General features: G+C 37.2%; 2 protein-coding genes and 2 non-coding genes across 4 annotated transcripts; 2 read left to right on the top strand and 2 right to left on the bottom strand.

Annotated features, from left to right (window-relative positions):
- Positions 1-88,482: 88,482 nt before the first annotated feature.
- Positions 88,483-88,623, top strand: LOC115834626. The gene has a single exon (XR_004029547.1). It is a non-coding gene; the product is annotated as a U4 spliceosomal RNA (small nuclear RNA).
- A 4,235-nt stretch (positions 88,624-92,858) lies between these two features.
- GJA1 (gap junction protein alpha 1) lies at positions 92,859-106,957 on the bottom strand. Its single transcript, XM_003255637.3, has 2 exons — positions 106,702-106,957; positions 92,859-95,747 (listed from the first exon to the last, which is right to left on the bottom strand). Exon 2 carries the CDS (start codon positions 95,729-95,731, stop codon positions 94,583-94,585), a length of 1,149 nt encoding a protein of 382 aa, XP_003255685.1. The 5' UTR covers positions 95,732-95,747; positions 106,702-106,957; the 3' UTR covers positions 92,859-94,582.
- Positions 106,958-179,773: 72,816 nt separating this feature from the next.
- LOC115834523 lies at positions 179,774-179,880 on the bottom strand. The gene has a single exon (XR_004029470.1). It is a non-coding gene; the product is annotated as a U6 spliceosomal RNA (small nuclear RNA).
- A 19,928-nt stretch (positions 179,881-199,808) lies between these two features.
- TBC1D32 (TBC1 domain family member 32) lies at positions 199,809-462,436 on the top strand. The gene is made up of 34 exons (XM_030809627.1): positions 199,809-199,925; positions 200,106-200,261; positions 214,367-214,528; positions 218,401-218,578; positions 225,201-225,269; positions 228,144-228,269; positions 231,419-231,497; positions 231,628-231,731; positions 231,827-231,888; positions 232,494-232,638; positions 237,915-237,974; positions 242,774-242,864; positions 245,236-245,376; positions 247,870-247,962; positions 250,144-250,286; positions 252,579-252,703; positions 276,290-276,491; positions 277,179-277,261; positions 292,002-292,140; positions 292,795-292,882; positions 295,132-295,250; positions 321,517-321,633; positions 341,863-341,951; positions 376,885-377,007; positions 380,328-380,436; positions 381,286-381,379; positions 410,019-410,144; positions 416,558-416,641; positions 427,779-427,848; positions 429,851-429,966; positions 430,371-430,525; positions 436,862-437,002; positions 452,208-452,396; positions 461,950-462,436. Exons 2-34 carry the CDS (start codon positions 200,107-200,109, stop codon positions 462,067-462,069), a joined length of 3,897 nt encoding a protein of 1,298 aa, XP_030665487.1. The 5' UTR covers positions 199,809-199,925; position 200,106; the 3' UTR covers positions 462,070-462,436.
- The last annotated feature ends 114,280 nt before the right edge of the window (positions 462,437-576,716 follow it).

Genomic DNA, 576,716 nt, shown 5'->3' with positions numbered 1-576,716 from the left:
ATGAACAAATAAATACAGAATGCCTATGTTGTCATGGGTAACAAGAATTTATTGCAAGCTTTTTTCTTTCCCTCACTTGCACTACCAGAAAAAATGCAGGGAGGGAATCAGTGACAAGCTCAGCCTTGGATTAGTCTGCACCAACTCTCCCAGATAGCCTTGAAAGAAGAATAAATATGAGTGATTCTGACAGGAATCCCATGAACACATCAGTTAGGTAATTTTTTCACAGATTCCACCTATCTGTGGCAGTGACTATATTAATATAGAAACAAGGGCAAAGAAAGTTACCATTTTTTTATGAAACTGTTCACAATAAGTGTTATTAAACAAATATTATAAACAAGGTCATGATAAGCTCTGCTGAATCAGAAATGTACACGCATATCTGGTTCAGGGTCAATAAGCATGAACATTTTTCAAAAAACAGTCGATTTCATGAATTTGTTAACTGCTAGAACTACACTTTTGAACACCAATAATTTACCTACTAAGAAATTATTTTTCTTTTTAAAATTTTTTGTTTTGTAAAAACACTACACACTTTTAGAGCCTACTTAGAAATTACAAGAAAATGATTTAAGGGACTACTGTAGAAAAAAGATTTTTAAAACACATTTTAAAATTTAGAGTAACTAACTACTGGCTTTTGAAAATGGCATACATTTTTAATAGAATACACCTAAATTAGTTTTGTATGATATTTAATAATTTTCAGAATAATTTATATGAGCACAGCGACCTATGATAAAGATTAATATTAAAGATAGCAATAATAAAATTAGTCAATGATATAAAAAATAAATAAAATTATTTATATCTAGATTCCATCCCATCCTCACCTCTTTTTACTCTCCTTTAAACCTCCCTCTAGTTCCAAAGAATGTTTGAGTACAAATTTAGGGGGAACACTCAGTAATTTCCACTGATATTAAATATCTCAGTTACTTTAAATAATTAGGACCTTAATTTTTTTTTTTTTTTTTTTTTTTTTTGAGATAGAGTCTCACTCTGTCGCCCAGGCTGGAGTGCAATGGCGTGATCTCAGTTCACTGTGCAACCTCTTTGTCCTTGGTTCAAGTGATTCTTGTGCCTCAACCTCCCAAGTAGCTGTGACTACAGGCATGCGCCACCACACCCAGCTAATTTTTGTATTTTTTTAGTAGAAACAGGGTTTTGCCATGTCAACCATGTTGACCAGGTCTCGAACTCCTCAAGTTTTCTGCCTGCCTCAGCCTCCCAAAGTGCTGGGATGACAAGCGTGAGCGACTGCACCCGGCCAAGATTCTTATCATTAGCTGTTAATAATAGCATCTAAAATTTATTGCATTTCTGTAAGTCAACATATATACTTAATTTAATCTTCATAACAACTTATGAGCTAACTATTGGATTCTTTATGTAATAGATAAAGAAAATAGAGTTAAAAGAAGTTAAGAAGCTTGCCAAAAGTTCCACAACTCATGGGTGACTAAGATCAGAACTTTGGTCTAACTGACCCATTTTTCTCCAATCATCTCATGAGCATTGACCAAATACAAAAGCTAAAAAAAAAAAAAAAAAAAGATAATTTTCTATAAAGGGGTTTACAATGTTACTGGTGGTTTTTGCAGGATTTTTCTTTGAATTAAAAGATTCAGACTTCATAATCATCTTTAAAGTAACCTATATCTAACAGTTAGTAAAAATTATTACCTGTATATCACATAAATCATTAAAATGTTTTGTGAGTTCTTTGGACTTTTTGAAAGAGATACACTAAGTTTGCTGTGTGATGTACAAATTCCCCACTTAAGTTTCTGAGCGTTTGTCTTAAAATAGGACCAAAAGATTCAGTAAAAGCCATTCTATCCAGCACTTTAAATAGCATTTATAGTGTTACATATATAGTTACATCCAAGTTTTTGACAATAATGGGTTAAATTAATGATAGCTATTATTAAAATATAAAAATAAATATTAAAATTAGACCAAATTTAATTAAAATATTTTTAACTGGAATTATTAAGGAAGGAATAGTTTTCAAGTACTTTTATTTTTTAATTTTTTTCTGAGACAAGGTCTCACTCTGCTACCCAGGCTGGAGTGCAGTGGTAAGATCACAGCTCACTGTACCCTTGTTCTGGGCTCAAGAGATCTTCCTGCCTCAGTCTCCCAAGTAGCTAGGACTGAAGGTGTGAGCCACCACACCCAGCTAATTTTTTAATTTTTTGTAAAGATGAAGTCTTACTATGTTGCCCAGACTGGTCTCAAACTCCTGGGCTCAAGTGATCCTCTTGCCTCAGCCTGGCAAGTGCAGAAATTACAGGTGTGAGCCACCGCACCTTGCCTTTTACAAGTATGTTTTATAAAAAGTTTAGATTAGCTATTTTATTTAGTGCCTCTTATGTTGGACAAGGATCCTGAATACTGTTCCTTGGGAGCCATTTGTTGCCTGACTTCTGCCCGTTTTCTTATTTATTGATTGATTTTTATGAGACAGGGTCTTGCCCTGTTGCCCAGGCTGGAGTGCAGAGATCATGCTCACTGCAGCCTCGAATTTCTGACCTCAAGTGGTCCTCCTACCTCAGCCTCTGAATAGGTGGGACTACAGGCATGTGCTATCACGCCTGGCTTTTTTTTTTTTTTTTCATAGAGACATTTTCAGAGTTTCCTTTGCAGAGTCTTGCTGTTTTGCTGAGGCTGACCTTGAACTCCTGAGCTCAAGCCATCCTCCTGCCTCAACCTCTCGAAGTGAGGATTACAGGTATGCACCACCTCACCCCACCCTCTCCGTTTTTGCTTTTTTTTATTTTTTTGTTTTGTTTTACGTTTTTGGGGGGTTTTTGTTTGTTTGTTTGTTTTGTAGAGACGAGGTTTCACCATGTTGTCCAGACTGCTCTTGAACTCCTGGACTCAAACGATCCATGTGTCTTGGCCTCCCAAGGTGCTAAGAGTGCAGGCAAGAGACAATGCATATCTGGTCTCTGCCTGTTTTAATGTGTAAGAATGGGGATTCCATATGCCAGTTTTTTTAGAAGCATTCAGTTGAGGGCTGATAGACATATTCCTAGCCAGAGAGAAGCTGCTTTTTTTTTTCCCTTTTTGGTCATTGCCACACTTCTCTGTTGACAGGTGTTGCATATTCATCACCATTGCTTTATTCATCACCATTGTTTGCTTCTGCTGGAAACTAACCTCTGCTTGTTACCTCCATCACATAGCTTCTCGGCTTTGCTTTTTCTTTTTTCTTTTCTTCTTTTCTTTCCTTTTCTTTCCTTTCCTTTTCTTTTCTTTCTTTTTCTTTTCTCTTCTGTCTTCAACTGTTTCTCCTGCTCTTCTTGGCATTCAACCCACAAATGTAGTATTTCGCAGACTTCACCAGCCCATCATAGTAATTCTTTCTTTTTTTTAATTGATGAAGCAGATGGGAAGAAATCCTTGTTTGAGCTTTCTGCTGTTCATAGGCATGTTCATTGTTTCAGGAATTCAGGGGAGGTTTTTTTTCTCTGAAAGGCTTTTGTCCTGTCTACATCTGGGATCAAAGCTATCCTGGTGTGATAAGTCCGATTTATATCAACGTAACTAAACTGGAACTACATTTCCCAGAATCTTCTTCCCTGCATATCTTATTTAGCATGATCCACAGGAAGCATCTTGCAAAGGAAGCCTGAAGTGAAAGATTGACCATATTACTTTACACTCAGGCCAGCACAGGGCCTGATGCATCTTATGCACATCTGTACTTTTCTGCTGGCTTACCGATTGGCAGGGGCAAGAGCGAGGCCAACAGCATCTACAGCTCCTGCTGGGCCTCCTGCTTCAGCTTCTTTAAATCCTGAGCTAGGTGCATATTGAAGGGATCCTGCTTCTCCTGCAGGTTGCCTCGTTAATGGAAGCTGGAAGCTCAGAGGTAGCGATGGGATTAGCTATACACCATCACTTTCCTAACTCAGGGCTACATCACCTTTTCAGCTTTTGTAAGGAATCTTGATCACTTCCCATTTCACTCTAGTTTATTACATTTGATGCTATCATGCCAATTGGATCTAGTGAGCAGGAAGTGACAATGATACCAGACATAATGGTGGGACAATTGTGTGCCAGCAGGTGAGAAATGCATCCTACAAAATTCAGTGAGATTTCCAGGGGTGAGTTGTCTGGGACATATCTCTTCCAAAATGAATTACAAGTTGCTGTGTCTGGATCCTTCTACCATTAAAAAAGAGTCACAATGCCAGTGGACCACTTTAGATTTTGAAGGCAACATACACCTCATTTGGGAGTACAACTACAACCCATTTACAGAGCAACCTGCAAAGCTGCCAGTGTTTAGGGAGGCCCAGAACAGAAGAAGGCTTTGCAACAGGCCCAGGCTGCCATGCAAGCTGCAATGCACTTAGATTCTATGACCTTACAGATCTAAAAGGTACTTAAAGCATCATTGATGGACAAGGATTTTGTATGGATGGAGCCTTTGACAGTCTCTCATAAATAGATTACTGCACAAACTGCTAGGATTTGGTAGCAAAGCTATGCCACCTTTAGTAGACGACTACTACTACTCCTCTTTTACAAAATTAAATTCTCACTTGCTACTAAACCTTAGTAGAGACTGAACCCTTAAAAATGGGCCACTAACTTACTATGTGACCTGCATGCACATCATGTCCTTTATGGCCTGCTAAGCCATAAGACTGGATATACATAACAATATTACATAATCAAATAAAAGTGGTATGCACAAGATCTGCCTTGATGAGGTCCTGAAGACACAAGGAAGTTGCATGAGCAAGTAAAACAAATACTCACAACCCACATTTCTGAAGCACAGCCTTCTTTCTCTCAAACTGCACCTATGTCCTTAAGGGGAGTTTTCTATGACCAGCTAATTGGGAAAGAAAAGATGGGGACCTGAGTTACAGATGGTTCTGCATGACCAGCTGGCTTTACCTGAAAGTGAACAACTGCAGCTCCAATCAGAGGATCCCCCTTGGTAACTAAGACCTGTAGACCAACAGAGCTCAAAATGCAAGTACTTAACCAATGGGATCATCCAAAAGTACTTATTGCAATAGGGATGGAGATTATGCATGGGCTCAGCAATATGGAATGCCACTCACTAAGGCTGATCCAGCTAAAATCACTGATGAATGCTCAATTTGACAGCAGCAAAGACCAACACTGAATCCCCAATATGGCACCATTTCCTGGAGGGGATCGGCCAGCAACCTGGTGGCAGATTGATTACATAGAACTCCTTTTATCATAGAAAGGGCACTGGCATGAAAACACACTGCTAATGAATTTGCTTTTCTTCCCCACAATGCTTCTTCAAAAACCACTATCTTTGGACATATGAAAATGCAGTATTAGAATGAAAGGTGAACTATACACGGCCAAAATAAGTCAGCTAGAAAAACAAAGTAATTGGGCCTGGCGTGGTGGCTCACGCTGTAATCCCAGCACTTTGGGAGGCCAAGGTGGATGGATCATGAGGTCAGGAGATCGAGACCATCCTGGCCAACATGGTGAAACCCCGTCTACTAAAATACAAAAAATTACCCAGGTGTGGTGGTGCGCACCCGTAGTCCCAGCTACTTGGAAGGCTGAGCAGGGGAATCACTTGAACCCAGGGAGTGGAGATCGTGCCACTGCTCTCCAGCCTGGCGACAGAGCAAGACTCCATCTCAAAAAAAGAAAAACAAAGTAATTTATGCCACTGAATTAGTTCTATTTACATGGTATCATTTGATTTTGTAGTATCTTGTTTTATTCAAATATAAAATGCAAGTAATACTTGAGTGTTCTCAAAATGCAAGGATTAACTCAGTGACAGTAATAAATGTGTTAATATATGCAACTAAAAGGTAATAAAAGAAAGAATTAGAGGAGAAAACTCATGAATATTATTTCCCATCCCTGAGAATTTGTTACCTGAATTTCAATTAAAAGCAGTTATTCAAACAGAGGAATAATAACACTGACTCTCAAAACTGGCAGCAATTATAATAAGTCAGCATATTTAATGATAAATAGGTCACATTGTCTATAAAACTCTTATTTTGAGTGAGAACCCTACAACAGGAGCTGTCTTGACCTGCCTGGCTCTAGCAAGTCTTTGTCCTGATGGTTAGATAATTAGTGAGAACATTGCAACTGTGTGAGAACTGTGTAAGAACTGCAGTTTCACCAGCTGATCTTAGCAGACGAAAACATGTATTATTACCTTTCTTTTAATAGTGGCTGTGATTAACCATAATAAAACATATGACTAGTAATTTCAACATCACATGAATCCCTGAAATTATTTCTAGCTGGGACTAAAAGAATTTTAGATTAAGAGCTCTTCATTTAAACTTGTAATTTGGGTTTAAAGTATTCATTATAAAAGTCAAGCCAAAGCTGACAGAAATTATCCAGGGTCTAGAGAAAACAGATCCCTCTTTCATGATGAAATGTTTTTTTCTCAAGTGAAAAACCACTCGAATTCCTACCCTTCCCTTTTTATATTCTACTCTTAGATCTATTAAAACAAACACCTCTTTCTAGCCCCTAACAATACTTCTGAAAAGCAGCTGTGTTTTGTGAGATATGTATCGAATGGCCAGAAAGAACTTTTTGAAGGTGAAAAGTTTTTTTTTTTTTTTTGAAAAAAGCAAAGTTATTTTCCTGGTGTTTTGTTGTTGTTGTTGTTTTTTCTTTTCTTTTCTTTTCTTTTTTTCCCCAGTATGCCACTACATTAAATTGTGAGGGGTCAAATTACCCTTTAAACTATTTGTGTTATCTGAAATTTACCTAGGTTTTTTTGTTTGTTTGTTTGTTTGTTTTTTAAGATGGAGTCTCACTCTGTCGCCCAGACTGGAGTGCAGTGGCACGATCTTAGCTCACTTCAACCTCTACCTCCCGGGTTCAAGCAATTCTCCCTGCCTCAGTCTCCTGAGTAGCTGGGATTACAGGTGCCCACCACCACTCCTGGCTAATTTTTGTATTTTTAGTACAGACGTGGTTTTGCCATGTTGGCCTGGCTGGTCTTGAACTCCTGACCTCAGGTGATCTGCCCCCCCTTGGCCTCCCAAAGTGCTAGGATTACACCTAGGTTTCTTTTTACCCAGCTCTAAGGATCTAAGCTAGTAAATCCATTCTTTATAGAACAAGTCCTCTGGTTTGCAGTCACCTCCAGAAGTCCAGTTGCTGCTATGGAAAACACTGGAGTCAAGCTTTTGTTCTTGACTTCTGCTAGTCTGCTGCATTAGCTTACTGCCCAAAAAACAGACATTCATTATTTCAGCAGTTTATGTGAGGAGAAACTGGCATATGCTATTAGAATCTTCAGTTGCAAAAGTGTTGGGAAGAGCAGCTCCTCAGAAGCAAGTCACTCCAGGTATTTATCCTCTAATGAGTGACAGTAACAGGATACCAACAGATAATCTTTGGAAAAGGTAAGATCTTAGATACCATAACCCGTTTCCTTTTCAATCTTGCTTTATGGAATATACAGTAGTCAACATGCTTAGTTGAAAACTAGACTTAGCTTTTTATTCAATTTTATGGTAACATCATAAACATTTCTAGAAAAAAAAAAAAAAAAAAAAAGGTTGCAGTGAATATAAATGGACCTGGCAGAGACTCAGGTTTTCACAAAAGCACATGAACCACCTTGACGACCTGATAAATCAAGAAAACCCTGTTTGTTGGGTATTTCAAACAAAGGCTTTGACAAAATAAGCTCCAATATGCTGCTGCTTTTTGACAGCAGCCGTGAATCACTGAGAGAAAAGCATGAGAACACAGTCGGCAGACTTAATTATATATCATTACCCAAAATAATGGCAGCATTTTAGGTTTGAATTAAAACTTTAGTGGTAGAGACTTACATCATTTGAGAATGTTAGTCAATCCAGTGATTTTAAAAATCCATAGACAAAACACTCAAGGTTTACTGTTCACTTAGAAAAAGTTGCAAAGTTTCTTTGTATTCATTTTTCAAGGCTCTGGGAAGAAAAAAGAGTAACTCTTTTTCTGAAGGCAGAAGAGAAGCTTTTATAAATAGCTATTATTCTCCCCCAGTATGAATATTATACCCCACCTTCAATAGAGAAGCTTTTCAAAGCTCTATTGAGGGTAGGGGATAATATTCATACTGATGGAGAATAAAATACATCACCAAAAACATCTGAGAACCATGCAATCAGCCTAGAATGAGATTCCAGGAAGCATTTAATCCAGCCTCCTGACTGCAATCAAAACTTTTTGGGCTGTTTTTTTGTTTGTTTGTTTGTTTGTTTTGTTTTTCTTTTCTCTTCTTTTTTTTCTGAGATAGAGTCTCATTTTGTCATCCAGACTAGAGTGCAGTGGCACAATCTCTGCTCACTGCAACCTCCACCTCCCCAGTTTGAGCAATTCTCATGCCTCAGCCTCCCAGGTAGCTGAGATTACAGACGTGTGCAACTACCCCCAGCTAATTTTTGTATTTTTTGTAGAGACAGCGTTTTGCTATGTTGCCCAGGCTGGTCTCAAACTCCTGGGCTCAAACAATCCACCCACCTCGACCTCCCAAAGCGCTGGGATTACAGGCATGAACCACTGTGCCCAGGCTTATCTGGGCATTTTTCTAAGGTAGGATCCAACTTACTCCCTGGAATTATGACTCCAGTTGCTCACCCTCCTCACAAGATTTCTGCTCTGATGCCAGATCATGGTGCAAGTGTGAAGGAAAACCAGCTCTGGCCCATGAAAACTGGCACCAAACTTCTCTTTTCTTTCTTGCCCAGCAGTTACATGTGTGAGGAAAAAAAAAAAAAAAGAAGAAAAGACTGGTGCTGATGATGTGTCAAGATGTAGAAAACTTTAGAAGAGTCATTGATCCTGGAAATATATCTGGCTGCAAGGTCCTATGAGGGGCCATGTACTCAAGCCTCCTCCTTTGAAATAGAAATGAGTCTAAACTAGAAATCACAAACGGGTAACCTTACAAGCCTTACTTGACCCCAGTAAACATCTTTAATTTGACCCATACTGTGCTTTTATTTTAATCTGAATTTTTTAAGTCATATTTTAAATAAAAATTCTGATTTCCAAGTTTTAGGTTCCAGTTTTCAAAGATCAGGCAACCCTGAACCAGCGTTCCTTCAGGGCCCTGAGCCCAGGTGCTGAGTGATGTCCGCCCATCCCTGTAAGACGGGGCAGGATCTCTGTAGCAGACTGATGTCTTAGATCCAGCCCTATTTAGAGCATTAGATTTACTCAGCGAGCTCCAGTAATTTATAAAGGATTGAATGTATCAGGACACATTTAAAACATTTAAGTAGATTTTTCTTTTATTCTAATTATTGTTTCTTGAAAAACAGATTTTATAAAATCTTTTATAAATTTATTCCCATTTTTCTCAAAATCCTTAGTTATAGAAAGTTCTCACTTGAGGTTAATACACTTTCTTCTATAGACTTGGTATAGTCTGTCTCTCAGTGTGTGAAAAATGACTACTCATTCCCAAAATATCTCATTTTTTGTTAATCAATTTTTATTAACATTTATTGAGTCAATTTTAAGTAAGAACCTTCCTCTTTCAAAACCTCCTGTTTTCCCAGCATAAGTCAGGCTTATCTCTTGTTGTTGGGAAAAAGACCAGTGAGGAATAGAAAGCACTAAGTAATAAGGCCAACCTACTCTCCTGATCAGCCATGACAAGACCTCCTGGTTCCTGTCCCATCCCTCCCAGGTCCAGTGTAAACAGAGAAGCAATATGAACAGACTGTAGCTTCATCATCACTGAGACATGCTGAATCTCTCACTAAAGCGCAAATGAAACTGCTCACTTCACCCCTAACTCCCACATTTCTACCATTAAGGATAATATGGAACTTGGAACCCTTAATTCATGTTTGTCTAAATGGGATATATCTGGATTTAGTGTAAAATTGCTTCATTATCATATACATCACTGTAATGTTGTAATTAGCAGGGAGGAGAAGACAGGGCAACAGATGAGTTGTCCTCTGGTCTTTCTAGTCGTATGAACCAAACATAGCTTTCTCTCCGCCAGTTGAAACAGCATTGTCATTTTAGCCTTTTCTCCCAGGATTATTTCTCAACTCTAATTATTCTTAGTGTGCTTCTCCAGTCACTCCCAACTCTTATTCTCAGAATACTTTTTCTAATGACTAGCATAAATTTCTGCATCCATCTAAACTCTCCAAGTTTTCTTTTCTGTGTTCCAGTTACATTAAGGAAAACTAATTGGTATTTTCTACAATACGTGCTTTCATACATTTATATTTTTTTTTCTTTTTTTTTTGAGATGGAGTCTTGCTCTGTCGCCCAGGTTGGAGTGCAGTGTGAGATCTCGGCTCACTGCAACCTCCACCTTCTGGGTTCAAGCAATTCTCTGCCTCTGCCTCCCGAATAGCTGCGATTACAGGCACCCACCACCATGCCCGGCTAATTTTTTTGTATTTTTAGTAGAGACGGGGTTTCACCATCTTGGGCAGGCTGGTCTTGAACTCCTGACCTTGTGATCAACCCACCTCGGCCTCTCAAAGTGCTAGGATTACAGGCGTGAGCCACCGCATCTGGCCGCTTTCATGTATTTTTAATGGTAGACTTTTCCCATATTTAAAAATATCTATATTTGTTTTCTGTTTGTATCCCATTCATGTTCTCTAAATCTCACTTAAGTTGTGAGAACCAAAAGGGGACAAAGCATTATAATGAATAATAATAAAAGCCTTACCAAGTTCATCTCATGGAAAGATTACCTCATGGTTTCTAATTGTTCCATTTATATTCCTGAATCATAAATTTTTTTTTTTACCATGATACTGTATTGGTAGCTGATGTTTGATTTGTGACTATGGATTTTGAATTCTCATTATATACACATCCTCTTCCTCTACCTTGACAATGTAATACTGATTATTATGTTTCAACTAGTTGTGCATCTATGATTGTAAATTTGCCTTATGTCTCCAACAACTTTTATCAATGTATGTGTGTATATATCTTCAACGTTGCAGTTTAGTTATTTATTTATATTTTTAGTTTTTGTCATCACCCCTACTTCCACCTCCCATTAGATCAATCTCTACAATTGTAAAGTTTATATCATATTGATTTGGTATCTCCAATCGCCAGTATAAAACTTGACAAGAGAAAATGTAACATAGATGCCTATCAATTGAGTAAATGGCAAACTGCATCTTCTTGGGCTAAGACTTTAGAATTTAACAAAAATTACATCAGATTTAAAAATATTTTTGCTAAAAAGTACTCACCAATAAACTGACTTTTTTGAAGTAACAGTTATGTATATATATACACTTATATACACATACACATAGTATAAATAATGTAAATTTTGTAAGCACAAAAAATAATCAACTGACAACTAGATTTTATTCAATCTACCACTATTAGTCTAGTTCATTAGTTTGAGAATTGTTTTTATCCTTACATAAAAGAAAAACACAAATGTATTATGAAGAAAAATTGAGATAGAGGCAATGAGAAAAGACGGAAATCATGGTAATAATGAAGTTTACAATTCCACAAAGGTTGGAAAGTGTTTCATGAGATGCTACAAAAAGACAAATATGTTTCTAATTTTATATGGAGAGAAGGCTATGCACACAAAAACTTTTAGTAGGCTAAAGCAGTGTTGAACCAAGATTTTGCTTTTCCTGTACCACTTTACATATTCCTCTAGCTTTCCTGGCTTATTGATAACTATGCCTTGAAAAAGTTAATTGCAAATCCTCACGAATGTGTTTCTTTTTCTATACCTTTCATCAAGAAAAACAATTTGTTCTGATAAGTTGTGTTATTGCAAATGTATAGAATTTACTGCTTATTGTTTTGTTTTATGTGATTGCAAATTAGTGAAACCTTATACTAAAACTTTATTCTGCTTTGCTAAAATAGTCTTATGTAACAGGTATCTTGAAAGGTGATTCTTTACAAGAGGGTTGACCACATTATTCCTTCAAATAGAAAACTCTTTGGAAATACTTAAATTGTGATTTTTATTTACAAAAGGGAAGATTTATTGCAGAGTTTTCAGGAACATATATATGTATAGAAGGTTGACATTTTTCTCTCTTTATTTCATCACAAATGAAAGGGCTTTGTGCTTTCTAATAAATTCTGAAAGACTGACCTTTATTGTATGGCAGGTTTGCAGAAAGCATCAAAATTGATTGTACTTCTAAAACTTATTTATTTTCACATGCTATAATTCTTTTAAGTGAAAATATTTACTTTCCAGATCATAACTGAGAAGCAATTCTAAACTACTTGTTTTTTAAAAGATGTTAGTCAGGTAGAGACAACTTAAATCAGATGTACATTAAAGTGCAAAATACACTGGGTGGCCTTGGAAATAGACCATTCACATTGTCTGCTCATAAAATAGTTCTTATATACCCAGAGACATTCAATCATTTTTAGAAGAAAGACATGTAAAGTGATTGCTCTTTTGTGTTGGGGTTTTGTTTTATTAATTTCCCGATTCATGTAACAACTGTTAGGTATAAATGTCCAATGAAACTAACAATAAAATAATGTTTGAATAAATAACTAATTCTTAGTAGACACTTGGCACTTCACTGCGTCTTCCAAACATACCTTTATGAAATCTCCCATTCATAACCATCGGGGTGTTAACTATAAGCCATTAAAAACAATATTATAGGTTTCAGGTTGGCCAGTGAAGAGAGGACTTTCCAAAGATTAGGTTCTGCTCTGACTCTAAGGTTTTAGAAATACTTGCCAAAGATGGGATAAACTTAAATATTCTTTAGGTTGGTTAGGTTTCCAAGGTCAATTAAATGTTTTTTTTTCTTTTTAACTTAGGAATTACAATGTAGTAATAGTACCCTGGCCCAGAGAGCTTACTTCTCATCTAAACCTGATGAATATGACCAATCAGGGGGAAAAAAAAAAGCATTAAATCACCTTAAAATGAATAATTTAAAGGTAATTTAGATATACTACAGAAATTTCATTTGAGGTCTTGCCCACTACAAGCCTTGCTTTATAAAATGTTCCTTCATATCTGCCAAAGCTTAGAATATCCCTTGTAAAAATCATAAATATGGTGCAGATAAACAGTGGCAGTCTTACATAATGAGGTGTCCTTGCCAAATGGGAGTAAAAGAAGACAAGAAGCCTGCCTCCCACTAAGCAACATGTTCCAGGCCTAGGAAGACTGAAGCACCATCATTCACGGCGTGGTCTGGCTCCTGGCAAAAGTTAAGGCTCACTCTGGGCTACCAAGGAGGAAGGAGCCTTGAAAAGCTTTTCACTGTAAGGGGATATTGACCTATCTTGTTTTCTCATGGTAATATCATCTATTAACATGTGCTAGCAGTATGGGTAAAGATTCTCTTATCACTCCCATGTGTAGCACAGTGCATCACATCTGATAGGTGCTTGATAAATGTTTGTTGAATTGAATTACTTTTTAATCTCCAAATGAATTTTTTTAAGAAGTTACTTGTTCTATGAGCAGAATGGACACTGCATAGTGAAAATTATACAAAATCAGCCCTTTCGCCTCGGAGGTGTCAATCAGATGCAGTTGAAATATCATCGACAAAGGACAAAGAAGAAAGCAATTGGAATAAAAGTTAATTTTTTTTTAATTTTTTGACTTTTGTTTGTTTGAAGACAGAGCCTGGCTTTTTCACCCAGGCTGGCGTGCAGTGACACCATCTCAGTTCACTGCAACCTCCGCCTCCCAGCTTCAAGTGATCCTTTCACCTCAGCCTCCCGAGTAGGTGGGACTACAGGTGCACACCATCATGCCCAGCTAATTTTTGTATTTTTTGTAGAGACTGGGTTTTGCCTTGCTGTCCAGGCTGGTTTGGAATCTCTGGGCTCAAGCGATCCACCCACCTCAGCCTCCCAAAGTGCTGGGATTACAGGCATGAGCCACCGCATCCGGGCTAAAAGTTAAGTATTAATGACAAATGTACTTTTGTGAGCTAGAGAAAAGGCCATGTGTTTAAATGAAAAGAATTCATGCTGACCAGGAATGTGAGTTAGAGAAAACACTGGCTTCTGTTAAGCATATTTATTTGGAGATGAGGCTTCATAGGATAACACACAGTTACTCTGATAGCTGATGAGACCTCATTTTTCAGCTCCATCTCTTACTATTAATACATAGGTAACCTTGGGTAAATTATGTAATTTCTCTATGCCTTAATTTTTTTCTAAAACTGAGATCATAATACTATTTTGTATGGTTATAGATAGTAAATAAGTGAATTTTGTGATGTGCTTAGAAGAATGTGTGGCAGTCACATGAAGCACTGTATAAATGTTTGTTAAATAACTGAATGAAGGCAATGGAGCCCTAACCCCTGGAACAAAACAGTAATATATAATAGCAGGAAAAAAATGGGGAATGGAGCTGGAACCAAAGACAAGAGATATCCACTCCAATCTTTTACAGCTATTTATTGTTTTCCTTTAAAAAAAAACCTGTTTTGCATTTACATCAACAATATTTAATTACTATTGTAATAGTCTTGCTCAGTGTGTTGCATTTTATATTATCTTTTTCCATCCACTTTGCAAAGTAAAAATTACTAAGGAAGCCAATAGAAGCTTTTCAGAAAACAAAATTTAAAAAAAGGGAAAATAAAAACTATTAATTAATGTTCTATTGGACCATCTTTTCTTTCCACTTAATTTGGCCAAAACAGGAAAAGATCAAGTGCCTGATGTAGAATTAAACGTGTATATTTGTACTTAGTTTTAGAGCAGATCAGCACATTTCCTCCTACCAGCAGGTATTAAGCTTGGTTCTCTCAGGTTGGTATTTAGATCTCTCATGTAGATCATTTTGACAGAAATGTGCATTGAAATTTTTAGCACTCTTCTATTTCTGGACTATAAAATATGGCTTAACATATTAGCCTCCATGTTTCCAAGTTAATGAAAATATGAAAAATTATACTTTCTTTCAATGCAATGTTGTTGTTGTTGTTTTAACTTTTATTTTTTGAAGCAAAGTTTTGCTCTTGTCACTCAGGCTGAAGTGCAATGGCCCAATTTCGGCTTACTATAACCTCCACCTCCCGGGTTCAAGCAATTATCCTTCCTCAGCCTCCCAAGTAGCTGAGATTACAGGCACCCGCCACCACTCCTGGCTAATTTTTGCATTTTTAGTAGAGATGGGGTTTCACTATGATGGCCAGGCTGGTCTCGAACTCCTGACCTCAGGTGATCTGCCTGCCCCGACCTTTCAAAATGCTGGGATTACAGGTGTGGGCCACCATGCCAGGTGGTGCAATATTTCTTATACAAATTGTGTAGGCTTTCATTGAAGTGAGTAAAAACCTGGTCTAGAAAATGGGTAGCTCAATCCCTTGTGAACTGTTGAAAGCGTGCCACCTCTACTACATCTGGACATAACTAATCCTGAGAAGAGTCGAGAAAAGGTTTGCCTTAGATATTCTTCTACCACCTCTTTGTCATTCTGGCTGCGTTTTTGTTTCCTTCTTGCAAGGCCCCATTTTTTATTGTCATACAAATTCCCCCAAGAGGCGCTTTCTCTTGAAGCCCACAGCTATTTGTATTTCAGTTTCTGACCATGACAGGCCAAAATGCTGTCAAGAAACACTGAAATCTCTGATTTGGAATTCGTATGGAAAATATTGGTTGGTGCGTGTTTTCTGGCATCCTTCAATTAGCACCGGCTGACATTTCATGAGACTGATCATCAGTGGAAGCACGAATTCCCATTCCTACGGGTTTCTATTTCCCTCTCTTTCTTTCTTACAACTTCACTATTCACCAACACATAGGATATAAATGCAGTGTGGTTTGCATCCTACAGAGGGGCATGGCCTGCAACAGAGGCAATAGCAGCTTGTTCTAGGATCTCCAGTGCATTCACTGTTTGTACCCTTGCACAAACTAGGCTTCTTCAGCAAGGCCTTCCTCTAGGGGAGACCCTCCTCTGACTCTAGTCAGTGTCTCTAAACAGAAAGACAGGAACACAGCCTCACAGCAAAATGTTGGCTAGCAAAGAAAAAGAGAAACAACTCTTTTTATGAGCAGGAATATTTCTCAGTTGTTTCGTATGTATTTTCCCTCTTTCCTTTATCTACTTCACTGAGTAATAACTGAAAGGGGAGCTTAACCACTCTTTGGGAGAAGGTGCTCTGACCCTGGGTATGAACCTTAGGAGGGAAAATCACGATGCCGTGAGTCCATTATATTCCGTAAGACTGTGGCAGAACCATATTGGCTTGGACCTGCTTGCTTCTGACATCTTTCTGGTTGTTAATTTAGAAAAATATTACAGATTATAAGGGAACACTCCTTTCTCCTTCTACAGTAACCTCAGCCATCTTTCTTCCTGCAACCAGCAATTTATAAAAAATCATTGTTAGATATTGTAGCACGGGAAATGTTAACAGTGTCAGTGATTTACTTAATGGATAATTTTACTCTCTGCAGTCGGGGTAAATGACATTTATGTGAGATCTGGTCTATGTTGCTTTGGAAATACCTTATTCAAAAGGAAGCCAAGCTAAATGATCAACTTTTTCAGACTCTGGAGAAAATCTTCCCTCTGTCTCTGAATGAAATGTAATTCACTTCGCATCCACATATGGACTGAGGGGCTGAGGGAGGATGTGAGGCAGAGTGGTTACACTTGGCTCAGACCACGTGGCCCCATGCCTTTATGTGTCCACAGTGGCAGAAATTTTCACAGCCACAAAAAATGTCGCTGGGGCTAAGCAGGTACAAACTGTCTAGTCTGTTTGAGAAAAATCCATGGCTTTTTAAAACAAAGTTTTTCTTAAACTTAATATGTGTATGGAGCTCCCAAGGCCATCGTATTATCATGTAGCAAATTAGCAGCAAAACAAAGGAAAAACCAAATGCTGAAATACATCAAGTCAGAAAGTTGCCTCAGAAAGTAGTCTTCTTAAAAGTGGGTATATTTTTCAGAAGTGAAAGCTTTCCTCAGGAAGGAGAGTTCAGCACAGAAAGCTTGTAATTCCTGAGCAGTGCTCCAAAGAGATAAACTTTCCTTTTATTACTTTGTTTTGAATTGTTCTGGGTGGCACTGCAAATGTTTTTAGCATCTTTTGGTTCCCATCAGGGTTTTACTCATTTCCTTCTGCCTTATCCAGACAAAAGGCAGCTGAATTTCAGCTGGATTGTGCATTACTCAGACTGTACCAACAACCTCGGACTCTGAGAACATCTCAGGCTCACTTGTTTTCACGTGGCAGCCAGATTACCAGCCCTCTTGGTGATTCATCTGTACCCGTTTGAAGGATCCAGGGAGAGAAGTATCCTGGTAAAGACAGGGCAGGGAGCTCTTTTTTAAATCCTAACTTTGTCAAAGCTCAACTGCTGCCTTACAAAGGCCATTAAACTTTCTCATCAGTTTCTTCAGGAGCAAAATGAGAATCACCCTAGTATTATAACAGTTAATTTTGTTTTCTTTTATGAAGTGTTTTGAAGATGAGCAGTTGTATTTATTTTGCTTAGCAGTTTAAATTAATGGGGTCAGATATATGAATATGACACATCCTGTGTTTGGTGGCTACTAGTTTTTCTTGCTTTGCTTATCTTACTGTTTATGCGTTCAAATTCATCCCTTCTCATTGATAGCTATCTTCAGTTGACTTTACTTTTGGTATTTAAACTCAAAAATTTTATTATTGAAAAAACAAGATAGACTTCGATAAGTTTGTTGTAGTCATCTGCCACTAGGCAGATTGTTATTTCAATCATCCAGCAAAACAACTGATTGCATGTCTTATAATTCCATCCAGTTATCAGAAATCAATTAAGCTGGGCATGGTGGCCCATGCTTGTAGCCCTAGCTACTGAGGAGGCTGAGGCGGGAGGATCACTTGAGCCCAGGAGACACAGGCTGCAGTGAGCCATGATTGTGCAATGGCACTCCCGCCTGGGTAACAGAAAAACACCCTGTCTCAAAAAAAAAAAAAAAAAAAAAAAAAGCTCATTAAATTTGAAAATCTGAGAATCAAATAGAAAGCAAGCTATTTGATTGCTTGGTAGTTTTATAATTTTATCTGTCAATTTGACTAGGCTATTATACCCAGATATTTAGTCAAACACTAGACTAGATGTTGCTGTGAAGGTATTTTTTAGATATAATTAACATTTAAATCAGTAGACTTTAAGAAAACCTGATTACCCTCTGTAATGTGTGTGGGCTTCATCTAATCAGTCAAAGACCTTAAGAGAAAAAACTCTTGAGGTCCCCTGGAAAAGAAGGAATTCTGCCTCCAGGCAGTCTTTAGACTCACAACTGCCACATCAACTCTTCTGTGGGTTTTCGGCTGGCTAGTCTGCCCTGCAGATTTCAGAATGTGCCAGCACACACAGTGGCATAAGCCAATTTTTAAAAAGAAAGCCCTCTCTTTCTCTGTCTATATACAGCTTTTTAATTTTGTTTTTCTGGAGAACATTAATTCACCTGCCTTTTTCTCTTTTAATTTTAACTTGAGTTTTTTCCTTGGCCTTTGCTTCATGGATCCCTGTACACACCTTCCTGGGTGACGCTGACTGAATCCATCAGTAGTCAAGGAATGCAGACACAAGAGAATGAGCGTGAATAGCAAAACAAAGAGTTGAGGAAATGAAATAGAATTGTGCTCATGCCCTGGCTATGTTTATACAAGGGCATTCCATGCATTGCCATCCAAAAAGGAAAGGAAAAAGTGAATTTGACATACTCAGGCGGTGAGGTCTGTGCAATTAACAACAAAGTTGAGTTGAATGCTGAGAAGAAACCATTGAAACTCATGAAATCACTTGGGTTTTGTTGTTGTTGTTAGTCATAGGCTTTCTCAAAGTTACAATGTGATCTTGAATCACAAACATCATTTATTTACTGATTAGCCAATGCCAAATCAACTTTAGCCCTCCCTGAAAGGAGGCTGATATACCAGTAGTCTCCCTCATTGGCAGTGTAGTTCTATCAGCTTAACATAGGCCAGTTCCTCTTGCACAACAACTCTTCTCTCTGGCTAATTGATTTAAAAAGTGTCACACTAAGAAGCCCGTAAGTATCAAGAGGCCAGAAGCTCACTAATGTTCAGGGAAACAGTACCTACTGCATAAACATTCTTTCATGGTTGCTCTGGACAACGATGCTGAGACTTAATTTCACAGGAAGCCACACAAGACCATAACTGAAATGGAGGCTGAGGATCAAAGACCTAAAAATGTACAGTTCTTAAAATCTCCAGAGTGGCCCAGAGAGTATCGAATGAGCACTGTGTCTGGACATTGCAAAAATTCCCTCCATTACCCAGTTGATTTGAACCTTGTACAACAGGTCAAATAAGGGGCAGCCAATGCCGTTATATTGAGTAGTGAAGTTTCCCTAAGTTAACACCTTTATGTTCATATACATATTTGTGTAAACTAATGATAAAGCCAACTCTGCTTTGGCGTAAAAGGAGTCTAGTATTTAACCTAGGCTTGAAGTTGATTGCTAGAGAAAGGGTCAATTATACTTATCCCAACTATTCTCAAAGTTCATTTTGAAAACATTTTTGAACACACAGACAAGAGTATTTAACTCACGCTTCCTATTTCTCATCCAAGAGGACAGGAAAAGATAGTAATTACATTTTTGAGCATATATTATGTACCAGGTATGTTTATAATCTCTCTTTATTCTCACAACTTTTTGTTAAATTGGTGCTATCTACATTTTACGGGTGACCAACTTGAAGGCCCAGGAGTTTTAATAATTTGCCTACCCCACATAATATGCAGGCTGGCATAGTCAAAATGCTGCTCCTTTTTTTTCTTTAATCTAAAAAGAAAAAGAAGATGAAGTAATGATTTCTTTAATCCTTGGCTTATTGATAAATGATTTATATGTCATTTATATGTCACATTCTGTCTCACAATAGTCAAAATACGTTGACTTCAATTGAATATTTTTTTGCAGCAAAAATAGAATATATTCTCAAATGTCACGAATAAAATTGAAATAAACATGACAGTTTTTGGTTTGGATAAAATATAACATATTTTTTAAAGAGTACACATTTGTTCCAAATGTTTTCTGAGAACTGTTGTACTGTTCGCTGATGCACATGATGACAGGAGCACCATTTGGAGGAAATGATTTATTAGCACACTCTAGTCATAGGTATGTATGAACATTCTGTCTATCAGATTCTAATCCACTGTCAGCAACATGAGAGCTCTGAGCTGTTTCTCCAGAAACAAAGATGTGATCACCTTGAATCAATTAAACTTTCACTTCGTTCTTATTGTGATCAATAGAAAATATTTCAAATATACCTGATAGGATTAATTTCCTCTAACCGAGACTAATGAGTCACTATAGGGATTGCCTATTTCTCATATCATATACAATATTAATAATAATGATGATGATCCTACTTAGCAAGGATCATGCAGCTGGTTAAATGGTAGAAAATAATTTCTGGCTGGGCACAGTGGCTCACGCCTATAATCCCAGCATTTTTTGAGGCTGAAGTGGGAGGATTGCCTGAGGCCAGGAGTTTGAGAGCAGCCTGGGCAACATAGCAAGACCCTGTCTCTACAAACAACAGAAAGATTATCCAGGCATGGTGGCACACACCTGTAGTCTCAGCTACTCAGGAAGCTGAGATGGGAGGATTGCTTGAGCCTGGGAAGTTGGAATGCAGTGAACCGTGATAACGCCACTGCACGCCAGCCTGGGTGACACAGCAAGACCCTGTCTAAAAAAAAGAAAAAAAGTAAATTCTAACTCAGGTCTGCCATACCAGAACTTGGGCTATTGACTGCCAGTAATCTACTCTTAAATACATCCTTTTAAAATTTAATACGCAGTCAAATTGCATACTTAAGAACTATGCTATTTTTCTAACAGTAAAGTCTGAATATGATACATACACATGTCGAATGAGGTTGACGATATACCTTACCATATTCCATTGATTATAATAAAGCACTTTTTTTCAGATGTTAACATCTCTGAAGTCGGGGTGCATCTCAGCTTTGTGTTCTAATCAAACTGACAATGTTTTGTTTTCCTTTACAGAGGTGACTAAAATGATGGTATGACTTACAATGTATGGCATCTTAGATTTCATTAAATATAGTAAACTAAAATTCAATTTTTTTTTCTCACAGACTTTAAGACTTTTTTTCCTCTGTCACCCAGGTTGGAGTGCAGTGACACTATCACTGCTCACTGAAAGCTTGAACTTCTGGGCTCCCTCCCACTTCAGCCTGCAAGAGCTGGGACTACAGGCACATGCCACCACTTCCAGCTCTTTTTTTAAATTTTTTGTAGAGGCAGGGTCTTGCCATGTTTGCCCCAGCTGGTCTCAAACTCCTGGGCTTAAGTAAAACCTTCCAAAGTGCTGGGATTATAGGTGTGAGCCACTGCTCCTAGCCTAAGACTAATATATTTAATATATTTTATCACTCAAAAATGTTTATGATATATATGATAATGTATATTTTCAGGTACATGAACATATATTATCAGGTACATTATCATATATATCCTCATAAAAATATCCTGTGATCTATATAATGCTGGCATTATTATTACCCCATTTCACAAATTAGGAGACTAAAACTCAGAAAGACTATGTGATTCGTCCAAAGTTTTATAATTAACAGTTATAGGCTGGCCACGATGGCTCACGCCTGTAATCCTAGCACTCTGGGAGGCTGAGGTGAGCAGATCACCTGAGGTCAGAAGTTCAAGACCAGCCTGGCAAACATGGTGAAACCCCATCTCTACTAAAAATACAAAAATTAGCCACGCGTGGTGGTTCATGCCTGTAGTCCCAGCTACTCGGAAGGCCGAGGCAGTAGAATCACTTGAACCCAGGAGGCAGAGGTTGCAGTGAGCCAAGATCATGCCATTGCATTCCAGCCTAGGCAAAAAGAGTGAAACCTCGTCTCAAAAAAATAAAAATAAAGTAATTATGGGACTATGTAAGAACCAAAACCAATCTTTGAGCTCAATGGTGCCTTTCTCAAGTGACCCATTGTGCATTTATAATCTAGTAAACTATTTCTAGCTCCCACATTTATGTTTTTTAAAGGACTTGATAGAGCTTACATATTAAACTCAAAACTCCACCAGTGCCATTGTTATGCTCTTAAAGAGAAGCACGGTGGCCTTGGCCTAGTTAGGAGCTGTTCTGATAGATATTACCGGGAAGCAGGTAGCGTCATTATATTTTTAAAATACAAACCAAACGGAAAGAACCTTGTGTAAAGAAATTTTCCTAAATTTGGTGATTAATTCTGGCTGCTATGATTTTAAAATTAGGAAAAGAAATTGTGAAAGCTGATTGAGAGAGGGAGCTGATTCAGAGAGTCCTGGATTCTTACATTGAGTTTGTGGCCACTCAGTTTTCAACTTAAGATTCAAAAGCATTTTCTTCATTTGTATTTGTAAGCATGAAAGAAATTATATGAATACATATCTGCTTTCTCCCATCCAAATAGATTTTGAAGGGAAATGAGATTACATATACAAGTGCTTTTAGCTACTCAGGATATCGCAAGAATAAATCAATTATCCAATTCTCTTCACCTTTTTTTTTTGAGACAGTCTCAATCCGTCACCCAGGCTGGAGAGCAGTGACACGATCTTGGCCCACGGCAACTTCCACCTCCTGGGTTCAAGTGATTCTCCTGCCTCAGCCTCTTGAGTAGCTGGTACCACAGGCACGTGCTGCGGTGCCCAGATAATTTTATTATTTTGTGTAGAGAGGGGGTTTCACCATATTGCCCAGGCTGGTCTCAAAATCCTGAGTTCAAGTGATCCTCCCGCCTTGGCCTCTCAAACTGCTGAGATTAAGGTGTGAGCCACAGTGCCCAGCCAAGAGTCATTATTATAGCAAAGTACTTAAACCTCAAAAAACATCTAAGTGCCCATCACTGTTTGGAAAACAAGTGTTTGAATTAATCAGCTTTTGTTTGTGTTTGAGTTCTTAGGGATTTCAGTTATTGCTTGACTTCTGTTACCTAAAGGAGTCAGAACACAGCCAACCCTGCATACATGCTCATGAATCAAGATGTGGTGAGATAGGCCGAGCGGTGGCTCACTCCTGCAATCCTAGCACTTTGGGAGGCTGAGAGGGGTGAATCACCTGAGGTCAGGAGTTCCAGACCAGCCTGGCCAACATAGCAAAAACCCGTCTCTACTGAAAAAAAATAATAATAATAATACAAAAATTAGCCAGGCATGGTAGTGGAGACCTGTAATCCCAGCTACTCAGAAGGCTGAGGCAGGAGAATTGCCTGAACCCAGGAGATGGAGATTGCAGTGAGCCAAGGTCATGCCACTGCACTCCAGCCTGGACATCACAGTGAGACTCTGCCTCAAAAAAAAAAAAAAAAATATATATATATATATATATAGTGAGACGTTCAGAGACTCCATTCTACAGACTTGCCCATTTCCCACAGTCACCCTATATTTATGCGTATGTAGCAGAAGATGCCTAAAACCACACTTGCTGCCTACAATCCTTTCCCTAGAGATCCTGCTACAGTTCTACTCAGTGTGTCACTGAAGTAGTCATTTCATTTGTTGCCTAAGCCACAAATTATCTTTTTTTATCAAAGTAAGTATGCGAAGTTAAGAACAGTAGATGCTTTTATCTATGATACCACCAAAGATAAATATAATTCCTCTATATTGTAAGCTTTCAGGCTATACTGTTTAATTTTTTTCCCAAGGAAAGTGATAAAACCTCTTAAGTCATTAAAATCTTGACTAGACAAAACAAATTGAATCACATGGTGAGAAATGAACAGGAAGTTTTAGTAGCTCATGTCTTTATTTTCTCCAAACTGCACAGCTAAGGAAATCACCAGGAAAAGAACAATGGAACAGCCTTCATCCTTACCAAGTCTAGAGTATGGGTGTGGTATATTCTTAGATACATGAGCCCACAAAGTACTTTCCTACATTACTTGTTAATTTACATATATATTTCCTCTATACAATGATAGCTTTAAAAAAAACTTGTAAAAATATTAAAACTAGGTGCCTATCACAGAGTTGTACTGTACGGTAGCAATAAAATAATTCATTAATAGACTTTTGCGGAAAACCTTTCCCAGTTTTTCCACAACTTCTCCCACAATCATGCACACCTCCTGTTTCCCAGCCTCCTCCCAAATAACTGAGACGTGTTTTGTTCCTTAATACCTCCCTTCTCAGAAAGGTCAGACCTTTTAAAGCAAACCTTTAAAACATTTCACCACTTTTCTTCCTTATGTTTTACAGCTGTCGATTGTTATTGAGCAATTTTAAGTAATTGTTAACTGAATAAATGGTTTATTGATCACGTAGTAGGTGCCAGGTACCAAGCAGATCCTTTCTCTTTACCCCAACATAGGACAATAAAACAAACAAACAAACAGAAACCTTACATTAAGAAAAGGAAACTGATGATTAGAAAAGCAAAATACCTTATCCAATGAATGATATGAGCAGATTTTAACTCAGATCTCATTACATCCCTCCTCCATACTCTATCTGCTCTCCCTCAGGTGCTTCAATTAATTTAGTATTAACTGACCAGGCATGGTGGCTCACACCTGTAATATCAGCACTGTTGGAGGCCGAGATGGGTAGATCATTTGAGGTCAGGAGCTCGAGACGAGCCTGGCCAACATGGTGAAACCCCCTTCTCTATTAAAAATACAAAAATTAGCCAGGCATGGTGGAGCATGCCTGTAGTCTAAGCTACTCAGGAGGCTGAGGCACAAGAATCACTTGAACCCAGGAAGTGGAGGCTGCAGTGAACCGAGATAGCGCCACTGCACTCCAGCCTGGGTGACAGAGGGAGACTCCGTCTCAAAAAAAAAAAAAAGATTACTATTAACTGATCTAGAACAGAACAGGGAGAGGATCAAAATCAAAGAAGACAAATAAAAAAGAATTTCTGTGGAAATCAGGGAATTTCACAGAGAAACTCCTGGGTCCTACTATCACTCCCCAAAGTTCAAGCAGCAGCTTGAAGTGTCCCTCACTCCCTTACTGTGCTCTCCTCGCCCCCTGCACTGCCCTCCAGGGCTCCTCTGTCTCTGATCATGGCTGTGGAGAGGAGCCATACTATTGATCGACACCTCAGGTCTGTGTAAGGATGGCTGCCCTTTTATCAATCATTATGGGAAAACTGAAGCAAGATTTGAATGTTGGTGAGCGACTCACATGAGATGGAAATTGGTTTTATTTTTTAAAATGGATATCCTGTATCACTTCCTGCAATTAAGAATGCCCTGCCAATGTTTTTCGTGTGGAACAAAAGAACAAATTATAATTGAAAATGTCATTAGGGCAAGTCAGTTGGCAACTGATTCAAGTTCCAGGTAGACCATTTATATCTTTAAGAAACTTCAACTGAATTATATTTGGAAAGCCTGTGCCCTGCCCAGCAATTGGCCTCTATGGGCATTTCTTCACAATTCCATTAAGCAGAGAAAAGTTCAACAACTGTAGAAAATAAGTTCGCTTCTACTCAACAGGCAGCAAACACTTCTTGCCTGCAGAAAAACAAATAATCTTTTTCATCCACTTAAAATGATCTCCAGTTCTCTCTTGGAAAACCACTTTTGTGTGTGTGTGTGTGACGGAGTCTTGCTCTGTCACCCAGGCTGGAGGGCAGTGGCACGATCTCGGCTCACTGCAACCTCTACCTCCCCAGTTCAAGTGATTCTCCTGCCTCAGCCTTCTGAGTAGCTGGGGACTACAGGCGCATGCCACCACTCCCAGGTAATTTTTGTATTGTTAGTAGAGACAGGGTTTCACCATATTGGTCAGGCTGGTCTCGAACTCCTAACCTCAAGTGATCCACCCACCTCGGCCTCCCAAAGTGCTGGGATTACAGTCATGAGCCACCATGCCCAGCTGGAAAACCACTCTTTAACACGAATTGGGAAAACATACAAAGAACGCTCCAAAATACAATATATAAACCTGTTTTTGCCTACAACAATAAAGTCAAAGTTTACTTGGTTTATGTTTACAAATTACAACAATTAACTAGCAAAAAATTCAAGACTACACTGTTTTATCTATCATTATCTTTATAAAAGGTTAACCACAGATTATATCCTGACTTTTCCTGGTAGTGATTTTCGGCTACTTCATGATAAGACACTCAGTGAATCTATGAGAACAAACTCTATGGAGCGATAAATCACTATGGTTCCTTTCCATGGTTTAGACCTTAGAGGTTTCCCACATTGCTCATTTAATTACACTGTTGCCCATCATCTTTATCAAGTTTCAAAGTCCTCTAGAATATAATAAAAGAGAATGCCAAAGAGAGTGTAGAAAAGTATAGTAGAGTATATAGCAATGTAAAACTGTAAAATAAGTTCTTTTAAAGTTAAAGTTAAATAATATGTGACACAATAGTGTAAGGAGGTTGTATTTGTCCGTTCTCACGCTTCTAATGAAGAAATACCCGAGAATGGGTAATGTATAAAGAAAACAGGTTTAATTGACTCACAGTTTCGCATGGCTGGGGAGGCCTCAGGAAACTTAACCATGGTGAAGTCCCCTCTTCACAGGGTAGCAGGAGAGAGAATGAGAGCCAAGCAAAGGGAGAAAAGCCCCTTATAAAACCCATCACCCCTGTGATTCAATTACCTCCCACTGGGTCTCTCCCACAGCATGTGTGGATTATGGGAACTACAATTCAAGATGAGATTTGGGTGGAGACACAGCCAAATCATATCAGAGGTAATTTTCAAAGTATAAGATAGTTCTTGGCCAGGCACAGTGGCCCACGCCTGTAATCCCAACACTTTGGGAAGCCAAGGCTGGTGGATCATGAGGTCAGGAGTTCGAGACCAGCCTGGCTAGCACGGTGAAGCCCCGTCTCTACTAAAATACAAAAAAATTAGTCTGGCGTGGTAGCACGTGACTGTAGTCCCAGCTACTCCGGAGGCTGAAGCAGGAGAATTGCTTGAACCCGGGAGGCAGAGCTTGCAATGAGCCGAGATCAGCCGCTGCACTCCAGCCTGGGCAACAGAGTGAGACTGTCTCAAAAAAAGTAATAAAAATTAAAAAAAAAATAGTTCTCAATTTTGTCAACTATAAAAGTAGAGGGTTGGGTTAGATGATCAACAGTGTCCTATGTTTTATAGTTCTTTGGTTTAATGGTGATTTGATTCCATTCTTTGATTTAAGGCTGGATGTGAATAAAAGCTACTGCTTTGCCAGATCAGATTTTGTTTCCATTGAAACACAGGGTTATAGCAGTCACAATATTTTTGACCCAAATTTTGGCTTTGGAAAAACAAATATTCAGTAACTTGAATTATCTAAGTTGGTTCTCTTTATTGATCACAATATTTTTCTTTTGGTCACATAGTCATAGTTCCTAGGCCAGAGCTTTACTACCAGTTACATCAATAAGTTATCTATTAGATTATCACTAAATTATCTATTAATTCCTTTCCAACCCAGATATAGTTTTCATATTTTAAATCCTGCCTCAAGTTAAAGTTAGTAATAGATCACTAAGAACTTTTATTTTGTTGATGTCATTGAAGTCACTCTCCATAAAAATCTACATAGCAGGTCACCAATGTATCAATCAATGCTTGCATCAGTACTGAGGCTCTGATTAATTTATGTGATTCAAAGCTTTCCAAATCTCTTCAGGAAAATTTTACCTGCTCTCTAGAGTTAGCTGCTGAGGTACACTATCCTCCCTGGAAAACATGAAGCTACAATGAAATTAGAACCACTACCTGCTGGGCGCAGTGGCTCAGGCCTATAATCCCAGAACTTTGGGAGTCCAAGGCAGGTCGACTGCTTGAGTCCAGGAGTTCAAGACCAGCCGGGGCAACAGGTTGAAATCCTGTCTCTACAAAAAAATACGAAAAATTAGCCGGGCATGGTGGTGTGCACCTGTAGTCCCAGCTACTCAGGAGGCTGAGGTAGTAGGATTGCTTGAGGCTGAGAGGCAGAGGTTGCAGTAGCTGTGATCGTGCCAGTGTACTCCAGCCTGAGCTACAGAGCAAAACCCTGCCTCAAACAAAACAAAGCAAAGTCACTATTGAGATACATTCAAATAGAATCACTTTTACATATAAAATCATTTGCTGTTATTTGTCTTTTCAGACTTGTTAGTAAGATCAGCTTTCTGATTTAGCAATTGATGCCTCAATTTCCCATTGCTTTTGTCACCCGCCTGTAAAAAGTCCCACATCACAAAGGAGAAAGCAAGACTATTTAACATTGTTTGTAAATAATTAACTTAAAAATAAGATTATAAATCTGACAATTATTCTTTCTTATGGTATCTGTTATTTTGCTACCAATACAAGTTTATCTTAAAGGGCAGTTAGCACGGGCAGTGGACGCAGCAAGCAAACTTCTCATTCTTGTTATTCACTGACACATATTAAACTATGTGGGCTTAACTTCTAGTATCAAACAACATGTATGATTGTAACACTTTTCATTGTATTCAGGTCTCAATTTTCAAACTATTGAAGGGTTAGTAATTTTATACTTCTGGTCTAATCCAGTGTCTTGTCTATGTTTCTGTCACCAAAAGCTGCCTGTATGGACTTGAACAAATAGAAGCTGCTCTTTCTCCACCTATCATCCTAGAGCAGCCACAAAGCTCCTCCAGACACATTCTTTTCTCTCTCTCGTTTGTTCTTCTGAATTCTAAAAGTCTTGTGCCCCAAACAGTCAAACGGCTGAATGTTTGAGATTGTATCTTTATAAGCCTCCTTCACCTTTATTTCTGTCAACTTGCCAATGACTATATGCCATTTCAGAAACACTCATGGCCTTGTTTAAATGGCTATAGTTTTTTTCTAGTGTGGGAGTGTGCATAGTCGGTAGAGTCAACTTTATTGTTCACTGGTTCTAAGTGGCTGCTTCAAGGTGAGGTCACTGAAGAAAAGGTGCCCTGGAATTAGGAAGCCGTATCTGATAGCGTAAGGTCAAAAGCTCCCTATTCTTTCAAACTACCACAACATTTAAAAGATAATTATGTAGGCCGGGCACGGTGGCTCATGCCTGTAATCCTAACACTTTGGGAGGCTGAGGCTGGTGAATCATGAGGTCAGGAGTTCAACACCAGCCTGACCAACATGGTGAAACCCCATCTCTACTAAAAATATAAAAATTGGCCGGGCGTGGTGGCACATGCTTATAATCCCAGCTACTCAGGAGGCTGAGGTAGGAGAATCGCTTGAACCCGTGAGGCGGAGGTTGCAGTGAGCCGAGATTGTGCTACTACACTCTGGCCTGGGTGACAGAGAAAAAGAAAAAAAGAAAGAAAAAAGATTATATCCTCCTTGTCTAAAGATATAATATATAAAGCCAGGCGACAGAGTGAGACTCGGTCTCACAACAACAACAACAAAAAAGATAATTATTTAGGTCTTTCCTGTGTGTTTGTCACTGAAATGAAACATTCATTCAATGGACTATTCAGCAGCAGTTGAACTAGTATTTATTCAGAATTTTTAATGATATGGGAACATGTTTATAATATAATGTTAAGCAAAAAATAAAAGATATAGCCAGGCACAGTGCCATGAGCCTGTAGTCCCAACTAGTTGGAAGGTTGAAGCAGAAAGATTGCTTGAGCCCAGGAGTTCGAAGCTATAGTGCACTATGATCACACCTGTGAATAGCCACTGCATTTCAGCCTGGGAACATAGCAAGACCCTGTCTCTAAATTTAAAAAATACATATATATGTTAAGTATGATCTTAACTGGGTAAAGAAAAAAAGATTCATGCAAAACAATAAAAAATACAAATCTGTCAAATTGTTAATATGGTGAATAATCTTTTTTTACTTAAGATTTATATATAGATACATATATACATATATATGCACATATATACACATATATATGCACATACATATATATATGCACATACATACACATATATATGCACATACATACACATATATATGCACACACATACACATATATATGCATATATATACACATATATATGCACATATATACATATATATGCACATACATATATATACATATATACACATATATATATATAAAACTAGCTTTCTATGATGAGCATGTCTTCCTTTGAAAATAAAGGAAAAAACATTGTGAAAGGAAAATGGTCTACAAAGAGAATTTATCATCATAATCATCATCATATCTACCAAGTATTAAATGCTTATCATGTGTTATTCAATTTACCTGTATCATCACGAATCTTTACCACAAACATTGCAAGGGAAGCATCTTCAGTTTTCAGAAGGTAAAACTGAGATTCAGGGAGATTATATAACTTTTCCAAAGCAACACAGGAAGAAACTGACAAAACAAAGATTCAAATACAAGTTTGCCTGTCTTCAAAGATTGTTCTCTTTCCATTATGTTATTGAAGGCAAGCAGAGATTTGGAATGATTCATGTAGTTTCTGCTCCTGCAATACATTTTGAAGAAATACTGAGGAAGAAAAATAAAACTCAGTAACTTTAAGGATAAAAAAAGGTCACATGGATACAACATTTGCAATAGATCCAAAGTCTCACGAGACCAACATGCAATAAGAAACTGGACTCTGGAGAAAAAGAAGTCTTCTACAACTTACTTTAGGCAAACCATCATGATTTATTGTTAGATTAATTTGTTAAAAACTATAAAGGAATAGAATTGAAGCTTATTTTTAAAATCTCATCATCTTGCATGAATTGATTTAGCATATTACTACAAGTGGGTATATAGATTTTATAAGAAGCTTCCTCTGACAGCTCCAGAATAAGATCCTTTCTGGAAAAAGTCAAGTGTGTACCTTCAATTGAAGGAAAATACTTCGTAGGGGAGTTAGTGGAGAAACTTATTTGTCACTGTTTTGTGAAGTACTGAGTAAATTTTAGCTTCAAGCTATTATTCTTTCTAAAGTAGTCTGGTCTTTATCAGTGATATGAGACTTCCCAGATACAAAGTACACTAGTTTTGCAAGTAACTGCACTTTCTTCTATCCTGTCATTTGAATATTATTGATACTAAGGCAGTATATGCATAATAATAATTTTTAAAATACATCAACTTACATTTCTTTGTGTGTTAATTTGGGTCTTTCTGAGTTTAAACTTCATGCATCCAAAGTAATTGGAAGATAGTGCTACCAAAATTATTGAGATTGTGCATGAACAAGAATGAAATGAAAGATAGTAGTTAAGTTAATCAATTTCCTTAAGACTGACCAGATTTCAATATTCTAGACCATTGGGAAAAAAGCAGAACTAAAAGTAGGAAAGTTTGAGATTGATTATTGAAAAAGTATCTGGTATTATAGACCTAATCTTGCCTATAGGTGTTTCACTTCTAGTCTTCAGAACAAAAGGTGTATTCATTCAGAATATTTAGTCACTTACTCATTCAGTCAACATATAAATAATGAATGCCGATTATGTGCCAGCAACACCAACTTCATAGGCATGAAACCTGTACAGTTGCACAGGGCTTGTCTTCAGAAGGGATCTGCAATTGTTTTTGAAGCTCTGCTGTTGTTGTCTTAAAATTCTAATAATTTTTGAGTTGGGGACATATTTTAATTTTGCACTGGACCCCACAAATTAAGTGCCAGCTATTGAGGATATAGCAGGGAACGACAAAGACATAGTTCCCTCCCTCAGATCATTAATAGAGAATAAAAGCATTATGTGCAATTAATAAAATTTTATTAGTTGTATGATAAGGAATATACAGACTGAATATTGTGAAGACTGATAGCATTCAGGAGATCTTTTATGCTTTTCAGAAAATAAATAAAATAAAATCTACTATCAAAATGATAGCAGAGGCTGGACACAGTGGCTCACGTCTGTAATCCCAACATTTTGGGAGGCCAAGGTGGGTGGCTCACCTGAGGTCAGGAGTTTGAGACCAGCCTGGCCAACATGGTGAAACCCCATCTCTACTTAAAATATACATATATTATATATATATATATATATATATATGTGTGTGTGTGTGTGTGTGTATATATATATATATATTTGTGTGTGTGTGTATATATACACACACAAAATTTAGCCAGGCATGGTGGTGTGTGCCTGTAATCCCAGCTACTCAGGAAGTGAGGAAGGAGAATTGCTTAAACCCAGGAGGTGGAGGTTGCAGTGAGCCGATATTGCGCCATTGCACTCCAGCCTGGGCGACAGCATGAGACTCTGACTCAAAGGAAAAAAAAAGGGTAATAGATATCTACTTCTTATTTGTTCCCATGGCTTAAATCTTGCCATGATAAGAGTTGAAATCCAATAATTTTGTGGTTTCTCTCTCCAATTCTGCTGATCTTTATCTTGCAATAGTTAATATACTTAAGGGAAATCTAGGACATCACAAACCAGAACCATATCTGTGGCTTTTTCTGTCCTTGCCTCTGCAATTCTTATTCAAAGTGCTTGAACTTGTGGTAAAATAAGGTTGTAATCTTGGGTTACAGCTCTGGCAATGTTCAAAAGATGAGTCAAGAAAGAGCACTATCATTAGCCCTTGTCATGTGAAGTTAAAAAATACCTTGTCCTGCCATAGCTCAGGGGAAAGTCTGAGCATATCTGCATTCAGCACTTTAAGCAGTTAGACATTTAATAGTGTGTTGGGTCTTTTCATGTTGTTAAGGAAGAAGAGACACTCTCAAGTTGACATAGGCCATGAATGTTTGCTGTAAGAATACACAAGAAACGGAGCACAGGAAATCTCAAACTTCTCGGCCTCCTGGAGTCCTGGGATAGCACGGTACCCTATGTAGAGAAAGCTGATCTTGTGATTCAATTCCTTTCTGCATCACTTTCTAGAGCAACTCAACTGCACTTATGGTTCCACTGATTGCCGGCTACAGATGACATTCTTTGTTTCAGTGCCACTCAGCTCTGTGAGGATTTTTGTATATCTGCTATTCAGACGTACCAGAATAGAACAAATCTGATTGGAAAAGATTCACCAGGAGAGAAAATATCCTTTGCTCATTTCCTCACTATCTGATGTAAGCACAGCTTCTGTAAGAAATTCCACACAAGGCTGGGCAAGGTGGCTCACGACTGTAATACCAGCACTTTGGGAGGCCAAGGTAGGTGGATCACCTGAGGTAGGAGTTCGAGACCAGCCTGACCAACATGGTGAAACCCCGTCTCTACTAAAAATACAAAATTAGCTGGAGTGGTGGCACCCTCCTGTAGTCCCAGCTACTCAGGAGGCTGAGGCAGGAGAATCGTTTGAACCTTGGAGGCGGAGGTTGCAGTGAGCCGAGAATGCACCACTAAGCCTGGGCAACAGAGCAAGACTCCATCTCAAAAAAAAGAAAAAAGAAAGAAAGAAAGAAAGAAAAAACAATTAAAGAAATTCCACACCAGATCATTTCTTACTGGCCAGCACACAGCTGCTCTTGACTCAGATCCCAATCTTGGGTCCGAACTAGAGTTTCAGGATCAATTGGTCAAAATGTGACAACTTCTATATATTTAGTTCAAAAAAAGTTGGGGTGAGACAGTCCTCCGAATATCACTGGTGTCAAGAAAAAAGAAAGGATTAACTTGATTATTCTGAGTTCTGTTATATAGGAGTGCAAATGGGATGTGGGGAGTTGGCAGAGGGGGCTTGAGAACATGAACAGCATGGAAGGGAAAATCCAAACATCTCAAATCTGCAGACTGCCGTAACATTTTTTATTTTTCCTATATATATTTAAATATTCTTATCTCCTGATTTGAGTAAAAAGCTGTTTACACTGAAACATGCATTTCCAAGTTTAAAAATAAAAGGATCAGTAACAGAGGAGGAATTACATGAACAAATCCCAGAGATCAGTGATGAGCTGTTGCACTTATGAGGAGCAGGGTTGCAGGCCACCTGATGGAATGTTACGGCCCTACTGCATCTATGCTATTTATGCCTGTGTTACTCAATTAAGAGGTGTTGAATAAAGGAAACTTCTTAAGTGCTTCTCATTATTGAAGGTTTGAAGGGCAGGAGGTAATTGAACTCTCCAGTCAGGTATAGGTTTTTAAGGTCAAAGGAAGTCAGATGTAAGATATTTAACTACTTATGGCCATTCCTTCATAGATGTCCCACAGCCTTTCACTGCTCAATGTGCCCACCACAGCTCCTTCCCAATATGCTCTATTAAAGTAACACTGCCTTAGGTGCAGAGCCTTCAGCCTTGCCATGACTCAGATACCAGGTTGTAACCTGATGAAAGTAGGAGGGATAAATGGTTACCTGGCGTGATGACACATTTGATTCCCTTTCTAAACCCGCTTTCGAAGCATGTGTCCGCAGCCCAGGAGCATCTGCAGTGACACATTTGATTCCCTTTCTAAACCCGCTTTCGAAGCATGTGTCCGCAGCCCAGGAGCATCTGCAGTGTCAGCTTAGCCAGCATGATAGGAAAGGAGAGGGAGAAGAAGGTGGGATCTTGATTTTTAAGGCCAGAGAAGGCGTAAAATAAAGGCAGCTTTCTGGATCTACACTTCGCTAGAAAACAGCAAATCCACTGAGAATCAAGAAATGTTAAAAGGATTGGGAATTTAGAGATTACCTATGAGATTATTAGAAACTTGCCCTCGGTCTTGAAAGATAGCTCTAAATCCACATCATTAAACCTTGCAAAAAAATTGCAAGCCATTGAGTATATAGGCACAAAACACAGGACTTAAGCTAAAACTTGAAACTTCTACAATGACATAATTATTTCACCTCTTTAAATTTTTATTTCTTCATCCATAAAATTTTTAAACTATTATTATTATTATTTTGAGACAGGGTCTCATTCAGTCACCCATGCTGGAGTACAGTGGTACAATAATGGCTCACTGTAACCTCCGCCTCCCAGACTCAAGAGATCTTCCAGCCTCAACTTCCCAAATAGCTGGGACTACAGGCATGTGCCACTGTGCCTAGCTAATTTGGTATTTTTTTGTAGAAACTGATTTTCGCCATGTTGCCCAGGCTGGTCTCAAACTCCTGAGCTCAAGTGATCCGCCCGCTTCAGCCTCCCAAAGTGCTGGCATGTGTGAGCCAGGACACCTGGCCCATCTATAAAATTTTTAAACGAGATTTTAAAAGCTTCTGCCAGCTCTATGATTCTATATCTCACTATATACACAACCTAGAAATGTCTTAATTCTAGCGCAGAGTTTACTTGCAAACAGGATTCATTGATAACTTTTCTAGGAGCCAACTGCTCTTTCCTAATTATCTTTGTAGGCTTTTGTAGTTTCCTGTGGGGGAACTCCAATTTTCTTCCCAGAAGTAGAATCAATAAATATCTCAGATTCTTTAGACAAGACGAAGTAGGAAGGGTAAGGAAAACAAATACTGGAAATTGGTACCTGAACTCCACAAGGCTGTCTGCTGAGACGTGACCTAAATCATTATATTTACATGTCCTCTTAAGCAACACTGACATCACTTCCTCATCCTTCTCTAGCACACTCTGTGAATCATTTTCAAGAATCATTTCTGTATTTGGTAAGTAAATACTCTTAGTTGTTTCTGGAGGTAGATTGTTTTCACAGAGAAAAGACAAAGAGAGGTGGAATGATTTGTCCCAACAGCCTTCAAAAAATCTAAAGTATGTAAATTTAAAAAGCACATGTTAATTCAATAGAAGTAAGATGAAATATCACTTACATACTTCTTAGTAAAAACTAAGGATATGTTAGAAAAGTGGACCTATACGGAATAAGGTAGAAAGTTGAAGCAATAAACTGAGTCACGCAGTTCACCAAATATCATTTTTCTCTCAAAGCACATTGTTTTTAAACAGTAAATTTCATTGTTTTCGAACTATCCTGAGCCTTAGTTCTCTCCCTCCCTCACTTGGTGTGTGTAACCTTCACTCTTAGTTCTCTCAGAGCCTGTCTTATTTCTTCCAAACAACATCATCATCAAAGTTTAAAAGGCAAATGTCCTGGCAAACTGCCTGAAGTTTTCAACCACACAGAAAGCATTTCCACCCTAGCCATAAATTTATCAACTAAATTAAAATACAGTGACAATTCTATTTAAATAAATGTTCCAGAGTTTTGTCTCAAATGTCAACAAATCCAGCATCAAGTTAGAGCGATATCCTGTCGTCAGATTTTGTCTCTATTAGATAAACTATGACTCTTCAGCTTATTCATGGGATGGGATTTAAACAGGCAGTTGACACAGAAGAAATGCAGCAGAAGTGGAAGAACATATTTTTCATTCAGCCCGATCCTCTAGGCTTTGGGGAAAGCCATGTGCCACCCATGATTTTCTACTGTCTACTTGTTCCCCCACTGCCAGACTCACTCCCCTATAACTCCTCTGTGTCCTTCCCAAGTATGTATGCAACCCTAGGGTGGGATACAGCATTGGGCAGACATAGAAAGTTGGTCTCCTGTGAGTGTGGGTTCATGATTAGAAGCAGGCAAAAGGCCTCATCTCCTGCTACACATACCCAGATATGGCTACAGATTTTGGATGTTCTTAATTGACAGTTTCCTGGGTGAAACTGAATACACTTAGGAGCCATTGTTAGCTTATAAAGATGGAGGCTGCTAATTGTGAATCAGAAATTTTCCACTTGAGCTAGGTATAATTTTGGTCTGAATCAAATTCTAGAAATGATGTGGAATACGAAGGAGTGTTTTCTACCTTTAAAATTACACAAATTTCAGTTTTGCATTATCAGCTCCTAAAGGAGAATCAGGTGAAGCACTCTAAAATCAAACACACAGGGTAAATACTTTTCGAGAGTTTGAGGAAATGTTAAAGTCAAGATTCATGTATTAATGGTTCTATATCCTATTCTAAAATTTTTCCCCACTGCTAAATATGACTGGCTTTTTTAAAAATTTAAGTTTTAAGGTCTGTATGGGTTTTTTGTTGTTGTTGTTCTTATTTTATTTTATGGGACAGGGTCTCATTCTGTCACCCAGGCTGGAGTGCAGTATCACTATCATAGCTCACTGAAGCCTCAAACTCCTGGGCTCAAAGGATCCTTCTGCCTCAGCATCCTGAGTAGCTGAGAATACAGGTACATGCCAATGTGCCCAACAAATTTTTTAATTTTTTTTTGTGGAGACGGACTCTCACTATGTTGCCCAGTCTGGTCTTGAACTCCTAGGCTCAAGTGATCCTCTGGCCTTGGCCTCCTAAAGTGTTGGGATTACAAGTGTGAGCCACTACACCAGGCCATCAGGTCTGTGTTTTAAATGATAATTTGTGTGTTAAATTATAATTATACACCAATGATGTACTTTATGGCTTGTAAAGTTTATTTTAATGATCTATATGCTTACATCTTCAAAGCTAAAGCATTCCCATGATTCAAAAATCAGCAAAGCCAAGAAGATAAAAGTGAGGCCTTCTTCCTACGCTTTTTTTGTAAGTGTGTGTGATGGAGTTTTGCTCTGGTTGCCCAGGTCTCAGCTCACTGCAACCTCCTCCTCCCGGGTTCAAGCAATTCTCCTGCCTCAGCCTCCCAAGTAGCTGGGACTACAGGCGCCTGCCACCACACCCAGCTAATTTTGTATTTTTAGTAAAGATGGGGTTTCACCATTTTGGCCAGGCTGATCTCAAACTCCTGACCTCGGGTGATCCACCCATCTCGGCCTCCCAAAGTGCTGGGATTACAGGCATGAGCCACCACACCCAGCCCCACACTTATATTCTGTCCACCCAGTTCTCTACCCTGCCACAATCCCTCTCCTCCAACCAACAATAATCAGAGCTGTCACATTCTTGTCTATCCTTCCCTAGGTCTTTTATGCAAATCCATTCATACGTTATTTTCTTCTTCCTCTTTGAACAAATGGTAGCATCTCATAAAAACTATTCTGTCCTTCCCACGCCCCCCCCCCCCACCACACACACACTTAATATAGTGGAAAGAACTTTTTCTATCAGTTTATAGTGATCTTCCTCATTCTTTTTTATGGCTGCATTGCATTTCATTGTAGGGAAATATCATAATGTATTTAATCAATTCTCTGTTTTGAACATTTAGACTTCTGTTTCCAATCTTCTACCACTATGTTGAATCATAGGAAATGTTTCCATGTAAATGTTACTATTTTCCAGACAAATGTCCAAGTATATCTGTAGGATAAACTAGAAGTTGAGTTGTTAGGATGAGGGATATGTATATTTGCAGTTTTTATAGATTTTGGCAACTGATATATCAAACAGCCTAGCCAACTATGTCCTCGATTTAGTTGATCTTTGTAAGTCTGATAGGTAAAAAGTTGTATCTCTGTATAATTTTATCTACTTCTATCTTATAATTTTATCTACTTCTTATCTTATGAATTTGGGCATCTTACCTTTTTATTTCTTCTTTTGTCTGTTCATAGTATGACTGTTTTTAGAGTACTCACAATTTGGAATAGCTTTAGATTCTCTAAACAAATGAGATTATAAAACGTTCATCAACACATAGAATGTTTAATTTAATTATGTACTCATGGCCAGGTATGATGACTCACGCCTGTAATCCCAACACTTTGGGAGGCCGAGGCAGGCGGATCACCTGAGGTCAGGAGTTCAAGACCAGCCTGGCCAATATGGTGAAACCCCATCTCTACTAAAAACACAAAAATTAGCCAGGCATGGTGGTATGCTCCTGTAGTCCAGCTACTCGGGAGACTGAGACAGGGAAATTGCTTGAACCCAGGAAGCAGAGGTTCCAGTAAGCCAAGATTATGCAACTGCACTCCAGCCTGGGCAGCAGAACGAGACTCAATCTCTATAAAAAGAAAAAGAAAAAAAAAGTACCCAATAATCAACTACCTCAAGAAAACTTGGCATTAAAATTTTTTTCTAAGTAGTTAAAGTAAACCTCAAGTAATGGTCATTTTCTGTGTCATATGATTTTTTTTATCACACGATAAAAATTAATAAATTTACAGACATCTACATGATTTTCTCTAATCAATCCTAAATTCTATGACATTGAAAATATTTTTAAATTTTTCTTTTTAATTTTTTCTACTAAATAATAATGCTAAATGTCAGTTGCCACAGCATGTTTTATTTGTTTGTTAGAAATATTGCAATCAGTAACCCAATTTCTCTTAAAACTATCAGGAATTACATTTGTCTCCATTTTTTTTTCCTGAGTGCCTTTTAGCCCCGAATTATAATCAATCCAGGGGATGCCGGATTGAACTATTTGGACCTGAAACAAAATCATTATTCCATGAAGTAGATGAAAAAGAGAGCTGGACGTGGTGGCTCACGTGTTTAATCCCAACATTTTGGGAAGCTGAGGTGGAAGAATTGCTTGAGGCCAGGAGTTTGAGACCAATCTGGACAACATAGTGAAACCTCATATCTACAAAAAATTTAAAAATTAGCCAGGTGTGGTGGTGCACTCCTGCAGCCCATCTGCTGTAGTGGGGCTGAGGTGGGAGGATCCCTTCAGCCCAGGAGCTCCAGCCTGCAGTGAGCCATGATCATGCCACTGCACTCCATCCTGGGCAACAAAGTGAGACCCTGTCTCAAAAAAACAAAAAGAAAGAAAGAAAGAAAAACAAAAAAGAAAAGAAAAGAAAGTAAAAGAAAAAGAAAGTTGCAAGGTTCTAAGGGGATTGTTCAGATACTGTGGCTCACCTAACGATGATTTTAACTTTTGTGACTGACAGTGAAGTTGCAGTTCTTCTAAAAAATATGCAGGGTCTGGGGATTTGTGGGTAAAAGATACCTGGAAGAATGGATCCAAAGAAGAGGAATGAGGAAAAAAAATGGGGTGGTTTTCTTCACAAGTTCATGACATGTTCACGTACTATCTATGATAGAATAAATACTCATAAATTTAAACATATTAGCTGGATGTGATGGCTTGCGTCTGTAGTCCCAGCAACTTGGCAGGCTGATGCAGGAGGATCACTTGAGCTCAGGAGTTTAAGCCTACAGTGAGCTATGATCACAGCACTGCACTCCACCCTGGGTGACAGAGCAAGACCCTATCTCTATAACATAAAACAGTAATGATAATAATTAATTAATAAATTTAAACTTAATGATGAAAATTACTGAGTGTATTTAACTTTGCCATTCTTTTAGTTCCAAAAGTGTGCTTTATTAATAAACTGATTGGTAAAGTTAGTCAAATTATAAACAAATATTTGTTGAGTGATTACTATGATAGACTAGGCTCTGCAGAGACAGCGTTGAATTAAAAAGAGAAATTTCCAGGCGGATCACTTGAGGTCAGGAGTTCGAGACCAACGTGTTCAACATGGAAAAACCCCATCTCTACTAAAAATACAAAAATTAGCCAGGTGTGGTGGCACACACCTAAAATCCCAGCTACACAGGTGCATGAGGTGGGAGGATCACTTGAACCCGGGAGGTGGAGGTTGCAGTGAGCCATGATTGCGCCATTGCACTTCATCCTGGGCGACAGAGAAAAACACTGTCTCAAAAAAAAAAAAAAAAAAGGGAGAAAGAGAGAGAGAAATGTCCCACTTTCAAGAAAGTTAAATTCTTTGGGGACCAGACAGAAAATAATAATGAAAATAAACAAGAAAACCCTCAGAAATGTAAAAGAAATGGATACCAAAAAAAGGTGGGTTTTATAGTTAATAATTGACAAAATAAAGCACTCTACATTTACTCCTGTGTTCCTAAGGCTTACTGATTTTCAAAACAACCTTTCGTGTGTCCAAATGAGTCATTAATTACGATGTTAAAAGTAAAGCACTCAAGTGGAAACAGCCTACAAAGTACAACCACTAAATTTCTGATCCTGATCCTTTGTGGTATATTTGGTCCTTTGTTGTATGCCAACTACAACTCTATCCATACATGTATCTGTAAGAAGATAATGAACAATGTGTTGTCAAGAAATGGGTTAGGTGGGCCAGGCACGGTGGCTCACGCCTGTAATCCCGGCACTTTGGGAGGCAGAGGCAGAAGGATCACCTGAGGTCAGGAGTTCAAGATTAGCCTGCCCAACATGGTGAAACACCGTCTCTACAAAAATACAAAAATTAGCCAGGCGTGGTGGCAGGTGCCTGTAATCCCAGCTACTTGGTTGGCTGAGGCAGGAGAATCGCTTGAACCCAGGAGGTGGAGGTTGCAGTGAGCCAAGACCATTCCATTGCACTCTAGCCTGGGCGACAGAGTGAAACTCCGTCTAAAAAAAAAAAAAAAAAAAGAAAAAGAGATAGGTTAGGTGATCTGGTGAAACATGGCTTTACTAAGTTGAACGGTGGGCCAAATTGGATTCATAGGGGAATAGAATTATAAAATAGAAGCTTCAGAATGTACAAAAATAAAATTTAAATAATTATGAGGGGAGGAGGGAAAAAGGGGGAAAGGCTTAGAAAAACTTCCAAGGGCATAAATTTGGCAATGTTTTAATTGTAAAATATGATTAATGAATATGACAGAATTTAGAGAACTTAAAAGTACAAATTGTTTACAGTCCCAGTCGAGGCATAACTGCTGGCTAAATCTGTAACTGTTGAAAATTTCTCCACTGTTTTCTTACTTAATCTTCAGCCAAGTATCCATTTCCTTTTGCTCTTAAAGCCAGATTAATGACATTTTAATTTTTACGTTATTTTTTTTCTCTTACCTACAGTTTTAGGAGCAAGTTCATGTAGCCAATAAATTAAAATTGAAAGCAGTCCAGGGAAAAAGAGCAATAAACCAAGACAAAAGGTTCTTAATGTTACTTCAGATGCACATAGTGTGTTATGAATCTGAAATAAGGCTGGGCGTGGTAGCTAATGCCTGTAATCCCAGTGCTTTGGGAGGCCAAGGTGGGCGGATCACCTGAGGTCAGGAGTTCGAGACCAGCCTGGCCAACATGGTGAAACCCAGTCTCTATAAAAACACAAAAATTAGCTGGCTGTGGCAGAGTGCAACTGTAATCCCAGCTACTTGGGAGGCTGAGGCACAAGAATCTCTTGATCCCGGGAGGCCAAGGTTGCAGTGAGCTGAGATTGTGTCACTACACTCCAGCCTGGGCGACAGAGCAAGACTCTTTCTCAAAAAGAAAAAGAAAAAAAATTTTGTTCAACGAACAAATCAAAAGATGAGCTATCATTTAAATGGTAAGCCTAAATTCTAACTTACAATCCTTCTCTTGTACAGCTTAAAATTATTTTTTCTTTTCCAGCCTCCATTTGAGAAAGAAACGTTAGTTTAACATAATTAAACAAATTAAACATTAGATATATCAATGTCAAATAGTTGATATGATATCATATCATATCTACTGTTTATCAAATTAAACATTTAATCGTTTAATATCAATATCAAAATACTTTATTAATATTTTGATGATAAACTTAAAATCCACTTTAAAGAAATAGATGGGTGAATGTTGGTTTTAGTTAACTGTTATTAACTCAACTTAGAGATCCTTGAAGACCAATCTTTTTTTTTTTTTTTTTTTTGAGATGGAGTCTTGCTCTGCCACCCAGGCTGGAGTGCAGTGGTGTGATCTCAGCTCAGTGCAACCTCCACCTCCTGAGTTGAAGTTATTCTCCTGCCTCAGCCTCCCAAGTAGCTGCCTACCCCATCTCTACCAAAAATACAAAATACAAGTAGCTACCCCATCTCTACCAAAAATACAAAAATTAGCCAAGAAACTGAGGTGGGAGGATCACTGGAACACAGGAAGTCAAGGCTGCATTAAGCCATGATCGTGCCATTGCTGTCTCCAGCCTGAGTGACAGAGTGAGATTCTGTCTCTAAATAAATAAATAAATACAAAAGGAAATTATTTATTTGTGCTAAGACACCATAAGTTATATAATGCTCTAAAAGTAAAATGAGATCTTCAAAGTATCAAGCCCCAGTGCCCCATGCCGCTACCTCTGCTCTAGAATGCAAATAGGAGAATGTCTTCGATGAACGTATCATCTCCTTACTGAATGCTGTCAACAAAAGAGTAGTTGAAGTTATTCTCCTGCCTCAGCCTCCCAAGTAGGTGCCGGTCACCACGCCCAGCTAATTTTTGTAGTTTTAGTAGAGACAGGTTTTCACCATGTTGGCCAGGCTGGTCTCGAACCTCGTGATTCACCCGCCTTGGCCTCCCAAACTGCTGGGATTACAGGCATGAGCCACCGCACCTGGCCCAAATCTGTTGAAGAACATTATAGGTCACAGTGGATAAGGATCCTTATTTGTTTTATTTTCTATTTATTTCCACCCCCTCATGTTTTGAAATAATTTAAGGCAGCTTTATTGACTCATTGCATGCTTGTTATTATAGTTATTAAATTCTCAAATTACCTAACCTGTTTCTAGGCACATAAAAGATTCTTAATACATCAGTGAGATAACACTCACATTACATTCACTCAGAAAAATAGCCAATCTAATTAATGAGACACAGAAAATAATAACAAACAATTCCTAGGGTTTAGCTTTTCTCTTATAATATTTATGATAGCTTTATACTTTCCAAAATCTCACATACATACATATGTCATTCATCGATCATCATTTACTTTTTATGGCTCTAGCCTACATATTGCTCAGTCCAGACTAATATCAGGCACTAAAGAAGGTAAAATCATCCTTCTAAAATGTTGCATTATTTCTAAAATTCTGAAAGAGAGATTACATTTTGTGAAGCACAGAATGTCCAACTAGGGAGTGACTTGGTCATTTTGAGCTAACCAAATATCTCATATCTATGATTTGAGGTTACATTGTTTGCAAAAACAGAACTTCAATTTTCAATGCTACAATTTTTCCTGGCCTCTGTTATGCTCAGAACTTACAAATATTATGTTTATAATGATGCTATCTAAAAAGCAATATGACCTTTAGATCCACAGATCAACCTTCAGGTGAACATCTGAGAAAATGATGATGATATGGAACATTACAGTGAGGAGTAACTCTAAAACAGAATGCCCATGTGGCAGTCATAAAAAGGAACTACATACTTTTTCTACTCAGAACCTGTATTTTAAAGATGTCAACAGCCAGGGTCAACAACCCATTTGTGTTACATCTCCTGTGTCTATTCAAAATGAGAAGTTCAAGGAAATTCACTAGGTATTTTAAATAAACACTGCTGGTTAATGTCCTTACCCCAGAACAAGGAAAAGCTCAAGAGACTCTGTTCCTAGCAGGTAAAAAAAATGCTTCTTGCATCCAAAAAATGTAAACTGTCTTACATAAATTGTAAATTTTCTCATTAAATAGCTTAGTTAACAAAAGAAAAGCCCTCAAAATGTACAAAGATGAATGGTCATTTAAAAGACAAAAAAAGGACAGCATGGTGGCTTATGCCTGTAATTTCAACACTTTGGGAGACCTAGGTGGGTGGATTCCTTGAGCTCAGGAGTTCGAGACCAGCCTGGGCAAAATGGCAAAACCCCATCTCTACCAAAAATACAAAAATTAGCCAAGAAACTGAGGTGGGAGGATCACTGGAACACAGGAAGTCAAGGCTGCATTAAGCCATGATCGTGCCATTGCTGTCTCCAGCCTGAGTGACAGAGTGAGATTCTGTCTCTAAATAAATAAATAAATACAAAAGGAAATTATTTATTTGTGCTAAGACACCATAAGTTATATAATGCTCTAAAAGTAAAATGAGATCTTCAAAGTATCAAGCCCCAGTGCCCCATGCCGCTACCTCTGCTCTAGAATGCAAATAGGAGAATGTCTTCGATGAAGGTATCATCTCCTTACTGAATGCTGTCAACAAAAGAGTCAAACTCTGTAAAATATTTGAAGAGATTTATTCTGAGCCAAATATGAGTGACCATGGCCTGTGACACAGTCCTCAGGAGGTCCTGAGAACATGTGCCCAAGGTGGTTGGGGCACAGCTTGGTTTTATACATTTTAGAGAGGCATGAGACATCAATCAAATACATTTAAGAAAATACATTGGTTTGGTCCAGAAAGGCGGCAGGGACAACTCGGGGGATAGGAATGCTTCTAGGCTTACAGGAAAATTTAAACATTTTCTGATTTTCTGGCTGACAATTGATTGAGTTTGTCTAAAGAGCTGGGATTGATAGAAAGGAAATGTTGGAAATGTTCAGGTTAACGTAAAAGGTTGTGGAAACCAAGGTTCTTTTGTAGTTTTATAGTGGCTGCCTTTAGAGATATTAGATGTTTCCTATTCAGATCTTTAAAAGGTGCTAGATTTTAGTCAATCTCTTTAGGATTGAGATGGCCTGGAAGAAAAAGATCTAGCTATGTTAACAGAGATATTTACAGGTGCAAATTTTCCCCCACAAAGGACAGCTTTGCAGAGCCATTTCAATATATGACAAAGTAGCATGTTTCAGGATAAAATATTTTGACTTTCTTCTTTGTCACATAATGTTATGCCAGAGTCAGATTGGAAAGTAAGTCACAATATATAGGGTTAAATAAAATCCATCTGATTAAAATGTATGGTGTGTAGGGCATGACTCTCCAGACCCCTTAGATAGGAATTTGGGCAAAATAAAAAAAAAAAATCAGAGCTTAGTCCTCAATGCCAAGCACCAACATGCTATGTGCTGTTTAAGTGTTATTTCATTACACCTTATAATAGCTGCATGAGGTTTATTCCCACTTTACAGAATAAGAAACTGAAGCTTAAAGAGGTCAACTGTACACCCAGTAAGAGGTAGTTTTAAAGATTTGAGCTTGGCCAGGCACGGTGGCTCACGCTTGTAATCCCAGCACTTTGGGAAACTGAGACAGGCGGATCACAAGGTCAGGAGTTGGACACCAGCCTGGCCAACGTGGTGAAACCCCATCTCTACTAAAAGTACAAAAATTATCCGGGCTTGGTGGAGCATGCCTGTAATGCCGGCTACTGGGGAGCCTGAGGCAGGACTGAGGCAGGAGAATTGCTTGAACCCAGGAAGTGGAAGTTGCAGTGAGCCAAGATTGCACCACTGCACTCCAGCCTGGTTGACAGAGCAAGACTCTGTCTCAAAAAAAAAAAAAAAAAAAAAAAAGATTTGAGCCTACTGCTGTCTAAATCAGAGGGCATGCTCTTATCCTCTCTATACCACTTATGCCACTTCCCAAGGTGAAAAGAGGTTGATTCGTGAGCCACCTATACCTCTTATACACACTTTTCTTGTTGCACTTTTTGGCACTACATATTGTTCATTGTTATTTACCTCTTGATTTCCTCTTCTAGAATTTGAGTTTTCTAAAGACACGTTCTGCATCTTATTTATCCCCATAGTCCCAGCGCAACTCACAGCCTTGAAACTTTTGAGGCAGGTACTCAGTGACAGCTGAGATGAACTGAAAGAATCTATTGATTTGATGTCCTACAGGAGTTTGCTAAATTCAAAAATAGACCCAAGCAATGTGTTGCTAAATAGCCTTATGTAGCTTACACATTATAGTCCCTTTAAGCAAAATAGTTAGCTGTTCAAAAACAGCAAAATAATGAAAAAGAGACATGTGAAGAATGTAGAAACGCACAAACACACATACCCTGAAAGGAATCTTTTCCTTTTGATAACAATGGAATGTTTCCTAGTTGGTCATTAATTTAACAACATAATTTTCCCTAAAAGGTACAACTTAAGGTTATTTGGGGAATAATATAATATTTTGAGGCCAGGCATGGTGACTCATGCCTGTAATCTCAGCACTTTGGGATGCCAAGGCAGGTGGATTACTTGAGGTCAGGAGCTTGAAACCAGCTGGCCAACTTGGTGAAACTCCATCTCTACTAAAAATACAAAAATTAGCCAGGTATGGGGTGGTGTATGCCTGTAATCCCAGCTACTCGGGAGGCTGAGGCCAGATAATTGCTTGAACCCTGGAGGCAGAGGTAGTAGTGAGCTGAGATTGCACCATTGCACTCTGGCCTGGGCGACAGAGCAAGACTCTGTCTCAAATAATAATAATAATAATATTTTGATAGATATGTAACTATGTAGCCAAGTATACAAAGTTGTACTTCGTTTCTAGCAAGCTACTGCTTTCAAGTACAAATACCATGAGAAAACTGGCTATTAAACGGAGATGAACGTTGCCATTCCTGATAGTTTAAACCAGAAGCCCCTTCAGAAGCAGTAATTCTTCATCAAGAGGAGAGCATCTTCTGAAATTTAAAACATTGTTTTCTAAGTGTGGCCCTTGTAATTAGCTGACTTGCCTGTTAGGCAGTTTTTTGGGCTTTGCAGTCCTGGCGAATCAGAATCTTCTGAGATTGTGCTCAGGAATCTGTACATTTGACAAACTCCCTCAGTGATTCTGATGCACAAAAAAATTGGATAATCACTGTAGTAACCTGACCAACTGGCTCCTTTGTTTCTGGGGTCTGCCTCTCCAATTGCTGCAGACTGTCTCAACTTTAACCACCTAAATGTGGTTTCAGATTACGACCTAAGTGTAGATCTTCACATTACTGCAGGCTGTTGTTATTTCCCTTGGAATGCTTGAATCCATGGATCAAGTTAATCCCAACCCCAAACACTTTAGGGAAGTCCCTACAGAATAATCTTCTGCTAGCATTGTCTGTGAAACCTGGAACAAACCCTATCAACTTCTACCTTATCAAGTTTCTGCCACTACCTAGAATGTCAGCCTATACCAGCCCGAGCAAAAGCTGATCGACCCCACCATTCTGCTTTTCCGTGTTATTATGAGTCACAAAATCCTGACTGAATGAAACTATTTCTTGCCTACTAACCTCACAGCTAAGGCCTATCCCACGAATCTCTCATTCATATGTCCCTCTGGTCACCATCCTGTCTTCACTGAAATGTTTTTCCTCTGATGGCCTCTCTTCCACCACAGGCTACCTGGAGCAGAGGCAGCTCATACTACCACATCACTTTTTCTATAGTCTAAAGATCATATCGACCTTCCCCTAACTTCGCTATCCTTTGAGGTTCACGTTATCTGACTCATGAATGTTTTCCTCCTCAAATGCCTCTTGACCAATAAGTGTCTTTATTCATATGAATCACTCATTTATTTATTCATTCAATAAAATTTATTGAATTTTTATTATATCAGGTGCAGGAAATAAAAGATTAATGATAAGCCAGTAAATGAAATAGTAAGTAAATGATTATATTGCAAACAATTGTTGTAATAATACAATGTAATATATTGAAGAAATGATTACATCCACGCATTCAACTAGCACCTTAGAATTCCAAATCTTACCTCCAGTTTAGAGCTCTCTCTGACTTAATGACAAGAATTCTCAATGCTTATCAAACATCTAAAACCAAAAATTTTAGTATTTTCTACTAAGCTCCTTCTCCTGTCTTCCATATACCTCATCATCATCAGCTATGCAAATTCCTTAATTAGAAACCATAATACAAGGATAGTGAGCTCAAATGGTTACAGAGGAGAAAAAGAATTCATAAGTGAGTGAAGCAGGGCAGTGGTAAACAATGGGGAATGATGACAACCACGGTCAACTGAAAATCTTAGCCTCATTTTTAGGAGACAATCACTAGTCATTTCCTACCAGTTACTGCAACCCAGGAACACAGACTCAGTGTTGGCCATATCTTTCAATTTTTTTTTTTTTTTTTTTTTTTTTGAGACCGAGTTTTGCTCTTGTTGCCCAGGCTGGAGTGCAATGGGGCAATCTCGGCTCACCGCAACCTACACCTCCCGAGTTCAAGCGATTCTCCTGCCTCAGCCTTCCTGAGTAGCTGGGATTACAGGCATGCGCCACCACACCCGGTTAATTTTGTATTTTTAGTAGAGACAGGGTTTCTCCATGTTGGTCAGGCTAGTCTCGAACTCCTGACCTCAGATGATCTGCCCGCCTCGGCCTCCCAAAGTGCTGGGGTTGCAGTCGTGAACCACCGTATCTGGCATATCTTTCAATTTTTACAAGAATTTAAAAGTCCAGATGTTTGTGAGTGATTTCTTTTTTTTTTTTTTTTTTTTTTTTGAGATGGAGTCTCACTCTGTCACCCAGGCTGGAGCATAGTGGCACAATCTCAGCTCATTGCAACCTCTGCCTCCTGGTTTCAAGTGATTCTCCTGCCTTAGCCTCCTGAGTAGATGGAATTACAGGTGCGCAAAACCATGCCTGGCTAATTTTTATTTATTTATTCTTTTTTTATTTTTTTTTTTTTGAGACAGAGTCTTGCTCTGTCACCCAGGCTGGAGTGCAGTGGCACGATCTCAGCTCACTGCAAGCTCGAGGTGGGGTTTCAACATGTTGGCCAGGCTGGTCTCAAACTCCTGACTTCAGCTGACCCAGCCGCCTCTGCCTTCACATCCCAAAGTGTTGGGATTATAGGCGTGAGCTGCCATGCCCAAATTTCCTAATTTTTAAAACATTGTACAGCCAGTCAAGAATCACCAGTGGAGGCCAGGCGTGGTAGCTCACACCATCCCATCCCAGCACTTTGGGAGCCTAAGGCAGATGGATCACCTGAGGTTGGGGTTCGAGACCAGCCTGGCAAAACCCCATCTCTACTAAAAATACAAAACTTAGCCAGGAGTGGTGGTGCGTGCCTGTAATCCCAGCTACTCAGGAGGCTGAGGCACAAGAATCGCTTGAACCTGAGAAGAGGAGGTTGCAGTGAGCTGAGACTGTGCCACTGGACTCCAGCCTGGGCAACAGAGTGAGACTCCATCTCAAAAAAGCAAAAAAAAGAATCACTAATGGATGCAAAGCATTGGCTGAAAAGTTGTGAGGCACTATGGACATCACATTTTAATGTATCGCCCCACGAATTACTTATTAATTACAAAAGGGAAAAGGCACGTTTACAATGGAAAAGCCTAGTATAGACCACCTTGAGCAAGTGGTCAAACTTAGCATCACCAGTAATAATAACTGAACAAACTTACATTATATGACTCTGCTACAAATCAATGGTGCGTGCACTAGAGTTTCCAAAAGGTTTAACCCGAATAGAATCATGAGGAAACCAACCAGACAAATCAAAATTAAGGGTCAGTCTACAAAACAACAGACCTGAGCTCATTATGAATGCCACAAAATGGCACATGTACGTATGTACCGGGAAAAAAAAACATAACACATATTGAGTTCAGTACAATCTTTGGTTTCAGGCATCCACTGGGGGTCTTGGAATGTATCCTCCATTGATAATGGGGTCCTGTACTATGGTCCCTATTGTGTCCCTGTCTGTCTCTTCAAATAAGTGTTCCTTGAGAGCAGGAACTCTAGCCCAGTATGGTGCCTAGTGCTTGGGAAACTTAAATATACATTTGATAAATTGACTAATTTTTAAAAATGGCTTTATTTTGCCTGTTTCTATTTCACTACTTTCTCTGAAAAAGCTTAACTATAAAGAAAAAGCCAAAGAGATGGGTAGCCTATGCGAGGTAAGTAAGCATTAGAAGGAAGGTAATTGAAAACAAATTGACAAAGTGCTGTAAAGAATTACAAGCTTCAAAAGCGAAATTCAGTTTCTAGACCTGTCCTAGATAAGGCGAAAATAAATCCCAAAACGAAGGCCTTCAAAGCATGATAGAAGAGTTTTGCTGCTGTGAGGTGTTAAGGGCTTAATTTCTCTACTTCCAAATGTCTGTGCTCTAAAGAGCTTCTGTTCCTTGGGAAATTCTAAACATATTACCATAGCATTTTCAAAGCAGGGGTCTGTTTCCTGTAACTCTGTGCCTCCTTTCAATTAAGATCAAACGGAATTTGACATGAAGCGGAGGTAGGACTCTTTCTCGAGTTAATGTTAATTATAACTTTGGTGGATGTGTTGCAGCTTGTTCTCACCCTATCTGATTTTATGAACAGACAGGAGCAAAGCTTCAAGGAGACTGAGCATTCTAACTCTATTATTATGTTTGCCTGTAATAATACATAGGAATTTTTTTCTTCCCAGGAAACTTTCACATAAATATTTATTTCACTGAAAACATTACCCTTTTCTAGAAGCTAACAATAAAATTGTCTCTATTCAATTTTGATATATATTCTTTAGGTAACTAAAAGGAACTCATATACTTTCTTCCTATAAATTAATGTAAAATTTGTCAATTCAAAAATATAATGAAATAATTTACTGTTGTGTAAAAGGAGGGCAGCCACTTCTAAAACTAAGTCAAGGTCATTGGCAAGCCTCAGAGATAGAGACAGAGACAGACCACATGTGTCAACATACCTTTTGTTTTCTTTTCTTTTTTTTTTTTTTTGAGACGGAGTCTCGCTCTGTCACCAGGCTGGAATGCAGTGGCACGATCTCAGCTCACTGCAACCTCCGCCTCCTGGGTTCAAGCGATTCTCCTGCCTCAGCCTCCTGAGTAGCTGGAACTACAGGCGCACGCCACCATGTCCAGGTAATATTTGTATTTTTTAGTAGAGATGGGGTTTCACCCTGTTGGTCAGGATGGTCTTGATCTCTTGACCTTGTGATCCACCTGCCTCGGCCTCCCAAAGTGCTGGGATTACAGGCATGAGCCACCACGCCTGGCCACCTTCTGTTTTCTTAAACTAGAGTCTGCAAACTGATGGGTAGCTGTAGTTAGCTTTGTTAGGTAAAATACAGATAAACAAATTAAGATTTAACTGGGAATTGTGTATTTTTATTTGCTGGGCCTAGCAACCCACTTGTAGGCTGATTTTATCTAGTACACATACTGCTTTTAAAAAGCACCGAGATATCAATTTTTTTTTTTTGAAAAAGACAAAGATCTGGCAAGATTGGTCTCACATTCTTGCATTATGTCAGCTGGAGCTGAGTATGTACTGTCCTTTTGCTAGATGATGATTTGCTCTCCAATTCAATGCAGTTACTACCTGGCCCTTTCCTGATTCCTGGATCCTGTAGGCCAGAGTTTTTCCATTCTGGTCTTATCCACTCTTTTTGTTTACAAACTATTTAGTTGTGGACACCCAGCAGCTGTGGCATCTGTATGTTGACCATGTCTAATTCTAGTTGAGAAGCAGGTAATTTTATTAGAATAGCACATCCGTACTGAATATACATTGTTAGATTCCATTTTATTTATTTATTTATTTTTAATTTTAATGTTTTTGAGATGGACTCTTGCTCTGTCACTCAGGCTGGAGTGCAGTGGCACAATCTCAGCTTACTGCAACCTCCATCTCCCAGGTTCAAGTGATTCTCCTGCCTCAGCCTCCTGAGTAGCTGGGATTACAGGCACACGCCACAATTGCTACCTAATATTTTTTGTTTTTTGTTTTTTTATTTTTAGTAGAGATGGGGTTTCACCATGTTGGCCAGGCTGGTCTCGAACTCCTGACCTCAAGTGATCCACCTGCCTCGGCCTCCCAAAGTGCTGAGATTACAGGCATGAGCCACCACGTCCTGCCAGATGCCATTTTATATGCCTTAAAAATACTGGCTTCGGCCAGGCACTGTGGTTTACGCCTGTAATCCCAGCACTTTGGGAGGCTGAGGCGGGCGGATCAAGAGGTCAAGAGATGGAGACCATCTTGGCCAACATGGTGAAACCCCGTCTCCGCTAAAAATACAAAAGATAACTGGGCATGGTGGCATGCGACTGTAGTCCCAACTGCTTGGGAGGCTGAGGCAGGAGAATCACTTGAACCCGGGAGGTGGAGGCTGCAGTGAGCTGAGATCTTGCCACTGCACTCCAGCCTGGGCGACAGAGCGAGACTCTGTCTCAAAAAAAAAAAAAAAAAAAATACTGGCTGCACATGGTGGCTCATGCCTATAATCCCAGCACTTCGGGAGGCTGAGGTGGGCAGATTGCTTGAGGTCAGGAGTTCAAGACCAGCCTGGCCAACTTGGCAAAACCCCATCTCTACTAAAAATACAAAAGTTAGCTGGGTGTGGTGGCACATGCCTGTGATCCCAGCTACTTGGGAGGTTGAGGTAGGAGAATTGCTTGAACCTAGAAGGCAGAGGTTGCAGTGAGCTGAGATTGTGCCACTGCACTCCAGCCTGGGTGACACAGTGAGACTCCATCTCAAACAAACAAACACAAAAACAAAACAAATTATTTCTCAGATACTCTATAGTTCTTATTTTCTTCACCCTATCATCCAAGTCAGCCTCAGCCCTACACATTTCAGTTGAGATAATATGCCATGGCGAAAAAAGCAGTGGAGTTTAAACGAGAATGGTGAAGCTGGGCACAGTGACACAAGCCTACAGTCCCAGCTACGTGAAAGGCTGAGGCAGGAGGATCACTTGAGACCAGGAGTTCCAGGCCAGCTTGGCAACATAGCGAAACTGTGTCTCTGAAAAATAAATAAATACATATATACACACCTATAAATACATAAATAAGAATGGTGAAAAATAAATAAGAATCTGTTTTCTTGTATGAAAAATATAAGTTTGGACAAAACAACTATGGCTTTAAATGTCTGTTGCTGTTAATAATTGATAATTCTATGAAGTTAGTTTGTAGTCAAGAGTTTCTGAAACTCCAGAATCACAGCATCAACTTCTGAGGCAAACAGTTAAGTAATCTTCCTGTATTACTGTAAAGTTTTATGACATTGGAAAACATTTATCTATTGTCAGACTTGCATAGCATCACTGCAGATTGCTAGGAGACAGTAAATGTTTTTAGCAAGCAAAAAGTCTTCAGTTTTTCCTACTGCTATCTACTGCAAAAAAAGTTCACACAGCTACTGGGTTCAAAACATACTCCTTTTATTGACCCGGAGCAATGGACAGACTTTTAAAGACTTAAATTGAAGAAAATAAAAGGCTGTTTATTATCATTTAATCCCCTCAGAGGCTCTAGGAGGAGTTGTGTAAACAAATCTGACAATGCAAGAATGTCATTGAAGAGCTATCACAAGTAATCCTCTGATTGACTCACATCTACCAAACACAGTGTGCTGTCTTCCAGATTTTGAGACAAGACCCAACCTGACTACACCCACTCTCTCTGACAAGATTAAGCACCTACCTCATTATAAAAATCTTCCTTTATGAAAACTAACCAGGTTGCCTCAGTGTTAATTAACATAATTAACACTTTCTCAATAGATGCACTTTTCTCCCCCACCACCACCGCTTTTCCCTAGGTTCTTCTAATCATAGACCATTGCTTCTCAAAAAGGCCAACATCAATCCTCCCCTTATTCCCACAATTAACTTCCAAACAGAAATTACTTCATTGTAAAAACTAGAGAATGAGCCAGGATTTTATTCTGGAGAGAGAACTGGTTAGCCAGGGAACTACGAAAATTCTTCTGAAATGTATTGAATTGCCGTCTTAAAAGCTATATATGTATGTATAATAATCAATTATTGTAATCAGTAATCATGTAGAATTAAAATGAACCCAAGCAACTGAAGTGAAACGGATGGGACAGCAGAAAAGAAGATGTGATAAAAATTTACCAAAATATTCTAGATTTTGCAATGACTCTTATTCTGCCTATTATTCAGTTTTTTAAAAGTGGTAAAAAAACATAAAATATTCCAGTTTTAGGTTATTAAAATAGATTATATATGCCACATCATATATTATCCATATCTCTAGAAAACTGGGTAGATAAATAAAAATTAGCTATGATACTACTTTAGAACAGAAGATATGCACTAATAAAGGTATGCTGCTGTGAACAGTATAAAATTACTCAGAAACAAAAAATAATTAAACTTAATCTCAACCTACATCATCTCTATCCTAATAAGTGTTTGACCACTCAATGAGGAATTGTAGTGAGCAAATAAAACATCTATCTTCTCAATAGAATAAAGATGCCATGTCAGTGCACTGTCATTTCTTGGCTAGTGTATAAACATGTCAGTAGATGTTATAAGTATTTTACATTGTATTTTTGTATCTGGTAGTAGCCCCAGAAATGACTTACAAAGATAGTAAAAATCCTAATTAATAAGGTTTAGAAGGTTAGGCATGGTGGCTCACACCTGTAATCCCAGCACTTTGAGAGGCTGATAGGGGCGGATCACCTGAGGTCAGGAGTTTGAGACCAGGCTGACCAACATGGTGAAACCCTGTTTCTACTAAAAATAAAAAATAAATAAATAAATAAAAAATTAGCTGGGCATGGTGGCAGGTGGCTGTAATCCCAGCTACTTGGGAGGCCAAGGCAGGAGAATTGCTTGAACCCAGGAGACGGAGGTTGCAGTGAGCCAAGATTTCACCATTGCACTCCAGCCTGGGCAACAGAATGAGACTCTGCAAAAACAAAAAAACAAAAACAAAAACAAACAAAAAAGAGAAAGAAAAAAAGAATGTTAGAGCAGGTAAGAGCAACCAAATTAGGAGGATAATTTAACAAGGATGCTAGAAGTTCTATACACTATATGTGCTATAGAAGTATGGAGCCTCTAGCATACAAAAGGCAGTAGTGAAAAAATGGCTTTGTCACCGCATGTTCTCACTCATTAAGTGGGAACTGAACAATAAGAACAATAAGAACACATGGACACAGCGAGGGGAACATCACACACTGGGGCCTGTCAGGGGGTGGTGGGGTTTGGGAGGGATAGCATTAGGAGAAATACTTAACGTAGATGAGGGGTTGATGGGTGCAGCAAACCACCATGGCACGTGTATACCTATGTAACAAACCTGCACGTTCTGCACATGTATCCAAGAACTTAAAGTATAATAAAAATAATAATTATAATGTACTATGTCACATAAAAAGAAATGGCTTTGTATGATGCTCAACAAAGAAAATTTCGGACCCTTTTTTCCCTGAAAAATATGAGAATAAGGATTGCGGTTGTTTTGAGATTAAATATGTAAAATTATGTATACATACACACACAATCTTAGAACAGTGTATGGCACAGAACAAAAAGTCAAAATATATTATCAATAGCTACTGCGATTTTGGTTCATGGGAAGACATGGCAGGAAGTAAAAGGCAGACGAAACAATTTTTTTTTGAAGTATCTTTCTTACAAAATCACACACACAAAATTCTACATTATATGGTAATAATATTGTCCTTTGGATTACTTAAATAGTGATCCAAATTCTGGCCCTTTTAAAAGCATGATGGAAAAAATAGGAGATGAGCTATTGCTAGAGAACACGAGAATGAATGTACAAATAACAAGAAACACAGACAGGGCAATACTTTCAGCCTTTCAAGGGGTTTCACAGGTCTTATCTTCATGAGACTACCCTGCATACACCCATACTGTTTTAAAATTATTAAATGTAAAGAAAAATAAAGATATATTTTGCTGTGGGGCTCATTATTATATGATTGATATTTACCATTGGGTCCCACTTTGTTTTAAAGTACTGGGCACTGAAAACTTAAAACACAGACTGCTTGTCCTCAACTTACAGAGAACAAAACTGTCTTTATGTGTCAAAGAACAAATTGGAAATTGCATCTTCAGCAACCAGGATAATATTCTTCTTGTTGAATATTGGAAGTGACTTAGAAGAAAAGGCAACTAAAAAAAAATTTAGGAAAAAATTAATTAATACTGCATACATCACTAGGAGAGGGAACATAGTTTGAAAAAAGGAATTCAAACTGACAGGTGTGTTGACAGTTGGGAATATGAAAAGCAAGAATGAGTCCGGGCACAGTGGCTCATGCCTGTAATCCCAGTACTTTGGGAGGCTGAGGCAGGCAGATCACTTGAGGTCAGGAGTTCAAGACCAGGCTGGCCAACGTGGTGAACCCCTGTGTCTACTAAAAACACAAAAATTACCTGAGCATGGTGGCAGGCGCCTGTAATCCCAGCTACTCAGGAGGCTGAGGCAAGAGAATTGCTTGAGCCTGGGAGGCGGAGGTTGCCGTGAGCCCAGATCATGCCATTGTACTCCAGACTGACTCATAGAGTAAGATTGTCTCAAAAAAATAGAAAAATAAGTGAAAAAATAAAAAGAATGATTTTTGATTATGGCTTTGATAGTTGTGATTATTAAAGGTTAATATATTTAAGAAGAAAAATTTAAATATGTTTTACAATTTTGAAAAATCAATAATAAAAAATATAAGATGAAATGTCAAAAAGAGTCAAGAGACTAGAATCAGACAGAAGGGTGTGTTTGAAATCATGTGTGGGCTTCATTCTCATCCTAAAGTTCATGCTGAATGTTGGAATGGAATGAGATCATCCCGGTAAAGCACAATGGTAGGGCAAGATGAATTGGCATGGTTACCAGATGAGTAATAATGCTAAGAGCATAAATACAGTTACTATCCTGATATAGTAAGAGTAGTTTAAGCTTTAATACTAATAGAAGTTAAACATGAAAGATGCTGTTTTTATAGAAACAGCAAAGAAAAAATCAATTCAGTAATATGTAATTGCAAATATTTATTTCCAGAGTTGCCAGCAAAACACTGGTTGAAAGTTTATCAATGACACAAAAATATAAGGATTTCTAAGTAAAAGAAAAATCTCTACAAAGGAGTAGCAGTACATTAATTAGACCTTCATATTCTAGAGTCAAATCTTAGAAGTTATAGATGAATTGGAAATTCAGAAGTCATGGATGACCATATTCAGGTTAAGGTAACTCAAAGAGACTGAGCTATAACTTCAAGGCCAGTGTATTGGTGTATTTATTTATATTTTGGAAACTAAATTCATGTGGCATAGCTATACTCTTCATGTAGGCTGGTCTCCATCGAAATTTGGTTTATGATTAGACTGTGGAACATAAATGGGAAGTCAAATATATGATTGAAATATTTAATGACACTAGGTTCCAAGAGTCTGAAGCCTACATTTGCACCAAAGGGATGAGACACCTGCCTCAAGACTTTCACAGATACACATGTCAATACCTGACTCATTGCAATTTAGTTTTTTGTTTTCTAGCTAAATATGTCTTTTCAGTTTGATCCTTTCTCTACATTTTACAATCTGTTAGGTATGAATTTAATAAACATTCCAGTGAGACACTCAGAATGCTTTGGTAGAGTTTTGGGCGTTTCCAACTTCCTTAATTAGGAATTTAAGCTGTGTTTGTGTTACTCCCACAGACAACTAATCTCATTCAATATTGTGGATTTTACTAGTTTTTCTCTCAGGGTCCATCTTATTTCTCTAATTTCCACGTGTTTGGAGTAGCACACATTTTTTCCAGGTACCACTTACAAACTTTATTTTTGGTCATAAGTTAATCTTTCAAGTAGAATTTGATTAGAAAAAAAGGTATAAATTTTGTCTTATTTAATTAATAAAAATATGCTATTTTTTACATTCTACTCCACAAAATATATTTTTATCCTCAAAACTGTACATCTACATGTTACGAAGTAGTGACAAGGCAAATATTAATGACTAAAATTGTACTCACTCATTAAGTAGATAGTGGTGCCATTCCTACAGGACCTCTGCTAAGAAGCAGATTTGGGGGGAATACGGTTAGTTTTATCCTGAACATGTTATGTTCCGCATTCCTGTCAGATATTCATGTATTTTCCAGGAGACAGTTCTGGGCCCAAAGGAGGGAACTGTTTATACCGACACATGCTTCCCAAGGATCAGGCAAGGACAGAAACTGCCCCTCAGTTTTGTTTTGTTTTTCCTTTTGTTTTTTTGAGACAAGGTCTCACTCGGTCACCCAGGCTGGAGTATAGTGGTACAGTCTCGGCATACTGCTACCTTTGCCTCCTGGGTTTGAGTAACCCTCCCACCTCAGCTTCTGGAGTACCTGGATTACAGGTGTGTGCCAGCACACCCAGCTAATTTTTGTATTTTTAGTAGAGACGGGGTTTTGCCATGCTGCCCAGGCTGGTCTTGAACTCCTGACCTCAAGTGATCCGCCCACTGTGGTCTCCCAAAGTGCTGGTGTGTCCGGCGTTAGTGGGTTCTTGGTCTCACTGACTTCAAGAATGAAGCCGCGGACCCTCGCGGTGAGTGTTACAGCTCTTAAGGTGGCGCGTCTGGAGTTGTTTATTCCTTCTGATGTTCGGAGTTTCTTCCTCCCGGTGGGCTCGTTGTCTCCCTGGCTTCAGGAGTGAAGCTGCAGACCTTTACGGTGAGTGTTACAGCTCATAAAAGCAGCATGGACCCAAAGAGTGAGCAGTAGCAAGATTTATTGCAAACAGTGACAAAACAAAGCTTCCACAGTGTGGAAAGGGACCCGAGCGGGTTGCCACTGCTGGCTTGCAGCCTGCTTTTATTCTCTTATCTGGCCCCACCCACGTCCTGCTGATTGGTAAAGCGGAGTGGTCTGTTTTGACAGGGCGCTGATTGGTGCATTTACCATCCCTGAGCTAGACATAAAGGTTCTCCACATCCCCATCACATCAGTTAGATACAGAGTATGGACACAAAGGTTCTCCAAGGCCCCACCAGAGCAGCCAGAGACAGAGTGTCGATTGGTGCATCCACAGACCACCGAGCTAGACACAGGGTGCTGATTGGTGTATTTACAATCCCTGAGCTAGACATAAAGGTTCTCCACATCTCCACCAGACTCAGGAGCCCAGCTGGCTTCACCCAGTGGATCCTGCACCTGGGCTGCAGGTGGAGCTGCCCGCCAGTCCCGGGCCGTGCGCTCGCACTCCTCAGCCCTTGGGTGGTCGATGGGACTGGGCGCCATGGAGCAGGGCGTGGTGCTCGTCGGGGAGGCTCGGGCAGCACAGGAGCCCACGGAGGGGGTGGGAGGCTCAGGCATGGCGGGCTGCAGGTCCCGAGCCCTACCCGTGGGAAGGCAGCTAAGGCCCGGTGAGAAATCGAGCGCAGCGCCGGTGGGCTGGCAGTGCTGGGGGACCCAGTACACTCTCCGCAGCCGCTGGCCCGGATGCTAAGCCCCTCATTGCCCGGGGCCGGCAGGGCTGGCCGGCTGCTCTGAGTGAGGGGCCCGCCAAGCCTACGCCCACCCGGAACTCCAGCTGGCCTGCAAGCGCCGGGCGTCCCGGTTCCCGCTCGCGCCTCTCCCTCCACACCTCCCTGCAAGCTGAGGGAGCCGGCTCCCGCCTTGGCCAGCCCAGAAAGGAGCTCCCATAGTGCAGTGGTGGGCTGAAGGGCTCCTCAAGTGCCACCAAAGTGGGAGCCCAGGCAGAGGAGGCACGGAGAGCGAGCGAGGGCTGTGAGGACTGCCAGCATGCTGTCACCTCTCACTGGGATTACAGATGTGAGCCACCATGCCCGGCCTGTCCCTCAGTTTTGACAATTCATGAGTCGCTGGTGACCACGGTGAAAACAGTTCCTCTTGAACACGCAGCAGAAGCACGATTTCAGTATGTGAAAAGGTAAGTTGGCCTTGTTTAAACAAAGTATAGATGAGAATCTTTCAAGAAGTTTGGCGGTGAACCGGAGGGAAAGGATAGCCCGGTTGTTGCTGGACAGAGGCTGAGGTGGGAGAAGTTCCTTTTTGTTTGGTGTTTTCGCAGGAGGAACTCGGCATATTTAAACGCTGAATGCAAAGTGCCTAAGAAAAGAAGAGGTTGAAGACACTGCAGACATTCCATTAAAATATTAACATTACAAATATTTGCATAGAAATTTAAAAACTTGATGTCTTTTTATGCATTACTCAACTGTAAAACAAAATCGTGTGATATTTTCTAAAAGGGATCTTTAAAAACAAAATGAAAACAGAGAGGCGGAGTGAGTGTTAGGAGGGTCACACACTCAAGTGGGAAGTATCGTCATTAGGATTGTTTTACTGCTGGGGGGACTCTAAGAGACTGGAGGGGGCCACTGCGTCATCTGCAGGTGCGGTGGTGGCTTCTCAGGATGTGCAAGTGTCAGTGAGTGCCCAGGAAAAGTCAGGAGTGGAGCTCAGCGCCCGCTGTGGAAAGCGATTGCGGTTTCCCCTGTTTGATGTATATGCCCACATAGTTTTCATCCATCTTGGCTAATTATCCAAAGAAGGCTTTGACTTCTTATCTTTGATTTTCAAAACAAAAACAAGGCCGAGCGCGGTGTCTCATGCCTGTAATTCCAGCACTTTGGGAGGCCGAGGCGGGCAGATCACTTGAGGTCAGAAGTTCCAGATCAGCCTGGCTAACAAGGTGAAACTCCGTCTCTAATAAAATACAAAAACCGGGCGTGGTGGCGGCCGCCTGTAATCCCAACTACTCCAGAGGCTGAGGCAGGAGAATCGTTTGAACCAGGAGGCTGAGGTTGCAATGAGCCAAGATCATGCCACTGCACTACAGCCTGGGCAACAGAGCCAGACTCCTTCTCAAAATAAATAAGACAAATAAAAATAAAAATAAAAATAACCCACAGCTACCCATATTTAAAGCTCAATATCTATATCACTCTGTGGTTGTACTTTAAAAATAAATAAATAAAGCTCAAAAATCCAGATTCATGAAGGTGCTTAAAGGGAGCAGAATTCATGAACAGCTATCTCCATGCCATATCATAACTTTAGAAAAAGAAATAATACAAAAACTTGTAAAAAACTGTTAATTTTGGCCCGACGAGGTGGCTCATGCCTGTAATCTCAGCACTTTGGGAGGCCGAGGCAGGCGGATCACGAGGTCAGGAGATCAAGACCATCCTGGTTAACATGGTGAAACCCTGTCTCTACTAAAAAAATACAATAATTAGCCGGGCATGGTGGTGGGTGCCTGTAGTCCCATCTACTCGGGAGGCTGAGGCGGGAGAATGGCGTGAACCTGGGAGGCAGAGCTTGCAGTGAGCCAAGATCGCGCCACTGCACTCCAGCCTGGGCAACAGAGCGAGACTCTGTCTCAAAATAAAAAAAAAGAAAAAACTGTTAATTTTTAAAAAGAAGGCATTAATAATGCCTGAAAAACTGAAAAGACTTTGCTCAGCTTATAACATTTTTATATCTGAAAGCTTCTAAGATGCTAAGGATGGTTCATCACAGGCAATGTTAATGACTGTAAATGAAAATTTAAAAAATTCTGTCTAGTCTCAAAAGCAAGTATATATTTAACTTGCTAAAGATAATAAAGTTTTTTTTTTTTTTTTGAGACAGAGTCCTGTTCCGTCACCCAGGCTGGAGTGCAATGGCACGATCTCGGCTCACTGCAACCTCTGCCTCCCAGGTTCAAGTGATTCCGCTGCCTCAGCCTCCTGAATAGCTAGAATTACAGGCGCACGCCACCACACCCAGCTAATTTTTGTATTTTTAGTACAGACAGGTTTCGCCATGTTGGCCAGGCTGGTCTCAAACTCCTAACCTCAGGTGATCCACCCAGCTCAGCCTCCCAAAGTGCTGGGATTACAGGCGTGAGCCACCGCACTCGGCCGATGATAAGATTTTTATGATAATGAAATCTGGAGAAGAATTGAAGTTGGGCAAAATGACCATATGCATTGCAAAATGAAACATCAAACAAGCAGTGACACTGCAGGGTGTTAAAATATCAGATTCAGTTGTGTTCATAATGGATAGACTCAAGAAACAATTAGATCTCAATATACAAGGCAGTTGTAAAATTAGGAAGAATAAAGTTGGTAAACATTTTATATTTAATTATTCAATTCATTTTACTTTAGCCCATGTACTTCAGCCAGTTTACTACATTTTATATCAGTCTCTTGCTGGGAAAACCCAAACAGATAATAACACATGCTAAATTTATTTCACAATTGGGGACTAGTAAGGATCAAAATAATCCATGCAAATATAATAGTGAATCATTTCACCTTTTAAAAAAGATAAATCAGACTGTGAACTTTTTTTATGCTGGGTGACTTATGGAAAAATTATTCTTTCCTTACATTATGAAGAAGTCTGCTTTTCAAAATTGCCCCAAATTATAGAAGCCAGACTGTTCTGTGATATAATTGTGTGTTCTTCACAAGCAGGCAGAGGCATCTAGATAAATTCTAATTTCTAGGTATAATTCATATTGTATTTAGAACTGACGACTGCACAAATAATTGTTGGTTTCATTTATAACTTTTTATAGCAGAGACTGAGAGATTTGTAAACTTTTTCCCTACATATTTTTTCCAAAAGTAAAAAATGTAGAACCTATATATCAAATCTATGTATATGGGTTTATTTATCTATTTATTCATTTACTTATTTATTTTGAGAGGGAATCTCGCTCCGTCGCCCAGGCTGGAGTGCAATGGGGCGATCTCAGCTCACTGCAACCTCCGCCTCCTGGGTTCAAGCAATTCTCATGCCTGAGCCTCCTGAGTAGCTGAGATTATAGGTGCCCGTCACCATGCCCGGCTAATTTTTCTATTTTTAGTAGAGATGGGGTTTCACCATGTTGGTCAAACTGATCTTGAACTCCTTACCTCAGGTGATCTGCCCACCTGGGCCTCCCAAAGTGCTGGGATTACAGGTGCAAGCCACCGTGACTGACCTGTAATATGGTTTTATATTGTACAGAATAAAAATTGCAATCTTTGCTTAAAAGAAAATCAAATAAGCCTGAGGAAATTCATAGTATGCCATTGATTTATTCTTATTATAGTTTAATGGAACAATTTGATAAGAAGAAGACATATCTAATATATCTTAGATGAACAGCTTATACAGGTTCAGTATCCCTTATCTGAAATACTTTGGACCAGAAGTGTTTGGGCAGATTTTGGAATATTTGTATTATGCTTATCGGTTCAGCATCCCTAATCTGAAAATTAAAATTCAAAATGCTCCAGTGAGCATTTCCTTTGAACAACATGCTGGGCCTCAAAAAATTTCATATTTCCAGTGTGTGTAGATGCTGTCACCTGGAGCTTGAGTGGCTACACATGAGTATCAAAGACAATGGCCAAGAACAAATTAAGTGGGCAGAAGTATAGGAATGTATTCACATTGCCAGCCAAAAATCTAAAGCTAAAAAGAAAGTAAAACCAGTTACCACTAAATTTTTTTTTTTTTTGAGACGGAGTCTCACTCTGTTGCCCAGACTGGAGTGCAGTAGCATGATCTCGGCTCACTGCAACCTCCACTTCCCAGGCTCAAGCGATTCTCCTGCCTCAGCCTCCTGAGTAGCTGGGACTACAGGCACACACCACTGTGCCCAGCTAATTTTTGTATTTTTTTAGTAGAGAGGGGGTTTCACCATGTTGATCAGGCTGGTCTCAAACTCCTGACCTCGTGATCCACCCACCTGGGCCTCCCAAAGTGCTGGGATTACAGGCTTGAATCACAGTGCCCAGCCCAGTTACCACTATTCTTAAAAAGATAAACATTGCGAATGATGAAAAAGTTAACAGAGTGAATAAAGTTTTCATACATATATTAAAAAAAAGCTTGCATACTTCTCAAAAGGTCTTTCTCTTGAACCTCTACAGAAAGGACTGAGGGAGGGTCATGAAAGCAAACCAGTTAGTGTTGATTAAGCTACAAGATTAATGACTCAGTTGTAACACAGAGGTCATGCATCTAAAAGACTAGTACCTTAAATGTGTTATATTTTAAAGTTTCCAATTTTGAGGCTGTGCATGGTGGCTCACACTTGTAATCCCAGCATTTTGGGAAGCCGAGGTGGGCGGATCATGAGGTCAGGAGTTCGAGACCAGCCTAGCCAACATGGTGAAACCCCGTCTCTACTAAAAATACAAAAATTAGCCGGGCGTGGTGGCACGTGTCTGTAATCCCAGCTACTTGGGAGGCTGAGGCAGGAGAATTGCTTGAACCTGGGAGGTGGAGGTTGCAGTGAGCTGAGATCACACCATTGCACTCCAGCCTGGGCGACAAGAGCAAGACTCCGTCTCAAAAACAAAACAAAACAACAAAAAAAGTTTCTGATTTTGGAACATTTTACATTTTGAATTTTCAGATTTGGGATGCTCAACTTGTAATTATAAATGGTCTTAAGTCTTGTAAGGCAATTGTTATTTATTTACTGTGATTGATTTGACAACTCAGTGATGAATGTTTCTTACATAAAATTAGCAATCAAGGAAAATAAATGTTTAAAGAGCAATTGCAAATTTCCAAACAATTTAATGAATCTTCTCCTTCAAATCAGATTCATTATAGTTACAATGAAAATTTAAAAAAAAATTTTTTTGAACACTAATTATATAATAAGGTTGTGTATGTTTATCTAGTTGTAACACTGTTTAATTATTAAATCTATAATCATCACAAATCAATTTTAATATCCCAAATTTTTACTTTGTTCAAAATAACTGAGAAATTACAGTCACCAGATACTTGTACAAGTGTTTACATTATGTTTAGTGTCCAACCTAAATTCTTTTGACATATAAAATACCTCCAGATTTTTAATTATTGTTTTAATTTCATTTTACAGGTATATTTAAAATTTAATAATGGCCTAATGATCAATGTTATTAAACAGAGTAAAGTTTAAATGTTTATTAAGCTGTGAGATGATGAGGTTATGATATTAAAATTTATCTTTAGTTTTCAAAGTGGCAGTGAAAAAATTTACCCCAGACAACTCTCCAAGAATTGTACTGAGTTTTCAAAATATAACCAATTGCCTAATTCAAATGACTATAAGATAAAAAGTGTCCAGGTGAGGTGGCTCATGCTTGTAATCCCAACACTTTGGGAGGCCGAGCTGGGAAGGATTGCTTGAGCCCAGGGGTTTGAGACCAGCCTGGGCAACATGGTGAAACCACATCCTACCAAAAGCACAAAAATTAGCCAGGCATGGTGGTGTGTAGCTGTAGTCCCAGCTACTTGGGAAGCTGAGGCCGGAGGATTATTTGAGCCTGGGAGGTCAAGGCTGCAGTGAGCCATGATCTTGCCACTGCACTCCAGCTTGGGTGACAGAGTGAGACCTTGTATCAAAAATCAAAAACAAAAATCCCAAAAACAAAAAGATAAGAAATGAGCATGAAAACATTTTTCTCCCTTCTCCTAAATCTTCTATTTATCATGTGCAAATCAGGTATCTACTTTGGAGAAAGGTCACTGATGAGACCATTTGAACGTGATATAGAGGACTAAAATTGTCTGAAAACCTCCAATTACAAAATTAGAATATCTATTTGAGGTAATATTTAACATTTTCTGTAAACATTAATTTTAAAATTTCTTTAATTAAAATTTAATTCTTTTTTTTTGAGACAGAGTCTCACTCTGTCACCCAGGCTGGAGTGCAGTGTCGCGATCTCCGCTCACTGCAAGCTCTGCCTCCTGGGTTCGTGCCATTCTCCTGCCTCAGCCTCCCAAGTAGCTGGGATTGCAGGCGTACGCCACCACACTTGGCTAATTTTTAGTACAGATGGGGTTTCACCATATTGGCCAGGCTGGTCTTCAACTCCCGACCTCAGATGATCCGCTTGCCTTGGCCTCCTAAAGTGTTGGGATTACAGGTGTAAGCCACTGCACCCAGCCTAAAATTTAATTCTTTAATTAAAATTTTCACCAGACACGGTGGCTCACACCTGTAATCCTAGCACTTTGGGAGGCCAAGGCAGGAAGATCACTTGAGCCCAGGAGTTTGAGATCAGCCTGGGCAACACGGCCAGACCCCATCTCTGCAAATAATAATAATAATGAAATAGCTGGGTATGGTGGTGTGCACCTGTGGTCCCAACTATTTGGGAGGCTGAGATGGGAGGATCACCTAAGCCCAGAAGATTGGGGCTGCAGTGAGCTGTGATCTCACCATTGCACGCCAGCCTGGGTGACAGAATGAAACCCTGTCTTAAAAAAGTAAAATAATAAAAATAAAATAAAAATTTTCAAGAGACCTGAAGTCTTACATTTTGTGATGCAGTGTATAAAAGTCTCTAAATTATACATATTCCGAAATCTCATTTTTAAGCATTTTTTAAGTGAATACAGTTTTCCATACAATGCTGTAAGAACTTATATATATTTATGTATTTACTTATTTATTTTGAGATGGAGTCTTACTCTGTCACTCAAGCTGGTGTGCAGTGGTTGGATCATGGCTCATGGAGCCTCAACCTCCCGGGCTCAAGCAAGCCTCCCACCTCAGCCTCTACAGTAGCTGGGACAACAGTACATACCACCACACCTGGCTAAATTTTTTTTTTTTAGACGGAGTCTTGCTCTGTCACCCAGGCTGGAGTGCAGTGGCACGACCTTGGCTCACTGCAAGCTCTGCCTCCCGAGTTCACACCATTCTCCTGCCTCAGCCTCCACAGCATCTGGAACTACAGGTGCATGCCACCACCACACCCAGCTAAATTTTTGTACTTTTAGTACAGACGGGGTTTCGCCATGTTAACCAGGATGGTCTCGATCTCCTGACCTCCTGATCCGTCTGCCTCAGCCTCCCAAAGTGCCGAGATTACAGGCATGAGCCACTGCGCCCGGCCCACACCTGGCTAATTTTTGTATTTTTTTGTAGAGAGGAGGTTTTGCCATGTTGCCCAGGGTGGTCTTGAACTCCTGGGCTCAAGTGATCTGCCTGCCTCAGTCTCCCAAAGTGCTGGGCTTACTGGCATGAGCCACCACGCGCAGCCAACAACTTATTTTTAAGGAAGAATAAAAGGCAGATAATAATACTGTGTCAGAATTGGCAATGAAAAGCAAATAATTTAACATGGTAAGAGTGGAAAAGAAAAAATTAATAATTTATATTGAAAAGTAGTTCATGATTCATGAAGGAAAACATATTTATTTAGAAAACAATAAAAAAGGCAATGTTTGTGAAGGAGATGGTGATACATTTCCAAGCACACTGGCAGCTAATTCTTGTGGTTCTCCTTTTATGCTTTTAAATTCAAATAACTGTTAGACACACACACACACACACAACACACAAACAGCCCATGTACACAATCCATGGCATCTTTTCTGCATCTGTTCAATAAAAGGGCCTAAAAGCAGTGTCACCTTCAGGGCTCCTTGAAGAAATGACATATTCTAGGGCTGGGATAGAGGGTTAAATACGAGCTTGAATGTCTTGTGGTGCCATAAAGTAAGGAAGTGCTCAGAAAGTGATGGAGGTATATCAAAGAACACAAGAGCAAGACTGAAACGGTTCCCACAGGCCAAATCTGGGACAATTTGATTATCAAAATTCAGGATGTGACAAATGAATCTAACTATTACAAATGTAGGACATAATGTCTCTGAAGTAAGGTGGAAAAAAAAAGAAGCTGACCTAAAGATCTTTAAAAAACAGTATTTTGGCTGGGTGTGGTGGCTCACGCCTGTAATCCCAGCACTTTGGGAGGCTGAGGCAGAAGGATCACCTGAGGTTGGGAGTTCGAGGGCAGCCTCTGGTCAACATGGTGAAACCCCGTTTCTACTAAAAAATACAAAAATTAGCGAGGTGTGGTTGCATGCACCTGTAATCCTAGCTACTAGGGAGACTGAGGCAGGAGAATCAATTAAGCCTGGGAGGCAGAGGTTGCAGTGAGCCTAATTGCACCACTGCACTCCAGCCTGGGCAACAGAGTGAGACTCTGTCTCAAATAAATAAATAAATAAATAAAACAGTATTTTGATGGAAGCTGTAAGACTGAAGACTAAAAAAAGTGCATTCACATTACACTCTAGTTTGTAAATTTGTGTCTTACTGGAGTATAGTTTGACAATTCTGAAGTACTTTACATCTATAGTAGAGATGAACACATAAGCAAATTAATGGTAGATAATGGAAGCTAGGTTTCTCACTGTCAGAGAAATTACAATCAAGACGGGAATCTAGAATGAACCATGTGGTACTGGGCTTGAGTTGGAGACCTCAGTATGAACCCATGTAAACTTACTTTATAGATGATAGGTAGATAGATAGATATAGATATATGTATATTCATTGGTTAATATACACATACATATTCCCTAGTACTGTTTACTTAGGATCAATGATATTCCAGTAATGACAAGTACACCTTCTTCCAGATCTTGCTTTCCAATGCTATTTTCAATAGAAAGAAAAAAATGCTTTTCTAGGACCAAGGCAAAGAAAGTACATGATGAACCTGGAGCATTTTTTAGTACAATTACACAAAAAACAAAAACATAGGGACATGTCAAAGGTATACAGTAGCCAACCTGAAAGATCTCTTATTAGCCAAAGCTGAAACGATTTGAGTAAATGTAGAATACACCTGAGCGCACACTTTCTTTTTCTTTTTTTTTTTGGACAGAGTCTCACTCTGTCGCCCAGGCTGGAGTGTGATGGCATGATCTTGGCTCACTGCAACCTCTGCCTCCCAGGTTCAAGTGATTCTCATGCCTCAGCCTCCCGAGTAATTGAGATTACTGGCACGGGCCACCTTGCCCGCATAATTTTTGTATTTTGAGTAGAGATGGGGTTTCACCATGTTGGCCACCCTGGTCTCAAACTCCTGGCTTCAAGGGATCCATCCACCTCAGTCTCCCAAAGTGTGATCCACCATGCCCGGCCCTGAAATCCTGAAATCATGCTTATATAAATAAATAACTGAATTAACAAATGAAGGAGATGAGATGATAGGCAATTCTCCTCTTATAGATGAATTCCAAATAATGTATGCAGCTATTCTCCCACCAGGAGATGGAAATTAATCCCTTCTCTCCTTGAGTGTGGGCTGGACTTAGTGATTCAGTGTCAAAGAACAGAGTACGGAAAAGGAAAAAAATAGTAGCTTTACAATAGAGAGAGACCTGGCAGACACTATATTTAGCAAGCGATCAAGGTTAACAGCACCCAGTGATAAGTTATGCTGATACTGTATACTCCTCAAGAAAGTGTGAGAGGACACCTAACTTCTGTGGTATTCTTTCAATAAATAAACAAATAAGCAAACAAATCCACTTTAAATATGAAGTGGTAAAAGGACATATTAACTTACCCTCACATGTTTCAGAAAAAAATACACACACAATATGCTTGTGTTTTTGTGTATATAAATTGTTCCTGGTGTTCCAGAGAAAATGATAAAAGAAACATGGCAAATGTTAACAGTTGGTGAACTGGGATATGAAGTATATTGAAATTCTTTGTACTTGCAACTTTTCCAAGGTTTCAAGTTATTTGAAAATAAAATTTAACAAAATTTAAACTAACATTTTTTCTCTTTTCCTTGTGTTTTTTTTGCTTTTTGAGACAGGGTCTCACTCTGTTGCCCTGGCTGGAGTGCAGTGGCACAATCTCAGCTCACTGAAGCCTTGACCTCCTGGGCTCCAGTGAAACTCCCACCTCAGCCTCCCAAGTAGCTGGGACTACAGGTGTACCCCACTGTATACAACTAAATTTTTTTGCTTATTTTTTATAAAAATGAGGTCTCACTATGTTGTCCAGAACGGTCTCAAACTCCTAACCTCAAACAATCGGCCTGCCTCAACCTCCCAAAGTGCTCGGATTACAGGCATAAGCCACCATGCCTGGCTCAATTTTTCTTGTTATAGAGTTAACATATTATCATTGCAAAATAATTTTTGAGAAAGAAAGTCTAATTTTTTTTTTTTTTAGCAACAAACGTCTTACTCTGTTGCCCAGGCTAGGAGTATAGTGGCATGATCATGACTCACTGCAGCCTTGAACTCCTGGGTTCAAGCAATCCTCCCACATCTACCTCCGAAGTAGCTAGGATAACAGGTGCACACCACCACACTTGGCTAATTTTTATTCATTTATTTTTTACTTTTGGTAGACATGGGACCTGGCTGTTTTGCCCAGGGAGGTCTTGAACTCCTGGCCTTAAGCAATATTCCTGCTTTGGCCTCCCAAAGTGCTGGGATTTTAGGCGCGAGCCACCATGCCCAACTGTTACAGTATTATTTGAAGATGGATTTAGGTTAGTCGTAAATGTATATTGCAAACTCTAAAGCAACCACTAAAAATTGTTTAAGGAGAAGTATAATTGATATGCTAAGAGAAGAGAGAAAATTGAATTACATAAAATGCTCAATTAAAGCCAGAGGTGGCAGAAAAAGAGTGCAAGAAAGAAAGAACGGGGCAATGATAGAAAATAGGTACAATATGCTTGATATTTGTTTCCCATGTGCTCAGAAACATGGGGCTATTACTATGGTGGTGGCTACAATTTTTATTTCTTCTGTTTGGATCATTCTGGTCACCTGTTGCCAAGGATTCTAATACTTAGAAATTGTTCCTGCTGTTCCTGGTTATCAGAAGAGTGGAAAGAATGTACACATTTGGTTATAGATACACATTCAGTGATGTATATCTTAAAGCAGAGCTGCCTTGAGCTTCTAACCTCTTATAGGAGTTTCAGTGAGATACCCCTTTCCTATTCCCCAAACCTTCTCTCTAGGATAAAGGTATAAATCCATAGAAACTGGGCCAAGGATCATCTGTATGACAGACACATCACTGTAGTCTGAATCACTGCCCCTTCCTTCTCTCACTGAGATAATGTCATTAAATCAAACTCTATTCATTTACTCTGAGAAGATATTATGTGTTCTCCACATCATGGGAAGTACTGCTGACCAATAGTGAATATAACTCAGTTCCTGCCCTCAAGAAGTTTACATTCTAATAGTGAAGGTAGAGAACAAAAATAACAAATTAGGCCAAGCGTGGTGGTTCACGATTGTAATCCCAGCACTTTGGGAGGCTGAGATGGGTGGATTACGTGAGGTTGGGAGTTCAAGACCTGCCTGACCAATATGGTGAAACCCCATCTCTACTAAAAACACACACAAAAAAATTAGCCTGCCTGTGGTGGCGGGCGCCTGTAATCCCAGTTACTCAGAAGGCTGAGGTGGGTGAATCAGTTGAACCCAGGAGGTGGAGGTTGCAGTGAGCCGAGATCGCACCACTGCACTCCAGTCTGGGTCACAGAGAGAGACCCTGTCTCAAAAAAAAAAAAAAAGAATTGAAATATAGTAGTATAATAAATGCTATGGCAGAGAGAATTACAGATGATTATAGAAACATAGGGTAGATGACAGGAATGATCTAGAAAAGGTGTGTGACCAAGGTGAGTCTTGAAAGATGAGAAAGGGTTACCTACATGAAGAAATGTGTTGTAGACAGTGTGCACAACATATGCAGAAACATGCAGTTGACAGAGCCTGACATTTCCAGGGCTATGCTAGCACCCTTAGAATAATTGCTTTTCCACAAGGCTCCTTTGTTCTTTTTACATTGTGACCCCTGTCTGGACCTGCACCTCAATCTGTCAAATGTACTCGGGCAATTCTTAAGCAGAGGGTTAATAGTCAAATTGCAAAGTGGAATTATGTCTGAACAAAAATCAACAGCATTGTTAAAAAGAGAATACAAGAGGTAAAATTAGGAGGAAAAAAAGAGTTGATAGAAAAGAGTCAGCGCCTAACCACCACCACCACCACTTTCCACCAAGATGTCAGGAGGTACCATCCTCCAGATGTTTGGTTCTAGGACAATGGGTGGCCTGAGGAGATGGTGTGCAATCAGACCATGCAGAAGATATTTGTATTAGCACATTTGTGAATTGAGAGCTGCCAATACTTTTGTAAAGTGTGAGAAAACACAAGCCTTTATCAGCAACTGAGCAAAATGATGGTGCTACCTTTTCTAATATGACCCTATCCAGCAAGTTCTCACTCTTTGCTGCATAGACAACTCCAACCAGGCATGGTGGTGCACACCTGCAATCTCAGCACTTTGGGAGGCCAAGGAGGATGGCCCAGACCAGCCTGGACAACACAATGACAGCCCCTCTCTACAAAAAATTATTTTTAAATAATAATAAAAATTAAAAAAAAAAACAAATTAAAAAATAACTCCTGAATGTATCTAATGATCTGATGTCCTGTGTTAGTCTTCGTTATTCAGTTGACCTAACATGCAAGATGTTTGCCAGTAGAATATTGTTAGTTGTGTTTTTTGAGGCCTATACCTTGGACTCCCACATTTCAGTATCCCCAGAAAATCCAGCTAATTTGTCTTTAATTTCCTTTTCATCTTGATACACAGTGTTCTACCCTGAGTTGAGAAATCAGCCAGCTACCCCTAAACAACCTGAGATGTCAAAACCTCTTATACCTCTTACTATAAACAAGTTAAGCAAATTGCAAAACCTAGAAATTTCATCCACACAGTATGTACAAATTTCAATAAATCATGAACTCAACCTGTCAAGGTAGAACATGAAGCTAAAATAATTGGTCTTCTCAAGTTCTTTCTGCAATGGGGCTTAATCTCAAAGGAAATAATTTTTTATGGCATGAATGAATGTGCATAAGCTTAACTCCTCACCTTTCCTTCCTATTCTGTTCCTTCTTGATCAAGATTTCTAAATCAATAATATGTTTTTGAACTCTTACCTTGATTTCATAAGCATTTTTATCTCTAGCTTCACATCTTCTCACTTTTCCCCTGGATTCAATTCAAAAGCCAGCAGAGGAAAGTGTTCTCATCTGTTGCCTAAATCACAGAAGTGCAATTCTCCTCCACAGTATTTATTTTATTTTGCATTATGTCCCAGTGGTTTACTATAAAGTAATTTCTTTCCTTGAGTTAACTTTTGACATAAGTGAAAGTATTGAGTAGATTTGGTTTCTAGATTTGTTTTTAGAAATTTTGATGTGGAGAAGGCAGGGAAATAATACATTACTCCAGAAATAACTGGTTTGCCTAAATCTTTTATGTTTGATGTGAGCCTGTGACCCCAAAATTTGGATTTAGAAACATTATTTTTTTCTTGGAAAGTTAAAAGAAACTGAGGCTGGGCGTGGTGGCTCATTCCTGTAATCCCAGCACTTTGGGAGGCCGAGGCGGGTGGATCATGAGGTCAGGAGTTCAAGACCAGCCTGGCCAAGATGGTGAAACCCCATCTCTACTAAAAACACAAAAAATTAGCTGGGCGCAGTGGCTGACACCTGTAGTCCCAGCTACTCGGGAAGCTGAGGCACGAGAATCGCTTGAACTCGGAGGGCAGAGGTTGCAGTGAGCTGAGATCACGCCACTGCACTCCAGCCTGGGTGACAGAGTGAGACTCCATCTCAAAAAAAAAAAAAAAAAAAAAAAAAGAAAGAAAAGAAAAGAACCTAAGGTAGCATCTAGAAGAACAAATAAGAACATCTTTAAAAACTGATGTTAAAATGGTAGATTGATGCCCTTCTAGATAATAAACCTATCTAGATAATAAATAAATATTGAAACCTCCTCTTCCCTTCTAGATAATGAAACTTATTCTGAAATTAAAATAACTTTTTTTTTTTGAGATGGAGTCTCGCTCAGTCGCTCCTGTCTCCACTAAAAATAAAATAACTTTTGTGAGGCCATTATAACATAATACTAGACACAGTTCAATGAAACAGATTTGATGGACCAGAACTGACTCTATTATATGTAAATTATACTATAGGAAGCATCACAAATCAATGAGAAACAGATGGACAATTCAAAAAACCACGTTGGCTAAAAAAATCAATGTCATAGAAAGGGTTGGAAGGGACTAAAAGACAACAAAATGTAACATATGGACTTTGGTCTCAGAGACAAACAAACCCATTATAAAAAGATACACGAGCTATCAGAAAAATCTGTATATGGACTTAGGTGATAGTAAAGAATTATTGTTTATTTTTGTTTTTATTTAAAAACAAAACAAAACATTTTAAAAAACAAAAACAAACAAACTTCATTGCCTAGGCTGGAGTGCAGCGGCACAATCACAGCTCACTGCAGCCTCAACGTCCCAGGCTCAAGCAATCCCCCACCTCAGCCTCCTGAGTAGCTGGGACCATAGGTACTCGTCACCATACTCAGCTAATTTTTTAACTTTTCGGAGAGACAGAGTCTTGCTATGTTGCCCAGGCTGATCTTGAATTCCTGGGTTTAAGCTACTCTGTCATCTTGGCCTCCCAAAGTGCTGGGATTACAGGCATGAGTCAATGTGCCTGGGCTAGGAATTATTGTTAATAATAATTATTGTAAATTTTGTTAGGTGAGATAAAGAAATGAAAATTATATTTTTAAAAACAACATGTCTTTCTCAAGCAAAGAAACATACTAGATTATTTACAAGTGAAATGACTAGATGTCTGAGATTTGTGTTAAAATATTCCAGGTTAAAAAGAAAAAACAGGCAGACAGCCCCTTCTCTGCTGTACTGCCCATCTATCGTAATAAAATAAAATAAAATAAAAAAGAAAAATAGAGGGAAAGAGATTAAATAAGAAAGGCAAATTATCATTGGTGAAGAATGAGAATTTATTATATTATTCTTGCTACTTTCATGTACTTAAAAATGTCTGCAATAAATAAGTTATTACAAAAACACTGAAATCATTTTTTCAAATAAAATCTCATGTTGAAACAGAAAGAAAAAGCATTTATATTTCTGGTGGAAAGAGAAGAGAGGGCTATAAACCTCTTCCAGCTCTTCATGCTTTCCCAGGAAAGCCCCTAAAATGCCTCCATGGAACTTGGTTTGAAAACTGCTGCATCTGGTTTCACTCTTTCATCCAACAGCTGAGGCCCTCTCCAAGCCCTGTAGCTTCAGAGTTGACCATTCGAATCCCACAGCTGACCGCTTTGTGAGCGCCTGCTGTACTCACCTCCCTGCACAATCCCCTCTTCACCTTCCCAGGTAAGGATCTGCCTCATGTACACCACACTGACTTCATCCTTCCCTTGCCCTTGGGGCCTGACAACTTGGTAAATATGTTAATCATCATTCCATTAGTATCCTTTGTATGCAGAATATTTCACCATAGGACTAACCAGGGTAGTTTTCATCTTAATAAAGAACTGTTGTTGGAAAGAAAAGAGTATTGAGGCAATTGGTCAACTACTGAGAAGAAAATCGATATATGTCTTAATGTACACTGTACTCTGAAGACACAAAGGTAACAAAAAGTCAAATGTGAAATAAAAACAAAAGCATATAATGAACAGCTAAAATATTGTGGTTAAATATCAAATCCCTGGGTGAAAGAAAGATGAAACCTTGGTATTTTGAAAGTAAAGATCAAGAATTTTGGCTACAGAAATTTCAGAAATTTCATATCAAAAACGCAAATGTTTTAAAACTTAAAATCACATAATAAGCTAGAAAAAGTCATAGCAAAAAAAAAAACATAGTTAACGCTTTTATTATAAAAAAGAGCTCGTAAAATCATCAACACCACAAAAGAATAAGAGACAATGGTCATAGGCATTTTAAGTGAGAAAAATAGCACATACGTGTTTACATACATATTATTAATATAACTATTAATTAAATAAATGTAAATTTAAATATGAGAGTTTTCACATACAAAACAGGAATTTTTTTAAAAGTACTAATATAATTCTTGTTAGGTTCAAAGAGTCTTTAAACTGTTCAAAACTTTGATTCCAATTCTTAGAATTTAACCTAAAAAATTAAATTAAAAAAATGAACAAAGTTGTTCATCAAGTGTCACCTATAATAGCAAAAAATTCAAAACAAACTAAATATTTAACAATAGAATGTTTGGATAAATAATGGCACAAATGCTCAATGACATTTTCATTTATTTATTTATTTTCTTGAGATGGGGTCTTGCTCTGTCACCCTGGCTGGAGTGCAACGGCATGTTCAAAGGTCATTGCAACCTCGAACACCTGGGCTCAAGGGATCCTCCTGTCTCAGCCTCCTGAGTAGCTGGTACTAGAGGCATGCCACTGCACCTAAATTTGTTTTTTTTTTTTTATTTTCTGTAGAGTTAGGGTGTTGCTTTGTTTTTCCAAATGACATTTAAAAAATGCTTATGTTGGCCGGGTGCAGTGGCTCACACCTGTAATCCCAGCACTTTGGGAGGCGAAGGCAAGCAGATTGCCTGAGGTCAGGAGTTCGAGACCAGCCTGACCAACATGGGGAAACCTCGTCTCTAATAAAAATATAAAATTAGCCAGGCTTGGTGGTACATGCCTGTAATCCCAGTGACTCGGGAGGCTGAGACAGGAGAATTGCTTGAACCCAGAAGGCGGAGGTTGCAGTGAGCCGAGATCGCACCATTGCACTACACCCTGGGCAACAAGAGCGAAACTCCATCTAAAAACAACAACAACAACAAAAAAAAAGGCTGGGCGTGGTGGCTCACCCCTGTAATCCCAGCACTTTGGGAGGCCGAGGAGGGCAGATCACTTGAGACCAGAAGTTCAAAACCAGCCTGGACAACATGGTGAAACCCCGTCCCTACTAAAAATACAAAAATTAGCCAGGTGTGGGTGGCACATGCCTGTAATCCCAGTTACTCAGGAGGCTGAGGCAGGAGAATCCCTTGAACCCAGGACATGGAGGTTGCAGTAAGCCAAAATCGCACCACTGCACTCCAGCCTGGGTGACAGAGTGAGACTCTGCCTCAGAAAAAAAAAAAAAAATGCTATGTTGGCTGGGGCATGGTGGCTCATGCCTGTAATCCCAGCACTTTGGGAGGCGGAGGTGGGCAGATCACTTGAGGTTAGGAGTTCGAGAGCAGCTTGGCCAACATGGAAAACCCCATCTCTACTAAAATACAAAAATTTGCTGGGCGTGGTGGCGCACACCTATAATCCCAGCTCTTCGGGAGGCTGAGGCAGGAGAATTGCTTGAACCTGGGAGGCAAAGGTTGCAGTGAGTCGAGACTGTGCCACTCCAGCCTGGGAAATAGAGCAAAACTCTGTCTCAAAAATAAATAAATAAATAAATAAGTAAATAAAGCTCATGTTAATGCAAAAATGCTTATGTTAAAGGTTAAGTCTAAAAAAAAGAAGGATGTCGATTTTCATATTAAAACTATCACTAATATTTTCAATTTAAAGGCAAAAACAATTCATAGATTCAAGAATATTGAAACAAAAACTGTACAGTCATTCTCTCCTTTGGATGTTCAGATTAAAGGAGATTTTTTCTTCTTGTCTTTTGTTAACATTTAAGTTTCTTTGAAGTTTTCTATAATAGATATTTATTACTTTTATCATTTAGTTAAATTTATTTAGAAAAGTTATATGCTCATGCAATTCCTCCTTCCTGCCCTTCCCTGCTCCCACCCATCACCAGAAAAGAAAATTTTTAAAAAGAAAAGGTGTATGCTGACTGAGCATTTATATTATAGCTCACACCTGTAATCCCAGCACTATGGGAGGCTGAGGTGGGAGGATCACTTGAGCAAAGGAGTTGGAAACCAACCTGGGTAATAAAGTGACACTCTGTTTCTAAAAGGACTTTAAAAATTGGCTGGGTGAAGTGGTGCACACCTGTAGTCTCAGCTACTCAGGGGGCTAAAGTGGGAGGATCGCTTGAGCCCAGGAGGTTGAGGCTGCAGTGAACTGAGATCACACCACTGCACTTCTGCTTGGGCAATAGAATGAAACCCTTGTCTTAAAAAAAAAAAAAAAATATATATATATATATATATACACACATATATATGCTATATTTGATATCTATATGCTATATTTGACATATATATGCTACATTCACAAATTGAATGATTCATGTTTTTTACAAAAGAATAAAATAGAATAAAATAGAAGTTAGGCTATCTGAGCTACTTCTTGATATTCATGCTAATACAATTTGTCATATTAAAATGTATCTTGTCCTTAAGTTACAGCCCTTTGGGCTGGGCACGGTGGCTCACGCCTGTAATCCCAGCACTTTGGGAGGCCGAAGTGGGTGGATCTCCTGAGGTCTGGAGTTCGAGACCAGCCTGACCAACATGGAGAAATCCCGTCTCTACTAAAAATAGAAAATTAGCCAGGCATGGTGGCCTATGCCTGTAATCCCAGCTACTCAGGAGGCTGAGGCAGGAGAATTGCTTGAACCTGGGAGGCAGAGGTTGCGGTGAGCCAAGATCAAGCCACTCCAGCCTAGGCAACAAGAGTGAAACTCCAAGTAAAAAAAAAAAAAGAAAAAAATTATAGCTCTTTGTATCAAACAGGTAGCTAGGCAGAAAGTGAATAGGAATTGCTGAGGGCAGATGAATTAGAGGTCTCTGACTGAGCTCTTAATTTTCCCATAACAGAATTCTTAGAAATCATGAAAGACAAAACTTCATGGCCGGGCGCGGTGGCTCACGCTTGTAATCCCAGCACTTTGGGAGGCCGAGGCGGGCGGATCACGAGGTCAGGAGATCGAGACCATGGTGAAACCCCGTCTCTACTAAAAATACAAAAAAATTAGCTGGGCGTGGTGGCGGGCGCCTGTAGTCCCAGCTGCTCAGAGAGGCTGAGGCGGGAGAATGGCGTGAACCCGGGAGGCGGAGCTTGCAGTGAGCCGAGATTGCGCCACTGCGCTCCAGCTTGGGCGACAGAGCGAGACTCTGTCTCAAAAAAAAAAAAAAAAAAAAAAAAAAAGACAAAACTTCATATTATTCTGAACAAATAACTGCCATCATATTCAGGACTTTTTCTATCATGAGCCAAACATAATATCAATATATTATAGCCACATGCTGTTTATGGAGTGCAGTGACATATCTGAGATATGTGCAAGTATTGTCAGTACTATTTGTAATAATGTCAAACAGAGGAAAAACTTGAAAAGCCCAATAACAAATAAATGAGTTTACTACAGAATAATCACCTTGTGGCATATTTTGCAGCCATTAAAAATGAGGTAGGTCCATATATTTTTTGTTTTTAAATATTAATTTATTTTTAAATTTATAGAAACACTATCTAACTATGTTGCCCCGGCTGGTCTTGAACTCCTGAGCTCAAGCAATCCTCTCACCTCAGCTTCACAAAGTGCTGGGATTACAAATGGAATCCCATTTGTAAGGTCCATATATATATATATATATTTTTTTTTTTTTTTTGAGACAAAGTTTTTGCTTTTGTTGCCCAGGTTGGAGCGCAATGGTGTGATCTCAGCTCACTGCAACCTCCGCCCCCCGGGTTCAAGAGTTTCTCCTGCCTCAGCCTCCCAAGTAGCTAGGATTACAGGCATGCATCACCACACCCAGCTAATTTTGTATTTTTAGTAGAGACAGGGTTTCACCATGTTGGCCAGGCTGGTCTCGAACTCTGACCTTAGGTGATCTGCCTGCCTCAGCCTCCCAAAGTGCTGGGATTATAGGTGGAGCCACTGCACCCAGCCAGTAAGGTCCATATTTTAACATGAAAGATTATTTTAAATATAAATAAAATGACTTACAGCTATAGGTATATCTATGTATAATCTGGCTACCTTTAGGGAGAGGATTGAAAGGGGCCTTTGTTTTTTACATACCTCTACTTTTGTTTGCATTTTTGTGATAAGAGGATTTGCTTTTACAACTAAGGAAGGAAAAGGAAAAGAAAAAGAAAAGAAAGGAAGAGTGGGAGGGAGGGAAAGAAGGAAAGGAAGAATAAAAAAGAAGGGAGGGCCAGGCGCTGTGGCCCATGCCTGTAATTCCAGCACTTTGGGAGGCTAAGGCAGGTGGATCATGAGGTCAGGCGATCAAGACCATCCTGGCCAACAGGGTGAAACTAAAAATACTAAAAATTAGCTGGGTGTTGTGGTGTGCACCCAGCTGCTCGGGAGGCTGAGGCAGTAGAATCTCTTGAACCCGGGAGGCAGAGGTTGCAGGGAGCCGAGAGCGCCATTGCACTCCAGCCTGGCAACAGCAAGCCTCTGTCTCAAAGAAAAAAAAAAAAAAAAAAGGAAGGGAGGAAGAAAAAAAGGAAAGAGAATTTGCAGCCACTGTCACCATTTAAATGTAGGGTAATTCCTTAGAGCTCACCTTGACTATCCAAACAGGTTGTTACACCCCGGCACTATCCTAGTAAAATCATTGTAGGCCAGGGTATGGTTCCAAATTTTGCAGGGGAAATGTCAGTTTACCAAGAAAAGGCCTATTTCTGGAAGGCATGTCTTATGTTGTCTCCAAATATGAGTAAGATATGAAAACTAGGAAACCACTGCATACATTTATAATTAGAAATAGATGTCAGTACTGAACCAGAGCCTCACATTCTTTAATTGTCCTAGTCCCTACTACAATAAGGTCATTATTAGCTGAGAGTGGAGTAGTTAAGAGTATGCAGACCTTGACTGGACCACTTTGGGTAAGTTACTTACCCTCAGTTTACTCATCAAGACATAAGTACATCAGTACTTATGTCTCAGGGTTGTTGTGTAGAAAAAGCAAATACTAACATACTAGTGAGGTAGTTTGAAAAGCACAGAAAAAGAGAAAAGAATTTCGATGATGTGAATGACTAATTTCAACCCATTTATCTATTTCCTTAACAGAGATATATCTGACAAAAAACCAAAGAGTTGTACCTGCTTCAACTGCATTTATTAATTAGCAGGCAACAATTGGTAGATACTGTTGTTAGTACTACACTGCACAAACTGTTAGACTCTGGAGACACAGCAGAGAGTAAGACAGAAATGGCTTCTGTTTTCATTGTGAGTACGATATACTAGGTAAATAAAATACACTGAACAATTCAGTACACATAATGATAAGAAGAGAGCAAGATGCCATGGGAGCATAAAATGGGCAGTCCAGGGAATCAGAGAAAGGATCTAGGAGGAAGCAAGGTTTAGCTGGGAATTGAAGAACAGGAGCTACCTAGGTGAATGGGGAGGAATGTGATTTCGGCAGAGGGCAAAGACCACAGGTAGTAAGAAACTCAGAGCTTTGGAGGTACTGGAAAACCTCTACAACAGCTACAGCTCAGAGAACTGTGAATGATGATGAATGAGACTGCGAAAGAGCCAGGATCCAGAGAATGTAATATCTTTGAGGCCTACTGAAGGATTGCAGTCATTATTTCAATAAAGACTAACGGGCCGGGTGCGGTGGCTCACGCCTGTAATCCCAGCACTTTGGGAGGCCAAGGTGGGCGGATCACGAGGTCAGGAGATCGAGACCATCCTGGCTAACATGGTGAAACCCTGTCTCTACTAAAAATACAAAAAATCAGCCGGGCGTGGTGGCGGGTGCCTGTAGTCCCAGCTACTCAGGAGGCTGAGGCAGAAGAATGGCGTGAACCTGGGAGGCAGAGCTTGCAGTGAGCCAAGATCACGCCACTGCACTCCAGCCCGGGCAACAGAGTGAGACTCCATCTCAAAAAAAAAAAAAAAAATATATATATATATATATATATATATATATACGAAAAATAAAGACAAAGGAAGCCATTATAAATTTCTAGTGAAAATTAATCTTATTTCCCTTCTCTATTCTTTTCCTTGATCTGTTAATAATATTTCTTCTAGCCAGATGCAGTGGCACACACCTGTAGACCCAGCTACTCAGGAGGCTAAGGCAGGAGGATAGCTTGAGCCCCAAGAGTTCAAGGCTGTAATGCACTATGAATACATCTGTGAATAGCCACTGCTACACTCCAGCATAGCAAGACCCTGTCTCTAATAACAGTAATAATAATACTTCCAGCTACTTTATGGTGGGGACACATTCTAACCTTTTTTGTAGGTTGATTTTTTACTCATCAAATTCTCAGAATTCTGAAGGTGACTTACTATACATGCCTATCTGTTGTAGGAACTAAACTTATTTAAAGTTCTTGGCTGGGCATGGTAGCCGACGCCTGCAATCCCAGAACTTTGGGAGGCCTAGGCAAGAGAATCTCTTGAGGCCAGGAGTTTGAGACCAACCTGGGCAACATAGTGAGATTCTGTCTCTAAAAAAATAAAAATAAAAATAAAAATAAAATTAGCCAGGGGTGTGCACCTGTAGTCTTAGCTACTCAAGAGGCAGGAGGATGGCTTAAGCCCAGGAGTTTGAACTGTGATTGTGCCTTGAACCACTGCATGCCAGCCTGGGTGACAGAATGAGATTCTGTCTCTGAAAAAAAAAGTGAAGCTTTTCTGAACTTGTTTACTTTTTATATTTACACTGTTATTTTCTAGTCCTCACATACTACATTTAACATAGTGTAAGACACTAAGACTTGTTTTCCAGTGGTCTTGTGATTACACAAATTCACATATCCTTATTTTACTTATTAACACTCTGTAGAAGTAGAAAACACCGACGTCCTTCCTTCCTTCCTTCCTTCCTTCCTTCCTTCCTTCCTTCCTTCCTTCCTTCCTTCCTTTCTTTCTCTCTTTCTTTCTATCTTTCTTTCCCTCTTTCTTTCTTTCTTTCTTTCCCTCTGTGGCCCAGGCGGCAATCTACTCAGCTCGCTGCTGCCCGCGCCGCGGACTGCCTGGGACTGCCGCCGCGCGCCACCGCTGCCTGCTTTTTCTCGTTTGGCTGCAGGCGCGCGGTCGCCATGTTGGCCACGCTGCTCACCAGCTCCTGAGGCCGAGTGCTCTGCCCGCCTCAGCCTCCCGAGCCCCTGCCCGGCCACCGCCCCGTCTGGGAGGTGGGGAGCGCCTCTGCCCGGCCGCCCCGTCCGGGAAGAAGTGAGGAGCGCCTCTGCCCGGCCGCCCCATCCGGGAAGAAGTGAGGAGCGCCTCTGCCCGGCCGCCCCATCTGGGAAGAAGTGAGGAGCGCCTCTGCCCGGCCGCCCCGTCTGGGAAGTGAGGAGCACCTCTGCCCGGCCACCCCGTCTGGGAAGTGAGGAGCGCCTCTGCCCGGCCGCCCCGTCTGGGAAGTGAGGAGCACCTCTGCCCGGCCACCCCGTCTGGGAAGTGAGGAGCGCCTCTGCCCGGCCGCCCCGTCTGGGAAGTGAGGAGCGCCTCTGCCCGGCCACCCACCGTCTGGGAAGTGAGGAGCGCCTCTGCCCGGCCGCCCCGTCTGGGAAGTGAGGAGCGCCTCTGCCCGGCCGCCCCCGTCCAGGAAGAAGTGAGGAGCACCTCTGCCCGGCTGCCCTGTCCGGGAAGAAGGGAGGAGCCCCTCTGCCCGGCCGCCCCGTCCGGGAAGAAGTGAGGGGCCCCTCTGCCCGGCCGCCCCGTCTGGAAAGTGAGGAGCGCCTCTGCCCAGGCACCCATCGTCTGGGAAGTGAGGAGCGCCTCTGCCCGGCCACCCACCGTCTGGGAAGTGAGGAGCACCTCTGCCCGGCCACCCCGTCTGGGAAGTGAGGAGCGCCTCTGCCCGGCCACCCACCGTCTGGGAAGTGAGGAGCGCCTCTGCCCGGCCGCCCCGTCTGGGAAGTGAGGAGCACCTCTGCCCGGCCACCCCGTCTGGGAAGTGAGGAGCGCCTCTGCCCGGCCACCCACCGTCTGGGAAGTGAGGAGCGCCTCTGCCCGGCCGTCCCGTCTGGGAAGTGAGGAGCGCCTCTGCCCGGCCACCCACCGTCTGGGAAGTGAGGAGCGCCTCTGCCCGGCCGTCCCGTCTGGGAAGTGAGGAGCGCCTCTGCCCGGCCACCCACCGTCTGGGAAGTGAGGAGCGCCTCTGCCCGGCCACCCACCGTCTGGGAAGTGAGGAGCGCCTCTGCCCGGCCACCCACCGTCTGGGAAGTGAGGAGCGCCTCTGCCCGGCCACCCATTGTCTGGGAAGTGAGGGGTGCCTCTGCCCGGCCACCTATCGTCTGGGAAGAAGTGAGGAGCGTCTCTGCCTGGCCGCCCCGTCTGGGAAGTGAGGAGCGCCTCTGCCCGGCCGCCCCGTGTCTGGGAAGAAGTGAGGAGCGCCTCTGCCCGGCCGCTCCGTCTGGGAGGTCTACCATGGAGGCCAGAAGCAATGTAGGGGCTGGACGTGGTGGCTCACCCTGTGGTCCCGGCACTCTGGGGGGCGAGGCGGGTTGATCACTTCGGGCTAGGAGTTCGAGACCAGTCTGGCCAACTTGGCGAAACATGAAAAATACAACAGACAAACCAACCAACCAACTCAGTGACAACAAAACAGGTCTACCCTGGAGTCATACTCTAATTTTTTCTATTTTCCTCCCTTTCTGATCCTTTATCCCACTTTCTTTTTCTTCCTCTTCCTTCTCCCTCGTCTTTGTCAAATAGAGGATTGAGTTATTATCACTGATCCACATAAAGTCCCTCTCTACCTTATTTTAACTCCCACCCCCCATTTCTATTCCCCGACTTCCCATGTGTAACCTTCCTAATATGTTTGATACGCATCTTTTTGTTTGTATGTATTTTTAGAAAATGTTTATTGTTTTTGTGTGCAAAAAAAATTAAAAAAAAAAAGAATTAAAATACTTGTATATAACAAATGAAAAAAAAAAAAAAAGAAAACACCGACGTAACGTTTTGACTTTCAGAATTTGACTGTGTACTGGATTTTTTTTTTTTCCTGGCAGCACTACTTTTCCCTTTGTTCATTTCCCTTGAAATAAATTGTAACCATTAGCTAATGCCTCTCATTTATCAAGGACTTACCGCATGTCCTATGCGCTTTACACATACCTCATTAAATCATCACAACAACTTTGCAGGAATGAATTTTTATTTTTTGTTTATAGTTTGGAGACTGAGCATCAAAGGTTATGCATCTTGTTCAAGATCATATAGTTAATAAATGAGAAACATTTCCTCGAGTAATCAGTTTCTGCTTACCTGTGCTTCTGCCAGCCTCAAAAATTCCTAGAACCATAAATTTCAAATTAAAACTATATATATCACTGGATAGACTTTCATTAAATTCATGTTTGACATTGTGGTCACTGAAAAACACGAAAGAAAAAGTATTCTATTCCTTAAGCCTCTAGCCTACAAGCAACTAAAAATATACAAAATTTGATCATTGATGAAAAATACATATTACTTGCTATACATAGAAATGAATGGTAAAAATAAAAGTAAGAGCACTATGTCCAAACCCTCAATACAGCTTTGCCCTGACATATGGTAGTATTTATGGTTTTGGGGGGGATACGAAAATAAACAAGAAAGGACACAAGACTTGTTTAAAGTACCATCTTTTAAAATGTTTAGTGTATAAGGATGAACATAAAGCCAAATCTTACTGAACATGGCAAGAATTTTTTCAGATACACATTTCTTGCCAATTTCTCATCTAATCCTATTTACATCATTTTTGTTTGAAATGTCTTTTCACTATAGGGCATATTTTTATTGATTATCCAAATTTTGTGAGGCAACAGAGTTTATGTCCTACAAATGTTGGAAATTCCCCAGAAATCCTGAGATTTTTGGAAAATCCTAAGACATGTATGTTTCTAATTCTTGAAAATATTCATAGCGTTAATGTACTGTGGCTTTTAAAAATAGAGCCTGTCTTTTAAAGATCATCTTGTATTTAGTCACAAATTGGGAGGGTTGTTGTTTTATATATATAGATATATAGATACATATATATATATTTTTTTGAGATGGAGTCTTGCTCTGTCGCCCAGGCTGGAGTGCAGAGGTGCAAGATCTCGGCTCACAACAAGCTCCACCTCCCGGGTTCACACCATTATCCTGCCTCAGCCACCCAAGTAGCTGGGACTACAGGCGCCCGCCACCACGCCCGGCGAATTTTTCTATTTTTAGTAGAGACGGGGTTTCACCATGTTAGCCGGATGGTCTCGGTCTCCTGACCTTGTGATCTGTCTGCCTTGGCCTCCCAAAGTGCTGGGATTACAGGCATGAGCTACCGCACCCGGCCAAAATATATTTTAAATGAAAAACAAAATGCAGACTAAAACCTGAAGTGATCGTCAGGTTATCTTTGTCACCACAAACGATGTGCTTAGCACTGTGTTCGGCTGATTCATAACAAATTGAAGGAGTGATTTTTTTCTTTTAATGATTCATTTCCAAAGCAAACATGCAGTTGGCAAACAAAGAAAAAACTGTAAATTTCTCTGATTTGTTAATTTTTCTTTTTTATTAGAACTGCTTTTTCCTTCTTACAAGTTGACAATACTTTTATATAAAGATTGCTACAGTAAAATTTTTCTTTAATTAGGTATAACTTGTAATACATTCTTTAGCTCCTTTTGTCTCACTCATAATAGCTATTTATCATGTAGAATCATCAGTTTAAAGTCAGAGCTTTGTTATATTGCTGACTAAAAATCACTGGTCAGATGCCAAGTGGCACCCTTATGCCCACATTTGCCATGTTTGGAGTTTTAGATAACCATCACCTACAGTTCTTTTACCCTTTAATTATAAAATACTGCAAGTCCTTCAGACAAGTGAGGACCAGAATAAAGATGAAAATTAAACACAAATTTTAATGGTTTTCGATGACAATTTTTTTTTTTTTTTTTTTGAGACAGAGTCTCACTGTGTCACCTAGGTTGGAGTGCAGTGGCACAAGCTCGACTCAATGCAACCTCCGCCTCCCAGGTTCAAGTAATTCTCCTGCCTCAGCCTCCCAAGTAGCTGGGACTACAGGCCTGTGCCACTATGCCCGGCTAATTTGTGTGTGTGTGTGTGTGTGTGTGTGTGTGTGTGTGTGTGTGTGTGTTTAGTAGAGACGGGGTTTCACCATGTTAGCCAGGATGGTCTCGATCTCCTGACCTAGTGACCCACCCGCCTCAGCCTCTGGAAGTGCTGGGATCACAGGCATGAGCCACCGTGCTCGGCCAATGACACTCTTTAATTACAAAGATCTGCTACATTATTCCAAAGTTACTACTGAAGTATTTAACTTGGCACTTGTTTGTTAAAAGGAGAGCAAGGTATAAGATGTCAAGGTATAGATGACAAAGAAAAGTGTTTGATACCACACATGAGCAAACAAAATCTGACAAGCTATTCTAAATGTTAGAGCAAGGGTGGAAGGAATTTGATAGAAGCTTTATACCATTTAATCTGTTCTGACTTCAACTGTAGATTAAAGGTGAAAAAAAAAATGACAGTCAAAACTTTAGTTTTGAACAAAACGTGAGAGGAAAGTATATTTTTTTAAGACGTCATGAATCAAAAAATTCTAGTGAGAGGCTAGACTGAAGAGATTAAGGGTATGGGCCAGGCGCGGGGGCTCAAGCCTGTAATCCCAGCACTTTGGGAGGCTGAGGAGGGAGGATCACGAGATCAGGAGATCGAGACCATCCTGGCTAACATGGTGAAACCCCGTCTCTACTAAAAATACAAAAAATTAGCCGGGCGTGGTGGCGGGTTCCTGTAGTCCCAGCTACTCGGGGGGCTGAGGCAGGAGAATGGTTTGAACCCGGGAGGCGGAGCTTGTTGTGAGCCAAGATCTTGCACCTCTGCATGCGCTCTAGCCTGGGCGACAGAGACTCCATCTCAAAAAAAAAAGAAAGAAACTAAGGGTATGAAAATGGAGAAGAAATAAAGAAATATACAATTAAAAGCTCTAAACTGAAATAAATAACCTCAATCATTGTATAATTTCTTATATCTGCAGTCATTTTTAAAATTATGAATTATAAAATTATAAATTATAAGGTATTTCAAATATACAGAACATAATGTAACAGGCAAACATCTGTTGTAGTTTTAACTTACATTTAACTATAGATGACAGGATGCTGGATGTAGTTACGTTTAATTTCCAGATTGCTTCAGTCTCACTGAAATTTGAAACTCATGAATGCAAGGTGGTTCCCCTCAAAGATTTTTAAATTACCTGCCCCCCAAAAGGGAGTCATTGACAAGCTTTTGAAAAATATAGAAAATTGTCCCAGAAGAACGACTGTCTTTAATCAGGTGTCTGGTGGTGTCTATCTTTGAATAGGTCCTATAGTGAGTAGCTTGGATGATAGCATTTAATATGCTAGAGAATTATGAAGTCCATTTAATTCTAGTTGCTCTAAATTGAGGGAAACTTGAAATTGAGCCACAACTACATCACAGTCTTCCAAGGCAATGGCCAATTTAGATTCTGAGACTCTGGTGAGAGTTAAAGCTTTACGTTCTATGTTAACAAATCTCAGTATTTTACGCTTACCCACTAGAGTTCTTTGAGTTAGCATCAGTTGCAGCCATTTTCTGACAGTTTCACCTGAAGTTTAAATTCTTGCAGGGAAGGGTTTCTAAATTAGTTAACTGTGTTTATTTAGGATTAATAAATATTCCTGAAAATCTGAAATGTATAACTCTGAGTTTTTCAAAGCAGAAAGCAATCTTACACTTCTCTTTATTTGCTTTTAAAATAAAATACCCAAGCTTTGCACAGTGGCATGATCGTAGTCAATGAGGTTTATCCAGGGTGCGATTATTGCTAATTGAAAATTTTTCCCAATACTCCACCATGACGACCAGAAATATAGTTGGCATTGACAATTTTTGACAGTCTCTGCAGAGGCTGAACAAAAAAATAAATAAAAAATAAAAATAAAATTGGCCCGATAGGGTCACTCACACCTGTAATCCCAGCACATTGGAATGTCAAGGTGGGAGATCGCTGGAGACCAGAGTTGGAGACCAGCCTGGACAACCAAGGAAGACTCAGCCTCTACAAAAAAGAAAATTAAAAATTACCACCGGAGTGCATTGGTGCCACCTACTCAGTAATCTCACCTACTCAGGAGGCTGACGCGGGACGATCCCTTGAGTCTAGGAGTTCAAGGCTACAGTGAGCTGTGATTGCACTCCAGCCTGAGTGACAATGTGAGACCCAGTCTCTAAATAAAAAATAAAATAAAATAACACTTAGAGTTTCTGCTAATGTAGCCACTAGAAACTATTTTACTGTCTTTACTAATTCTGATGAACGGTTTTGTAAAGAGTAACTGACTGACAAAAGACTCCAGCATGAAAGCCAGATCAGGCTCCATTTTGTTCCATGTGCACAGGGACAGATGACACATCGCATTCAATAAGACTTGGGCATAGGGTTTACCTTCTAAAGTGGGTGCCTCGTGAGACTGTTTTTATATTCAACAGGGAAGTGCGTGGGCATCAAAATTACACTACACGTCATAGCCCAAATAAGCATTTAGTCATTGCAAGGAAACATCCGGAGACCAGAAGAAATAATCCGAATTAAAATTTCAACACTTTTGAAGACCAGGAAACTAATGCATAATTTCTCTCCTTAATGTTAAAAGAAATTAGTTTCTTCCCTACACAATAGGCTTCTTTTTCCTGGTCTTCTTGAAGCAGTGTTTCTGTGGTGTTTCTTCCACGTCTCCTCTTCAGTTCTGAAAATTGCCCGCTGCCAATTCTGACATGCCAAGGGCTAAGCTATGTTTGCCCAACCAAGAAAAGGTAAAAACAGAATCTTGGAGCCAGGAAAGATTATAAACATTTTTCTACACTGTTCGCGTGCTGTTTATAAAAAGAACTCCCTTTAAGACTTCAATAAGTCCCCAAACTTCATTATTTTGCTCTCCCTCCAAGTACAAAGCACAGATGTTTTGGCATGTTGGAATCTGAAGGTTGGAATTTTTAGAAGAGGCCATGTGTGGGCAGGGAACTGGCACCCTTGGCAAATTGAGAGATTCAGCCATTTTCATAAAATAAGGTAAAAAACCAGCTCTTGGCCTGGAAGTTTCTTTTTTCTTTCTTTCTTTTTTTTTTTTTTTTTTTGAGACTGAGTCTCACTCTGTCACCCAGGCCGGAGTGCAGTGGTGCGTTCTCAGCTCACTGCAACATCTGCCTCCAGGGTTTAAGTGATTCTCGTGTCTCGGCCTCCCGAGTAGCTGGGATCACAGGTGCATGCCACCACGCCAGGCTAATTTTTGTATTTTTAGTAGAGATGGGGTTTTACTGTGTTGGCCAGGATGGTCTCGAACTCCAGACCCCAAGTTATCCATCTGTCTCAGCCTCCCAAAGTTGCTGGGATTACAGGCATGAGTCAACACACCCGGCTCAAATTTTTTAAACTTAAAATTTTATGCAAAAACTGAGTGTCAAATCAATATTTGCAGAATAAAACTGCATACGTTTCTAATACTTTTTAAACAGAGTTCAATTTACTTTTTAGTAGGTAAAACCAGGCAGGCAGCCAATTAAGATAAGATGAAAAATGGACAATTTTTTTTAAACTGGAAGAATTTGTTGGGCGTGGTGGCTCACACCTGTAATCCTAGCATTTTGGGAGGCCGAGGTGGGCGGGTCACCTGTGGTGGGGAGTTCAAGACCAGCCTGACCAACATGGAGAAACTCTGTCTCTACTAAAAATACAAAATTAGCCAGGTGTGATGGCGGGCACCTATAATCCCAGCTACTCAGGAGGCTGAGGCAGGAGAATCACTTGAACCTGGGAGGTGGAGGTTGCGGTGAGACAAGATCACGCCATTGCACTCCAGCCTTAGCAACAAGAGTGAAACTCCGTCTCAAAAAAATAAAAAATAAAACTGGAAGAATTCACATTATAAGCTTCATGGGAGCAAAAGCTGTGGTCATTCTATGAATCCCCACTGCTTAACAAAGTGACTGATACCTAGTTGATATCTAAAATTTTTAACAGTGATTTCCGCTGAGAATTAGGACTTTTCTGGTGTGTATGTTGAGGTATAGAAAGAGGTGAGAGACCTAAGTCTCCATTTTAGATTGTAGTTCCTTAAGCTGTGTACATATATGATATGTATAATATAGATATATATGATGTACATAAAATATTTTTAAATGGTAAAGTCTTAAAGTTAGGAAATGTTTAGGATGACCTATATGACTATTTCTGAAAGATAAACTTGCTTTCCCTCCTCCATACACATGCATCAGAAATTTATTTTATACTTCTGCTCTACCACTTAATTGTCTGATCATTTGTCCATCCACATCTTACCCTATATAAATACACACATATACTCAAATCATGTCTATTCCCCATATTAAATGCAAACATGCACAGACACATAGCGGGAGGCGAGTGCAGAGCATTTGCCTCTTCCATATAATTCTCAACCACTCAAATAATAGTACTTGAAGAAGTATTCATACTACCAATTATATCAAATTGACTGGGAAACTGGCTTTTAGATAATCCTCTGACTTTAAACAAATGACACAACCTTTTTTCATCCAAAAACAAATACATAATAAAGGAGCAATTGAACTGAACTAAACAACTTTTTTTTTTTGAGACAGAGTCTTGCTCTGTCGCCCAGGCTGGAGTGCAGTGGCGCGATCTCGGCTCACTGCAAGCTCCGCCTCCTGGTTTCACGCTATTCTCCTGCCTCAGCCTCCCCAGTAGCTGGGACAACAGGCATGCGCCACCACGCCTGGCTAATTTTTTTTGTATTTTTAGTCGAGACGGGGCTTCACGGTGTTAGCCAGGATGGTCTCGATCTCCTGACCTTGTGATGCGCCCGCCTCAGCCTCCCAAAGTGCTGGGATTACAGGCTTGAGCCACTGCGCCCGGCATAGATTACTTCTAAATTACTGATATTTTCTGCTCCAGTAACTCACCAGTTTGCTTTGTGGTGGATAATAGATGTTAATGTAAATAATTTTAATAAGTTATAATAGAAAACATCCTTGAAGTGTGACTTCAAGTGTCAGTATTTTATATTTAAAACTACAATATTATCAATTGCCCAGAATTGTTCTACTCCCTTTGAATGGTTGTTTTTCTTGGGTATCTTGAATTTTTTAAATCTTGTTTTCTGTATTTTTACAATATTGTGTACTGAAATTAAGATGAATTTTATTCTTTTGCTGCTTCATGTAACTATACTCAAACTGACCCCATTCTTATTGTTTCTCCAGGAGGATTTCCAGCTTTAAAATTTCATCATCATTAAGATTTTGTGCTTACTCGTGTCATGTCTGATCTACTAAATTACTCAATATTTCCTTTCTTTTTCTTTTAGATGGAGTTTCGCTCTTGTTGCCAGTGCTGGAGTGCAATGGGGCGATCTCAGCTCACTGCAACCTCCGCCTCCTGAGTAGCTGGGATTACAGGCATATGCCACTATGCCCAGCTAATTTTGTATTTTTAGTAGAGACAGGGTTTATCCATGTTGGTCAGGCTGGTCTGGAACTCCCAACATCAGGTGATCCCCCCACCTGGGCCTCCCAAAGTGCTGGGATTACAGGCCCAATATTTCCTTATTTTAAACTCTACCACACATCCCATTAAAGATATATTTCAAATTCAACACTTTATCTTCCTTTTGGTTCAATAAATATCCAAAAATGTTTACAATTAATGTTGCACTGAACAGAGCTAATGATAAATATTGTCCCTGAAAATGTGACTGTTATTTGCTCAAGTTCTGATAACCAATAGAAATGTTTAAATAATCTCAAATAGATGCCGTCAATGAGTTTTAAATATAGGCCAGGCGTGGTGGCTCACCCCTGTAATCCCAACACTTTGGGAGCCTGAGGTGGGCGGATCACGAGGTCAGGAGTTCCAGACCAGCCTGGCCAACATGGTGAAACCCCATCTCTACTAAAAATACAAAAATTAGCCAGGTGCGGTGGTGGTGTCTGTAATCCCAGCTATTCGGGAGGGTGAGGCAGGAGAATTGCTTGAACCCGGGAGGCAGGGGTTGCAGTGAGACGAGATCGCGCCACTGCACTCCAGCCTGGGTGACAGAGCAAGATTCCATCTCGGCAGGGGAAACAAATCACACGGAATATAGAGGCTATGTTTATACTAAATTAAAACTTTATTGAATAAAGAACACTCTCCAGAACACATGATCTGATGGACTAGGTCTACATTACATGCAATGAAGCTGAACATGACCGTAGTTTAACATGGAATGTCAAACAAATTAGTAATTTTCATTGTACAAAACTGTTTATGTAGCTGACATGCAAGAAGAAAAGTGTCATACTCAGCATTTTCACCAATCTTCTGTGATGAGTTTTAAAAAAGGCATTTGGAGAAACTGGTAGATGTCTTCAGCATATAGTTCAAATAAATTAGTTATATGTGTACTACTGAATCCTCTTTCAACCTCTCTTGCATTCCAAATAAAATCTTAGTGCAAACATCAAAGTTGCTGGTCACTCCAAAAGACTGTTAAACTCATAATACAAGTTCTTGAATTACTGTGTATTAAGTAGGCAAACCCAAGAATACCAGTTACTGCAAAATTCATTTAGGCACATTTAATAGTCCACTCTAAGCATTTTTTCTAAGTCTCTCACATTAATGACTAAAGCCTGTTTACAGTACTAAAATTCTATCATTCAAGCATCAATGATTACATTTCAGAAAAAGGAAATTCATTTCAGTAATAGCATTACTGCTATATCCTAAAAAAAGGAGAGAAAATAAAGAATCATAATTAACAAAACCAGTATCCATAATAGGATACACGGGGAAAAACATTTTAGGAGAAAAAAAAAGTGTGCTTTACTTGCCACAGCAGGAATTATATAATGTAAACACCATATTGGCCCACACCACAAAAATCCATGAGAAAGGTTCAAATTTGAACACCGTATGTGCATTATTTTCAAATCCGTGTTTGTGAGTTTATACTGTATCTGCTTGTACCAATACATGACAAACAAAACAAACTCTTCCACACACATACAAGTGATTGTTAAATATTAAGCATGGCTTGATTCCCTGACTCTAGCTCAAAAAAAGAAAAAGTTAAGTGACATCCCAACTGTCTTAAAAATGTTACAGAAACCATTAAATGAATGTGAGTGGTAGCTGAGGAATGATGAAAAAGTGATGGTAATGATATGGTGCAAGTGGATGGAAAAAGAATATACGTATTTGCAAACGCATGGAAAATCTTATTCTGTGGGCCTTGTCTGAATTTTAAACTGATACCAAGAATAAAAAAATATAGTAGCACAAGTCCATTGACACCTGGAGGGTCAGGCCTAGAAAGCTTACCTTCAAAGTGCAAATTTTAACAATGGAATGTTTTAGCAGGGACTTAAGGACAATCCTCTGTCTTTTTCTTGTTGAGAAGACCTAAGATGTTCAGGAAGTATTTATTCCTGGCCAGAATTATTTCAGTTTCTTGGTAAAACAAAAATATTTAGCCACAATTACCACCCACTCATTCACATACACAGAACCATTCTTACGGGTGTTTGCGGGGAGAAAAAGCCCTTATCTATGTATCACCTAATGGAACTCTTATTTATAATCTAAGTTCTTTGAATCCACTACTTTAAATACCAACATGCACCTCTCTTATCCCCTCCCTCTCCACCCATCTACCCCATACACCCCCAGTGAACCTAGGTATTCTAATGTCTTTGTGTTTTCTAAGCCTCATGAATAAGGCTGTTGAGTACCACCTCCACCGGATCAAAATTAACACCTGGTGCACTTTCTACAGCACCTTTTTTCTTCTCCACAATTGAGTGGAATCTTGATGCTTTCAAGCCTGTATCTAGATCTCCAGGTCATCAGGCCGAGGTCTGCTGCTGGCACGACTGCTGGCTCTACTTGAAGGTCGCTGGTCCACAATGGCTAGTGGCTGTAGTTCATGTCCAGCAGCTAGTTTTTTAGAATTCTGGTTATCATCGGGGAAATCAAAAGGCTGTGCATGGGAGTTAGAGATGGTGCTTCCCGCCTGCCCCATTCGATTTTGTTCTGCGCTGTAATTAGCCCAGTTTTGCTCACTTGCTTGCTTGTTGTAATTGCGGCAAGAAGAATTGTTTCTGTCGCCAGTAACCAGCTTGTACCCAGGAGGAGACATAGGCGAGAGGGGAGCGGTTGGTGAGGAGCAGCCATTGAAATAAGCATATTTTTGAGACCCACAGTCTTTGGCGGGGCTCAGCGGGCCACTGGGCGCATGGTAAGGGTCGCTCTTTCCCTTAACCCGATCCTTAACGCCCTTAAAGAAAACATAGAAGAGTTCAATGATATTCAAGGCCAGGGACACCAAGGACACCACCAGCATGAAGATGATGAAGATGGTTTTCTCCGTGGGGCGAGAGAGGAAACAGTCCACCTGATGTGGGCAGGGATCTCTTTTGCAAGTGTAAACAGCACTCAAGCTGAATCCATAGATGTACCACTGGATCAGCAAGAAGGCCACTTCAAAGATAGACTTGAAGAGGATACTGATGATGTAGGTTCGCAGCAACCCCCCTCGCATTTTCACCTTACCATGCTCTTCAATACCATACTTGAACTTCTTTATCTCAATCTGCTTCAAGTGCATGTCCACATTGGCACCATCAGTTTGGGCAACCTTGAGTTCCTCCTCTTTCTTGTTCAGTTTCTCTTCCTTTCGCATCACATAGAACACATGAGCCAGGTACAAGAGTGTGGGTACAGACACAAATATGATCTGCAGGACCCAGAAGCGCACATGAGAGATTGGGAAAGACTTGTCGTAGCAGACGTTTTCACAACCAGGTTGCTGAGTGTTACAACGAAAGGCAGACTGCTCATCTCCCCAGGCTGACTCAACCGCTGTCCCCAGCAGCAGGATTCGGAAAATGAAAAGTACTGACAGCCACACCTTCCCTCCAGCAGTTGAGTAGGCTTGAACCTTGTCAAGGAGTTTGCCTAAGGCGCTCCAGTCACCCATGTTGCCTGGGCACCACCTGAAAGAAACAAAGAGACAATTCAAGGATCAGAGATTGCAAATTAGTAGTTTAACATTTAGTAACCTTTCAGCTCATAGTCAAAATACTACCAACGGTTTCATATATTTCTAACATTCTTTCACAAAAAACCAAGTGCAAACTCTTCCTGTCCCATTTTCGCCAAAGAAGAAAAGATCTAACAAGTGTTTTGTTTTGTTTGTTGAGATAAAGTAAGTCTTAGAAGCAACAGATGATGAGTTGCAATCTTTAACCTGGGAAGGTGTATTGCTTGCTCAACCACTGCCTTGCCATGTGACTTGAGAGGCCACCTGTGCTAAGCCTCTGCTCCTTTTATTTGTCTGATAAATGAGGACAGTTTTTGCCTGGTAGGTCTGTGTTTGCTAAGCAAAATCCTGATGTGTGTTATTCAAAGCACAGGTATCAAGAATCCAGGTAAGAACACCTATGAACACACATCCATAACGTTCTTTCCAAAACTTTAATGCTATTATATATCATTTTATTACTAATTTCACTCTGAAAGATTTTTTTTTTTTAAGATGGAGTTTCGCTCTTGTTGCCCAGGCTGGAGTGCAATGGCACGATCCCAGCTCACCGCAACTTCCGCCTCTTAGGTTCCAGCGATTCTCCTGCCTCAGCCTCCCGAGTAGCTGGGATTACAGGCATGTGCCATCATGCCTGGCTAATTTTGTATTTTTAGTAGAGATGGGGTTTCTCCATGTTGGTCAGGCTGGTCTCGAACTCCTGACCTCAGGTGATCCACCTACCTCAGCCTCCCAAAGTGCTGGGATTACAGGTGTGAGCCACCACGCCCGGCCTCTGGAAGATTTTTCAATGGTATATCAAGTGTAATTTGTGCATATCCTATATTATTGTCATTAACACTTTTCTGTTTCTTTTTTTAGAGACAGGATTTCACTATGTTGGTGGGCTCAAGCAATCCTCCTGCCTTAGCCTCCCAAGCAATGGTGACTATTTTTTTCTTAAGCAGTGACTTATGTAGCTCAGAAGTCAGCCTTCTGTCCAGAGAAAACGTAGGCTATATGGAAATATACTCTTGCTACAATGTGTCATTATATGTAGTAACCTACTTTCAAAAACAAAGACTAAATACACATCACACTTCAAGTAAAAAGTTCATTTTGTCTCAATACTACTTACAGCCTTATTAAAAAACAAACAAACAAAACCTACTTCAGGGTGTTTTCTCCAGCCAGAAAAGATTGGTTTTCATCTTTTCATTGTTGTATACTTTAAAGTTCCCTTACTGGGCTTTGGACCCTCAGGCTGTACATCCCATTTAATTTCTTATCAATATCTAGCTATCTAAAGTCTATGCCTTCTCCATTACTGAGTAAAAAGATCTGGCCAGGCGTGGTGGCTCACGCCTATAATCCACTCACGCCTATAAGCACTTTGGGAGGCGGGCGGATCATGAGGTCAGGAGATTCAGACCATCCTGGCTAACATGATGAAACCCCGGTCTCTACAAAAAATACAAGAAATTAGCCAGGCGTGGTGGCGGGAGCCTGTAGTCCCAGCTACTGGGGAGGCTAAGGCAGGAGAATCGCTTAAACCCGGGAGGTGGAGCTTGCAGAGATCACGCCACTGCACTCCAGCCTGGGTGACAAAAGAGACTCTGTCTCAATAAAAAGATGTAAGTCAGTAGAAACCAACAAGAATCCCCAAAGTTGTCTAGTTCAGTTTATGTTTCTAATTGCCGATTATCCATTTAGCTGATAAAAATTGATGTTCTCAGAGGTTCTCAGGGTATAGGAAATATTTAGCTATAGATAGAGCCAGAAGAAGACTCACAATCCCCAGGCAAGTCTTTTCAATGCCTCACACTGGTTTTAGAAGTATAGTAAGGCTGCGCTAAAGCTAGAAATGCTTCCACGCTTTGATATATACAACCTTAGCCAGGGTGAAAGCTGGGAAGAAGTGAGTAACATGATGTGGCAGGCATAGGGAATATAGGCTAATTTTCAGCAGATAGTAGTAATTGGAGGGTTTAGAAAAGGACAAATTAGTCAAAGATTGTTTAATAATTAAAAACAAACAAAGCTAAGACTTTGCAGGAGCTTAGTAATGAATTCTGAATAGATTATCTAAAGGTAGGATTATTTAGGCTTCTTAGAAATACGTTCACTATCTGAATATAAAGGAGTTTCTCATCTGGTGTTGAACTATGAGCTGTATCTCCTTGTAGAAAGTAAATGAAATCCAGGGGAGTCTTCTTCCCCAGCAAGCAACATTACATTTCTGTCTAATGACTGCGTCTCCTGGTCATAGAGAACAAGAAAAAATGAAATGGGCACCTGACCTGGGATTTCCTGGACCGAACAAAGAAGAGATGGCTGAGGCATAAAGCTAAACTATGCACCAGCTAGATGGTACCATGGCATCATGGGTACCTTTGATGACAGCCCAGGGACTGGTGCCAAAGAATGCTGAGTAAGAGTGGGAGGTGGGTGTGAAGTCCACAGAAATAACGCTCCCCAGTGGTCATAAAAAAGGGAGCTTCCCTTTTACTTAGGAAGGGTCATTTTAGATTCTGAAGTGACAAGTTAGAAAGTGAAATTGATGTATGAAAACAGCATCAATTTAAAACAGCAGTCAAGTAAGAACAAAGGCTTGAAAGGCTGACAAAGACAGTTGAATAGCCAAGGAAAAGCTTGAAGTGAGGGAGTAATTTAGCCGTGATGGACAGTTTGATGGTGAGAGAATATGAAAGAAAAAAAAAACCTATAATTTAGCAGAAAATACTAGACTGGAAATGAAGTACAGTCCATGAGGGTCAGACAAACAATTTTTGGAGCTATATCAATAGACAGTTTCTATGTGATGATGTGTAAAATTGGCCCTAATTCTGTTTGTAAAAAATTACAATATTTTGCCAGTGTCATCTGCTTTTGCTCAGATATTTCAATTGCTAGGGGAAAAATAACAAAAACAATCAAGTATAAAAAGATAAACTGTTTGCATAAACTCATCACATTCATGCAATGATAGAGCTGAAGACAAACCTATCATATCTAGAAATATGACCAGGCACAACAGAAGTTATTTTAGCTAGGATTTCATCATTACTCAAAGTAAAATATGATTGTGTAGATGCTTATAGTAATTCATCACTAAGTTTATTTACATTCTATAAAAAACATTTCATATGATACATGACTTTCATATAATTTTGAGATTCTACAAAAATAGTCCACAGTTCCATAGTATGTGAACTAAGTCATCAGGCAGCCCTTTAGTAGTTCTTTTTTAATACTCTAGCAACTTAATTGCAAAGTTGTGTCTTCCTTAAGCACCCATGCAGTTGTTATTTGCATTAATGAGTTATACTCCTTCATCTTAATAAGATATGAATTATCGAATTGGACACCTAGTATCCTGTAACACGTAGCTACCTGTCAATCACCACTATCATAGATACCATCAAATAATGTTTAATGTGACAGCCGCCCAAAAAGAGGTAACAAAAATTGTTCCCTTTTTTTTGGTAGTTGCTCACATTGCCATGAATCAAATTTTGGCAACTGGTTGTTCCTCCCTGCTGTACCTTCCCAAACTGGTTTAATATCTTCATTTTTCCAAGTCTTGTATGGTAAGTTAATATCCTCTTATAATAAAAGGGCATAATTATATGTTTACAGAATCCCTGGCATTGATCTACAGACTATAAACTGCACTTTTATTCACCATGGGGAGAGAGGTATATTTCTTATTTAATACATGAGAAGACCAACGCAGCTGGACATATCACATATATTCATGCCTTCACCTCTAGGATACTGAGCTGGTGCTTTATATATGTAGACCAAGGTCTGTCTAAGAGGAGTTGTGCAAAGTTCTTGTTAAGAGCAGAGTCTTAGCAGCTGGACCACACTTTTTGCCGTCTATGCATCATGTTAGATTACATTTCCATTGCTCTTCATGGCCCCCTAGACTGGATGGATGCCCAAAGCTACAGGCACTAAGTGTGACCAGCCTAAGGCCCCTCTGGCCCCTTTCCTGAACTGCATCACAGTCACTTGGCAGCATTTGTTAAAAACATACATTCCTGGTCTTCACCAGTCTGAATGAATCTGAATTTCTGGAGGTGGGGCCTAGGAAGTAAGGTTTTTTTGGTTTTTGTTACTATTCTTGACATTTCTGGCCCTTTCTTGTTCAAAATATTTAGGAGTGGGAGAAATGTCAGGAAAGCAGAAGGAACAGTCTAAAAAATCCAAGGGGCTGAGTACGAGGCGCAGCAGATCTCTGGGCACCCAGCATTGAGAACAGCCTTGGCTCCACAGCCGCTTGTGACTCCTTACATCTCCATCTGCAGCTCCCTGAGAGCAGAAGAACTTAAACGCTTTAATTCAAATGAAATCTCTTAAAAATAAAGCTTTGATTTTAAATTACATTTGACTATGTCTTTTGCTAGAAACAAATCACGGTGCCGAAGTTGCAGTTAAGTCTTTCCATGCCATTAATATACTAATAGTTATTAGAATTAAGTATTTTAGTATCAACTTTAAATATTTTTCTCAAGAAGAGATAAATGTAATGAGAATGGAGAGACTTAAATAAATAAAGGTAAATAGGATTATTGAAAACTAAAGTAAAATTTGATATCCAGCATCTTTTTATGATTGAAAGAAAAGAGAAGGTGAAGGTCTTTAATATCTGAAAGAATAAAATCAGAGTCTAAACCTACATAAGGAAATGTCTATGGAAGTTCCCGATAAAATCATTTAATGGATTTTTTGGGAGGAAAGGGAAATCATGTGTGTGTCTAATGTACTAACACCCAAAAATATTCATGCCCAAAAACTCAAATGCAAACCCTTCTAATGTTTTCTTTCACTTTTATAATAACCTCTGCCCCTCCAGTAAATGTCATTGAGTGAACTCAGTTGTCTATTCCTCCACACTTACAACAGCCACCCTTAGCTTCATCTCAGCCATCACCAGTTTGCTAGGTTTCATGTCATTAGCCTGGTCACCCTGCTCACCAACCTATACTCCAAGTAATCAGTCAATCTTGAGAAAACAAACCAACAATCAGCTTGGTTTGATGAGCTCTGCTCCATCCACGCAGCTCACATCCTCACTTGTTGCAGGTCTGACCTCATCGGCCAACTTTCCTGACCACCAAGTATGAAATAGCAACATCCTTTCCCCAGTCCTGTCATTTCCTATTCCCTTTGCCCTGGTTTTTAAAAAATTATTATTTTAATAGACTTTCTCTCTACTTGATATAGTAAATATTTGCCTGATTATTATGTACCTCCTTCCATGAGAAGGATTTATTATTTGCCTTCCTCAACTGGAATGTGAACAATACGAGGGAGTTTGCTTTGTTCACTGCTGTATCCCCATTGCTTAAAAGAGTAAGAGATGTGGCTCAAACCTGTAATCTCAGCACTTTGGGAGGCCAAGGTGGGAGGATCATCTGAGGTCAAGAGTTTGAGATCAGCCTGGCCAACACAGTGAAATCCCATCTCTACTAAAAGTACAAAAAAGTAGGCCGGGAGCGGTGGCTCAAGCCTGCAGTCCCAGCACTTCGGAAGGCCGAGGCGGGCGGATCACGAGGTCAGGAGATCGAGACCATTCTGGCTAACACGGTCAAACCCCGTCTCTACTAAAAATAAAAAAAAATACAAAAAAATTAACCGGGCGTGGTGGCGGGCGCCTGCAGTCCCAGCTACTCGGGAGGCTGAGGCAGGAGAATGGCGTGAACCTGGGAGGTGGAGCTTGCAGTGAGCCCAGATCGCGCCACTGCACTCCAGCCTGGGCGACAGAGCGAGACTCCGTCTCAAAGAAAACAACAACAACAACAACAAAGTAGCCAGGCATGGTGGCGGGTGCCTGTAATCCCAGCTACTCTGGAGGCTGAGGCAGGAGAATTGCTTGAACCCGGGAGGCAGAGGCTGCAGTAAGCAGAGATGGCACCACTGCACTCCAGCCTGGGTGACAGAGTGAAACTCCGTCTCAAAAAGAAAAGAAAAGAAAAGAATTAATTAATTCGGGTATATCTACATGTTAAATGAATTAAATGGGGCTTCCACAAAAAAAATAGATATGTGCAAAAAAAAAAACCTCACCAGTTTTTGTTTTTTCTGTCTCTTTGGGATTCTCTTAATTGTAGTTATATCTCAAATTTCTAAAGTTTCAAATTAATTAATTAAAAAGGAAACTTCACAGTAAAAAAGTATTGTCATCATCTCATTCTCATACTGTTAAATTTTCAAGTGACAATTGCTGAAACAGAGAACTGTTTGTTGAAACAACATGCCTTAAATGATTCCTGAGCAGGCAATAGAGCTAAATTAAGAAAAACGGCTCTTTACAACCCCCACTGCTAAATTTGACAGGCTTAAAAAAAAAAAAAAAAAGAAAAAAGGCTTTTTAACAAAGAGCTTCCTGAATTTGTTAAATTAGATTCTAATGAGGGTTAGGATTCTTGTAGAACTGCATCAGGTATCATGGTTGTACATTCAGTTCACTGTTAGGCTGTTGCAGGTTAGGATTTAAAACACAAAACAAAACAAGAAAAAGAAAAAACACAACTGTGTGGTTGTCCCCTAGTTCTACGATGTTCTAACTCCGATTGCACCACACAATTTTATTGTAGCCAAGGACACTATTACAAGAAGAAATAGCCTGTTTAAAATCGTGTTTATTTCCAGAATGATAAATATCGGGGAAGGCTAGGGTTCTGAAGGGGAAGAGCAGCAGTTGATATTAACCCTGGTTAACATAACATCTTTACATTCTGAGTCTATGCAGGCAGTAAAGTGATTAGAATCAAGTACCATGGAAAAGATTCCCAGTTCATCAGATAATATCCAACCTTTACTTCCTTACCTTATTTATACCTAGATGGCCTAACTGTAGTGTATCAAACTTACTGTATGTAATAATCTATTTATAAAGAATTGCACATTTGTGTAGGTATTTGAGGTTGTGAACTGCTTATTTTGGGGGCAGAGGGGAGGACAACAAAAAAAACGCCAACAAGCCTTCCTTCCCCAGCTCTTACCCCTCCTCATCACTGAACTTAATTAGCATCCACTTAACGAGATGAGATGGGGATTGAGGTGTGAGGAACTCCATCCAAAGAGAGGATGGTGCATCCCATAAAAGACAATCCTCTCCCTAGTTCAACAGCTACTACTCAATTCTCCCACAAAACGAGTTTCTCAAGATCAGTTTAGGGCTACCAGAGAGAAAACCCTAAGTCAGAAGCTGAGGCTAAAAGCCATGTTCTTCAATTGTGATGTAACTTAATATATTTCTATCAGTTCTTGGCGTTTCCTCTGCCCCTACTCTTAATTCCACCTCCAAATTGACTATTTTTAATGAATAGCCTTGTTGTTTTATAATCATATAAAGACACCCTTAGGGCCCTCACAAGTGTATTGATTAAGACAGTCTATTTATTTCAATGAGAATTTAATAAATAACTCATGCATGTGAAGCTCTTAGTAACAGCTCAGTAAAGTTTGGTTCTTACTCTTTAGACGACCTTTAGATATAGCCCATTTGTTTTTAAATTTTTCATCTTTTCTTTAGCAAAACAGTAACTAAGAAATGATTCTCAAACATACATTTTCTTTTTAAAAAAATTTTTTATAGAGGTGGGGTCTTGCTATGTTGCTCAGGCTGGTTTTAAACTGGCCTCAAGCGATCCTCCCACCTCAGCCTCTCAAGAGCTAGGATTACAGGCATGAGCCATCATGCCCAGCTGACGATAAACATATATTTTTCTTAAAATATTATTTTAAAAGCATAGGGAAATTGGAATGTGAAATTTATGAAATTGTATAAGCCACTGCTATATTTAAAAAAAAGAGCTAACCACAATTTGAAAACAGGTAAAAGACAATCTGTACATACATAGTTAAAAGGTTACTTTAGATGGAGAATTTAGGCAATTATGCTAAGAATTTAAAAAAATATATATTAATCTCCCATGGAAGAGATGCTCTGGGGATTTTTTAAAACTTGCATTATCCATACAGATTACACTAATAATAAACACTAGATAATTACTTTTTCTCTCCAGAGCTGAACTGGTGTGTGCGGATAAGCTCCCACACATCTCTTCAAATAACTGAGAATCCTGAAGATAAGTCAGAACAACAGGAAAGGCGGAGTGGAAGGTATTAATCACTGGTGACTGTCCTATCATTTCCTTCCCTGCGGGTATCATATATAAAGGCTCAAACCAAGCTACACCCCTGGATGTAGAGAAAAGAAAAGAAAGAATGCACCGTGTTTTCCCTCCTTCTCTATGCAGGAATCGGAAACATCTAAGTAACAAAGCAACCTTCAGTATCTGAAAGCACAGCCTTTTATCTGCCTCCTGCGGAGCATCTTTGCAACCATGTTTCCCAAGGAGGGTGAGAGCATTGTTGGTACCACAGCCGCCAAGGGTGAGGAACTCAGTGGCTGGGTTGAGAACCCTCAGAAGGCATTAGAAAAATGTGGAACATGTTTAAACAGTCAAGAAAGTAGGAGCAAAGCACTACCACTGCATTTTCCCAGCAGAGGACAGGTAACCAGTCTACCCTGACTTGGGAAGTACAAAGCACCCCCACACTGGGGGAACATGTTCTAATAATATAGAATCAACATCGCCAGGACGGAATGGAATGTACTGCCTCTGCTTGGTATAATTTCCAGTCAATTCGGCCTACCCAGAAGTAATTAGTCTTCTCCCAAAAGTGTTTTCTGTCTAACTGGCTTATTTCATTCCTGGCGCGGGGAGGGGAAGGGGCGGGGGGAGGCGGAGGGGCGGGGGGAGGCGGGCTCGCTTAATGAAATCTCTGCATTACTAGACGCTTTAATTTCCAGTTATCCTTGCACAAAAGTAAACATTAGGCTTCCTCACAGGGACACTTTTCACCGAGTTCAAATGCGCCCGACTTTCGGAGGGCGATATTCAGTATCTTTCTTGTCGTTACTAACTGGGTCGGGGAAGCAAAAGAAATTCAACCGACTTCCAAATAAAGCCACGCTTCTTTTTACAACATTGTGTAGCTCTCCCCTTCCCACCCCTACTTTGTACCTGGAGAGAAAGAGAAGCACGCCTTTTGGGAGCAAGGAGAGCTTATCGATGAGCGTTATCAGAAACCCCCAGCAAAGGCTGGCTGGGTCACTAAAGGGGCAGGGTGGGCGCAGCGCTGCTCCGACCGCGAGGCGCGCTTCTCCGAAACAGGCTGACTTGCCCCGGACGCGTCATCAGCTTCCCGAGGGTCTCTCCTCCCTGCCCTTTCCCCTTGAGCCGCCCCGCCTCATTCTCGGGAAGTTTCAGGAACTTCCAGGGGAGTTGCAAGTGCAATTTAAGCACAATTCCCAAGGCATTCAGGTTTTCCCAGCAACGCGGAGATAGTGGGATTCAGCAAATTTAAGAGAAAAAAAAAGGCTGGTATGAGAGGGATGGGAAATTAGATTGACAACTTTAATTAAATCAACCATTTGTTCTTCTACCATTTGGCACCCAGCCCATCTCTTCTCCTATCCCTCCCACCCCGCACCCCAGGTTCCTTTGCAGTGACTAACTCGGACCTGAGCTCGATTTGACCTGTAAGGATTTGGGGCAAATGTCCCAAAACCGCGCTGGTTCGGGCAGCGAAGGCGCGGGAAGGAGCCCGGCAGACGCTAAGATGGCAGGAGGCGCCCCGCGCCCGTCCGGCCCACGGCCTCCGCAAAGCTTTCATTTTTATTTGCTTTTCAGCATTCACTGGTGCAAATACTTCCACTGCAGGGTCACGTCAAGAATCTAAACTAATTATTTTAGTCTGTAGATTTACACAGAACAGAAAATCTTTACCGGGCACAAAAATGCATGGCTGCATTTCTGATGAACAAAATGGGTGTTACCAGTACAAGTATTTTAAAAATTGAACCCTTTTAAGCAACGCATTAGCGTTATCTTTGCCCTAGGAGCTCCAACTCCAAAGAACTGCCCCAGAGTTCTGAATTCTGTTACAGGTTCGAGCAGAGGGAAGGTGCGGGGCGGCGGGTGTTGGCGGGGAGAGCTCGCAAAGCGCTGTTTAAGAAAGTTTTTTTTCCTGCTCTTTCTAGGAGCTCCCGTTTTAGGAGACGGTTTTGGGAAAAGCACCCTAGCATACACTGTTTTTTAAACGTCTGATCTCTAATGCTCTGTAACTAACCACCACCCATTCAAGAGATTTCATCTTCTAAACTGCCAACGTGGTCGAGTAAAAGCTGTCTTTCCTGAGGGTCTCAAATCTTTCCATAGCAGTTGCTAACACAAAGTAACAATTTACTGTTGATTTTTAAAGCATAATATTAATACTCTTGAATTTTATACCTTTTTGTTTAATGGGGAAAATTCTAGGAGGGAACCACGTGGAAGTCAAGTAACCACGATGTTTTAACAAAGCACTTTGTCACAAAAGAAGTTGGCTTTGCAAAGCTATAGAACATCAATCAAGATTTCCATATGAAAAAAGCACTTTATTCTATGAAGTGTAGAATACTATAGGAAGCACGCTAAGCAAATTTGCACTTTGATTTTTGCGATGTAGCCAGTCAAATCCCCCAACCCAGGCGCCTAACCGCCCCCACCTCCACCCAACAAATGATAGCACCTAGACTCTTACTGATTACAAAAATAAATAAATAAATAAAATGATACTCTAAAATGAAAAACCAAACATCCAGTAAACTAATCCTTTACTCTAATCGGAATGGTTTGAACCTTGTTACCTGTTGCAATGTTAATAGAAACTTTTTTAACAGTCAAAATATATATTTGGTACAATAAATTTTAACTTTAAAACTATAGAAACACTTTCAAATCCATCAATCCATTTACAGTATCATAATTCAAAATTACATTTAACACATTTTAAAACTTTAGAAAAGTTTTACTTGTAGAAAAAGAAACTAATAGGTAACGTGTTCTCATTTTTGAAAAACTTACTCTTTTGCTTAAAAGAAGTGAAGTCACGCCAAGTGATTGAACTCCTTGGAGGATGAAGTAAAATGAAAAGGCAAGTTCAGGCACTCAGACCTGTCTATTTAAAGTTTAAAACTCCGCTGCTGTTTGGTACTTTCCTCACGCCTTCCCCCTAATGAAAGAAAAGTGCTGATACCTCGTAAAAGCTTTTTTGTAACTTGGAGCACAGAGCTTTTAAAAGTTTCAAGCCACTGACTCAACTGGGAGGAGGGGCTAGAAGAAAGGGGAGGGCAAAGGGAAAGGCTGGGAGGAGGTGGGGAGGAGGCTGGTGAATGTGGAAGGGCTGGGGGGAGAAGAGGCAAAGAGCAGGAGCGGGATCAGGATAAAGTTGTAGTTTAAATTGGCTGATGAGGAAAAATAAAATAGCATTAGGGACATGAATGCCTCTACTTGGAGATGCTCCTCACCCATAAGAATCATTGATTATAGTGCTTGCTTCACCAGAAGACCAGGGATAATGGGGAAAAAAGTGTATATTTTTATTATAACATTGTCTAAAATTTTTAAAGTAGCTTACAATAAATAAAAATGGTGGGGAAGCATATAACCAGTTCAAGTTTGTTTCACATTGACCAAGGTGTGTAAAGTTAGAGGTAGGTCGAGTGACCTGTTTGATGATCTAATTCCCTTCCTTTAAATGTAAGTAAGGACAATTAACAAAGGGAATGGTGGAGATGGGAGAGAGACATTTCGAAAATTGATATATATGAAGAAAAGTCCATACCCAACCCATCTTTCAACCCCTTGACTGCTTTGAACTTTTACTTTCTTTCAGTTTAGCAAAAGGCTGTGTGTGTATATATATATTTTTACATATATAGCATGTTTTGTTTGCCTATGAAATCTTGATATCTGACCTCTACCGTATCTCCAGAAAACTAAGAATTTATATTTCAGCCCTATTTATGCCAGGACACTAAAACCCAAATCTGTAGTGAAAAGTGAGGATTTTAAAAATACAGACTGTGGTTGCATTAAGTAGGTTCCCAAACTATTCAGCCCTCCTTAAAATCAGTTCCCCCTCTCAAGCCCACTAGAGAGTTTTCTGCCCAATGACAGTAGAGCTGAGCATGTCATCTTTATGTGCTTCCCTATCCCCTTCCAATGCTCTCCCTCTTCAGAGCTCTGCATTAGGGTTTATAATGGCCTGAATCATGTGGCCTCATTCTTAGAGCAGGCAGCTCCTTTGAGGGCTTCCCAAATGCCATAGCACAGTGTTGTGGTAGGACAATTCCTGATAAACAGGCTTCAGTGATGCTCCTGAGGTTGGACAGGAAATTTCTTGGCCAGTATTCTCTGGAGGCAAAGCAAACTCATCTGGCCTTCCTATTCCTAACACTTTTCTCACTCATGCAAATACCAGAAAAAAGAAGGATGCCAAATATATTCTGGTAGACGCCATTCCCTAATTAAACTTTCACTGAAATGACTAATACAACATCTTTTGAAATGTTGCAGGTTGTTTTTATTTTTTTATTTATTAATGTTTTTCTGAGACAGAGTTTCGCTCTTGTTGCCCAAGCTAGAGTACAATGGCGCAATCTCTTCTCACCGCAACCTCCGCCCTCCAGCTTCAAGCGATTCGATTCTCCTGCCTCAGCCTCCGGGGTAGCTGGGATTACAGACCTCGGCCTCCCAAAGTGCTGGGATTACAGGCGTGAGCCACCGCGCCCTGCCCAAATGTTGCAATTTTAAGGAACAATTTTGCTTTTACTTGTTGGCTATCCTATTTCCAACAGTATATTTTTCTTTAAATTAAGAAAGGGTAAAAACAATCTTCTAAAAGTAGAAATCGTAACCTGACTTTCGAGTCTTCAGGTTCAGCAACCTATAAATGTTGTTTTGATCTTGTATTTATATTGTTCTTTAAATAAATCTATTGTTTTGTCTTAACTAAAAATTATTTCATTGGACTTAGAACACATTCACGAAAATGATTTATTCTTTTTATCGTAAGAAAATACATTTCTTCTTTATAAAAAAGCATGCTTCATTTAATTTACATAGCAATTTATTTTTGTAAAATTATTTATCAGGTACGATTATAAAAAACATTACCATGATGCTAATTCAGAATAAGTTACATGAAAGAAAAGTTGTCACTGTTTTATAATAGGGTTTTTAAAGCAAAAAAAAAATGTGTTTATTTCTGTTATGTTTTGTTAGGTCTATAGATGAATATTGATGTTTAAGTATTTTTTAAATTATTCTTTTCTTTTTAATCTATTACCTATGTGACCAATTGGAAATAGAGCTAAAGAACTTCCTTATAACAAGTTAAATTATTCATGGATATCACTTGAACTATTTTCTGAGCCAAAGGGATTACTCAGCATGAGCCAGAAATTAATTACTTCTCTTAATACATGAACGTACTATGTCTTTTCTTTCTAAAATCATTTTTCCATGATCATTGATACAAGATCTCAACATGATTTCATGAAAATATCATTGATAAGACATTCTGAGGAACCTTCTCTTCTTTTGGGATAATGGCACTGAAATGCAGTGCTTTGAGTAATAATGTGCAGGGGAAACTAGGTTTTGCAAAAGGCCCCACAGTTTTCTCTCATGGACAACTAGCGGGGTCTCTAAATGACAGGTAGCAACTTCTATTATAACTCATACTCTAGCAGTGTTGGTGAGTTATATTTTTATTAATAATAAAATTGTTCAAAAGTATCTCACTTATCTGACCTTAGAAGCTTGTCTCCATTGGAATGTTTTGCAAAAATTGTGGAATAGTTTTTTTTAAAATGTGTTTTTCTCATATTCTCAGAAATGTCAATGCCATTTCTTTAATATAAACACTGACTTCCTAGAACTGTGTCTTCTCTGATTGCCAGACTTTGTCTATGTAGAAGAAATGGATGCAGCCTGATTAGCTGGTCAGGCAACACTGCTCTTTGGAGAACTACAAACAGTTATTTACAGTTTCTGTCTTCTACAGGGCTTCTTTAGGCCAATTCACCTGCCAGGCCTTTGATTCTGTTTTATCCATGTAGCTATATATTTTGAAAAATGCACATTGTTGGCATAATGGAGGGTAAGTTATTTTTCATAATTGTGAGATGTATTTCTTAATTTGAGAACCAACTCCTTTTCTGGATTTTTACCTTTGTTTCAAAATAGGAATTTCTGAAATTTTAAGAAATGAATGGAGTGATTTTTAAGGCCTTTAAATGCCTATCCCACATAAACTCTGATGGATTACTTTCACCTCACTGAGTAGCATAAACATTCAAAAATAATTGGTGGCCCCAGATTAGACTTGTAAGAAGAGTATTGTAATGGGAGAGCAGTAAGCTATAGGAACTTGAAAGGCAATACTAGCAGAAAGAAAGGAAAGGAAGGTAGAATTACCAGAACTTGATGACGGATGAATGGGAAGACAAGGGAGAGGAGGCTTTGGAAACCGAGTTTTGGAGTTTTGATTGGGAAAATATTACTAACACAAAAAAAGGAAGCTCGGGGAGGGACGGACCTACTGAAAGAGATACAAAGATTTGTTTGAAATATTTTTGGTATGAAGAACTGAAATATCTCGATAAAGACAGATGACTGACAATTTAAAACAGGAGCTGTGGAGTTCACTTTAAAATTGTTATGGCAGGGCACAGTGGCTCATGCTTGTAATCCCAGCACTTTGGGTGGCCAAGGTGGGCAGATCACCTGAGGTCAGGCATTCGAGACCAGCCTGGGCAACATGGTGAAACCCTGTCTCTACTAAAAATACAAAAATTAGCTGGGCGTGGTGGCACACACCTGTAGTCCCAGCCTCCTGGGAGGCTGAGGCACGAGAATTGCTTGAACCTGAAAGGTGGAGGTTGCAGTGAGCCAAGATCACACCAATGCACTACAACTGGGCAACAGAGTGAGACTCAGTATCAAAAAAAAAAAAATTGTTATAAGATTTGTGATTGGGCAGGCACAGTGGTTCAACTCTGTAATCCCAGCACTTGGGAGGCTGAGGTGGGATGACAACTTGAACCCAAGAGTTCAAGACCACCCTGGGCAACATAGGGAGACCCTGTATCTACAACAAATAAGGTTATTTAGGCGTGGTGGCATGCCTCTGTAGTCCCAACTACTCAGGAGGCTGAGATGGGAGGATCTGAAAAAAAAAAGATTTGTAATTAGAAGCTACAGGTACAGATGAAATTACTAAGAGATGGGATATAGGCAGTGTACCAAAAAGTGCACAAACAGCCTTGGTGGATTTCCTCATTGAATGCAGACGAAAAGAATGAAAAAAGAGTCAAGGTAACATCCGGGAAAGGGAAGCGTATTTAAAATAGCTACAAGTGGGCTTATTTGTGGGAAAATATTACTTGTGCACTGGAGGAGTAGTTAACTTTGAAAGGACAGCTACTCCTTTAAAAAGAGAATGAATGCAACATAAAGAAAATGTTTTCAGAGAGTATGGGCCACATTAAACTAGGGTTTGAAGGTATTTTCTCAAAGTAGGTAAGGTTATCAGCTGGCTGAGATGAAAGTAAGTGAAGAAGAATCAGAAAATTTGCAATCCCTCTGGGGCAATTCAAGGCATTTGTAGAAGAATAGAAAGACTACCTGAGACTAGGCGGGTCTAGGTTGATTTTGTAATGAGATAAGCTGGCATTATCTTACAGATTTCCTTTCCTTAGCATCAGAATAATCCTTTCTATGCAGCAAATTTCCATTTTAACTACTGTTTACCAGACAGCAAGAAAGAAGTAAAAGTTAATTTGGAAGTCAGAAGTTTGCAAGTTTAGAAATGCTCTACCCAAATTGGTAAAACTAGCCAGAAAATGTGTTCTTTATGTGACTATTGGTCAATTACATTTCTTTCAGAGCAGTGAAGATTTCTCATCGTATTACCACTCGTGCTGGTATCCCTTTTTCAAAAGACAAGTTTCTGGGGTCCGTCAATTCGCTTCATAACCCTGAAGTATTCCACTTAACTGAAAACATCTTTCCCATTTACTTAGCATTCTATTATCCTTGAAAAATGTTTAAGGATCAAAGATTGATTTGACCTGTATAAAATTTCAACTCATTTTTGTAGCCCACATTGACCTCCAAGCGAATGTTACTGTAAACCAAACTACACAAAAAGGTATTTGTAAAGGGAAGAATTTGTTTGGTTTGTTTGTTGAATGGGAAAGAAGTCCAGCCAGTGGATAAATATGTCTTTGGCTCCACCTTCTGTGCAGAGTGAAAATGAACATTACAAGGAGAAACTGGTAAATCATTTGCTATTTCATGTTTATTTGTTTAATTTTACCTTTTCAATGAAGCTTGGTTAATTTTTTATGATCACTTGTGAATTCATTCATTCAGTAAATATTTATTATGTCTCAGGGACTATGGTAGACATTAGTATTTTTTAGTTATGCAGTTAATAACAAAGCCAATATCAGAGTTGAACTTCAACTTTAGCCTTTGAGTTTTCTTTAAGGGAATTTTGAAAAAGCAAGCAAACAATGGTAGGAAAACAGAGAACTACTAGTTCGATTCTTTAAAAAAGAAACATGCAGGCCGGGCGCGGTGGCTCATGCCTGTAATACTAGCATTTTGGAAGGCAGAGGAGGGCGCATCACATGGTTGAGAGATGGAGACCATCCTGGCCAACATGGTGAAACCCTATCTCTACTAAAAATACAAAAATTAGCTGGGCGTGGTGGCATGCGCCTGTAGTCCCAGCTACTAGGGAGGCTGAGGCAGGAGAATCGCTTGAACCCGGGAGACAGAGGTTGCAGTGAGCCAAGATCGCGCTGCTGCACTCCAGCCTGGGCGACAGAGCGAGACTCCCTCTCAAAAAAAAAAAAAAAAAAAAAAAATCATCAGAAGCAAGGCTAGAGGTTTGGAATCTGCAACTCTTGATTTTGCTTGTATATTAGTTTTTGTTTATAGGAAGAGAAATAACAGGTCATTTGTACTGATTGACAGTCTACAAATAAATTTTGGCTCTTTATGCTAATAATTTTTTTTTTTTTTTTTTAGACGGAGTTTCGCTCTTGTTGCCCAGGCTGGAGTGCAATGGCATGATCTCGGCTCACTGCAAGCTCTGCCTCCCAGGTTTAAGTGATTCTCCTGCCTCAGCCTCCCCAGTAGCTAGGATTACAGGTGTGTCCCACCACACCCAGCTAATTTTTGTATTTTTAGTGGAGACCAGGGTTTCACTATGTTGACCATGCTAGTCTCCAACTTCTGACCTCATGTGATCCGCCCACCTCGCCCTCCCAAAGTGCTAGGGATTACAGGCGTGAACCACCGTGCCCGGCCTTATGCTAAGAATTTAAATCTTTTGAAGATCATGTAACAAATAAGGAAATATTTCAATATGTTTATTTTAGGGCAAATAAAATGAATATTATTTATTATTTAAAAATCACTTAGCCAAGTACTAACCTCCTCAAGATGACCGCTTGCCATCATTTTATGTTTAGCATTATACTACACAAGGTGGAAACTTGAAAAATATAGAGAACATTTTGCAAGTGGAGGTGATTCCTTATATGCACATTTTTTATGCAGGCTTTATCCAGAATATGAACAAATGTGTAGTTAAAAATAACAAATGCACGAACAAATTATTTACATACTTGTTGAACTGATGCCAAAGAAAAAGAAAAAACTTAGCATTGCTTCAAAAGTCAGCTGAGATAAAAATTCCCAAATGAAATATTTACAATGCTTGGTTATAGCACCACTTACCAAAGTCGTTAAAATGCCTTTCTGTTGTATGTCTAAGTCTGCTTTGGTGCACAGGATGAGGTACCTATGGACAGCTTTATATAGTACATGTCCTTTATAAACACTAACAAATTTAATACCGTTTTCATTTAGGATAGTGTAAACAGCACAATTATCTCTAAGAAATAATGCATCACGACAATTATAAGTTCTATGTGTATTAGAAATATTTCAGCCCTCATAGCTCTAACAATGGCAACATTTAAGAACCCTGTTAGATCTCTAAGAGAGCCTTTTGTTTGTTTGTTATTAATAACTGGAAATGAGTAGTACTGTAGTGTCAGATGGTTACTAATTTAAAAGCGAAGTCCAAATGTAGTAGGCTTGACATGTTTGGAAGATTCTAGTGCTAATCTCATCCAGAAACACCTTCTCAGGTACACCCAGAAATAATGTTTAATTTGGGCACCCTGTGGTCAGTCAAGTTGACACATGAAATAGATCAACACAGTTGCTTATTTATTTATTTATTTATTTATTGAGACGGAGTTCTACTCTGTGTCCCAGGCTGGAGTCCAGTGGCTTGATCTCAGCTCACTGCAACCTCCGTCTCCCGGGTTCAAGAGATTCTCCTGCCTCAGCCTCCCAAGTAGCTGGGACTACAGGCGCCTGCCACTACTCCCGGCTAATTTTTGTATTTTTAGTAGAGATGGCGTTTCACCATATTGGCCAGGCTGGTCTCAAACTCCTGACCTTGTGATCCACCTGCTTTGGCCTCCCAAAGTGCTGGGATTATAGGCATGAGCCACTGCGCCCGGCCCAGTTGCTTATTTAATAAGCAATTATTAGCAAGCAGGCATTTAACCATTTTATACAACTTATTTTGAATTCTCCATGAAATCCTGACTGTGTTCATTTTAGATGAGGAGACTACCATCTTACACAAAAAGTTCTTTTTTTTTTTCCCAAAGGAGTTATTTAAAAAAAAATTCATATACCTTAGTTGTACATATTTTGGAGGTACATTTGAGATTTTGTTACATGTATACCATGTGTAACGATCAAATCAGGGTAACTGGGATATTCATCACCTCAAATATTTATCTTTTTTGTGTGTGTTGGGAACATTACAACTCTTCTCACTGTTTTGAAATATACCATAAATTTCTATTAACTGTGATTTCCCTACTGTACTACCAAATAACTTATTCGTTCTAACTGTATTTTTATTTTTATTTATTTATTTTTCTCCACAGAACTTCCAAGTCTAATCTAACTGTATTTTTGTTTGTTGTTTTTTGAGATGGAGTCTCGCTCTGTCGCCCAGGCTAGAGTGCAGTGGCGTGATCTCGGCTCACTGCAAGCTCCACCTCCCGGGTCCACGCCATTCTCCTGCCTCAGCCTCCCAAGTAGTTGGGATTACAGGCACCTGCCACCACGCCAGGCTAATTTTTTTGTATTTTTAGTAGAGACGGGGTTTCACCGTGTAGCCAGGATGGTCTCGAACTCCTGACCTTGTGATCCACCCACCTCGGCCTCCCAAAGTGCTGGGATTACAGGCCGTGAGCCACCGCGCCCGGCCTAATCTAACTGTATTTTATACCCATTAACCAACTTCTCTTTATCTCCCCATCTCCCTCTTTCCCTACCAAGCCTCTGGTAACACTAAAGAGACAACCTGCATAAGGGGAGAATGAGATATTCTGCATGGATATCTCATGAAATCCATTTTTTTTTTTTTTTTTTTGGCTGCAACATGTGAGTGAGAATATGTAACATTTGTCTTCCTGTGCCTGGCTTATTTCACTTAACTTAATGACCTCAGGTTCCATCCTGTTGCCACGCTTTCTTTTTAAAAACATTATGGTTATTAACACAACACTAAGTTCACCAGTGAAAATCTATATTTTACATTCAGTTAATAAGATGTCTGAGGTGTTTCAGAAACATGGATACAGAAGCTCTTGTAACCTTCTCTGAGGCCACCTTTCTGATAAATATTTGCTATTCACCCCTAGCCATGAATTATTGATTATTCAGCTACCCTACATGTAGCTTAAAGTAACCAACACACACATTTATAGTACTATATCTTTGCGGAAGTATTTTAAAGTAAATTACAGAGATAACACAGAGAAACTGGACACTGTTTATACAAGTGCAATTCAGTACACTAGAAAGTGGATTATTAGCTCTTTGGTTCTTGATGGTGAGTGGTTAAAGTAAAAGCTGTGAGCTGAAATGAGATACCAGAATTGGAAACATTGAATAACATGTAGGAATAACTTAACAATTTTACACTTGGATGACCCTAATCTCAAGAAGTTGTGTATGTATTCCTAAAAAATAATGAATGCTTTTTGAACTGGGTGTGGTGGCTCATGCCTGTAATCCCAGCACTTTGGGAGGCTGTGGTGGGAGGATCATTTGAGGCCAGAAGTTAGAGACCAGCTTGGGCAACATAGTGAGGCCCCACTTCTACTATTAAATATTAAAAAAAAAAAAGGATTTTTAAATGCTTTTAAAGTTAATATGTATTCAATCTTAATACTTCAGAAATAACTTGGCTCCAACATAGTATAGTGTTCAGATTTATTCATATTCGAAATGTTTTCCTTTATGTTTCACACTTGACACCCCTCCCCTCCCCAAACCCTGCCATTTTCCTGGCCCTGAATAGTGAGATACTCGTAGGCAGGTTGTTCTCACTAAACTTTTTTTTTTTTTTTTAATGAGACAGAGTCTCACTCTGTCACCCAAGCTGGAGTGCAGTGGCGCAATCTCGGTTCACTGCAACCTCCGCCTCCCAGGTTCAAGCAATTCTCCTGCCTCAGTCTCCTGAGCAGCTGAGACTACAGGTGCATACCATCATGCCCAGCTAATTTTTTGTATTTTTAGTAGAGTTGGGGTTTCACTGTGTTAGCCAGGATGGTCTCGCACTCCTGACCTCGTGATCCACCCGCTTGGCCTCCCAAAGTGCTGAGATTACAGGAGTGGGCCACCGTGCCCGTCCTGTTCTCACTAAACTTCTAACACACTTTGCAAACAGCAGAGACAGTTGGTATTCAATATTTCCCATTTTATAAAATTCCCAATCAAAATACTAGGCTTGGTATGTTTGGAAAGTTCAGGTGACTTTTTAATCTCTTATGGATTTGTGTGATATTGAGTGGGATTCATTCCAGTAACTGATTTCCCTGCAGTAAATTTAGTAGTTCTTTTATGTTCATTCTTGAAGTACTAGTGGATTTTAAATATTGAAATTTAAAATATTAAAGAAAGTGAAAGAAAGCAAGTTATGATCACCATAGATGATAGAATATTTTAGAAATTTCTAATAGAGGTCATGAGAGCAGCTCTGAGATGTGATTCTTGGTTTTCAGTAACTTAGCCTTTTATGAAACAGCTTACCCAGTGGGGAAAAGACTGTAGAGTTGCGAAGCAGACCTTTTGATTACACCTATCCGTAGAAAGGCAGCATATTGTGTTTTAGACTAATTCTAAAATGTAGCCAGTCTTAACAGACGTTTCAATTAGTTAACCGCTAAACCAGATAAGACATAAAAGCAATCTTCATTTTAGACCTTAATTAGGCAATGAAAACTGCAATTTTGGATTCAGATGTAAGAAATGGTTATGGAAAGCCTATTATTTATTTTAGTATTTCGGTGATTTTGTGCACAGGCAATCCTGATAAACTTGGCCTCTCAGAGGTTAAGTCAGAGTCAGTTTCATTGAGCCAGGGGAGTGGGGCCTGTGGGCAGGAGGTATTCCAATATACTTAAAAATGAAGATATGCCAAAACCAGATTTAAAAATTTATGGAGTACTTTAATACTTATATTAACTAGTAAACAATTTTAATTTTAAAAACCCACTGATATGGTTAGGCTTTGTGTCCCCACCCATCTTGAATTGTGATCCCCATAATCCCCGTAATCCCCACATATCAAGGAGAGACCAGGTGGAGGTAATTGAATGATGGGGGTGGTTTCCCCCAGGCTATTCTTATAATAGTGAGTGAGTTCTCACAAGATCTGATGGTTTTGTATGGGGCTTTGCCTCCTTCGCTTGGTGCTTCTCCTTCATGCTGCCTTACGATGAAGGTGCCTTGCTTCTCCTTCGCCTTCTGCCATGATTGTAAGTTTCCTGAGACTTCCCAAGCCGTGTTGAACTGTGAATCAATTAAACCTGTTTCCTTTGTAAATTACCCAGTCTTGGGCAGTTCGTTATAGCAGTATGAAAACAGACTAATACACCCATGCAGCTGTATTATTTTACTACTTATATGAAAATAGGATGTATTGTAAAAATTAAAAATTACCTAATAGTTCATTGTCAGGTGACTTATTTTAAAGTTTTTTGAGGAACATATTCTTCTTTTCAAATTGTCAGTTTATCTCCTAACTATATGTATAATTTTATTTGGAAATGATATCAAAATTTAACATTTGAGACATTTCCTGAACAGGTGGCACAGTCCAAATGGCCTTTCTGATAATGGCCTTTCCCTCCTGCCTCACTCTGTCCCCTGGTCTCTGGGAGGGAAAAAGCCAGACTCCAAGCAAGAAGCTGGAGTTCTTCTTTGGCCACTCACTTGCTACTCAGTTTTGCTTTGAAAAATTCCTTCTCCCTCTTTTCTTTTATTCTAATTTTCTGAAGTGTAACGTACCTACAGAAGAAGGAATATCTTCTAAGTGTGTGGTTTGAAGGGTTTTTGCAAATTGAATACACCTATTTAACCAGCTCACATATCAAGAAATAGAACATGACATAAACATCCCTGTAGTCCTCTATGAGCCCTCTCCTTTCCATTACTTCCCCCATAAGGATAACTGTATTACTATTCTAGCTTTCCTGGAGTTTTCCCCTCTTTAATTAAATTAAGTCTTAAAAAGATATACTTTTTGTGTGTGTCTGACTTCTTTTTCTTTTTTTTAGATTTGTTTTGTTTTGACACAAAGTCTCGCACTGTCGCCTGGGCTGGAGTGCAGTGGTGCAATCTTGGCTCACTGCAACCTCCGCCTCCCAGGTTCAAGCGATTCTCCTGCCTCAGCCTCCCGAGTAGCTGGGGTTACAGGCGCCCACTACCACGCCTGGCTAATTTTTTGCATTTTTAGTAGAGATGGGGTTTCACCATGTTGCCCAGGCTGGTCTTGAACTCCTGACTTCGTGATTCACCTGCCTTGGCCTCCCAAAGTGCTGGGATTACAGGCGTGAGCCACCTCGCCTGGCCCGACTTCTTTCATTTTCATCTGTATTGTTGCAGACAGTCCTAGATGATTTATTATGTGAATAGACTATGACTTATTTATCTTTTCTTCTGGTAATAGGCTTTTAGGTAATTTCTAGTTTGGGGGTATTATGAATAATAATCCTCTCAACATTCTAGAACAGGTCTTTTGAGTTGTCTTTTTTTAAAAAATTAATTTGTAAGAGTTCTTTTTTTTTTTTTGAGATGGAGTCTCGCTCTGTTGCCCAGGCTGGAGTGTAATAGCACGATCTAAGCTCACTGCAACCTCCGCCTCCCGGGTTCAAGCGATTCTCCTGCCTCAGCCTCCTGAGTAGCTGGGATAACAGGCACCTGCTACCACACCCAGCTAATTTTTGTATTTTTAGTAGAGATGGGGTTTCATCAGGCTGGGCGCGGTGGCTCATGCCTGTAATCCCAGCACTTTGGGAGGCCGAGGTGGGCGGATCACGAGGTCAGGAGATCGAGACCATCCTGGCTAACACAGTGAAACCCCGTCTCTACTAAAAATACAAAAAATTAGCCGGGCGCAGTGTGGGGCGCCTGTAGTCCCAGCTCCTCGGGAGGCTGAGGCAGGAGAATGGGTGAACCCGGGAGGCGAGCTTGCAGTTGAGCCGAGATCGCGCCACTGCACTCCAGCCTGGGCGACAGAGCGAGACTCTGTCTCAAAAAAAAAAAAAAGAGATGGGGTTTCATCATGTTAGCCAGGCTGGTCTCGAGCTTTTGACCTTAGGCGTTCCACCTGTCTCAGCCTCCCAAAGTGCTGGGATTACAGTTGTGAGTCACCGTGCCCAGCCAGGAGTTCTTTTTAATTCTGGCTATGAGTCCTTTGTCAGTTATGTGTGTAGGAAATAACTTTTCTTCCTCTGGCTTGCTTTTCTACTCTCTTGTTTCTTGTGATGTATGGAAGTATGTACATTTAATATAATCTAGATTATCAGCGTTTTTTTCTTTATAGCTCTTTTTTTATGATCTTTTAAATAAATTGTTGCCTAATCAAAAATCAAGACTTTTTCCCTATGTTTTCCTCTAAAAGTTTTTGTTTTCTCTTTTAGATTTAGATATGCGATTTTACTTATAAAATTGATTTTGTGTATGGTATAAAGTAGAGGTCAAGTTACCTACTTCTCAATATGAAAATTCAGTTCATCCAGCATAATTTATTAAAAAGACCTTTCTGTTCCCATTGTACCGCCATGTCATCTTTGTCAAAAATTAGGTGACAGTGTATGTGAGTCTATTTCTGAACCATCTACTCTGTTCCATTGGTCAGTTCATCTACTATTGCCAGTAACATGCTTTTCTAATTACTATACCTTCATAATAAGTTTTTTTCCCCTCATATCCATTTTGACCATATAAGAAGTCTTGAAATATAGTAGCATAAGTCTTCCAGTTTTGTTGTTGTTGTTCTTCTAGATTGTACTAATTTTGTGTGACCACATATTTCATATGTTTTAAAAATCAACTTCTCAGTTTTCACACACACACGATTATTAAATATCTGTTGGGGTTTTGATTAGGATGACATAGATTTAGGGAGAATCTACATCTTTATTGGTCTTTCAATTCATGAATATGATGTATTTGTTAATTTATTTAGGTTTTCTTTAATATTTTGTAGTTTTCCATCTACAGATCTTTTGTTAAATCTAAATGTTATTGCTTTTCTTTTGATATCTTTAAAAAATAGTTTTTAAAGTTTTATGTTATTCATTACTAGTATTTAAATATAGAGTTAATTATTTTATCTTGGTCTTCTATGATCTCATAAAATTCATTAGTAGTAACTATTATGTAGATTCTTTAGGATTTTTCTAGATACATGATCATATTTTTGGCAAATAGTTTTTCAAAGTTTATGGTATTGAAAGTGAAAAATGTTAAAAAAAAAAAAAAAAAAGAAGTTTTACTTATTTTTTTCCAATTCTTTGCCTTTTTTTTCTTTTACTTGCCTTGTTGTACTGATTAGAATGACCAATACAGGCCGGGTGTGATGGCTCACGCCTGTAATCCCAGCACTTTAGGAGGCCGAGGTGGGCGGATCACAAGGTTAGGAGTTCGAGACAAGCCTGGCCAATATGGTGAAACCCCGTCTATACTAAAAATACAAAAATTAGCCAGGCGTGTTGGGGGGACGCCTGTAGTCCCAGCTACTTGGGAGGCTGAGGCAGGAGAATCACTTGAACCTAGGAGATGGAGCTTGCAGTAAGCCGAGATCACACCACTGTACTCCAGCCTAGGTGACAGAGTGAGACTCCATCTCAAAAAAAAAAAAAAAAAAAAAAAAATGCCCAGTGCAATGTTTAATGTAAGTGATGAAAGCAGACATTCTTCTCTTCTTCCTGATTTTAGGTAAAAGGCATTCTTTCATCACTGAGTATGATGTTAGCTATAGATTTTTTGTTGATGTTCTTTATCAGATTGAAGAAATTTTTTTTTACTTCTAATTTGCTGGCTTTTATCAGAATAGATTATGCATTTCATAAAATGTTTTTTTTTTTTTTTTTTTTTTTTTTTTTTTTGAGACGGAGTCTTGCTCTGTCACCCAGGCTGGAGTGCAATGGTGCAATCTTGGCTCACTGTAACCTCTGCTTCCCGGGTTCATGCCATTCTCCTGCCTCAGCCTCCCAAGTAGCTGGGACTACAGGTGCCTGCCACCATGCCCGGCTAATTTTTTTGTATTTTTGGTAGAGACGGGGTTTCACCGTGTTAGCCAGGATGATCTCGATCTCCTGACCTCATGATCCACCTGCCTCGGCCTCCCAAAGTGCTGGGATTACAGGTGTGAGCCACCGCGCCCGGCAAAATGATTTTTTTTGTATCTATTTATTATTTATTTATTTATTTTGAGACAAGGTCTCACTCTGTCACCCAGGCTGGAATACAGTGGCACCATCATGGCTTACTGCAGCCTTGAACTCCTGGGCTCAAGCAATCCTCCCACCTCTCAGTCTTCCAAGTAGCTGGGACGATAGGCACCCACCACCATGCCCAGCTAATTTTTGTATTTTTTTGTAGAGGGTTTTGCCGTGTTGTCCAGGCTAGTCTTGAACTCCTGGGCTTAAGCTATCTGCCCACCTCGGCCTCCTGAAGTGCTGGGATTACAAGCGTGAGTTGCCAGACTCGGCTTACATCTATTTAAATGACTTGTAGTTTTTTCATCAGTTTGTTGATATGCTGAAATTGAATACTTTTAATGGGTTGAATCAGCCTTGCATTTCCAGAATGAATGCTGTTTAGTTGTGATGCATTAACCTTTTTCTTCTCTATAATTAGTTTGATTTACTAAAATTTTGTTAAGAATTTTGGCATCTATGGCTGGGTGTGGTGGCTCAAGCCTGTAATCCCAGCACTTTGGGAGGCCGAGGCAGGCAGATCAGAGATCGAGACCTTCCTGGCTAACATAGTGAAACCCGTCTCTACTAAAAATACAAAAAAATTAGCCGGGCGTGGTGGCAGGCGCCTGTAGTCCCAGCTACTCGGGAGGCTGAGGCAGGAGAATGGCGTGAACCCAGGAGGCAGAGCTTGCAGTGAGCAGAGATCACACCGCCGCACTCCAGCCTGGGCGACAGAGCGAGACTTCATCTAAAAGAAAAAAAAAAAGAAAGAATTTTGGCATCTATGTTCAAAAGGGATATTGGCCTATAGTTGTCTTTGCTTGTAGTTGTCTGCTTGTGTTATCTTTGCCTTTTCTTAGTACCAGAAAATAATCCTCTGAATCCGTTTCAATAGGATTATTGGGCTTTTTTTTTTTTTCCTTGAGACAGGGTCTCTGTTGCTGAAGCTGGAATGCAATTTCACAATCATAGCCTACTACAGCCTAAAACTCCTTAGCTCAAGTGATCCTCCCACCTCAGCCTCCAGGGTAGCTAGGACCAAAGGCAGGTAACACCATACCTGGCGAATTCTGTTTCTTTTTGGTAGAGATGAGGTCTCACTATGTTGCCCAGGCTGGTCTCAAACTCCTGACCTCAAGCTATTCCTCCACCTTGACCTCTCAAAGCCACTATGTCCAAATTCTTCCTTAAATTCTTTTTTTTTTTTTTTTTTTTTTTTTTTTGAGACAGAGTCTCACCCTGCCTTCCAGGCTGGAGTACAGTGGTGCGATCTTGGCTCACTGCAACCTCCACCTCCTGGGTACAAGTGATCCTCCTGCCTCAGCCTCCTGAATAGCTGAGACTACAGGTGTGCGCCACCATGCCTGGCTAATTTTTGTATTTTTAGTAGAAATGGGGTTTCACCATGTTGGCCAGGCTGGTCTCGAACTCCTGACCTCATGATCCACCCACCTTGGCCTCCCAAAGTGCTAGGCTTACAGGCATGAGCCACCGTGCTTGGCCCCTTAAATTCTTAATAGAATTCACCAGTGAAGCCATTAGAGCCTGAAGATTTTTTTGTGGGAAGGATTTTAATTACGGATTCAATTTCTATAATGGATGGATATATGGCTATGCAAGTTTTCTTCTTTTTCTTGATCAGTTATGCTAATTTGCATCTTTCTTTTTTTTTATTTATTTTTTATTTTTTATTTTTGAGATGGAGTCTCGCTCTGTCACCCAGGCTGGAGTGCAGTGGCGCCATTTCAGCTCACTGCAAGCTCTGCCTCCCGGGTTCACGCCATTCTCCTGCCTCAGCCTCTCCGAGTAGCTGGGACTACAGGCGCCCGCCACCACGCCCGGCTAATTTTTTTGTATTTTTAGTAGAGATGGGGTTTCACCGTGGTCTCAATCTCCTGACCTCGTGATCCGCCCGCCTCGGCCTCCCAAAGTGCTGGGATTACAAGCGTGAGCCACCGCGCCTGGCCTTAATTTGCATCTTTCAAGTAATTTGTCCAACTATCTAGTTTTTCAGATTTTGGTCAAAAATTGTTTATGATCTTTGTCATTTAATATCTGCATGATTTGTACTGATGCTTCCTCTATCATTACTGATATTGATCATGTGCATTTGCATTGTCTCTTTTATCTTAAAAAATCTAAGGTTCATTTTCATCAATTTAATTGATCCTTTCAAAGAAACAACTTTCGGTTTCATTGATATTTTCCCATTTGTTTATTTCCTGTTTCACTTATTTCTTATCTTTATATTATTTCCATTCTTTTTTCCTAGTTTGAGTTTATGTTTTTTTTTTTTTTTTTTTTTGAGATGGAGTCTTGTTCCGTCACCCAGGCTGGAGTGCAGTGGCACGTTCTCAGCTCACTGAAACCTCTGCCTCCCTGGTTCAAGTGATTCTTCCCCCTCAGCCTCCCTAGTAGCTGGGATTACAGGTGCCTGCCACCACGCCCAGCTAATTTTTGTACTTTTTAGTAGAGATGGGGTTTCAACATATTGGCCAGGTTGGTCTCAAACTCCTGACCTAGTGATCCACCCACCTCGGCCTCCCAAAGTGCTGGGATTACAGGCGTGAGCCATCGTGCCCAACCTTTTTTTTTTTTTTTGAAACAGAGTCTTGCCCTGACACCTGGGCTGGAGTACAGTGGTGTGATCTTGACTCTGCAGCCTCCACCTCTTGGGCTCAAGCAATCCTCCCACCTCAGTCTCCTAAGTAGCTGGGACCAAAGGTGTGTGCCACGACACCTGGCTATAATTTTTGTATTTTTACTAGAGATGGGGTTTTGCCATGCTGCCTAGGCTGGTCTTGAATTCTTGAACTCAAGCAATCGCCTGCCTAGCCCTCCCAAAGTGTTGGGATTACAGGCATGAGCCACCATACCCAGTCTAATTTACTCTTTTTCTAATTTCTTCAAGTAGAAACTGTGATAGTTGATTTCATTCCTTTCTTCATTTCTTTCTTTTTTTCTTTTTCTTTTTCTAAGTTTTTTTTTTTGTTGTTTTTGTTTTTTTGTTTTTTTTGTAGAGATGGAGTCTGCCTTTGTTACCCAGGAGTCTGGAACTCCTGGAGTTGAAACTCCTGGCCTCAAGCGGTCCTTCCACCTCAGCCTCCTGAAGTATTGGTATTACAAGCATGAGTCCCAACTCCTGGCCTCTTCGTTTCTAATATAAGCGTTCAATGCTATATTTTTTCTAAGCACTGTTTTAGTTGCATCCCACAATTTTTTTTTTTTTTTTTTTTGTGAGATAGAGTCTCGCTGTCTCACTGAGGCTGGAGTGCAGAGGTGTGGTCTTGGCTCACTGCAACCTCCGCCTTCTGGGTTCAAGCAACTCTCCTGTCTCCACCTCCCGAGTAGCTGGAATTACAGGCACATGCCACCACGCCCAGCTAATTTTTGTATTTTCAGTAGAGATGAGGTTTCACGATGTTGGCTAAGCTGGTCTTGAACTCCTGACATCAGGTGACCCACCTGCCTCTGTCTCCCAAAGTGCTGGGATTACAGGTGTGAACCACCACGCCCGGCCCACAATTTTTAATATGCTATATTTTTAGCATAATTTAGTGGAAAATTTTTAATTACTTTGTTATTTTTAAACCCACTGATTATTTAGAAGTTTAATTTTAAATATTCAAATATTTTGGGTTTCCCTAGGTATCTATTGCTATTGATTTCTAATTCAGTTCTATTTTGGTTAGGTGTAATCTGTATTATTGCAATCTTTTTAAATTTACTGAGGTTTTTTTTATGGCCCAGAATATAGTTTATCTAGTAAGCATACCATGTGAACTTAAAAGAAATGTTATACTACTCTTGGATATAGAGTTCTATAAATAGTATTATCCAGGTGATTAATAGTGTTTTTCAAATCACCTATGTCTTTGATGAATTTTATGTAGTGGTTTGATGGAATCAATTGTTGAGATAAATGTTAAACCCTCATGTATGATTGTGGAATTGTCTGTTTCTCACTTTAATTTTTTCAATTTTTGCTTCATATATTTGAAGCTCTATTATTAGAGGTAAGCACATTTTTGGTTAGTAAGTGTTCCTAATAAATTAATCTTTTTATTTATCTAGAAATGAGATCTCTCTAAGTGCCTCAGGCTGGACACAAACTCCTGGGCTCAAGTGATCCTTCTGCCTCAGCCTCCCTAGTAGTTGGGACTACAGGTGCGTGCCAATGTGCTCAGCTTACATTGACCTTTTGGTCATTATGAAATATCCTTCTTAATGTCTGATAATATTTCTTGTCTTGAGATCTATTTTATTTGATATTAATATAGCTGTTCCAATCTTCTTTTGTGTACTATTTACATCGTATGCCATTTTCCATCTATTTACTTATTCTTAACCTATCTGTCTATACCTTTGTGTTTAAAGTATATCTCTTGTAGACAGATTACAATTAAGTTTTGCTGTATACATTATTCTGAGAAACATTTTAATTGTCATCTTTTTTTTTTTTTTTTTTGCGACAGAGTTTTACTCTGTCTTCCAGGCTGGAGTGCAATGGCATGATCTAGGCTCACTGCAGCCTCTGCCTCCTGGGTTCAAGCGATTCTCCTGCCTCAGCCTCCTGAGTAGCTGAGATTACAGGTGCCCACTACCACACCTGGCTAATTTTCGTATTTTTAGTAGAGATGGGGTTTCACCATGTTGGTCAGGCTGGTCTTGAACTCCTGGCGTCATGATCCGCCCACCTTGGCCTCCCAAAGTGCTGAGATTACTGGCATGAGCCGCTGAGCCCAGCCTTAATTGTCATCTTTAGTTCATTAGCATTTATTATAATTATTTATTTGAGTAGACTTAGGTATACCACTCTTTTTTATTGTTACTTGTCTCTCTGTTTTCTCATGCTCTGCTCTTCCTTTTATTTTTTCTTGTTTGAATATTTTTAAAAGTTATGTTTTAATTTCCCCATTGACATTTTAGATATACTTCCTTATTATATATTTTTAGTGATTGTTGTAGGAATTATGTCTCAAATGTTTCATGGTCCACTTATGCTTAATATTATACCACTTCATGTAGAATAAGAAATCTTTCCAAGCATACAGTTTCATATTCCCCTCTGTCTTTTTTGCTATAAAAAAGCAAGACTCAAAATGCATCATATATGTCATAAGACAATATCTTAATTGTGGTTTAAAACCATTATTTAAATTGTAGTATAATTAAAAGGGAAAAAGCAAAATAAATCAATGAAATACTTTTTTATATTTACACAGATATTTACTATTTTTAATGTTCCTAATTCTGAGGATCTCATTTTTCATCTGACAACATTTTTCTTTGGCCTGAAGATCTTCCTTCAGCATTTCTTGTAGTGCAGTTTTGCTGTGGATGTATAGTAGGCCATTCTTGCATTGCTTTAAAGAAATACCTGTAGACCGGGCATGGTGGCTCACACCTGTAATCCCAGCACTCTGGGAGACTAAGGTGGGAGGATCGCTTGAGCCCAAGAGTTTGAGACCAGCCTGGGCAACATGGTAAAACCCCATCTCTACAAAAAATACAAAAATTAGCTGAGTGTGCCGACGCATGCCTATAGTCCCAGCTACTTGGGAGGCTGAGGTGGGAGGATTGCTTGAGCCTGGGATGTTGAGGCTGCAGTGAGCTGTGATTCTGCAGTGAGCTGTAATCATGCTACTGTACACAACCCTGGGCAACAGAGCAAGACCCTGTATCAAAAAACAAAAACAAACGAACAAAAAAAGCTTGAGACTGGGTAAAATTTATCAAGAAAAGACATTTTCTTGGCACATTATTCTGCAGGCTTTCAAGAAGCACGGTGCTGGCATCTGCTCAGCTTCTGGGAGGCCTCAGGGAGCTCACAATTATGGCAGAAGGTGAAGTGGGGAACTTGCAGGTCACATGGCAGTAGCAGGAACAAGACAGGAGGTGGTACCACATACTTTTAAACCACCAGATCTCATGAGAGTTCACTTATCACCAAGGGATGGCTCAAGCCATTCATGAGGGATCCACCCCCAGGATCCAACACCTTCTACCAGGCCCCACCTCTAGCACTGGGGATTACAATTTAACAAGAGATTTGGGCAGGGACCAATAAACAAACTATATCAGGATGCAATCTCTTGTTTTCTTGTATCTGAAAAATACCTTTATTTTGCCTTCATTCTTGAGGAATGCTTTCACTGGATATATAATTTTGGGTTGACAGATTTTTCTTAATTTCACACATAATGTTTCACTCTTTTCTGGCCTCAAAATTTCTGAGTGGTGAGCTGTTAATCAAATTATTATTACCTTCTATGTCATTTTTCTGTGTTATTTTTCTCTTGCTACTCTCAAGACTTGCCCTTTATCTTTGGTTTTCAACAGTATAACTATTGAACTGTAAATTTCTATTTTTCATAAAGTTTGGGACATTTTCACCATTATATCTTCAATTAAATTTTTTTTTCCTGCTACATTCTCTTTTTCATGTTTATCTGGAACCATTTTATAGATAGAATCACTTGCTATCATCTAGCAGAACCCTGAGGTTCTGGCCGGGAGCAGTGGCTCACGCCTGTAATCCCAGCACTTTGGGAGGCCGAGGAGGGTGTATCACGAGGTCAGGAGATCGAGACCATCCTGGCTAACATGGTGAAACCCCGTCTCTACTAAAAATACAAAAAATTAGCTGGGCGTGGTGGCGGGCGCCTGTAGTCCCAGCTACTTGGGAGGCTGAGGCAGGAGAATGGCGTGAACCTGGGAGGTGGAGCTTGCAGTGAGCTGAGACTGCGCCACTGCACTCCAGCCTGGGTGACAGAGCGAGACTCCGTCTCAAAAAAAAAAGAACCCTGAGGTTCTATTTATTTTTTTTTCCTTTTTGTCATGTTGGATATTTTCTTTTAATCTATCTTCAAATTCATTTCCTTTATTCTTCTGTTATCTTCATTCTGCTGTTAAATCCATCTATTGATTTTTTTCACATATTTTATTTTTCAGCTCCAGAACTTCCATTTGTTTTCTTTAATTATTTTTATTTCTCTGATGAGATTTCCTATTTCTCTACTTCAGTTGTGGACATATTTTGTTTTAATTTATTGAGATTAGTTAAAATAAGCACTTCAAAGCCCTTGTTTTAACACTCGGCTCACCTCAATATTCCTCTTAGTTGATTTTCTTTTCTAGTGGTTGTATGCTCCATTTATATGGCTTTTCATGTCAGGCAATTTTTAATAGTGTTCTAGATATGTTAAGTTGTTAAGATTGTAGGTTTTGTTATTTTTCTCTGTTATTTTATTAGCAGACAATTGTTTTATTAGAATTTATGTAGGACAAAATTATTTTACAGCTGGACTGAGACAATTCTATGTTTACCTCTAGGATGTCTGAAAGTCTGGCACTATATCTTGGCCGAGAAAAGAACAGTGGACTAACTAATGATTTGTAAATGTACTGTTTTTAGTTCAAAACTCCCCTGAAGTCACCTAAAGCTGGTTTGTTTATGAATGAATGACACCTGGCATGACCAGTTACACTTTTCGTCTTGGCTTTTATATTCAAGAGGGCACTAGAAAAAACTGGCTGGAAACTTTTAGGCAGCTTTCCTGAAACCAAGATTTATTATACAGCTCTTGCAACTCAATCCTGAGATAAAGCACATATTCATTGAGAGTATGTCAGACCCAAGGAGCTGTGCCTGGAAGTCTCCCAGACTCTCAATGATTGCTGGTACTTTCTCCTGCTACACCCAATTTTTTACCTTTAATAAAACTCTTGGCCGGGCGCGGTGGCTCAAGCCTGTAATCCCAGCACTTTGGGAGGCCGAGGCGGGTGGATCTCGAGGTCAGGAGATCGAGACCATCCTGGCTAACACGGTGAAACCCCGTCTCTACTAAAAAATACAAAAAAATTAGCCGGGCGTGTTGGTGGGCGCCTGTGGTCCCAGCTACTCGGGAGGCTGAGGCAGGAGAATGGCGTGAACCCAGGAGGTGGAGGTTGCGGTGAGCCGAGATCGCGCCACCGCACTCCAGCCTGGGGGACAGAGAAAGACTCCGTCTCAAAAAAAAAAAAATAAAAAATAAAAAAAAAATAAAACTCTTACATGAATGTACTCTTTGGAGCTTTTCAAGTTCTTTCAGTGATCTAATCAGTTGTAATCCTTGCAAAATTGAACTGTGAAATCTGGTTGTTGGGTGGCAGCTTCAGCCCCCTTTCAAATCAATTTTTTTTTTTTTTTTTTAGACAAGATCTCGCTCTGTCACCCAGGCTAAAGTGCAGTGGCATGATCTCAGCTCACTGCAGCCTCAACCTCCATGGTTCAAGCAATTCTCCCACCTCCCAAGTAGTGGGGACCACAGGCACACGTCATCATGCCCAACTAATTTTTGTACTTTTTATAAAGATGGGGTTTCACTAAGTTGCCCAGGCTTGTCTTGAACTCCTGGGCTAAGTGATCCACCCACCTCGGCCTCCCAAAGTGCTGGGATTACAGATGTGAGCCACCATGCCCAGCTTCACTTTCAGATCTATTACTACTGACAGAGATGCTTTGTATCTGCTCCACGCATGTGTGGTTAAGGGGCCAGTGAAAGATACAGGCAGGCAGAATTTAGATACTCCCTTTCTAACTCTTTCCTTCCAACATTTACTTACTCACTTCAATCGCAACCATTTCCTGAACTTCAGTTTTCTGGTTCCCCAGTCCATTTTCCACCACACTTTTCTATGCCCCGCTGCTTCTGGCGTCATCTGCACTTGGTCTCAGGCTGAAAGTTTCAAAAAATGAGAACTCACTTTGTACAACTCCCCTCTTCCAAACAAGTACATTCCCATAGAGTCTCTTTTCTGCTTAGTCTCCAGTGATTTGGTTAGCTGTTGTTTGTTTTAGGTTCAGAGTTTATGGTTATTTTCTATGGAGAATTCAATCTGGTTTGATCTTACTTCATCACTAATGAAGTGGGACTTCTGATGAGATTTTTGAAATATTGCCCTTTTCCATGAAAGTTGTTTTAAAATGAAAAAAAAAAAGCTAAATTTTAGTTTAGTTTTCAGCAGAGAAAATCTATTGCCAACCATGAGCTAACAGAGTGTCTTAGAAACACAGCATTTAAAGGAGAACCCTGTTTCATCCTAAAAATGATCATGTTATTTTTTCAAGACAAAAATTGGTCAGAAAAATTATTTTTACCAAAAAAAAGCGTCAATCAGTTGTCTGCTCATTGTACCTAAGTGGTATAATGAAGTACTTGACACACTACAGTCCTGACATTATTAGATGATGACAAGCAGTTGCCAATGACAACTAGAAAGAAAGATTGCTATACATGCTACATGAATATTTTATCTTTGTTTCTTTTTCACAATGGTAATGTACTGTCTTCTTTAATTCTCATAATAATCCAATGAGATAAGTATTACCTATCCATTTAGTAGATGAGCAAACAGACATTATAGGGAGGGAGGACACATACTAAAAGATAACCCCTGGCCTGTTTGATTCCTAAGCCAGGCTCTTAATTACATGTGCTACATGATTAATTACTATGAGTTAGTTGACATTTATAAGTATATATGTGGATATGGGCCTGTGTATGTGTGTGTAAATATGCTTTTAGGATATTTTTAGTAAGTGATACTCCCAACACAGGAAAAAAAGCATTATTAAAGAAAAAGGTACTGCCTGATCTTAACTCTATAAAAGTTGTATACACTGGTATTAAATTTATCAAGAAATGAATGTGTTTTGTATGAGAAATATAAACATTTATTTTATACCAAAGTTATTTAATTTTCTTTACAATATTTAAAATAATTATGTCCTATAGTTAGTACCTCTGGAAGCCCGAATAGTGTATTTCAAAGTGTCATAGTTTTAGGCCTGAAAAGCAACAGTTGGCAAAATACAATTTGCAGGCCAAATTCCACCCGATACTTATTGCTGTAAATTCTATTCCATTCTATGGTTGGAATGCAGCCATGGTCATTTTTGTGTATTTTCTTTCTTTTTTTTTTTTTTTTTTGAGACGGAGTCTCACACTGCTGCCCAGGCTGGAGTGCAGTGGCACCATCTCGGCTCACTGCAAGCTCGGCCTCCTGGGTTCACACCATTCTCCTGCCTCAGCCTCCAGAGTAGCTGGGACTACAGACGCCCGCCACCACACCCAGCTAATTTTTTTGTATTTTTAGTAGAGACGGGGTTTCACCATGTTAGCCAGGATGGTCTCGATCTCCTGACATCGAGATCCGCCTGCCTCGGCCTCCCAAAGTGCTGGGATTACAGACCTGAGCCACCGCGCCCAGCCTTTTTAGGTATTTTCTATGGCTACTGTTGTGCAACAGCGGCAGAGTTGAGTAGTCACAGCCAATACTGTATGGTCTCCATGCCTACAGCATTCACTCTCTGACCCTTTCAGAGAAGGTTTGCTGACTCCTACCCTTATAGGAAACTTAAGGTTCTCTAATTTTTTTCTCTTGCTCACCTTCCGTTTTCCTATTTTATTAATAGGATACTTTAGATTCAGAGAGGCCTCCTGAATCACATAAATTAATTACATATCCAGGACTAGAACCTAGGTCTCTTATTTCTCACCTTAGTACTTTGAATTAAGTCATCATTGTCTTTTTTTGTTTTTGTTTTTTGGCTCATGTTGACAGAAAGAGAGGGCCTCTTAGTAGATTGCTTTTCCTATTTTAAAATCATTTCCCACATGGTAAATTAGGTTCATGATCTAGAAAAGTTTTTCTTTCAGGTTCACAAACACAAAATCATATCACAATGCAACCTGTTTTAAAAGGTTACATTTTTACCCAGATAACACACAATTTGATAGGCTATCATTTTGAAAACCAAAGCCAGTGGAGAGAAAACAGTTTTTTCACTCTATGCCTGCTTTTCTCAAGTTATCTAACCTTCCTATTTACTGAAATTTTCAAGAGTGTGATTGACCTTTTTAAAGGTGGTTGCTGGTTTTACTGTGCTAATTTCCAAAGCTTTAAGATTGATAATAAACATTTCAGAAAGTTAGCAGTCATATATTTAAGAAGAAAAATATGTCCACAGTGTCATTCTAATGTAACACGTACATAAATTTACTCTTTTTTTTTTTAGACGGAGTCTTGCTCTGTCGCCCAGGCTGGAGTACAGTGGCACAATCTCGGCTCACTGCAACTTCTGCCCCCTGGGTTCAAGTGATTCTTCTGCCTCAGACTCCCGAGTAGCTGGGACTACAGGTTTGCGCCACCATGCCTGGCTAATTTTTGTATTTTTAGTAGAGACAGGATTTCACCATGTTGGCCAGGCTGATGTCGGACTCTTGACCTTGTCATCTGCCCCGCCTCGGCCTACCAAAGTGCTAGGATTACAGGCATGAGCCACTGTGCCCGGCCATAAATTTACTCTCTATGTTTCCAAGGTGTGAGGTCTTATTCTCAACCTTCATTTCCTCTAAAAACCAAATGGGATAAAAACTAAAGACTTCAGGCCTACAATTTTACTTGTGTATACATGCCAAGCCTTCCATGGGTTGGCACAAACCATGATGATGGGATAGCAGCCCCTGCTGCACAGTGAAAAACATTGTTACTATTAAAATCTTGGTCTAAACATTTTTTTTACAAAGCCTTTTACTTGCACTCGGTCATTGGAATCCCTCTCACTTTTTTTTTCTTTTTTTTTTTTGAGACGGAGTCTCGCTCTATCGCCCGGGCTGGAGTGCAGTGGTGCAACCTCGGCTCACTGCAAGCTCCGCCTCCTGGGTTCACACCATTCTCCTGCCTCAGCCTCCCGAGTAGCTGGGACTACAGGCACCTGCCAGCACGCCTGGCTAATTTTTTGTATTTTTAGTTGAGACGGGGTTTCACCATGTTAGCCAAGATTGTCTCGATCTCCTGACCTCGTGATCCACCCACCTAGGTCTCCCAAAGTGCTGAGATTACAGGTGTGAGCCAACGCGCCCAGCCCCTCTCACTTTTTAATAGGGCATTTACTCTGGAATAGTGGTCCAAAAGTTGGCAGAATATGATATTTAATTGGTGAATTTATTTTAAATGCAGATGACTGGAATCCACCAGAGATACACTGAATGTGAGTTGTGGGATGGGAGTAGTCAGGGATCTGTATTTTTTAAAAGCTCTGCAGGTGATTTTGAAGCACACAAAGTTTCTCTGCTATTGAGGAAACTTTTTTATTTTTATTTTTTATTTTATTTTATTTTTTTCCAAGTCAAACTGTATCCAGCTTTATTAAAGATACTTTCCATAAACAATCATGGTATTTCAGGCAGGACATGGGCAGACGATTGTTAACAGTATACAACAACTTTCAAATTCCCATCTTCAATGGACTACCAAAAATCAGAAAGCCACTAAAAAACCCAATGAAGTCTTCATCTGATGCTCTGAACAGGGTGAGGGTTGACATTTCACATTTAGCATGTTGTTTAACAACTTTTCACAAGCCGACCCTGACTTTTAGGAAGTGAAATGAAAATAGAATTTTTCTGAAGACTCACAATCTAGAAAGAGAACCACTGTTCTTTTGACAGCTGCAATCTCAGCGGCATCACTGGGAAGTCCAGATTGGCCGGGCACAGTGGCTCACGCCTGTAATCCCAGCACTTTGGGAGGCAGAGGCAGGCGGATCATGAGGTCAGGAGATCGAGACCACGGTGAAACCCCGTCTCTACAAGAAATACAAACAAAATTAGCCGGGCATGGTGGCAGGCGCCTGTAGTCCCAGCTACTGGGGAGGCTGAGGCAGGAGAAAGGCGTGAACCCGGGAGGCAGAGCTTGCAGTGAACTGAAATGGCGCCACTGCACTCCAGCCTGGGTGACAGAGTGAGACTCGGTCTCAAAAAAAAAAGAAAGTCCAGATTGCCTGACACGCTGGTAACCAATGACTAAGGGTCAGGTCCCAGTGGATATCTGGGCTTAAGGGATTGAAGTCTATGCTGAGAGATGGAAAGGGGGAAGATGACATAAAAATGAGTTTGTTTTTCCATGCCACAAGGCTTTTGTGCCAAGGTGGCCATGTGTGTCAAAGTCAGGGACTCCCTCCTCCTGGGTGCCAAGAGGAAGTCTCTCAAAACTAGAAGGGAAAGGTGTTTTCCCCCATCAAGCCAGCTCTGGAGACATTCTATTAGTGACATGTGCCCCTTCCCCCAAAAACAGTGAAGTGTTCTGTGTGCTAACAACATAGCCTACAAAAAAAAAGTAAAATAAAATTCTGCATTTTTATAAAACTTGATAAAAAATCGTATTTCAAACCGCACAATCACCAGAAGTACACAGTTATAAAAAATGCACACACTTCGCTTGGCCTCTCCAGCACCTTACGCTTTCTGTGCCTGGTCTGTTTTGGCATCTCCATTTTCTGCAAGTTTATTCCCCTCCTTGCCAGAATCAGCTTTTCCCCTTTTTCTCTGTCGGTACCTCTTCTTCCTTCTTTGCAGGGGCCTTTTTAGGCTTTGGCTTTGGAGGAGCGGGCTTAGCAGACAACCTTGCGGATCTTCTCTGTGGTTCGTCCTTCACCTTGGCTTTATCTCCTTTAGCATCCCCTTCAGCCTTTCTCTTGGGCATGGTGGCAGCGTCGACGGCGGCGGGACGTAGGCGCTGGGCACGGGACACAGCGGCGCGCAGGCTTTGGTTGGTCAGGGAGTCGCTCTTATCTCTTCTTCTTTACACTGCTCGGGCTCCGGGGGTTTATAAAGTGAAACTTTTTACATGACAATCTGGAAAACTGGGTTCTAATCCTGGCTGTCTTGTTAAATTGCAATGTGGCCTTGAACAAGTCGCTTGGATAAGTAGCCAAAAAGGAGGAAGGGGTCTCCTATGGAAGGTCCTTGTTTTTTTCCATAGTTGTTCAATTGCTTTAGTTTTCTCAACTGTAAAAAGGAGGACATAACATTATTTACCTTGGGTTTGCTGTAAGGAAATTGCTTGTCACATAATAACAACTCAAAAGTTAACTTGTTAGATTTTATTGTTTTTATAATCATTATTAATGTTGATGCCAAAATGATACAGAACTATAATTCAGTATAATAGACATACTATATTTCCCTACACAACCAATAAAGAGCTGGCCTCATTCATTCACTTAGATAAGTAATTGTTGCTACCCATCAGGGTCCAGGTACTGCACTAAACTTGGGACACAGGATTGGATACTATGGGGTCTCTGACCTTAAAAGACTGATAACCCAGTGTCTGGTGTGGTGGCTTACGCCTGTAATCCCAGCACATTGGGAGTCTGAGGCGGGCAGATACCTGAGGTCAGGAGTTCAAGACCAGCCTGGCTAACATGGTGAAACCCAGTCTCTACCAAAAATACAAAAATTAGCTGGGCATGGCGGCAGGCGCCTGTAATCCCAGCACATTGGGAGGCTGAGGCCAGAGAATCACTTCAACCAGGGAGGCGGAGGTTGCAGTGAGCCAAGATTGCACTACTGCACTCCAGCCTGGGTGACAGAGTGAGACTCTGTCTCGAAAAAAAGAAAGAAAAAAAAAGATTATATCCTCCTTGTCAAAAGATATAATATATATAGCCAAATATTGAAGCTGCTACTTTTTCTAAAGAAAGCCACAAGTGTTTGCTGAAAAGCCATTTCACCCACTTCCACAAAGATGATAATAGCTTCTATTAAATAGTTCATCTCTCTTCTTGAGTAGTATGGCGTACATATATTAGACAATATTGTATTTTTGGAGAACTTATTGCTGTATGAGTAGCTTAGATAAAATGAGCTAAGAGGTTCAATTAAGTTCTCATTCTGATGGCACTCACTGTCTTTGACTTTTATAAAGGTTTATGATCCTTGTTGCTATAATTTTAAAGACTTAATAAAAATAGTGTTAATAGACTTTTCATCATTTAAACAGTCTTCCTTTGAGAATTTCGTTATTGCTTCTGATAAATTCCTTCTAGAAAGCATATGAGGAATGGGAAATGGTTAGCTTATCATGAACATGTTCAATATCAATGTTTCTTTTGTTAAAAATAGCACTAAGAATTTTCAAAGATGTCATGCTTATTGTTCTATAAACTAAAACTTATGTTTTCTACTAAGTTGAATAAGAATATAGACTGGTCTTGAACTCCTAGGCTCCAACAATCTTCCTGCTTCGGTCTTCTAAAGTGCTGGGATTACTGTGCCTAGCCAAGCATTAGTCTTAAACCTGCATACACTCTTTTTATCAATCTAGTCTCTGAAGGATGCACATGATAGAAACCTCCACTCCATACTAGCTTAGGCTAAACAGGGAATTATTTCTTGTGGATTATATCAGGATAGATTCTGTTACTGAAATTACATTGTTAGGAATCTGCCCCTTTTCATCTCTAGCTTCCATCTCTCCTCTGTGTTAGCTTCATACCAAGGCAAGCTCTCTCAGTGATTGCTGGAAAGCTGGGCTGGTGAACCCAAAATATCTGAGACAGGTCTCAATCCTGTAGAAAGTTTATTTTGCCAAGGTTAAGGAGGTTATGTTCCCAAGGTGGTGGTGGGGGAGACTTCCAGGTCATAGGTAGATAAGAGACAAAAGGTTGCATTCTTCTGAGTCCTTGATGAACCTTTTACTGACTATAATTTATTCTGGCTCAGTCTGTATTTTTACCTAAACAATAGAGCAGAAGAGGCAATCAGATATGCACTTGTCTCAGGTGAGCAGAGGGAGGACTTTCTGTCTGCATCTGTGAAGATATGTGGTGGGGGATGGGGGGGTTAGGGTGGGGAGTGAAATTCAACGCACGTGATTCAGGGTAAAGATTTTTGAGGCCACAGGAAATTTCCTTGTGGGCAAATTGTGAGGGAGGTATGTAGCTCTTTTACCTTTGTAGTTATCTTATTTAGGAATTAAAATGGGAAGCAGGTTTGCCTGATGGTAGTTTCCAGCTTGACTTTTCCCTTGGCTGAGTGATTTCGGGGTCCCAAGATTTATTTTCCTTTCACAAGCTGATAGCAGATAGCCAACCCTAACGAAAGGGAATGGCTTTTCCTGGAAGAGCCCAAGAGTGAGCCTCGTTGCCTGAGTTAGGTCTCATATTCAGTCCCGAACCAGCCACTGCAGCCGGGGGGTAGAATGCCCTGATTGCCCATGCTGGGGTCCTGCACAAGCCTTGAGGCCAGGGACGAAGTCAGCTTTATCCAAGCTCCTTGGGATACAGTGTGATTCTCCAAAGTAAGATGTTACCACCAAAAGAAGGGGAAATGGAAGCGAGTCAGGAAAAATCAACAGATATTCACTGCACAATTTCATCCTTTAATAACACTCCTGTAAATCAATGTTAAGAAATAATAAATGCAAAGATTAACATCCAAATATTTAATATAGCTTTGGTTATAAGGGAGGAGACCATGCCTCATATTGTCTTATGTCCAATTTCTGCCTCCAAAGAAAGAACTAAAAACTAAAAGGCAGAAATGAAATCCACAAGCAGACAGCCTGGCGCCACACCCTGGGCCTGGTAGTTAAAGATCGACCCCTGACCTAATCAGTTATGTTATCTATAGATTACAGACATTGTATAGAAAAGCACTGTGAAAATCCCTGTCCTGTTCTGTTTCGTTCTAATTACCGGTGCATGCAGCCCTCAGTCACGTACCTCCTGCTTGCTCAATCGATCACAACCCTCTCACGCGGATCCCCTTAGAGTTGTGAGCCCTTAAAAGGGACAGGAATTGCTCACTCGGGAAGCTTGGTTGTTGGAGACGTGGGTCTTGCTAAAGCTCCTGGCCAAATAAAGCTCTTCCTTCTTTAACTCGGTGTCTGAGGGGTTTTGTCTGCAGCTTGTCCTGGTACAGTTACAATACTTAAAAAAACAAAACAAAACGCCAAAACCTTGAATAATACTATTATTTGACAATAGGCAAATTGTAAATTAAGAAGTACAAAATGTATTAGGGAGCCATAAAATTGTATTTTAAATACCTTTTAGTGCTTATGAGGAAAGTATACTTTATGATATAAAGTCATAAAGGCAGAATGTTATATATACAGTAAGAGCTCACCTATATAAAAAAATGTGCAGAAAACAAACCTAGGAAAATCTGTTAAAATAATAATTAGCTCTAAGAACTGTTGGACTTTACTTATTCATAAAACAGGTTTTTTTGGGAGTGTTATTTAATGGCAAGAATTTTTATTCTGAATATTATTTCTTTATAATTTCCATACTTTTACATATGTTACAATAAGAAACTGAGAGATGCCCTGCATTTAAATAGAAATTCTAATAACTTTACTTAAATTATTATGACATTGCAAACATCATTTTAAGGTGCTTTCAGGTACGCTGTCTCATTTAACGTCTCTTACGTAGTCAGTTGTCAGTTTGATTTGCTCCATGAGGGTATTGTTCTTCTATAGGAGCCATAAATAAAATCTGTTGATTGACAGAGTGATTCATTTGTTTATTCATCCCACTACCTATGAATTGTTGGAGGGATTAAAAAATAACCCCTAAAGGAATTTGCTAAAATTAGGAAGGTAAGAAAGCTTTTAAATTATCTTGGGTCAGTGAACAGGTTTTTGCAGTGATTAGAATATATTAATTATTCTTTAAGTAAATGAAGAGCTAAATGAATGTCAGCAATTCTGTCAACGTCACTGTGTGTGAAGAGGTTATGCTCATGATAGCAATCTATTGCAATCTTAAAAATCATTGACGAGAGTGGTTTTTCTGCAAGATTTCAGAAATGTATCCTATAATTCATTTTTAAATATATTATGAATGTCGAATATAATACTTATATACTAAATACATTCAGAGTTAATTAATTTTCTACATATTCACTTATGAATAATTTTTATTCCATCTGCTGGTTGAGGTGGAATTTCTGGTCAAAGGGTATTTGTAGCTGCTACTTCCTGAAACTTCAGCTTCATGAGAGGAAGTGCCTCCAAGCCTCAGAGACTACTGTGGCCAACTCCCACAAAAAAAGAAGGATAGCAGAGGTTTTCTAGTCAAGATTCTATTAGGAGAGGATGTAGAATGACCCTTAAGGCCAACTGGAGGCAGTGATCTTGGCTATATAAGGCTAACTGGATCAGTATTAGGGTGATGGTTAAGGGAGCCAACACCAACACACATAAGAAACTTTCCTTTTTATTATGACCTAGAATTTTTAATATATATTTACTGAAATTTGGCCAAACACAGTAGCTCATGCCTCTCTGTAACCACACCACTTGGGAGGCCGAGGGCAAAATAGCATGATCAAAAAAAAAAAAAATTAACTGGACATGGTGGCACACTCCTGTAATCTCAGCTACTCGGAATGCTGAGGCTGGAGGATCACTTGAGCCTAGGAATTTGAGGCTGCAGTGACCTATGGTCATGCCAATGCACTCCAATCTGAGCAATGGAACAGGTCTCTGTCACTAAAAAGAAAAAAATAAGTAAATAAATGAAATAATTTTTATGGATTTAAATACTAATTTTTATTATATATCAGTCCTGGGCATGTACAAAAAGAAAAATATAAGCAGAATACATAGGTTAAAATATTACTTAAAACTTTCTCATATTTGAAGTCTAATTCTTTTGAGAGACTGAGTTATTGATACACCAGCTTTTTCTTAGAATAATACAATCCTTTGTGTAATGAAGAGTATTAGTGATGTGGTATATTTTCCACTCAATTGTGAAATATAATATACATACAAAAAAGAATACGTAACATATCAGTACAGTTGAACAAATAGTTAAATATAAACCCCTATATCAAGAGAATATTATGAGTGCCCCAGAGCCCATGATGTACTTTCTTTCTTTTTTTTTTTTTTTGAGATGGAGTCTCGCTCTGTTGCCCAGGCTGGAGTGCAGTGGTGCCATCTTGGCTTACTGCAACCTCCTCCTCCCAGGTTCAAGCAATTCTCCTGCCTCAGCCTCCTGAGTAGCTGGGATTACAGGCATGCACCACCATGCCTAGCTCATTTTTAATTTTTAGTACAGACGGGGTTTCACTATGTTGTCCAGGCTGGTCTTGAACTCCTGACCTCAAGTGATCCGCCCACCTCGGCCTCCCAAAGTGCTGGGATTAGAGGCATGAGCCACCACTCCTGGCCCCATAATGTACTCTCTTTTCCCCTTATAATAACTACAATCTGTTTTTATGATAATTATTTCTTTGCTTTTTTCTATAGTTTTATCAAGCACATTTGCATCTAAAAACAAAGATTTGTCTCTGTTCCCCACCTTTCTCTTTCTGTGTCACAGTGGGTTCTGAATTAGACAAGTACCTGGGCCTCATCCCATGACAGGTAGATTGTGTTGAATACACAAGTCAAGCCCATCCAGAGTTGGTGGGGGATTCCTACCAGGAATGACTCCTACCAGGAATGACTCCTACCATCAGTGATTCCTACCAGGTCATTGATGTATGTAATGGGTTCTTCCCAGACTTGAAACCAGGAGCTAGTCAATCCATTCAATCTCCTGGTTAGCAGTCAGAACTATAAAGTGGTGTAGGCCACTAATCTGACCTCTGATGGGGTTGTCAATAGTAACCACTAAAGACTTTGTTTGTTTGTTTTAGTAAAGAGACACAGCCAGTTTTGTGCTACAGTGGCTTAGGGTAGTTTTTGAGCAGATCAGAGGAGAGGCAATGCGGCTGCTTCTTTTCCCCACCTAATGCAAAGCAAGAGGATGATAGATGCTACCTATCTATAGGACTAGAGCTTAGTGTGTCCAGATAACTTAATACTCATTATATCTGCCATTTATTGAATTCCAAACACTGTTCTTAATGATTCATGCACAATAGTTTACTTAGCGCCTCACTAAACCATATAGGGTAGTTACTGTTATACAGATGTGTATATATATATATATATATATATATGTGTATATATATATATAGATGTGTATATATATATATAGATGTGTATATATATATATATATATATATACACACACATATATATATATCAAGTGAAGGAACTAATGCTTCCAGAATTACTTGCCCAAGATTCCACAGCTAATAAATGTACTTGAATTTATGCTTTGAGCTCCCAATATGGCTTGTAAAATTCTGAAGGTATGCATGCAGGTTATACTTGATAGTAGTAGGTTTTCATTCTGTCTTTATGAAAAATGCATGATTTTATACTGTACCTGAAGAAATAAAATTTCCTTCAAGCTGACCTCATGTTTTTTCTTAAAAGTTTTATTGTGTAGGCTGGGCGCGGCGGCTCATGCCTGTAATCCTAGCACTTTGGGAGGCCAAGGTGGGTGGATCTCCTGAGGTCAGGAGTTCAAGACAAGCCTGGCCAACAAGGCGAATCCCTGTCTCTACTAAAAATACAAAAATTAGCTGGGCGTGGTGGCACACGCCTGTAATCCCAGCTACTCGGAAGGCTGAGGCAGGAGAATCGCTTGAACCTGGGAGGCACAGTGAGCCAAGATCGAGCCACTGCATTCCAGCCTGGGCAAGGATATTGAGATTCTGTCTCAAAATACAACAAAAAAAGTTCTATTGTGTCTCCAACAGATTTTTGTTCTTGGAAGCTGAGGAGATAGAAGATAGCCTGTTGAATACAGTACTCCAATTCCCATGCCACCCTCCACATATTTATAGCAGGGAATGCGGGAATTCTGTCCTTTGAGCTGCATTTGCAATGCTTACCAATGGAGGGAGGGATCAGACTGTGGAGAGGAGCAGCAAGACCAGGCTAAGGAACTCCTTGGTTACTTCATGATCTTCTTTGGCAGCTGGAAGTAGATTGAGCATGAACCTCGTGAACCCTTTGTTAATGAAAGCAGATGTCTTCTTGTTATCTGGAAGAGAGGAGTTTGCAATCCCAGTGAGGGGAAGTGCCAGTTTGTAGGGACTTGAAGTGAAAAAACCTAACTGGCTTAGTATTCTACAGCCAAGTTTCTCTTTTTCTGTTTTTGTTTTTTGAGACAGGATCTCACTCTGTTGCCCAAGCTGAAGTGTAGTGTTGAGGCTTACTGCAGCCTCAACATCCTGGGATCAGATGATCCTCCCACCTCAGCCTCCTGAGTAGCTAGGACCACAGGCCTGTGCCACCTTACCCAGCTACTTTAAAATTTTTTTTAGACAGGGTTTCCCTATGTTGCCCATGCTGATCTTGAACTCCTAGGCTTAAGCAATACTTCCATCTTGGCCTCCCAAAGTTCTGAGATTACAGGTGTGAACCGTGGTGCCTGGCTGAGCCGGGTTTCTCAAATTCAGCACTATTGGCTTTTTAGACCAAATAATCCCTTGTTCTTGGGGGCTGTCCTGTGCATTGTAAGGTGTTTAGTAATATCCCTGGCCTTTCCCAACTAGACATCAGTAGCACCCTCCTTACTGCCCCAGCTGTGACAATCAAAAACATCTCCAGGCTTTGCTAAATGTCCCCAGGGGAGCAAAATTAACACTGATTGAAAACCACTATCCTAGATATCTGAGATCTCTTGAAGACCTGAGGCCTTAGAAGATAAGTAAAGATATTCTTTTCCTGGTGACTAGGGAATCTAGGGCTCTTCTTGCTCTGGGATTCCACAGTTCAAAGGTATGCATGCAATGAATGGAGTTAGGCACAGTCCATAAACGAAGTATGGACAAAGGGCAACCAGTATCTTAACACCAGGCAGAGTGATGAAAGAAGTAAGAAGCAGCTTGAAACTTTACCAGTGGGGAGAAAATAATGGAAAATGGATCAAAAGGGAGGAAGTAGAGATAATCTCTGACAAGATGGGGTAATCAGGCTCAAGAAGCAAAGCCCCCCACAAGGGAAGAACTCTTATATCTGTATGGACGGGAAGAAGCTGTGAAATTATTTTAGCCGATTCAAACACTTCTCTCTCAACTTTCATCTTTCAGTATTTTCTGTCTCACTTACTAGTTTTGTTGTCCCTTAGCCACTCATTTTAGAAACCTTGGAGTCATTTTTTTTGCAGTGACTCTCTTCAGGAAGGAAGGCTTTTTTGTTTTTTTGACGGAATTTCACTCTTGTGGCCCAGGCTCTGGAGTGCAATGGCACAATCTCGGCTCACCACAACCTCCGCCTCCTGGGTTCAAGCAATTCTCCTGCCTCAGCCTCCCGAGTAGCTGAGATTACAGGCAAGCGCCACCACGCTGGGCTAATTTTTGTATTTTTAGTAGAGACCGGGTTTCATCATGTTGGCCAGGCTAGTCTCAAACTCCTGACCTCAGGTGATCTGCTCGCCTCAGCCTCCCAAAGCGCTGGGATTATAGGCATGAGCCACCACGCCCAGCCTAAAGGAAGGGATTTAAATGTGAATTTTCTTGTCTAATAGAAACATCCATGCCCATGATGGAACCTAGTTTACTTTGAAGGTTGTAAGGAACACTTTTCATTGCATGTTCTAGCAGGCTGGCAACAACTTCTTTCCTTGCAAGCATGCTGACTACCACAACCTAAAATAAGTTTAATCAAGAGGGAAGACTCAAACTAATACTAGATAACAGGAAAAAAACCAAACTAATAATATACAACTTGTAAAGCACATGAATTCAAAGACCCACATATTCTGTAACGCTATGCAGAGTCTCTTATACTGGCAGGACCTCTGTATTTACCAAAGGTAATAGTCATGGGTCTAGGGTCTTAACACCAACAGGTAGGTCACTGGTTAGTGCTCCTGATAGGCTCAGATCCACCCTTTAGTACAGCTGGGACTCATTCTAAGTTATCCATTCACATCTCCAGAGACAGTTTGCAGAAAGGATAGTATATGGATCCATCTCACCTGAGTTTCAACTTGTTTGGATTAAAGGATGCAAAGTATTGTTCCTAGGCATGTCTGTGAGGGTGTTTCTCAGTGGAATGAGAAAGGCAGACCCACCCTCAATCTGGGTGGGCACAGTCTAATTAGCTGCCAGCACAGCCAGAATAAAAGCAGGCAGAAGAACATGGAAGGACTAGACTGGTTTAGTCTTCTGGCCTACATCTTTCTCCGGTGTTGGATGCTTCCTGCCCTCCAACATCAGACTCCAAGTTCTTCAGCTTTGGGGCGTGGCCTAGCTTCCTTGCTCCTCGGCTTGCAGATAGCCTATTGTGGGACCTCACCTTGTGATCGTGTGAATCAATACTCCTTAATCAACTCCCCTTTATATATACATCTATTCTATTAGTTCTGTCCCTCTAGAGAATTCTAATACACCAGCCAATGATCAGCTCTTTTGTTAAAGTATGGCTTCTAATACTAAATCACTAAAAGCCGTTAGACTGTCACATTCAAGGGCATCTAGCTTAAACGTCGTTGCATTGTTTACTGGAGTGGGTCATAGTAAGCAGGACTCAATAAATGTTAATTAACTGAGTGCATGGATAATTAAATGAGTAAATGCATGGCTACACTCAGAGCTTAGAATAGTCTAATATTAACATTTGTCCTCAGACATGGAAACAGTTCTACTTTTTCTGAGCATTTGCTCTAGGATTCAAGGAAATTTTAATTAGAGGATGGCATGGTCTTTCACTGAAATTCTTTTTATTAACTGAAGCACCCATTCTGCAAAGACTCTTGAGTGTTAGCTAGTAGCAACTCAAAGTTTTCCCTTTCTCTTTACAAAGAATTTCCCTAGGTCAAATGACACCCAGAAACTGCCTCCTCTACCTTGAAAGCTACACTATCTTAATTTTGACCAATGGCTGACTGATGTGGGAATCCAAAAGTCCTCCTCCTTGTCTCAAGGTAATGCATATCTGTGTTGTAATTCATGTCCCAGATCTTCTCCAGTGAAACAAACTAAAGCTGCAGTTCAGCTGACACCACATTCTTTCTAAGCTTTATTTTCTCCTCCTTTATTCCTTTCCTTTCACTCCTCTTCTCCTGAAAACACCCCTCCAATGAAACATTTGAACAAGGCTGTGGTTACATGAGGGAATCTTACAAATTGAGTGCTATTTAGGCAAGTTAAAAAAAAAATGCCTTAAGCTCTCAACATCCATGAAATATCATTTTACATACATTTTAAGAACAGTGTGATTGTTAAAGAGAATTATTATCGAGATCTCTATATTTTACAAAATCAACTCTATATAAATGTACTAAACTAACTACCGAGTACTATGCTCAGTACCTGGGTGACAGGATCATTCATACCCCAAACCTCAGCATCACACAATATACCCAGGTAACAAATCTGAACGTGTACCGTCTAAGTCTAAAATAAAAGTTGAAAAAATTGTACTGGGTTTTCTCGCTGGGGTTAAGTTAATAAGACAAGATTTCTTCTTGGCTGGGCGTGATGACTCATGCCTGTAATTCCAGCACTTTGGGAGGCCAAGGTGAGCAGATCACCTAAGGTCAGTTTCGAGACCAGCCTGGTCAACATGGTGAAAACCCGTCTTTACTAAAAATACAAAAATTAGCCGGGCATGGCGGCATGTGCCTGTAATCTCAGCTACTCAGGAGGCTGAGGCAGGAGAATCACTTGAACCCGGGAGGCGGAGGTTGCAGTGAGCCGAGATCGCGCCACTGCACTCCAGGCTGGGTGACACAGTGAGACTCTGTCTCAAAAAAAGAAAAAAAGATGATCCCTCCTTCAAAGAGGTTAGCAGGGGAGATGAGCAAGTAAACAATGGGGCTGCGCTAGTGTGGTAACCAAGCTGTGGAGCCAGAGAGAAGCAGTTATTAATCTCATCTGCCGGAATGGGGTAAGGTTCCCAGGGGTGGTAACATTTCAGATGGTTCTTGAAGGGTGAATAGAATTCTGACAGGTAAAAAAAGGGGAAAGGAAAAGTTGGGGCATAGAAAGCCTTCTCATGTGGCTAAAGCAAGTGCTTCTCAGGAATAGAGGCCAGAAGTGTGAGCATTTGGATAGGATTACTGTGAAGGGCCTGGGATGCCATACACAACTTTGTTTTTGCTTTGTTTTGTGTTTTTGAGATGCAGTCTCACTCTGTTGCCCAGGCTGGAGTACAGTGGCATGATCACAGCTCACTGCAGCTCGATCTCCCGGGCTCAAGAAATCTTCGAACCATAGCCTCCCGAGTAGCTGGGACTACAGACATGTGTCACCAAGCCTGGCTAATTTTTTTGATTTTTATAAAGAGTGAAATCTCGCTATGTTGCCCAGGCTAGTCTTGAACTCCTGGGCTCAAGCGAACTCCTTCCTCAGCCTCCCAAAGTGCTAGGATTACGTGTGTGAACCACCATTCCTGGCCCATACACAATTTTTATGTCTCGTAATTATAATGCCTCTCTGCCTCCCACCCCCGATTTTCGCTTCCCTATAAATTGCTTTATTCTTCTTTCATTCTCGTAAACTAATTTCTGTTCATGTTACAGAGCGTTCAGCATGATGCTATACCCTACCATGCTGAAATGCTTTGTAACATGAATAAAATTAGAGAGGGGAAAGAGAAGAAACCTGCAATTTTCATCTTCATCTCCTTTCTTGGGCATTAATGGAGAGACGAAGAAACAAAATTGGTAGAAAAACTGTAGTTTCTATAAAAAGATGAAACTCATTCCCTCAACTAAGGAGAAAATAAACTAACATACTGAGCATCTACTATCACTACTAAATATATAAAGCACTTTAGAATCAACTCATTTAATTCTCACTAATTACTCAATGGGGAGTGTAACTGTGATTATCTCAAGTATAAAGATAAGAAACCTTAAGCACAGGAATCCATTCTATGGCCAAGGCCACACAGCTGCTGTGAGGTGGCATGCTCTGTCTCCAGACTTTGCCTCTGTGCAGCAGCTTCCTAGGAAGCACTCAACTGTGCACGCCAGGGGCCAGAAACACAGCATCTAAGAATTGGGCACTGAAATCCTGGGTGCTCCTTTCGTAAATCATTGAGGAAACAAAAGAGGGAGGAAAGCCAAATATAAAGAGGATTATTTAACCTGAGAAAGATGACTGAGAAAAAGGGAAAGAGTATTAGAGATAAGAAAGAGAGAAATGTTAAAAAGAAAAAAGAAAGATATGCTTTAAAAACATTAGATTGATTATAAATTATTATTCTCTCTAATAAGATACATAAGATACAAGTGTTACTTTTCTCAGTATTTAATGGGAAAAAAACAGGAAAACTTTGGTATTTTTATGTGGTATTTTTATGTATGTATATGCATATATATATATATTCAAGTAGATATATACACACAAGTGTATATATACACACACATATATATATACCTATATGTCTTCTTTTTGTTTCCATCTATAGATATACATACCTATATTAGATATATTAGGTATATAAGTATGTGTGTATGTGTGAGTATATATATATATATATATATACTTAAAACTACCAAATGTTTTCCTGTTTCTTCCATTAAAAAACACACACTTACGGCCGGGCGCAGTGGCTCACGCCTATAATCCCAGCACTTTGGGAGGCCGAGGTGGGCGAATCATGAGGTCAGGAGATCGAGACCATCCTGGCTAACACGGCGAAACCCCATCTCTACTAAAAAAATACAGAAAATTAGCCGGGGTGGTGGCGGGCGTCTGTAGTCCCTGCTACTCTGAAGGCTGAGGCAGGAGAATGGCGTGAACCCGGGAGGCGGAGCTTGCAGTGAGCCGAGATCGCGCCACTGCACTCCAGCCTGGACGACAGAGCGAGACTCCGTCTCAAAACAAAAAACAATACACACGTGTGTGTGTGTGTGTGTGTGTGTGTGTGTGTGTGTGTGTGTGTTTTTCTTAAGCTGGCAAGGCAGACTTTATTCAAGGACGCCATGGTGCTAGGTATGGGAACCACTGCAACTCGGTCTTGCAGTGGGAGGTAGAGAATGGACTCAACTCCCAGTATATTTTGATCTTTGTTTTACTTAGGCTTAAATTATGAAGTGGAACTCAAGGAAAAGAAGACTTTGAAAGGAATGGTTATAATCTTTTGTATCAATATAAATGCCTTTAAATATTCACCATCTAAAATGCTTCAAAAATATTCCCAATAAAGTATTATTTACATTTCAAGTCTATTAAAATTCCTTATTTTTCTTAAAGTAGTATATTGAATTATTTTGAAATGTTTCCATCCATATGTAAAATAATGATAATTTATTTCCTAAAATACAGTGTTATTTTCCCTGTGGATTAGCATTGCTAGTTTAGACTTGGCTCTAGAATGCCATAGGAAATATTAGATTTCAGACAGGTGGGGAATTTTCTGCTCATGCACAGTAGATAAACACATATTATACTATTAACATATATTGTATTTCTTCTCTCTTCCACTTGGGAAAACAAAGCCTATAAATCCTATTTATACTGTTAGCAATGGGGTCTTTGTTTAGTGAACCTTATAGAGCATCAGGTGTTTTTTCTCCTTGGGTCCTTAAACTGAAACTTAATTGTCCCATGTCACATCTGTTCACATCAATCAAGTTATATTATTTTCTCTACAATGTGTTCTTTGAGTTGATATGATTGATGTGACTAAATGTGATGGATCAAAAAGGTCTGTTAGGCACTACAGAAAATTTCAGAATCTCAGGTCTACAGGCCAAAGAATCTGTTTCTATGCATAATTTGGTGTAGAATTAAATTTAGAAGAGCAATACAGTTCACCAGATTAAGAATTTTTAACACTGATTCTTGGCAGACTCCCTTCTGATGATAAAGAGAAAGTATGAGTGATTTCCTAGGGCAGAGTTAAGGTTTGGGAGTCATTGCCCTGCTGTAAATCAGAGAAATTCAGGAAGGAATTAGAGTGGAAAGGGATTTGCAGTTGGAAGACTGGGTTTGGAATCCCAGCTCCTCATGTTCCAGTAATGGGGCCTTGCAGAAATTGCTTGAATTCTTGGAACCACAGTTTCTCATCTTTATCATCTAGCACATGAAGTATTGTGAGAATACCAGGAAACAATATAACTAAAGGAAAGTTATAAATTACAAAGTATTATGACAAGACTCCACAGTTTTCTTGAGAGCTTAGACTGAATAGGAAACAAATTAATTATTTTAAAACCTACAGAAAGAATAATGATTAAAATAATTAGATCTTTGATACCCAGGAGCACCACAAATTGTGAAAGGAGGTCAAGTGATGGGTGCTGTAGAATGCCTCCTGTTCAGCATCCTTGCACATCTTGAATTATCTACCTTTCTATTTTAACCATCATAGATTCTAACGTCAAAAGTCTGAGTGGTCATTCTTGTTGAAAATATTCTCTTGTCAGCTGATATATTCTTGACTTGTATTTTCACCAGAGGTTCACTGTAATTATAACTTTAAAAATGGGGAAGTTGTATCAGTTTTCTCAGAACTGTCCAAGTGGCATCGTGGTTTGGAATTTTCTCCTTTCTACATTCTATTCTTGCCAAAGACATCTGTTCAGAGTCTACAAGTGACTGTGAGTTCCTCTTTCATTTGTTTTTATAGATGGCCTGATGTAAAGTAATTTGTTAGGTTTTTTTTATCTGTAACTTTAAGCAAACTTTAAGCTAATTGTATCTGTAGTAAACATCAGACACATGGTCATGACCAGAATGAAGAGCTGTTATCATTAACTAGAAGTTGGGGTAGGAAAAGAAAGGTAGTGGCTGGAGAGTGAAAGTGCAGGAAAAAGAGCCTTTGCTGAGGGATCAAGATACTCATATTTGGTAAAAAGGATCCGCTTTTTACTAAGGTCAACTGTAGTTGAAATCATCATTCTATTTTCAGCTTTAACCTTGGCAAAGACATTTAAGCCCTCTGTGCTTCAGTATTCTCATGAATAAAATTGTCACATTGTAGCTAAACTTCTGTATTGTGAGGTTGCCAATGGACTACAACAACTCAAATGTGCTTCTTTATATCTCTAGGTAGTCAGAAAATATATATAAACCAATTATAGCCCAAGTTAGCATGAAGCAGTAGTATCCAAACATAATTTTTCTCTTTAGGTAACTTCGTTTATCTTCTATTACTCAGGTTCTTCTAGGATTCTGCTTCCCTTCTGGGTTCCTCCCCAAGTAGCATCTTTTGGAAGAATAATGGAGTTACTGGACCACTAGTAGCATCTTTTGCAGTGTGCTGAAGTTATTAGTTGGGGTTATTGACAGAATTAAGAGAAACGAGTCTCCTTGACCCTAGGCTGGTCCTTGTAGGTGGGGGGTGCACTGGCTGGTTTAATTCATTTATGAGCTGACTCCGTTGATGGTATTTATTGCTGACAATTATGGCAGTGAGCATGTGTTCTCTTTGTCCTCAACTCAGTGAGGACTTTGTGTTCTCTTTCCATTGATTTGGTTCCACCTTGGCATCCCTTTAGTACTGTCTGAACTCCTTAACTCCAGTTAGAGTGTTCTGCCCTTCAAACCCCAGCTCCAAGAACTCTCATCCTAATTACAGCAGCTACTTCTGACAAGCTCTCAGATAGAACTCGGAGTTGCTATCAAATTTACTTGGTATGCTTCTTTCTCCAGTTTTGAGAGGTTGTCTCTTCCCAAAGTCCCAAAGATAGAGAAGGGGCCAGATCTCCTCATTTGGAGTTTACCCAATATACCTGTGTTCTTTGGAAAGAAGACTGGAGAAAAGTATATCAGGATCCACGTGTTATACGTCCCATACTTTCTTTCTCCCTTTTCTTTCTTCTGTCTACCTTCCTTCCTCTACCCCTCCCAATAGAAAGGAAGAGCTTTTCTTTGATTTCCTGTACATCATATTCTCCTTTTCTCAACAGAGCTGCAAGACTTATTTTACCTATTATAAATAGGAGTATCTTTTTGCTCTATAGGAGAAATTCTATGATCTGGTCTATCATGTTGTAGGGTTTGGGTTATGAAACGTAAGTCTAATCTTTGTTAGAGCAAACATTAATTATTTATATTACTTTGATCATTTAAATAAAAGTAAGAGCTAAACCATATAGTAAAATATGAGAGCCTTCTCTTTCTTATTCTTTTTTTTCAAGATGGAATCTTGCTCTGTCATTCAGGCTGGAGCGCAATGGCGCGATCTCAGCTCACTGCAACCCCCGCCTCCTGGGTTCAAGTGATTCTCCTGCCTCAGCCTCCCAAGTAGCTGGAATTCAGGCATTCACCACCACGCCTGGCTAATTTTTTGTATTTTTAGTAGAGACAGGGTTTCACCATGTTGGCCAGGCTGGTTGCGAACTCTTGACCTCGTGATCCACCCGCCTCAGCCTCCCAAAGTCCTAGGATTACAGGTGTGAGCCACTGCACCTGGCCAAGAACCTTCTCTTTCTTACACAAATTTTGTTCCTTGCTATTCATTATTTGGCTTTATTGTTTTTCTTAGATTTCTAGGTATTTCTTTGTAATTCAACCATACATCTCACCAGGAAAAATGAAACCATTTTAAGAATTTACAACAAAGCTTTTCCTCCTTCTTTAGCCATGTGAAGTGCTGGCTCCCCCTTCACCTTTTGCCATGATTTTAAGTTTCCCGAGGCCTTCCCAGAAGCCGAGCAAAAGCAGAAGCCACTATGCTTCTTGTATAGTCTGCAGACCCAACAATAAAACCATTGCTTCAAAAAGCATCCAGAAGGAACCATCCTTGATTTTATAGTCCAGTGAGTCCTATTTCATCCTTCTGACCTGCAGAACTGTAAGGAAGTAAGTGGTGGTGTTTCAAACCACTAATGTTGGGGTAATTTGTTACAGAAGCAATGGGAAAATAGTACAGCTCTCTTAATTAGTGTGAAGTAGCATCTCCTTTAAGTTTTGATCTGCATTTGTCAAATGACTAATGATGTTGAGCATCTTCTCATGTGCTCTTTGGCCATTCGTGTACCATTTGGGAGCAGAGTCTAGCAGGCAACAGACTGTGCTATAGTGTTTGCACCTCATTCTACAGCAATGGAAACATGGCCATTCAGACTGTGGAGGAACTGGACACAGAGGCATCTGGAAGCTCTGCGTGGAGGCCTGTGTTGGGGAGAGATAGAGGCAGGAAGTCAGGAGAGTTCAGTGACCAGAGAAGAGGTGAGGCTCTAGGAATGACCAGGATTAAGATGGAGAAAAGGGCTCCAAGGTGAGCCCTGCTTAGGAGAAGGAGGGACAAGAATTAGTGATCTACGGGATGTGGAGAAGGGAGGGAGGAAGCTCGAGGTGGAGAACCACACCCTTGTTATGACTTTAAAAAGGGGGTCACTGTGTCATCAGTGAGATGCAGATCCCAGCAGAGAAAGGTTGGGAGTGGGTAGATGGTTGGTTCAACTTTGGCCATGTTGAGCGGAGCAATCCTAGGAGCCATCTAGGGAGAGGTGTCTAGTGGGATGTTGGAGGGTGAGACCTCCATGACACTCATCTGAGAGATTAGCCCGTGACTGTGTTTGCAGCTTCCACACCTGCTGCTGCCCTTGCTGCATTCCTACTGCAGGACCTGACAAAAAGCGAAGGGCCCAGGGCCTGTCAGTGTGGCCAGATCGGGGTGTAGAGAGCAGCAAATTCACCTCCCTGTGCCCTGCTAAGGGGCTGGGTGGACAGAGCAGGCCTAACCTCCAAGACCTCCATGATGAGAGCTGGACTCTCACCCAGAGTTGGGGACAGACAACAACTGGCTCATGTGGAATTCTCATCACAACTCAGCTTCTGCTGGCCTTGGGCCCTCTTGACTGGTTCAGGTCCATCCAGCACTAGGACTCAAATTCAGCATCATGTCCCTGCCTGCCCCACACCTCCTGCTTTGGTCCTGGGGCAGCACTCACCTGAGAAAGATGAGGCAGAGAAACGAGATCTTCACAGCTGCCTCCCCGATGGCCAAAATAAATACCTCCACCATGGGCCCTGGTTTTACTGGGAAAAATGGGACAAGGCAGATTCACCTGCTAAACCACAATTACTTGTTTTTCCTGTTCCTAAAAGACTTCGACATTTGTTCTTCAGATCCTTCCTGAATCCCTGGATGTAAGAACATGTCAGTCCAGGCCTCACCTCAACCCCTCTCAAGACTGACCAGCAGTAAACAGAGGGCTCTGTCCTCAGTGTCAGTCCAGGCCTCAAAGCTGACTTTGAATCTGGGCTGAGCACACTGCTAGTTCCCTGGGTGATCCCAGGGGGCCACTTGCTTAGCCACCTGGGAGCTGCAGGTTGTGGGAGGCTGCAGTCTGGCATGTAGCCCCTTGACACTCACTCTGCAGGGAGATCGTCAAGGAGCTCTGCTGTTCCCAGAGGGTTCTGAGCTTGGCAGGTAAATTCTCCTTCATCTCTGAGGTGTGCTTGCAGCTCTAGCACCCCAGTGTTGGACTGGGAGGGACTCAGGGTCAGGCTTTCCTGGGCCCAGCTCAGCCTGGCTGGAGGGTTGCTATTGACAACACAGACCAGGTGCAAAGACTGTCCTTCCAGGACCCGAAGTGAAGTGATAAACCATTTTTCAGGGTTATGGATTCTGGAGAGACAGAGACAGAGGGTCAGAGTGACAAAGACATTGAGAAGGAAGGAGAATGCCGAAGAAGAGCAAATAGAGGGACAGATTCAGACACACAGACATAGACTGAGAGAAACAGAGACTATGAGATGGATCCAAAGAGAGGAGTGAGCAGCAGCCCAGAGCCTGGCTCTGGCCCCAGTTTCTCTGTGAAGGGTGATATACTTTGGTCTCTGCACTGATGGGCTCTGTTCAGCTTGCTTGAGGCCCCAGAAAGTACAGAAGTCTCAGACTTCACAGGACACCCAGATAAGATGTCAGATTAGACCCATATTCCACACCCTCTTCAATGCTGTTACTGACACTTTAGCATCCAGGTTGACCCTGAACGTTCTTATTCTCTGTCCATATCCTCACCTGACACTAGTTTACCGACTTATCACCATGCCTCTGACAGGGGCTTACTCCAGGAAATTCAGAGTCTGGTGAGGAGTGGGGATTTAGGAACAGGTGCTCACAAGGCCACATGACACATGATGGAGGTAACTTAGGCTGCACAAGCCCTGGGGATGATGATGTAAATCAGTAAATGTAAATGAGGCAGTACATGTTGTGGTCCAGGAGGGCTTTCTGGAGGCACAGCTACTTCGCATCTGAAGTAAGATGTGAAGGATGATCCTGGGAGGCTAGAAGATAAGGGGTAGAAGAGTTTTCCAGGAAGGAGTAACAGAGTACAAAGATGACCAATGCCTGTGCACATCCAGGGAAAAGGAAGAGTAGACCTGCAGGGCTGGAAGGAGAGGGGATATTCAGCATGGAGGTTAAGTCCAGAGAAGGGACCCAGAAGGAAAAGCAGGGGGATTTGTTTTAATAAACTCAGTGGGGGAAATCAGAATCCACAGAAGAGATTGATAAATGCAACTGCTGAAATAAATACATCCCTGCACATTGTAAATCAAGGACATCTAAGAAAAAGCCACAAGAAATGTTGGAAATGTATTTGAAACTTGTATCACTGATACACATTAATTTCTCAAACTGGAAAAAAAAAGAATTTACAACAAAGGAATTGAATTTAAGGAACTGGAATGCAGGGAGAAGGCGAGAAGGTAAAGGGGGCAGTGAAGTAACTAAACACTTTGGTAACAGCGGAATGCTATTACCTTTTTCTCCTTTTTCTCTCTAGGTTTGAGAGAAAAAGGAGAAAAATGGTGTCTGAAGCCATAGCATTAATATCAAGTGATAGATGGTATCAAAATAGTAACTTAGGCTGGGTCTGGTGGCTCATACCTATAATCTCAGCACTTACGATGAGGCAGGAGGACTGCTTGAGCCCAGAAGTTTGAGACCAGCCTGGGCAACATAGGGAAACCCTATCTCTACAAATAATAAAAAATTAGCCGGGTGTGGTGGTGTGCACCTGTAGTCCCAGCTACTCGGGAGGCTGAGGTGGAAGGATTACCTGAGCCTGGGAGGTTGAGGCTGCAGTGAGCCATGATCAAGCCACTGCACTCCAGCCTGGGCAGCAGAGTGACAGTTTGCCTCAGGAAAAAAAAAAAAGGAAACTTATAATACTAAGGGAGTTGCCCAAGAAACGTAGAAAATAACCTGGTTTTCCTTCCTTTACTCTTCTCCAAACTGTTACCAGTGGTCTCAGTCAGAAATGTACTAACGTAGAAGCCCGAGAAAGCCAACCTGCAGGGACCATCCCTCCCTAAAACACTGAGCAGAGCAGAGGATAGGCAGGAAATGGATCTGAGAGCAAGCAGGACCAGGAATGACACATCCTAAGATGTCTCTAGATTTCAGGTCCACCAGGTGCCCTACTAATTTCAACTTTTGGAAGCAACCTCTCTGAGATTTCTGAGCTGTTGTAATCTAGGTTGAATACCTGCTAGACTTGGCTTACAGTGTTTATTTGGGGATTGCCCTTCATCTGAGGATTCCCTTTGTCCTCATGGGTTATATTTTCCATTTTCCATTTTCCATGTACTATATCTTTGTTTTTCTAGGTTTATTTGTTCAATCGTTAAAACATATTTTCTAGTAATTTTCTGAGAAATTGTACCAGGAAGTATATTTTGAGGCTATTTTGCCTAAAAATATCTAATTATCTTTATTCTATCTAATGCCTAATTGTATAACTATATATGGAATTCTAGATTGTAATAATTTTTCTTTAGAATTTTAAAGTCATTATTCCATGGCCTTCTATCTTCCACTGGCCATTGAGAAGTCTAAAGTTATTCTGCTGGGTGCGGTGGCTCACGCCTGTAATCCCAGAACTTTGGGAGGCCGAGGCGGGTGGATCACCTGAGGTCAGGAGTTCAAGACCAGTCTGCCCAACATGGTAAAACCCTGTCTCTATTAAAAACATAAAAAGTTAGCTGAGTGTGGTAGCAGGCACCTGTAATCCCAGCTACTTGGTAGGCTGAGGCAGGAGAATCGCTTGAACCCAGGAGGTAGAGATTGCAGTGAGCCAAGACCTTGCCATTGCATTCCAGCCTGGGCAACAAGAGCGAAACTCTGCCTCAAAAATAAATAAATAAATAAAAATAAATTAAAAATAAATAAATAAAAAAGTTATTCTTTGTTTGTGGAGGGAGGAGAATGTTTTATTAATTATATATAGGTAATATACACACAGCACAAAATTTAGAAGCAAAAAAATGGTAACTGAGAAGAGAAAAGTCGGTCTTCCTCACATTCCTTTCCCACTAGTCAACTCGTTTCCTATTCTCAGGATTGCAAGAACTATTACCAGCTTTTTGTAATATCTAACTTTTGAGGATATTCTATGTATATCCATATCTATGTATCAATTATCATATCAACCTAAATCCTGTCATTTGCACAAATTTTTGTGTGGTGTGGTGTGTGTGTGTGTGTATTTTATGCATTATACTCGCAGGAATCAGAAGACTTTGGCTAAGATACTGGTTAAAAGAGAGGCACTAGGCCTGATATAACAATTCATGTCAATGATGTGTTCATGGACGCATCATTCAATCTCTGCTGTACATCATCAATATTGTGGATCTCTTCAACAAAAGCAATGGTTTTATTATTTTCAAAATATTATCTGTGCATTGCGGAAAGAAGAGTATCTATGCCCTTCATATATATAGACACACACACACACACACACATATATAGACACACATACAAATATATATGTATGTGTATGTACATATACGTATATATGTGTGAGTGTATATATATGCATGTGTGTGTCTATATATATGAATGTGTGTGCGTGTATATATATATATATATATATATATGTATGTGTGTGTGTGTTGTTTTTATACTTTTCAATCTGCTGGGTACTCTCCTTGCCTAGTACGTGTTCTCCCTTCAGCATCACCTAGATTCTTATCACCTCTCCTTTTTGCTCTGTGCCATGAATTCTCCCTCTTGGTTTAATTTCTCTCTTAGGTTGACCGTTTTCTCTAGTAGCTCCCTAAAAGGATGAATGGGAGTAAAATTCTTACTTGATCAGGTGTGAAAATCTACCTTCCTTTGTAAAAAGGTATAGAATTTGTATATGGGAAAGATTTTTCCTTCAAAATTTAAAGACATTGCTCTGGTATTAAAATGTAGAAGCCTAAACCCATTTTTACTTCTAATTCTTTGCATGTAACCAGTGTTTATTCTCCAGAAGGTGCCAGGATCGTCTTTCTCCTGTGTTGTGGAATTTCAAATGATGTATCTTGATATTTTTATCAATTTTTTTGACAGTATATGAGTCATTTTAATCTAGAAACTCTTCAGTTCTGACAACTTGGATTGAGTTATTTCATTGTTGATGTCTTCCTTTCTCTTTCCTCTTCTCTTTGTCAAACTCTGTGTTTTCAAATATTCGTTCTCTGGACTAGTCTTCTATTTTGTAAAATATTTTTTGTCTTCTTCATCTCTTTATTTATTTGTTTTTCTATTTTCTGGAGATAGATTCAATATTATATTCCAGTTCTTCTGATGAGTATTTCATTTTTACTGTTAGATTTTTAATTCCTAAGAGCTTTCTCTGTTGGCTGAATATTTATTTATAAAAAAATCCAGTCTTTTTGTGTGTGTCTCTAATACTGTCTCTTTTCTCTCAAAGGAGATTTATGATAGTATCTTTGTCAAGACAATTAAAAAGCATGGGGGCATTTTAAAAGGTGACTGAAAACTAAGCACCTGAATATGGCTTGTGGATACTATTAGTCAGTGTCCAATAGGGAAGCAGAACCTCTATAAATATTAAGGATTTGTCATAGGAATTAGACCTAAATATTTGTAGGGGGAGCTAGGGAAGCAAAGGACTAGCAGATCAGATAAAACGTCACTAGAAAGTCCTCTTCAGGCACTGAAGTGGGTGGAAAAATCAGGGTCTCTAGGGTAATCTAAGAAGCCTAGCATGTCCAGTCACCAGAGCGGGACTGCAGACAAGAGGACAAGGAGGAGACTTGCGAAACTCTTACCTCTGTACTATCACTGTAGGTTTGCCACCAGGTATCTGGTGATGAGCCTGGGAATGCTGTTTGTTACCAGGGCCTATAGATGGAAAGAAGAATATGACATGGAGTTGAGGATATGGAAAGATAAGCTGGAATCTGTGAGGCAACTCTGCACTTTTCCAGCATTACATTTAACTGTGGAATTCTTAAGAGAGTAATGACCATTGCTTAATCTCCACCCCTAAATTTCATGTAAGTTTTTTTTTTTTCTCATGACTAGTTCTCACTCAGAACCAAAAAGAGAAAAATGTAACTCCCAACCTACCCAAGTCAGCAGTAGAACAATACAGCATATGGACTGTGAATGTTACTGTAGGGTGATCTGTTTGGGATGCTTAATTTTTCTTTTTGGACCAGTCAAGTTCTCAGAGAAGACTCTATCTGTTTGCTACACAGAGAGTAAAGACCTGGGGAACAGTGGCTGGCTACCAAGGAGAGAGGAAGATAGGGGGTGGCCTCAGGTGTGATTACATATATACTTGTATAATATCTTTGTTTTGAGTGCACTTTTCCTGCCCCAACTCCAGTTTTCAAGTCTAAAGTTCTCTGGTTATTTCTTCAAAGACTATATCTTCAGTGTTTTTTTTTTTTCAAGATATAGCTGGGATTATCCCTATTTCTACAAGTATCTGGGATAGCCAGTTTCTGAGCATTTGGGCAATTCTGTGACTTAAACCACGTTAGCTATTGGCTTCTTCCTGTGCTATTTTAAAATTAGTTTTTCTCAGTTTTGCTGAGGCATTTCTTCTTATGTATTTGATTGCTAGATTATGAAGTGTTATAACTATAATCTCTGTATCTATTCTGCTTCCTTTTGTGAATTTATACGCTCAAAAACTTCTATTGTCACTTTAGAATGGTTTAAAGAGCAAGTAAAAACAGGTACATGTGTTCAATATGCCGTCTTTTGCTGGGAGTGCACACGAACTTATTTTATCCCCTTTGAAATAAAAATGATTGGATTTTTAAAAAATGTTCACATGGCCCATGATGGAAACATTCAGACATAAAGTAGCTTGAGCACATATCCTGGCTTTTCTCTTATTCTTTATTCTGTCTACATATGGAATAATAAAACAGCCAGATTTCCAAATCAAGACAATGCATGAGTCCACAATTTGCACAAGAATTTCATTTATTTCTTCACTCGACAGTTATATTTTGAGCATCAGTAACATTTCTGGCACTGTTTTAGGTGATGGAGATACATCAGTAGCAAACATGAAATCCCCTGTTCTTTATATTCTAATAAAAGTACACAGACAATGAGAAAAATAAGGTGTTGGCTGCAAAGAAAAATAAAGCCGGTTAAGAGGACAGAAGGATGTGGTTCTGCTATTTTATATAGAATGAATAGGGAAGGTCTCTCTGGAAGGTCACTTTTAATCAGAGACCTGAAGAAAGTGAGAAAAGTAAGAGGGGGGAAAAGACTTCCAGGCAGATGAATCAGGGCTGTAGGGCATGAGATTAGATTAGTCCAAATAATCTCTGAGGTGAATTACATTAGTGAGGCTGTGACTGTTGGTGGATTTGATACAGTTCTTAACAGGACCACTGGCTGCCCTTTTGTCCTTTCTTCAGCCACACCAATACTGGTGGAGGAGCAAATTTGTCCAGTCCATTAGAGTTCAGGTAAAAGAATTCATTCTCCCTAGTGCCAGGCAGAATCTGAGGGAGCAGCAAGAGACGAGGCAGCCTGTGTCTTCACAAGCTTTGGCACGAAGCCCAGTTTTCCATGAGGCAGCTCAACCATATCTTTGAATTCCCATAAGGAGGGCTGTATTTTTCAATGACTTATGGACTTAGGAGACACACCTAACCCAGCACTGTTGGAAATAAACCACTGGGCTGATTTGTGTGTGGTCCCTATGGTTGGAAAATGGCTATTGTTTGCATCTGGTGTGAACAGAGAGAAAAGATGTCCTTTTCTTTTGCATCAGCGGAGACATAATATAAGAAAAGACTGGCACATTGTAAAAATGAACAAACAAATCAACTTTTATATTTTCTTTTTTTTTGAGACGGAGTCTTGCACTGTTGCCCAGGCTGGAGTTCAATGGCATGATCTCGGTTCACGGCAACCTCCGCCTCCCTGCGGGTTCAAGCGATTCTCCTGCCTCAGCCTCCCAAGTAGCTGGGATTACAGGTGCCCACAACCACACCCGGTTAATTTTTGTATTTTTAGAAGAGACAGGGTTTCACCATCTTGGCCAGGATGGTCTTGAACTCCTGACCTCGTGATCCACCTGCCTTGGCCTCCCAAAGTGCTGGGATTACAGGTGTGAGTCATCAAGCCTGACCGTTTCCTGACTTTTTAATGATCACCATTCTAACTGGTGTGAGATGGTATCTTGTTGTGATTTTCATTTGCATTTCTCTAATGATCAGTGATGATGAGCTTTTTTTCAAATGTTTGTTGGATGCATAAATGTCTTCTTTTGAGAAGTGTCTGTTCATATCCTTTGCCGAATTTTCGGTGGGGTTGTCTGTTTTTTTCTTGTAAATTTGTTTAAGTTCTTTGTAGATTCTGGATAGTAGCCCTTTGTCAGATGGGTAGATTGCAAAAATTTTCTCCCATTCTGTAGGTTGCCTGTTCACTCTGATGTTAGTTTATTTTGCTGTGCAGAAGCTCTTTAGTTTTATTAGATCCAATTTGTCAATTTTGCCTTTTGTTGCCATTGCTTTTGGTGTTTTAGTCATGAAGTCTTTGCCCATGCCTATGTCCTAAATGGTATTGCTTAGGTTTTCTTCTAGGGTTTTTATGGTTTTAGGTCTTATGGTTAAGTCTTTAATCCATCTTGAGTTAACTTTTGCATAAGGTGTAAGGAAGGGGTCCAGTTTCAGTTTTCTGCATATGGCTAGCCAGATTTCCCAACACCATTTACTAAATAGGGAATCCTTTCCCCATTTCTTGTTTTTGTCAGGTTTGTCAAAGATCAGATGGTTATAGATGTGTGGTGTTATTCCTGAGGCCTCCATTCTGTTCCATTGGTCTATATATCCATTTTGGTACCAGTACCATGCTGTTTTTGGTTAGCCTTGTAGTATAGTTTGAAGTCAGGTAGTGTGATGCCTCCAGCTTTGTTCTTTTTGCTTAGGATTGTCTTGACTATATGGGCTCTTTTTTTGGTTTCATATGAAATTTAAAGTAGTTTTTTCTAATTCTGTGAAGAAAGTGAACGGTAGCTTGATGGAGATAGCATTGAATCTATCAATTACTTTGGGTAGTATGGCCATTTTCATGATACTGATTCTTCCTATCTATGAGCATGGAATGTTTTTCCATTTGTTTGTGTCCTCTCTTATTTCCTTGAGTAGTGCTTTGTAGTTCTCCTCGAAGAAGTCCTTCACATACCTTGTAAGTTGTGTTCCTAGGTATTTTATTCTCTTTGTAGCAACCGTGAGTGGGAGTTCATGTATGATTTGGCTCTCTGTTTGTCTGTTATTGGTGTATAGGAATGCTAGTGATTTTTGCACATTGATTTTGTATCCTGAGACTTTGCTGAAGTTGCTTATCAGCTTAAGAAGATTTTGGGCTGAGACCATGGGGTTTTCTAAATATACAATCATGTTATCTGCAAACAGAGACAATTTGACTTCCTCTTTTCCTAATTGAATCCTCTTTATTTCTTTTTCTTGCCTGATTGTCCTGGCCAGAAATTCCAATACTATGTTGAATAGGGGTGGTGGGAGAGGGCATCCTTGTCTTGTGCCGGTTTTCAAAGGAAATGCTTCCAGCTTTTTCCCATTCAGTATGATATTTGCTGTGGGTTTGTCATAAATAGCTCTTATTATTTTGAGTTATATTCCATCAATACCCAGTTTATTGAGAGTTTTTAGCATGAAGGGATGTTGAATTTTATCGAAGGCCTTTTCCGCATCTATCGAGATAATCATGTGGTTATTGTCACTGGGTCTGTTTATGTGATGGATTATATTTATTGATTTGTGTATGTTGAACCAGCCTTGCATCCCAGGGATGAAGCCGACCTGATCATGGTGGATAAGCTTTTTGATTTACTGCTGGATTCAATTTGCCAGTATTTTATTGAGGATTTTCGCATCGATGTTCATCAGGGATATCAGCCTGAAATTTTCTTTTTTTATTGTGTCTCTGCCAGGTTTTGCTATCAGGATGATGCTGGCCTCATAAAATGAGTTATGCAGGAATCCATCTTTTTCTATTGTTTGCAATAGTTTCAGAAGGAATGTTACCAGCTCCCCTTTGTACCTCTGGTAGTACTTGGCTGTGAATCTGTCTGGTCCTGGGCTTTTTTTTTGGTTGGTAGGCTATTAATTACTGCCTCAATTTTAGAACTTGTTATGGGTCTATTCAGAGATTCGACTTCTTCCTTGTTTAGTCTTGGGAGGATGTGTGTGTCCAGGAATTTATCCGTTTCTTCTAGATTTCCTAGTTTATTTGTGTAGAGGTGTTTATAGTATTCTCTGATAGTAGTTTGTATTTCTGTGGGATCAGTGGTGATCTCCCTTTATTATTTTTTTGTGTGTGTCTATTTGATTCTTCTCTCTTTTCTTCTTTAGTAGTCTGGCTAGTGGTCTATCTATTTTGTTAATCTTTTCAAAAAACCAGCTCCTTGATTCATTGATTTTTTTCAAAGGTTTTTCATGTCTCTTTCTTTTTCAGTTCTATTCTGATCTTAGTTATTTTTTGTCTTCTGCTAGCTTTTGAATTTATTTGCTCTTGCTTCTCTAGTTCTTTCAATTGTGATGTTAGGGTGTTGGTTTTAGATCTTTCCTGTTTCTCCTGTGGGCATTTAGTGCTATAAATTTCCCTCTAAACAGTGCTGTAAATATGTCCCAGAGATTCTGGTATGTTGTGTCTTTGTTCTCCTTGGTTTCAAAAAACTTCTTTAATCTACCTTAATTTCATTATTTACCCAGTAGTCCTGCAGGAGCAGGTTGTTCAGTTTCTACGTAGTTGTGCGGTTTTGAGTGAGTTTCTTAATCCTGAGTTCTAATTTGATTGCACTGTTATCTGAGAGACTCTTGGTTATGATTTCTGTTCTTTTGCATTTGCTGAGGAGTGTTTTACCTCCAATTACATGGTCAATTTTAGAATAAGTGCGATGTGGTGCTGAGAAGAATGTATATTCTGTTTATTTGAGATGAAGAATTCTGTAGATGTCTATTAGGTCGGCTTGGTCCAGAGCTGAGTTCAAGTCCTGAATATCCTTGTTAATTTTCTGTCTTGTTGATCTGTCTAATAATGACGGTGTGGTATTAAAGTCTCCCACTATTATTGTGTGGGAGTGTAAGTCTCTTCCTAGGTCTCTAAGAACTTGCTTTATGAATCTGGGTGCTCCTGTATTGGGTATATATATATTTAGGATAGTTAGCTCTTCTTGTTGCATTGATCCCTTTACCATTATGTAATGGCCTTCTTTGTCTCTTTTGATCTTTGTTGGTTTAAAGTCTGTTTTATCAGAGACTAGGATTGCAACCCCTGTTTTTTTTGGTTTTTTTTTTGCTTTCCATTTTTTTTTCTCCATCCTTTTATTTTGAGCCTATGTGTGTGTCTTTGCATGTGAGATGGGTCTCCTGAATACAGCACACCAATGGGTCTTGACTCTATCCAATTTGACATTTGACTCTATCAAGTGTCTTATAATTGGAGCATTTAGCCCATTTACATTTAAGGTTAATATTATTATGTGTGAATTTGATCCTGTCATTATAATGCTAGCTGGTTATTTTGCCTGTTAGTTGATAAAGTTTCTTCATAGAGTGGTCTTTACAATTTGGTATTTTTTTGCAGTGGCTGGTACCGGTTGTCTCTTTCCATATTTAGTGCTTCCTTTAGGAGCTCTTGTAAGGCAGGCCTGGTGGTGACAAAGTCTCTCAGCATTAGCTTGTCTGTAAAGGATTTTATTTCTTCTTCACTTATGAAGTTTAGTTTGGCTGGGTATGAAATTCTTCGTTGAAAATTCTTTTCTTCAAGAATGTTGAATATTGGCCTCCACTCTCTTCTGGCTTGTAGGGTTTCCGAAGAGAGATCTGCTATTAGCCTGGTGGTCTTCCTTTTGTGTGTAACCTGACTTTTCTCTCTGGCTGCCCTTAACATTTTTTCCTTCATTTCAATCTTGGTGAATCTGACGATTATGTGGCTTGGGGTTGCTCTTCTTGAGGAATATCTTTTGGTGTTCTCTGTATTTCCTGAATTTGAATGTTGGCTTGTCTTGCTAGGTTGGGGAAGTTCTCCTGGATAATATTTTGAAGAGTGTTTTCCAACTTGGTTCCATTCTCCTCGTCACTTTCAGGCACACCAATCAAATGTAGGTTTGGTCTTTTCATATAGTCCTATATTTCTTGGAGACTTTGTTTGTTTCTTTTCGTTATTTTTTCTCTAATCTTGTCTTCACACTTTATTTCACTAAGTTGATTTTCAATCTCTGATATCCCTTCTTTTGCTTGATTGATTCAGCGATTGATTTGGCTATTGATACTTGTGTATGTTACACGAAGTTCTCGTGCTATGATTTTCAGCTCCATTAGGTCATTTATGTTCTTCCCTAAACTGGTTATTTTAGTTTGCAGCTCCTGTAACCTAGTATCATGATTCTAAGCATCTTTGCATTGGGTTTGAGCACGCTCCTTTACCTCAACAGAGTTTGTTATTACCTAGCTTCTGAAGCCTACTTTTGTTAATTTGTCAAACTCATTCTCCATCCAGTTTTGTTCCCTTGCTGGAGAGGAGTTGTGATCCTTGGGAGGAGAAGAGGCATTCTGGTTATTGGAATTTTCAGCCTTGTTGTGCTGGTTTTTCCTCATCTTCATGGATTTATCTACCTTTGGTCTTTGATGTTGGTGATCATCAGATGGGGTTTCTTTGTGGACATCCTTTTTGTTGATGTTGATGCTATTCCTTTCTGTTTGTTAGTTTTCCTTCTAACAGTCAGGCCCCTCTGCTGCAAGTCTGCTGGAGTTTGCTGGAGATCCACTCTAGACCCTGTTTGCCTGGGTATCACCAGCGGAGGCTGTGGAACAGCAAATAATGCTGCCTGATTCTTCTTTTGGAAGCTTCATCCCAGTGGGGCACCCCCGCCAGATGTCAGCCAGAGCTCTCCTGTATGAGGTGTCTGTAGACCCCTGCTGAGAGGTGTCTCCCAGTCAGGAGGCACGGGGGTCAGGGACCCACTTGAGGAGGCAATCTATCCCTTAGCAGAGCTCAGGCACTGTGCTGGAAGATGCACTGTTCTCTCCAGAGCCAGCAGGCAGGAACATTTAAGTCTCATCTTATTCAATTGACTTATATCAATGTTTTATAGGTTTCATTCTAGAGATCTTTCACTTCCCTGGTTAATTTCCCGATATTTAATTTTATTTTTAATTATTGTAAATGGGATTACTTTTTAAATTTCTTTTTCATATTGTTCTCTGTTGTCATATGGAAATGTTACTAATTTTTGTATATTGATTTTGTATCCTGCAACTTTAACAAATTTGTTCAACAGTTCTAACAGTTTTTTAATGAAATCTTTAGGTTTTTCCAAATATATGATCGTATCATCGGCAAACAAGGATAATTTGACTTCTTTCTTTCTAATATTCATGCCCTGTATTTCTTTCTCTTGTCTTATTGCCCTAAGTAGGACCTCCAATACTGTGCTGAATAACAGTGGAGAAAGTGAACATCTTTGTTGTGTTCCAGATAGAGGAAAGGCTTCCAGTTTTCCCCATTTGGTATGATACTAGCTGTAGGTCTGTCATATATGGCTTTTATTGTGTTGAGATATGTTCCTTTTATACCCAGTATTTGGAGCGTTTTTATTATGAACGGATGTTGAATTTTATCAAATGCTTTTTCAGCATCAATTGAAATGATCATATGATTTTTGTCCTTTATTCTGTTGTATAAAATCAATGATGTATCACATTTATTGTGTATGTTGAACCATGCTTGCATCTCAGGAATAGATCCCACTTTGTTGTGATGAATGATCTTTTTAATGTATTGTTGAATTAGGTTTGCTGGTATTTTGTTGAGGATTTTTTGCATCAATTTTCGTCAGAGATGTTGGCCTGTAATGTGTGTGTGTGTGTGTGTGTGTGTCTTTGTCTGGTTTTGGTATTAGCGTAATACTGGCATCATAGAATGAGTTTGGAAAATATTCCTTCGTCTTCTATTTTTTGGAATACTTTCAGTAGGATTGGTGTTACTTCTTTTGATGTTTGGTGAAATTCAGCAGTCAAGCCATCTGGTCCCAGGCTTTTCTTTGCCGGGAGACTTTTTATTACAGCTTCAATCTTATTACTTGTTATTGATCTGTTTAGGTTTTGGATTTTTTTCATGATTCAATCATAGGTTATATGTCTCTGGGAATTTATCCATTTTCCATTTATTCTCTGTTTCTAATGATCCTTTGAATTTCTGCAGTATCAGTTGTAATGTGTCCTTTTTCATCTCTAATTTTATTTGAGTCATCTCTCTTTTTTTCTTACTTAGTCTGGTTAAGGTTTGTGAGTTTGCTTACTTTTTTAAAAAAACTATTCATTTTGTTTATTTTATTATATATTTTTTATTTTATTTTATTTTTTTCTGACACAGGGTCTCATTTTTGTCTCCCAGGCTGGAGTGCAGGGGTGACATCTTGACTCAATGCAGCTTTGACCGCTTAGGCTCAAGCGATCCTCTCACCTCGGCCTCCTGAGTAGCTGTGACTACAGGCACATATCACCACATCTGGCTAATTTTTTTATTTTCATATTTTTTTATAGAGGCAGGCTTTTACCGTGGTGCCCAGGCTCCTCTCAAACTCCTGGGCTCAAGGGATTCACCCTCCTTGGCCTCCAAATGTGATGGGACTACAGGCATGAGCCACTTTACCTGCCTCGTTGATTTTTTATATTGTTTTCATTTCAATTTCATTTATTTCTTCTCTGATTTTTTTTTTTTTTTTCCTTTAGAGACATGGTCTCACTGTCACCCAGACTGGGGTGTGGTGACATGATCATGGCTCACTGCAGCCTTGACCACCTGGGGTCAAGTGATCCTCCCACCTCAGCCTGCCAAGTAGCTGGGACCATAGTAATACGTCACCATATCCAGCAAAAATTTTTTTGCAGAGACGACATTTCGCCATGTTGCTCAGGCTGGTCTCAAACTCCTGAGCTCAAGCAATCTGCCCACCTCAGCCTCCCAAAGTTCTGGGATTACAATGTGAGCCACCATGCCTGGCCCTTCTCTGATCTTTATTATTTCTCTTTTTCTCCTAATTTTGGGTTTGGTTTACTCTTGCTTTTCTCACTCTTTAAGATGCACTGTTAGGTTGTTTATTTGATGTTTTTCTTCTTTAGTGATGTATGCACTTATAGCTATAAATTTCCCTTTTAATACTGCTTTCACTGTATTGCATAGGTTTTGGTATGTTGTGTTTCCATTATCATTTGTTTCAAGAAATGTTTCAATTTCCTTCTTAATTTCTTCATTGACCCACTCATCATTCTGGAGTGTATTGTTTAATTTCCATGTGTCAGTACAGCTTCCAAAATTCCTCGTTATTGATTTTCAGTTTGATTCTATTGTGGTCAGAGAAGATACTTGATATTATTTCAATTTTTTTAATGCTTTAAGACTTGTTTTGTGGCCTAACATATGGTTTATCCTTGAGAATGATCCATGTGCTGAGGAGAATATGTATTCTGTGGTTGTTGGATAAAATGTTCTGTAAATATTAGTTCGATTTGGTCTTAGTGTAGATTAAGTCCAAGGTTCCTTTGTTGATTTTCTGTCTTGAATGATCTGTGCAATGCTTCAAGTGCGGTGTTGAAGTTTCTAGCTATTATTGTGGTCTATCTCCCTCTTTAGTTCTAATAATATTTGCTTTGTATATCCATGTGCTCTTCCCTGTTCTTTTCTCAAGAAGAAGGGGTGTCTCCCGATAGCCACCATGGCTGGAAATGTGCTGGGTCACACCTGAAGCCAGCACATCTCTGAGTCTTCACGCAAGGCCTACAGAAAGTACTACCTGGCTAAGGCTGCTGATTGCTCAGGGGCCTAAGGGGTATTTCATCAGCTGATAGTGAATCCTGCCAGAACTGGTTCCTTGCCTTCAAGACAGAGGGCTTCTTTTTTTGAAACAGAGTGTGTCTAGAAACATCATTCAGGGGCAAGGGCCTGGAATGGGGTCCTCAGGACTCTGCCTGGTTCCCTATCCTACAGCAGATGAGCTGGTATCTAAGTTGCAAGACAAAGTCCTCTTTACTCTTCTCTCTTCTCTCCTCAGGTGGAGAAAAGTTGTCTCTCCTGGAGCTGTGAGCAGAGCTGCCTGGGTTTCAGAGAGGGGTGGTGCAAGCACTCCCATGGCCACGCTGGCTGGTGTCTCAATAGGTCGCATGCTCCCCAAGTCCACTGGCTCTGAGCCCAGCGTAACATCAGTGTTTGCCTCTGAATTGCAGTCCTTGTGGCTTAGTGGGCCTTGTGAGTTTATTTAGAACCCCAGAGCCCTTTAGTCTGAAATGACAAGACTTACTGGAACTCAGATTCCGACTGCTAAAATGAACAATTCCTCTGTGGCTAAAGCTGGTCTAAATGCACCCTCCATGGGCACAGGCTGAGTTCTGCCCAGTGTTGCTTTCTGCTGTGACACAGCAGCACTGAGTTCCAGTGCAGAGACCCCCAGTTGCTGTGCTCTCTCCACTGCAAGTGCAGTTTCTCCCTCCATGCCATGCAGTCACTGCTTGGGGATGGGGGAGGGATGGTGGCAGCAATCCAAGACTATCTTTCCTACCCACTTAGTGCCTCTTTCAGTGATAGGAAGTTAAAACCAGGTACTGCTATGACTCACCTGATTTTTTGTTTTTATGAAGGGGTGTGTGTGTGTGTGTGTGTGTGTGTTTGTGTGTGTGTGTAGCTGTTAAATTTGGTTTTCCTACAAAAGAACAATCATTGGAGGCTTCTATTGTTGCTCTGCCTCCTCCACATTACATTTAGTTGTCACATCTCCTTATGTTCTTCTTGGCTATAACAGTTTCTCAGACTTACTTTTGATGACTGACAGTTTTGAAGAATATTAGGTAGGTATTTTGTAGAATTGCTTAATCAGTTATGATTTTTCTGATATTTTTCTCATGATTAGACTGGCATTTTGGGTTTGGGGAGAAGGATCACAGAGGTAAAAATGATATTTTTATCATGTTGTATCAAGGGTACTATCAACATAATGTAAACAGTTCATGTTGACCTTGATCAGCTGGCTAGGTAGCAATCTGCCCACCTAGGGGGGCAGAATTTTTTTTACTATAGGTTTTTTTTACTATAAGTTTTTTACTACAAGTTTACCACCAAGTTTTTTTTTTACTATAAGGTTACTTTTTTCTTTCTCTGTTTTCATATTATAATTTTGAATAAAGTCACTATGCAAAGCCCACATATAAGGTATAGGAGTTATGTTCCACTTCCCTGGGAACAGAGTATATACACACATTATTTGAAATTATTCTGTATGAGAAATTTGTATATTCTCCCCTATTTATTTATTCAACCATTTATTTATTTTAATATGGACTCTTGGATATTTATTTTATACTGGGTAATAACCTAATACTACTTTATATTATTGCTAAAATTGTGAAAATTTGAGCCAATGGGAGGGCTTTCACTTGGCTTCTCTGTCCCTTTGACATATCTCCATCATTGTGGGGTTTTGTTTTATTTTGAGCACTTACTTTTCTAACACTACAAGATGATCCAATTCGTATTCTATATTACCTTCACTAGTACTAGAATCAGCCATTTATCCAAGGACCCATTGTTCCTTTTATTAGAGAATGATCTTGGAAATCAGATCTGAGTGCTGGGCATGTTCTTTGCTTTTTTTTTTTTTTTTTTTTTTGCTTTTTTTTGAGATGGAGTCTCTCACTCTGTCGCCAGGCTGGAGTGCAGTGGCGCGATCTCGGCTCACTGCAACCTCTGCCTTCTGGGTTCAAGTGATTCTCCTGCCTCAGCCTCCCAAGTAGCTGGGCCTACAGGCATGTGCCACCACGCCTGGCTAATTTTTGTATTTTTAGTAGATGGGTTTTCACCATGTTGGCCAGGATGGTCTTGATCTCTTGACTTCATGATCTGCCCACCTCAGTCTCCCAAAGTGCTGGGATTACAGGCGTGAGCCACTGTGCCCGACTGTTCTTTGCTTTCAGGGTGTTGTTGCTTCTAAGCCATCTCAACCGGTAGAACAAGGATATCCTTGTGTATACTAACCCATGTATATATACCTATCTATAAATATTTCTAATTAGTCATCTTTATCCATATTAAACTAAACATGAGTTCATACAGATGTCTCCAACTCTATTCCATTACCACATGGATCATTCTAGCCTCTCCTACTGGCTTATTTGTAATCTCCCACTCTAACAGTGAGACATCTGGCTTCTACCATCTGCCATCCTTTTACTTAATTTTTCAATTCCAGCATACATGGATATTAATATTAGAACTGATAAGCTATACTACTGTGGGGAAAATGTTTTATCAACCAAAGCACCATGCTTATTTACACTTTCTTTTGCTTTTAGTCCTATAGATACCACATACTTCCAAAGTTACTTAAGTCAGCATACTTTTCCCCTACTCTAAACTAATGTATTTTATAATTTGTTAATTTTTTGGAAAAATCATTATATTAATTTAGATGTGCATTTACATGGGGTAAATATTTGGAAAATTTTAGTCAAATGTTGGGTGGGTTCTGTATTGTTGTAGGTCTTGTAAAAATTACAGATATTGTTCCATTTTAAGTTAGTTTGCTCATTTAAACTGTCACATCACAAAGAGAAAAATAAGTCCTCAAGATGTAGAAACCAGCCAAAATGTTTTATTGTCTCTTTATTCTACTTCAAACACAGTGACGAGCAATATCCAGGTATTACCTGCACTTTCCTGCCCTCTGCTTGAACGTGAGATTCTTTAATTTTCCAGATGGTTTGGCGTTCCAGAGGTTCAGGTGAATGACAAAGGGTTTGCTCAACACCTACAGCACAGCCTCTACCAGCAGGACTGGGTTAATGTCAGAAGGGGTAAAAATGTTCCATTTCTTTTTATTACTTTTTTCAGGCAAGAAATTGTGGGCTCATGGTGAGACTCACTCATAATCCTATGATCTCATTTGGATCACTGAGGACAAATTTCTTCTTATCCTTCATAGACACACAAAAAACAAGGCTGATGTCTAGAAAAACAACAGGGGCACTTTGAGCTGAGGATTTACACACTGCTGGCTTACACGTGGTGGCAGATATTTCAAGTTCCCCAAATGAGATTTTTTTCTCAAGGTCTACTATAAGACATTCATCTCTCTACACTGAAAAAACTGCATGAAAACCAAACAAATATGTTTGGAGTCAAATAAATGGCTTTGTGGATGAACGCATCCACATATTGAAAAGTTCTTGGGTATTAAAGTTCACACCTAGGGAGTCTCATTGAACTACACAATAGAATGATTTAAAAATCAGCCTCATTTAGGTGATTCTGAGAACACCCTTTTGGGATGTTACCAATGCTCTTATCATTCTTAAAACAATCCTTAAGGACTGTATTTTGAAGTAAGCTCTTAGGTTATTGTTCCATGATAAAGTCATTTTCTAGGCAATTCCCTGTGGAAGTGGCAATTTAATTTCAACAACTACAGAGATGATCCTGGTAAAACCTCAATACAGATCACCCGCAGTGTAATTCTCTTTTGAGATAAAGGAAAGGTTACTCCACAGCTATTTCATCAGGATTTCTTGCCATGATTATCATTGGCTATATTTGTTTACAGGCTGGTCCTTTTAGTGTCCTACTGGGATCATTTCCACATTTCTGTTAACTGCATTACTCCCCATGAATTTTAACTGATATTGTGTCCCTAGAATTCATACTCATTGACCCTATTATGCCTCAGGAGCAATAGTAAAGAAATCCAATACAACTTTCTCATGAAACAACCCAGGCTCAACAGTATGATTTGTATCTATTAGTTTTTCCAAATATATACAATATATATTAAATTACAACACGTAATACATAATTTTTTTTTCTCTCTCTCTCTTTCTCTTTCTCCACTCTCTGCAGACAGCTTATGTCCATCTGTACTGTACATGGCCAGAAGCCAGGTGTTCCTAGAAGCTCTTGGTCAAATTTTACTTTATAAGTCTGAAACACCCTGACATACTACTTATTTTCTTTCTTATTTAGGAAAACATGCAAAAAAAGTGACTTTTTTTTTTTTTCTCAGAGAAGTTGTTACACCATTGATAACAACGGCAACTCTAGCCAGAAAGCAAGGTGAGCACATGAGTTGGGGTAGCACATAAACAAAATTCCATTCATAACACATTATTTGTATCATTGAGAATAGGATTGTTTTAAAATTTATACTGTGAAAATTGATTTCTTTTGTTAATAATAATGAAATATCTTTAGATTCTAATTCTTTTTCTATATGGTTTAAACATACTGTTTTAAAGAAACAGGATAATATAAGAGGTTAAGAAGGTAGGCTCTGGAACTAGACTGCCTGGTTTTCAACCCACCTGCACTACTTACCAATTGGTATTATGTGACCTTAAGCATGTTATTTATCTTTTTGGTACTTCAGTTTCCACTTTTAAAAAATGGGCAAAAACTAGTTCTACATTACAGTTATGGTGGGCATAGCAAAAGAATTAACATATGTCATCTATTTAGAAAAAAATATTGATACAGAGTAAACATTTAATAAATCTCAGTTACTCATTATTGTGCACCTATCATACCGCAGTCTATTTTAATTTGTGTGGTAATATGCTTTGGTTTTAAATAGTTATTCGTAAACTATTTGGTGTTTGTAACCAAATAGAAGTTGCAGAATATATCAAATTCCTAATACTCTGGTTTATTATGTTATAGCCCACAGCAAAACTTGGAAGAAATTGAAAAATTGGACTACTTTTCTTTGAAATTACAGTTTAAATATCTACCACTTATTGTAGTAATAATCCATAATCTATATTGTAATCCATATAAAGCTGGACCTCCTGCTCTCACTCTGAAGTCAACCTGAGCATAGTATGTAACTAGAGAACAAACATACAAACAGAAACATAATATGCCTAAAAATTCAGAAACCAATTTCATTTACTAATATCTCTGAAAAAACACCAAAAAGGATTTTCGGTCATAATACACAGCAAAATATATTTAAATCCTTTTTCACCTATCTTCTTAAAGTCCTGTACCACATGGTAGAGCGGCTCACTGTGTATTCATCCTAAGATTTTTTTTTTTTTTTTTTTTTTGAGACGGAGTTTTGCTCTTGTTACTCAGGCTGGAGTGCAAGTGCAATGGCATGATCTTGGCTCATGCACCCACCTCCCGGGTTCAAGCAATTCTCCTGCCTCAGCCTCCTGAGTAGCTGGGATTACAGGCATGCGCCACCACGCCCGGCTAATTTTGTATTTTTAGTAGAGATGAGAGCTCTCCATGTTGGTCAGGCTGGTCTCAAACCCCCGACCTCAGGTGATCCACCCGCCTTGGCTTCCCAAAGTGTTGGGATTACAGGCATGAGCCACTGTACCCAGCTCAAAATTTCTTAAAATGTGCCCTAAAGACCGCCTGGATTAGTCCTTACCTTTCTTGCCCTCCTTTCCTTTAGTATCCATATTTTCTTCAGCAAGCAACTCTTTGTCATTTCCAATATAAAGCAATCTAGCTCAAACCATTTTCAGTTATATCTTTATTTGGTACTCTGATCTGCACAACAAAACCGAGGCATTTAAGACTCAAGAAAATTATTCATAGTGGTCAGGCCAACAAAGAGGATATGAAGGTTTATATGTTGGCTTACCCTTGTAAACCCAGCACTTTGGGATGCTGAGGCAGGAGGATCACTTGAGTCTAGGAGTTCGAGATCAACCTTGACAACATAGTGAGACCCTATCTCTACAAAAAATAAAAAATATAGCTGGGCATGGTGTCACATACCTGTAGTTGCAGCTACTTGGGAGGCTGAGGTGAGAGAAATGCTTGAGCCCAGGAGATCGAGGCTGCAGTGAACTGTGATTGTACCACTGCACTCCAGCGTGGGCAACAGAGCAAGACCCTGACTCAATAAATAAATAAATATTTTCTAATAAATAAAATTTAATATTTTTCTACAACAATTGGAGTTATAACATAGAAAAATTAACTATATGATTAATAAAGACACATACTTGTATACATACCTAGTATTTATTTTTCAGTCCACACTTTTGCTTACTAGTTAACTGACAAAACGTATATGGAAAAACAGCTATAATGACAAATTGTGGTGTCTTTCTTTAGACATATGAGAAGTCTAATTTTAGAAAGAACTTGATGATCAACTGATTCTGGTCAAAAAGTACTAATTTGTTACATCTTGAAGTGTTTACATACCAATAGTAGCACAATTAAGCATGTGTTTTGGATAGTGTCCTTGTTTCTAAACATTGTAAAGTGTAGTATTAAAATCCTGCTTTATCAGAATATTTGGTTGAACTGTCCTTTTAGAATCTGAATCCTTGTTTGGAATCACTGCTCATTTTATTACTTTTTTTTTTTTTTTTTTGAAAAATGAGGGAATGGGGGAATTTACAGTCAAGTGATTTTCAAAATTTAGTAAGTAATTCCTGTGAAATTAAAGCATTCTGTTGGAACATAGAAGAGGAGAGTGAGACCAAAAATACTGCATAGTATCTAGTTTATTGTTAATGCATCCTTTCATAATGAGATAGTAGAATCAGATGTAGATAATTTGATATGACATTTAGCTGTTACCAAGTGATAAAATGTTGATTGCTTTATACTATTGCCTAGCCACACCCTCAAATGAGTTTTCAGGTTAGGAATAATTTTTGAAATAGGTTACAGATGGTATAGTGAGATAAATGTTTGGAGTTAAAGTGAAGATAAATCAATAGCTGAAAATATTCTTGGTGTAAAAAATAGAAAGTATTCTAGAGATGAAACTGACACTTTTTTGGCTCATGAGCATTTATTTAGATCTTTAGAAGAAAATTATGAGCTATATTTTTATTCTTTACCACAGAGAAGCATTTTTTTTCTGAAATACAGGGATCCTTTGAATAAAAATATACACAATCAATAGCCACAGTTTTTGTACCTCAGGATATTTATCTGACTTTGTGAAGCAGACATATTTTTCTGGTATGCAGAGCCTTAACAGCTAGGCATCAAAAGAATTATTTGTCTTGATTTTTTGCCTTAGAAAATGTTTTGAAGTAGACCTAATGATTAAACCTTTAAGAAAAAATGAATCATTCATACCTTTCCTGTGTGACTTATTGCTTTAATCACAACTGTATATTAACAATATTTCATAGCCACTATAGGTAGTGCCTTATGTTTAACTATGAGAGAAGTTTGCCTAGAAAAAAAGTACTGTTGTTTTATTGGTTCATCAGGAGGATAAGCTCTCTTTTAAGCACCATTACATAATGTCAGTGATTTAGAGAAAGTCCTTTTACCCTTTTACCCATAGACTAGTTGTCAGATAATGTTAAGACATATTCCATAGAATCATCCTTACTTCCTGTTAGTAACATTTAGTAAGTTCTGAAGATATATGCAAAATGTAAAGTTGTGTCATAAATTATAGTCATTACAAGAGTACACAGAATACAAGTTAATGCAATTATGTTTAGCTTCTCCTCTACTGGGTTCTTTTTTTTACTCATATGAAATTACTGTCTTATGATATTTAAAACAAAAGAAAGCAGAAAGTTCAACACAAAGTAGAGAGAGGACAACAGTAAGCTCTCAACTGCCAAGATTAATAATGTGTTTTAGGTATGCAGAAAATCAAACAGCAAGATACTGACTTAATAGGGGGCAGAATCCTGTTTGTCATTCACTGTTTACCCATAGGTCTCTGAAATTGTCTGCTCTGTTATGAAATGCATAGTGAAGTAGCTGATAGCAGCGTATTTTCTCCAATAGGATTCTGATCCTTACTTTAGGTCTATCTAGTGCTGTTGAAAAATAAATTACTAGTCTTGAAAATTTGCCCTAGGAAAGCTCCATCTTGATATAAAGAAGTAGGAGCAGACATCTGGTAGACATAAGCTACCTAGCAAGTGACAGAAGAATGTATATAATATGCTTATTTCATTGGTTTACTAAATTGGAAAGTAATATATTTCTGTATCACTGGCTATTGGACAAGGTAGAGAGTTTTAAAGACATTATCAAAGATATTATGAATTATTAATGTCCTTCCCCAACCTATCAAGCTAAAAAAATGAAGTATTGGTAGAAGAAATTATTTGACGTTAGGTAGAATAGTGTAAGATTAAATTTGAGGGAACAAATTTCCTTGTGTTTTATGCTTTTTCTTGTCTCAAAATTTTGAATCCAGCAAGCCCAGCTATTTCTCTTTTTGAAATTTTAAAGTATTTTTAATTGACAAATTAAAATTGTATATACCCAAGATAAACAATATGATGATTTGATAGGCATATACATTGTATACTAATTATCATGTGAAATTATGAACTATTTTTTAAAAATTGCTTTTCTAGGGGTCTTCATTAGTGAGGAAGTGAGTAATCTTGTATTTTTTGTCTTAAAAGCACTTTTTTCTATCTACATGTTGTGTAGCTACTTTAATGCAAGTGCTTACACTGCCATACTATCATTCTTTGCTTATGTCTACTGTAGGCAATCAAAGTTGTAATGAGTATCAATGATCATTGTTGTTGTATTGTATGTCTTCACATTCAAAGTAAAGCCCAGACATGCTTCGGAGAAAACTACACAGGAAGCCAGTGTGACATCTATGACACATATTAGAGATAGAAGATTTTGAATTCTATCACTATCTTTGTAACCTGTAAAATCCAAAATTGCTAGGTTTTTGATAATTGGTGAGTACTTTTACTCATACCACTCCCATGTCCTTCCCTCCTCACTATTACTTCTTGAACTTTTTGGACTTCTCCTTTTGTGTCTCCTCACAAACCACTGGAAAAAAAAATTGGTTGAGAAAGCAAAAGTTGGTGACAACATTTCATATTTTACTGTTAATTAAAATCTTCAATATTTATATAGTTTTTCTGTACAAGAATAGTACTGTAGACTTTTTACTAGTGATATTTTATTTGAATATGCAAATCCATAATTATTAGATCAAGGAAGGTCAGCTAAAATTAAGAGATCTCGTAGACTAAACGCTACTTTGAGGAATTTACCACAGTCTAACACTAGGGTGTGGCATTTAGTGTTTCAGCTTTACACATTTTTAATTATATATAGTAAAGTAATACATGTACGTAGTTTAAAAGTCAGGATTGATAATGAAAAGTAGCAGGTCATACACTGCTTCACCTATGGCTTACTCCCAGATAACTTCTCTCCTGAACCAATCATTTTCAACTCTTAAGTTGTTTTATTTTTTTAAATTTATAATTTACCTGTTATTTGAAAACTTCTGCTTAAATTCCTATTTCTTATTATATCAGTTTGATCATTATAACTTATTTCCTACTGTGAAAGCCACCTTTTACTAATTGTCCTCCATCCATTCTTCCAGTAGAATTACATCATAAGTTTTGGTGAAGTCAACATTTAGTTTTGCATTATTATGATTATAGCTGTGTGCCTTTACTTTATATTGTTCATTGCTGTGACATAAATTGTACAATTGTTATATTTCCCTTTGGAATTAATGACTACCTCATTTTGGGAAGGTTTAGGTTTTTTTTTATAACTGTGATTAATTTATCCTCAAACTCTGCAACAAAAATCTTTTAAAAAAGCTGAAATAAACTCTTAATCATGTTTTAAAAATCAGGAAATTCAGTAGTTTCCTTTGGATCTTTGAGAAATCACACTAGGCATCCTTCATCTTCCTGCTTCAGTCTAGAGTGGTAAATTTCAGTGCCTGCCTCAGAGCTGTCATTCTGGGCCATCCACTCATGATCATTTAAGAAATCCCTTACCTGTTTGCTATGTTGAAATTTATATTTTCTGGGTTTTGTGTCTTTCACTTTGTGGTTGACTACCTCATTTTAGCAAAACTCATCTTCCAGTTGTTTTCTAAGACAAGGTTTATGGACTTGCGTATATAAAAATGTCATTTTTTTCCTTTTTTGGGGGGTGAGTCAGGGTCTTGCTTCCAGCACACTTTGTATGATTTTTTTTTTCAGTCATTGTTCTGGGCATTTGGTGGCCTTTTTCATATGGAAATGTATATTTTCTTATTCTGATATTTCTACTTAAATTGTATCTTTAATAATTGTATCTCATGTATTTTCTTTTTTTTTGTTTCTGAAAATTCTGTTGGTTAAACAGAGATCTCTTGGTTTTGGTCATTTAACTTTATTTGTTTTCTTCAGTGGTGAATTTTTTCATAATTTTGTTATAATTAATAAGAAATAGTGTCAACATTAACATTTAGAAGTTCTACTTAGCTTATTTTTTAAATTTGACAACTGTGTTTCTAATTTCTAAGAATACTTTCTTGTTCTCTGAATGTCCTTTATTTTTCAGCCCCAGCCAACACATTGTTTGTAGCTTTATGAATGACCTTCAGGGAGAGATACCTAGCTTAGTCATGTCTGGATCTTGACCCACAAAAACTATGAGATGATAAGTGTTGTTTTAAATGCTAGGTTTTGGAATAATGTTTTATGCAGCAATAGATAACAAGCAAATACAACAAGGCTTTTTGGTTTTCTTAAAAATATATCCATATTTTCATGAGAAAAGACAAGCAACACAGCTGAATATAGCAGTATTCTCTTAACACAGGGCAAAAAGAATATTTTATATCCATGTATTATTAGTGCTTTTGGCATTTTATACAGATCAAATTATAAAGAATGAATATGAATACATTTTTTCCTTTCTTCCATTCATGAATTGCTATCTTATGATGTTATTAATGACTATTAATGAATGTCCTACATTTTTAATTTGTTAAATTTCAAATTACTTTCCATGTTATTAGTCTGTATATTTTTATATTGTTCTGAATTAGCGAAGATAAACCTTTAAATCACACAATTTCAAATGAAATTTCAGTGTATTAAATGCCCCCCCACTGGCCAGGTGCGGTGGCTCATGCCTGTAATCCTAGCACTTCGGGAAGCCAGGCAGGAGGATCACTTGAGCTCAGGAGCTCAAGGCCAGCCTGGGTAGCATAGTGAGATCCCATTTCTACAAAAAATAAAAAATTAGCTGGGTCGGTGGTGAATGCCCATGGTCCTAGCTATTTGGGAGACTAAGGTGGGAGGATCGCTTAAGCCTGGGAGTCAAGGCTGTAGGGAGCTGTAATCATACCATTGCACTGTAGCCTGGGCAACAGAGTGAGACACTTTCTCAAAAAAAAAGCCCCACACCCCAATACTATCATTACCAATGACCATTAAGGTGATAAAGAATGTAATTATGACCAGGATCAGTATGAATTCCATTTATGTTCAAATGCATGTTCTCTGAAGATGCCATGATCAGTCACGAAATTAGTGAATAAAATGGGGAGTCCTGTACACCTTTCTCCTTCTTGTTATTTATTTTTACTACTTTTTTATTTATTTAAAATGGAATACTTCACAAACTTGTATGACTTCCTTGTGCAAGAGCCATGCTACTCTTCTCCATATCATTCCAGTTTTAGTATATATGCTGCTGAAGTGAGCACTTTTAATAAAAATATTTTACCACTTGGCTAGAAACTAAAGAAGTTTCGACGGACTATGAAAGAAGTGCTGTCATAAAGAAGAAAAGACACCATAATGGAAATCAGATATAGGCAACATATTCAATGCCAGTAGTAAAAGAGGTAATTTTAAAATCATGTTTGAAAAAGTGGGTGGGAAGTGGAGCAAAATAGCTGTTACTGAATAACCATTCTTTGCCAGACACTATGCTAACTACTTATGTGCCATCTCATTTAATACCCACAACAACCCTGTGAGTTAGGCATTTGACTCCTTTTGCAGATTAGGAATCTGATGCTCACTTGTTAGTGCCAAGGAGTTAATAAGCAATATTGCTGAAATGCAACCTCAGATATGTGGGACCCCAAAGCTTCTCTTCTCTCTGTAATTCCCTTCCTGATACAAATGAAGAATTCTATTTCGTATCTGATATGGTTTGACTGTGTCTCCACCCAAATCTCATCTTGAATTGTAATCCCCGTAATCCTCACATGTCAAGGGAGGGACCCAGTGGGAGGTGATTCTATGGGGTGGGTGGGAGGGGTGATGGTTTCCCCCATGCTGTTCTTGTGATAGTGAGTGAATTCTCATGAGATCTGATGGTTTTATAGGCATCTGGCATTTCCCCTGCTTGCTCTTCCCTCCCTGTTGCCGTGTGAAAAGGTCCAAGCTTGCTTCCCCTTCACCTTCCACCATGATTTAAGTTTCCTGAGGCCTTCCTAGCCATGTGGAACTGTGAGTCAATTCAACCTCTTTCCTTTTTAAATTACCCAGTCTCAGACAGTTCTTTAGCAGTGTGAAAACCTACTAATTTAATATCCCTTAATACTATTACTCATTGCATGAGTATTTAGCTTCTCCCATATGCCACAGTTAGTTCTAGGTACTATGGATAAAAAAAGGAGTCTTGCTTCTGAAAGCTGAGAGACATTGTTGAATTTCAAACAATAAATTATTTTTTAGCAATTTATTTTACAGTTAAAAATCTCATTGATACTACTTATTTTAGTGACTGATTTTCTCCTTTGAATATGAGTCAAGTCTGATAATTTTAGTTGCAATCCATGCAATAAAATGGGACTCAAAATTCCGTCATTTCGTTCAGCAAATGTTGAATTGAATAGCAATACAAATAAATAAGGAAGGGCCACACCCACAGAGTAAACAAATTAAATCAGACATAAAATTTTATGAATGCCCTTTTTTGTTCTTAAAAAAATAGCAAAAATTTTTAAGATTAACATTATTTGAGTAATCTTAACTCTGTTTATTTGGCACTAATTCTGAAGACATTATTGGTTTTTGATGCGGTATGCAGCAGAAGTAACTCAAATGGACTATAAAAGAACAATGTGATCTCTGAGGAATGCTGAAACATTACTGTTATTTTTAAGAAATGTCAACCAATTGTGAAGAACTTTGTGTAGGGTTTTTTTTCAAAACTTGATGTGCAAGTCACTGGTTTAACATGTGTTGGCATGGAGATATTTTTTCTGGAATAATGTGTTTTCATTAGAAAAAAAAAATGACCTCAGGGTGCAATCAATGCACTGTTTCTTTTCCTCCCTTCTGTTGTAGAATACATTGTATATGGCTTTTGTTGGAAGAGGCAAACAACAAAACAAAGCAACAACAACCAAAACAAAAACAAACAATCAAAAGAACCTTAGCATTGTCATTGAAAAAGGATTTCAAAATGGCTTAGAAAACTGGCCTTACTTCAAAGAGCACATGTAAACTAGTTATTGCACCTTGTCTGAAGAATCAGAAACGTAGTCTGTTTTTTTTTTTCTTTTTTAGTTCTAAAATTCACTTGCCCGTTTCTGACCACATGGCAGGCTAGATGCCTATATTAATTCTCTGATAAAAACAAGAGAACATTTCTGGTAAAATATATTTAATAATATTTTCTTAAATGTATCAATAACTGATAGTAAACTAAGAAAATCTTAGGTCTGTTATCTAAGTGAAGTCAGGAACTCAGAAATGTAAGTGGAGAAATGGAACGGGCTTCCTTCCTAACCACATTTCTTGATGGCCTCACAGGGTACTTGAACAAGAGACAAATTCAAGGTGTATATCTAAGATAAGGAGTCTACTAGGAGGACATTCCTCCCCCATAAAAGTGGGATGTCAAATGGCTATGTAAGGGTGAGCCAAAATCAAACCTTCCCTCCTCACTTTACTCCCCAAGGAAACAAGGATAATCAACATTCTTGGACATAATTGCTGTCCTGGGAAGGCTGAAAACACATAGCTAACATAGCTGAGAATATGAATTACAATCCAACCCTCAGGCTCAATGTGTAGTAGAGGTCCAGCACAGTAAGACAGGAAAATAAAGGACTGGGGAAAAAAAAATTGTCATTATTTGCAGAAGATATGAATAGACACATAATAGTAAAAAGTTTATAAATAGAATTAAGAAAAAATAATGTTACTGGATTTAAAATGAATATACAAGAAGCAATTCCAATCCTATGTGATCTAGTAGTTTTGTCTGTAATGGCAAAAATATGTAAACAACTCATGTCAACCAAAAGTGAATTGAACAAAAATTTTGGTGTAGGCAAATATTTGAATAGTATACAGTGGCAAAACAGAAGTAATGGCAGCTACATATTATCTTGGATGAATCGCACAAATATATCAATATATATGAGCAAACGGAGCAAGTCATGGAAGACCCTCATTTGTATAAATAGGGATTCATTTATACAAAGTCAAAAACAGGCAACACTAAACAACTTGTTGGTTAGGAATATAATTTTTGAAGGTACAAAGATGAAGAAAAGTAAAAGAAGGATTACTATAAAAGACACTAAATACAGCTTTGACAAAAGAAATTCTGAACTCTACTTGGCATTGAATTTCACTGAAAGTGCTTTGAGGGTTTCCTCTTTGATAAACATGGTGTATATTCTGGTCCTACAGAGGATCTGAATTTTACATATCTTTTTACATCATTACTTGTTGTCATTTTATAATACAAAAAAGTATTTAAGTATAATTTTTATTTTTAAAAGTAATATATGCATATAGTTTAAAAGAGCAAATAGTGCAAGGTTTCTAATAATAAGCCCTAATCCTCCGCCTTACCTCTCCCCACCCATGGAATGTAATTTTAATTAGAGGTAAGCAATTACAATACTTAATTTTTTTCTTCTTTCATTTGCCTCTGTATTTTTATTTTATTTTAAAGATACATATATGTATATATAAAATTTAAAAATATATATTGGTAGAGACTTGGGTCTCATTATGTTGCCCAGGCTGACTCCTGGACTCAAGCTATCCTCCCAAAGTGTTGGGATTACAGGCATGAGCCACCATGCCTGGCCACCTCTGTATTTTTAAATACTACATATACACCGGTATTTCTTGATTTTTACAATTTCAAGCATATATTGACTTTCTAATATAGAAGATAAAGATGTAGTACTATAACACATATGTTCCCCCTTCATTCTGCTTAGTTATATCATGATTTTTAATAAGTCATATTCATTGCTTTTATTTCTGTGATATGGAAATACTGTTCAATGGTGAGCCACACAGTATGCTACAATTATAGTTACTTTTCTGTACAATGTTTTGTTTTTCTAGGAGCAACATTTGCCTTATTGTATTGTTGTTGTTGGCTTTATTTTTCTATAATCCTATCACTACTTCTCTCCAAATTCTCCAAGGTAATTGCAAGCAAGTCATCACAATATGGCCAAATGTTTCAGTTGATCAATCATTTCCATTTTTATTTTGTAGAAAAAATTCCAGAACTATTTTGCCCTCTATTCCATTATGACAGCTTTCTGGTTCTGCTATTCAGATTTTTCCTTTTACTGTCATCCAGGTAATTCCTTCACCTCTCTTCTGTTTTCTTTCATTCAACAAATACCCTAGAAAGGTATATACCAGGCAATATTATGGATGCTGGCAATAAACTGATGAAAACTGATTAGCTACTTTGATGGAGCTAATATCCAATGAGAAAAGCATAACGTTAAAAAATGTGGTAAGATGTTAAACTTTAAGTTTCCAATAAGGCATGTAAGTACCAAAGTGAAGTAAAAAATCAGTGTTAAAATTTTCACAAGAGAGAGTTGAAAAGTTCTTGCTTGATTCTTTAACTGCTCAGAAAATAATCAGATAACAGAAAACTTTGTGATGAAGGATCAGGAAAGGATGTTTTGCTATTAATTTTTTAATGTTAGGTGATCAGTAAAAATCTCTCTTTATGTTACTGATATTTGGGCAGAAATCTAAAGGGAGTGAGTGAATAAGCCATATGAATACCTAAAGGGAAGAGCATTCCAGTCAGAGGAAATCAAAACATCAAAGGCTTTGAGGTAACAAAATGCTTAATGTGTTTAGGAATAGCAAGGAAGTCTCTAGAGATCAGAAGGGCTTGGAGGAGGGAGGAGGAAGATTAGACGGAGATGAAATCAGAAAGTGAGATGTTGGCTTGACTGGAATGTGGATCACTGGATGTGATAAGAAATGGACAGATTCTGGATATGCTTAACAGTGGAACCGGCAGGATTTCCTGATAGATTGGACATGATACATGACTGAAAGAGAGGAGTCAGGAATGATTTCAGTGTTTCAGCCTGAGTAACTGGAAATGGAGGTAGGGCATTTACTGAGATGGGGAAAACTCCAGAAGGAAAAAGACATAGCACATATTCCAAAGCTCAATTTGGAAATGTCAAATGGTAAAAGTCCTATTATCTATGCAGATGGAAATATCCAGTTGGCAGTTGCATATAGGAGTGTACAGTGCAGGTGCAACGTTAGGGGCTGGAGATAAAAGTATGGGAGTCATCATGGTAGACCTGGTATTTTAAAGTTGTGGATCACTAAGTTCCTGTAGGGTATAAGCTGCCTACATTTGGTGAGCTGTGCCTTCCAATTTATTTCTCTCTTCCCAAACAAATAACGTTTCTCTTTTAGGTTAGTTTTCCTTGACATTTCATTAAACCTATGCCTATATTCCTTACCAAATGCTTTTCCTCTGAGTATATCCACCTATGCCTGATAAGGCCTGACTTTAGGGTATATTTTTACCCATACTCAGAGGATGCATAATCTCCTTTGGTTGTTTCTTGGTGTAAAAAAGAAGCCTGCCTACACTCAGGATACACCTAAGGCCTCCACCCAACTCTGTCTTCTTGGATGTTATGGCCTGACTTAAGGCAAATCCTACGTACATGAACTATAAGTATTCTTTCTAAAACATGCTTCCTTGAACAGGATGAGGTGAGATCTCAAGCTAAACCCTTGTCACAGCTTTCAAAAATTCTTCAGATTCATCAGCTTATGTCTGAGTAGGTAAACCCTAACTTGCAGTCTCCACACTTGAACAAACCAAATTCTCTGTGATTTCTAACATTCTCTTTGTCCTTGTGAGTTTATGTCTTTTGTATTTATCATTTTAGTGGTGTTTTTGGATGGAACAGAAATAAATGCATTTGTTCAAGCTGTCACATTTAACAGGCCAAATCATTTTTATATCATAATAATCCAGTAAAATGTTTCTTATAGGGTGTTTCTAGTTATAACAAATGTATATTATATGGGTGACCTTGCTTAATAGCAAATCACCTTCTTGAAATGATAAAAGAAGGTTTTAAAAATTACTCAGTGCTTATTGATGGTAGTCTAACAATACTTTTGACATTTTACTATAATTTTGTAATCTACCAGAATGTTGTGAACATTATTGGGTTACAGTAGTATTGTTTTTATACCTGTATTGGAAAAAATATTACTTAGCTTTTACAGATAGAAAAACTCAAGTCGCTAAATTCTATTACATAGATTACTCCTTCCAATTCAAATTTTTTTTAGTGCTCTGCTGTTTTTAAAATGGGTTATTCTAATATTCATGGTTAGTATCTACAGGAAAAGTACCTAGGAAATGAAAGAATATAATCAATTTTATTGTTTAGAAAAATATATGAATAAATTTGAAAACTGCCACTAAAATATTAAATATTACAAAACACAAAGGCTATTTTAAATCCATGTATGGAAAAATTGGCCTGGAAAACATTTTGAAATCAGTAAAGGGCTAAATATAGCGCAGCTGAATAATTTAAATTAGACTATTACAACTTCACTCAGATGATGTTACATATTATATACCAAGGTTAATGGAAATCAACAAAACTCCTATCTTTATATGAAAAAATAATTGATGAACCGAAAGATCTCTCAAAACAAAGATTCTTAGAACTCAAAATTATATGCAGAATGTTGTTGAATTATTTGTATACATGTCTCCCTTATATGGTAACATGTCTCCCTTACCAGACTGTGAGTTCGTAGGGACAGCAGTCTTACCTATTTTGTTGTTCATTGGGCTTACCATAGCACATAGCAAAGTACCTAACACATAGCAGATGTCTTTTACTGCATGTGTTTAAGTAATAGATGGTTAATGATTTTATAGAGATGATCAGTGACCCTGGAAGAAGAAACAATATGTTTGTTTCAACTTTGTTTTCCTTTTGATTTTTAAATCTAGTCTACGTACAGAAAGCATGGATTCTGCTCTGCTCTCTGCCTCCCTCTATAGGGGTGGCCTGCTATTTTACAGCTATACAAGTGGCTAGGTGAGTAAAGGCTAAGTAGTGGTGAAATATTAGCAAGATTGTCATGCCACATACCTAAGTCACTTCCTTCAATTAAACTTTTAATAAAGTTGATACTTTATCTCCAGTTATCTGATTCCTATATCTATCTCTCAGTTTTCGACCTTGAGTGGGAAAGAGGAATTTTTTTATGGGCTTCTTTTACCAACTTCTAAAAGTGCATTCTCTTTATAAAATGAAAGTACAAATATACATTAATAAAATAAAATAGTGTGTTGGTCTTATAGCAAAAGCAAGTGCCTCTGCTTCATTGTCTCTCTTGCTGTGGTTGCCCGGGAGTTTCAACTTCTCATAGGCAACCATATTCAAACGTTTCATTTTTAATTGTCTTGGTAGTTTTCTTATTAATTCATTATAATGCAACTATGCCATTATTTACCAACCTGTCTACTTTAGATATAATCTGTTGCCTTTCTTCATAATGCATGAGGATTTAATGCACTTACATGATCCCCGTACTAAGATTTTGTTGGATCCAGCATTATCTATACTAATACCACAATTGTGGGCAAATAAATTTCCACTTATAATTATGATATGCACACACATCACATATATATACACACATGTGTGTATTGTTTGGTATGCAATGCATTACACATAATTGTATAATGTATAAAATTGCACAGTATGACATTCAGTAAATATATATTGAATGAAGGTATGTAATTTTAGGTTCGAGCATTTTCACTCACAATGTTGTGAATATTTTCCCTGTTGTTAAATATTCACAGGAAACTTCTTTTTAAGTGGCTGACATGAACAGCATATGGCTGAACCAAATTTATTTAACCTTCAACCTATTACGAAATATGCAGGTTTCCAATTTTTTAGTGTTACCAATAACCTGTCTGTAAACATCTTTATAATTAATCATCAACTGCATATCTGATCCTTGAAGTAGATTCTTAGAAATAGAATTACTGAATCAAAAATTCTTGATACATATTGCCGGTTTCCTTTCCAGGAAGATTTTGCTTATTTGCATTTCTAACAGCACTGTAAAAGAGTAATCATTTTATTCCATATTATTTAACCCTAAATACATATATGCTCTAAAACTGCTAATTTTATAGATCTAGCTTGAGATTTTTGATTACCAGTATCACTGAAGATTTCTTCATATGTCCATTATTTATTATTATACAACATTTAAATTTTTTTCAGTTTAATATTTGGTACTATGACTAATTTGAATTTTTAATATTTCAGAGAAGTTTAATGAGTTAATTTATTTCTCAATTTTATCATTATTGGCAATTCTTTACATTTAAAAATATCCTAAAGAAAAGTAATTTTAAGGGTTAGCAATCTTATTAGAAATTCACAGTGAACTAAAAATTAGTTGCATGGCTACTTGTATTTATTTTGCCTTTTAATATACTATGTGGGCAATCAAATTTTAATAAAAAATTTCATATATCAATAAGAATTCTCCCCAGAAATAGTGCTATAAAACTAGCTTAGGAAAATAAAAAATTGTGGGTACTGAAATTTGTATAATCTTCTTCTTTTTTTTTTTTCCGAGATGGAGTCTTGCTCTGTTGCCCAGGCTGGAGTGCAGTGGTACAATCTCAGCTCACTGCAACCTCCACCTCCTGGGTTCAAGCAATTCTCCTGCCTCAGCCTCCCAAGTAGCTGGTACTACAGGTGCGTGCCACTACACCGGGATAATTTTTGTATTTTTAGTAGAGACAGGGTTTCCCCATGTTGGCCAGGCTGGTCTTGAACTCCTGACCTCGTGATCTACCACCTTGGCCTCTCAAAGTGCTGGGATTACAGGTGTGAGCCACCAAGCCTGGCCAAAATTTGTATAATCTTAAGGTGAGATGGCTTTTATAAATTAGAAGGGCAGTGGCAATGTTTATCATACTTATGTGTTAAATGATTGATAAGCATTGTGTTAATCTTATACTTTCTTTCCCATTGTCTATTCCATTTACTTTTTGCCATTTGACTGGAGTGATATGTGTACTTTGTGTGGTTAAAAAAAAAATGTCTGTAGTAACATATGATCAGAAGCAGTAAGAAGGGAAGATAGCAAGCTTTTCCTATTACTGTAGTGAGATAATAAGCCCTTGGATTATTAACAAATTTCCATGTGGTAGGAGCTGATTGATTTAGGCTATATTACTTGCCTGTATCTGCTGGCCTGGGATTGGCAGAAGGGGAATCTTCCTAATGTGGCTTCAGAAATGAAAGGCATAATTGGATATTCTCCCAAAACTTGTGATGGGGTAGAATCCTGAACAGTAGAAAAGATTATCAACTACATTGTCCTTGCTAAAAAATTTTCAATGGTGCTATTATCTGCAGGATAAAGTCTTATTCTTCTGATATAATGTATAATCTTGGTCTCCAGTAATCTAGATAACCATTTGTTTTTGAGCATTAACTACACAAAGCTTCCTTAAACCTATTTCTCATCAGAACACTAATACTTGTGCTAGTCAGGTAAGGTATGAATCTTGAAATTCATTACTAGTGTCAAGTTGGGCATGAATTGATACTGCTTTATAATTATTCTGGTTTGAACTTTCAGTTATACTCTATAAACACTAATTAAATGTTTAAATTAATTCAGTAGTATTTAGTACATGAAAAATTGTCTCAGAAAAATGTAATAGTTTTAATAGCCAAATGTGTAAACAACCCAAATGTCCACTAAAAGTCAATAGATGAACAGTTTGTGGCATATCAATACAATGGAATACTACTAAACCATACATAAGAAAGAACTATTGATATACACACAACATGGACGAATCTCAAAATAATTATGCTGAATGAAAGAAGAAAGACAAATAGTACATATTATATGTTCCACTTACATATAATACTAGAAAATGCAAACTAATCTGTAGTGACACAAAGCAGATGAGTGGCTGACAAGGGAAAGTGAAGGAAGAGTGGGGAGGAATGGGAAGTACAGATTACAATATGGTTCCAGGAAACTTTTGGGGTGATGGGTATATTCATTATCTTCATTGAGCGTTAGTTTCACATGTATATACATATGTCAAAACTTATCAAATGAAACACTTTAAAGATGCAAAAAAAGCAATGAAGTATGTAATAGCTCTTCATTATTACTGGCAATATAAAACTATAAATAGTGCTGTATACTAATTTATGTATGCACTTTTTGGTTTTGAATTTTATTATTTTTTCTCATAGGATTATATGTTTCTTGAAATAAATGTTTGTATTGAAAGAATTGTATCTTTACAGAAGAACTGGCTGGCCTTATTTTTATTTCATGAGTTTAACATTTCTTGATTATATATAAGTCTATCAATATGACTTCACCACAATACAATTCATCTATGTAACCAAAAACCCCTTGTACCACAAAAGCTATTAAAAAATTAACATGCCTATCAATGTGAAATTATACACTGGCCACCAGAATGAAATAAAAACAAAGAAATATTATCAAGAATCCACAAATGATAGAACTTACCATTTGTTTAGTATATCCTAATATATATGTAATATAATATAATATATATATAATATAAACAGTGGCAGTAGGATTAGAAGACATATACAGATTGGAGAGAGATTCAGGAAGCAGAATCAATAGCACTTGGTGATAGATTGGATCTGGGAGTTGAAGTAGAAGAAACAGTGAAGAATGACTTCAGAGCTGCTTTTACTTTGGGAACTGGTAGATAAAGTGTGGATAGTGGGAAGAGGTTTAGGAATAGTGGAGATAACATTGATCTTAGAAATGATCACCAGTAGCTGGCAATGGTGAGTTTGGCATGTGGATATAAAATGTATATATTTTAAACGGATAGTTACAGGTATGTGAGATGATAAGAGATCAATGTCAAAGATGAAAACTTATGACTCATAAGCAGAATCTGGCGAGTTGAATGAGTAAAATAAAATTCAGCCAGTCATCCATCTGTGAGAGTTTTAATTGAGTTTTGACTTAGCTGTGTCCATAGACAATTTATTTTCTAGAATATATGTTGCTATCTACCATAGGAATGGTAGATTGGCCATCTCATCTTCAAATCCACCCTCCAGCTACTGTGCTTTCTTGTCCTGTAAAGGCTGTGGCACTATCAATGGCATTTTCAGACTTCTGTGCAGCTAGTGTTCCGTGTGAATTTGGTTCTGCAAATTAAGCACACTTACACAATTGAGAAGGCAGAAGTTCTATGCCTTTTCTTGGTTCTGTATATGCTGGCAAACACGGTCATGGGAATGTGACATTTTCTTAGCATCCTTCCATACACTTATCTCCAGCTTCCTATGTGTTGGGAAGCAATTTCAGTAGAGATGGTGGCCATATTTCAGTACCCAATAAGCAGCTCTATGGGATTTGATGGGGATTTGTGCTGATCACAGAGGCTTCCAGACCCAAATCTCCTATCCCTGAATTTGGCTATTGCTGTTTATTCATAAATTTCATAGTTCTAGAGTAGCACAGAAGTAGTATTGCTACTAGAGGCTCAGTTCTGTAGTGCTCTGGGAATAATTTCTTGAGGCTCAGTTTAGAGCCTTCTTCTTTGGTCTTTCGGGCAATTTTATAAACTCCTAAATCCCTGTACTTCTTCCTTTTTTTTTTTTTTTTTTTCTGAGATGGAGTCTCACTCTGTCGCCCAGGCTGGAGTACAGTGGCGGGATCTCGGCTCACTGCAAGCTCCACCACCCAGGTTCATGCCATTCTCCTGCCTCAGCCTCCCAAGTAGCTGGGACTGCAGGTGCCCACCACCACACCTGGCTAATTTTTTTTTTTTTTTGTATTTTTAGTAGAGACAGGGTTTCACCATGTTACCGTGTTAGCCAGGATGGTCTCGATCTCCTGACCTTGTGATCTGCTTGCCTCGGCCTCTCAAAGTGCTGGGATTACAGACGTGAGCCACTGTGCCCGGCCCCTGTACTTCTTAAATTTCTAGACTGGTTTCTGTTTCCTGAAGTGAATAATATCTGATCTAGCTAGTAAATAATAATGTGTACAATTTGGGGAAAGCCAGAATATTACCATAGGTATATATGGCAGAGACTGCCGGCCATCTACCAATATCCATTCTGCCTTTCTTCTCTGAGTCACTGAAGATCCTAGTTTTATTATTCAAGCAAAGACTCCACGTTTTAGCCTCTGCAGCTACATGTGTTCATGTAAGTATGTCCTGGCCAATGAGATTAAACAGAAGTAGCGTATGTCACTTTGTGGTTGTGCCTTTGCCTGCTTATCTTTTCCACTGGCTGAGAAGCAGATGTAGTGGTGAGAATTGGAGAAGCCATCCTGGATCCAAAGATGAAAAATCCTTGTTGATGATGGCAAAGCCACTCTACCAGAATGGGACTGACTAGATCTGGATCCACACATAAGAGGTAAATAAACGGCTGTCTTTCTGAAGCTATCATATTTTTGGTTGCCCCCCACTCTCTGCCTGTTTTTTCTAGCAGCTTAGACTGCTAAGCTAACCCAAGCTAAGATCTAAGTGAGCTATGAAATTTGAGCCCAAGTCTGAAAATGTATGTTAGACTCTATTAACAACTATTAATTAGTTTAATGACGTAGCACATATAATATATTTATAGGAATAAGACTTGGAATAGCCAAGCTGGGCGCGGTGGCTCACGCCTGTAATCCCAGCACTTTGGGAGGCTGAGGCGGGCAGATCACTTGAGGTCAGGAGTTCGAGACCAGCCTGTCCAACATGGTGAAACCCCATCTCTACGAAAAATGCAAAAATTAGCCAGGTGTGGTGGCACATGCCTATAATCCCAGCTACTCAGGAGGCTGAGGAAGAAGAATTGCTTGAACCTGGGAGGTGGAGGTTGCAGTAAGCCAAGATGGCTCCACTTCACTCCAGCCTGGGCGACAGAGCAAGACTCTGTCTCAAAACAAAACATAAAACAAAATAAAGCACAAAAAGACTTGAAATAGCTCATCGATAATTCTTATACAAAAAGACTTCTTGCTGTAGGCTGATAGCATGCCCTCAAGTAATAGTCAGGTAAACAAAATTTACAAATTTTGTAAGACAAACTCTCCTCTCACAAACCTGACCCCTTTTTCGGGCAATATCTCAGGTAAAGATACTCCATCTACCCAGTTGCCCAAACCAGAAAGCCAGAACCCAGTTTCCCTGCCTCTCCTTCACATACACATCCATCCTAGCCTTATGCAGGCCTTCAGTGCCTTGTAGATAAGAACTTTGTCTTAGGCTGGGCCTGGTGGCTCAGGCCTGTAATCCCAGCACTTTGGGAGGCTGAGGTGAGTGGATCATGAGGTCAGGAGTTTGAGACCAGCCTGGCCAAGATGGTGAAGCCCTGTCTCTACTAAAACTACAAAAATTAGCTGGGCGCGGTGGCAGGTGCCTGTAGTCCTAGCTACTCGGGAGGCTGAGGCTGGAGAATTGCTTGAACCCAGGTGTCAGAGGTTGCAGTGAGCCGAGATCGTGCCATTGCACTCCAGCCTGGGCGACAGAGTGAGACTCCATCACAAAAAAAAAAAAAGGAAAAGAAAATCTTGCCTTCATCCTCCCTTCTTTATCACCACCATCCATTACTAACCTAGTTCACATCTCATCCTCCCTCTCCGGGATGCCTGTGAGGCCCCTGTCTCCATTCTGTCACTTATTCCCAGGCACTTAGAAGTCTTCTCCATGCACAGATTGTACTGAGCACAGGAAGCACAGTGGAGAACTGAGCAGGCTGACTGGTCTGTGTTCCTGGTCTGCTGGGACCCAGAGACAAAGAAACGGACAATGACCACAAGTGTGTGAGTGAGGATGGGAGCCTGGGATCTGTGCAGGTGCATGCAGGGATTTACCCCACACTCACAGATTTTGGAGCTAGGGCCAGCAACTTCATTTGTGAAGGGTCGTGGGGAGGTATTGAAAAATGAAAACATGTGGAGTCCCTTGTTCACAAAACAGGAAAAACTACTCTAAATGGTACTCAAACACAAAACCTTTTCTTTCCCTTTGTTCTAATAATTTACCATTGTTATTTGCTATTTAAGGTCATTCTGAGTAAAGAAAATTTTAATTCTAAATTTTTAGCTGAATTTTACTGTTCATCTTCATATTGTGCAATGTTAATTTTAAATACAAATATGAGTATTATATTCCTATGCAGAAACACTGAAATTACACAATTCATATTTTGCAGCTCATACATGCATATACATTTTGTTCTTATCAGAACAGTAGAAATGCTGTACAAAACTAAATCAAGGATTTTTATTTCACTTCCTGATAGTGGCAATGATACTGCCTTCTTGACGCTGCCTTCAGCTTATTGGTGAATAAGGAAGAACTGAAAGAAAGGAACTATGGCTTATCCTGTCTTTCCCTATCTTTCCATGCCATTATTTTTGGCATAAGCGCCTGATTAATATAGGAAATAAAATAAGTAGGAAAAGGTATGACTGGGGTCATTAGTCTGTGGTGTTATTCACAAGGTCATTGCCTTCTTTCTGCGTTTGAAGCAAGACCTCACATGGTAAGTGTGGCCTCCCTGCAGACTCAGTTATAGACATACAGGACGACCTGTTACTGGCTTGGAGTTCCGCTAGCCTGCGCATCTTAGGGGAACTGGAATATTGCGCTCACAGCGTCATCATCTCCTCTCCTGTGCTTTGTGCTCCTGCTGTGCGGTCCTTCCAAAACACAAGTTCAAAGGTAAATAGTATTAAGATTCAAGGCAGACCTGGCCAAGCATTAAGCCTAGCACAGAGCCTATCTGAGTGCACGGCCCCCCATGACTGCGCAAATTGTACCTCCGTGAAGCCAGCAGTTCTCTAGCCTTAACTGCAATCCATAGGGAATTCAAGGTTAGAGGAGCACGTTAAATGACACCACAAGGACACAGTCTGCAAATCCAGGGCATGGGGCGATGCAGAGTCAATGACCTGACTGCTCCAACAAGCCAGTGGGGGGAACAGGAGGGAGAAAAGGCTGAAACAGACTCAATGAAATGAAACGCGAACTTGTTTGGCTCCTGATTGAAATAAACCAACTGTGAAAACACATTTCTGGACAATTAGGGAAATTTGGATGTTAACTTGTATTTGATGCTATAAAGGAAGTCTTATGAATTTAGTTAGTAGTGAAGGAAAATCATATATATAGCGGTTATGTGGGGAATAGACCTGATCTATGAAAGATGCAGGCCAAGGTGTTTATAGACCAAATGATGAGATGTTTGAGGTTTAATGTATTTAGAACAAATGGGGCGGGGGGCAATAGTTGACATAAGATTGGCAAGATATTGAACATTTTTGAATCTGAGAGGTTCATCGTTTTATTCTCTATACTTTTGTAAAGTTTTTAAAATGTTTTGTAATGGAAAGAAGGAAAATGTATGTGTGTGTATTTATATATATATATGTTAATATGTATTCTTTAAACAGTTATTTTCTTTGTAGTAAATTCTGTTTTCAACACCGAATTATTACTTTTTTTTGCACCAAATTACTAAACAGTTAATGAAAACATTTGAATTCTATGATTTATACATAAGAATGTTGGCATGAAAGTCATTTTCTCCAACTTTGTGTTCTTTTCTTTTCTTAGAGCAATATGGAAAATTTCCCAGCACATAAGACATTTTAATGTTCTTTCCTAAAGATGTAACTATATACGTGTAAGTGGCTAATTATTCAAGTTTTTATTTAGTAATGAATTCAAGACAAATCCTATTTTTATTGAAAATTCTATTACTAAAATTTTTGTGATAAATTAATTCATCTTATAACTTTTAAGGAACAAATATGCTTTTTATATTATATTTTTTCTTAAAGTGAAAGAAGAAATTCACATGCACACACAGTGCACATGTAGTTTAGAGACTTGTTTAGACACGAGAGTAGATTGAATTTGACTGAATATGGTCTTAAATTAATAAAACCAAAGGAGGGGGAAAGTGTATTAAAATCAAGTCTTAAGAAGCAAGGTTCAGTTGCACCTGATGTACAGAACTTTGTAGACCACACAATAAATATCTTCAAAGTTGGATTCAATGCTGGAAACATGAGAGTGAATATATTTTAGCCTTGCTTTCAGAGCAGTGAGATTCTTGTCTTGCTGGCATCATACTAAAAGCAGGATTAGGCTAGGACGTTAGCTCGAGAGGCTTATTTGGAAAATTGCTTAGGCCAATAATTTAGGAGGGATCAGTAAGTGATCTCTGTAAATAAGGAATGTTATGTTTCCTGTAAATAAGGAAACATAGTTATTTATACCAATTCAAATTATTTCTCCAGACATGCAAGCAAACTTTCAAAGCCAAGAACTATATTTTGGGTAATGGCCAAACTCTATGTCAGACTTTTGAAGAAATTTTTCAACTGTGTTTGGTTTTCTAATCAAACCAAGTGGGAAAAAACAAAAGTCATTTTAAAATGGGAGATCCCAAAAATAAAAAGTCTTTAAGTAGAGATGTTAGAGGTTTATAGCTCCCTAATTTCATTCTGATTTGTTACCTAGAGAAGAAAAAGCCAATTTCAAAACTTGGAAGATTTGAAATACTTTACTCTCTTATTAGTTTATAAAAGTTGCATCTGGCTGGCTAAGTTCTATGAAAATATCCAATTCAAAGTTGTAGAAATGGGCAACGATGATAATAATATTCAATAGTTATTGAACACTTTTCCCAAATTCAAGGCCTTTGCTAGTATTTTACATGTGTTATCTCACTGCAAATCCATGAGTATGAAATACTATGCTCACAGCCTTTTCAAAAAAGTAAAGAAAATACATAAAAAATTTTAGATCATTGACACTGCTACTGTGGCCATATTTCTTTGGGACAAAAATTAGTTCTTTGACAAGAGTCCACTGTGTACAGAACAGACATAAGGAAGACCTGGCAGTCTATGACATGATCAGAAACTCATGTTATTATTGTAAGAACACCATGTGTTGGATAATGGGATAATATCTGATTGACTGAATCAGATTCCATAGCCAATAGCATTCCCTCGGAAATAAACTCAGAGATTCATATGCAGTAGACTTACTGGGGTGTACTCTTGGGAACAATGTCTGGGAAGAGTCTGGGAGGAAGAATTAGGTATAAGGAGAAGTTCAGCTGTAATGCTCTGGCAAAAAAGTCTCCAGCCAATCATATGAGGAGCTCTGAAGCTGAGATAGTGCTTCAGAGTAGTCCCACGGCTATCTTGGGAATTCAGCTTCCTAGGTTGAGTGTATCTTATTTAAGGATATATAAGAACATGTGCAGAAACATTCTCTGGAAAATATTAAAAACTTTTGGAGAGATTAAGAACTTTGTTTACTTATTAAAAATTCTCAAAATATTAAAAGTTCAACATTTTGGTATCTTCCTGTTGAATTACTTTTAAAAATTATAGTGCAACACTCTGTATGCCTAACATCTTTAAGTTTATTTTTGCTGATATGAGTATAGCTTCAACAGCTTTATTTTGGATAATATTCACCTATTTTATCTTTTCCCGTCTTTTAAATTCTTACTTTTCTAGGTTTTTAGGATTCTAACAAATAGCATACAGTTGGTCTTTTTTTTTTTTTTTTTTTTTTTTTTTTTTTTGAGACGGAGTCTTGCTCTGTCACCCAGGTTGGAGTGCAGTGGCGCGATCTCGGCTCACTGCAAGCTCCGCCTCCCGGGTTCACGCCATTCTCCTGCCTCAGCCTCTCCGGAGTAGCTGGGACTACAGGTGCCCGCCACCACGCCCGGCTAATTTTTTTGTATTTTTAGTAGAGACGGAGTTTCACCGTGGTCTCGATCTCCTGACCTCGTGATCCGCCCGCCTCGGCCTCCCAAAGTGCTGGGATTACAAGCGTGAGCCACCGCGCCCGGCCGGTCATTTTTAAAATCCAATCTGGCAGCTGGCTTTTAAGTGGAGTGTTGAGTTCATTTAAATTTATCAGTGTTTGGGGCTTTTTCTATAATGTTTCTTGGTATGTTTTTATTTTTCCTACTTTTGTAATGCTTTTTTAAAATGTATTAATTGTTTTCTTTCATTTAATTTTTCTCTCTATTTTCAAATTAAAATTCTCTATTTCTAATTTTCAAGTGGTTACATTTGAAATTTTACCATGCTGACTCAGTCAAGTTTAACATCTTAAACTCCTTTTAGAAAAACACAAGATGCTGGGTGCAGTGGTACATATCTGCAGTCCTAGCTACTTGGGAGTCTGAAGTTGGGGGATCATTTGAGCCCAGGAATTTGAGTCCAGACTGACCAACATAGTGAAACCCCATCTCTAAAAAAAGAAAAAAAACACAAAAATACAAAGATTGCAGAACATTTCAACTTATTCTATTTCCTACTTTCTAATTATTGTTTCTAGTATTTAAGTACTATGTATTTTTAATCTTCACAAATTAGAATATTTTATAATCATTATTTTATGAAGACAATATTTATTGAATTTTACCTTAAAGCATCCCTCCTCTGTTTTTTGCCCTCTTTCCTTCGTGTATCTCAGGTATTCTAAGTTTATTTTCCTTCTTCCTAAGGTATAATATTTAGAACAGTAGTTCTTAATCTGTCCAGTTCTATTCTCCTGTAGAAGGCTTTTTGAAATATGTGGGGACATTTTGTCATCACAGTGGCTTCAGGGCACTTACTGGCATCTGCAGTGTGAGACAGGGACACTTAAACACCTTAAAATACACCCAGGACAGTCACGTACACAAAAGGATTGTTCTGTTTCTTACATGACTCTCAGTGGTTTCAATGGTCTTTCTGGGTATTTCATGCAGAAAAAACACTCTTGGTAAGTATTTGAGTCTAGGACCTAATTCCATGTATATAAATAGATATAATATTTATAAATAGGATCTAATTCCATGTATATAAATAGATATAATACTTATAAACATGGAATTAGAAATATAAATATTATAAATATGAATATTATATAAACATAAATGGAATATTTGGCACAGTTTTAACACACTGAATTTTTCAGGAATGCAAAAGCCATGTAAACCAAGGAGTTTTGTTCTGAATTTTACCAATAATAGCAATATTTCAGAAAATCACATCACTAATGGTTATCTCAGTCTTCGTGTCTGAGTTGTCAATACAACCATCTGTTAATTTGAATATGCAGCTGTCACATTGCTGGTAACTATGTATGTGCACACACATACTTGTACATATACATATTGGGTTTTAAGCCTCACCCACAAATAAAGTTGCAAATATGCCTACTCTGCTAATATTTTTTTCCCCTAATGCAGTAGTTAGACAATCAAGACAATTAGCAGACATTTCAGAGTTACATGCCGCTAGAGCTGGCAAAGATGTATCATACTTTTGCTTCAGAAAATAATAGCGTAAACATCAAAGAGGACGTTAATCCTGGCTAATATGTGATGTGTACCTGATACTAGGGGAGTAAAATATAAGGCTGGATAAAGGAGAATTCATTGACATTGAACCACTCATCAGTGGGACGGTTCCTTATAGCCTGGACATAACCATGGTCTGGGGAATTGATCTAGACTGGAAACTGGATGAGGGACCATGAATATCCACTGCAGCTTCCTGCAGAACGATCTTTATATGTGATACCATCACATGGTGTCTCTCTGGAATCCCATTGCATCCTACTACTTGCAGAAAAATCTCGAATCCCTTAATGTGCCAAAAGATTAGACCCTTCCAGATGTGACCAATTTACTTCTTTAGCTTCCTCACCTCCTCTTTCTAACCCGATTACCTCAAGTGCCAGTATATCCTACACTCTGAGGCCCCTATTCTTTGCATGTCCAGTTTGCTCTCTTTGCTTCTTTCCTCAACTCCTCTATTGGGTTGAAACTAATTCTGGGTCTCCACAGCACCGACTTGGCACATTCTTTTTTCTAGCATGACATTTAATTGCACTGTATTGTAATCGTTAATTTATTTTTCTCTTTGTTACTCAATGAGGGAGTCTACTTCATAGCTCCTAGCAAGGCGCTTGGTAAGGAAAGTGTTTGGTAAGGCGTACGAGCTCAGTAGGTGTTAGCCGTTAGAGGAAAACAACACTGCAACTTTTCAAAACCATTCACTCTTCAATTGAGGCTTGTCAGGCTACTTTCAGTTTCACTTCTACCATCTTTCTTTTATTGATCACTTTCTCTTCGTACTCTCTTCCCTCTCACCTACAACGCGGCGGCGATGAAGAGTGGCTCACTCGAACATTTTCTGGGCGCCCCCAGGTCACCTGGTTGCACTCCCTCCCACCGCGGAAGCCACATCAGCGAGCTGACGTCACGCGCATCGTGACGTTCCGTCGTCGGGTCCTCCCATCAGATCATTCCTGATGTCTCTTTTGTTGTTAGTCGGGAGAGCCTGAGGTCTGCTGGTACTGAAGGCTAGCAACTACGAGTACCAGAGGCGAGACCTCGCGGACCCCTGCTGCCCCAAAGTAAGGTGACTCGTTTTCCAAAATGACGCGCTGGCAGCTGAGGGCCCAAGCACAGGCGCTCGCCGCGGTCTCCCTGGGAACGACGCCGCACGTAGCCGGGGCTGGGTGGGGGTGCGCGTGCGCAGTGCGCGGCTTTTTCTCGGACCTGGAGTAATGAGAGTGGGCGTTTGATTCCAACAGGATGGCCCATTTCTCCAGTGACGACCAGGCGATGCTGCAGGCGATGCTGAGGCAGTTGTTCCAGAGCGTGAAGGAGAAAATCACGGGTGCCCCTTCCCTGGAGTGTGCCGAGGAGATTCTTTTACATCTGGAGGAAACTGATGAAAATTTTCACAAGTAAAATTGCTTTTGATGTCTTAAGCCTGCAAACCATTGATCCAGAGAAGGTCCAGAGAAGGGTCAACAGTGTTAATTTATTTATTGTTTTTAAAATAGTGCCCAACTTGGAGGTTTACTTTTTCTCTTATTTGCCACAAACGTCGAATTTATTTAACATTTATTCTTATTTCCTAAAGCTTCTGCCGCCTTTCTCTATATATTTTTTGAGGGGGAGTCTCGCTGTGTCGCCCAGGCCAGAGTGCAATGGCTCGATCTCAGCTCACTACAACCTCCGCCTCCCGGGTTCAAGCGATTCTCCAGCCTCAGCCTCCCAAGTAGCTGGGATTGCAGGTGCCTGCCACCGCGGCCGGCTAACTTTTGTATTTTTAGTAAAGACGGTGTTTCACCATGTGGGCCAGGCTGGTCTCGAACTCCCGACCTCAAGTGATCCGCCCATCTAGGCCTCCCAAAGTGTTGGGATTACAGGCGTGAGCCACCACGCCCGGCCGCCGCCTGTATATTTTTACTGCCACAGCCAGCATATCCTAATAATCCATTCCCCCGCGCCTCACCCGGGCAGCACAGTAATATTAATTATAAATTATTCATGCTCTTTGAAAGAATACTTCCACAATTTCAAGGGATTCCTGTCACTATACAGTACTTAAAAGCAATGAGTTCCAACGATCTTTGTTCCTTTGCTGATATTTTAAGTGGCCGCACGAATTACTCACTCTGAGCACTGCAAAGGGAATACCGAAGTGAGATCATTAGTTTCCTCTGGAATAGTTTCTTAAGTTTGTCTAGAGGAGTAAGCCACATTAACTAAATGTCTGTGATACATGTCAGAAATATAAGAGACAGAGAAGGGGGGTCAGAGTGCTCTGTGTGTGGGAGCAGTAGGGAAAAGAGGTTTAATGAGAGAGGTGCCATTTGAGGTAGATCTTGAAGATCTTTAGAGACTTACGTTTTTCTTTTGGTTCATATAATTTCAGTTAAGCCTCTGAATTTACAAGTCTACCTCCAGGTGCCTCCATTCATTATTATTACTAGTGTTTTTAACCCAGTGTTTGCATTTCATTTTGATCTGACAGAGATGACGTTGGAAGTTTTTCTAGTTATACTACCTTTACTGACTCTTGGATACCCTTGGGTACCCTGAAGTTCTACTTAACTGGAACTCCTATCAATATCATATATGTGCATCAGGGCATTTTTGAGTTCTTTAAAATTCTATGTACAAGTTTGTGTTTACTTGCAGTTTTATAGGGGGAGTATTTACAGTTTTCACTACCTTCTCAATTGAGTTTTAAAAAGTGTGAAAGGTATCTTCATTAATATGGAGTTTCTAATTTGTTTAGTATTTATGATTATACATACGGTTTCTTTTTCTTTTGTATTTCCATGATTTTCTTGTTTATTTTTAAATTCACTACTAATACCTGTTATTAGATGATAACGTTATTTATTTTGGAGCTACCAGACACTAGCTTTTACTGGTTAGCTACAGATTTATTAAACAGTGGAGTATAGAAAAATTAGAACTTTTTCAAATATAGGTTGGGTGATTAATGTTTTGTAAGCTCATGTAATAATTTCCCTTACACACATCCACATAAAGCATTATGTTTGGGATTTCATTTCTGGTTTTTATTTTACATAGAGTTGTTTAAATCATCTGTAAATTACTGAGTAAGTTTTTGCTAGGATCATATTCTGGGAATTTGGCCATTTCATCTAGATTTTCAAACTTATTTATAAAAAGATTTTCATGAATATCTTGTTATCTTTTTAGTATTTCCAGTATCTGTAGTCATGTTCCCTTTTATTTTTATTTGTATCTTCCCATTTTTGCTCTTCATCTGTTATGCTAGAAGTTTATTAGCCTTTTCGAAGAACCAACTTTTGGCTTTTTCTCCTCGTTATATAGACACATATATTATTTTTTGTTTTATCAATTTCTGCTCTTTATTTTTTTCTATGTGGGAAACCTTTAACTTTATTGTACTGAATACTAGCTCATTAATTTGCAGTTCTTTTTTCTTTTTTAATAGAAGCATTTAAAGCTACACGTTTGCCTACAATTATTGCTTTATCTGTATCAATTTAAAACTTTTTTTCAAGTTAAAATTGGGTCATTGTAGTTCCTCTCTGAAGTCTAATGACTCTTGTAATACTGTATTACCCTTCAACAGCTCATTAGGTAGATTAAATAAATGCTTGTTGAATGACATGCACAGTTAATCGTTACTATTTACTAAAGAGATTTACTTGTGGCCTCCTAAAAAACAATCCAGAGAGACTCAAATTATAGCTAGTTTATAGTCTTAAAGGTAAGACAATGTTGAATCCTAAAAGTCATTTTTAGTCTTAATAATAGGGTAAAATTTATAATGTCTTAGTTGCAGTAGCCTGAGATCTGTGTCTTAGGAGGAGGGAACTCTTTTATGTGAGAAAGGAAAAGAGGAGCTGCTTAACTTTGGTCTCTCCATAGAATTTTACAATCTCAGAGTTGGAAGGGATCTTAAAGGTCAGTTATTTCAGGTGCTCGTATTTCCATTTCTCTTTCTTTCAGTGACCTGCTCTCCTTCAACACTTATTCTAGAGTCACTTAGGTGTGTCTTCCTTTCCAAAGTGTTTATTTTAGAATTACTCATTTTTCCACCTCCACTATTAGAACATTGATTCCTTAAATCCAAGTGATGTTGGCCTGTAATTAGCAAGAAAAATAATGTAATTAAAAGACTTATAGGGGAGGCTGGGCATGGTGGCTCATGCCTGTAATCCCAGCACTTTGAGAGGCCAAGGCAGGTGAATCACTTGAGTTCAGGAGTTCAAGACCAGCCTAGCCAACATGGTGAAACCCTGTCTCTACTGAAAATACAAAAAAAAAAAAAAAAAAAGTTAGCGGGTCATGGTAGTGGGTGCTGGTAATCCCAGCTAACTCAGGAGGCTGAGGCAGGAGAATTGCTTGACCCCGGGAGGTGGAGGTTGCAGTGAGCCGAGATCGTGCCACTGCACTCCAGCCTGGGTGACAGAGGGAGAGAGACTCCGTCTCAAAAAAAAAACAAAAAAACAAAAAGACTTATGGGGAAATTGTTGCTGGACTGTTAACATTTTTGTAAGAAGATGGTTTTTAAGACAGTTAATGTAATTTCAGGTGGTATAATAAAGTGAGGGAAAGTGTCATTTGGGGAGAAACTGCAGCGTAGGCAGTACAGCCATATGTAGGCATTTGTTTTATGAGACAGCTAACATACTATCTCTGCTTTTCATAGGCACTTCTCTTTTTCTACAGTAAACCGTATACACTCTCTAAAAGATCCAAGCTCTCCCGCTTTTCTCTAAGAATGGCAGAAAGGATTTGAGGCCTGGTGGGAGGGGAGAGAGAGAAGAGTGCGTTGCTTTCATTATGTGTGTATGTGTTGTGTAAATTTTTACACGCAGACTGGCTCCCTATAAAGCAGCATTGCTTTTCAACCTTTGCTGCACTGGTACCATCTGGGGGCTATTTAGAAAAATACTGATGTTTAGTCCCTACCACAGATAAATCAAAATTGCCTGGAGGTTTTGGCAGAGGGAAGTGGTAGAGGCTGGGCCCTGGAGGTTTTAAAACAAAGCTTTCTATGTAAGTCTAATGTGCAGTTAGAGTTGAGACCTCAGAATTAGAGCATAGTTACTGGCATTTCAGTGAGAAATGGTGTTTTGTTGTTTTTTAAAAGTACCTACCAATTCTAATGATTTTAACAGTGTCTAATGCAGAGGGTCACCTTTATAACCTTCTCACTTGATATGTTTTTGATACAGAGGGACCACAGTAATATTTATTGAATTGGGTATTATTCTTTGTTTTACAGAAGAATTCACCAGTGGCTTTTTAATTAGAGAACTCTAGTATGTTTAAGTGGTAACTTCAAGAAAATATTCCCTCTGGGCTGGGCTCACTGGCTTACGCCTGTAAACCCAGCACTTTGAGAAGTCGAGGTGGGCAGATCACTTAACACCAGGAGTTCAAAACCAGCTTGGACAACATGGCAGAACCCTGTCTCTACAAAAAATATAAAAATTAGTTGGGTGCAGTGGTGTGTGCCTGTAGTCCCAGCTACTCAGAAGGCTGAGGTGGGAGGATCTCTTGTGCCCAGAATGTCAAGGCTGCAGTGAGCCTAGGTAACAGGGCGAGACCCTGTCACAAAATAAAACAAAATAAAATAAAATAAAATAAAATAAGAAAGTGTTCATTCTGTAAGGTGATTTACCTGCATGGAGAAAATTACAAAGAATTATGTGTGCTTCTGTAATTAATGAATGCATTCCTAGTAACTGTTTATTATGAGCCAAAAGCTTATTTTTTGACCTAAAAAGTTGTAGGAGATGTAAAATACTCATTCTTTCTATTATATGGCCTTATATATACTAATGTGATATATAAGATTAAGTTCATCATATAATAAATTCTATGATTCTAAAATAATAGCCTATTTTAAGAATTCCTCATGTCAACATTACAATTCATAACCACTAATAAAATGTTTTTTAAAAAATTAGTGATAATTTTTTCCATGTATGATTGAATATTTCTTGCCTTTTTATTTTTTTATTTGTTTATTTTTTTGAGACAACGTCTCGCTCTTGTCCCCCAGGCTGGAGTGCAATGGCATGATCTCAGCTCACTGCAACCTCTGCCTCCAGGGTTCAAGTGATTCTCTTGCCTCAGCCTCCCAAGTACCTGGGATTACAGGTGTTTGCTACCATGCCTGGCTAATTTTTGTATTTTTAGTAGAGACCGGGTTTCACCATGTTGGCCAGGCTGGTCTTGAACTCCTGATCTCAGGTGATCTGCCCACCTTGGCCTCCCAAAGTGTTGGGATTACAGGCGTGAGCCACTGCTTCCAACCTCTTGCCTTTTTAAATAGCTAAAAGGATGACTTTTTTGAAACGAAGTTTACCAATGAGATTTTTTAATGTACTTATGTTGTAAGAGTAACCTCTCCGTATTTTTATATAAACATTATGAACATGTCAGAAGTTTATCCTACAAAAAAAATTATTGCATTTTCTTCGGAAATATAGGTAAGAAATCTGGCAAAAGGAGAATGGAAAAAGTGAATGTTGTTTTACTCAATTTGGTAAAGTTTTTCAATGTAAATGTGAAGAATTTCAAATTATCAGTTACTACTGATCATCAGACACATTGCTTATATTTTAATTGAGCTGCTTCTGAAATGTGGTGAGCTCCACTCCACATGTCTTTCTTTATTAACAAACAGCTGTCTTTTTAGGTTTTATTATTTTTATTTTTATTTTTTATTATACTTTAGGTTTTAGGGTACATGTGCACAATGTACAGGTTTGTTACATATGTATCCATGTGCCATGTTGATTTCCTGCACCCATTAACTCGTCATTTAGCATTAGGTGTATCTCCTAATGCTGTTCCTCCCCCCTCCCCCCACCCCACAACAGTCCCTGGAATGTGATATTCCCCTTCCTGTGTCCATGAGTTCTCATTGTTCAATTCCCACCTATGAGTGAGAACATGCGGTGTTTGGTTTTTTGTCCTTGCGATAGTTTACTGAGAATGATGTTTTCCAGTTTCATCCATGTCCCTACAAAGGACACAAACTCATCATTTTTTATGGCTGCATAGTATTCCATGGTGTATATGTGCCACATTTTCTTAATCCAGTCTATCGTTGTTGGACATTTTGGTTGGTTCCAACTCTTTGCTATTGTGAATAGTGCCGCAATAAACATACATGTGCATGTGTCTTTATAGCAGCATGATTTATAGTCCTTTGGGTATATACCCAGTAATGGGATGGCTGGGTCAAATGGTATTTCTAGTTCTAGATCCCTGAGGAATCGCCACACTGACTTCCACAATGGTTGAACTAGTTTACAGTCCCACCAACAGTGTAAAAGTGTTCCTATTTCTCCACATCCTCTCCAGCACCTGTTGTATCCTGCTTTTTTAATGATGGCCATTCTAACTGGTGTGAGATGGTATCTCACTGTGGTTTTGATTTGCATTTCTCTGATGGCCAGTGATGATGAGCATTTCTTCATGTGTTTTTTGGCTGCATACATGTCTTCTTTTGAGAAGTGTCTGTTCATGTCCTTTGCCCACTTTTTGATGGGGTTGTTTGTTTTTTTCTTGTAAATTTGTTTGAGTTCATTGTAGATTCTGGATATTAGCCCTTTGTCAGATGAGTAGGTTGCAAAAATTTTCTCCCATTCTATAGGTTGCCTGTTCACTCTGATGGTAGTTTCTTTTGCTGAGCAGAAGCTCTTTAGTTTAATTAGATCCCATTTGTCAATTTTGGCTTTTGTTGCCATTGCTTTTGGTGTTTTAGACATGAAGTCCTTGCCCACGCCTATGTCCTGAATGGTATTGCCTAGGTTTTCTTGTAGGATTTTAATGGTTTTAGGTCTAACATTTAAGTCTTTAATCCATCTTGAATTAATTTTTGTATAAGGTGTAAGGAAGGGATCCAGTTTCAGCTTTCTACATATGGCTAGCCAGTTTTCCCAGCACCATTTATTAAATAGGGAATCCTTTCCCCATTGCTTGTTTTTGTCAGGTTTGTCAAAGATCAGATAGTTGTAGATATGCAGCATTATTTCTGAGGGCTCTGTTCTGTTCCATTGAACTATGTCTCTGTTGTGGTACCAGGACCATGCTGTTTTGGTTACTGTAGCCTTGTAGTATAGTTTGAAGTCAGGTAGCGTGATGCCTCCAGCTTTGTTCTTTTGGCTTAGGATTGACTTGGCGATGCGGGCTCTTTTTTGGTTCCATATGAACTTTAAAGTAGTTTTTTCCAATTCTGTGAAGAAAGTCATTGGTAGCTTGATGGGGATGGCATTGAATCTATAAATTACCTTGGGCAGTATGGCCATTTTCACGATACTGATTCTTCCAACCCATGAGCATGGAATGTTCTTCCATTTGTTTGTATCGTCTTTTATTTCATTGAGCAGTGGTTTGTAGTTCTCCTTGAAGAGGTCCTTCACATCCCTTGTAAGTTGGATTCCTAGGTATTTTATTCTCTTTGAAGCAATTGTGAATGGGAGTTCACTCATGATTTGGCTCTCTGTTTGTCTGTGATTGGTGTACAAGAATGCTTGTGATTTTTGTACATTGATTTTGTATCCTGAGACTTTGCTGAAGTTGCTAATCAGCTTAAGGAGATTTTGGGCTGAGACAATGGGGTTTTCTAGATATACAATCATGTCATCTGCAAACAGGGATGATTTGACTTCCTATTTTCCTAATTGAATACCCTTTATTTCCTTCTCCTGCCTGATTGCCCTGGCCAGAACTTCCAGCACTATGTTGAATAGGAGTGGTGAGAGAGGGCATCCCTGTCTTGTGCCAGTTTTCAAAGGGAATGCTTCCAGTTTTTGCCCATTCAGTATGATATTGGCTGTGGGTTTGTCATAGATAGCTCTTATTATTTTGAGATACGTCCCATCAATACCTAATTTATTGAGAGTTTTTAGCATGAAGGGTTGTTGAATTTTGTCAAAGGCCTTTTCTGCATCTATTGAGATAATCATGTGGTTTTTGTCATTGGTTCTGTTTATATGCTGGATTACATTTATTGATTTGCATATGTTGAAGCAGCCTTGCATCCCAGGGATGAAGTCCACTTGATCATGGTGTATAAGCTTTTTGATGTGCTGCTGGATTCAGTTTGCCAGTATTTTATTGAGGATTTTTGCATCAATGTTCATCAAGGATATTGGTCTGAAATTCGCTTTTTTGGTTATGTCTCTGCCAGGCTTTGGTATCAGGATGATGCTGGCCTCATAAAATGTGTTAGGGAGGATTCCCTCTTTTTCTATCAATTGGTATAGTTTCAGAAGGAATGGTACCAGTTCCTCCTTGTACCTCTGGTAGAATTCGGCTGTGAATCCATCAGGTCCTGGACTCTTTTTGGTTGGTAAGCTGTTGATTATTGCCACAATTTCAGAGCCTGTTATTGGTCTATTCAGAGATTCAACTTCTTCCTGGTTTAGTCTTGGGAGAGTGTATTTGTTGAGGAATTTATCCATTTCTTCTAGATTTTCTAGTTTATTTGCGTAGAGGTGTTTGTAGTATTCTCTGATGGTAGATTGTATTTCTGTGGGATCGGTGGTGATAACCCCTTTTTCATTTTTTATTGCATCTATTTGATTCTTCTCTCATTTCTTCTTTATTAGTCTTGCTAGCAGTCTATCAATTTTGTTGATCTTTTCAAAAAACCAGCTTCTGGATTCATTAATTTTTTGAAGGGTTTTTTGTGTCTCTATTTCCTTCAGTTCTGCAATGGCAACAAAAGCCAAAATTGACAAATGGGATCTAATTAAACTAAAGAGCTTATGCACAGCAAAAGAAACTACCATCAGAGTGAACAGGCAACCTATAGAATGGGAGAAAATTTTTGCAACCTACTCATCTGACAAAGGGCTAATATCCAGAATCTACAATGAACTCAAACAAATTTACAAGAAAAAAACAAACAACCCCATCAAAAAGTGGGCAAGGGACATGAACAGAAACTTCTCAAAAGAAGATATTTATGCAGCCAAAAAACACATGAAAAAATGCTCATCATCACTGGCCATCAGAGAAATGCAAATCAAAACCACAGTGAGATACCATCTCACACCAGTTAGAATGACGATCATTAAAAAGTCAGGAAACAACAGGTGCTGGAGAGGATGTGGAGAAATAGGAACACTTTTACACTGTTGGTGGGACTGTAAACTAGTTCAACCATTGTGGAAGTCAGTGTGGCAATTCCTCAGGGATCTAGAACTAGAAATACCATTTGACCCAGCCATCCCATTACTGGGTATATACCCAAAGGACCATAAATCATGCTGCTATAAAGACACATGCACACGTATGTTTGTTGCAGCACTATTCACAATAGCAAGGACTTGGAACCAACCCAAATGTCTAATAACGATAGACTGGATTAAGAAAATGTGGCACATGTACACCATGGAATACTATGCAGCCATAAAAAATGATGAGTTCATGTCCTTTGTAGGGACATGGATGAAACTGGAAACCATCATTCTCAGTAAACTATCACAAGGACAAAAAACCAAACACCGCATGTTCTCACTCATAGGTGGGAATTGAACAATGAGAACTCATGGACACAGGAAGGGGAACATCACACTCCGGGGACTGTTGTGGGTTGGGGGGAGGGGAGAGGGACAGCATTAGGAGATATACCTAATGCTAAATGACGAGTTAATGGGTGCAGCAAGCCAACATGGCACATGGATACATAGGTAACAAACCTGCACATTGTGCACATGTACCCTAAAATCTAAAGTATAATAATAAAAAAAAAAAGTTTTCCAGGATATTTGCTGTTTACAGCTGTTGCTAAATGGTGGAGATTTTTTAAAAAATGAATTTTATTTTTAAAATGACAAATAATAATTGAACGTATTTATGGAGTACATAGTGATGTTTCCATACATGTATAGTGGTCAGATCAAGGTAATTAGTGTATTCATCATCTCAGACATTTGTCATTTCTTTCAATTCAGTATCTTCCTTCTAGGTATTTGAAACTGTATAATGTGTTATTGTTACTATGCTCATCCTACCCTAGAATAGAACACTAGAACTTACTCCTCCTGTCTAGCTGTACCCATTCCTTCTCTATAGGGATTTTTTTGATGTGTCTTTTATTTTAGAATTGTGTTTTTTTTTAGCTTTATTGACTACATTTTGTTAATGTGCTTGTGTTAAATTTCCTCACGGCCTCGATTACAGATACATCCTTTGTGTTGCTTACAGATTGGGCTTCATAACAAAGCATACCCAAGAGTTATACTTCTCATTGTGGTTTTGATTTGCATTTCTCTAATGACCAGTGATAATGAGCATTTTTTCCTGTTTGTTGGCTGCGTAAATGTCTTCTTTTCAGAAGTGTCTGTTCATATGCTTCACCCACTTTTTGATGGAGTTGTTTTTTTCTTGTAAATTTGTTTAAATTCTTTGTAGATTCTGGATATTAGCCCTTAGTCAGATGAATAGATTGCAAAAATTTTCTCCCATTCTGTAGGTTGCCTGTTCACTCGGGTGATAGTTTCTTTTGCTATGCAGAAGCTCTTTAGTTTAATTAGATCCCATTTGTCAATTTTGTCTTTTGTTGCCATTGCTTTTGGTGTTTTAGTCATGAAGTCTTTGCCCCTGCCTATGTCCTGAATGGTATTGCCCAAGTTTTCTTCTAGGATTTTTATGGTTTTAGGTGTTAGGTTTAAGTCTTTAAACCATCTTGAATTAATTTTTGTATAAGGCATAAGGAAGGGATCCAGTTTCAGCTTTCTGCATATGGCTAGCCAGTTTTCCCAACACCACTTATTAAATAGGGAATCCTTTCCCCATTGCTTTTGTCAGGTTTGTCAAGGATCAGATGGTTTTACATGTGTGGCATTATTTCTGAGGCCTCTGTTTTGTTCCATTGGTCTATATATCTGTCTTGGTACCAGTACCGTGCTGTTTTGGTTAGCCTTGTGGTATAGTTTGAAGTCAGGTAGCTTGATGCCTCCAGCTTTGTTCTTTTTGGAAAGCAGTGATACTTTTATGGAATTGAAATATCAGATGTTCTGATTCTTGATTCATTGGGTTCCTGGTTGTGACGCATGGTTGTGGTGGAGAACAAAGAGCTTTTTATTTATTTATTTTTTTTGAGACGGAGTCTTGCTCTATCACCCAGGCTGGAGTGTAATGGCAGAATCTCGGCTCACTGTGACTTCCACCTTTTGGGCTCAAGCGATTCTCCTGCCTCAGCCTCCCAAGTAGCTGGGATTATAAGCATGTGCCACCATGCCCAGCTAATTTTTTTGTATTTTTAGTAGAGATGGGGTTTCACCGTGTTGCCCAGGCTGGTCTTGAACTCCTGTCCTCAGGTGATCCACCTGACTCGGCCTCCCAAAGTACTGGGATTACAGGCGTGAGCCACTGTGCCCAGCCCAAAGAGCTTTTTTGACTTACCTCATCATGCACATCTGCCACATCTGTCTCAGAGCCAACTGTGTGTAGAAGCAGTATGGGCGTTGTCAGATATTACAAAATTGAGGACATATTTAAAGGGTTCTCTTGAAACCTTAATTTTTGATTTTTTTTCTTACCAATGTGATTTCACTGTTTTGTATGGAATGTGCAAAGATTTGGTTTATAATTAGACATACACAAATGAAATAATGAATAAATATTTAGTATAGATACGAAGTTTCCATGTATATGGGAAAATCTTCAAATAATATAAGGCGATGATGAATTACCAAAAGAAGCGCAGACTATTTACATGATGATTAGAGGCTGTTTTCTATGATATATGACTCAGTAAACTTTGGGTTTTGTTTTTCTTGGACTGTATTTCTGAAAATTAATGTTTGCTATTTCAATCTAATGTTATAAGGCGTTAGATTTACAAAATAGCTTCGTCTTCCTCTTCTGCTATTCTTAATACTTATTCCCTTAAAGCATAGAATTTACTATCTAAACATCGAATATAAATATTGAACATTTTAAAGGAAATTCAATCAATAATTAAAATATTTAAGTAAATTATACTTTTAAATTTAATATGCTAGTTATAATTTTGGGGGAATAAAATGTAATTTTTGTTGCAAAATGAAAGAAATTGAAATAATATACAAATTGGTAAAGATATGAGTATTACATTTATTTATTTCCCTTTTCACTCAATTTACAACTACAAAATATCTTATAACACTTCTGATATTTTTACATCTTTAGGACTCCAGGATTATGGGATTAACATGGGCTTTGGAGTAAAGTGAATGAATTAGTAGCCTATGAATTTAAGAAGGTTTTTTCATGTTTTGAATCTGTGTCCTCATCTATTTTACCTATCATATGGTAAATAAAATAATATCAATAAAGTGCTTAGCACAGAGTTTAGCATGGTAGTTACTTACAAGTTAGTTTATCACCTTTTTTTTTTTTTTTGAGATGGAGTCTTGCTCTGTCACCAAGCTGGAGTGCAGTGGCGCAATCTTGGCTCACTGCAACCTCCGCCTCCTGGGTTCAAGTGATTCTCCTGCCTCAGCCTCCCAAGTAACTGGGACTATAGGCACATGCCACCATGCCCAGCTAATTTTTGTATTTTTAGTAGAAATGGGATTTCGCCATCCTGGCCAGGATGGTATCGATCTCCTGACCTCGTGATCTGCCCACCTTGGCCTCTCAAAGTGCTGGGATCACAGGCGTGAGTCACTGCACCCGGCCAGTTTATCACTTTCTCATGTGAAGATCAACATGGTTGGAGATTTGTTGAGAATTTTGAATGTAGCCTCGTTTAAGTAGAGGTACTCTTATAAAAAGATTTGATTGATTAGGTAGCAGTATTTGACCATGAAAGATAATAGGCAGCCAGTTGTTTTAAATTCAGCAAATATTTATTGAGGCATTATGTGCATGCATGACATGGTATGAGGTATTGGTATGAGTAAAATGGCTCTAGCTCTGACTGAAATAATAAAATAAGTTCTTTCGGAAGGCTAATATGACTACAGTGTTTGGGATGAATATGAGAGGGAAGAAAATATGACAGGAGAGAGGGAAGTGAGAAGTTAAACAAGAAGGCTGCTGTAGTAATCTCTGTTTGAAGTGATATGGCTTTGTACTGATTGATAGAGAAAAAAGGGAGGCAGTGATGAAAGCCAGGGATGTACAGGAACATTAACACATGTTGGTGACTGCATGGATATGATTGAGTGGATGGGCAAGGGGTGCAGAAGATGCAGACATTAAAGAGCATTCTATGTTGTCAAGTTTGGGAGTATTGACAAATAATGCTGTTAGTGCCAAAAATGTGGTGGGTAGTTGGAAAGAGGAGAGTGCTTTTTGCTGTACACTTTCTTTTTTTTTTTTTCTTCTTTTCATTCCTCTTCTCTTTTTCTTATAGGCAAATTATAGGAAGGATAAGAGGCCATATATGGGGGGTGTAATTATAGGATAATGTCATCAGAAATTTGTTAATAGACATTACGTGAACAAGGAATTAACAACTAAAACAAACATTTAGAAAAGATAAGCAAATTCAAATTCACAGCCACTGATGTAGAAAATGAAGAGATAAACCTTTCCCCAAATGCTATATTTCAACCTAACAGGTATTTATAAAGTGTCTACTATGTACAAGATATTGCAGGCGATAGATAAGTGGATTTGTTCTGTTGTCAAGTCTGTCAACAATGTAGAAATCTGGGTGTAGAGGTGGTCAGGAATGAAGCAGGGGATAACGCAGGTCATATAACTGCATCCAAGAAAATGTTTTGCATGCTAATAGAGAAGGACAGAGTACTTTTGGGTCTTAGGTGAGAAAGGGTATCAGTTGTTGAGAAACAAGGAAAGCTTTTATCGGAAGGTAGCATTTTAGGCTGTAGAAGACAATCTATAGGAGGGTTGGTAAAACACTCTAAGTGGGCGAAATAATGTTTTCAAAGGTATTGGGAATAAACGTCACATGGAGAGTTGGGCATGTGTAAGGTAGTAATTGGACATAGATCTGGTAGGATAAATTGGAATCTATGAGGACTTTAAATACCAATGGCAAAGTGTGTCTTGAATTTAATAATAGTGATAATCTTAGTAACATAAGAACTGTTTAGGTGGAAATTACATCAGTTACTACTTTCAAAATGTACACAAAACTCTTCTGATGATGGAAGTTAACTTTTTCCAATTTCTTATTTCATGATTACTATATTCTAGATGATTTTCCTCATCAGCTTGAATAACTGAAAATCCTTAACAACTGCTTTTCATACTCTTCACTGTCACATGTTAAAGATAGGGGCATAAAAAAGAAATGTGAAGAGACTTCTAACCTGCTGAAAGTTTGGGCTGCTTCTGAAATTTGTTTTTCCCTACTGTGGTAATCTTTAAATGATGATTTTTGCCAAGTGTCTCAGAAAAAAAAAAAGCCAAAAATTTGTAGATTAGCTTGATGATTTGTGATGAATGACTAATTTAATCCTAGTTTAAGGTAAGAAATCTTAATATGTTACCTTTCTGTGTTGATTTTTTTTTCTGAATATGCTTATGATATTTACCACATTTATTTTCTAAATATTTGTTTCAGCTATGAATTCGTGAAATACCTCAGACAGCATATAGGCAACACTTTGGGTTCTATGATTGAAGAAGAAATGGAAAAATGCACATCTGATCGGAATCAGGGTGAAGAATGCGGCTATGATACAGTTGTACAGCAGGTCACTAAAAGAACTCAGGAATCTAAAGAGTGAGTATGGCCATAATAATATCTTCAAATAACCTCCTTCAATAAGACTTCTTGACAGCACCCTGATCTCTGTCCCTCACAGTCTATTTCCCTCATAGCAGCCAGAATGATTCTTTAAAACAACGAGTCAGCTCATGACACCCTTTCACCCAGACTCTCCAAAGGCTTCCCATCTCCTTTTGAGTAAAACCCAGAATTCTTTTTGTAGCCAACGAGGCCTACCATGGGCCTTCTGCTCCCTCTCCTACCCCATTTCTTACCATTTTTTTCTCTCGTACTGCTCTAGCCACTGTGGTCTTGCCTGCTGTTTTTCCTAAATATTTGCATAACTTGCTCCTTCAGTTTTTTTGGGGTCTAGGTTAATTAATATAAACAGTTAAGTTCCTACAGTATATTTCTGGTCAAAGAAACATCACCAAACTTCTAAATAAAGATAAAAACACTTCTAATATTAAACATTGAAATAAGTATGAGCTATATATACGTTTAAGAAAGATTAATAAGAGCAAGATAATTATTTAACTGGAATAATTATTCCACTTCAGAGTTGCTGGTAGCCTATCCTGCCTGGCTTCTCAGGGCACAAAGTGGGAACCAGCCCTAGGCAGGATGCCATCATCAATTTTTTTTTCTCGTCAATGTTATAATGAAAAGATGTTGAATTACATGATGTCATTTGAAAACTTGCTGTGGTTCATATTTCCAGTATCAGAGACGTTTGAATATATACCTGAGCTTATATTACTGACTGTATTTTAAAGTATTAAATCTAATTTACTTTTAATTAGTTACACTTTAAAAAATTATTTTGGACAAGAGCTCTTCCTCTGGGACAACTGATTGTATTATTTAAATTAATATGTTAGTAATTGACAAAGTGACATCATACAGCTATTTTAGTAAATTTAGCAAGTTCGATGCACTAGTCTATATCAAGCATAAGTTATAGAGGCTGAGATTTCTTATTTCTTGATTTGGAGAAAACCAAAAATAGAATCACCTTTATCTTTGGATAATATAATTCCTAGTAAGTCTGTTTCTAGCAGTATCGTTAAACTTAATTCTAGAAGGAATACTAAAATACTTTATTAGACAGTTAATGAAAGTATTTTCATGGTAAGAGCAGAATTTTATATGGTACTGCTAGGAAATTAGTTTTTATCTTTACTTAAGCTATTTGATTTTCCTGTGTTTCAGTTCATCCATGTGTTAAAATTAATACGGTAATAATTACCTCACAAAGATTTTAAATGACTCAGTAAATGTTTATTTTCCACTTTATGAACCATGGATGAAAGATTTTACATTGTACAGCTTTTTTTTTTCCAGTTTTTTTTCTTTTTTTTGGTGATTCTTTAGAAATCACTTAGGGCTAATGTAGCAACACTACATCTGTAAACAGCATTTCAATTGTTATAATTATAAAGTATTTTTGTAATTAAATGTTTTTATATTTATTTTTTAAACAGATGTTTGCACACAGAAGAATTCATTTGTAGGATCTATATAATATACACTATTCCTCATATAATGAGTGGAAGTACTTACTCTGTAGAATTTCGTAGTTAATTGATGTGGTTTTTATTCACTATTTCTTAGAGCTTTTTCTTTCTGTAGTCTTTAAAACTTGCAAAGCATGAAGGAATCTACTCAGTGGTGTTTATATTCTATTTTATATCTTTTTTTCTTAGTCTTTTCAAAACTGCAATGGCTGCTAATGAGTTTTAGTTCATTTAACTCTTGATATTGATAATATGACATTATTTTTTAATTTCCTTTTTAGAATTATTAGCTACTGCCTGTGGCCATTTTGTTAGTATTTCTTACAGCACAATTTATGCTGATCTTTTCTAAAAGGTCTGTTGGAAACATTCATGTTCAAAGCGAAACTTATAGATTTTCTATGGATTTTAAGTACCATTATCCCTACCCTGTGTATCATTAAGATTTACTTTTATACTTCTTTATTAAATCACCAGATTATAAGTTTTAAGGGGATAGGGACTTTATGTTGTTCACACAGCTTTACCTAGCTGCAAAGGAGGCTGGGGAGTGTAGTTTAGTCCTGTGACCAGCTAGAATTCAATCACCGTGGAAGGAGAGAACAGCTTTTGGTGGATGTGTATTGATTGCTGCCAGGGCACTGTTTTGTTTCCCTGTTTTTTGCTGTGCAGAATCTATAGAGACAGAAGCTGGGCCTCCAGGCTCAGTTATCCTTACCTATACTTTGCAAATTAGTGTGTGTATCTCAGGACTTCTTTTTGTTCTTTATGTCCCTTTACATCAAACTGGGATATTCCTCGGACTCTGTTACCTTTATTGAGTTATCTTCTGTATGTTTCTCCCCCTAGCGGTTCCTAATTTATTTCCATCTGCTTTCAGTATTTTTGTGTTTTCTCGTAATTTCTGGTACTTAAAGAAATATGTTAAATACATATATTTTAGAACTTATAGTTCTATATGATATACATATTAAATATTACATTTAAATATATTAATATATTTTAAATTATGTAGAAATTATATCTAACAAAATTTTAAAATATATTTTATACTTTTTATATAAAATCTCAGTCTATGATTTCTATTCAGATTTCCCAGCAGGTTTGATTTCTCTTATGAGAGATAAACTGCCTTTTCTTCTTTTGATTTATAGAGTTGCAGTGACCCATTATCCAGAATTATACAGAAAAGGACATTTCTGTACATATTTTCCTAGTGTATTTTCATTATTTTGATGATAATAAATACATGTATATATACACACACACACTATACAGGTATTTATTATCATTTTGGATATATATGTGTATATATATACACATACACATATGTTTATTTCTTGCTATAGTCATATGAAATAGGTTAGCTAGATTGTATTTTTAATCTCATTTTATAGTTGAGGAAATTGAAACTTATTTATGATGACAGAGCTGGCTGGTAAAATAGTCAGAATCCCCATTCAAGTTTTCTAATTTCAAATTTTGTAATTTATTCACTATTTTTACTTACATCTTTATGCCTTTTTTGTTTTAAATATAGAAATTTCAGTGGTTCAGGTCACATATGCCTCATTTGTAAAATAAAGAGCTAGACTATATTTATGGTTCTTTCTAGCTCTAAAATTCTATTCTTAGTTCCTGTGAGGATTTCGGTCTCATATTCATATGGATGCTTGAGAGTCTGAACTTACAAAGTAGAGAAATTTGATACCAGTTCTTTTTGAGATTTTTAGACCTACCAAAAGAGATTTTAAATATTATCCAATTCACACTCTTAATGATTTCAGGAATCTTTTTCCTAACATCCTGAGGGTGGGTTTCCCAGCCTCTTTTTGAAAGGACACATTGATAGCTTAACTCTTATATAGGTCTTGGGAGTATACAAGAGCTCTCAGTTGTGGCTATGGGTGTCTATAAAGTATCGGCAAGGGAGAAGAGAAGGGAAGAAAATAAAGGATGAGAGGGGTGGAGAAAGAGATAGGTATAAGATAAGAGGATGAAGGTGATGTGTAAAATAGCCTGGGTTTTGGTAGTATAATATTAATAGTTGACTTTGTTGCTAGCAATTGGAATCCATGCCATTGAAACCTGTTGCCTTAGGTTCTTTTAATTTTACTACCTTGATCCATGTAGCCATGAAAAACCCCAGGAAATAACATACTTTTTGAATTCCTTTTAATTTTTATTGCTGTTTTGTGAATTCTGTTCTACCACTTCTTCTTTAACAAAAATTGAGTTCGATTTTTCTCTTTAGCATTGTGTTCTTAAAGGGACTTCCCTTTTTATAGAAAAAAAATTAGATAATTTAACTAGTTGACTGTTTTAATTTCTGATCGTCTTTCTCTTATTAAGACTACCTTGAATTTAAAGGTACAAAGAAATGATGCATTACCTGAAGAACATTATGATAGCTGTGGTCGAGTCTATGATTAACAAGTTTGAAGAAGATGAGACACGAAATCAAGAAAGGCAGAAAAATATCCAAAAGGAGAAAAGCCGTAGTTACTGCACAGACAATTGCTCTGATAGTGATTCATCATTCAATCAGGTGTGTTGTTTAGTTTTGCATTTATGTCTTGAAATGCTGTTTAATAATAATTAGCTTCAATAAATTATTTCTTAGCCATATTTTTCCTGCCTTCTTAAGATTCAGAAGAAAAATAAACAATAAAATTAAATAACCTAATATTAAATATTTAGTCCATGAAATAACATCTTATAGAATTATGTTCGGTGAGTAGCTACATTATATCTGAGACAATTCTTGGTGATATGAGGAAACGAATGTATGTTGGAATTAAAAAAAATAACGCGTTGAACCAAATCTGCTTAAGCTCTAAAACATCTTATTCCCAGTTAATCTACATTAAAATTTAACTAAAATAGAGATTAGGTGTGATGATAAAACATTTCCTTTATACATTCTCTGGAGGTGAAAGTTGTTGTGAATTGTTAGTTTTAAAACATTAAGCTTTTTTTAATGTCAAGAGATTTGAGATACTACATTTTCTACTACCAGTTTATAGGAACCCTTGTCATTTGGCTACAGCAAAATTAAGAGAAAGATGGGCCAGTGGCTGGATTGGCCCTAATAGAAGACAAGGAAAACTAGCTAGACTAGAGCCTATGCATGTGCCATGAACTTGTATACAGAGGCTATCAGGCCAAAAGAAGCCTGTCTGTCCCTAGTGTCGATCTCACCTGGCATTTTTAGTCAAACATTTTTCACCTAATTAGTTATACCACAGGGACATAACTATAAAATAGATCCTAACCATATACCAAGAAGGGATTTGAGGAGTTTGGGTGAAAACATGAACAAATACGTACATTGGTCAAGTTGGGACTGCATGATTGAAGGAAAAATGGTTTTGGAAATATTGGAAGCATAACTTAAATGTTGCTGTGCATTGCCACCATTGCATCATTTAGCAGGAGAGAGTATGCTGAGTAGTGAACTTTACAAGTCAAATTGATTACCTGATGTGATGGAGGACATGACAAAGATTGTGAATTTTCTTCATGCTGTAACCCTTAATCATTTCTTGTTGAGGAACTGTGTGGAAAAAGGTGGGGTATAGGGATTTTAGTGTAATACAGTCAGATGGCTTGTTTAGTAAGTTTATTGAGTTGCTTCTTCAAATCAAGGACTTTCTGGACTTAAAAGGCACAGAAAACCCAATTTTATGACTCTGGGGGCTCACAAGATTATATGCTCGTACTTATTTGCTGAACCACCTGAATACATTGAAATTGAAACATAAGAAAAATAATGGCGCATTTGTTCTAAGAAGTACAGGTATTCAGATCTAAATAGAACTGATTTCATAGCTGGCAGTTAAGACCTTGCCGAATTCCAAATGCTGAATTATTTCCAGTCATTAAAATGATAGATTTTTGAAAAATGCAAAGCTTTGGTAGAAATGGGGTCATAATTTTTGAAGATGTTCTTGTTTTTTATCTTGTTTTGTTTCAGTTCTTGAGGAGGAATCATGCTTTAAGTTTCCCTGGATTTCTTGGGGATGTCCACAGGGTATATATAAATTTTCAAGTGTCTACCCTATAAATATGACTTTGCTTTACAAGGTACTAATTGGGTTGAAAGTGAGCTCTGCCCATCAAGAAGGCATGGTATCCCTGGACTTTTGGGAAGAAACATATGAGTGCCAGACTGTCCTGAAAGCTCTTTCAGTATGTCCAAGTTCTAGGAGATACTGTATATAACTTTGCTTATAGTGAAAAGAGACTCTCTTTCATATAGCTGACCAAAGAGAGGCTGAATATGTTCAGAATTGAAAAGATATTTAAAAATATATTAGTCATTCATTCCAATAAATATTGACAATCTTATTCATGCCTTCAAAATTGTTGTTTCTTGCTGTGGGGTGAAGAAAAAGGTCTGAATTTTCCTATGAATAACACTGTAAACAATGCTGATGTTACTGTTTTGATATTAGTGAAATACTTGCGTTTTGTGAATAGAATGGGCTTTAATTCATTGTTATTACTTAAAAAATTGCAGCCTGATTATATTTGGAGTTTTGACCCATTATTGAAAAACAAGAGACTGTTAGTGTAAGTGTGAGGATATTGAAGAACAAAGGGGAGATAGTAGTTATTACCATAGTTGCGAGCATTGCTATGAAAATATTTGGTATTGTGATTAAACCTGGAACAAGTCTCTGCAAAATAATGCCAGAAAGATAGAAATAATAATACCAGCTATAATAATAATACCTGCCGTATAGTGGTCCCTGTACTTAGCTTTATATTCACTGTAGGTATTATTAGTCCATTCTACAGAAAAAAGTGAGGCTTATAATAATAGTTAAGTAACTTACCCAAACTTGAATAGCTAGTGAGGCGGGGACTTTGAGTTTAAAACTAGACTCTCTCCCTGCAAAGAGAGTTATTTTTATTCTTTTCCCAGCTACCTGGAGACTGCTTGGGTGTAAGTTATGGTTCCATCGCTTACTAGCCATGTGGCCTTGGACAAATTTCTTAACTTCTTTGTGCTGTAGTGTTTCCCATCTGTAAATGGGGATGAAAATACTACTTACCGTATAGGGACGTTGAGAAGATTAACTGAGTTAATGTATGTCTTGTGCTTAGAACAGTGCCTGGCACACAGACACTGCTTTATACAGGTTAGCTTTTATTGTTGATATCTCTTAAAGGGAATGTTGAAATGGACACCATTCAGAGACACAGTCAAATAGAAAATTTCTCAGCTGTGGTCCTATATGATTTCAAACTGAACATCTCTGGGCCATTTTTAACTGCTTGGGAAATTAGAGGATTACCTCTGACGTACATTAAGCTTTCAGAATTTGTATCCTTTCCTCTTGCAGTTTTTCTGTCTTTCTCTTCCTCCGCAGTAATTAGTATAGTACAGTGCGGGCATTGTGCTGTTTTATAGCGTGCAAGCTATTTTATAACCTTCCAAGGGAACTTCACCCCAGGGTGTATACCTTACGCAGAAGGTGAGTTTAGGATAATAGTCACCTATTACTCTTGCCTGACACAAACATGTTTAAAGCAGTCACTGTTCCTTTGTTTTCCAAGCAACTTCTCCTTGAAACCCATCCTTTGGTACCTGTGGTACACAGAATAATGGTCCTCTCAAAGATGTCCATGTCCTAATCCCTAGAACTTGTGAACGTCACATGACATGACAAAAGGGACTTTGCTGATGTGACTAAGTTAAGGACCTTCAGATTGCAGGATGATCTCGAGTTATCCAGGCAGGACCCATATCATCACAAGGGTCTATGTAAGAGAAACCCAGGAGGTTCAGAGTCAGAGAAGGTGCTGTGAAGGCTGACATAGAGGTTGTAGTGATGTGATTGCTGTTTTTGAAGATGGAAGTAGGCCGTGAGCCAAGGAATGAGGGCGGCCTCTAGAAGCTGGAAAAGGCAAAGAAACAGATTCTCTCTTTCCTGGGAACAACCTGAGCTGTATTTTGTTGCTAGGCTTTGTATTCTTCCAGTAAGAATTTTCTTGAGTAGGTTTTTTTCCTTATTGGGTACATGGCCTTTCTCCTCTCATTCAGAGTATGTCCTTTCAATTATCCTAATTTATTTTATGCTATTAGTCTTCAAATCTTAATCAGAATATCTTGAGTTCAACAACTGTTTTCTGGCCTCTACTAAAATCTTCAAAACTCTACAATGCTCTTTTTGGTGAAGAATTCTGCTTTTAAGGATTTTATACTACTGCTGAGAAATGGCAAGACACTTATCTCTTTTTTTGGCAACATCACTCAGAGCAATAGGTTTAGCTACATTCCAACCTGTACTTCAGAAGTTCCTCCATGTCTGGCTACCCTCACTTGATAAGATTTTAATTATTATTTGTTTTGTAAGCACAAAAAGATGGAGTCATAAAATCTTAAAAATCTCTGCAGAATTTCACTTCTGTAGAAGTGAAAGGGAACGATACCTAGGATTTTTAAAAGATGAACATAGCATTGATTCTGCAGCTGCCTAGAGTTAGGCCTGGGACAGGTGGATTGTTTGAAAGAGGAATGTGTAGGGGCAGATGTGAACTTATTTTTGCTTGCTGGCTTGTTTGTTTGGTAAAAATAAAAAAATCAGCCAAGTGTAGTGGTGCGCGCCTGTAGTTTCAGCTAATTGGGAGGCTGAGGCAAAAGAATCACTTGAACTAAGGTGGTGGAGGTTGCAGTGAGCCAAGATTGCGCCACTGCACTCCAACCTGTGCGAGTGAGACAAAGTGAGGTGCCATCTCAAAAAAAAAAAAAAATTAAGGCCAGGCATGGTAGTTCATCCCTGTAATCCCAGCACTTTGGGAGAGCAAGGCAGGAGGATTGCTTGAGACCAGTCTGGGCAACATAGAGACAAGGTCTCTACACACACACACACACACACACACACACACACACACACACACACCCCACCATAGCTTGGCATGGCATTGTGTGCCTGTATTCCCAGTGATGGAGAGCTAAGGCAGGAGGATTGCTTTGTTACGGGAAAAGTGGTCTTGACCCAGAACCCAAGAGGGAGTTCTTGGATTTTGTGCAGGAAGGAATTCAAGGCAGGTTGCAGAGTGCAGTGAGAGGAGATAGTTTATTGAAAGCTACTCAGTTACAGAGTAGGGAGTCCTCAGAAAGCAAGTGGAGGAACGCACTATCTTTTTTATAAGCTTTTCTTATATTGTCTATGTGAAGACTAAACTAAGCTGTGTCTACATGCAAGTGGGCTGACATCATGGCACAATTTATTATTCTCTTGATTTAAAGAAAACTATCCTTGACATTTTAGCATGTAAGTACATCAAAGCATAACTATAATTATCTTGATAGAATAAACTGCTATGTGTACTGAGACATCTGGACTTTCTGTTGTAGGAATTTGCCTTTCAGGAATTACTAAGCTGGTTCCTTAGCTATAAGCATCTTAGGACCATGGATTGTGACTGGCAAGGAATGTGCCTTGTTAGTCTCAAGTTGGAATTGACTTTAAAATGAGGTCACTGTGGCTCTCCTAGGCTCCTGCTTCCCTAATTGCATGAGCCCAGGAGTTCGAGGCCACATTGAACTATGATTATACTACTGCTGTCCAGCCTGGGCTGCAGCAAGACACCATCTTAAAAAAAGAATTAATAGACTTTTTTATTTTTAATGTAGCACTTAAAAAAATTACTTTAAGTTCTGGGATACATGTGTAGAACGTGCAGGTTAGTTACATAGGTATACATGTGCCATGGTGATTTGTTGTACCTATCAACCCATCATCTAGGTTTTAAGCCCTGCATGCATTCGGTATTTGTCCTAATGCTGTCCCTCCCCTTGCCCCTCACTCCCTGACAGGCCCCAGTGTGTGATGTTCCCCTCTCTGTGTCCATGTGTTCTCATTGTTCAACTCTCACTTATGAGTGAGAACATGCGGTGTTTGGTTTTCTGTTCCAAGACAGATGATGGTTTCCACCTTCATCCATGTCCCTGCAAAGGGCATTAACTCATCCTTTTTTATGGCTGTGTAGTATTCCATGGTGTATGCGTGCCGCATTTTCTTTATCCAGTCTGTCATTGATGGGCATTTGGGTTGGTTCCAAGTCTTTGCTGTTGTGAACAGTGCCACAATAAACATACATGTGCATGGGATTGCTGGGTCAAATGGTATTTCTGGTTCTAGATCCTTGAGGAATAGCCACACTGTCTTCTACGATGGTTGAACTAATTTACACTCCCACCAACACTGTAAAAGCATTCCTATTTCTCCACAGCCTTGCCAGAATCTGTTGTTTCCTTACTTTTTTTTTTTTGAGGTGGAGTCTCACTCAGTTGCCAGGCTGGAGTGCAGTGGTGCGATTTTGGCTCACTGAAACCTCTGTCTCCTGGTTCAAGTGATTCTCCTGCCTCAGCCTCCCGAGTAGCTGGAACTACAGGCATGTGCCACTATGCCCAGGTAATTTTTGTATTTTTAGTAGAGACAGGGTTTCACCATGTTGGCCAGGATGGTCTTGGTCTCTTGACCTTGTGATCCACCCACCTTGGACTCCCAAAGTGCTGGGTTTATGGGTGTGAGCCACTGTGCCCAGCCTACTATTATAATTTTTATTTTCAGATGATGTTTTAGATATTATGCATGTTTAAATTGCCTTTGGTAGGAAAAAGACCCTTTCTTTCTCCAAAATATCTTATTAATCTACTATAAACTTTTTTATAGATGGAAGTTTTTACTTCAGGATTCTTTTCACCGCAGAACTATGGAGAAAGGCTAAGGAAAATTATAGGAAAGAAAGAGAACAAAACAGTCCAAACAGCACTATAGCTGTGCCTAGGGTACTATTGGTAGCTTTTTTTACTTATTTGTTTTGTTTATCTGTCTGTTTCATTCATCTCACATTTCTGAGTATGCAGCATTTTGGCTTTGTGTCTTTTGAGTCTTATAATATTATATATATTTTAATTGCTTGGCAAATAATAGTTTTCATATACATGAAGGTACACTGTTCTACTGGGAAATTCAGTTTCCGTTTAAAAGCCTTGGGAAGAAAGATTCTGAGTTGCTGCCAAATCAAAGTAGATCATCTCCTTCTCTTGTCTGGATTGTGTTTTGTGCTTGAAATTATATTGAAAAAATAACTTATAGCAACATTTCTAAAAGCCTTCTAAATAAATGAATGTCCTGTCAATTGTGTTACAGAGTTACAGATTTTGTCAAGGAAAATTACAATTGATTTTAGACCAGTTGGATCCTGGGCAACCTAAAGAGGTAAGTTTCAAGTATAGCTGTCAAGTTCATGCAGATAACATATGTTTACCATATATGAGATTACAATCAGTAGCAACCAGGTTGTTTCCCTTGAGGCTAAGCCTTTATCATTATGGGCAATCCTGTAATGATATCCCTGGTAAACTTTCAAGTCCAGATGAAAAGTCACAGAGTAAGGGAGGCTTTCCTTAGAGAATTGTCATGGTTTGAAAGAGGAAATTTTTATCTTCAGCATCAATTTCAAAGGGATAAAGTTATAGGCAGTTGTCCCCCAAACTGTTTTTTCACTGTTGTTTTATATGTAACATTGTAGTTAGTCATTTCTTAAGAAAAAAGATTTTTAATTCTTTTTTTACTTTCAGAAAATGTGAACAGCTTTTAAAAATAATTATTTTTAATGGTCAAATAAAAATTGTGTATATTCATCTTGTACAACATGTTTTGAAATATGTATACACTGAGGAATGGCTAAGTTGAGCTGCTCTAACATGCATTGGCTCACATACTTATCATTTTTGTGGTGAGAACATTTAAAATCTACTCTCTCAGCAGTTTTCAAGAACAAAACATTGTTTTAACATAGTCATCATGTCATCATGTTATACAGTAGATCTCTTGAATTTACTTCTCCTAACTGAAATTTTGTATCCTTTGACCAGCAGTTACCCATGACTTCCCTATCTGAGCAATTTTGACCCATTTATTTATTTTTTAGAAAAATTATATATATTATATATATAATATGTATATTTTATGTATATATATTATATATAATATATATATTTTATGTATATATTATATATAATATATATTTTATGTATATATATTATATATAATATATATATTTTATGTATATATTATATATAATATATATTTTATGTATATATTATATATAATATATATATTTTATGTATATATTATATATAATATATATATTTTATGTATATATTATATATATAATATATATTTTATGTATATATTATATATATAATATATATATTTTATGTATATATATTTTATATATATATTTAAGATAGGGTCTTACTCTGTCACCCAGGCCAAAGCACAGTGGCACAATCATGAATCACTGCAGCTTCTACCTCCCCAGGCTCAGGTAATTTTCCCACCTCAGCCTTCTAAGTAGCTGTGACTACAGTTGCACGCCACTGCACCTGGTGAAATTTTGTATTTTTTGTACAGATGGGGTTTTGTCACATCGCTTATGAAGATCTCAAAATACTGTGCTCAAGTGATCCACCTCCCTTGGCCTCCCAAAGTGCTGGGATTATGGGTGTGAGCCACTGTGCCTGGCCAGAAAAAGGATTTTTAAGAAAGGCAATTATATTGAATTGTATCTGTTTATATTTTAAGAGATTGTACAAATCACTGTTTATGAAGAACTATTTCATTTGAAAGTCAGCATGAAATAGAAAATATGATAGGATTTCTGAAGTTTTTTTTTTTTTTTTTTTTTTTACCTAAGCCTTTTTATGTATTAGTATGCCTATCTTGCCATTTGGTCTCAATTTGTAAAATTACTTTTCTGAAACTATTAAATTTAAACTAAATGGATAGTTGTGATTTACTCCTACTGAAATTTTTTAAAACCTCATAGAGAAGAATAATTTTTTTCTTCTCAGCATTTTGCATTATGATTTATTTTCTGGGTTCATAGTAAATAATAACATCTTTCAAAAAATATCAGAAATGAGTTTTAAATTTTATATGATAAAAATCCTGTTGCCTTCAATTTAAATGGATGATTTGGAAACTATACTTGTTTAGAAACCTACATTTTGCTTCTGCAAATAGTGAATTCTTAATGGGATTTTTTCCTAAAAATCTCCTGAAATGGAAAAATTACTTAACATTGTAAATGAATTCCTAATCTTAAATCTCTCAGTATTTCCCTTACTGCCTATCACAAATAAAGTTATATTGAGGAGTTCTTTCATATGAATATATAGACAGTTCAAATATATGTATATTCTTTATCTTTTTTTGTCGAAAAGTTGGGCCCTGATTCAGAGTGTCTGATTTGCTGAGGTTTTGGCTCCTGTCTCTTAGGCCTCATCTTTTTAATGACTAGGCTTTAGTTGTTTCAGTTGGGAAATGACCAGATTTTTGAGGATGAGGCTGGAATTAGTGTGTTATTATTCATGACTTGTATATTGAGTGGGAGAAAAGCTTTGTTCCATCCTTCATTGGAGTGGAACTATTCTCTACTACTTTCCCATGGGTCATACTATTTTGAGTGAATTCTGATTGCATGTTGAGAAGACTGATTAAGAAGTAAGCTTTCTATGAAAATACAGAAATATAATTTTGCATCCCACTGCTGACTTACTTTTTTTTTCTACCTAAGTAGTCAGAAGGCCAGAAAATATGGTATAGCAGAAAAAACAAGTTCAAACTGATTGTTTTGTGAGAATTGTTCATATATCCTAGAATGGGAATGCTTTGCCGGGGCATATCTGGGCAATGTTTTGAAATTAAAGCCCTCAAACTGTAGGAACGGCCTAGAATAGGGAAAGCCTGTAGGACAAGGCCACTGGAAAATGTTGCATTGGTGATTCTGATTCAACTACCCTTCTTCCTCCCATTCCTCTTAGACGTGATACCTAAAATCTGCTACCACATTTAGTATTTTAATTTTTGCTTTACACAAACAGCAACTGTTTTTTTTTTTTCTCTGCTTAGCACTTAGTTTAAAAAATGATTTCTCAAGAGCTTTTTAATATAAAGGCATCTGATAAATCACTCTTTATAAATTATCCAGACTTTGCCTTTTAGTAGTTTGTTAAATATTGTTTTGGAAAAGTGGCATTATTTGAGTGACTGAGTGTTAATAAAAGTCTTTTAAAAAAATTGTAGGTGAGATATGAAGCCTTGCAAACATTATGTTCAGCTCCTCCATCTGATGTCCTGAACTGTGAAAATTGGACTACTCTCTGCGAAAAACTGACAGTGTCTCTTTCAGATCCTGATCCTGTGTTTAGTGTAAGAAAATGGTTATAGAAATATTAAAAATGATTTGTTTTCCCACCATTCTGGAAATAAATAGAATATGATAGTTATGATAGTTTTCTTTTCTTTTCTTTTCTTTTTTTTTTTTTGAGACTGAGTTTCACTCTTTTTGCCCAGGCTGGAGTGCACTGGTGCTGCCTCGGCTTACTTTAACCTCTGCCTCCCGAGTTCAAGTGATTCTCCTGCCTCAGCCTTCTGAGTAGCTGGGATTATAGGCATGCCACCACCAAGCCTGGCTAATTTTTGTATTTTTAGCAGAGATGCGTTTTGACCATGTTGGCCAGGCTGGTCTCGAGCTCCTGACCTCAGGTGATCCACCCACCTTGGCCTCCCAAAGTGCTGGGATTACAGGCATGAGCCACTGTGTCTGGCTAATAGTTTTCTTTAATAGTAGCTCACACATTTATGGAACTTCAGTTTCAGCTTTCTAATTGTCAAAATTTTTCTTAACAAAATTTTGTGATTAGTTTCAAAATATGGTCGTATTTCATTGCCAAATAATACACTGCTACCTTCTGCATTTTATCTTGTAAAGGAATATCCTAATATTTTATTTTTGTTTCGTTTTGTTTTTTGAGACAGGGTCTTGCTCTGTCACTCAGGCTAGAGTGTAGTGGCATGATCACAGCTCACTTCAGCCTCAACCTCCCAAACTCAAGTGACTTTCCCACCTCAGTCTCCCAAGTAGCTGGGTATTATAGCATGCACTACGATGCCTGGCTGATTTTTGTATTTTTTGTAGAGATGGGGCCTCACCACATTGCCCAGGCTGGTCTTGAACTCCTGGGCTCAAGCGATCCTCCAGCCTCAGCCTCCCAAAGTGCTTGGATTACAGGCTTGAGCCACCACGCCTGGCTGTGTCATTGCTTTTGAATGATGCTGTTTTATGATACTCTCAAATTAAAAAAAAAAGAAAAATATTTTAAAAAGATTCATGGTATATGAAAATTTGAACGACAAATGATGAATTATGGTTTATTCAAAAGGGCTTATAAACATTTTCCTCATGTATTTAAGTGTTTACTTAGAGATTGCTTAACTGCTTAAAGAAAGAAGCTAGAAAACTAATGCTGAGATTTTAGAAAATAATTTGAGGTGAATCATAAAGCAAATATAGAACGTTTCTAAAATTGTAAAATTATGAAGTCAGTAGATATGATTTTATTTAAAAATTGGTTTGCACATGACTTTTTAGGAACAGTTATTATGTGATGAAAAGTAAGCTTTACATTAACAAGTGCAGTAATTCTACAGGTAGTATCTATGATGGGAATGAAAAGAAAACCCCTGATTATCCAAGAATTGCATTTTAAACACAAATTGGATTTCCTTATAGAGGATCTTTTCTTCCTAATTGATATATCAGTGAAGATAGTTTTGGCTTTAAAATAGATATGATGTTTGGCATAGAATTTAAGGCATTAGCAGAAGAGTTACATTTTGCTCTTTGTTCAGCAAGTATATATTGAGTATCTACAGTGTGTATCATTGTCTTTTAGACACTGGGAACACACCATGGACAGGACACAAAATCTTCACCCTCAGAGAACTTAGATTTCAGTAGATAACAGAGACAATAAATAAATAGTTATAGAAAAATATAAGGTATCGCAATATGTTTGTCTATTTAAAATCAGTCTACCGTCTACCATTAATGAAGATATAATTATACAAGGTAAACAGAAGTGGTTTGGGAATCACTGTTTGTAATTCTCATAAAGGGAAGAAGGTGTTTATCTAATACTTGGATGCAGTTCAACCTTGTTAACACCAGAGGGTATTGTAGACTTCTGGAACAGCTCAATGATCCAAGAACTTCAAGGTGAAAAAATGTATCTCAGAGTTGTCTTTAACATTTCATGCTCTCTAACGACAGATGCAATTGTCAATTTCCCTGTATTTTTTCTTTTACTTAATAAATACAGAATAGTAGCTGAATAGATTTCCTTTATTTTATAAATTATGAAATAACTTTATAAAATAGCAAATTGTAGCCATTTTAAATTATTATGCAGCAAGGTTCAGTTTTATTACTTATGCCAATAAATTTGGAAGCAATTATTATAGAAGAGAGATGATAATAAAATTAGTCATTTTGAAGTAGAAAACAAAGCATGGAGTTTTTTTCATTTTAAATTTGTGCTTGATCCAAATTCTTTTTGAGTTCAATTCTATTTCTTCATCTCCTCTAAAGGACTCTTACATGCAACTGAGTGAAGCCTATAGGGTTGAAAAGTATGACAGATACCTATTAGTTGCTGCAACTATAAAAATAGACTTCCCAAAGTATGTAATATCCTTTGTTCAGTAGGAATTTCTTGGGGCTATTAGAACATACCTTTAGTAACTTGGGGAACTATTTCTTGTAAGTGGATTATCTAACTGGTATCAACAGTGTTATTAATTTCCCCCCCCCCAGATTAGACTATTTAAGGCAATTTTATGTTTTTATTTAATGGAAAGTTGAATTTCACTATTAGGATTAATCTCATCATGATATTAATAAAGTAGGTATAATTAAAGGGATAATAATAGCTACCATTTTAAAGTAACTCTTAGTGCCAGGCATTATGCTAACTATGTCTGTTGCCACTTTTAACTTATTTACCTTCTAATGGTTTCTATTTTAGAGTTTTAATAATGTAAAAATTTAAACATAGAGTAATTTTCTTGGGAATAGGCAAAATTATTAGAAATAATTCTAAATTTCTAATTACTGAAGCTACCCATGTAAGCAATTAAAAATGATGAATTTTGGATTCGGAAATACGGAGTGTTAAAAAAATTTAGTACTGCCTACTCTGTTCCTTTGCTTGACATCTTTACATTGTCTCCTCTATGAAACCTCACCTTACCCCCACCTCACCATGTCAGTATATACTATGACCGGATTGTGCAGTAATCTCTTTCTGTTATTAGATTCACATATTAGTTTTGGTCAGTTTTAATTTTTGCTGACACAGAGTGTGCCCTTTTTAAATAAGTACATTCTGACTCTGGTTTCTGAATGGTTTATTTGTATTTATTTTGTTTTCTGAGTTTTTACTGTGTGAAAAAAATGTTTCATCTCTATTCTGTTCTTGTAAGATCTTAGATGCAAATTTTCTGTCTCATTTCCATAGGACCAGATTTTAAAATTCTGTGCACAGATATTTTCTCTTTCTCCATTACATATGACCAAGGAAATTTATATAAGCTTAGGTATGTTTATGAAAACATTTAAAAATGTTTTTTGTCATTTGCATGTACTTAAGAATGTATAGGAAATAACTTTTTTCAGAAGGCACTGTAAATGAATGATGTTAATTTTATATTTTCCCTTTTTTTTCAGCTAAGTATTTGGAGTCATACTTTCTTTCTAGGGAAAATCATATTCCTACTCTTTCAGCTGGTGTAGATATAACTAATCCTAATATGACTCGCTTACTTAAAAAGGTATCCATATACTAGAATATGCTTTCATTTTTATTTATTTAGTTTTATATTTGAGGATGCTAATTTTTTGAGAACTATTGTGCACTGCTTTGTAGATTCGTCTTCTAAATGAATATCAGAAAGAAGTTCCATCTTTCTGGATTCGTCATCGAGAGAAGTAAGTCCCCTCCCAACATATGCCAGCATAAAACCTAGCAGTGTTACCGCCCCATATACGTTTCAGACAGAAAGAGTAAAGACAGTCTTAATGGACTTACGTGATTGGGAAGGGATTAATAAAATTTTTATTTTTATTTTTCTTAAGCTTGTCATGTTTTATACTTAGCTATGTGAATTACTGTATACAGGTACCACTTTACATCATTTATCACAAGGTAAAAAGGAAATGTAGCATTAGTTTTTTTTTTTTTTAAATGTATCAGTGGTTTGAAGGTCTGCGTTAGGTTCTTATTGGTCTTTACTATTGCATTTTGGACAAGTTCCTTAAATATTCTTTAAACTTTTTCCTTTCAGCTATAAAATTTATTCTAAGTTGTAAGATAATCTGTGAGTCTAAAAAGGAAAGTTAAATTCAGAGATCCAGTGTTGAAGTAGAAAGAACCTGTTGTTAAAGCAGAAACATTGAGTATGAATCCTACTTGTCATTTAATGAAATAGAAAAAATGTTTCTGAAGATTATGTGCTACTTTATCATTCCATGAATATAAAATATACCACCAGAACTATATATGTAATTGTATTTCTTTTTTCCCAAATTTTAAGGTATATGGAAGAAATTGTGGAGAGTACTTTGTCCTTGTTAACAGTTAAACATGATCAAAGCCATGTTGTCTCACAAAAGATTTTGGATCCGATCTACTTTTTTGCATTAGTTGATACCAAGGCTGTGTGGTTCAAAAAGTGGATGGTAAGGAAAAATAGAATATTTTAATACCTTTTAGTGCATTGCTATATCATTTTAATAAATAGTTAATGTTTGAATATTTACTGTGTGCTAAGAGTTCTAATCACTTTTACGTGTGTTAACTCATTTATTTCTTATAAAACTTTACGAGGTTGGTGGTATTAATACCCCCATTTTTCAGATGCAGTAACTGAGATATGGAGAAGTTAACTTGCCCAAGATTTTTTACCTATTAAGTGGCAGAGCCAGAATAGGATTTTAAGTGGTATTTCATTTGAACCTAAGCTGAATAACCTATTCAAAAATCTATTTTTTCTTTAGTGTGAAAGCTTCAAAAATTTTAAGCAAATGTGGTAGAACATAAGGATTCAATATATATTTTTTTCGAGCTTAGGAGATATTTCTGAAAGTATTCTTTCATTTGCCTTCCTCCTGAACCTGAAGTTTGGGGAATGTGTTTAATACCTGAACCTGGCAATTTCTTATGAAGCTGGAACTGAAACTAATATTAAGAGTAGAGAGATCTTTATACTGTTACCTCCCTCAACCTCTGTTGACTAAGAGAGGTCTGTGTTTGTCAATAGCAGCAACAGGACTGGCTTTTATGCTCACATTGTTTTCTCTCTCAATCTGTACTGGGCACCTAGGTACTATATTTCTTGCACTTGAGAAGAGAGGGGCTGGGGCATTCATTTACTCTTCAGCACAGTTTGGATGTTTTCTAGCGATGGTGCTTTGTGCCTTTTGCTAAGTTGTATGATAAATGCCCAATTAACCAGAACACAATTCTGTCTCTAGTGGTTAGCCCTTACCTGGCCTGTCTAGTATGTGATTAATGTTTACTCAATTAAATTAAATTAATTTAAAATGAACCCTTTGTTCCTCACATCTAACAGTTAAAATTTTTTCTTGATTAGCAAATTATATCATTATTTGAGAAAATATGCAAAATATGTAAAAGCTTAAATAAAATTAAATTTTTCTAATTATACAATACAGGGATAACAACTGTTAAGATTTTCTTTCATGTAGATATGTTATATATACTTTTATATTTATCTGTTTAGGTCATCTTTTTTTAACAAAATCAGTCATATTTTACTAACTTTGTAATTAACTTTTTCGTTTGACATACATTCTTATTGCTGGGAGTTGATTCTTAAGAGAACGGGCTACAAATTTATTTAAAAATCACATTCTGAAGTGTGTTCTAATATACATGAAAATTCATTACATCCTCCTGTAATTTTTGCATCTAAGGCAGGACTTGACAGACTTTTTATGTAAAGAGCCAGACCATAAATATTTTTGGCGTTGTGGGCCTACAGTCCCTATTGTAGCTATTCAACCCAATTGTTGTAGCTCCAGAGCATCTATACATAATAGGTAAATGAATGGACTTGACTGTTCCAGTGAATTTTTTTGCAGAATTGGGTCTAGGCAGAATTTGATCTGAGGGCTGTAGTTTGCTGACCCTGGTCTAAAAGATATACTATAAGGATTTCTTTTCAGAACATGGTCAATATTAAAAATAGTTTAATACTATATCGACTTATTTCTCTTAAGTTGGAAAAAGGATTAATAGTTTCTGAAAACATTTTAAGCTACAAGGTTTAAAACACAAGGTTTTGATTAACCTTCGGTTAACCAAAACACAATTTAATCAATGTTTAATTAAAAATTCTATTCCCAGCCAGGTGCAGTGGGTCACGCCTGTAATGCCAGCAATTTGAGAGGCCAAGGTGGGCAGATCACTTGAGGTTGGGAGTTTGAGACCAGCTTGGCCAACATAGCAAAACCTCATCTCTATTTAAAAAGCAAAAAAAGGAAAAAAAAGAAAAACAAAAATCCTCTATTCCCTAGAATTCTGAAAAAGTTTTGACTTGTATTCTTCTGTTTAATATTTTTATTCTTTAAAAAAATTTTTTTTTATTATACTTTAAGTTCTAGGGTACATGTGCAGAATGTGCAGGTTTGTTGCATAGGTATACATGTGCCATGGTGGTTTGCTGCACCCATCAACCCGTCATCTACATTAGGTATTTCTCCTAATGCTATCCCTCCCCTAGCACCCCACCCCCAAACAAGCCCTGGTGTGTGATGTTCCCCTCCCTGTGTCCATGTGTTCTCATTGCTCAACTCCCTCTTATGAGTGAGAACATGCCGTGTTTGGTTTTCTGTTCCTCTGAAAGTTTGCTGAGAATGATGGTTTCCAGCATCATCCATGTCCCTTCAAAGGACACGAACTCATCCTTTTTTATGGCTGCGCAGTATTCCATGGTGTTTATGTGCCACATTTTCTTTATCCAGTCTATCATTGGGCATTTGGGTTGGTTCCAAGTCTATGTTATTGTGAACAGTGCTGCAATAAACATGTGTGCATGTGTCTTTATAGTAGAATGATTTATAATCCTTTGGGTATATACCCAGTAATGGGATTGCTGGGTCAAATGGTATTTCTAGTTCTAGATCCTTGAGGACATCGCCACACTGTCTTCCACAATGGTTGAACTAATTTACACTCCCACCAACAGTGTAAAAGTGTTCCCATTTCTCTACATCCTCTCCAGCATCTGTTGTTTCCTGACCTTTTAATGATCGCCATTCTAACTGATGTGAGATGGTATCTCATTGTGGTTTTGATTTGCATTTCTCCAGTGACCAGTGATGATGAGCATTTTTTCACGTGTCTGTTGGCTGCATAAATGTCTTCTTTTGAGAAGTGTCTGTTTATATCCTTTGCCCACTTTTTGATGGGGTTGTTTGTTTTTTTCTTCTAAATCTGTTTAAGTTCTTTGTGGATTCTGGATATTAGCCCTTTGTCAGATGAATAGATTGCAAAAATTTTCTCCCATTCCATAGGCTGCATGTTCACTCTGATGATAGTTTGTTTTGCTGTGCAGAAGCTCTTTAGTTTAATCAGGTCCCATTTGTCAATTTTGGCTTTTGTTCCATTGCTTTTGGTGTTTTAGTCATGAAGTCTTTGCCTATGCCTATGTCCTGAATGGTATTGCCCAGGTTTTCTTCTAGGGTTTTTATGGTTTTAGAGCTTATGTTTAAGTCTTTAATCCATCTTGAGTTAAGTTTTCCCAACACCATTTATTAAATAGGAAATCCTTTCCCCGTTGCTTGTTTTTGTTAGGTTTGTCAAAGATATATTCTGTTTTTTTTGAGACAGAGTCTCACTCTGTCACCCAGGCTGGAGTGCAGTGGTGCAATCTCAGTTCACTGCAACATCTGCCTCCTGGGTTCAAGCGATTCTTCTGCCTCAGCCTCCTGAGTAGCTGGGACTACAGGTGCACGCCACCACTCCTGGCTAATTTTTATATTTTTAGTAGAGTGGGGTTTCACCATATTGGCCAGTTTGAGACCACACTCGAACTCCTGACCTCGTGATTTGCCCAACTCATCCTCTCAAAGTGCTGGGATTACAGGTGTGAGCCACTGTGCACGGCCAATATTTTTATTCCTAAGTGAAATGAAGAAACTATATTTTGAACACTAATGATATCTTATATAATCCAGCTAAACAATATTTATAGTTTTCCCTGGCTTTGTACAATGCTATGCATTTATGTGTTTTAATTACATCTACATTTTGCTCCAAGGAGAGATTTAAAGCTCTTTTGACACTTTGAATCATTTTTAAATATGGTTGGCAGAAAATGATTAGGGTGCTGTCACTTTGGAGCATTTCAGTGTTGGCAGATTTCTGCACATGTAGACCATACAGTATCCTCTTCAGTATAAGAGTTGTGCTTTTTCAGCAAAAGAAACTACCATCAGAGTGAATAGGCAACCTACAAAATTGGAGAAAATTTTCACAACCTACTCATCTGACAAAGGGCTAATATCCAGAATCTACAATGAACTCAAACAAATTTACAAGAAAAAAACAAACAACCCCATCAAAAAGTGGGCAAAGGACATGAACAGACACTTCTCAAAAGAAGACATTTATGCAGTCAAAAAACACATGAAACGATGCTCATCATCACTGGCCATCAGAGAAATGCAAATCAAAACCACAATGAGATACCATCTCACACCAGTTAGAATGGCCATCATTAAAAAATCAGGAAACAACAGGTGCTGGAGAGGATGTGGAGAAATAGGAACACTTTTACACTGTTGGTGGGACTGTAAACTAGTTCAACCATTGTGGAAGTCAGTGTGGCGATTCCTCAGGGATCTAGAACTAGAAATACCATTTGACCCAGCCATCCCATTACTGGGTATATACCCAAAGGACTATAAATCATGCTGCTATAAAGACACATGCACACATATGTTTATTGCAGCACTATTCACAATAGCAAAGACTTGGAACCAACCCAAATGTCCAACAATGATAGATTGGATTAAGAAAATGTGGCACATATACACCATGGAATACTATGCAGCCATAAAAAATGATGAGTTCATGTCCTTTGCAGGGACATGGATGAAACTGGAAAACATCATTCTCAGTAAACTATCACAAGGACAAAAAACCAAACACCGCATGTTCTCACTTATAGGTGGGAATTGAACAATGGGAACACATGGACACAGGAAGGGGAACATCACACTCCGGGGACTGTTGTGGGGTGGGGGGAGGGGGAGGAATAGCATTAGGAGATATACCTAATGCTGAATGACGAGTTAATGGGTGCAGCACACCAACATGGCTCATGTATACATATGTAACAAACCTGCACATTGTGCACACGTACCCTAAAACTTAAAGTATAATAATAATTAAAAAAAGAACAAAAAAAAAAAAGCCTACATTAAGAGTTTTTAGTAGTAGGTGGCAGTGTGATTGACAAATAGGCCAAAAAATTCTCTAAAATATAATTATTCATGTTTTCTTATAATAAATATTATACAATTATGTATATACATGTAATAAATGTAATTATTCATTAAAAAAAGAGTTGTGCTTTTTAATTTTTTTTTTCCCCACTATGTATCTTTTTTTGGATTGTGTCATAGGTATACTTTTTTGGTGGTGGTTTAAAATAGTTTAGCTTGGAAATTGGACACAATTAATGGATAGAATGTTCTTGTACTGATCAGTCACTAAATGATCTGCAAGTTTTTTGATATGATTTGCATTCTTGTGATTGCTATGCTTCTAATCCAATGCACACATAAACACCTGTCTGTCATTGACTATAATGGTTTAAACCTAAGCTATTGTGTGATTTATGATGTTGTCATTAGAAATGATGCAGGAAAAATAGATTTTGAGTGGCACAGCTTGAGTATTAAATATCATTTCCTTTTAATTTTAGCATGCACATTATAGCAGAACTACAGTATTAAGACTTCTTGAAAAGAAATATAAGTCTCTGGTAAGTCTGTATTTCCATTTTTATGTTGAGAAATAATATCACCAAAATATATATGATGTACTAACTTGACTATGCAAAGTTGTGTGGTGATAATTAATATTGGATAATGAAGCAATTCGCCTTTTATATGATCTTAAACTACCATCCTGTGAAACATAAAGGGATAAAAATAGAGACTTAAAATGAATGCAGTCAGGATAACAATTAGAAAATATGTTTTTTATATATAGTAAATTGGCTTCTATAAATAACAAGCTGGTTTTAGAGAAGCCATATTTTTAAGCAGTAGCATGTAGTTCGATTCAGATCAAGTATTCATAAAGCCATTACTTCTATAATATAGACCCATGTTTTTCAGTGAAAATTACATGGCAAAACTCATAGTGATAAATACTTTTGCATTTTCAGTAATTGGTTTGAGTTATACCAAATGTAGACTTAATATTCTAAAATATGTTACCAAAATCATCTACATTTGTTACTATTAGTAGAACAATGTGTAAGGGTACTGAAAATAATTAAAAAGAAATCAGCAAGTCTAATAAATAATTGACAAAATGAAAAACACAAAATTTATTAAGACATTCAAATGTTATACTGATATAGCTTTGGGTCAATAAACATCTTTTACGTAGTTAGGCAAAACCTTGAGTTTGGAAGTCAGGTGAAGAAAAGATTCCAGAATTGTGATTTTTGGTTGAGTGCAGTATAGCATAAAATGAAGAAAGGAGAACAATAATTATTTTGTGTTTGAGAATCAAGAGAATTGAGCAGCAGAAGAAGAGAGGGATATTGAATAATAGGATGAGAATTTATTTGTAAAGGTAAAATATACTTCAATATTTTTATAGAAATTGAATTTAAATAGGTTTTTCCACATTTGATTTTTCTCTCATTCCCATTTTAAATAAAAATTTGTTGTTGCTTTATGAGCATAGACTGATCTTGCTAGAATAGAGAAAGAAAAAATAAAGAACAGGATGATTTTTCCCCATGGTTTATGTACAGATAATGACTCACTGTTGCTATCACAGAGGCCCCAGTGAAAGTATTTCAAATAAGGTTTTTTATAGATTAATTCTTAAAATTGGTTTCTTATTTGAAAAGTTAACTATACCTTAACTTTTAACCTGCAAACGGAATTATGTCATTATAAATCATCTTAATATTTTATCAACTTAGTCAAATATTTTATTTCATGTATATAGTATGTCAAACTTGTTTGACATTTCAACTTAAACCTCATTTGCACTAAAAAGCTTTCCTACATTTACAAAATATCAAAATATTATTCATATTATATTTATTTTTTTAAAGTAAACTTGGCTCCACTTTTGAAAATAAACATTGGGGAAAATGATGCAAGACCTGCTTATTCCCATTGTATTTTCAGAATCAAGGGTCAAATTTTGTGCATCTGTGATGGAAATTGCAGACCACTCCATCAATTTGTGTTTCTGTTCTATAAGAGATTCTTGTTTAAGAACTTTACTCATAGCAGCCTGTTTAGCATGACCTGCTGATGTATTTCCTTTAGCTTCTCATCAGTGCTCTCTGATGTCTTTTTCTGCAATGATGAAATATCTGTGTTGTACAGTACGGTAGCCACAAGCCACATATGACTGCTGAAAACTTGAAATGAGACTAGAGTAAATGAGAAACTGTATTTTTAATTTTATTTAGTTTTTATTAATTTACATTTAAATAGGCGTGTGGTTGGTGGCTACTGTATTTGTGTGGTTCTATTCTATCTTATGTTTATGACATTTTTAGTAGGTAGCATTAAGCTATCAATTTTTGTATATGCTGTTGGTTTTTTATAGATTTCCCTGAAAAAGTTAAGATAGTCTTTATTCCCATATAATCTGAAAGACATGAACTGGTTAAAAGTTTTGGCTGTCAGCGTAAATATTTAACCTTTAATTTTTAACAATTTGAATCTTGATTCAGTCAACCCCTAAAGGAATGGTTTCTCAAATGGTTTTATGTAGTGCCATTTTTACTGCTCTCTGAAAGTCATTTTAAAAAATGACTTGACGGCATGGTTATTTAAATTCTCCCTTGGTTTTTCCTGTCTTATTGTATTTAACCTTTTTTAAAATTTCTGTCTTAGGGGTTAACAATTAAATGAACTGGCTAGCATATATTTGATAGTATAGGGCAATAAGTATCAAATACAATCCTGAATTTTATAGCAAATTTCTGTCGATTTTCACAGGGGTTAGAAAAATCATTCATTATACTCTCACCTTGACTCTTTAAATTCACCTACTATAGATCTGCTTTCTGCTACTGTGGTTTAAAGGGATGTCATGTAATGTGATTGTTCATGTCCTGAAATTATTCCTTTTCTTTCCTGTGATTGCTACCTTTTCTCAAATAAAGATAGCATGTTTAAGAAAATATAAGGGAAAGATTAGAAGGAAAAGAAGGGAGTGTAAGTAAGTGGATGGTGAAGATAAAGCTGGGTAGTAATGGATGCAAGGAGGGTGGATTTCTAAAGGTTTGAATGAATGAGTCTTTGAGAGAGATTATTTTGGAGACAGTGTTTTGAGTTTTCAATTAAAGAAGCGGACTATTGTTTGTTCTTTTGTCTTCTAATTCTTTAGAGCTTCTCTTAAGTGTATTATTTTATAAATTTTTCCTGTCAAAAGTTTCCTAAAGTGTCAGTTGTTATTTTAATCCACTTCTGTTTTGTTTTTTTGTTAGAAAATGGGTCAAAGTTTCTAGGTAGAGATAGGGGAGAAGTATTGAAGCAAAAAGATGTTTAAGACATTGTATAATAATCCAAGCAAAAGATGATGGAACCATGGAAGAAGAATAAGACAGAATTGGGATAAATGGATGGACTCAAAATACTTTATTTAGAATGTAGGATTTAGAGGACTTTTGAATGAGAAGGTTGTGATTGAGGCCTCAGACAATTGATTAATGTCATTCATTGAGATAAGTAACACAGTGGGAGGCAAATATTTGCTTGAAAAGATAATGATTTTTAGAGTTGGTAGATTTAGTCATATTTGAAATGCAGATTTCTAGGAGGCATGGGTCTGGATCCCTGATGTTTGATTTAGAAAAGACACGTAGATATGGGAGGGGGAGGGGGGTCCCCAAGACAACCCCCAGGTTTGATGATTTGCTAGGAGGATTCATAGGATTCAGCATATAGTTATGCTCTCAGCTATCATTTATAATAATGAAAGGATACAAAGAAAAATCAGCAAAGAGGAAAAAGTTCATTGAGTGAAGTATGGAAGATATGAAAGTATAAGCTTCCAAGAGTCTTTTTCCCACTGGAATCACATAAGACATGCTTAACTCTTTCAGCATTGAATTGCGGCAACTTATGTGAAATGTTATATACCAGGGAAGCTCATTAGAAACTCAGTTGCCTAGTTTTTGTTTTTGAGGAGGGGGTGCTGATCACATAGAAACCCTCTGCCTGGTACATACCAGGGCCCAAGACTCCTAGAAGGAAAGCAGGTATTCCTCATAAATCACATTATTTGTGCAAACATTGTCAGCCATTCTCAGTTCTCAGAATGATGAGAGCCCTCCTGAAATCCAAGTTCCTAGATGCTATCAAAATCTCACCTTGTAAGGAGGCCTTTCTAAAGATAGAAGTCCTGCCATGTTACCTCTTTTCTGCATACAACTGAGGCCATAAGAAAGAATGAGATGGGAAAATCCATTAACTCCTTGATGCTACAATTCTGAACTTGCTTCTTTTCAAACCTTTATTTTTTTCCTATCTAAAGCTTAATTAATCATTCCTTCCACTTGGATTCCATCTGCTTCTTCCTCTGGTTTATTTTTTTTTCTATCAACTATCCCCTTTCTTTCCTACATAGTCAAACTCTTCCTCTCTGTTGGCTTCCCCCAGTAACATTTAAGCATATCCATATCCTTCTAAGCTGAAAAAGAGTTTAATCTTGACTCTAAGATACAGTTGTTGGTCTATTTTTAAAATTTTCCTCAGCTGTCTTTCCTGATAATAAAAATTATGCTAACCACCTTTACTTTTTCACTTCCTTATTCTTTTATTTGGTATAGTCTGGCTTTATTCAGCAAACTCCTCTGAAAGTGATCTTTTCAAGGTCACCAACAACTGCCTTGTTACCAGATTTAACAATTATCACACCATATATCACTGGTGGCTTTTATTTTTTTTTGGGAATTAGGATAAGAGGCCATCGATGGGTAGGCAGGTGCTGAGGAAAGGGGAGAAGGTTTGAAGTCTCTGCTTGTGGAGAATGAGAGGAGGAGTTAGAATGGAGACTAATGGGAGAATCACTGGGTACAGTAGGGGTTGGAGATCATTTTTTATTGTGACTCTTTTCTTTGAATTATGAGATTTTTCTTTATCAGTTTTTAGCATTTCTGGTATTTGAGATGGAAATAAAGACTTGATCCACTTGATATTTTGCTAGCTGGGTAGGAGGAAAAGATTCTAAGGCAAAGGAACTGAACAAGATAGTTTCTAAAGTTATGGCCATGGCCACAGAGTTTTTGCATTTTTCACCATAAAATATAAAGTACATATTTATTTCTGTCTAATGACACCAACATTATAACATTATCATGTTTGTTGGTCTGCAAATATTTTCAGTGTTCACCAGAGTGATGCCATAGTTAAAATGTAATTGAGGAGGCTGAGCTTTAAGGGCTAGAAAGGTACTGTGCTAAATATTTTTCTCAAATATTTCTCCAAAGTATTTTTACAGCTTTGACTAATTTCTTTTAATTCTTGGACTTGAGGGCTGCAAAGTTCTGGAATTAATAACTTATTATTTCATCAGGTAACTACAGCCATTCAACAGTGTGTTCAGTACTTTGAACTGTGTAAGACTAGGAAAGCTGATGAAACTATGGGACATTCAAAGCATTGCAGTAAGTATTATTTCCTCTATTACATACTTTTAAAAATGGTAAATTTTATTAGTAAATAGAGTTTAGTAGGAACTTTTATTTTTTTAATGATTGTTAGTATGGTAAATTAGGTCACTTTTACTAATGATGCTGTAAAATATATTTTACACACTTATAAGATACACTATAATCATTATTTTTTAGAACAGATCTACATTTGAAATTAATGTACAACCATACTGATTCTTATTAGATGCAGTTCTTCAATTCATACTAGGGCATATATCCTAATCTGTTATATTGCAACAATATACAGTCCATTGTTTCCCCTTCAGTAATGTATCAGTCATCTAATCAGGCATATATGCACTTTAATGGGAAAAAAACTTCCATAAAATGTTGTTTTTATTTTTGAACACCCTGTGTCACTCCGTGATCCTTCTTTGCTTATTCTCTGTCTGAGCTAAAATGTCCTGGATGCTTCGTAATCTGGCCCCAATTTCTCGATACGATCTCTTCTCTAGTTATTGATGAATCTTCTCTTAGTCTTTTTTTGCATACCAATGCCTATACAACATTATTTTTACTCCTACTGCCCCATCTGTAATTCCCTACACTAATAGATATTTATCGTGAATGAAGAAACTGTATTTTTTTTTTATTTATTTTTTTAGACAGAGTCTCACTGTATCACCCAGGCTGGAGTGCAGTGGCATGATCTGGGCTCACTGCAACCTCTGCCTCCTGGGTTCAGGCGACTCTGCTGCCTCAGCCTCCCAAGTAGCTGGGAGTACAGGTGCCTGCCACCACATCTGGCTAAGTTTTTGTATTTTTAGTAGAGATGGGGTTTCACTGTGCTGGCCAGGCTGCTCTTGAACTCCTGACCTTGTGATCCACCCACCTTGGCCTCCCAAAGCACTGGGATTACAGGCGTGAGCCACCGTGCCCGGCAGAAACTGTATTTTAAATTTCAAGGCCTCCCTGCCTATTCTGAATTTTTCTTGCTCTCGCTTATATCACACAATTTGCCATGTGAACCTGATAGCTTTTATTGTTCTGTTGTTTTTATGTTGTTTCCTTAAGCATATAGTAAGCTCCTTTGAGAGTATGACGATATCTTATACTTTTCTTCATTCTCAGGTGAATTTCTTTATCTAACTCAAAGCAAGGGAGATGGTGATGGACCAATAATTAATGGGTTTCAAAAGCTAGTGTTTTGTAGGGGAGGAGAAAGTGTAGAAGTTATAATTTGTTCTTCAAGAGAAGGAAAAGGACATATAAGTTCATATGTTATCTCATTTACAAACTTACAGATTTTTCTGATTTCTTGATATTAAAATGTAATATTTAGCTCGTTTCCCCCCATTACTTTCTTAGCCCTTCATGGTTTTGCTCTGTATCTACTAAAGACCTCAGGGTGCTTCGCTGCATTTTTTTTTTTTTTTTTTTTGCCGTGTGTTTAAAAAAATTCTTGCTCATTTCTCTTTCAGAGTTTTCTGCCTGCAGTTGCCCAACTTTAGGTCAATTCAATTCTCTATCTTTTCTGGTACTGAAGAAATTGAGCAGAGAGTATATGACATGGCTTGAGAGTAAATATATATTTTCTAACTTCAGCTGCTCTCTCTCTGTTGCTTTGGAATCCTCCTAGATGTTCTTTCTTTAGCGTTCCATAACAGCTATTACAAGCCCTTGTCAGTCTTATCGAACCTTCTGCTTTGCTCCTGCCCAATTCTCTCTCAGGAGGAGGAGCCCTTACTTACTCTTTCATTAAGAAAGATGGAACTTTCCAGATACGAATTCTCTAAATGTCTTGCTTCTTTGTATGCAAATACATATTTATGTGCCCTAATCAATATTTCCTTTTCTTAGCCTGCAAAGAAGAGATGTTTTGTTTTAGATTGGTGTCTTAATTCTGTTATCTTCTGTGTGTATATGTGTGAATGACAAATACATATTGGGAGATGTCTATATTGTAGAGATTTTAATTTCACTTAGACATGTGCTTGTTAATATGATCTTTTGTAATATTGACTTTTAATTGGTGGAATTAAACAGTAACTAACATTTTCTAATGACTTTCTTCTGCCCTTAATTTTGAAGTTCCTCTTCAGTGGCAGATAAGTCTGGCAGTCTTATGGTATTTATTTTAGAATTGACACTATATGTATACTATTGTTTTCTGAGGCCGCTTTTTAAGATGATTGCTTTTCTTCGGGGATTTATTGTAAAGGATCTTAGGAAACAATAAGGAAAACAAATAATTAAAAAATTTTAGACCAATAGTGTCTCCATTCTAGCCTGTAGCCTTGTTTAATGTCTAGAAGGGAATGAAGACAGGTACTGTAAAATATAATGACACTAAATAAATGTTCTTGTTTGCTTCCCTTTTAAGGAAACAAGCAGAAAACTTTCTACTACTTAGGACAAGAATTACAATATATTTATTTCATTCACTCACTGTGCCTTTTAGGAAGATTATTGATCTATAAACAAGGCAGAAAACTATTTCCTATTAAGCTGAAGAATAAAAAAGGTAAGTACAATTAAGAGAAATAAATTTGTTGAGATATGCTAAGATTTATATATGATGGAGTATTCAAACTTGGAAATTTGGCATGTTCCTTTCTATGGTACGTAGCTACATACCTTTTAGTGTATTGATAGCTTATACACTTCGAAGTATTTGTTTTCTTTTAGTTTTCAGTACGTACTTCTTCCTACATGTATCTTTTTTTTGTTGTTGTTATTATTCCTTCAGCCTTTAGGGATCCAGATGTAGATTTAGAGCTAGAAGACCTTGTTTAAGTTCTCATTCCGTTATAAACTAGCAGTGATCTTTTAGGAAAATCACTTAACCTTTGTTGTTTCAGTTTCTTTATCTGTAAAAATTGAATAGTGAAATCAGTAATATTTGACTTACAGAAATTTTGTGGCCACAGAGAAATGAGGTTTGCAAATACTGTTTTATAAACTGCAAAGCCCTGTGTCATTTTCTATATTACCATATTATTTTCACCCTAAGTCTCATTTACTTTTTCCCTATCAAACTTCAGCACATGCTGTTATTATATACTTAAACTCTTAAGGGAAGTAAAAATGATAACTAAGAATATAGTATATGGCAGGGACCAGCAAACTGCTTTTTGTTTGTTTGTTTGTTTTTGTAAAGCACCACATAGTAAATATTTTGGGCTGTTTTGGCCACATACTGCTTTTGTATATTCTCTCTGTGTGTGTACAAAAAAGAGTTAATGTAGCAGGGCTGAAACGGCTATCCTTAGAAAAGCCTGCTTGCAACGTTGAACCTTAGCTGGGACCTAGGAACTTAGATTTCCTATTATTCCTAGAACTGATGAGTGCCTCAACTGTGCACAGATCACCGCCTAAACTGTATAATGTGATTTATGTGGAGTACCTGGTTTTCTTTTGGGAGTTTAAAATTTTGGCGTGTGCTAGGTAGAGTGTGCTTACATGCTTAGATCCCCCCAAAACCTAAGGGACTGGGTCTCTAATGAGTTTTCTTGGTAGATGACGTTTCACATGTGTTCTCATAACTTGCTGCTGAAATAATTAAGTGTATTCTGTATGACTCAACCAGGAGAGGACACTTAGAAGTTTATGCTGGTTAGCTCTGGACTTCACCCCATGCACTTTTGCCCTTTGATTTTGCTTTGTATCCTTTTATTATAATAAATCATAGCTGTGAATACAATTATATGTTGAATCCTCTGAATCTTCTTAGTGAATCACTGAATCTGGGCATGGTTTTGAGGACCTCTGACACATTTAAAAAATGTAAAATCCATTCTTATCTTGTGAACCTTATAAAATCAGTCCACAATGGCTATAGTTTGCTGACCCCGTTACATAGTATATTTATTTTGAATACTCTTTTATACTGTTTTGTAGCTTTTTTATTTCTCTAAATCTTTTCTTCTCATCGATTGTGAGCTCCTTGAGGAAAGACATTGCCTTATATACATCTCTTGTAGTTCCCATGGTAGTGCCACATAATTCTATGCATAATGAGCACTCAGTAGATAATTGACTTTTAATAAAAGAGCTGTCATTTTATAGGATACTGTTGAACTTTACAGAAATATACTAATGTATACTTGTGATGTTGGTGCAGTATTCAGCTTACATTTATATGTCTATCATCTATAATTTATCATTTTATATTGACTTTTAACATCTACATTTTGGCCTACCAGATATTATAGACCACCTGAAAATTGAGTTTCTAGAATATTCTACTATATTAGCATAGGTCAACATTCACCTTTAAGTTTCACATGTGATTTCACCAGACTGTTTTAATGTAAGCCTCTATAGCAAGAGTTGGTAAATTTTGTCTTTGGGCCACATTTGATCCACTATCTTGTTTGTACACTTGTGAGCTAATAATGGTTTTTATATTTTTAAATTGTTCAAAAAAGGGTATTTTGTGATATGTGAGAAATATACATTAAATTTTAGTGCACACAAAGTTTTATTGGAGAATAGCCATACTCATTCATTTGCATATCATCTACATATACTTAGTGCTACCATGGCAGACTTGAGTATTTGTGACAGAGACCATTTGGCCACAAAATCTAAAATATTTACTCTCTAGTCCTTTAAAGAGAAAGTTTGCTAAGCCCTGTTCTACAGTTTTGTGTAGATAAGTCAGCTGGACCAACTTGGTAAGATGAATTTTACTGCTTCTAATTGAATAAACTCAAATAGCCTTGATCAGATTCATACATCTTCCTAGCATAGGTTTATCTTAAGTGATTGGTTCAAAATAAATGGTAAAACTGTACCTTTACATAGCACCTACAGCATTGCTTGCTTTGCCATGTTTTAATTTGTATGTAACTTGTTCTAGAGGCTTCTATCTCAGATTATAGCTCCCTTCTTCCTGATTGCCTCATAGTCTGTACAAAAACTCAATTGTATAGATGGATGGAAGTTCAGTTAAATTTCTCTAAGTTGAAAGAATATGCTAGAAATTAATTTTCTCTTTATTTTCTTTTTAAAGGTTTGGTATCCCTCATAGATCTACTTGTTCTATTTACCCAACTTATCTATTACTCACCAAGTTGTCCAAAGATGACATCAACTGCCCATTCAGGTAATTCTGTTTCTATTTTAAATAGAGAAATATAAAACATCTAAAAATATTTAAGTATTCTATTGTCTAGATGTTTTGAGTGCCTGACCTACTTTGGTAAGTAGGTTTCATTAAGATACAGTATTAAGAGAAATTACATTTGTCCTGAAGTAAGCCATGAAATTTAATTTTGTTCATTGATATTTTAAGATGTTTCTACTCTACTACTTTTTTATTTAGAATCAGTATCACTGAGAATTTTAATGATGTTCTTTATTAAGATCAAAATGTTCTCAAGACATGATACTGAGGGATATTTGATTGATAGGTCATAATGTGATTTTTTTTCCTGCTATTTTCCATTCTTTATACTTTCTAAAATGTTTTGATCAACTCATTTGTTTTGGCTTACATCCAAAACTTCAGTCTTTTCAAGGTCTTCTTTTATTGAAGAATAAAGAAAAAACCCTTTACGTTTTTCAGAAAAATGCCTTTTAGTTTTATGGCTGTTGACTAGCTTTTAAAAATGTTCTAAAATATTAACATTTAAAAAGTAACTTATATTTTTCCTTTGAGTATCAAGAATAGTTTCCAAAGTAAAACACTTAATCATAAAACACACCAATAATGCATAGACATACAGTGTTCTAAAACTAGGAAATAACCCTAGAATTGCTGACACAAATTCTAAGGCGAACTCAAGTGAATCAAAGAAAAAAATGGTTTTGGCTATATATTAGTGCTATAACATATCTATCAACTGGTAGGTTATTATTCAGTACAGTGTTCACTGTTCAGGTGATGGGTACACCAGAAGCCCAAATCTCACCATTATTCAGTATATCCGTGTAACAAGTATATCCGTGTAACAAGCCGACACATGTACCTTCTGAATCTATTTAAAAAAATATGAAACTAATAGATTTTATCCAAGCAATTATATTAGCCTATTGATCTTCACAGTGGTTCTCAGACTTTTTTCTGTCTTTATAGCATTTACATGTATAAAGAACTAGCTTAGGTCTTCTAACTATATACTCCTACAGCATAGACATCCTTTATGATTAAAATCATCTTTGTTTGTTCTAATTACTTGTTTATATATTGGTTTACCATGATGTGGACTGTTTTTGTCTTATTTACTTTTCTGTTCATAGTTCCTAGTACAGTGTCTGGTATGTATTAGGCACTTAATAAATAGAAGATGATTGGATGAGTGAAAGAATGGCCATATGCTCATCAATAATATCTGTCCTTGTAAACAGGGTTTCTCACTTGGAGCTGGTTGAAAAACCACTGAACTTTCCTTTTCCATTTTCTTTTTGTCAGATATTGACCTGAAGTCAGCATGTTTATTGAGTATGGAATATTGTAACATAAATTAAGAACTTTCATCTTATAATAGTTTCCAAAGTAAAACACTTAATAATAAAACACACCAATAATGCATAGACATACAGTGTCTAAATACTAAAGTATTGTATCTTACTAGGACAGTCTTACATTAAAAACTATTGTTTTGAGGATATTAGATTATATATCTGAAAATTTGTCAATTTATGAAACTGAAAATCATTTAATTCAGTGATGATTCCAACCATGTTACACTTATGTGTATTGTGTTTTCCTGTGTATACTGTATTTTGAAAGAAAATCTAAAAAGTGATCTTTGTTTTCACTGGCTTTATGGTAATACAAGAAGTATACTAGTGTCTATAAAATTTCTGAAAGTTTCCATTCTCTTCTGCTTCCTTTTTCCCATTTTCTTGTTTGAATGTAATTTTCTTGTAGGCTCAATACTTGAATATGTTATTTAAGAAAAATAATAAATATGAGTATGGTAAAAGTGTATTCTAGGGAGAAAAACATGTTTTCTAGGAGGAAAAAAGCTGTACATTTGCTTCAGACCACATCTTTAATATTAAGCAGTAATTTAATGTCGGACAGTAAATAATTTTGTATTCTTGTCTATTGCCATTCATGTTTGTTGTCATTTGCTTACTTTTTATGTTAAGCCAGTTGAGATTCCCCTAAGTCAGGTTATAATTTGGTAATACATCTTCCTTTGGACATTGAGTTGTATGACTCTTGAAGTACTGAATTAACTTTGATGTTGAACTTTTTGGAACAACAACAGCTAACACATAAAATAGTTCTAAGTATTTAATGTTTTGGTATTAAAAAATATTTATTGTTCATTAGAGAATTACTCTCCTGCAAGTATGGTGACTGAAGTTCTATGGATACTCTGTGATCAAAAAGAATGTGCAGTGGAATGCTTATATAACAACATTGTAATAGAGACACTTCTTCAGCCTATTCACAATTTAATGAAAGGAATTGAGGTTGGTATTATTTACTAAGGAGAAAAAGAGTCTCTTACCTGGGTATTAGTGGATATTCAGTGGGAGTTTATTTCTAAGTTTGAAATATTTTATTATGCTGTCCTTCCATATACGAATGTATTTTATGTTGATATATATTTTTATTATTAAATTATAGCTTGTGCAGTTGATTGATTTATTATGATATGCAGAGGGAAAGAACATAGAATATCTAAGTTGTTTTTTAATCAGACTAGATCTGCTGATGCAAATACCTTAGAAAAGTTATTCTGTTAAGAAGTTATTTGTTTTGCAAATCTAATAAATCTCGTAAATGTTTTGTTATTTATTTTATGGCATTGTTATAACTTTTGGAAATGTGATTATTTTCCTTAGTAACCAACTCTGTTTTATATTAAGAAGAACTACTTTAGAGAGAACACTTATATAGAATTCCAATTTGAACAGATGTATATCTCTTTACAGTTTGCACAATATATTCCCTTACATTATATAATTTAATAATCGCAACTGAGGCTGAAATAAGTGACTTGCTCTAGGTCAGACATTTAACAGGTGGCAGAGTTGCTACTGTTACTAGTTTGGGTGTCTGTTCAGTACCTCCCTCTACTTGTATGACTTAAGCTTCTGGGCAGTGATTTTTAAGGCTTATCAATAGGTTAAAAGCTTTTGCTTTTTCATATCTGTTTTGAGGTGTTTTTACTGTTTTCATCTTCCTCTTATGTTCACCCATCAATGGGCTGTCACATACTTTTCTGCTTGTTGCTTGCTAGGTAAACTTGGCAAATGCCAAGTTTTCTGTCCCCTAATTACTTTCTTATATATTCCAGTTATAATAGACAATTTGCACTTTCTAAATAAGGTTATTATATCTCCTTGTGTTTGTATGGTTTTTCTTCACCCTAGAAAATTTTACACTTGGTCCATATGAAACATTCCTCTTTAGACTAGAGTTTATCTTTGAAATTTCCTCCCAGTTCTCCTTTGCAAAGTTAGGTGGGTTTTTTCTCTGTGTTCCCATGTTATGTACTTCTGCAGCTGTACTTACATTATGCTTGAATTATTTATTCTTGACAGTAGCCCTCTGGCACTGACACTCAGTATCTAATTTAAGACAACCAGCATCACCCATTGAACCTCTACTATATCATTAGCTCTCTGCTGGGTACTGCAAATATATAAGTGAATAATACATGTTTATTGCCTTTAAGAAGCCTACTCTAATAGGCAAGGCAGACCTTTAAACAAAAAATATTTAAAATGAGGAATAGAAAGTTTTAAAATACTGTATATATGTATATAGACATGAGAGAATATATATAGTCTCATGTGAGAGAAGGAATGTGTTCTAAGGAGACAAGCTGTTTTAAAAAAGATACTTAATATGAAAAGTGATATACTTTTTGTGCTAAGTAGTATGAATAGTGCTATTCATGCTAAACAGTATGATTAGTAATAATTAGGACTTCTTTAGGTGAATACCTGACTAATCATTAGTTAGGCTGGCCCACTAAATTTATTAGAATGTACTCATTGCAACATTTATGTTTTCAAATGTGTTATAGGTAATATGTATGTTGGCATCCATGCAGGTACAGGTAAATAAGCAGACCCCACAAAGAGCATGAATTATAATACTGTAGATACACCCTAGCATTAACATGGCTGTCTGGTTTTCAGTATGTGCTGCTTTGTGCTGCTTTGGAATATATTGGCAAAGGTATTTTAGGACTTCCATTTGAAAGCAAAAGTGAGCAAAATTGGTTGGTTCAGTCTTTGTTTTCTTATTAGGTGATATTATTGCCTGTTGACCAGCCCATGAATTGGCTATCTCTAGTCGGATGTACATTCATGACGCAAACATGTGTATAGGAGGATGACACCCTTAGAAGGGATGGCAGTGTGTTAGATACCATATATAATGTAATTATATTGGATGCTCATGAGCCCAGTGGGTGGGAAATAAAGGGCAAAGTGGAAATACAAGAGCTACTACATTTGCCAACCAGAATTATATATCAAACTGTAACAAGAGCAGCAATTCTCAATAATTAGTTTGGGTGAAAAAAATTTGTATTTATTTGCTTCATCAGTTGGGCTGGTAAAAGAATATAATCTAATAACACATTTTATTCAGACATATTATTTCACAGCCAAACAAATCATTAAGCTTGTTTTTTCTTGTGGTAATATAACTTTATGGGACTACATACAATCTTCGAATTTTAGTCTGTGATACGTTAGCATGTCATAAAATTATGTGGTTTGTCTTGTTTTGTTTTTAATTTACAGGCATCTCCAAATTGCTCTGAGACAGCTTTAATTCATCTAGCTGGTATTTTGGCAAGAATTGCATCTGTAGAAGAAGGGCTTATTTTACTCCTTTATGGAGCAAATATGAACTCTTCTGAAGAAAGGTATGTGCTATTTTAAATCTGGATAATTATTCCAGGTATAGTTTGGTTTTCTAACAAGCTGCTAATAATATATTAAATGATCTAAAAAAAGTTGGAGTAACCAGGATCATGGACTATGCAGGCAGAGTAGAACTTGACGTCTGTAATTTCAAAATAAGGAGAGTTCACTCTCAATGGGTTTCCTTACCCCCCCATTATGTGCTCCCTTGTATTTTCACTTACAGACTTTTGTCACACATGATTAAGTCAAAACAAAGGCGTGCAAAGAAGCTAGCTATTTTTTTCTTCCTCCTTTAGTTCCTATTTTCTCACTTAACCAATGGTAATATTTCAGTGTTTACACTTCTAGACTTTCTCTGTGCTTATAATTATCCAATGCATCAGACAAACCTACATACAAACAGTCATATTTTTATCTTCTCCTTACAAAAATGGTATTATATTTTATACATTACCCTGCAGCTTGATTTATTTTATAACTATGGGAATTTTCTTAGGTGAATATAGAATGAAACATGATTTTTCATGGCTACATTATACTTTTGTGTATAACTTTACCACAATTTATTCAAACATTTCCCTCTTAGTGAACATCAGATTGTGTCTAGGATTTTTCCCTCCATAAATAACACTGCAATAAATTTTCTTTTTCTTATTTAGCTTGTGATATTACATTAATTGATGTTTGAATGTTGAGCCAGTTTTACATATCTGAAATAAATCCCACTTGTTCATCATGTATAAATCATTCTTAAACTTTGTTAGCTTTCATTTGCTAATATTTATTGAGAATTTTTGCCTCTATGTTCATGAGATATATCAGTCTGTAGAATTTGTAATGTCTTTGTCTGGTTTTGGTATTATTGGAATGGTGACCTCATAATAAATGAGAAGTTATTCTTTCTGTCTTCTGGAGGGTATGACACAGAATTCGTTTAATTTCTTCATAAAATATTTTATAAAATTCACCAGCGAACCAATTTTAGCCTGGTGTTTTCTATTTTGGGAGGTTATTAGTTATTGATTTAATTTCTTTAATAAACAGAGGCCTATTCAGATTGTCTGCTTGCTCTTATGTGAATGTTGGCAAAATATGTCTTTCAAGGAAATGGTCAATTTATCTAAATTATCAAATTTGTGGGCACGGAATTATTCATAATATTTCCTTATCCTCTTAATATCATTGTAATGAGTAGTGATGGCCCCTCTTTCGCTTCTGATGTTGGTAATTTGTGTCTTCTCTTTTTTTTTCTTAGTTAACCTGACTAGAGGCTTATAAATTTTACTGTTCTTTTCAAAAAACTAACTTCTGGTTTTGTTGATTTTTCTCTATTGATTTCATGTTTTTAATTTTATTGATTTCTCTTCTAATTTTTATTTCTTTTCTTCTTACTTTGGATTTAATTTTCTCTTCCTAGTTTTCTATGGTGGAAGCTTAGATGATTAGTTTTAGCTCTTTTCTTCTTTATAATATTTGTACTTTTATATTTGTACTTAATGCTATAAATTTCCCTCTAAACCACATCTTTTCTACATCTCATATTTTTGATAAGTTGTATCTTCATTTTTCATTTAGTTCAAAATATTTTCATTTTCTCTTCAGATTTCTTTTACACTTGTGTGTGTGTGTGTGTTTTTTTTTTTTTTTTGAGATGGAGTCTTGCTCTGTCACCTAGGCTGGAATACAATAGCACGATCTTGGCTCACTGCAAACTCCGCCTTCTGGGTTCAAGTGATTCTAGTGCCTTAACCTCCCAAGTAGCTGGGACTACAGGTGCGTGCCACCATGCCTGGCTAATTTTTTACTTTTATTAGAGATGGGCTTTCACCATGCTGGCCAGGCTGGCCTGGAACTCCTGATCTCAAGTGATTCACCTGCCTCGGCCCCCAAAGTGCTGGGATTACAGGACTGAGCCACTGCTCCCAGCCCTTGTGTTTTTACAGATATGACAGCACACTTTATATCATTTCTAGTTTTTAAAGTTTATTTTATGTTTTATGGCCCAGAAAGTGGCATCTTAGTGAATTATCTGTGTGAATTTATATAATATATATTCTACTATTGTTGGATGTCAATTATATTCAGTTGATTGATGGTACTGTTTGTTTCAACTTTGTCCTTACGGACATCCTGCTGAATCTGTCAATTACTGATAGAGATATGTTGAAATCTCCAGCTATATTAGTGAATTCATCTATTTCTCCCTGCAGTTCTATCAGTTTTTGATTTAAGTATTTTGATGCTTTGTTGTTAGGTGCATACACATTAAGGATTGTTATGTCTTCTTGGAAAATTGACTCCTCTATTATTATTTAATGTTCCTTTTTACCCTTGATAATTTTCCTTGCTTTGAAGTCTGCTTTGTCTGAAAATAATACAGCTACTCCAGCTTTCTTTTGATTATTGTTAGCATGGTATGTCTTTCCTCCATCCTTTGACTTTTAATTTATCTTCATCTTTATGTTTAAAGTGTAAAGTGGGATTTTTATAGAAAATATATAGTTGGGTCTTGACTTTTAATCTACTTTGATAGTCTTTTATTGATTATGACATTAACAATTAATTATTGATATAATTAGATTAATAGTTACCATATTTTTTGCCTTTGTTTTTTTTTTTTTTTTTGTCTTCTACTCTTTTTGCCTTATCTGGCTTTGATTGAGCATTCTGTATGATTTCATTTTATCTCCTCTCTTAGTATATCAATTATACTTTTTTGTCACTCTTTTTAATGGTTGCTATTAAGTTTGTAATATACATTTACAACAGAATTAATGGTAATTGCTAATTATATTGTTTTAGTTGTATTTAGTCCTCTTTCAAATAACACTATATCACTTAACGTCTAGTGCAATGACCCTATAAGAAGTCATTTCCTTCCTTCTGTCCCTTATATCATTTCTGTCAATCATTTACTTTTTCATAAACTATAATCACCAAATACTTTTTTGCAATAATTACTTCGAATAAATTTATCCGTTAGATTTGTTTTTTTGTTGTTGTTATTGTCATTTGTATTTTTTGAGCAAGGTCTCACTCTATTGCCCAGGCTGGAGTGCCGTGGTGCGATCTCGGCTCACTGCAATGTTTGCCTCCCAGGCTCAAGTGATTCTCGTGCTTCAGTCTCCCAAGTAGCTGGGACTATAGGTGTGCACCACCATGCCCGGTTAATTTTTTGTATTTTTAGCAGTGACAGGGTTTCACTATGTTTCCCAGACTGGTCTTGAACTCCTGAGATCAAGCGATCTGCTCACCTTGGCTTCCCCAAGTGCTGGGATTACAGGTGTCAGCCACCTCACCTGGCCTCATTAGATTAATTAACAAGAAAAATAAAGATTTTATGGGTTATCAAATGCTTTATATTGCTAGCCTTTTAAATTTTAGTAAGATAGTCCTGAAAGTGATATTGCTGGGTTAGAGAGTCTGTACATTTTATATCTTATAGATCCTGCCAGATTACTTTTCAAAATAGTTGAATTTTGCCTTCTTGCCAGCAGTCTACGGGAAGTATGAGGTATACCCTCCTTTTTATATTCTTGTCAGGACTGCATAATCAGTTTGTAAATGTTTTGGCAACGTAATGAGTGAAAGATCTTGTTTTGATTTATATTTACTTATTCGATTTATGTTTACTTATTTGATTCATATTTCCTGTGTCATCTCATTGAGTTTGAGCATCTCATTGCTCCTGTGGCAATAGGGTTATTGGCTATTTCCATTTCCTTGACAGTAATGTTCCTTTCCATATCATTTGTCCATTTAAAATTTGATTTATTGTTCGTTGAGTTGTATATGCATACAGTAAACATAAAGATTTATTATAAAAAGTAGCAGTTCCTTTCTTGCTCTCTAGAGACAAGTACTTTCAGCTGTTTTTGATGTTTTCTTTATTGTTTATATTATCAAATAATGTGCATATAATTTCTTTTAGCTTAAGGCTAAATTGTCAATTGTTCACTGACTTACATTGCAACAATTTATCTCTCTTCCCTGCTTTCCCCACCAAACACACAAATAGATATAGGTACCTAGTCCCTTCATTCTCCATCAGTGCAATAGTGTTGTGCAATTGACTTATTTAATGTTTTATTGTATTCACATTATTGTGAATGCTTTTCATAGCTGAGCCATGTGGTATTCTTTTGTTACTTTTCTGTTCTTTCACAATTTTTGCCTTCTTTGGAGATAATAGTTTTTTTTTTGTTGGTTGCTACAATTTTCAATGTACTTAACTTTCACTGCGGTACTAAGCCATCTACATGTTTTTTTCTAATTGACTAAATCCTCTCTCAGCATGTTAAAATACCAAAGTCTGTGAGTTTAATGAAAGGCATCTGTTTTTGAGTCTTCTCACCTACTTTGTTGAGAATGGGTTTCTGCCTCAGTTTTGTGCATAACTTTTACCCTGAAATATATTTTGTCATCATTATGGAGTAGCCTTATTTTTCATTTTTCTTTTTCTGGAAGTTTTTTTTTTTGTCTTTTTTTGGTGTTTAATGATCCGAAATGTTATGACGTTTCTTGATGAAGTTCTACTTTATGTACTTGATGAATGTCTTTTTAAATTGATACATAATAATTGTACATATATTGATGAACATTGTAAATTTGAAGATTCATGCCTTTTAGGGAAAATAGTTGGATTTCTTATCTTCTTTTTTTTTCTTTCTGAAATTCTATTATTTGAACTTGGACATTCTTATCTGTTCTATTTTCTATTCCTTTTAAAATCTTTTTTTCTGGGAATTTTTTTCTGCTTTCGTTTTCTAGCCTTTCTGTTGAAATTGAATTTTTGATTTAAGTTGTGCTTTTTGTTGTTGTTGTTGTTGTTTGTTTGTTTTTGAGACAGTCTCACTCTGTCGCTCAGGCTGGAGTGCAGTGGCATGATCTTGGCTCACTGCAACCTCTGCCTCCTGGGTTCAAGCGATTCTTTTGCCTCAGCCTCCCGAGTAGCGGGGACTACAGGCATGTGCCACCACGCCTGGCTCATTTTTGTATTTTCAGTAGAGATGGGGTTTCACCATATTGGCCAGGCTGATCTCGACCTCCCGACCTCATGATCTGCCCGCCTCAGCCTACTAAACTGCTGAGATTACAGGCATGAGCCACCGTGCCTGGCTTTTTTTTTTTTTTTTTTTTTTTTAATTTAACAGAGTTTAATTGAGCAAAGAACAATTTGTGAATCATGCAGCCTCTTCAGCCAGAGTAGGCTCAGAGAAACACCAGCACAGCCGCATGGTGGAAGATTTATGAACAGAAACAGGAAAGTGATGCAAAGAAAGGGGAAGTGAGGTATAGAAACAGTTGTTTTGGTTACAGCTTGCTGTTTGCATTATTTGAACACAGTTTGAACAGTTGGCCCCCTTTAATTGGCCAGTGGTGATTGGCACAAGAGTAGGTTACAGTCTGTTTATACTTCCATCTAGGTTATAGTTCACTATGTACAGAGAAATGTTTAGGCTGAACTTAAAATATGTAAGCAGGCAGTTTTAGGCCAAACTTGATTCAACAGCTTTTTTTTTCTTGTTTTTTTTTTTTTTTTTTTTTTTTTTTTTTTATTATACTTTAAGTTCTAGGGAACATGTGCACAACATGCAGGTTTGGTACATATGTAAACATGTGCCATGTTGGTGTGCTGCACCCATTAACTCGTCATTTACATTAGGTATATCTCCTAATGCTATACCTCCTCCCTTCTCTCACCCCACGACAAGCCCCAGTGTGTGATGTTCCCCACATGTGTTCATGTGTTCTCATCGTTCAGTTCCCACCTGTGAGTGAGAATATGCAGCATTTGGTTTTCTGTCCTTGTGATAGTTTGCTGAGAATGATGGTTTCCAGCTTCATCCATGTTCCTACAAAGGACATTAACTCATCCTTTATTATGGCTGCATAGTATTCCATGGTGTATATGTGCCACATTTTCTTAATCCATTCTATCATTGATGGATATTTGGGTTGGTTCCAAGTCTTTGCTATTGTGAGTAGTGCCGCAGTAAATATACGTGTGCATATGTCTTTATAGTAGCATGATTTATAATCCTTTGGGTATATACCCAGTAATGGGATGGCTGGGTCAAATGGTATTTCTAGTTCTAGATCCCTGAGGAATCGCCACACTGTCTTCCACAATGGTTGAACCAGTTTATAGTCCCACCAACAGTGTAAAAGTGTTCCTATTTCTCCACATCCTCTCCAGCACTTGTTGTTTCCAGACTTTTTAATGATGGCCATTCTAACTGGTGTGAGATGGTATCTCATTGTGGTTTTGATTTGCGTTTCTCTGATGGCCACTGATGATGAACAGTTTTTCATGTGTCTCTTTGCTGCATAAATGTCTTCTTTTGAGAAGTGTCTGTTCATATCCTTCGTCCACTTTTTGATGGGGTTGTTTGATTTTTTCTTGTAAATTTGTTTAAGTTCTTTGTAGATTCTGGATATTAGCCCTTTGTCAGATGGGTAGATTGTAAAATTTTCTCCCATTCTGTAGGTTGCCTGTTCACTCTGATGGTAGTTTCTTTTGCTGTGCAGAAGCCCTTTAGTTTAATTAGATCCCATTTGTCAATTTTGGCTTTTGTTGCCATTGCTTTTGGTGTTTGAGTCATGAGGTTCTTGCCCATGCTTATGTCCTGAATGGTATTGCCTAGGTTTTCTTCTAGGGTTTTATGGTGTTAGGTCTAACATTTAAGTCTTTAATCCATCTTGAATTAATTTTTGTATAAGGTATAAGGAAGGAATCCAGTTTCAGCTTTCTATATATGGCTAGCCAGTTTTCCCAGCACCATTTATTAAATAGGGAATCCTTTCCCTATTTCTTGTTTTTGTCAGGTTTGTCGAATATCAGATGGTTGTAGATGGGTGGTATTATTTCTGAGGGCTCTGTTCTGTTCCATTGGTCTATAACTCTGTTTTGGTACCAGTACCATGCTGTTTTGGTTACTGTAGCTTTGTAGTAGAGTTTGAAGTTAGGTAGCATGATGACTCCAGCTTTGTTCTTTTGGCTTAGGATTGACGTGGAAATGTGAGCTCTTTTTTGGTTCCATATGAACTTTAAAGTAGTTTTTTCCAATTCTGTGAAGAAAGTCATTGGTAGCTTGATGGGGATGGCATTGAATCTATAAATTACCTTGAGCAGTTTGGCATTTTCACAGTATTGATTCTTCCTACCCATGAGCATGGAATGTTCTTCCATTTGTTTGTGTCCTCTTTTATTTTGTTGAGCAGTGGTTTGTAATTTTCCTTGAAGAGGTCCTTCACATCCTTTGTAAGTTGGATTCCTAGGTATTTTATTCTCTTTGAAGCAATTGTGAATGGGAGTTCACTCATGATTTCTCTCTCTATTTGTCTGTTATTGGTGTGTAGGACTGCTTGTGATTTTTACAGATTGATTTTGTATCTTGAGACTTTGCTGAAGTTGCTTATCAGCTTAAGGAGATTTTGGGCTAAGACGATGGGGTTTTCTGAATATACAATCATGTCATCTGCAAAGAGTGATAATTTGACTTCCTCTTTTCCTAATTGATTACCCTTTGTTTCTTTCTCCTGTCTGATTGCCCTGGCCAGAACTTCTAACACTATGTTGAATAGGAGTGGTGAGAGAGGGCATCCCTGTCTTGTGCCAGTTTTCAAAGGGAATGCTTCCAGTTTTTGCCCATTCAGTATGATATTGGCTGTGGGTTTGTCATAAGTAGCTCTTATTATTTTGAGATACGTCCCTTCAGTACCTATTTTATTGAGAGTTTGTAGCATGAAGGGCTGTTGAATTTTTATTGAAGGCCTTTTCTGCATCTATTGAGATAATCATGTGGTTTTTGTCTTTCATTGTGTTTATGTGATGGATTACGTTCATTAATTTGCATATGTCGAACCAGCCTTGCATCCCAGGGATGAAGCCAACTTGATCGTGGTGGATAAGCTTTTTGATGTGCTGCTGGATTCGGTTTGCCAGTATTTTATTTAGGATTTTTGCATCAATGTTCATTAAGGATATTGGTCTAAAATTCTCTTTTTTTGTTGTGTCTTTGCCAGGCTTTGGTATCAGGATGATGCTGGCCTCATAAAATGATTAGGGAATATTCCCTCTTTTTCTATTGATTGGAATAGTTTCAGAAGGAATGGTACCAGCTCCTCTTTGTACCTCTGGTAGAATTTGGCTGTGAATCAGTCTGGTCCTGGACTTTTTTTGGTTGGTAGGCTATTAATTATTGTCTCAATTTCAGGGCTTGATATTGGTCTATTCAGGGATTTAACTTCTTCCTTGTTTAGTCTTGGGAGGGTGTGTGTGTCCAGGAATTTATCCATTTCTTCTAGATTTTCTAGTTTATTTGGGTAGAGGTGTTGATAGTATTCTCTGATGGTAATTTGTGTTTCTGCGGGATCAGTGGTGATATCCCCTTTATCTTTTTTTAATTGCATCTATTTGATTCTTCTCTGTTTTCTTCTTTATTAGTCTTACTAGCGGTCTATCAATTTTGTTGATCTTTTCAGAAAACCAGCTCTTGGATTCATTGATTTTTTTGAAGGGTTTTTTGTGTCTCTATCTCCTTCAGTTCTGCTCTGATCTTAGTTATTTCTTGCCTTCTGTTAGCTTTTGAATGTGTTTGCTCTTTTTTCTCTAGTTGTTTTAATTGTGATGTTAGGGTGTCCATTTTAGATCTTTCCTGCTTTCTCTTGTGGGCATTTAGTGCTATAAATTTCCCTCTAAACACTGCGTTAAATGTGTCCCAGAGATTCTGGTATGTTGTGTCGTTGTTCTCATTGGTTTCAAAGAACATCTTTATTTCTGCCTTCATTTCGTTATGTAGCCAGTAGTCATTCAGGAGCAGGTTGTGCAGTTTCCAAGTAGTTGCGTGGTTTTGAGTGAGTTTCTTAATCCTGAGTTCCAGTTTGATTGCACTGTGGTCTGAGAGACAGTTTGTTATAATTTCTGTTTTTTTACATTTGCTGAGGAGTGCTTTACTTCCAACTATGTGGTCAGTTTTGGAATAAGTGTGATATGGTGCTGAGAAGAATGTATATTCTGTTGATTTGGGGTGGAGAGTTCTGTAGGTGTCTATTAGGTCTGCTTGGTGCAGAGCTGAGTTCAATTCCTGGATATCCTTGTTAACTTTCTGTCTCATTGATGTGTCTAATGTTGATAGTGGGGTGTTAAAGTCTCCCATTATTATTGTGTGGAAGTCTAAGTCTCTTTATATGTCTCTAAGGACTTGCTTTATGAATCTGGGTGCTCCTGTATTGGGGGCATATGTATTTAGGATAGTTAGCTTTTCTTGTTGAATTGATCCCTTTACCATTATGTAATGGCCTTCTTTGTCTCTTTTGATCTTTGTTGGTTTAAAGTCTGTTTTATCAGAGACTAGGATTGCAACCCATGCTTTTTTTTGTTTTCCATTTGCTTGGTAGACCTTCCTCTATCCCTTTATTTTAAGCCTATGTGTGTCTCTGCACGTGAGATGGGTCTCCTGAATACAGCACACTGATGGGCCTTGACTCTTTTTCCAATTTGCTAGTCTGTGTCTTTTAATTGGAGCATTTAGTCCATTTACATTTAAGGTAAATATTGTTATTTGTGAATTTGATCCTGTCATTATGATGTTAGCTGGTTATTTTGCTCGTTAGTTGATGCAGTTTCTACCTAGCCTTGATGGTCTTTACGATTTGGAATTTTTTTGCAGTGGCTGGTACCGGTTGTTCCTTTCCATGTTTGTGCTTCCTTCAGGAGCTCTTGTATGGCAGGCCTGGTGGTGACAGAATCTCTCAGCATTTGCTTGCCTGTAAAGAATTTTATTTCTCCTTCACTTATGAAGCTCAGTTTGGCTGGATATGAAATTCCGGGTTGAAAATTCTTTTCTTTAAGAATGTTGAATATTGGCCTCCACTCTCTTCTGGCTTGTAGAGTTTCTGCCGAGAGATCAGCTATTAGTCTCATGGGCTTCCCTTTGTGGGTAACCCGACCTTTCTGTCTGGCTGCCCTTAACATTTTTTCCTTCATTTCAACTTTGGTGAATCTTACAATTATGTGTCTTGGAGTTGCTCTTCTCGAGGAGTATCTTTGTGGCATTCTCTGTATTTCCTGAATTCGAATGTTGGCCTGCCTTGCTAGGTTGGGGAATATCCTGCAGGATGTTTTCCAACTTGGTTCCATTCTCCCCGTCACTTTCAGGTACACCAATCAGATGTAGATTTGCTCTTTTCACATAGTCCCATGTTTCTTGGAGGCTTTGTTTGTTCCTTTTTATTCTTTTTTCTCGAAACTTCTCTTCTCACTTCATTTCATTCATTTGATCTTCAATCACTGATACCCTTTCTTCCACTTGATCGAATCGGCTACAGAAGTTTGTGCATGTGTCACGTAGTTCTCCTGCCATGGTTTTCAGTTCCATCAGGTCATTTAAGGTCATCTCTATGCTGTTTATTCTAGTTAGCCATTGGTCTAATCTTTTTTCAAGGTTTTTAGCTTCTTTGTGTTGGGTTCTCACATCCTCCTTTGCTCGGAGAAATTTGTTATTACTGATCATCTGAAGCCTTCTTCTCTCAGGTTTTCAAAGTCATTTTTCGTCCAACTTTGTTCTGTTGCTGGCGAGGAGTTGCGTTCCTTTGAAGGAGAAGAGTCGCTCTGATGTTTAGAATTTTCAGCTTTTCTGCTCTGGTTTCTCCCATCTTTGTGGTTTTATCTACCTTTGGTCTTTGATGATGGTGAGGTACTGATGGGGTTTTGGTGTGGATGTCCTTTCCGTTTGTTAGTTTTCCTTCTAACAGTCAGGACCCTCAGCTACAGGTCTGTTGGAGTTTGCTGGAGGTCCACTCCAGACCCTCTTTGCCTGGGTATCACCAGTGGAGGCTGCAGAACAGCAAATATTGCAGAATGGCAAATGTTGCTGCCTGATCCTTCCACTGGAAGCTTCGTCTCAGAGGGGCACCTGGTTGTATGAGGTGTCAGTTGGCCCATACTGGGAGGTGTCTCCCAGTTAGGCTACTCTGGGTTCAGGGACCCATTTTCGGAGGCAGTCTGTCCATTCTCAGATCTCAAACTCCGTGCTGGGAGAACCACTACTTTCTTCTAAGCTGTCAGACAGGGACGTTTAAGTCTGTAAAAGTTTCTGCTGCCTTTTGTTCAGTTATGCCCTGCCCCCAGAGGTGGAGTCTACAGAGGCTGGCAGGCCTCCTTAAGCTGCAATGGGGTCCAGTTCGAGCTTCCTGGCTTCTTTGTTTACCTACTCAAGCCTCAGCAATGGCAGACGCCCCTCTTCCAGCCTCGCTTTCACCTTGCAGTTCAATCTCAAACTGCTGTGCTAGCCGTGAGCTAGGCTCCGTGGGCGTGGGACCCTCTGAGCCAGGTGCAGGATATAATCTACTGGTGTGCCGTTTGCTAAGACTGTTGGAAAAGCACAGTATTAGGTTGGGAGTGTCCCAATTTTCCGGGTACTGTCTCTCATGACTTCCCTTGGCTAGGAAAGCGAATTCCCCAACCTCTTGTGCTTCCCTTTTGAGGTGATGCCCTGCCCTGCTTCAGCTCACACTCCGTGGGCTGCGCCCAGTGTCTGACAATTCCCGGTGAGGTGAACTCCGTACCTCAGTTTGAAATGCAGAAATCATTCATCTTCTGTGTTGTTCACACTGGGAGCTGTAGACTGGAGCTGTTCCTATTCGGCCATCTTTGAAACTTCTGCCTCCACTGCCCCCCACCCCCCGCCCTTTTTTTTTTTAGAAGAGCACATTGTTATTTTAGCATCCTATTTTTTTTTTAATTTTATTTTGTGTTCTGGGACACATGTGCAGAACGTGCATGTTTGTTACATAGGTACATGTGTGCCCATGGTGGTTTGCTGCACATATCAACCTGTCACTTAGGCATTAAGCCCTGCATGCATTAGCCGTTTGTCCTGATACTCTTCCTCCCCTTGCTCCTTTCCCACCGACAGGCCCCGGCATGTGTTCTTCCCTCTCTGTGTCCATGTGTTCTCATTTTTCAGCTCCCACTTATGAGTGAGAACATGTGGTATTTGGTTTTCTGTTTCTGTGTTAGTTTGCTGAGGATGATGGTTTCCAGCTTCATCCATCTCCCTGCAAAGGACATGAACTCATTCATTTTTATGGCTGCATAGTATTCCATGGTGTGTATGTGCCACATTTTCTTATCCAGTTTATAATTAATAAGCATTTGGGTTGGTTCCACATCTTTGCTATTGTGAATAGTGCTGCAGTAAACATACGTGTGAATGTATCTTTATAATAGAATGATTTATATTCCTTTGGGTATGTACCCAGTAGTGGGATTGCTGGCTCAAATGATATTCCTGCTTCTAGATCCTTGAGGAATCGCCACACTGTCAAAAATGGTTGAACTAATTTACATTCCCGCCAACAGTGTAAAAGTGTTCCTATTTTGCCACATGCTGTCCAGCATCTATTTTTTCTTAACTTTTTAATAATTGCCATTCTGACTGGCATGAGATGTTATCTCACTGTGGTTTTGATTTGCATTTCTCTAATGATCAGTAATGTTGAGCTTTTTTTCATAAGTTTGTTGGCTGCATAAATGTCTTCTTTTGAGAAGTGTCCATTCATGTCCTTTAGCCACTTTTTGATGGGTTTATTTTTTCTTGTAAATTTGTTTAAGTTCCTTGTAAATTCTGGGTATTAGACGTTTGTCAGATGGGTACATTGCAAAAATTTTCTCCTATTTTGCAGGTTGCCTGTTCATGCTGATAATAGTTTCTTTTGCTATGGAGAAGCTCTTTAGTTTAATTAGATCTTACTTATCAGTTTTAGCTTTTGTTGAAATTGCTTTTTGCGATTTCATCATAAAATCTTTGCCCATGCCTATGTCCTGAATGGTATTGTCTAGATTTTCTTCTATGATTTTTATGGTTTTGAGTTTTGCATTTAAGTCTTTAATCCATTTTGAGTTAATTTTTGTATAAGGTGCAAGGGAAGGCATCCATTTTCAGTTTTCTGCATGTGGTTAGCCAGTTTTCCCAGCACCATTTATTAAATAGTGATTCCTTTCCCCATTGCTTGTTTTTGTCAGGTTTGTCGAAGATCAGATGGTTGTAGATGTAGTCTTATTTCTGAGGCCTCTATTCTTTTCCATTGGTCTATATCTCTGTTTTTGTACCAGTACCATGCAGTTTTGGTTACTGTAGTCTTTTAGTATAGTTTGAAGTCAGGTAGCATGACACCTCCAGATTTGTTCTTTTTGTTTAGGATTGACTTGGCTATATGGACTCTTTTTTTTTTGATTCCATATACATTTTTTTTAAGCAGTTTTTTTCTAATTCTGTGAAGAATGTCAATGGTAGTTTGATGGGAATATCATTGAATCTATGATTTATTTTGGGCAGTATGGCCATTTTCACGATATTGATTCTTCATATCCATGAGGATAGAATGTTTTTCCATTTGTTGATGTCCTCTCTTATTTCCTTGAGCAGTGGTTTATAGTTTGCTTTGAAGACTTCCTTCACGTCCCCTGTTAGCTGTATTCCCAGGTATTTTATTCTTTTTGTAGCAATTGTGAATGGGAGTTCATTCATGATTTGGCTCTCTGTTTGTCTGTTGTTGATGTATAGTAATGGTTCTGATTTTTGCACATTGATTTTGTATACTGAGACTTTGCTGAAGTTGCTTGTCAGCTTAAGGAGCTTTTGGGCTGACATGATAGGGTTTTCTTTTTTTTTTTTTTTTGAGATGGAGTCTTGCTCTGTTGCCCAGGCTAGAGTGCAGTGGCGTGATCTCTGCTCACTTCAAGCTCTGCCTCCCAGGTTCATGCCAGTCTCCTGCCTCAGCCTCCCCAGTAGCTGAGACTACAGGCACACGCCGCCACACCTGGCTAATTTTTTTTGTATTTTTAGTAGAGGCGGGGTTTCACCATGTTAGCCAGGATGTTCTGGATCTCCTGACCTCGTGATCTGCCCACCTCAGCCTCTCAAAGTGCTGGGATTACAGGCGTGAGCCACCTTGCCCGGCCGAGGTTTTCTAAATATAGGACCATGTCATCTGCAAACAGAGACAATTTGACTTCCTCTCTTCCTATTTGAATATCCTTTATTTGTTTCTATTGCCTGATTGCCCTGGCCAGAACTTCCAATACTATGTTGAATAGGAGTGGTGAATCTTTTGCTGGTTTTCAAAGGGAGTGCTTCTAGCTTTTGCCCATTCGTTATAATATTGTCTGTAAGTTTGTCATAAATAGCTCTTATTATTTTGAGATATGTTCCATCAATACCTAGTTTATTGAGAGTTTTTAGCATGAAGGAGTGTTGAATTTTATCAAGGCATTTTCTGCATCTATTGAGGTAATCATGGTTTTTGTCATTGGTTCTGTTTATGTGATTTGCGTATGTTGAACCAGCCTTGCATCCCAGGGATGAAGCCAACTTGATCATGGTGGATAAGCTTTTTGATGTGCTGCTGGATTTGGTTTGTCAGTATTTTATTGAGGATTTTCACATTGATGTTCATTAGGGATATTGGCCTGAAGTTTTCTTTTTTTGTTGTGTCTCTGCTAGATTTTGGTATCAGGATGATGCTGGCCTCATAAAATGAGTTAGGGAGGAGTCCCTTCCTTTTAATTGTTTGGAATAGTTTTAGCAGGAATGGTACCAGCTCCTCTTTGTACCTGTGGTAGAATCTGGCTGTGAATCCATTTGGTCCTAGGCTTTTTTTAGTTGCTAGGCTATGTATTACTGCCTCAATTTCAGAGCTTGTTATTGTTCTATTCAAGGATTTGACTTCTTCTTGGGAGGGTGTATGTGTCCAGGAATTTATCCATTTCTTCTAGATTTTCTAGTTTATTTATGCAGAGGTGTTTGTAGTATTATCTGATGGTAGTTTTTATTTCTATGGGGTCGGTGGTGATATCCCTTTTATCATTTTTTATTGTTTCTATTTTATTCTCTCTTTTCTTCTTTATTAATCTAACTAGTGGTCTATTTTATTTTTTCAAGAAAACAGCTCCTGGATTCATTGATTTTTTTTGAAGGATTTTCATGTTTGTCTCTCCATTTCCGCTGTGTTCTTAGTTATTTCTTGTCTTCTGCTAGCTTTTGTATTTGTTTGTTCTTGCTTCTCTAGTTCCTTTAGTTTTGGTGTTATGGTGTCGATTTGAGATCTTTCTAGCTTTCTGATGTGGGCATTTAGTGCTATAAATTTTCCTCTTAACACTGCTTTAGCTGTGTCCCAGTGATTTTGGTATGTTGTCTCTTTGTTTTCATTGGCTTCAAAGAAATTCTTGATTTCTGCCTTATTTTCATTATTTACCTAGGAGTCATTCAGGAGCAGGTTGTTCAATTTTGATGTAGTTGTGTGATTTTGGGTGAGTTTCTTAATCTTGAGTTTTGCACTGTGGTTTTAGAGACTGTTTATAATGATTTCATTTCTTTTGCATTTGCTGAGGAGTGTTTTAATTCCAATTATGTGGTTGATTTTAGAGTAAGTGCCATGTGGCACTGAGAAGATTGTATATTCTGTTGTTTTGGGGTGGAGAGTTCTGTAGATATCTGTTAGGTCCTCTTGACCCAGAGCTGAGTTCAAATCCTGAGTATCATTGTTAATTTGCTGTCTCGTTAATATCCCACTGTCTAATATTGTCAGTGGGGTATTGAAGTCTCCTACTATTGTTGTGTGGTAGTCTAAGTCACTTTTAGGTCTTTAAAAACTTGTTTTATAAAGCTGGGTGCTCCTATAATGGGTGCATATATATTTAGGATAGTTAGCTCTTGTTGTTGAATTGATCCCTTGTTGTTGAATTGATCCCTTTACTATTATGTAATGTCCTTCTTTGTCTTTTTTGATCTTTGTTGGTTTAAAGTCTGTTTTGTCAGAAACTAGTGTTGAAACCCCTGCTTTTTTTCTGCTTTCCATTTGCTAGGTAGACTTACCTCTATCTTTTTTTGTGTGTGTGTGTGCCTATGTGTATCTTTGCACATGAGATGAGGCTCTTGAATATAGCACACTGATTGGTCTTGACTCTTTATCCAATTTTCCAGTCTGTGTCTTTTAATTGGAGCAGTTAGCCCATTTACATTGTAGGTTAATATTGTTATGTGTGAATTTGATCCTGTCATCATGATGCCAGCTGGTTATTTTGCACACTAGTTAATCCAGTTTCTTCACAATGTCATTGGTCTTTGTAGTTTGGTGTGTTTTTTTCAGTGGCTGATACTGGTTTTTCCTCTCCCTATTTAGTGCTTCCTTCAGGAGCTCTTGCAAGGCAGGCCTGGTGGTGATGAACTCCCTTAGCATTTGATTGTCTATAAATGATTTTATTTATCCTTCACTTATGAAGCTTAGTTTGGCCAGATATGAAATTCTGGGTTGAAAATTTTTTTCTTTAAGAAGTTGAATGGCTAGGTGCCATAGCTCATGCCTGTAATCCTAGCACTGCACTTTGGGAGGCTGAGGCAGGCAGATCACCTGAGGTCAGGCGTTCGACACCAGCCTGGCCAACATGGTGAAACTCCGTCTCTACTAAAAATAGAAAAATTCGCCTGTTATGGTGGCACATGCCTATAGTTCCAGCTACTCAGGAGGCTGAGGCAAGAGAATCGCTTGATCCTGGGAGGAGGAGGTTGCAGTGGGTTGAGATCACGCCACTGCACTCCAGCCTGGGTGACAGAGTGAGACTCTGTCTCAAAAAAAAAAAAGAAAAAGTATTTAATATTGGCCTCCATTCTCTTCTGTCTTGCAGATTTTTTGCTGAGATATATGCTGTTAGTCTGATGGGCTTCCCTTTGTAGGTGACCTGGCGTTTCTCTCTGGCTGCCCTTAACATTTTTTCTTTCATTTCAACCTTGGAGAATCTGATGATTATATGTCTTGTGGTTGATCTTCTTGTGGAGTATCTTAGTGGGGTTCTCTGTATTTCCTGAATTTGAATGTTGGCCTGTCCTGCTAGGTTGGGGAAGTTCTCCTGGATGATATCCTGAAGTGTGTTTTCCAACTTGGTTCCATTCTTCCCGTTTCTTTTAGATACTCCAGTCAGTCATAGGTTCGGTCTTTTTACGTAGTCCCGTAATTCTTGTAGGTTTTGTACATTACTTCTTACTCTTTTTTCTCTAAGCCTGCCTTATTTCAGCAAGATAGTCTTCAAACTCTGATATTCTTTCTTCCACTTGATTGATTTGGTTATTGATTCTTGTGTATGATTCACAGAGTTCTCGTGTTGTGTTTTTCAACTCCATCAGGTCATTTATGTTCCTCTCTAAACTGGTTATTCCAGTTAGCAGCTCCTGTAACCTAGTATCATGGTTCTAGGCATCTTTGCAATGGGTTAGAACATGCTCCTTTACCTCATTGAAGTTTGTTATTACCTACCTTCTGAAGCTCACTTCTGTCAATTCATCCATCTCATCCTCTGTCCAGTTCTGTGCCCTTGCTGGAGAGGTGTTCCGATCATTTGGAGGAAAAGAGACAATCTGGCCTTTTTGGTTTTCAGCGTTTTTTTCATTAATTCTTTCACATCTTCATGAGTTTGTTTACTTTGGATTTTTGAGGCTGCTGACCTTTGGATGAGGTTTTTTTGAGGATTTTTTTCATTGATGCTGTTGTTGTTGCTTTCTGTTTGTTTTTCTTTCAATAGTCAGGTCCCTCTTCTGTAGGGCTGCTGTGGTTTGCTGGCGGTTCACTTCAGGCCCTATTCGTCTGGTTTGCTTCCATGCCTGGAGATGTCACCTGAGGAGACTGGAGAACAGCAAAGATGGGTGTCGGGCTCTTTCCTCTGGGATCTCTGACCTTGAGGGGCACCAACCTGATGCCAGTAGGAATGCCCCTGTATAGGGTGTCTGGTGACCCCTTTTGGGGTGTGTCACCCAGTTGGGGGGCATGGGAATCAGGACCCATTTAATGAAGCACTTTGACTGCTCCTTGGCAGAGGGTGTGCTGCACTGGGGGGAAACCAACTCTTCTGGGCTGCCCAGATTCCTCAGAGCTAGCAGGAGGAAAGACTAAGTCTGCTGTTCCATGGAGACTACAGTCACCACTTCTTCTAGGGGCTCAGGCCAGGGAGATCAGACTTCTGTCCCTGAGCCGCTGGCTGGAGTTGTTGGAGTTCCTGTAGGGAGGCCCCACCCAGTGAGGAGGGTTGGGTCAGCGTCTGGTCTGAAGAGGCAGTCTGGCCAAGATCTGCCACAGCTGGTGTGCTGTGCTGTGGGGAATACCTCTTGGGACCAAGCCATTCAGCCTCCCTAGCGCTAGCAGGGAAAAGCACGGCCTGGAGCTATAGTGATAGCTGCAGCCCTTCACCGCTGGGAGCTTAGTGTCTTAGGTAGCTAGCCGCAGCAGTGTTGTCTCTGCCTCTCCCCCAGGGTTCTCAGATGGCTTAGACAGCAGGTAGCAGCAGTGGTGGCTGCCGCTCTTCCCCCTAGGAGCTCAGACAGCTTAGACAGCAATCAGCAGCAGCAGTGGTCATGGCCACCCCTCCCTCCAGGAACTCAGCAGGCTGACGACGATTCCAGCCGAGTGGCTGTTGAGAATCTGCATGGCTCCGTGGTTAGGACCGAAGGCCTCAGTGGAGTGGGCTCACCAGTGGGATCTTCTGAACCATGGGTAGCACAGTTCCATGGCAAAGCACAGCTTCCCAGGCTGGGTAACATGCTCACTCACCGCCCCATTTGGCTGAGGGGAGGGGGCTCCCCTGCCCTGTGTAGATCTAAGGTGGGCCGCCACACCACCTTGCTCTTCCTTCGTCTCCATAGGTCATGCCAGCCTCCTAGTCAGTCCTAATGATAAAACCTGGATACCTTGGTTGCCAGTGCAGGATTCACATGCTGTTTTGGTTCTTTTCAGTGGGAGCCTCTGATGGTTGCTGCTTCTAGTTGGCCATATGCCTCCTGCCCCCGTTTTTTTTTGAGTATAGTAAGTTCTTTTTACCTACATAAAGATAATAAAGTTTTAATCTGGCATATTTTCTTTTTTCCTTCTAAATTGCTTTCTGTATCTGTTATCATGGTCTCTATCTTTTAAATTGGAGGTTTATTCAAATATTTGAAAGCCAGTAAAAAGATGCTTGGAAATGATACAAGAAAGTGGGACTTGTAATTTGTGGTCTTTACTTTAGTGGGCCCTTTCTGTGGCATTTTGTTTGGGAACCCCTAATGTTATTATATTTGGTTTTTCCTTTGTTCTTATGGGATTCCATAGAGAAACTTCTTACTGTTAGCTGCCTGAGGAATATAAGCCTAGTGGGAGAAGAAGGCTGGGTGGAAATGGTGATGCATCTCAAGTGTTAGTATATAAACTTTGATTGAATCCTGTGATACCCTCTGTTGTCTTCTCTTTCATGAGCTCTGCCTACCTTCCAAGAAGCACACTGGGTTAGCTGCATGAAATGCGGAAGGGAATCTGGAGGTCAGACTCCTCTGAAAGACTGGCTTTCAGGCAGCTCTTCTGTTTTCAATTTCACTTTTACCCCCCAATTTAGAGATATTTGTTACCACCAATTCCTGTGTTTTTTTGAGAGGTTCTGTAAGATGAATCAGGTTTATTCTGTTTTTCACATTGTGGCTGATAATTGAGGTTTTTCTGTGTCCTGAATTACTGCTTGTTATTTTGATTTCCAGGTTCTAAAATTTTACTACGACATCTTTTCCATTCTTCTTGTCTTTGGGGGTTTTATTGCCTACTGGAAAATCCTTTTACTTTTGAATTTTAGTATTTATGGAGGGAGCAGTGAATGTATATGTTCAGTCTGCCATATTTAACTAGGATCTTTATTAATAACAACTTTATTTTAAATTAGGAAGACTAATTCTTTGTCATGAGTTCCAAGACTTCTTTTTATTGTCTACCACTTAACGCTATTTAAGTTTTTTTTTCTATATAGATATTATTAATTTACATGTAGTCAAATTTTTCCCAATCATTATCTTTGTGAGATCTGGGTTCTTTTTTTTTTTTTTGAGATGGAGTCTTGCTTTGTCACCCAGCCTGGAGTGCAGTGGTGCAATCTCGGCTCACTGCAAACTCCGCCTCCCAGGTTCACGACATTCTCCTGCCTCAGCCTCCTCAGTAGCTGGGACTACAGGTGCCCGCCACCACACATATTTTTAGTAGAGATGGGGTTTTGCCATGTTAGCCAGGATGGTCTTGATCTCCTGACCTCGTGATCCGCCCACCTTGGCCTCCCAAAGTGCTGGGATTACAGGCGTGAGTCACCGTGCCTGGCCTCTTTTTTTTTGTTTTGTTTTGAGATGGAGTCTCACTCTGCCGCCCAAGTTGAAGTGCAGTTGCGTGATCTCTGTTCACTGCAACCTCCACCTCCCAGGTTCAAGCAATTCTCTTGCCTCAGCCTACAGAGTAGCTGAGGCTATAGGTGTGCGCCACCGTTCTGGGCTAATTTTTGTATTTTTAGTAGAGATGGAGTTTTGCCATGTTGTCCAGGCTGGTCTCGAACTCCTGACCTCAAGTGATCCACCTGACTTGGCCTCCCAAAGTGCTAGGATTATAGTCATGAACCACTGCATCTGGCTCGCTCACTTGCTTGCTTGCTTGCTTGCTTGCTTGCTTGCTTGCTTGCTTTCTTTCTTTCTTTCTTTCTTTCTTTCTTTCTTTCTCTCTCTCTCTTCCTTCCTTCCTTCTTCCTTCCTTTCTCCCTTCCTTTTTTTAATATTAAAGAAAGTCTCCCTCACATTGAAGTTAAAGAGATAAGGCATAAAATATTAGATTTTCTTCTGAATCTTCATTGTCCAGTTAAAAGTATAGATTCTGATTATTTATATTAATGGAAGACTGGATTCATCTCAAAAGTTCACTAACGAGAGGCTAGTTGATTGAATTATATTTACACAGTGGAGCACTGAGCTGTCTATAAAAGGGAATCTTTTTGTGTATTTCTGTGGAGTTATTTTCAGGATATGTTGTTAAGTGAATAAAGGAAAACAGAAGAATGTTAATAGAATGCTACCTTTTGTATGGTACAAAGAAATATGAATGATCATATGTGTTTATATTTTTAGAAGAGAATGATGAATGGACAAAGTGAAAACTAATGAAAATGGTTACTTTTAGGAGGGGGAGAGAAAAATGTGGAGAAACAGATATGGAAACAAGATATTTAGGATTATACCTTGATTATACCTAGATTTGACTTTGGACTTTGCTGTTTACATATTAAATGTAAAAAAAAAAAAAAAAAAGCCGGGCACGGTGGCTCACGCCTGTAATCCCAGCACTTTGAGGAGGCCGAGGCAGGTGGATCACGAGGTCAGGAGATCGAGACCATTCTGGCTAACACGGTGAAACCTCGTCTCTACTAAAAATACAAAAAATTAGCCGAGCGTGGTGGCAGGCGCCTGTAGTCCCAGCTACTGGGGAGGCTGAGGCAGGAGAATGCTGCGAACCAGGGAGGCGGAACTTGCAGTGAGCCAAGATGGTGCCACTGCACTCCAGCCTGGGTGACAGAGCGAGACTCTGTCTCAAAAGAAAAAGAATGAAGCCACAATAATTGAAAGCTGCAAACAAAGGGATTAGTAAATTTAAATATCAATCAAGTTAGTGACATATTCGTGCAGAGAAAAGAATTACTTCGAATAATCTAATTTTGTTTGAAAATTTCCAGTGGGATATATTCTAAGGTTAAAAAAAATCCTCAAAGTAATCTTAAACTGCATTTAGTATTTGTTTAGAAGTAATATTGCTGTTGCTGTTTTGAAATTGTTATACATAATTATAACATAGAGCAAATAAGTAATTATAGTAATGTCATAAGGAACTAAGATTTTCAATATAAGAGAAAAAGATAAAAGTATAAAGTAGTTAAATAAGAAACCTGAATCTTCAATTCATAATAGAAATAAAATTATGAACTTATTTTTTCTCTTAAGTTATATTTTTCCCAGCACTATCACTGGAATAGTAGCAACTACTTCACTGTGAGCTATTATCTGTATTGTCTAAGTATCTTTTTGTTCTAAAAAGAGACAGGAGTGGCTGATTCTGGGTCTGTGCCAGGAAGTGTGGAGGATGATCCTGGGATATCTTACCATTTCAGAACCTATCTAAGACCAATGGGATAGTGTCAAAAGTACCCCAGAGCCAACCAGAAGGGGCCTCCTACTGGCTTAAGATGGATAATTTGAGAATAAGACAAATAATGACTGCAATGGATTGACATATATAAAGTATATAAAAAATACATGGGTTTGAAAAGGCACTGAAATAGAAAACAAACAAAAAATAAACTTTATCAATTACCTGCTGAGTCACTAGGACACCAACTTATTAGTATGCAAATTGATAAAAAGAAAATTTAAGCATTTTTTCCAGCCTTTTCTGTACAAACTGTATTTTAGTGTGACTAAAACATTACTGAGGAAAAGTTCTTCGCGGAAGAATTCTATCTAATAAATGCAAAATAAATGATATAATCAGAAAAATCATAGTTTGGTAATCCTTAATGAAATAGTAGATGTAGGAAATGATCATTAATGGATGCTAAAATCATTAGGTGAAAGGTTGATGGGGAGGGTTATATACTGCAGAGGTCAGGGTGATACCATCTGACCAATGATCTTTAGCACCACTAAAATTGGGACATCCAGATAGTGCTTCATGCAATAGGAGATAGACAGCGACAACCAACTATGAAGTTATTTTACCAAGGAAAAAAAAGGAAAGGAAACAAAAGAAACTAAACTTTAAATAATTCTCTAGATCTAATGATCACTTTATAGGATACATGGAGAACTAGAGAAAAAAGTTAAATGACACCATGGTAAAGTAGTTATCCAAATAAACATGACTGTTTTTCCAACAAATCAGTGGCGTAGGGAAAAATATTAGGACCTGTAACTACAACAGTCTAATGCGCACCATTGAACTTGTGTAAATTCTGAGCATTTATTAAGTACTTATCTATTATTACTTTTAAAAGTGTCTCAGCTGGCTGGGCATGGTGGCTTACACCTGTAATCCCAGCACTTTGGGAGGCTGAGGTGGGTGGATCACCTGAGGTCAGGAGTTCGAGACCAGTCTGGCCAATATGGTGAAACCCCGTCTCTACTAAAAAAGTACAAAAATTAGCCAGGCATGGTAGCACGCGCCTGTAATCCCAGCTACTCAGGAGGCTGAGGCAGGAGAATTGCTTGAACCCGGCAGGCGGAGTGAGCCAGGACCGCGCCATTGCACTCCAGTCCGGTTGACAGAGGACACTCCATCTCAAAAAAAAAAGAAAAAAAAAGTTTCTCAGCCTTTGATGTAGGGGAACTAAGTCCTGTTAATGGGATGGGGAATGTGTCAATAAGTGCTAGGAATGGAGCATTTAGGATTATGTTTTCACTGTAGAATTGACAATACTTATCTACATGGCCGTGGTCTCAATGAGTCTGTAATCTTTTAATTGTAAAGTTTTTCTGCTTTTTCCCTCTCTCTATATTTTTTCCTTCCATCCCACTGAAACTGTTCTTATTACTAGACATCTGCGCATGGGTGGGAACATGAATATTGACATGTCTGAGAAAAGTTAGAGGAGGACTAAAAGGGAGTCAAGCAAATGAAGAGTTTTTGTGACAAGACTAGCCTTTTTGGTAGAGCTTTTTGAAGTCAAGATTAATATAACTTTGGAATCACTTTCAGGTATCATCTTTTAGTCCTACAGGTGCTCATATAATTGCCCAGTTTTTGAAAAAACTTCTCGATGAAGATATTTCTGCATTTTCTGGATCAGAAATGTTGACTGTGGTTAAAGGAGCTTTTATTTCTGTGTGTCGTCACATATATAGTACATGTGAAGGCTTGCAGGTGTTAATCACTTACAATTTGCATGAATCTATAGCAAAGGCGTGGAAAAAGGTAAGTATTTTCAAGCTGTGGTTTTCCTCCCTGCAAATCTTTATTTCAAATGTAAGCACCATTGTAGTGTTGTACTTTGGATGAAATATTTAACTGGGGCAAATATGACTTCTTTAGCATCACAGTACTCTAGGGGACATAATGTATCTTAATTTGGCACAGGATGACTGCAGTATCTCCTTTCCCAGTGGGACAAGGTTCTAAGACTTAAATGGGTGCTACAGATTTTTATCTTCTCGTAGATGAGGCTTTAGGTTAATTTTCCTTACATAGACTAACACTCTTTGGGAGTTATTTTAAAGTAATTTTTAGAGACAGCTGGGTTTTTATTGTGGATACTAGAGATCGTAATGTAGCAATAGCCATATATATGTATATCAGTGGACAACTAAGTCTTTTCCCCCCATTTAATATGGTTTATTTGTAAAATATGTTATATGATATTTCATTAACAACCAAATAATTTAAAATTTCAAGATAATTTTGATTTTAATAACATTAAGGATAAAACAAAAATGCAACATAAGAAATCTTATGGGCAGTGCTATCAGTAAGAAATATAATTATAAAATATAATTATAAATATAATTATAAAAATATGAATATAATTATAAATATAATTATAAAAATATAAATATATGGGTAGTGCTATCAGTAAGAAATATAAATTATTCTACTATTTTTTAGACAAGTTTGCTGTCAGAAAGAATTCCTACTCCAGTAGAGGGTTCTGATTCTGTTTCTTCAGTAAGCCAGGAATCCCAAAATATGTAAGTACAATTGATGAAAGTCATCCATTTATTATATTTGCTGAAATAAATTTAAAATTATTAAAATGTAATAGAATACTATGGCAAAAATGTTTTATAGGATGGTAAATGTTTATATACAGGATCAAGGAAAATTAGTTTGGAAAAACTTTAGAGATCATGTAATACTCATAACCTTTTTAAAATCAAACAATATTTATTATACTTGTTTCATTCTGTTTTTACATCTTAGATTAGGAAATGTGACATATTATCGTGTTTCCAGAAAATTTGGAGAATTACTGAATACTAAAGTTGGAAAGTTAACTGGAGAGTTTAGTAGAAATAATATGTTCTCAAATGCCAATGAAGTCTATTTATATTTAAAATATGATTTTTCTAAATGTGGTGGGAGTACATTTCAATTAGGTTTTGGCTTTGGAAAATTATTTAAATCAATATTTACATCAAATTTTAATTTAGATGTCTCCATGTTTCTTTACAGATATCAGTAGGATATAGAGTCAGATTAATGGGGAAAATAGATTTTTTGAACTAAACTCGGGCAACATGTTTTTCTAGGTTCTGTTCTTATTTTATAATCGAGTATTGGCATAGTCTAAAATGATAATAATTAGGGAGAACTTGAAGGGCTATTCTTTGTTAAAGAGATGTTGAAGTGGAATTTGAATTTTTTTAAGGAAGGTGTAGTTTAACTTACAAAACAATCAAACAAAAAGCCTTCTGCATTTCCTTAACAGTGTAATGGTTCAACAAATAGTTAATTCCCTAAACATTTGCTATAATTTATTTTCTAATATAGTTGTCACACAATTAGCTGCTTTGTTTTTTACATTAAAGGGTGAGAAAAATACATTTCTTTTTTTTATTTTTTATTTATTTATTTTTTTATTATTATACTTTAGGTTTTAGGGTACATGTGCACAATGTGCAGGTTTGTTACATATGTATCCATGTGCCATGTTGTTTTGCTGCACCCATTAACTCGTCATTTAGCATTAGGTATATCTCCTAATGCTGTCCCTCCCCGCTCCCCCCACCCCACAACAGTCCCCGGAGTGTGATGTTCCCCTTCCTGTGTCCATGAGTTCTCATTGTTCAATTCCCACCTATGAGTGAGAACATGTGTTGTTTGGTTTTTTGTCCTTGTGATAGTTTACTGAGAATGATGTTTTCCAGTTTCATCCACGTCCCTACAAAGGACATGAACTCATCATTTTTTATGGCTGCATAGTATTCCATGGTGTATATGTGCCACATTTTCTTAATCCAGTCTATCGTTGTTGGACATTTGGGTTGGTTCCAAGTCTTTGCTATTGTGAATAGTGCCGCAATAAACATACGTGTGCATGTGTCTTTATAGCAGCATGATTTATAGTCCTTTGGGTATGTACCCAGTAATGGGATGGCTGGGTCAAATGGTATTTCTAGTTCTAGATCCCTGAGGAATCGCCACACTGACTTCCACAATGGTTGAACTAGTTTACAGTCCCACCAACCGTGTAAAAGTGTTCCTATTTCTCCACATCCTCTCCAGCACCTGACTTCAAACTATACTACAAGGCTACAGTAACCAAAACAGCATGGTACTGGTACCACAACAGAGACATAAATCAATGGAACAGAACGGAGCCCTCAGAAATGATGCCGCATATCTACAACTATCTGATCTTTGACAAACCTGACAAAAACAAGAAATGGGGAAAGGATTCCCTATTTAATAAATGGTGCTGGGAAAACTGGCTAGCCATATGGAGAAAGCTGAAACTGGATCCCCTCCTTACACCTTATACAAAAATTAATTCAAGATGGATTAAAGACTTAAATGTTAGACCTAAAACCATTAAAATCCTACAAGAAAACCTAGGCAATACCATTCAGGACATAGGCATGGGCAAGGACTTCATGTCTAAAACACCAAAAGCAATGGCAACAAAAGCCAAAATTGACAAATGGGATCTAATTACACTAAAGAGCTTCTGCACAGCAAAAGAAACTACCATCAGAGTGAACAGGCAACCTACAGAATGGGAGAAAATTTTTGCAACATACTCATCTGACAAAGGGCTAATATCCAGAATCTACAATGAACTCAAACAAATTTACAAGAAAAAAACAAACAACCCCATCAAAAAGTGGGGAAAGAACATGAACAGACACTTCTCAAAAGAAGACATTTATGCAGCCGAAAAACATATGAAAAAATGCTCATCATCACTGGCCATCAGAGAAATGCAAATCAAAACCACAATGAGATACCATCTCACACCAGTTAGAATGGCCGTCATTAAAAAGCCAGGAAACAACAGGTGCTGGAGAGGATGTGGAGAAAAATACATTTCTATAGTTTATTTTTCAGGTAATTTTTAGATCTCATTTTTTAATAATTAATTTTTATTTTTAATTTCAGTAGTTATTTCAATTTTTATTTCAATAGTTTTCGGGGTACAGGTGCTTTTGGTTACATGGATGCATTCTTCAGTGGTGATTTCTGAGCTTTTTGTGCATCCATCACTCAAGCTGTGTACACTGTACCCAATATGTAATTTTTTATCCCTTACCCCCCTTCCAAATTTTCCTCCTGTACCCGCAGAGTCCATTATATCATGCTTATGCCTTTGCATCCTCAGAGCTTAGCTCCCACTTATAAGTGAGAACATATGACATTTGGATTTTTATTTCTGAGTTACTTAACTTAGAAAAATCGGCCTCCAGCTTCATCCAACTTGGTGCAAAAGACATTATTTCCTTTTTTTTTGTGAATGAGTAGTATTCCATGGCGTATATGTACCACATTTTCTTTATTCACTTATTGGTTGATGGGCACTTAGATTGGTTTCATATCTTTGCAATTGTGAATTGTGCTCCTATAAACATGCTTGTGCCTATGTCTTTTTCATATAATTTCTTCTTTTCCTTTGGGTGAGATACCCAGTAGTGGGATTGCTGGATCAAATTGTAGTTCTACTTTTAGTTCTTTAAGGAATCTCCATACTGTTTTCAATAGTGGTTGTACTGGTTTACATTCCCACCAGCAGTGTAAAAGTGTCCCACCACATCCATACCAACATCTCTTGTTTTTTTGAGTTTTTTTTTTTTTTTTGAGACGGAATCTCGCTCTGTCTCCTAGGCTGGAGTGCAGTGGCATGATCTCGGCTCATTGAAAGCTCCACCTCCCAGATTCATGCCATTCTCCTGCTTCAGCCTCCTGAGCAGCTGGGACTACAGGCGTGCACCACCACGCCTGGCTAATTTTTTTGTATTTTTAGTAGAGACGGGGTTTCACCATGTTAGCCAGGATGGTCTTGATCTCCTGACCTCGTGATCCGCCTGCCTCGGCCTCCCAAAGTGCGGGGATTATAGGCGTGAGACACTGTGCCGACCTTGACTTTTTAATTATGGCCTTTTTTTCTTGCAGGAATAAGTGGTTTTAATTTGCATTTCCCTGATGATTAGTGATATTGAACATTTTTTTTCAAATGCTCGTTGGCTGTTTGTATGTTTTGAGAATTGTTTCTGCATGTCCTTTGCCCACTTTTTAATGAGATTATTTGTTTTTTGTTTTCTTGCTGATTTCTTTGACTTCTTTGTAGATTCTGGAAATTAGTCCTTTGTTAGACATTGCATAGTTTGTGAATATTTTCTCCCACTTTGGGTTGTGGTTACTCTGCTTATTTCTTTTGCTGTGCAGAAGCTTTTTAGTTTAATTATGTCCCATTTATTTATTTTTGTTTTTGTTGCAATTGCTTTTGGGGTCTTAGTCATGAATTCTTTGCCTAAGCTAATGCCCAGAAGAGTTTTTCCAATGTTATCTTCTAGAATTTTTATGATTTCATGTCTTAAATTAAGGCTTTGATTCACCATGAGTTGATTTTTATATAAGGTGAGAGATGAGGATCTGGTTCTTTCTTCTACATGTGGCTTGCCAGTTTTCCCAGCACCATTTATTAAATAATGTCCTTTCCCCAATTAATTTTTTTTTATGCTTTGTTGAAGATCAGTTGGCTGTAAGTATTTGGCTTTATTTCTGGGTTCTCTATTCTGTCCCATTGGTCTGCATGTCTATTTTTATTTTTTTATTTATTATACATTAAGTTCTGGGATACATGTGCAGAATATGCAGATTTGTTACATAGGTATACATGTGCCATGGTGATTTGCTGCACCCATCAACCCATCATCTAGGTTGTGATTCCTGCATACATTGAGTATTTGTCCTAATACTCTCCCTCCCCTGGCTCTCCACCCACTGAGAGGCCCTGGTGTGTGATATTCTCCTCCCTGTGTCCATGTGTTCTCATCGTTTGACTCCTACTTATGAATGAGAACATGCAGTGTTTGGTTTTCTGTTCCTGTGTTAGTTTGCTGAGAATGATGGTTTCCAGCTTCATCCATCTCCCTGCAAAAGGACATGAACTCATTTGTTTTATGGCTGTGCTCCATGGTGTGTATGTGCCACATTTTCTTTATCCAGTCTATTATTGATGGGCATTTGCATTGGTTCCAAGTCTTAGCTATTGTGAACAGTGCTGCAATAAACATATGTGTGCATGTATCTTTATAGTAGAATGATTCATAATCGTTTGGGTATATACCCAGTAATGCGACTGAGGGGTCAAATGGTATTTCTGGTTCTAGATTCTTGAGGAATCGTCACACTGTCTTCTACTATGGTTGAACTAATTTACACTCCCGCCAACAGTGTAAAATCATCCCTATTTCTCCACATCCTCTCTAGCACCTGTTTTTTCCTGACTTTTTAATGATTGTCATTCTAACTGGCATGAGATGGTATCTCACTGTGGTTTTGATTTGCATTTCTCTAATGACCAGTGATGATGAACTTTTTTTCATACGTTTCTTGGCTGCATAAATATGTTTCATATGTTTGTTGGCTGTCTTCTTTTGAGAAGTGTCTGTTCATATCCTTTGCCCACTTTTTGATGGGGTTGTTTTTTCTTGTAAATTTCCTTAAGTTGCTTATAGATTCTGGATATTAGACCTTTGTCAGATGGATAGATTGCAAAAATTTTCTCCTATTCTGTAGGCTGCCTGTTCACTCTGATGATAGTTTCTTTTGCTTTGCAGAAACTCTGTAGTTTAATTAGATCCCATTTGTCAATTTTGGCTTTTGTTGCAATTGCTTTTGGTGTTTTAGTCATGAAGTTTTTGCCCATGCCTATGTCCTGAAGGTATTGCCTAGGTTTTCTTCTATGGTTTTTATGGTTTTAGGTTTTATGTTGAAGTCTTTAATCCATCTTGAGTTAATTTTTGTTTAAGGTGTAAGGGAGGGGTCCAGTTTCAGTTTTCTGCATATTGCTACCAGTTTTCCCAGCACCATTTATTAAGTAGGGAATCCTTTCCCCATTGCTTGTTTTTGTCAGGTTTGTTGAATATCACATGGTTATGGATATGTGGTGTTATTTCTGAGGCCTCTGTTCTGTTCCATTGATCTATATATCTCTTTTGGTTACTGTAGCCTTGTAGTATAGCTTGAAGTCAGGTAGCATGATGCCTCCAGCTTTGTTCTTTTTGCTTGGGATTGTCTTGGCTAAGTGGGCTCTTTTTTGGTTCCATATGAAATTTAAAGTAATTTTTTCTAATTCTGTGAGGAAAGTCAATGGTAGCTTGATGGGAATAGCATTGAATCAAATAACTTTGGGCAGTATGGCCATTTTCACGATATTGATTCTTCCTGTTCATGAGCATGAAATGTTTTTCCGTTTGTTTGTCTTCTCTCTTATTTCCTTGAGTAGTAGTTTGTAGTTCTCCCTGAAGAGGTCCTTCATGTCCCTTGTAAGTTGTATTCCTAGGTATTTTATTTTCCTCGTAGCAGTTGTGAATGGGAGTTCACTCATGATTTGACTCTCTATTATTGGTGTATAGGAATGCCTGTGTTTTTTGTACATTGATTTTGTATCCTGAGACTTTATTGAAGTTGCTTATCAGCTTAAAGAGTTTTTGGGCTGAGGTGATGGGGTTTTCTAAATATATAATCATGTCATCTGCAGAGACAATTTGACTTCCTCTCTTTCTATTTGAATACCTTTTATTTCTTTCTGTTGCCTGATTGCTTTGGCCAGAACTTCCAATACTATGTTCAGTACGAGTGGTGAGAGAGACCACCCTTGTCTTGTGCCAGTTTTCAAAGGGAATGCTTCCAGTTTTTGCCCATTCAGTATGATATTGGCTGTAAGTTTGTCATAAATAGCTCTTATTATTTTGAGATATGTTCCATCAATACCTAGTTTATTAAGAGTTTTTAGCATAAAGGGGTGTTGAATTTTATCGAAGGCCTTTTCTGCATCTATTGAGATAATCGTGATTTTTGTCATTGGTTCTGTTTATTTGATGGATTACTTTTATTTATTTGCATATGTTGAACCACCCTTGCATCCCAGGGATGAAGCTGACTGGATCATGGTGGATAAGCTTTTTGATATGCTGCTGGATTTGGTTTGTCAGTATTTTATTGAGGATTTTCACATCCATGTTCATCAGAGATATTGGCCTGAAATTTTCATTTTTTATTGTGTCTCTGCCAGGTTTTGGTATCAGATGATGCTGGCCTCATAAAATGAGTTAGGGAGGAGTCCCTCTATTTCTCTATTGTTTGGAATATTGCAGAAGGAATGGTACCAGCTTCTCTTTGTATCGCTGGTAGAATTCGTACTTGCCTATTTTTATACCAGTACCATGCAGTTTTGGTAACTATAGCCTTGTATAATAATTTGAAGGTGGGTAATGAGATGTCTTCAGATTTGTTCTTTTTGCTTAGTTTTGCTTTGGCTATGTGGGCTCTTTATTGGCTCCATATTAATTTTGAGATTGTTTTTTCTAGTTTTGTGAAGAATGATGGTGGTATTTTGATGGGAATTGCATTGAATCTGTAGATTGCTTTTGGCAGTTTGGTCATTTTCATAATATTGATTCTACCCATCTATGAGCATGGGATGTGTTTTCATTTGTTTGTGTCATCTGTGATATCTTTCAGCAGTGTTTTGTAGTTTTTTTTTGTAGAGATCTTTACTTCCTTGGTTAAGTATATTCCTAAAGTTTGTTTTGTTTTGTTTTTGTTTTTTAGCTGTTGTAAAAGGGATTGAGTTTTTAATTTGATTCCCAGCTTGGTTGTTGCTGATGTATAGCAGTGCTACTGATTTGTGTACATTGATTTTGTATCCTGAATCTTGAGTGAATTTATTTATCAGATCTAGGAGCTTTTTGGATGAGTCTTTAGAGTTTTTGAGGTATATGATCATATAATCAGCAGAAAGTGACAGTTTGACTTCCTCTTTTCTAGTTTGGATGCCCTTTATTTCTTTTTCTTGTGTGGTTGCTCTGGCTAGAACTTCTAGTGCTATGTCAAATAGAAGTGGTGAAAGTGGGTATCCTTGTCTTTTTTCAGCTCTCAGGGGGAATGCTTTCAACATCTTCCGATTCTCCATGATGTTGGCTATGGGTTTGTTCTGTATGGCTTTTGTTATTTTGAGGTAAGTCCCGTCTATGCCTATTTTGTTAAGGGTTTTAATCTAAAGGGGTGCTAGATTTTATCACATGCTTTTTTTTGTTTTTATTGAGATAATAATAGGGGTTTTGTTTTTGATTCCATTTATGTGATATATCATATTTACTGACTTGTGTGTATGTTAAACCATCCCTACATCATGATCATGATGTATTACCTATTTGATATGTTGTTAGATTTGATTAGCAAGTATTATTTTGAGGATTTTTTTGCATCTGTGTTTATCAGAGATACTGGTCTGTAGTTTTCTTTTTATGTTATGTCCTTTTGTGTTTTGGTATTAGGGTGATACTGGCTTCATAGATAGATTTAGGAAGGATTCTCTCTTTATCTTTTGGAATAGTTTCATTAGGATTGGTACTGTTTCTCTTTGAATGTCTGATAGAATTCAGCTATGAATTTATCTAGTCCTGGACTTTTTTCTGTTGGCAATTTTTTTTTATTGCTGATTAAATCTTGTTGCTTGTTATTGGTCTGTTCAAGGTTTCTGTTTCTTCTTAATTTAATCTAGGATGGTTGTATATTTCCACAAATTTATTTATCTCCTCTAGATTTTCTAGTTTGTGCACATAAAGGTGTTCATAGTAGCCTTGAATGATCTTTTATATTTCTGTGATATTGGCTGTAATAACTCCAGTTTTATTTCTAATTGAGCTTATTTGGATCTGCTCTTTTCTTGGTTAATCTTGCTAATGGTTATCAATTTTATTTTTTCAGAAAACTAGCTTTTTCCTTCATTTATCTTTTGTATTTTTTTCTTTCAATTTCATTTAATTCTGTTCTGATCTTGGTTATATCTTTTCTTCTGCTGGGTTTGGGTTCAGTTTGTTCTTGTCTCTCTAATTCCTTGAGATGTGACATTAGATTGTCTATTTGTGCTCTTTCAGACTTTTTGATGTAGGCATTTAATGCTATGAACTTTCCTTTTAACACCGCTTTTGTTGTATCCCAGGTGTTTTGACAAGTTGTGTCACTATTATCATTCATTTCAAATGATTTTTTAATAACTATGTTGATTTTGTTAAACCATAAATCATTCGAGAAAAGATTGTTTGATTTCCATGTATTTGTATAGTTTTGAGGGTTCCTCTTCAAGGAGAACTACAAACCACTGCTCAATGAAATAAAAGAGGATACAAACAAATGGAAGAACATTCCATGCTCATGGGTTGGAAGAATCAATATCGTGAAAATGGCCATACTGCCCAAGGTAATTTATAGATTCAATGCCATCCCCATCAAGCTACCAATGACTTTCTTCACAGAATTGGAAAAAACTACTTTAAAGTTCATATGGAACCAAAAAAGAGCCCGCATCGCCAAGTCAATCCTAAGCCAAAAGAACAAAGCTGGAGGCATCACGCTACCAGACTTTAAACTATACTACAAGCCTACAGTAACCAAAACAGCATGAGGGTTCCTTTTGGAGTTGATTTCCAATTTTATTCCACTGCAGTCTGAGAGAGTACTTGGTATAATTTTGATTTTCCTAAGTTTGCTGAGACTTGTTTTGTGGCTTACTATATGGTCTATCTTGGAGAATGTACCATGTGCTGATGAATAGAATGTATATTCTGCAGTTGTTGGGTAGAATGTTTTGTAAATATCTGTTAAGTCCATTTGTTGTAGGGTATAGTTTAAGTCCATTTTTTCTTTGTTGACTTTCTGTCTTGATGACCTGTCTAGTGCTGTCAGTGGAGTATTAAAGTCTCCCAATATTACTGTGTTGTTGTCAATCTCATTTCTTAGGTCTAGTAGTAATGGTTTTATAAATGTGGGAGCTCCAGTGTTAGGTGCATATAAATTTAGGATTTTAATATCTTCCTGTTGTACTAATCCATTATTGTATAATGTCCTTCTTTGTCTTTTTTTTTTTTTTTTTGCTTTAAAGCCTGTTTTATCTGATATAAGAACAGCTACTCCTGCTTGATTTTGGTTTCTATTTGTGTGGAATATCTTTTTCCACCCCTTTACCTCAAGTTTATGTGAGTCATGTGTTAAGTGAGTCTCTTGAAGACAGCAGATATTTTACTGGTGGTTGTTTACCCATTCTCCTACTCTGTTTCTTTGAAGTGGAGCGTTTAGTCCATTTACTTTCAACATTAATATTGAGATGTGAGGTACTTTTTTATTCATCGTGTTAGTTTTTGCCTTGATACTTTCTTTTTCATTGTGTTATGTTTTATAAGCCCTGTGAGATTTTATTCCTTTGGAGGTTCTATTTTGGTGTATATCAAGATTTATTTCAAGATTTAGAACTCCTTTTAGCATGTCTTGTAGTGCTTGTTTGGTGGTAGCAAATTTGATTAGCATTTGTTTGTCTGAAAAATATTTTATCTGTCTTTCATTTGTGAAGCTTAGTTTTGCTGGATACAAAATTATTGGCTGACAATTATTTTGCTTAAGGGAGCTACAAATAAGACCCCAATTCCTTCTGGCTTGTAAGGTTTCTACTGATAAATCTACTGTTAGTCTGATAGGTTTTCTTTTATAGGTTACCTGATGCTTTTGTCTCAGAGCTCTTAAGATTCTGTCCTTCATCTTGACTTTAGATAACCTTATGACTATGTACCTTGGTGATGATCTTTTCCCAGTGAATTTTCCAGGTGTTCTTTGAGCTTCTTTTCCTCAATTATTCCCTAAAATGAGTTTTCCAAACTTTTAGACTTGTCTTCTGCCCCAGGAACACCAGTTATTCATAGGTTTGGCCATTTTACATAATCCCATATTTCTTGGAGAGTTTTTCTTTGTCTTTGTCTGATTGTGTTAATTTGAAAACCTTTTCTTTGAGCTCTCATATTCTTTCTTCCACTTGTTCTAGTCTGTTGTTGAAACTTTCCACTGTATTTTGTATGTCCCAGTGTGTCTTTCATTTCCAGAAATTGTGATTTTTTCTGTATTATATCTATTTCTCTGGAAAAGTTTTCTTTCATATACTGGATTGTTTTTTAAATTTCTTTAACTTGTTTTTTGCCTTTCTCTGTTATCTCCTTGAGTAGCTTAATAGTCAACCTCCAAATTATTTACCTGGCATTTCAGAGATTTCTTCTTGGTTTGGATCCATTGCTGGGGCCTGGTGTGACCTTTTGGGGGTGTTACAGAACCCTTTTATGTCAAATTACCAGAATTACTTTTTTCATTTGGGTAGACTATTTCTTCAACTTGTTTCTGAATTTATTTTTGATTGGATTAAAAAATTTTTTTTTTCTCTTAAGGATCTGACTTTAATGTTTATTATTTGTTTTAGTCTAATTTAATTCTTCATGCTTTTAGGTTGAAGAGTCGGTGTGATTTCCTTAGTTATAGAGAATCTTTGTGCACTGTCTTTCCCAGATGCTAGTTGTAGTAGTTATATACTTGGTATGTGGGCAAGTTCACTGTCTCCGGTAGGATTGGAATGGCAGGGATCTCCTGAGGCTTATCTCCTTCTCCAGTGTTGTACACTTTATTTATTTAATTTTTCTCCAGTATTTTATTTACTGAGGATTTGGGCTTCAGGTCAATAGGAGAGGCACCCCTGGGTATGCACCAGTTGTAGCTAAGGCAGATGAGTAGATGTAATACTCAATAGTGGTCAGAGGTCCTAGCCATGATGGCGGTGGCTGGGGGAGCTCTCAATTAGATGTACTGAGGTTTTATTAGGGCAAAGGGTAGGAGCTACCTCAGCTTCCCTCCCAGGCCAGCAGGAAAGCTATCCATCTTACAGCCTCACCACTGTTCCAGTGTTCAGCTATTCAGACTAGACAGACACCTCTTTTCATCTGTGGGAATGTTGATGTTTCAAGTAGGGAGAAATTGTCACTCTCCCTCTTGTGCAGGCCTGAATCTGGGGATGGGGGAGGGGAGTTTGCTCCTCCCATGGGGCTGAAGTCACCCTGAATTGTTCTAGGAAGGCTGTCTGTAGGTGCATCCATGCTCCATTCCCATGAAAGAAGGCTCAGCTGTGTCTGCAGTAATGTACTGGGGGGGACCAAGGACCCCTTCTCCAAGACCATTATCACAGAGGCTGTCTGCCTACTGGATAGAGAGGCAGACTTTCCTTACTGTGCCCAGCACTGCAATTATGTTTGTGATGTAAGAAATTTCCCACCAGCAGAAAGATCTGGGACTCAAGGCCTGCCATTCAGATTCTTTTAATCCATAGGGTGTTCCCTTGATGTGGTGCTCTCCTCCTTACTCTAAGAATGGGACTTCCTGAGAGCTGGACTGCAGTGATTGTTATTGCTCTTCTGGGTCTAGCCACCCAGTAGGGCTGCCAGGCTCCAGGCTGGTGCTGGGAATATCTGCAAAGGATTCAGTGATGTGACCTGTCTTCAAGTCTCCCAGCAGTGGATACCAGCACCTGCTCTGGTAGACATAGACTCTCTGATTCCTTGGTTGTAGATAGGCTTAATGTGCTGGCTTTCTTGAAGGTGGGTTATAATTGTAGTGATTTGTCATGTGGACAGACTCAGGACTTCAGGCTAGCCAGGGTGTTGCAGGCAGTGGTGTTAGCTGAGGTCCCACAGCCATTTTTTCCTTCCTAGGCACAGTGTTACTCTGCAGTGAGGTGCTGTAATGGCCTGAGTTGGTTGGCCTCCAGCCAGGAAGTGGCACTTGCAAGAAGAGTACCAGCTGTGATAGTAGCTGTGAGTTTTAAGCTTGCTCTAAGTTGGCCAGGACAAGTGTTCTGATTTCTTAGGTGATGGACAAGGCCATACAAAAGTTTATGTCCTTTGTGTTAAGCTATATATTCTTTATAATGTATTGGACCATAACTTCTAGAAAGACCTCTCCCACAAGTTGGCTCCCAATGGACCCTGCATAACCCATATCATCTAAATTTAGCATACTGTATTGCCATACCATATTTACTTATTTGTATTCTACACTACGTAATATGCTCATGTGTATCTTCAGAACTCAGCAGAGCACTTGGCCCAATAAGTAATTTAATAAGTGAGTAGAAAATAAGTGCATGAATAAAAATGAAAAAGTGACAAATCATAGTAGAGGATTTCAAACTAAAAACACAGCACAGCAGAGGCAGTTATACTCCCCTCTGGAACTTTACCTCAGTGGCCTGAAAATCGCCCCCACAGCAGGTCCCGCCTAAGGAGTCTGAGACCCTGCCCCCACTTGGTGGTGTTTCTCCACCTGCCCTGGTAGCTTAACACAAAGGACATATGTGTACTCTTTCACATCATATAATGATACAACTTGAAAGTTTTTTGCTTCTGTTTTCTTTGGGAGGAGTCACATAGACTTCTTTTATTGATTCATTTTCTTTAATGGGTAATGTCTCATTCCGATTTTCTATTTCTGCTTGAATGACTTTTGATTACATTTTCTAAAAAATAACAATACTTTTTTACTTGTATATTTATTTATTATATGTTTTTAAAAAATATTTGTGTGTGATTTAAAAGTAATTGTTCTCCTGTTGTAACTATTTCCCCTTTTTGGATTCTTAGTATTTTTTGGCCTTTTCTCCTCTTCTTGACCAATTTATTGCATTAGTTTATGCAGACTAGGTTTTGGTCTTGTTAATGCTCTCTTTTTTCCCTCTCTCACTCCCTCGTTTGCTTTTATATTAGAGGAAAGTAAGTGGAAGGGGATTGAGAATGGATGTTGAGAGAAGCAATTTATATTAACCGCAGCAATAAATACATTTTGATATGTGATACTTCCATTATTAAGCTGTTCTAAATATTTTTGTAATTTTTGTTTTCATTTTACTCCTTAATTCATTGAATATTGGAAGTGTGTGTGTGGTTTTTTTTGGTTTTCAAACATAGTTGTTTTTACTATTTTATTTTGTTGACTTTTATATATATTCTTTTTAGAGAACATGGATTTCATGATATGTATGTTTTTAGGTTGGTTGAATTTACTTTGTGACCCATTACAGGGTCAGTTGAAAAAAAAATCTGTCTGCTTGAAAAGACAATATACTCTTCATTGGATGCTGATATTGTTTGTGTGTGTTTGTGTGTGTGTTTTGTTACTAAAACTTTTAATATCTCTACTAATATTTTGATATATAATCTCTCACTGTAGGGTAGATTTGTCATGATCCAAAAGTCATGATGTCTTGTCTTTTATTTAGGAAAGGAATCTCTTCTCATCAGATATTTTGCGAACATCCTATTGGACTTTTCATATGGCCACCTCTGGCCAGATGGTGGTTGGTGAAAAAGTGGTTGTAGATGGGGATTGGGTCAGCCAGTCAATATTATCAGTTACACATAGTTTCCCTTCCCCCAACCCCTTTTACTTTCTACTGTTCTGAGTAGCAAATTTTGTATTTTTACCCAGCCTCCAAATTTCTCTATATTTTTTATTAGGTGAGTTTAGTTTTTTTACATTTTTGAGATATTCATATGTTTGGGGTTATTTTCTTATTTTGTGTTTTGTAATTATATTTTCTTTGCTTCTTTCCTCTATTTCTTTGTGTTAGATAAAATTTTCCATTATTCCTATTTTTTCCTTCTCTGCTGGTTTTGAATTTATAAGTTGTATTTCTGTTTTTTAAAAAGTGGTTATTTCTAAGATGTTAATGTATATATTTATATATATTTTCAAAGAAAGTAAAAAGTTATTAGGTATTTGTGTCATGTTTTCAAATGCAACATGGGTTTTAGCACACTTGGACTAAGCATTGATTCTCTAAACATCCATAATTCCCAGTCTTATAGTTATCTAGAATTTTGGTTTTATAAATATATGTGATCTTTCTCATAGAAGTGTTCTGAGAAAAAATATCTTTCCCCAAAAGTAAAATAAATTAACACCTATGAAAATCAAAAAGAGATAATATCTATCATGTGCTTTTGAAAGCAGAAGACAGATACTTTATAATGAAAAGAAAATACAGAAATAATGGGGTGTTCAGGTTTGGAGAATTCATGCACAGCAGAATTTTAATAGGAAAATAGAATGAAATTAGTGTGTGGATGAGAGAACCTAGGTGTAATAAAAATGCTGACATATGCAGTTAACATTTTTTTCATTCAGTGAAGAGAAATTATAGGTATAGAAAATGTAAGAATAAAAGAATTCACTACCAAAGAAACCATGTTTTTATTTAATTTTAAACCTTTATTGATTAATTTTCAAGCAATATGTACTGTGTAGCTTTAATTGTAAACAGGGTTAAGCTCAGCTAAGACATACTCTTTGTTTTCAGTTTTTAGTATCTTAAAGAAAGCTCTCCCTTTCTTTTGCCTATTTCAGTATGGCTTGGGAAGATAATTTGTTAGATGATTTACTACATTTTGCTGCCACCCCCAAAGGATTACTACTTCTTCAAAGAACAGGTGCTATCAATGAATGTGTGATGTTTATATTCAACCGATATGCAAAAAAATTACAGGTATGAATTACCATCTGCCACAGGCAAAGGGAGTTTTTGTGGTTTTAAAAGCCATTAAGAACATCATTCTGTTTTCTGTGTATGAAGAAGTTATTAAGCCTCTATTAAAAGACCATATAGCATTGTAATAGTCAACTTGATTTTTTTTTTAGGAAAACATTAGAGAGTTGATATTAGTGTCTGTGGCTGTATTTACAAAATTGCAAACAACCAGATGGAATTGAAGAATGCAGTTAATTATCGTATGTTTTATAATTATGATATCAAAAATCTGGATGTAGTGAAACTGGGTGAATTTCCTAAGGAAATAAACCTATTGAGTCTAAATGTATATGTCAGTGAAGGTTTAGGCCTCACATTTTAAAGGAAACAAAAATATTTGTGGAGGCATTCTATTATTCTACTATTAAATAAATTTACAATGTAATTTAGTCTTTACCCAAACAGTCAAAGGTCAAAGGTCACTGAGTTGTAATCAGCTTTTTTTCTGTCATACTAAATATCCCTAGACTTTTGGGCTTTTTAAGATCTTAGGTATGATTTAAAAATATTTTTCAGAGTTTGTTTTTGCAGTTCTTACCATCTTGAAGGAATGTCTAGTTAGCATGCCATGTTTTCTTGCTTTTCATTGCTGTTCCTTATTTATGTTGTTAGGTCAGCAGGCATAAAAAATTTGGCTATGGAGTTTTGGTTACGCGAGTGGCATCAACAGCAGCAGGTGGCATTGCACTAAAAAAGTCAGGTAAATGTTTTCATTAGAATTATAATTATTTTAAACATAAAATGAGCAAGCCAACTGAAAATTTAAGTGGCACAATCAAGTATCAGGATATTTACTCTAAAATTCTTTTTACTAAGTTAGACCTTATGTAAAAGAAAGTCACAGAATTTTCTTTTTGTCCTTCTTCCATGAAATTCCAATAGGGTTTTGTGTTTCTGTGATATATATACAACCTTGTTCTCTTGCCTCGGACCAATGGCAAATAATGAACTCAGGAGAAACGTACTTAATGCTTTAAGAATCTTCCTTCATCTTATAAATCAGAAGAATATCATCTTCTCTCAGTACAGTCCCATCTGATAGGATTATCTAATGCTCATTGTCAGTGGCTTACATATGCTTCAAAATTTACACTGCTTTACATAACATTTCATAATTCCCTTTCTCCCTCTTTTCTTCTTGAAAGCATTTGTCTTACCACTTAGCTTTCACATTATCTTTGAAGTTGGCAGTAAGTATATATTCTTCCCTGTCCATTCGATTTGTAAGAAGTTAAAACATTGGAAATTTAGTATGTCTTTTGTGTGTGTGTGTGTGTGTGAGACAGAGTTTCACTTTTGTCGCCCAGGCTGGAGTGCAATGGCATAGTCTCGGCTCACTGCAACCTCCACCTCCTGGGTTCAAGCAATTCTCCTGCCTCAGCCTCCCGAGTAGCTGAGATTACAGGTGCCCACCACCATGCCTGCCTAATTTTTGTATTTTTGGTAGAGATGGGGTTTTACCATGTTGGCCAGGCTGGTCTTGAACTCTGACCTCAGGTGATTCGCCCACCTTGGCCTCCCAAAGTGCTGGGATTACAAGTGTTAACCACCGCACCCAGCCAGTATGTCTTATATTAAGGTTATCTGAGCTCTGAACAATATATAATCCCTGATAGAGATGCTATGACAATATTTTTTCAAGGCTTAGAGTTGAATTAAAGAGAGAATCACTACTGATTCTCTCTTTAAATACAAATATTTTTCCTATAGTATATTTTAAATTTATTTTTTGACTGAACTAATTTGGACTACTTGTATTATGAAACATGTTTCTTGGTAAAAAAAAAAAAAATTGTCCTAAACTGAACCACTAATTTTTTTTCTTCTACTTAGAATAAAATTCATGTAGTGCAGTATTCAGAGCACATTAACTGAAGTATTTGGAGACTAGATTTAATCTCAGATCTCACTCCTGGTAAAATCATTAAGCTTCTGAGCATCAGAGTTTCAAACTTTTCATGAGAGGGGTAAGTGTAGTTTTCAAAGGACAGAAGGAGGAAGACTACAGTTTCTTGAGCTTCTCTGATATCTTAGGTACTATATTAGGAACTTCACATGTATTGTCCTGTTGATACTTCATGGCAACCTTGGATTATGGCATCATTATTTCAATTTTCAAATGGGGGAACTAAGGCTCCAAGAAGTCACAGGATTTTTGCAATGATGAACAGCTAATAAACTGGCATATTTGGAATTTAAACTCTAATATTCTCGATTTTAGAGCCCATATTTTTTTCTCTCATACCAGAAGACCCTTTCTGATCGAATATTGTTGTTATGAACTTACTTATTTTATGATTCAATGTTGTGTTTGACACTTTTCCACATGATTTTTCTACTTGATTTTTTAATAGACTAATTTGAGAATGCGGTTTTATATTCATTTTCATTTAGTTGTATACTATGACTCATAAGAATTTAAAGACTGGGTTGAAGCAAAAGTTGTATGAAATGCAGAATTGTTCTTAGTGTATGGAATTACAAAAAAAATTAGTTATATTGGAATAAGGGAGCATACACTCTTTGGATGCCTACCCGGCCTCTTATTACCACTTTCTCTCCTCCCCTCACCTCTGAAAAACACAGACTGCCTTACTTTGCTGGCTGATTTGCAAAGCGAAGTATAAACCTTATTATGTTTCAGAAAACATGCTCAGAGAAGTTATTGGCCAAAGTGAAGAAGCTGGGACTCAAAATTCAGCAGTCTTCCAGGGAAATTGTCTCTCAGAATTTAGTTATTACAGAGTTTTATGATAATGAAGCATCATAAAAGTATATTAACAATAGCAGATATAATTTCTACCAAGAAGAGATTATTTCTTATATAAGGTTGCAAGTATGTGTCTTCTGTCAGAGTAGACCAGATTCATCAGAGGGATCATTATCTCTTTCCTTCATAATCCAAAAAAAATTATGCTATAAATGACTTGAAATAATAATTCTTTTTAGGGTTTATTAACGAACTTATAACTGAATTATGGTCCAATCTGGAATATGGAAGAGATGATGTTAGGGTAACCCATCCCAGAACTACTCCAGTGGATCCTATTGACCGAAGCTGTCAAAAGGTAAGAAGTTATTTGACTAAAAATACACAGATTTGAAAAGTATTTCACAGAAATGAATTCATTCATACTTTATCCATATTCAGTTACAACCAGCACACTTTTTAATATATTTATTTGTCCTCTTTTTAATTTTCAAACTATTATTTTTTTATTTTCAAAATAAGTTTAGCAAATAATAGAAATCCCAGTGTTTCGTGGGAATAATATTTTGCAAGAATTATTTTCTTTTACTTTATGTTTATTAAAGTTTTTCTCCCTTAACGAAGAGTAATAATGTACCAGACATGTTACAAAAAAAAAAAAAAAAAAACAAATCACTGGAACAAAGAAAAACCAACCAACCAGCCAATGAATATAAAAATCCAAGAAATGTTTTGCCCTATAGCTTGAATCTAATAGAAAATTGTCAGGAATATTTGAAGGAAGTACAGACAGAGAGAAGATGCTATCATTTAGAGTAAGGTCACAAAATTTTTAAAATCAGCCACCCAATGTTCTACCATAATTCAATGGCTTTTTACATTTAACATATTCTCCAACGTTTACTAAAATGAAGTGACAGTTCCTAACTTTGATTGTATGGTAGCTTAGAAAATTTTTATTCAAAAGATGTCATAAGATTGCTTAAAAAGCAAAACACTCCAATGTTTCAGAAGTTTCTCTTTCTGAACTAGTTCACTCTCATAGAAAACACAAATTCTGGAAAAAATAAGTTAAAAATCAAGTAGCTAAAAGCATTGGAATGACCAAAAACAGGCAGAAAATAGAGGGAAGTTAATGTATGGATGAATAGAGTGATATTTCTTGAGATTCTGGATTCAACAGATTTTTGCTTAAGGTCAAAACTTTGTGCTCCACTGATAGAAATCCACAATCTAAAATGCCTGAAGAACCAGAATAGAAAGCTTAGGACTACACAGCAGGTGGAAAATTAAAGGGGGTCCCTGGAAAATAGACCCACAGAGGGGACACTCCAAACTCTGTGTATATACTTTGCCCAGAAATGTGACTAATCACTCAACTATGCCTGTGAGATATAAAGAAATATCAGATGCTACCTATCATAGGTGTTAGAGAGTTCAGTTTGAATCTGGCCAATTTAACTGCTAAATTTTTTTTTAATGTACTCTTTGTCAGGGAGTATAATAGAATCCAGGATCTCTGTGGCATATTTCACAATGTATGGGATACAATCCAAAATCACTAGACATATGAAGGAAAATGGAAATGTGTTTCATTCTTGAGAAGAAGGCAACTAATACAGATTGATTGTGAAATGAAGAATTTAGAATTTTAAAGCAGTTATTATAAATAGAATATAAAGGAAAATATCCTTATAATGAATAAACAAATTAGAAATCACAGTAGAGAAATAAAACTATGTAAAAGAACCAGATAGCCATTCTAGAATTAAAAAAAAAAACTTACATGAAATAAAAATTTCTACATGGCCTTCACAGATTTAAACATGATAGAAGAAGTAGTGAACTTGAATCAGATCAATAGAAATTATACAGTCTGAAGAGCAGAGAATGAAATAAAAGAAAAACTTCAGTGATTTGTGAGACCAAGTCAAAATGTTTAACATGTATGTAATTGGAATATCAGAAATACATTTGACTAAATAGTGGAAAATCTTCAAATTTATTGACAAGTAGAAATCTATAGATAAAGAACTTAGTAAATTTCAAAGAGAATTTATGTAGAGGATGAAAGTAAAAAGGAAACTACACTAAGGCTCATCATAGACAAACTGCTAAAAACCAAAGATAAAGAGAAAATTTTGAAAGAAGCTTAAGAAAATCACACATTACATATAAGAGATTAGCAGAAAAATTTTTCGTGTCTCATTACAACAGTGGAAACCAGGAGGCAGCAGAGCATCTTAAATGTGCTAAATGGAAAAGTAAACAGAAGCAGTCAATTTAGAATTCTACATATAGTTAAAATATACTCCAATAATGAAAGTGAAAGAAATTTTAAAATAAACAAAGGCTAAGAAAATATTTGTCAGCAGACCTGCCTTTCAAATAATGATGAAGAAAATTCTTCATGTTGAAAGACAGTGCTACCAGATGGATAGCTGGATTTTCAGGATGGAAACAGGGAATTGCAAATAGGTAAGTGAGTATAGAAGCCTATTATTTTTCCTTTTAACTTGTTTTAAATACACATGATTGTTTTTTTAAAACAAAATTATGATATATAGTGGGGTTTATTTTGTACTTAGAAATAAAATCGTACATAGGATAGCTGTAGCATAAAGGACAGGCGAATTGTATAATGGTAAATCAATCTATATGGTTCAACTTCCTCACATTTTATATAAAATGGCACAATATTCCTAATCCCTTGGAAATATTTATAACAAGTGGAAGGTTACAGGGATTTTATTCAATTTGTTTGACTTTGCAATAGAAATGTCAGTATAAACTAAGGATTATTTTTTAAAAATATTTTGTATTCTGCTAATCTATATACAGAAAGACCTAGAAATGACAACTCATTGTAGTAAACAGCCCTAGAGTCCAGCTTCTAGTCTGTAAGACTTATTCCCTAAGGGATTCTTTTTTCATTTGTAATCTAATTTGGTCTTTTAAATTGTGGAAAACAGTTACGTAGTTTCAACGTATAACTAGATACCTTCGGAAACTTATGTCCATTCTAGTTCCCATCCTTCATCTTCTATCTCTAGCTTCCTCTGTGGCTGTGCTGTTAAACGTGGTAGACAATTGCCTTATGCAGCTATATAAACTTGTATTAATTAAAATTAAAAATTGAGTTCCTTAATTATATTAGTCATATCTTAAGTGTTGAATAGCACATGTAGCTAGTGGTTACCATATTGTAAAATTCAGGTTATATAATATTTCTATCATTATGGAAAGTTCTATTGCACAGTACTTCCTTAGGAAAGCACTAAAAATTAGTGCAAAGAGGTATAGCTCATACATAAATTTTACAATTAAAAAAAAATAAAAATAAAAATAAAAACACAAACCACACCCAGAATAAGGTGGGAAGGAAAGAATAAAAGAACAGGAAATGGATGGAAAAAAAAGAAAACAAATAGGAAAATAGTAACTCTAAATGCATCCATATCAATAATTGCACTAAATGCAAATGAACTAAATACTCTAATTAAAATACAGATTTTCAGCCTGTATAAAAAAGGAAGATACAACTATGTGCCATCTTTAAGAAATTAACTTTAGGATTAAGATGGTGGATAGGAGGTAGGACTAGCTTGCAGCTCCTGCTCAGACAGACAGAACATTGTGTGGAGACTTACGTCGTGAACTGTTGCTTCAAGAACTACCACAGGAACATACTAGGAAAGATGACAGAATCCACAGACCCTTTGAAGGAACTGGATCACTGCTGCAGGCTCACTGAGATGTGGAAAAACTGAGTTTGCTTGCTTTCTCAACAGAGAGGCTTGTGGTCTGGGTCAAGTTCTCAGCCCTGATCACCAGCTGCCTGGAAATAGACTTGGTGCTGTTGAGGGGCAAGATAGGAGTGAGACCAGCCTTTAGGACTGTCAGCTGCATGAGAACATGGTGAGACTGGTGACTGCCAGCTTTCCCCACTTGCCTGGCGATTTGTATGACTCAGGAGAGGCAGCCATAATCCCCCTGGAAGTATAACTCCATTGGACTGGGAACCACTCACCCATCCCCCACAGCAGCCACAGCAAACCTTGCCCAAGGAGAGGCTGAGCTCAGACACGCCTCTCTCTGCCCCCTCCTGGTGGTCTTTTTTTACCCTTCCTGGTAGCTGAAGACAAAGGTCATAATCTCTTGGGAACTCTATGGCCCTGCCCACTGCCTGAGAATCCTGAATACTTAACCAGGTGTCCCTAGGGCGAGTTTGCATCCTCCCTACGGGATCACAGCTAATGCCCTCTTGAAAGTGCCACCTGCTGGCTGGAGGCCAAGCAACACAAAACCAGCACACTGAACAAAACACAACCAAGGAGCCTCACAGAGTTCACTCCCCTGCCACCTCCACCAGAGCAGGTACTGATATCCATAGCTGCAAGACCTGAAGACAGATCACATCACAAGACCCTCTGCAGACACTCCTCACTACCAGCCCAGAGCCCAGTAGCTCTGCTGGATGGCTAGACCCAGAAGAGCAAAAACAATTACAATAGTTCAGCTCTCAGGAAGCCTCATTCCTAGGGGAAGGGGAGAACACTACCTCAGGTAGTGTTGGGATAAAAGTATCTGAACAGCAGCCCTTGAATCCCACATCTTCCCTCTGACATAGCCTACTCAAATGAGAAGGAACCAAAAAATGATTCTGGTAATATGACAAAACAAGTTTCTTTAACACCCCCAAACGATCATACCAGCTCATCAGCAATAGATCCAAACCAGGACAAAATCTCTGAATTGCCAGAAAAAGAATTCAGAAGGTTGATTACTAAGCTAATCAAGGAGTCATCAGAGAAAGATGAAGTCCAACTTAAAGAAATAAAAAACATGATACGGGATATGAAAGGAAAATTCTTCAGTGAAATAGAGAGAACAAATTAAGAACAATCGCAACTTCTGGAAATCAAGGATACACTTAGAAAAATACAAAATGCACTGGAAAGTCTCAGTAATAGAATTGAACAAGCAGAAGAAAGAACTTCAGAGCTCAAAGACAAGGCTTTCACATTAACTGAACCCATCAAAGATAAAGAAAAAAATTTTAAAAAATGGACAAAGCCTCCAAGAGGTTTGGGACTATGCTAAATGTCTGAGCCTAAGAATAATTGGTGTTTCCTAAGAAGAAGAGAAATTTGAAAGTTTGGAAAACATATTTGAGGGAATAATCAAGGAAAACTAACCCCAGCCTTGGTAAAGATCTAGACATCCAAATACCAGAAACTGAAAAAACACCTGGGAAATTCATCACAGAAAGATCATTGCCTAGGCACATGGTCATCAGGTTATCTAAAATCAAGATGAAGGAAAGAATCTTAAGAGCTGTGAAGCAAAAGCATTAGGTAACTTATAAATGAAAACCTATCAGATGAACAACAGATTTCTCACCAGAAACCCTACAAGCTAGAAGGGATTGGGGTCCTATTTTTAGCCTCCTTAAACAAAACAGTATCAGCCAGAATTTTTTATCCAGTGAAACTAGGCTTCATAAATGAAGGAAAGATACAGTCTTTTTCAGACAAAAAACTGCTGAGAGAATTCACCACTACCAAGCCAGCACTAAAAGAACTGCTAAAAGGAGCTCTAAATCTTGAAACAAATTCTTGAAATACACCAAAATAGAATAAATCTCCCAGGACCTATATAACAAAAACACAATGACAAAAATACAAGGTATTCAGGCAACAAATAGCTTGATGAGTAGAACAGTACCTCATGTCTCAATACTATCATTGAATGTAAATGGCTTAAATGCTCCACTTGAAAGATACAGAATGGCAGAATGGATAAGAATTTACCAACCAAGGTACTGCTGTCTTCAGGAGACTCACCTAACACATAAGGACTCACATAAACTTAAGATAAAGGGGTGGAAAAGATATTCCATGGAGTGGACACTAAAAGTGAGCAGGAGTAGCTATTCTTATATCAGACAAAACAAACTTTAAAGCAACAGCAGTAAAAAAGATAAAGAGGGATATTATATAATGATAGAAAGACTAGTCCCACAGGAAAATATCACAATCCTAAATATATACGCACCTAACACTGGAGCTCCCCAATTTATAAAACAATTACTAGTAGACCTAAGAAATGAGATAGATGGCAACACAATAATAGTGTGGAACTTTAATACTCCACTGACAACACTAGACAGGTCATCAAGATAGAAAGTCCACAAAGAAGCAATGGAGTTAAACTATACCCTAGAACAAAGAGACTTAACAGATATTTACAGAACACTTTACCCAACAACTACAGAATATACATTCTTTCATCAACACATAGAACATCCTCCAAGATAGACCATATGAGAGGCCACAAAAACAAGTCTCAGTAAATTTAAGAAAATCAGGGGGTGGAGCCAAGATGGCCTAATAGGAACAGCTCTAGTCTACAGCTCCCAGTGTGAGCTACGCAGAAGACCGGTGATTTCTGCATTTCCAACTGAGGTACTGGGTTCTCACTGGGGAGTGCCAGACAGTGGGTGCAGGACAGTGGGCGCGGCGCACTGCGCATGAACCGAAGCAGGGCGAGGAATCGCCTCACCCGGGAAGCACAAGGGGTCAGGGAATTCCCTTTCCTAGTCAAAGAAAGGGGTGACAGATGGCACCTGGAAGATTGGGTCACTCCCACCCTAATACTGCACTTTTCCAATGGGCTTAACAAACGGCACACCAGGAGATTATATCCCGCACCTGGCTCAGAGACTCCTATGCCCACGGAGCCTCGCTCATTGCTAGCACAGCAGTCTGAGATCAAACTGCAAGGCGGCAGCGAGGCTGGGGGAGGGGCACCTGCCATTGCCAGCGCTTCAGTAGGTACACAAAGCAGCCAGGAAGCGCGAACTGGGTGGAGCCCACCACAGCTCAAGGAGTCCTGCCTGCCTCTGTAGGCTCCACCTCTGTGGGCAGGGCACAGACAAACAAAAGGCAGCAGTAACCTCTGCAGACTTAAATGTCCCTGTCTGACAGCTTTGAAGAGAGTAGTGGTTCTCCCAACACACAGCTTGAGATCTGAGAATGGGCAGACTGCCTCCTCAAGTGGGTCCCTGACCCCTGAGTAGCCTAACTGGGAGGGACCCCCCAGTAGGGACAGACTGACACCTCACATGGCCGGGTACTCCTCTGAGACAAAACTTCCAGAGGAATGATAAGGCAGCAGCATTTGTGGTTCACCAATATCCGCTGTTCTGCAGCCACTGCTGCTGATACCCAGGCAGACAGGGTCTGGAGTGGACCTCCAGCAAACTCCAACAGACCTGCAGCTGAGGGTCCTCACTGTTACAAGGAAAACTAACAAGCAGAAAGGACATCCACACCAAAAACCCATCTGTACATCACCATCATCAAAGACCAAAGGCAGATAAAACCACAAAGATGGGGAAAAAACAGAGCAGAAAAACTGGAAACTCTAAAAATCAGAGCACCTCTCCTCCTCCAAAGGAACGCAGCTCCACACCGGCAATGGAACAAAGCTGGACGGAGAATGACTTTGACGAGTTGAGAGAGGAAGGCTTCAGAAGATCAAACTACTCCAAGCTACAAGGGGAAGTTCGAACCAATGGCAAAGAAGTTAAAAATGTTGAAAAAAAATTAGACGAATAGCTAACTAGAATAACCAATGCAGAGAAGTCCTTAAAGGACCTGATGGAGCTGAAAACCACGGCACAAGAACTACGTGATGACTGCACAAGCCTCAGTAGCCGATGCGATCAGCTGGAAAAAAGGGTATCAGCAATGGAAGACGAAATGAATGAAATGAAGCGAGAAGAGAAGTTTAGAGAAAAAAGAAACAAACAAAGCCTCCAAGAAATATGGGACTATGTGAAAAGACGAAATCTACGTCTGATTGGTGTACCTGAAAGTGACGGGGAGAATGGAACCAAGTTGGAAAACACTCTGCAGGATATTATCCTGGAGAACTTCCCCAATCTAGCAAGGCAGGCCAACATTCATATTCAGGAAATACAGAAAATTCAACAAAGATACTCCTCAAGAAGAGCATCTCCAAGACACATAATTGTCAGATTCACCAAAGTTGAAATGAAGGAAAAAATGTTAAGGGCAGCCAGAGAGAAAGGTCGGGTTACCCACAAAGGGAAGCCTATTAGACTAACAGCTGATCTCTCGGCAGAAACTCTACAAGCCAGAAGAGAGTGGGGGCCGATATTCAACATTCTTAAAGAAAAGAATTTTCAACCCAGAATTTCATATCCAGCCAAGCTAAGCTTCTTAAGTGAAGGAGAAATAAAACCTTTTACAGACAAGCAAATGCTGAGAGATTTTTTCACCACCAGGCCTGCCCTAAAAGACCTCCTGAAGGAAGCACTAAACATGGAAAGGAACAACCAGTACCAGCCACCGCAAAAACATGCCAAATTGTAAAGACCATCAAGGCTAGGTAAAAACTGCATCAACTAACGAGCAAAATAACCAGCTAACATCATAATGAGAGGATCAAATTCACACATAACAATATTAACCTTAAATGTAAATGCGCTAAATGCTCCAATTAAAAGACACAGACTGGCAAATTGGATAAAGAGTCAAGACCTATCAGTGTGCTGTATTCAGGAAACCCATCTCACGTGCAGAGACACACATATGCTCAAAATAAAGGGATGGAGGAAGATCTACCAAGCAAATGGAAAACAAAAAAAACAGGGGTTGCAATCTTAGTCTCTGATAAAACAGACTTTAAACCAACAAAGATCAAAAGAGACAAACAAGGCCATTACATAATGGTAAAGAGATCAATTCAACAAGAAGAGCTAACTATCCTAAATATATGTGCACCCAATACAGGAGCACCCAGATTCATAAAACAAGTCCTTAGAGACCTACGAAGAGACTTAGACTCCCACACAATAATAATGGGAGACATTAACACCCCACTGTCAACATTAGACAGATCAACGAGACAGAAAGTTAACAAGGATACCCAGGAATTGAACTCAGCTCTGCACCAAACAGACCTAATAGACACCTACAGAACTCTCCACCCCAAATCAACAGAATATACATTCTTTTCAGCACCACACCACACCTGTTCCAAAATTGACCACATAGTTGGAAGTAAAGCACTCCTCAGCAAATGTAAAAGAACAGAAATTATAACAAACTGTCTCTCAGACCGCAGTGCAATCAAACTAGAACTCAGGATTACGAAACTCACTCAAAACCTCTCAACTACATGGAAACTGAACAACCTGCTCCTGAGTGACTACTGGGTACATAACGAAATGAAGGCAGAAATAAAGATGTTCTTTGAAACCAACGAGAACAAAGATACAGCATACCAGAATCTCTGGGACACGTTCAAAGCAGTGTGTAGAGATTTATAGCACTAAAAGCCCACAAGAGAAAGCAGGAAAGATCTAAAATTGACACCCTAACATCACAATTAAAAGAACTAGAGAAGCAAGAGCAAACACACTCAAAAGCTAGCAGACGGCAAGAAATAACTAAGATCAGAGCAGAACTGAAGGAAATACAGAGAAAAAACCCTTCAAAAAAATTAATGAATCCAGGAGCTGGTTTTTTGAAAAGATCAACAAAATTGATAAATCACTAGCAAGACAAAGAAAGAAGAAAAGAGAGAAGAATCAAATAGACACAATAAAAAATGACAAAGGTGGTATCATCACCAATCCCACAGAAATACAAACAACTATCAGAGAATACTATAAACACCTCTACGCAAATAAACTAGAAAATCTAGGAGAAATGGATTAATTCCTTGACACATACACCCTCCCAAGACTAAACCAGGAAGAAGTTGAATCTCTGAGTAGAGCAATAACAGGCTCTGAAATTGAGGCAATAATTAATAGCTTGCCAACCAAAATAAGTCCAGGACCAGATGGATTCACAGCTGAATTCTACCAGAGGTACAAGGAGGAGCTGGTACCATTCCTTCTGAAACTATTCCAATCGATAGAAAAAGAGGGAATCCTCCCTAACTCATTTTACAAGGCCAGCATCCTCCTGATACCAAAGCCTGGCAGAGACACAGCCAAAAAAGAGAATTTTAGACCAATATCCTTGATGAACATTGATGCAAAAATCCTCAGTAAAATACTGGCAAACCGAATCCAGCAGCACATCAAAAAGCTCATCCACCAAGATCAGGTGGGCTTCATCCCTGGGATGCAAGGCTGGTTCAACATATGAAAATCAATAAACATAATCCAGCATATAAACAGAACCAAAGACAAAAACCACATGATTATCTCAATAGATGCAGAAAAGGCCTTTGACAAAATTCAACAACCCTTCATGCTAAAAACTCTCAATAAACTAGGTATTGATGGGACGTATCTCAAAATAATAAGAGCTCCCTATGACAGACCCACAGCCAATATCATACTGAATGGACAAAAACTGGAAGCATTCTCTTTGAAAACTGGTACAAGACAGGGATGCCCTCTCTCACCACTCCTATTCAACATAGTGCTGGAAGTTCTGGCCAGGGCAATCAGGCAGGAGAAGGAAATAAAGGGCATTCAATTAGGAAAAGAGGAAGTCAAATTGTCCCTGTTTGCAGATGACATGATTGTATATCTAGAAAACACCATTGTTTTAGCCCAAAATCTCCTTAAGCTGATAAGCAACTTCAGCAAAGTCTCAGGATACAAAATCAATGTGCAAAATTCACAAGCATTCTTATACACCAATCACAGACAAACAGAGAGCCAAATCATGAGTGAACTCCCATTCACAATTGCTTCAAAGAGAATAAAATACCTGGGAATCCAACTTACAAGGGATGTGAAGGACCTCTTCAAGGAGAACTACAAACCACTGCTCAATGAAATAAAAGAGGATACAAACAAATGGAAGAACATTCCATGCTCATGGGTAGGAAGAATCAATATGGTGAAAATGGCCAAACTGCCCAGGGTAATTTATAGATTCAATGCCATCCCCATCAAGCTACCAATGACTTTCTTCACAGAATTGGAAAAAACTACTTTAAAATTCATATGGAACCAAAAAAGAGCCTGCATTGCCACGTCAATCCTAAACCAAAAGAACAAAGCTGGAGGCATCACGCTACCTGACTTCAAACTATACTACAAGTCTATAGTATCCAAAACAGCATGGTACTGGTACCAAAACAGAAATATAGACCAATGGAACAGAACAGAGCCCTCAGAAATAATGCCACATATCTACAACTATCTGATCTTTGACAAACCTGACAAAAAGAAGCAATAGGGAAAGGATTCCCATTTAATAAATGGTGCTGGGAAAACTCGCTAGCCATATGTAGAAAGCTGAAACTGGATCCCTTCCTTACACCTTATACAAAAATTAATTCAAGATGGATTAAAGACCTACATGTTAGACCTAAAACCACAAAAACCCTAGAAGAAAACCTAGGCAATACCATTCAGGACATAGGCATGGGCAAGGACTTCATGTCTAAGACACCAAAAGCAATGGCAACAAAAACCAAAATTGACAAATGGGATCTAATTAAACTAAAGAGCTTCTGCACAACAAAAGAAACTACCATCAGAGTGAACAGGCAATCTACAGAATGGGAGAAAATTTTTGCAACCTACTCATCTGACAAAGGGCTAATATCCAGAATCTACAATGAACTCAGACAAATTTACAAGAAAAAAACAACCCCCTCAACAAGTGGGCGAAGGATATGAACAGACACGTCTCAAAAGAAGACATTTATGCAGCCAAAACACACATGAAAAAATGCTCATCATCAGTGGCCATCAGAGAAATGCAAATCAAAACCGCAATGAGATGCCATCTCACACCAGTTAGAATGGCGATCATTAAAATGTCAGGAAACAACAGGTGGTGGAGAGGATGTGGAGAAATAGGAACACTTTTACACTGTTGGTCGGACTGTAAATTAGTTCAACCATTGTGGAAGTCAGTGTGGTGATTCCTCAGGGATCTAGAACTAGAAATACTATTTGACCCAGCTATCCCATTACTGGGTATATACCCAAAGGATTATAAATCATGCTGCTATAAAGACACATGCACACTATGTTTACTGCGGCACTACTCACAATAGCAAAGACTTGGAACCAACCCACGTACCCATCAATGATAGAATGTGGCACATATACACCATGGAATACTATGCAGCCATAAAAAATGATGAGTTCATGTCCTTTGTAGGGACATGGATGAAGCTGGAAACCATCATTGTCAACAAACTATCGCAAGGACAAAAAACCAAACACCACATGTTCTCACTCATAGGTGGGAATCGAACATTCAGAACACATGGACACAGGAAGGGGAACATCACACACCGGAGACTGTTGTGGGGTGGGGGGAGGGGGGAGGGATAGCATTCGGAGATACACCTAATGCTAAATGATGAGTTAATGGGTGCAGCACACCAACATGGCACATAGATACATATGTAACAAACCTGCACATTGTGCACAGGTACCCTAAAACTTAAAGTATAATAATAATAAAATTAAAAAAAAAAGAATCATGTGAAATGGAGCACAAGGTTTTCAGTGTTACTTTTCTGCCTTAAAATTGTCCACCCTATGTGTTACCTTTCTACCTTGACTGTACCTTACATATGACTTAATAAATCATCATAAAGAAAAAGATCCTTTTGGTTGTGAGTAAAAACATACACAGATACAAAACCAGAGACTTTAAGTTAGCTTAAGGAAAAAATATGTTGGGAGGAGTTTACTGGAAGGGTTCCAGGATACATTAATTCATAACAAATGACCCCGAATCTTAATGGCATAAAACTGCACTCTTTATTTAAGTCAATTTTGGAGATTGGGTAGTTTTTCTCGTGTGATCCAGCTCCGGTTGTCTCTGCTGAGATTGTTCATGCCTCTTTATGAGCTGGCAGGTTAGTTACAAGCCAGATGATCTAGTGTGTTCTCACATTTCTAAGGGTCGGCAGGCTGTCAGCTAATGCAAAGGAATCAGTGGTTGGAAGGGACTAGGCCATGTGGCTCTCAACATCCAGGATGCCATACTGGGCGTCTTCACAGGGTTCCTAAAAGTACAATGAAGAAAGCAGCAAAGTCCTTGAGACTCAGACTCAAAACTCACATGATTCCATTTCTGTCACATTCTATTAGTCAAAATAGTTCATAAGGTCAGCGCGGACTCAAGGAACAGAAAACAGATTGTATTACTCCGTTCTCACATTGCTATAAAGAACTACCTGAGACTGGGTAATTTATAAAGAAAAGATGCTTGATTGACTCACAGTTCCATAGTCTGTACAGAATGCTTGGCTGGGGAGTCCTCAGGGAACTTACAATTATGGCAGAGGCAAAGGGGAAACAGGCACATCTTACATGGCTGGAGAAAAAGCAAGAGTGAAGGAGGAGGTGCTGCACACTTAAACAACTGGATCTCGTGAGAACTCACTCACTACCATGAGAACAGCAGAAGGAAATCCACGCCCGTGATTCAATTACCTCCAACCAAGCCCCTCCTCCAACATTGGGAATTACAATTCAATATGAGATTTGGTTGAGGACACAAATACAAACCATGTCATAGATTCACCTCTTGATGGCAGGAGCTGTAGTAGGGACATTTTGGCCCTCTACAACAAGGGATATTTCAAAGAAGTCAAAGATAATTTATATAGCCAGACGCCACAAGGGGCTAGAAGTGAGAACTGTAAAGCTGGCAGAGCCTGAGATATTTCCATTTTTATTCAGGCTGTCTGTCTGCCTCTCATCATATGGCCTCTTACTCTGCTTCTCTCACTAAGACAAATTACTTTATTCAATTACTTTATTCAAGGTATGTATATAAGACCCTAGAAGCCTGCCCCACGAATCCCCAGTGTGCATGTCTTCAGTTCAAGTGATCTGCTCAGACAGCTGAATAGTATCTCTTAGCACGAATTCCAATTCCCAAAACAGAGGATTTGATTGTCCCAGATTTGGGGCAGTGATTCATCCCAATTCATCCACTATTTCTGGAAGGGGAGCCACAGAATAGATACATGGTTACTGTGAGGCCCCTCTGCAGAAGAGAGTGGTGTGGGACCCTTCTCAGAGGATGAGAGACTCAGGAGATGCTTTCTATCACAGTATGTAATGGCAAAGCCTGTATGCCCTGAAAAATTCAACTCTCCAAATGAAGTCAGTATTCTGTTACTAAGTCAGTGCCAGGAAAATGCAAGAAAAATTGAAAACAAGCTTGTCATTTTCTTCTATTTTTTTCTGAGTCTGAAGTGCCCATAGATACTCTTAGTTATTTTAGAAAGCTTGAAAGCAATATTTAATGGAAGTCAAATTTGGTCCGCAGCAGATTTCTTTTTCATTTGATTTTCTCCCTCTTATCTTGGGAACAACCTCTAATGAGAGAAATATTCCAGAGCACCATCTCAAGATGTATCTGGGAAAGGAACCCATTGTACACCAGAGCAGATCAACTCTCTGCTCCCTGACAATATGCTTGGTTTTCAACAGCTTCCCTGATCCCACATCTTATGACTTTACCACACTTTTCTACACTTCCCGCAGGTTCAGCAAGGCTTCCATCTCCCTGCCGGTCTTGTCAGGGCTATCTCTTCACTGGCACCATGGCCTATTTTCTACAGAACCATTGAAAGCAGACATGGTTCCCATGCAGATTATCTTCCCATTTGCACTTACCAATCATGTGAACTCAGGCAGGTCCACCTCCCTGTCAGCTTGTCTCCTGCAAAATTTAGACTTCAAGTATTTTCTCTCACTGCTACCCTGTATGTTTGTTATCAGATCAAATGAGACGTCTGCATGCAGTAGCACCTTAAAAACGTTAGAATGCTCTGTACGTGCAGAGAAATGGAACTTCTCTCACAGATACTTGGTAGTGAGATAAAGTGGCATGGGTCATTTCATGTCCAGTGTCATCATACAGATGTAAAATCCCACCTTGGAAATGTAGGTGACCACATGTAGAATTTTACCTCTGCCTGCTCATGAGACCCTGTGCAGAGGACTCAGCTAAGTCATGCTCAGGCTTCTGAACCACAGAAGCTGTGAGATAATAAATGTATGTTGTTTAAGGCTGCTAAAAAAAAAAAAGGAAAAAAAATATCATTTGACCTAGCCATCCCATTACTGGGTATATACCCAAAGGATTATAAATCATGCTTCTATAAAGACACATGCACACATATGTTTATTGCGGCACTATTCACAATAGCAAAGACTTGGAACCAACCCAAATCTCCAACAATGATAGACTGGATTAAGAAAATGTGGCACATATACACCATGGAATACTATGCAGCCATAAAAAATGATGAGTTCATGTCCTTTGTAGGGACATGGATGAAGCTGGAAACCATCATTCTCAGCAAACTATTGCAAGGAAAAAAAACCAAACACCGCATGTTCTCACTCGTAGGTGGGAATTGAACAATGAGAACACATAGACACAGGAAGGGGAACATCACACACCGGGGACTGTTGTGGGGTGGGGAGGGCGGAGAGGGATAGCATTAGGAGATATACCTGATGTTAAATGATGAGTTAATGGGTGCAGCACACCAACATGGCGCATATATACATATGTAACAAACCTGAACATTGTGCACAGGTACCCTAAAACTTAAAGTATTATAATAACAAAATTAAAAAAAGAAAATCAAAATTATATCAGGTACTCTGTCAGACCACAGTGGAATAAAATTGGATTTTAACTTCAAAAGGAACCTCAAAACCATGCAAATACATGGAAATTAAATAACCTGCTCCTGAGTGATCATTGGACCAACAATGATATCAAGATGGAAATTAAAACATTTTTTGAACCAAATGATAATAGTGACACAACCTATCAAAACCTCTGGATACAGCAAAAGTGGGGCTAAGAGGAAAGTTTATAGCATTAAATGCCTACATCAAAATGCCAGAAAGAGCACAAATATACAATCGAATGTCACACCTCATGGAACTAGAGAAACAAGAATAATCCAAAACCAAACCCAGCAGGAAAAAGAAATAATGAACACCAAGCTGAGAATCAAATAAAAAACTCAAACTGTTTACAATAGCTGCAAAAATAAATAAATAAATAAAATACTTAGGAATATACCTAACCAAAGACATGAAAGACCTCTACAGGGAAAACGACAAAACACTGCTGAAAGAAATCAGACAACACAAACAAATGGAAAGACATTTCATGTTCATGGATGGCTAGAATCAATATTGTGAAAATGGCTATACTTCCCAAAGCAATTTACAGATTCAATGCAATTCCCATCAAAATACCACCATAATTCTTCACAGAACTAGAACAAACAAGCCTAAAATGTATATGGAGCCAACAAAGAGCCCGCATAGGCAAAGCACGGCTAAGCAAAAAGAACAAATCTGGAGGCATCACATTAAACAACTTCAAATTATTCTACAAGGCTACAGCTAACAGAACGACATGGTACTGGTATAAAAATAGGCACACAGACCAAATGTAACAGAATTAGAGAACTCAGAAATAAAGTCAAATACAGCCAACTAATCTTCGACAAAGCAAACAAAAAAATAAAGTGGGGAAAGTATACTGTATTCAAAAAATAGTGCCGGGGTAATTAGCAAGCCACATGTAGAAGAATGAAACTGGATCCTCATCTCTCACCTTATAGAAAAATCAACTCTAGATCAAGCAAAGACTTAAATCTAGGATTTGAATCCATAAAGATTCTAGAAGATAACATCAGAAAAACCAAACCCTTCTAGACATTAGCTTAGGTAAAGACTTTAGGAATTCAAAAGCAAATGCCACAAAAACAAAGATAAATAGATGGGACTTAATTAAATTAAAAAGCTTCTGCCCAGCCAAAGAAATAATCAGCAGAGTAAACAGACAACCCACAGTGTGGGAGAAAATTTTCACAATCTGTATGTACATCTGACAAAAGACTAATATCCAGAATCTGCAAAGAACTCAAACAAATCAGCAAGAAAAATACAAACAACCCTATCAAAAAGTGGGCTGAGGACGTGAATAGACAATTATCTAAAGAAGATATACAAATGGCCAACAAGCATATGGAAAAATGTGCAATATCACTAATAGGGAAATGTAAATCAAAACCACAATGTGATACCACCTTATTCCTGCAAGAATGGCCATAATCAAAAAATTTAAAAAAAATAGACCTTGGCATGTATGCAGTGAAAAGGGAACACTTTTACACTGTCAGTGGGAATGTAAACTAGTATAACTACTATGGAAAACAGCATGGAGATTCCTTAAAGAACTAAAAGTAGATCTACCATTTGATCCTGCGATCCCACTACTAGGTATCTACCCAGAGGAAAAGAAGTCATTATACAAAGAAGATACTTGCAAATGCATGTTCATAGCAGCACAATTTACAATTGCAAAAATATGGAACTGCCCACGTGCACATCAATCAATGAGTAGATAAAGAAAATATGGTATATATATACCATGGAATACTACTCAGCCATAAAAAGATCAGCCAACTGATCTTTGACAAAGCAAACAAAAACAAGGTGGGGGAAGCACACCCTATTCAAAAAATGGTGCTGGGATAATTAGCAAGCCACATGTGGAAGAATGAAACTGGTTCCTCCTCTTTCACCTTATGCAAAAAATCAACTCCAGCAACATCCAGCAACCTGGATGGAATTGGAGACTATTATTCTAAGTGAAATATTTAGGAATGGAAAACCAAACATTGTATGTTCTCACTCATATGTGTGAGCTAAGCTATGAGGACACCAAGGCATAAGAATGATACATCAGTCTTCGGGGACTCAGGGGAAAGGGTTGGGAATGGTGAGGGATAAGAGACTACACACTGGGTACAGGGTACACTACTCAGGTGGTGGGTGCACCGAAGTCTCAGCAATCACCACTAAGAGAACTTGTTCATGTAACCAGACATTATCTATTCCCCAAAAACCTATTGAAATAAAAATAAATAAATAGAAACACCATACAATCTGTTCCCCAAAAACCTATTGAAATAAAAATAACTAAAAACACCACACAAGTGGCAAATATATATACACACGTGTGTGTATATATATGTGTGTTTGTGTATATATATATTATCAGATATATACATATCAGATTTCAATAACATTTACCAGTAAAAAAGAAATTAACTTTATTTTTTCTGTGGACACTTAGTAAAATAAACATGTTCTGATTCACTTTAATTACAGGTGGCTTAACATCACCTAAGTTGCATGTTGATAACCATCTCTACTGAACTATAATTAGAAACAAAATGAAATTACATTTTAGGTGGTAGGCAAATGTAGTTAACCAGTGTTAAATATTTTAATATATTTACCAATAACTTTTAGCATGTCGAACTGTGATAATTTATAAAAGTATATGGTAGAATGCTTGGCATATAGTAGGCACTCAATAAATGGTAGAAAGTATTATCAGCATTAGTATGTTTAATTAGTCATGATGCATAATGTGGATATGAAAGAAAAACTATTAAATAATATTTTTAAACATTGGTTATGCTCAGAGAATGACCAAGAATCAATTCATTATCTTGAAACTTGTTTACTAAAATAATAGCATTTATTGTGCCTTTCCTGTATGAACTTGTTTTAGTCCATTTTCACACTACTATGTGGAACTACCCGAGACTAGGTAATTTATAAAGAAAAGAGGTTTAATTGACTCATAGTTCCACATGTCTAGGGAGGCCTCAGGAAACTTACATTCAGGAAGGAAGGCGAAGGGGAAGCAAGGCGCACATCTTATGTGGCTGCTGGAGACAGAGAGAGTGAAGGGGAACTGCCAAACACATTTAAACCATGAGATCTCAGGAGAACTCACTATCATGGGAACAGCATGGGGGAACTGCACCCATGATCCAATCAGCTCCCACCAGGTCCTTCCTTTGGCATGTAGGGATTACATTTTGAGATGAGATTTGGGTAGGGACAAAGAGCCAAACCATATCAGAACTCTGCCACTGGGTAACCAAATAGTAGGTGAAGGTAGTGCCTCTTTTTCATGAATTATCCCAACTAATAATTTTTTTTAAATGATGAAATTAGAATGTCATCATTTGCAGTCTGCAAGAATTAATTGAGTCACCTTAACATCACCGAAACAGAAACAGCTAAACATTATTAATGTGCCCTCTAATGAAAGAATAAATCACCACCTCTAGTCTTACCAAGGTATCTAATTTGACCAAGCCTTTAGATTCAGCTGCCAGTTTGCAGAATATGGAAACTGCATATATCCAAAGGATGGAAGAACAGGCTGAACTGCTCCCTGACTGTGCACTTGCTAAAATCCAGACTGGTGGAAACTTTACAGGTCAAATGGCCTGAGCTTGTCAACAGATGAAATGAGAAGAAAGGAGAGGGAGAAGATGAATGCCTGTAGATTAAAAGAAACTTTAAATGACATATCAAGTCTTGAAAATGGGAAAGACAAAATTATAGTGTCTAGATATGTACACCTGAGAAATAAAACCACAAGAAAATCTTTGAAAGTGATTATTGTAAAGGTCAGGATACTGGGTGTTATGGAGGGAGGGCAGGCGAGGTAATTGTAGGTACAGAGAAGGCTCTCTGGGGCAGGTGGCAGAGTTCTAGAAGAAGTTCACTTTAAAGACAAAGATAAGTTGGATGGCAAAAATATATACAAAGAAGCAATATACATTAGAAAACTGACATGGCCACATTTAGTGTCAGAAATAAAAGGAAAAACTATCAGATTAAGAGACACATTTTATAATGATAATATCAATATGGTCAATACACCAGAAAGACATAATCATGAATCAGTATGATCCTAATAAAATATTTAAAATATATGTAGTATTAAAATAGAATTTAAGGAAGAAGTAGGCAAATCTGCAATCAGAGTTGAAGATTTTAACATTTATCTTAGCAATTGCTAGAACAGATCAAGAGCTCTCTGTTAAGAATTAACATGATTGGAATACCACTATTAACCATTTGATATTTATAGAATATTATACTCGGTGACTGCAGAATACACATTCTTTTCAAGAACACATGGCATATCCTCAAAGATAGACCATGTTGGGCTAAATGCAAGTCTAAATAAATTTAAGATAATTGGAATAATATGAAGTATATTCTGTAACTACAATGAAATGAATTAAAAATCAAGAACTAGAAACTAGAAAAAAAGATACTTGGAAATTAAACCACATACTTACAAATAACTTGTAGCTCAAAGAAGTCACATGGGAAATTAGGAAATATTTCAAACTGGATGCAAATAAAAATACATCAGAATTTGTGGTTATAGTTGCAGCAGTCCTAAGAGGGATATTTTTAACTTTAATATTTATATTAGAAAATAAGAAAGATCTAAAATTACTGACACTAGCTTCCACTCAAAGGGAGTAGAAAAAGAAGAGCAAATTACACCCAAAACCAATGCAACAAGGGAAATAATAAACATTAGAGCAGAAATCAATGAAACAGAACAAACTGAAGAGTAATAACAAATCCAAATGTGATTTTCGGAAATGATTATTAAAAGTGATAAACCCCTCACTAGATTGATGACAAAAATAAGAGAGATCCAAAATTACCAATATCAAAAATGAAAGAAGGGTAAGACTAATGATTCCACAGATATTAAAGGATAATAAGTGAATATTATGATTTGTTTTAGGTCATTAACTCAACAACTAAGATCTAATTGGCAAATTTTCTTTAAAAGTAGGGTTACCAAAACTGACTCAATAAAAAAAAAAATAGGTATGCATTTGTTAAAGAAATTGAATTTGTCATTAAGAACCTTACACAGAGAAAAAGAGATGGTTTCACCAGTGGATTCTATGAAACATTTGTAGGAGAAAGAACACCGATCTCACACAAGCTTTTTCAGAAAACAGGTAGAGGAAACTGTTTCTAATTTATGAGGCCAGCATAACACTGATATAAAAACATCACCAAAAAAGAAGAAAATTATAGATCTATAGCCTGATGAATATAGACAGAACGTTTTTTTTAAAATACTATATTATCAATTGGAATTCAGCAGTATATAAAAGGACCGTTTATTATGATCAAGTGGGATTTATTCCAGGAACATAAAGTTGGTTAAACATTTCAGTACAAAAATACAACTTACCGTATTAAAGAATAAAAAAACTCTTAATATTATTTCAACATATGTGGAAACATTTTACTAAATTTCATATACATTTATGATAAAAATTCAAATGATTTAATCCATAATCTGATAAATGCTGTTTTTGGAAAACATACAGTTTGCATCATATTTAATGGTAAAATATTGACTCTAAATTTGGTTGACTCTTACTACTTTTATTTACATTATATTATGTAAGTATAATAAGGCAAGAAAAAATAGAAGGCATACAGATTGGAAAAAAAATGTAAAACTATTTGAAGATGGCTTGATTCTCTCATCCAAAAACAAGTAACACCCTTCTCACTCCACCAGCCCAAACAACATATCCTCTCCCTGAATCTAAATGCATTCTTAGTGTCTTCTAGTGGTTTACATCATAGCAGAGACTTTAGAGCAAGCTTGTTGAACCTGCGGCCCATGGGCTGCATTTGGCCCAGGACAGCTTTGAATGTGGCACAGCACAAATTCATAGCCTTTCTTAAAACATTATGAGATTTTTTTTGCAGTTTTTATTTTTATTTTCTTAGTTCATCAGCTATTGTTACTGTATTTTATGTGTGGCCCAAGACAATTCTTCTTCTTCCAGTGTGGCCCAGGGAAGCCAAAATATTGGACACCCCTGCTTTAGAGTCAGTGAGACTTGGCATCAGAAGCCAGGTGTTCCTTACAATGGTCTTACAGTTGTACATATTAAGGATTAAAATAGATAATGTATGTAAATATTGTACTATAGCATTTCGCCAAAAGTAAATGCTCATATAATAATAGCAGTTAAATTATTATCACTATTCAGTCTTCCTTCTCCCCTTCTTGTCCATACTACTTTAAAGAATAGAATACTTTATACACATAGTCTTCACAGACCTTTCCTTTACTCCTAAAACATGTATTCCCTGAGCACTAACCTTATGAGTAACTATTTGATTATTCTGTCTATTGGACATGTTTTTAATACATCTGTGCTCTAATAGGTGTAATGTATCTCTGACAGTCTTACAGCTTCCAAATTCTAATTTGTTTGTTACTCCCTTATATTGTCTACCCTCAAAACCATTTTTCTTTAGAGCATTCTATTTAAAATGTAAAATTTAATTCCCACTACTTTTCTGAAAACACTTTGCCCTTTTCTTTCCCTAGAGGATAAAGATAGAGCTTATTAACGTAGCACATCTCTGCCTGACTGCCTGCCTGCCACTTACACAGACTTACCTCTCACCTCTCCCTACATTGCTGAAGAGTGTCATCCTTATATCCCCCCGTTTCTGTCCATATTGCAGTAACGTGAGAACGTTTAGGCGCTATTTTAAGTGATTTAACAGTGTATTTTGTCCTGCACTACACTATGAGTCCTTGAGGGCAGGGACCATGCCTTTATTCATATTTTTATTGTTAGCATTTGGCACAATTGCTGATAAGCAGCTGGCACTAAAATATTTTTAGTGAATAAATAAGTGAATAGAAGATCATTATCAACCTGAAATATTTTAATTTATAAGAAAACTTCTTGACTTGGGGAATTAATTTTATGCTTTAGTTTTAAAAATATATCAAAGGTTGACTTTTCATTAGTTTCCTTATCATTATTGCATAAAATCTCATTCTTCTATTCAAAACATTGATGACATAGATTTATGTTTTGTGCTACTATAAATTTTAAGATAATTAATATCTGATATTAGCAACATCTTATAATGTGTGTTTGTGGGAACCAGTAATTACATTGTATATGTTTTTATTCCAGAAATGCTTAATACATCACAATTTTGCACAAAGCTAACATCTTTTAAAATGCCCAGTGTGTGAGAAATGGATGTATTTCTTCTAGAAACAAGCTGCTGAAATCTTCTCAACCTTCTTTAAAATTCCGTTCAGGTTGTTTTAGTTTGAATACAGTTGTTGAATTATTTTTACCTAAAGTTTTACTTGATTTGCTTAGAGTAGCATATCACACCTTACCTTGATTGTATGTGGTCCACATCATTTTATTTCTTACGTGAAGAGAGATTCCATAATCATCAGTTGAATTCTTCATGTATAAATAATACAAAAATGCTCAATATACTATTGATAATATGTGATTTATAAAGATTATATTTCTTTTTCTACCAAAATAGACATTTTTAAAGGCTTTTTTGTAATCTTTTAAGATTATGGTAGAAAAGATTCTTTAAACATAAAATAAAGGATTTATTCATGATAGTATCCAAATATTGCTGGATTAATATTAAGGACATTACATTAAAACATCTTTGCAGATTTAAATTATAAAGCATTATTAGCTTGTATTTTTTGATTCATCTGTGTTCTCAGGATAAACTAAATTGGATTAAAAATAAAGCTATAATGAAATCTGTTTTATTAATAATCTTTCTAGTTAATAGCCGGTGATTAGAGAAGTTTATTTTATTTTATTTTTTTTTTTTGAGACGGAGTCTTTCTCTGTCCCCCAGGCTGGAGTGCAGTGGCGCAATCTTGGCTCGCTGCAAGCTCCGCCTCCCGGGTTCACGCCATTCTCCTGCCTCAGCCTCCCGAGTAGCTGGGACTACAGGTGCCCGCCACCACGCCCGGCTAATTTTTTGTATTTTTAGTAGAGACGGGGTTTCACCATGTTAGCCAGAAAAAAAAAAAAAAAAAAAAAAAAAAGTTTATACAGTAGTTTCCTAGGTGACTATGAACCCTCCAGTTTTTCTGCAGTTCATTTTATGTATAATTAATAGACATATTTCTTAAACATTCTTTCCTTGGCAATCTTTTTCTCCTTTTTCTATAGTGCGTACTTCTCATGTAGTGTTCTCTTTACAGAGGCATTCATTAAATGGCAACTAATTTATTGTATTAGTTATTTTTTTTTTAAATGCTACATTTATTTCAAATATTTGACAAGTTATGAAAGTCCTGGAACAGGTTTCTAAGAACTACAACTCCCAGTGGACACATGTTCCACCATCCTTTTCTTCCTTTTCTCTAAAAGATTATTTTTTTTGCCTTCTTTTTTTTTTTTTTTTATTATACTTTAGGTTTTAGGGTACATGTGCACAATGTGCAGGTTTGTTACATATGTATCCATGTGCCATGTTGATTTCCTGCACCCATTAACTCGTCATTTAGCATTAGGTATATCTCCTAATGCTGTCCCTCCCCCCTCCCCCAACCCCACAACAGTCCCCAGAGTGTGATGTTCCCCTTCCTGTGTCCATGAGTTCTCATTGTTCAATTCCCACCTATGAGTGAGAACATGCAGTGTTTGGTTTTTTGTCCTTGCGATAGTTTACTGAGAATGATGTTTTCCAGTTTCATCCATGTCCCTACAAAGGACATGAACTCATCATTTTTTATGGCTGCATAGTATTCCATGGTATATATGTGCCACATTTTCTTAATCCAGTCAATCGTTGTTGGACATTTGGGTTGGTTCCAAGTCTTTGCTATTGTGAATAGTGCCGCAATAAACATACGTGTGCATGTGTCTTTATAGCAGCATGATTTATAGTCCTTTGGGTATATACCCAGTAATGGGATGGCTGGGTCAAATGGTATTTCTAGTTCTAGATCCCTGAGGAATCGCCACACTGACTTCCACAATGGTTGAACTAGTTTACAGTCCCACCAACAGTGTAAAAGTGTTCCTATTTCTCCACATCCTCTCCAGCACCTGTTGTTTCCTGATTTTTTAATGATGGCCATTCTAACTGGTGTGAGATGGTATCTCACTGTGGTTTTGATTTGCATTTCTCTGATGGCCAGTGATGATGAGCATTTCTTCATGTGTTTTTTGGCTGCATAAATGTCTTCTTTTGAGAAGTGTCTGTTCATGTCCCTTGCCCACTTTTTGATGGGGTTGTTTGTTTATAACTTCATTACTATCCAAATAGTTATTAGCTTTTAATCATGGATTATTTTCTTCTTGAATTGGTTAGAAATTCCTTCTTCATTTTAGGGAATATTGTATTATAGGGAAAAATAAGGATGATTTCAGTAAGTTTAATGTGAATTCATTTTTTAGACAGAAATAGCCTTTATTAAAAACCACTGTGTGTTAAATATATTCATTATGTAGCCACTGTTATTTGCTAAATAACATTGCATTTTGGCATACTAAGGGAGGAGATATAACATGGACTTGACTTTCTAGGTCCTCAAAGAAGGATGTAGAACAAGGGTGTCGGTGTCAAATAGTGTCTGAAGATTATATTATAATTTCTAATGACTAACTTGAGTCTGGAAATAAGAAAATACAGATTATTTTTGCTACCAAATTCCTGAGTGTGTGTCTTTGGCCAAGCCACTTCACTTGAGCTCAATTTTTTTCATCTATTAAATGAGATTGAATTAAATGTTCTTTTTAATTTTCTGAATTTTCAAATTTCTGGTTCTAGTGAAATATCTCAGTATGTCTGGTTCTCAAAGTTTCTGACTCTAGTGAAAATTTTTAGAAAATGTAAAGCAGAAAACTTTACAGTTACAAGTAAGTACAATTAATATAATGCAAGCAAAAGATACAAGTATTGACAGAACATAGGACTTCTAGATGTGCATAGAGTTAATTGGAAAGTCTTCAGAAAAGATGTGACATATTTTGAAAGCATATCAAGTGAGATAATGAGTAAGTGGAGGGCAGGAGAAGTGTGTTACTAGGATAAAAAAGTATGTATAGGTGGCAGTCAGTTGAAGGAGACCACAGGCAGATTTGATTGACTGAAGTGGCGACTTCATGCTGAGGAATACTAGGAAATGAGGCTTTTAAGACTGTGAAGAGTAGAATCGTGTCAATTAGAGAAGTGCCTTGAAAGCCATGCTAAGGAGTTTAGATTTGATGCTTAGTGATGGGCAACCACAGCATGGTTTTGAGCTGGGGAGCCCAAGAAAAAATGTGGCTGAGAAAAATATTCTAGTTGTGTTTAATAAGATGCAATGAGAGTGAAGAGCTTAAATATTTCATGGAGAGAGTGGTAAAATTGCACCAGAAAATAAGTTAGCTTTGATAGGAAAAGCCATGGCTTTTAAAAATTAGCTATCATATTTAGGTTAGTTGGATTTTCAGTGAATGTAGTTAAAAGATAGCCTCATGGTTTGAGGGCAAAAATATATAGAATTTATTATCTTGCCCCAGAGTCCCTAACTATTATTCCCTTGCATTTTCTTACATATTGGATATGACAGTGCAAAGAATGAGAAAGATGGATTATTGAATTTTTGTCAGAACCAAACTTTTAAGAGATATATGATATTTTAAAGCATATTCCAAATTTCATATATGTACGTAATGGCTGTTACATCATGCATTGTCAGCTTATAGATGATTGCTATGCATGTTAACTGTTTTGTACTTATCATGTATGTACATACTTCAAACTTCTGGGAATTAGGTATATTTAAAAATGAGCCCTCAAAGTCATGCAGATAGGAAACTACATTAGTGACTCTCCATGGATGTGGTTGACAAAAATGAATCATTTAAATGATTGTTTTCTTTCCCTCTAGTCGTTTTTAGCACTGGTGAACTTGTTATCCTGTCCTGCTATTTATGAGCTTGTAAGGAATCAAGATCTTCCTAATAAAACAGAATATTCTCTTCGTGAAGTCCCAACGTGTGTTATTGTAAGTCATTTTCTTTAAATCTTTCTCTGTTATAAATGCTACTATTTGAGATTGGTAGTAAAAATGCAATTTGACCAAGAAGAGAAAAAAGAAGCATTATGTAATGGCATTTAAGGGCTGATTTGATTAATCCTGCATGAATTATATCAACTTTTGAATTTTCTATGCATGGAATCTTTGATCCAGGTCACCTAACATTCCCAACACCTATCAGAATACGAGGTTAACTCCAACAAGGAAAGATACTTGGCATAAATAGAAGTTTACGTATGAGTGATTTTTAGATGACTCACTACATTATTAGTCAAACCAGTGATGCTCCTTCATTGGCTAGGATAATTAGGAATAAATTGTATCCATGGAGTCCACTACATTTTCTGCTTATATTTTAATGAACTACATATTATTGCCCCATGAGGGCAGTATATACAAGTTTATTTAATTTGAGACCTATGTTGTACTAATATTCACAGATAAATAACTTGTTTTAATCACTAGGGGATATTTTCTTCCTTATCTTTGGGTACATTTATGAATTAAACACGTAGAAACATATGCGTATATGCATATAAGGATTAGTAAAGACTTGATATTGAAATTTTATTATTGATCATTCCTTTTCATTTTCTGGTCGCTTCATCCTATGTGATATTGTTTTCATAAACATAGTTTTGCCCTTTTGAATACTTTTAAACCTGTTAACCCTAAATACTTGGATTTTTAAAAATTTTATCTACTTTGGGAAACTTTTAATAGCTTGTATGATGTGAAATAAAAAGATAGGTACTTCTATCATTTAACATTAACTTAGATTCTCTTATCTTCTTTTCCTTGAAGCTTTTCAGTTGTATTTTGTGCTTACTTGTATGTTGGCACTTCTTAAGTACAGGTATACCTCAGAATTATTGCAGGTTCAGTTCCATACCACCGCAATAACATGAACATTGCAATGAAGGAAGTCACACAAATTTTTTGTTTTCCCATGTAAAAGTTATGTTAACACTATACTTTAGTCTAAAGTGTGCAATAGAATTATGTCTAAAAAAAGTTTATTGCTTAATTGAAAATACTTCATTGTCAAAATATGCTAATAAACATCTGAGCCTTCAGTGAGTTGTATTCTGTTTTGCTGGTGGAGAGTCTTACCTCATTGTCAATGGCAGCTGACTGATGAGTGTGTTGGTTGTTGTGGGCTGGGGTGGCTCTGGCAATTTCTGAAAATAAGAGAACAGTGAAGTTCACTGCATCAATTGACACCTTTTGTGAAATATTTCTCTGAAGTATTTGATATTTTTTGATAGCATTTTACCCACAGTAGAACTTCTTTCAGAATTGAGGTCAATCCTCTCAACCCACTCACTACTTTATCAACTAAGTTTATGTAATATTTTAAGTCCTTTGTTGTTATTTCAACAGTGTTCACAGCATCTTCACCAGGAGTGGATTCCATCTGTGCTCATCCATAAGAAACAACTCAACTCCTCATCTGTTTGATTTTGATTTTAAGATTGCAGCAATTCAGTCACATCTTCAGGCTCCACTTTTAATTCTAGTTTTCTTGCTATTTCCACCACATCTGTAGTTACTTGTTCTACTGAAGTACTGAACTTCTTTAAGTCATCCATTAGGGTTGGAATCGGCTTCTTCCAACCTCCTGTTAATGTTGATATTTTGGCCTCTTCTCATGAATCACAGATGTGGCATCTTAATGGTGAATCCTTTCCAGAAGGTTTTCAATTTACTTTGCCCAGATCTGTCAGAGGAATCACCATTTATGGCAGCTATAGCCTTACAAAATATATTTCTTAAATATTTGAAAGTCAAAATTACTCCTTGATTTATGGGCTACAGAATGGATGTTATGTTAGCAGGCACAAAAACAATATTAATCTCCTTAAACATCTCCATCGGAGCTCTTAGGTGACCTGTTGTGTTGTCAGTGAGCAGTAGTATTTTGAAAGGAATCTTTTTACCGAGCAGTAGTTTTCAATGGTAGGCTTAAAATATGCAGTAAACCCATGTAGTCACATATGTACTGTCATTTACTTTATTTTTCCATTTATATAGCACAGGCAGAGTAGATTTAGCATAATTTTCCCGTGCTCCAGGATTTTTGGAATGGTAAACGAGCATTGGCTTCTACTTAAAGTTACCATCTGCGTTAGCTCTTAAGAAGAGAGTTAGCCTATCTTTTGATGCTTTGGATCCAGGCATTGACTTCTCCCTTCTAGCTATGAAAGTCCTAGACGGTATCTTCTTCCAATATAAGGCTGTTTTGTTTGCATTGAAAATCTCTTGGCCAGGCGTCGTGGTTCATGCCTATAATCCCAGCACTTTGGGAGGCCGAGGTGGGGAGATCACCTGAGGTCCAGAGTTCGAGAGCAGCCTGGCCAACATGGTGAAACCCTGTGTCTACTAAAAATACAAAAATTAGCTGGACATGGTGGCGTGTGTCTGTAATCCCAGCTACATGGGAGGATGAGGCGGGAGAATCACTTGAACCTGGGAGGTGGAGGTTGCAATGAGCCAGGATCAGGCCACTGCACTTCAGCCTAGGCGATAGAGTGAGACTCAGTCTCAAAAAAAAAAAAAAAAATCTCTTTAATGTAGCTAACTTCATCAATTATCTTAGCTAGATCTGGATAACTTGCAACTTCTACATCAGCACTTGCTACTTCACTTTGTACTTTCATGTTATTCAGACAACTTCTTTCCTTGAATCCCATGAACCAACCTGTTAATTTCAAACTTTTCTTCTGTAGCTTCCTCATTTCTCTCAGCCTTCATAAAATTAAAGAGAGTTAGAGCCTTCTCTGGATTAGGGTTTGGCTTAAGGGAATGCTGTGGTTGGTTTGATTTTCTCTTCAAATCACTCAAACTTCTTCATATCAGCAATAAGGTTGTTTCATTTTGTTATTATTCATGTGTTTCCTGGAGTAACACTTTTAATTTCCTTAAAGAACTTTTTCTTTGCATGCACAACTTGGCTAATTGGCACAAGAGGCCCAGCTTTTGGCCTGTCTCAGTTTTTGACGTGCTTTCCTCACCAAGCTTAGTCACTTTTAGGTTTTGACGTACAGTGGGAGACACTCAACTTTTCCTGTTATTTGAATGCTTAGAGGTTTTATAAGGTTACTAATTGCCTTAATCTTAATATTGTTGTGTCTCAGGTAATAAGGAGGCCCCAGGAGAAAGAGAAAGATAGGTGGTTGACCAGTTGGTGGAACAATCAGAGCAACATTTATCCATTAAGTTTGTTGTCTTATCTGGATACAGTTCATGGTGCCCCAAAATAATTACAATAGTAACATCAAAGATTACCAATCACAGGTCCTCATAACAGAATAATTATGAAAAGTTTGTGATATTGTGAGAATTACCAAAATGTGATGCAGAGACACAAAGTGAACACATGCTGTTAGAAAAATGACCCCAGTAGACTTGTTTGACATAGCGTTGCTACACATCTTAAATATTCAAAAAAGCATATTATCTGCAAAGTACAGTAAGTGACATGCAATAAAACAAGGTATGCCTGTAGTTTTATTGTTGGTCATTTATGTGCCTATATTTCCCACTACAATGGGAGTATCTTAGAGAAAGTAGGCTGTCTTCGATGTATATAAATCTAGCACATTATATGCATCCAGTGAAAATAATTGTTCTAATATGATTGGTTTTATCGAGATTGACTATGAGAAACAAGTACAAATTAGTTTTATGATATAGTCCAAAATGATGGCTTCAATGTTTGTTCTCTTAAGTTTTCATGTATCTCTGTGGGGCATATTCAAATATATCTTTCCACTTATGGAAAAATTTGTTTTCTGTTTGGTCTTAAGACAGTTAACTGCAGTTATATTACTCTGTTTCTCCCAAAGGCATTATATTTTAACCCTATAGAAAGATCACTGCCTTCTGTCATGATTTAAACATGTGTATGAGTTCCTTTTAAAACAAACAACTCTTTTGATCTATGCCTTCTTTTATTTACCACACTGTAGCTTGCTTTCTTCCCCTCCACCCTAAGCTTCCTGAAAAATTTGCCTGTGCTTTAAGTCTCTGTTTCTTTCTCTTCTATCAACCATGGAAGCCACCATAATCTGGCATCTTTGCCCAACTACCTAACTTAAATTGTTCTGCCAAAACCCAATAAATATGTAATTCCCTAATCTAATGGAACCTCCCTGTATTAGTCTGTCATGCTGCTAATAAAGACATACTTGAGACTGGGTAGTTTATAAAGGAAAGAGGTTTAGTTGACTCACAGTTCAGCACAGCTGGGGAGATCTCAGGAAACTTACAATCATGGTGGAAGGGGAAGAAAACACATTCTTCATCACATGGCAGCAGGCAAGAGAAGTGTTGAGCAAAGGGGGAAAAGTCCCTTATAAAACCATCATATCTCATGATAACTCACTATCATGAAAACAGCATGGGGGTAACTGCCCCCATGATTCAGTTACCACCACGTCTCTTCCACGACATGTGGTGTATTAGTCAGGGTTCTTTAGAGGGACAGAACTAATAGGATAGATCTCTCTATATATCTATATATGTGTATCTGTATATCAAGGGGAGAAAGATGTAGGCTGAGAGCCTAGGCCAGTATAGTCTTTTCACATTTTTCTTCGTGCTTTATATTCTAGGCACACAGACAGCTGATTAGAGAGTGCCTACCCAGATTAAGTGTGGGTCTGCTTTTCCCAGCCCACTGACTCAAATGTTAATCTCCTTTGGCAACCCCCTCACAGACACACCCAGGATCAAAACTTTGCATCTTTCAATCCAATCAAGTTGACACTCAGTGTTAACCGTCACATGTGGAGATTATGGGAACTACAATTCAAGATGAGACTTGGGTGGGGACACAACCAAATCATGTCACATCCCCACCCTCTTTAACTTAATTTACCACTTTGGAATATTTGACATGGTTTGTCCACTCCTTAGTGTAATTCTGTTTCTATGGCTGTGGCATTACTTACTTCTTGTTCTCTTCCTTCTTTTCTGGTCTCTCCTGCATAGTTGTCTTTATAGACTTCTTTTGCTTTGTTTGTCCTATGGCCTCCAGAGTGATCTCATCCAATTCCATGCCTTCAGTTACACACTGACAACTCTTTGACCTATATGACTTGACTGCCAGTTTTATATTTAGAACCCTACCAGACAATGGGCATCTGGAACAGTCCAGGCATCTTAGTCTTACTGTGTCTACAACTGAATGTAATGTTTTCTCTTTCCCAAATCAGTTCTGTTTCCTGTTTTTGTCAGTACTATTAGCCACACAATTTAATGAACCAGAAACCTGGAAATCATTATTGATTCATCCCTCTCGATAGGCAACAAATTACCTGATAGAATGTGCCTCCCTAACACCTTGATCTTGTTTTCTTTTTGTATTCTTTTTTTAAAAACTCTCATTTTGGCTTCAGTGGTACATGTGTAGGATTGTTATATAGGTAAACTCATGTTACAGAGATTTTTTGTACAGATTATTTCATCACCCAGGTACTAAGCTTAGTACCTAATAGTTATCTTTTCTGTTCCTCTCCCTTCTCCACCCCCTACCCTCTAATAGGCCCCAGTGTCTGACGTTCCCCTCTTTGTGTCCATGAGTTCTTATCATTTAGCTCCCACTTATACCTGAGAACATGTGGTATTTGATTTTTTGTTCGTGTATTAGATTGTCTGCAGCTCCATCCATGTTCCCATGCAAGACATGATCTTGTTCTTTTTAAATGCTGCATAGTATTCTATGGTATATATGTCCACATTTTCTTTATTCGATTTGTCATTGATGGGCGTTTAGGTTGATTCCATGTCTCACCTTATCCAAGTTCTCTCTGGATAAGATTATGACACAAAGCCGGAGAGTTGATATACTTCTGAGGTAGGACAGTAAAGGTATATTGCTGGTCTTGCCAGCTGAAGGCAAATTGCTTCTGGTGGGCCTTACGGACAGGAACAGAGATAAAGGCATTTGCCAAGTCAGTGGCTGCATACCAGGAGATGTGTTAATTTACTCAAGCAATGAAACCACATCTGGTACAGCAGCTGCAGTTGGTGTCACCACTTGGTTAAACTTAGGATAATCCAGTAGCATTCTTCAAGATCCATCTGTCTTCTGCACAGGCCAAATGGGAGAGTTGAATGGGGCTGTGTTAGGAATCCCCATCCCTGCGTCTTTCAAGTCCTTGATGGTGGCACTAATCTTTGCAGTTTCTCCAGGGATGCAATATTATTTTTGATTTAGTATTTTTCTAGGTAGAGGCAGTTGTAATGGCTTCTATTTGGCCTTTCCCAACATAATAGCCCTCACCTTACCAGTCAGAGAGCCTATGTGGGGGTTCTGCCAGCTGCTAAGTATGTCTATGACAATTATGTATTCTGGCATTGGGGAAAAGACTACAGGGTGAGTCCAGAGATCCACTGTACACGCTGTAAGTTGGACCTGAGGTAAAACTCTGTTAATTACCTGATGGCCATAAGCCACTGCTTTAACTGGAGGACCATAATGACATTTTGGGTCCCCTGGAATCAACATCAGCTCAGAGCCAATGTCCAGTAGTCCCCAAAATGTCTGATCATTTTCCTTTCCCCAATGCACTGTTGCCCTGGGTAAAAGGCCGGAGGTCTCCTTGGGGAAGGATGGGAGAAAAATTCACAGCATAAATTGCCAGTAATATAGCGGGGTCCTTCCTCAAGGGAACCCGGCCTCCCCTTCATTCAAGGGGTTCTGAGTCTGTAAACTGGCTCGTCTGGAAATTGATTGAGGGGCCACGATTCTCTGTTTTTGTAATTCAAATTAGTCTTTTGTCCATTCGACCTAGAAGTTTTCTGCTTATATTAATGAAGTAGGAACGCAGTAGGCTTCCTATCAATTTTACTTCTAGGAACACCGTGATTAGCCAGTGCCAGAGCTCAACAGGAGTTGGAGTATTCTGATTGCTGCTTTGTCTCTGGTGTCCATTACAGTAGCTACACCCATCTGGCCTTTGACGGTTGAGTGCCACCCCTTGGCCCCCACCACCTCGGGATTCAATTATTCTTATTTTATTTAAATTTTGTAGTGAATGAATTTGGTTCCCACATTTAGATCTGAGATACAGAGAAGAGTGATTACAGGGCTCTTCAAAGATGTAGGTGAGGCCCTCACAAATCTATTTTGCAAGGCATTGGTTAAGGGTATATCTTCTGGAACCTCCCAGCTGGGATGAGTAGCTCTAAAGTGACTAATCCACTTCACCATCTCAATCTCCCTAAGACTTGAGATCCTTTCCTCTATATTAAACCAAGGGACATCAGGCATTTCCAACTTGCTCACATTGGGCCATCTTTTAATCCATATTTCAGCTAACTGAGCAACTAAACAATTAGAACCTTTTTCAACTCCTCAAGCTGCAACATTAAATGCAGAGTCCCTACTTATTTGGGCCAAAGCAATAAATTCAGCCTGATTCAACTCTGTGTTCCTCCCACCATTATCCCATACCCTTAATATCCATTTCCATGCCTGTTCTCCAGATTTCTGTTTATGTAAATTGGAGAACTCAAGCAGTTCTGTTGAGTGTAGTGCGTTTCCTCATAGATCATGCTCTCAACCTCACCTTTAGGGGCCTGCAGGACTTTAGTGCAGTTATAGGTCTAGAAGGAAACAGGGTGTTGGGGTAGCTCCTGAGGAGAATCAACATTCTTTTGCCTGACAACTGCCTCAGGGGAGGCCATAACTTTTGCCTCAGGCAGTGCAGGGTTTATCTCCTCAGACAAAAGTGAAAAGGCTGATGGCACCATGGGTTGGGGAGGGGATGTTGCCACTACTGGGGATGGGGAAGCTGTTTCTTCTGGCAAAAAAAGGTTCATCATAGTGTACAAACTTAGTGTCCCCAGTTCTATGGGGTCCTCCCACATGTCCCCATTCAAAGTAGTAGGGTCCCATTCTTTTCCAATCAATGCCCTCACTTTAACAGTAGACACCTGGCGAGGCTGTGCATGCAGCTTTTGTTGCAGGTCAGCCACTCATGTGATAAGAACTTATGTCTGTTTTTCCACAATTTCAGCTCTTTCTCTGCAGGAAATGAAACTCTCAACCAGGGCAATTTTAGCAGATTTGAGGCTCAGTATCTTCTTCTGAAGCCAGGAGACAGAATCTCTGAGTTTATTATTTTCTTTCATCACTTTGTTCACTGAACTTAGAAGCAACCAACCAGCTTCATTATGTTCCTTGGTTTTCCACATATGGTCAAACATATTACATATAGAGTCACTAAATTCCTTGCCTCTCATGAGCGGTGAATCAGGAGTGTCAAATGCATTTATTTTGCATAACTCTTCACACCAACAGTTCACACCAATGACTATCAGTATTCTCCATACTTTTAGAAGTAGAGTCCTCCAGAAACCCCAAAACCAATAAAAGAATTCCAACCTTAATATTCTCTTCCTATAGAACTACTCCTGGTATCAAAATCTGTATTAGTCAGGGTTCCCTAGAGAGCAGAACTAATAGGATAGATAAAAGTATACATATAAAGGGGAGTGTATTAAGTATTAACTTACACAGTCAGAAGGTCCCACAATAGGCTGCCTGCAAGCTTGAGGAGCAAGGAGAGCCAGTCTGAAACTCAAAACTAAAGAACTTGGAGTCTGATGTCTGAGGGAAGGAAGCATCCATCACGGGAGAAAGATGTAGGCTGGGAGGCTATGCCAGTCTTGTCTTTTCATGTTTTTCTGCCTGCTTTATATTTGCTGGCAGCTGATTTGATGGTTCCCATCAGATTAGGGGTGGGTCTGCCTTCCCCAGCCCACTGACTCAAATGTTAATTTCCTTTGGCAGCACCCTCACAGACACACCCAGGATCAATACTTTGCATCCTTCAATTCAACACGTAGACACTCAGTGTTAACCATCACACCCAGTAATGGGATTGCTGGGTTGAATGGTAGTTCTATTTATCGCTTTTTGGGGACAATTGCCAGAATGCTTTCCCCAGTGTTGAACTAATTTATACTGTCAGTAACAGTGTGTAAGTGTTCTCTTTTCTCGACAATTTCACCATCATCTGTTACTCTTTTACTCTTTTGATAATAGCCCCTCTGACTGGTGTGAGATGGCATCTTATTTTAGTTTTGATTTGCATGTCTAATGATCAGTAATATTGTGCTTTTTTCATATGCTTCTTGGCCGCATATATGTCTTCTTTTGAAAAGTGCCTGTTCATGTCCTTTGCCCACCTTTTAATGGGATTTTTTTTTTTGCAAATTTCTTTAAGTTTCTTATAGATGCTGGATAGTAGATACTTGTCAGATGCATAGTTTGTAAATATTTTCTCTCATACTGTAGATTGTCTGTTTAGTGTGTTGATACTTATGCTGTGAGGAAGCACTTTAATTAGATCCCATTTGTGAATTTTTGCTCTTGTCACAATTGGTTTTGGTGTCTTTGTCATGAAATTGATGGCAGTGGTGGCCCATCTGGAGCAGTGGCTGCCATGATGTCAGCTTCATTTTGGAAGGCAAGGCTGGGCCTGCATGCCCCATGGAGCTGGTGGGAGTCCCACCCTCCCAGGCACAGCTGCAGGCACTCAGCTGCCTGTGGGTAGATAGTGGTGGGTCCCTGATGAAGCCCCACCTTCAAGCCAGGGTTGGCCTGAAGTGTGACGGCCAGGCTGCCAATTCTGCAGACTGGAGTGAGGACTTATGGTGCTTTTTCCAAGCCTGACTGTGGTTGCCCATGGACAAATCAGCATGCACTTTGATCCCTCTGAAGCCCATAAAAGCCCCAGTCTCAGCCAGACTTGGGCAGATGTTGGGACGCCCTGCCTGTGGAGAGGAGCTATGCACTGTGCATCTCCTCTCAGCTGAGAGCTGAGCAGACATCAGGACAACCTGCCTGCAGAGAGGAGATATACATTGTGGGTCTCCTCTTAGCTGAGTGCTGAGCAGACATCAGGACGACCACCCTGCAGAAAGTCTTTACCCACTTCTGGTCTCCTGAGAGCTGTATTGTTGCTCAATAAAGCACCTCTTTGCTTTGCTCACCCTCCAGTTGTCTACATACCTCATTCTTCCTGGATGTGGGACAAGAACTTGGGACCCACCAAATGGGAAGACTGAAAGAGCAGTAACACAAACAGGGCTGAAACATGCCTCCTGCTCATGCTCACCCTGTTGTGGGCAATGAGAAGGAGAGAAGAGAGAAAGGGAGAAGAGCTTTAGCCCTTCAGGTAGCCCAGATCTAGGAGATCCTTGATCCATGGCTGTGATACCCTCTTTGGGGCTCTGTGGTTTCTGGCATCTCCAGGATTTTGGGCACTGCTGTGTTCCCTGGTGCCTGTACTAGAAGCTGCTTGCTTTATGCCTGGTCCAGCTGCAGCCTCACAGGAAGCTGGCACCCATGCTGGTGCCTGGAGCTGCCCACCCTGCTGCAGCTGGCATGCCTGGTTTTGAGCAGTGGCTGGACCCCATGCTCATTCGCTCATACACGTAACCCTCACCGCTTCATGTCTGGCTCACCCTGGGCAGGCATGGGATCTGAGTTGGTAGCCTGAGATGAGCACAGCTTGCCAGGCCGAGTGGGTGGAATGAGCCCAGTGGGACTGAGCAAAATTCAGGCAAAGGTGCCACAGACCACACAGGTTTCCAGCTGGTGAATCAACACTCCAAGCATCCAAAGGCAAAATCTTTGCCTGTTTGTATGTCGGAATGGTATTGCCCATATTGTCTTCCAGGGTTTTTATAGTTTTGGGTTTTACATTTAAGTCTTTAATCCATCTTGACCTAATTTTTGTATATGATATAAGGAAAGGGGGTTCAGTTTCAGTTTTCTGCTTATGGCTAGCCAGTTATCTCAGCACATTTATCAAACAGGGAGTTCTTTCCTCATTGCTTGTTTTTGTCAACTTTGTTGATGATCAGATAGTTGTAAGTGTGCAGTTTTATTGCTGGGCTTTCTATTCTGTTCCATTGGTTTATGTGTCTATTTTTGTACCAATATTATACTATTTTGATTACTATAGTCCTTCCAAGTCAGGTAACATGATGCCTCCAGCTTTGTTCTTTTTGCTTAGGATTGCCTTGGCTATTCAGGCTCTTTTTTGGTTTCATATGAATTTTCAAATAGTTTTTTATAGTTCTGTGAAGGATGTCATTGTTAGTTTGATAGGAATATCATTGAATCTATAAATTGCTTTGGGCAGTATGCCCATTGTAATGATATTGATTCTATCCATAAGCAGCGAATATTTTTCCATTTGTTTATATCATCTCTGAGTTCTTTAAGCCGTGTTTTGTAATTCTCATTGTAGAGTTCTCTCATCTTCCTGGTTTGCTGTATTCCTAGGTATTTTATTTTATTTTATTTTATTTTATTTTATTTTATTTTATTATTTTTGTGGCAGCTGTGAATAGGATTGAATTCCTGATTTGGCTCTTGACTTGGCTATTATTGGAGTATAGGAATGCTAGTGATTTTTGTGCATTGACTTTGTATCCTGAATCTTTTCTGAAGTTGTTTATCAGCTGAAGGAGCTTTTGGACCAAGACTCTGGGGTTCTCTAGATACAGAATCATGCTCTCTGCAAACAGGGATAGTTTTGCTTCCTGTCTTCCTATTTGGATGACCTTTATTTGTTTCTCTTACCTGATTGCTCTGGCCAAGACTTCCAATACTATGTTGAATAGGGATGGTGAAAGAGGACATCCTTGTCTTGTGCCAGTTTTCAAGGAGAATGTTTCCTGCTTTTGCCTGAATGGTATGATGTTGGCTGTGGGTTTGTCATAGAAGGTTCTTATTATTTTGAGATATCTTCCTTCAATATCTAGTTTATTGAGAGTTTTTAACACGAAGGATGTTGAAGTTTATTGAAAGCCTTTTCTGCATCTATTGAGATAATAATTTGGTTTTTGTCTTTAGTCCTGTTTATGTGATGGATTATGTTTATTGATTTGCATATGTTGAACCAACCTTGCATCCAAGGGGTAAAGCCTACTTGATGGTGGTGGATTAGTTTTTTTGATGTGCTGCTGTATTTCATTTGCAAGTATTTTGTTGAGGATTTTTGCATCAGGTTCGTCAAAGATATTGGCCTGGGCTGGGCACAGTGGCTCGCGCCTGTAATCCGAGTATTTTCGGGGCCTGAGGCAGGTGGATCACCTGAGGTCTGAGGTCAGGAGTTTGAGACCAGCCTGACCAACGTGGTGAAACCCCGTCTCTACTAAAAATATAAAACTAGCCAGGTGTGGTGGCACATGCCTGTAATCCCAGCTACCCAGGAGGCTGAGGCAGGAGAATTGCTTGAAACCGGGAGGCAGAGATTGCAGTGAGCCAAGATCATGCCACTACACTCCAGCCTGGGCAACAAGAGTGAAACTCCATCTCAAAAAAAAAAAAAAAAAAAAAGGATATTGACCTGAAGTTTTATTTGTTGTGTCTCTGCCGGGTTTTGTTATCAGAATGATGCTGGCCTCATAGAATGAGTTAGGTAGGAGTACTTCTCTGCAATTTTTTTGGAATAATTTTATTAGGAATGGTACCAGCTCTTACTTGTATATCTGGTAGAATTCAGCTGTGAATCCACCTGGTCCTGGGCTTTTTCTGGTTGGTAGGCTATTTATTGCTTATTCAATTTTGGAGCTTGTTATTGGCCTTTTCTGGGAATCACTTTGTTCCTGGTTCAGTCTTGTGGGGGCATATGTGTCCAGGAATTTATCCTTTCTTCTAGGTTTTCTAGATTGTTTGCATAGAGGTGTTCATAGTAGTCTTTGATTGTTATTTGTATTTCTGTTAGGTCAGTAATTACATCCCTTTTGTCGTGTGTGTATGTGTGTGGTTGTGTGTGTGTGTGTGTGTGTGTATGTGTGCTGGGTTTGTTCATTCATTTATTTATTCAGCAGATACACAGGGAGTGCCTGCCATTTGCTCAGCACTGTGATCGAGGAACTGTGTGTACATTGTTGAGTGGAGCACATACTATCCTTGCTCTGTGACACTCACAGTTTGGCTCAGGTTCAGAGAGGAAGAGTAGGGCTCCAGGGTGTGGTCAAGGTTCCACTGGGACAGTGATGTTCCCCAAACCAGTGAGGGGTGTAGTCTCTCCAGTGAGTCTTCCACAGCATTTTACTTGTATGGGGCTGGGTAATCACCAAGTGGATAAAGAAAATGTGGCATATATGTACCATGTAATACTACTAAGCCATAATAAAGGAATGAAATAATGGCATTCACAGCAACCTAGATGGAATTGGAGACTATTATTCTAAGCTAAGTAACACTGGAATGGAAAACCAAACATCATATGTTCTCACCCAGATATGGGATCTTAGCTATGAGGATGCAAAGGCATAAGAATGATACAGTGGCCTTTGGGGGCTCGAGGGGAAAGAGTAGGAGATGGGTGAGGGATAAAAGACTACACACATTGTGTACAGTGTACACTGCTTGGATGATGGGTTCACTAGAATCTCAGAAATCACCACTAAATAATTTATTCATATAACCAAACACCATCTGTTTTCCCCCAAAGCCTATTGAAATAAAAAATGAATTAATGAAAGATTGTACAAACCAGTTTATCCATCACTAGTACCGTGAAAGCAAAATATAACATAATACTGTAGTGATAATAAAAGTGTTCTTAGAATTAAATAAAAATCATTTAAGAAAAATTGTTCTAACTCTATTAGTTAAGTTATCCCTGGCAACTGAAAGTGACGTTTATTTTTGTTAGAATAAACACAACTCTTTAGAAATTTGAAAAAATACATATTTTCTTTCCCTCTAGATGTAAGTGAAATATAGCCCGCTATACTCACCTGCCCTTTGCATTTTTCTATTAGTTGTCTTGTAGATGACTTTATAGCAGTATACAGAGCTGTTTCTTATCCTTTCCTCCCCGCCACGGTTGCCTAATAGTCCATTATGTGGATGTGCTAGAGTTTATCCAGCCTTTATTGGTGGACACTTGGGTTCTTTCAAGTCTTTTATTATTATAAATGATTCCAAAATTAATAGCCTTGGCTTATGTTGTACTTGCCAGTGTGTCTGTATTTTTTTTTATTGTCGTATAACAAATTCTTACAAACCCAGTGGATTACAACAACACCTCTTTATTAACTCACAGTTTTGTAGGTCAGAAGTCCAGCATGGTGTGCCTGAATTTTCTGTGGCTGTTAGCTAGGCACTTCTTTGTGGTTTCTGGAGGCTACACAGGAGTCTTTGTCCTGTGTCCTTTTGCATTTCAAAAATGGAGAACTTCACTTATACCGTATTCCTCTCATTCTTTGAATCTCTCTGACCCTTTGTGACCAGTTAGAGAAAATTCCACTTTTAAATTGCTTGTTTGATTAGGTCAAGCCCACCCCCGTAATCTCCTATCTTAAAGTCAACTGATTAAGGATTTTAGTTACATCTGCAAAAATTCCTTCACAGCAGTGCTTGCATTTGTGTTTGAGGCCTGGGAATCTTGAGGGCCATTTTCGAATTCTGCCTGCCACAGTATCTTCAGGCTAGATTTCTAGAAGCATGATTACTGGGTTGAAAGGTAAATTCACATGTAATGTATTCCAATGTATGGTTCTTATTGCTAGATTTCCATTCACAAAGAATAATCCTTTCGCATTCCCCTCATTAAGATATTATAGTGCCTGTTTCCTGGTAGGCTGATTAAGAAGATTATGTGGTCAAAAGTTTAGATATTTGTCTGACAAGTGAAAAATGTTGATTTATATATTTTTTTTCATTCCGAACAGAACATCCTTTTCTATGCTTAAAGGCCATTGATGTTTACTTATCCCTTAATGGTCTTTTCATTCATTTTTACCTATTTTTCTATTTGTGTAGTTCTTTTTCTTCTAAATTTTAAGAGATTCTTTAGCTTTTAGGGATATTAGGTCTTAACTTTTCATGGCTTCATATCAGGTATCTACCAGAATTCTAACACCTGTGAACAACTCTCAGGTTGTACTTTATTAAACTAAAGGTGAATGATACAAAATACCCTTTTCCTTTAATATACACAATTTTTTAATTGCTTTCAGTTTCTATGACTTACCATCCAGCTCTATGATAATGATGTGTAAACATGGTATTGTATTAGGTAGAAAAATGCAAATTGAATTAGTTTAGGGAAAGTAGGACATTTTTTGATTTATATAACTAACTTTCAGAAAAAGCAGGGACAACTGGAAACAGGACTGCAAGTGCTGTCAGGTCTATGTCCGTCTCTCTGTGTCTGTCCTCCTATGCCCTCCACCTTTGCTTATTGCATTTCATGTTGGCTTTGTTGAAAGGCAAACACAGTGTAATAATGGTTAAGAGTTTGAATTCTGAAGCCAGACTGCCTGCATTAGTTTCCTGGTTCTGCCTCTTACTAGTTGTGTGACCCTGAACAAGTTAGACCTCAGTTTTTTCTTGTTACAAGAGTGCCTTATGCTAAATGAAATAAGCCAGACACAAGAAGGACAAATACTACATAATACCACTTGTATGATGAATCTAAAATAGTTAAACTCATGGAAGTAGAGAGTGGAATGGAGGTGGCTAGGGATGGGAAAGGGGGAAAGCAGGCAAGTATTAGTCAAAGTGTATGAAGTTTTGTTTATACAAGATGATTAAATCCTAAAGATCTACTGTACAACATAGTGCCTACAGTTAGCAATACTGTATTATATACTTAAAAGTTTGCTAAGGGGGCAGATCTCATGCTGAATGTTTGTATCTCTCACACACACTGATCAATAAGGCAGGAGGAAACTTTGGGAGGTGATAGATGGGCTTATGGCATAGATTGTGGTTATGGTTTCACAGGTGTATACATATCTCCAAGCTCATCAAATTTATACACTATTAGTATAGCTTATTTATGTCAATTATACCTCAATGAAGTGAGTTTTTTTTTTTTTTAAGAAGAGCTGTAATATTTTCACCTCAGGGTTGTTGTGAAGACTAAATGCATTTAGATCACTACCTGGCAGAGAATAAGTGATATATAAATGTTTGCTATAATTATTTTCTTCTTCTGTAGATGGTATTCTCCATAGGAGAGGATTCCATAGTCCTCCATTCCCCATAGGAGGGGCTACCTGTTAATTCTATAGGGATATCTTCACTCTCTCCCCTTTTATTAATTTCCTAGGGCTGTCGTAAACACATTACCACAAACCGGGTGGCTTTAAATCACAAAAATTTATTCTTTCCCAATTCTGAAGGCCAGAAGTTTGAAAACAAGGTGCCAGCAGGGCCATACTTCCTCCCAAGGCTCCAGGGAAGAATCTTTTGGTTTAATTTTTTTTTTCCAGGTGTTTCATGTCTTGTTGCTACATAAATCCAGTTTCTGCCGCTATCTTTACACGTCTAGTTCCTCTTCTCTATCTTAAATCTCCCTCTGTTTTTCTCTTATAAGGACACTTGTCTTAGAATAAAGGTATACTTTGGTAATCCAGGATGATATGGTTTGGCTGTGTCCCTACCCAGATCTCATCTTGAATTATAGTTTCCATAATCCACATGTGTCATGGGAGGGGCTTGACAGGAGGTAACTGAATTATGGGATGATTTCCCTCATGCTGTTCTCGTGATAGCAACTGACTTCTCATGAGATTTTATAAGGAGCTTTTCTCCACTTTGCTCCACACTTCTCCTTCCTGCTGCCATGTGAAGAAGGATGTGTTTGCTTTCCCCTCCACCATGATTGTAAGTTTCCTGATGCCTCTCCAGCCATGTTGAACTGTGAGTTAATTAAAGGTCCTTTTTTAAAAAAAAAAAATAATAAATTACCCAGCTCTCTTTATTAACAGCGTGAGAATGGACTAATACATACCGCAAGACTCTTAACCTCTGCAATGACTCTTTTTCTGAATAGGGTGACGTTTACAGGTTCTGGGGATTAGGCCCTGGACATATCTTTTTTTTTTTTTTGATGTGTGGGTGTGAGGGGTCACCATTTAACTCTCTATAACCCCAAACAGGAGAGCAACCTTTTCCTCTACTTTTCCATGTTGAAAAATCCCAAGGAAGGGGTTTGATTAGCTTAGTTTTATTCATAGGCTAACCAATCATAAGCCACTTCTAGAAGTGGAAGTGCAGAACTACTGGGACATTACATTTGACCTGTCCTCACCCTTCACTTGCCTATTTCTTCAATAAAACGAGTCAGTCACATAGCCCAAACCTGGCTGTTGAGGCAATTGTAAACAGTAGGCACTCAAACATATCTTTATATAGAATTGATACTCCTTTTTGTTTTTCCAGTATGGCCTCAGTCTGACCTAGTAGGTTATTGAAAATATTCTCAAGCTGGACAGTATCTTTTAAAAAGATACAGAATTTCTGTCTACTTTTTGTAAGTCCCAGGTCTTCTTGCACTAGTTTGTTGCTGTGAAGCTGCTTCTTGATTTAGGAAGCTGATTCCCTTATTGACACGTTATGGTGCTTAGAAACTGAAGCTCTCCATGAGGCTTCCCAGGAGTTTTGTTTTCTTCCCTAAGTGGTGATATATCAATGTAATCTTATTCTTTGAAAAAATTATTTGCCATAACATTTGCTCTTTGAAAATGCATTCTCATTGATAGATTACTGTAATCTACTCTTCCATTAGCTTGTTGGTTATTACCAGTCTATCATTTTTATTCTAACAGTACCTAGTACTTAGATTCAGAACTAGAATCTCAGTTACAAGATGTCACTGGCTGTCAAATAGTTTGAGCTCTGCATTATATTCAAATAGCTGTGCAAATTTCAGTCACCTATATGAATTCTCTACCATTGAAGAAATATTTATTATAATACTTTTAGAAACTACTATGCATGGAACTAATTGGCAACCTTTCTCACCTCAGGTACAAGAAGGTTAATGATTCCTAATCAATTCTACATTGTTCTGTGAAGATTAACAGTGGTTAAAAATAGTGATAAGGTCGTTTCTCTAAAATTACAATAACTATTAAGTAATAAAACATTTGCCTATTTGTAGAATAGGTAGATAGTAAACAAGTTTCATCACTATGTCCAGGGCAAAGACTATTTATTTAATAGTATTCGGATGCTTGAGCAAGTCATAGCAATCTCTGTGGCTCTGTCATGTAGCTAATTCAGGAAAAAGTAGAGAGGTTAAAGGAGACAGAAAGAGTCATGATGCAATTAATGAGAATGACTGTGCAGCTGGGAATATGAATATGAGTTGTTTAGCTCACATTCTATTGTAATGTTTGAAGCAAGTACTGCCCAGCAAAGTAGTAGATAACAGCAACAGATCATTTAAAAATAATAGTCTTTTTATTCATCATTACTAGGTAGTTTATTAATATTTACCAATTTAAACTCTCATGCTAGTATTATTTACATGCTTCTACAAAATAATCAATAGAATGGAAATACATTCTTATATGTTGGGTACAAATTTTTACTAGGTAGCTTTACCCACAATCCAGTTGTTGTATTAGTATTGATCAGTATTTGGTATTTTTCAAATGTGATTTTGAAATATATATTATTTTCATTTTGCAAACTCATTCCTTTGCCTCTTTTTTTAATTTGATGAAACAGTCTTTGTATCATGAGCCACAAATTCCTCAATAAATATTATGTGACTTTTCTCCCTAGTAAAACCTTTCTTCTTTTGCCCTATTGGTAACAGAAATATCCTGAATTTAAACTCACTGGAGACTAGCAAGTTTCTTGGTCAGGAAAATGAGCAATGAGAGAGATAGGTATTTGTCTATGAATAAGTTTCTTAGGCCTGAACCCAAAGATATATGTAAAAGCAGGGCATTGTAGAAAGAAAGCCTTCCTTTTTTTTTTCTTTTCTGAGACAGAGTCTTGCTTTGTCACCCAGGCTGGAGTGCAGTGGCGCGATCTTGGCTCACTGAAACCTCCGCCTCCTGGGTTCAAGTGATTCTCCTGCCTCAGCCTCCCAAGTAGCTGGGATTACAGGCACCCATCACCATCACACTTGGCTAATTTTTGTATTTTTACTAGAGACAGTGTTTCACCATGTTGGCCAGGCTGGTCTGGAACTCCTGACCTCGTGGTCCGCCCACCTCGGCCTCCCAAAGTGCTGGGTTTACAGGCATGAGCCACCACACCTGGCCAAGAAAGCCTTTTAAAACATGTTCAAAATTGTGTGGTTGGCTAAAATTTTCAGTGCTAGAACAACTGCTGGCACCTAGATCGTCATATTCTGTGTATATTTGCATCAGTGGTTTTGAAGCCTTGGCTACACACTGGAACAATTACAGGGAGCTTTTAAAAGAGTATTAATGCCAGATTTCCACCCCTAGACATAGTGATTTAATCGGCCCGGGATTGAGCCTGGGCACCTGTGTATCTTTTTTAAGTTCCCTACATGATTCTAATGTTCAACCAGGGTTGGAAACCACTGATTTACATGAGCCAGATAATCTCTATTAAGAAAATCTAGTTACTAGATACAACATTTTGATCCGTTGTTCATTCTTCTAATTTGTGGATTTTATATTTGTTTTTCAAAGTAGTTTACATTTTTGGCAATTTTATCAGTATTTAACTGATGGCATAAGGTTCTCATTAGTGCCAGAGTAGGGTCAAAATCAATGTTTTGCACTTTGGCTGAATACTGGATTCACTTCGGAAACTTTTACAGTCCTAATGTAAATCTAGGCCACACTCAGACCAGTTAATTCAGAAACTTTGAGGGTTAGGACCTAGGCCGCCGCCTTGTTGTTGTTGTTGTTGTTGTTGCTGTTGTTGTTCTTCTTCTTCTTCTTCTTCTTCCTCTTCCTCTTCCTCTGCTTCTGCTTCTTCTGCTTCTGCTGCGTCTTCTGCTGCTGCTTCTGCTTCTCCTTCTCCTTCTTCTCCTCCTCCTCCTTCTTCTTTCTTCTTTCTTCTTCTTCCTTTTCTCTTTTTTCTTCTCTCCTTCTTCTCTCTTTCTTCTCGTTCTTCTTCTCTCTTCTCTTACTTCTTCTCCTTCTTCTCTTTCTTCTTTCTTCTTCTTTCTTCTTCTTCTTCTCCTCCTCCTCCTTCTCCTCCTCCTTCTCCTTCTTCTCCTTCTTCTCTTCTTCTTCTCCTCCTACTCCTTCCTTCTCCTCCTCCTTCCTTCTCCTCCTTCTTTCTTCTTCATTATTATTTACAGCTCCCCAGGTGATTTCCTTGTAAAGCCAAATTTGAGAGCCACAAATCTAAATAAATTGTTGTTGATTTAATTTTCTTTAAATGATTTCAGTTAAGTACAGTCTCACTTTGTCTCTCTTTTTCAGGATATTATTGATAGACTTATAATTTTGAATTCTGAAGCTAAGATTCGTTCTTTATTCAACTATGAACAATCACATATCTTTGGTCTAAGGTAAAGTGCTACATTTTACTTTTGATATTATATTTTATGTTCCACAAAAAATAAGCATTTGTCCTGTATTCTTTAAAAAAGTATTTAAAATTAGCTAATATTTAAAAGCATGCTTAAAGGTAATTTGTCTTCCTGTAACATTATAGACAAAGTAAATTATAGCAATTAGATATTTGTACCGTGGACTTTGTCTGAATTTGGATTCTGTATTATTACAGTATCTCCCATTCCTTAATTTAATAGAGGCATTTTAGGGACTATTTCATTTAGTTTGCTCAGGAGTCAATTTGACCTTCCCCGAGTTGGTATTTGGTTAGATTCTTGTCACAATATACCCTTAAAAGAGGCCTAGAAATGGGTGATTTATCCTGAGGCCCAAGTTCTGCTCTTTGGTGTTAATTACTTTCCAACTTTACTTTGCCTGAAGTTTAATTCTTTCTAGTTGAGTTCAGATTCCTTGACATTTTATTTCCCATGTTCAAATGGGAAATAAGGCATAGTTGGTAGGGCTACAGGGACTTGTGAAATTCACAGTCTTTTGGTCATATGTAAACATATAATTTGCTTCCCTTCCTGTAAATTACTACCTTTAAAATCAGCTGAATTAAGGAAATTTTCCATTTTCATAGTTTCATGATTTTTCTTTCTTTTCTATTAGCAAAGTAACTTTTTTAGACTTGAGGGAGATCAATGATAATTCACCACCTAAGAAAGGAAGCAATTATTTTTCTAAAGGAGAATTATCTGATGATAGTATATTTTTATCTTTTAACTGTATATTAATAGATGAGCTTCATGTTTGGACTTTATAGTACAAAGAAGGTATAACAAAGGTGCTGCTATTATAGTTCTTTGGGTGGTGTGCCCTTTATCTCAAAATGTGTTTTCACATTAAATTTTAATTTTCAGTCTATAGTCTCAGATACATCAGATAACAAGTTTTGATGGAGGAAACTAGGAAAAACTCCATTCAGTAGAATTTCCTTTTGCATAGCAAGTATGTTTCTGAGTTTTGCAGTTACAGAACATCGATTTTGGCCTCTTGTTGTTGATATACTGAGTAAATGTCTTTTTTTTTTCCTGTATATTTTCTTGCTTGTATGGAATAATATTTTCTGTAGTGTTCTTTGGAAGAAGATTTAACAGTAAGACTTTATTAAGTTATATAAAAAGCAATCCAAGAAGTGAAATGCTCCTGGGAATAACATACATTAATTTTCATAGTATGTGCTTTCTCATAATATCCAAATGTTATCATTCTATCCTACTGTAAAGAATTTACTATCCCATTGTTGATAGATAAAGAATAGTGCAGTATGGTGGTTAGCAACATGGACTTTGTGGTCAAACTGCCTGCTCTTTACTGGTTGTGTGAGATAGGGTCTCAGTTACTCATGTGTGAAGTGGAGGATAATTACAGTATTTTCCTTATAGAGTTATTGTCATAATTGATATGAAAAATTAAAAAGGCTTAAAATAGTACCTGGCACACAGAAAACACTGTCAAAACAGTAGTAGTAATAGTTCTAATAGCAGTTCTTCATGTCTTTCTTTATATCTACTTGACCTCTGCTGTTTTTGTGTTTTACTAATAATTTTTGTCTTCGTTTTTTTGGTATCTCAGTAGTCATAAACATGCTACCTAGTAATTTGCTTGTTTTGTATCAGCATTCAAAAAGAGAAAAAATGACAAAATTACTTTTTGAGGAAAAGTTTGTATTTTAACTTTATTTGCTTTTTAACAAGTTTTTCTTTCACAAATGTAGGTTTTGAGATTCCTATTCATAATAATCTTTAATTCAGGTATATTTGTAAGTCATACATTTTAAGCTAATAATTTACTTTCATTTTTCTATTAATTTCTGTCTATTATTGGTCATTGATATCTAATGGTGATAAATCTAGATCATAGCTTTGCATTATTCATAAATCTTGTGTTTCTGTGTGTTTGGGATTTTTACCCATATGTTTCTTTCTTATTCCCATAGTATTTTTTTTTGTTTCTAGTTAAGCCTTCCTTGTACCTTTCTCTTCAGTGGATTATCCATTAATATGTCTAAATCTATGTTTATCATTGCTTGTTCCATTTACTTTATATTTTCTTCTGCCTCAAAACTGTAGCAGTAGCATTAAGTGTAATGCTTGGTACAACTTATTTATCACAACACTCAGATGAAGCTAATATGAGGCTTAGTGAAATGTGGCATGAACAGCATCACATTCTGTTTAAAATTCTGAATTTTAATTTGCCAAGATCTTACAAATCTTACACTGTAAATGACTAATACTCAAGAAGGGTGCTCCTTTGATTAGCCTCCCTCCTTCACCCCTACCCGTTTTCTGCCTCTTCCAACCTATCCTTTTATGCTAGATCATTCATATTAGTGTGAAGACATGCCTTCATATGTCCCATCTTACAATGAAATATAACAAACCATACAAAGAAATATCCTTGACCTTGTGTCTCCTTGCAGCCTCTGATCTATATAGAAAAATATGTCTATACAAACTGTCCTCAGTTGCTCACCCGTATTTACTCAACTCACTTTGATTTGACATTGACTTTATAATTTTGTCAGAACTATTCATCCTGCTCATCGCTAGATCACTTGTAACTTCCATGCTAATGAATCTAGTGCATTCTTCTCTTTTCTCATCTTACTATATCTGTCAGTAGCATTTGATATAGGGGACCATTTTTTTTTTTCCTGTGTGAAAAAATTCTCTTCATTTCTGTGCTGTCACACACTCTTATTGCTGTAGTTTCTTTTTCTTTTTTTTTTTTTTTTCATTCTCTAGGCAACCTCTGAACGTTGGAATACTCAGGATTTAGTCCTGGGCCCAGGACCAAGGATCCTAGCTTTCTGTGCACTCTATTCCTAATTTATTACTCTTAAACATTTGCCTTTAAATATCATTTATATGCTAGTAGATGCCCCCATTTATATCTCTAGCCCAAACCTCTCTTTTCAGCTACCAAACCTATATATACACCTGCCTTCTGACATCTCAATTTATACATTTCTCCTTTAAACATGTTGAAAATTGAACTCTTGGGTCTCCCAAACCTCCTTCTACAAGAACAAACAAAGTAAGTCTTTCATTTATATCTCGTTAAATGACCAACCATTTCTTTAATTGCTTAATCTTGAAAGTCATCATAACTTTTTTCTGTTTTTTTAAACAATAGTTTATCTTTATTATAAATAAATTAACCAATGCAGAAACTTAAATATAATGAAATGAAATTCCTTGTAATTCTAAAACAGTCATTATTAACACTGTGGAAAATCATTGTAGACATCCTTCTGTACATATACAGACAGAAAGATATACAGATATATAAAAATAAATTCTTTTATAAAAATAGAATTATAGTACAGTTGCCACTTTAAATTTGAACTGAATTTTATAGAAAAACAAAAAGAAGACCCAGCCTGAGACTGAAGGAATTGCTGAATTTCAAATAACTGTTTTTTCGCTCCAGGGGTCATTATTTTCGAAGAGATTCCTCTAAGGTAAAGAAAAAACATTATGTAAAACATTTCAAGAGGTTCGAGCGTGACTTTTTACTTTTGGACAGTATTGATCAACTCTGCTATGTTAGACGAAGACATTCATGCTCTTATCAGCTGCCCACTTCCCCTGTCCCCACCTGTGTGAAAAAGTAGTTCCTTTGCCCATTTCCTAACCTACCATCATGAGTCAGAGACCCTATCTTCCTCCCTCCCCAGGAGGGTGATTAAGCAATAAGCTAATCTGCATTTTTCAGTGTAGTGACCTAATATATGAAGTGCCTGTTATGTATGACTATACAGTAAGATTTACAATTTTAAAATTTACTCTTCTTTATTTACTCAACCAGTATTTATTGAACACGTATTCTGAGCTACGGACTGTGCTAGTATGGGGGATGCAATGATGAGTGAATCAGATGTGGTGCTCATTCTCTTTAACCTTGTTATCTAGTGAGGAGTAAGATAATAAGTTAATCAAAGACTGTGAGGTAATTAAGGCAGAAAAGAAACACGTTCTTATAAAGCCCTCACCCATCTTTTATCATTTTAAGTTACTGGCAATTCTGGACACCATTGTGTGGCTTACCCTAATATATCTCTACCTTTCCTGTGTACAATAGGTCCTACCCTTCCTTAGCCTGAACTAATGCTCCGAGGAGGTTAGACTGCTTATCTCCCTCAAGGACAAAACAGCATTTATTCTTGCTTCTATAGTTGTTTTTAATGTCTTGACTACTGTCTTTGCTTTTGTCTACTTATACAAATTCAACCCATCCTTCAACACAAAGCTTGCTCTATGAATTACTTATAGCCCATTCTGATCTTGTCTTCTCTTTGCATGTCTCTTGCCTTTATGGTCCTTCCCACAGATTTAATATTTAGTTTATTTCTTCTTTCTGAATAAAACTTCAGTTTCCTAAGGGAGTATCATTTTCTTCTACTTTTGTGTCTACCACATTGCCAGATCGTTTTGAGTTATTTGGTTAGCATTTATTTGTTAAATCCGCTGACTGATTAAAACAGTTGCCTGGAAACTTTTGATACTGCCCAAGGCTTAGCAGCTTAAATTTTTCTTAACCATTTTTAGTAGGTTTAGAGGAATGTTATATTCCTTCTTGGACATTTTATTTCAAAACAAAAGCTGTAAATATGGTGGGGAAACATTATATCATCATTTAATATTAATAGTTTTCTTTATATCAAACTGACCACATTAAGTTTTATTATAGGCTGTAGAATTGCAGCTTTTTTTTTTTTTTTTTTTTTTTTTTTTACTTTGAATGGTCCTCAATGCTAAAGATGTACTTGGTTTTAACAATTTAAATCTTATATAGTAACTCTTAGTTAAATATATATTAAAATTTAACATGGTTTAAAAATGTTAATATTGTTCTTCTAAAACCTATTTCTTCTTTGCTCATTTGAAACTATAATGTGGCCCATTTATTGTTAATTTTCTTAAAAACAAAACTCGGGAGTCTCTACTTACAGAACAGCCTTTAAAATTAATCATTTGCTGTTGTTATTTTATATTTACCCACCAACACTAAGTTTTATATATAGTACAATGAACAGTTTTATGCATCCTTAGCTTCTTTGTTAAAAAAGTCTGACCTCTGAGATGACTTTAATATGAAAAGTTAAAAATTCATATTTGTTTTAAAAATTAGTGTAATTAAAAGCAGTTTGGTTATTTTAACAAGTAACAAACATAGCCAATTGTTAGTATTTCATCACAGCAAATCACCAAGTTATTTATTTCAAGTGACCCAGTTGCTAACTAGACTTAAATGTGATTAACCTTAGTAACAAGAAATAATCTCACAATTACCTCTTGTAATCTTTTTTTAATATCAGAAATTAGAATATAACATGTTGACAAAACCATCCACATTTTGGATTTTATATATACATATATACATATATACATACACACACACATCTAGAATTTATTTTTTCAAGTTAATAATAAAATAATAAAATGATCGATTACTGATTGAAGACAGTAACTAATTGAAAATTCTAATTTAATTAAACAATTCTTGTTTACATAGAAAAATTCAAGAATGCTGAAAACAAAAGGAGAAAGCAACACTCATTACCCTACCTCTTCATGGTAACCACTGTTAACCCTATTATGCTCATACTTTGACCTTTAGCTACAGAATTTTTTTTGAAAAATAGGAGTGTTATTGTTTCGAGACTTCCTTTTTTACTTATTTAAAATTATCCATTCACACCTATAAATATTAATCTGTATCATAATTTTAAAGGATTAAGTAATGTTCCAGTACATGATTGAATCCCAATTTTCTGTTTTTACACACGTAGGTTTTTTTTTATTTTTAAATATCTATGGATAAATATCTTGATGTTTGTAATTGTTGCTCCACAACAAATCCATAGAAATACACTTGCTAAGTCAAAGGATAGGCACATTTTCCAACCTTATGTATTTTTATCTACACCCTTATTATGATTTAATTTTCTTGACCTCTCTAGCATTTTATATTCTGCCTACTTAATGAAATCTATTCCTTTCATTTTTGTTCATTCATTCAGAAAATATTTATTCAGTCTTTGCTAAGTGCCATACTTTCTTAGATACAGTCTTTTTGGCAGCATCAGTGACTTTATTCTCTTTTATTTTTGGATTCCTTTTGTGTCATTCATTTTTGCTAATTCTTTATTTTCCTCCTTTATTTAACTTTCAGCTAGAATTGTCTTCTAGAGTTATGTCTTTAGTTCACCCTCCATTCTATTTACAGTGGCTTCAATGAACACTTCTTTTTTTTTTTTGAGACAAGAGTCTCGCTCTGTCGCCCAGGCTGGAGTGCAGTGGCACAATCTGAGCTCACTGCAAGCTCCACCTCCCAGGTTCATGCCATTCTCCTGCCTCAGCCTCCTGAGTAGCTGGGACTACAGGCGCCGGCCACCATGCCTGGGTAATTTTTTGTAATTTTGGTAGAGATGGGGTTTCACCGTGTTAGCCAGGATTGTCTTGATCTCCTGAGCTCATGATCCGCCCACCTCAGCCTCCCAAAGTGCTGGGATTACTGGCATGAGCCACCATGCCAGGCCGATCACTTTACTGACTACCCCTATATCTGTATGTCCAGCTCTAAGCCTGTCCTGAGCATATTTGCAAGTTTTATGTGGCATTTGGATCTGTGTATCATACAAGCTCCACAAACTCAATATACCTTGTATTAGAGTTCCTTAGAGGGGCAGAACTTATAGGATACATATATGTGTGTGTGTGTGTGTGTGTGTATATATATATTATATATTATATTTATATATAATATATATTATATATTATATTTATATATAATATATATTATATATTATATTTATATATAATATATATTATATATTATATTTATATATATAATATATATTATATATTATATTTATATATATAATATATTATATATTATATTTATATATATAATATTATATATTATATATATATATAATATATATTATATATTATATTTTATATATATTATATATTATATATATTATATTTTATATAATATATATAAATATAATATATATTATATATTATATTTATATATATTATATATTATATATAATATATATTATTTATAATATATAATATATAATATATATTATATATATTATATTTTATATATATATACACACATATATATAATACACAAAGGGATATATATATACTATATATATACAAAGGGGAGTTTATTAAGTATTAACTTACATGATCACAAGGTCTCACAATAGGCTGTCTGCAAACTTGAGGAGCAAGGAGAGCCAATCCAACTCTCAAAACTGAAGGACCTAGAGTCCAATGTTCGAGGGCAGGAAGCATCCAGCACAGGAGAAAGATGTAGGCTGGGAGGCTAGGCCAGCCTTGCCTTTTCATGTTTTTCTGCCTGCTTTATATTGGCTAGCAGCTGATTAGATGGTGCCCACCAGATTAAGGGTGGGTCTGCCTTCCTCAGCTTACTGACTCAAATGTTAATCTTCATTGGCAACACCCTCGGAGGCATACCCAGGATAAGTACTTTATATCCTACAGTCCAATCAAGTTGACATGCAATATTAACTATCACAAGTCCACCCGTTGTCAGCTTGAACCCATACACATCTCCTGAGATTATACATAATCTTCAAATAAAGACAATAATAAGGTCATAATTACGCCTAACAATAATACAGCTATCCTTCTTACACTCGGAAACGCCTCAATCCCGAACCCAAATACTATTACATAAAGTTAACAATACTTAAATGCTGATATGAAGTCAATAAATCTTATGTCACATGATAAAGGAAAAGGAAATAAAATGAAGATAATTTCTTAGTACAAGTGTATACAATCACAAACATGTTTTTAACAAAAGAAGGAGGAAATACTCATGACAGTTACAGTCCTCTTTTCTGCAGCTGGTCACGTGGTCGTAACTGTATTGATGACTACCTTCTCCTACTACCTATTCTGTGTTGCCTTTGCCTTCAGTACCTCAGGAGGTCATGGTTTTTTCCTTGGTGAAGTGACCCAAACCTTCATTTCTGAGGGGTCTGGACCATTTGTAGTCCTGCCTGGATTGGGCTGTTGTAGTTTCCCATTGACCTTAATCACAGGGCATGGTAATACTAAGAGATGCCCTAATGGATCTCCTGTATTCCATACATACTCTTCCTTACCTCCATTATGGAGTAGTAGACTGATTTCATCTTGATAGTCTGGGTCAGTCACCCCAGCAAACACTGTAACTCCCTTCATAGTCTGTTGACTTAAATGTAGGAGAAACCCAAAGTGTCCAGGTGGCAACCTTAACTTCCAGTTTAATGGAATTGTTGTTTTGTCTCCTGGTGGCAGTGTTCCTCCCTCTAGAACTAAGACCTCTAGGCCAAGAGAATGTAATCTTGTGGGAACAGGTGGTAAATATTTTGCTAATGGATCACTAGGGGTGATGGTGAGTGGTGCTACCTCCACTTCCACTCCTTAACTCCTGGAATCATGAATCCTGGCTATGGCAGAAACAGTATCATATATTGAATGCTGATTCAGAGCATACATGGCCTTCTGTAGAATTTGCCGCAGCCCTGCAAAGTATTGTTACCTAGTTGCCTTTGTAATTGTGACTTCAAAAGGCCATTCCACCCTTCTGTCTATCCACCTGCTTCAAGATGATGGAGAACATTGTAAGACCAGTGAATTTTGTGAGCATAAGCCGCTGCCTTGCTTCTTTAGCCATAAAGTGAGTGCCTTGGTCAGAGGCAATGCTGTGTGTAATACCATGATAGTGGATAAGGCATTCCATGAGTCCACGGATAATAGTCTTAGCAGAAACATTGTGTGCAGGATAGGCAAACCCATATCTGGAGTAAGTGTCTATTCCAGTGGGGACAAACCTCTGCCCTTTCCATAATGGAAGAGGTCCAGTGTAATCAGCCTGCCACGAGGTAGCTGGCTGATCACTCCAAGGAACAGTGCCATATCAAGGGCTCGTTGTTGATCTCTGCTGCTGGCAAATTGGGCACTCAGCAGTGGCCGTAGCCAGGTCAGCCTTGGTGAGTGGAAGTCCATGTTTGTAATCCCATGAGTAACCTCCATCCCTGCTACCATGGCATCCCTGTCACCATGGCCACTTTGTTCATGGGCCCGTTGGGTGATGACAGGGGTGGCTGGGGAAAGAAGCTGAATGGTGTCCACAGAACGGGTCATCCTATCCACTTGATTATTAAAATCCTCCTCTGCTGAGGTCACCCGTTGGTGACACTCATATGGGATACAAATATCTCAAGGTTTTTGACCACTCAAAGAGGTCCATCCACATACCTCTTCCTCAAATTTATTTCTCACCAGTTTTCCAATCATGCGTCTTCCAAGTCCCTGACCATCCAGCCAAATCATTGGCTACAGCCCATAAATCAGTATATAATCACACATCTGGCCATTTCGCCTTCCATGCAAAGTGCACAACCTGGTGCACTGCTCGAAGTTCTGCCTACTGGGAAGATTTCCCTTCACCACTGTCCTTCAGGGATGTGCTAGAAAGGGGCTGTAGTGCTGCAGCTGTCTACTTTCAGGTGGTGCCAGCCTATCATGCAGAACCATCCATGAAACAGGCCCTAGTCTTCTCTTCCTCTGTCAACTGATCATAGGGAACTCACCATGAGGCCATCGGTGCAAGCTGGGGGAGAGAAGGCAGGGTGGCAGGAGTGGAGACTAAGGGCATTTGAGTCACTTCCTCATGTAACTTTCTTGTGCCTTCAGGACCTGCTTGAACCTGATCACATATATACAACTTCCACTTGATGATGGAATGCTGCTGTGCACAACCCACTTTATGGCTAATGGGTCAAAAAGCACACAGTTCATGACAGGCAGTTCAGGTCACATGGTGACTTGACCCATAGTCAAACATTCAGTTTCCACCAAAGCCCAGTAACATGCCAACGGCTGTCTCTCAAAGGTAGAGTAGTTATCTACAGAAGATGGTAGGGCCTTTCCAAAATCCTAGAGGCCTCTGCTGTGATTCACTTATGGGGGCCAGCCAAAGGCTCCAAACAGCATCCCTATCTGTAACAGATATCTTAAGCCTCCTTGGATCTGCTGGATCATATGGCCCAAGTGACAGAGGAGCTTGCACAGCAGCCTGGACCTGTTGCAGAGCCTTCTCCTGTTCTAGACCCCACTCAAAACTGGCAGCCTTTCAGGTCACTTAATAAATGGGCTGGAGTAACACACCTAAGTGAGGAATGTGTTGCCTCCAAAATCCAAATAGGCCCTCTAGGCATTGTGCCTCTTTCTTGTTTGTAGTAGGGGCCAAATGCAGCAACTTATTCTTCACTTTAGAAGTAATATCTCAACAGGCCCCACACCACTGGACCCCTAGACATTTTACTGAGGTGGAAGGTCCCTGAATTTAAGTCAGATTTATTTCCCATCCTCTTGCAGGCATATGTCTCAGCAATAAGTCCAGTGTGTTTGCTACTTCTTGCTCACTGGATCCAATAAGCATAATGTCATCAGTGTAATGGACCAGTGTGATATCTTGCGGAAACAAAAAGCAATCAAGTTCTCTCTGGATGAGATTATGATACAAAGCTGGAGAGATATACCTCTGAGGTAGGACAGTAAAGGTATATTGCTGGCCTTGCCAACTGAAGAAAAATTGCTTCTGGTGGGCCTTAATGGACAGGAATGGAGAAAAAGGCATTTGCCAAGTCAATGGCTGCATACCAGGTACAAGGAGATGTGTTAATTTGCTCAAGTAATGAAACCACATCTAGTACAGCAGCTGCAGTTGGAGTCACCACTTGGTTAAGCTTACAATAATCCAGTGTCATTCTCCAAGATCTGTCTGTCTTCTGCACAGGCCAAATGGGAGAGTTGAATGGGGATGTGGTGGGAATCACCACCTATGCATCCTTCAAGTCCTTCATGGTGGCACTAATCTCCGCAGTCCCTGCAGGGATGTGATATTGTTTTTGATTTAGTATTTTTCTAGGTAGAGGCAGCTCTAATGGCTTCCATTTGGCCTTTCCTACCATAGTAGCCCTCATCCTACCAGTCAGTCAATGTGGGGGTTCTGCCAGCTTCTAAGTATGTCTATGCCGATTATATATTCTGGCACTGAGGAAATGACCACCGATGATTCTGGGGACCAGCTGGACATACTGTAAATCAACGTGAGCTAAAACTCCGTTAATTACCTGACCTCCATAAGCCACTACTTTAACTGGAGTACCACAGTGATGTTTTTTTCCCTGGAAACAACGTCAGCTCAGAGCCAGTGTCCAGTAGTCCCCAAAATGTCTGATCATTTTCCTTTCCCCAGTGCACAGTTATCCTGGTACAAAGTCAAAGGTCTCTTTAGGGAAGGATGGGAGAAATACTCACAGCATAGATTGTTGGTACTGAAGTGGGGTGCTTCCTCAGGGGGACCCAGTCTCTCCTTCACTCAAGGAGTTCTGGGTCTGTAAACTGGCTCCAGTCTGGAAATTGATTGAGGCGCCATGATTCTCTTTTTATAATTCAAATTAATCTTTTGTCCATTTGACCTAAAAGTTTTCTGCTAATATAAATTAAGCAAGAATGTATTAGGCTTCCTGTCAATTTCACTTCTAAAAACACTGTGATTAATTAGTTAATGTCAGAGCTCTACATGAGTCAGACTATTCTGTTTACTGCTTTGTCTCTGTTGTCCATTACGGTAGCTAGGTCCACCTTGCCTTTGATGGTTGAGTGCCACCACTTGGCCCTTGCCACATCGGGATCCAATTATTCTTATTGTATTTAAATTTTGTAGTTGAATGACTTCAGTTCCCACTGTTAGATCTGACATACAGAGAAGAGCAATTACAGGGCTCTTCAAAGATTCAGGTGCAGCTCTCACAAATCTATTTCACAAGGCAGTGGTCAAGGGTATATCTTCTGGACCCTCTCAACTGGGATGAGTAGGTCTAGTTACTAATCCACTCCACCATCTCAGTCTCCCTACCGTTGGATTCCCTCCTCTACGTTAAACCAAAGGAGATCAGTCATATCCAGCTTTCTCACAGTGGGCCATCATTTAATCCATATTTCAGCTAATCAAGCAAATAGACTGTTAGACCTTTTTTAACTCCCTGAGCTGCAACATTAAATGCAGAGTCCCTACTTAGTGGACCTAAATCAATAAATTCAGCCTGATCCAATTCTATGTTCCTCCCACCATTTTCCCATACCCTTAATATCCATTCCCATGCCTGCTCTCCAGATTTCTGTGTATATAGATTAGAGAACTCAAGCAGTTCTTTTCTAGTGTAGCACACTGCCTCTTGGGTCACAATCTCAATCTCACCTCTAGAGGCCTGCCAGGATTTTAGTTATATGTCTAGAAGTAAACAGGGGTGTTGGAGGTGGCTCCTGAGGAGAATCAACATTATTTTCTGGGCAACTGCCTCAGGGGAGGCCATCACTGTTGTCTCAGGCAGCACAAGGTTTGTCTCCTCAGACAAAGGTGGAAAGACTGATGGCAGCATGGGTCGGGGAAGAGATGTTGCCACTACTGGGGATGGGGAAGCTGTTTCTTTTGGCAAAAAAGTTTCATCTGAGTTTACAAATTCAGTGTCCTCAGCTTCATCATGGTCCTACCACACATCTCCATTCCAAATTGCAGGGTCCCATTCTTTTCCAATCGGTGCCCTCACTTTAACAGTATACATCTGGTGAGGCTGTGCATGCACCTTTTGTTGTAGGTCAGCCACTTGCATAAGAGCTTGCATGTGTTTTTCTACAATTTCAGCTCTTTCTCTACAGGAAATAAGCTACTCACTATGGGCAATCTTAGCAGATTTGAGCCTCAGCTTCTGAAGCCAGGAGACAGAATCCCTGAGTTCATCACTTTCTTTCATTACTTTGTCCACTGAACTTAGGAGCAACCAACCAACTTCATTATGTTCCTTGGTTCTCCACATATGGTCAAAGGTATTAGGTAGAGTCACTAAACTCCTTTCCTCTCATGAGAGGTGAATCAGGAGTGTCAAATCTATTTATTTTATGTAACTCTCTAAACAGTTCATGCCAAGGAATATCAGTGTTTTCCATACTATTACAAGTAGAGTCCTTAGCACTTTTGGATCTAAACAGATTAAGCAGCCAACTCCAGAAACCCCAAAACCAATGAAAGAACATCCTTAATATTCTATTCCTCTAGAACCATTCCTGGTACCAAAATATGTATTAGTCAGGGTTCCCCAGAGGGATAGAACTAATAGGATAGATATATATATATATAAAGGGTAGTTTATTGAGTATTAACTTACATGATCACAAGTCCCACAATAGGCTGTCTGCAAGCTTGAAGAGTAAGGAGAGCCAGTCCAAGTCTCAAAACTGAAGAACTTGGAGTCCAATGTTTGAGGGCAGGAAGCATCCAGCACAGGAGAAAGATGTAGGCTGGGAGCCTAGGCCAGTCTCGACTTTTCATGTTTTTCTGCCTGCTTTATGTTTGCTGGCAGCTGATTAGATGGTGCCCACCAGATTAAGGGTGGGTCTGCCTTTCCCAGCCCACTGACTCAAATGTTCATCTCCATCGGCAACACCCTCACAGACACACCAGGATCAGTACTTTGCATCCTTCAATCCAATCAAGCTGACACTAAGTATTAATCACCACATGCCCAAAAACCATACTCTGTGTGTTTACAAAAGCTCCAAGCAATATCCAACTGCAGGCAATCCAGAACGTTTTCTAAAACACAGATCTGAATTTGGTACATAGAGTAAGTGAGCAGGCCTCCTATAGTCTCCGCTCATTCTTTGCAGCTCTTTTACAATTTTATTGGCAAGCTGACCCTGCTCCCTATTTCTCTTCTCCAGATATGGTTGTATGTGTATTGAATATTGAAAGCTTCCTGAAACTTAAAGTATAATAAAAAGTAAAAAATAAAAAAATAAAAATGAAAGCTTCATATTTGAGAGTGTGGTTACTGTATGTAATTTATATTCTTCTCTTGGTTTGGATAGCCGACAGAAAAGGATTGGGATTTACATTTCTGCTACTTTTGTGTGTGCCAATCAGAAGGAAAACTTTTATGTTGGGGGAATGAAATGTGTTTGGTTAAGTAAGATACATATGTGTGCACATGGGTGTGCATGCATGTATATAACAAAAATTTCCATATATGTAGATATGTGTATATATCCAAATATATGTATATATGTACATGTAAATGTATATTACACATCCACACGTGCATATGTATCTTAACCAAACACATATACATATATGTGCATATATATATGCATACACACATTGTATTTGCTTAGAGTTTATAAAAGTATAATTTATGGTGATGTATACATGGAATTATTTAGACTGTTAATAGAAAAGAAATGTTTTTCTTCCATGTATATATTAAATTAGTACTAGGAGAAAGTGGCAGGATAAAGAGAAGGGGCTTATGACTGTAGTTGTGAGATAAACCAAGAACATGTTTGGAATTCTTTCAAGTGGAAATGATAGAAAGCTAAGACTAAACTTCATAGAATCATTCATTACCCCAGACAAATGCCCGCCTCCACACATTAATGATGTGATAATATTTTAACAGCAACACAGAAAGTTTATAGTAATTAAGAACAGAGAGTTATCATGTTTCTGGCGAGATTTGGTTTGGGTTTTAAGTAAACTCCTAGAGGATTCACCATATCCAAAATATGTCCCAAAACAGATGAAAAGGCTAGTCCCTCATCTTACAGTTTATTTTATTCCTCCAGATAGTTCAAATAAACATTTAACATAAAGGAGACACTGATTTTCATTTCCAGAAATAAAATTAGAGCCTGGAGGACGATAGTGAGGAGGGAAGGGAGAGTAGGTAGATGTGGGGTGGAGGTAGAGAGAGTGGGTGTGTAGGGGGGTAGAGAGAGTGGATGTGTGTGGGGGGAAGGGGTGTGTGTGCAGAGGAGAGTTGGGAAGGAAGACAGAGGGAAGAACGGTGGGGGGCAGGGAGAGGAGGAGGAGGGAGCATGGGAGACTAGGAAGAAAGGATGAGGTGGAGGGGGAATGAGGAAAGGATGAGGTGGAGGGGGAAGGAGGGAGGTTGGAACTGGTGGGGAGGCAAGGAGGGAGGTCAGGTGAGAAAAAGAGCAGGATGCTTGCGGGGAAGTTGGGAAGGAGAGGGAAGGAGGGTGGTGGGGGACGGCGGAGAGGGTCGTGTGTGTGCGTGCGTGTGTGTGTGTGTGTGTATGTGTGTATCGGGCTAGGAGAAAGAAAGAAATTATATAGTGTATGGTATTGTAAAATCTACCTCTTTGCAGTGATGCTAAATGCCCGTTTTCACACTAAAATGAACATTTAGTTGGGAATGCCCCTTAGTATCTGAAGCAAAACAATGTATCTCATCCATAATTCCATAATTGGACATGAGGATCAAGTGCAAAATTCTTAGTGTCCTGGCTTACTTAGGGCATATGTTCTGGGCCTAGCAGTCTCTTCAGGACTGAAGGGAAAACCCCAGGGAGGGCTCACAGTATGGTTAGTGGGAGCTGGTATATGTATATCTTGTCCTTAGACTGCTCTTTTGATTATAACTAGGTTATGCTAGTTGTGCTTTTTGGTGCATATTCAAATATATATTGATGTCTCCTGGGTAATGCTGACATGCTATGCAGCTGCGTATAGTGTTATGATGATAAATTAGATGTCTGTAAACTACTTGGGGCTCTAGAATCAAACATGTTACAAGCATTTTTTTTCTAGTGCATAAGAAGCCTTTAGTTAGTATATTTGCATTTTATAATATATAGATATAACATATAAACATATAAACATTTATAGGGTCAATATAATGAACATTAATATTAACTATAATATTTAATATTTAAATATAAAATTATATCAAATACAATAGTAATATTATGTAACAATATGTTATCTGTTGGAAATGCTCAGTTAGACTCACTGTGTCAGTCTTAATGTTCAGCATGGAAATCCTGTGAGTCTCAGGGCTCTGGACTGACCCTGGTTATAATTCTTTGCCCTGAAGTTCTGATTGTGTATGCTGTGATTTGTTCCTGAGTCTTCCATTTTGGGGTGTCAAAAATGCCAGTTTCCTATGGTTAAACTGAAATCTTTTACCGAGAAGGAATTTTATTTCAGGTTTTTAATGTAAACAAGATAAACTTCTTTAGGATGTCAGATTGGCATTTGTTTCTTTAAAAAAAAATAACTTATTTACCTCAAGTATTTTTCTTTATGACAGTTAAATCATATTAATTTAGTTTTGCTACATTAGAGATAAAATTTAATAAGGTGAAAATAATTAAAATCAAAAGACGATTTAGAGCTTAGAAAACAAATATGTTTGTTTTTGTTTTTATCTATTGGAGCAAAGGCCAAATAAAGGTCCAGATTCCGTGTGGCTTCGGTTCCTTTCCACTTCCAGCCCAGAGCCCATGTTTATCTTTTTGGCAGAGCAGCTAGAGAAGATAATAGTTCATGGTCTGTGTGATATCTACTAACCACTACTTTTTATTTTTATTGAAGTAATAATTGTACATAGTTTAAAAAGTCAAAAAGTATGGGAAGGTTTTTAAGAATGAAGAGTAATCCCCTACTCATTCTACTGTACTCCCAAGTTCCACTCCTCAGAGACTGCCACTTTTAATTCCTTATTTTGTTTTGTTTTTGTTGGGGGGACGTTTCATCTCCAGGTTTTAAAAATAACACGCTTACACATCTCTTATCTTTAGGGATTTAGAAGCTTAGGACTTAGATTTCGTTGACTCTCCTTCTCTCTCTGTTCTATAGTTTTGTCATATTTTTTATTAAATTTCTATTAAAAGCTTCCATTATAATGTCTGTATAAATATTATTTATTGGTAGTTTAAGTAGTATGTTGTGACTATGTATCCTTTTTCCTAAAACTTTACTTTCCTTGGAGTTAATAATTACATAATATTTTACATTTACTTTATTTTCAATGTACGTATTAGTAATATATCCCTAGACTATCCTAAAAATATACTGCTAACCTCTGCTACTGCATAATACTAATATAGTGCTCATTATGTCTCATGTATTTGTATTGGTTTTATATTTAAGTCACTCAATTTCAGAACAAACTTATGAAGTAGGTACTCTTTTTTTTTTTTTTTTTTTTTTTTTTTGAGACGGAGTCTCGCCCTGCCTCCCAGGCTGGAGTGCAGTGGCGCAATCTCGGCTCACTGCAAGCTCCGCCTCCCGGGTTCCCGCCATTCTCCTGCCTCAGCCTCTCCGAGTAGCTGGGACTACAGGCGCCCGCCACCACGCCCGGCTAATTTTTTGTATTTTTAGTAGAGACGGGGTTTCACCGTGAAGCAGGTACTCTTAATATCTCCTTTGTTTTGTTTTGTGTTTTAAAACAAATGATTCAACTGGGACACAGAGAAGTTAAGCCATTCAATTAATGTGACAAAACTGGTAGTTGGTATAGTTGGTATTTGAATCCAGGTAGACCGGTTCCAAAGAATGTAATACCTAACCCATATATTGTACTGCTTCACAAAATATATGTCAAGGTGCCCCACAATCATTCTTTACAATTATGTTTTATAACTACAAGGCTTTCACATTCTTGAGGGCAGAGACAATATCCTATTCATATTTGTGAAAACATAAATTTTCAACCAGCTAAAGGGCATCAGATAATCTTATTTTTTTTTCTTTTATCACATTCTTTTGTTCCACTTTGTACTGGAGGATTCTTTTTTTTTTTTTTTTGGCCCTGAGCATCAGCCTTCATGGGATTTCCCTTCATCATCATCCTGGGAATTTCTTTTCTCTCTTGTGGGTTAGATCCCCTGTTACCTGGGATCCAATTACCTATCTTGGTTTTCTCCCTTGTTTTCATGGAGCCACCTTCTCAGTAGGAAAAGATGTGTGGGAGGAAGTTTTTCAAGGTTGGAATGGGATGGAGGCTTCCACAATATAATTTCAGGAGCTGAAAAACCAATGGACAAGTTGTAACTGATTTATTAGGCCAGGAAAGCTAAAACCCAAGCTGGCAGTAGGGAAAACTCCGAAGCTACTTATTTGCATGTTACAACATTCCAGAAGTACTAGAATTAAGGGCACTACTGAGAATGCAGATGATAGTAGAGGATTAGGTGAAAGTCTAACCCTTTCAATAATAAGACTAGTTCCAATTATAAGACTCAGTTATGCTTTCAGATTTCCTGCATTCCTACACCATTTAGCTGAGTGACTGTTTTTCTCCTGCTTAAGCAGAACATTGGAGGGTTTTGCCTTCTGAAAAATAATGAATCAGAGATACCAAGTGCCCCTGAGAGAAGGGATACTGTGCTGAAAATGGTTAAATGTTACTCACTGCCAATTCAAAGATATATTGTGATTATATTTTATTTCCTTCCCCAATTTGTTTTTTCTAGAATTAGTAAGGAATCATTTATTCCTATTTCTCATTTGCTTAGTTTTTCTTTATATCTAGAGGTAATTTATCCCAAGATTGTTATTATCAAATATAATAATTCAGTACTAATATCTAATAGTTACAAGAGTGCTTACTGTTGGCAGGACCATTCTAAGCTCTTTGAATATTTTGAGTCATTTAAACCTCAGAGCATTAAAGTTTTAATCAACAGTAATAGCAGTAACATTCTTTCAGCTAATACAGTATAATTTTCCTTCCACAACAAAAATGGCCTTACCCTCTTCCCTAACATGGAAGTCTAGAGTCCCATCAGTATTTATTTGGTGATTTTTCTTCTTTGTTACTTTAGTTCTAGTCATATCTTCATATTCTTTAACCTATAAACTAAATTACAAAATCAACACCCTACATAAAGCAGGGGAGAGATGCAGAAAAAGGAAATTATAAATTTCCTTTTTAATATATATATGCTTACTTAACAGAGCAAAGTTTAAAATATGGTTAGTTAGTACAGTCTTTGTCTCTATAAGTGGACACATGGCTTTAGTGGGTATTTATAACTTTTCCCCTTCTACCCATTCTGTCTTCTCTTGTAATTGAAACAACCCCGGTTGGTTAGGATGCTATATATTATCTATATCTAAGTTTTTTTTATATCTAAAGCTTTGTTATTGAGGTTCTTGAGCCCTTTGTCATCTTGTCTGTATTGGTTTGCATTAGTCTTCCATCAATTTTTTACCACTAGATATGGCAGTACTAGTAGCTGCTACAGAGGATCCCTGGGACACCAGGCTTTATTTACCTCTGCCTCCATTGCAGAGGAGCAGTCTTCCTTTCATTGATAATCATGATAAATTCCTCTAGCCAATGCAGTTAACTTATTCTGCTATTGATTCAGGAATATGAGAAGCTTCAAAGGTTAGAGCAAAGTTTAACTTTTCAGTTCTAGTAGAAGTACTCTAGTTTGGAATAAGATCTCAAAACCATCAACTTTCTCGCCACCCTTCACAGAGTTAAAGGGTTAGAAAACCAAATAAAATCATTTTCCCTTCTACTCTTTAGTTCATAGACTCATATATTATAGGTATAAGAGAAATAACATCATATATTGGTTTCTAGTTCAGAGCATTTCGTGGGACAGCACCTCAGTTTTCCAAGGTGTTGTGTCCTACATGATATCCTACTGAGTATTCAACATGCCATTCCACCAATATCTATGATCATCTGCTTCTGGGAGCTAGGGTACATCATAAGACCAGTGAATATTTGCTCAGTGCCTTACTTTTTTTTATTATTAAACTAGTTTCTTGGTCAGAAACAGTGTTTTAGGGATGCCATCACCCCTAGAAAGTCCATAGTAAGATAATGTTTGATAGAAAAGCATAGTAGCCAAGGATGTGAAGTTTTGTGTATGGTGTAAGAAGGCATTTTTAATGTAATCACCCTGCCACTAGGTAGCTTGTTGGTATCCCCAGGGTTATTTACTGTCTTCTGAGTCCAGGGTTGGTCTCTGCCTATGGCAGTCTGGATGTTCAGTAACAGCTGTAGTCAGATCATCTGTGATGAGGGAATCCATATTGTTCAACTCACAGATATTTCCTATACAAATTTGGCAACCAATCTGGCATTGTGCACCATATGACTTTCTAAAATATAGTTTATATGTGCACGATAGCACTCCACCGTCAAGTGAAAGTGGCATTTGTAAGATAAGCTTAAATTAGCCCTGATAACACAAGTGAATTGTGTGAGCATATGACTGACATTCACAACGTACACCTCTGGCTCATGGGAAATTTTCTCTAACTAGGTGACCAGGGAAGAAAAACGGTTACTAAATCTGATTTATGGGTTGTATCATATATTAGTACATGCTAGAATTGGACTACTTTTCAAAGAGGGAAAATTTTGAAGTAGCATATCTACTCATTTACTTTGGAGACAGATGAGACTTCAGGTACTGATTTGTATAGATTTATGGACCATTGCTAATGGTTGGGCTAGATGGTCAGGGGCTCAGAATAAAAAAACGTTACAGAATAGTATGAGAAGATTGGTGGAAGAAGGTATATGGATGGTCCTCTGAGAATACATACAGGTTGAGGGAATAATTTTGACTTGTGAATGTTATTTAAGGGCTTCCTCTTCTTGCAAAGGAGGCAAAATAATCCCTTTCATGGATAGGTCAGCCTCTTTCCTCAGCTGCCCTAGTGCTTGCTGGAATGGGATTATGTGCAAAGTGGCCACGATGGTGGGAGCTCAAAATTATGTTTATCAAATTGAGGATCACAAAATAAGAATAGTTATTTAACAAAGGGAACATAGATTTACTCCAAAATCCTAGAAATCTGTGTGTGATCTTGTATTGCACCTTGTCGGAAGTTCCTGTGCTATCCAATCTGTCATTGAAACCATGACCAGCATTGAACCTGCTGGAGTAAAGGCCCAAGTGATAAACTCTCTGAACTTGGAGGCTGCATGAGTTTTTTTTTTATTTGTTTTTGCTGTAGGTCATAAAGTTGACAGAATTATAGGCGATGTCATAAGTAGTTCTGAGCAGTACACCCAAATATTAGAGAAGTTGCTTCCAAAATTGGAAGAGGCTAAAATCATGCATTATGCCATTTTCTTGGTAGTAATTAATGTGAGATGTAGCAATTTGTCATGCATTTTACAGGTGATTCTAAGCTACTAGAACTCAGAAACTTTACTGAGACAGCAAGCCTCTCAATTTTTATGGATTACTTACCCTCTGGAATTCTTGTTTTACTAAAGCATATGGAGTACCAGCTACTTCCTGCCCACCTAAGTCCAGTTAATATTATATCATCAATGAAGTAGTTTTTCATCATGACCTCTGGCTTGGTAGGACAATCAAGGCTACCCTAGACCAAATTTTGATAAAATGATAAAGATATGTTGTCCATGCCAGCTGAAAGTACCCTGTTTCTGACATTCACATTTGGCCAAGTCAAAAGTGTCTTCTCAGTCATAGAGACTGTGTTGATTCATTCTTGTGAAGAAATTTTTATCTTGATGATGTCTTTTGTTACATGTAATGAGCAGATACACTATTGTAAAGCTTAAGGAAACCTAAGAACATTGGGCAGATTGAGCAATACTTCCAGCTTCTCTGATGTATATGGGAAGTTTGTTCCCTGAAGCACATAGTGTGTATTGTCTGTGTTTAGTATTTCAGAGGGTTTTGATAGTAGCCATAAAATCATATGGGTAGTTTTTTATTGCTGTGAGAAGACTGTTGGAGAAATTCTGCAACTCTCCATTGACATCTTGTACTATGTTTTTTTCTTTCCAATGGGTATACATACAGTTCATAAATTTTGACCATTTTATTTATGTAATATATTTTAGGGATTGCTGTATTTCTTCACAGAAGGTTTAATTCACTTATTACAAAAAGGGAAGAGAAGATGTAATGATGATAGGTTTCTGTGAAAATTATTTGTGTAAGATCATACTTATGTGTAGCACAAGATGCCTAATAGAAATAAGGACTTGGCCTTCGGTACCTGAGGTGAAGTGAGAAAGTTGATAAACCTGACTCAAGGGAGGCAAGACACTTGACTGAATATCACCTCAAGTGTACAAATGCTTTCCTAGACTTACTAAAAGAGTCTAGATACCTCCCACCTCTAGCCACCTGCCGTGCCTCTAAAGCTTTGCTGCAAGCAAACAAACTTATGTCTTTATCATCTTCAAAGAGCATCCCATATCCTCAAGGGTACTAGACTTTTGGAGCCTCTGAGAGCCTTAAAATTATAATAGTGGAATAATAGTTGCACACTACTTAGCATTGTATGAAATAAGGAATAAAGGAACAGCTAAGAATTTTACTGTCTTTCCTTTGGTGTACAGAAACTTCTCTAAATCTTGATGAAAGTAACTTAATAATGCCTGCTCTAAGAGGGTTTTTGTGTGGCATAGACAGAATTAGTCTATTTTTCTAACTGTGTCCTAAGAGACACATACACAGAGATGCTCTGGTGTATTTACACACACACACACACACACACACACAGTCTCTTTCTGTTTTCTGAAATTTCCCTGTTAATATACTGTCGATATCTTTACATAAATTTACTTTAAATGATTTTTAATACTTTATCTTTTTCATTAAAAAAACTAAAAATATACCATTAAAACTTGTATCCATTCACCTGTTAATTTGGATTTAACACGGATAATTGTTGACTTTTTTTTTCAGCCTGCTTTATATGTGAAATACATACCTGATTTTTTTTCATAATTGGGAAACTCGGATTGGGGCCAACAAAAATAAAGCCTGACAATTTCTTGCTTATAATTCTAATAATAGGAATGTTTTCAGACATATTTTTCTGGTCATTTTGCTAGATTGATGGATATAGCATAACCCGTATACTTCTATTCACTTTGTAAACCTAGCCTTAATATTATGGTTAGGCAAAATGATAAATTCTGTTACTCAAGTGCTGTTTCCTTCTATGTTTAGTCTGACTGCTAGCTTATACCAATATGCTGGTATAATTAATGAGCCATTAAGTCTGTTTATTAGATGATTACATAATTGAGTACCAAATGGCATTTAGCTGATATCAAGTCTTGCAGGAATCTTTATACATAATCATGGAAGTATGCATTCTTTTATTAGTATTCTGAATTTGTTCATTTGTTGCCTACCCATTTTGACTTCTTGTCAATATAATATATACTTTTCTCATTACCTACCCTAGCATAATACTTCAGTTTTTAATGAAATAGTACAAATATAAATATTGGATAAAATATAAACATACAACTTAACAAATTGTTATAAAATAAATACTCATGAAATCTCAATCAAGTAAACAGAGAATTTGCAAGTACTATTTGCATTTGTTAGTCATGACTTTGTCCCTTCCCTCTAATGGTAACAATTATTTTGACTTTTATGATGTTTACTTCTTTGGTTTACTCATATGTATTTTGCTACCTAGTCGTATATTCCTAGACAGTGTATATATTTTTGGGTTTTTACATTTGTATGTCATAGTTGTACATATTTTGGGGATATGTGTGATATTTTGATCCATGTATACAATGTTTAGTAATCAAATCAGGGTAATTGTGAACCACCATTTTACTCCCTACTTCCATGAAATCTACTTTTTAAACTCCCACATGTAAGAACCTGTGATATTTGCCTTTTTGTGCCTGGTTTATTTCACTTAACATAATGATGTCCAGTTCCATCCATGTTGTTGCAAATGAGAGGACTGCATTCTTTTTGATGGCTGAATAATATTCCATTTTGTAAATGTATTACATTTTCTTTATTTATTTGTTGATGGACACTTAGGCTGATTCCATATCTTGGTCATTGTGAATAGTGCTGCAGTAAACATGGAAGTGCAGATACTTCTTTGATATACTGATTTCCTCTTCTTTGGATATATACCAGCAGTGGGATTGCTGAATATGTTTATTAGTCTGTTCTCACACTGCTATAAAGAAATACCTGAGACTGGATAATTCATAAAGAAAAGAGGTTTCATTGGCTTATGGTTCTGCAGACTGTACAGGAAGGATGGTTGAAGAGGCCTCAGGAAATCTGCAATCATGGCAGAAGGCAAAGGGGAAGCAGGCACATCTTACGTGGCTGGAGCAGGAGGAAGAGAGAGAAGTGGGAGGTGCCACACACTTTTAAACAACTAGATCTCATGAGAACTCACTATTATGGGAAGAAGAAGGGGAGGAATCTGCCCCCATGATCCAATCACCTCCCACCAAGCTCTCCTCCAAAAATGGGGATTACAATTTGACATGAGATTTGGGTGGGGACACAGATTCAAACCATATCAATGTGGTAGTTATATTTTTAGTTTTTGAGGAACCTCCATACTCTTTTCCCTAATGGCTGTTCTACTTTGCATTCCCACCAATAGTGTATGAATATTCCCCTTTCTCTGCATCCTCACCAGCACTTGTTATTTTTTGTCTTTTTGATAATAGCCATTCTAACTGAAGTGAAATGTTATCTTGTTTGGGTTTTGATGTGCATTTCCCTGGTGATTAGTGATGTTAAGCATTTTTTCATATACCTCTTGGCCATTTGTATGTCTTCTTTTGAGAAATATCTGTTTATATCTTTTGCCTATTTTTAAATTGGGTTATTATTATTATTATCATTATTTGTTACTGAATTGTTGGAATTCCTTATATATTCTGCTTATGAAATTTTTGTTTTATGGATAGTTTACAAATATCTTCTCACGTTCAGCAGGTTGTCTCTTCAGTTTGTCCATTGTTTTCTTTACTGTACAGAAGCTTTTTAGCTTGATGTAATCTCATTTGTCTATGTTTGCATTGTCGCCTTTGCTTTTGAGGGCTTACCCAAAAATTCTTTCCCTGGACCAATGTCCTGTAGTGTTTCCCCAGTGTTTTCTCCTAGTAGTTTCATAGTTTCAGGTCTTACATTTAGGTCTTTAATCCTTTACTTTTGCATGTGGTGAAAGATCTAGTTTCATTCTTCTACATATGAATATTCAGTTTTCCCAGCACCATTTATTAGAGAGTGTTTCTTCCCCACTGTATGTTCTTGGAAACTTTGTCACAAAGGAGTTGGCTGTAAGTGTGTAGATTTATTTCTGGGTTCTTCCTTCTGTTCCGTTGGTCTGTGTGTCTGACTAAACAATATATTTTAATTTTGTTGCTTTTTGAACTTCATTTTAATTACTATAGCTTTGTAATAAGTTAAAATAACTGATAGAGCAATTCTTCTTGCTTTGGTCTTTTCAAACATATCTCAGCTATTTTTAGTCCTTTTCTTTCCATATAAATTCCAGAATCAGCTTATCACATAAACCAACTCACTGAGCTTTTAATTATCATTGTATTGAGTCTAGAGATCAATGGTGGATGAATTGACATCTGCATAATACCGTTTTCCAATCTGTAAACATGGCATATATCTCTGTTTAATTAGGTGTTGTTTAATTACTCTCATTAAAATTTTATAGTTTTCTATGTAGAAGTCTCATATATCTTTCGTGGATTTAATTTTTTTAGCTTGATAGTACGTTCCCCAGTGTATATTATAGTGTGTGACAATATCAGTGAGCAGTTAAGAGCATGGACACTGGAACCACATTGCAAGACTGATGTTAGGGAAGGTCCTTAACGTCTCTGTGCCTCTTTTTCTTTTATATATGGAGGCAAAAGCTGTATGTTTCTTACCAAGTTTTCATGAAACTAAATACACTACAACTCTCCCAAATTTAGAACATGGTAAGCACTTGATAAGTAGTGATAAGTGTCTGTTAGATTCTTTTAGATTATTAGTGCAGGTATTTTGTTACATTCTGCACAAATATTTTGTACAGTTTTGATTAAATTATTACATAATGTTTATTTAAATTTATAAATAAAGTTAGTCGAGAATGCACATCTTTAAAATATTTAACATTCTCATCCTGGTAGGTGCTTTGTCTTTATTTATTGAACTCTTCACATTTTTTAGTCGTATATTGCAGCTTTCTTCATATAGATCCTGTCCTTTTTATATTGTGTATTATCTGTAATATTATATTGTCTATTATTATCATTTGTTTTATTATCATCTGTTGTATTTTTTGCTATTGCTAATGGGGTCTCTTCTTCCATGGTAATGCTTCATTGGTTATTGCTGGTATGTTATAAGTAAATTTATTGGAGTTTTATTTTTTGTACTTTTTTTTTTTTTTACAGGCCACCTATGTGATTTTCACACACATGCACACACTCACACACACTGTATATATCACACACACTCTCTCTCTCTCTCTATATATATATATATGTTTTTGTCTCCATATAGAAAAGAAATATATATATTTATATGTAAAGTAAATATATATATATATATAGTGTGTGTATATATATGTATGTATGTTTGTATATATACCCCCTGCCATTTCCAGTTGTTTTCTCCTTATCAACCAAATAGTATTATCATACTTTTAATTGCTTAGGTGTTAGAGTTGGAGTTTATATTATTTTTTATTGCTCTATTAAAAAATTTCTATAAACTTTGTTATTTAAAGCAACACCTATTTACTATCTCAGTTTTTGTCTAGACACACCTTAGCTGGTTCCTCTGTTCACAGTCTCACAAGGCTGAAATCAAGATGTTGGCTGTGGCCATGGTCTCATGTGAAACTCAAGAAAGATCTGCTTCCTAACTCACACAGGTTGTTGGCTGAGTTTAGTTCTTTACAGATTTAGGACTGAAGGCTTTGTTTTCTTGCTAGCTAAAGGCTGGAGGTCCTTTCTTACAGCTATCTATTGAAAGTTGCCCTCAACTCCTAGCATAGGAGACACCCAACAAGAAGAGCGCTACAGTCTTATGGAATGTAATCTTGTAATCACATCCTTTGTATCACCTATACCATACTCCACTGGTTAGAGACATATCATAGGACCTGCCTACACTCAGGAAAAGGGGATCACACAAGAACATGAGCACCAGGATGTGGGGATCTTGGGGGCTACACTAAGAATCTGGACAATGCAGAGCCATTCTTTCAGTCCAGAAATCCTAAGAATACCCTTAGGATATTTTAAGCCACTATCTTATCTAAATTATTGCTATAGCTTTTTAACTGGTTTCTTTTTGTCTGCTCCTGGCTAATTTTAGCCTATTACGTGCATAGCAGCTGGAGTGATCCCATTAAAACATAAATCAGGTAATCTCAGTCCTGTACTCACAAAGTTTTTCATATCATCAGTATGAAACCATCCCCAGTGATTTCTCATGTCACCATAAAAAAATCCAGAGTCATCACAATGGATGACTATGTGATCAGGACCCCTACTGATGTGGTTAGACTCTCTGTCCCCACCCAAATCTCATGTTGAATTGTAATAATCCCCACATGTCAAGGGCAGGGCCAGGCAGAGATAATTGAATCATGGGCATGGTTTCCCCCATACTGTTCTCAAGATAGTGAGTTCTCATGAGATGTGATGGTTTTATAAAGCATCTGGCATTTCCCCTGCTGGCACTTCTTCCCTTGCCTGCTGCCGTGTAAGATGTGCCTTCCACCTTCTGCCATGATTGTGAGGCTTCCCCAGGCATGTAGAACTGTGAGTCCATTAAACCTCTTTCCTTTATAAATTACCCAGTCTTGGGTATGTCTTTATCAGGAGTGTGAAAAAGGACTAATACACCTACCTAGTATTATTTTGACCTCATCTCCTAATACAAGTAGAGTATCCCTTATCTGAAATGCTTGGGATCAGAAGTATTTCAGATTGCAGATTTTGAAATACTTGCATATACATAGTTTGATATCTTGGGGGTAGGGCCCAAATCTAAACATGAAATACATTTATGTTTCATATAAACCTTATACACAAAGCTTGAATGTAATTTTATACAATATTTTAAAATAATTTTGTACATGAAACGAAGTTCATGTACATTGAACCATTAGAAAGCAAAGGTGTCAGTATCTCAGCCACCAACATGGGCAATCTGTGGTTGCCTGCTGTCACCATCTTTCCTGACTCTAAATTTGTATGCTGCTGTATTAGTCCATTCTTACATTGCTATAAAGTAATACCTGAGATTGGGTAATTTATAAACAAAAGAGGTTTAATTGGCTCATGGTTCTGCAGACTATACAAGAAGCATAGCAGCTTCTGCTTCTGGGGAGGCCTCAGGAAGCATCCAATTATGGTGGAAGGCAAAGGAGAAGCAAGCGTCCTACACGGCAGGAGCAGGAGCAAGAGGGAAGGTGCTACAGACTTTTAATCAACCAGATCTCATGAGAACTCATTCACTATCACGAGAACTCACTCACTATCATGAGAACAGCACCAAGGGGATGGTGCTAAACCATTGAGAAATTCACCTGTATGACCCAGTCACCTCCCACCAAGCCCCACCTCTAACATTGTGGATCACAATTTGACATGAGATATGGGCAGGGACACATATCCAAACTATATCAGCTACTGATAAGCAATCATTTCCTTACACTTATTCACACATAATATTTAACACTAAAAAATGTGACATACCATTTATACAGTAAAAAAAAATGACATATTCAGGATAACTGGCAGCACAGTAGCATCACCAGAACACCTTTCTTAGCTGTTGAACATAAAACTGTAGGCTTTCAGTCTCCACCTATGATGCTGTGTTTTGATTAAAAGGTTACTGTACCTTGGGCCAGGTGTGGTGGCTCACACCTGTAATCCCAGCACTTTGGGAGGCCGAGGTGGGTGAGCGGATCACGAGGTCAGGAGTTTGAGATCAGCCTGGCCAACATGGTGAAACCCCATCTCTACTAAAAATACAAAAGTTAGCTGGGCATAGTGGCACATGCCTGTATTCCCAGCTACTCCAGAGGCTGAGGCAGGAGAATTGCTTAAACCTGGGAGGTGGAGGTTGCAGTGAGCCAAGATCGCGCCACTGCACTCCAGCCTGGGTGACGAGAGCGAAACTCCATCTCAGAGGAGAAAAAAACAGGTAATGTACATTGAGCAGTAGGGATGCCAACTAAACTGTGTGTTGTGCATTTTGATTGTGTTGTGACCGTGATCCATAACATGGTGTGGAATTGTCCACTTGTGGCATCATGTTGGTGCTCAAAACATTTGGGATTTTGAAGCATTTTAGATTTTGGCTTTTGGGATGCTCAATGTGTACTTCTCCCTCTCTTATTCCACTTCGGCTATATTGGCCCCCTTCCTGTTCAAACAGGTTATAAATTCTCTCACCTTAGGTATTTGGCTGAAGCTATTTGCTGTACCTGGAACACCTTTTCCCCCAATAGCTATATGGCTTGCTTCCTTATTACTTTTAGGTGTTTCCTAAGAAGGTTATCACCTTCTTAGTGAGCTCTTTCCTGACCACCTTATTTAAAATTACACACAGTGATATATTTTTCACTCCTTGTTAAAACTCATTTTTCACTTTCTTGTTTTAGTTGTATCCATTACTTTGTTGTTTAATTTTTAATTTTGTTCATTGTTCCCTTCCTCTACTATTTAGAGTTCCATAAGGACTGGGATATTTGTATGTATGTGTGTGTGTGTTTATTGGCAAATTCCCAACATTTAAAACAGTAGTAGCCACTTACTAGGTATTCAACCAATGTTTTTCTAAGTAAATTGAAATTTATGTCATTAGGAGATGGATTCACGAATAGTTTTATTGTCTTCTAATAATGAACATTCTATCTCCTTTTACATAGCATGCCTCTTTATTTTATTCTTGTCTTTTTGCATTAACTTGAATTTCTAGAACAATGTTAAAAATAATGGGCAGTTTTGCCTTCCTGATGACTTTAATGGGAATGCTTTTCCTGTTTATGCTTTTAGATCTTCTATTGAGATAGATTTGTCTTTTAAAAAATCAAATTAAAGAGGTAACCTTTCTTTAATTTACTCAGAATTTTTTGGAGGACAAGGAATAGAGAGTAGATGTTGAATCTTAAAGAGCTTTTAAGCATCTGGTCTGATGATTGTATGGCTGTCTTCTGTTACATATTGATGTCATAAATTACATCAGGAGATACTTTAATATTAAACTCTCTTTTTATCCCTGGAATGAACTGTGCTTGGTCACAGTATGGTACTATTTTAATTTACTGCTGGATTAAATTTGCTAAGCTTTACATTATTTCTAGTACTTGTAAGATTTTAAGTCTTACATCATTTGTTATTTTAGATTTACTCATTCCCTAATTAGCAGAATTCAGTCCAAGTATGTATTTACTCATAAAGTCGCCCCAATTCACCTTGGATCACCTCATTGTACATCCAGATACTGTAGACCTCTCTTTTCAAATCTTAACTCAAGATCCACTGACAGTCATTTTCATTATCTATTCAGTGGTTTAGTAGCCTAAAGAAAGAAAAGGGTCTCCCCAAACCTTCTTAACTTACAGCCTTATATATCTGGGTTGATGATAACATGATCCTCTCTATTGTTCAAACTAAACACCCAAGAGTCATTCTTGATTTTTTTCTTCTTTTACTCTACATCATAATTTGTTCACCAGGAAATCTTATCGCTTTTTTTTTTTTTTTTTTTGACAGGGTCTGTCACTCAGGCTAGAGTACAGTGGTGTAATCACAGCTCACTGCAGCCTCGACCCCCTGGGCTCAGGTGATTCTCCCACCTCAGCCTCTCTGATAGCTGGGACCTACGGTTGTGTGCCACCATGAGCAGCTAATTTTTTGTATTTTTAACAGAGACAGGTTTTGCCATGTTGCCCAGGCTGGCCTCGAATTCCTGGACTCAAGTGATCTGTCTGCTTCAGCCTCCCAAAATGCTGGGATTACAGGCATGATTCACTATGCCTGGTCTCTTTACTCTTAATATAATTTAAAATTCCTGTATATATTAGAGTCTATGTCTTGACTTTCTTTTGCTTTGTCATTAAAGCTGTTTAAATTCCTATGGTTTGTAATATGTTTTAATATCTAATCATGTTAGACCTCCTTCCAGTTTTGTCCTACTGTTCTGGTATTGAATGTTGCTGCAGCTATGTCTGGAACAATTTGATTTCCCCTCCTTCTGTGTCCCTCACCCCACTCTTGTAGTAACTTGGTCATTTTGCCTGGATACCCCAATGGTTCTTTGTTACTTGTTAAGCTTAACTTTACCAGGTTCTGTCTCCGTGCTGACTCTTTTGATTCAGTTTACTCTGGGACATATTGTACAGTTTATGTACTTAGATTGATGACTTTTTTTCTCCTGGGGAGAATTTCTTGACTAATATCTTTAAAGATATATCATGTTAGATTATTTTAGTTCTCTCTTCAAGAAATCAATAATTTAAACTCCTTATTTCCATTATATTTTTCACATTTTTGTCATTCTGTTCCTTATATTTGTTATTATCTTCTTAACAGTATCTGTTTTCTTTTTTACTGTTTGCAATTATACTTTCATTTCTATGACAGTTTTATTCTTCTATTTCATTCCTTAGCTCTGCCAGCTCATGTTTTACTTTTTCTGGTTGCCGTTTCTTTCCTGTGTTCATAGATTTTTATTTTGTGCAAGGAGCTTAATGGAGACCACTGCTTTATCAAACTTGTTTAATTCATAGAAAATTGTGTGTTCACAGTTTAAGTATTTAAAGGCAACTTTTTTTTAAGTATGTATCTTCTACCTGTTTATCTTTCTTTTTTTATTTTTTCTTATAGCACCTTTGTATGGTACTTCTTTTTGGAGAGATGTGAGCTTTTTCACAGCAGCTGTTTGTAGGAGGCTTATGCCTAAGAGAAGCTAGAGAAGCTAGGGTCATGCTCCTGGTTAGATGGAATTTTTCTAAAGGCCCAAATTTTGTATGTGTGTGTTTGCTCCTTTTTCAGGCCATCCTCTCCCCTCCCCTGGTACCCCCCATATATCTTGATATGGAGGTAGACAGTTTTCTGTTTGTTAGTAATTGTCTCTATAATCTAACTAGTAATTAATTATTAATAGAGTTTTTTGTGACTTCTGGTTCCACTGTGCTGCTTCTGCTTCTTGGTGTCATATTGGGGGTCTTGTGTATTCCATTTCCACTGTTGAAAACAGAGGATTAGGCATTGCCTCTTGGGTTATACTCCTATTTTTGAGAATTTTATATTGTTTTTCTTCTTAGAAATTTATTTTGCTTTTATTTTTATATTAGGGTTCTCTAGAGAGACAGAACCAGTAGGATACAAGTATATATAAAAGGGAGTTCATTAAGGAGTATTGACTGACACAGTCACAAGGTGACATCCCACAGTAGGCCATCTGCAAGGAAGCCTTGCTCCTGCAAAGAGCAAGGAAGCCAGTCTGAGTCCCAAAGCTGAAGAACTTGGAGTTCGATGTTGGAGGCCAAAAAGTATCCAGGATGGGAGAAAGATGTAGCTTGGGAGAGTAAACCAGTCTAGTCTTTCCACGCTCTTCTACCTGCTTTTGTTCTGGCTGCACTGGTAGCTGATTAGATTGTGCTCACCCAGATTGAGGGTGGATCTGCCTTTCCTAGCCCACTGACTCAAATGTTAATCTAATTTGGCAACACCCTCACAGACACACCCAGAAACAATATTTTGCATCCTTCAATACAATCAAGTTGACACTCAATATTAACTATCACAAGTCCACCCTTTGTCAATGTGAGCTCATAAACATCTGAAATCATATGTAATCTTCAAATAAAGACAACAAAAAGATTATAATTACACCTAACATAACTATCCTTTGTACAACAGGAAACACATCAATCCCCAACCCAAATGCTATTACATAAAGTTAAGAACACTTAAATGCTGATATGAAGTCAATAACTCTACGTCACATGATAAAGGAGAAAGGAAATAAAATGAAGATATTTTCTTAGTACAAGTGTATACATGCACAAGCATGTTCTTAACAAAATAAGGAGGAAATACTCATGACAATTACAGTTCTCATTTCTGCAGCTGGTCACATGGTCGTAGCTGGTATTGATGACTACCTTCTTCTACTACCCATTCTGTATTCTCTTTGCCTTCAGCAAGCACCTCAGCAGGTCATGGTTTTTTACCTGGTGGAGTGACCCAAACCTTCATTCCTGAAGGATCTGAGCCATTTGTAGTCCTGCCTAGATTTGGCTGTTGTAGTTTCCCATTGACCTTAATCACAGGGCGTGGTAATGCTAAGAGACGCCCTAATGGATCTCCTGTATTCCACGCATACTCTTCCTTACCTCCATTGTGGAGTAGTTCACTGATTTCATCTTGATAGTTCAGGTCAGTCACCCCAGCCAACATTGTAACTCCTTAGCCTGTTGACTTAAAGGTAGGAGGAGCCCAAAATTTACTGTATTAGTCTATTTTCATGCTGCTGATAAAGACATACCTGAGACTCGGTAGTTTATAAAGGAAGAAGAGGTTTAATGGACTCACAGTTCCACGTGGCTGGGGAGGCCTCATAATCATGGTGGAAGGTGAAAGGCACATCTTATGTGGTGGCATTCAAGAGAGAATACATATATATATCATGGGCAGCCACAATATCCTGTCTCATTCTTTCGCTTCCCCAGCACCATTTGTCCTATTTTTACTGCCTTTGGCTGCCCTTCAATTTATTTTGTGGTTAAACATTTCTGTGATATGCTGTTTTTCTCCCTTCTCCATGCTTTTGGGTAATTTCTAAGTGTATATACCAGTGTTACTGGAAGGTTGGTTTCTTCTTGGATTGCCTATTTCCTCAAATACCACCTTTCAGAGAGGCCTTACCTAACCACCCACTGTACCATAGCCCCCCAGCATTCTCATGATATTATGTTTGTTTGAACACTTTTTATAAACATAGAATTTTTAAACATATAAAAAATGTAGTGAATAGTATAATCTTTCATGTGCCCACCACTCATCTTTATTAATTATCAGTATTTCACCAGTCTTGTTTCATCTCCCTCCCTCCACATACATTTTTTTCTTAAGTACCTTAAGGCAAATAGCTGATACGCTGTCTTACATATAAAACATTCAGTGCATATCTCTAATAAGTAAGGACATGTTTTAAAAAACAAAACAAAAAAACCTTCATCATTGTGCCATTGTTACATCTAACAAAATTAACAATATTTTCCTGATCTCATCTCGTATTACTGCCACATTTTCCTGTGTGATTTAAAAATGCACTTTTAAAGTTTGCTTGAATCAAGATCAAAATAAAATCTTGACATTTGGTCCTCTTTTTTTTTTTTAACTTGTAAGAGTTTCTTTTTCACCTCTATTTTTTTTAAGACTTTTTGTTTTCTGAACAAATAATATATATATAATAATATATAGGATTCTCAAAACTCTGAATTTGGTTGACTGTTTTCTCCTTGCAGTGTTTTTAAATATGTTTCTCTAATGCCTGTGTTTCCTGTAAACTGATAATAAGATGTATAGGATTGATTAGATTGAGGTTCAGTTTCCTGGGCAAGAGTACTTCATAGACAGTACAGTGTGTGTCCTCTTGCATTATAATAGGAGACACATGATTTCTGCTTGTATCTTTTAATAATATTAAGATAGATAAGTGGGCTTAGGTGTTCTTACCTTGATCTGACAATTATAAAATTAGCCACTGACATTTTATCTAATGAAAATTTTCTAGATTGGCAGCAAAATGATGATTCTGTCATAACTTTGGTAATTAACTGCTGAATAAAAAATTGTGGCAATTTGGAGTTTTTCTGGATTTGCTAAAATTCTCTGATGAATTTTTAAATTAAGTGGCAGTTGAGAGGACAATTTACTATTTATGTAGATTTAGATAATTTCAAAAAATCTAGATTGGAAATTACCCATGATCTTTTAAAAATACTCAGTAAGAACAACTTTTGAAGAGGAGATTACTATTCTAATTGATTAAAAATGTATCTGAAATAACTAAATGATACTTTCTGTTAGATTTATATTTTGATGTACAGGTATTACTTTGAGACATCAAGGATGTAATTATGCTTTTGGGACATACTTTACACAATCTACGTTTATTTTTCTTTTTTATATAGGTTATTAAGTGTGATATGCTGTGATCTGGACACTCTTCTCCTGTTAGAGGCTCAGTATCAGGTATCTGAAATGTTACTAAATGCTCAAGAAGAAAATATCTTGGAGACTTCTGAGAGCCACAGGTAAAAATGGGTGATTAAAACACAGTAACAGCAGTTTTCTTTAGAGATGTTTTGTTAAGATAGTAATTTTTGATATAGTTTGTTTAATGTTTTTCTGCTTTCTAAATTCAATCAATTTAAATAACAGAATACAAAGCAACTAAAGTGTAAATATCACAGAAAGATTATGATAGAAGTGTTTGGAGAGGGCTTGCAGAGTACTACTTTCAAGTCTGTTGCTTTTGTCGTGTGTGTGTGTGTGTGTGTGTGTGTGTGTATGTATGTGGTACGTGTGTATATATATATATACATATGTAATACATAAAATATTAGGTAAGACCTAACTTTATTAATGGTTCCATAAAACCGTATCGCCTTTTAATTCAGCTGCTATTGTAAGATGACCCATTGAACAAAATTTTTGATTTTGTGTCCTTTGCAGAGGCACTCTTTATTCCATCCTCTTAATTATGTTAGTTCATAGTCATAAATTCTGATTATTTCCAAAATGAGGTTATGGTAATATCCTGATAAGTTTTTTCATTAATAAATCACACTTGCCATTACCTCAATTTGGCTGACTGTTGTCAAATACACATTCAATAGCTGGCATTGCCTTTATGTCTGTAATTAATTTTAAAAAAGAGTATGTCTGCATCTTAGCCAGGTCTTGGAAAATTACTATGGAGTATATTACTTGATGCTCTAGGTTTTTTGTAGAAGGAAAAGATTAACAGCTGCTGAGTATGGAAGCTGCTCATAAGCAACATTTAGATTTTGAGTTTAAGGCACCAGGTTTAAAACTTAAGAAAACCTTGACTGAAAATATGATTGTTGAAGTCACTGTAGAAATAATGCATGTCCTAATTCCATTTCTTTAAATGCAGTAATATTTATCAGGGAAAGTATTCTTTAATTAATGTCATTGTATCTCCATCAATTTTTTTGCTGTCTAGCAAAGAGAACTTAAAATGAAAAGTGAATTTAGCTTTTATATTTTAAGAAATACATTGACTTTTGTATATGGTATAAGGAGAGGGTCTAGTTTCAATTTTCTGCAAATAGATAGCCAGTTCTCCCAGCACTATTAAGTAGAGAATCCTTTCCTCATGGCTTGTTTTTGTCAGGTTTGCCAAAGATCAGATTGTTGTAGAAGTTTGGCCTTATTTCTGGCTTCTCTATTCTGTTCCATTGGTCTATGTGTCTGTTCTTATACCAGTACCATGCTATTTTGGTTACTGTAGCCTTGTAGTATAGTTTGAAGTCAGGTAGTGTGATGCTTCCAGCTTTGTTCTTTTTGCTTAAGATTGTGTTGGCTATTCGAGCTCTTTTTTGGTTCCATGTGAATTTTAAAATACTTTTTTTTTTCTAATTCTGTAAAGAATGTCAATATAGTTTAATATGAATAGCATTGAATCTATAAATTGCTTTGGGCAGCATGGTCATTTTCTCAGTACTGATTCTTCCTATTATGAGCATGGAATGTTTTTCCATTTGTTTGTGTCATCTCTGATTTCTTTGAGCAGTGGCTTGTAGTTCACCTTAAAGAGATCCTTCACTTCTCTTGTTAGCTGTAGTTCTAGGTATTTTATTCTTTTTGTAGCAGTTGTGAACAGGAGTTCATTTATAATTTGGCTCTTGGCTTGCCTGTTGGTGGTGTGTAGGAATGCAAGCGATTTTTGCATGTTGATTTTGTATCCTGAGACTTTGCTTATCAGCTTATGAAGCTTTTGGGCTGAGATGATGAGGCTTTCTAGATATAGGATCATGCCATCTACAAATATAGTTTGACTTCCTTTCTTTCTGTTTGAATGCACTTTATTTCTTTCTCTTGCATGATTGCCCTGGCTAGAATTTCCAATACTATGTTTAATAGGAGTGGTGAGAGAAGGCATCCTTGTCTTGTGCCAGTTTTCAAGGCTAATGCTCACAGCTTTTGCTCATTTAGGTATGATACTGTCTGTGGGTTTGTCATGTATGGTGCTTATTATTTTGTGATATGTTCCTTCAGTTACACTATATACAAAAATCAACTCAAGATGGATTAAATACTTCAATGTAAACCCAAGACCCAAAACTATAGAAACCCTAGGAGAAAATCTAGGCAATACCATTCAGGGCATAGTCATGGGCAAAGATTTCATGAGGAAGATGCCAAAAGCAATGGTAACAAACACAAGAACTGACAAATGGGATCTAATTAAACTAAAAAGCTTCTGCACAGCAAAAGAAACTAGCATCAGAGTGAACAGACAACCTATAGAATAGGGAAAACTTTTTGCAATCTGGCCATCTGACAAAGATCTAACAACACCTAATATCCAGTATGTACAAGGAACGTAAACAAATTTACAAGAGAAAAGCAAACAGTCCCATTAAAAAGTGGGCAAAGGACATGAACAGATGCTTCTCAAGAGAAGACATACATGTGGCCAACAAACCTGTGAAAAAAAGTTCAACATCACTGATCATTAGAGAAATGCAAATCAAAACCACAATGAGATATCATCTCACACCAGTCAGAATGGCTATTACGAAAAAGTCAAAAAACAACAGATGCTGACATGGTTGTGGAGAAAAAGGAATGCTTTTACACTGTTGGGAGTGTAAATTAGTTCAACTCTTGTGGAAGACAGTGTGGCAATTCCTCAAAGACCTGAAGACAGAAATAGCATTTGACCCAGCAATCCCATTACTGGGTATATACCCAAAAGAATATAAATCCTTCTATTAGACAGATACAGGCACACTTATGTTCATTGCAGCACTATTCACAATAGCAAAGACACGGAATCAACACAAATGCCCATCAATGATAGAAAATGTGATACATATACAGCATGTAATACTATGCAGCTATAGAAAGGATCATGTCCTTTGCAGGGACATGAATGGAGCTGGAGGCCATTATCCTCAGCAAATTAATATAGGAATGGAAAACCAAATACTCCATGTTCTCACTTGTAAGTGGGAGCTGAATGGTGAGAACATATGGACACATGGTAGGGAACAACACACACTGGGGCCTGTTAGAGGGTGAAGCTGGGGAGGAGGGAGAGCATCAGGAAGAATAGCTCATGGATGCTGGACTTAATACCTGGGTGATGGAATGATCTGTGCATCAAACCACCATGGCCCTCGTTTGCCTATGTAACAAACCTGCACATCCTGCACAGGTACCCCAAACTTAATAAAACTATATAAATGTTAAATGCAGTAAAGAAAAAGAAATACATTGATAAATATTTCTGCCTTTTTTCTTTACAATCCAGAGACTTGATTTAAAAATTAACACATATTCAATCAAAAGGATGACAAAGGTGATATATTTATTTTTTCAGGGACTTTATAATTGATGGCTTATCAGTGGAGAGAAATCATGTTCTTGTTAGAATAAATCTTGTTGGTGGGCCATTGGAACGGATTTTGCCTCCGAGGATACTCGAAAAGGTGAGTGTGAGGCAAAAGAAGTGGGATGTGTTTTTCTGACATATTTTGAAGCAAGATAGCCAACTCAAAGTCACCCTAAACTTTACCTCTTAACTGTCTACATCACAGAGTTGAACTTATTACTTGAGAATGTTTAGGACGCAAATAAATACTTTCAAACTAAAATAATGTTTTTGATGTCTAAGGGTCATGAATGCTAAAGTAGGTAGGTATTGTTTGCATGTGTAGTAGAGTAGGTATTGTTTTATTAAAAAGTTGTCATTTTTCTTGTGCACCTTTGAATATTTTACTTTCAATGTCTTTCTCATTCATGATCCTTAACTTTTATTATTAAATGACAAATTATTTTTTATTTTATTGGAAACATTGAGTACCTCTTCTTCCCTCAATATTCAAATATGGGTTTCTCATGAAGGTTTTTCATTTGTTTTCATTGTTGTTAAGAACCTTCTTGCTTTGACTGTCACTCTTGGAAAGATAAGATAGAAATGACTGACAGCACAAGAAAAAGTTTTGTGGAAAAAATCACAGGTTTCTTTTGAAGATTACAATTTTCCTTTTATGAAAAAAAAACCACAGTAAATGTATCATTATCGATTCTGCTTGCTACAAGTTACCATATGTTTGTCCTCAGTACTAATTTAATATTGTTTCTGTTACAGCTTGTTTTAAATATTACCCACTGGAATATTGAAGTATAGTATCAAATAACTTTTGGTTAATTGGGCAACAACTGCAGAATTTATGAGCAAGAAAAGCCAGTTTAAGTTAATGATATTTCAGATAGCTTTAAAATTCAATATTATTTTAGACCACTTCCTAAAGTCATCTGTCTTGCTTCTTTTTTAGAGTGATAATCCATATCCTTGGCCAATGTTTTCATCATATCCATTGCCAAACTGCTATCTGTCAGACATTACGAGAAATGCCAGTATAAAACAAGGTAAAATATTTATCATCAAATGCCATATTATTTTTAAAGCTTTTATTATAATTTGAAAAAAAGAAAATATTAAGGAAGATGAATATTAACTGCATTTAGCATGTATACATGTGTGCATTTATGCCTATTTCTCTGTATTTTTTTCCTCATGTTTCTTACTAACTTGGTACAGTCATGTGCTGCATAATGACATTTTGGTTAATGATGGACCAAGTATACAAAGGTGGTCTTATAAGATTATTATACCACATTTTTACTGTACCTCTTAAAATCTTTAAATATGTTTAGATGCACAAATACCATTCTGCTACAATTGCCTACAATATTCAGTACAGTAATATGCTGTATAGGCTTGTAGTCTAGGAGCAATAGGCTACACCATGTAGCCTAGGTGTAGAGTAGACTATACCCTCTAGGTTTGTGTAAGGTCACTCTACAGTGTTCACAAAGTGACAAAATTGCTTGAGGATGCAATTCTCAGAACATATTCTCATTTTTAAGCAATGCATGACTATTTGTATGAGGCTAATAATTCTTATTTCGTGTTACTAAGGTGTAGCTGATCTGTCCAGTAGCAACAGCTGTTTGATTAAAAAAAAAAGTAATGGTCTTTGTTTTGCTCAATTAATTCTAGGTATGTATCAACAGAGTAGTAATTTTTAGTAACTGCTGTGTGCTATACACAGGTCTTGTATACTCAACAACTGAAATTAGTGAAGATAATGGTTCCCACCTTTGTGGAGTCATGAACTCTTACAGAATGCATTCAAATAATTAGATAATTGTATAGCAGTACAATGTGATGGGAACTAAATAGAAAAATGTATAGCCTGCTAGGATAGTACATAGCAGGATACTCTTCCAAAGAAGAATATGTATATAATGAGGCATGTAGTTTAAATATTTATTTTCTGAATAAGAGAAGAGCATTTTTTCTTTTTGGCAGAGGAAAAAGCAGAGGGGCTGGAAGAAGCAAGTTATAGTCAGAGAACTGTGGTAGTTGAACAATGTCTGAGATTTGGAATGTGACAGCAAGAGTGACAGGAAGTAAGACTGAACATGTAAGCCCAGCCATAAGACCAGCGGAGATCAAACTCAGGTGTTTAGACATTATCTTATGAGCCACTAAAATTCAAACAGAATTTTTAGGCTGGAGAATTCTAAGATGAAAGATGAAGCTACATAGCCTATCTGCAGGCCACCACTCTTAAACTCTACCTGCTGGATAGAAGCCCAAATTACAACACCAAAAACATTTTGCCAGTATACAGTGCCTGTGACACTTAAGGTAAAAAATCAGCCACAAATAAAGATTCTGTATAGAGTTATAGCTCTCTGAAAGCACCCAGAAACAAAGCCAATTGAGTATATTCAACTTACCTCACAGTTAAAGGAACACCAGCCCTCCACATGGCAATTCAAAAAGCCAGAGTGTCCTCTTACCTCCAACCAAATGCACTAGTTTCCCAGCAATGGTTCTTAACCAGATTGAAAGGAATGAAATAACAGACCTAGGATTCAGAATCTGGCTGGTAAAGAAGATCATTGAGATCCAGGAGAAAGTTGAAACCCAGTCCTAGAAATCCAAGGAATCCAGTGCAATGATCCAGGAGTTAAAAGAAAAAATAATCATTTCAAGAAAGAACTAAACTGAACCTCTGGAATTGAATAATTCACTTTAAGAATTTCATAATTAGTCATAAAGCATAGTCAGAAGTATTAATAGCAGAATGGACCAAGCTAAGGAAAGAATCTCAAAGCTTGAAGACTGGTTCTTGAATCAGCTAAGTCAGACAAAAAGAAAAAATAGTTTTTAAAAATGACAGAACTTCCAAGAAATATGGGATTATGTAAAGAGACCAAATCTATGACTCATTGGCATTCTTGAGAGGGAAGGAGAGAGTGTAAGTAACTTGGAAAACATTTGAAGTCCATCAAAATTTTCCCAAGTTTGCTAGAGATGTAGACATAAGAATTTAAGAAATACAGAGATCACTTGCAAGATACTATACAAGATGACCATCCCCAAGGCACATCATCATTAGATTTACCAAAGTCATTGCAAAAGATAAAACTTAAAGGCAGCCAGAGAGAAAGGTCAGGTCACCTACAAAGGGAACCTCATCATGCTAGCAATAGACTTTTCAGCAGAAACCTTAAAGCCAGAAGAGATTGGAGGCCTATTTTCAGCATTTTTAAGGTAGAGAAATTTCAACCAAGAATTTAATATCCCACCAAACTCAGCTTCAGGGTAAAGGAACTATAAAATCCTTCTCAGATAAGCAACTACTAAGGGAATTCATTACTACCAGACCAGCCTTACAAGAGGTCATTAAAAGAGTGCTAAACATGGAAATGGAAAATCAAAACCTGCTACCACAAAGACACACTAAAGCACATAACCCACAGACAGTATAAAGGAATTACACCATCAAGTCTATGAAACAACCAACTGCCAACCCAGTGACAGGATCAGAATCTCCCATATCAGTACTAATACCCTGAATGCAACTGGCCTAAACACCCCACTTAAAAGGCATAGAGTGGCAAGCTGGATAAAAAGGTAAGACCCAACTGTCTGCTGTCTTCAAGAGACACATCTCACATGTAATGGCACTCACAGGCTCAAAGGGATGGAGAAAGACAACCACACAAATGGAAAACAAAAAAGAGCAGGTGTTGCAGTTCTTGTATCAGATAAAATAGACTTTTAACCAACAACAGTCAGGAAGAACAAAGAAGGCCATAACATAATGATAAAGTGTTCAAGTAAACAAGGAGACTTAGCTATCCTACATGTATATGCACTCAACATTAGAGCACTCAGATTCACAAAACAAGTTTTTCTTGACACAGGAAAAGACTTATATAGCCCCTAAATAATAGTGATGGGCTTCAACACCCCACTGACAACATTAGGCAGATCACTGAGGCAGAAAATTCCACAAAGATAATGTGGAATTAAACTTGACACTTGATGAAGTAGACCTAATAGGTATCCAAAGAATACTCCACCTAACAATGATAGAATATACATTCTTGACTTCTACACATGCGACATATTCTATGATTGACCATATGCTTGGCCATGAAACAAATCTCAGTGAATTTTTAAAAATGATGCCAAGCACACTCTCAGGCCACAGTGCCATAAAAATGGAAATTAATATCAAGAAGATCTCTCAAAACTCCACAAAAACATGGAAATTAAACAACTAGCTCTTTATAACCCTTGAGTGAACAATGAAATTAAGTCAGAAATAAAAACTTTCGTTGAAACTAATCAAAATAGAGACGCAACTTACTAACATCTTTGGGATGCAGCTAAATTTGTGCTAAGAGATAAGTTTATAGTCCTATGGCTTTCATCAAGAGGTTAGAAAGACCTTAAATTAATGATCAAACATCATACCTATAGGAAATAGAAAAAAAAAAACATCTGACTCCAGAGTTAGCAGAAGGAAATAAATAATTAAAATCAAAGAAAAACTGAATGAAATTGTGACACAAACATCCATAAAAAAGATAAATGAGACCAATAATTGATTTTTCAAAAGGAAAAACAAGGTAGATAGACTGCTAGCTAGATTAACAAAGAAAAAAAAAAAGAAGATCCAAATAAGCACAGTCAAAAATGACAAAAATGACATTACAACTGATCCCACAGAATTACAAAAGATCAAAATACAAAGAGACTATTATGAACACCTCAATGCACACAAATTAGAAAGTCTATAGGATATTGATAAGTTCCTGGAAACACGATATCCTAAGATTGAACCAGGAAGAAAGTAAAATCCTGAACATAGCAATAACAAGTTTCAAAACTGAATCAGTAATACAAAGTCTAACAACCAAAAAAAAAGCCTGGGACCAGATGGATTCATACAGAATTCTACTAGATGTATAAAGAACTGATAGCAATCCTTCTGAAACTATTCCAAAAAGTCGAAGAGGAGGAGCTTCTTTATAACTTATTTTACAAAGCCAATATTATCCTGATACCAAACTCTGACAGAGACAACAAAAAAAGAAATTTTAGGCCAAATATTCTTGATGAACATAGGCAAAAAAAATTTCAACAAAATACTAGCAAATGAAATCCAGCAGGATATTTTTATCCAGCAGCAAAAGTTAATTCACCACAAGTTAGACTTTATTCCTGAGATGCAAGGTTGGTTCATCATATGCAAATCAATGAATGTGATTCACCACATAAACAGAATAAAAAACAAAAACTACATTACCATTTCAATAGACACAGAAAAAGCCCTCAGTAAAATCCAACATCTCTTCATGATAAAAACCCTCAATAGGCTAGGCATAAAAGAACATATCTCAAAATAATAGGAGCCATCTGTGACAGATCCACAGCTAACATCACAACATTATACTGAATGGGTAAAAAGTGGAATCATTCCCTTTGAGAACTGAAAAAAGACAACTATGCCTACTCTCACTACACTTGTTCAACTTAGTACTGAAAGTGCTTGCTAGAACAATTAGTCAAGAGAAAGAAAGAAAAAGCATCCAAATAGGAAAAGAAGAAGTTAAACTATCTCCCCTTGCTGATGATACAATTCTATACATAGAAAACCCTAAGGATTCCAACAAAGGGACCCTAGGAATGATACATGATTTCAGTAAAATTTCAAGATACAAAATCAATGAAGAAAAGTCAGCTTTTCTATACAACAGTATAGATTGAAAGCCAAATCAAGAACATAATCCCATTTGCTATAGACACACACACACACACACACACACACACACACAATAAAGCCTAGGAATGCATCTAACTAATGATGGGAAGTAGTTCTACAAGGAGAACTACAAACATTGCTGAAAGAAATCAGAGACGACATGAATAAATGGAAAAATATTTCTGCTCATGGATTGTAGGAATCAATATTGTTAAAATGGCCCTACTTCCCAAAGCAATTTACAGATTCAGTGCTATCCCTATTAAAATACCAATATCATTTTTCACAGAATTAGAAATATGTATTCTAAAATTCATATGGAACCAAAAAACAGCTGGAATACCAAAGCAATACTAAGTAAAAACAACAAAGTTGGAGGCATCACATTACTATAAGGCAGAAGTAACCAACATGGCATGGTGCTGGTGCAGAAACAGACACATAGACCAATAAAACGGAATAGAGAACCCAGAAACAAGCCTACACACTTACTATTAGACCTTTTTCAGATTAATAGTTTGTAAACATTTTCTCCTATTCTGCAGGTTGTCTGTTTACTCTGTTGGTAATTTTGCTGTGCAGAAACTCTTTAATTAGGTGGCACTTACCAATTTTTGTTTTTGTTACAATGGTTTTGGGAACTTAGCCATAATTTTTTTGCCAAAGCCTGTGTCGAGAAGGGTGTTTTCCAGATTTTCTTCTAGGAATTTTATAGTTTGAGATCTTAAATGTAAATCATTAATCCATCTTGAGTTAATTTTTGTATATGGTAAGGTAGGGAGCTAATATCAAGAATCTAACAGGGCCTTGAACAAATCAACAGGTAAAAAACAAATAATCCGATTCCCTGACAAGATAGCCGAATAGGAACAGCTCCAGTCCTCAGGTCCCAGTGAGACCAATGCAGAAGGTGGGTGATTTCTGCATTTCCAACTGAGGTAGCCGGTTCATCTCACTGGGACTGGTTAGACACTGGGTGAAGCCCACAGAGGGTGTACAGAAGCAGGGTAGCTCTGTTCTCACCCAGGAAGCTCAAGAGTCTGGGGAACTCCCTCCCCTAGCCAAGGGAAGCCATTAGAGACTGTGCCATGAGGGATGGTGCTGTCCGGCCCAGGTACTACACTTTTCCCACTGTCTTTGCAACCCAGAGACTAGGAGATTCCCTTGAGTGCCTACACCACAAGGTTTCAAGCACAAAACTGGGCAGCCATTTGGGCAGACACCAAGCTAGCTGCAGGAGGTTTTTTTTTTTTTTTTTTTTTTTTTTTTTTTTTTTTTTAACCCTGGTGTCTCCTGGAACACCATCGAGACAGCACCATTCACTTCCCTGGAAAGGGGGCTGAAGCCAGGGATTCAAGTGGTCTTGCCCAGCGGATCCTACCCCCATGGAGCCCAGCAAGCTAAGATCTACTGGCTTGAAATTCTCGCTGACAGTACAGCAGTCTGAAGTCGACCTGGTATACTCGAGCTTGGTGCAGGGAGGGGCATCCACCTTATTAAGGCTTGAGTGGTGGTTTTCCCCTCACATTGTAAACCAAGCCACCTGGATATTCAGACTGGGTGGAGCCCACCTCAGTGCCTCAAAGCCCCTGTAGCCACACTGCCTCTCTAGATTCCTCCTCTCCAGGCAGGGCATCTCTGAAAGAAAGGCAGCAGCCCCAGTCAGGGGCTTATAGATAAAACTCCCATCTCTGTGGGACAGAGCCCCAGGAGGAAGGGGCGGTTGTGGGCGCAGCTACAGCAGACTTAAATGTTCCTGCTTGCTGGCTCTGACGAGAGGAGTGGATCTCCAAGCACAGTGCTTGACCTCTGTTAAGGGACAGACTGCCTCCTCAAGTGGGTCCCTGACCCCATACCTCCAGATGGGGAGAAATCTCACAGCAGGGTTCAGCAGACACCTCATACAGGAGAGCTTCAGCTGGTATCTGGTGGGTGCCCCTCTGGGATGAAGATTCCATAAGAAGGAACAGGCAGCAATCTTTGCTGTTCTGCAACCTCCAATGGTGATACCCAGGCAAACATGGCCTGGAGTGGACCCCCAGCAAACTCCAGCAGATGTACAGAAGAGGGGTCTGTTAGAAGGAAAACTAACAAACAGAAAGCAATAGCATCAACATCAACAAGAAGGACCATGCAAAAACTCCATCCCAAGGTCACCAACAGCAAAGACCAAAGGTAGATAAATCCACAAAGGTGAGGAAAAACCAGTAAAAAAAGCCGACTCTACATATCTAAAATAAAACCACTGTCACTCATCTACTACCACTGTCATCTCTTACCTGCTGCAATGTCCTGCCAAGTGCTTAGTCTGTTCTCAACACAGCAGCCAGAGGGACGCTGCTGAAACATGGGTTAGATCATATTACTCTTCCAATCGAAATCCTTCAATGACTTCCCTGTAGCTTACAAGGCCTAACACATTTGTGACATCTTTACTGGCATATGCTCTGTTTTAGGGAGTGTAGTACTATCTTAAGCCTTATTTAATTGCTTATTTTCCCACCATACTGGACAGGAACTCTTACTTTCTTTCTGTTTGTTTCTAAAGCACAAGTGTTTGAGTAAGACATTATTCCCAATTTAAAACTAGTACCTGATACTTCCTCGTAATAAGAGTGATCCTGATATTATTGTGGTTCTTGTTAAGGAAGAGAGAATGATCTAGGCATCAATAGATAGCCTAGGAAGAGATTTTTACAGCGATTTAGTCAGTTCATAATATCTCATTCTGATATTGCTGATATCTGTGTCACTGACCATATACTCTTAGCAGAAAATGGGAAAGTCAGAAGCATGTCCAGCTTCATTTTGTACCTAGGAGAGTATAGTGATGCTTTCTCTGTGAACTCAATGAAAAAAAAAAAACAGAGCTAAATGTGTTTCTAACAGGTATGTGTCTGGTTAAATACCGTTAAATAAAGCTAAACATTAATAGTGGACTTTAAAAAATACTATGCTTAAGGTAGCAATATTTAAGACATCAAAGTTACTTCAACAGCAACAGTCATCTACTTTCCATTCTTGTTTTGTGATTCACATGTAATGATTCACAGATTTTGTAAGGTGTTAGTTTAGTCATCATTTGCACTGCACGATTTTGGGATATAATTTCCTTGTTGTGGGAAAAAAAATCACTTCAGTTGTGTGCACATGGTGACATCCTCTTCATTTGTCTCCCAGCTTCTAGATTTATTCTGTTTGCTACAGTTAGCATCTCATCGTTAAATTGCCTCTTGTTAGCTCATTGGCATCAGTGTTAACTGTTAGATAATTCTTCTTCATCTATAAATAAGAATTTTGAAACATCATCTGGTTCAATTATTTTTCTTTATGAACATTTTTAGGGTCACCATATTAAAATGTAAGTGGCCATTTAAAAGCTATTGATCTATACATTCTCTGTGTATATATATGTATACATATGTGTATATATGTACACTTGAATACATGTATGTGAGTATATGTATAGATCATTACACACAAAAACATTCACTTCCTTGTGGTAGAAATAATTTCTACTTAGAATATCATTTGTCTGTTACCTGAGGGTGTAGATAGGTAGTATAATATATACTAGCATTATAACTTATATTATGGTACTAATGTTATTGCTAGTACTATAATATAAGCACTGGTTACATGTACTAGTGTTATAACTTACTGCCTCTGCAAAAGACAAAGAAGAGGCAAGCAGATTGGGTGGAAAAGAATAGTCTTACTATGGTCAAAAGCAAGTACCAGTTAGCATGTTAGGAGCTGTTAAGGTGAACTACTGGAGATTGCCTCATAGTGCCCTTCTGTATGGAACAGGAAGGCTAGTAAAATAGTAATTTAATTTCTTTTGTTTTTGTTTTTCTGAGCTAAAATTAGATTTCCCAGGACTTATTACCCCATTGGCCAGTCCACTCTACTATGTTGCATTTCAACATGCTCAGAATGAGGACTTCTTTCTCAGAGGAGTATGGGAAATTGAGAACTTCCATATAGAAAACTAAAAATAGCTTGAGGAATTGGATTGCATACTCCAGTCATTGAAAGCATCACAGAGACACATCTCAAGAAGATGAGATGTTTGTTGTTCTTATTTCCCCATCTAGCTTCCTATATCCATTTTATTACTTAAAAATACTTTTATAATGTTTATTCAGGATGACCTATAAAATAATCAGCATTCTAAATTACATCTGGATCCTATATATGTTACTACTGTGGAATTTCTGTCTTTATCAAGAAACCTTTTGGATGTATATTTACTCAGTTGAGGCTGCTATCTTTAAAGAGGAGAGTAATTTTTCTGGTCATTTTTTATATGTTTCTAGTGCTACTAATGAGACCAATAGAACATCCAAAGTGTGGGGCTGACTCACAAGGTTACTGGCAGTCATGCCACTTGGCATTAGATTGCCTTTCTCTGATCTTATGTATAAACATTCATGCTGAATCTGCCCTGCAGACACTGGCTGAGTGACAGATGAAAGGAGTACTTAGACAAAGGTATCCAGTGAAAGAGCGGGCTAGGGGACTGCCAGCACTGCAAAGAGTTTGCAGCCCCCCTAAGCTGGCAATGTTTGCACTTATTTAGTACAGATATAATGACGAAGACTTGGAGCAAACACAATTTGTGGGTAATAAACATTGTTGACCCCTCCAGTAGAGAGCAGTCTTGAGCACGATGATCAAAGGTCGGTTTTAGGACAACATAAATAAACAAGCTATCTAGATAAACTCCTCTACATTCCCTTGTTATTTGCTTTTTGCTATTAGCTAAAGGTAAGAGGATTAGGCTGCATTTAGCCATAAAATTTTCCTAAACCTTTTGCAAAACCTTCCGGCTTTTTAAAAAGGTTTGCGTCTTTCCTATAACTTTTTTTTTTTTTTACAATTTTCCCACCACCCTGACCAAACTCCTACACATTCATGCATAAGTTTCTGTGTGAACATACATTTCATTTCTCTTCAGTATACCTAGGATGAGAGTCACTGGATTATATGATAATCTATGTTTAATCATTTGAGCAGCTGACATAAATTATTTTCTGTATCTCTTCATCTGACATTTTGATCTAACTATTCCAGTGGCTATGAAGTGGTATCTCATTGTGATTTTGATTTGTATTTTGCTGATGACTTTTCATGTGCTTTTTGGCCATTTGGTATCTTCCTTTAAGAAGTGGCTGTTCCAACACTTTGCCCATTTTTAATTTATTTGTTTTTTAATAATTGAGTTGTAAGAGCACTTTATGTATTCTAGACATAAATTTCTTATGAGATAAGTGCTTTGCAAACTTCACTCCTTAAAAGACATTAGGCTTATGCCTCTGATCCTTTGCTCTTGGTACTCCCTTTTCCTGGAATACTAATTCCTACTCTTCCCATGGGTAGTCCTGTTTAAATCTTTTTTTTTTTTTTTTCATACTTTAGGTTTTAGGGTACATGTGCACAATGTTACATATGTATCCATGTGCCATGTTGTTTTGCTGCACCCATTAACTCGTCATTTAGCATTAGGTATATCTCCTAATGCTGTCGCTCCCCCCTGCCCCCACCCCACAACAGTCCCCGGAGTGGGATGTTCCCCTTCCTGTGTCCATGAGTTCTCATAGTTCAATTCCCACCTATGAGTGAGAACATGTGGTGTTTGGTTTTTTGTCCTTGCGATAGTTTACTGAGAATGATGTTTTCCAGTTTCATCCATGTCCCTACAAAGGACATGAACTCATCATTTTTTATGGCTGCATAGTATTCCACGGTGTATATGTGCCACATTTTCTTAATCCAGTCTATCGTTGTTGGACATTTGGGTTGGTTCCAACTCTTTGCTATTGTGAATAGTGCCTCAATAAACATATGTGTGCATATGTCTTTATAGCAGCATGATTTATAGTCCTTTAGGTATATACCCAGTAATGGGATGGCTGGGTCAAATGGCATTTCTAGTGCTAGATCCCTGAGGAATCGCCACACTGACTTCCACAATGGTTGAACTAGTTTACAGTTCCACCAACAGTGTAAAAGTGTTCCTATTTCTCCACATCCTCTCCAGCACCTGTTGTTTCCTGACTTTTTAATGATGGCCATTCTAACTGGTGTGAGATGGTATCTCATTGTGGTTTTGATTTGCATTTGTCTGATGGCCAGTGATGATGAGCATTTTTTCATGTGTTTTTGGGCTGCATAAATGTCTTCTTTTCAGAAGTGTCTGCTCATGTCCTTCGCCCACTTTTTGATGGGGTTGTTTGTTTTTTTCTTGTAAATCTGTTTGAGTTCATTGTAGATTCTGGATATTAGCCCCTTGTCAGATGAGTAGGTTGCAAACATTTTCTCCCATTCTGTAGGTTGCCTGTTCACTCTGATGGTAGTTTCTTTTGCTGTGCAGAAGCTCTTTAGTTTAATTAGATCCCATTTGTCAATTTTGGCTTTTGTTGCCATTGCTTTTGGTGTTTTAGACATGAAGTCCTTGCCCATGCCTATGTCCTGAATGGTATTGCCTAGGTTTTCTTGTAGGATTTTAATGGTTGTAGGTCTAACATTTAAGTCTTTAATCCATCTTGAATTAATTTTTGTATAAGGTGTAAGGAAGGGATCCAGTTTCAGCTTTCTACATATGGCTAGCCAGTTTTCCCAGCACCATTTATTAAATAGGGAATCCTTTCCCCATTTCTTGTTTTTGTCAGGTTTGTCAAAGATCAAATAGTTGTATATATGCGGCATCATTTCTGAGGGCTCTGTTCTGTTCCATTGATCTATGTCTCTGTTGTGGTACCAGTACCATGCTGTTTTGGTTACTGTAGGCTTATAGTATAGTTTGAAGTCAGGTAGCATGATGCCTCCAGCTTTGTTCTCTTAGATTAGGATTGACTTGGCGATGCAGGCTCTTTTTTGGTTCCATATGAACTTTGAAGTAGTTTTTTCCAATTCTGTGAAGAGTCATTTGTAGCTTGATGGGGATGGCATTGAATCTATAAATTACCTTGGGCAGTATGGCCATTTTCACGATATTGATTCTTCCAACCCATGAGCATGGAATGTTCTTCCATTTGTTTGTATCCTCTTTTATTTCATTGAGCAGTGGTTTGTAGTTCTCCTTGAAGAGGTCCTTCACATCCCTTGTAAGGTGGATTCCTAGGTATTTTGTTCGCTTTGAAGCAATTGTGAATGGGAGTTCAGTCATGATTTGGCTCTCTGTCTGTGATTGGTGTACAAGAATGCTTGTGATTTTTGTACATCGATTTTGTATCCTGAGACTTTGCTGAAGTTGCTTAACAGCTTAAGGAGATTTTGGGCTGAGACAATGGGGTTTTCTAGATATACAGTCATGTCATCTGCAAACAGGGACAATTTGACTTCCTCTTTTCCTAATTGAATACCCTTTATTTCCTTCTCCTGCCTGATTGCCCTGGCCAGAACTTCCAACACTATGTTGAATAGGAGTGGTGAGAGAGGGCATCCCTGTCTTGTGCCAGTTTTCAGAGGGAATGCTTCCAGTTTTTGCCCATTCAGTATGATACTGGCTGTGGGTTTGTCATAGATAGCTCTTATTATTTTGAGATACGTCCCGTCAATACCTAATTTAGTGAGAGTTTTTAACATGAAGCGCTGTTGAATTTTGTCAAAAGCCTTTTCTGCATCTATTGAGATAATCATGTGGTTTTTGTCTTTGGTTCTGTTTATATGCTGGATTACATTTATTGATTTTCATATGTTGAACCAGCCTTGCATCCCAGGGATGAAGCCCACTTGATCATGGTGGATAAGCTTTTTGATGTGCTGCTGGATTCAGTTTGCCAGTATTTTATTGAGGATTTTTGCATCAATGTTCATCAAGGATATTGGTCCGAAATTCTCTTTTTTGGTTATGTCTCTGCCAGGCTTTGGTATCAGGATGATGCTGGCCTCATAAAATGTGTTAGGGAGGATTCCCTCTCTTTCTATCGATTGGAATAGTTTCAGAAGGAATGGTACCAGTTCCTCCTTGTACCTCTGGTAGAATTTGGCTGTGAATCCATCAGGTCCTGGACTGTTTTTGGTGGTAAGCTATTGATTATTGCCACAATTTCACAGCCTGTTATTGGTCTATTCAGAGATTCAACTTCTTCCTGGTTTAGTCTTTGGAGGGTGTATGTGTCAAGGAATTTATCCATTTCTTCTAGATTTTCTAGTTTATTTGCGTACAGGTGTTTGTAGTATTCTCTGATGGTAGATTGTATTTCTGTCGGATCGGTGGTGATATCCCCCTTTTCATTTTTTATTGCATCTATTTGATTCTTCTCTCTTTTCTTCTTTATTAGTCTTGCTAGCAGTCTATCAATTTTGTTGATCTTTTCAAAAAACCAGCTCCTGGATTCATTAATTTTTTGAAGGACTTTTTGTGTCTCTATTTCCTTCAGTTCTGCTCTGATTTTAGTTATTTCTTGCCATCTGCTAGCTTTTGAATGTGTTTGCTCTTGCTTTTCTAGTTCTTTTAATTGTGATGTTAGGGTGCCAATTTTGGATCTTTCCTGCTTTCTCTTGTGGGCATTTAGTGCTATAAATTTCCCTCTACACACTGCTTTGAATGTGTCCCAGAGTTTCTGGTATGTTGTGTCTTTGTTCTCGTTCGTTTCAAAGAACATCTTTATTTCTGCCTTCATTTCATTGTGTACCCAATAGTCATTCAGGAGCAGGTTGTTCAGTTTCCATGTAGTTGAGCGGTTTTGAGTGAGTTTCTTGATCCTGAGTTCTAGTTTGATTGCACTGTGGTCTGAGAGAAAGTTTGTTATAATTTCTGTTCTTTTACATTTGCTGAGGAGAGCTTTACTTCCAACTATGTGGTCAATTTTGGAATAGGTGTGGTGTGGTGCTGAAAAAGTGTATATTCTGTTGATGTTTGGTGGAGAGTTCTGTAGATGTCTATTAGGTCCACTTTGTGCAGAGCTTTGTGCAGAGTAAGTTCAATTCCTGGATATCCTTGTTAACTTTCTGTCTCGTTGATCTGTCTAATGTTGACAGTGGGGTGTTAAAATCTCCCATTATTATTGTGTGGGAGTTTAAGTCCCTTTGTAGGTCACTCAGGACTTGCTTTATGAATCTGGGTGCTCCTGTTTGAGTGCATATATATTTAGGATAGTTAGCTCTTCTTGTTGAATTGATCCCTTTACCATTATGTAATGGCCTTCTTTGTCTCTTTTGATCTTTGATGGTTTAAAGTCTATTTTACCAGAGACTAGGATTGCAACCCCTGCCTTTTTTTGTTTTCCATTTGCTTGATAGATCTTCCTCCATCCCTTTATTTTGAGTCTGTGTGTGTCTCTGCACGTGAGATTGTTTTCCTGAATACAGCACAGTGATGGGTCTTCACTCCTTATCCAGTTTGCCAGTCTGTGTCTTTTAATTGGCGCATTTAGCCTATTTACATTTAAAGTTAATATTGTTATGTGTGAATTTGATCCTGTTATTAATGATGTTAGTTGGTTATTTTGCTTGTTAGTTGATGCAGTTTCTTCCTAGCCTCGATGGTCTTTACAATTTGGATGTTTTTGCAGTGGCTGGTACCGGTTGTTCCTTTCCATGTTTAGTGCTTCCTTCAGGAGCTCTTTTAGGGCAGGCCTGGTGGTGACAAAATCACTGAGCATTTGCTTGTCTCTAAAGTGTTTTATTTCTCCTTCACTTATGAAGCTTAGTTTGTCTGGATATGAAATTCTGGGTTGAAAATTCTTTTCTTTAAGAATGTTGAATATCGGCCCCCACTCTCTTCTGGCTTGTAGAGTTTCTGCCCAGAGATCAGCTGTCAGTCTGATGGGCTTCCCTTTGTGGGTAACCCGACCTTTGTCTCTGGCTGCCCTTAACATTTTTTCCTTCATTTCAACTTTGGTGAATCTGACAATTATGTGTCTTGGAGTTCCTCTTCTCGTGGAGTATCTTTGTGGCGTTCTCTGTATTTCCTGAATCTGAATTTTGGCCTGCCTTGCTAGATTGGGGAAGTTCTCCTTGATAATATCTTGCAGAGTGTTTTCCAACTTGGTTCCATTCTCCCCGTCATTTTCAGGTACACCAATCAGACGTAGGTTTGGTCTTTTCACATAGTCCCAAATTTCTTGGAGGCTTTGTTCATTTCTTTTTATTCTTTTTTCTCTAAACTTCCCTTCTCGCTTCATTTCATTCATTTCATCTTCCATCACTGATTCTCTTTCTTCCAGTTGATTGCATCGGCTACCGAGGCTTCTGCAGTCGTCGCGTAGTTCTCGATACTTGGCTTTCAGCTCCATCAGCTCCTTTAAGCCCTTCTCTCCTTTGGTTATTCTAGTTATCCATTCTTCTAATTTTTTTTCAAAGTTTTTAACTTCTTTGCTATTGTTTTGAATTTCCTCCCGTAGCTCGGAGTAGTTTGATCGTCTGAAGCCTTCTTCTCTCAACTCATCAAAGTCATTCTCTGTCCAACTTTGTTCCATTGCTGGTGAGGAACTGCCTTCCTTTGGAGGAGGAGAGGTGCTCCACTTTTTAGAGTTTCCAGTTTTTCTGCTCTGTTTTTTCCCCATCTTTGTGGTTTTATCTACTTTTGGTCTTTGATGATGGTGATGTACAGATGGGTTTTTGGTGTGGATGTCCTTTCCTTTTGTTAGTTTTCCTTCTACCAGACAGGACCCTCAGCTGCAGGTGTGTTGGAGTTTGCTAGAGGTCCACTCCAGACCCTGTTTGGCTGGGTGTCAGCAGCAGTGGCTGCAGAACAGCGGATTTTCGTGAGACCACAAATTCAGCTGTCTGATAGTTCCTCTGGAAGTTTTGTCTCAGAGGAGTACCTGGCTGAGTGAGGTGTCAGTCTGTCCCTACTGGGGGGTGCCTCCCAGTTAGGCTTCTCGGGGGTCAGGGACCCACTTTAGGAGGCAGTCTGCCCGTTCTCAGATCTCCAGCTGCGTGCTGGGAGAACCACTACTCTCTTCAAAGCTGTCAGTCAGACAGGGACATTTAAGTCTGCAGAGGTTCCTGCTGACTTTTTGTTTGTCTGTGCCCTGCGCCCAGAGGTGGAGCCTACAGAGGTAGGCAGGCCTCCTTGAGCTGTGGTGGGCTCCACCCAGTTCGAGCTTCCTGGCTGCTTTGTTTACCTAAGCAAGCCTGGGCAATGGCGGGCGCCCCTCCCCCAGCCTCGCTGCCGCCTTGCAGTTTGATCTCAGACTGCTGTGCTAGCAATGAGTGAGACTCCGTGGGCATAGGACCCTCCGAGCCAGGTGCGGGACACAATCTCCTGGTGTGCCGTTTTCCAGGCCGGTTGGAAAAGTGCAGTATTAGGGTGGGACTGACCCGATTTTCCAGGTGCCGTCTGTTACCCCTTTCTTTGACTAGGAATGGGAACTCCCTGACCCCTTGTGCTTCTCGAGTGAGGCAATGCCTCGCCCTGCTTCGGCTCGCACACAGTGCGCCGCACCAACTGTCCTGCACCCACTGTTTGGCACTCCCTAGTGAGATGAACCGGGTACCTCAAACGGAAATGCAGAAATCACCTGTCTTCTGTGTCTCTCAGGCTGGGAGCTGTAGATGGGAACTGTTCCAATTTGGCCATCTTGGCTCCACCCCTAAATCTTTTGATCTTAGTCTAAATGTCACTTCTTCAGATAAGTTATCTCCGCCTTATCTAAAATATATTTCTTCTCTAGCTTATTTCTCTCTCTGGACCTTTGTTTATTTCTCTACGAGTATTTATACCTTACAGTGAGCTTGTGTATTTATGTATTGTCTACTACCCTAAAATGTAATTTCCATGAAGCAAAGATGCTGTTTGACTTAAGTAGTAGGTTGTACATAAATATTTATTGAATGAAAGAGTAAATAGTAAATCAATGCTGGATTTCTTCCTCTTGTATTTTTTCCATTGTCTAGCTCTCTCTTCGACTCTGTCACTGGACATTAAAACTGTTGTTCAGACTAATCTAAAGTAAATTTAGGAATTTTTACTCATATTTGGAATAACCTCTGATTTGACTCATGTTCTAGAGTATGCAAAAGTTTGCAGTTAGAAAGCTTCTTGAGTTAGAATTCCATATATATTATTCATGAAGTAGACACCTTTATTATAGTTATTTCATCATTTAGGAAGTGGTACTTTACATTTTTATGGCACATAAAAGGTGTGCATTGTTAGCATTACATCCTATTTTTTCACAATTGAAAAAAATAACTAAAAAATGTACAGCCTTTTAGTCTGCTATTACTTCATATTTAGTCTTTTATAGCTTCAGTATCTTAGTTGACTGCCTTCTCCATCACATTTCTGCTTATCTGATAGGAAATTGATTTTCTGCCTGGTAAAATATTCTTTTTCAAATACTATATAACAGAGTAAGTTATATGGTTATAATCATTCCTTTCAATGTAATATACCAAATAATATTAAAATCTTTACAGTCAGATCATTCCAATACTTTAGCCAGATAGTTTCAGATGATATTATTCTTCTATGAGAAAACAGATCATTTTAAAGTTAATAATATGTAAGATATAAATATCCCTCTATAGTATCTTTTTCTTTGCCCCAACCTGTTGTAATTTTTTTTACTACAAATTAAATGAAATCAGGGTGGGGGGAGGTGTATATTGTATAAAACAGAAGCGAATTCTAGTTAGAACTTATTTTTCATCATTTGTAAATTTTCAGCTCTGAATGAATTCAGTATAAAATATGTCTCGAATCATTGGGCTCTATGTATGAGTCAAATGTCCTTGAAAACCGTATTATGCTCTTAGGTAAAGACCATGCTGCTAAGCCACTATATTGCATCTATATTATCTGCATAGTTTTGACACTTTATAAAAGTAGACAAGTGAAAATAAAAACCCCTGGCAATGTTAATGCATTAATATTTTGGGGAATGGAAAAGGTTTTCCTTTTGTAGGTATTACTATATAGAAAGTTTATTTTGAATATTTTATAGTTGCAAAGTACTATTTATCGAACAGCTAGAAAATTATTGCAATGTATTTTGGTTAATAATAAAACTAATGATAGATAACATTTCTAAATCAGAGATGGGGCCAGAGAAGAAGAATACCATATTCTATGTCTCTGGAGCTATGCAGCGTTCAGTGAGTGAGTAAAAAAGTTCTTGGGTTTTGTAATTATAATCTTAGGATGCCTATGTATTTTATCATCTTATGCTGATATTAAGTTTTTTTTGACATTAAAAGATGTTGAAATTTAGCCTTCTTAACTACAAATATCTATTTTTTTACTAGAACAATATCCTTAATTTAACAAGATAGTTTTCATTAATCTATACTGATTTTGTTTAACAATTTTTCTTGTTCTTATTGGATATATATCCTTATTCACTGGTGTTGATTCTTGCTGATACTTTCTGCCTTTTCAGAAATTAAGTCTCTATTCATGTCTCCGATGAATTATTGCCATTTCATTTACAAATTGATGACAATCCATTCTCCAATTCTAATAGTAAAGATTTAAAATTGGAATGTTACCTGCATAGTATGTGGAAATAAACTTTTTAAGAGAGAAAAGGGGAGAGTGAGATGGACTGTAATTGCAATTGCATTTTGATAAAATAATGAAAATTGCCTATTTAACGAATGACTGGACTGGATTGCCTTTGCAAGTGTGATGAATTATGTAAAATTTAGGATTACTAATTCTCCCCCAATCAACTAAAAATAGAATCCCCCGGGCATGAGTAAAAATTCTTTGAAAAATAATATGGTATGGCTGGGCGCGGTGGCTCACGCCTATAATCCCAGCACTTTGGGAGGCCGAGGCTGGCGGATCACAAGGTCAGGAGATCGAGACCATCCTGGCTAACACAGTGAAACCCTATCTCTACTAAAAATACAAAAAAATTAGCCTAGCATGGTGGCGGGTGCCTGTAGTCCCAGCTACTCCAGAGGCTGAGGCAGGAGAATGGCGTGAACCCGGGAGGCGGAGCTTGCAGTGAGCTGAGATTGCTCCACTGCCCTCTAGCCTGGGCGACAGAGCGAGACTCCATCTGAAAAAAAAAAAAAAAAAAAAATAATATGGTACTATATAAAGTGTAATATAACATGATGACAGATATTGTGTGTGCTTATTTTAAAAGCCTTTTGTATTCTGTCTTACACATATAGTCTATAAATACTTTTTGTTGATACAGTCTTTTATCAAGGCCTTTTATCTAGGCCTTTGTGTCAAGTCAGGCATTTTCTCATGCTTTTTTCTTTTCTTATTGTTTCTAACCTTGGAATTAAGATTTATTTTCTGCAGATAAAGGTAATTGACTTTTATTTGACATCAACCTATGAACTGAGGAAACTGGTAGTATGACTGAGATTATGGCTTTTCCCCTCTGTAGTAAATCTTGAGCTGCAGCTATTGAGATGACTAGAAAATCAGAGTAAGTATTTTCTTTTGATAAGGAAAACTTAGTTTTCATGTATTTTTACTATCATATCTATGTATAGCAGAGAAAATAGATCTTCTACTAGTGCAGGTGCAGTAACATGACAAGGGAAGACTAATTCTTCATTTGTTTATTTCCTCTGATTTCTCCTATAGTAAATGCTCAGTTATCAAATATTAATGAAAAGCAAAAGTGGGATGATAAATCCAAAATAAGGAATAATCTGTGTAAGATATAGATGACATAACTTAATCCACAGTTGTTCACACAAAATAGAGACTTGTCAGAATTTGGATACTCCCAAATTTATAGATGGAATGATATATAAATTCCTTGTATTAGTTTTCTGTAGAATTGCTTCTCAGGGACCACTCCAAGGTTTTTCCTTGCTTATTATGGTAAGAGTAAAGTGAAATGCTGACTGCATTAATCTAAATGGAGGAAGAGAAAGTAAGTAGAAACACAAAAATAAACTTCAGGATAATACAAGGTTGGCTATCTAAATTAAGCCTAGTAATCTCTTGCTAGTTTATAAAGTCTTTATTTTACTTTTTCTCCCTTTTGAAATGTCAGTTATAATATTATTTCAAAAATGGGCACTCAAAATTACTGATTGACATCCTAGAAAGTAATTATTAAACTTTTTCTGTGTAGATTGCATGTTTTCCTTTATATTTATATCGACCTTACTGTTTCCCTCCCCTTGAAATGAAAGAACTATACAGAAGTTCTTTCTGTATAGTCTCTCTTTCTACATCATCGATAATAATCTTACATTTTTAATACACTCTTTGTTCCTATATGACCTGAGAAAATAATTATATAATATCCCCAAATATAAAAAGATTATAATGCTTACCATAGCAAAGAATTTTAGAGTTTTTGAAATATTTTCTGCTCTCACCAATCGATTTTTTAAACATGAAACTAGATGTTTTCTTTTTTGTTTTACTTTTCCTCGGTGGTAAGGACAGAGATTAAAGTGGTTTTTTTTTTTTTTTTACCTTCTTCCAATTTTTCGTAGTTGTCTATAAATCATAGTGGTCTTAAAGAATATAGAGAAGAAGACTATTTCTTTCTCTACCTTACTCGTTAGATACATCAAGCCTTTCTTGGGAAAACAAACTGGTAGTTTTCCGTGGTGACTTCATCATAACTGGATATAGAATGGATATACTGAGACATCATTTATTATACTCTGTCTCTAGAAATAATACTGCACTTTTAGAGGAATGTAGACATGGTTGCTATAAAAATAAAGCATTGTGAGTTTAAAGGGATTATTATATTTAATCACCTAGAAAATATAAATTAATTTTTTATTTAGTCCTAAGAAGTGAATGTTCATTTCATTACAGGAGCCTGTATTTCATTCAGAAAGCAGTCAGAACCTCTTATCAGGACATATTAATGAGGATTTTTAAAATGTATACTTCAAAACACTTTACCATAATATAGTCATTAGAGTTCTTGGAAGTGAATCATTTTACACATGCATATACTTTTAATTAAATCTTAGTGAGTTCTGATATAGACTTTATAACAAATTATGAACTATAACTACTCATATTTTAGTAACGTACTAGTATGCTTAATTTCGATCACTTAAGTAACCTTTAATTATACACATACTTGTTTACATACACATGTGTATATAATAAAATTTCTATATACAACAGAATGCATCTGTTTTAAGAAAGGAGTTTGAATTTTTAGAAATATTTATACACAGATAACCACCATAATCAAATATAGAACATTTTCTCATGATCTCACATTAATTCCGTTTGTCTTTTGCAGTCAGCTTCTCTCCACCCACTTGCATGCTACCATTAATTTTTTTCGTTACTATAAGTCAGGGCTTCTCAGTCTTAGCACTATTAATATTTTGGGTAATTTGCTTTCCTTTGCCAGGGGGGGATTTTCCTGTGCATTGTAGGATTTTTAGCAGCATCCCTGGCTCCAATCCACTTGATGCCAATAAAACTCTCCCTCTCTCTTCTCAGTTGTGACAATCAGAAATGTCTATAGACATTGCCAAATGTTCCCTGGGGAGCAAAACCATGTCCACTTGAGAACCACTGCTATAAGATTAGTTTTTCCTGTTCCAGCATTTCATACAAATAGAATTACATAGGACACATTCTTTGTACCTGTTTCCTTTCTCTTAGCATCATGGTTTTGAGATTGACCCAGATTGTTGCATGTCCCATTCACTTGTCTCTTTTTACTGAGATGGCAGTATTGAAAAATCACAGTTAGTTTAAACATCTACTTTTGGTTTGTGTTTTCTTTAAATCCCTGAAAATAATTGCCTTTATGTCCTTGATAATTTCGATCTTTTGTGAATCTATGTCTATTAATCTGTTAATTGATGTATCTGCAGGTTATGAGTCACATTCTTTTTATTCATGTTAGGGGAGTTTCGGGGGGCATTAGACGTTATTTACTTTGAGTGCTAAATTTTGTTGTCTTTCTTTAAGGAGTGGTGGATTTTTTTTGGTGGGCAGCTAAGTTGCTTGTGGATCAGCTTTACTGTCAGGGCTTCCATTTTTTGTTAGGGTGGATGTATAATTGCCTTACTTTAAGACTAATTTTACCTGTTACCAAGGTGTGACCTTTCTGGGTCGTCTGTGGAAAACTGAGGTAATTAACTAGTACTCTCCACTCTGTTTGGAACTTGGACATCTTGTAACTCTAGGTGTGCTCTGGGAATTATTCAGTTTATAGCCCCCAGCTGTTGCTTGCTCAGCCTTGTGAAATTTCAGCCTTAGTTTCCACAGCTGATTAATCAGCAGCCAACTTGACAAATAGTTAACCAGTTTGCTAGAGCTCTTTCTCTCCAGTATTCTAATGCACAAATTTTAGCCTCTTTAATCTCTTTGAAATCTGACATCTGTCTCCTAAATTCAGCAAAACCTCCAAGAAGAAAGTGGACAATCATAAAGCTCACTGGTTTCCCTTTTCTCAGACATTACAGTCCTGCACTGCCCATTGGCTAATGTCTGAAAACAGTTGTTTGATATATTTTATCCAGTCTGGTTGTTTACAGCAGAAGGCAAATCTATTCCTAGTTCCTTCATAGTGGCCAGAAGGAAAACTTTTTTTAATACTCTTTTTTTCCTGATTATAAATATAGAAATGTTCCATGTATAAATTTTGGGAAATATGGAATTCTATGTATTTTTCGTATTACACTCACAGTCACTAATTTAGAATTGTCATATAAAATATCTATTATGGAGGAGCTTTCATTTTCCCTTACCTCGTGTCTCCATATCAAAGGGACTTTGCTGGAGTAATACCATTGGCCTCTCCCTGGACTTCCTTACTTATTCTGCATAAGTTAAGAGGAATGGTTGATGAGTGAATCTGGAAGAAGGAATAGAAGGTCGTGGGCTAGCCTACTTGTAGGCTGCACTTTTAATTTAGCCAGTCTTTAGGTTATTTTTGCACTTTTTCTAGCGGGAACAGTCACGGGGGCCTTTGTCTCTGTCTGTCTATCGCTGAATAGATTTATGGTATTCAGTTCAGGGAAGACATCTAGAAGGCCATGTGGCAGTAGATGCAAGCAATGATGCTTAATTTAGCTGTTTATATACTAACACTGATAACTTTGAACTCTGTTTATCTATACCCATTGGCTTCTCAGTTGGTCCCAAATTTGGAGAAGATAAAGGAATTATTTATTGTTCCCCTCAAACTCAGTAATATCACAGATATACATGTTTTTCAGTTAATATCATATCACATCATTTCATATTTTTAACTTTGAGGAATGCAAATTGTAAAACATATACTCTCAATGATGGCTGGGGGAAGGGTAACCAGAAGTATAATGCAGGGTACAAAGCTGTCTCACTAACAGTGTTTTAGTCAGCCTGTTTTCAGCTCAGCATTTCTTTATTGCCTCAAATCCAATTTCCAGCTATCTAAACTGGGTCCTTCAGGCTGTCTGCCAACTGGTAGATTCAGGCGCATACCACATCTGCTGCCTAGGTGCTGTTTACAATTATAATTCCTTGTATTCTTTTCCTTAGAATGAGATGATGAGAAAGCAAAACAGAATAGCAAGTGTGGAAGGAGAGAGAATGGAGAGCAAGAGGAGGGAGGAGTAAAAAGAAAACAGATTTGTAAATAACAGATAGCCTATGAAAGGGCTATATGGATGTCCTCTGAAGGAGGTAGTAACATCCCTTGTTTGAAGGAGATAAAAAAGGGAGTTACACATGAGTAGAAGAAGAAAACAGAGGAGGAAACAAAGATGAAAAAACTGCATTATCTTGCAACCATGTGTCACTAGTGTTTCTTATTAGACTCTAGATATTTTATTCTTAGCATTATGTAATATGGATATTTTAAATGAAAACAGTAAAAATTCAATTTCAATAATGTCGAATTAAGTCTTTACCTAATTCTTGTCAAGATACATTTAACATTAAAACTTTTTTGTTAGCAATAACATAATTTTCAGTAAAATTATTAGCTGTGTTGAAATTTTGTGAGTTTATAGTTTTAAGTGTTTTTATTAAAAAGAATCATTTTCCCTTTTGATTTAGTGCTTGATAATTTTTCTCTAGTTATTGCTTCTGACAGAGGCTATTTGTGAAATGTATCATTGTAGTCTTGGTATTCAAAGAAAATAGATTAGTACTGAATAGCAGAATTACATATGCTTTCAACAAAACAACTTTTTGCTTTATGTGTGTATTTATGTGAGTCCACATATGTTTGGTGTATGTATCTGTGCATTCATGTGTTTGTATGAGAGAGTATGTATATAGCTTTGGTATAAAAAGGCTTTTGTTGACCTAAATGTCAAATAGGGAAATATTTACATAAATCATGATTTTATATATGGTAATCATGAGGATCATGCAACAATATGTAGCAGTTTTCTTAGGGCTAAATAACACTGAAATTTTAGATGACAGGAATGACATACCTTGATTACAGTATTATTTTCTGTTTGTTTGTATGTATATACACACATATACATGCATATGCTTTATATGACATGTGCATTTCATGAGGGCAGTGATATTGTCTTAATTATTATATCCACATAGGAGGACTTCTGTATATAGTAAATGGAATTTTGTAAAAATTGGGCTGAAAAGTTTAAATAGTCGTATTATGCTGGAAAGCTTCTTTGATTTTTAAAACTTGGAAAAATAAAGACTTGCTTTCATCATTATAATTTTCTTTAAGAAAAAAGTAAGACATTGTTAGCTGAAACCCTCTCAAGTATCACGTTGACCACTAGTATCTTCCTGGTGGGGTTAATTAACCTAAAATAGAGCTTAGGTAGATGATTTTGTAGTGTTAATGTTCCCATACCATAATTTAGAGCAGAAACAATTAAGCCTTTAACCCTATAATTTCAAAAGGTTCTTGTTCTCTTTTTATCCTCAAAATCTCTTTCAAGTTGATAGACCGCTAGCGAGACTAATAAAGAAGAAAACAGAGAAGAATCAAATAGACGCAATCAAAAATGATAAAGGGGATATCACCACTGATCCCACAGAAATACAAACTACCATCAGAGAATACTACAAACACCTCTATGCAAATAAACTAGAAAATCTAGAAGAAATGGATAAATTCCTCGACACATACACCCTCCCAAGACTAAACCAGGAAGAAGTTGAATCTCTGAATAGACCAATAACAGGCTCTGAAATTGTGGCAATAATCAATAGCTTGCTAACCAAAAAAAGTCCAGGACCAGATGGATTCACAGCCGAATTCTACCAGAGGTACAAGGAGGAACTGGTACCATTCCTTCTGAAACTATTCCAATCGATAGAAAAAGAGGGAATCCTCCCTAACTCATTTTATGAGGCCAGCATCATCCTGATACCAAAGCCTGGCAGAGACACAACCAAAAAAGAGAATTTTAGACCAATATCCTTGATGAACATTGATGCAAAAATCCTCAATAAAATACTGGCAAACCGAGTCCAGCAGCACATCAAAAAGCTCATCCACCAAGATCAAGTGGGCTTCATCCCTGGGATGCAAGGCTGGTTCAACATATGAAAATCAATAAACATAATCCAGCATATAAACAGAACCAAAGACAAAAACCACATGATTATCTCACTAGGTGCAGAAAAGGCCTTTGACAAAATTCAACAACGCTTCATGCTAAAAACTCTCAAATCAGGTATTGATGGGACATATTTCAAAATACTAAGAGCTATCTATGACAAACCCACAGCCAATATCATACTGAATGGGCAAAAACTGGAAGCATTCCCTTTCAAAACTGGCACAAGACAGGGATGCCCTCTCTCACCACTCCTATTCGACGTAGTATTGGAAGTTCTGGCCAGGGCAATCAGGCAGGAGAAGGAAATAAAGGGTATTCAATTAGGAAAAGAGGAAGTCAAATTGTCCCTGTTTGCAGATGACATGATTGTATATCTAGAAAACCCCATTGTCTCAGCCCAAAATCTCCTTAAGCTGATAAGCAACTTCAGCAAATTCTCAGGATACAAAATCAATATACAAAAATCACAAGCATTCTTATACACCAATCACAGACAAACAGAGAGCCAAATCATGAGTGGACTCCCATTCACAATTGCTTCAAAGAGAATAAAATACCTAGGAATCCAACTTACAAGGAATGTGAAGGACCTCTTCAAGGAGAACTACAAACCACTGCTCAATGAAAAAGAGGATACAAACAAATGGAAGAACATTCCATGCTCATGGGTTGGAAGAATCAATATCATGGAAATGGCCATACTGCCCAAGGTAATTTATAGATTCAATGCCATCCCCATCAAGCTACCAATGACTTTCTTCATAGAATTGGAAAAAACTACTTTAAAGTTCATGTGGAACCAAAAAAGAGCCTGCATTGCCAAGTCAATCCTAAGCCAAAAGAACAAAGCTGGAGGCATCATGCTACCTGACTTCAAACTATACTACAAGGCTACAGTAACCAAAACAGCATGGTACTGGTACCAAAACAGAGATACAGATCAATGGAACAGAACAGAGCCCTCAGAAATAATGCCACATATCTACAACTATCTGATCTTTGACAAACCTGACAAAAACAAGCAATGGGGAAAGGATTCCCTATTTAATAAATGGTGCTGGGAAAACTGGCTAGCCATATGTAGAAAGCCGAAACTGTATCCCTTCCTTACACCTTATACAAAAATTAATTCAAGATGGATTAAAGACTTACGTGTTAGACCTAAAACCATAAAAACTCTAGAAGAAAATCTAGGCAATACCATTCAGGACATAGGCATGGGCAAGGACTTCATGTCTAAGACACCAAAAGCAATGGCAACAAAAGCCAAAATTGACAAATGGGATCTAATTAAACTAAAGAGCTTCTGCACAGCAAAAGAAACTACCATCAGAGGGAACAGGCAACCTACAAAATGGGAGAAAATTTTCTCAACCTACTCATCTGACAAAGGGCTAATATCCAGACTCTACAATGAACTCAAACAAATTTACAAGAAACAAACAAACAACCCCATCAACAAGTGGGCGAAGGACATGAACAGACACTTCTCAAAAGAAGACATTTATGCAGCCCAAAAACACATGAAAAAATGCTCATCATCACTGGCCATCAGACAAATGCAAATCAAAACCACAATGAGATACCATCTCACACCAGTTAGAATGGCCATCATTAAAAAATCAGGAAACAACAGGTGCTGGAGAGGATGTGGAGAAATAGGAACACTTTTACGCTGTTGGTGAGACTGTAAACTAGTTCAGCCATTGTGGAAGTCAGTGTGGTGATTCCTCAGGGATCTAGAACTAGAAATACCATTTGACCCAGCCATCCCATTACTGGACTATAAATTATGCTGCTATAAAATTACGTCTGCTATAAAGACACATGCACACATATGTTTATTGTGGCACTATTCACAATAGCAAAGAACATTTGGAACCAACCCAAATGTCCAACAACGATAGACTGGATTAAGAAAATCTGACACATATACACCATGGAATACTATGCAGCCATAAAAAATGATGAGGTCGTGTCCTTTGTAGGGACATGGATGAAACTGGAAATCATCATTCTCAGTAAACTATCGCAAGGACAAAAAACCAAACACCGCATGTTCTCACTCATAGGTGGGAATTGAACAATGAGAACTCATGGACACAGGAAGGGGAACATCACACTCTGGGGACTGTTGTGGGGTGGGGGGAGGGGGGAGGGATAGCATTAGGAGATATACCTAATGCTAAATGACGAGTTAATGGGTGCAGCACACCAACATGGCACATGTATACATATGTAACAAACCTGCACATTGTGCACATGTACCCTAAAAGTATAATAATAATAAAATAAAATAAAATAAAAAGGTATGAATTAATTTGGCTACTGATTCTCCCATTTTATTCTAGAAAATAAGAGAACATCTTTGCCTGTTTGGTCTCCTTTGAATTTTTACATATGTATATGTCTATATGAATACCTATGCGTATATCTTTTTTAGCAACACTTAACTGTTCATTTACTATATTATTCATTGATTTTTTAAAAATAAAATCTCATGGGTATAAGTACCTTTAAAGCTATGTAATTAAATGGAATCTGCTATGTATTCATGAGTTCACTTAGAAGAAAAGTTATATTTTAGCCATAAATACTTTCTTTAGCCCTATTCATTATCTTCAGTTTATGTGCAGAAAATCTCTACCTGCATCCTCTTTGGGTCCCAGCAGGATCTGAGAATTTAATTGAGATAATAGATTAACAGGAGAAAAGCATAATACAAGTTTTACATGGCATAAGAGTTCTCATAGGGAAATGTATATACTGAGTTGTACAAAGAATAATAAACTGTGAAAATGTGACTAAATTATGTGGGAGGCTTAAAAGATAAGTCATTTTAATAAGGTTTGCAAAGTGTTCTCTGGTCTCAACTTCTCATCCTTGAAGGCAAATATGTTGGCTTTTCTTCTAGTATAGAGAGTGTCTTTTAGATGAGAATTTCATTTTCTTTATAGAGAAGCAACACGAAGGTCAACGTGATCTTGCACTTGCTGTTTTTCAAGTGTCTTTAATTTAAATAATCAATATGCCAGAATAGCATATTTTAACCCCTTCAGCAGCATATTTTTTCCAAGATGAATAAATGATTCACTAAAGATTGTTTACACTTATGCTTTCTTTTTGCTTTTAAATAAGTGAATAAAAAGTTGTATCTGAAAGTACATGAGGAATGAGTGTAGTGTTCCTGTCAGTCTACATTATGAAATTTTAAGGTTCACGCTGTCTATTAAAACAGATACTCAGTAATGAGCCATATTCGTATAAGAAAAAGACTATTCAAGAATTATGGTTGCAAATCACAATACATTTTATGAGCTTTTAATAATATAGTAATTCATTGTTGTCAACTTTTAATACATGTAACAAGCAATGGTATAAGATGTAATTGCAGAAGAATATCTGTTTTCCTTTGAAAGCCATATGTATTCCATATGGAATTTTCAACTGTTTACATAGTTAACATTAATAATTTTTCAGTATATCTAGCATGTCTTATTATAATAATATGTTATCTTTCTGATTAGACAATGATCTTGACAAGCTTTTATTATGCCTCAAAATATCTGATAAACAAACTGAATGGATAGAAAACTGCCGAAGACAATTTTGCAAAATGATGAAAGCCAAACCTGATATAATCAGTGGAGAGGGTAAGTACATTGTTTCCATTGTGGGTTTTCTTATGTATGAAAATTACATTAATAGAATGTGTGGTTCTTAAAGATTAGTATTGGCATATGTAGAAAACATAATGCTAATTCCAGAAGTTCGCTGATATCTGAGAAAACTGGGATCCTGAGAGAACACAAATTAAAATATAAGACACTACTAAGCATTTTTTTTTTTTTTGGAACTGTCTAAACAGTCTTGGTGAGCAAAACTAGAACACTACCTCTACCTAGGTAACAATTTGCTTGGTTTTAGCAGTTTTTACCTGAATATGACATATTGTTATATTTTTTAGAAATTTTATTGATTTTTAAATCAACATTGTTATTCTGAATCACTTTTATATTGATGCAAGTAAATTTAGTGACTCCTAAGAAAATTTTGTTTTAAGGGAACAGCTATGTTTTCTAAATTAGCAAACAAGTTTATTTGTATTAGTTATCTACTTGTGCATTTGTTTTCTGAAATCATTTTTTAAATTAACATTATTTATTTTGAATAAAGTAAAAAAAAGTGCTTAGAAAAAAGTTCTAATGTCAATATAAGCTAGATTTCCTGAAAACTGTAATTTAAAAGGTATTGTGTGCTTTATCAGCAATGCTTTATAGTTTTCATATTTGTGTCATTTGTTCTAAAATTCAAAATGGGAAATGGAGAAGTTTTTATATTGTTAGTTGTTGGAGAAATATTTCCAGAGAATAATGTTATATATTTATGGCTAAGAAATCAAATGTTCTCCAAAGTTTGAGTATAAAGTGAGCAGTTAAGTTATGTTTTATCCCCCCAGATATTTATAAAATATCTATTCTAAGTATATATTTACCATTGATTGAACAATAGGGAATATTTAATATAAACTGTGGGCTACACAGTTTAATATAAACTCTTAATTTGCACAACAAATTAAGAAAGCAGCAGACTGGAATGATGTTCAGTTTAAATACAAGAACTAAATTTGTATCTCGTTCTGAGTTTATCTCTCACAGGATAGTAAGACAAAAGAGAAGTATCAGCTGTTTAACTCTTACTCATTCCTCTGAAACAGGACAAACATGTAGAACATTACCATTAAAACTGTGTTCTCTTTGGAATCTTGGTATCTTAGGGCACTTTCCACAAGTCTTGACCTTAGTTATTTATTAGTTTGTTTTGTTTTTGAGACAGAGTCTTGCTCTGTCGCCCAGGCTGGAGTGCCATGGTGCGATCTTGGCTCACTGCAACCTCCGCCTCCTGGGTTCAGGCGGTTCTCCTGCCTCAGCCTCCTGAGTAGCTGGGATTACAGGCGCATGTCACGACACCTAGTTAATTTTTGTATTTTTAGTAGAGACGGGGTTTCACCATGTTGGCCAGACTGGTCTCAAACTCCTGATCTCAGGTGATCCACCCGCCTCAGCCTCCCAAAATGCTGAGATTACAGGCATGAGCCACCGCGCCCTGCTTATTCATTACTTTGATACTCTTAAAAATAGAGTCTAAAGGTTTCTGGTTCCTTTTTATGGACTATAGTGTTGGGGCAAAATCTCATCTCTAGCAATGAGCATTAGGTGATTCCACATAATTACTCATAATTATAAAAAGTTTTCTTATATAAGAGTCTTCTTTTTAAAAAAGGAATGTGTTTTTGTGATTTCTAATTTACCTTTGGTTATATTTCAGTTTCTTTTTATTTTGCTCTGGTAATTTAATCCTATTGTCCCCTTTGTTTAAATTTTAGTGCTCCCAATTTTTAGGTTTTTCCTGTGTGAGATACCATCGAGAGTATAAAATGAAGTATGTTCTTCCTGTTGCTTTCTCTTTTCTGATTATTACCAATAGTATCTACTCAATCATTGAAAGGAGAAACTTAATTTTCCTTGACTTCTTCCTTTGTCCCCTGAATGATACCTGTCCTCTTAGTCACCAAGTCTTACAGATGCTACTCCTAAGTCTGTCTCTAATTTGTTCTTTCTCATTCATATCTTCTGCCATTACTTTAAGTATTCATCATTTAGCAACTGGACAATTATCTAACATGTTTATTTTAGGAAAATCAGAAATTATAAATAAGCAAAATAAAGAGCTAAAATTTACCTGTAATTTCATCCTTCATATATTATCACTTTTTATTTTTAATCAAAATCAGTCAATATAAACCATTCTATTTTATTGGACATTTCACTCAATACAATATTTACAGATGCTCTTCAACTTACAGTGAAGCTACATCCTAATAAATGCATCATAAGTTGAAAATGCATTTAACACACCTAACCTACTGAATATCATAGCTTAACCTAGCCTAGCTTAAATATGCTCAGAATACTTAAGTTATCCTATGGCTGGGCAAAATCTAACACAAAACTATTTTATAATAAAGTGTAATTTATTGAATACTATACTGAAAGTCAAAAACAGAATGATTGTATGGGTACTCAAAGCATAGAGCTGTCCTAGTTTTGGAATCAGTTATTGTTGTGATGATGTCTTAGTTTCTTCAGGCTGCCAAAGCAAAATACTTGAGGTTGGGTAATTTATAATCATTGGAAAATTATTTTTTACAGTTCTGGAGGCAAGGAACACCAAGATCAAGGCACCAGCAGATTCAGTGTCTTGTAAGGAATTGCTCTCTACTTCAAAGATGGTGCCTTCTTACTACATCCTTGCATGGTGAAATACAGGGAAGGACAGCTCCCTTCAGCCTCTTTTATAAGGGCACTAATTCCTATCATGAGGACAGAGCCCTCATGACTTACTCACTTCCCAAAGGCAAAACTTCTGAATACTATCTCTTTGGATATGTATTGGATTTTAACATAAGAAATTTTCAGGGATACCAACCTTAAGACCATAGCAGATGGCAAAGCCCAAGGAGAAAACAGAATCAATACCCAAGTATCCTTGAACAGTCTGCCTTAGTTTTCTCTTAGCAGAAAACCCACATGTTCTTCTTAGTATATAAATATAAATTTTGGTTTTATAGACTATTCATGTCATATTCCTACTCCAGGAAATAGATACGATTAAAGGGAGAAGGCCTATAATGTAAAACCCTCTATAGAAATTCCAGATCTGTCATTTAAAATGTAAAAATTCGCTTTAGAGGAACAACATTCTATAGTTTACTTTCTGGGCAGTAACATCCTAGAGTTAATTTGTTTTAAAGTTAAGGATTGTTTTGTGACATGAATTAATTTCCTTGTGTTAATGGAATTTTCAGTGGGTTGACAGTGAGGCTGTTGGTCATACTGAGATAAATAGCCACTCTAGTAATTATGTAGTTCAGCTACACTTACAATTGGTTAGAAAGATGTACTAAGAGTCATAGGTTCAATTACCACATATAGATCAATTTTTAGCATCGTTTCATGAGTACAGCCTATCCCTCAAAATACCTGAAAATATATGTTGCTGTTCATAAGGGTTGCTGGGCAAAATGAATAAATAGGCATTGGTAGAAATCTAGAACCTTCTTGGAGTACTTTAGTAATGTCATTTTTACGTATGCAATATAGAATTAGTTCCTCTGTAAGCCTCTAATATACTGATCCAATAACATTATATTTGAATATCAGTACTTGCCAGAAAATAGTGTGGCTCGCTATGTATGAAGTTAGTCATGTGACTCTTACGTATCAGATTATTTTGTGTGTAGTTCCCTCACAGATGTAATGAATTTTCTGTATTTCTGACCTAATCTCAGGCATAGGATTCAAAGAATTGCTTAGCAATATGCTGTGTCTTTTCCCATTAACTCAAGCACTTTACTTAAATACATAGCGTGTAGCAAACATGGTTGTGCTAAAGTAAAAATAATTACATTATGTTTGGAGTTATAAAAGTGTCTTTCTGTATAATCTTTGTTACTAATGTATATCTTTCATCTTAAATTATTATCATTAAACTAAGAATGATTATATCTGAACTTCATCAAGACATTGTTCTTTCTGCAAAATTTATAATCTCAAGAGACAGTACTAAGTGATTTATAAAGAAAGAAGTTTATACACATAAAATTTAAATGCTCTCCCAAAATTGACAAATGGAATCTAATTAAACTGAAGAGCTTCTGCACAGCAAAAGAAACTACCATCAGAGTGAACAGGCAATCTACAGAATGGGAGAAAATTTTTGCAACCTACTCATCTGACAAAGGGCTAATATCCAGAATCTACAGAATGGGAGAAAATTTTTGCAACCTACTCATCTGACAAAGGGCTAATATCCAGAATCTACAATGAACTCAAACAAATTTACAAGAAAAAACAAAAAACCCCATCAAAAAGTGGGCAAAGGACATGAACAGACACTTCTCAAAAGAAGACATTTATGCAGCCAAAAAACACATGAAAAAATGCTCATCATCACTGGCCATCAGAGAAATGCAAATCAAAACCACAATGAGATACCATCTCACACCAGTTAGAATGGCCATCATTAAAAAGTCAGGAAACAACAGGTGCTGGAGAGGACGTGGAGAAATAGGAACACTTTTACACTGTTGGTGGGACTGTAAACTAGTTCAACCATTGTGGAAGTCAGTGTGGCAATTCCTCAGGGATCTAGAACTAGAAATACCATTTGACCCAGCCATCCCATTACTGGGTATATACCCAAAGGGCTATAAATCATGCTGCTATAAAGACACATGCACACGTATGTTTGCTGCAGCACTATTCACAATAGCAGAGACTTGGAACCAACCCAAATGTCCAACAACGATAAACTGGATTGAGAAAATGTGGCACATATACACCATGGAATACTATGCAGCCATAAAAAATGATGAGTTCATGTCCTTTGTAGGGACATGGATGAAACTGGAAAACATCATTCTCAGTAAACTATCCAAGGACAAAAAAACAAACGTCACATGTTCTCACTCATAGATGGGAATTGAACAATGAGAACTCATGGACACAGGAAGGGGAACATCACACACCGGGGCCTGTTGTGGGTTGAGGGGAGGGGGGAGGGACAGCATTAGGAGATATACCTAATGCTAAATGACGAGTTAATGGGTGCAGCAAACCAACACGGCACATGTATACATATGTAACAAACCTACACATTGTGCAAATGTACCCTGAAACCTAAAGTATAATAAAAAAATAAATAGCTAACTTAAACCCATAGTTGTAATACTATAAGAGAAACCTTGTATATCCGCAATAAATATGAGATGATAATAAAGCAGTTAAAAAAATAATAATAATAAATAAAAAAAAAAATTGTGCACCCCCCAAAAAAAATTTAAATGCTCTCACCTGAGGGCTATTTAATTTGTTAACTCATAGAAGAAAGAGTTTTGAAAGATTTTTATAAGTATGGCAAAATTTGTGTCTACAAATGAAGATAGAACCAGTCTAAGCATAAATAGCTTACAATACTGATGTCCTTTCTGACCCTTGACGACTGGATTCTTATACTTTTAATACTTATTCAACTTTGAAATCATCATATGAATAGAGTTCAATGAATAAAATAATTTCATTTTTGTCCTAAGCCATTAAAATATTATGAGATAGAGCTTGTCAGCTACAGTTGCTGAAAAGCATATGTTATTCCTCTTTGATTTTGGACTTTTCACCCGTTGAACACTAATTGTTCTCTAAGAATTATATTCTTAAAATGTACTTGTTTGTGGAATAGAGTTCATTTAGTTAATATAGGTTAGAGTTAATATCCTGGATATAATTAAGGGACAATTTTACATAGTGAGTAAAGTGTACTTCTTATTTGAAGCATGACATTGACTCTACAAATTTATTTTCAACAACAACAACCAAAAACTCCAACCCACAACAAACTCTGGGTTGCATATTAATTATATTGTACCTGTTTATATCCATTTCAGGGGGATTAGATCCAAGCCTAGTGGCATTATCAAACCAGCCTAGAAAATAACCATTTTATCACTTCCAAGCCAGATAGGTCAAGCCTTCTTTTGATGTTGGTTGCCTTGAATAGATACCATCAGTTGCAAAGCATATAAAACATATAATATGTCCTGTTTTTGAATGAGCTATGCATTGATCCTAGCCTTAGAACCCACTAATACTTTTTTTCTGTTATGCATAAAGAACAAAGGTAATGTATTACAGCATAATTAGTGATATTTTTCTTTCAGTTTTGAAATCATTTAGCAAATTCTGAAATAATTCTTAGAGGATCTAAAGATAACAGATGATCCTTTTTCAGTTTTATATTGAATAGGTTCTTAGCTAAGGTATTAAAGTTTAATTTGCATCAGAAACTGTGTGATGAATACTAAAACAGTACGCATTTGAATTGAACTCCCTTAGAGTGTATCTGTGAAGTTCAGATGACTTTTATCTACTAGTTCTGTGATTTAAGGATGCATTGTCACATATTATTCTGACCTTTAATATCCTAATTATTCTCTTGTTTATTACAGCCTTAGTAGAATTACTTGAAAAATTTGTGCTTCATCTCACTGAAAGCCCATCTGAATGCTGCTTCCCTTCAGTGGAGTATACAGGTACATTTTAAACATTTTGAAGTTTGAAAAAGACTCAGTATGTAACTAGATAATTAATGGAGATGTGTAATGATATTACAGATAGGCAGTTTCCTCATCCTAACAATCTCTTACTTGGTGCCATATACATTCCAGATATCATTAAGCCTCTTTTCTTTGTAAATGTCTAGGTTTCCTTGCAACTCTGTGATTCTTTCTTGAGCTTTCTTTTTCTCTCTCTATCCACTAAAAGTTGTTTTGCCTTAAGCAATGTTTTCTATTCTTCTGATTCTATCCATTATTCCCTGGTGGTCTCCTCTGCTCATACTGTTTTACCTATCTCTCATATATTGATGATTTCAAAATTTATATCGTTCACTCAAAGATCTACTATAGGCTTTATTCTTATATTTCCAGTGGCCTAGTAAGTAAACATCACCTGGATATGCCATAGAATCCCTCAAACTCAGTATGTCTCACAAAAGATACATGCATTTGTCTGGGTTGGTGTGATAGGCATGCTAGCCTGTGTCCCACAGCAGATACTGAGAGGGCCCAGTCTCAGCCCTGGCTTCTTCTGCTGCAATCTTAACTGTGCAGGGAATTACTAGGTGACATGTACCCCTCTGAGCTGAGACATGTCTCTCCAGCTTCTATCTCATAGCAGATCCCTAGGATACTAGTATCAGCTCTAGTCTCTTCTAGAGCAGTTGGGGAGCTGTCTTTTCAGTGCAGGGACCTGCTAGGAGATTTGTGCACATCTGAGCCAGCATGATAGGCACATGAGGCTCCATCTCACAGCAGATCTTGAGGAGCCTAGTATCATCTCTGACCCCTCCTGTTGCAGCTGAGGAACTACTCCCACTTGTGCAGAGACCTGCTGGCTTACACATTCCTGTCTGAGCCAACGAGATCGCCTATCAGCCTCCTTCCTAAAGAGATACCGAGGGGCCTAGTCTCAACTCCAGTCTTCCTTATACAGAGACCTGCTGGGAAGCGCACCCATCTGGGGTTTACAGTCGTCTGGACTCTGATTCCTGGCCAGAGTTCCTGAATAGCTCCAGTGCTCTCTTTGGATCTTCCCCATGTCTTTCTGGGCTGGAAAGCTATGTCAAGCTCAGGCCTTGCAAAACATGCAGCAAGCCTGGGCTAGAGTGTTCTCTAGATGGATACAGTAGTCACAGGCTCAGCGAACTCTACAGACAGTCTGCTTAGAATCCCTGGAAGGCCCTCTAGAAAGATAGGCACAAACAAAGCTAGACTGCAAAGAGTAAAATAAATACATAATTCTGCAGCATGTAGATATCATCATGTGTCCACAAGTATTAAGAACATTCATGGAAATACGACCTCACCAAATGGACAAAATGAGATGCCAAAGACCAACCATAAAATAACAGAGATGTGTGATCTCACAAAGATTTCTAAATTGTTTTAAGGAAGTTCAACATACTTCAAAAAAACACTAAGATCAATTGAGAAACTTATCAGAGAAATTTAATAGAGCGATTGAAATCATTCTTAAAAATTAGGCAGAAATCCTGGAACTGAAAAATAGAATGATTGAAAGGAAAATGAAAAAATGTAATAAAGAGCACCAACAGCAGAATTGATCACACAGAAGAAAAAAAATCAGTGAGCTTGAAGACAATTTGAAAATACATAGTCTGAGGAGAAAAAAGGATGAAAAGGAATAAAGAAAGCTTATAGGATCTGTAATAACATCAAAAGAACAAATATTTGAGTTATCGTAATTAAAAAGAGAACTGAGAAAGACAAGGGCTAGAAAGTTTATTCCAGGAAACAATAACAGAAATATTTCCAAACCTAGAAAAATGTACGGATGACTAGATACAGGAAGGTCAAAGGTCAACAATTAGATTCCACTCAAATAAGAATACCCCAATACATATTATAATCCAACTCTCAAAATTCAAAGACAAAGAGACGATCCTGAAAACAGTGAGAGAAAATAAGCAAATAATATAGTAGGGAGCTCCAATATGCCTGACAACAGCTACTTTACAGGACAAGAATGAGTAGGACAATATACTCAAAATGTTGAAAAAAAAAACAAAAACAAAAACCATGTAAACCAAGAATACGATACCCAGGAAAGCTATCCTTAAGAAATGAGGAGAATAAGACTTTCCCAGACAAACAAATGTTGAGGGAATTTATCACTTTCAGACCTACATACAAGAAGTGCTAAAGGGAGTTTTAAGATGGAAAGAAAAGGATGCTAACATGATTATTGCACTAATATTTAGTCATGGTATGTTAACCACTTCATCTTTACTAAGAAGACTAAAAGGCAAACTATTAAAAAATGATAATTACAACAACTTTTTAAGGGATAGGCAATATAAATAATATAAATTGTGCTGTCAAAAATTCAAAATGGTGGTAGAAAGGAATTAATGTGTATAGTTTTTTTTGTTTGTTTTTGCAATCAAGTTATTATCTTTTTAAAATAACATCATAATAACTACAGGAAGGCTTTGTAAGCCTCATGGTAAACACAAACAAAAAAAAACCCTATAATATATACCCAAAAAAAATACTAGCAGAAAAAAATAAATGCAAAAGAAGGTAGTAAGAAAGGATAGAGGAAGAGAGGAGTCACACAATAACTAGTAAACAAGTAATAAAATGGTTATTATTAATAATAACATTGAATGTAAACAGACTGAATTTTTCTATTGAAATATACAAAATGGCTGAATATCAAAACAGGACCTAACTATATACTTTCTACAAGAAACTCACTCCACTTATCAAGACTCACATAGACTGAAAATGAAGTAATGGAAAAAGATATTTTATGTCAATGGCAGCCATAAAAGGATAGGAGTAACTATACTTATATCAAATAGACTTTAAGGCAAAGACTATAAAAAGAGACCAAAAAGGTCATTATATAATGATAAAGGGATCAATTCAGTGAGAGGATATAACAGTAATAAATATACATGCACCTAACACTGGAGCACCCACATAAATAAAAGAAATATTGCTAGACTTTATGTGAGAGATTAACTGCAATACAGTTGTAGAGGACTTCACTCTACTTTTGGCCAAGGATAGATCATCCAGGAAAAAAAACTATAGAATCATTTCAATAGATGCTGAAAATGCATTTGATACAATTCAACATCATTTTTAATAAAAAACTGTTAACAAATTGGGTATAGAAAAAACATACCTCAACACAGTAAAGCCCATATGTGATAAACTCACAGCTAACATCATACTGAGTGAGGAAAAATAGAAAGCTTTTCCATTAAGATCTGTAACAGGAGAAGTTGTCATAATAACCTTTTTAGTTGATATCTCTACTTGGAGTCTGGTTCTTTTTCAAAGGTGCTCTTTACACTGCTCTTAGAGTGATCTTTGACATGCAAATCTAACCCACTCATCCCCTCTGCCATTTCTCACCATTGACCACAGCATAAAGTCTCAGCTTATTATCATGGTACCCATGATCTTACATTATCCATGCAGAACACTAAACTCTTCACATCACTCCCAACTACCCCCTGTCCCAGACACACATGTGTTCTTTATGCAACAAATTATCCTGTATTAGGTACTGACACTGTGACAGAAAAAGTCTTCCCCTCATGGAGTTTACTTTCTAGTGGGAAGACAGAAAATAAGTAGAATATTCAGTAAGTTAAAAGGTGTAATGATACATGAGGAAATACACAACAGAAAAAGGATCTGGGAAGTTTTAGTTAGGAGTGAAGATTACAGTATTAAATAGTTTTCATATAAAGTTTTATTGATGATGCATTTTATTTTATTTATTTATTTATTTATTTATTTATTTATTTATTTTTTTACCACAGTTCAGCAGGGGAAGTGCAGGCAAGATACATGGGTATTTTCCGGGCAAGAGAGTGCTAACAAATGGCCACAAAGGAGACTAATATGGCTAGAAAGGAGTAAAGGAGAGGAATTGGTGGTGTTAAAAGTCAGATAGGAGAGCATGATACAGGATCTTGAAAGTCATTGCAGGGTTTTAAACATAGGCATGACATGCTAATTTGCATTTTATAAGAGCATTGTGGCTGTGGTGTTGAGGAAAGACTGAAGGAAGAGAAACGACTGAAGCAGGGAAATGAGTTAAGAGGCTATTGAAAAACAGGAATGGCTGAGATGAGGATGTCAGTAATAGAGACGGTGAGAAGTTTTTGGATTCTGGATATATTTTAAAGATAGGGCCAACAGAATTGGGTAACAGATTGAATGTGGGATATGAGAGAAAGAAAAGAGTCAAGGAGGACAATAAGCTATTTTTCTGAGTCACTAGGAGGATGGAATGATTGTACATTGAGATAAAGAAGAATAGGAAAGGAAGGGGAGATTAGGTGCTGGATTTTTTGTTGTTTTAGATACTTGTTGGACATTCAAGTAAATATGCTTTATACATTCTGGACATGTGAATCGAGTTTAGAGGAAAAGTGTGGGCTACAAATACAAATTACTAAGCCATCAGCTTGGTATATAAAGCCAATACATCTCATTGTAATTTCTTTCTCATATTCTGATTTAGTGTCTAATTCCTCACATTCCTGTAAATTTCTTTAGGGTTGTTTTTGTGTTTTACCTATCATTTCATTCCCTGCACCTAGAACAATAATGTCAATAAATGTTTGTCAAATAAAGGAAAGAATGGATAAAAGAATGATGGAGGAAGGCTTTATAAAGTGTGTCAATTAGTATCTTAATTTAATAGGCAATAGAGTAAACCATTTAAGATTTCTGAGCAGAAACATTACTTGATTCACCTGTACCTTACAAAGATTATTTGATAATAGTAACTGTGTAAAGGAAAAAAAATGGAGTACAGAAATGAAGTTTTCCACGGATGAATATCCAATACTTAAGGGGCAGTTGAATAAAGAGACAGTGAAGAAAGTAGAGTTAGCATATACTACTGATAACAGATCATCTTTCCTGTAAGGGTGATATCACTTCTTCTTTTGCTGAAGAAACCATCATTCAAATATGTGTTATTTATTCAAGTTAGGCATATCTTTCTAGCCTTATTGCCATTAACTGCCCAAACACATTCTGCGCATTTGCCTCACTAAATTTTTGCTCCTGTTGTTCCTTCTAGATGGATGCTTCCCTCTCCAAGACATCCACATGATAATGCCCGACTCACTTGTAAAGTTTCAGCTAGAATGTAACCTGTCTTATTCCTAAGCAGGATTCTCTCTTCTCTGCTCCTACTGCATTCACTTTAAACTACCATTTTGATAGTTTTATTATATTGTATATGGCTAAATTGTTACATTAGGTGTCAAACTCCTTTGTATCTTCAATATGAGATTTAATTATATATATACACATACTATATTCACATCTATATTCAAAGAAACGTATTATAGTTCTGTAACAATTCTAAATATCTAACAATTCACATAATTAGATATATGTGAATATACAGATGACCCTATACTTATTTACACATAATGACATCTGATGCAAACCTGGGAAAGGGGTAAAGGAGACCTAAGAGAATTAAAACAAAGAAATGAGAAGAAAATACAGGATACTATTAAACAAAAGTTAAGGTAGGTGAAAGGAATTGATATCTGTTGATCACCTCTCTTAAATTTGGTATTATGTTGAGGCACTTGATATACCTTGTGTCATTCAATCTTATAACTGTTCTCTGAACTAGACATAATTGTCATATTTAAAATGAGGAAATTGAGGCATAGAGGAAAGAAAACATAAATTGGGAAGAGATTTTAAAGGAAAGCATTTGTGAAGAAAATTATAATCTTATGAATGAACATAAAAATTTATGTGAAAATACAGCTTTTAATGGTTAAGTTGGGGAGTAATAGGAAATGGGTAAGAAGTGTGATAGTCATGGAAATTTGCATGACCAAAGTGGGCATTTCTTTAGACTTAAGCATAATAATCTCCAATTTGTATAGCTCTCATTTGCACATTGTTTTATTGGACCAAGTTTTCTGTAGAAAATCTAAAATTAAAATTATATTGTATGTATTATCTAAATATTCAGCAAAACTGATTGCTCAGTGTGCATGCATTACTGCCCTCTGTTATGTTTCTAAATTATGCTGAGTGAGATCTCAGATGTCAGCTTTGTTGAATGTATTAGCTAGGCAGATAAACCCTGAATGCGGATTTAAATTCCTTAAAGGTTCCAGCTGAAGCTATTCACCAGTCTTATAGTAAAGCCAAAAAATGAAGTGACTTTCTGTTGATTGATTGTTTAATATTCATTATTGTGATATACTGAGCTTGTTGCTAGTGCATTGTTTTCTTCCCAAGGCTTTAGGTATTCTCATCCTTTATCAAGTATTTTTTGGCTGGTGGAACAGTGATTTTTTTATTATAAAATTTCACTCTATTTGCTTTAAATTAAAAATTGTTTTGATATAAAATGTTTTAAAACAAATACTGGGTACATGTATTCAATGTTTTTTTAGGTTTCTGGAAATGAGAAATTGATTATCTTTTAAAAAATGACAGCCTTCTAAACCCTAAGGTAGTTGAAATTAGAATTACACAATCATCCATCTGTTGTTAGCTCCCTCAGGATTTCAATCCATTATAAAATTTGCAAATCTGGAAAAATCAAATTAGTTTGGCTGTTTATCCTTTTAAAGAAAGAGAAAAGAACAAACAGATAAACTTCTGCACATTTGCAGTTTGTAAATTCGTATAGGTATCTTTCCATATCTTAACAGACCTTTCCTTTTTGTTAGTTCAATTCCCTGGAACAAGTTGTGAATTTTTTTCTAGTGTAATTGCTTCTTCGAAATGATAAATTAAATGGCCCTTTCAGGGTGATGTGTATTTTTATTTCTTTTCTCTTCGTGATGCTAGTTAATCAAAAGGTTAGAAAAAATATCAACATTTTGCTTGTTTCACTTTTTGATTATTAAAATATAGTTTTAAATTTAATTAAATACACTTAAACACCTTTTATACTTTCTTTGAAAAGCAAAAAATGCTCTCTTCTGTCTTACATTTATGAAACATTTGTGAGTAAAGCACAGTGTGTGATAATTGCAAAGAGATATTTAATATGAACCTTTCCTCAGGAAGGAAAAATAGGGCATATACCTAAAATTAGGAATTAAACAAATTGCAGCATATAGTAAGGTAGAAAATAAAAGAAACAGTTTTTCAGCTGGCTACTTGGTTTCAGGCAGTGTGCTTTTTAATATGCTATTTGAATTTGGTGATTGTCAATGAGGGGTTTTATTTTAAGGGCCACAGGTATCCAGTAGAAAATGACATCAGTGTCAAATTGGTGCCATCATGGAAAATAGGAGGAAGCGTTAATAGAGAGCAGGAGTAGTACTTGTGCTGCCTCCTGGGTTATTAGAATGGAAAGAAACAAGAGAAGAGGGGAAAAGTCTTCCAGGCAGGGGTAATTGCATAATCAAGACATGGAAATGCTTTTTTTTCCCAAATAACACTGACTACATCAATTAGGAGGCTGAGACATGTACAGTAGACTGGTCACAAGGTACTGAATTCTGTGGTAGTAAGAACTGAATAAAATGCATGGATACAATTACATATTAGAAAAGAAGCAACAGAACTTACAGACCGACTTTGGGAAAGGAAGCAGGGAGGAAGAAATGTAGTCCATTGATTCCTTTGGGTAGTAAGAGTTTTCTTAAGTTAGGACAGATAAGGGAGGGCATTAGGAGAGTCAGTAAGCAGCCAACCAGTAACTGCCTCTCCAACCATGGATTTGTCCTTCAGTGGAGAAACTCTTTACTCTTCTGAAAATTTATTTTTTTCCACACTATTAGGTGCCAGGCAGAATAGATTTAATTTCTTCCACTGCTGCTGTATGTGCTAGCTTTGCAAACCAAAAACAGAACAGAATGCATGACCCACAATGAGTGATCTCAGTTCATGTCACATAAATTTTGTCAACTCATTTTATTTTGAAACTGTTGCATTTATAGTTAAAAGTATTGGTTATTTTGAATAATTTAATGATTAACTCTAGCTTAGATTGAATTAAGTATTGTTAGTGGGTAAGTATGATGCTATACATGTCATTGGTTGACTCTTCAACAACTTATTTCATTATTCTTTTCACAGTGACTTCAGGGAGTGGGAGCTATCTCTTCTATGTGTTACTTGATTTTAATATACAGAAAATATTTTTAAGTCTATGTCTGTTTTCTTCTCCATCTTGCTTCTAGTTTGATACTTAAAGTACAATTTCTTTTGTTGCTATTCATTGGATGTTGGTTCGTTCACTTATTCATTCATTCATTGTTTATTAAGTATGTATTATGTATCTTACACACTGTTTTTCCTAGATCAATTAATTACTCATTACCAGCCATGCATATGGATCAAAATCCTCTGAAGATGTCCATTTTTAAAATTATTTAATTTTACTTATTCATTTTTCCCTATCAATTTTGTTTTATTTTTGAGATTTCAGTTCCTGCCTTATAAGTTAATGTAGTCCAGAGTTTTATATAATAAAAGTTTCTTCCACCTAACTTTTGTTGTCTGAGATGTATTTGGAATATAAAATTTGCTTGCTAAGTTATCATTGTGTATCAGTGATATACAGTGATTTATTGTATATTGATATTGTATATCAAATATAATACAAATTTAAAATGGAAACCTCTTTTTTTTGTTTGTTTTTTTGAGATGGACTCTCGCTCTGTCACGCAGTCTGGAGTTCAGTGGCATGACCTCAGCCCACTCCCACCTCTGTCTCCCAGGTTCAGGCAATTCTTCTGCTTCAGCCTCCCAAGTATCTGGGATTACAGACATGTGCCACCACGCCTGGCTAATTTTTGTATTTTTAGTAGAGACCAGGTTTCACCATGTTGGCGAGGCTGGTCTTGAACTCCTGACCTCAGGTAATCCATCCCTCTCAGCCTCCCAAAGTGCTGGGATTACAGGCTTGTGCCACCATGCCTGACCTGAAGCCCATTTTTAAATATGTGCCCCTAACCCATTTTCTGATGTCTTCATTCCTGCTTTGGGAAAGTTTTTATTCCTTGCATATTTTTATCTGCATAGTTTTGTTCATACCAAAGTTATTTACATCTCTTTCACATCAGTGATTTTTTAAAATGGATATTTGATGTTTGTTTTGGTATGCCAACACTTCCATATATTCTCATTTAAAAGCTTTTTTGAGAATTTGCTACACCACATTAAAGTGAAATTTGGATAGTGTTGTATAACTGTCCAATTGTAACTATATCTAAATTTAACTTTTATTCCTTCAAATGTAAATCTCAACTTTATTGTATAAGAAATAAACTGTAGAGGTCTTTAAAAACACAAATGACTGGACGTTCCCTCTTGGCAATCTTATTTAGTAGTCTGGAGTCAAGTCTATTTATCTTTAGTTTTAAAAAGTTCCTCAGAAGATGAACCACCATAGTTGAGAACCATTATCTGTTGAAATGTTCAGAGTTAATTTTTTACTCTGAAGATACAGTGTCATAAAGTTTTAGAGAGAGTCTAGACCTTGGAAATTATTTGTACAACTCTAGGAAAGTGAAAGGACTCATCTCAGTCCTCACAACTAGACCACTATGTAAGAACTCTTTTCTTTCACAGGGAAGAACTATTTAACACATCCAATTCCTTTAGACAACTCCTGTCACCTTGCTCCATAACTTCATTACATTCTTCACTGATGTGTTAGGTCAGTGTTTCCTGATAGAAGCCACTGTGATCCGTGGAACACATCACGATGGGAATGCCCATTCTTAACACCTTTCTCCACCCACTGCACACTCATCCTTTACCAGTAAGATAGCTATCTATATCATACTTTCCAGAAGAGAAAAAAACATTAGTATTACTATAGGCACGCAGATCTATATATGTTAAGGTTCAACTTAAATGCCACTTCTTCCTAACTAGACATAATCTCTTCATCTTCTGAATTCATGTAACACTTTATCTGTATCATTCCTATTTCATATAGGGCTTTAAAATACCTTTATCAGAGTTATCTATATACACATTTGATCTCTGACATTACTTGGACAGTTTTTTAGGGAATGAGGTATGATTTATCTTTTATCCCTCATAGCTTCTTGCATGGTGTTCCATACTTACTATATCAGAGATAATTTACTAAGTGGATGAATGAGCCTGGAAGTGAAATAGATTATATTGATAGTCTGAGAAACACCAATGTGTAATGAAGGAAAAAAAAAAAAAAAAACTTCATGATATTCTGAAAACCTAGGTTTTGGTCTTCTCTACCACTAGGTAACTATGTGATGAGTCTGCTAATTGTGTGTGCATGTATTGTGTGTTCATGTGTTTGTGTGTATGTATGCATGCTACAGTTTTCTCAGCCAGAAATTGAAAGTTTCAACTAGACCCTGAATGCTGTTTAGTTGTGCCTTTTAGGGTTCACCATTAGTTTGGTCCTCTACTGTTCTCAAGAACTAATCCAGACTTTCAGCCTCACCTGCAGTCCTCTGTACTATGCTATTTCTATTCTGAAATGGACTTTGTAGATAATATAAGCAAGCTAATCACTATCTTATTTGTAAGAAATAAATGAACAGTGATTCATTATGAAATGTTTGGATATATTACAGTATAAGATATAACTAACCCCTTCTTCACTTTTGGTTAGATGATTACAACAACTACTTCGCAAAGAAAACTTGGCCTGCAGGAAGAAATTCATTCATTCTACACTCATACATTACCATACATTAAAAGTGGAACACTGATTACTTAAAGATTAGTATCAGGAAGGAAATAACCATGCTTGTATATATTTGTAATTCAGAGTTTTATGTATGCATTGCATGATGAAAGTAGTATTTCTAGATCACTTTTTGGGTCAGTGGCTCTTTTTGTTCTGAGAGCCAAGTAAAATAGGTTGTTTTAAAACTACTATTGTTATGTATTTAATATGTTTTCCAGTGCTTTTTATGGGAAAAAGTTACTTGTAAAAAGTTTTCTGTTAATTCCTTTGAAAATGTAACTGACAGTTCCTAAAAGAATGAATTCATCAGTGTTTTCAAAATTCACATTAAAATATGTAAAAATATTGCTTTCATCAATTTTCAATTAAAATGTGATTATTATGCAAACTTTTATACACTTTTATAACTCAGTTTTCTATTGTCTTTAGCTACTGATGCAAATGTGAAGAATGAAAGTCTTTCATCTGTGCAGCAGCTTGGCATTAAAATGACTGTCAGGTATATTATAGGGAAATATCTCCCTTGTGCATTTCTAGAATTTGTTTATCTGCCTCATATGTGCTCAGTAGTATTTAATTTAACAACCAACTATTTTGTATACTTTAAATGCAGAGTTTATCATTCGGAAAATGACTTTGTTTTTGAGGATATTGGCATATGATTAAATTACCTCTCCAGGTAAATCAGTTACAGTTCATTGTTATTCCAGAGGCCAATTACAGTATGTTTAAGCCCTCATGACTATCAGGTTTTTTACAAAAATAACATTGTAAAAGTCAGCACGTTGGTAGCACAGTCATACTATTTTCCAGAATATGATTAATTCCATGGTGATGCGTACGAAAGTACCTGAAGGACAGATGCAGAAGTTAAAATTAAAAAACTTATTGCAGTTTGAGTTTTTAATACTCAAGTTGTAATTCTGAAAATAAATGGGTGAGCTAAACAGCGAACAGAGAGTTAAGGACTGAAGCCTTGAAACTTCCGTTTCTTGCTTATTAAATGGGGATTTTAACATTCCCATTTTACTTATAGGGTCATCTTCAGAATCAAATTTTAAAAAGATACATGTAAGACTTGTTTAAAAAGCTGAGTATTTTTATAAATTCACAGCATGATGAAAGTGATATTTTTTAATAATTTGAACTTACATGCCTGTATCACATAGGGCATATGATTCTCTTAATTATGTTTTGTGATGCTGTGCCTGCTTTTTATACAAATATTTTATAATGCCCTATTGCTATCCTGAAATGGACTTTGTAGATAATATAAGCAGGCTAGTCACCTATTTTTTAACTCAATATAATATTTGTAAGAAACAAAGTTATTATGAAATGTTTGAATATATTACAGTATAAGATATAGCTGGCGTCCAAATGCAAAATCATTGTGACTACAGCAGCTACAAATACAGATGGATTTTTCTTTTCGTGCCTCAAATACTACAGTGTGGCCACGAGCAAAGAGACTTTTTTTTTTTTTTTTTTTTTGTGATGGAATCTCGCTCTGTCACCCAGGCTGGAGTGCAGTGGCACGATCTCGGCTCACTGCAGCCTCTGCCTCCCAGGTTCAGGCGATTCTCCTGCCTCAGGCTGCTGAGTAGCTGGGATTACAGGCCATGCCACCATGCCCAGCTAATTTTTGTATTTTTAGCAGAGACGGGTTTTCACCATGTTGGTCAGGCTGGTCTTAAACTCCTGACCTCATGATCCTCCCACCTCGGCCTCCCAAAGTGGTGGGATTACGGGCGTGAGCCACCACGCCTGGCCCAAAGAGACTTTTTAAAAAACGATGAACAATTATTAGTAAGGTTTCAAAAGTACAGAAGTACAAAAGAAAAATTACAAAAGAAAAATTACAAAAGCACTACCTTTGTTTGATTTATACACAGTTGCATTGTATGTATACTAAAAAATACAGAAGTTTTTGTAAGACAGAATTAGTTTCAGATAACTATAAACAACTTTTTCATCCATACCGTAACAAATAGGACATTTGCAAGTTACTGTTCAGGACTGTCCCATGTCTAATCACCTGGCCCTTGCTCATTAAGTACCAGTAGTGCCCCCTAGTCACTATGACAATCAAAAATAGTCCTACAAATTTCCAGAGTGGCCCCTGAGGGAAGTACCACCTCCATTTAGGACCATTAGACTGTTTGAACTCTGAAAGTACTTCTAGACTCAACATTTTGTAAAACTAACCTGTCAACCTTCCATGTTTTAGATTAAGTTCAGAAAAAAATGCTTATATTATACATTTCATCTACAGGATATCATCATGTTGTTCTCTCATTACTGTTTCATCTTCCTTTAAAGTTATCAGTATTTGCCAGATGCATACTGTTAATCCAAATATATCATGATCATCAGAAACATATATTGAGAGCTAATCTTTCATAAATATTCTGTATAACATAGTTATGCTAAAAGAAGTAATTTTAAAACATTCAATGCAAGACCTGATATGTTTTATGTTTTGTGGGCTTTTAATATAGGTATGGCAAATTCCTCAATCTCTTAAAAGATGGTGCAGAAAATGATCTTACCTTAGTTTTAAAGCATTGTGAGAGATTCCTGAAACAGCAGCAAACTTCCATAAAATCTTCTCTTCATATCCTTTTTGAGTATATTCACAATAGCTTAATTTTTTTCACATATTTTTCATGATTCTTTGATGGTATACCTTGATGCATTTATAGCAAAATAGTACTTTAAGCTATATTAGTGATTTGTTATGATATATTCTTACAGTATTTTATTTTGTATTTTAAATATGAATTTTGTTAAATTGAGCTGTAATCATTATATTTAGTCTCATTCATTGAATCTTAAACTGAATAAAGACATTAGAATGTATTTTCAGACCTGTCTAAGAATATTTAAAAACTAGGTTTCATAAATTCAGAATAAGAATGCCTGCTTTTTTATTTAATATATCCATTTTATTTTATTTACAGAATTTTAATATTTTTATCTTACAAAATATTGTAAAGTTTTCTTAACTGTGTTTTTCAGTCTGCCTGCAAGGGAATTATGCTGGCCATGACTGGTTTGTATCTTCTCTGTTCATGATAATGTTGGGAGACAAAGAAAAAACATTCCAATTTCTTCGTCAATTCTCCAGGCTTCTGACTTCTGCTTTTCTTTGGTTGCCAAGGCTACATATTTCTGTAAGACTTCAATTTGTTTTTAAAGGAGGGTTTGAAATTTTAAGGAACATTATACTTACATTCACTGGGGCATAATTTTGTTTGTGAAGGACTTTGTAATAAATTATACTCATTCTTCTACTTGAATGTTTTTTGACTAATTCTCTGATTATATAGATTTGACATTTTCTCAAATACTTGTTGTCTTACCTAATAGTAATTGAATGATTTATATTAGAAGCATTTTCATGAAGTAGAAACATGATAATGAAATAAAAATGATAGTTATATTAGTTAAATTCTGCACCTTAAAAGAGAACTATTGACTTGTGTTTTGTATCATTGCTTGGTTAGAAAGAATCTCTGGCTGATTACGGTACAAGAAAATCATTTCTTAGGAAGATATTGTAACTATTTTCTATAGAAGAAGAGAACCACTCATATACATTTTGGAAATCTATACTGAGTATTTATTAAAGTATTGTAATGTATTTTAGAAGATTTTACTAGTCTTATGCAATCTCAGAGGTTACTTTAGAGGTAAGTATATCCCTCAATCAATTTATAATGTTTATGTTTATTTTATTTGTTTATTGCCTGTTGTTAAGATTTCCAACTAGGGGAAACTGCCAAAAATATCAGCTATGCTAATGTTTCTCAAACCTTTTCCATGACATGTTGCATTTGGACAGTGAAATCACATGACAGTCAAGGATAAACTAAGGGGATTGGCAAGTATCTATGTGGAGATGAAAATATTCATCAGGTGTTTTTTACAATATATATTTGTGATAAGGAAAATAAAATCAATTCATCCTGGAATACAATAAATATTAAAATTTTGTAATGTTATGCTTCAAGTAGCTATATAGAGTTACTTAAAAAGATCATCCAATTCTTGTTCTTCACCATAATGAGAAATTTTCCTCCCATGAGCAGAGGGAAACTAATGGCAAAAAAAGTATGCACTAGTTTTTCTCTAGTCAATGGAACTATTTGCCTGCTGGTAACGAGAATTTGAGTAATTCTATTCCTTTAAACTGTCCTTGAAGATTTTAAAAAATCTAACAGCCTTTTCACTCTTTCATTTTCAAGTGTAATGTTGAAAATCTTTTGATAATGGGTATGGATTTTGTGTCCAATCATTCATTCTTCTGTCAAATATTTTAAAGTAATGTCTACATTCCACTAGTCTTAACAGTTCTGCCTTTAGTGTTCACATTATGACACCATCTAAACATCACCAGTGAATCATATTGAACCATAATTTTGTAAAGTTGCATTTATACTTTGAGCCTATAGAATAGTACATTTTTTTCATAACATCGACCATCTTGTGTTCTGATAGCATTTCTTGCTATAAAACTGAAAACAAGCAGGACTCTAGCAGCTTGAATTTTATTTGACTTACCATTTTGATAGCATCATTGAATATGGAATATATGAATGGAAGGGAGTGACACATTACTGGCTCGGGGTTTTCAGAATGATCTCTTGATGTAAAGCCTTGACACCTTTCTACTGATGGAGCTACAGTGTCAGTGAAGACTTAATGCAGTGCCTTCCATAGCATCATTTTTTCTTTTCAATTACAAATACATGAAGTTGAATGTTTTATTACCAGTAGTTTGTTTTGATGCTTCTTTGTAAAACAGATGACATGCTGTTAAGATTCCTCTACAGGAATTCTATCTAGAACTGTTAGCTAAGTGCTGCTACTAATATCTTACATTTATACGACAGTATAAATGTTTTTGACTAACAATCTTTTGAATTGCTATTTCCCCTATGTCACTTGACTTGATAGTACATTCAGTAAGTCTTAATATATTATTTAAAAGTGATACCTTTTCTATTTCATTTGTTCTATTGTCTCAAACATTGTGGTGATGGTTTCTATGCAATTTGATAATATGAACAAATCTGCAGCATGGTGACAGACACTTTGGCTATAGCTGTTGATAGTATACACTTGTCTACCTTCTTTAGCTCAACCTCACATTATTGTAATCAGCCTCAAAAGAAATCAACCTATTTCCTCAATTCTACTTACCCCAACCTCATTACCCTGTCCTGTTTTTTTACCTTTTTTATAGCCTATATCAAGTCCTAATGTTTATTTATCTATCTATACACTTAATGTAAGTTCTTTGAAAACAGTTTTCTGTTTTGTTCATAGATGTGTCCCAAACTATAGGCCCATAGTAATCACTCAATAAATGTATGTTGAATGTGTAAATTTATATACATATATATATATATATATATGTATTTATTTTTTTTTTTTTTTGAGACACAGTCTCACTCTGTCGCCCAGCCTGGACTGCAGTGGCATGATCTCGGCACACTGCAAGCTCCACCTCCCGGGTTCATGCCGTTCTCCTGCCTCAGCCTCCCGAGTAGCTGGGACTACAGGTGCCTGCCCCCAGGTCCGGCTAATTTTTGTGTGTTTTTAATAGAGACCAGGTTTCACCGTGTTAGCCAAGATGGTCTCGATCTCCTGACTTCATGATCTGCCTGCCTCGGCCTCCCAAAGTGCTGGGATTACAGGCGTGAGCCACGTCAATTAATATTTTAATAGAAATGTGTAAGGATCTGTAAGCTTTTATTACTCTAGAAAATGATTTGAAAGATATTAGATCCCCTGCATTCATAAGAATGTTGTAAACAAATGACCTTAAAAAGGTTTAAAAAAAATAAGCTTAGGATAAGCAAAACAGGAAGTAATGAAACATTAATTTGAAATTCTTAAAATTTTATAAACTATGACTGTATTACTCATATGAGATAAAAATAGTTTGAAAAATTATTCTTTGAAATCATTTACATCGGAAGAATCCTTTAATGTATTGATTTAATTAAATTATCTTCAATTATTCTTTGCTACTAAGAAAAAAACTTTGTAAATGATGAAATAGTTATTCTTTATGGAGTTTGATCAAGAATCAGAGTTTGGCCAGTTGTTAACATTGAAGCCATTAATAAAATGATACATTTTAAAAAATCAGGAAATTATTTTCATAGTAGAAATATCTAATTTCAAAGAATAAATTAAAGTTATGATCATAAATTTCCTCTCTCTGTAAAAGCATGTGAAAAAGGAAATCCAATTAATCTGAAATAAAAACCAGAGTATTTTACATGCACATGCAAACAAAACTCCACTGATGATAAATCAGGCTAAAGTAATACTCAAATGAAGTAATATAGTTCAACAGGAAATTCATGTAATAGTTATAATATAGGGTAATCACTACAGAAGCCTTCCCTTACTCTTCTTAAAATAACAATTACCTAGTTCAGAAAGTTCATGGATTTAAAAATTCTAATTGTATTCAAGTATAAATTTACATTTAAATTTTACAATTATTAGAATGGCATGACATACTTGTTACCCCTTTGTAGAACATCAACAAATGTAAGCCATGTGACCAATCACTTGTAGGAAAGATGTCTAGTGTAAAACCCCTTCCCTTTCTTATATGTGACTATAAGTCTTAATCATATTTGCAGATTCAGTTTTCCCATTTTTTTTTCTGAGAGGAGAAAGATTGATGTTATCTAGAATTATAGAATCAAAGTTTTAAAAAATCTGCAAAATTTTTTGTTTACCTCTATGCATGATGCACAAGTTAACTACAACATTGCTGTAAAGCATGGTGCATCCTTTGCCCACAAAGTCTGAAAGATGGAGGACTAGACTGGACCAGACTAGACTGAATCTGTTTGAATTGGAGAGTTTCAAGTCTTTCTAATGGGGTCTTTCTATTTAATTTTCATAGCAACGTAGAACTAGTTTTTTTTCTTAATATCAGGAATAAAATGACTGATCAAAAGATCTATAATGGAAGAAAAAAACCAAGACTGCTTTATTTTTAAGCATAAATCTTTTATTATTAATCACTAAAGTAATATACAGTATTCTGAAGAGTGTTATGTTGTAAAGTCCTTGCTTCATGTTATGTCACTTTCTAGGATCTCAAAGCCAATATCTTTATTGACAATTTTTTTGCACTTTGTCTTAGCATAGTTTATATATTATTAATTAGATGATGCTAAATGCTGCATCTAATTAATAATCTAATATATAAGTCCTGCATGTGTTCCATTAATCCAATATTCTGAATGATAAAGAGTTACTGTCCTTTCAGAGAGTGGTGACTGTCCTTTCAGAGAGTGGTAAACAAATTGCATCAAAACTCTATAAGTATAATAAACAATTTATCATTTGATGATTCAGAAGACTTCATATTATATTAATGTGACTTAGAGCTCTCACTATTGATCTAGTTTTATGAACAATGTTTACTGTAAAATAGAGGCATGAAATGGTAATTAATAGACCAACTAATGAAACTTTTTATATAAGTGAGCTTACTTTATGACAAAAAGAAAAGACACTAATGATTGCATACTGTGCAGTCTGTGTTTGCCATCATTAGTGTATTTTCTTTTCGGCATTCAGTCAATAATATGTTGAGTGTCTATTCTATGCAAGGCTTGGTATCAGGAGCTGTGTTACCACAAAGTATGGCAAACCTTCTTCCAACAGAGTCTAATTTATAAGAGTAGAACTCTTACCTCAATTCAGGGAGTCCATTACATAACAATAACTTATTTTCCTTGAAAATATAATTAATAAATCTATTGTCTTTATCTCTTGATGGACCTACTCTAAAGGTATTTCTAATGTAGCCTAGAAAAGACACTGTATATGAATCATTTTCTATACATAGAACTCTTATGCTACTATTAGACGTGTATTCAGAAAATTATTACCTAAGTTTGCATGGAAAAACTAAAATACATTTATGAGTTGATTTTTGTTTTCATATATGTTTGTTAGATTTACTCATTCTACAAAAAGTCATTAGTGAAACACATTGCAATATTTCACAAAAGAAGATAAATCAATGGATACTGTTTCTCATTCAGTCCATATTATTATTTTAACAACTCAGTAAAAAGTTTTCTTTTTGTCCTACATGTCGATATAAAGTTGGCTACAAGATGTCCATTTACTGTGCTATCCTTCATTCATTAATGCACAAAAATAATGTTTTTTTCAAGTACTGTGAGGTATCTCCTGGAGAAACCTTCATAAATATACATTTACATAAATATTTATGTTTCTACAAATATATATTTCTGCAGTGTGAAATAAATCATTTATGACAAATGATAAAACAGAAAAACCACTGTAAATCAACTTGCTGATTTCAGAAACTTTAGTGTGTAACTCAAACCTAAATTCTTAAAAGCATCCTAGCATTAGCAATAAGGCTTTAAATAAATCTTCTGTATTTCAACTCATATAATTGCTATGAGTTTAATTTGTTTTAATTTAAAAGTATTAACTTTATTTTATTTAAAAAGTTTGAAAATACGATGTGTCCAGTAAACGCAAGAAAATAAGATGCCTTTTTTGCAGTCTTTTAATTGTGTAAAGTCTTCAGATCTAATTTGATTAACTTTTTTTATTGATATAATTGCTAGTTGAACAGTTTTTCTTTACATAAAATTGTTTATTCAGGTTTATTACTCTTTGTTAAAAAACAATTATTATGGGTATATGTCAGATTTATAGTAATACACAGTACATTATTGATCATTTGCAATGATAAATTGTACCTAAGAACTAAATTGAAAAGATAAACAATATGTTTGTAAATATAGATGTGTGTATATATTCACATGTATATAAGTAACTATCAATCTAAAATTATATAGAAATAAACATAAATTTTATACAAAATAGTTGGCCTGAGAACCTTGATGGGAATGCCTTGTGCACTTCTTTCCCAGTTTTAGAGATGAGTTTCTCAAATCATTCCCAATTTGAATTATTATTAATTCAGGGTCAGATTTAGGCTAATATCAACATAGTAAAGGGCACAATGCAAATATCTTCAAGAGCTGACAAAGCTAAAATCCTTTGACATTATAGAATCATTGGCCAAAGCCAAGAATATTAAGCATATTTCAATACACTTACTATTAAAATGTAAAGTATTACTCATGTACTCACTTATATGTGTATTTATTCTTTCATGTAACAGCCCTCCTCATCTTTCCACAAGGATTTAAGTTGCCAAGATTATAAATTATTAACTTTATTCCTGAGTCTTGGAAGGTATATAACACTGCCTTTATCAAAATTTCTTCTTTCAACACTGTTTAACATTCTGACTTTTTACTTTACATAATTATATTTACAGTGATGTTATGCCACCATATTAATTTTGAAGCAGCAATTTGCAGCAAAAGGAAAATAGGTATGTTGGATTATTTTAAATGATCTGTATATTTATTAAATAATAAAATTAATAAAATTTTTAATTTTTCTCTTTTATGCAGAGTTACCTACCTAATGACACTGTAGAATCTGGCATCCATCCAGTATATTTTTGCAGCACCCATTATATTGAAATGCTACTGAAGACTGAGTTGCCTCTTGTGTTTTCAGCTTTTCACATGTCTGGTTTTGCACCATCACAGGTAATCCATAAGGGAGTAGCATTTCTCCAACTCCTTTATCTCAGTGTCTTCAAATAAAACTGTGTTCTCATCAAATAAGGAAATACCTTTAAATTAATAAAAGTGTATTTAAAATCCTCAAGCTAGCTTTTCTCCCCAGGCCTGTTATCATGTAAGTTTGCTTTATAATGCTTTCTACCATTCACAGAATTTCAGCTATTCAGGGCATAGACCTTCTGAAAGTCTGTATGGCATGTAGGCTTTTTAGTGGAGGTGGTAATACTTGCTTCGTAATGCCAGTGATTAACCGAGGTAACAGAGGGCAAGAATTCTTCCAACATTGTTTCGTGTATGATACACTGTGTCTTGTCTAACAAAAAATCCCCATTGATTAACCTGTGTGCCTCAGCCTTGGTTTCCACTGTCGGGATCTAGGAAGGCTTAATGTTTTTTTCTAGGGCCTCAAGTTACACAGTGCACAACCTTGGTGGTCATATACAGCCACAGATCCTTCTTTCTGTGTGTAGCCAGTCCTTCGTTGGTGGAGGTGTGCATTGTTGCTTCACTATGTTATAATTAGGCTAAAATTAATATTGTAGGGTTTAAACCTTCATCTGTCTTTAGAATTAAATCTTTAGGTCAGGGTCTGAGAGAGCAGAAATACTTAATTTAAAGTTGTAACCATTAATAGTTTTAAGGCTTGTGACTCATATTATCAAATAAATTTGATTTTATTCTCCTAACAGAAATGAAGACTGTCCCTATTCTTCATGTTTGGGTATTTGGTTTTTTCAAAACTAATCACTAATTTAATAGGTGAAAATTGTTATCCTTTAAAAAATTTTGTGTTTCTTTGAACATTAGTAAGTTTAATGATATGTCCATAATTTTGTTAACTAATTGAATCTCATTAATTGCCCACCTATCTTAGAGTGTTTCTTATTGATTTGTAGATATTTTAAAGTAGCAACAACTGTCCAAATTGCTTCAATTCCTAAATTATGTATTACTTATTATAACTTTGTATTATGTCTTAATGTTGAGTAAGAATAAGCCTATCATTTATTTTCTACTTTCCTCTAAAAAGTTAATCAACTATTTCTGTGTATACTACATATACTTTGAGATGAGTTTGCTCAATTTCAACTGGCCATTTAAATTTGGATCAGACTTAGATTGCTATTATGTTAAATTATAAATTACTTTGAGAAAAATTATGTTATTATACTCAGTCTATCTAGGAAGATAGTAAGCTTTTCCATTTGTTTGTTCTGTATCATATCTAGTAAAACCATTTTTTTCCACATGGATATGGTACATTTCTCATTAATAGATATTGCCAGTGAGTGTAGTTTGAGATCTATTTCAATTTTATTTTCTCTTTGGTTATGGTTAATAATTACTAAATATGTATCTTTTTATATTCATTGTTATATTTTTTCTAGACTTGTGTCGATTTACTTATATTCTCCATCTTTGTAATGTTAATGTACTTTGTTTCATTTTATTTTTATTAAATTATCTAGTTCTTCCAAAATAATTCTACGTAATTACTTATATGTTTTAGACTTGAATTATTGAGAAATTATCCAGCATGTTATCGCTGAGTAGCGTCTATTACAGAGAATTATTCTACATCAGTGCTATGGAAGAATCCTTCCAGTCTTGGATTCTAAAGTATTGAATTTTGTCTCATTTCTTTTCATTAAATTATAGTGTTGAATTTCACCAATATATTCTATGATTAAGATTAAGTTGATCTTGGGACTTCTTTGATATTTTTATGTGATACAGTAATAGATTTCTTAATAGCAAACTATCCATGCATTCCTTAGCTTTATCCTATAGGGAATCTTTTCCACTTAATTAGACAGTAGTTTTTCTTCATATTATGATATGAGCTTTCATATTTATTTTGAAGAAACTTTGTATCATTTATTAAATTTATTTGTATGAGGTTATTCTTCCTATTTTAAACTTTCTGAAGTTAATAAGAAATTTAAATATAGCAATGAATTGCATATAGTGTAAAGGAATACTCTTCCTTGGCCAATTTTTGCTCTTGCTATATGTACCTAAAACACTTTTTAGAACGTTAAATCACAAAATTTTTTAAGTCTGGTCAGAGGCAGTTGTTTAAACATTTACCGTAAGCTCAATAATCAATTCTTTCTATTCTTCTAAAAAGCTCAACTGGGAACAGTATGTTCCTGAGAGTTCCTTTTTGCTCTTCTAACCTATGTTAATGTAATGTGTATTGTCTACAGCATCCAATAATTTGTGAATCTCTACCATATACTGTTTTTTATATATTCTTTAAGTTCTAGGGTACATGTGCACAACGTGCAGGTTTGTTACATATGTATACATGTGCCATGTTGCTGTGCTGCACCCATTAACTTGTCATTTACATTAGGTGTATCTCTTAATGCTATCCCTCCCCCATACCCCCACCCTACAACAGGCCCTGGTGTGTAATGTTACCCTTCCTGTGTCCAAGTGTTCTCATTGTTCAATTCCCACCTATGAGTGAGAACATGCGGTGTTTGGTGTTTTGTCCTTGCGATAGTTTGCTGAGAATGATGGTTTCCAGCTTCATCCATGTTCCTACAAAGGACATGAACTCATCCTTTTTTATGGCTGCATAGTATTCCATGGTGTATATGTGCCACATTTTCCTAATCCAGTCTATCATTGATGGATATTTGGGTTGGTTCCAAGTCTTTGCTATTGTGAATAGTGCCGCAATAAACATACGTGTGCATGTGTCTTTATAGCAGCATGATTTATAATCCTTTCAGTATATATGCAGTAATGGGATGGCTGGGTCAAATGGTATTTCTAGTTCTAGATCCTTGAGGAATCGCCACACTGTCTTCCACAATGGTTGAATTAGTTTACAGTCCCACCAACAGTGTAAAAGTGTTCCTATTTCTCCACATCCTCTCCAGCACCTGTTGTTTCTTGACTTTTTAATGATCTCCATTCTAACTGTCATGAGATGGTATCTCATTGTGGTTTTGATCTGCATTTCTCTGGTGGCCAGTGATGATGAGCATTTTTTCATGTGTCTGTTGGCTGCATAAATGTCTTCTTTTGAGAAGTGTCTGTTCATATCCTTCTTTTTAATGGGGTTGTTTGTTTTTTTTCTTGTAAGTTTGTTTGAGTTCTTTGTAGATTCTGGATATTACCTTTGTCAGATGAGTAGATTGCAAAAATTTTCTCTCATTCTGTAGGTTGCCTGTTCACTCTGATGGTAGTTTCTTTTGCTGTGCAGAAGCTCTTTAGTTTAATTATATCCCTTTTGTCAATTTTGGCTTTTGTTGCCACTGCTTTTGGTGTCTTAGTCATGAAGTCCTTGCCCATGCATATGTCCTGAGTGGTATTCCCTAGGTTTTCTTCCAGGGTTTTTATGGTTTTCAGTCTAACATTTAAGTCTTTAATCCATCTTGAATTAATTTTTGTATAAGGTATAAGGAAGGGATCCAGTTTCAGCTTTCTACATATGGCTAGCCGGTTTTCCCAGCACCATTTATTAAATAGGGAATCCTTTCCCCATTGCTTGTTTTTGTCAGGTTTGTCAAAGATCAGATGGTTGTAGATGTGTGGTATTATTTCTGAATTCTCTGTTCTGTTCCATTGGTCTATATCTCTGTTTTGGTACCAGTGCCATGCTGTTTTGGTTACTGTAGCCTTGTAGCATAGTTTGAAGTCAGGTAGCATGATGCCTCCAGCTTTGTTCTTTTGGCTTAGGATTGTCTTGGCAATGTCGGATCTTTCCTGGTTCCATATGAACTTTAAAGTAGTTTTATCCAATTCTGTGAGGAAAGTCATTGGTAGCTTGATGGGGATGGCATTGAATCTATAAATTACCTTGGGCAGTATGGCCATTTTCACGATACTGATTCTTTCTATCCAGGACCATGGAATGTTCTTCCATTTGTTTGTATCCTCTTTTATTTCATTGAGCAGTGGTTTGTAGTTCTCCTTGAAGAGATCCTTCACATCCCTTGTAAGTTGGATTCCTAGGTATTTTATTCTCTTTGAAGTAATTGTGAATGGGAGTTCACTCATGATTTGGCTCTCTGTCTGTTATGGGTGTGTAAGAATGCTTGTGATTTTTGCACATCGATTTTGTATCCTGAGACTTTGCTGAAGTTGCTTATCAGCTTAAGGAGATTTTGGGCTGAGACAATGGGGTTTTCTAAATATAAAATCATGTCATTTGCTAACAGGGACAATTTGACTTCCTCTTTTCCTAATTGAATACCCTTTATTTCTTTCTCCTGCCTGATTACCCTGGCCAGAACTTCCAACACTAAGTTGAATAGGAGTGGTGAGAGAGGGCATCCCTGTCTTGTGCCAGTTTTGAAAGGGAATGCTTCCAGTTTTTGCCCACTCAGTGTGATATTGGCCGTGGATTTGTCATAAATAGCTCTTATTATTTTGAGATACGTCCCATCAATACCTAATTTAGTGAGAGTTTTTAGCATGAAGCGCTGTTGAATTTTGTCAAAAGCCTTTTCTGCATCTATTGAGATAATCATGTGATTTTTGTCTTTGGTTCTGTTTATGTGATGGATTACGTTTATTGATTTGCATATGTTGAACCAGCCTTGCATCCCAGGGATGAAGCCCACCTGATCATGGTGGATAAGCTTTTTGATGTGCTGCTGGATTCGGTTTGCTAGTATTTTATTGAGGATTTTTGCATCAATGTTTATCAGGGATGTTGGTCTAAAATTCTCTTTTTTTGTTGTGTCTCTGCCAGCCTTTGGTATCAGGATGATGTTGGCCTCATAAAATGAGTTAGGGAGGATTCACTCTTTTTCTATTGATTGGAATAGTTTCAGAAGGAATGGTACCAGCTCCTCCTTGTACCTCTGGTAGAATTCAGCTGTGAATCCATCTGGTCCTGGACTTTTTTTGGTTGGTAGGGTATTAATTATTGCCTCAATTTCAGAGCCTGTTATTGGTCGATTCAGGAATTCAACTCCTTCCTGGTTTAGTCTTGGCAGAGTGTATGTGTCGAGGAATTTATCCATTTCTTCTAGATTTTCTAGTTTATTTGCATAGAGGTGTTTGTAGTATTCTCTGATGGTAGTTTGTATTTCTGTGGGATCGGTGGTGATATCCCCTTTATCATTTTTTATTGCGTCCATTTGATGCTTCTCTCTTTGCTTCTTTATTAGTCTGGCTAGCAGTCTATCAGTCTTGTTGATCTTTTCAAAAAACCAGCTCCTGGATTCATTAATTTTTTGAAGGTTTTTTTGTGTCTCTATCTTCTCCTTCAGTTCTGCTCTGATCTTAGTTATTTCTTGCCTTCTGCTAGCTTTTGAATGTGTTTGGTCTTGCTTCTCTAGTTTTTTTAATTGTGATGTTAGGGTGTCAATTTTAGATATTTCCTGCTTTCTCTTGTGGGCATTTAGTGCTATAAATTTCCCTCTACACACTGCTTTAAATGTGTCCCAGAGATTCTGGTATATTGTGTCTTTTTTCTTATTGGTTTCAAAGAACATCTTTATTTTTGAAAGGGATCAATTCAACATGAAGAGCTAACTATCCTACATATATATGCACCCAATACAGGAGCACCCAGATTCATAAAGCAAGTCCTTAGAGACCTACAAAGAGACTTAGACTCCCACACAGTAATAATGGGAAACTTTAACACAACACTGTCAACATTAGACAGATCAACGAGACAGAAAGTTAAAAAGGATATCCAGGAATTGAACTCAGCTCTGCACCAATCGGACCTAATAGACATGTACAGAACTCTCCACCCCAAATCAACAGAATATACATTCTTCTCAGCACCATATTGCACTTATTCCAAAACTGCCCACATAGTTGGAAGTAAAGCACTGTTCAGCAAATGTAAAAGAACAGAAATTATAACAAACTGTCTCTCAGACCACAGTGCAATCAAACTAGAACTCAGGATTAAGAAACTCACTCAAAACCGCCTCTACTACATGGAAACCAGACAACCTGCTCCTGAATGACTACTGGGTACATACCATATACTCTTTAATTTAAAACTGTACTAACAAAGACTATGGGAAAACCCTGCTATACCTCCAGCCCTGCTATATCAATTTAGTGATTAAAAAGAGACTATCTGTCTAGTAATTGGATATATCTTTATTAGTTTTATATATTTGTATTAGTTTGAAACTACATACAAATAGCAGATTTATTTAATAACAACCACTTCATTATTTTGAAACAGTAATGCTATTCTTTCTCTTAAAGTAATGTAAAAGTGTCCTTTTAATGACTCCCCATGTGAGTTAATCTGTCTTAAGAAATTGTATCATTGCTCTGTTGATATTATTTACCATTTTATTGCTAATTATAAAATATGAAAACAGCTTTTAAGTAACTAAATAGGTATATGTGATTAAGTAATTATTTGGATACAAATTTCATAGCTTATTCATTTTGATCTAATTAGGAACAGTGCTTTTTGAAGTTGTGTATTTTTAGGCACTGAGGAATTGGTTGATTAGTGAAGGATTTGTAGGCAGATTGCTAAATGAAATACACAGATCTCTAAAGTAAAAATAAGCTCAACTAGAGTACAAAAAATTAAATGTAGCAAGAAATGCATATTTGTTGTATAGTTTCTTTTAGTAATAACTGAGTTTGGAAAGAAAATAGAAATTTGAATATATATTATTTTTAAATGAGCAACAGAAAATCACATGTTCTATTAACTTTATGACCAATTTATCTTCTGTTAAAAAAAGTCTTACTGTATTTTGTTCATTTTCCTGGCTTAAGAAGTACCATGTATCTTTAATGATTCATCTTTTATAATTCCTTGGAGTCACTATCCTGAATATCATTGATTATTATATTGTACTATGTCAACAATTAGTCTAACACAGATAATCCCTTGGATATAAAGTATAAAAATCTGCATGGATTTTCTCATTTGCTGTTTTTCCCCCTATTATGAAAGTGGGATTATAGAAAACTGTTTCATTATTTTTTTGTGACACATTGCTTTTTGAAAATGTAAAATTATACAAATGCAAAGCAGGATATGAATGCTGGGCATAGCCCTTGTTCAAAGTCAGATTTATAAGTGCATATGTCTTTATAAATGTGTATGTCTTTCCTCTCTTCATGTTTTGGATGTTGCGCCTTGAGATGATACCTTCTCCCTTCCTGTGAGTTATTTTTGCTTGTCAGTACTTATCCTTTAATATATGTCCAAATGGAAATATCCTGGATCATATACAAGTGGATGATTTTGCTTTGTGTTTGTACACTGCTTTCTACACACTTTGTACACTGCTTCTGTCCCCTCTTTTAGTAGAAACGCATGTACATTATTTGTATTCTTTACCTTGCTCTTTTTAGTTGAAGATCTTTAAAGGTATGGATATATATGTGCCTCACTTCAGGTCCCTTGATTTTCTGACAGTGTCTTGCCTAGAAATGCAACAAAAATAGTCTTATGTTTTTCATGTTGCTTCATAATATAAAGAGTGGTTCTTTTTTCATTTAAAATTTTAACCTTTATTGTGTGACAGATGGAGAAATTCACGATCAATGAAGTGAATTGACTTGAGGAGGTCATTCAGATAGTGTAAGGACTTGAAACCACTTTTATTCCAAAGTTAGTTTTCTTCCTTACTTTACTGATACTTTTTCTATGATGAAAGCAAATGAAGCCAGAGGAGTTGTTAAAATTAGTGTCTTTGAATCAGAAAACTTTATCGTTTATAAATCATACCTATTATGGCCTAATCAAGCATCTGTAGGTAATTGTTTTAACCAAACTTTTTTGACTTAATGTTTTATTATTATTATTATACTTTAAGTTCTGGGTTACATGTGCAGAACATACAGGTTTGTTACGTAGGTATACACATGCCATGGTGGTTTGCTGCATCCGTCAACCCGTCATCTACATTAGGTATTTCTCCTAATGCTCTCCCTCCCCTAGGCCCACACTCCCCAATAGGCTCCAGTCTGTCATGTTCCCCTCCCCTGTCTCCATGTGTTCTTATTGTTCACCTCCCACTTATGAGTGAGAAGATGCAGTGTTTAGTTTTCTGTTCTTGTGTTAGTTTGCTGAGAATGATGGTTTCCAGCTTCATCCATGTCCCTGCTAAGGACATGAACTCATCCTTTTTTATGACTGCATAATATTCCCTGGTGTATATGTGCCACATTTTCTTTATCCAGTCTATCATTGATGGGCATTTGGGTTGGTTCCAAGTCTTTGCCATTGTGAAAAGTGCTGCAATAAACATAAGTGTGCATGTGTCTTTATAATAGAATGATTTATAATCCCTTGGGTATATACTCAGTAATGGGATGGTTGGGCCAAATGGTACTTCTAGTTCTGGATCCTTGAGGAATCGCCACACTGTCTTCCACAATGGTTGAACTAATTTACACTCCCACCAACAGTGTAAAAGTGTTCCTATTTCTCCACATCCTCTCCAGTATCTATTGTTTCCTGACTTTTGAATGATTGCCATTCTAATTGGCATGAGATGGTATCTCATTGTGGTTTTGATTTGCATTTCTCTAATGACCAGTGATAATGAGCTATTTTTCATATGTTTGTTGGCTGCATAAATGTATTCTTTTGAGAAGTGTCTGTTCATATCCTTCGCCCACTTTTTGATGGGGTTGTTTTTTCTTGTAAATTTGTTTGAGTTCTTTGTAGATTCTGGATATTAGCCCTCCGTCAGATGGATAGATTGCAAAAATTTTTTCCCATTCTATAGGTTGCCTATTCACTCTGATGATATTTTCTTTTTCTGTGCAGAAGCTCTTTAGTTTAATTAGATCCCTTTTGTCAATTTTGGCTTTTGTTGCCATTGCTTTTGGTGTTTTAGTCATGCAGTCCTTGCCCATGCCTATGTCCTGAATGGTATTGCCTAGGTTTTCTTCTAGGGTTTTTATACTTTGAGGTCTTATGTTTAAGTCTTTAATCCATCTTGAGTTAGTTTTTCTATAAAGTGTAAGGAAGGGGTGCAGTTTCAGTTTTCTGCATATGGCTAGCCAGTTTTTCCAGCACCATTTATTAAATAGGGAATCCTTTCCCCATTGCTTGTTTTTGTCAGGTTTGTTAAAGAACAGATGGTTGTAGATGTGTGGTATTATTTCTGAGGCCTCTGTTCTGTTCCATTGGTCTATATATCTGTTTTGGTACCACTACCATGTTGTTTTGGTTACTGTAGCCTTGTAGTATAGTTTGAAGTCAGGTAGCGTGATGCCTCCAGCTTTGTTCTTTTGGCTTAGGATTGTCTTGACAATGCGGGATCTTTTCTGGTTCCATATGAACTTTAAAGTAGTTTTTTCCAATTCTGTGAAGAAAGTCATTGGTAGCTTGATGGGAATAGCATTGAATCTATAAATTACTTTGGGCGGTATGGCCATTTTCATGATATTGATTCTTCCTATCCATGAGCATGGAATGTTTTTCCATTTATTTTTGTCCTCTCTTATTTCCTTGAGCAGTGGTTTGTGGTTCTACTTTCAGAGGTCCTTCACATCCCTTGTAAATGGTATTCTTAGGTATTTTATTTTCTTTGTAGCAATTGTGAATGGTAGTTCACTCATGATTTGGCTCTCTGTCTGTTATTGGTGTATAAGAATGCTTGTGATTTTTGTACATTGATTTTGTATCCTGAGACTTTGCTGAAGTTGCTTATCAGCTTAAGGAGATTTTGGGCTGAGATGATGGGGTTTTCTAAATATACAGTATCACCACTGATCCCACAGAAATACAAAGTGCCATCAGAGAATATTATAAACACCTCTACACAAATAAACTAGCAAATCTAGAAGAAATAGATAAATTCCTGGACACATACACCCTCCCAAGACTAAACCAGGAAGAAATTGAATCCCTGAATAGATCAGTAATAAGTTCCGAAATATGACAGTAATTAATACCTTACCAACCAAAAAAGTTCAGGACCAGACCAATTCACAGCCGAATTCTACCCAGAGGTACAAAGAGGATCTGGTGCCATTCCTTCTGAAACTATTCCAAACAATAGAAGAAGAGGGAATCCTCCCTAACTCATTTCATGAGGCCAGCATCATCCTAATACCAAAACCTGGCAGAGACACACACAAAAAAGAAAATTTTAGGCCAATATGCCTGATGAATATCGATGCAAAAATCCTCAATAAAATACTGGCAAACCAAATCCAGTAGCACATCAAAAAGCTTATCCACCACGATCAAGTGGGCTTCATCCCTGGGATGCAAGACTGGTTCAACATACACGAATCAATAAATGTAATCCATCACATAAACAGAACTAATGACAAAAACCACATGATTATCTCAATAGATGCAGAAAAAGCCTTCGACAAAATTCAGCACCCCTTCATGCTAAAACTCGCAATAAACTAGGTATTGATGGAACGTATCTCAAAATAATAAGAGCTATTTATGACAAACTCAAAGCCAATATCATACTGAATGGGCAGAAACTGGAAGCATTCCCTTTGAAAACTGACACAAGACAAGGATGTCCTCTCTCACCACTCCTATTCAACACAGTGTTGGAAGTTCTGGCCAGGGCAATCAGGCAAGAGAAGGAAATAAAGGGTATTCAAATAGGAAAAGAAGAAGACTTAATGTTCTTATGAGGACCTTTGAAGATTGTTTTTTAATTCTAGTTACGAGGAGAAATAATTTGCCTCAAATAAAATAATGTGCACCTCAGTGTGGCATCTTAATGTCCTTTGGCATAATCTTAAGTGTGGTTCAAGAATAAAATTGCCTAGGAAAGCTGTGGTAGATTTTAATGCATATTGTGCAAGTGATTTTCCTTCCTTACAAACCTAAAAAGCTATTTAAATGTCTTAAAGTGTAATTAGTTCTATATTATATATGGAATGGTGGTTTACCATAAAACAAAATTCGTTTCACTTTCTTTATAAGCCAATTTCATTACTGTTGATAATAGCATTTTTTTCCAATGAATATAAAGACTCAACTGATTGTTTTTGAAAATGTAATAATATATTTTTGAGACATATAAATGGTAATTTGTCATTTTCTGGCAGAATTACATGTCCATTTATTGTTTAACACAGCAGTCTCATTTGTAGAGCTCTAACCGAGGAATACACTGGGAAAAAATTTGAAAATACGTATCCACTGGCCGGGCGCGGTGGCTCTCGCTTGTAATCCCAGCACTTTGGTAGACCGAGGTGGGCGGATCGCGAGGTCAGGAGATCGAGACCACAGTGAAACCCCATCTCTACTAAAAATACAAAAAAATTAGCCGAGCGTGGTGGCGGGCGCCTGTAGTCCCAGCTACTCGGAGAGGCTGAGACAGGAGAATGGCATGAACCTGGGAGGCAGAGCTTGCAGTGAGCCGAGATCGCGCCACTGCACTTTCAGCCTGGGTGACAGAGCGAGACTCCGTCTCAAAAAAAAAAAAAAAAAAAAAAATAGTATCCACAAATATGTTATTATAGTATTCTTTATATTATCTAAAGACTAGAAACACTGCAAATGTCCATGAATGGAGCTTGGTTGAATAAATTGTGGTTTATCTACAATGGAATACTATGCAGTTGGAGGAAACATCTTTAGTAGGAGAAAGGGATGGAGGAAAGGAGGGGAACCTATAGGGGAAAAGTAACAAGACACATATCAACCAATCAAAATTTGAAATTGTCTAGTTCATGTACTATTCTATCTTCCTTTATATATGTTTTAAAAAATTCCATAATAATTGTTAAAGAAAAAACTACATCATGTCTGTTTGGACACATACTATTTCTTCTGTCCTGTTAGAATTCTAGGTTGTCAGTTGATTTGCAGAACCTTATAAAAATACAGAAGTGGCCAGGTGTGGTGGCTCATGCAGGTAATCCCACCATTTTGGGAGGCTGAGATAGGTGGATCATTTGAGGTCAGGAGTTCGAGACCAGCCTGACCAACATGGTGAAACCCGGTCTCTACTAAAAGTACAAAAATTAGCTGGGGTCTTGGCGCACACCTGTAATCCCACCTACTCAAGAGGCTGAGGCATGAGAATCATTTGAACTCAGGAGGCAGAGCTTGCAGTGAGCTGAGATTGCACCACTGCACTCCAGCCTGGGTGATGGAGTGAGACTGTCTCAAAAAAAAAAATACAGAAGTTACTTGCTCAGAGATTAAAATTTATGACTCATAGCTCAGCATTCCTCCAGGGATACGGTGTTTTGGAGTTCTGCTATTTCAATGTAAGTCTGAAGTACTTGCAAATATAGTAAAGCCAATATAATTTCTACCAAGCAAAGAGGGTCATATGTTTAAAAAGGATGTCTCCCCTTTAATTGTAAACTTTGTGGAACAGGGATAAATGTCTTTTGTTCACATAAAAAATGAAATATTACCTTGTACATATTAGGTGGTCAAAAAATATTTGTTAAATAATAACATCTATACCTTTGTTATAACATAACATTTATATAGCACTTTTTCAAAGTACTTTCAGTTACAGTCTCAGTTTTCCTCCTCGAAATTTCCCATGTGATGGAAAAACATAGGTATTATATCCATTTAATGAAGAAAAATACAATGTACAGAAAACAATGCTTGAATGTATATACATGCCAAAAAATTAGAACTGCATTAGAAACTATGTATAATAATGAACTGTTGCAGATTCTAGGGTTACTTTCATTTAACCAATGTATATGGTGGACAGAAGCTGAGACCCCACATCTTTATCAACTTCCCATTCACTCCTGAAACTAACAATTGAGTGGGAACTGTTTTCTCTAGCTGTGGAGATCGTTTGTATTTATTTTCATTCTCGAATTATTTCTCCTTCTTTATCCATCCAGAGACTCTAGATTTTCATTAACACAGTATGGCCTTAAGTTGATTGGCATTAATAGCTGTAGCAAAGAACAGGGAGAGAATCTTGGCAGCAGGGCAACAGGCAATTAAGGAATTATTGCTTCTAGTCAAAGTACTACTGACTGCTTCAGTTTGCCTAGTCAAGAAGGAGCAGGAGATACTTCTTCCTCAGTCCACTAGAGCCATATTACAGGGATTTGTTGGGGTGGGGGCAATGGAGATTTAGTAATGTACTCTGTACGCCAACCTACCCTCCATGTTGAAATTTGGGAGATACATCCTATTAATTCCAAGTAAACAGTAAAGTAGGACCAAGGCGAATTTAATATATACTGCCTGTTGACTAATATTGGGTATTCATAGATATATTCTAATTTAATATTGAGTTAAAACTTATGGGCTCTTTGGAAAGATTTTGGAACATAACAGGAGGGGAACATTATCGTTGTAAAGGAAACTCTTACAGCTGAAAACAGAATTAATAGCCTTACTTAAAGGGTAACAATTGATATGAGTAATAATGTCTGGAAAACAGAAATTCAATAATACCCTCTGTGTCTCCTCAAAACTCACCTATTTAAGTCCTAACCCCAGCACTTCAGAATGTGACTATATTTGAATAGGGCCTTTAAATAAGTAATTAAGTTAAAATGAGGTCATTAAGTTGGACGGTAATCCAATATCACAAGTGTCTTTATTAAAGCGGAAATTGGGACACAGACATGTACTAAGGGAAGTCCATATGAAGACACAGGGAAAGACAACCATCTATAAGCCTCAGAGAGGCTTCGAAGAAACCAGCCCTGCCAATAGTTTGATGTTGGATTTCTCCAGAAAAGTAAGAAAACAATTTTTTATTGTTTAAGCCCCCTTGCCTGTGGTTCTAGCAAACTAATACATGTTAGTTTGTTCAAGTCAGTTAAAAGCAGGATCAGCATGCCAAAAAGTTGAATTAAGGATATAAAAATCAACTTTTAGAACCTTTTCAAGAATATATTTTTAGAAGAACAAAATGATAGAACACAAAAGGAAAATTTGTATATCTGTATCCTCTATACCTATGACAAATTGAGATAGGCCATTAAATCTTTTCCCTTTTCCTCCCCACATCTCCAAAAAAACCCATAAAACTAAAAGAGAAGAGATATTCAATAAGGGGAATCTTTTGTCGAAGGTAAAGTAATTTGTAAATCATAAATGAAAATGCAAATATTGGAAAGTAATTGTGTTTGTTTCTTATGACTATAGTAACAAAGTACCATGAACTTAGTGGCTAAAAACAACAGAAATTTATTTTCTCACAGTTGTGGAGGCCAAAAGGCCATAATCAAAATGTTAACAAGGCTATGTTCACTCCATAGTTGCTAAGCAAAGAACTGTTACTTACTCTCTCCTGGCTTCTAGCAGCCTTTAGAATCTTAGCTTGCAGATACATATTGCTTCTTCACATGGTGTTCTCCATTTGTGTCTTTTCAATTGTCTTCCTTTTTGTCTGCCTGTCTTTGTGACTGTATTTCCCCTTCTTATAAAGACACTAGTCATATTGGATTAGGGCTCACCATAATGACCTCATTTTAACCTGATTACGTCTGTAAAGACCCTATTTTCGAATAAAGTCATATTATGAGGTTCTGGGGGTTAGGGCTTTGACATATCTTTTGAGTGGGGCTCAACTTTACCCATAACATTGATGTATCAAAATGTTTCCAGTATTTATAATCTCTGTGTCATTGCTATTGTTTTTTCTTAAACTTTCCTGTTTTCCACAGTGGGCACGCATTGCTTTTATAATCTGAACAAATGTTATTCAAAAAATAAACAGGAAAAAAATTCCTTTTGTAAAAGTCTCACTTTTTAAATATTCTCTGCATTAGCTCCCAGATTTTATGTTATGTAATTCTGTTAGGTTTAAATTGTTTTCTGATTCAGGAAGAGTCCATTTGCATTAATGTAACATTTAGCAATCTGTCATCTGCATAATTATACATCTGTGGTTGTAGGTAGTATAGAAAAAAAAACTCCCATCTCTGAATTAAAATAGTCTCTTAGCATTTGTTATCTGTAGAGAGCAGATTGGTGTTTTGGGTAAGAGGAGCACAATATGAATAAAGAAGGCATTGAGTAATAGGTATATGAGGAGTGTGACCACTATCAGTTACCCTTAAGGCCTGAATTCCAAGGCCATGAAAGTTTTTTTCACAACTGAAGCAAATAGGAGAAGCATCCATTTTAGGCATCTATAAAGACTGTCCTTGTATTTTGATTAAGCACTAAGCTTTTCGTTGGTTTTGTATGAGTTATTGGTTAATGTTTTTTAAAAGTCAAATGTGGTTTTATAAGTTTTTTAATGAACTTACTACTTTTCTTTTTTTAAAGATTTGCCTGCAATGGATAACCCAGTGTTTTTGGAATTATTTAAATTGGATAGAAATCTGCCATTATATTGCTACTTGTGTTTTCCTTGGTCCTGATTATCAAGTGTATATATGTATAGCTATATTCAAACATTTACAGCAAGACATTCTACAGCACACTCAGACTCAAGATCTGCAAGTTTTCCTAAAAGTAAGTATGTTTATATGGAGAGGAAAATGTTGAGTTAATAGCTAACTTTGGTTGCTTAATATTAGATACTTTTTCTAGGCACTCATTTAATCCTAAAAACCAATGATGAGAGGTAGATACTATTATCATCCCCATTTTAGAGATGAGTAAACTGAGGCACAGAGTTAAGTTGCCACAAACCGTATAGCTAAAGTGGAACTGGAATATGAAATAAGCTGTCTGGATCCAACACTTTGTTTGTAACCCACATGCTATGGCAAAAAAGAAATATTTTAAAAATATTCCTATGGGCTTTTTGGTCAATAAAAGTTTAATTTATTGGTTTGATACTTTTTAAATATATTTAATATATTAATGATTTCCTATGCTTTCATATTTTTATATTTTTCTAAACTTCCATTTTTATAAAAGATTTTCATGAAAGATTATTTTATCATAGCACTCATTTTAAAAAGTTATCACCAAATATGGTACTATTTTTAAAAAAGATATAGTTACTTTCTCAATTACAATAATGTGATTTTGGAAGTTGGGGACTTAGAAAGTACATGAGATATAAATACATCCCAGTGTTCATTTTTTGGTGGAAATCTAGCTATTTGTTTAAAGTTAAGAATCTTTGAACTTAAAATGTTTCTTTATCCCTACTACCTTTGCCATCCCACAGGAACACATATACACGTATACACTAAAAACAACATTCATCATTTGCTAGGCTTTCTCTAGGTCAACAAACAATTTCTATGTAAATTAATTTTATTATTTACCATTAAATACCTGCCAGGGTTATTTTCCATCTAATGATATTTTTCTTTAAATAAATGCCATTGATCATTTAAGATTGCGAAATTATCATTTTTGTTTCATCAATTCAGAATTCAAAAGGTTTTAAACTTTCAATATATATCACTAGATTAGAAACAGTCTTAATGAAAAAGTATGCTGAGAAAAATGATTGCACATGTAGAGGAAAAACGAAGATAGAAAAATAAAAGAATGCTCTGTAAGAGGCGATTTGGAATACAGGAAGTGTTAAGCAAATTGAAATTATGTTGAATACAAAATGTAGGTTCATTTTCAGTAAGGGACATTTTCATCATCTGTAGTGGTCAGTTACAGGAATTTCAGAGTCTGAAATTTTCCTGTACTCATATCTGTCTGTATCCCCCAACCTGTAATTCTCTAACATCTTATCCCACTTTAGTTTTTCTCACAGTTTTTATCACCATCTGAAATTATTTTATATGTGTTTTTGTCTGTCTTCCCTGGTAAAATGTGTAAGCTCTATAAGGACTGTGACTTGGTCTGTTTCATTTACTGATGTATTTTCAACAATATATCAAACAATACCTGGTAGATAATAGGTATTCAATACATATTTGTTGATTTTGTAAGTAAATAATGTAAATAAATAAATGGGAAAGATGAATAAACTTTGTTTTATTCACATCAAATAACAAACATTACTAAATTCATTAAGTGCTTACCACTTATTTTTCTTCCTATCAAAAGCATCATCTTTAAATTTGATTAATGTTGATTTACAGTTTCATCTCTCTTTTGACTATTTGAGGGAAAAATTATAATAGAGTTTGCAAATATTAACCTCTTTAAATGTGTCCCAAACCATTCTCCATTGTGTTTTCAGCATAATGCTATCAGTTTAAAACTAAAGGATTTTAAATGGGGAGAGGAGATTATGACCTAAGCCTCTGTTAAATTACTAAAATTTGAATAGCGTTGGTTTAAATCCAAACTAAGAACATGTAGGCAAGGAATTAATTTTAGCATGTGTCCTAGAACTAACCTTACTTTTTACCCTTGTTGTTTTCATTTACCTGAGAGATTAGGAAAAATGCTTTTTTGATTGATACCATAACTTTACTTTTTTTGTTGTTTTATTTTCAGTGGGTAGGTGTCAAAATTCACTGTTCTCTTTTAATGGGCACTCATTTTTCTTGTGAGATAAACTCTGGTATAGTTTATTTAAATATGTATTTACATATCCCTTTAACTACTCCATTTGGCCCTGAAATAGTATCTTGTCTGTGAAGTATATATGTACAGCACTTTTCACTTATTCATATAATAACCAGTAATGAAGTATTGATTAATGAACTGGTTTTATTTTGCCTACCCTAGAAACATCCCCTGTCAAAAATACTCACATGATTTAAGAATTCCTCATTCAACTGAAGCTATAGAGATTAAACCTTGGAAATTATGTTTTATACTTTCTTATTCAAAATCTCAGATTTGTACAAAGGGAAAAAAGACTTATCAATAATTCTTTATATAGGCCAGGTGCAGTGGCTCACACCTGTAATCCCCATATCTTGGGAGGTCAAGGCGAGTGGATAGCTTGAACCTAGGGGTTTGAGACCAGCCTGGGCAACGTAGCAAAACCCCATCTCTACCAAAAAAAAGTACAAAAATTAGCTAGGTGTGGTGGCATGCACCTGTAGTCCCAGCTACTGAGGAGGCTGAGGTGGGAGGATCAATTGAGCTCAGGAGGTCGAGGCTGCAGTGAGCCATGATTGTACCACTGCACTCCAGCCTGGGCTACAGAACAAGACCCTGTCTCAAAAAAAAAAAAAAAATTCCCCATGTAACTGCATACCACAGCCATAATAATATTCTTGTATAGATTATTTAATCACATTATCCCTCACTCTACATATTTAATAATGATTGCTTCCAAGAAGAATGAAGATAAAGCAAAACAAGATACTTCTACTTTTTATTGTATATATTTATGTGGGCTTTATTTTATATTTGAGGAATGAGCTCATACTTCTTTTATCATGAAACTATTTTTAAGAAGAAATTGAATAAGTATATACAAATAAATAGATCAAGCATCTGACTGTTATAAATGAGTTCAAATAATCGGGCCTAATTGAATTCATTTTCAAAATATTGAAAACCACAAATATGTTATACTTTCAGTTATTATCAGTTATATTGAGAAACAAAATATGCAATTCTTTTCTTGATTTAAATTTCATGTATTGAGATAAAATGACATGATAAAAGCATTGTTTTAGAAATAAAAATCCGTGTGCAATATTCAGTATCAAGAAAATATCAGTCCATTTGTAGTCACTTTGGTTTAGGCTCAAGATTTTAAATCAGGTAATTGAGGGTATAGACTTATTGCCTACATTTCTAATAGCTCACTAAAGAGCTCTTCGTGATTCCAAATCAATATATTAAAAAGATAAGTTAGAATTTCTTGGATCAGAAGGTGGTGTGAACACTAATAGGCAGAACAGGTTTATGGGGGAAAGAAAAACTTATTTTTCCTCTTCAGATTAGACCACTGAAAGATTAGATGAATGCCTTGGGTATAAGTTGATATCAACAAAACATTGTCTGATTGTTTCACAGTATCCTTTTAGACACAACAAGAATGTGGGCTGGATATTGGAGCAGTTAAGTGCATCATTTTCATGCTGTGGTGATTAATGTATTAGTACCGAGCTAGAAGACAGCCTCTGAAGATATGCTGAAGAAAGAGCTCAGTCCTTGGGCCCGGAATTCTGAACATTTTTATCTGTGACAGATGATCGTTCAGAAAGTCTGTAGATATTTCCAAGGGGAAAAACATCCAACAAAGTAAATATTCTGTAATCTCCCAGCAAGCTGGAAAGTCTTAAGTTCATTCTTTCTTCATTCTTTCAACTCATCTGTAGCGCGCATACACACACACAAACAGGTTTAGTGACAGTTTAATTTAATAGTAGTTCATAAGTGGATGTTCTAGTGTTTTAGTGAGCTGTGTTGTATTCTTCTCTAACATGCTATTAGGCTGTCAGAAATCTTGGCTTTAGTTTGTGAATTCAACCTGGGGACAAACTTCACTGAAATACCAGCCTAGAAAAAGGTTGCCTTTCTGTGAAAATCAGGCTGTGAAGGCTCAAAATACTTAATTAAAATGCTTCAACTAAATCTTGCATATTGTGACAAAATCAATTTATAATTATGAAAAAATCAGATTAATTTCAACCCAATCAGTAAATTGTCAAGAGGGATTTTTTGTTGGTGCTATTGCAACTGCTATTACCAGAGAACATTGACAGGGTGAGAAATGAAGATTGGACTGAGAAAATCTGATTGAATACTAAGCTTTTATAAGATAAAAGTATACATAATATTTAAAACAGTTCACCATCTGGGCAAATATTTTAAAGATATTCAGTACAGTGTCAGCTGTGTTTTGCAGATATGTTTTCTGCATTGTCCTTATATTACTTGATTCTATCTGGTTTCAAATTCTAACTTTGTCACTCACTGTGTGAGCTAGAGTACATTGCTTAGACTTTTATGCTTATTTCTTCATTACATAGGGTTGTTGAAGAATTAAATGAGATGATACTTGTAAAATACTTTTAGATCATTATCTGGAACATAGTAAGTACTTAAAAAAACTTAGCGGTTTTTAAGTTGCTACGTCCCTCTACTAGATTCTTTTTATTTATTTGTTAACAGAAGAAGATATGTAGAGAATACAAGCAAAGGAAACAGAATTTTCTGAGTGCATAGCTACACTTTGGTGTACTTTTGCTCCCATTTTTCTCCAGCTCCTGAGACTTCTTAAGATATCATATAATAGTAATACCTGTCAATGACATTACCTTCACACCTTGGTCAGAAATATCCTCTTATGCTGTTTCTGATTAGGACCTATTCCCTCATTAACCTGGCCAAGACTAAATCAAGTCTCTGGTACAATCACGTATTTCCAAGTACCCTTCAGCTGAGTTTAATTCTTCAAGAACCACATACTATGTCCTGAATCTGTAAGAACTTCACATTCTATCCAGAATTACAAACACTATATAAACTCCCTGGTCCTAAGAATGACTTAGGGTACTTATGAAAATTAATGTATTTAGATTCCTTCCCAGACCTGTTAAATCAGAATTTATTTGGCAGAAGCATGAGTTGTCAGATTGTAGTAGAAAATCTTAAGTAGCCTGAAAACCTTTAGAATACATAAAACTGTGACCTTTGGAGTTTGTTAATAAATCAGAATCCAGAATGCCAATGCCAATGCCAAGGATTCGAAAATTTAAGGGACTGCATCCAGGAGTTTCTAATTTTACTGAACACCCCAGAAAGAACATAGTGGAAGAAACATTGCTTACTGGTTGTTATATTTCTATCACTTTGATCAAGAAGAATATATATATATATGCGTGTGTGTGTGTGTGTGTGTGTGTAAGACACAACACACAAAAAGATTATCTCTAGTAAGGGTAAAGAGCAGAACTATATTCATAAATCCTCCTCTCAAGAGCTTTCTATATGAGATTTGACATTAATGCGAGTCTTTAACTTTTGTTAAGTGTATGTTAAGTTCTATACCTTTTGTGGTAATTTTTTATTCTATGTCTCATAATGTTATTAATAAAAGTCAACTCTTCCAGTTTAACCCACTCAAAGTAACTTACCTTACCCTTTTTTTCTCCATAATTTATAAAGAGCTATTATATTTTAAAAATCATCATTTTGCAAGGGCATTAATAAGTAAGTATTTGGGAAAGAATATATCAAAGAATATCTAAACTTGGTCCTGAATTCATAAAGCAGGGTATACCATGTTAGCACACTTGATCTTCTTGTGCTTTTTATCTGTTTACTACTACAAAAGGCCTTATCGTCAGTTCAGATTTTAAGCTCACATGGCTTGCAGTAGTTCTAAAAAAATTTCTGCTAAAAATTAGTATCTTCAGTATTTTTGCAAACATCAACTAATACAAATAACTTTTCAAGGTATTGGTATAGCTTTCTTTCCAAAATAGGCACATTTTTGAAGTTGCAAGAAAAGCTAGTAACATCCTAATATTTTAGATAAATGGCTCCCTTATATTCCTGGCAAGGGGTTGAGGAGCAGAGACTGGAGTCAGTAATCCTTGATAGGCCCACCCATGCCTAACATCATATGTCTGTAGTGTGATCAAGAAAATGTAGCTGAGCCATTTCAAAGACCATCATTAATAAAAATGTGTTCTCATTATTTATGACCACTATGAATATCTTGAGTGCTTATTGTATGCCACACACTGGGCAAAGAGCTTTACAGGTATTGCTCATTCACTCATGGGCTTATTCAACTATTTATTGTGGAACAACTGTGAGCCAAGTACTCCACCCACATTGACCTTAAATTCTCCTGGAAGGCAAATAAATGAACAAATCCATAATATCTTAAGTATTATAGACCTTATTCTATTTCTAATAAGGAAATCAAACATGGTGGAGGAGTCTAAGTTGCCAGTTAGATAAAGAGGCCAGGCAAGACCACCCTTGATGGAGTAAACAGACACCTGAGTGAAACAAAAGAAAAAAGTCATACAAAGAATTCCTAGGCAAAATCCTGCTTAAATAGGAATAAAGTGCAAGATCTCTGCTTAAATAGGAATAAAGTGCAAGATCTCAGAGGTCGGAATGAGCTGGCTCACTTAGAGAGTGTCAAGAAGACCATTGTGGCCAGAACAAGGTGAAGGAATGAAAAAGGTAAGAGATGAGACAGGGACCAAATCATATAAGATACTCTAATCTATGGTAAAAAGTTCAGATTTAAGAATATTTAATCCAGAGAGCAATTGTATGATATTATTGTCCACATTTAACACATGAAATACTGAGGCTTAGAGTCAACATACCCAAGTTCATATATCTAGTAACTAACATAGGAGAATTCAAACCCTTTCATTTGGTCTGAATCCAAATCCCGTGTTCCTTTTACTATATCAAGTTGTTTTTCATTGACTAGTCTGACATTTTAATAAATGTCCTAGATTCAGTGGTCCCAAATCAAATGCTCTCAATAGTTAAAAGAAAACAGATGAATGCATATTTGAAATTTGAAACTGGAGTTCTATACACAAAGGAGAGAGGGAAACTTCATACATACCATATTATATAATATTGAATACATCCAACATTGTGGTTTAGAATGGGAATTTTTAATACTTTTGGATGATTCAACATTTGAAACTCAGAATTAATGAAGGCAACAAATTATTAAAAACGTACCAGTTGAATAGCATTAGATACAACAAACGAAATGCAATAAGCTCAAAATGAACTTCTTAACTAAAACGTAAATCACTCTAGTAGTAGTAATCTATTAAAAAAATTTCTTGAGCAAATACTATACTGTTAATATAAAGCAGAATAGTGTTGTTGTTACCTTATGTAATTAATGTGTCCACTACTTAAATAATTGAGGCATTCATATTTTATATAGAGTTTGATATACTTTGGTCTATAAATGAAATGATAAGCACTAGTCTGAGGAATTAGTCTGTTACAACTTGAACGATAAGCTGGCAGTCTAAATGGTCATAATCACAAGTAAAAGTTATCCACTAAAAAGGCCATTAGAGAACATTTAGGATAAGATGAAAAAATGTTCTACTTTGAAGACAAAATGTAAAATGTAGATATTTTGGAATTTTATTCAGAGCTAAAATTGCCTACAAATTTTCGATAATGAACTATATCATTTGAAAACACTCCTTTTTAAATGTGTATTAAAATTTTTCTCTTATGAAATAAGACGTTAATAGCCTTATGTGTCATTTTTATGGGTATCTCTTTGGTGTAGTTATCAGGGCATTTACAATTAATGTTTAAAATGGAAACCATGATTTCAAAAAATACATTCTGAGGAAAAAATATATTTAAATTGAGTTATAACTATGGCGGTCCCTAGGTGGTTTTATTAAAGTGAAACAATAATAAAAAGATGTTAAATAGATATTGCTTATTTTTTGCCCAGAAATGAATTATTAGAGCTTTGTTCAAGTGCTGTCATCTCCTATTATAATTCATATTTAATGAGCAATAAGTATTCCTTTGAAAATAATATGTCCTGAAACAGTTCTTCTGCTATTGGAACTTTAGTCTCTGGTTAGAATAACACATTACTATAATTCCTCCCCATCTTAGGTATAGTGTTAGTGAAGAGGTAGTTAAAGCCACATCACACATAATTTGAATGAAATGAATGGATAAATTCATAATTGTTCCACAACTATAACAATAGCTGTTTAAAATGAGTTCTTGAACACTAGGATTGTTCTTACTCTGATCCTATTTTTTCCCCAAAGAAAAAAGTGAAATATTTTTGATGGGACAGGAATTTACAAAAAGCCAGCATTTCTGCTATTCATAGGATAAAAATATTCCCTTTGACTCAGTTACTTATACATAAAATCAGAGACATGATATACGCCTCAATTGTCAACATTTTAGGGCAGGGTTCTTCTCACTCATCTTCGTGTCTTCAGTGCTAATCAAGAACCTTACGTATCATAAGAGAATGAATGAGTGAATAAGTGAAAGAAGGATTTAAATAATTTCACAATTATCTTGAGATTAGACCTCCAATACTTAGGTTGGAAGGTATTTGTTCTAGCCTTAATGGTATTAAGTATATAACAACACCATTTCATTTCTTCAGCTGTAATATCAGCCTTGTAGATCAGTCCTCAATTTTTTAGAATGTCCTGACTAACCTTTCCCTCAAACTATGTAGAGTTTTGGTAATGATGGCAAAATAAGAATAAAGTTACCCCAAGTTATATGCAAGCTGTGAATGGTTACTAACCATAAGTGACAAGTGATATCTGAAGCCTTTAAAAACATCTGTTCTCATCGAGATTGTGTAATGTTTTCCTAGCTATTTCTATATTGAGGTTTCTTCTCTACAAACTGCCTCTACACAGTATCTGGTATATGATATGCATTGTCTTTTATTCTTTTGGGTTGCTTTTTTTTTTCTTCTTATAGTAATTCTTGCCTTTAAACTGTAAACTCCTGAAAGGCATGAATTTTCCAAACTTTTTGTAACCTCTGAAACTCCTAACATTATAAATATTAATTACACTGAATCAAAGATGACTTTTCTTCTGCATATTTTGTTTTGCCTTGAGTGTAGGTACTGCGTAGATAGTATTTGGAGGTACTAAAAGGAATGGTCATAAAATTCTCTAAAAGACTCTAAACTGTTAAACGGGTGTTCTCACTGTTTATTCTTGAGTGTCTCGTTTGGAACACTAACCATTAAATTCCAAATTAGTATAGATGTGCACAGTACCAACATTAGTAATTGCAGATTCTTGGAGGTTTTATGGACAGTAGCTTATACAGCAGATATTTCTTGCACTATTATAGTATCCTTTGGTAGATAAGCTTTAGGGTCTTTACGAATTACAAACTTGAACAATCATTGTATAACATGATACTATATTTAAAATTAGGAAGGTTTCCTTATCTGTTTTTGTTTTTTCTTGGTAGCTGTAAATCATTTTTGGTTTTGAAAATAGAAAACCTTATTTAAGGGGAACATATAGTTTCTTCCTGTCATATATATGCACAGCTCACTAAATAAAAAGCAATGACACATTTACTGGCAACATAAACAGCCCACCCCCATCTATAGCTGAAAGTAAATGGTATATCAATTATTTAAAATTCATTAACTTGGAATTGTGTGTCTTACCCAAGTAAATAATTTTCCCTTTATAATTTTTGGCAGGAAGAAGCACTGCATGGTTTTCGAGTGAGTGATTATTTTGAATACATGGAAATTTTGGAACAAAACTACCGAACAGTGCTGCTGAGAGACATGCGGAACATTAGACTGCAGAGCACATAGATCATGAGACACACAGTTTAAATTCAGGTTTTATTTATTTTTAAAGGCAGCAGGGGGGCTTGATGGTTTTCTGTGTCTGTAACAACATTTAACTTGCGAATATACATATTATAAATCCTGAGAAGTATAACGATATATTTAAGTAGGTATGAGCTCAATTTGTGAATTCATTTTTGTAAATTTGTTGTTTTGTAAGGTTATTATAGAATCAGATCTAGCTTACTTATAGTTCTTATTCATATTTAAGAGTTAGTCCTGGCCGGGCGTGGCGGCTCATGCCTGTAATCCCAGCACTTTGGGAGTCTGAGGTGGGCAGATCACGAGGTCAAGAGATCGAGACTATCCTGGCCAACATGGTGAAACCTTGTCTTTGCTAACAATACTGAAATTAGCTGGGTGCACTGGTGCGCCTGTAGTCCCTGCTACTTGGGAGGCTGAGGCAGGAGAATCGCTTGAACCCGGGAGGCGGAGGTTGCAGTGAGCTGAGATCGTGCCACTGTACTCCAGCCTAGCCACAGAGTGAGACTCTGTCTCAAAACAAAACAAAAAAAAGGTTAGTCCCAACTTACATCTCCTTTATTAAGATGATTAAAATATTTTTTCCAGTGAGTTTGGAAAGGAGAAGTAATAGTGTAAATAATATTTTGACTAGCTGCAGAAAGCCCATAAGACAAGGAAAAGACAATATTTCTTCCATTCTTTATGTCTGTACATATAAAGGAAAATGGATAAAACCACAACTGCTTCTTTTACATGTGGAATAACAATGATATTATTTACCATGGCAAGTGGTAGAAAAACTGTTGTCCTTGGACATAATTGTTTTTTAGGAGTTGCTTTTGATACCTATATCAATTTATAATTCTTTGTTTGAAATGAAGTCTTTACATGGTTCATTGAAGAGACAGATTGGTTATTTCATACTGATAAGCATTCTGCTCTTATTTGTTATGCATTTTCCTTAGTGATATATTTTACTTGTACTGAACTTGAAAATATAAAGGGGAATACATTTCTAAATTATTTTAAATGGCTAACACTATGATTTGTTTTATTTAAATAGATGTCTCTGCACCAGTAAGATTAATACAATATGTGAATGTCTATTTTTTATATCTTAACTCACAATGAATATATGAAAGATAATACATGAATATATTACATTATTCATTTTTAGTCATGAGTTTATTTCAATAAGTTTTTCTAATTGTAGATACTGGTTTTTATTCTTTCCTTGTATCTAAATATAAATCAACCATTAAAATCAGTCTAACTCTAACCCTGCTTTTTTTTTCCTTTTCAACTAAAAGTGGATCATTCACAAACAGTTTTTCATTTAGCATGATCAAATAACTGGTACTATACAGTTTTCAATTTAGTAATATTTAGGCTATTGCAATATCAGCCTTCCAAAATCAAGTTTTATGCTGTAAATGCCAACAATAGCTTCTCAGTAATAGTGTTCCTAAAGGGCATTGTAAAGTTGAGAAAAGTAATTTGAGCGAGTTAATTTGACATATCGTGCACTTTCACTTCAGCCAATGTGAATTAAAAGAGAGTCATAGATGGCTCAAAATACTAAGCTTTGTCTACTTTCAAACTTAATTTTGAAAAGCTGTTCCATGGAAGCTGTAATACATGTTTATGGTTCCATTTCTTCCCATTCCCCTTCCTGAGTTATTGTTATGGGTCCTAAGAATCGTGCAGCTTTATTTCTTTTTATAATTGCGTACACGGTAGTTGGAAATACAAATGGAGAAGAATGAACTGTAATTTAATTTTATAATGTCCATTGGTGATTTTCATTGGAAACTGAGGTAAGATCTAGATTCTAACAATTACATTTTTGAAAAAAAATAACTTCAGCTAGAGCTAGAAGGCTCTAGTGACATATAAGTGTCTTCTGAACAATGACCTAGCAATTTGTTTGGTGAAAAAAAGTTTAAAATATAGTAGGTAGTGTAGCTATCATTATGAGTTATTTCTATACTTACTTTTAGAGTACCCTTTAGAACAATCATACCCTGTCATGCCCCTTGGTTTTATTTTTAATTATTTAAAATGTAAGTCCTTAGATTTTATTTCTAATTTGTGGAGGGGTAACTCATACATTTGATAGGATTCAATTACAATAAAATATGTTATGGTATAATGTAAAAAGGTTTATGAAAAATTCATATATAAAATATTTGAATATCTGCTTTCAAAATTTCATATTTGTAGTTCTATCTCCTCATAATACTCTCCTAAAGTATCATTGGAGGTAAAATAAGCCTCAGAAACTTATCTGAACTTTCACACAAGATTCCACATGAATTTGTGATTGGTAAATAATGATGTGCTCTCATTGGAATTTACAATTTTCAGATGTTAAATTTTGTTGTTTATTCATTAAGCAGATATGTTTTAAGGGTTACACATATAATGAAATTTTTTAAATATTCAAGATAGCACAGTAAATGATATACAGCATCTCAAAGAGTTCACAGTCAGCATGGGGAGGTGAATAATTTTAAAACCATGGAAAAATAGTGATACAGATGACAAATGTGAATTGACCTCCGGATGTGATGACCTTGACCTTGATAAGAGTAGTTTTGATTAAGTAAGTGAGGGCAAAAGTTTTGATTGGATACGGTTTAAATGACGCTGAGAGGAAAGATTTTAGAAACTGCTCTTTCTAGGAATATTGCTGTAATGGGTGGAATAGGAATGGCAGCTAATGCAGACTGGGACCAAAAGATGCTTTTTGTTAAGTTTTTGTGAGTGTGTTTTGTTTTTGAAATGCGAAATGGAAACATATTTATATTTGGATGGAAATGATGCAGTAGAGAAGGAAAAATTGATGGTAGAGAGGAAGAGCTGGAGTAAATGTCATGAATAGATGTAAGGGGAATAGGATATAGTGAATAAGTAGTGGAATTAGCCTTTCCTAGAGCATGGACACTGCATTTAAAGTAACAGAAGGTGAAACAGAATAAATGGGCACAGACATAGAGTAGGCATTTGTGGATTTGTTTTCTCAGTGATGTAGGAAACAAGGTCATCTACTAAAAATTAGAATAGTAAAAGCTTTGGTAGTTTTCAGGAGATAAGAGTATGTGAAATAATTGTCAAAGAGTGAATGGAATAGGAAAACAAGTGTTATTGTGATTTACTGGTCATGAGATGAGTTAGCAAAGTTTTATGTTTTTCTCCAGCTACCTTACACTGTGCATGTGTTGGCAAGGAGTAAGTGGTGAGTTGGGTTTAACCAGGGTTTTGCTTTAGCCAAGAGAATACAGTAAGCAAGGAAGGGCACAAGGGAGTTGATGTTATTTGCAAGTTAATTTTTATAATATTGTGACTGTGGTGTTTAAGCTGGATCAAAAGGGAAGTGGAGACAAGAGGGTGGATATGTATGGTACAGTGAAAAGCTGATAGGATCAATTGATTGTAGGTTCTTATGTATTGAAAGATTATTTGATTTCAAATCCTCCAGAGAGGAAGGTGAAATGATTAGACCTAACAATTGTTAAGTAAAATGCTTAAAATTGAGATTTTAGAAGGGGTTGACCATGAGAATGAACAACTAGAGGAAAGAAGAGAGATGAGATTATGTGAATAAAGGAAGTCAAGGAGCTGAGGTTTTAGTTTTGGAGGAATTGTCTTTTTGGATACTGGAGTTACCAAAATTGTGACAAGGAATTATTTTGAATAGCTTGAAAATAAGCCAAAAGCTAAAATCTTCAAGGATTGGTCTAGAAAGAAAAAAATGACAAGAGGACATCTGAGATGCAAAAATAAATGGAAACCAAAGACAATGGTACATAATCATTCTTTTAATGTAGTATGTAATTTGTTAATAAAACATACCTAATTTCTTTAAAGCCTTTGATTAGTCTGGCATTTCTTACACATAAAGTACAAGCCACAAAAGAAAAATTGTTACATTTTATGTACTTCTTTAAAATAAAAAAGCCCTCAAAATATACTCTCAAATAAATGAAAAAAGCTGTAAGAGAATAGATTTGCAGAACATAGCTAGTAGAGAACCTTGTATTAAGAATATATGAAATTTCTAACCACTCAACAGCAAGAGAATGAACAAACAACAAAATAGAAAATTTCTGAACAGACACTTCACCAAAGAAAATATACACAAAATGACAAGTACACAAAAAGAAACTTATCACCATTAGTTTTAGAGAAATGCAAATTAAATCCACAAGGAGATAACCACTACACACTCACTGAAATGTCTAAAACTAAAATACATAAAACAAAACAAAAACCTAATTTCAATGGCTGGCAAGAGGTGGAGCAATTGGAACACATGGTCTCTTATAGAAACAGGAAGTACAATAGCCATTTTGGAAGCTGAGTTTTTCGTTTTTGTTTTTTGTTTTTGTTTTTATTGTTGTTGTTGTTTCTTGAGTTAAATGCTTAACTCAGTATATGACTCACAGAGGACTCAGTAATAACCCCTCTAGGTATTTACCCAGAAGAAAATATAGTTCCATATGCAGATTTAAATGTGATTAATTACAGGTTTATTCATAATAGCTCTAACCGGAAACCAACCTAAGTTTCTTTCGACTGAGGAATGGATACACAAATTGTGGTTCAGCCATAAAATGGACAACAATTTAGCTATAAATATAGCCAGCTAACTACCAATGCACACAAAATCATGGATAAATCTGAAAAGCATTATGGTGAGTGAAATAAGCCAGACACAAAAGAGTACATGCTATATGATGTCATGTATATGAAATTCTAGAAAAGGCAAATCTGAAAATTCTAGAAAAGGTAGAAAGAATATTTGTGGTTTCCAGGTGCCAGCAGGTGAGGAAAGAAGATTGACTTCATAGAAGAAAGGACTTGTAAATCATAATTGTAGTGATAGCTACATGACTGGATACATTTTTAAAAACATTTTGTTTATATGCTGGATTACATTTATTGATTCGCGTATGTTGAAACAGCCTTGCATCCCAGGGATGAAGCCCACTTGATCATGGTGGATAAGCTTTTTGATGTGCTGCTGGATTTGGTTTGCCAGTATTTTATTGAGGATTTTTGCATCAATGTTCATCAAGGATATTGGTCTAAAATTCTCTTTTTTGGTTGTGTCTCTGCCAGGCTTTGGTATTAGGATGATGCTGGCCTCATAAAATGAGTTAGGGAGGATTCCCTCTTTTTCTATTGATTGGAATAGTTTCAGAAGGAATGGTACCAGCTCCTCCTTGTACCTCTGGTAGCATTTGGCTGTGAATCCATCAGGTCCTGGACTCTTTTTGGTTGGTAAGCTATTGATTATTGCCACAATTTCAGAGCCTGTTATTGTTCTATTCAGAGATTCAACTTCTTCCTGGTTTAGTCATGGGAGGGTGTATTTGTCAAGGAATTCATCCATTTCTTCTAGATTTTCTAGTTTATTTGCGTAGAGGTGTTTGTAGTATTCTCTGATGGTAGTTTGTATTTCTGTGGGATCGGTGGTGATATCCCCTTTATCATTTTTTATTGCATCTATTTGATTCTTCTCTCTTTTCTTCTTTATTAGTCTTGCTAGCAGTCTATCAATTTTGTTGATCTTTTCAAAAAACCAGCTCCTGGATTCATTAATTTTTTGAAGGGCTTTTTGTGTCTCTATTTCCTTCAGTTCTGCTCTGATTTTAGGTATTTCTTGCCTTCTGCTAGCTTTTGAATGTGTTTGCTCTTGCTTTTCTAGTTCTTTTAATTGTGATGTTAGGGTGTCAATTTTGGATCTCCCCTGCTTTCTTTTGTGGGCATTTAGTGCTATAAATTTCCCTCTACACACTGCTTTGAATGTATCCCAGAGATTCTGTTATGTTGTGTCTTTGCTCTCATTAGTTTCAAAGATCATCTTTATTTCCGCCTTCATTTCGTTATGTACCCAGTAGTCATTCAGGAGCAGGTTGTTCTGTTTCCATGTAGTTGAGCAGTTTTGAGTGAGTTTCTTAATCCTGAGTTCTAGTTTGATTGCACTGTGGTCTGAGAGACAGTTTGTTATAATTTCTGTTCCTTTACATTTGTTGAGGAGTGCTTTACTTCCAATTATGTGGTCAATTTTCGAATAGGTATGGTCTCAGCCCAAAATCTCCTTAAGCTGATAAGCAACTTAAGCAAAGTCTCAGGATACAAAATCAATGCACAAAAATCACAAGCATTCTTATACACCAATAACAGACAAACAGAGAGCCAAATCATGAGTGAACTCCCATTCACAATTGCTTCAAAGAGGATAAAATACCTAGGAATCCAACTTACAAGGGATGTGAAGGACCTCTTCAAGGAGAACTACAAACCACTGCTCAATGAAATAAAAGAGGATACAAACAAATGGAAGAACATTCCATGCTCATGGGTTAGAAGAATCAATATCGTGAAATGGCCATACTGCCCAAGGTAATTTATAGATTCAATGCCATCCCCATGAAGCTACCAATGACTTTCTTCACAGAATTGGAAAATCTACTTTAAAGTTCATATGGAACCAAAAAAGAGCCTGCATCGCCAAGTCAATCCTAAGCCAAAAGAACAAAGCTGGAGGCATCACGCTACCTGACTTCAAACTATACCACAAGGCTACAGTGACCAAAACAGCATGGTACTGGTACCAAAACAGAGATATAGATCAATGGAACAGAACAGAGCCCTCAGAAATACCGCCACGTATCTACAACTATCTGATCTTTGACAAACCTGACAAAAACAAGCAATGGGGAAAGATTCCCTATTTAATAGATGGTGCAGGGAAAACTGGCTAGCCATATGTAGAAAGCTGAAACTGGATCCCTTCCTTACTCCTTATACAAAAATTAATTCAAGATGGATTAAAGACTTACATGTTAGACCTAAAACCATAAAAACCCTAGAAGAAAACCTAGGCAATACCATTCAGGACATAGGCATGGGCAAGGACTTCATGTCTAAAACACCAAAAGCAATAGCAACAAAAGCCAAAATTGACAAATGGGATCTAATTAAACTAAAGAGCTTTTGCACAGCAAAATAAACTACCATCAGAGTGAACAGGCAACCTACAAAATGAGAGAAAATTTTCACAACCTACTCATCTGACAAAGGGCTAATATCCACAATCTACAATGAACTCAGACAAATTTACAAGAAAAAAACAACCCCATCAAAAAGTGGGCAAAGGATATGAACAGACACTTCTCAAAAGAAGACATTTAAGCAGCCAAAAAACACTTGAAAAAATGCTCATCATCACTGGCCATCAAAGAAATGCAAATCAAAACCACAGTGAGATATCATCTCACACCAGTTAGAATGGCGATCATTATAAAGTCAGGAAACAACAGGTGCTGGAGAGGATGTGGGGAAATAGGAACACTTTTACACTCTTGGTGGGAATATAAACTAGTTCAACCATTGTGGAAGTCAGTGTGGCGATTCCTCAGGGATCTAGAACTAGAAATACCATTTGACCCAGCCATCCCATTACTGGGTATATACCCAAAGGACTATAAATCATGCTGCTATAAAGACACATGCACACATATGTTTATTGCGGCACTATTCACAGTAGAAAAGACTTGGAACCAACCCAAATGTCCAACAACGATAGACTGGATTAAGAAAATGTGGCACATATAAACCATGAAATACTATGCAGCCATAAAAAATGATGAGTTCATGTCCTTTGTAGGGACATGGATGAAACTGGAAATCATCATTCTCGGTAAACTATCGCAAGGACAAAAATCCAAACACCGCATGTTCTCACTCATAGGTGGGAATTGAACAATGAGAACACATGGACACAGGAAGGGGAACATCACACTCCGGGGACTGTTTTGCAGTGAGAGGAGGGGAGAGGGATAGCATTAGGAGATATACCTAATGCTAAATGACGAGTTAATGGGTGCAGTACACCAACATGGCACATGTATACATATGTAACAAACCTGCACATTGTGCACATGTTACCCTAAAACTTAAAGTATAATAATAATAATAATAAAAGAAGATCATGGAAGATAATTAAAAAATAAATAAATAAAATAAAAACATTTTGACATGTATGCTTAAAATGGGTGAATTTTACTATCTGTAAATTCCACCTCAATAAAGCTTTATCAAAAAGGGATAAATAGGGACTTACTTGGGGGTGGAGCCAAGATGGCCGAATAGGAACAGCTCTGGTCTACGGCTCCCAGCGTGAGCTACACAGAGGACGGGTGATTTCTGCATTTCCATCTGAGGTACTGGGTTCATTTCACTAGGGAGTGCCAAACAGTGGGTGCAGGACAGTCGGTGCAGCGCACCGTGCGCGGGCTGAAGCAGGGTGAGGCATTGCCGCACTCAGGAAGCACAAGGGGTCAGAGAGTTCCCTTTCCTAGTCAAAGAAAGGGGTGACAGACGGCACCTGGAAAATCGGGTCACTCTCACCCTAATACTGCGCTTTTCCAACGGGCTTGGAAAACGGCACACCAGGAGATTGTGTCCCGCACCTGGCTAGGAGGGTCCTACACCCACGGAGTCTCACTGGTTGCTAGCATAGCAGTCTCAGATCAAACTGCAAGGCAGCAGCAAGGCTGGGGGAGGGGCACCCGCCATTGCCCAGGCTTGCTTAGGTAAACAAAGCAGCCAGGAAGCTTGAACTGGGTGGAGCACACCACAGCTCAAGGAGGCCTGCCTGCCTCTGTAGGCTCCACCTCTGGGGGCAGGGCACAGACAAACAAAAAGTCAGCAGTAACCTCTGTAGACTTAAATGTCCCTGTCTGACAGCTTTGAAGAGAGTAGTGGTTCTCCCAGCATGCAGCTGGAGATCTGAGAATGAGCAGACTGCTTCCTAAAGTGGGTCTCTGACCACTGAGCAGCCTAACTGGGAGGCAACCCCCAGTAGGGACAGACTGACACCTCACTCGGCCGGGTACTCCTCTGAGACAAAATTTCCAGAGGAACGATCAGACAGCTGAATTTGTGGGCCACAAAAATCCGCTGTTCTGCAGCCACCGCTGCTGACACCCAGCCAAACAGGGTCTGGAGTGGACCTCTAGCAAATTCCAACAGACCTGCAGCTGTGAGTCCTGTCTGTTAGAAGGAAAACTAACAAACAGAAAGGCCACCCACACCAAAAACCCATCTGTACATCACCATCATCAGACCAAAAGTAGAAAAAACTACTAAGATGGGGAGAAAACAGAGCAGAAAAACTGGAAACTCTAAAGAGCAGAGCGCCTCTCCTCCGACAAAGGAACACAGTTCCTCACCAGCAACAGAACAAAGCTGGATGGAGAATGACTTTGACGAGTTGAGAGAAGAAGGCTTCAGACGATCAAACTACTCCGGGCTACAGGAGGAAATTCAAACCAATGGCAAAGAAGTTGAAAACTTTGAAAAAAAATGAGACGAATGTTTAACTAAAATAACCAATGCAGAGAAGTGCTTCAAGGAGCTGATGGAGCTGAAAGCCAAGTTTCGAGAACTACGTGAAGAATGCAGAAGCCTCAGTAGCCGATGCCATCAACTAGAAGAAAGGGTATCAGTGCTAGAAGATGAAATGAATGAAATGAAGTGAGAAGGGAAGTTTAGAGAAAAAAGAACAAAAAGAAACAAACAAAGCCTCCAAGAAATATGGGACTATGTGGAAAGACCAAACCTACGTCTGATTGGTGTACCTGAAAGTGACGGGGAGAACAGAAACAAGTTGGAAAACACTCTGCAAGATATTATCCAGGAGAACTTCCCCAATCTAGCAAGGCAGGCCAACATTCCAATTCAGGAAATACAGAGAATGCCACAAAGATACTCCTCGAGAAGAGCAACTCCAAGACACATAATTGTCAGATTCACCAAAGTTGAAATGAAGGAAAAGATGTTAAGGGCAGCCAGAGAGAAATGTTGGGTTACCCACAAAGGGAAGCCCATCAGACTAACAGCTGGTCTCTCGGCAGAAACTCTACAAGCCAGAAGAGAGTGGGGGCCAATATTCAACATTCTTAAAGAAAAGAATTTTCAACCCAGAATTTCATATCCAGCCAAAATAAGCTTCATAAGTGAAGGAGAAATAAAATACTGTACAGACAAACAAATGCTCAGTGATTTTGTCACCACCAGGCCTGCCCTAAAAGAGCTCCTGAAGGAAGCACTAAACATGGAAAGGAACAACCAGTACCAGCCACTGCAAAAACATGCCAAATTGTAAAGACCGTCGAGGCTAGGAAGAAACTGCATCAACTACCGTGGAAAATAACCAACTAACATCATAATGACAGGATCAAATTCACACATAACAATATTAACTTTAAATGTAAGTGGGCTAAATGCTCCAATTAAAAGACACAGACTGGCAAATTGGATAAGGAGTCAAGACCCATCACTGTGCTGTATTCAGGAAACCCATCTCGCGTGCAGAGACACACATAGACTCAAAATAAAGGGATGGAGGAAGATCTACCAAGCAAATAGAAAACAGAAAAAGGCAGGGGTTGCAATCCTAGTCTCTGATAAAATAGACTTTAAACCATCAAAGATCAAAAGAGACAAAGAAGGCCATTACATAATGGTAAAAGGATCAATTCAACAAGAAGAGCTAACTATCCTAACTATATGTGCACCCAATACAGGAGCACCCAGATTCATAAAGCAAGTCCTGAGTGACCTACAAAGAGACTTAGATTCCCACACAATAATAATGGGAGATTTTAACACCCCACTGTCAACATTAGACAGATGAACAAGACAGAAAGTTAACAAGGATACCCAGGAATTGAACTCATCTCTGCCCCAAACAGACCTAATAGACATCTACAGAACTCTCCATCCCAAATCAACAGAATATACATTTTTTTCAGCACCACACCACAGCAATTCCAAAATTGACCACATAATTGGAAGTAAAGCTCTCCTCAGCAAATGTAAAAGAAAAGAAATTATAACAAACTGTCTCTCAGACCACAGTGCAATCAAACTAGAACTCAGGATTAAGAAACTCACTCAAAACCGCTCAACTACATGGAAACTGAACAACCTACTCCTGAATGACTACTGGGTACATAACGAAATGAAGGCACTATTCACAATAGCAAAGACTTATAACCAACCCAAATGTCCAACAACGATAGACTGGATTAAGAAAATGTGGCACATATACACCATGGAATACTATGCAGCCATAAAAAATGATGAGTTCATGTCCTTTGTAGGGACATGGATGAAGCTGGAAACCATCATTCTCAGTAAACTATCGCAAGGACAAAAAACCGAACACCACATGTTCTCACTCATAGGTGGGAACTGAACAATGAGATCACATGGACACAGGAAGGGGAACATCACACTCCGGGGACTGTTTTGCGGTTGGGGGAGCTGAGAGGGACAGCATTAGGAGATATAGCTAATGCTAAATGATGAGTTAATGGGTGCAGCACACCAACATGGCACATGGATACATATGTAACAAACATGCACATTGTGCACATGTACCCTAAAACTTAAAGTATAATAATAATAATAAATAAATAAATAATAAAAAAGGATAAATACTCCAAATAAAAACTGACAGTTTATCCTAATGAGTTTACCATAGCAATATGTTAGCTGTAGGTTTCCCAGGGATGCCATAACCAGGTGGACGGAGATCCCTTCTATTCCTACTTTGTGTGAGTTTCTTTTTTAAATCAAGAATACATTTTTTACTCCGAAGTGATTTATCAAATACTTTATATAAAAATGATCATTTTTTTTCTTTTTTTCTGTCAATATCAGTATGACAGTATATTGACATACTGATTTTTGAATGCTCAACCAACCTTGCTTTCCTAAGATTAAGTCTACCTGGTCATGATATTATTTTTACGTATTGTCAGATTTGATTTGTTAAAATTTTGCTAAGAATTTTTATATCTATGTTCATGAAGGATTTTTTTAAAAGTTTAAAAAATCTTTTAAACAACTGTACAAGTGCAGGTTTGTTACATAGGTAAACTTGTGTCATGGGAGCTTGTACAGATTATTTCATCATCCAGGTATTAAGCCTGGTACCCATTAGTTATTTTTGCTAATCCCCTCCGTCCTTCTACACTCCCACACTCCAAAATGCTCCAGTGTGTGTTATTCCTCTCTGTGTCCTTGTGTTCTCATCATGAAAGATATTTATCTGTAGTTTTCTTTTTTTGGTTTTGGTAGCAGGGTAATGCTGGCTTTATAAAATGAGTTTTGAAGTGCTCTTTCATCTATTTTGTGGAAGAGTTTGTGTATAAACTGGTATGTTTTTCTAAATGTGTGCTGGAATTCCCCAGTGAAATCTTTGTGATAAGCAAAACTAAAAATTCAGTTTATTTCATAGCTATCTATCTATTCAAATGATTTCCTCTTAAGAGAGTTTTGGTGGTTTCATTTAAGGGATTTATCCATTTCTTCTAAATTGTCAAATTATTGACATCAAGTTATTCATGATGGTTCCTTATCCTTTTTAATATCTATAATTTGTGTTGCTGTCACTGCTCACATTCTTGATATTTGTAATTTGTATGTTCTTTTTTTCTTCATCAGTTTAGCTAGAAGTTTATGAATTTTATTTAATTTTTTTTTTTTTTTTTTTTTTTGAGATGGAGTCTTGCTCTGTTACCCAGGCTGGAGGGCAGTGGCATGATCTTGGCTCACTGCAAGCTTGGCCTCCCAGATTCACACCATTCTCCTGCCTCATCCTCCTGAGTAGCTGGGACTACAGGCTCCTGCCACCACACCTGGCTAATTTTTTTTTGTATTTTTAGTACAGACGGGGTTTCACCATGTTAGCCAGGATGATCTCGATCTCCTGACCTCGTGATCCACCTCCCAAAGTGCTGGGATTACATATTAATGTTTTCAAAGAACCAACTTTAAGTTGCATCAATTTTATCTTATATTTTGATCTCTGTTTTATTGATTTTCGTTCTGATCTTTATTATTTCCTTTATTCTACTTTCAGTTTCATTTACTCTTTTTCTAGTTTCTTAAGGTTATTCATTTGAGAACCTTCTTTTTTCTTAGTAAAGATGTTTAGTACTAAAATTTCTCTGTAACTACTGCTTTAGTTACATCTACAAATTTTAATTGTTATTTTTTCATTTAGTTAAAAACACTTTCTAATTTACCCTTGTTATTTTCTCTGAACCATGGGTTATTTAGAATTCTGTGATTTAGTTTCCAAATAATTTGGAATTTTCCAGGTAAGCTTCTGTTATTTATTTCTAGTATGATATCATTGTGGTTGGAACATTTTTTATATTATTTTAATCCTTTCAAATTTGTTTAAAGTTGTTTTATGTTTTATGTTTCAGAATATTATCTATCTTGGTAAAGTTTCATGTTCACTTAACCTGATTGTATAGTACATTTTTTCATTACGTGTTTCATAAATCTCAATTAGATTAAATTGCTTTATATTATTGTTTAAGTTGTATCTTTCCTGATATTGCTGGCTACTTGTTTATCAATTAACATCAGAGTAATATTGAAATTAAATTTATGGATTTGTCTGTTTCTCCTTTCAGTTCTATTAGCTTTTGCTTCTTGTATTTGAAGCTCAATAATTAAGCATATAACCTTTTATGATTGTGACAGCTTCTTGATAAATTGACTGTTTTATCCTTAGGAAATGATTATGATTGCCTTTGTTCCTTGTGATATTCTTTGCTCTGAAGTCTACTTCATTTGATATTAGTATAACCACTCCAAGTTTTTGGTTTTATTGCTGGGGGTTTTTATTGTTGTTGTTTGTTTTTGTCTTTTTTGTTGTTGTTACTAGGATTTTCATGGCCTTTTTTCATTGATTTACAAAATATTCTTTTAATCTCTATGTATCCTTATATTTAAAGTGGCTTTATTGTAGGCAGTATAGAATTGGGTCTAACTACCCCATCCTTTCCCAATCTGGCATATCATGCCTTTTAATTGGAGTGTTTAGACCACTTACATTTCACATAATCATTGATGTGTTGGAGTTTACATTTACATTTTTTTTTCCATTTGCATTATGTTTTTCCTATTTTTGTTCTTTTTAGTTATCACAGTCAAGTAATATCACACCACTTCAAGTTTAGTAAAGGAACTTTACAACTATGAAATTCCAAATCGTTGCTGGTACTGGAATCCATAGGATTCTCTTTTTCCTCCTAAGTTATATAAGGTTTCTTAACCCTCAACTGGTAAATATAATATAGTCATATATAGTATTCTTATTTTTTAATTGCTTTTTATCTATTATTGTGATTTAATCCCAGCATTATTATTCAACATATGTATCATTAGTAAACATTTTTTCTTTGGGAATGTTATATATCAAAATTAAGTATAAGCAGCTTAAGGAAAGAGGCAAAATCATTTAATACATATTCCCCATAAATTCTGTTCTAGTGCTAGAAATAAAGCAGAATATCAGACTGTTTACTGAATGAAATGTCTAAGTTGTTTTGAATTATCATATAGATACAACTGTAACAGAGATTGAAATATTAGACAAGATTTTCCCCTCAGCTCCTTTAAGGAGGAAATTATCTATGTTCTTGGTACAAATATGTTTTCTGCAGATTATATTTTATTAAAAATAATCAAAGTTTACCACATTTTATTTAGCAAATGTAACTAAAATATGTATGTGTAAGATTTTCTTTCTGTGGAAATGTGTGTGTATGAGTGTGTTTATATTATTGCACATGAGTATTATTTTTACCAAAACATGCATCTGATAGAGTTGAGTGAACTATCCTGATAGCCTAATCATGATTTGGTTACCAGACTATAGCTTTTTGAAATACAGCAATGAGTGCAAATGTGCACCTGTCTTGAACTTATAAAAACTGACAGGGATTAATTTGGTGTTTGAATCTATATAGTCTTTCTTCCTAGAAACCAAGAGTCAGTCAGACTTCATATGTCCCAAATAATGTAGTTGTGAAGGCAGAAAACATGAAAGTCTGATGTGTCAAGATCTCTTCTATCAAAATGATGTTGCATATTCCTAAATTTGTTCTTGCTAAAGCTAGCCCAATCATTCCATTATTACATATGATAGTTTGCACATGGGTTGACAAACTACAGCCTGCTAGTCAAATCCAGCCCGCTGCCTGCCTGTTTCTGTAAATAAAGGTTTTATTTGAAACATAATGCCAATTTGCTTTCCATGGCTGCTTTCATGCTACAATGGCAGAGTTTTGAGAGAGACCACTTGATTTGTAAAGCCTAAAATACTTATTATCTGGCCATTTACAGGAAGTTTGCCAACATCTGCTTTAGAATCCTAATTACATATATAAATCCAAATCCACTTTAGGAAGAATCAGCTTTTTAGAGGTACAGGGGAAGAGGTGACCCAACGTCATGCAGAGGGGAAATATGCAGTAGGTAGAGAGAGAGCCTGGGGGACAAGGCTATCTGGATTTGTATCCCATCTCTGCCATCAGCAAGTTATTTCCTCTGTGCCTCTATTTACTTGTTGGTAAAATGAGCATAAGAGTATACCTGCCTCATAGGCTTATGATGAATGCCTATGTTTATGACAACTTCTTTAAGTACTCTATCAATTATAGCTATTATAATTATATGTTATTATAGCTATTATAAATTATATCTATTTTTTATTTTATGAGGAATCTTCAAACTGTTCTACATTGTGGTTGTACTAACTTACATTCCCACCATCACAAGAGTGTAAGGGTTCCCTTTTCTCCACATCCTCACCCGCCTTTTTATTGCCTGTCTTTTGGATAAAAGCCATTTTAACTGGGGTGGGATGATATCTCATTGTAGGTTTGATTTGCATTTCTTTGATGATCAGTGATGGAGCCCCTTTTCATATACCTGTTGGCCATTTGTATGCCTTCTTTTGAGAAATGTCTATTCAGATATTTTGCCCATTTTTAAATTGGATTGTCACACTTTGTCCTATTGAGTTGTTTGAGCTCCTTGCATATTCTGTTTATTAATCCCTTGTCAGATGGTTAGTTTGCAAATGTTTTCTCCCATTATGTAGATTGTCTCTTCACTTTGTTATTTATTTCCTTTGCTGTGCAGAAGGTTTTTAATTTGATGTGATCTGATTTGTCCATTTTTCCACTGGTTGCCTGTGTAGCCCACTCCAGTGTCCTAGAGAGTTCACCCAATGTTTTATTTTAGTAGTTTCATAGTTAGAGGTCTTTAAGTCTTTCATCTATTTTGACTTGGTTTTTGTATATGGTGAGAGATAGGGGTATAGTTTCATCCTTCTGCACATGGATATCTGGTTTTCTCAGCACCATTTATGGAAGAGACTGTCTTTTCCCCAATGTATGTTCTTGGCACATTTGTTGAAAATGAGTTGACTGTAGGTGTGTGGATTTGTTTATGGGTTCTCTGTCTGTTCCATTGGTATATGTGTCTGTTTTTATGCCAGTACCATGCTATTTTGGTTACTGTAGCTCTGTAGTAAAATTTGACATCAGGTAATTTGATTCCTCCAGTTTCGTTCTTATTGCTCAGGATAGCTTTGGCTATTCTTAGTCTTTTGTGGGTCCATATAAATTTTAAAATTGTTTTCTCTATTTCTGTGAAGAATATCGTTGGTATTTTGATAGACATTGCATTTAATCTGTAGATTGCCTTGGGTAATATGAACACTTTAACAATTTTGATTCTTCAAATCCATGCACATGGAATATCTTACCAATTTTTGTGTCTCCTTCAGTTTCTTTCATCAATGTTTTATAGTTTTCATTCTAGAGATTTTTTACTTCTTTCATTAAGTGTACTCTTAGGTATTTTATTTTATTTTAAACTATTGTAAATGAGATTACTCTCTTGATTTCATTTTCAGATTGTTCTCTATTGGCATATAGAAATGCTACTGATTTTTGTATGCCGATTTTTGTATGTTGCAACTTTCATTAATTTGTTTATAAGTTCTAATAGTTTTTTGATGAAGTATTTAGATTTTCACCAGAAGGTGAAGGAGGAGCAAACGCACATCTTATATGGCAGCAGGCAAGAGAGCATGTGTAGGAGAACTCCCATTTATAAAACCATCAGATCTCATGAGACTTATTCACTACTATGATAACAGCATGGGAAAAATCCCACCCCCATGATTCAATTACCTCTCACTGGGTGCCTCCCACAATATGTGGGATTATGGGAGCTACAGTTCAAAATGAGATGTGGGTGGGGACACAGCCAAACCATATCATTCTACCCCAGCCCCTCCCAAATCTCATGTACTCACATTTCAAAACACAATAATGCCTTCCAAACACAATCACACCTTCCAAACAGTCTCCCAAAGTCTTAACTCATTCCCAGAGTCTTATTAACCCAAAAGTCCAAGTCCAAAGTCGTATCCGAGACAAGGCAAGTCCCTTCCACCTATGAGCCTGTAAAATTAAAAGCAAATTAGTTACTTCCCAGATACAATGGAGATACAGGTATTAGGTAAATACACCCTTTCCAAATGGGAGAAATTGGCCAAAATGAAAGGGCTACAGGCCCCATGTAAGTCCAAAATCCAGTGGGGCAGTCAAAATTTTTTTTTTTTTTTTTGAGACGGAGTATCACTCTGTCACCCAGGTTGGAGTGCAGTGGTGTGATCTCAGCTCATTGCAAGCTCTGCCTCCTGGGTTCACACCATTCTTCTGCCTCAGCCTCCTGAGTAGCTGGGTCTGCAGGTGGCCGCCACCACACCCAACTAATTTTTTGTATTTGTAGTAGAGACGGGGTTTTACCATGTTAGCCAGGATTGTCTTGATCTCCTGACCTCATGATCCACTGCCTCGGCCTCCCAAAGTGCTGGGATTACAGGCATGAGCCACCGCACATGGCTGGGGCAGTCAAATCTTAAAGATCCAAAATGATCTTCTTTGATTCCATGTCTCATATCTAGGTCACATTGATGTAAGAGGTGGGTTTCATGGCCTTGGACAGCTCCACCCCTCTGGCTTTGCAGGGTACAGCCTCGCTTCTGGCTGCTTTAACAGGCTGGCATTGAATGTCTGTCTGTGGCTTTTCCAGGTACACAGTGCAAGCTGTCAGTGGATCCTACTATTCTGGGGTCTGGAGGGCAGTGGTCCTCTTTGCACAACTCCACTAGGCAGTGTCCCAGTGGAGACCCTGTGTGGGGGCTCCCACCCCACATTTCCCTCTGCACTGCCCCAGCAGAAGTTTTCCATAAGGGCTTTGCCCCTGCAGCACACCTCTGCCTGGACATCCAGGTGTTTTCATACAGCCTCTGAAATCTAAGCAGAGATTCTCAAACCTCAATTTTTGACTTCTGTACACTCACAGGCTCAACACCACATGGAAGCTGCCAAGGCTTGGGGCTTGCGCCCTCTGAAGCCATGGCATGAAATGTATCTTGACCCCTTTTAGCCATGGTTGGAACAGCTGAGATGCTGATTACCAAATCCCAAGGCTGCACACAACAGGGGGGAACTGGGGCCAGCCCTGGAAACCATTTTTCCCTCCTAGGCTTCCAGGCCTGTGATGGGAGGGGCTGCTGTGAAGGTCTCTGGCATGCCCTGGAGACATTTTCCTCATTTTCTTGGTGAATAACATTCTGCTCCTTGTTACTTATGCAAATTTCTGCAGCTAGCTTGAATTTCTCCCCAGAAAATGGGTTTTGCTTTTCTACTGCATCATCAGCCTGCAAATTTTTCAAACTTTTATACTCTGCTTCTTCTTGAATGCTTTGCCACTTAGAAATTTCTTCTGCCAGGTACCCTAAATCATCTCTTTCAAGTTCAAAGTTCCACAGATCTCTAGAGCAGGAGCGAAATGCTGCCAGTCTCTTTGCTAAAGCATGACAAGAATCACCTTTGCTCCAGTTCCCAAGTTCCTCACCTCCATTTGAAACCACCTCAGCCTAGACTTTTTGGCCAAAACCATTCCACAAGTCTCTAGGAAGCTCCAAACTTTCCCACATCTTCTTTTCTTCTTCTGAGCCCTCCAAGTCTCTAGGAAGTTCCAAACTTTCCTACATTTTCCTGTCTTCTTGTGAGCCTTCCATATGATTCCAACCTCTGCTGGTTACCCAGTTCCAAAGTTGCTTTCATATTTTTGGGTATCTTTTCAGCAGTGCCCCACTCCCAGTCCCAATTTACTGTATTAGTCTATTTTCATACTGCTGTGATGAAATACCAGAGACTGCATAAATTATAAAGAAAATGAGGTTTAATGGGCTCTCAGTTCCACATGGCTGGGGAGGCATCACAATAATGGCAGAAGGTGAAGGAGAAGCAAAGGCATGTCTTACATGACAGCAAGCAAGAGAGCATGTGCAGAAGAACTCCCCTTTATAAAACCATCAGATCTCATGAGACCTATTCACTATTATGAGAATAGCATGGGAAAAACCCACCCCCATGCTTCAATTACCTCCCAAAATGTCCCTCCCACCATAACTGGGGCTTGTGGGAGCTACAATTTATGATGAAATTTGGGTGGGGACACAGCCAAATCATATCAAGCATCAATTGAAATGAAAGGCTGTTTTTTTCTCTAGATTTATTGATGCAGACCAAGTCAATGTATAATGGATTAGCAATGTATTTTTGAGTGATTTTCTATTCTCCAGTGATAAGTAAAACAAATGTTTGATTTTATATGACATAAAATTTTACTAACATGTTCTTTGTAGGAAAATTGGCTTACCTACTTTTTTGCATAATATAAAGGGAAAAAATTATTACTTAAGTAGGTGACAATGTATTTACTTATCTGGTGAGTTTGAACAGGGTCAGGGGAATTAGGCTTACATAAACCCTGAATTTTCAATGCAAGCAGTATTTTAGCCTTTAAAATCAGTTAACTTATTTGGCATGTTTCCCACCCTATATTCTACTATTGGCAATAGTCCACCATGAAATGCCAAGTGCCATGGAAATAATTGGACTGTCATGTTTGCTAATAGAGTGCATTTGAGATACATTTGGGACACAGTCGTTAAAATGCTGGCTGTTTAAGTTTGATCATCTAGTGCAAGATTTAAGCATTGATGTACTATCAGAATATGTACTATCAGTTATTGTTTATTTAATAATACATTTATATTTAGCCCTGTCCTAAAATGCCAAAGTTCATCTTTTTTTATAAAAGCATCTTTAAGTCCTTTTTCTGACAACATCTAACATAATCAACTACAGTTTTAATGGAGATACTCAGATAATGAAAACACTTTTTTGTTCAAATTGTCTTCATCACTGTCTAAATTTTAATTTTAATTTTCCTCAGAGTTTTTTTTTTTTTGCTGTGGGATCTCACTGTCACCCAGGTGCTTACTAACATGATTTGTTTTTTGATGGGATCTCACTCTGTTGCCCAGGCTGGAGTATAGTGGCATGATCACAGCTCATGGCAGCCTTGACTACCCAGGCTTCAGCAATCCTCCTACCTCAACCTCCTGAGTAGTTGGGATCACAGGCACCTGCCATAACACCTGGCTAATTATTTTTCTATTATTTGTAGAGATGGGATCTTGCTCTGTTGCTCAGGCTGGTCTCCAACTCTTGGGCTGAAAGAATCCTTCCACCTCAGCCTCCCAAAGTGCTGGGATTACAGGCATGAGCCTCTGCATTCAGACATGAAATAATTTTGAGTTGAAAAATTCTTGATTAAAATAAGTGATGTGGGTATGGTAAAGACTGACTAATCTTCAACAATCAGTTTCCTTTTTCTAGGCAAACAATATTGCAGGGCCTCTAATCAGCTTAACCACTGTAAAGTGAGCAGCCCAAAGAATAAAGACCAGGTTGGCTTCTCTATGAGCTCTCTTCTCTCTTTCCTTGGTGCCTTTGGAAACTTAAATCCCTGAATTCATGAAGAGCAAAACCTCTACTATGACCGGAAGAAGAAATATAAATCTTACATTAAATGTTTGAAATCATATTATTTCATCTAAGCATTAACACTGTCACCATCTTTGATTTTCCCCATGTTTGCCCCCTTTTCTGAATAGTTTTTGATATGCCTAGCTAGTAGTTATTTTCTTAATTCAGTGCCTTATTAGGTTTCTTATGAGAGTTCAAGTGTGCATGAATGAGGCAAAGCTGTCTAGCACAAATTAAATTTAAAAGTTTCATTGATATTCGTGCCGATTAGCAAACAGTTTTGGATATGGCAGATACTATTTGACTAACAGTTATATATCGTATCAAGGAAGCTTTGTTTCTGTAGGTGAAGGCTGAGACATTTAAAGATTGCCATTACGGTATCAGTCTCATGAATTAACTCAAATTTGATGACAGTTCTGTATTTTGAATATTCTATATAAGTTTAGCCTAGAATTTCTTTCTACATCTTTTTTTTTTCATTTTGACACTTAGGTTCTCATTTGTACACTGAAAAATCTTCCAAGCCTTTTGCATACAGTGAATGTTAACTTACTGCTTACTGGAAAATTAATGGGAATTTTAGAAAGCACTTTAGTGTGCAAATAGAAGAAACATATTTCAGTTGGGTTAAGGATTGCCAGGAAAACTACACATGCCCACACATGTAAGATAAGGTCAGATAAAGTTCCTGATTTATTTAGTCACAGATATAGAAATGTTTTAGGTTTGAGGATCAGATGCAGCATATTTAGTGTAGACAGTTGTATTAGTCCGTTTTCACGCTGTTGATAAAGACATACCTGAGACTGGGCAATTTACAAAAGAAAGAGGTTTTATTTAACTGACAGTTCCACGTGGCTGAGGAAGCCTCACAAACGTGGTGGAAGACAAGGAGGAGCAAGCCCCATCTTACATGTATGGCAGCAAAGAGAGAATGAGGAAGATGCAAAAGCAGAAACCCCAGATAAAACTATCAGATCTCATGAGACTTATTCACTGCCAAGAGAACATTATGGGAGAAACTGCCCCCATTATTCAATTATCTCCCACTGGGTCCCTCCCACACAATGTGGGAATTGTAGGAGTACAATTCAAGATGAGATTTGGGTGGGGACACAGAGCCAAACCATATCATTCTGCCCCTGGCCCCTTTCAAATTTCATGTCCTCATATTTCAAAATTAATCACGCCTTCCCAACAGTCCCCCAAAGTCTTATTTCAGCATCAACTCAAAAAGTCCACAGTCCAAAGTCTCATTTGAGATAAGGCAAGTTCTTTCTGCCTATGAGTCCGTAAAATCAAAAGCAAGCTAGTTATTTTCTAGATACGATGGGGGTACAGACATTGGGTAAATACAACCATTCCAAATGGGAGACATTAGCTAAAACAGAGGGAATACAGGGCCCATGGATGTCCGAAATCCAGCGGGGCACTCAAATCTCAAAGGTCCAAAATGATCTCCTTTGACTCCATGTCTTACATCTGGGTCACACTGATGCAAGAGCTGCCATGGTCTTGGGCAGCTCCGCTCCTGTGGTTCTGCAGGGTACAGCCTCTCTCCTGGCTGCTTTCACCGGCTGGCATTGGGTGCCTGCAGTTTTTCCACAGCCCTCAGTGGATCTACTATTCTGGGGTCTGGAGGATGGTGATCCTCTTCTCACAATTCCACTAGGTAGTGCCCCAATAGGGACTCTGTGTGGGGTCTCTGACCCCAAATTTCCCTTCTGAACTGCCCTAGCAGAGGTTCTCCATGAGGGCCCTGCCCCTGAAGCACACCTCTGCCTCGGCATCCAGGTGTTTCCATACATCTTCTGAAATCTAGGCAGATGTTCCCAAACCTCAATCCTTGATTTCTGTGCACCCACAGGCTCAAGACTACATGGAAGCTGCCAAGGCTGTGGCTTGCACCATTTGAAGCCATGGTCTGAGTTCTACATTGACCCCTTTCAGCCACGGGTAGAGCAGCTGAGACACAGGGCACCAATTCCCTAGGCTGCACACAGCTGGGGGACCCTAGGCCCCACCCAGAAAACCACTTTTTCCTCCTAGGCCTCTGCACCTGTGATGGGAGGGGCTGCCATGAAGACTTCTGACATGCCCTGGAGACATGTTCCCCATTGTCTTGGGAATGAACATTTGGCTCCTCATTACTTATGGAAATTTCCACAGCAGGCTTGAATCCTTCCTCAGAAAATGGGATTTTCTTTTCCATCTCATTGTCAGGCTGCAATTTTTTAAAACTTTTATGCTCTGTTTCCCTTTTAAAATGGAAATGCTTTTAACAGCACCCAAGTCACCTCTTGAATGTTTGCTGCTTAGAAATGTCTTCCACCAGATACCCTAAATCACCTCTCTCAATGCAAAGTTCCACAAATCTCTAGAGCAGGGGCAAAATGCCACCAGTCTGTTTGCTAAAACATAACAAGAGTCACATAACTTACAGTTCCACGTGGCTGAGGAAGCCTCACAATCATGGTGGAAGGCAAGGAGGAGCAAGCCCCATCTTACATGTATGGCAGCAAAGAGAGAATGAGGAAGATGCAAAAGCAGAAACCCTAGATAAAACCATCAGATCTCGTGAGAGTTATTCACTGCAATGAGAACAGTATGGGAGAAACTGCCCCCATGATTCAATTATCTCCCACTGAGTTCCCAACAAGTTGCTCCAGTTCCCAACAAGTTCCTCATCTCCATCTGAGACCACTTCAGCCTGGAACTTATTGTCCCTATCACTATCAGTATTTTGGGCAAAGCCATTGAACAAGTTTCTAGGAAGTTCCAACCTTTCCCACATTTTTTTTTAAATTTTCTTCTGAGTTCTCCAAACTGTTCCAACCTCTTCCTCTTACCCAGTTCAGAAATGACTTCCACATTTTCAGATATCTTTTTAGCAATGCCCCACTGTACTGGTACTAATTTACCATATTAGTCTGTTTTCATGCTGCTGGTAAAGATATACCCAAGACCAGGCAATTTACAAAAGAAGTTTAATTGGATTTACAGTTCCATATGGCTGGGGAAGCCTCACAATCACAGCAGAAGTCAAGGAGGAGCAAGTCACATCTTACATGGCTGGCAGCAGGCAAAGAGAGAATGAGGCAGATGCAAAAGCAGAAATCCCAGATAAAGCCATCAGATCTCATGAGAATTATTCACTACCACAAGAACAGTATGGGAGAAACTGCCCCCACCCCTCCTCTGGGGAAGAAAACTTGATTAGGATTCACCATACTGGAGCCATATCTCAGCCATGAGCTCAGCAGGATTTCATAAAGCCCAATTCTCTTCAGATTGCTAAATGCAAAAACAGGGAAGAAATAGAAGTGACAGGTACTGAGTAGACAGTATGTGCTTAATACATCAACACTGAAAAGACAGTATGCTCTGTACCTTTGTATAGTGATTTATTGTTTTCAAAATATCTGCATGTACATTTTGTCTTTCCAACAACTCTACCACCCAGATATGTTGTATTCAGATTTAAAAAAATATTTCTCATGAACTGAAATTTAATCTTTACATTTGGACAAAATTGTGATCATACTATGCAGATAAAATTTTAAATTCATTTTGATATTAGAAGCAGTGATTATTTAAACTCAAAAATGATTCAACTTGAAAATATATTCCACATGAAAATTACATACATACATTTCATATTATAGGATCCGGTGATAATAAACTCTAATTTCAATCTATCAACAGTATCTGAGTCCACTCTGTTAGGACATCAAATATAAGATGATCTCTACTTGCAAGGAGTTTATAATATGCTTCAGAGTGATAAAACATGTGTGTGCAGCACAAAGGGTAAGGGTACAATTTCATACTTTGTATATCCTGAGCTGTATATCAAGGGCATTTGGTGATAGGAATATTCAGAGGTAGGAGACATTACTTTGAGCTGAGTAATCAAGGGAGAAACAGAATTTTAATTGGCTCATCTGGAATGGATAGGAATAAAGCAAAACAGTGAGGAGCACACAGGATGGAGGTGGAGAGGGAATATTGAGAATAGCTTGAAGACAGTGAGGCTGTAGAGGAGCAATGAAAGGAGCTTGAGTAAAGTCCTGTGACTAGGGTGGAGATTTGTTTAAGGAAAAATACTAGAAGATAAGCTTATTGTTCAAGTAATTTAGACTCTCTCCTGTAGGCTGAGTAAATACTAAATATTTTTCAGCAAAGGAGTAACATGTAGCAATTCACCTTGAAACTTAAAACAACTATCTTTTAATATTCCAGTAGCTAATTTTAGACCTAACTTGATTTATTTAATTCTCTTTAGAGAATTTCAGGTTTAACAATCACTTTATTTTTTTGACAAATATTATTAAATAATTATTCTTATTATGATACAATGCCATAGTCAAAAACATTTTTTTTCTTTTTTTATTTCAAGAAAATATTTTAGTTTGGGGAACAGGTGGTGTTTGGTTACATAAGTAAGTTCTTTAGTGGTGATTTCTAAGATTTTGGTGCACCCATAACCCAAGCAGTGTATACTGTACCCATTGTATAGTCTTTTGTCCTTCATCCCCCTTCTACTCTTTCCCGCGAGTCCCCAAATCCATTGTATCATTCTTATGCCTTTGCTTCCTCAGAGCTTAGTTCCCACTTATGAATGAGAGCATATGATGTTTGACTTTCTATTCCTGAATTACTTCTCTTAGAATGATAGTCTCCAATCCCATACAGGTTGCTGCGAATGCCATTATTTCATTCCTTTTCATGGCTGAGTAGTATTCCATAGTATATATATATACATATATATATATTACGTTTTCCTTATCCACTCATTCATAGATGGGCATTTGGGTTGGCTCCACATTTTTGCTATTGCAAATTGCGCTGTTATAAACACCCATGTGCAAGTATCTTTTTTGTGTAGTGACTTCTTTTCCTCTGGATAGGTAACTAGTAATGAGATTGCTACTTTTAGTTCTTTAAGGAATCTCCACAGTGAAACACAATTTCTTTTAAAACCAACTTTTCCTTTTCTTATTTTACCATATATTTTATAATATTTACCAATAATACATATGTCTAGAACTTTTTAAGCTGTAGTTCATGCTAATTTGGAACAGCCTTCAAAATGACATCATGTAGTATTTTAAAAATTTCTCCTTTCGTGGTATTTGAAATGCAGTTCTATAAGCGACATGAAGGTGAAAAGGTTTGCATTTAGAATAAAAGGACAAGTAAAACCTCCAGCAACTCTAAAATAAGAATCTATTCAAGAGAGTTAGAATGAACACTGCTAAATTTCTCTAATGAAGTAATTATTTCAAGCTGTGTTTCTTAAGGAATATTTAGTAATTAAGTTTATGAGTCCTTAATGAGAGCAAAGCTGAAATAAAGCACTGTACAGAATCCTCTTGACTATTATAAAACAGCTTTAGAGAGTAGAGGAAAGGATATAACCTTGAAAGGCCCCCATCCATACTATTTTTACTGTGTCAGACAATCTTGACAATAGGTTTAATGCTGTTTTAAAATGCTGTGTAGCTGCTGTGATGGCCCTGACAAAACTGCTCTGTAAGGAATTTATCAGTACCCCTTCTCCATCACCCACCTACCTTCTCTTTATTTGCCATTAATTTTCCTTAGGGAACCAATTGATTTCTTTCTGTACTCCTTCCAATGCACCCCGGTTCTTACATTCTGCAGTCTAGAGCTTTACTCAACTTTAATCTCCTTTCAGGTTTAATCATATTAGATAGTGTGGAGAAGAACACTAAGACAGAATGTCAATAAATGTGTATTCTAGTCTTGCTACTATGAACAACTAACCTTTTCATGTTAGCACCTGAATGTTTGTAGGCCTCAGTTTCTTCCCGTGTAAAACAAGAGTTACTGACCTACATGACTTATTGGGATCATCTAGTCTAACTATTGGTTCTAATATTCTGTGCTATGGTACTGAAGCTTAATTTACAGTGAGGCACAGATGGCTGATAAAAGTTTCAGATGATCTTCCCAGATTCCACTGGCATTTTCAAAATAAACTTATTAAATGAGATTATAAAGCAGTAAGGGCTATGGGCATAGTAGGTACTAAAATATGAATTGCCTTTGCCTTCCTCATTAAAATAAATCTTGGTGAGAGTCGTAGATAATGTGGAATACTGATGGAACGATATTTTTATTGCGTTGTCAGTGGAAACGTCACCTATTTTATAAGTACACATGTACATTCCATTTAAATAAGAAAACGTTATTTTAAGATAATTTGTGAGAATGTGATAGTCCTGAGCTACCTCTTTTTCTACAGATATATTAGTGAAATAAAAGAGAGCTTTTTGAATCTGGTCTATAATCATAATTAACCAGTACTTAATGAGTATTTGACACTTCAAAAACGACACACAGGAATTAAGACTGTCCTCAAGCAGTTTGCCTTTGGATATCAACAATATTAAAAAACTGCTGCCCATTAGCATCCCTTATTGAGAATCCTCTATGACTGAAGTGTTATTATCTGCTTTTTTACTCCCATTCTCTTTAGCTTCAGTATAAATAAAACTAATCATCAGTAAAATTATTGTTAGCATAGAGGTAGGGAGGGGAGCAATTCTTTACTCAAACACTGCAAGGCAAGATTTGAAACCATTACAGTAACTTTGGGAGTAAATTGAGTTTTAATGATATTGGCTTCTCAGGAAAATAGTAGGAAAGGCCATCTGTCTAGGTTATTTTGTTTTATTTGATGACAAAATTACCAATACAGGTAAGGGTAGAAAATGAAGAGAAACTATAGTGCTTGGATTCATAAAATTCATATTGAACAGTGCTTAATGGAAAGCAGTATTATCAGTAATCATTAATCCTTCTAAAATATTGAACATTTGAAATTTGCTAAGATAGAAATTTAAAAATCTGTACTTTAAAAGAAGGGAAACCTAGAGCAGTACTTTTATGTATAGTTGGCAGAGAAGTAAAGTGTTGGAAAGCAATCTGGCAACCTGTATTAAAATTAAAAAATACATAGACCTTTAGATTCAGCAATCTTCCCCCTAGGAATTGACTCCCACAGAAATAAAAGCATCTGTACTGAACATATTGGTACAGAATATTTATGGCAGCATTGTTTGTAATCAGGAAAAATTCAAAAATTGAAACAAATATTTTGGCAACATTGTTTGTAATCAGGAAAAATTGAAAACAAAATGAATGCCCATCAATGGGAAAAGAGCTGACTAAATCATGGCACATCCATTAAAGCAAATGACCTAAGAGTTTTATCCCACTTCATGGGATCCCCATATTGTTGAATGCACAAACAAGTGTGTTAGTTCATTCGTGTTGCTATAAAGAAATATCTAAGGCTGGGCAACTTATAAAGAAAAGAGGTTTATTTGTCTTATAGTTAGTTAGGCTATACATGAAGCATACTGCCAGCATGTGCTTCTGGTGAGGACCTTAGGAAGCTTACAATTATGGTGGAAGGCAGAAGAGAGCCTCCATGTCACATGAAGAGAGAGCAAGAAAACACAAAAGTATGTGTATAAGACTGTTTATTGTCAAACAAAACCTGTATGCATATACGTTGTAGATGTTTCCGTGTCAGTAAATTGTTACATGAACACAAAAGAAAAAATGAAAAATAAAACTAGGGATTCTGATTTGCATGGAAAGAAACAAAAAATATTAAAAAGAGAAAGTAAAATCTTTAGCAGTGGAATAAAACTGTCAAGAAATACAAAATTTACAACTGTAATTCATTATTTTGGGGGATCAAGTTTCTTTATCACAGAAATTCTTTCAACTTTTAAAGCTGTAAAAGCTCCCGTTTTGACTTATTGATGCTCAAACCACTGAGAGCTATCACAACATCATCTTGACTTGAGAATTCTCAATGAACACAGTGAAAAAATTAGATATGTAAAGTAAATGAAGAAAGTGAGGAATGTGAAGTCAAAATAACATGATATAATAAAAAAGATAGAGGACTGATATCTTCATGTGAGTAAGCCAGTCTAATAACTTTATAATATTATACACCATTGCTTTCAAATTGTAAGAAATAATTGTTGCTAAAATAATTCTAGTGATTAACAAAATAATATAGGTAGTATGCTATTCAAATGAAAAAGTTCTAAATGTATTGAATATACAATTATAATAATTACAATTTAGTTTACCTTACAGGACCATTCATTTCAAGAATTCTTGTTCGTCTCAGCAGAGCACTGGGTTCCTTTGTGCATAAGATTCCCTAGGCAATTTGGAAGACTCAAGGAAAGCCTGTAATTGATGATTGTATGAGCAAATATCAGGATTAAGGGACATGGGTAATAATGGTTGGTCCACACCAGGGCAGAGTCGCTTATTATGGCAGGGGAAAGCAGACAAAACATAGCTCAAGTTTCAGTACACTCTCAAGGGGACAAAGTAATTGCTTTAGAGTAAGTCTAAACATAGGAGGCAGGGGCGTGTCACAAAAAGAACTCTTTAGCCTGCTCCTTGACAAATGCAACTTAACCTCCTAAAAGAATATGGCTACTTTGGGTAGAATGAAAGAATTTTATCACTTAGAAATCCAATTATCTAAGGTGGATTGAAATCATTGTCACACAGAAATTTCTCTGTCGGGTGGAAGGAGCTATGGCTCCTAGGAGATAAGCTGGAGCAGGGATGGTAACGCTTACCTGACTGAGTAACTAGGAGCAACTGGAGAGGAGTCATAAACTGCAGTAATGGTTGAGGCTGGGAAATGTAAGGTATGGGAGCAATAGTGAGTTGATATTGGGAATTGAGATAGTGTGAACCCTTGGAAAAGTTGCCACTGGGTATTTTTTCCCTTCTAACCGTTCTAGTCTCTTGGGAGGAGTTGGAGGAGTTAAAATTTTTCTAACTGTGGATCTGGAGCTCAGTGTTTCCAGGATAACAGCTTAGGCCGTTGATTTTCCTCATGACTGGTGTGTAATAGAAATAATATCTCTGCATTCATTTATTAATTTGCTCAACAAATATGTATTAAGCTTGTCCATGGCAGATTTTACTTTGTGTATTTGTAAACCAAGCAGATAGATTAGCTATGCATTCACCCATGCTCCCCAGGCCCCAACGCAAGAGCACTAGCTCTTCCTAAGTATAGTGTTCTGTGTTTCCAGAAAGTACTCAACCTTGATTTATGCCACAGTTCCCTCACCTGTCCTTCATACCAGGAACAGCTTTTGCCTCTGATCCATTTTTCTCTGTATCTATTCAAGATCTACCTCCAGCCCTGGCTTATCTGTCAACACAGTCCCTTTATCCCCTGTTGCATAAATTCATCATGATCTTAGGTCTTCTGATATTTCTAACTTCAATCCTCAATGCTGTTATGGATTAAATCTTTTAACCCACTTGCTATTATATTGATGGGATTTTGAAAAGAGGAATGATAAATATGATAGGAAGGTACTTTATATTGGAAATAGAACAGGTGATGGTCAGAGTAAGAAAAGGAGCAGAGGTGAGGAGACAGATGAAGAGACTACTGTAATAGTGCAAGCCAAAAGATTTTGCTTCTGTTTTATTTGAAATATGATTTTTCCTTTAATAGCTAAAAGGAAAATTGGATTCAATTACGTAAAACAGTAAAAAAGTTAGAGTAATTTAATAAATCATTGAACACTGCGTAACAGTCTTTATTTCAGAGTTTTTATTAATAGATTTATCATGTTTTGTTATGTTTTAATGGAATCACTTCTCAGTTGAAAATATTACTGCTGATACTATTAAAAGTACATATTTTTAATATCTGAGTCTATATAATTATCTCAAACTTCCGTTTTGAAAGGACTTACCTTGGCAGTTACATAAATTCCTGCAATTATACTAGACAGACAAATATTTGTACAGTTAACAAAAACAAATACTTTTTTTTAATAAAGAGGCACCAACTAGTGAAATTGAAAAGGAAAGTAAAATGTAGGCTGAAAGTTTCAGAACTGGATCTTCAAAAATGGGAACTCAGTTAGGGCCCAGTTAGAAACATTATCAAAAGTCTTCATATTCAATCAGAACCTAAACTCTACGTATAACTGACACTTGTAAAACCATGTGCCTCTTTCTTTTGACTATTTAGTCCAATTTCATTATACTCACCATAGGTGTTTGAAGAAAGAATGGGAAAGCCCAAACTAATGAGTTTTTGTAGTGTTGTAAATCTGTACAATGGCCAAAAGCTATTGCTCTGCTGTTTTCTGCAGCAGCACAGACCACTTTTCCTCTGGGCAGTCACTGCTTGAAATAATTACTGACATTAATGATGCAATCTCCTGAATTTAATAGATCTAGGTTTGTGTTGTCATCCATCACTGTGCAACATCTTCTATCTTCTCTGCTATTACCAGAAGTTTCTTTAAGTGTTTGAAGATATTTTATTTGACCCAGCGATGCATTTTAACTACAAGAAACCACCAAGCAAAAATTCCAGGACTCTGAGTTTTATGTATATTATGGTAGTTATATTGGTATGAAATTATTTCTTAATCAACACTAAAGAAGAACAGATGCTAGTAAGTGTCATATAAAACATCATCTTAGTCTCTTATGTGTCACATAACCTTGTAATGATAAATTGTTAACACTTAACAAAAGCCTTCGTTTGATAAAGGTTTCTTTTGCCTTTTTAAAAGGTGGATTTTTACAAAACTTTGTTACATACTTTGAGATTTAACTGCCACCATTTTCTGCTGCTCAAGTGCTAAGATGGATTTTCCTGAGCTATTATTAGTAGGGAAGAATGGGTCCGGAGACGCTCCTAGTTTCATGGCTCTAGAGCTCCCTCTTCTGTTCTTATTGTGAAGTGCTAAAAATATGACCTTTCTGAGATGTGTCTCCTCTGCTCTCCTCCAATTTTTATCCGTACCATCCCTTAGCCACTGTTGTCCCTGTTTTGCTCATTCTAGCTTGAGAGAACTTCAGTTGCTTAGTTTCAAAAGTTCACAAACCCATATCCCTCCAGCACCACCTGAATTTTGTGTTCCCCTCCTCTCACTTAACCTCCTTCTAGATTTGTCTGCTCTTCGCAGATTGGCCTGCTGAGCTTTATTGAGCAGGGACTCTGCTGCAGAGATTAACTACCTGCCAACAATTCAATATATGGGATTCTCAAAAGTCATTTTTCTTTTCCTTTGCTTTCATTGTTGGGCACTTTGCTGATGCCACACATTTTATTATTACTGTTGAAATTTGATGGCACCCACTTGTATTTTGGAATCTATGGAGATAACATGTCATCTAGTTTTGTTGAAATGTTGTCCGTGGATTTTTTTCTTTGCTATATCGTTTTCTTTGACTGGTTGGGGGCTTGTGGAATTTACCCAGCTAGGCTGCCTACTGCAGCTCCAGTCTTGCTCCAACTTCTCTATTTCATCTTGACTCTATTTCGCTAAATTACATTTTTCTAGACATTTGTCCATTATAGTTCTTATTTCATTGTGTTGAGAAGTATAATATACATATAGAAAAGTACAACAAACAAAATGTATATATGATAAATTTTCATAACATGAAATTCCATGTAATCACAACTCAGTTAAAAAAATAGAGTTAATAGTTTCTAATTTCCTTTTTGATTCTTCTTTGACTTGAGTTAAATGCTATTTAATTTCCCAATATTTGGAAATTTTTCATATATCTTTTTGTTATTGATTTCTAGTTTAATTCCATTATGATAAGAGAACAGCTTTTGTATGATATAAGTCATTTAAAATCTGTGAGGCCTTTTTAAAGGCCTAGTATATGGGCTAACTTGGTAATTGATGTACAGTTTAAGATTGTATTTTCTGATGTTGTTGGATGAAGTTTCCAATAAATATTAACTAGGTCAAGTTGGTGCATAGTCTTCTTCATGTCTTCTACATGCTAATTGATTTTCTGTCTACTTGCTGTACCGATTACTGAGATAAGAGTGATAAAGCCTACAATTGTAATTGTAGATTATCTATTTTGCTTTAAATTCTATCAGTTTTGCTTCATTTTTAAGCTCTGCTATTAGATGGATGCACATTTAGGATATTATTAATGAACTGGCCTTGTTATGAGTATGTAATATCCATCTTAATGCCCTGGAAATATCCTTTGTTCTCAAGTCTACTTTGCCTTTTATTAAGACAAATACACCTTCTCCCCTTTGATTAGTGTTTGCATGGTGCATCTTGTTCTATACTTTTAACCTATCTGTTTTGTCTTTAATGTGAGTTTCTTGTAAACAGCAGGTATGTGAGTCTTACTTTTTATACAATCTTTCTTTTGATTGGTCTTTAGATCCAAACTTTGTTTCAATTAGAGTTTAAGTCTTTTATATTTAATGTAATTATGGATATCATTAGATGAAACCATACCATCTTGCTAGATTTCTTTTCCTTCTCCACTTTGTTCTAATTACTTTCTTCTAATTTTGGATTATTTATGTTTCATGATTGTTTTATCTTCACTACTGTCTCGTTAGTGTGAGTGCATATATGTATATAATTATGTCTTTAGTCACAATCTATCTTCAAATAATATACCGTCTAAACTGTTTGTACTCCCAATACTTCTGACGTGAAATGTGTAGTGTTTTCCTCACACCAATCAATTTTTCAACTCCCTAGACCCAACTCAATGTCCTGCAAATCAATCAATTCAATTTAGACACTACCTGGAGTTAGCACAAATGCCACATTGTTAAGGGTTCAATCCCACAAGACTGTCCCCACTTCAGATGTCAGTCACAAGTCCGGGCAACCCATATTTCTGACCAACTAAAAGTCAGGGGTGCAAAACCCCTTCCTCAGGTTCTGTAATTTGCTAGAATGGCTCACAGAACTGAGGAGAGTGCTTTATTGACTATTTTATTTCCTATTAACAGTTCTTATCATTTATTTACTATTTATTTACTATTAACAGTTCTTTTAGTATTAACAATTTACTATTAACAGTTCTTATTTTAAAGGATATCAGTCAGAAACAGTCGAATGGAAGAGATGCATAGGGCAGGGTATATGGGAAGAGGTGCTTTTATGTCGTTTTTAGGCATGTCACTCTTTCAGTACCTCAGTGTGTTCACCAAACTAGAAGCTATCCAAATTTTATTGGCTAGGGATTTTTAACGGAGATTTCTTTATGTAGGCACGAATGATTAAATCATTGGCTTTTGATGATTACTCAATCTCCAGATCCTCCCCACTTCTGGGAGATCAGGGGATAGGGCTGAAAGTTGCAACCCTCTAACTACATGGTTTGTCCTTGAGCAGCCAGTTTTCATATGAAGCTATCTATGGGTCCACCAAAAGTCACTTCTTTAGCATAAAATCCAGTATGGTTGAAGGAAGCTTACTAAGAATAACAAAAGGTATTCATGTCACCCCTATCACTTACACATTTCCAAGCGTTTTAGCAGTTCTTGTGTTAGGAACTGCCACAAAGACCAAATATACTTTCTTATATGATAATATCACATCCTGCTTCACATACAACAATACATTCCCAATTCTTCACATCCTTTTTGCAGTGTCGTCATACATTTTACTACATTGCTACTACTTTTACTATAAGTCATCAAGTACTTTATTTTATTTTTTGGTCTTCTGGCTAGAAGTTGAGGGTTTAACTATGCCTTTCTGCTTTGTAATTACACAACTGTGCTCACATCTAGGGTCAAGCAATGAGAGGAAGGAGAGAGAAAAAAAGCAATGGGGTTGGTCCCACCTTCTGGAAACCCCTACTTCACCAACTAGAAAGAAACTTTCAGAGTTTTGGTTCCTGTGGGGCTCTTTCTACCAGTCATTGCCAACATCACCACCACCACCATGACCATGGAACTTCTTGGAAACTATGGGGCCAGACAATGAAGAGATGAGAGAAAGAGAAAAAACAAAAAACAAACAAAGAAAACACATAATGCTGCTCTCTTACTGAGCATTAGAAGTTCCTTTTCCAGTCCCTCAAACTAGAGCTAGATCTATTATCCATTTGTGTTTTAGACATGAAGTCCTTGCCCACACCTGTGTCCTGAATGGTATTACCTAGGTTTTCTTCTAGGGTTTTTATGGTTTTAGGTCTAACATGTAAGTCTTTAATCCATCTTGAATTAATTTTTGTATAAGGTGTAAGGAAGGGATCCAGTTTCAGCTTTCTACATATGGCTAGCCAGTTTTCCCAGCACCATTTATTAAATAGGGAATCCTTTCCCCATTGCTTGTTGCTTGTTTTCGTCAGGTTTGTCAAAGATCGGATAGTTGTAGATATGCAGCATTATTTCTGAGGGCTCTGTTCTGTTCCATTGATCTATGTCTCTGTTGTGGTACCAGTACCATGCTGTTTTGGTTACTGTAGCCTTGTAGTATAGTTTGAAGTCAGGTAGCGTGATGCCTCCAGCTTTGTTCTTTTGGCTTAGGATTGACTTGGCGATGTGGGTTCTTTTTTGGTTCCATATGAACTTTAAAGTAGTTTTTTCCAATTCTGTGAAGAAAATCATTGGTAGCTTGACGGGGATGGCAGTGAATCTATAAATTACCTTGGGCAGTATGGCCATTTTCACGATATTGATTCTTCCAACCCATGAGCATGGAATGTTCTTCCATTTGTTTGTATCCTCTTTTATTTCATTGAGCAGTGGTTTGTAGTTCTCCTGGAAGAGGCCCTTCACATCCCTTGTAAGTTGGATTCCTAGGTATTTTATTCTCTTTGAAGCAATTGTGAATGGGAGTTCACTCATGATTTGGCTCTCTGTTTGTCCGTGATTGGTGTACAAGAATGCTTGTGATTTTTGTACATTGATTTTGTATCCTGAGACTTTGCTGAAGTTGCTAATCAGCTTAAGGAGATTTTTGGCTGAGACAATGGGGTTTTCTAGATATACAATCATGTCATCTGCAAACAGGGACAATTTGACTTCCTCTTTTCCTAATTGAATACCCTTTATTTCCTTCTCCTGCCTGAGTGCCCTGGCGAGAACTTCCAGCACTATGTTGAATAGGAGTGGTGAGAGAGGGCATCCCTGTCTTGTGCCAGTTTTCAAAGGGAATGCTTCCAGTCTTTGCCCATTCAGTATGATATTGGCTGTGGGTTTGTCATAGATAGCTCTTATTATTTTGAGATACGTCCCATCAATACCTAATTTATTGAGAGTTTTTAGCATGAAGGGTTGTTGAATTTTGTTAAAGGCCTTTTCTGCATCTATTGAAATAATCATGTGGTTTTTGTCTTTGGTTCTGTTTATATGCTGGATTACATTTATATCCCAGTGCTAATTTTTTGGGGCACTGGAGCTTTGGGTTCAGGTAAGGGTATATTGAAAGAAAACAATATTGAATACTGCCAATTCAGTGACACTTTGAATTCTGGTCTTCTCCCCCAGTTCTTCCACTGCTATTTAATTTTCTGTGCCTTCAAACAGCTGCTTCATGCATTCTGACAAGATTTTATACCTGTGTTCATGCAGGGAGACAGGCTAGAGTATGCTTCATCTTACCCAAACTGGAATGGTTCATTGTGGTTTTAGTTTGATTTAATTTAATTCTCTGGTTACTACTATGGTTGGAAACCCTTTAATATACTTTCTGGCTGTTTGGCTATCCCAGTTTGTAAATTGTGTGTTAAAGTCTCTTGGCCATTTCTTTTGTTTGTTTATAATTGGGTTCCATATGTTCTTATTAATTAATATAAATTATTTTACTCTAAAGTGACTTTTTTCAATTATCAAGTGTCAGGTATGTTGGAGATTTGTTCTTGGGCTCCTTATTTGATTTCTTTCCTATATTTGTTCATTCTTTTGCTTCAATACCACACTGACCTAATTGTTATATTTTTATAAGCTTGGTATGGAACATAGGAAGTCATTTTAACTCACTTCGTTTTTCTTGAGTTTCATGGATTATTTTTAGTTGGTTTGCATTCACATACAAATTTTAGGATCAGCTTATCAATTCATACCTCAGCACCCAGAATGAAAATTTAATAGGGTTTTGTTGAATTGCACTTAATTCATAGATCAGTTTTGGGAGAATTGACATTTTTATAACATTGAATCTTCCAATTTTTTTTGTTTTTAATCTCAATAGTGTTGTTTTTGTTTTTAATCTCAATAGTATTGATACAGTTTTCTGCATCACAGTTTCATGTAACATTTTCTTTCTTATAATGTGCTTTTTCAGTTTTGTATCAGGATTATCCTGGATGCATTAAATAAGTAAGAAAATATTTATTTTATCTATTTTTTTTGAAAAGTAGTCATAGAATTAAAATGATCTTTTCCTGGAAATTTGGTGGAATTTGCCTATAAAACTATCAGGTGTTTTCTTTATAAAAAATTTATAAAACTACTTGGCTTTCTATTATTTTTTCTGTAAGTTGATAAACATTAATTTTTAGAAATGTGTCTATTAAGTATTTAACTATATTGGCAAAAAATTAGTAGTAGTTTTCTCTTATTTTAAAAAAATATTTTCTGTTTCTGTACTTATGTCCCTTTTGGCATTCAAAATGCAATTTATCCGTGGCTTCCCTCTATTCTCTCTTACTTCATGATATTTTGTCAAATGTTTGTCTAATATATTACTCTTTCAAAGTACCAACTTTGTTGATCATCACCTTGTCTGTAATTTCAATTTAAAAAAATTCTGCTCTTAACAATATTATTTACCCCAGTGAGATCCAGGATAAAGGGAGGCGATAACCCTTAAGGCAGAAGGCACTGGGTTCCACAGTAGAATGGGTAACGTTTGCCGTTCCTCTCTCCACTAAACATCTCCTTAGATGAGGGCTTTTCACTGGAAGAAATAGCACTCGAAGAAGGTTGTCCTTCTAGTTTGTTACCTGAGAGCCCCAGGAGTTTCCAGATGGAAGGGCCGAAGAATGACTGCCCAGATAGTTACAATGGTTGTTTTAATCAGTACCTCACCCAAGTAGAATTTTTGCACAGGCTTTGTATTGTTCTCATAGTCACCTTTACCAACATGGGATCAATCTCCTTAATTTCTCTAGTGAGGATGCAGGCATGATTTCAAGCTAATAGCAGAGTGCGACAAGAGAAAAGCTTAAAAGACATATCTGTTATCTATTTTACAATTGCTATCATAAGCCAAACTTTGCTTTAGACTACTGTCATGCTTAGTAGTTCAATCCACTGTTTATCTCTCCAGGGGAAGATATATCAATAATATATTATCAATATAAAAAAGTAATTTTAAGAATTAACAAAAATATTAGATATAAAACTATAATAGTTGAAATAAATAATGCAATACATATAATAAATAGAATGGATGAGGCTGAAAGATAAATTAAGGAGTTGAAATAACAGTCTAAGGAGCTCTCTTGGAATGAAGTGTAGAACAATTACAATTTTTTTTTAAACAAAGCAAATGTTAAGATACATAGATTATAGAAGTAGATCTAGTATGATACAGCTAATATAAGTTGTAGTGGGGAAAATATTAAAATAAAGAGTAGCAAATATTGAAAACACAATGTAGATGAACATGACAGAATTAAAGAACAATAAATGGCCTCAGATGAACAAGGCACAGGGTGTTAAACAGGAGAGACAAGAAAAAGTTGACATCCAGACGTGTTATAATAAAGTGCAGTAGTTAGTAGGAAAATTTTAAGACTCCTGAAGGAGCAAAACATCTTTGAAGATGAACAGCAGTCTTCATCATAGCAACATTGTATACAAAAGGACAATGGAATCATATTTTTAACATATTGAAGGCATATAACTTGGATCTAGAACCGTTTATTCTTCCATGTTGATATTTCAATGTTCGAGCAATCATATATTCAGCTACTTAAACCTCTGAAGTTATACTACATAAAAGCCTTCATCGAAAGAACTTTTGAAGGAACTTCCAAAAAATATAGTGACAATGCTGCATATTTTTTCATAAAAAAATTAAAAGTTTTAAGATACCTTGGTAAAATTATTATTTAAAAATGTATGGCATTTTTCCACAAAAGAAAAATACACATATTTTCATGATAGCCTAGGATGAAAATACCTACTTAATATAAAATCATGCACATTTAAAAGAGGAAAAAGCAAAACTAGAGATATTTAGAAAATGTTAAAGTTTTTGTTTTGCTTAAAGAAATATATAGATATTAATTTTTATATAGGTAAGGAAATAGAAGAAACAAACAGAAAGTGGGGTAAAAATTAAAATAAAAAACGTTAGATAAAAATGTGCAAATATATAATCATTGTCAATAAATAGTGATTAGAATTACAGTTAAAAAGCACAGGCTGTCACACTATGAAAAAATCTAGCTTCATGCTTTTTATGAAAGATATATCTAAAACATCTAATATGCAAAGACTGAAAATTAAAGGATGGAAAAAGATATATCAGGAACAAACCAACCATATGGTGTTCCTCTACTAACATTAGACTACACAACTTTAAACCAAACAACATTATAGTCACTAAATAATATTGAATTATTTATTTATTATTGCAGGATCTGGCCAGCGGCCCGCGATGCAATGGGGCTCTTTGTTTGTTCCCAGGCAGATCAGCAGGTCAAGAAATAATAGACACACACAAGATAGTGAAACCTGGGTCCAGGGGGATCACTGCCTTCTGGTCCCGTGATGCCACCAACGCACTGTATATACCAGCATTTATTATTAAGTTTAGTTAGGGTGGGGGTAGGTTAGTGAGGGATTTAGGGTCATTTGATTATGAGGTGAGATGGTCACATGGGGATGAAGTAATTCTTTAACATAACATCTGTATGCATAAGTACAGTATACAGAGATAAGAATTTACAAAATAGTGTGTGCATCAGTAATTTCTAACAGAGCCTTAAACAGAAACACAGTCTTTCCACAACCTATGATTAGCAAGATATTAATCAGCAGTAACAGTTGCAGCAAAAGCTGGTTACAAATAATCCATAGAAACAGGATGTGAAGCTAGACAACCGGTGAGACCAGAAATTCTCAGAAGGGAGTATGCCTTAACCTTAAAGAGGCCTAGAAGAGCCATGGCAAGATGAAAGCGTTTATAGCCCTATCTTATCCATATGAACAGGCACCCGTCATGCATCCATTTATAGGCTCTCCACAAGGGTCACAATCCATTCCCAGAGCTATGAACGTCTGCTTTTCTGGGATAGGAATCTTGGTGATGTGAAACCTCCCTGACTGCATGTCCGTTCATAGGCTCTGTGCAGGGGGAAGCACATCATGCACTGTTGGCTCATTCTGGCAGCCCAACCTGGCATTGTCTTCACACAATCCTGTATGCAATTTTGTATTTACAATAACCAGGAGCATTTTATGTTTTATTCCATAGCAATAGTTTCAGGGGGTCTCCCTATATCTCTCCCTTTTCTCTGATTTAAATGAACCATAGCAATCATAGCTTGGCACTGATCATGATTGGATTGAAGAAAATTTTTTCCAATTTTACACATGAACAACAAACCAATAGCACAAATTATACTCAGAACAAAATTAACAATAGTGGATCCTTCCAAAGATTTTACCCATTGAATGGGGTTGAGATTAGATAACCCCTCAGAGATACCGTCTAAAACTTCAGCACCAGCTAAAGCAGTTGTGTGCTTGAGAGGCCTCAAAAATCTGTTCTTTTAGCTTGCTTATGTCTAAACTTAAATTATCTTCACTTCCTTGTAAATGGCATTTTACTGATTCCCAGTTGTGAACAGACTCATTACATTGAAATGGAGTTATACAAAAATCAGAAGTATTCCAATCACATTGCATTTGTAATCTATGTTCTAAACTCATAATTCTATCTCCGATTCATATAACAGTTTGTCTTAGATCATTAATTTGATTGGCCAATTTTTGATCAATACCTGACTGAGAATTCCACATCTGAGTAGAATTTTTTTGCCATTTATCCACAAAATGAACAGTTTGAATAGACTGATGTGATGCAACTCCAGCAGTAGCAGCAGTCGCAGTAACAGCAATCAAGCCCATTATTACTGCAATTAATGTAAAAATAAATTGTTTACTCTTTCTAAGAATTTTTTGTAGAATATTGTTAATAACATGGAGAGAAAGGGAAGATTCGCAGGCCTATGTAAGGCTACAGGGAGCCAAATACCTTCTCTGGCTCTGACTATTAAAATACTATGATACTGATTAAAGGATGAGTCAATACGAGCATACAAGTAACAATTAACACATGTAATTATGTTGGTTTTTGAACTAACATGCATCTTTCCTACTAATAACATATATGGTGGTTTAACACAACTTTTAAGTGGTATAGTCTTGTTGGATTCCATATAGATAGGGTATATATTTTGGGATGGTACTCTTTTTTGTGAATGTGGGGTGGAGGGAATAGGTTGTATGAGAGGTGGTGGGGAGACATTAGCAATGGGGGGGTATAAGTCCTCATAATCTTTACTGTCCCATCTTTGAATTGACCTTTTGATGATTGCCATAGTGATATTTTTGGCTGTGTGGAAATAGTAGTGTAAATTAACCTGTTGTCTTAGTTTTTGAGGTGACAGGTGAATTTACTTATAACACTTTTTCCAGCCCAAACTCTCATACCAGTCATAGCTATGGTTAATCTCCATAATTCTGAATGTTGAGGTCCTAAGTGGGGAACAACCAGCCTTGGCTTTGGAGGGGCAGCCCCTGCCCTGTTCCACTTAAAAGGAAAAAATGAGTTAAATCTATGATATAATAGGGGAGGGTTGTCACTACTTTTTTGATAAGTAATATCATAGAGAAAATGTTGGCAATCTCTGTGATCTTGAGAGCAATCATTAGTAATATGACCTTTAGGAGCCCAATCAACAATGCTGTAGTGAGAAGAATTAAATAACACAGTTCCTTCTGAACTAACACAATCCTTCCATATTAATTTTTCAGCATTTGAAGACGAGTTGAGCGGACACGCAGATCCTTAAAAGCTTATATTGGGATATGTGAATATAATCAGTGATTCCTATTTTGATCTGCCTTAGAGGTTTTAATGAGAGCCCTGATACCAAGTGTCCCAAAGGAGGGACAGAGTGACCAGATGGTAGTGTGACTGCCCACGTTTTAACATCTAATGAGAGACATCCATTAGTGGGTCCCATGCACAAAGGTGGATACCTAAAACCTAAAGTGATATCGAAAGGGGTTCCTTCTTCTGAAGGTTGGTCAGGACCACGATCATGTACAGAACCAGGCATCCAAATATTATCATTAACATAGACCTTGATAGGAGCGTCCATCCATGTCACAGCTCAAATAAGAGGAAGAAAAGGAATATAGGCCCAATATATATAGTTTTTAACAGTCTGTGGAGTGACAGAGGGTAGAGGGTTCAGTGTCATCAGGAGGAGGCAGAGGTTGAGCCAGATCTGGATCACTGGAGACGAGTTGTTCAGGATGACTGACTGGATTGTCTGTTGTAAAGGAGTTAACGTGATTTTTTTTTCTTTTTGATGGTTAGATGTGTTAGTTGTTTCCTGCTGTGGCATTTTCTCAGCAAGTTTCTCCGTCTCCTTTTTGCGTGCATCTTCAGGACACAATTTCAAGTGTCTAGTAGGAATCCAAACAGGAGATTGATGTTCACCTGGGGAAATACAAGCATAGCCTCTTCCCCACATTAAAATAGAAACTTTTGAACATATAGTAGATTGAACATCTTTCTACCACACTTCCCTACCTTGGTTTACTGTGGGACGTTTAACAGAGAAATGTTTTTCTGGCAGCAGTAACAGAACTAGACTTAGGAATTTAAGAAAATTTAATGTGAGCAATGCCAAGTTTAGTTGTATGTGGGTATGGGGGGTAGACAACTCCTTATCCCCCTCTTTTTGTTTAAGTAATTGTAATTTTAAAGTTCTGTTACTTTTTTCTACAATAGCTTGGCCTTGTGGGTTATAAGGAATACCAGTAATATGTTTACTATGCCACTGATCAAGAAAATTTTTAAAAGCTTTACTGCAATAGGCTGGACCATTGTCTGTTTTGAGCTCACTAGGAATTTCCATAACCACAAAACATGAAAACATATGTTTTTTCACATGAGAAGAGGCTTCTCCAGTTTGACAGGTAGCCCAGATGAAATTGGAAAAGGTGTCAACAGTGACATGCACATAAGCTAATTTTCCAAAAGAAGGAACATGAGTAACATCCATTTGCCAAACAGCATTAGGAGAAAGGCCTCGGGGATTAACTCCGGGAGATTGTGTGGGTAAGACAAGAACCTGACATTGAGAACAGTGTTGTACAATTTGTTTAGCTTGTTTCCAACTGAGAGAATATTTATGTTTAAGACCTGAGGCATTAGTATGAGTGAGTTGATGAAATTGTTCTGCATCTGTAATGGCTAGAGAAACTAGACTATCAACTTTATGATTACCACTGGATAAAGGTCCAGGTAAATTAATATGAGAACGAATGTGAGTGATGAAAAAAGGGTGGTTTCAGTTTCTGGCAGTTTTTTGTAACAAAGAGAATAAGGAAAATATATTAGTGTCAGTAATATTTTTGATGGTAGCTGTTTCTATTCCCTTAGTGGCATGGACTACATAAGCTGAGTCAGAGACAATATTAAGAGGCTAATCAAAAATCCTGTAATGCAGAGATAACAGCAAACAACTCAGCTTTTTGAGCAGAAGTGTATGGAGTAGAAATGACTTTATCTTTTGGTCCTACATACCTTGCCTTCCCATTACTGGATCCATCAGTAAAAATGGTAATGGCTGCCTCTAGTGGTGATGAACGAGTTAAGTTTTTTTAGACTCCAGGAAGTATTTCATAGAAATTGAAAGAATTTTGACTTAGGCAAATGATTATCAATAGTGCCAATGAAGTCCGCCAGATTAGTCTTCCAGCATAAAGATGTAGAAAAGGCATTTTAAACTTCATTTTTTGACAAAGGGACCACAATAATGTTTGGATCAAAGCTGGAAATTTTAGTGATATGTTGACGTATCACTAAATCAAATGACGTGGCCATTTGATCAAGATTTATTGAAAGAGTTTTAGAGGCTGAATTAGGAAGAAATACCCATTCAACTAGAGAATCATTTTGTAGTATAAGTCCTGTAGGAGAGTGAATGGAAGGAAAAATTAAAAATTGTAAGGGCAAATTTGGGTCAATACAAGAGATTTGTGCCTCTGTCACCATTCTACAAAAGACAACTCTTGTTTTGCTGGTTCAGTTAGAGAGTGAGGAGTGTTTAAATCTGTGTCTCCTGAGAAAGTAGCAAACAGGTGAGATAATGCATAAGTAGGGATGCCTAGGGTTGTTCTGAGATAATTGATGTCACCTAGTAATTTTTGAAAATCATTGAAGGTGTTTAAATTGTCAGTATGAAGTTGGACTTTTTGCGGCTTAGTGGAGTGAGCTTCTAGCTGCATTCCTAAGTACAGAAAAGGAGTGGCTTGTTGAATTTTATCAGGAGCAATGTAGGGTCCTGCATTGGCAACAGCTTATTTTAAAGAGGTAAAACATTGAATTAATTCATCTTTAGTGGGAGCAGCAATCACTGTATCATCCATATAATGAAGAATGTAATTATTTTTAAAAGTCTGTTGGATAGGTTGTAACACAGTACCGACAAACTGACAAATAGTAGGACTGTTAATCATTCCTTGAGGTAAAACTTTCCATTGATATCTAGCTGGGGAAGCTGAATTGTTAATGGAAGCTATAGTGAAAGCAAATTTTTCACAGTCTGACTTGTCTAAAGGAATATGAAAAAAGCAGTCTTTAAGGTCAATGATAATTAAAGGCCATTCCTTAGCAATCATGGAGGGGGAGGGCATACTGGGTTGTAATGCCCCCATAGGTTTAATAACTGCATTAACAGCTCTTAAGTCTGTTATCATTCTCCATTTTCCTGACTTTTTTTGTACAACAAACACAGGCGAGTTCCATGGAGACAAGGAGGGCTCAATAGTGTTTGCTTGTAGTAAATCATTAACAATTTCAATTAAAGCCTCCAACTTGTGTTTGGAAAGTGGCCACTGCTCTACCTAAACAGGTGATTCACACATCCATTGTGCAGGGGCAGAGGAAAAGAGAGAAGGAGAGTGAAGGTGCCGGCACGTGGATTAGGGGGAAGCAGGATTCCAAGCCTCTGAAAGAAGGGGTCATGGAGCGTCAAAAGAAACAGTAGGCTTAGAAGAGGGGAGAGGTCCAAAAGGATGAGAGGAACAAGAAACAGGCCATTCAGATGAATGCCACATGTCCTCCTCTGGCAGAGGGGGCAATGGCTTAGTAGAAGAAGAGTTAACATATACAGGTTCCAAGATAGGAGGCGGAGGGAGAAGATCATCACCAGGTTCCTTCTCTTGGGGCGAAAACAAGGAGAGATCAAATTTCTCCTCATCATCAGAAGGAGGACTAGTAGGGAGTCAGCTACCTGAGGTAAAGGGAGTGGCTCAACACCCATGTTAACTTGTGGCAGTTGAAGAGTATCACCAGACTGAAAAGGAAGTAAAGCAACATGAGTAAGAGCCCAGTCAGTCCAAACAGAAATAGGAAGTAAAACACCATTTCTCATGAGTTGGCGGAGAGTGGTGCCAACTCTATCCCAGTCTAACAGGTCCACAGAACCTTTGTCAGGGAACCAAGGACAATATTTTTCAATAGTCTGAAATAAGAGAATAAGGCTATTGGAATCAGCCTTGATTCCACCCTGTTTAAGAAGAAGTTTAATAAAATACAGATAAGCCTGGTGTTTAGATTGTGATTGTCCCATAATAACCCTGGAATAATACCAGTCGACAAAACCAAAAAGAGGGGAGAGTCAGAAAAACCTGGAGACCTTACCGTTGAGACTGAAGACTAGTCATCACAAACCCGCACTCAGAGTGCACTGAGCTGAGGAACAAAGAAGGCCACATTAGGCACCAGATATTGTGGGATCTGGCCAGCAGCCCACAATGCAACAGGGCTCTTTCTTTGTTCCCAGGCAGATTGGCAGGTCGAGAAATAATAGACACACACAAGATAGTGAAAGCTGGGTCCCGGGGGTCACTGCCTTCTGGTCCCATGATGCCACCAATGCACTGTATATACCAGCATTTATTATTAAGTTAAGTTAGGGTGGGGGTAGGTTAGTGAGGGATTTAGGGTCATTTGATTATGAGGTGAGATGGTCACATGGGGATGAAGTAATTATTTAGCATAACATCTGTGTGCATAAGTACAGTATACAGAGATAAGACTTTACAATATAATGTATGCATCAGTAATTTCTAACAGAGCCTTGAAACAGAAACACAGTCTTTCCATAACCTATGATTACCAAGATATTAATCAGCAGTAACAGTTGCAGCAAAAACTGGTTACAAACGATCCATAGAAACAGGATGTGAAGCTAGACAACCGGTTAGACCAGAAATTCTCAGAAGGGAGTATGTCTTAACCCTAAAGAGGCCTCATGGCAAGATGAAAGCGTTTATAGCCCTATCTTATCCATATGAACAGGTGCCCGTCATGCATCCATTAATAGGCTCTCCACAAGGGTCACAATCCATTCCCAGAGCTATGAACATCTGCTTTTCTGGGATAGGAATCTTGTTGATGTGAAACCTCCCTGACTGCACATCCGTTCATAGGCTTTCTGCAGGTGGAAGCACATCACATGCTGTTGGCTCATTCTGGCAGTCCAACCTGGCATTGTCCTCACACAATCCTGTATGCAATTTTGTATTTACAATAACCAGGAGCATTTCATGTTTTATTCTGCAGCAATAGTTTCAGGGGGTCTCCCTACAATTTATTTATTTATTTTTTGAGCTGGAGTCTTGCTCTGTCGCCCCAGCTGGAGTGCAGTGGCACAATCCTGGCTCACTGCAAGCGCTGCCTCCCAGGTTCACGCCATTTTCCTGCCTCAGCCTCCTGAGTTGCTAGGACTACAGGCGCCTGCCACCACATCTAGCTAATTTTTTGCATTTTTAGTAGAGATGGGGTTTCACTGTGTTAGCCAGGATGGTCTCCATCTCCTGACCTTGTGATCCACCCGCCTTGGCCTCCCAAAGTGCTGGGATTAGAGGCATGAATACTGAAATATTTAATTCATCAAGAAGATATAAAACCATTCTAAATATGGAAATATAAAATAAAACACCCTCAAAATAAATATATAAAGCAAAAATTAAATTACAGGAATAAATGAATAAATCTGCCATTATATGGAAGATTTCAACACAGTTCTGATTCACCATTATGTCAAAAGAAAAAGTATAAGAAAAGGAAAAATACGTTTTTAAATTGCTTACAAGCATAATTATATACGAACTGTGAGGAAAGAAAAATAATTTTCTCTAAGGATTTTTCATGGACTTTTTTTTTTTGTTCCTATTTGTTATTTCTGGATATTTTGTTTTCCTCTGGTTTCTCTTTGGTTGACTTTAAGAAAGGAATCACATCCTCTGCTCATTTCGTCGTTGTTGTTCTGGCAGGAACTAAAGCCTACATTTTTTTTTTCCCTAATGCAATAAATAAATATACCTTAAAATACATAAAACTGATAAACTGATTACTAGGTTTATTAGGTTAGAAATAGAGCTAAAGGAGAAACAAAAGCAAGTTCACAATCAAGACAGCCTGTTACCTTGAAGATCAAATGCATTGGACTTTAAAAAATATAATTATACGTAATTATTGCTGTTTTTTGCTTCTGTAGAAGTAAAAAAAAAAGTCATTTGAAGACCTTTTTGGAATGAGATGTTTATAAACAATCCTAAGTATTCTAAGTATTCAAATATCACTGACTATTCAGGAAAGTACATCATGCCTGGCTCAAAAATTCTGTACCTGGGAAATTGCCAATCCATTCACGTAGACTCTGGAAACATTCAGAAATGTGCAAGTCAACAGACAAATACTTACCCAGAGTTCTCAGAATAATTAAGAGAGGTCAAAAGAATATAAATACTACCTTTAAACAGGAGATTTAAACTTCTTGAAGAGCTTGTTGAGATCCTCATCCCAATCAGACTGTACCACAGGAAGCTTTGAGTCTCTCTAGGGAGGAATCTGGGGTCTAGAGAAGTCCGCAATTTTAGGTAGTAGTATGTTGCTATGTATCCTTGTTTGTGAAGTAAAGCTACCTGTATGGATGAGTTATTATAAACTGGTGTCAGCTGGTGTCTTTTAATTAATTATTATTACACTCATAACAACTGCTTAGTATTTAACAAAACAGCCAAAGAAACTGTGTAAATGGATGAAACTCAAAAAACAAAGTCTTATTAGTTTTTCCTACTGGGTCATTTTCACATAATCTAATTGCAATGTCTTATAGAAGTGGAAATATATCATTGTTTGGCTAGATTTAAGAAAACAGAAAAGATCCTTTAGAATATATGAATATAAAAATAGGTAGTTTAAAAGTCTGAAAATGATCAACTATTTGCTGATTTGATAATTGATATGAAATGGTAAGCACACAGTTTTTTCCCCAACATTTTATTGAGAAAATTGTCAAGTGTACAGCAAAGTTGAAAGAGTTTTACAGTAAATAACCAAATACCCACCCCCAACATTCTACCTTTAACATTTTACTATATTTGCATTATCATATTAAGAGGTGAAGCCAGCTGGACTTCCTGGGTCGAGTGGGGACTTCGAGAACTTTTCTGTCTAGCTAAAGGTTTGTAAATGCACCAATCAGCACTCTGTAAAAATGCACCAATCAGCACTCTGTGTCTAGCTAAAGGTTTGTAAATGCATCAACCAGCACTCTGTAAAAACGGACAAATCAGCACTCTGTAAATGGACCAATCAGCACTCTGTTAAATGGACTAATCAGCACTCTGTAAAATGGACCAATCAGGAGGACGTGGGTGGGGCCAAATAAGGGAATAAAAGCTGGCCACCCCAGCCAGCAGTGGCAACCATGTTTGGTTCCCCTTCCGTGCTGTGGAAGGCTTCTTCTTTCGCTGTTTGCAATAAATGTTGATGCTGCTCACTCTTTGGGTCCGCACTACCTTTATGAGCTGTAACACTCACCGTGAAGGTCTGCAGCTTCACTCCTGAAGTCAGTGAGACCACGAACCCACCAGGAGGAATGAGCAACTCCGGATGTGCCACCTTCAAGAGATGTAACGTTCAGGTATGCAGCTTCATTCTTGACGTCAGTGAGACCACAAACCCAACAGGAGGAATGAACAACTTTGGATATGCCACCTTTAAGAGCTGTAACACTCACTGCGAAGGTCTGCAGCTTCACTCCTGAAGTCAGCAAGACCATGAACCCACCAGAAGGAAGAAACTCCAGACACATCTGAACCTCTGAAGGAACAAACTCCAGACACACCATCTTTAAGAACTGTAACACTCACCGCAAGCGTCCGCGGCTTTATTCTTGAAGTCAGTGAGACCAAGAACCCACCGAAAGGAACCAATTCCGGACACAATATTTATCTCCAAATCCACATCCCTCTCTGTATCCTTAATCCATCTTGTTTTTCAAAATAAATTTCATATATTAGTACTTTTCCGTCTAAAGACTTTAGCATGCATATCATGAACTACAGTTCTATATTTGCTTATATTTTATGTAAAATTAATGAATAAAGAAATGCACAAACGGTAAGTGTACCTTTGCATGACCTTCGACAAATGCACACACCTGTGTAACCTGAATCCCTAAGAAGACATTGAACATCATCACCAATCCAGATAAGTTCCTTTTTCCTCTTCTCAATTAGTCTGTGTACTCCCATCCCCATAAGAAACTATTAATCTGATTTTATGCACCACAGAATAGTTTTGCCTGTTCTAGTATTTCATCTTAATTAATAGATATTTAGTCATACAATATTTAATGATTTGTGTAAGGCTTCTTTCAGTATATAGTATACTAATATAATGTTTTTGAGACTTGAGTTTTGGAGTGTATGAGTTTGTTAGTTTTTTATTGCTGAGTAGTATTCATTGCATGTATATACCACAGTTTGTTTATCCATTCTCCTATTGATTGACACCTGTGTTGGTTCTTGTCTTGGGCTATTATGAACAAAGCTGCTATGAACATTCTTATATAAACCTTTGTGAATGTATATTTATTTCTTTTGGGAAAATACCTAGGAGTCGATTCAGTAAGTCATAGATTCAGTAAATGTTTACTTTTATAAGAAACTTTAGCACGTGTTTTAAAAAGTTATTATCAGAAAGGTCGCTACAAAAGGAAAGAATGGGAGAGAGCATATCAGCTTTAGAATCAGTCTTACTGTTTAAATACAGGCTCTATTAGCTTTATGACAATATTAGACATACATGTGCTAAACTGAAATAGTATCTCAATTTTATTTCTCACTTAAATATTTGTCCAAGTGGGCGTTCCTAGTCCTGGATTGTTATACTCTCTAGTTTAAAGATAGTATTTTGTTTACATTTCTTATTCTCCTTATTGCCTTGAACTGAATTGAGAGATTTTTAACAAAAGTCCCGTAATATTTTATTAAACTTTAACTTCGACATCTCCAAGGTTTCACTTTTAACACAGTACCTTTTTTCTTAACAGATTCTGTGCCAACTTGCTTTCCTACATATTGCTGTTGCTGAACTGTCACATCACTGTAAATAGAGCTTCTCAATTCCAAAAGTCATTCTCAATAAGCAAACACCATGCACTAAAGAATTTTATTATCCTTATGTTTAGCAGAAATTCCATAATTTAAGTGCAGCATAATAGCAAATTCATAGGTAAAAATATTAGCACTTTGGGGAAAGGAAAATATATATCTGTATAAATGCCTCAAACCTGTGGTTTGGCTACTCCTTTTTTTATTATTTTATTTTATTATTATTATACTTTAAGTTTTAGGGTATATGTGCATATGTATACATGTGCCATGTTGGTGTGCTGCACCCATTAACTCGTCATTTAGCATTTAGTATATCTCCTAATGCTATCCCTCCCCCCTCCCCCCACCCCACAACAGTCCCTTGAGTTATCTTCCTGTTTCTCCCAACAAAACTCAATTCTAGTGGCAAATGAGTAGGAAGGCTGGAGGCAGGCATGGGAATGGTAGAGCGGCATAAGAAGCAATGGGGTCTCTGGCAGTGTTTGATGCACACTTTCTCTGCCTTGCTAGTGTGAAAGCCAAGACAGAGGGTGGCGTCCCTGCCAGAGCCAACGTGCAATCCACGCAAGGCCATGCTCACCGACACCGGAAATCTGGTACATCCAGTCACAGAAGTGTGGGTGCTATTCGGAATGGCGTAAGCCTACTGGAACCCCTAATCACTGAGAAGCTGGGAGTGGAGGAAAAGGCGTCTAAAAACCATTTGTCAGTGTTACCCATTCTCACTGGCATCTTGCTGTTCATGGAGAGGAAGAACTGGACTCTCATCTGAGTGAATTATTGCCAGTGGCATGTAATTCCTCACATCCTCAAAACTGATTCTGAAGAAAGGACGGTCAGCAGTTGACTGGATTCCTTGTTGCCTAAATAAATATTCAAGACTAACTATTCTAACAGCTGTCCAATGTTGACGTCAGTGGACTGTATTTTTTTACCCTTTTATTTTTTTTGAATTACGTTTTGGCAATTTGGGAGCTTTCCAGCCAACAAATTTATGCATTTGAGTCTTAAACATAGTTAGGTATTATTGTGGCTTCAAACAAGCTATTGATTCTGAAGTAGTGGGTTTTAATTGAATTGATTGTTTTAAAAAAATCTGTTAAGAGTTTAATTGCTATGCGGAAGTCTTAGCAATAAATATTTAGCTTTTACTGACTTTAAGACTTTACTTTTACTCTGGTAGATAAGCTCAATAAAGTTCATATCCTGACACACATCCCCTGCACCCCCTGAAAAATATTCTCACCAACATGTTGAACATCAGGGGAGAACCAATGACTCTTAGAAATAAAACAATTGCTTTCTGCACTCGTTTCCAGCTGTTGGAATAGTCTCCTGGCCTTTCTTGTGTTCATATCAAGGACTGAATCAGCTTGTGAGAGTCAACACCTGTTTGCATAATAACCCTCAACAGAGCGCTCACTTCCTCTACTTAGAAAGGGTGGTTCCTGCTGTGCTCCTGGTACATCCTCTAGAAAAGAGCAACGGTTGAGAAAACTGATCGGCAATACTTTACAGAGATAGCTGTCAGATGTGTTGTTAGAATGTCAAAAGCGCCACGAGTAATTCCTTCTTAAGAAGAAATCATCTTCATTTGTGTCTTATATTCAGAAGAAACCTTTCCAGCAAGTAGGAATCCTTGATTTTTGTTTTCTTTTCAAGGTAAGGATTGTGCAAATCTGAATAACTCCAAAATAAATGAGCAGTGGTATGTGGTAGTCAATAAAAAATAGCACAGCCTTGGACAGGCCAGTGGCGCAGGCGCAGGCACAGGCCTGTAATCCCAGCACTTTGGGAGGCCAATGATGGCAGATCACTTGAGCTTAGGTGTTGGAGACCAGCCTGGGCAATATAGTGGAACCCCATCTCTACCAAAAAAAAAAGGTTTAGCTGAGTGTGTTGGTGGGCATCTGTAGTCCTAGCTATTCCGGAGGCTGAAGAGGGAGGATGAAGTGGCGGGATGGCTTAAGAGCCGAGATGAGATCTGCCATGGCATTCTAGCCTGGATGACAGAGCAAGACCCTGGCTGAGAAAAAAAAAAAAAAAAAAAAATCACAGTCTCAAACTAGCTGGTCAGCCCTCTGATATTTTATGAACATCTGGGCCATTCTTCCCAGCATACTCAGTGGCCCAAGCTTTTATAGAAAATAGATACAAAAGAATATGGTAAACTTTTATTGCACATATTTGCTCTAGATGTGTCATAAACATTTTACCAAACTCTAATTTTAATTGGAGCAACAAGAAAAATCTAATGCAATTTTGCACTGAGAAAGGTGTTCATGGTTCATTTGATTTTCTATTCAAAATGAGTACAGACTCCTTTCATCTGGTGTTCCTCTCACTAGTAATAATAGTAGCAATAAAAGGTTAATCCATTCCTACTGAGAATGGAAATTATATGTGAGAAAAAAAGACCGATAGTTAATAGTAATCTTTTTAGAGAAGTAAGACCAAAATTAGTTTTTTAATTTACTAATTCTTTTGTCCAATATCACTTGAAATTTTCATATTCTTTTGTCTAAGCATCTCTGGATTTTTTTGTTTCTTTTGTTTTGAAAAAATATTTAGTATTTTGGTGCAGTATCTACTGTCTTGCACTCTATCCAGTGTAACACATTGGAGAGTTTAAATGTCAAGTAAATACTTAACAAAATATTTAGCTGTGCTATGTTCTTTAATACTTAAACTCTAAAAAGTGTTTAAGAAGAGAAAAACCTTATATATGCTTAATATAATACTTTACTAAATAGCAACATTGATGATAATAAAATTTCAGTTTTTAAAAGTATCACAGAGTAGTAGTAAAATGAATTCATGGCCTTTGATTCTTATTGTGAACAAAATAGCTATAAAAGACATTCTTATAATGGTTGAAAAAATTTGATTAGAGACTGGGTGTTAGATAACAGTAGAATTTATGGTTTATTGTTTAATTGTGATAATTCCTTCACTTCACATAATAAAATATCATAATAAATTTAGTGTGAAATGTCATGATCTGTATAATTTACTTTTAATTTTAAATGTTTAACCAAAAAACTACACAAATTAAATATGATAACATGTTGAATCTAAGTTATGGATATATGGATATTTCTTATACTCTTCTCTGTACTTTTCTGTATGTTTGAAATATTGCATAATGAAAATTACAAAGACAAGTAAAGACAGAAGGAAAGGAGTGAAATAAAGAAAAACAGCAGTGAGTAATAAAAGCAAATAAATGAATATAGAATCAGAAACCAAGATAGAGGTCGTAGCTTCTGCTACATATGCAATTATGGGAAAGACATATAATTGATCTGAATTTAGTTTTCCTATTTTTAAAATGGGGGTAATCTAAAATGAAATGCTGTGACATATCTACTAGATGGTTAAACCAATAAAAAAGACTGACAATATAAAGTGTTGACAAGTAAATGGAGCAAATTAAACATATGTTGCTGGTAGGAATTTAAAATTTTATAACCACTTTGAAAAATTGTACAACATCTTTTACTAAATATATATGTAATATATGGCCAAGCAGTTTCACTCCTAGTTACATACAAAAAAGCAAATAAATGCACATGTCAACAAAATGTATGTTCAAAATGTTCATAGCAGTTTTATCCATAATAGCACAAAACTGAAAACAACCGGATGTCTATCAACAGGTGAATAAAGAAACAAATGTTTGTTTCTTGAGTGCTGTGCAACAATAAAAAATGACTAACTCTGGTATATGCAACAAAATGGATATAACTCCTAGATGTTATGTAATATTGAGGGAAAGTAGTCTGGCACAAAGACATCTTTATTCTGTGATTATTATTATTATTATTATTTTAGATAGAGTCTTGCTCTGTTGCCAGGCTGGAGTGCAGTGGCATGAGCTTGGCTCACTGCAACCTCCACCTCCCAGGTTCAAGCGATTCTCTTACCTCAGCCTCCCTAGTAGCTGGGATTACAGGCACGTACCACCACACCCAGCTAATTTCTGTATTTTTAATAGAGATGAGGTTTCACCATGTTGGCTATGATGGTCTCGATCTCTTGACCTCGTGATCCACCTGCCTCGGCCTTCCAAAGTGCTGGGATTACAGGCATGAGCCACTGCACCCAGCCTTTGTATCTTGAATTTTACTCAGGCATATACATATATATGTAAAAAATATCATTCTTTACTTGAGAGTGCTTTATGCACTTTCCTGTATTCCATGGTATCTTTCAATTAAATAAATAAAACAAAAATATTAATATTCAAATCCCAGGAAAGAAGAGCAAATATGATAATATGGAATTATTTAATAAATTATAAAACACTATACAAATTTCATAATTATCACTTTCTAAGCTAAACCTCAAAATTTTTGCAAAAGGCAAGATTTTATTTTCACGTTGTGACAAGCATTGTTATTATTTGTATTATACTAAATTTGGCTCATCTTTTACTCTAATCTTTTTTTGGACTAAGCCTTGTCATAACCTAATTCCTATCATTTTTCCCTTTTCACTGATAGTGGAAAATTGTATATTTCTATTAATTTGCAGTTGCCAAATATTCACGCAAATGTTAGTTGAATGCCTAGTATATGCCAAACATTGTGCTAGGTACTGGTGACACAGATTTACATGAGACATTATCTCTTCTTTTCATATCTTCACATTTTAGTCTAAAACTCAATTACGATACTTCAGTTGCACTATATTCCAGAATTTTTAAATGGCGGAAGCCAAAATGATTATTATACATTGAAAACAAAACTAAAAAATAACTTTAGTTGATATTCAAATGAAATTAATTTACCTCCATTTTGCTTCTACTAAGCTTCTGGAAGTTAAAAGGTATTCTAGGTTAATTAAAAAAAAAAAAAAAACTTTGAATTTCAGATAATTAAAAAATATATTAAACTTGATCATCACAGCAATACTTTTGAAACTACAAGTTATTATTTAAATGATTATTATTTAAATGATATTTTAATAATATGTTATTTAAGTGATATTTTAATAATATGTTATTTAAATGATATTTTTACACTATTAAAATTTTCTTAGAAATGTGTAAATAGCTGGTGTCATTCTATAAGATAATTATTTAAAATTCCCTGCTCCAGATTATTTTTCCATTTAATGTTCCATTCCTCAGTAGTAATCACTCAGTGAATAAAATAATCTTTTATGCCTTTGATATTCTCAGAGACTGGCAAGTTAGCTTGCTTCTTAAGGTTTGAAGCTCAGTTTTTAAATAGGAGATTATAGTGCTCAATTTTTCAGATGTCACTCATTGAGAATACTTGAATATAGGTACTCAACTCCTGTGCCTCCCATCTTTCAAAGCACTAGTACAAATTGATCTTCCAAAAAGTGTGCAAATGATGCACAATATACTGAGCAGCATGTGATCATCTGAGCAAAAGATTTGAAAACAGTGAATTACTCTTAAACCCCTGGAGACCTTTTTATAATTCGGGCACAGAGAGCCCCCATTCTGAAAGGTAATATATCTTTTTAAACACCCAGCTTTCCTATTCTCATCTCTCAAGGTTTCATTTCATAAAAAAATGTTAGTTGACATTAGAAACAGATGCCAGAATGCACTCATCCAGCTCATGAAAAATTCAGCATAAGTTTAGCAAAGCGTAGCAAAATCACTTATTAGGGGAAAATGCATAGTCTGATAGATGACCATGATTATCAGGTAAATTATTCATTTCTCTTCACAAAGCAATCACCCAGTGAAGACTCACTCATTATTCACAGGTTGTCAGGGAACAGGATGTGAGCAGTAAAGATGTGGTGTGAGTGAGCAGCATTGCCATGTAAGTCGCAGAGAAATGCTGGAATGCACAAAAGCTGAGTGCTATTTAATAAGTCCAATTGATGCCAGGGAAAACATGAAATTTGGAGCCACAGACTTGCAATGGAACTACTATCAAACTAGCATATCAGTGCTACAGAAATAGGCTAAAGCCATGTGAAGTCATCAGAGCCTAGAAATTATTTTTTCCACAAGCTAAAATCTAACTTCATTAGAAATATAAACACACATTCATGGCAATTCCAGTTTCAAATCTTCTCAAGAACAAAAATAATCGTAAACTAGAAGCAGCACCCAGTAGGTTGCATGTTAAAACATTTCTGTCAGAGATTGAACTTTGAAATGATTAGCATTCAATCTATCAGATTATAAATTATTTTATACTCTGTAAGCATTAGAAAATTCAATTGTTTTTTAGGGTTTGTGAAAAAATTAAAATTATAGTTGTGTCTAGTACAATTTTGTAAGAAAAATTCTTTACCTTTTGAGCCAATTTGAGCCACCTTTTATTCTCATTCAGATTTTCAGTGAATATTTATAATCTATGTTGTCCAGTTGTGTTTGAAGTTAGTTTTGAGGATGAGCTGTAGTCAGAATAGTTCTGCTCTCCCATGTCTGCAGCAGTCATGGAGGAAGTGATAAGATGTTACTTATCTTAACCAAAAACACAGGGATTTTGTCTTCTATCTAGAAAGCAATATCTTCATAGCTTATCCATAATTCAATCCTGTTTTATCTCAGGGTTTATCTGGACCAGAGAGTTTTTATGTGGCTTATAGCTGGGGCACATCAATGTACTAGTTTATTCTGCAATGCAGGATTCAACCCTTTTTAAGAAACAACTTTTACAAAAATTAATAGACTTTATCTTTTAGCTAAGTTTTAGGTTTACAGAAAAATTCAGCAAAAAATATAATTCCCAAATACTCACTTTTGCTCCCACACCACACAGTTTCTGCTATTGTTAATATCCTCCATTAGTGAGGTACATATGTTACAGTTGTTATTGATTATATCGATTAATTATATTGATAATATAATTAATCCAATATTGATACATTATTACTAACAAAAATCCATCATTTATATTGGTATACACTGTATGTATTGACTATTCAATGGACTTTCACAAACACATGTCATGTTCCCACCATTACAGTATCCTAAAGAGGTTTCATTTTCCTAAAAATCCTATGTTCTACCAATTCATCCTCTTCCTGCTTCCTGCGAGAACACTGGCTATTATATTATTATTTCTACTGTCTCCATAGCTTTGTCTTTTCCAGAATGTCATATACCTGTAGTCATACAGCGTATAATCTTTGTAAATTGGCTTCTTTCACTTAGAAATATGCATCTAAGTTTACTTCATGTCCTTTTGTAGCTGTGTAGCTCATTTATTTTTATTTCTGAATAATAAACACTTCATTAAATGAATGTGCCAAAGTTTGTTTATCCATTTATCTATGGAAAAATATTTTGTTTGCATCCAAGTTTGGCAATTTGGAAATTTATCTATGGAAAGGTATTTTGTTTGTGTCCAAGTTTGGCAATTTGGCATTTTTAATGAAAAAAAGTGTGCTATAAACATTTGTGTGCAAAATTTTTGGGAACATTAATTTTCAACTTATTTGGGTAAATGCCTAGGAGCATGATTGCTAGATCATAGGTTAAGACTACATTTAACTTTATGTGAAACATCAACCTCTTCCAAAGTGACTTAACAACAATCAATGAGAGTTTCTGTTGCTGTACATGCTCTCCAGCATTTGGTATTTTCAGTTTTTTTTTTTTTTATTTTAGCCATTCTAATAGAAGTGTAGTGATTTCTCATTTTCATTTGCAATTCACTAATGATATATGATGTTAAGCATACTTTCATGTGCTTATTTGCCATCTGTATATCTTTATTTTTGAGATGCCTATTTGAATCATTTGTTCAATTTTTAAAAATTGACAAATTTTATATATTTTCAGGGTACGGTGTGTTGTTTTGATACATGTATACATCGTATAATGATCAAATCAGGGTAATTAGCATGTACAACCATTTATAGTTTCTTAGTAGTGACAACAAAATCCTCTCTTCTAGCTGTTTTGATATAGACAATACCTTGTTGTTGAATATAGACATCTACTGTACAATAGGACACCAGAACTTGTTCTTCCTTTCTAACTGTATACCCGTTAACTATCTTCTCCCCATTGCCCTTTCCCCTTACCCTCTCAAGTCTCTGTAACCACTGTTATATTCACTATTTATGAGACCAACTTTTTTTAGATTCTATATATGAGTGAGAACATGTGGTATTTGTCTTTCTATATCAGGTTTATTTCATTCATTGTAATGTCCTCCATGTTCACTCATGTTACAGATGACAGGATTTCATTATTTTTTATGAAAGAATGGTATTTTTATGTATGTATTAGTAGTATTTTATTATATATTATATGTAATGATTATATAATATATAATTTATATATACTATATATATACATTTATGTAAATTTATATATTATATATATGCACCACATTTTCTGTATCCATTCATCCATTATTAGACACTGTTTGATTCCATATCTTGGTTATTGTAAATAGTACCACACTAAACTTTGGAGTGAAGATATCTCTTTTACACACTGATTTCAGTTACTTTGGATGTATATACCCAGTAGTGGAATTGCTGGATCATATGGTAGTTCTATTTTTAAATTTTTGAGAAATCTCTCTACTATTTTCCATAATGGCTGTACTAATTTACATTCCTATCAGCAATGTACAAGGGTTCCCTTTTCTCCATATTCTCACCAACGCTTGTTATCTTTTTTCTTTTTGATAATAGTCATTGCATCTGGAATAAGATGATATCTCACTGTGGTTTCGATTTGCATTTCCCTGATGATTCGTGATGTTGAGCAATTTTTAATATACCTGGTGGTTATTTTTTTTTTGAGAAATGTCTGTTAAAATCTTTTGCCCATTTAAAGTTGAATTATTGGTCTATTTGCTATAGAGTTGTTTGAGTTCCTTATATATTCTGGATATTAACCCCTTGTCAGATGTATAGTTTGCAAATATTTTCTCTAATTCTGTAGGTTGTACCTTTACTCTGTTAAATGTTTTTATTGCAGTGCAAAAGCTTCTTTAGTCTGATACAGTCTCATTTGTCTATGTTTGCTTGTGTTGCTTGTGCTTCTGAATCCTCATCCAAAAAAAGATATTTCACTAGTCCAGTGTCATGAAGCATTTTTTCTTATGGTTTTCGTCTAGTAGTTTCATAGTTCCTGGTCTTACATTTAAGTCCTTAATTTATTTTGAGTTGATTTTTGGCCTATGATAAAATATACAGGTCCATTTTCATTTTTCTGCATGTGGACATATGATTTTCCCAGCACCATATACTGACAAGACTGTTCTTTCCCCAATATGTGTCCTTGGTTGTCAAAAATCAATTGATGGTATATGTATGAACTTATTTCATAACTCTGTATTCTGTTCTGGTGGTCTGTGTTTCTTTTTAAATGCCAATACCATATTGTTTTGGTTATGATAGCTTGGTAGTATATTGTGAAGTCAGGTAGTTTCATGGCTTCAGCTTTTTTTTTTCTTAAGATTTGATTTGCCTATTCGTAGTCTTTTGTGGTACCATGTGAATTTTAGGATTGTTTTGTATATTCTGTAAAAAGTCACTGGTATTTTGGTGGGAATTGCATTGACTCTGTAGATTGTTTTGGGTAGTATGGACACTTTAACAATATTAATTCTTCCAATCAATGAACACTGGATATATTTCCATTTATTTGTGTCCTCTTCAATTTTTTCATCAATGTTTTATAAATTTCATTGTAGAGATCTTTCCCCTCCTTAGTTAAACTTGTTCCTAGGTATCTTGTTGTTGTTTTTTTTATCTTTTGTAAATGGAATTGTTTTCTTGATTTCTTTTTCAGATAGTTCATTACTCAGGTACAGAAATACTACTGATTTTTGTATGTTGATTTTATATCCTGCAACTTTACTGAATTTGTGTATTAGTTCTAACAGTTTTTTTTAGTGGAGTCTTTAAGGTTTTCTATTTATTAAATCATATCTTTAAACAGAGACAGTTTGATCTCCTACTTTCCCATTCAAATACCTCTTTATTTTTTTTCTCTCATCTAATTGCTGTAAGACTTCCAGTACTGTGTAGAATAGAAGTGGTGAAAGTGGGCATACTTGCCTTGTTCCAGATCTTAGAGGAAAAAGTTTCCATTTTTCCCTGATTACTATGATTTAGCTATGGATTTTTCATATATAGCCTTTATGGTGTTGAGGTATGTGCCTTCTATACCTAATTTGCTGAGTTTCTATTATGAAGAGATGTTGGATTTTATCACATGCTTTTTTCCGCGTCTATTGAAATGATCATACGATTTTTGTCCTCCTTTCTGTAAATGTGGTGTATCACATTTTTTGATTTGCATGTTCTAAACCATCCTTGCATCATTGGGATGAATTCCATCTTATCATGGTGGATGATCCTTTAAATGTGCTGTCGAACTTGGTTTGCTAGCAACTTGTTGAACATTTTTGCATCTATGTTCATTAGTAATATTGGCCTATAGCTTTCTTTTTGTGTGTGTGTCCTTCTCTGGTTTTGGCATCAGGGTAACAGGGCCCTTGTAGAATAATTTTAGGGTACTTTCTTCTTCAATTTTCTGGAATATTTTGAGAAGAATTGATGTTAGTTATTTGACCCTTTTATCTTTCTCATTTATGTATCTGCTCCAATGTCTTTGTGGTTACAATGGGATTAACATAAAGAATCTTGTTATAATATACTATTTTAAGCTGACGACAACTTAAACTATGGTCATCTAAAAATACTCTAGACTTCTACTCTCCCCCTCAATTTATATTTTTATTGCCTTAATTTATACCTTTGTATATATTGTGTGTTCTTTAACAAGTAATTGTAGCTTAGTTATATTTGAGAATTTTGACTTTTAACATTTATACTAGAAGTTTGAAGGATTTACATAGCACCATTACAGTATTGTTTTATTCTGAGTTTGATTATAAAATTACCTTTACTAGTGAATTTTATACTTTTACTTTTATACTTCATGTGTTCAGCTGGCCTGTGTTTGGTTTCCACACCGTGCAGGACTGCCTATTCCTTAGGGGTAGGGCATTCTGTAGATTTGGGCAACATAGCCATGGCTGTTTTGCTGAGCCCAGACTCCAAAGTCCAGAGTCTAGCAGTGGCTCTGATTTCAAGATTGCACCATGCAGTGGCATTTACAGTCACTGAGGGTGAGGGAGGTGCTCAACTTGGGCCCCTACTCTGGAGCAATGCAGCTACATGATTTCAAGGCAGCTCCCTAAATTATGCTCAGTGTCTGTGATGACTGCTGGATTCTTCTGAAGCAAGGACTGCAGGTATCTGAAGTCGCAGTGGAGGCTTTTGGGGGTCCTCTGTTTACTTCTTCCCTGCACGAGGAAGTCTCTCCTGGCTCTTAAATAATCTTTATGGGGGATATGAGGGAGCAGAGATGGGATGCTTTGTTTCCCACTCCTTACTGCTGTCATGGATTTATGTGCACCACAGTGATTTCACCAGTTCATTGCTGTACAGCAGTACTCTCTTTCGGAGACTCTAGTTGAATTTTAGTTGTTTACTTGTTGTTTTGTTTTTGTGGGAGGATGAGCACCAGTTACCTCTAGTCAACAATCTTGCTGATGTTGCTCATCCTACTAGGACTCATCTCTTAGCACACATTTGGAATTGAATTGCATTCAGAAATAAGGATGTATCCCTCATATATAACTCACATTTCAGTAGTCTCCACTGCTGCTATGATCCAATAAAAGACCCATAAGGAAATACATGTCTATGTAAAAAGCAAATTTGGAAACCTAGTCCCATTTCATTAAACAGTAACTCCCTTTTGGAGAAACTGTGGAGTATGACTGCTCAAGTTACACATGCAAACCACTACAAAGTAATATTCAGGCTAAAGGGAACTGAAGTTTCAGTTCAATTTGTCTTCCTATGAAACCCTATATGCAATCAAACTAGTCAGGCCAAATCTGTCCTAGAGTTGTGGAATCAAAGGACCAGAACAGGGTCATTAAGAGTTGGCCTGGCCTATGTTCCTATCTTGGCACTAGATTATAATCAAAAGACCGGGTGAAAATTGGGCCTCGAGTAAGTTCACTAAAGAACATATTTCTTATGAATAAGTGCTTACGATCACAAAGACAAAGAAAAATGTTGTAGTGTGAGATCTTGGACTTGATTTTCTATTTCTGCTTATCTTTCTTTTTTTTTATATTTTTTTTATTATGCTTTAAGTTCTAGGGTACATGTGCACAACGTGCAGGTTTGTTACATGTGCCATGTTGGTGTGCTGCACCCATTAACTCATCATTTACATTAGGTATACCTCCTAATGCTATCCCTCCCCCCTCCCCCCACCCCACAACAGGCCCCGGTGTGTGATGTTCGCCTTCCTGTGTCCATGTATTCTCATTGTTCAATTCCCACCTATGAGTGAGAATATGCAGTGTTTGGTTTTTTTGTCCTTGCGATAGTTTGCTGAGAATGATGGTTTCCAGCTTCATCCATGTCCCTACAAAGGACATGAACTCATCATTTTTTATGGCTGCATAGTATTCCATGGTATATATGTGTCACGTTTTCTTAATCCAGTCTATCACTGTTGGACATTTGGGTTGGTTCCAAGTCTTTGCTATTGTGAGTAGTGCCGCAATAAACATAAGTGTGCATGTGTCTTTATAGCAGCATGATTTATATTCCTTTGGTTATATACCCTTCTGCTTATCTTTCATTTCCTGCTTTACACCAGCCTTTGAATTCTTAAGTCCACAATTAATGGCCTTTCTCTTTTGATGATTATTTTGCATGTAGTTATTCTTTAACAAGTTTTAAACTCTTTTAACAACACTTGAGTGTGGTGCATTTCCTTACATTCTTTACATTTAAAAGTGTCCAAAACTAGATGTGGATTAACATTCAAGAACTGAACAGTAAGTACAGGGAAGCCTATGGAGAAACACTGAAGCCAACAGAGAAAGAGCTGTTGGAGGGTGAAAAATGAGGTGGGAACTAGTGAGAGGCCATGCAGCCCAGTTTGGTCACAACAAATAGTTCTATCAGCAGTGAATAATTTTTAGGGAATATTGAGTAGGAAGAGATTTTTGAAAATGAGCAGGCTAAAGCATAGGCACAAATAAAACCAGTTTTTTGCATATGCCTACACTGGTTAAGCAATGATTCATAGAGGCTTTCTCCATTTTGGCATGTTCCATTCTTTTTTTTTTTTTTGCCATTATGAATGTAATTTTTATTTTTTTCTTATTCAATATCTTTTTTTTTTTTTATTATTATACTTTAAGTTCTAGGGTACATGTGCACAACGTGCAGGTTTGTTACACATGTATACATGTGCCATGTTGTGTGCTGCACCCATTAACTCATCATTTACATTAGGTATATCTCCTAATGCTATCCCTCCCCCATCCCCCCACCCCACAACAGTCCCTGGTGTGTGATGTTCCCCATCCTGTGTCCAAGTGTTCTCATTGTTCAATTCCCACCTATGAGTGAGAACATGCAGTGTTTGGTTTTCTATCCTTGTGATAGTTTGCTGAGAATGATGGTTTCCAGCTTCATCCATGTCCCTACAAAGGACATGAACTCATCCTTTTTCATGGCTGCATAGTATTCCATGGTGTATATGTTTGACATGTTCCATTTTATCACTTGATCTGTTCTACTTCCTCTTTCTTTCTTTTCTTCTTTCTTTTTTTTTTTTTGAGACAGAGTCTCGCTCTTGTTGCCCAGGCTGGAGTGCAATGGCATGATCTTGGCTCACTGCAACCTCCACCTCCTGGATTCAAGTGATTCTCCTGCCTCAGCCTCCCGAGTAGCTGGGATTACAGGCATGCGCCACCACACCCGGCTAATTTTGTATTTTTAGTAGAGTCAGGGTTTCTCCATGTTGGTCAGACTGGTCTTGAACTCCTGACCTCAGGTGATCCACCTGCCTCGGCCTCCCAATGAGCCACTGCGCCCAGCCTACTTTTTTCCAGATGGCTCCTTTCTTAGAGATTCTACTAGGTGGTAGTAAGTTCTGAATCACTGCAAGATTCAGTTTTCTACCTCCTTTTCCTCCCTTTCTCCCTTCCTTTAGCAATTAATACAGCTCGGATACAGGCCATAATCTAGGTGCTAGAGATACTTCAGTGAACATAATTCTTGCCTTGGGGTTGCTCGTAAACTGTTGTGTGAATAAAACAAATTATACATCTATTTTTATTTTTCTTCACATCCACTAAGGATTTGGTATCCAATCTAATTAAACATTGAAAAAATTGTGAAGTCACCTATATTAATCAGCTTGGGCTGTCATAACAAAATTCCATAGATAGCGTGGCTTAAGCAACAGAAATTTATTTCTTCACAGTTCTGGAGGCTAGAATTCCAACATCAAGGTGGCAGCATGGGTAGATTCTGGTGAGGGATCTCTTTCTGGCTTGTAGATGGCTGCCTTCTTGCTGTGTCTTCACATGGTAGAGAGAGAGTTCTGGTGTCTCTTCCTCTAATTATAAGGACACCAGTTCTATTTGTTCAGGGCTCTACCTTTATGACCTCATGTAACATTATCACTTTCACGACTCTATCTCCAATACAATCACATGAAGGGTTAAGACTTCAACATATGAATTTTAGGAAAACACAGTTTGGACCATGGCATCACCCACATGACTCTTCAGTGACGTTTCTCTTCTCCCACTTTGAACCCATCTAAGGTTCCATCATTCTAGTCTAACCACTCTGGTCAATTATTTAATATTAAATAATTTCCAGGTCAAAAACCTTCTGTCTTCTGTTTTTTTACCTCCTCACTCATAGAATTTGATACATAAGTACCATAGCACTTTGATATATAATTAGTTATGTGTTTTATCTCCCCTGATAAACAATAAGCACCTCAAGGGTAGTGTTCCAATGATCCATTGCTGTGTTACAAATCACACAAAAACTTAGTGACCTAAAATGAGAATCACTATTTGATTACCTTGCATAGTTTTGTGAGTCAGGAATTAGGGGAGGGCTTGGCTGGATGGTTCTTGCTTAAAGTCTTTGCAATAGTCTTCTTGGGCTGCCAGAACAAGAAGTCCAAGATTAAGGTGCCAGCAGGATTGGTTTCTCGTGAGGCCTCTTTCTGGCTTGCAGACACTAACTTCTTACTTTCTTCTTTGGCCTTTCTTCTGTACATGTGTGGAGAGAGAAAGGTCTCTGATATCTCTTTCTCTTCTTGTATGGACACCAAATCTATTGGATTAGAGCCCCACTCTTATTACCTCATTTAATCCTAATTACCCCCTTAAAGACCCTATCTCCAAATATAGTTGCTTTGGGGGTTAGGGCTTCTACATAAGAATGAGAAGGGACACAATTCAATAGTCTCTTATGTGGTTTAGTTGGATAGTGGATGGAGCTGAAATATAGGGGGTTAGAGAAGCTGGGAGCTGATTCCCTTGTTCTTGCTCTTGTGTTATTCCCTCTCCCCCTACTTTTTCTCTTTCCACATATTTATAGGATCGCTCTGCGCTGCCTCCAAACAGGTTGACCTGTTTGGGCTTATTGGACTGCTTATATGGCATCTGACTTCCCCCAGACCAAGTGTCTCAAGACAGCAAGGCAGAAGAACCTGGCATTATTATGGCCTTGTTTTGAGATTGCATCACTTCTAACATACTATATTTCTTGAGGCAAAACCCCACAGAGGTTCAGGAGGCATCAACTCTACCTTTGGATTGGAGAAATATCAAAGTCATATAGTAAGAAGAGCATATTGGTTTGGTGGCATTATTGCTGCTATTTTTGGAAAATATGATTTGTCATAGGAAGGACCCAGGTTTCCATCAGTTTTCTTACCTCCATGTCTAACACAGGCCCAATAAGGGAATATGTCCTATAAATAATTTTCAAATTGGTTAATTACTGTTAGCTCATGTGCATATGTTTTTCCAATGGAACCTTCTATGGAAAGTCTTTTTTGTTTCACTCGTTGTTTATAGTTACAATTGAAAAGATAAGAGATATTTAGGATACAAAAGCAGTAGCAGGACTCATGAAGAATACCTAAGCATATTTCCATGTCAAGTGTACTAAATCCAGAATCAACCTAGGATGCCATTTTACTTGACGTTGGCTAATTGACAATGGTTATTGTTTTCATACTGGATCTCTTTTATGGTCTACCTCTTTATTTTAAAATAGACACTTTAGAAGTAAGGGTTCTCCAGATGAACAAAAGCAATAGATGCGCACGTGCAACCACACACACACACACACACAGAGAGAGAGAGAAAGATTTTTTTAAAATTCTTAGTCTTTAGACATCCTGGGAACCCAAGGATGAGTTGATGCTGCAGCTCAAATCCAAAAGCAGTCTTCTGTCAGAATTTTCTCTTCTTCGGGATAGGTCAGTAATTTGCTTAAGGCCTTTAACTGATGAGATGAGGCCCATCTACATTATGGAGGTTAGTCCACTTTACTCAAAGTCTATGATTTAAATGTTAATCTCATCTGAAAAATGCTTTCACAGCAACATCCAAATGTGTTTGACCATATATCTTGGTATCATGACCTAGCCAAGTTGACACATAAACTTAATCATCACAGACACTAATGACAGGGTTGGTCAGTGCTTTCACTAGGAGCATTTAAAAACTTTAAACCCACATCAGACACAGACTTTATTCATGAAGTTATCTGAAATAACCACTGTCTGCATTTCACAATTTCCTCTTTGCTGAATTGATTCTGTATGTGCAAGATCCTGAATGAGACATGGTGTTACAGTGTCAGGCTAACTACAATAATAAACCCAACATTGTAGTGGCTTAACACAATGCAAATTTATTGCTCACACAAAAGCCTAATGTCCCTGAGATAAATCAGACATGTAGGCTCTTTTTAGTTATGCCTCTTCCTTCTTCTCTATTTTCAGCATCCTTTCTACTCAGCTGGTATATAGGGAAAGGGAGAGAGTAAAGAAGAAGCCTTGCTGAGATGGAAGAGAGGTGCGAAATACATTTACCAGTGTCTCCAAGAATCAGAGGAAATCATAAACATTAGTGAACAATCTTAGGCTCAGACACAGGCCATCATTTAGGGATATGGCATTTGTTGGGACTGCCCTCTATCCAGCAGTGAACGTAGGAGTCGTAACAGAACAGGAACTCCAATTAGGAGGAATTCACATTCTCTTCAGAGAGCCTTGCCTCTTTATTGGGATATGGCTAACAATGTACTATTTTCCATTCTGTAAATATACATGAGGTATATTCCTTCCATTTTAACTACCTATTTTAGTTTAAGTCTTTATGAAGAGAGAAGATTCTACAAAATTTCTCTTTGCTGGAAAACAAGAGATTAAAAACAAGACTCCAGTCTTTAGATCAATCACTGGTTCCATATGGTGAATGTTCTCTTTGATGGCATCATTTAGAACTTCAAGAAATTTTGCTCAGATTTAAAATTCTCATTATGGGCTTTGCCAAAGCATCTTAATGCAAAGCAATCTTAGCTTTAAAAATTTAGAAATTGCTGAGGAGATATACTGTTTAGAGCCAAAAACTGAAACCTGTGAGATAAAATGGGTCAGAGGAAAAAAATTCTAGCACATTCTAAAAGACTACTGCTCTCTGAAAGTAAAATACCTTCATTATGGTTTTTAATGGTTCTTTTCTATATAGAGCTATATTCATTCTTCTGTAGCTTGTAGGTCCCACCCCAATTTATAGGAAAACATGACATATAGCTGATAGAGATTTTTCTTAACATTTGCCACTTCCTTCAGCTTTGGAGTGAATCCCAATTGGAATTGGTATTATAAGTTACATGTTTTCTCTGCTCTTCAAGCAATATTGATCTCCTTCAAATCCATTTCTTTGTCTTCTAGAAAAACAGACATCTCTGTTTCTGCAGCATGTCCTATATGGACATTTTCAGTGGACAATAAAAGAAAATACATTCATTTTCCCCCCAAGAAGCACTATATTCTGTCATTATATTAACCCTGGCCTGTCTTAGAGCTTTTTGATATCTCTTAATTTTAATCCCTTTCCATAACATCATCTTATTGTTACTGGGTTTCAGGATATATTGATAACTTAACTATTTTATCTGCAAAGGTGTTTTCCGTATTTTATGTGGACTCCCATAATGCTTATATTTTCTTCCATATTTTAATGTTTGCTGAATTGACATATGTATAATTTTCCTTGTGTATTTTTCCACTCAGATTTTTAAGTATCACTATCTTCTCTATGGTAAAAAAAACCAAGTAATATTTCTTTAAATAGAATAGAAAAGAGATAATAAGCAGCAGGAAAGTGTGCAGAGCCATCACAGTGATAGATTGGCAATATCTTTGTAATTATTTCTATCATAACTCTTACAGTGATAACACACAATGACTTCAATAGAAGATATACGTATGTAAGTTTCCTTGGGAATGTCAAACACAATATGCTAGAGAGAGGTGCAAGGCATATTGCTGCACATTCATAATGCCAACAAATTGGAAACAACCTAATTTAAAATTTCTTTTTTTCAAAACTAATGCTTTCTTTGCTCTATCCCCTCTATTTTCTACACAATGTATGGGAGGAATAGGCAAAAAAATATTCTCAATTCGCAGTGGAGATGGAAGAAAATGAGAGAATCAACATTTTGTGAGCAACCTCTTTGGGTCAAGATTTCACATAAATTGCCTCATTGATTCACACAGCAATGTTCTGATTCCTGTGTGTGCATAATTTTTCCCACCATATGTATAAGGAAATGAAGACTCAGTTCAAGTAATAAACCAAAGATTGAATTGCTAACAAGAAGCCACAAAGGGATTTGAATTAACTCAATGTGACATCAACTCTGGATGACTATGACACTATGTGGTGGGGCGTGAGAAGAAAAAGAAGCATGTGGCATCCGTAGAATGGCTTTGAGCACATTAATGTGCCATTCATTAAAAGAATATTTAGCTATCTTCAAATCTATCCATTTTAGTGTTTGATGAAAGCTGAGCAAGTATAATTCAATTAGTTGTGATGTGGATATGTTCAAAGTGATGGTAAAGACGGAATTTGAACTTAACGAGACATTGATGATTTCATAGATGACTAAATTAAAATAACTGAAGGATCATTAAACACACAGGATTGATAACTAAAGCATCTTGCTGAATTATTTTCTTTGGCTGTCTTTGAGAATGGGGGAACATAAATTACCATCTTTTCCAAGTTAAGTAGATGAGAGAGAATATATTTTTCATAGTTTCTTCAACAACTAAGTATACCTTTATGAATTATCCTAACAATTGAATCTTTTATCCTGTGCTTCCTCAAACACTTAATGTACCATAATGCTTTGCATAGTGATTTATGCCTGGTCACCCAGGTTCTGTAAATGTGTTTGGAGTATTACATATATTATTCAGTGAACTGGTTAATAAGCTTTTTCAGGGCAGTGATCAGCCCTTTAAATGTTTTACTGGGGTGCATCAGGGAGAGGCATAATGGGAGAGAAGGGCAAGGAGGCCAATATTTTAGTAAAATATGTAGAGAAACATATAAGACTGAGAGGTAGTGAACATAAGAAGTAAGAGGAAAGCCAAAGAGAATGATATCATGAGTCAAAAGAAAGAGATCTAGAATGAGAGGAGAACCAAATACTGCAGAAAGGTTTAGAAGCATGGAGTTGACAAAAGGCTACTTGTTTTTAAGAAAGTGATCATCGACAATTTTACTACACCAGTGAGAAATTAAAGCAGACTATAGAGTGTTGATGAATGAACTGGAGATGAGAATGTGGAGGCAAAAAGTGTATATTATCTTATTTTTCTAGAAGCTTGATGATAAAGGAGTGGGGAAAGTTGGAGTGGTGACTTGAAGGGAAATTAAAACCAAGGACAGGTAGTTTTTAGATAAAATACTTGAACATGTTTAGAGATGGAATAGAAGGAATAAGAGGTTAGGAATAGATTGGGGATAAGCAATAGAGGAGACATTATCAGTCAATGTTAATCATGTGTGATCTGGTACCAGACCACTAGAGTTTGAAAGTTGAATTTATAATAGATATTTCTAAAAATATATTTTATTAGTTCTGTGGACCTGGACAAACTTCAGTTTTGTCACTTACTTAAGAGGGATAATTTAGGGTTGTTGTGAAGATTAGGTGTTACAGTACTTTAAAGTGCTTAGTCCAGTGGCATGTGGTAAACGTTAGATACACAACAGCTATTATTATTGTTGTTGTTAGAAAGCTCCTAAACAGAAATCATAGATGAAGGTATTGGTGCACAAAAGTACATAAGCATCACCTTTTCTTACTGAGGAAGATAGTACTGATGATGTTATAGTTTACATGTAGGAGGTAAAATGAAGGAGAAAATATCAGATGGACTCAAGTTTTTTTTTTTTTCAAAGAAGGGAGTTAGATTATCAATTGAGAACAAATGCTTAATCTTACTAGATTTGGTTTGAAAAAACTTTGTTCTATTGACAAAGAGAATTATGCAATAATGATAAGTAAAATAATGGGTGGAAAACATTGAAGACTACTAAAGTTGAAAATCATAAATTTTATTGTAGGTGATCTTTACTGTTACATGATTTTTCTCCAGTAGTTTGCAATAGTCCAGCAGAAAGAAATAGAAAAACAGGTATTTTTGTTCTTCAGAGTTGAGGATAGGAGAACTTGTTATGGTAAAAGTTTGGATGGCCAGGAGATTTGTGAAAGCTGGTAAGAAAGGAGTTGAAGTAGGGTTTAGACTGGATTGGGAAGGAAATGAGACTAGGAAGGGATAATTTAATGGTAAATTATGTTGAGGTTGTAAAACAGGATCAGTAAATCCAGCTGTAGGAGGAGGAAGTTGAATCAGAAAAGGGAATATCAGTAGTTCAAAATTTCAGGGGTGTAGATGTATAGATGTTGAGTGTCGTAGTGATTTCCACGTTTATTGGTCAAGTTGAGTAAAGATAAATTTAGAATAGTTTCATATTGTGTAAACGCAGCACAGAGCATGCTGACAATTAGGCCTAAAATTTATTTATGAGGGCAGCAGAGATCCAGAGAATATTTACTCCTTGCCTTGTAAGTCTATTGTGTCAGGGTCAAAACTCTCATTGAGAAGGTACAGAATCCTGAGATTTGGAATGGGGACATTTGAGTCAAAACACTTGAAAACCTGAATCCTCACATTCCTCTGAAATCTCAGCGTGCAGATATGGCCGGCTTTTCCTTATTGAAGACAAATGTTCTACCATCTTCTGGAAGATGATATAGACAACACATGCGGACCTCCATCTCTCCTCTCGTATTAACATAACCCAACTGGGATAATGCTGGACTTTCTATAGAAAAGAAAGGACCTAGTTAACATGTTTCAGGAAAAGCCTGGAGAATATGTGTGGGGCTGGATTCTGGGGATAACTGAATTGAGGGAGAACATAACTTATTTGGATAAGATAGTTTATTGATATGGAAATGCTTTCTTCTGATACAGGATTTAACACTGCGTCAAAGACCCCAAGAAATGCTATTAAAATGCAACTAAGTTGGTTCTTAGAAGTTTGGAGAAAGCAATGGCACACATTTAATGAAGCAGAAATGCTAGAGTTGCTATAGCAGACAATGCAGGAAGAAACCAAGAGACTGGGAGAACATGCTGGAGGGATGTATTAGGTAAGCACAGAGGATACTCCATTTTCCACAGCAGTAAGTAATGTTCTCGTGAAGGGAACCAGCTTCACTGAGAAGCTCAGTGGTGGCCGTCCTCTGTGGGTTATGGCTGATGATAGAATTGGTGTTACAGAACTGGAGTCCCTAATTGCAATGGAAATGTTAGGATTTTGGAATAATCAAAGCCAGCTTATAGTATTTAAACCATTCGAAGCAAGATAAATGAGTGGCAATGTCAGAGAGGCATGTGTATGTGTATGTTTGTGCATGAGTATGTGTGTGTGTTTCTGTGTATGTGTGTGCTGACCCACAGAAAGCTGTGGAAATGTTTACTAGAACACGACATGCCTAGTGGTGTGATTTAAACCCTACAAAACCTAATTTGTCTATTTCATCACCTACAGAATGATCTGCAAACTGGTAGGGCATCCCCTCAAATATATAGTACAAATTGTTTCATCTTATAATTCTCATTACTTAGTAACAGTGCTCAGACCCATTTACAAGTGACTGAAAGATTTTAGTTTTCACTAGGGCTCACAGCAGGTCCAGGATGGAATTGACATACTAGTCTCGGGTTTTTTGCATTTCCTGAGACTAAGCCTCAGCCAACATCAGTACTTGTGAACTGACAGAGTATGAGGCAGGAGTGGCCTCGCTTATCATTCCCAGTGGTCTACTGGGATAATTTGTGCTTCCTGTCCCCAAATTTTAGGTTCTGAGCAACTAGAATTCTTGTTCCACAGAGTGGGGATGGGTCTACCAGGAGACACAGTATGAGTCATATTAAAATTGAAGGTGTGGCTGCTATAGGTGCTGTATGGTCACTTTGGCTGCCAGGAGTATTGGCTGCTCTTAGCTTAGAGTTGAATACCTCTCTACCGATTGTTTTTATCCAAAGGGACCTGTCTTAAAAAGGTCATGCCCTTTCTTTGGGAAAAACCCTGCTATCCAATGACTAGTCAATATGGGGTTTCAGGGACTCAGCCCTTTTGCCTCAATTCCAGGCACATATGAGGGGTAATCTCAGCTCTTGGACTTCCTGTGTGATTTTCTCAGTCCCCTGTTGTCTGTAACAGTTCAGTTTCCATTTCTGCCTAATTCTGCTTCCTTCACTTCCTTACAAATCTTGTTCCTAGGAGCAACCTTTAAGAAAACTACTACATGTAAATTTCTGTCACAGAGTCTGTTCTCTGAGTACTCAAACTAAGTAATATGGTTTGGCTCTGTTTCCCACGCCCCCCCACCAAATCTCATCTTGAATTGTAATCGCCATGTGTCGAAGGAGGCATCTGGTGGGAGGTGATTTGATCATGGGGGCAGTTTCCCCATGCTGTTCTTGTGATAGTGAGGAAGGTTTCACAAGACTGATTGGCTTAAAGGTGGCAGTTCCTGCCGGGCATGGTGGCTCGCACCTGTAATCCCACCACTTTGGGAGGCCAAGACAGGTGGATTGCTGGAGCTCAGGAGTTTGAGACCACCCTGGGCAACATGGCAAGACTCTGTCTCTACCAAAAATACAAAAAGTTAGCCGAGCATGGTGGTGTGTACCCGTGGTCCCAGCTACTTGGGAGGCTGAGGTGGGAAGATTACTTGAAGCCAGGTGGTTGAGGCTGCAGTGAGCCAAGACTGCGCCACTGCACTCCAGCCTGGGTGACAAAGTGAGACTCCGTCTCAAAAAAAAATAATACATCAAAATTAAAAGAAATAAAGGTGGCAGCTTCCCTGCTCTCTCTTTCTCCTGATGCCTTGTAAAGAAGGTGCTTGCTTCTCCTTCCCCTTCTGCCATGATTGTGTTTCCTGAGGCCTTCCCAGCCATGTGGAACTGTAAGTCAATTAAACCTCTTTCCTTTCTAAATTACTCAGTCTCAGGTAGTATCTTTTTAGCAGTGTGAAAACTGACTAATACACTAAGACAGTAGTGGATTGGTGAAGGTGAGTACACATGCTCTTAGGAAGCTACTTGAGTAGTTCAGGAGTGGCCGTCTTTATCTTAAACTTGCCAATTTACTTTCCAACTTCTAAATATAATTTTCAGTAAAACTTCTTCTGAAAGGTTTCATAAAATATCAGAGTATATTGTAGTATGTAAAGAAAATAATATTAAAATAAATTTATTTTATACAGAAATTGGACTTTATCAATCGGGGATTATTAACAGGAAAGTTAGGAAGAGAGATGCTTAATAACCAAGACAACTCATTATCCAGAACATGTCCAGGTGTATAGTGAACACTCTATAATTGTTTGTTGAATCAATGCATGAATGAAATGTTTAGTAGTGTATTCTAATTTTTGTACTGCTACTAATATCCAAGTTAATATGGTATTTAGGACAAAGATGATTCTCAGAAAATTCAGCCTTCTTTAGTTGTGTGACTAGGGTAAGATGTTTAATTTCTATGAAACTTTGTTTCTTTGAAAGCATATGAAGGATAATGCAACTGTAGTAGTTTATAATTGCTACTATAATAAATTACTACAAATTTAGTGAATTTACAATGCAAATTTATTATTTTACAGTTCTGTAGGTGTGGTGTACAGAATAATGGCTCTCCAAATATGTCCACAAACTTATTGCCAGAACCTGTGAATATGTTACTTTATATGGTAAAAGGGATTTTAAAAATGTGATAAAGCTAAGGATTTTAAAATGGAAAGATTATTCTGGATTATTTGGGTAGACCCAATGCAATCATGATTCCCTGCCCCCCAACCCAGAGACACGGTCTTTCCCTGTCACTGTCCAAGCTGGAGTGCAGTGGTGAAAACATGGCTGTCTGTAGTCTCAGACTCCTGGGCTCAAGTGATCCTCCCACCTCAGCCTCCTGGATAGCTGGGACTACAGCTGCATGCCACTATGCCTAACTAATTTTTAAAAATTATTTTTGCAGATATGGAGTCTCACTATGTTGCCCAGGCTGGTCTCAAGCTCCTGGGCTCAAGCAATCCTTCCACCTTGGCCTCCCAAAATACTGAGATTACTGGAATGAGCCACTGTGCCTGGCCTATGTGAGACTTTATCAGAGGGAGGCCAACAAGTCCAGAAAGAAAGAGATGTAATGAAGGAAGCAGAGATTGGAGTGATGAAATTGCTGACCAGTACTGACATCTTGATTTTAGCCCAGTGAAATCTATTTCAGAGTTCTGACATCCAGAACTATAGGATAATTTATTATCAAATTTGATAAATTTGATATGGGTCTTGTGTGAAAATCAATGTGTCAACAGGGCTGCATTTCTTTCTGGAAGCACTAGGGAAAATCTGTTTCCTTGCCTTTTTCAGCTTATAAAGATTACATGCATTCTTAGATGCTGGGTGCATTCCTTCCACTCCAAGTTCAGCAACACTGCATCTTTCCCTGACAAACTACAGCCAGGAAAGTTTATCCACTTTTAAGTAGTCATGTGATTAAATTAGACCCACCCCCTCATCTCGAGATTCTTAACTTAATTACAGCTTCAAAATACTTTTTTGCGATGTAGGGCAATATATTCACAAGTTCAGGAGATCAGGATATGGATATCTTTTGGTGGTTGTGGGGAGATTGCCTTATTTTGCTTATCATAGCCACTTACCTTGCAAGGATTATATTAATTTAATTGATGAAATATAAATATATAGCATAATGCAGTAAATATTAACAGTTTTTTCTCTTTGGAATTCAATCTCATATTTAATTCCTTTTATCTCCTTTGACATGTTCCAATGGTTACACTATCCAAATTAAATATAGTGACTTGGTAGATGTTACTTTAGACTCATTTATTAAAACTGTTAAATAGTTTTCTTAATTTCCCTAGCCATCTGAACCTAACTTAAAATTATTGAAGAAGTATGTGAATTGAGTCAAAATAAGCTCACATTCAAACATTTAGTTTTTAAGTTAGAACTCAGCCTTGTCCATCCAACGGATATTTATGTAGTGGCTAGTAGGGGAAGAGCCAGGCACTCTTCTGGGCACTGGGGGTTCAGTAGTAAATAAATCAGCTGAGCATTCATGTGAGTTTCAACTGAATTCAGTCTTGAAAGTAAATTGTCATTTTTCTTATGCCTATTCTTTATGTGCAAAGAATAGCATTATTTGCTTAAGGAGTACCTTTTTCTTTTAGTATTAATTATTGTTTTCCTGTAGGGGGCTTATATATTTTTTATTATTATACTTTAAGTTCTAGGGTACATGTGCACAACGTGCAGGTTTGTTACATATATACACATGTGCCATGTTGGTGTGCTGCACCCATTAACTGGTCATTTACATTAGGTATATATCCTAATGCTATCCCTCCCCCCACCCCACGACAGGCCCTGGTGTGTGATATTCCCCTTCCTGTGCCCAAGTGTTCTCATGGTTCAATTCCTGCCTATGAGTGAGAACATGCGGTGTTTGGTTTTCTGTCCTTGCGATAGTTTGCTGAGAATGATGGTTTCCAGCTTCATCCATGTTCCTACAAAGGACATGAACTCATCCTTTTTTATGGCTGCATAGTATTCCATGATGTATATGTGCCACATTTTCTCAATCCAGTCTATCGTTGATGGACATTTGGGTTGGTTCCAAGTCTTTGCCATTGTGAATAGTGCCGCAATAAACATATGTGTGCATGTGTCTTTGTGGCAGCATGATTTATAATCCTTTGGGTATATACCCAGTAATGGGATGGCTGGGTCAAATGGTATTTCTAGTTCTAGATCCTTGAGGAATCGCCATACTGTTTTCCACAATGGTTGAACTAGTTTACAGTCCCACCAACAGTATACAAGTGTTCCTATTTCTCCACATCCTCTCCAGCACCTGTTGTTTCTTGACTTTTTAATGATTGCCATTCTAACTGGTGTGAGATGGTATCTCATTGTGGTTTTGATTTGCATTTCTCTGATGGCCAGTGATGATGAGCATTTTTTCATGTGTCTGTTGGCTGCATAAATGTCTTCTTTTGGGAATTGTCTGTTCATATCCTTTGCCCACTTTTTGATGGGGTTGTTTGATTTTTTTCTTGTAAATTTATTTACTTTCTTTGTAGATTCTGGATATTAGCCCTTTGTCAGATGGCTAGATTGCAAAAATTTTCTCCCATTCTATAGGTTGCCTGTTCACTCTGATGGTAGTTTCTTTTGCTGTGCAGAAGCTCTTTAGTTTAATTAGATCTGCAGGGGGGTTATATTAAGTGTACCTTTATTTAAATTCTAGATCTGTGGGTTCTTGCAAAGTTCATATTTGTAGTAAATGATAAATTGCAAAAGTCATTAAACATATATTCAATTAGAGAAATAATTAAATTGTTAACCATGAATTTTGGCAGTTTTCCAACTATAGTCAGCAAAAACAGCTGTTTTAATCAATTGTGATTATAGATCAAAAAATGCGTGACCAAAGCTTTTACATGTATGACTGAATGAGAAAAGCATATTTTTATTCACTGAAAATAAAATTCCTTTTAGGGAAGGAAGAGTCCTTACTTAGGAAAATAAAGATATGCAACTTTTAGGTCACTTGGAGTTGGAAAGAAAAACACCAGGAATTGAAGAAGATTTAACAAAAACACTAGAGTGACATTACTCTCTCTCTCTCTCTATGTATATATATATGAAGGATGATAAGCCAGCATTTTGAACCTTGAAAGTAGCAATGAGAGGGGAAAGAGAGAGATGGAGTCAAATAACATGGAAAGAACCCAGAACCAGAATGGCCAGAATTGTCTAAAAGACTTAAAAAAAGCAAAGATATCAAGTATGAAGTTGTTTTCTTTGCTGTGATGTTACTTCCTGCTCTCCACCTAGCCAAACTCTCTGTGAAGTGTGGCCTTTCAACACACATGGAATGGGATTTCTTTCTGGTGAAAGCTAAAGAAGAGGGATTGAAGTCCTAGTACAGAGCAGACAGAAAGGAACAACTTCATAACACAGAATGAAGACCAAAAATTCAGTATATATATAGAAAAGGATAGCCAGAGTTGGTTCTAGAAGAGGAAAATTCCTGGGCCTTCAGGCCAGTCTTATTCCTGTAAGGCAGAATGAACCAGACTGACTCTGGGTTATACAAAGTTTGATCTCAAGGTGCATAGCAATCATTTCTACATTACAAGCTGTGATACTTTGATCTAATCACTTGTCACTTTTGGTCTTAGTTCACCTACAAAAATTGAATAAAAATTAAGGGCCTACATAAGTGGGTTGCTGTGGTAATTAAATATTAAATATTATCATTGCAATTGTTGTTATTGTTACTGCTAATATTGTCTCTTCTTTTTTTTTCTTTGTCTCTTTCATCCCTAGAGGGCAACAATTATTATAATAGACATGGAGACAAAGAAGAATTGAAGTGGATATGAGCAAAATAAATATCTTTTCCTCCTACTCATCCAGAGTTCTCAAAAGGTAGTTTATATTCACTGCCTCTCCTTCTTTATTTCTATTTACTCCTCCATGCAGTTATCTTTCTGCTACCAATTACTTTTTCTAAAATATTGCTTACATGAAGGATACAAATGTTCCAGCTGGCAAAATTTATTCTTCCCTACTTTATTTTCATTGTACCTTTCCTACATTGACACTATTGATACATGCTACTTCTTAAAATATTCTGCACTTTGTTTTCTGTATTCAGCTTTCCTGGTTCTGCTCATCTTTATTTGTTTTTAAATATCTCATGACTATCTTTTCTATACACCTCAACCCTGTCAACACTGACACTACCATTCCTGCCAGCAAATATCGTTATCCCTTTCACCTCCGCCTGGACCTGCCACCTAGTGTTCTTCCACTTACCCACTTCCAGAGTTTTAACCAGCATTGTACCTTATTAGTTTCCAAATCTGTGTGTTTAATTCCTGAGTTTCAAACCAATTTATTCAATTGCCAGCTGGAAAGCTCTGCCAAGATGTCCTCAGATACCTAAACATACATCCAAAATTAAATCTATTCTCACTCTTCCCTAAAACTGGCTTCTAATCTGTTATTTTCTGTCTTATTTGGTGGCAAAAATATATACCTGTCACTTGAGTAGAAACCAGTCTTCTCTATTCCTTTTTCTTCCTACACTCTATCCACATCTAAACAGTGGTCTCCAAACTATTGTGATCTTGCACCCTAATAGTAAAAAATGTTAATCGGGCACTTCAAAATGAGTTCATTTAGTTATTATTTACATGCATTATCAATCGATGTATTAAATATAAGAAAACTCTATTTTTTTAAGATAAAAGAAGTTCTAATATTTATTTCCTATAACTACTATATAGTCATTCTACTCCATTTTGGAGATCCCTGAAATAATTATTAAATCCTGCTAATTCCACATCTAAATATTTGTTTAATTGATTTCCTTCTTTCATTTCCTGCCTTTTTCCTTTCCCCTGCTCTAGTTCAGAAACTTGTTGCTTCTTGACTGGGAGATTCCTGCTCCAAATGCCTCACTTCATGGTGGTTCCTGACTTTGTGTGTGTCTTTCCCAAATTCTCACGTCTTATTTTATTTATTTTTATTCAAACTATACAACAGAATCTTCACACTTCCCTTTTTAAAACCATTTGTTAACCTTTCATTGTCTGCTGGATAAAACCCAGGTCTGTTATAAAGCTCTGCGTGGTGTACATCCTTTTCTAGCTTGATGTGTTACTACTCCATTCTTTACATTTTAAATTTCAGCAAAATCAAACTGATGTATTTTCTTAAACTCAAACATTTTTCCCTCACTTCTTTGCCTTGTGTGTTTTCAGTGCCTCTTTTTGTATTCTCACCCTGCCATTCACCACATTTCTTTTTCTGATTCATCTTTATTTATTATTTTAGGCTCATATTGGTTACTGCGTCATTCAAAATACATTTCCCCTGGTCATTGGGGCTAGCCAGACCCACATAAATGTATAATATTCTGTGGGTAGCTCCACCATTCTGGAACTGATTCTAGCTAGAGAAAAATTCTCAACCATATTGATTACTCTCACCTTAAATATATGACCACAACTTTCAAGTAAGCTCATAAAAGCGTAGTGGATGCCCCTAGCTATTTACTCTCCAAATATCTTGGATTATTATTTGACATCTTATTTTCTCTATGCAAATTCCCAGCATCTCCAAGCCTATCCTCTATTTTACCTAGTGACCTTGCATCTTATTCACTAAAAATAAAAGCAGATGGAAGACATATTACCCATTATCCCACTACCCTATTTGCCAAAGTGCCGAGCCAGCACCTGTAAACACACCAAATACAATGCTTTCTCATCTATTATCATAAACTGTCCATACTCTTGTCTAAAGCTATTCCTGTACTTGTGCACTAGATCACATGTCTGTGTTGCCTACTCAAGGACACGGTTCCAACCATATTTTTTGTCTCTTTTATATATCGGTCAATTTTTTCCTACTAGATTATTGTAATTATCATAAATACATTCTATTGTTTCCCCTATCTCAAAAAACAAAGCAAAACAAAACTTACTAGGTCCTAGACGATATTAAGGACTTATCATAAATTTTATTTACTGTGACAGTGGTATTGTGGTTATGCCAAAATGCTTGCATCAGTTGAAAGTACATTCTAAAGTATTTTTAGGTGAAATAATATGAAACAAGATACGCTTTAAGAGTGAGGTGGGATATAGATTAAATTAGATTAGCAAAATATTGTTAATGATCAAAGCTTGGTGATGAGTACTATACTATTCTCTGTACTTACGTGTATATATAAAATTCTTGATAATAAAAAGTAAAACAAACAATAAGAAAACCTATTGACCCTACTTTCCCTACCGGCTACCATACTATTTCTTTGCTCATTTTTATTATTGAATTCCTTGGAAGAGTCATTTATACTCCTTGTCTTTAATTGTGTTCCTTAATTCTCTTTTAACCTACTCCATTTAGATGTTTGCCCCTCCACTCCTTTGAAATTACACTTTTTAAAGCTCATTCATGTTACCATGTTACTGAACCCAGTGGACTATCCTTAGTTACTATTCCATCTGCAGAATTTGACATAATTCTTGATATACTTCCTTCACCACACTCTTCTGATTTTCTTCCTTTCCTTTTCCTCTCAGGTTCATCTTCTCAGTCTCCTTAACTTCAGAAACTCAAGGCTCAGTGATTGATACTCTTTTCTTTTTATATTTATTCCCTTAGTGGTTTTATCCATTCATAAATTTTTAAATAATATATAGCCATCAACTCTTAAATGTATATCTCCACCCTATACCTCTCTCCCAAACCCCAGAGGCATATATCTATATACTCTACACTTTCACTTCAATGTTTAGTACATATTTTACCCCCAAATATCTCAGACCAAACCCCTGCATTACTCCCAACTTCTGTAACAAGGTTTTCCATTAGTTATTTACAACTTCATAATTGTCATTGATCAGGTCCAAAATCATTCATTCTTGCCTCTGCTTTATATCTATATTCAATCCATCAAGAAATCTTGTTGGCTCAACATCTGAAATACATTCAGAATTGGAACGTTTCTCTCTATATCCTTTATCACCATCTTTAAGTCATCATTATCTTTCCCCCAAGATTACTATAATAGTTTCCTAAGTGGTTTCTACCCTTGTCCCAACCTTCCGTTCTCAACATGAGGACCAGAGTGATCCTTTTAAAATGAAAGTCAGATTATGATATATTCCTCTCAAGATCCTGCAATGGACAGAAGTTATTTGTTAACGATTTTGTAATTTTGCATTGTTTGTATTGCTGTACAGTTGAAATTATATTTTATTTTGTAACTTAATATTATAAAATTATTAAATATAGAAATTTACAAAATAGAACAAATTTTCTTTTTTTTAAGTTTTCTTTTAGATTTGGGGGTACAGTGCAAGTTTGTTATATAGGTAAACTCGTGTCATGGGGGTTTGTTGTACAGATTATTTTATTATGCAGGTACTAAACCAAGTACCCAATAGTTATTTTTTCTGCTCCTGTCCCTCCTCCCACCTTCCACCCTCAAGTAGGCCCCAGTGTCTGTTGTTCCCTTCTTTGTTTCCATGAGTTGTCATCATTTAGCTCCCACTTACAAGTCAGAACATGTGGTATTTGGTTTTCTGTTCCTGCATTAGTTTGCTAAGGATAATAGCTTCCAGCTCCATCCATGTTCCCACAAAAGACGTGATCTCATTCTTTTTTATGGCTGCAAAGTATTCTATGGTGTATATGTACCACACTTTATCTAATCTGTCATTGATAGGCATTTAGGTTGATTTCAATGCCTCCCATTTGACAGGATAAAAACCCCAATCCTTACTGTATTAGTCCATTCTCAGGTTGCTATAAGGACATTGCTGAGATTGGGTAATTTATATATAAAAAAATAGGTTTAACTGACTCACAGTTCCTGAGGCTGGTGAGGCCTCAGGAAACACAATCATTGAGGAAGTCACCTCTTCACAGGGCAGCAGGAAAGGGAGAATGAGTGAAGGGGGAAGCCCCTTATAAAACCATCAGATCTCATGAGAACTAAGTCACTACATGAGAACGGGATGGTGGAAACAGCTCCCATGATTCAAAATTATCTCCACCTGGTTCCTCCCATGACACGTGGAGATTATGGGAACTACAATTCAAGATGAGATTTGGGTGGGGCACAGCCAAACTATATCACTTACAACGGTCTATAAAGGTCGCACACAATTCACCTTCCTATGACCTTTCTAACCTCATTTTCTACTATTCTCTGCCTTGCTCTCTCTGTTCCAGACATACTCGCTATTCCTGGAACACATCACATATTCTCTCACCAAATTCATTGGCCAGTTCATTGGATTTTACCTCCGCCTCGAACATGCTTTCCCATGGTTTACATGGCTCACATTTCTTTGCTCCAATATCACTTTCTCAATGCAATTTACCCTTACCACCTGATTTTACATTGCAACGAGACCTTTACCTCCTCCACCTTCATATTCCTATCTCCCTTACCCTGTACTAATTTTCCTTTTTTGATAGCACTTATTACTTAATATATTATAATTTCTTCATTTTTTTGAACTTACTATGCATGTGCCCTCAATACAGTGTAAACTTCATTTAAAAATTTTGGTTTTTTTGCTGATGTATCTTAAGGACTAAAACAGTGGTTAGCACTTAGTATGACCTCCACAAATACATGTCGAATGAAATATTTGTTGAAATGCTACCTTTAACACATTATATTATAGCTAGTTCATTTATCTGTCTCCAACACTAAATTGCAAACTCCATGATACAGAGACTGTCCTAGTCATCTTTCATTGAAAAGCTATATTTATTAAGGTACAATTTAAAGACCCTAAAATATACATTTTAGAGTAAACAATGAATTTTGACAGATTTATACAGTTACCATAACCACCACCACAATCAAGATATAGCATATATCCATTACCCCAAAAAGTTCACTCATGCTTCTTTGCAGTCAATCTCTTCTTTCTAGCCCCAGCTGCTGGCAAGCATTGATCCATTTTCTAAACTTGTTTTGCTTTTTGTAAAAATTTTAGAATGTCATATAAAAAGAATTTTACAATATGCAGCTTTTCATGTCTGACTTCTTTCCTGGCCATAATGATTTTGAGGCTTATCCATGTTGCATGTATCAATTATTTTTACTTGATGTTGATAAGGAATATTCTTTTGCATTTATGCACCACAATTTGTTTATTCATTCACCAATTAATGGACATTTAACCATTTCCAGCTTTTTGATATTATAAACAAATTTGCTATAGTAGCATTATTGTGGATTTCCTGGGATTCTCTATGTAAACAATCATGTAGTCTGTGAAGAGAGAGAGAGTTGTACTTCCTTCTTTCCAACCTGTGTGGTGTGTATGTGTGTGTGTGTGTGTATGTGTGTGTGTGTATGTATGTGTGTTCCCACTTGCATGAATGTGCAAATTTACTCCAATTCAGTGTTGATTAGGAGTGGTGAGGGTGGATCAACTTGTCTTTTTTATGATCTTAGGGAGAAAATATTCAGTCTTTCACTGTTGTATGTATTCTGTAGTATTTTACACATGTTCTTTTTAAGACTGAAGAATTCCCTTGTTTCAAGTTGGGAATTGTGTGAATGGATGTTGAATTTTGTCAAATGTTTTTTTCTGCATCAATCAAAATAGTCATATATTACTTTTGCTTTCTTAGTATGTTAATATGATGAATTAAATTAATTGAAGTTTTAATGTTGAACCAACTTTGCTTTCCTAGGATAAGCTAACTGAATTGTGTTGTATTATCCTTTTTGTATGTTGCTGGATTGGACTGCTAGTAATTTTAAAAACTGTGTTTAGGTTTGAATATTTATATTTTTTTACATCTATATTTATAAAGTATATCTTTGTGTGTTTTTTTGCAGTGTTTTTCTGGTATTGGTGATAGGTTTATGCTGGCCTAATAAAATGAGTTGTCAAGTGTCAAGCCTTGTCGACTTTCTTAAAGAGGTGATCTAAAATTTATATTAATTCTTTCCTAAATTTTTGGTTGATTTCATTCTGTGAAGCCATTTTGGTCTAGAGTTTTCTTTGGAGGAGTCTTTAATTTCTTTAGTAGATATAGAGCTATTATGATTATCTATTATCTGTTCTTTCCAAGAGTTTGCCCATTTCATCTAGTTTTTAACATACTAATCATATTCATTAAATTAAATTAATTTATTTATTTGAGGCAGGGTCTTGCTCTGTCACCCAGGCCAGAGTGCAGTGGTGTGATCATAGCTCACTGTAACCTCGAACTTCTGGGTTCAAGCAATCCTCCTGCCTCTGCCTCCCAAGTAGCTGGGACTATAGGCATACGCCACTACATCTGGCTAAAGTTTAAATGTTTTGAAGAGATGGGGTCTTGCTATGTTGCCCAGTGCTGCTCTGGAACTCTTAGCCTCAAGTGATCCTCTTGCCTTGGCATCCTAAAGCTTTGGGATTATAGGTGTGAGCCACTGTGCCCAGCCCATATTCATTTTAAAGTCTCTATCTTGTTGTACCATTATCTGGACCATCTCTGGGTCTAGTTCTGTTGACTGCTTAATTTTTTGACAATGGATCTATTTTTCTTGCTGATATTTTGTGTCTCATGATTTTTAAAATTTTAAAATTTTTATGGATACATGGTAGTTGCACATAATTATGGGGTACATGTGATATTTTGATACAAGCATACAATGTATAATGATCAAATTGTAATTAAAATATCCATCACCTTAAACATTTATCATTTCTTTGTGTTATTAATATTCCAATTCTATTCTTCTAGCTATTTTGAAATACACAATAAATCATTGTTAACTATAGTCACTCTATTGTGCTACCAAACACTAGATCATATTCCTTATATCTAACTGTATTTTTGTACCTATTAACCAAGCCATCTTTGTTCCCCCCTCCCCAGTACCCTTTGCAGCCTCTGATAACCATCATTCTACTCTCTATCTCTATGAGATCAAACTTTTCAGCTTCCAGAGATAAATGAGAACATGTGATATTTCTGTTTCTGTGCCTGGCTTATTTCATTTAACATAATGTCCTTCAGTTTCATCTAAGTTTTTGCAAATAACAGAATTTTATTCTTTTCTATAGCAGAATAATATTGTCTTGTGAATATGCACCATATTTTGTTTATTCATCCATTGATGGACATGTAGGTTAATTCCATATATTGGCTATTGTGAATAGTGCTGCAATAAACATGGAGTGCAGATATCTCTTCTATATACTGATTTCTTTTCTTTTGGATATATATACCCACAAATGGGATTGCTGGATCATATGGGATCATATGATGGTTCTATTTTTGGTTTTCTGAGAAACTGCCATACTGTTCTCCATAGTGACTGTACTCATTTGTATTCCCACCAACAATGTACAAGCATTCCCTTTTCTCCACATCCTCACCAGTATCTATTATTGACTATCTTTTTGATAAAAGCCATTTTCACTGGGGTGATATGGTATCTCATTGCAGTTTTGCCTTTCTCTGATGAGCAGTGATAATGAGCATTTTTTTGAAATGGCTCTTGGCCATTTGTATGTCTTCTTTTGAGAAATGCATATTCATATTTTTGGCTCATTTTTAAATTGGATTATTTGGTTTTTTTTTTACTATTGAGTTATTTGAGTCCCTTGTATATTCTGGTTATTAATCTCTTGTCAGATAGGTAGTTTGCAAATATTTTCTCCCATTTGTAGGTGGTATCTTCACTTTGTTGATTGTTTCCTTTGCTATGGAGACTCTTTTTAGCTTGCTGTGATCCCATTTGTCCATGTTTGCTTTCATTGCCTATGCTTTTGAGTTCTTACACAAGAAATATTTGCTCAGACCAATGTCCTAGATTGTTTCCCCAGTATTTTCTTCTAATATTTTCAGTTTCAGGTCTTACATTTAACTATTTAATCCACTTTAATTTGATTTTTGTATATGGCAAGAGATAGAGGTCTAATTTTATTCTTCAGCATATGGATATCTAGTTTTTCTAGCACCACTTATTGAGGAGACTGTTCTTTCTACAGTATATGTTCTTGGTGCCTTTATCAAAAGTGTGTTGACTGTAAATGCATGGATTTATTTCTGGGTTCTTTGTTCTGTTCTCTTGGTCTATTTCTTTGTTTTTATGCCAGTACCATGCTGTTTTTGTTATTATATCTTTGTAGTTTATTTCAAAGTCAGGTAGTGCAATGCCTCCAACTTTGTTCTGTTTGCTCAGGATTGGTTTAGCTATTATTGTGTGTGTGTGTGTTTCCATATAAATTTTAGTATTACTATTTTTATTTCTGTGAAGCATGTCATTGGTATTCTGATAGGGATTGCAATGAATCTGTAGATTGCTTTGCATAGTATTGACATTTTTAACAATATTTATTCTTCCAATCCATAAACAGACTATGTTTCCATTTTTTTGTGTCCTCTTCAATTTCTCTTATTAATGTTTTACAGATTTCATTGTAGAGGTATTTTACTTTTTTGGCTAAGTTTACTTCTTGTATTTTATTTTTATTTGAAGCTACTGTAAATGGTTTTACCCTTTTGGTTTCTTTTTCAGATCGTTTGCTGTTAGCATATAGAAATGCTACTGACATTTTATGTTAATTTCATATTCTGTAATTTTACTGAATTTGTTTATCAGCTCTAACACTTTTTTGATGGAGCCTAGGTTTTCCCAAGTATAAGATCATGTCATCTGCAAGGAAAGCTAATATGACTTTTTTTTTTTTTTTTTACAAATTGAATGCCTTTTATTTCTTTCTCTTGTCTAATCGGCTAGGAGTTCTAATACTATGTGGAATAAAAGTAGTGAAAGTGGGCATCTTTGTCTTAATCCAGATCTTACAGAGAAGGTTTTCAGTTTTCAGTATGTTAGCTGTGAGTTTGTCATGTTTGTGTCTTATATTTTTTTACTGCTGACATTGTATATAGGTCAGTAGAAACTGAAGTAAATAGTATTTATGCCTTGCAATTGCTACACCTCTTTTCCTATCAGGTCATTAGCATGGGGAGTTAAATTAATCCCAGTAGTTTCACTGGGTTTGAATTTTGTTGTTGCTAGTTATTTTGTTGTGACATACACTTCAAATTCCTACAGTAGAAAACATGTTATTTTGTTGTTAGTGGAAGTTCTAGATTTCCAGAGTGAAATGGGAGGGAGTGGTAGTCCTGAGTCTTCCTCATCCATCCTCAGATCCATCCTTCTTTTTAGCAGGCCTTCTGTGCCTGCAGGTCAGACGTGTCTCTCGCAGTGGTGCTGTTTCACCTCTCTTGTGGTAATGTGCCATTGCTTTTTACTTGCTTCAAGACTGTTTGTGGTGATATTAGAGGATACCTTTGTTTTTCTTATCCGGCATCAGTCTTAGGTAGCTTTTTGTTCTTGAGCCTGAGCAGTGATTCCTGACCTTTCTTCCTGTGTCAGCCAAACTCTGCTTTCTGTCTTTGGGGGATCTTGGGTACAGCCAAATTTCTTGTTTCTCTTTTATTGCAGCAGGCCTCTGCTTTGTATTAATTTAAGATCCTGAACATGAATGCACTTCCTGTCCTTCCCCCAGTGACAGATGTTTTTATTTTTGCTTCATTTCAGTGCAACGTGGGAAGGGTGGATTTCTGTCACACCCCAGCAATTAAACTTTTTTTTTTTTTTCCCAGGGGGTTCATTTTTAGGAGCACTTTCTAGTCTTTTTTCCAACATCATGGGACACTAATTTCCAATACTGCCCCAGTGCTTATCATCATTCACCTGGTAAGGGGGAGGTGAGCGTGTGGGTTTTACTTTCTAAGATATATGAGTCTAGGACACTGCTGGGTTTGTGCCAATTCTCCATACTACTGTGCCACCTCTATGATGGTACCCCTGAGAGAGACTCTATCATGTCTCCTGCCTCCCAGTCTTTCTTGTGAGCAGCTGGTAGAAGGAGGTGTAAAATTGCTGGTGAGTTTGTGCAGACTCCCTTTGTGTCTGGAGCTCTCAGGGATTCTAAGTTATCATGTTAGCCTGCAGTTAGCCTTTAAGATACATTAAAAGATTCGTTGTTTCCTTTTTACTCACTTCTATTGCTGCTACCTCTTCTTCCCATGCTCTGCCAAGGGCACGACAGTTAATAGTTCCCAATTCTTGGAAAAGCTTGTTGCATTTTAGAATTCTGTATATTTGGTTGTTTTGAAACCTTGGCTCTCATAGGTTCCAATAAAATTATGACTTTATAGATTTTCTGAATTTTCCTTGTACTTAGGATGAAAGTGATACTCTCTTGCATCTATGTACATTGTAAGTGGAAGGAGAACTATCATTTTAATCTTTGTGTCCTGATTTGGAACTCTCAGTTTTAGAGAACTTCTAAGAATCTCTGAGGATTTTAAAAAATTGTGCTTAATCTCTAGGTTCATCCAGAAACATCATGGAATCCTGGTCTTTGTAAGAATTTTGGTTTAGAAAGACTTAAATGGTTCCAATTCCCATGATCTCAAATCACAGTCTCAACATGCAATCTAAAGCCTTTCTGGCAGCCATTAGACTCTTTTTCAGGGCTTCACAGTTACCCACCAAGCTCGTTTCCCTCTCGGGCCTTCACATGTGGCTCCTCCACTTGGATAACTCCTACTTCATTAGCTCATGTCCTAAACTCCACTTCTTCAAAAATGCCTTAAAAATCCCTTGTCTACGTAAGGCATCCACCTCCTTAATTATAGTCTCGCACAGTACCTCATTGATTTCCTTCTTAGCACTTACCATAGTTTATAATTTGTAGATATATTTGATTATTCATTTAATTAGTCTCTTCACTGTTAGTTCCATTGGATCAGAGCCTCTGTGCAGTTTACTGTTACTCACTGTCTTGTTGACACAGCTTAACTTGTACTTTGCCTAGTGCATAGTAGTTACTCAAAATTGGTTGAATGATAAAATCCTTCTGGAGACTCAGGAGAAACATGGTAGCTAGAGAAAAATAAATTCAAGGCAGGCTTCCAAGAAAAGGCTAGTTTTGGCATAAGAAAAATGGAAAGCCACTTATCAGAAACAGAATCCAAAACTAGGGCCAAACTAGGCCCTGTTTAAGTTTGTTCTTTAAACAAGCACACCAGTCTCTGCAAGTGAGCAAGTAGGCAAGTTGAATATTTGCCTTGAATTTATTGTCCCATATGAACTTGGTAAAAGAAATGCCCACATAAACTTGAGAGGAAGGGATTATGCATGAAAGCTTTGGGTACACACCTGACCAAAAGAACTCAATAGTCTTCTTAGAGAGAAACATACAGAATTTAGCATTAGGATAGGTTTTTATATATTAGGCAGCTGGCTTTTGCCATGCAGGGTGTTTCATAGAAATCATTCCAGCCCAGATTAATGCAGAAAGGACAGATTGTTTAGTAAATAGTTTGCAAAAACTGGATCACTCCGTGGAGCAAAATGAAACTGAATTTCTGCCTAACACTACAAAGTTGGATTTCAGGTAGAATAATCCTGCAAAGTTAACCATCTATGATATAGGAGACTATTTTTGTCACCTAAGGTTGAGGAACGACTTCATAAAGAAAATCTGAAAAGCACAAATCATGAGCTGAAAGAATGGATTTATTTGATTGTGTTAAAATTAAAGATTTCTTTTAAATTACGGGTGTCATGAACAAAATAAACAGATATAAGAATGGGAAAGGTATTTATAATGTCTATATCTGACAGGAGATATATATCTACAACACACAGGGAACTTTACAAATAAATAAGAAAAATATAGGAAAAAACAATAAAATATAGGAAAAGTAGGAACACACTATTTGCAGAAAAAGCACTCAGTTATCAGACACGTAAGGAGATGTTCAATATCAAGTCTAGTAGGGATAATGGAGAAATGGAATCTGGTGGACATACAATATGGGATATGATGTGGCAGTTAGAAGTCATAGCCCAGCTTTGTGTAGTAACATGGAGAGATCTTATGAAATAAGGATATATGAAACATATAGTGATGTTAACAATAATAGAAAACACTTACTAGTATTTACTATGTGCCAGTTACTGTTCAGAGCTCATAACAACCATGTGATGGATTATTACATCCATGTTTTATATAGATGAAGAAGCTGAGGTATATAAGGTGACATTGTAAGTGGACATTCTAGATCTGAACTTGGGCATCTGGTTGCAAAATTTTTGCTCTATATGCCTAAGAACTACAATAGGAGCTATAGAACAATACTGTCAATGAAATAAAAAGTTTATGCACTTCAAACTATGATACATGTTTTTGTAGGATATATTAATATGAAAGAATATCAAAGCATGTTAATATGGAAATAAAAGGAAATTAAATACATCAAGACGGGGTTCTTGCACAAGCCTGTGATGAGTGTGCCAAAATGGAGGCAGAGGATTAATTTAACTCCTTGGACAAATAAGAATATGTAAATTTAACTTATACATATTTTGTACTTAAATGTGGTTTTTAGTGTGTTTTGTTTTTTGTTTTATTTTTTTTTTTTTTTGAGATGGAGTCTCGCTTTGTCGCCAGGCTGGAGTACAGTGACACGATCTGGGCTCACTGCAACCTCTACCTCCTGGGTTCAAGTGATTCTCCTCCCTCAGCCTCCCAAGTACTGGGACTACAGGCGCATACTACCACGCCCAACTAATTTTTGTATTTTTAGTAGAGACAGGGTTTCACCATGTTGGCCAGGATAGTCTCGATCTCTTGACCTCGTGATATGGCCACCTCGACCTCCCAAAGTGCTGGGATTACAGGCGTGAAACATCACACCCAGACTTAAATGCAGTGTTTTAAAGCATTGATATGAGGAAAGGCCAAGAAGCAGCTCCAGGAAGAGCCCTGAAGCAGTAGCAGGTATGAGGTGCAGATGCTGATGAATAAACATAACATGAGATACAAAGAGAAAAATCAGAAAGTCGAAGAGTCAGCAAGATGGCAACAGAGGAATATTCTTTTAGCCACTTTTGTGAGAAGGAATTGGACTTTTTGTTGATCTTGTTTAATATGCAACTCTGGGCCAGCATAGTGGCTCAGACCTATAATCCCAGCACTTTGCAGGCTGAAGTGGGCGGATCATTTGAGGCCAGGAGTTCAAGACCAGCCTGAGCAACATGGCAGAACTCCCTCTATACCAAAAACACAAAAAACTACCTGGGCAGGGTTGCGGTTGTGGTGCACACACCTGTAGTTCCCACTACTCAGGAGGCTGAGGTGAAAGGGTCTCCTGAGCCCAGGAGGCAGAGGCTACAGTGAGCCAAGATCATGCCTCTGTACTCCAGCCTAGGTGACAAAGTTCAGACGCCTCCCATAACCTTTTCCTTGTGGCCTTTCATTAGCTTTACAAAGGTGGTTTTCAGTTCCTGAGGAAAGAAGGGGTTCGTTTTTTAGTTTTTTTTTTTGTTTGTTTGTTTTGTTTTGTTTTTGGCGGGGGGAGGTTTTGAGATGGTGCCTCACTGTGTTGCCCAGGCTGGAGTGCAGTGGCGTGATCTCAGTGCACCACAACCTCTGCCCCCCAGGTTCAGGTGATCCTCCCACCTCAGTCTCCTGAGTAGCCGGGACCACAGGTGTGCACCATTACATCCAGCTAATTTTTTTGTATTTTTGGTAGAGACAGGGTTTCGCATAACAATGAAGAGTTCACAGTTAAGGACTTAAACATTTTTTTTTAACCCTAGTCAGAAGTCAGCTTTCTGTCATTTGGCTAATATGGAGCTCCAAGAGCAGGATTTCTTATCTTTTCTGTACCTAACTTTAGCCTTTTTACATAAGTTTTGTCTTCATTCAGCAGCCATAAATTCAATTCAAACAATGAATTGCTCTTGCTTGAGTTCTTCTGGGATGCCTGATAAAAACATAGGTTTTGGTATTATCCCCCCAAATCACTATAATCATAGTGATTCATAATCAAGGAAAAACATAAAACAAGACTCACAGAACAAAATAAAACAAATTATTGGGTATTTCCTATACTATACTTTTGTAAACACAAATATATAGCAACTAGAGATTAGGCAGTGGCAGCAATTGGTGTCAGAGTTGGGGCAGTAAACTGCAAGGCAAATGACAGCACCAAAAAGAGAACATGACCTGTTTCTTGTTTGGAGGTGGTTATGGCTGCTTGTGACTTTTAGAAGCAGAGGTAGGTTATTAGATTAAATTGGCAGAGTAGCAAGAAAATCAACTTATAAGGAAAACAGCTGTCCTCAGCTTTTTCCTAACTAGTCAGCTGAATCACCTTTTGCTTTTTTCTGGAAGAACTAAGGGTCTGTTGGAAACAGCTTTTTTCCACCTTAAGGTAAGTTAAAATGTTTGGTCTGGCAAAATTAATTTAAAAAACCCAAAAACTAACAGGTGATAAAAAGGTAAGGTAATCTTAATTTTTCTTCCATTTTTTCAACTCTCCCCCTGTTATTTCTAATGTGGGTACTGGCTGATGAAGGGTGGACGGGTCCAGGAGGATATGTGATGTATAAATCTACAGTAGAAATTGGTATAGGAAACTCACACACACTGCATTTTCAGTGTAATCATGGCATTGCTGTAAATATATATATATATAAAACCTATGATCTTCTGCTTTTGTACCTTAGCTCACATTTTCCTCCTCCTATAGGTTTTCCTATCTCTACCATTCAAAAAATTTATCTTCTTTGAAGCTGCCTCCAGATCCCGCCACCTCAGTTACACCTTTCCAAATGTACTCAATGAGAATTAAATCCTACCATCTCTGAGTTTGCATAGAACTGTGTTTTAATTCTGTTCTGTCAGCTCTCAGTTCTGCCTAGGACTATAGTAATTTGTTTATACATATTTTACTCTCTTGTCTTGTTTATTTTTGCTTCCCTCATAGTGAATGTTTCTACATGGTGTGTTCTCAATAAGTGAATATTGAATGAATTAGAGCGTTTCAAACATAGTAAATGCAGATTTTTAGCGAGCTGCATCTGATAGTCCTGTATGGGATGAATTGGGGGCTGGGAGATCACGGAGTTAGAGAAGTTGTTTATAAATGCATTGTGATATTCAGGCATGAGGCAATGAGGGTCCAGAAGGACAGTGATTGTGTACCGGAGAGGAAATGGTGATTCATAGGGAGATACTGGGGGGAAAAAGAACAGATTTTATGAATAATGATGATGAGGATGATGACGGTGATGATGGCAATGAGGATGCTTATATTTGTATAGTGGTTTACAATTTATGTCGATGATTCCAGAGTTATGTATGCAGATCTAACTCCTGGGATTCAAGTGAAGTGATGCAATAAATAATCGTGTGTTAAAGTGATAAAATGCATGGCATTTTTGTATTTTTCTAGGAAAGGCTTGTTAGCCTCAAAGCCGAAAAGATATATAGCATAGAACATGGTGACAACTTACAATTTAGGTTAATCATGTCAGTTTAAGAGTTGCTGCACTTCTTCTGCTCATCAGGGGGTAGTCAGAAGATTTATCTGAGGAACAGTCTGAAAAATCCATTACAACAAGTCCCTAATAATGAATTCCAAATACCAGTGTTATTTTTAGCAAATATTTATTTAACTCCCATGGATTCTGTGGGCACTGTATTATTCCTCCAGAGAATGGAGATGGAGTAATAGTTCCTTATGCCTGGGGAGACATTGGTGTCCAGCTTGCTATATTCTGGTGCAAAGGCTAAAGTGAACGTGTTTGTCTTCCGAGGGCAAAGGGCATAAAACACTTTTAACAGAATGCTGCCAGGTCACTTACATTTGTACCATGGGAATCTGGAGCTATAAAGGAAGCTGACTGCAGAAACCTCAAGGACCCGGGTGCTCTATTATTGTAGGCTCATGTATCTTGGTGTATGTTGATGAGTGTCCCTCCATCCTTTTAATCAAATTGATTGAAATACAAAGTACCACATGCTTAGCTGGTATCTGCTTAAGAGTTTCCCAACAACAGCTAAAAAAAAAAATGAAGAGATTTCATGTGTGTACACATTTAGCTGAACTGTTAAATTTTTTTGTTTTTGGTTTCTCCTTTAATTTTGACTTGTGGAAAGGGCTTGAACTTTGTCTTGTTGTGGGACAAGGAAGAATTATATTATTTTGAGATATAAATTGATGATACCCTGTGGGTCCCACTTTCCTTTTTATGGCCCCAGCAGGAATGAGGGAGTAAGAGTTAGACTATCAGGTCTAGAGCTGGCTCCTGGGAGAGGAGTAAAGCTTTCAACTCCTATTTTACAGTGAGAATGGAAGATGACCATTTGGTCTGGGCTTGAAAGGAGACCACAAGGTTCCAATGAATATGGGAAAGAGGCAGCGTGGAAGAACTCTTTAGATAACGATAGTTCTCTTAGGAGGTCAGGGATCAGTACCCTGGCTCAAGTGAGGATGACTGAGTAGAAGCAAGACCCAAGCAAGTGTAAACCCAACATGAATAAGACAAAGGGGGTCTCATTGATCAAGTTGAATCAGGAAGGGAAGGAGACTAAGGCTCTCTTTATGCCACATCAACTCCAGTTACTGCAACTTGGTATGAATGGGACTGCTAATTGTATAGAGGGAGCATTTAGTGGTAAAGTTGGGAAAGAATTGGAATTTAACAGGGGGATAAATTAGTTGAAAGAAAAAAGTTTGATTATAGTGGGATTGGCAGGAAATTGATAATATGATTGGTAGAGGGCTATCTTTTTAGGTAACATTTTAGAATGTCTAAGTGGAAAGTAGCCCCTTTTATATATTTCTTTTAATGAGATAGCATAGGAACAACTGAAATGGTCACTTTGGCACAAAATATTTCTTTATTAAAAAGAATACCCAGTGTAGTCACTCATTACCCAATGGGTGTGACTTTTAGGAAGAGACAGGTGAGGGAGGAACATATTTTCCCCAGGCTTGACTTATTTTCCCCAGGCTCACATTCACAAAACTAGAGGGGAAGCAAAAGTTTAAAGACTATGTTGACTGATTTGTGTGGCATGTTAGCAAAGGACCCAAGGCAAATTGAAAGGGATTCAGAGATCTTTGATATCTACAATGATTCTGGGACCTTTAAAATATATGTCCTAAAACCCCTTATTGGCTTGCTGTAGTTTGCCAACCAATATGGTATGTGAGTCCAATCTCGTCCACGTGTCTATTTCAGTTGTTTGTTTCTGATAACCATGACCCCAGGGGCTACCACAAATGAAATTTTGTACTTGGAAAAATAAATAATAGAAAATATTGAGCCAAGAGAATGGAAATAATACATACCAGGGACAGTGAAATTGAGTCTTTCTTTAGAAAGGGAACAGAAGTTAAAGAGCCATCTAAAAATAAAACACAATGAAATCTATTTCCAAGACTGCAGCTGAACTTTGTACTGACTTTTCCAATAACAGCTGCATTACAGAATTGTGTAAACCCCACATTTACTTATCAGGAATCTCCAAAGATTAGTATCAAATGAATCTGCAATTATTTCAATAAATGGTCATATTAACAATTTGCTTAAGTCAAGGGGATGAAATCACATGATTTGCTGAAGTATTTTTATCTAGAAATCATTTTATTAGAATTTTATTATTTATTAGAATATCTGTTATACATTAAAGAGGCAAGAACTTTTAAAGTAAATAAATTAAAAACTTATGTTGGAAAGAATAGATCGGGAAACTAACATTTATTGCATGCTACTTTATACTAACCATTATGTTAATATACTTATATACATTATCTTCTTTCAATTTCACAGAAACCCTAAGAGATATAGTTCTTGACCATTCTGGAGATAAGGAAGCTGAGGTACAGACAGGTTGAGAACTTGCTCAAATGAAAGGTCTTTTTTTTTTTTTGTCTTGAGAATAACAATAGCAGAATGACAACTAAAAAAGAATGATGGGAGTTAAAACATCACCACTTTACAACCATAATGATAAAAATGAATTCAGGTTTCCAACAAAAAGAATAATTAATAGATTCTGAGAGTGGGGAAATTTAATGAAGAACATGTATTTACATAGTCCCAAAAGACAGTCATACACTGCTTAACAATGTTTTGGACCATTGGACCAACAATGGACCCACCACACATGCACCAGTGATTCCATGAAATTATAATACTGTATTTTTACTGTATCTTTTTGTGCTTAGATGTTTAGATACATAAATACCATTGTGTTATAGTCACTTACAGTATTCAGTATGGTAACGTGCTATACAGGTTTGTAGTTCAGGAGCAATAGCCTATACTATGTAGCCTAGGTGTGTAGTAGGCTATAGAGGCTAAGTTTGTGTAAATACACTCTGTGATATTCACACAATGACACAATTGCCTAACAACATATTACTCAGAACATATTCCTGTTGTTAAGCTAAGCATGACTGTATCTTTCCACAAATTATTTACTAATAAAAAATTTAAAAAATCTTAATGCTGTGCAGAAAACGGTCAACAACTGATCAAAATTAACATCCTCAATAAGAAGCAGTGAATATCATGTGCCTCTGAATGACATATGTACATAGCATCACTGTACTATTTCAGCTAAAATGCATTATCTAAATCAAGTTAAAAAGAAAAATCAGAAAACACACACTGAGGGATATTCTGTAATGTACCTGGCCATATTCTTCAAGATTATTAATGTCATAAAAGACAAAGAATAAACACAAAAAGAAGAGAAGCTGCCAAACTTAAGGAAGTGAATGTAACCTCGATACTAGGGTCACAACATATCAAAGTTTACTGCCCAGGAGACCCTGGCCAAGGGTGTGAGCAGCAGTAGGTGTTGAATATAGTCTATTATATCCTGCTTACCAGCTGTGAGCCCTGCACAGTCTACTCCAGGCAGTGGGAATTTATATAAAGATGCCACAAGTGCTACTTTTTTGTTACCCAAACCTGAGAAAGCATGAAAAGCAAAGCAATTTCTCTCATGATTATAGATGTAAAAGCACAAATTAATACAGTTGAAAACTCACCACATGCTAAAAGAACACCATGTTATGATCAAGAAGCTTTTATTTCAGGCATAGGCAAATGGTCAATATTAGAAACTCGCAGCTCAGTTTATCGGTAAATCAAAGAAAAATTAAATGTAATTATTTTAACAGTGCCAAATAGATTTGATAAAATTTGACATCAAGTCCTGATATAAAGGTTCTGTAAACTAGAAAGATGTTTTCTTAACATGATAAAACCAAATCACACTCAAAGATGAAAACATGCATGAAGCATTCCCATCAAAATCAGAACCTCAACTCTCTCATTTTACTGTGGATATAATACTACATTTCAGTGCTGCCACAAGGAGGAAAAAAATGCTGAAAATAGCTAATAAGCATATATGAATTAATATTGAAGTAATGAAATTAAGTATATTAGTCATTATACTAAATATGATTATAAATAATTCTCCTGTTAAAGATATGCACACATGCACAGACACAAACTTGAATTATTGGTAAAATATCGGTAATATGAAAATATTTTTAAGCTTGCCTAATCAAACTGTATTTGATCAGAAGATTCACAGTCCATACCATAGTGTAAAGGCTTAATAAATGTTATACTGTGTATTCTCTTCTGGTTAAAAGCATATAATTATGTAGATCTTCTAAATAAGTATTAAATTATGGGACATTTTATCATTATTATTATTGTTATTAAGATTCTTGTTCAGGTGTGGTGGCATTCAACTGTGGTCCCAGCTACTTGGGAGGCTGAAGTGGGAGGATCACTTGAGGCCAGAGTTTGAGGTTGTAGTATGCTATGATCATGCCTGTGAATAGCCATTGTGTTTCAGCCTGGGCAATATAGCAAGACCCTATGTCTAATTAACTAAACTAAAATAAAAATCTTTGTTTTTTAAATTATTGGTTCCCTAAACAGAAATATAAGCTCAATACATCACAGAAATACTAACATATCATATAAACAAGTTCTGAATGACATAGCCTGTAATGCCCATGTAGAGATTTTTATTGGACTAGAAAATAAGTTCTAAAACATATATGCCTATAGGTGTTGGTAGAATACCATAGTAAGACATTTATAACATGAATAATTTATATCATCTCTTACCCGATAAAATGCTTGGGGAAATCTTAAGTCAAGCTGTTCTGAGAAAAAAAAAAATTTTAAATAATCAGAAAACCCCTATCTGGTATGAAGAAAGAACAGAAAGAGAAAAGGAGCTGTCAAATTGTGTGGATTTTACCATCAAAATCTCCAAAAAGCAAAACACGTACTTATGAAATACAAAAATTTAATTATTTAAAAAATATTCTGTAACATCAGCTCATTTATGTGACTGATTAATTTCTGATGCAGAATATGTCTACACAGCCTCCTGACTCTTCTCTTTCATAGGACTTTTCCTTTTCTTTATAGCAATTACCACAATTCTAGATTGTTTCTGTGAGTTTGCTTTTTTAACGTTTGCTTCTGCAAATAAACCCTAAATTAAAAAGAACATGCTTAATTTGTCTGTTATTGCTACCTAGAAGTTAGCAGAGTGCTTAGCACAAATTAGTGCTCCATCTATATTTGCTAGTGAATAAACAAACAAATACATGAACTAGTAAAGTCAGTAAATCAAATTAATTGTAAATGCAGTGTATCTAATCAATAAATTTGACGATTCCCCAGATAGCCTTCTTCTCTTCCTCTTTCTTATTCTCTGGCAATTTAATGGATAAAAATGAAGGAATTGAACAAAATTACTGGTACATGGATGGAATTATTTTTTTAAGGCAGCATAGATGAATGAAATGCCTACCTGGTGTGTTTAGACGGAGTACTAGTATAGTATCATTACCATAGTTGTCAATTGGGTCTAGTGCTTTTGCAGCTGTTTTTCAAAAGACCTGAAAAACTGATTGTAACTAAAGGCAATGAAGTGTCTAAACCCATGCTGTGGAAGGAAAACTATATATAGTTCATATTGAATATGGTTCTGATGTTTTCTCCCAAGCCTTTCCTATTAGAATCATGGGCCAGTGGTTTAGGGGGACGTTTCCTTCTTCAATTCTCAGAAAATGCCCCTTTTTCTTTCATGATTTTACTTAAGTATTCTCCAGTGATATGCTTCTGAGTTCTGCATTATCTATTGCCTAACTGCACCAAGGCTTTTGTACAAATTACAGCAAATTCTCTCTCTTCTTTTGTAAATGCTCAAATTACACACATTAAATCCTTAGTACATAGTTTTTATTGAGTATATTTATATAATTCTAGATATCACCGGTTGCAACTACAAAAAAATTATAGAGAAGTTGCCAATATTCTTTGAAAAAGATCCTTACAACTGGTTACTCATTTACTCCAGGAATGGCTTTTCTGAACTTTGCTGTGACCTTTTGGTCTATCTTCAGTAGTTCTCCGTTGCAAAGAGCTGCAGTGGTGGAATGGGAAGGTACTTTTCCCCGTTGTGATGGGTTATTTTATGTGTCAACTTGAGTGAGTTATGGGGTGCTTAGGATAAACATTGTTTCTGTGTGTGTCTGTAAGGGTGTTTCTGGATGAGATTGGCATTTGAATTGGTGGATTTAATAAGGTAGCCTGCCCTTCCCAATGTAGGTGGGCATCATCCAATCTGTGGAGGGCCTGAATAGAATAAAAGGTGGAGTAAGGAGAAATTCACCTTTTTCCTCCCTCACTGTTTGAGCTGAGACAGCTCATCTCATCACTTCCTGCTTTCAGAATGAGATTTACGTAATCACTGGCTCCGCTTGTTCTCAGGCCTTCTGATTGGGACTGAATCACACCACTGGCTTTCTTGGGTCTCCAGATTGCATGCAGCAGACAGTGGACTTTCCACCTTCCATAATTTCATGAGCTAATTCCTAATAATCAGTATCTCTCTCTCCATAAATATATGTGTGTGTGTGTGTGTATATATATATATATATATATATATATATATATATATATGTAAAATATATCAGATAGATAGATGGATAGATAGATGATAGATAGATAGATAGATAGATAGATAGATAGATAGATAGATAGGGCCATATCCTATTCATTCTGTTTCTCTGGAGGACCCTGACTAATATACCTAAACTCATGCTCCTTGACATTTTGGGTAGAAGAGAACATCTTCAGAACTGACTGTTACTTAAAAATTACTCTGTTTTAAAATGCACCCGAAATTTTGTTTTCTTTCAGATATGGTAAGGCCAACAGATCAGGAGAAAATTGCCATTGAAAAGGTAGTTTGTTACTTATAGCTTCCAAGAGTAGGGGCACAACAAGCCATTCAGGGCCACATGGGGAAGCACCAAAGTTGATCAGGAGACAGAGGGAGCAGGGGGAATGCATGGATCAGAACCTTTATTGTGATTGCTGTGGGATGCAGTGAGAGAGGCAGGGTAAGCAGCTGTATAGGTTTAGGATTGGATAGTTTGAATAATTTTAGTAGATTCTGGGCTATATGAGTGGCCCCTAGTTGTATAGTACCTGACCCTGGGGTGATTATAGAACAGGGAACATTGGCTTGGTGTGTGAGAATTAGATAAAATAGATGATTGAGGTATGGGGTCTGGATTGGTTGGTTTGCAAATCAAAGGCATGCTCTTGGGTAAGTCATTTGGTATTTCTAAGAATTGGCTAGCCTTGAGAGGGGCAGTCTCTCCCCAGTCTTCAAGGCCCGGATGCCAGAGCATCGAGAATACAGAAAAGAAGAAAACATTGTTAATGAATATCTCTTCACTACACCAAAGTAATTGGGAGCTATTCCTGTGTTGGATGGAATATTTGATTACATTATTCCCCTTCTTGTCACACACCCTGATATGGTTTGGCTGTGTCCCCACCCAAATCTCATCTTGAATTGTGGCTCCCGTAATTCCCATGTGTTGTAGGAGGGACCTGGTGGAAGGTAATTGAATCATGGAGGTAGGTTCTTTCCCATGCTGTTTTCGTGATAGTGAACAAGTCTCACAAGATCTGATGGTTTTACAAAGGGGAGCTCCCCTATACAAGTTATCTTGCCTGATGCCATGTAAGATGTGACTTTGCTCCTCATTTGCCTTCCACCATGATTGTGAGGCCCCCCCAGCCATGTGGAACTGTGAGCCCATTAAATCTTTTTTTCTTGATAAATTACCCAATCTTGGGTATGTCTTTATTAGCAGTGTGAACAGACTAATACACATCCACTACCTGCTGCAATAGCTTTACCAGTTAACTCTTTAGTATTTCCTATACATGGATTCTGTGCCTGCAGGTTAGATACAGCTGTTAACAATGTAGTCAACTTGGCCATATGTTTTATGTAGGTTGATAAAAAATTATTTAAAAAATCAAATCTTAAAAAAACCTAAATACATTTAAATTATTGCTGCTGTTAGTATGTATAACAAGTCAAAGCCATTTTAATTTCTCATGACTAAGAGATCTGACCTGTGGATATAAAGAGCAAAATCTTCCTTCAGTCTCTTGATGAAATCAAATGAAATAGGATGATTTTGGAATATTTAGCATAGGACCAGGCTCACACTAGATGGTCAGTAAAGGTCAGTTGCTTTATGTTTTTAAGCCTAATTTATTTTTTAACATCAACGAAAACCACGCAAATGTCTGGCATCCAAGAGATGATTAGTCTTTTGACTTCACTCTCTAAAAGACCGATATTCTGAAAAATAACAACAAAAACATATTTTCTTGAATTATTTATTTATTTATTTATTTTTATTTTTTGAGGCAGAGTCTCACTCTGTTGCCCAGGCTGGAGTGTGGTGGCGTGATCTCAGCTCACTTCAACCTCTGCCTCCTGGGTTCAAGTGATTCCCCTGCCTCAGCCTCCCGAGAGGCTGGGACTACGGGCACACACCACTATGCGTGGCTGATTTTTGTATTTTTGGTAGGGACGGGGTTTCACTCTGTTGGCCAGGCTGGTCTCGACCTCCTGACCTCAAGTAATCCATCTACCCACCTCAATCTTTTATATATTGATTATTTTATTTTAAGCTTTTTAAGAGGAGAGAGATTCCTCCTACTTCAGGAAATAGAGAAATTAAATGTTTATATAGTTTCATTGTTTAGTAATCTTCAATTAAGATTCAAAGTTCATATGCTTATTTATTTATGGATAATCAACTCCTAATTTCCTGTCATACTGATGATTAACTTAATGAATAGATTGTTTTTCATTCCTCATAACTCAGCCCCAAATTGTTTTCTACAGACAACCAAATACTCTTACGATTTTGTCTTAGCCTGTTTTGTGATGCTATAACAGAATACCTGGGATTGCATAATTTATAAAGAACAGAGACTTATTTCTTACAGTTTTAGAGTCCGGGAAGTCTAAGGTGGAGAAGCCCACATCTGGCAAAGGCCTTCTTGCTGCATCTTTCTATAACAATAACTAACCTACTCTCATGATAATAGCATTAATCCACTGGTGAGGGCAGAGTCTTCATGCCCTAATCACCTCTTAACCGTCTCTTTTAACACTGTTGCATTGGGGATTAAGTTTCCAATACATAAACTTTGGGAGACACATTCAAATCATAGGAGATTGCATGACTGTGTCTCTTTAGTATTTTAATGTATCTAGAGGTCTGGGAGAGGAAAAAGATACTAAAAATGCCCTTTAAGTCTTTTAATAGCATGGCCACAAATTCTCATTTTGCTGTAAAGTCAAAATGATGAATAACTGCTGTATGTAGTCATATATTTGCTGTGGCGAATTAGCACTCTTTCAGTGTAAAAGTCCACATTAAGCTTCCTTTAAACAAGCTTCCATAGTCTTTAATTTTAACTGTAATGGAACAACTAGTGTTAGTAATAAGAAGTCATTTTGAAATGATGGTGTAAGAATGCTACTCATCAGCTCATGGACCCAGGAGGTTAATGGAGTTATTTTAATTTCCAAAGCATATAACCAAATACTACTAGAAAGCTGGTTCTCTGGCAGGAATACATCGTGAAAAATACATTGTACCTAATAAAAGAAGTTATGATTGTCAATATTTTAGTTTCCTTTTTTTAGGAAAATTAAGATAAAACACTAAATTGCACTGTAAGCCATCATCGATAATAAAAATTAATTATATTTGAATAGTCTATATTTTTATAAATTTTCTTATAAAATGTTATCCAGTTGCAAATTTTTTTTATATATGGTTTTTCTCTTAAACTTCCTCATATACTAGAACCTTGATGATAATTTTATAAAAGAAATACTATGGAATACTGTCACAGTGCTTTTCCTTCTACCTCTTTGTTTCTCTCTGTTTCTCTTCCTGTTTATCTCTCTGTCTCAGTCTTGATTATATAATAAATTAAAATGAGAATAAGAACTCTGATTTTTTCTATTAAAATTGAATATATTTCTCTCTTATTTTCATTGCAAATATTGACTGGCCAACAATCTTTTAAATGGGGCCACTGATAGAAGATAAAGTGGGCAAGAGAGTATAATTGGAACAGGTTACAGGAATTTGAGCTGCCAGAGTCTATAGATGATTAAGTCTAATGCCTCATTTTAGAGCTGAGAGAGAAAACGTGGTTGAGAGACATTGTCTTTTATCTAAGAGTGCTGAGCTATTTAATGGTGAGACTACACACACGATTCTATTCCCAGTGTTCTTTTACTGAATTCAATTATTTATATTGCCAATACTTCAAAACTTATTCCAAGTACATGTCAAGCAAAGGGAAGAATGTTTATAAGCATAAGGTGTTTTGTGATAGTGGGTGTAACTATTTTAAGAAGGCCTGTCTGGGAAGGCAAATGAAGAATTATCATTTCCATATCAGACTCCCATTTTAAAATATTTGTGACTATATCAGCCTGAAGCTCTGTGTTGTTTACTTCTTTTATTTTTTTATTATACTTTAAGTTTTAGGGTACATGTGCACAACATGCAGGTTAGTTACATATGTATCCATGTGCCACGTTGGTGTGCTGCACCCATTAACTCGTCATTTAACATTAGGTATATCTCCTAATGCTATCCCTCCCCTCTCCCCCACCCCACAACAGGCTCCGGTGTGTGATGTTCCCCTTCCTTTGTCCATGTGTTCTCACTGTTCAATTCCCACCTATGAGTGAGAACATCAGGTATTTGGTTTATTGTCCTTGCGATAGTTTGTTGAGAATGATGGTTTCCAGCTTCATCCATGTCCCTACAAAGGACATGAACTCATTTTTTATGGCTGCATACTATTCCATGGTGTATATATGCCACATTTTCTTAATCCAGTCTATCATTGTGGGACATTTGGGTTGGTTCCAAGTCTTTGCTATTGTGAATAGTGCCGCAGTAAACATAAGTATGCATGTGTCTTTATAGCAGCATGATTTATAATCCTTTGGGTATATACCCAGTAATGGGATTGCAAACAAGGCCAATTATTTGATCAACAGGGTCAACCAAATCAGCCCAGAAACATTAAAGTAGACCAAATCAAAAATATCTTTCCTGGCTCCAAAATTCTAGCTAGTTTCTCATTTTTTTAAATAGCAAGATTAAGTACAAACAATACACACAAAAAAAACAAACCTGGAATTCTAAGAAGGTAGATGCTGCTACTTTTTCTTTATTAGAAACAGAAATAGAAAATTTTCAACTATCTAAATAAAGATCAATGAGCACCAATATAATCTGAACTATAATCAAGTTTTTATTTAATTTATTGCTGGAGAATATTGTCTAGTTCTTTAGTATATTATACCGTCACACTGCCAATAAATTATAATACTATTTGAACACTTTTAAATATTAATTTAGTGTACAGAATCCAATTTCCAATGCAATTCAAGTCACAACTATAGTGCTATTGGGCTAAACTCCCAAAGCATCAATAAAAGGAAAAAAATATTTCCCTCTTTTCAAAGCTTCTCAGTCATTAAACACAATATTTCTCTGAATGGCTCAGCACTGTTGCCTTATACTTTTTCCAACTGTGTAATAGAAAAGAGAGACATTTATGGTAAACTTAGTTTTCTTCTTAAGTTACTGCTGTCCACCTACTTTTGTACTTTTTGAGAAGGAATAATTATTCTAGATATTCTGATTTGTTTTCAAAATTAAAACATATAGAAAATATGCACTGTAATTAAAGCTTGGGCCTCTGCAAGGCACAAATGGTTAAATCTCTATCAATTTATATGTCAAAGGGTTAATTATACCAAAGAGCTTGAGAATATATACAGGAAATAATAACTAAAATAAGACCAATGCCATTACACAAATGCAATGTAGGCAGTCAAAGAGAACTCCAATTAAAGAAATCAACTTCTACTTATAGTTGATACAGGTAGATATTGATCCATAATAAATAATTTTATACCATAAGCACAAGTTAACAAGGTATATGAATTCACGTTTCTAGAAGAGAAAAACAATCTGAATGTGTACATCTTTTTCTCTCTGTTTTTTTTTTTAGCGTTTGATATTTAGTTATTTTTGGCTACAATCTTTCTTGGACCCAGAGGGAAGAGCTCTCATTATAAATGTTAAATATTAAGGTGCTCTTTAAGTAGTTTTAATCTTCAGTAAATTATTTCTTAAGTGAGCTCTTCCCGAGGTGGTAGTGTTTGAAGTAGGGAAAAGAGCAGAAAAAAAGAAGAAGAGCAGAAGAAAGATTAGGATCTAGATCACTTTTTGGCAAACAAAAATCTAAGTATCTCTCAGTAGCAAACTTTGTAGCTGCTATGCAGTCAGACCCAGAAATTCAATATAAAACTTGAGACTTAATAAACTTCACACAGTTCATACTAAATTATCCTAATTGCCAATGAGTAGTACACTTGTACATAGAAAACCAGAAAGGTCATGCTAAATTACACAGGCCCATGCTGTTCTGGAAATCCATTGTTCCTTGCAACTCTGTCTTGTTGTCTGCTGTGCAATCTTCTGAACTTTACTCAACTTTACCACATGCTGGTTATTCAATTCTAATCAATAGAAGCAAATATTCACACAGCCTGACCTTCAGCAAATTTCAAGAAGGATAGAAGGGCAAAATAATTCAGAGTGGAATAAAATAGTGACCATGTCTTATAAATTCCAGGAATATATTTAATTTTTTTGTTTTTATTTTAACTGAGACAGGAAGTGAATGAATTATAAAAAGAAATTGACTTTAAATTGGAAAAATTTATATCGTAGCTCTGGAAAATATTCATGAACTCAGCTTTTCTTGACTTCTGTATATTAAGACTGGATGTAAACATGTTACCATAGTAGTCAGGTTTTTTTTTTTTTTTTAAAACCAGGGGATAAGAGAATCACTTTTATAACTTTTATAATTCCAGGGCTAGAAAAAAGACCATAAGGGAAGTTATCATGGTTTTCTTTCTCTCAGTCTTTTAAATCCCGGCCTTACTCCAACTGTTTTATCTGGAACACTTATAAAAGAATGCTTGAGGAAATGTCTAGCTTAGCACTTCTTGACCTTTAAAATGTGCACATAGCTGTCATCCTTATGAGGAAAGAAGTGTTTAGAGCTAAGACAAAGGGAAAGAGAGAGAGAGTAAAATGGAAAGGCAGAAGAGGAGGCTTTGCAAATAGAAGGCAATGTTTGCCCTTAACTTATGCCCCTTTCTTCTCACCTTCCTTCTTTTTCACCTCTCTTCAGTGTTCTTGTCTGACTCCTATCAAAACTCACTTCCAGAGGGGCTCACACATCAGTCCCTATAACTTTGTGGTGAGTTGAAGTTAAATTGCTGGTTTTAAAACATTATATTTACATATTTTAAGTGTAATCTATCATCGTGGAGTAAGGTTTGTCTTCTGTCAAAGCATTTTTAGGCATCAATAGGCAACTGGAGGAAGGTTTATTATTTGTGAGGCTGTGTAGTTAAATGAAATTGTATCCTATTGTTCCTTGGAATCTGTGGTGGATTAGTCGCAGGACCCCTAGGGAACCAAAATCCGCAGATGCTTGTCTCTGGTATAAATGGCATAATACTTGCATATTATCTATGCACCTCCTCCTGTATACTTTAAATCATTTCTAGATTACTTATAATATCTAATACAATGTAAATGTTAGGCACATAGTCTTTATACTGTATTTTTTATTGTATTTTTTGTGAATTTTTTTTTTAAGAGACGAGACACTATTCTGTTGCCTAGGCTGGAGTGCAGTGGTGTTATCACAGCTCATTGCTGTGTCAAACTCCTGAGCAGAAGGAATCCTACCTCAGCCTCCTGAGAAGTTGGGACTACAGCTATGTGCCACTGCACTTGACTAATTATTTTCTTTTTTAGACATGGGATTTTATTATGTTGCTCAGGGTGGTCTTGAACTCCCGGCCTCATGTGATCCTCCTGCCTCAGCCTTCAACTGAATATTTTCAATCCACAGTTGATTGAATCTGTGGATGTAGAACCCACACGGATACAGATGGCTGTCTGCTTCAAAAAAAAAAAAAACTAGATTAAATTCTACATCAATTTACTTTAAACTTTAATGAAAGCATATAAAATTATTTTCTGATTTGACTTAATTGTCATCTATTATGCCAATTCAGGATTTTACAGACCGGTAATAGGTAAAATTAAAATAAAATTCCATGATGTGCTGCTTGAAGAGATTTTAGCATCTATGAAAAGTCTGTATGCTTGTATATTGCAAAATTTTATCTACATTCTTTTGGTTAAGAAAAGGATAAAGAATGAGAATGTTGATTTTCCTGTGTCTGCTTTGTGCCAGATATCTCCTAGAGGCTTCTACATACATTATTACTATTATTTTACTTTAATAATTCTTTCTTTAAAAATAGTATGTGCATTATTTTTAAGGATTCAGGAAATTGAGATTTTAAAAAAATACATTGTTTTTGGTTATCTGAAATTCAGAAGCTAAAGTTATGCACTATATAAAATTAGGAGCCTTTTAAAAGCATCAGACACCTTTTTTTTCCTATGTCATTGGATATTCTATAGAGAAAAGTATGAGTTATGAAGTATGCTAAGAATTTGTATGATATTTGCAATCCTTTTTATTATTTAGACTCAATTATTTTCAATTTTTCCTAAAAGACTTATTTTTTTAAATGTAATATACCAGGAGGAAGACCATATTCCCTTCTTTTCCAATAATTTGTCATTGTATTAGTACTTTTGATGCTTGTTTGCTGGACTAGTATATTTCACTTGCCCATTTTATGGGACTGTGTATTCTGTGTTGATTTAAGTAACTCTTGAGAAAGAGTGATTTCATACAAAAGTACAAAAGGTTCCTAACCATAGACTAAAAACAGAGGCAATGGGACCTAAAAACTCCAGGTGTGCTGCACCCATTATCTCCTAATGCTATCCCTCCCGCCTCCCCCCACCCCACAACAATCCCCGGCACCAACATGGCACATGTATACATATGTAACAAACCTGCACGTTGTGCACATGTACCCTAAAACTTAAAGTATAATAATAGAAAAAAAAACTCCAGGTGTGTTATATGGAGGATGATATAATTCTAAATGTTCCCAGCATCTGTAGGAAGAATACAAGATGTTGGGTGGTGTCACATCTTGGAAAAGTGAATCATTGTGTTTTATAATGGATTGTGAAAAGAACTTGATCTAATATATCACAGATATTTTGATTCCATAGGTCACCCAGGGAAGTGGCTGATAACCTACTTGTAGCTAGCAAGAATATATGATGGGATTAAATACATTTATTCGTAAATGAGCAAAAATTGTATATTCAAGGTGATAGGCACTTTAAGTTCTCATAAGCTTTCAGGACAGTTCCATAGAGTGGATTTTTTTTTCTTATTTATTCTTATTGACTGTGAGGTAGATCCTAAATTGATGAATAACCAAACTTTTTCAAAACTTTAGCAAGATGATTCTTTTGAAAGTAAACCCTTCATTAATGCTACAGAGATGACAGCTGTGTCCATAATTCTTTAAGCAGATCAGAAATGTTTTTGCAATGTAACAAAAGGTCAAAGACTGAAAGCTCACACTTTTAATAGACTGTTTCTCTAACCATGTTTGTATAAAAATTTTTTATTAAAATGCAGTTTACCTATTTCTTCCACTCCAGATATTAATTATTTTGACAAGCAGCAGGGAAATGCCATGAATATGTGAACTGATGAAAACAAAAGCAATGATACTTCCAAGCATGCACCTGACAGCTCTTATGGGATCTAGAGAAATGAGAGAATTACAAAGAAGACTTCAAGTGTTTTAGTAATAAACTCAGGTAATTTAAAGTTGCAAAATTTATCAAAATTTTACTCAATTTAGATCCTTTCTAAATGCATAACAACTCCCTTTTATAACTTTTCAATGCTATAAATTTATATTAGAATAATTTGACTTCATATTTTGGTAAAATATATTAAGCACAGATTTAGAGAATAAAACTTAGTTTTATATGTTATAGAAACTGTGCCCTGATTTCTAGTCTACGTATACTATATACTTGTCTGGATTACTACATCTTAGGTTTGGGGACTATGTTACAATTCCATTAACAGCAATTTTCCTTTGCAATCCAGTTATTTCTTTAAAATAATAGAGCTTACTTTATTTATTATTTGGTACCTTTTTCTATATATCTTAGGTTTTTATACTTTCTTTTAAATAAAACAATAATAGAGCTAACTAAATTTCTTTTATACAAAGGTAGAGATTCAAAGCTAATGGATTGGGTTAATCAAAATAAATGAATAGACCACATTCAGAAGCTTGAAAGATGGTGAAAAGGTCATGGGAATTCCTGGGGATTCCTTCATTTAAAAATTATCGTTGGATTTTCCACCTGTCTGTGTGTTACAGCAGCAACATCCTAGATTGAGATTGCAGTCTAGATTGCAGCAACATCCTAGATTTCACCATCACCATTGTCTTCATTGCTGCAGAGACTTCTGAATAATATTGAGGTACATGTTAAGGACTGGTTGTCTTAGTCCTCTCTGATTCATATAGTCCTACCCTATCTGTTTTGGATAGATGGAGCACGCTGTATGTTGGGGCTTTAAAAAGTGGAAAAGAGGCAAATTTATAAGCACAATGGACAAAGAAGGAAGTGGTATTAACCATTTGCCCATCCTATTTTTCCAGAGAAGGATATTTAAAATGTTCCAGGAATTAGTCCCCTAGAGGTAGATTAGGCTAGCTGCAAAAAGAGACTAACTACAGAGGAGGATGTTTGAGCTGTAGAAGCACCCAAACAAGATAGATGGTATTAACCAGTAGTAGTAATTTTGCTTCATATCTCAGTCCTTCTATAGTATTCTCATATTCCTGTCCATTATGGCAAGATTAGCTTCCCACTGGTCCATCTCCCCAAGGCTGCCACATCAGAAGCTAAGGCTTACTTCTCGTTTTCTTATTTTTTCTTAATACTCTTAAAGAAGTGTGGGCTTAATTACTTTTGGATCAACAGATTGTTTTGCTTAAACATACACAATTAATACTGGAAACCTTAGCATTTTTGTGTCCCCATCCCATGTACCAGAATGAAATGAACTCTAATTAGTTTTCCAAGAGAAATGAACTCCAAAACAAAACGTATTCCACATGACTCTCAGTTTTCCCTTCCCCAAAGTGAGATACTATCACTATTTTATAGGAAATTATTAAGCATTTACTAGCAACAACTTTTTCTTTATGCAAATAATATCAACTACAATAGCAGAAATGTGTCAGTTGTGACCAATTTTAGACAAACAAACCAATATAGAGCACATTTACAGCAAGTTTTAGATAGGAATTAAAGATGCTTAGAACTCTGTGGTCATCATGTTTATTGACAAGACCATAATGTTATTAACAACAACAGAAAATGTCCATGTTCCCTAGGAAATTAATTCCTGAAAGAAAGGCTCAGACAGGAACAATTATGTCATAAATTAACATTGGAAGGAGGAGGAGAATATCTTCCTGAATTTCTACATTTATGAGGGAGGTAATTGGTAACCATTCAGAACTAGGATAGGGATAAGGTGGTATTTCAGAAATAAAATGCCAAGTTTAATAAAGATGGTCTCAAACTTATAATATTTTGACTTAAAATTTTCAACTTTGTAATGGCACAAAAGTGATAAACATTCAGTAGAAACCGTACTTTATCCTTACAACCATTTTGTTTTTCACTTTCAGTACAGTATTCAATAAATTACATGAGATATCCAACACTTTCTTTTTAAATAGGCTTCGTGTTAGATTATTTTGCCCTGTTGTGGGTTAATGTAAGTATTCCAAGCATCGTTAAAGTAGGCTAGGCTAAGCTATGATGTTTGGCGGTTTAGGTGTATTAAATGCATTTTTGACTTAATGTTGTTTCCAATTTACAATGGGTTTGTTGGAACTAACCCCATCATACGTAGAGGAGCATATGTACTGATAATACTCAAGGATGACCTTTTCACCTCATGAACAAAACTCAAACCTTTTCTGCAGCCCATCTGTTTATCTTCGATTTGTAATTGTTAATAAAATATTGGTTTGAATTCCCATAAATGATTTAATTATACCCATCTTGCTTTCCCAGTTGACTTTTTATTTGAAAAGACTTTTTGTCAAAGGAGAAATCTAATTTATTATTAGTTTACTTATGATCATTAATTCACTCATACCACAAAAGTTTGTTATGTACTGTTGAGTCAATAAATTTAAATGGAGAGCTTTGTTTGAAGGGGGTTCCATCCTGCAGGTGCGCCTGTGGGAAGTAAGCCTCTGGCCAAAACTATAAAGCCATGCTTCAAAGGGAGAGAAAGAAGAGGTAGATATATATTCTAAATGGGGTGGCAGGGTGTACATATTTAACAGGAGATGGGAGGATTTATGAATATTCATGAAAGATGCTCACATGTGTGCACTTTAGATTTACATGTATGAAACATACATTATGACCCATTTTCACTTTGGGGTGGAAATTTAACATTTAAATGCATTATAACTCGGTTCTATACATAAAAAAGGTGAAATACAGGGTACAAGTTCTGTGCATCCTCAGGACACTGGCCAAAACAGGTCCACAGGTGGTAGTCAGTTTTGAAGAAGAAATTCCTTGTGAACTGGGATAGCTGTTATGCTGGAGCCATAAAAATAGGAGGAGCTGATGGGCCTTCCAACCTTTTGTTTTCTCAAGCTGGCTTTTGAGAAAATCTAGTAATGATGAATGAGTAAAAGAAGGTGGAAGCAAATGGGATGTAATTAGCCTCCCACCTGACCTTGGAAGGGAACTTAAAATTTTGGGTTTTTTTAGTCAAAGGAGTGTCCGTTGGAGAAATTTAGGAGTTTTATTTTATTTTGGTCTTCAGGGACCCATTATGTGCGGTGGCTTATGGTGCTGGGTCCTATAGTTCTAAACGTACAGTTGGAGACAAATGTGTACATTTGTAATTGCATCAGGGAACAATATGTTCTATATTTATAAACATCTGTGGTGGCACAGCCTTTGCTGAAGAGGCCATGGAAAGCTTAACAGAAAAGATGTCTAATATGAATTCTGGTGGCTAGGTTTTCTAGTGTACAAGGTGAGGAAGACATTTCTGGCAGAGGAAAAGCATTATAAAAGTACAGAAATATAAAAATACAATGTCTTATGGAGGACACTTTATGTTGTGATAGCATCATAGGTGCAAGATAAGGTGTAGGAAGCTGGAGAGGTAAATTATGATCAGATCATGACAAAATATGGTGCTACAAAGCTTAGGCTTTACCCTAGAGGAAATTTGAAGCCATGGATGAGTTTTAAGCATGGGCCATATGGCCGTATTTAAATTTAGAAATAGCACTCTGGTGGCAGTATGAAAAATGGATTTGAGAGAAAAAGAAATGAGGAAGAGAAGACCAGTTATGAGGTAAATATTGCAATACGGAAAAGGGGTGAAGAGCATTAAAATTAGGACAGTGACGGTGCAAAGGAAATAAAGAAAAGGTTAACCAGTTAGGACTCTAGGACCAATTGCATTTGAAGAATAAAGAAAGAAAGTCAGAATGAATTGCATGTTCCTTGTTTGGGAGACTATGGCACTGGGTACCATTATCTAGTTATGAGATAAGAGTGTGGAAAGGTTTTGGGGAGAGAATAGCAAGTTCACTTTGGACATGCTCAGTCTGAGATAGTTTATGCCCATTATACAGATGGCCATGTGAGCCTTAAGCTTAGGAGAACAGTGTAGACTACATACAGATTTGGAAGTAATCAGCATAAAACAAAAATTGTGTTTAATCCCTTCCAGAGGGTTTAGTGAGATGAAAAAAGGGTAAGATTTTTTGATTCCAGAATACAGCTCAGCACCAGATACACAGTGAGCTTTCAATATGTGCTGTTTAAGGAAGAAACGGAGCAAAGCCAGGAAAGGGAGTGATGGGTAGCAATAGAAAGAAAGGAAGAAAATTAGGAGGAAAACCTGGTGTCATGGAAGCCCAGAGAAAAGACTTTGAAAAAAGACTTATCAACAGTGTTTAATGCTACAAAGGGGTGAAATAAGATAGAAATTGTAAAACCAGAACATGTGTGGTTCTTCTTTTATGCACAAACCCAAATATGTGTATTTCATTTTTATTTACATTTAATGAAATCTTAGTAGTTGAATGAAAGTCAGGCTATGTTTTTGGTAGATAAATTTCTTTTTATTCAACTTCAAATTTCCTTTCTAACTCTCCAAAGTATGTATTTACCAGAACCAACAAGTGTACATTAAATGAAAGGGTCGAGAAGCAAAATTATGTTTTGTGGAATGTAGGTTAAATTATATAATCAATAATATGATATATTGATGTAAATACAAATCTGGAGCCTCAAGACTGAAAACAGCCCTGTTTCATTTTATTTTTTAACGTGTTACAATCTTGTGAATTCTCATATTCACAGAAAGATGGCTAAACACTCAGATATGGAACAACATTGGAAAAAATCCTTGGAAACATTAATTCAGAGTAAACTCACCTATGGCTTTTTAAGTAAAATAAGGACACTAATTATGCAGAGCAGTGTCTCATTTATTCATTTAACAAATATTCACTGAGCACCTACTATGTTTCAAACACCGTTCTAGGCCATGGAGTTTCAGCAGTAAATAAAGCAGACATAGATTTTGCCCTCTTGGCTCTTGCAGTTACAGGCAATATGAAAAGCATATGATTAGGTAAATATTAATTGAAATCAAAATACATTCTCTGGCAACTACATAGAGGATACTATGAGGGTGTAAAACAATGTATCTTGCTATACAATATAAAACAGGATTTATTATATGCCCTCATAGTGAGAGGTGACAGCGTGCTGGCAGTCCTCACAGCCCTCACTTGCTCTCAGCACCTCCTCTGCCTGGGCTCCCACTTTGGCTGCACTTGAGGAGCCCTTCAGCCCACCGCTGCACTATGGGAGCCCCTTTCTGGGCTGGCCAAGGCGGGAGCCGGCT

The sequence above is a fragment of the Nomascus leucogenys genome, chromosome 3, assembly GCF_006542625.1.
Source record: "Nomascus leucogenys isolate Asia chromosome 3, Asia_NLE_v1, whole genome shotgun sequence".
In the NCBI taxonomy this organism is placed as follows: domain Eukaryota; kingdom Metazoa; phylum Chordata; class Mammalia; order Primates; family Hylobatidae; genus Nomascus; species Nomascus leucogenys.
This window is presented reverse-complemented; position numbering and strand designations above follow the sequence as displayed.

Bases quoted from the DNA above. Each gene is read 5' to 3' on its own strand.
- GJA1 (XM_003255637.3), bottom strand. From the start codon at position 95,731: ATGGGTGACTGGAGCGCCTTAGGCAAACTCCTTGACAAGGTTCAAGCC.
- TBC1D32 (XM_030809627.1), top strand. From the start codon at position 200,107: ATGGCCCATTTCTCCAGTGACGACCAGGCGATGCTGCAGGCGATGCTG. The intron at 225,270-228,143 runs GTAAGTTTCAAG...AAAAAATTGTAG, and splicing joins ATCCTGGGCAACCTAAAGAG to GTGAGATATGAAGCCTTGCA. The intron at 416,642-427,778 runs GTACATTTTAAA...TATTGTCTTTAG, and splicing joins CCCTTCAGTGGAGTATACAG to CTACTGATGCAAATGTGAAG.